Below are 576,716 nucleotides of genomic sequence, written 5' to 3' on the forward strand. Positions count from 1 at the left end.
TCTCCAACACCACAGTACAAAAGCATCTATTCTTCGGTGCTCAGTTTTCTCTATAGTTCAACTCTCACATCCATACATGACTACTGGAAAAACCATAGCTTTTACTAGACGGACTTTTGTTGGCAAAGTAATGTTTCTACTTTTTAATATGCTGTCTGGGTTGGTCATAGCATTCTTCCAAGGAAAAAGCATCTTTTAAGTTCATGGCTACAGTCACCATCTGCAGTGAATTTGGAGCCCCCCAAAATAAAATCTGTCACTGTTTCCATTGTTTCCCCATCTATTTGCCATGAAGTGATGGGACCAGATGTCATGATCTTAGTTTTCTGACTATTGAGTTTTAATCCAACTTTTTTATTCTCCTCTTTCACTTGCATCAAGAGTCTCTCTAGCTCTTCTTTACTTTCTGCTATAAGGGTGGTGTCATCTGCATATCTGAGGTTATTGATATTTCTCCCGGAAATCTTGATTCCATCTTGCATTTCTTCCAGCCTACCATTTGCATGATGCACTCTGCATATAAGCTAAATAAACAGGGTGACAAAATACAGCCTTGATGAACTCCTTCCCTATTTTGGAACCGATCTGTTGTTCCATGTCCAGTTCTAACTGTTGCTTCTTGACCTGCATACAGATTTCTGAATAGACAGGTCAGGTGGTCTGGTATTCCCATCACTTTAAGAATTTTCTACAGTTTGTTGTGATCCACACAGTCAAAGCCTTTGGTGTAGTCAATAAAGGAGAAGTAGATGGTTTTCTGGAACTCTTGTGCTTTTTCGATGATCCAAAGGATGTTGGCAATTTGATCTCTGGTTTCTCTGCCATTTCTAATTCCAGCTTGAACATGTAGAAGTTCATGGTTCACGTACTATTGAAGCTTGGCTTGGAAAGTTTTGAGTATTACTTTGCCAGTGTGTGAGATGAGTGCAATTTTATGATAGTTTGAACACTCTTTGGCATTGCCTTTCTTTGTGATTGGAATGAAAACTGACCTTTTCCAGTCTTTGGCCCCTGCTGAGTTTTCCAAATTTGCTGGCACATTGAGTGCAGCACTTTCACAGCATCATCCTTTGGGATTTGAAATACCTCAACTGGAATTCCATTACCTTCACTAGCTTTGTTCATAGTGATGCTTCCTAAGGCCCAGTTGCCTTCTCATTCCAGGATGTCTTGTTCTAGGTGAGTGAACACACAATTATGGTTATCTGGGTCATGAAGATCTTTTTTTGTATAGTTCTTCTATGTATTCTTGCCACCTCTTCTTAACATCTTCTGCTTCTTTTAGGTCCATACAATTTTTTTCCTTAATTGTGCCCATCTTTGCATGAAATGTTCCTTGCATGAAATGAAAAGAGATGGTGTTAGAATAAAATTTCCCAATTAGATAGAATGTAAAGTAATTTATACATGGATGGGACTGGGATTTTAGCTCCAGGATTTATGGACAAGCCATCAGACAGTGCCCAAAGCTACTCCCAGAATAATGCTGCTATACTGGCCTGACTCCTGCCACCACTAATATGTGCTTGACTGATAATCCTCTCATAGCCTCATTGCTTGACAAGTCCACTCTGACAAACCTGTGTAATTGCTCTGCTTATGGCTGATCTTCAGTCAGCTTATAATTACCTTTATTTTGGAGTTGGTATTATCAGAACAGATGAACAAGTGTGTCATCATAGGTTCGTTTTGAGTCCTGAGAGTATAACAGATGCCCAGACTATATAAGCAATATCTTATCAAAGATATCAAGTATCTAAATGGATTCTTAGCAGTAAGAATGGCTTTAACATACTCAACTAACATTCTTTTGTTGTTCAGTCACTGGTATCCATGAAAACAAATCAGTTTGTCTACCAAGGTGAGTTTCAATTAGTCTTAAGTGAGAACATTCCTCATCAAACTTTCTAGAAATATCTATTATATAGTAACTGAACAGATATATTCTGCTACAACTAAAGTTAGACTACCTAAATGTGTTATTTAACAAAAATAAATGTAAGTGAGCAGCAGAATTGAAGACAAACTAAAAGGGTGATAATGGAGAAAGAAGCAGAGGATACCCACACATGATAAATACAAATGATTTATATAGTGACATAAAGAAGGAAAAGATCAGGGGGAAAAAGAACTAAAGAATGAGAACAAAAGGTAGGAGGTGAATGTGTGGGATGGTTGTCAAAAGATGACAGAAAGAAGGGGGAAATCTGCATATTTTGAAGTAAAACACTTGGTTTGATTTTAAACAGCAGAAGCGACAATTCTGCTCTGTTATTAAAAACAAACTGGGTCAGCATTCCTCAGTAGATATTCCCCTCTCTTAATATATTATCTTCAAATATAGTTTCAAATATTTTGCTTGGGGAAAAAACACCCGTTCCAATTTTAATTATCATTTTTAGAACATGTTATCTAGAGTGTTTGAAATAAAATTTCTTCTCATTATTTTGCATTCTTATTTGTCAATCACACAATCTTACACAAGCATTTTGCAGCAAAACCTTTAAATGATGATTATTATTGCACATAATAAAGGAAGTAGACAACAGATTTTTTTCTCTCTTATTTCTCCTGTTAAAGTAGAATTCAATATTTTATTCTGCTCTGGGAATATATGCTTGCACTAAATATTTTTAGGGTAACCCACTTGTTACAGCAAACTTATGAAATAGCGTTTCTTCAGTGCAGGATCACTTAAAAGTTGCTCTCACTTTAGATGGACTCATTTGGTCTCTCTTTTCCTTGGATTCATTGCTAGGCTACCGTAATCCTTCATTGTTTGCACTTAGTGAGTTGAATTTTCTCTATCAGGCATGTAGACTTTGTCTTAACAAGTGGCATGCACTGGGGCAGGTACATGTTAGAAAACTGTCATGGGAAGTGTGAAATTCTCTATTTTTCTATTAAATAATTATATTCTTGAGTACACATAGAAGCAGCGTTTGAGTGAATGAAAATGCAGAGGTCATAAAAATAGAACAGAATCTGGAAGGGTAATGTGAAGACTTTCTGTTTCTTGGTGATTTGGAAATATGATAGAAACATGTATACTAGAAAGATTTGCAGAAGGAAGAGCTATTTATTTACTCTTTTCCCACTTCAAGATTCTCAGTTAAGAATATGTCCAGGCTGTGTTTATACCATTCTTCGCAAGGTGTTATATAATGGTTAGTGGTTAATTAAACTTATTCCTTAATCCATGCCAACATTCTTATATATGTATATTCCCTGCAATAATTAAAAATAAACACAATACATTTGGTAATTTTGACATACAAAAATGTCATAAGAACTTATATTGGTTACTTTCTATGTCTTATCTACTAGTACTGTTTTATAGTCCCGGGAAGAATACTAAATACTTTGCATATTGTAGTTATTTGCTTCCGCTCCACCAAATACTAACATTACTTTAACAAGAATTTCCATGGCTCATTGTTTAGATCAAGTGTTCATGAAATATAGTAAACTCTGAGGATATGCAACAGTATGAAAAACAGAAAAGTAAATAGACTTGTTATACTTTTTCTGAAAGACAGTATTATAGTATAAGTACCGATAGAGTGGCAAAGATGCTTTGCTGAGCCTCTAAGGTTCAGAGATGTCAATAAACAGAGGAAACAATATAAATTCAAAACCTATTGTTACTATACAATCCCCAGTGAAAACCAACTAAAAACAAGGGTTTGATTTACTTAAATATTTAACAAAAATTTATTGCAAGAGATATTTTTCACTGAATTTACAGTTTCAAGGAGCATGGTACAAAACATAATGCCATCAGCTTTGTCTAAACATTAAATAGGTGCAAATACACAAAGATTAAAAAAAGTGACGGGCATACTTTACAACATAAATTACAGTACTATAAATATATTTTATATACATTATACATACTCTTAAGACATCATTTTGATATACAGCATAGATTATATTGATTTTCAAACTATTCAGTGCCTTAATAATATTATATATCAGAAGCTTAAGAATTTATTTGCATCATTACACTTATAGTAAGTGATTTCATATCAATGAAGCCATATTTTAGCTAGTTTATTTCCACCATTTAAATAGGCTATTATCCACTTAATGAGCATTAACACATATGGCAGTAGTTTTCACACGGATATTTTCTTTCCCTCTCATGGTGATGACTAGAACAGGGGCTGCAGTGGGATGACGGTAGGGTGCGGGGAGAGTAGCGAAGGGAAGAGGGCATGGGGCAAAGGTGGGAAAGCCAGATGGCTAGGATGAAGGACGGAAGCTGGGATGATTGGCACCTGAGGAGGAGCAACAAAAGTTGGCTGACTCCCAGGACAAAGCCTCGGCCCTACTGGTCCTACTGAGATCTGAGGTAATGATGTTCTGGTGAGAGCTGGGACGTGGGACAGAAACTGTTGGTGTGGTTGCAGCACTTTAAAGGTTCCTGCCGCTGCCGCTGCCGCTGCGGCTGCTGCCGCTGCCGCATGCTGTTGTAAAACAGTGTGGTGGATAGTGGTGACGGAGGTAGAACGCAGGGGCTGCTGCAAAGGCAAAGGCTGCAGAGGGGTGCTGGGGGGTGCGAGGGCGGCTGGGGGAAAAGTGAACTTGACCTTGTTGGCCAGCATGTTTGGCGGTAGGATGTGCTGGTATACTTCACATGGTAGGTTTTTGAACTTGTCATGGTTTTCTATCGGAATCAATAATGCCTGTTCTGGTAAAGCTAATGGAGCCAGGATCTGCTCTGTTGTTACGAAGGTATGGCCACTGACATGTGCTTCTTTGAATGGCAATGGTGGTTGTGCATTAAGGATTCCTGAATTAAAACACAGCCACTCCGTTGATGCCTCATTCATCTTGCCTTGTGGAAGGGCTTCAGCCAGTTCATAATGACAAAGGAACGATTTAGGTTGTGACTGTCTAAAGTTCCTTTCACTATTAGGCACCTTGAAAGGAATTTGCTTTTCATTGACATTTGTATCCTCACTTCTTTCTTTGTGTTCAAGCGAGGTACTGTCTATTTCTCCTTTTGCTGGGGCACTAACTGTATAGGCTGATGTGGTGGGTTCACTGGAAATCTCTGACGGTTCACCAGAAGTGGTCTCCATTACAACCTGCTGAGTTTCATCATTGGCTTCAGAAGGAAGAGGGCTGCTGGTGGGCACAGCCAGTTTATTTTCTACTTGGTCTAGTTGTTCTGAGTTCCTTTTGACATCTGCAGTTTCCTGTGGTTTTACTTCCTCTTTTCCCTCTTCACTTACTATTTTATCCTGGTGATGTAAGGAAGAATTGCCTTTCTTGGGATAATCTGTTTTCTCTTTGAGTTCCAAAGCTTCAAAACCCATGTGGAATCTATTTCTTTTTCTCCTCTGTTTCCTCTTAGGTTTGCAAGGAGCAGAAGCATGACGTGATGTCAAGAATTCTTCTGGTACATAATTCTGTCGATTTAAACTTTCGTCTGAAGAATAAGAATATGAATGTTGTCTACGCTTTCGATGGCATCTTTCTGATTCATTAATGAGAGAATTATAACCTCTTTTAACAGCCTGGCTCTGACTCATGCATTTCATTTCATTCTGAAGAACTAGGCATCTGTGATCATGACCACAGCTGGACATTTTAGCTTTCCAACTACAGTATGTTCTGGAGTATGTTAAATTATGTTTTGCAGAATGTATCATTGTTGAATTGGATTGTCCATTTAAGACAACTGAGCTGTTTTTACAGTAGTTTTTAGAACTGATAAGAGTATTATTATTGTATTCAGTGTTCCAGGTTTTACACGTTTCTTCATTTTCACTTAAGTATATGGATGTAGATTTGGGCCTTTTATCAGGTAATTGCTGTGAGTCCAATAGTTGCTCTGCAGCTAAATACTGTTTTTCTGAAATTATTTCCAGTAGATTTTTCCTAGTTGTATCAGTGTAACTATTTTCTGTTTCCATTTTGAAGCGTGTTTCTGATTCTTTGGTTTTCTCTCCATAATTATGGTGACATAACTTTCTTTTTTTCTTTCGTCTACTTTTATGGAACCAACGTTCATGAGTATTTTTCAATCTTATTTTGTTGTATTTCCCATCTATAGCATCTGGCTTTATCTGATTTTTAGTAAAAGTATATTTTTTTGTTTTTCTGATCCTACAGGAAATATTTTTATACCTCTGACCCATAGTCTCATTTTTTCCAGAATCACAGCTATTAGAGACAGTATCATCAGTCAAATGAGAAGTGACTTGGGTATGTCCACTTCTGCTACCTCCAATTTCATAATCAGTGAGTCCTGCCATAGACGTATCCTTGCAATCCAAAACTGGGTTCTTGTAAATTTCTTCTCCCTTCTGCTGAGAAGAAAGATCACTTAAAGGCAGCTTATTTTTATCTAGCTTGTTGTTTAACTTAGTGGACTTGAAGTCAAAACAGAGAGGATTACAGCTATAGGAAATTGATGGTTGAGTGGTGGTGTATGTCAGCATTTCTGATGGCCACTGAAGAACTGTGGATCCATCTTTGTTAAGTACGGGTATAAATGGCTCACATGGTCTTTTATATAAATCTTTTTTTGTGTGTAAGGTTATATTATCCTCTTCAGAATTTACAGGGGTCAACACGTCCAGACCGTGATTTTTATTTTCAACTTCAATCATGGATGTCACATTGCCCTTAACAGTTTCCTTGGTGGTAGTCTGCAAAGACATGTTGTCATCAGCCATATCAAGAACTATGGATTTATTTCCTAGCAATTCAGAAGTGTTACCATTTATAGGTGTGTCTTCATTAATAAGAATATCTTCTGGTGAAATCTGATCTGCTGAAGGGACTGAAATTTGACAATTATCTGCATCAGATGATGAAGGGAGCTGAAACTGACAAAATGGAGGTAATAATAATGGATCTTTTTCACTAGAAACTTTTTTCATCTCTTGAGTTTGAGTAGTTTCTTTGTCAGTGCACATTCCCTCTGGCGGATGAAAAGAGTTTGCTTTCTCCACGGAATTCAAAAGCACATCTGTTGGTGAAGATAGTTGAAGATGACAAGCACCCGGGACAAATCTACTTTTTCTGCTAAATCCTTTTTCCGCAGAGGCATCATCATTGTATTCAGAGAAGGCTGCAGCTGAGGACTCCAGTTTCACGGATGCTTTCTTTGGAAATGCAAAAGAAAAGCCAATTTTGTGTCTGTGAATCCCCTGGGCTTGATCTTCAAGTTGGTTATTTTTGGCCATATAACTCTTTGTACTTTCTGGATCTGCAACAAGAGTGGTAACATCTTTAGCCTTCTCTTGACTATGAATCAAAGTGCATTTAAAATCTTCCTGGTTATTAACTGAATCCACAACAGCTCTTTGGGAAATTTCATTACAATTTTCTCTCACAGTAACAGTCGTTGACTTGAACATAGGACCGCTTCCAGGAGCGCTACAGAAAGAAACAAAAATATGTTTTCAGATAAGACACTTTTGAGGAAAAACAAGCATTTACATCTTAGAAATGTCATCATAAGATTTCTTTCAAGTTCGTAAATCTTTGTAAGATAATTACATTCATGTAGTGCAATTGACTTCCATAGTATCGCAATTTAATTTAGTTATTGGATATCATTTGGGATCACTTGGAGATGACCTCTTGAAGTTACTTTTACAGCTATTAACAGCAATGGTCAAAGATTTTCAGCCAGTGTTTCCAAAATAAAAATGTTTCTTTACCTCCATCAGTGACACTTTGGGATACAGAATTCTCTTAAAAAATACTTTTAATTCACAAATACTTAACTCCACATATTCTCTATATGGAGAATATGAAGGAAGTTAAAAGAAAAACTCTCAGTCATGATGTAAACAGGACTGGGAATTCAGTCCAACAATTCAACCAATGCTCATTGATTGTCTGTCAAGACTCTGTGATATGCTCAATGAGAGCTTTAAGTCTTTTGGAATTGCCATTCTTAATATTTAAAAATTATCCTGAAGTTATCCATTATACCATTATATACAATAAATATAGGTTGTGGTTTCCATTTATTTGGCATCACAGGATACCATAAATAGTGAGTTTTTATAAAAAAGAACTATACTGTCCAGCACATAAACAAAGAACTAACTAAATATCATCTTTGCCCCAAAAGAATCACGCTGTGCAGAGTTTCCCCTGCTTTTCTAAGATGTTAGTTTCTGAGAGGTAATAAATGGTCTCAAATGTTTTAATCAAATTATTTCTTTAAACTATAATACAATGTACTGGTTCACTGTCTTGTATGACAGTAAGAAACACTACTAATTCTTAATTTGCATCTCATTAGAGGCACCAAATTATTGGGAAAAACTGTGTGTGTATGTAAGGTGAAATATGTACTATATGCTAAGAAAAGTAACTTAGATAAGAAGTTTTGCTTCTTCTGTACATGTCTTATTATCAAGTCTATTTCCCTTAAAATATTATACTTTACATTTGCAAAGGCTACTTATAGGGCATTAAATTACATAGGTACTATAATAGTCTGAAATGTAAACTTGCACTTGTATAATTTTTCATTTTTTACTGCACAGAATAAAAATACCTGGTTGGTATAATTGAATAGCAGTTTCGTTTGGTTTTAACAGTTCACTATAGGATTCCAGATATATTTACACTTTATTTTGACTTTTAAAATCTGACATCTCAAACAATGTTTTGATATGTCAGTATTCCCTAACACTATTTCTTTTTCTCCTTCCATATGTATTCTTAAAGATCATTTCAAATAAAAGTTCTCCAAATTTTCAATTAAAAAATAACTTCTACTTATAACAAGGGCTATGAGATGGTGTTTACATCGCTTCTTCAATCAAATGTTTTGAATTTCAATAAGAAATAGAATGGCTTTCTATTAACACAACTTGATTAATAATGTAAAATTAATTTTTAGAAAGGAAAATTGCAGCAATTTGGTTTTTTATTGAAATGTGCATTAAAAAGGTGTTTGCCTAAATCTCAAATTCAATTTACTGTTCACAGGCCACAGAAAGTTATGAAAATGTGATTGTCTTATTCTGGGTACAGAAATAAATAGATTTGTGCCCTTTATTCATTTCCTTTATTTGTCATCATGTTTTAAGAAAACATTCACTGCACACTCACCATACGGTTTCCTTTCTTAGCTCGGCCAGCTTGTGCAGGCGTTGGAGTGCCTTTTCCTGTTTTCTTTCATCTTTCCTGGATTTAGATGCTACATTTCGAGCAAATTCCCTTTGTTTCAGTTCTTTGAGCCTCTATTAAAAAATATGAAAATGATTAATAGCATTTGAGTCTATAGTAATGTCAAAGTCATTATTATTGTTATTGAAATTTTCTAATGCATCATCTTTGATCTCATCTAAGGAAAGTACAGCATTTGTGACAATCTACTTCTAACAAAATATGTTCTTGCACTTTGGGCTTGTAAAAAGAGTGCCAAAACACATCATTACATGGTATTAAAAGGTATACCTATGCCTTAATAAACTGGAAATTTGATCTTTGCCTACTGATTGTTGCCTGCCAAGGTTCTCTGCCTAATTCATACATGTCTTGTGCGTGTATGTGTGCTAAGTCGCTTCAGTCGTGTCCAACTCTGTGCCACCCTATGGATTGTAGTCCCCCAGGTTCCTCTTTTCATGGTCTTCTCCAAGCAAGAATACTGGAGTGGGTTGCCATGCCTTCCTTCAGGGGATCTTCTCAACTCAGGGACTGAACCTGTATCTCTTACGACTCCTGCTTTGGCAGGCAAGTTCTTTACCACTAGCACCATCTGGGAAACTGTTGGAGTCTTAAAAAAACAAACTAATTTTTAAAACAAATCCAATTAGCTTGTGTATTTTAGTTGTGTGTAATAAATTCCATCATTTTAAAATTTGTATTAGAGTACAGTTGCTTTACAATATCGTGTCACTTTCTACTGTACAGGAAAATTAATCAGCCATTTGTATACATATATCCCTTCTTTTTTGGATTTCCTTCCTATTTAGGTCACCAAGGAGCAGTAAGTAGTTTCTTGTGCTATACGAAATGTTCTCTTTAGTAATCATTTTATACATAGCAATGTATATATGTCAATTCCAATCTCCCAATTCATCCCACCCCTCCTTCCTTTCTTGGCGTCTTACATTTGTTCTCTATGTCTGTATCTCTATTTCTGCTGATATGCTCTACATTAGAAAGGTATCTGATCTTTTTCATATTTTCTAAGAAGAGTAAATGTCTTACATGAATCTACGAGGCAAATTCCCACTAAAAATGTGATTTAAAATAATCCCATCCCTCAAATATCAGGCATATTTCTCAAATAATTCAAGATCTAGGAAGAAAATTAGCAGTATTATTGTGAAAATTCTTGTTACATTGAGCATATGTTTCATCCTAATTAAAGGAGCTGAGGTTTGAGATTGAAGGACAGAAAAATAACATGTCAAGTTGAATAGAACTGATAAATAGCCATGTATGTGGCATGATTTAAGAGATACCAAAGCGGTCCCATGTCCCAGATATTTTCACTATAGTCTTTCACAGAAACAGTATACAGCCATTAAAAACTTTAAAAAAAGATTTTAAAGCACTATATTTTCCTGTGGAATTCATGTCATGCCATCATGACATATCAGAGTCTTAAAATAGGAATTTAAGAGAATAAAGCATATACTAATCACATTTCCATGAAGTGATTGAACAAAAACTTTTGAGATAATTTGCATTGACATATTTGTGAAGGAGATTATTTAGAGCTGAATTTAAATAAAATAAAGACCATGTCATAAATGTCTAACTTGTGTTGCTGCTGCTGCTAAGTCTCTTCAGTCATGACTGACTCTGTGTGACCCCATAGACGGCAGCCCACCAGGCTCCACCGTCCCTGGGGTTCTCCAGCCAAGAACACTGGAGTGGGTTGCCATTTCTTTCTCCAATGCGTGAAAAGTGAAAGTGAAGTTGCTCAGTCGTGTCCGACTCCTAGCGACCCCATGGATTGCAGCCTACCAGGCTCCTCCGTCCATGGGATTTTCCAGGCAAGAGTACTGGAGTGGGTTGCCATTCATAAAAGTAAAATTTTGATATATTATCGCATTGATATAACAAAAGTGGCTGCAATTGTATAACACATATTCAACCATTTATTGTTTTTGAAAATATGTAGAATTAGAGTATAATAGGGCAAGATGGTTTTGGTTATCTCTGTCTCCTAAAATCTTGAGGTCATATCAAAATTCATTCAACAACTTATTGATCACCAGCATGGTTACTCTGTAAAATGTCTAGGATATTTTTAAAAAGGTAAAAGATGTGTTTTTACCTTTATCTAGTGTGTTAGTGTGTGTGTGTGTTTCTGTGACTGTATGTGTGGACAAGTGAGTGTATATTTATATACATTTCACAAAAATAGGGAGACAAGGCACACAGTAAAAGATAATGGCAATCAGTGGTTGAGGAAATCTTTTTGTGACCTATGAGGACAGTACAGGGGTGCACCCAAAATCCCTAGGTAGGCTCCTGAGAAAAGCCACATCTGATCTAGGTTTTAATGGATGTAAAAACATGAAGAAGAAGGGTTGAATGTTGGAAGTGGGAGGATATTTCAGGAGAAATAAAAGTTTTGTAAAACATAGAAATAAGAGCATGCAGATTCTGAAAAAATGCATGATTTAATGAAGCATGGCTACAGCAGAGTGTATGTGTGGAAGTAGCAAGACTTAATGAATTATAAGGTCCAACCATTTCCTGGGGGACCCTGTCTAACATATGACTTAATGTAACTGTAGAAAACATTAAGGGGAGTTTAAACAATTCAATGTCACAATACCATTTTCTTTTTATTTTGTTTTTCCATGATACAATTTTCATTTTATTAAGATTCTTTTGGCATCGGTATGCATGAAATTTTGCCATGTAGTAAAATTAAAGACAAAGTGACCAATAAATAGAATTTTACAATGAACCAGCTAAAAACATTAAAAACCTTTTCTAAAGGAATCGCAGTGGAGAGAAAAAGTAGAATTAGTGATTTATTAGGTGTGCATAATTGAATGACCTAAAGGATACGCATTACCCTTACTGAGAAATAACACCTGCCATTTTAACAAACAGACAGTCAATCAAGAGAGGGTTTGGGTTAGGAGGAGGATGCTAAGAGAGAATTTGAAGATAAATTCTCTAAAATAAACATTTTAAAATCAAAGTGCCAAGTGAAATAAAACAAGAATGCTGCAATATCAATGAAAGAACTAACAACTAACATTCAAAGTTTTTAAGAAGTTCTATTTATATATAGCAATATTTTAACAATCAGACATAATTTTTCCTACTAGATCCTTCAGGAAGCTGATACAATTAAAAAAAAATAGATGACTATTTTAAATAAAATTTTTAGAATAAATGTTAATTTCTGATATATATGTTGTGTATATATATATATATATATATATATATATATGCAAGTTAAATGTACAATGCTTCTAACAAAAAGCAAAGCTTTTCTAAAGCAAGTATATGAAATTGCTAGGAATCCACTGTTTACAGCTTCATATTAACCATTATGATTTTACTTAATCCATTTCTACTGATATAATAGTTAAATATCAAGGAGTCTGTCAATTTTCAAAAGCCAAAAGAGTTGTGGTATAGCTGTGAAATAACTGAGTGATTGACATGGCAGAATCAACTCCTAAATGATGATTTAGAGAAGAATGCAGATGTTGTTTTTGTCTTGCAGAGGTTGTCAGTTCAGTTCAGTTCAGTTCAGTCACTCAGTCATGTTCAAATCTTTGCAACCCCATGGACTGCAGCATGCCAGGCCTCCCTGTCCATCACCAACTCCTGGAACCTACTCAAACTCATGTACCTGCGTCAGTGATGCCATCCAACCATCTCATCCTCTGTTGTCCCCTTCTCCTCCTGCCTTCAATCTTTCCCAGCATCAGGTTCTTTTCAAATGAGTCAGTTCTTCACATCAGGTGGCCAAAATATTGGAGTTTCAGCATCAGCATCAGTCTTTCCAATGAATACTCAGGACTGATTTCCTTTAGGATGGACTGGTTGGGTCCACCAAATTACATTCAAGTAATGTACTGAATCTATTGATCTCAATCTCCCTCTATATACATAAAACTTTTCTTATCTTGGTGATAGACTTCCTAATATCAAGGTAAATAAACTTGACTAATATTTAGGGACTACTTAGTTGTAGAGGTTATATGTGCTGTGTGCACTCAGTCACGTCCGACTCTTTCTGACCTTATGGACTGTAGCCTGCCAGGTTCCTCTGTCCACAGAATTCTCTGGGAAAGAATACTAGGAGTGGGTTGCCATTTCCTTCTGCAGGGGATCTTCATGACCAGAGATGAAATTGGAGTCTCTTTCATCTCCTGCATTGGCAGGCAGATTATTTCACCACTGAGCCACCTGGGAAACTGCAGAGGTTATAGGTCTGGCCAAATACTTTGGTCAGTTTTAGGATAGAATTTATCAGTCTTTATATCCTTTCTTGCATTTTTCTGCAGCAAAATAAAGTCCTACATAATATTTTAGAACTATAAGAGTAATTTTGAAAGGTAAAAAAATAGAAACCAAGTGAATTCTTCTGAGAATGCCAAATGGAAAGAAAAGTTCCACACAAAGGAATATACAAGATTATACCAGTGAGGCTTATGGAAATATCAATGTTATTTCAAAAGCTTCCTCAACAATTTATTGAGAATCACTCTTAAAAAATTCTTGGTGATAAATGTCAAGACAGGTATGACAGTCAGCAAGAATTAGAAAATTAAAAGTATGTTAAAAGGAACTTGTGGGTGGATGTGGTCTGTCTACTGCATTGTAAAACAAATTGTAATATATGCTCACATATAATTCAACATATACTTTGAAAATATGCACTACAGAAAGAAAAAACAGAAATCAATATTCTTTGGTTATGATACCATCTCAGAGGGTCTATTCTACTTTCCCACTGATTTACTTCTCTTAGTCTATAGAGAAACAGAACGTCACAAGGGCAACACAAGGTCATTAATCCTCAGATATGGTCTCAGGAAAACCCATGGAATTGGATGGTTGGTAAAGTTATAACAATACTGGCCTCAAGTTAGTGATGGTGTTTAGAGAGTGGCAAAGGTTTAATCAATGTGAGAAATAGAGAAAAAGCAAGAGAGAGAAAAATAGCACTTAAAAGACTCAGCAGTTTCTGTGCAAACATTTAGATAAATTACATTGTTTTACAATTGCAAACCAAACTTTCATGAACATTCTTATATGTATATTGTGTACACCTGTCTAATTACACCCAAAGGACAGGTTCCTACAAGAAACACTAAAATGAAAGATCAAAATGCACTTTTTGAGATTTTCCAAACTGCTGTACACAGCCTTATACCGTCATTGTACTGTTCCCAACAGCATATGAGAATATATACCTTATCCAATACTGGGCAGCATCCCTCTAAATTTGTTTAGTTTAGAGAGATGACAGACAAAAAGTGATATATTATATATATTATGATATACTTATTGGCAGTCAATAAGTGATATATGATTTAATGTTTTGCTATGATTCATTTACTTACTAGGAAGTGGAAATATTTTTACATACATAACAGCCACCTGTATCTCTTCATTTAAAATTAATACTGTTCCTTAAAATTTATTACACAGTATTATATACATTACTTTGAAAATAAGCATGAAAGCAAACAGAGCTAGCCTTATTATCCATATTTAGAGATGACAAAACGAAAGTTGAGCAGATTTTAAACTTGTTCACAGATGTGTGCGAGTGGTAGAACCGGACTGGAATCAGGATTTCCGGGAACATTTCATGTGATTTATCTCCTATGTTTACTCTGCAATATGTTATTCAAGATGCCTAACTCTTTAGGTCAAGTTCATTGGGATGTATTGCAAATATTCATTTATCTTTCAGCAAATACTTCTTGAATGCCCATTACCTGTCAGCTGTTATTCTAAGCACTGTTGATATATCTGTGACAAAGGAGGATAAAAGCTCTGTTTGTTGCATGAATTTTTTGTCACAGTTGAGAGAAACGTACATTAAAACTTATAAATAAGTCAGTTGTATAGTACAGTAGATAATGAAAAGTGCTATGGATGAAATGAATTTAAGCTGAGGGTGTAGGAAGTAAGGGCTTCCCAGGTGGCTCAGATGGTAAAAAATCAGCCTGCAATGTGGGAGACCTGCATTCGATACCTGGGTTGGGAAGATCCCCTAGAGGAGGGCATGGCAACCCACTCTAGTATTCTTGCCTGGAGAATCCCCATGGACAGAAGAGCCTGGCAGGCTACAGTCCATGGGGCCACAATTTCAAATAGAGTGATTAGGGAAGGTTTTTTTTTATTAGGCTTATTCTTTATTTCTGTTTTAAAAATCACCAAAAATTTAACAGCTATAAACAGCCTGCATTATTATCTCCATATTTCTGTAGATGAATATGCCTCTTCTGTGCTCAATGAAGTTGTTGATCAAGATTTTTTCTCATTTGGAGACTTGTGTTGGAAAAAAATCATCTCACAACCTCCCTAAGGTTGTTGGTAGAGTTAATTTCCTTGTGTTTGTGGGACTGAGAACCCCAGCTTCATACTGGCTATAAGCCAGGGCTACTCTGGTTAACACTCTGCCCACTCTGCTGGTAACAGAAATCAACACTGAGTCCCCAAGATGGCATTGTTCCCTGGAGTGATCAGCCATTAGCTGGTGGTAGGTTAATTACGCTGGGCAGCAACCTTCCAAAAAAAAAAAAAAGAGGAAGTAGTTTTGCTCTTCCTGCAATAGGCATTTACTCTGGATATGAACTTACCTTCCCTGTTAACACTTCTGTCAAAGCTACAGTCTATGTGGACTTCTTTTGTTGTCCAGTGGTTAAGAATCTGCCTTATAATGCAGAGATGCAGGTTTAATCCCTGGCTGGGGAACTAAGATCCTACATGCTGCAGAGCAAATAAGCCTGTGTATCACAACTAGAGAGTCTGTGAGCTGAAAGGAAAAGATGCCACATGATGCAATGAAGATCCCGTGTGCCTCAACTAGGACCCAATGCAGTCAAATAAACAAATAAAATTAAAAACAACAGCAACTGCAAACTATGGGCCTACAGAATGCCATTTCCATCATTATGGTACTCCACGTTTATGATCATTGCTCTGATTAAGAAACTCTCTTCACAGCAAAGAAAGAAAAAGTGTGGAAGTGGGCCCATGCTCATAGAATTCAGTGGTCTTATCATGTTCCCCACTGTTTTGAAGTAGCTTGTTTGAAAGAAGGGAGGAATGACCTTTAGAAGGCTCAGTTATATCTAGAGTTAAATTGCTAGGTGTCGATACCTAGCAGGGCTGGAGCAATGTTATCCAAGAGGCTGTATGTCCTCTGAATTAGTGTCCAATATATAGTGTTAGTTTTCTCATAACCAGGACTGAAGGATTCAAAAGCAAGGGGTAGAAACTGAGGTGGCATCACTCACTACTATCCCTAGTGGTTCACTAGCAAAATCTTTGATTTCTGTACCCACAAACTTACGCTTTTCTGTCCTAGAAGTCTTAGTTCCAAATCGGAGGATAATTCCACCCAGGAGATACATCGATTATTCCACTGAACTGGGAATTAAATTTTTTACTTTGCTGCTTTGGGCTTTTTATACTGAATCAACCTGCAAAGAAGGGTGGCACTGTGCTGGGTGAGATGACTGATCCTGATCACCAAGGAGACAATGAACTACTAGCCACAATAGTGGTGAGGAAAGTTGTCTGGAATACAGGAGCTCCCTTTTGGTGTCCCAGAGTTATCATGCCCTGTGATTAAAGAAGGTCAATGGAAAACTACAACAACTCAATTCAGACAGTACTAGTAATGGTCCAGTCCCCTCGGGAATGAAGGTTTGAGTCATTCCATCATGCAAAATACCATGATCAGCTAAGATGTTTGTTGAGAGCAAAGGGAATGAGTAGTGGAATAAAGCAGTTATAAATATCAACTATGATCACATGACTAGCTATATTAATTAATATAATTGTCATGGGTATTTCTTCCTCATTTAGTTATGAAATACATATACATTTTCTTTCTTCATTTATTCTGTTACCATATAAGATATATTGAATTTATATCATAGTATATAACTAACAGGATTGCAAGAAGAGCTAACACTACCAAAGAATTTTAATCCTCTTCTAGGGAGCAAATTAGTGCATTTTCAGTTGTATACAGGATGCGTTTATTTTAGGAAGCAAAGTACCTATTTTTGTCTTTGTTTAGCAATTAAGTATAATTTAAGGGGAGAAGGAAATGGCAACCCACTCCAGTACTCTTGCCTGGAAAATCCCATGGGTGGAGAAGCATGGTAGGCTACAGTACATGGGGTCGCAAAGAGTCCGACACAACTAAGCGAAGTCACTTTCACTTTCACTTTCAAGGGGATATCATGAGTTTGAGCAAGCTCCAGGAGTTGGTCATGGATCGGGAAGCCTGGACTGCTGCAGTCCATGGGGTAGCAAAGTTGGATATGACAGAGCGAGTGAACTGAACTAAAGGAGATATCTGCCAAATTGATGAGGGAAAGACTTAAGATAGTTAACTGTGCTTGTCAATCTGGCTAGGCCATAGAACCCAGATATTTGGTCAAATACCAGACTAGATGTCAGATACCACTGTGAAGAAATTTTTTAGATGAGATTAACATTTAAATCAGTATATTTTAGATATAAATCTCATCTAAGATCATTTTTACATGAGATAAACTTTAAATCAGATAAGTAATAAGATTTATTCCTTAAATCCTAGTAAAGCAGATTACTCTCCATAATGTGGGTGGGCTACATTCAGCCTGTTGCAGACAGCCTTTAGACTTTAGACTACAACATTAGCTCTTTCTTAGGTTTCCAATCTGGCACATTTTGGACTTGTCAGCTCCCACAATGTGTGAGCCAATTCTTCAAAAGAAGTGAACAGACCGAGAGAGACTGATAGATAGATATTCTATTAGCTCTATTGGCTTCCCTCATAGCTCAAGTGGTAAAGAATCTGCCTGCAATGCAGGAGACCCCGGTTCGATTCCTGGGTCAGGAAGATTCCCTGGAGAAGGAAATGGCAACTCACTCCAGTATTCTTGCCTGGAGAATCCCATGGACAAAGGAGCCTGGCAGGCTACAGTCCATGGGGTCACAAGAGTCAGACGCGACTTAGTGACTAAAGAGAGAGAGATTAGCTCTGTTTCTCTGGCAAACCCTCATTAATACAGGTTTTCACCAAAATGTGGGTATCTAGATACGATATTTGTGGCGAACAATGCAAATTGCCTTCACATTATACCCTACATCCTTCTAATTCATTAATAGAATTCCAATTTGGGGGGAGGGACAGAAGGATATTCAATTAAAATAATAAAAATTTCAACCTCCTTGAAATGTGTGGGTATGTGACACAAACCTCACTAATAGAATTGTAAGCAGATGCCTCTGAGGAGCATGTACCTAAAAAAACAAGTCTCATTAAAATATATATATATATGTTTTTTTAACTATGTTTTTCACTTCCTACCCATGTGCAGTTGTGAGTCTTAGATGAGAAACAACAATCTTTTCAGCTGCAAATCTGTCAGCTTGACAGAGAAGGCCTAGATTCTGAAGCTAGCAAAGCAAAAAATAAAAAAGATTCCCCCTCCCCTAAAAGCATCATTGAATTATGTATTATACTAGGATGGATTACCTATGTAGCTTGCAAAAAAAATAAAATCCAACTTTACCTGATTTTACTTTTATTTGCAGCTGAATGAAATCTTAGCTTTATATATTGACTTACTAGATGTATGACTGGATAATTACTTTCATATTCTTAGAAATTTGTTCCCTCAGATAAAGTTGCTGATGATATCTAAAGTTCATTCTAGTTTTTACATTTCAAGATTGATGTTTTCAATGTCATCTTTTAAGATGGACTTAGTTTTTACCAAATAAAATGTGTATTTAGAACAATAATAATAATTACTTTGTTAAGTGTTTTCTCCACTACAAGTAAACGCATTACTCCTTTAAACTGGTTCAATACTTCTGTTCCTATTTTCATGTACCTTAGTAAGTCAATATATTGCCCAGTATTACTGTTTCCACAGGCTTAAGATTTCCTTTAAATTCCTGAGAGTTGTTTCTATAACGAACTATTTTTAATGGTTTTTGAAAAATCTAAGTATGCTTTCTATCTTATACAGAGTAATACCTTCAAAGAATTACAACTCAATCACCATCTCTATTTCCTGAATCAATTTATCTCTCTTGGAAGACACCATGCACTGGATTCTATTAGAATGTTAGCAAATATATTTCTTCAGGGAGGTTAAGATATTCAAGTGAATGGTATCACACTTCAATGTGTAATTTCCTTCTAGTCATTATCTAATCAATGGTTTTAAGCTGAGTGAACCTGTGGAAGCTTCTTTTTAAAATTTCTTTTCCCATTACTATCATGAATACATATCTTTTGGACTTTTCTCTTGGCAGCTTTAGAGGCATCTAATCTCTTAATGGCATATCAGATCGGAACAATATCTTTCCCCAAGGCCTCTCATTCTTTGGATTCCATTAACTGAAGTTTCTCTTTATGGACAAAAACTCATTCTATTTCTAATATAAAACTCTTTGCAATCTGTACGTGTTATGTCTAAAACTGATTTTTCCAACCATTCAGTTCATTTTCTTAAGTGCTGGAGCAGAAGCGTCTTGCACATTGTAAGTACTCATGAATGCTTGTCAAATTGAATTGGCACAGGATTGCAGTGATTAACTTCTCATACAATAGGAGGCTTTGAAAATTTGTTAGCAAAAATCTCAATAAGATCTTTGGTATACAGACAAAGCAATGGAAACTTGAGTCTAAGAAATATTGACACTTTTATTTTAAAAAATACACAAACAACTTCAGTAGCCAAAAGTATATTTAGAATTATGGTTCAATTTCATAAGGAAATACCATGCATCTACTAAAGAACCTCTTGATGAAAGTGAAAGAGAAGACTGACAAAGTTGGCTTAAAGCTCAACATTCAGAAAACTAAGATCATGGAATATGGTACCATCACTTCATGGCAAATAGATGGGGAAACAGTGGAAACAGTGTCAGACTTTGTTTTTCTGGGCTTCAAAATCACTACAGATGGTGATTGCAGCCATGACATTAAAAGACGCTCACTCCTTGGAAGGAAAGTTATGACCAACCTAGATAGCATATTGAAAAGCAGAGACATTCCTTTGTCAACAAAGGTCCATCTAGTCAAGGCTATGGTTTTTCCAGTGGTCATGTATGGATGTGAGAGTTGGACTGAGAAGAAAACTGAGCACTGAAGAATTGATGCTTTTGAACTGTGGAGAAGACTCTTGAGAATCCCTTGGACTGCAAGAAGATCCAACCAGTCCATCAGAAGGAAATCAGCCCTGGGTGTTCATTGGTAGGATTGATGTTGAAGCTGAAATCCCAATAGTTTGGCCACTTGATGCGAAGAACTGACTCATTGGAAAAGACCCTGATGCTGGGAAAGATTAGAGCAGGAGGAGAAGGGGATGATAGAGGATGAGATTGTTGGATGTCATCACTAACTCAATGATCATGGGTTTGGGTGAACTCTGGGAGTTGGTGATGGACAGGGAGGCCTCGCGTACTGTAGTTCATGGGATCACAAAGAGTCGGACATGACTGAGCGACTGAACTGAACTGAACCACCAGTAATGCTAAGAGTTTAATATATCCAGAATATTGTTGTATTATAATGCTAGTTTTTAAAATGGCATGCTTATGATTTTACAATATAAAGGTATCTGTAGCTATAGAGGACTTCCTAGGTGGCGCTAGTGGTAAAGAACCCGTCTGCCAATGCAGGAGATGTAAGAGACACAGGTTTGGTCCCTGGGTCTGAAAGATCCCCTGGAGAAGGATATGGCAACCCACTCCAGTATTCTTGCTTGGAGAATTCCATGGAGAGAGGAATCTGGCAGTCTACAGTCCATGGGGCTGCACAGAGTCAGACACAACTGAAATGACTGAGCACAGCACATCAGTAGCTATAGAAGACTAAAAATGCTAGAATACATAAATGCTAATGAATATTTTTCTTTGTAAGGTAAAATCAGAAGTATTATACTTTTATTTTCCATTATATGCTATTTTGCCCTTTTTTTCCTTGTTAGCCTGTTTTACTATGAGGTTTTTTAAATTTCAATTTGAAATATAAATAATAAATATACTTTAAGGCTGAAACAAAAATTATCATTGTATCTTCCTATCATACATTCATCTTTATGTGCTTAGTCATTTAGTTGCATTCAACTCTTTGTGACCCCACGAAATGTAGCCCACCTGACTCCTCTGTTCATGGAATTTTCCAGGCAAGAATAATGGAGTTGATTGCCATTTCCTTCTATAGGGTATCTTTCCAACCCAGGGATTGAAGCTGCAGGTGGTTTCTTTACCACTAGTGCTATTTGGGAACCCCACATTCATGTTGATGGCCCAATAAATGGTGGTGCTAGTGGTAAAGAACCCACCTGCCAATGCAGAAGACATGAGACACAGGTTTGATTCCTGGGTTGGCAGGCTCCCCTGGAAGAGGGCGTGGCAATCCGCTCCAGTAGTCTTGCCTGGAGAATCTCATGACAGATGAGCCTGGCAGGTTATAGTCCATAGGGTCGCAAAGAGTCAGACACGACTGAAGTGACTTATCACACAAATAATTAGAGTGTTCCAAATACTTCCAAGATCTTTGAACATGCACAGATAAATCATTATATGTAATACAAAATGATAAAACAAATCTGGTGGAGTTTTACATACATGATGTTTAACATCATGGAATAATTGTGGGTTGGTTAATATTTTAATCATCTTTTTAGCATATGTATGGTGGGAAAATAATATGTAGGGACTGCTGCTGCTGCTAAGTCACTTCAGTCATGTCCGACTCTGTGTGACCCCATAGACGGCAGCCCAGCAGGCTCCCCTTGTCTCCAGGCAAGAACACGGGCGTGGGTTGCCATGGAAAGTAGGACTCAAAATCTGTGAGAAATACAGTATCACATTATATAGAAATAGATATATACTTTTTCTATTTCTCTCTGTTAATAATATTTATATATATATATAATTATGAAAGATTTATCATGTATTTATAATAAAAAATGATCAAAGAGTTGGCAAACATCTTCTCAATAGAGTAATTTAACCTTGGTGTAACTTACAGTTGTTTCTTAGGCATATAATAAAGATGGAATATTGTGTTATTAGACAATTTTGCTTATAACTGGAAGTAACTCCTATTTTGAAAACTGCATTTGAGCTGAGAAGAGTGTGAAGGATTTATTAATACTTGGTGGGAAGCCATAACTGGTGACTTCCTTGAGTACAAACCAGGTTTGTCCCTTGCCAGGACCATTGAAATTATACCCACAGAGCCTTTTAGGTATAATCGTTCCAATTTGTGAGATATGCAAACTTCTAAGCCATAGTGGGTTTCACATTCACCCCTGTGATGTCTCTTGGCAATAAAATGGTAACTTGAAATTCCAAGGGATAGAGCCTCCAAATTGTATGGAAATGTAAGGACTTGTGCTGGAGAGAAAAACAAAACAAAACAAAACACCTGGTGTGGGATACTGGCTTATAACTTTCTGCTGCTAAGTCATTTCAGTCGTGTCTGACTCTGTGCGACCCCACAGACAGCAGCCCACCAGGCTCCCCCGTCCCCAGGATTCTCCAGGCAAGAACACTGGAGTGGGTTGCCATTTCCTTCTCCAGTGCATGAAAGTGAAAAGTGAAAGTGAAGTTGCTCAGTCATGTCCGACTCTTAGCGATCGCATGGACTGCAGCCTACCAGGCTCCTCTGTCCACGGGATTTTCCAGGCAAGAGTACTGGAGTGGGGTGCCATTGCCTTCTCCAATATAACTTTCTAAGTGAACCTAATGCTGAATAATCATTCAAAACTTCATATGTGGCAGGACAGGCCTGCCCAGGATAAGCTATGTTCTAGGCACTGAGACCAGAGCTGGGCATTGTGATCTTGCTGACCTGCACCCTGGGGGCTGCTTGAATTCTGCTTCACATTCAAGAGCATGGAGATCTTGACAGAGGCAGCCAAGAGCCAGAGAACAAACATGAAAGCAATACTTGAGTATCTGGGATGAAATCAGCTTGAGGAGTCTTAAGGTGAGGGATCTATGAGACCCTAATAGATGGCAGATCTCATAGAAATGAACACTGGCCAGTTAGATCACAGGAGAAACATTACAGGAATGCGATGCTGGGATTTTAAAGCTACATGGCTACGTGAAGATTGTTGTTTAGTCACTCAATCCTGTTCAACCTTTTGGTGACTCCATGAACTAGCCCACCAGGCTCTTCTGCCCATGGGATTTCACAGGCAAGAATACTGGAATGAATTGCCATTTCCTCCTCCAGAGGATCTACCCAACCCAATCCAGGGATCAAACCCACGTCTCCTGTGTCTCCTATATTGGCATGCAGATTCCTTACCACTCAGCCACCTGGGAAGCCCCCTACATGAAGATACAAGTTAAAAATCTTTCCAAATGTTTAGAAACTATTATTATGTGATGTCAGCAAAAATGGCAGAGTAAAAGTTCTGGGAAGCTGACCCTATGCAGAAACAAAAAAATAAGTAAAAATTTTCAGAATCAAAATTGTCAAACTCTTTGTCAAAACTCTGGAAAACCGTCAAGGTTCAATAGCAACCAAGTAACTGGTCAATCAAGAAAAAGATGATTTAAACACAGTAGGAGAGCTTTCTGGCACTTTAATTCACCTTTGTCCTTCCTACCTATCTGCAGGAAAAACAAACTGTCGATCAAAAATACTGTATCTGGCAAAATAATATTTCAGAAATAAAGAGTAAAATCAAGGTATTACCAAATAATCAAAATCTAAGGGAGTTGCTGCTAATAGACTGGTCTTATAAGATTTTTAAAGCTAAAGGGAGACCCTCAGGCTGAAGTTAAAACACGAAAGAGTAACCTAAAGTCATATGAAAAAATAAAGTGTACTGGTAAAGGTAACTCCATAGGTAAATATAAAAGCCAGTATGACTGTATTTTGCTTTGTAACTACTCTTTTACTTATATGTGTTTTAAACTACAAATCATAATTCAGTAATTATAAATCTATGCATTGTGTATATAATGTAGGAAAATGTAACTTATAACAATAACTACATGAAGGGTAAGGCACAGAGCTCTATCAGGGCAGAGTTTTGAACACAATCAAAGACACCCAACACACCATTTATAAAAATTAGTTCAACATGGATCAAAAACTAAATATAAAAGCTAAATCTACACAACTCTGAAGAGAATCATAGGGCTAAATCTTCACAACCATAGTTTTGGCTATGGTTCTTGCATATGACACCAAAAGCAAGATTGGCAAAAGAAAAGCATAGATAAATGGGAATAAATTAAGATTAAGCACTTATATGCATCAAACAAAGTAAGTGAAAAGATAACCTACAGAATGGGAAAAATACTTGCAAATAAAATAACGGTCAATTATCCAACTGTATATGGAATCTAAAAAATACAGCAAACTAGTGAATATAACAAAAAAGAAGACTCATAGAGAATAAATTAGTAGTTACCAGTGGGAAGCAGGGGAGGGGCAGTATAGGGTGGGAGGGATGGAAGGCACAAACTTTTGGGTGTAAGTAAGATAGGCTCAAAGATAATGAACACATATAGCCAATGTTTTATAATTTTAAAATTTCAACAACCAAATATTTAAAAATGGGGCAAGACGTTTGAACAGACATTTATCTGAGGAAGCTATGAAAATGGCAAACAAGGACAGGAAAGTATGTTTAGCAATGAGATGGCATTTCATAATTATTAGGATGGATACTTTTTTAAAAGGAAAATAGCATATGTTGGCAAAGATATGGAGAAATTGGAACTCATTTTTATTGCTATTGGCAATGCAAAATGGGCAGTTGCTATTGAGTATTCTCTGGCAAATGCTCAAAAATTAAACATATTATTATCTATAATCTAACAATTCCATTCCTACATGTATACATAAAGTGTTTCAAATCAAATTTAAAAAATACTTGCACACAAATGAACACATAAGTACTATTTGCAATAGTCAGAGAGGAAAATAATCCAAGTGTCCATCGATAAATGGACAAACTATGGTAATCCATACAGTGGAACATTATTTACCCATGAAAAGGAATATACAATATGGATATACTTCAAAAATGTTGTGTTAAATTAAGCCAGACATAAAAGGTCACATATTATATGATTCCATTTATATGAAATTTTTATAAAGCAAAACCCATAGATATAGAAAGCAGAGTGGCTTTGGGTTAGGGTAGGGGAAAATGGGGAATGACTCTTTAAAGTGTATGGGGTCTCTTTTATGGGTGATGAAAATGTCAAGCTAGATAGAGAGATAGTTTCATAGAATGGTGAGTGTACTAAATGCCATTGAATTTATGAGCAATTTGTATAATAAAGTGAATTGCTCACTTTATTATGGTGAATTTTATTCTATGTGAATTTCATCTAAAAAGTAGAATATGCATTGATTTTTCTCATATTATTTATATAATCAACATTTTATCCAAGATTTTCCTTAATTGGTTAAAACAAAATGAGTTAGTTTTAAGACCCTCAAGCAAAATTGCCAGTTTGGAGAAGGTAAAAATAAGAGGATCAGAAGATGTGAAAAAGTAATAATAATATAAAACAAAAAATTTTGTTTTGGCTTACTTACTCATTTATCTGATCTATTTAAAAATCATTGACATTAAAACTACTACATTGTTTTCTTTTCTTCTTTTTAATAAATAAGCATTTTACACTCCAAAGTACTGCTTTTCACTAGCCTATGGGCAGGTAATTCAAAATGCTTAGGATAATATCTAATCTAATAACTACAGATATCTCTTAGTGATTTTCAGAAGACTCCTGAGAACTACAGACAGATTTTAGGGACTTCATTTCCTGCCACTTGGTCTTAAGAAAATGTAGGAAATCTCCAGGGGGCTAGATTTTCAGTATTTAATTGAGTACATCACTATCCCCCAAAAATTGGAATTTAAGGTATTCAGAAAACTTCCCAAATTCTACACTCATATGTTAACATTAGTTTCACTGTAAACATATGTCATATTATTCTACAGGAAGGACAAATTACGAGTTTGAGGATACTTCAAGAGATGAAATTTGACTTCACCATTTGCTGTCTGTGTGACCATTGGTGATCCTTCCACCATTTGCAAAATGAAGAAAACAAATATGCAAAGCACATTTATTTCCTTTCACTCAGTAAATATCCATTTTTTTTCTCTTCCTTATTCTAATCCAAAAGTTAAAGGGTAGAAGTTTATGTATTCTATAGGGATCTCATTTGAGATTGAATTCAATGACCCAAAGACTACTTTATTTTGCAAACCTGCACCAAAAAACTCTTTTTAAAAAATGCTAATTAATCAAGAGGCATAATTGTGTAAAGAAATATCAGAAAGTTTATTTAAGCCAGTTTAATGTATAAATAAAAGTTTTATTAACATATATGATATTTAATTGTGTAACACAAATACTAAATAATTTCTGAAGGCAGATCTTCATTGCATCATGTGGGTCTTTCACTGTGGTGCACAACTCTAGTCGTGTTTCATGGGCTCCAGACAATGCGGGCTTCAGAAGTTATAGTGCAAGCTTAGCGGCTCCATGTCTCGTGGACCTTAGTTCCCTGACCAGGGATGGAACCCCTGTCCCTTGCATTGCAAGGCAGATTCTTAACTACTGGACCACCAGGGAAGTCCCTAAAGTCTGCTAATCTTAATACTAGATAAAACCGTTGATACAGCTCTCTTATAATTCTAACCAAAGGTACCTTTGATAGAAAGAAAACTGGTTCCCTAAAATGTTTCTATCTTAATCCCCAGAATATGCAAATATACTACCCTGCATGGCAAAGGGACTTCACAGCTATCCCTAAACTAAGGAGTGTAAAAGGGGGACATATTCCTGGATTAGCCAGGTAAGGCCAGATATGATCACAAGCATCCTTAGAAATGAAAGAGGGGACAGGAGAGTCAGAGTCACACGACATCTGATCATAGAAGCAGAGGTGATGGATAGGAAGAGAGGGAAAGAAAGAGAGAGAGAGATGGAGAAATTTGAAGATAGTATCCTCTTGCTGACTTTAAAGATGAGGGAAGGGGTTATGATCCAAAGAATGAAGGCAGCTTCTTAAAACTGGAAAAGGCAAGAACATTGATTCTCTCCCACAGCCTCTAGAAGAAACAAAGCCCTGATGACATGTTGCTTTTAGGACTCTGACAATTTGTGTTAAATTTGTAATAATTTGGTACAACAGCAATAGAAAATTAACACAGTACCTAAGAAATCTTCCCTGGTGGCTCAGACAGTAAAGCGTCTGCCTACAATGTGGGAGACCTGGGTTCAGTCCCTGGGTCAGGAAGATCTCCTGGAGAAGGAAATGGCAACCCACTCCAGTATTCTTGCCTGGAAAATCCCATGGACAGAGGAACCTGGTTAGGCTATAGTCCATGGGGTCGCAAAGAGTCAGACGTGACTGAGCAACTTCACTTACTCACTCATCTAAGAAATAATTATTTTTTTCTAGCAGAAGCTTACCAAAACAGGGGAATATAAGATACGTGGGGGAAAGATTAGGTTTAAGTTACAAGATAGATTGGATATGATTTATTTGTAGTTATCTCTATGATTTTATGAATCATATTGTTAAAAGTGTATGTCCTCAACTATTAAATATGAACTTTCCAGCTTTTAGAATTTTTAAAAGATCAAAATAAAATAATAAATATAAAAATATAATGTTTTTCAAACTATGAAACATTATATGTTTTATGACATTATATTGTTATTTTATTATTTAGATGATGAAATGTCTGATAGTTTGAATTTGAAAACCTAAACCTCTATCATCATTCATTTATTTGAGAGTCAACAATATGATATTTTCTATTAAAATATTTCATCCATTTAAAGGAGTATTCTTAGTTTGTTAGTGTCAATACTTGGAGTGTCACAAGTTAATTTAAGAGTATAGTTTGCTCTCAGCAATATAAATTTTGGCAGAATAAAATACATCATATATGAGATACAGAGCCATTTTTTTTTTTCCAGAAGATAAGAGATTTCGTTTCCCAAAAAGGATTTATGAAGAAATGTAAAAGCTTTGGATACTTGTCAAAAACAAAATAAAACAACAACAAAAAACACCCAATATAATGAAATATAATGAAAATCTTTAAGAGATAGAAGAAAGGACATCACAGGTAGTTTTCAAATCAGAAACAAAGACATGGAGCTATAGAATGAATGTTTAGAGTTTATAATAAGAAATGTAGAATGATGAGAGAATGTGTTAATTTTCTATATCTCTCTGGAAAAAATCACACAAACTAAGGGATTAAAATGACACACTTTTATTTGTTATGGTTCCTATGGTTAAGTGTCAGACACAGTGACTGTGCTCTCTGCTCAGGGTAGACAAAACTGAAATCAAGGTGTCAGTTAGCACTGAGTTTTCATCCAGAAAGAAGTGTGTTAGTCACTAAGTTGTGTCTGACTCTTTGCCATCCCATGCACTGTAGCCTGCCAGGCTCCTCTGTCCATAAATTCTCTAGGCAAAGATACTGGAATGGGTAGTCATTCCCTTCAGTAGATCTTCCCAACCCAAGGATCAAACCCAGGTCTCCTGCATCATGGGCAGATTCTTTATCATCTGAGCCATCAGGGGAGAATGTGTTCCCAAGTTAAATCTTGTTGTTGGCAAAACTCAGTTCTTTGTGGCTATAGGACTGTTTCCTTGCTGGCTGTCACTCAGAGACCTCTGAACTATTAGTGTTTGCTGCATTTCTTTCCATAGAGCCCCGTACAACTTCAAAGCCAGCTGGCTATCACTGTCCTCCATTCTTTACCAGAGTTTCCTCAAACTCATGTCCATTGAGTTGGTGGTGCCATCCTATCATCTCATCCTCTGCCACTTCCTTGTCGCATTGCCCTCAATCTTTCCCAGAATCAGGATCTTTTCCAATGAGTCAGCTCTTCACATCCAGTGGCCAAAATATTGGAACTTCAGCTATAGCATCAGTCCTTCCAATGAATATTCAGGGTTAATTTCCTTTAGTTGACTGGTTTGATCTCCTTGTAGTTCAGGGGACTCTCGAGAGTCTTCTCTTTTGCCGTTTGAGTGGTATCATCTACATACTGAAGTTGTTGATATTTCTCCCTGCAATCTTGATTCCACCTTGATTCATCCAATCCAGCATGTACTCTATATTTGGGCTTCCTGGGTGGCGCTAGTGCTAAAGAACCTGCCTGCTAATGCAGGAGACCCAGGAGAAGTGGGTTCAATCCCTGGAATGGGAGGAAACCCTGGAGGAGGTCATAGCAACCTACTCCAGTATTCTTGCCTGGAGAATCCCCATGGACAGAGGATCCTGGCGAGCTACAGTCCATAGGGCTGCAAAGAGTTGGACACAACTGAAGCAACTTAGCACATAGGCACTCCCTGTACATATAAGTTAAATAAACAGTGTGACAATATACAGCCTTGACATACTCCTTTCCCAAGTTTGAACTAGTTTGTTTCCACGTCTGATTCTGTTGCTTCTTGACCTGTATACAGGTTTCTCAGGAGACAGGTAAGGTGGTCTGGTACTCCCATCTCTTTAAGAATTTGGCACAGTTTGTTGTGATCCACACAGTCAAATGCTTTAATGTAGTCAATGAAGCAGAAGTAGATGTTTCTCTAGAATTTCCTTGCTTTCTCTACGATCCAACAAATGTCGGCAATCTGTCCTCTGGTTCCTTTGCCTTTTCTAAATCTAGATTGTATGTCTGGAATTTCTTGGTTCACATGCTGCTGAAGCTTATAAGATTAGGTTAAGCCTAATGAGATCATCTTAAAGTCAACTAATTTGGGATCCTAATTGCACATGCAAAATCACTTCATAGTAGAACAGAGATTAAATTGTAATTGAATAATAGGGAGAAGATGTGTATACATAAGGGGCCAGGAATTTTGAGGGTCATTATAGAATCCCACCTGACTAGGAATAAAGCATTGAAGCTATAAAGATGATATTAAAATGGAATGCACTATTCTTAAGGGCAGAAAGTCCTAAATGTTATGTTAATATGCTTAGATTATATTCTACAATTATACAAAATTGGGGCAACGACCCTTCTATATATTATTTTATGAAGTTTTTAAGGAAAACAAAATTTCAAGTAGGTTGAAAAATGTATGATCCAGAAACTATTTTCCTTCCTTGTCTTTCCAGTGATCAAATAGAGATGACAAAACACAATTAAGAAAAAAGAAAAATAATAAATGTTCCTCAAACCCAGAAAATGAGTCAGAATTGGAACTGAATATTTGAAGAAATCCAGATTATACGGCCAAAGAGATTGGATTGACAGGAAATACATGTAAGGAATATGGCAGCTCAGAACACTGAGATAATTGTGGTGATTCCAAAGGGAAATTATGAGAATATGCACGCTGGGTGGGCAAATACAAAAGAGAGGAGTGGGCCCTGATGTAGCTATTAGACTAATTTAAACACTGAATTCTGAATAGCTAGGCCAGTGGATTCATCCAGCAAAATAAGGACCTCTTACTTCAGCAATGAAAGGGGCACCTACCTTCTCCAGCTAGATTACTCACCACAAAACCACCCCCATGAAAACATGCCTATAAGCACTCTTTGCCAATAAACGCAAAACCCACCAAGAATCTGCACTCAGCTCTCTGTACTGATTTATCTTAGTCCTTCCAGAGGGAAAAAGTAACACATTACCTATGAAAAGTGATACTGAAACTGACATAAACAATAATACTGAATAACAGAAAGTTGAAAAACAAAACCTAAAAACTTACTAATTCAAATTTCTAAGGGATGATTATTTGAACCCAGAATTTTATATACTCAGGCAAATGTAAAGAGAAAAAAAAGTACTTTTAAACATGCCAGAGCAAAAAAAAAAAAAAAATTGTCATCTGATTATCATAAATATGATCTTTTGTCAGGATAAGCCACAGTAAAAGAAAAAGAAATACCTAAGAAAGGACAACATGAACCAAACGAATCAGCAGCAATTGAGTATTATCAAAAAGAATCGAAGAAAGCTTACAAGAAGTTAAAAGGAGGGCTTTGAAACTTGAAGGCAGAGATGGTTTCTTTCAAGCAGCAGGATTTAGTAACAAAGGATTATGTTCCCTTCTTTATGTGTTCAGGCAAGACTTGGTTCTGTAAAAAGTACTGACTTAATCATAATAATGTATACATTCATGTGGGGCATAAAGTGATTCAACAGAAAAACAGTGCACTGAAGACTTAATTACAGTTGTAGAAACAGAGTAAATTTTATGGTATTCTTTAATAGTTTTGAATTGTTTAACTTGAAAAAACACGGAAGTAAGGAAAAAGTTAAAGTGCAGGCAGACTAAATTCTTTATCTTTTACATCAATGGGGCAATATACAATGCCTAAAGTTGGTATGAAGAAATAAATAAGGAAGAAAATATTATTTAAAATTATAAGAAAACTACTAGGTATCATATGGATAATAGTATATTTCATAAAAATTATAGGTGAATGGGGCAAAGTAGGAAATAAAAATACTAATTTTTTATCTTAAATAGTCTAAATCAACAAAAGATATATAATACTTGAATATATACTTTTAATAAGAATGATCTATAAATAATTACAGATCTAAGCTTACCTCTTAGATCTGGAAATACAATGAAGAGATAAGGACAGGATTTTTATATATAATTCTGGATCATTCTATTTGTATATATTCTTCTATTAAAATTTAAAACTTGTTTTACATTTTAAAAAATAACTCACAAATTTAAAAGGTCAGGAGAAAACATTTAACATATAATTAAAATAAACTGAAAGATTTTATAGGAACATAATTTAATTGTCCCTAATAGGAACCAGAGATCAAATTACCAACATTCGTTGGATCATAGACAAAGCAAGAAAATTCCAGAAAAACATCTACTTCTGCTTCATTGACTATGCTAAAGCTTTTTACTGTGTGGATCACAATGAACTGTGGAAATTCTTAAAGAGATGGGAATACCAGACCACCTTACCTGCCTCCTGAGAGAACTGTATGAAAGTCAAGAAGCAATAGTTAGAACCAGACATGGAACAACAGACTGGTTCAACATTGAGAAAGGAATACATCAAGGCTGTATATTGTCACCCTACTATTTAACTTATATGGAGAGTACATCATGTGAAATGCCAGGCTGGATGAAGCACAAGCTGGCATCAAGATTGCTGGGAGAAATATCAATAACCTCAGGTATGCAGATGAGTTATACATGATTATAAAACCTGAACTCTTTCTAAGCTGATAAAGCCTTTCCTCATTGACTGAAAAAGGTACTATCTACACCTCTAAATTATATTTGGGCAATAGTTGACAATATGGGACTGGAGTCAGATCTTTGTTCAAGCTCCCCATTCTACCACTTTTTAGCTGTTTTATCAGTTTCCTTATTTATAAGATGGACATAATAATTATAACTACTTGATACAGTTGTGGTAAACATTAAACGAACTAAAGCATCTAAAACATTTAGTATAATTTCTTGCTTAGAATAAGAGCCCTGAATTATTACAAATTTTTAAACTATGTGTCTGCATGTGTGCTCAGTTGATTGCTCAGTCATGTCCAACTCTTTGTGACAGGATCCTCTGTCCACGGGAATGTCCAGGCAAGAATACTGGAGTGGGTTGCCATTTCCTCCTTCAAGGGGTCTTCCCAACCCAGGGATCAAACTCACATCTCCTGCATTGGCAGGAGGATTCTTTACCACTTTACCACTGTGTCACCTGGGAAGTTTTAATAACCTTTATAATAGCCTTTAATAACTTTCATATGCCATAAACATGGGTATCTAGTTATTTTTATTTAATTAGCATTAAATCAGACATATGAATTGCTGGCATGGTGAAGTAGAGGACAAGAAAAATAGAAGAAGCTGGTAAAGCCAGAAGACTGTAGATCTTTAGAGCCGGGAAACTGACCTGCTAGGGCTTTGCCATTTGGCCAAGCTATAGCTAGTGGTAGTTGACAACTCTTTTGAAAATAGTTTCTAATGGCAGGGATTCCTTCTTTATTATAGCTGGATAATATTCTATTGTTTCTCACATTTCTTTTTTGTCCATTCATCTGTCAATGGACCCTTAGGTTGTTTCTATATATTTTGGCTATTGTGAATAATGCTGCAATGGACAGATATGTCTTTGAAAGACTGATTTCACTTCCTTCATATATATACTCAGGAGTGGAACTGCTGGGACATATGCAGTTCTATTAGTTTTTGAGGGACCTCCATATTGTTTTTCTATTTGCTACACCAATTTACATTTCCATCAACAGTGTACAAGGGTTCTCTTTACCTCACACCCTCTCCAATACTTGTAATCTCTTGTCCTTTTTATAATAATTGTCCTCACAGTTGTGAGATGATATCTTATCATGCTTTTGATTTGCATTTCCCTGGTGATAGTGTCATTTGCAACAGTATAGATAAACCTGGACATCCAAGACATGATGCTAAGTGAAGTAAGAAAACACAGAAAGTCCAATCCTTGTATGTATGATATCACTTCTATGTAAAATCTAAAAAACATGTTTAACTTATAAAAGCAAAGAATAGAATATTGGTTGAAGGAAATGGGGAGATGTTGGTCAAGGGGGGCACAAAAATCCAGTTCTGTAGGATGACTGTGTTCTGAAGACCTAATGTACAGCATGGTGACTATAGATAAATAATATTGAAATAATATATTGTATACTTGAAGCTTCCTAAGAGAGCAGATCTTAAATGTTCTCACCACAAAAAAGTAACTGTGGTTGATAACTATGATTATATTTGATAATGTATATGCTAATTAACTTGATTTGGTAATCATTTTCAATACATACCTACATTAAACCATCATATTATATACCTTAAAAAAACATCATGTTACACAACTTTTTTGTTAATAATACTTTAAGAAACCCAGAAAAATTCCTAGTGAAGTTTCTCTGACTAATTTCTAGAGAACACTGCTCAGTACTCAGGGGGCACTTAAGACATAAGAACAACACCAAAACAAAACAATACACTTTCAGGTGACCAAATCTGTATGAGTCATATTCTTGTACTGTCTTTAAGTACAATTGAGGGGGAAAGGTAGACAAATGTGTATATAATTTGAAGATATGTAATAAATCAGTATATGTATACAAATGGAAAATAAGCTAAAATGTCATGCAATATTGCACAGCCACACACACTTATAGATAAATAAATTACCCCAAATCTCACTGCTAATTTGAAAATACGCCATTATAACATAGCAAGTTCCAAGTCAATGGTTTGTATTGAACAAACCATAAAAATGTAAACAATAATAGGATAAAGAAAGCTCATTACTTCCATGATTATTTATGGGTATGAACAGTTTTATAGACTTTACAATAACATTTAGAGCAAAAATAGTCATGGATGTTTTACTAAATCACAGGATCTTTCATAAAAACCTATTGACACCTTTAGGGACTAGTAACCAGCGTGATAGGCTTCCCAGGTGTGCCGTGGTAAAGAACCCACGTACCAGTGGAGGAGACACAAGAGACGTGGGTTCAATCTCTGGGTTGGGAAGATTGCCCAGAAGAGAAAATGGCAACCCAGTCCAGTATCCTTACCTGGAAAATCCCATGAATAGAGAGGTCCAGCGGGTTATAGTGCATGGGGTCATAAAGAGCTGGACACAATTTAGCAACTAATCAACAACTGGATGCCACTACACGCTATTTAGAAATGCTAAAATACTCAAAACTGACAATACTGAATATTGGCAAGGATATAGAATAACAAAATCTCCTTTTCATTGCTGCTGGGAATTTACAATTGTGTAGTCACTTTAGAAGGCCTAAGTTTAGTGGTTTCTTATAACACTAAAGACACTCAAAATAAACTCCAGCAATTGTGTTCCTAGGCATTTAGCCCCAAAAGTTGGAACCTGTTATTCATTGCTGATAGGAATGCAAAATTATACAGTCATTTTGGAATAGAGTTTGCAATTCCTTAGAGAGTTAAACATAATTTACAATTCAGCAATAATACTCTTAGATATTTAACAAATTCAGTTGCGGTGCATGTTCACTTTAAAATCTACATACAGATATTTGTAAGGAGATTTATTTATAATTACAAAAAATTGGGAGCAACCAAAATATCTTTCTCTGGCTGAATGGATGAAAAACTGTTATGTCCATACAACACAGTGTTGAGTGAGTGAGTGATAGTCGCTCAGTTGTGTCCAACTCTTTGTGACCCCATGGACTGCGGCCTACTGGGCTCCTCTGTCCATGGAATTCTACAGGCAAGAATACTGGAATGGGTTGCCATTTCCTTCTCCATAATAGAGTGTTATTTAAAAAAAAAAAATGAACCATCAAGTCACTAAAAATGTAGAGGAAACTTAAATGTATACTGGTAAATGAAAGAAGTCAATTGGAAAATATTATATACTGTTTGATTCCAATTATATAATATGCAAAAGACAAAACTACAGAGAGAGTAAGAAAACATCAATGGTCACCAGGCATTCAAGGGAAGGAGGGATGGTATAAACAGATGGAGCACAGGAGATTTTTAGTGCAACAAACTATTCTGCTTGATACTGTAACAGTGGATACATGACATTATGTATTTTCCAGAACCAATAGAACTTAAAACATACAGAGCAAATCTTAACATATGCAAATTTAAAAAAGTTTAGGAAGTTAGAGATCTTATAAAAGAATGCAGACTATAAATAAGGAAAACTGTTTTATACATACATGAAACAATCTCACTGAAAGGGTGTATGAAAAAATGCTGACCTAAGTAACTTTGATAATTGACAAATTAAAGGTAAAAGAAACTGTATACATACTCTATTTTAGATACTACAGATCCCCATGGAGTATGAGTTAGCAATTCTGACACTGCCATACTTGTACTTTGGAACTGAACAAATATGTAAATGGATTACAGATAGTGGAAACCAATTTCTCAATGTGGGATGGGAATATACAGATAAACCAGAGGAATAGCCTAGAACAATCCACATCTTAATAGATTGTAATTGGAGAGCAGTAAATACAGATGATTATATAAAGAAGTAGAATATGAAGCATGCATTACTATATACAAATATATCTCCTTTGTTCTGTAGCTGAAATGGTTAGGAACATTCATGGTCACCTGGCAACGAGTAGAACTAGAGCCCAGATATCGCTTTCTAAAACTACTCTCCAAAAACAGTAATCCGGTCCCTTGGGGCAATGGTTGATTCTAGGTTTGGGGCAATAAATATAAAAGAAAATATGGACATTAGAAGGTTAAGTAGTACTAAAAACAAAGGGAGAATCATACAGGAAATTTAAAAAAATGATAAGGGAGAATGGGGGTATGTGGGGAGAACACAAGAGCCAATTGAAAAAAAGAGTTCCCAATCTCCAAAGCTGGAATAACATGAGCAGGAATATAAGATAGTATTAGATTACGACCCAAAGTATAAAGTATCCATACTGATGCAAATAAATGACTGTATTAAATAAATTAATCTGGAAGAAGGCTCAAGTGTCCCAAGCAGTAAAATTTCAAAATAATTTATGTAGATACATTTTCTTAAGAAGGTGGGTTCATTCATTAGATATAGGCTGCTCAGGCCTATTCCATCCAAAAAATTAAGGTTTGAGAAGGGGAAAAAATGAGTAAATTTACATTGGAAAAATCTGACAAACTCTACCTCACCCAGGGATTAAGTTAAAACCAACTCATGATAATTCATGATGATAAAATGCACCATTGGAAAAAATTACACTTTATCTTTGTTATATACTCCCCTCCAAAAAATAACCAAATGTAGTCATTAAAAAAAAAATAATATGACAAATCCCAGTTGTGGGACATCATACAAAATATCTAATCAGTACCCTTCATAACTGTAAAGATCATTATAAACAAGCAAAATTCAACAAACTGTCACAACCAACTGATGCCTAAGGAGACGTGATAACTATACGTAATGTGGTATCTTGGAACCAAAAAATAACATTAGGTGAAAACTAAGGAAATTGGAATAAACCAGCATATCTACTGTTCAGATTTTTAGCTAATAGTGGTATCAGCTCAGTTCAGTCGTTCAATCGTGTCTGACTCTTTGCGACCCCAAGAATCGCAGCACGCCAGGCCTCCCTGTCCATCACCAACTCCCGGAGTTCACTCAGACTCACGCACATCGAGTCAGTGATGCCATCCAGCCACCTTATCCTCTGGCATCCCCTTCTCTTCCTGCTCCCAATCCCTCCCAGCATCAGAGTCTTTTCCAATGAGTCAACTCTTTGCATGAGGTGACCAAAGTACTGCAGTTTCAGCTTTTGCATCATTCCTTCCAAAGAAGACCCAGGACCGATCTCCGTTAGAATGGACTGGTTGGATCTCCTTGCAGTCCAAGGGACTCTCAAAAGTCTTCTCCAACACCACAGTTCAAAAGCATCAATTCTTCAGTCCTCAGCTTTCTTCACAGTCCAACTCTCACATGCATACATGACCACTGGAAAAATCATAGTCTTGACTAGATGGACCTTTGTTGGCAAAATAATGTCTCTGCTTTTCAATATGCTATCTAGGTTGGTCATAACTTTCCTTCCAAGGAGTAAGTGTCTTTTAATTTCATGGCTGCAGTCACCATCTGCAGTGATTTTGGAGCCAAAAAAATAGTCTGCCACTGTTTCCACTGTTTCCCCATCTATTTCCCATGATGGGACCAGATACCATGATCTTAATTTTCTGAATGTTGAGTTTTAAGCCAACCTTTTCACTCTCCTCTTTCACCTTCATCAAGAGGCTTTTTTGTTCCTCTTTACCTTCTGCCATAAGGGTGGTGTCATCTGCATATCTGAGGTTATTGATATTTCTCCCGGCAATCTTGATTCCAGCTTGTGCTTCTTCCAGCCCAGCATTTCTCATGATGTACTCTGAATGTAAGTTAAATAAGCAGAGTGACAATATGCAGCCTTGATGAACTCCTTTTCCTATTTGGAACCAGTCTGTTGTCCCATGTCCAGTTCTAACTGTTGCTTCCTAACATGCATACAAATTTCTCAAGAGGCAGGTCAGGTGGTCTGGTATTCCCATCTCTTTCAGAATTTTCCACAGTTTATTGTGATCCACACAGTCAAAGGCTTTGGCATAGTCAATAAAGAAGAAATAGATGTTTTTCTGGAACTCTCTTGCTTTTTCAATGGTCCAGCAGATGTCAGCAATTTGATTTCTGGTTCCTCTGCCTTTTCTAAAACCAGCTTGAACATCTGGAAGTTCATGGTTTACGTACTGCCAAAGCCTGGCTTGGAGAATTTTGAGCATTACTTTACTAGCGTGTGAGATGAGTGCAATTGGGCGGTAGTTTGAGCATTCTTTGGCATTGACTTTCTTTGGGATTGGAATGAACACTGACCTTTTCCAGTCCTGTGGCCACTGCTGAGTTTTCCAAATTTGTTGGCATATTGAGTGCAGCACTTTCACAGCATCATCTCTCAGGATTTGAAATAGCTCAATTGGAATTCCATCACCTCCACTAGCTTTGTTTGTAGAGATGCTTTCTAAGGTCCACTTGACTTCACATTCCAGGATATCTGGCTCTAGGTGAGTGATCACACCATCGTGATTATCTGGGTCATGAAGATCTTTTTTGTATAGTTCTTCTGTGTATTCTTGCCACCTCTTCTTAATATCTTCAGCTTTCTGTCCTTTATCAAGCCCATCTTTGCATGAAATGTTCCCTTGATATCTCTAATTTTCTTGAAGAGATCTCTAGTCTTTCCCATTCTGTTGTTTTCCTCTATTTCTTTGCATTGATTGCTGAGGAAGGCTTTCTTATCTCTTCTTGCTATTCTTTGGAACTCTGCATTCAGATGCTTATATCTTTCCTTTTCTCCTTTGCTTTTCACTTCTCTTCTTTTCACAGCTATTTGTAAGGCCTCCCCAGACAGCCATTTGGTTTTTTTGCATTTTTTTTCCATGGGGATGGTCTTGATCCCTGTCTCCTGTACAGTGTCATGAGCCTCCGTCCATAGTTCATCAGGCACTCTATCTATCAGATCTAGTCCCTTAAATCTATTTCTCACTTCCATTGTATAATCATAAGGGATTTGATTTAGTTCATACCTGAATGGTCTAGTGGTTTTCCCTACTTTGTTCAATTTAAGTCTTAATTTGGCTAAGGAGTTCATCATCTGAGCCACAGTCAGCTCCTGGTCTTGTTTTTGTTGACTGTATAGAGCTTCTCCATCTTTGGCTGCAAAGAATATAATCAGTCTGATTTCAGTGTTGACCATCTGGCGATGTCCATGTGTAGAGTCTTCTCTTGTGTTGTTGGAAGAGGGTGTTTGCTCTGACCAGTGCATTTTCTTGGCAAAACTCTATTAGTCTTTGCACTGCTTCATTCCGTATTCCAAGGTCAAATGTGCCTGTTACTCCAGGTGTTTCTTGACTTCCTACTTTTGCATTCCAGTCCCCTATAATGAAAAGGACATCTTTTTTGGTGTTAGATCTAAAAGGTCTTGTAGGTCTTCATAGAACCGTTCAGCTTCAGCTTCTTCAGCATTACTAGTTGGGGCATAGACTTGGATTACTGTGATATTGAATGGTTGCCTTGGAAATGAACAGAGATCATTCTGTTGTTTTTGAGATAGTATATCAACATTGATTCATTAATTGTAGCAAATATATTGTGCCAATGTAAGATGGTAATAATGGGAGATATTGCAAGAATAATGCATGTATATGGGAATACACTGTACTATCTTGTTAATTTTCTTTGTAAATCTAAAACTGTGTTATGAATAAATATACATATATAATATAGTAATGATAACAGATGAGGAAAAAAGATAATCAGAAGAAAATATGTTATGTTTAGAAATTGTAAAATATATAAATAAATTATGTGTAAGAATCCATTTTATTAGAAAATATTCAGAGATGAAATGAAAATGTTATATAATAAGTAGCAAAATCTTCAGTATGAAGCAAAAGCAGTAAGACAGTTTTTGACAATTGTCTATGTTAAAAACTGAGAAAGGCTAAAACTCTCTAAGAAGTTTCTAAAAAAGTGATAAATTAAAAAAAATAGAAGAAACGATATCTCTCCAGTATCCAATCACATATGTTCATGGTAGTAATAACACCATGCATTTTTATATTACCAGAAAGTATTTCTAATGGGTCTGTGCTACATCCCTAAAGAATAGAGGATTACAGATTTAAAAGAGGGATTTAATGTCCACATATTGTAAAGAGTATAGTAAAAACAAATGTACTTTTTTAAGAGGACTTTTTTAAGGAATTGAACTGAAAGTGAAATTTAAGATTTGCTTTACCATAATGAGATTACTGAACATTTAAAAATTGGACACAGAAGAAAATGAAGGTTTAAGTTCCTTGGTGTTTCTTTTTGAGAGTTGGAAACTTTAAAAACATTTTATTTCACTAGTTCAGAATTATTTTAATTAAATGACCTGAGAGCATACTGGGAAAGATTAGCTGCAGAATTAAAACTGCTTTTAGACTAGTATTGGATGAGAAAACAGTCAGCAAAATTCTCTTCGAATGAATATATCTTGTTGTTTACATTTGTTTCTGTTTTAATGAATACCTAGCTGCATAATTTATTTTTTTTTAGTAATCTCTCTTCTTTTGCTAATGATTCAGCATTCAAAATGAACATCTCACTGGGATATTCAAACTTAAAAATCTCTGCAAATGATTTAGTAGCATTTTCAGCTCATCTTTATTGCTATGTGTCAAACAGAGCATCTGGAAAGATTGCTTAATTCCAATTTTAATCATGTTTCTGTTTAGTTTGATGTTATTTTTAAAATTCAAATGAAATAATATTTTATCCACATTAAGACTCTGTAAAAGGAAATGAGGGTCATTACCAGGGTAGAAGAGATTCTGTGTGAATAGGAAATTAGCTAAATCCAATATGTATTTACATTATTTTGAAATTTAGATAAGAGGAGGTACTCTGATAAGAGACAGAAGGAGAAAAAAATGATCTGCATTTTTAGTACCAGATTGGTTTTTTTTTTTTCACTATAGGCACCATACTGTACATTACATCTCAAGGACTCATTTGTTTTATGACTGGAAGAAACTTTTCAGGTATTTAATGGCCCAGTGAATTAATGAAGAAAAAGAAGTAATTAAAAACCACATTATAAAAAATTTTGGAAATAATTTGGAAGAGTTGATTTTGGACGTTTGCAGAAATATTTTGATCAGTTCATAGGATGAAGAAGGATAAACAATGAAAGACTTTAGAAAACAGCAAGTTAATACATATAATTGAACCAACTATTGTGTGTTAAAGGTAAAGTTCTCTATTAGATTAGCTGAGCAGTCAGAAAATCTGGGAAAGATTGAAGGCAGGAGGAGAAGGGGATGACAGAGGATGAGATGGTTGGATGGCATCACCGACTGGATGGACATGAGTCTGAGCAAGCTCCGGGAGTTGGTGATGGAGAGGGAAGCCTGGGAAGCAGCAGTCCATGGGGTTACAAAGAGTCGGACACAACTGAGTGACTGAATTGAACTGAACTGACCAGTCAGAATACTTCTCAGTTTACTAATAGAAAGGCAGGAGCAAGATGGTGTAGTAGGAAGACCCAAAGCTCAGGTTCTCCCACGGACACACAAAAACTACAACATACAGAAGGACTCCTTCTTAGAACAATCTAGAGATTAGCAGAATGGCTCTTCTACAATTAAGGCTATAAAGAAAAAACACAGCAAGATGGGTAGGAGGGAAAGAGAAGCAATCTAATGAGGACCCACAACTCCAGCAGGTGACTCACAAAAGGAAGGGAAATCACAAACTCAGATATACTCCAGAGAAGTGAGGCATTTGAGCCCCTGGCACATGGCACCCAGCCCTGTGAAGATGAATTCCCTTAACTGGTCTTGAAAACCAGCCGGGCTCAGGACCTGGAGAATGGAGGGCTGCAGGAAACTGAGTCTCTACTCTTAAATGGCATGTGTACGAATTTACTTGCTGCAAAGTCTTAGCACAAAGCAGACTGAAAAGTCCCTGGTGCTCTAGACAACTGCCCCCAGCACGCCCTTAGCCTTTAACAGGCTCCAGCTCCTGCTCCATCTCCCTTGAGTAAGGTGACAGCCCTAGATGCCCCACCCCATCTCTGTCTCTGGCTCCACCCCATCCCACCTTCAAGTCAGCTGCTGCCAAGGTACTGGGAGAAGCTCTGGCCAGTGCTAAGTTCCTGTTACAGCCCCTCTGGCTTCAGCTCCACTACTCCCCAGGAGCCATTGTCAACAACCCCCAGTAGAAGTCCCTGGGGGTCAATCTGTGGCTCCAGCCCCTCTGGCTCTATCCCCACCCCCTCCTTGTAGTCACTGGGGACAATGGCACACTCTGCAAAGGCGCTGACCTGTGCTCACTTCAGCTGTCACCCACCTAAGAAAATTACTTGACACACAAAACTGAATAGGGACCTTTCTACACAAGGTAACTGATTTGGCTAATTTCATTCAAACAAAATGAGAATATAGAGAATTATTTTTCAAATAAAAGAACAAGATAAAACACCATAAAAACCCAATTAAACAGAGATAAGTAACTTACCAGATAATTTATAATTTTCTTGAAATGCATTGTAAATAAGAGAGTTCTTATTTTATAAAACCTTTATTCTATTGGTTCATGCTCAAAATGATGGAAGAAATGAGAGAAAAATTACATTAAGGTCATAGTACTTAACAGTAAATGATGCATAATCTTTTTAAATTTTCACCACTCATTATCATGTAGTGAAATGGTTTCATTATAGATAGGGAGATATAAAATTACTGTATCCTACAACCAAAGTTTTGCTGTAATTTCAACTATGAATCTTTGTAGGTAAAAACAATCAGTCTAAACTTCAAATATTTTGAATACTTATATTGGCTTCAATACAATTCTACACAGAATAAATTTTCAATATTAAGATTTCCCCAAAGTAGACTAATGAGAATGAATAGCTTAACATATTAATTGTAGGAGACGTGAAGAATAAAAAAAGAGCAGACCCCGGAAAGGGCCGCAAAAAAAATTTATAATCATTAATAAACTGGATGCTGTAAGGCATGAAACTCTTGGAACAAGTCCTGAGGGATCAGTTCATAATCTTGAAAACAAGATATGATCCTGGGGTAAGAAAACCGACCCTAGACTGTTTCTCAACTGGTGTCTCAGAGTCACATGTTTTACATATCTGGTGGAAAATCTATAGATAAGAATATTAGTCGTAGTTATTGATTTGTTACTGATTACTGTTTCCTAATTACTCAATGGTTAATGATCATTTTGTTCTTTGGCCCAAGGCCACATGAGTTATAGTTTAACACCCCGTTTATTTTTTCATTGAAGCTAAAAGTATAATAAAGCTGGCTTGGATTCAGTTTCGGCACCTTCACTTTGGAGTGGTGTTGGTCCCCTGATCCTCGCTTTTCTCTGAATTCTTGTATCTCTTTTCTCATTCTCTCCCGTATCCCGCTTTCAGAAATCCTGCTTGTCGGGTTGATCTCGACAAGTGGCGCCCGAACAGGGACCCGAAAGTGAATCCAGCCTCCGAGGCTAGCTCCTAGCCGCAGAGAAAGCACAAAAATCCGGCCAGCTCGGCGGAGGAAGAAAGTACTTGGTAAGTACACCCCTGCGGATTTGTCAATCAGGGTAACAATGGGGAAAAATCCTTCTAAACATAGTGACTATATGCAAGTGTTAAAAACTTTGTTAAAAAGTTCAGGTGTTGAGATTGCTCATTCTTCTTTTAAAAATTTGTTTTCTGCCATTGGAAAATATTGCTACTAGCTAGATCCAGATAAAGAGACTTTGAGGCATGAGGAATGGCAAGAAGTTATGCATTGGCTGCGCCGTGCCTACCAACGCAGCAAAAAGATTCCTTTGTCTGTATGGTCAGTAGGAAATCTTATTAGCACAGCTTTAAGACTGCTGCAATCCGAAACCTCGGATTCAGGAGATTCTGTAGAACAGATGGATGAAATGAATTTATATGATAACATAGGTGATGAGAAAGAGAAACAATCAATAAAAATGAAAAATAAGAGCCAAAAGAATGATAAAAGTCAAGAACAGATCTTTCTCAACCAACTGCACCTTTGGTGGAGCCCCATCTTTTCAATCCTGAAACCCCTTCGGATGACGAATTTGCTTTTAAACCATAGATAACTGTGCCTAATAAAATGACGCCTTTACAAAAGGGAGTTCGTATGATGCAATTGCAGGGGGATGAAGACACGTTAGTTCTCCCTGTGGCTGTAACTCAAATCCCACCAGATCCTCAATTCCCACAAGGAAGAATGCATTATGATTATAATGCCATACCATTTAAAACCATAAAAGAGATGAAACAGACATGTACCCAAGATGGAACTAATTCTCCTTATACCATGGGACTAATTCAGGGACTTTCACAAGCTGAATGGTTAATTCCTTATGATTGAGAAATGATAGCCAGAATTTGCCTATCCACCTCAACATTTTTACAATTTAGGACCTGGTGGCAAGATGAGACAAATCAACAACCTAGCAGAAATGCGACAGCCAACCTGCCAGTTGCTATAACACTTGGATCAATTAATAGGTAGTGGGGCACATTTTGACATTCAAGCTCAGTTACAATTTGATGATCAGTTACTCACTCAAGTGAGAATGATATGTTGAAAAGCCTGAGAGAGAAAAAACCCACCTGGACAAGCCTCTATTTCATTTACCCAAATTAAACAATTAAATGGGGAACCTTATGTAGATTTTATTGCCAGGCTAAGTCAAAATTTAAATAAAATAATCTCACAACCAGGTTTGAGAGATATGCTGATGCAAGTTCTTACTTATGACAATGCTAACTCAAAATGTAAAAAGGTGATTCAGCCTCTCAAAACACAGGGTGCCCCTCTAGAAAAATATCTTAAAGTTTTCCAGGATATTGGGTCAAAACCATATAAAATATAACTTCTAGCTCAAGCATTGTCTAGGGCTAATAAAAAGACATATAAAATGTCACCAATGTGAAAAATTAGGACACATTAAAATAGACTGTAAAGAAAAAAGAAGGTAGTCAGTTGATAAATTATACTATTGGCTCTGATGCCACTCCTATTTGTATTGGTTTTGGAAGTATATGTCAAAACAGGGTATCAAAAGTGGCTGTCAGTTGTCAAAGAATCAAATGAGGATAAGAATTCCCACTTTCTGTTAGGTGCCCTTACTTTTTTTAAAAAAGAGGAAACTTCCAGCATGATAAATCCACCTGATCTTCCTGATTGTGTTGCTGAAATTAGCCATGGTATTGAAAATTGGTTAAGATGAAAATTATGTAAAAGATCAAAAGGTCACTTATTATTAAATGTTGCAGAAGGCTCCATTATCAATTGGGGAACCTGAAGAACCCCTAAACTTATAGAATCTAAAGTGTCTTCCCCATGGATATATAATAAAAAGACAATTAGTACTTACAGTAGTCAACCCCTCATATGGCATGGGGTAGGATTAGCTCCCCCTGCGCCTCATCTAGATCATTATCCTATTCGTGATGAATTATAGAAAATACCCATGATATTAAAAGAACTAATTGCTTGGAAGAGATGATATACTGAATATATTTTAAATGACCCAAAAGCTACCTTTAATTTTACAAAAAACTCTACCTGTAGTATTCAGACTTGTGTAAGAATTCCTTTTGTTTTTATGATTAGACCAACAAAATATGATCCTAATTTAGGATTAGTAACATGTATTAATTGTTCATTTTATACATGTGTAAATAATACCATTCCGTTTGATGAAAGTTGGCAGAGTATTTACATTCTTAAAACCAGAACTGACATATGGGTTCCAGTTGATTTACAACAACCTTGACAAGAAAGCCCTACATTATATGTTATTGAAAAATCTTAAACATGATAAACATTTTCTGAGATTACTAATTTGCTGCCATCTTAGACATTATTGCTATTACCACTACGGCAGCCATAGCTGGAATGGCTCTTTATAAATCTGTACAAAATTCAGTTCATTTTGTACAAAAATGGTGTAAAGATGCCGATGTCCTTTGGACCACTCAACAAAATATCGATAGAAAGCTGGCCTCCCAAGTGGCTGACCTTCAACAGTCTGTTATTTTATTAGGAGATCAATGAGTCAGTTTACAAAAACAGCTGAGACTAAGATGTGATTAAAACTATACTTCCTTTTTTGTAATGGCTTTCAAATACAATAAGACACAATTCAATTGGGATAAAGTTAAACAACAACTATTGAACCAAGATAATATTTCTGTAGATATTCAAGATCTACGACAAGATAATCAAAAGCTATTTAACTTATATGCAGAGTACATTATGAGAAACGCTGGGCTGGAAGAAGCACAAGCTGGAATCAAGATTTCCGGGAGAAATATCAATAACCTCAGATATACAGATGACACCACCCTTATGGCAGAAAGTGAAGAGGAACTAAAAAGCCTCTTGATGAAAGTGAAAGTGGAGAGTGAAAAAGTTGGCTTAAAGCTCAACATTCAGAAAACGAAGATCATGGCATCCGGTCCCATCACTTCATAGCAAATAGATGGGGAAACGGTGGAAACAGTGTCAGACTTTATTTTTTTGGGCTCCAAAATCACTGCAGATGGTGACTGCAGCCATGAAATTAAAAGACGCTTACTCCTTGGAAGGAAAGTTATGACCAACCTAGATAGCATATTGAAAAGCAGAGACATTACTTTGCCAACAAAGGTTCGTCTAGTCAAGGCTATGGTTTTTCCAGTGGTCATGTATGGATGTGAGAGTTGGACTGTGAAGAAGGCTGAGGACTGAAGAATTGATGCTTTTGAATTGTGGTATTGGAGAAGACTCTTGAGAGTCCCTTGGACTGCAAGGAGATCCAACCAGTCCATTCTGAAGGAGATTAGCCCTGGGATTTCTTTGGAAGGGATGATGCTAAGGCTGAAACTCCAGTACTTTGGCCACCTGATGCAAAGAGTTGACTCATTGGAAAAGACTCTGATGCTGGGAGGGATTTGGGGCAAGAGGAGAAGGGGATGATAGAGGATGAGATGGCTGGATGGCATCACTGACTTGATGTGCGTGAGTCTGAGTGAACTCCGGGAGTTGGTGATGGACAGGGAGGCCTGGCGTGCTGAGATTCATGGGGTCGCAAAGAGTCGGACACGACTGGGCGACTGAACTGAACTGAATAAACATCTTGATGTAATTTCTATATCAGATTTTCTTGATACCGTTGCTGATAATCCTTCTTCTCTTAATCCCTTAAAACAGGTCAAGACATTTGGATACAAAATTGCTTTGGTTATGAGAGTGCTATTAATTATGTGTTTTTGTTTCTCTATAGTCTGGAGAAAAATGTTCAAGAGGCAATGAAGCCAACAACAACAACTAACATTTCTCACCATTTCTCATCACGTAGAAAATCAAAAAGGGGGAGATGTGGGAGACAAAAAGAATAGAACAAAAGCAGGCCCTGGCAAGGGCCACAAAAGAAATTTATAATTATTGGTAAACTGGATGCTATAAGGCATGAGACTCTTGGAACAAGTCCAGAGGGAACAGTTCATAATCTTGAAAACAAGATTTGGTCCTGGGGTCGGAAAACCGACCCCAGACTGTTTCTCAACTGGCGTCTCAGAGTCACAAGTTTTACATATCTGGTGGAAAATCTACAGATAAGAATATTAGTCTTAGTTACTGATTTGTTATTGATTGCTGCTGTTGCTGCTGGTAAGTCACTTCAGTTGTGTCTAACTCTGTGAGACCCCATAGATGGCAGCCCACCAGGCTCTCGTGTCCGTGGGATTCTCCAGGCAAGAACACTGGAGTGGGTTGCCATTTCCTTCTCCAATGCATGAAAGTGAAAAGTGAAAGTGAAGTCGCTCAGTCCTGTCCAACTCTTAGCGACCCCATGGACTGCAGACCACCAGGCTCCTCTGTCCATGGGATTTTCCAGGCAAGAGTACTGGAGTGGGGTGCCATTGCCTTCTCTGTGTTATTGATTACTGTTTCCTAATTACTCAATGGTTAATGATCATTTTGTTCTTTGGCCCTGAAGGCCACATGAGCTATAGTTTAACTCCTCGCTCACTCTTTATTTCACGGCTGAAAGTCTAATAAACTGGCTTGGATTCAGTTTCAGCACCTTCACCTTGGAACGGTGTTGGTCCCCTGATCCTCGCTTTTCTCTGAATTCTTGTGTCTCATTTCTCATTCCCTCCCATATCCCACTTTCGGAAACCCTGCTTGTCGAGCTGGTCTCAACAGTTAATATCACTTGATAAAAGGTAAAGAATAAAATATTTTAGTCTAAGAAGGGTTGAAAATGGTAAAGCTTAGATGATGGCTTTATTTGTATTTTAAAATATTTTAAAAATATTATCCCCAAATTTTGACTAACACAAATGGTCTCTAGTCATACATTTTAGCTAACTGTTCAAGCTGTGAATGAAATAATCCAATGATTTTAAGAGATAAAAATGACAAATATCATCTTTTATAAATTAGCTTTATAAAGCAAACTCTAAAATTACTTAATTACCACATAATGTAAACAATGAAAGGTTTTCTAAATGTCTACACTAGATCTGCATTTCATCTGCATTTCATTTCCTTGTCTCCTCTAAAGCATTTTCTTTTTTTTTTTTGGTAATCATGGTAAATACCGAATACTTTTCTCTCTAAATGAATAAAATAATAAATCTAATATCTAAAATATTTTGATTTAAATTATTTTCCAAATTTAATAAATTTACTCTTTTTATGGTAATTGAAAGTGAAAGTCTTTCAGTTGTGTCTGACATTTTGTGACCCCATGGACTGTAGTCCATGGAATTCTCCAGGCAAGAATACTGGAATGGGTAGCCTTTCCTTTCTCCAGGGTATCTTCCCAACCCAGGGATCAAACCCAGGTCTCCCACATTGCAGGCAGATTCTTTACCAGCTGAGCCACAAGGGGAAGCCCAAGAATACTAGAGTAGATAGACTATCCCATCTCCAGTGGATCTTCCTGACCCAGGAATGGAACTGGGATCTCCTGCATTGCAGGTGAATTCTTTACCAATTGAGCTATCTGGGAATTAATTTGGAGATAATTAAATTAACTTTAAATCAGATATTAACTCACAGCTAATTAAGTTCACTTTAAAAAGTTCATTAGAAATGTGTTAATAGCAAAATAATCAATGCTACTGTCTGATAATACTACACAATAAACATGAAGCAAGACATACTAAAGGAAGGAAAAAAGAGTGGGGATAGAGGGAAGGAGGGAGAAGAAGAGAAAGGAAGGAAGAAAAGAAGGAAGGTTTTAGAAATAAACGTTTGTTTAGTGGGTGAATTTTATGGACTAGGTATTATGGGCCTTAGTTAACAACTTGGAAACTACTGGTGATTCATAATAAAAAAAAATTTCAACCTTCTGGAACATGAAGGATTATAGAAATAGTCAGCATCAGTTCTATACTACTCCATGAAATAAATTTCATTAAAGATATTTTATAAATGATAAAAAATTATCGTACAATATAACAAATAACTGGTACATTCTCATCAAGTGATATTTCAAGTTAGTGTTTATAAAGACTCATATAATACAGTACCAGAATTAAACACTTTTTCATGGTTTACCCATTGTTATGTAGTTTTAAAATAAAACTATAATGAAGTTACTAGATAGTCAAGAATATCTTAATTCCTGTATCTATTGTTGATAAAACTTGTTCCTTCAGGGTTTTATAAGCCATGTTGGGCAAAGGTTTAGAAAAGCATGAGTTTATAAGTAATTAATATGCATTTGAAAAATTTAACATGATACATGATTCGCTTTTAGACAAGTCTAGGATTTAACTCAACTTGGCAATTTATAGACAATAAAAACCATTATATGGTATACTTCTATACAAAAAGAGCATATAATCTCAGTGTTTGAAAGTTTAGGATGTAAAGTTTAGAGATTTTAATCTAAATATTTAAACTATAACACTAACAACTGAGTATGTAAAAAAGTAACAAGTAACTTTGAGTACATTATTTCTAATGTCAAAGTATGTTACATTATTGCCAAATTTTTTCACATTTTCTGGAAAAATAACACATATTATTAGATAAATACACTTACTATTTAACAATATGTAGTATTATGTTGGATTATTTTAAGAAACAATTGTTGATGCTGTACCTTACATATTAAAATGAAAACAAATAAAAAATGAAAATGTATCCTTAACTGCCTATTGGGGCACTTTTAAAAAGTGTTTCTGAACTTTAAACTAGGTTTGAAAAATTATACTTAGTAAAGATACAGTTATAATAACAGTGTGGTATTGGTGAAAAAATAAGACAAATAGATCAATAGAGCATAGGAGAGAGTCCAGAAACAGGGCCTCCTGTGCTGTGCTCTGCTTAGTCATTCAGTCGTGTCTGACTCTTTGCAACCCCATGGACTGTAGCCCGCTGGGCACCTCTGTCTATGGTGTTACTTCAGGTAAGAACACAGAGTGGGTTGCCATGCCCTTCTCCAGGGGATCTTCCCAAGCCAGGGATTGAACCCAAGTATCCTGCACTGCAGGCAGATTCTTTGCCATCAGAGCCACCAGGGAAGCCCCAAAACATAGTCAACTGCTCTTTGACAAAGGAAAGATAGCACTGTGGAACAAAGATAATCTATTTAATAAATGATGCTGAAACAACTGGACACCCACATGCAAAAAAGAAAACTCCAGACACAGACCTTTTACAAAAATTCATCCAAGATAAAACACAGATCTAACCATAACACATATAAGAGAAAACTCCTAGAAGATAACATAAAAGAAAATCAAGAGAATTTTGGTAATGCCTTTTTTAGATACAACATCAAAAACACAATTTATGCAATAACTCATTGATAAGCTGGACTTTATTAAAATTAAAAGAGAATTAGACAGCAAATCTCAGACTAGGAGAAAATATTTGGAAAATACAACATAGCTAATAAATGATTGTTATCAAAAATATACAAATAATTCTTAAAACTCAACAATATGAATACAACCAATCAACCAAAGATATTAATAGACACCCCACCAGAGATATATAGATGGCAGATAAGCATATTAAAGATGCTGTACATCCTGTATCATCATAGCAATGCAAACTGAAACAATGAGAGAGATAGAACCTCATAACCATTAGAATGGCCAAGACCCATAATATTGATAATACCAAATGGTGGTGAGGATATGGAGCAAAGGGAATTTACATTCATTGCTGGTGTGAATGCAAAATGGCAAAGCCACTTTGGAAGACAGTTTGCTAGTTTTCTACAAAATTAAGTATATTCTTACCATAAAATCTAGCAATGAAACACTCCCTATTAATTACTCAGAGAAGTTGAAAACGTACTCACAGGGAAATCTGCCTACACAAATATATAGCCACTTTTTCATACTTGCCAAAACTTGGAAGTAACAAAGATATCTTTCTGTGAGTGAATGGATAAATAAACTGTAATACAACCAGACAATGCGATATTATTCAATGCTGAAAAGAAAAGAGCTATGAAACCATAGAAAGGTATGGAGGAAACATAAATGCAAAGCTAGAGGAGGTGATGGAATTCCAGTGAGCTATTTCAAATCCTAAAAGACAATGCTGTCAAAGTGCTGCATTCAATATGCCAGCAAATTTGGAAAACTCAGCAATGGCCACAGGACAAGAAAATGTCACTTTTCATTCCAATCCCAAAGAAAGACAGTGCCAAAGAATGCTCAAACTACCACACAATTGCACTCATCTCACACTAGTAAAGTAATGCTCAAAATTCTCCAAGCCAGGCTTAAACAATACGTGAATTGTGAACTTCCAGATTCTAAATCCAGTTCAAGCTGGATTTAGGAAAGGCAGAGGAATCAGAGATCAAATTGCCAACATCTGTTGGATCATTGAAAAAGCAAGAGAGTTCCAGAAAAACATCCATTTCTGCTTTATTGACTATGCCAAAGCCTTTGACTATGTGGATCACAGCAAACTTGGAAAATTCTTAAACAGATTGGAATATTAGACCACCTTATCTGCCTCCTGCAAAATCTGTATGCAGGTCAGGAAGCAACAGTTAGACCTGGATGTGAAACAACAGACTGGTTCCAAATCAGGAAAGGAGTACATCAAAGCTGTATATTGTCACCTTGCTTATTTCACTTATATGCAGAGTACATCATGAGAAATGCTGGGCTGGAGGAAGCACAAGTTGGAATCAAGATTACTGGGAGAAACATCAGTAACCTCAGATATGCAGATGACACAACACTTATGGCAGAAAGAGAAGAAAACTAAAGAGCCTCTTGGTGAAAGTGAAAGAGGAGAGTGAAAAGGTTGGATTAAAGCTCAACATTCGGAAGACAAAGATCATGGCATCTGATCTCATCACTTCATAGCAAATAGATGGGGGAACAGTGGAAACAGTGTCAGACTTTATTTGGGGGGGCTCTAAAATCACTGCAGATGGTGCCTGCAGCCATGAAATTAAAAGACGCTTACTCCTTGAAAGAAAAGTTATGACCAACCTAGATACCATATTAAAAAAACAGACATTACTTTGCCAACAAAGGTCCATCTAGTAAAAGCTATGGTTTTTCCAGTAGTCATCTATGGATGCGAGAGTTGGACTATAAAGAAAGCTGAGCACTGAAGAATTGATGCTTTTGAACTGTGGTGTTGGAGAAGACTCTTGAGAGTCCCTTGGACTGCAAGAAGATCCAAGCAGTCCATCCTAAAGGAGATCAGTCCTGAATATTCATTGGAAGGACTGATGCTGAAGCTGAAGCTCTGATACTTTGGCCACCTGATGCAAAGAACTGACTCATTTGAAAAGACCTTGATGGTGGGAAAGATTGAAGACAGGATGAGAAGGGGGCAACAGAGGATGAGATGGTTGGATGACATCGCCAACTCAATGGACATGAATTTGACTAAAGTCCTAGGTTTGTGATGGACAGGGAGGCCTGGCATGCTGCAGTCCATGGGGTCGCAAAGAGTCGAACATAACTGAGCAACTGAAGTGAACTGAACCGAAGTGAAAGAAGCTAATCTGAGAAGCCTTCATAATGTGTGATTCCAACTATGTGATATTTTGGAAAAGGCAAAGTTACTGAGGCATTAAAAAGATAAATGGTTGTTAGGATGGAATGCAAGATGAATATGCAGAGCACAGAGAAAGTTTAGGGCAGTGAAAATATTCTATATTATATATAAGGATGAATATACATTATTCACTTTTTTCCAAACTCATAGAATGCACAACACCAATAGTAAACCCTAATGTGAATTATGGACTGTGAGTGTTGATGATGTATCAGTCCTTGGTAAAAAAGGTACCATTCTGATGAGCAACATTGATATAGGGAACGTGCCGTGTGCATGGACAGCAATATATGAGAAATCTTCATGCTTTGCTCTCAGTTTTACTGTAAATCTAAAACTAATGAAAATAAAGTCTTATAATTATATTTATTCAATTAAAATGAAAAATAATGTCCTAGTTGTGTTAACTTAATAGGTTCATCTATCGCATTCCTGTTGGTCATTTTCACTTTATAAGGAAAGAATGAAGCCATCATTATCAATTACAACATAGGCAATAGTGAATTAAATATAATGAGAAATAAAACCAGGTGGAATTAAAGTCCCCTTATGGTGGCAGACAAATATTTGAGACAAGAATTCCAGGTTTGTTTTCAAAGAAACATATGAAAAGCAGAAGGTGGAGAAAAAAATATTCTTACAGCGTCTTTCCTTTTGCATCATTTCGCATCTTCTTTCATTCAATCCATACAGCTTTTTGATCAACAAAGAACTGTGTATTAACCTTGTTTTTCTCTGACTCTAGCTACAGGCACACCATGTGATTTGGCTTCACTAATTATAATGTGAAGGACATTTGATCAAAAATGCCCTTTCATGTCAAATGCCAATATTCTTTGGAATAGAATCTTAGTAAAAGACAAAATTTGTGTGAAAACCCTGCTTTGATGTCCAAAACAAATGATTATGAAATAAACTGATGAAAAGAATAAAGAACTTTCTTCAGATAAAGACGACCTGCTGAGAATTCATGAGTAATCTGTCAAATATTGTTTGTTCTCCTTATTTCTGTTCTGCCCAGAATTTCAGCAAATTTTTCATCTGTCAGCAGTTTGAGTTTTCCTGGAGGTATTGATTTCAAGTCATTTTTTATTTTAGGAAAAGCACTGCAGTTTGGCATGTGTTTTGCCAAAGTCATACAACGTATAACTTTGAATTAGTCAGCTTCTATACAACCAAAAAGGATACTATTCTGCATATCAATGTAATTATTAATCTTAGGTATACCTTTGAAGATTGTTAGGAAAATGTAAAACCTGGACAGAACAAATAAATAAGAAAAAAATTTTTTTCCATCCATTTGGTTTCAGTACCTAGATTCTGGGAACAAAAAACATGGGAAACTGCCTTGAAATCAGAGAAATAAAATGGACCCCTTTCCTGAAAACAGAAACCAAGAAAAAAACAAAAAACAATAGGAGGTCCCTGTAGAGGATAATGACTTATAGACATCAGGAATTATGTGTCAAATAAATATATGAGATATATGAGAACTCACAAAAAAAGTGACTTATATTACTCTATTGCAAAGCTAGTGAAATCTCACACTGCACTAAATCTTATAAAAGCTCTATCTGCTTTCATTCTCTTTCTTTACTGCTAATATATTCTGCAGGCCATTCAGTTCTAAGAAGTATTTGAACAGCAGAAACTGAACTTACTGTACTCCTACTTAAACCTGCTATAGTCAGGCATTTGCCTTCAACCATTCCATGAAACCTCTCTTGTCAAGTTTTCCACATTTCCAAATTGAAAAATCAATTAGTCATCTCTTTTTGACTCAATTGTTCATCTCTGCTCTTGACTGTCTTGTTTTCCTTTGGCCCCACTGCCACAGTTGTTCAAGCCCCAAAGCTAGGTCTTCTTTATTTTCTCAACTTGTAAATACATACCAAGGACTCATTCTTACCACGTTTCATCCCTCTCTATTTATTCCCTACCTACCTATCAGTTTTATAGTTTTAAACTCTAGATTACTATGTCTAGCGACATAATCATTATCTCCATTTAGATGCTTAGTAGGGATCTCAAACCTGATATACCCACAATGAAATGCCTGACTCTGACCCTGCACTATTTTTTGGTTAGGTCCGTGGTGGCTCAGAGGTTAAAGCGTCTGCCTGTAATGTGGGAGACCCAGGTTCGATCCCTGGATCAGGAAGATCCCCTGGAGAAGGAAATGGTAACCCATTCCGGTATTCTTGCCTGGAGAATCCCATGGCCGGAGGAGCCTTGTAGGCTACAGGCCATGGGGTCACAAAGAGTCGGACACGACTGAGCGACTTCACTTTCACTTTTCTTCAGCACCATTCACTTAAATGTTCTCATAAGAATCTTGAGGGCTTTCTTGAGCTCCTTTCTTTTACACTCAAAATCTAATGCATCAGCATATTTGTTGGCACTTCCATGACATTTAATATTCAGATTCTGACCACTCCTCACAGTGAATATCACTATTCCCTAACTCAAGCAACTGCCATCTGTATCCTCACTTGTAGCATTAGCCTCCCACTAATTTCCTTTCTGGGTTTCCTAAGTGGCTCAGTAGTAAAGAAATCACCTGGCAAGGCAGGAGATGTGGGTTTGATCCCTGGGTCGGGAAGATCCTCTGTAGAAGGAAATGGCCACCCACTCCAGTATTCTTGCCTGGAGAATCCCATGGATAGAGGAGCCTGACAGGCTACATACAGTCCACAGGTCTCAAAGAGTCAGACATGTCTGAGCATGCCAATTTGAGGGTTTCCTTTCTACCACGTTTACTTTTGTTCTCCCAGTTTATTTTACACATAATAACCAGAGGGATTTCTTTTTAAAAAAGCAGATCACATGATCTGACTTTCCAGAAAGAAACTTACCATCCTAGAGCATTAAAAGTATATCCCATAATCCACACTATGGCCTACCAATTTTTTTCTCTTTTAAATTAATTTTTATTAGAATATAGTTTATTTACAATGCTGTGTTAGTTTCTTCTATATAGAAAGTGTTCAGTTGTACATATAGGCTTATGTACCACTCTTTTCAAAATTCTTTTTCCCACAGAAGTCATTAAAGAGTATTAAGTAGAGGTTATTAGTTATCTATTTCATGTATAGTGGTGTGTATATTTCAGTTCCAATCTCTTAATTTATTCCTCCTCCCCCTTTTCCCTTTGGTAACCATAAATTTGTTTTCTACATCTGTGACTCTATTTTTTAAATAAGTTGATTTGTATCTTTTTATTTTTTTTTAGATTCCACATATAAGTAATATCATATATTTGTCTTTGTCTGACTTCATTCAGTGTGACAATCTCTAGATCATCAATGTCACAGCAAATGGCCCACCAAAATTTACCTAAATCTGGCCCCAAGCATCTTTTCCAAATTCATCTCTTATAGATTTCCTTAGATTACACTTTTTGCCAGTCACATAACTTCCATTTTTTATTGAAAGAAGCCAAACACAATCATGCCCCAGTTTATTTTGGGAAGTATTCATAAGCATCTCTCTTTCACTTGTTCACTCACTTTAAATTTCTACTTGACTGTCATCTCCTCAGAGAGGTCTTTACTCATTTACTTATCTAAAATAATAGCTATACCTCATTTAACTCCTATATTTTTATTGTTCTTCCAAGATGTAAATATCTAAACTTAAATAGTGAGTTTCGAGTCTGCTTCTTGACTCACCAAAATTTAATTCTATGAAAGAAAAATCTTTTTTTTACTATTGGTATTCACCTAGATTAGTTGCACATGTGTATGTACAGTTAAGATCTGAACCAGTTGTGATTTAATCATTGCCTGGTTCCTGTTTTCCCTTGCCAGTTAATTTTATAATTTTAGAAAATACACATAATCAATACAGCTACAATAAATTTGTTAGACACGTGCATTATATTTACAGCAAATTAAATAATGCTATGCTAAGTCACTTCAGTCGTGTCCGACTCTGTGCGACCCCATAGACGGCAGCCCACCAGGCTCCCCTGTCCCTGGGATTCTCCAGGCAAGAACACTGGAGTGGGTTGCCATTTCCTTCTCCAATGCATGAAAGTGAAAAGTGAAAGGGAAGTCGCTCAGTCATGTCCGACTCAGCGACACCATGGATTGCAGCCTAACAGGCTCCTCCGTCCATGGGATTTTCCAAGCAAGAGTACTGGAGTGGGGTGCCATTGCCTTCTCCGAAATTAAATAAAATCATATATAAATTATATATCCCCTTCTCTTATCCCCCAGTGACAGTCTTAATATTATTGTTCTCACATGAAAGAAAAAGAAAAGATAATTCCCTTAATAGCTATCACAGTGTAAAATTATAAAAGCTCAATTTCAAAATGAAGTGTCCTGAATTATAGCACAGCTTTCATTACAGTGATGCTTTGTGATATATCATGCTACTGATTTGAGAGACATTGCACATACCATAACCAAGGAGCATTGTAAAAACTCACAGTAAATTTTTCTTTCAATTACTTGAAAATCCTATAATGTGGGTGTTACTGTCACTCTTGCATTAGAAGTTATGATTTCCAAAACTTGGAAAGTCAAAAGAGTATATACAGTATTTTCAGTTAAATGCTGGTCATTATCTAAGGAACCTTTCAGGGATAATTTGATATCTATAATGGTCATCTTTGTTTTTGTTTCCATTGATAAGGCTATTTTAGAACTTATGAAGTTAGTTGTAGATAATGGAGAGAAATGTCAATTATTATTGTCCATTTAAATGCAAATATATTTTATGCAATAAAAACACAATTAATTTTTGTCATCTAGAAAAAATAACCCCAATATATTTTATTTTCCTACCAGATATAAACCAGTTTAGATATATTAAAATATTAATATCAGCATTCCTGCCTAATGATGTAGTATTCAACTATACAGAAAAATTTTAAATGATTTGTTCTTTAAATGATTCTTTGAACCAGTCTTAGTTTCTTACTGCTTTTTAAATTAATAAATAAAATGTTTAAACACATCATTTTATATTTTATGATGGTCACAATTTTACTTTTTGAGGGAAAGAAGGTAGCAGATATCCAGACTTCTATACACATATACATGCATATGTTAATTTATATATGACACTTTCCAAATAAAATTTTTGTAATTTTGCTTGTTGTATTTCTTTGTCTTATCTCTATAAAAACATTGGGGCCAACGATAAGCTAAATAAAAGCTGTGTGGTGTTTTGTTTAAAATATTTTGTCTTGACACTTTTTGACATCATGCCTTATTTTTTTTTATAGTTCCCTTTATGTGAATCACATTTAGATTGCAACATTGGTAATAACTTTTATTACAGATTCAAGGGCTAACGAGTTTCTTTAGCCCACAGAAATATTGGGTAAAAACAAAGTTGGGGTTAACATCTAGCATATTCTCTTTTATCAGGAACCACTTAAGCTTTTAACATGGATATTTGTTGATATAAGACAACAGTGACTTATTTTTATATTAAATAAATACACTGATCTGCTGAGAAAAGCAGTTTTTAATATTGTGTAGAGGGTTTTCTTAGCAGATTTTGTGCCATGGATCATGCTTCCCTGGTTTGAAAATATCATGCTGATGATTTGAACTTTAGCTTTGGTTGCCCTTGGGGAAATATCAATAAGAAGTGTCAACTGTTTCCCCATTAATTCCCTGTTTATCCTACAAATAAAGCAGTTGTCTGAGTACATAGGCGGAGTCTTCCAAATAGCTACAAAAACACCAAGATAACTTTTGAACAGGAGTAAAGATCAGGGGGTATTGCACCATATCATATCAAAGTTTCCTAAAGAGTAAAATCTGTATAAAGAAAATGATTTGGGGATTAATATATTTATTTTGACAGATTTTTTAATTAAACATATTTTATATGCATTGTAATGCCTATTAGATACAATGCATTTAGTTAGGCATGAAACTGAATGTGAAACAACATTGAATAACAGTGACAGTGTTTTTCTCATCAACACAAAAAAGCAAAACATATAGACATACATATTTGTGTGTGTATACTTTTAGTATTGTTGTGTTGTTTAGTAACTAAGTCATGTCTGACTCTCTTGCTGCTCCATGGACTGTAGCCCACCAGGTTCCTCTGTACATGGGATTTCCCAGGCAAGAACCATTTCCTTCTCCAGGGGATCTTTCCAATCCAGGGATTGAACCTGCATCTCATGCATTGGCAGGCAGATTCTTTACCACTGAGCCACCAGGGAAACTGCACACCTACAGTGATATCTATCTATCTATCTATCTATATATACTTAAGTGGAGAAGGAAATGTGTATATATATACACACATATATGTATATGACATTGATCTCTATTTGTAAGGCAGCTCGTTTTACCTGTAAGAAACTCTGGACCCCAAGATTTTGACACAATGCTACTCCAAATTTAAAGCAAAACAGCACAGTTTGAGGTTAACCTCTTGAAAATTTGTGTACCTCATTTTGGGTTTAGGTGTTTATGGTCATAATACAGATCCGAAAACAGAAAAGCAGAGAATCAACAAACAGAAAAATTGAGCAAAAGATTTGAAAGAGCAACTTGCTGTAGTGGGGCTCAGAGGATAGCAGACTCTATCTTAAAATGGGTTCTGCATATATTCTCCAGTGGACACGCACATAATATTTCTTATGCATTTGCTATTCAACATCTGGGTAGGAGATGGAGATGAAAGGTAGGATATAGGGTGGAGGCTGGGGGGAATTCATGAATAATTTCACTTTACTTAGAGCAAATTTCAGCATTACTTTTATGTGCTAATTATCATAATGCAATGTTAAATAATGGTATCTGGATATATTCCAAGGTACATTTTATGCAGATCTAGCTTTACATAGCATCAACTATTTTTAAGTTGTCTTTAGACAATTTTTTACATACTCGGAAAATAGATTTTGAATACTCCTGATTGCACTCAGAGAAACGAAGGCAAAGCCATGGTGACACACACAGTACAGAATAAGGAGCTGTTAAAAAAAAGTCCTTCTCTACAACACTAGGAACAGGACATCATCATTAGGAAAACGTACTACTTTCCAATAGATTAGATAATATTGAAATTAGAAGGGGGAATATTGGAAAATACAAAGTGTTAAAATTCCCAATGACTGTGTGTTTTAGAAGGAAAGGATCTACTTAAATGCTCAGAATAAAATAGTGGGAAAATGACTAGAAACTTGTCTTATGGAATATGAAAAGAGTGACTACTATTTGCAAGTCATGGTCATTTGAAAGTTTCTAGCATCTATGGGGTCGCACAGAGTCGGACACGACTGAAGCGACTTAGCAGCAGCAGCAGCATTCTGAGATGCAATCATGGACAATATATATTATTTTAGCCTGTTTCTTGTCTTTCTTGGAATAAACACTTCTATTAGAGTTACTGTAAAGTCTATATAACTATGTTATGATAATCATACATGACATCTCAGAAGTTGTCTGTCCATAGAATGAGCACAGTGACACAATAGAATTTCAGCATATGAAGAACTGAGGATACCAGCTTACATAATAACTTGTCTTGGCCAATAATATGACTTCTCCAAAGTTCATATTTTAAAAGAAAAAGGTGCCATAATTTTGGCAACTTGAAAAAGCAGAGATGATCCATATATGCATTAAAATAAGAGCCATTTGTTTCAAAAGAGGAAATATTTCTTAGAGATAAGGTTGCAAACATCACCATGTTCTGCTATCAGAAGGTATAATCATAATAAAAACCAATCTTACAAAAATTCAGTGAGTTAAAGATTGCCAGAATTCTTCTTCGTCAAAGAGATTTTAATTACTTATAGGTATAAATAACTATAGATATTAATTACTCATACTGTTACCAACCTCAAACAACCAAGATAGCAAATATTTATATTTTTGGATAATGGAAGAATGAAGATGAATTGAAATATATACAACTACCCTGATAGCTCAGTTGGTAAAGAATCCACCTGCAATGCAGGAGACCCTGGTCGATTCCCAGGCTGGGAAGATCCACTGGAGAAAGGATAGACTACCAACTCCAGTATTCTTGGGCTTCCTTTGTGGCTCAGCTGGTAAACAATCCGGCTGCAATGCGAGAGACCTGGGTTCTATCCCTGGGTTGGGAAGATACCCTGGAGAAGGAAAAGGCTACCCACTCCAGTATTCTGGCCTAGAGAATTCTGTGGACTGTATAGTCCATGGGGTTTCAAAGAGTCAGACACAACAGAGCAACTTTCACTTCTTTCAACTTTCACCATATATATACAAATATATATGTATATAAATATTTTTGTGTCTCGGAGACGGCAATGGCACCCCACTCCAGTACTCTTGCCTGGAAAATCCCATGGATGGAGGAGCCTGGTGGGCTGCAGTCCATGGGGTCGCTGAGGGTCGGACACAACTGAGCAACTTCACTTTCACTTTTCACTTTAATGCATTGGAGAAGGAAATGGCAACCCACTCCAGTGTTCTTGCCTGGAGAATCCCAGGGGCAGGGAAGCCTGATGGGCTGCTGTCTATGGGGTCGCACAGAGTCGGACATGACTGAAGTGACTTAGCAGTAGTATTTTTGTGTCTCTTTAATAGTTCTCTATTTCTGTGCTAAGTCACTTCAGTTATGTCTGAATCTCTGAAATCATGTGGACCATAGCCTATCAGGCTCCTCTGTCCATGGGTTTCTCCAGGCAAGAATACTGGAGTGGGTTGATTTGTGCAATACAGAAATAATTCATTCTTACACAGATTATCGATATATTGAAATTGACTTATGTTCAAGATACTATTTGGTAATTTCTAAATGTAATAGTTCATTTTATCCTTAAATATAGGTATGTATGACAGTTAATATTTAGGTACATTTTAGTTTTTAAACATGATAGAAATCACTGCTTATAAATGTGTGATTTTTTTTTTTTTGGTGCATTTCTCTACTGTATCCTACTTTTTCTTTTACTCTTTTTGGCATAATTATATCTAGGTGACATGGAGCAGAAACCTTTGCCTAAAGTTGTAGTATTTTTCACCTACCCTGAACATTAACTGACTCAATAGAGAGCAGCAACCTAGTAGATGGTGGAAGACAGGAGAGAAAGAGACTGAGCTCCACTAGGGAAAGTGTAGGACAGTGGCATTAGTTCAGATACTAGAAATGAGTATTTTCTCCAGTCTGGCACAGACTCAAGAAAGGACAAAACTTTCAGTTTAATTCTATTCAAATCATGGCTTTGAATATGACATGTCAAGACAGTACAGTTCAATGAAGATGAAGACATATGTGTGTCCTTCTCTTGGGGCAGTCATTTTGGGCAGTGAAGGTGCTCTGTAGAAGGAACTTTAAAATTTTTCCTTTGTTCTGATACTCCAAATGGTTAAAAATAAGTGCAGGTATGTTGAAAACACCCCACAGGAAGAATTCCAGGAAGGATGCGTGAAAGGATTGAATCATGAATTGCTTTACCTGTATCTTATATCTTCTTACTAACCTTTCAATATTATTTTGCAAGCAAAAATTGACACCCAAATATCAAGAAGTGATTTTTTTTTTCAAGTGTCACATTACCGAACAGAAGCTTAAATGATTAGTAAACGTTCAGATTTGAGAACAAAGCGGCTCTATTTCTATAGCATTCTTAAGTCCCTGCAGGACAGTGAATTCCAACAACCTGGCCTCACAGTGACTTCCTCTGGAGCAGAATGAAACAGCAGGCCATAAAGCACAGAGTCTTGACTTGCTGGGTGAAGGTCACTTCGATGCCTTTTGGGAGATATTTCAACCACACTAAAACCGGTAAAGTAAAAATCAAAATGTTTGAGGGGCAGCAGCAATAGGGCAATCATTCCCTTTTCTATCTTTTCATAGCATCAGCGTGACAAATCTCTTACAGTGAAAATAACTCTGAATTGCCCACAGCTGCCAGGTGAGAAGACAGACAGTGCAGCTTTGGTTTCGGGCAGATGAACAGGTAAAAGGGTTTATAGGAAAACGTTTCTTTTTTACCAGATAGTGAGTTTTACACTTAAAAAAAAAAAAAAAAAAAAACCTCAATGACTAGATTTCAGAATAACAACTTCAGTGAAAATATTCTAATAATCTTTTTACATGAGAGAATCACTTAGAAAAATGTGGAAGTGAGAAAGAAGTATGTACGGTTATTTATGACGAACACATACGTTTTAACTATGTGTTGTATTTGATACAGAATCCTCAAAATTTAGATCCAGAAAGGCCAATGAAGTCATCTGGTTTAAACTGTCTGTATATAGATGCAGAAATAGAGGGCTGGGATGATTAAAAAAAGGTAAAAAACGTTGTCCTTACCAGAAGTTCATGATGGAGCTTGCCTGGCCTCTTGACTCTTAAGTGCACTTGCTACATAATCAAACGTATGTTTATATGATTTCCTCAAGCATAAAATGAACATGCTAAGTATGTGATCTTTTAGATTTTTTAAAAAGTTCTGTTTGACATTTCTGAGTTTGGGTAAATATATAACTAACATGGAGGATCAGGCTTCCTATGGCACTTCCTTTAAACTTTCATCTTTCTAAAATGTAGCCAAAAATGTTACTGCTGTTCAATAAACATATCTATTGTAATCATGTTATTTATTATTTAAATAAGGACTTTATTAAAAATTCAACTAGGATGACAGATATAAAGTGAGACAGTCCTAGGATAGTGGGATGTTAATTCTACTTAACCACTCTATTTTCTGTTATGAAAAACTAATTTCTATGTTTTTAAAATAATAAATTAACTATTATTTTGTTTGTTTATGTAGCTTAAAAAAATGATTTGCATTTGAACTGTCACATATCTGTATATAATAAGGTTTTATGTATGCTAATAAAATCCTGTGCTTCTCTGGGCTTTTGAGTAAAGCATTCAATAAAAACATAAGTATAATTAAAAATGTGTGCACTTTATACATTAATATTAAGGTGTGATCTGGTCAAATGATAATAAGAAAGAGCAATGGAAATGTATCTTTACCTTATTTATCTTCTCCTGGAAATTCTGATACTGTTTGAAGTTTAACAAACAAGAAGATTCTGATAAATTACTAAAGGAGATCTGTGCTTACTTAAAAAAAATGGTGAAATATTTGAATGGCACCTGGAAAAGCTAAAATTTACTTCAATTATAATTCTCTATTTAATATTGGATGATTTCATTGCAATTAAAACAGTTCTGTAAATATGATGGAATAATTTCAGAGACTTTAATAACATAATATTTGTTTGACTATGATATTTCTTTTTTAAATGATTTAGCCTGTAGTATTTCATATGTGCAATTATATGAAACATAATACTAAGTTGAATAATAATGATCCCATTATTCAGTTTAAGAATTAGAACATGTTAATACTTAATATACTCATGTAATATACTCATGCGCGGATCACAATAAACTGTGGAAAATTCTGAAGGAGATGGGAATAAGAGACCACCTGACCTGCCTCTTGAGAAACCTGTATGCAGGTCAGGACGCAATAGTTAGAACTGGACATGGAACAACAGACTGGTTCCAAATAGGAAAAGGAGTACGTCAAGGCTGTATATTGTCACTCTGCTTATTTAACTTATGCAGTACATATGTACAGATGTACACTCTGCAGTAAGTTAAATATGTACTGCAGTACATATGTACAGATGTACACTCTGCAGTACATCATGAGAAATGTTGGGCTGGAAGAAGCGCAAGCTGGAATCAAGATTGCCAGGAGAAATATCAATAACTTCAGATATGCAGATGAAGCCACCTTTATGGCAGAAAGGTGAAGAAGAACTAAAAAGCCTCTTGATGAAAGTGAAAGAGGAGAGTGAAAAAGTTGGCTTAATGCCCATATTCAGAAAAATAAGACCATGGCATCCAGTCCCATCACTTCATGGCAAATAGATGGGGAAACAGTGGAAACAGTGTCAGACTTTTATTTTTGGGAGCTCCAAAATCACTACAGATGATGATTGCAGCCATGAAATTAAAAGATGCTTACTCCTTGGAAGGAAAGTTATGACCAACCTAGACAGCATATTAAAAAGCAGAGACTTTACTTTATTAACAAAGGTCCATCTAGTCAAGGCTATGGTTTTTTCTGTAGTCATGTATGGATGTGAGAGTTGGACTGTGAAGAAGGGTGAACGCAGAAGAATTGATGCTTTTGAACTTTGTTGTTGGAGAAGACTCTTGAGAGTCCCTTGGACTGCAAGGAGATCCAAGCAGTCCATCCTAAAGGAGATCAGTCCTGGGTGTTCATTGGAAGGACTGATGTTGAAGCTGAAACTCCAGTACATTGGTCACCTGATGCAAAGAGCTGACTCATTGGAAAGGAACCTGATGCTGGGAAAGATTGAGGGCAGGAGGAGAAGGGGATGACAGAGGATAAGATGGTTGGATGGCATCACCGACTCAATGGACATGGGTTTGGGTGGACTCCGGGAGTTGGTGATAGACAGGGAGGCCTGGTATGGTGTGGTTCATGGAGTCTCAAAGAGTCAGACATGACTGAGCAACTGAACTAAACTGAATCCTTTGGAATCCTTATACTCTTTAAAGGAACCACCATCCTGAGTTTCATAGTCACCATTTTCCATTTCCCAAAGAGGAATAAATCACAGTTAAAATCTTAAAAATAATGACAGCAAGTTTTGCTTTTTCTCTGAATAAAATAAAAAGTGTGTAGTCTTTCACACTGTTTTGTTCAACAAATATTACATTTCTAAGTTTGTTTCATGTTTTATTTACTATAGTTAGTTAATTTGTGCTGCAGAATAATTTTGCATTGCATGAATATATCACAATTTTTTTACAAATTTTGTAGTCCACTTATATTATTATTGTTATTAATAAAAGGCTTTTTTGTTTCACTATGTTAATACAAATTTGAAAGATTGTTTTCCTGAGCAGCCAAGTCAATTCACACTTGCACAAATGATGTATAAGATTTTCCATTGATATACATCATTATTACTTGATATCATTAAACTTACTTTATCAAATTTGGTGGGTGCAAAATTATTCCTCATGTTGAACAACTTGTAATATATTTGTGGCCTTAAGCTTTTCTTTTTTTGCAAATTTCCCCCTTATTTTGGTCCAGTTTTCTCTGGGTTGTTTTCATTTTTCTTTTGCATTCATATTTTTAATAAGATTTGAATGCCAAGTTTTTATTAGTATATGTATTACAAATATATTTTCCCAATTTCTTTACTGAAAATTTCTTATAATAAAATATTTCAGTGTAGTTAAACTTATCAATCTTTTCTATAAATTTTGTGCTTTCAATGTCTTATTTAATATATAATTGTATACTGCTCTGAAATCATAAAAATATTTTCAACACTTCTAAATTTTTAGTTTTTATTTGTATTTTAACTCTTTAATTCACTGACATTGATTTTGCTTGTTATGTGAAAAAGGAATCAATCTCTTTTTTAAGGAAATATAATAAATCATCACATACTATTTTTTGAAAAGTACATATTTTTAACCTCCAGTTCTTCCTGCCTTTGTTATTTAGCAAATTTCCAAACATAAATGGATTTTTGTATCACAGCTTTAGATTCTGTTCCATTAATCAATCTTTCCATCTCTGTACCAATAGAGATGTATATAATCTTGGTATCCAAGACAAATCTTCCCACTTTTAGTTGATTTTTTAGGATTGTATTCATTCTTACATATAAATTGTACAATCAGTCTGTAAAGTTCAGTATTAAAAATTTGAGGTTTTGATTAGAGTTTCTGATGTTTGATTATGATCCCTGATTTTATAATCGTATTCAGTGGACAGTCTATTTTAAATTTGCTTTTTTTCAAGGGTTTTATATGTTTCAATCAAGAACTATGGGAAGTATTCATTTTCATTCAGAAGTCTCAAAGTTTACCAACTGCTGTCTGTGGTTCATTTCCAGAGTGCAGAGTTCATAGTGGGAGTTTCTCTTCACTGAGTTTCACCTTTTGTAGGTTATTATTACTATATGCCCAGGTTTCAGCCAGTAGCTTCCCCTTCAGCAATCCCCCACCCTGTGGTGGTGGAATAACTTTTTAGAGGCACCATCTTTCCTAGAAACTCAGCAATTCAATAAAAATTTTATAATGTAGAGGATCTATTTGTTTCATGTACAAGGGTACAAGAGTCCGTTGAAGCATTTTGTGTTATCCTATTGAAAGTGAAACCTCTGAGGTGGTTCTAAAAGTATTACTTGCTTTTGATAATTTTTTCACATAAAAAAAAATACAATACAAATCCAAAAAAGCTTTAAATATAGGAAAACTTTAGAGAATATATACAATATATGCTATTTAAGTTGTTGCTATATTATAATCAGCAACATTACTTTTATAAAGGAAAAATACTCATAAATGAGGAAGAGTTCAAAATACTCATCCAATTTACAAGTCACTTCATCCTCCTATATAACATACTCCTTACAATTAGTTTCACCTAAGTATAAATCTATAAATAAGTAATTTTATTCTTTTGAAACTCTTACCTACCTCAAAGCTGTGGTTTAGTACAAAACCTCAAAAGGAATTTGAGTTGAGCCTTTTTTACATTTATTTATATGGGAAGCATTGATTCAGTGTGTAAACTGTACCAAATGCTGCAATAGATGCTGTGAAGAATAAATATATAAGGGAAACAATCCTTGCCATTAAAGGGTAACAATCCAAAGGCTTTCAAGTTTTAAGGTAAAGAGAAAATATTTCAAAAATGAACTCTAATTCGTAAGCTACTGTGATCATCTCCATACACCCGTGCCTCTTCCTTTCTCTAACTCCCTGTTAGTGAGTCTTAGTGGTAAGAGCACAAGAATAATCCTGAAAGTTATCCAAAGATTATGTGGATGAGACAAACAGATTTTTCTATGAAGCTTAGAATTCTAATGCAAAACATCCTGCCATAACATTAATTTGCAAATCAATATACGTGAGGCAGGCAAAACAGCTCTGAGGTCAAGATTGTCTGCCTATGTTTCAGACTCTATTAACCTTTATGAAGTAAAAATAGATCCTTGGGGAAGCCTATATAAAGAAAAGTCTCAAAGGCGAACTATCAGTGTCTCAAACATTTTCAGTTTAATTCAGTTCAGTCGCTCAGTCGTGTCCGACTCTTTGCGACCCCATGAATCTCAGCACGCCAGGCCTCCCTGTCCATCACCAACTCCCAGAGTTCACTCAGACTCACGTCCATCGAGTCGGTGATGTCATCCATCCATCTCATTCTCTGTCGTCCCCTCTTCCTCCTGCCCCCAATCCCTCCCAGCATGAGTCTTTTCCAATGAATCAACTCTTCGCATGAGGTGGCCAAAGTACTGAAGTTTCAGCTTTAGCATCATTCCTTCCAAAGAACACCCAGGGCTGATGTCCTTTAGAATGGATTGGTTGGATCTCCTTGCAGTCCAAGGGACTCTCAAGAGTCTTCTCCAACAAACATTTTAGGGGAAATGAAATTTTGGTAAGTCGTATAATAAAAACTAATTTAATGTTTACTATTCTTTTACACTTTGAAAAGTGTGTTCATGTGATTCTCTCATTTATTCTTCCTAAGAATGAACAATCGAGTTAACTGAGGCTTTGTTTATTTTACCCAAGGCAGTGAGTAGCAGGGCTAGGACTCATTCTACCTTTCACCCTGCATCAGGTGGCCCTGCAGAAACATCTCTGGAGGAAGAGAATGTATCACATGTGAGGTCTCTTTGTTTCTAATTCCATTGAAGAAGTGTCCTAGTCATGCGTAGGTTTTCTTACCTGAAAGTTAAGTTACATGGACCTTGAATATAAATATTTCTTATGTGAGTGTTTTCTACAGCAGGAGATAAAAAATGTTGCTCTGCCACTGAGACAGGTAAATATTTTACTAAGAGTTTTTTTTTTTTTTTTGCTTTTTAGGTCACAATTAATAGTAAGTATTAAGCTAGGGTTTGGTTTTAGGGTTTCCTTTTAAGTTCATTTATTAATAGCAAGCTGAAGTATCTCTCTGAATCGAAGGAAAGGATCTGCATATAAGTTACTGTAAAGACTGTTTTTTTTTTATTTTCTGAATGCCTTTCAAAATCAAAACTGCTATTTCCATACTAAGTTTCCTTCAATTGTCACATGGCCACACAGATCTCATTTTCCGTGTGCTTGTTTTGTTCTTTCTTTAAGCAAACCTGTTTTCTCAACTTTTTAATGCATTTAGCCATAGCACAGGATTACATTTTTCAAGTGTGAGGTCCAGTCATAATCAAAGAATAGAAAGATTTTTTGTTTTGTTTTATCTTGATTTCAGTTTTCAAGAGAAAAAAAGAATCTGAATTGCTCATCCCTAAATGTTGTTCCCCCTCTACTCAATTTGAAGTGGCCAAGGTTTGGGAATCCTGTGGTAAAAACAGAGCTAGCTGTGATGGGATGAGGTCTCTGTTCAGAAAAGAGAGTGCATTGTCTAGGAAGATTGTCTCAAACATGTACCACTATCATATGGGGAAGGGATATGATCATCATATAGATTTTAAGTATTTTCTGCTACTGTTACATAACCTAATGTTAAATCAATCAGTTAAGTTTCTGCTATCTGCCAGAATTCACGGTCATTTAGATAGTCTGTCTCTAGAGCCTTATGTCCCTGAGAAGTATCAAGTGACCCGACCATCAAAAGAACAAACCAGGTTTATCCTGAATTCCCTTATCTGTGTACAGTGTATAGTATCTTAACTTCATTAAGAATATGGAGACAGAAAGGTCCTCTTGATAATCTAAGTGAATTTGATTTTCCAGACAACCTGTGGCTGAATGAAGTATTCTTTGGTAAAGGATTTAATACATAGTCAGTAAGATATTCTTAAAATACATGTATACATAAACACATACATTCTGAAATACCTAGTTTAAACCATGAAATATACACAGGTTTGCTCTTAATTGCTAACATCAAATGTTAATTCATGAATGAAGCCAAAAAGAATTTGTAAACACATTTCAATACCCTGATAATAATATAACATTCTAACTTTGTACTCTTGTAAGGAATACAGAAAGATATTAGGAAAAATCAGAGGAATAACTGCCTTCAATTTACCACATCAGGAACCATGTTCCAGAACCTTTTTATAAAACAAATGCAAGTTACAGTAGAATGAAATCCATGCCATTTGCTGATGGATTTTAATGTTCAAATCAAGCAATGATATACTTATATGTATGCATTTTTATATAAGAGGAATGATATTTCCATCAAAACCTTTTCCTTAACTAGTGTGCCAGTGGATCTACTACCAGGGAAAGAAAGACAGGGACAGCTCATTAAGTTTAGTCTGCATTAATTAGTGACAGATGTAAATAGAGGCTAATGTTCTCCGTGCAATAGTTTCCCCAAGCACAGATTTGTTGGTATGAGAAATGAAAGAATTGACAACAATAGAAAATACATGTCATTGGTCCATAAGCACTTTATGTGATCATTTCTCCCTACCCTTTTCACATTTACAGTAAATGTTAATGGAAAGTTAGTGCAAATTCAAGGGTCAAAATGTACTTTTTATTAATACCAAAATGACATTTGGATGATATTTGTGAGTGATAGCTAAAAAGGAAAGTATTTTTAAGTTGATAACTAAGCCCACTGTATCATATCAAGTAAGCTAAACAGCATATGCTATTGCATTGATAGAGGTAAAGCATATGAGGAAAACAGAATCTATATTATGAATGTCATTTCTGATGTCAGTATCTATTTTAAACTGAACTTTATACATAGAGTGTTGAAAAAATAACAACAACAAAAAATAACCTTTGATTTTCTATCAATAGGGAAATGATTAAAACACCCCTGCATGGAGAACCTGAATCTGATTTTACAGGAGACTCAGAGCCATTTCTGGAAGCAGAATGTCCAAGGGCCGAGCCAAGTCTGCAGCCACCACCCCTGATATACACTATCAATGTGCTCCCCCAGTCAAAATTGGCTTCCCTCACCCTGTTGTTGCTTTTATTCATTTTTGGTAATATTGTTTCATTTCACATTGTTAATGGTATTCTGTACTTTGTTTTTTAAACTTAAGTCATAAAATTTATGTTCCTTCCATTAAAAAGTAGAGAAATGGAATAGTATTAAAATAAACTAAATCATATACTTATTATGTATTTATTTAACTAGTAACCCTAGATTATTTTTAACCATAGCGAAACTTCTTTCATTTGTTAATGGTAGCTTAAATGAGAAATGCCTTCTCTAAAGAATTATAAATAAATTCATTTATATTTGATAAATGTCTTTAGTTGATTGACATATTTAGAAATTAATAAATTTTAAATTATTTAAAGGATCACCACCTGAAGAATACAATTTTCAAACTGCTGTCAATCACTAAAAGGCAACTGAATAGCATTTCTTGATATTGGTTATTTATTTCAGACTTGACTTTTGGTGGTTTTTTTTTTTAATGTCTTTTATATAAGTCATTAAATTATCACCCCAGACTGGCATCTTTAAAAATTGCATAGCAAGATAAATATATTATATTCATACAGTCTACATAATTAAAATTATTACAAAAGTTCAGAAATATTAGAGGTTTTTTCACACCTCTTTCTTACCTGCTTGTGAGCGTGGTCATATGAATTAATATGATTATCAAATTCCTGATGCTTGTAGTACTGCTTGTCACAGAGTTCACAGTAAAAATTGGCCTTCAGATCTTCCAGCGCTTTGGCTATGGTGTTCTCCTTCTCAGCATAATCCTGAAAAATAAAATTTTGAAGAAGGAAGCAATTAGTTTTCCTCTAAGGTTCCTTCCTTCTGACAGTTGACAGCTTAGTATAGTCATTAGAATTAAAAATAATATCACAGACAAAGAGATATATAAAGCAAATACAAGCAAAGCAAATTAGAAGAAATTATCAGTTAAAGAAAATTAAAGATTAACAGAAGAGATCAAAATAAATAATGGAAAGAATATAGAAATATGGAGAAGAAAAAAAAAATCACAGAAAAAATAGAAGCCCTTGCTTGAACAAGTTCCTATGCTATGTTAGCACAGAAGAAATATGAAACTCATACAACTGTTAATTCAACTGTCAATTTCTAGCTACACTGTCTATGTTTAGTTAACATAAAACTTCTAAATTATGAACATCTAAATATGTCCTCCATATTGGTGTGCAAATATTCAAACTTGGTATTTTTGTTTGCTTCCCCAAAATATCTGTACAGCCATTTATTCATCCCAAGTAGATTTCATTTGACTAATGTTTTCATCTTGACCCACATCTGTTTAGGTTGCACTTTTAAAATTCACTAGTCTTTGGAAAATGAAATTCATTCCTGCAAGCTATTTACCTAAACTGAAAAGAATTAAACTGTATAAACAGATTGCTTTCATCATGCTGATAGTAAATAAATATCACTATACAATCAAACTCCTGAAAATATGAAAAATGCAGTGAGTTATCATTAGCTTTCATTTACAAAGCATAAAACAGGAAAATGTGTGTAGCACTTAGGTTTCCTTAAATCTAAATTTAATTGCTATTTCATGCTTCCTTAAATGTTAATGATGTCAGACATGAATAAACACTGAATGCTTGAAACACTGTCCAGGCCTTTCACTGAAGTACTGATATAAAGACCTACATTTCAGTCCCTACCATAGAATATATTTGTTTCTAATTTATAGATTGTCTCATGTTCAATTTATTTAAATTCAAAACAACTATACATTCAAGCCTCTTATGTGCTACACTCCCTCAGGCACTAGAACGTGGAGATGAAACGACTGAATCTTTTCTATGTCAATGGCAGTAATCCTCTCACTAAATATACAGGCTAGAAAAACTCATAGTTTGAATATTTAAATTCGAAAAAATTTGAAAGTGATTTACTAACTGTAATTTCATGAGTGATTAATATGTTTGTTACCTTATTTTGCTATATATTTGTATATGCATCATTTCATAGTGTTCACCATCATTCTTGGTAAAACTTGTAGTATGTCTTGTAGCAATGCATAATACATCTGCATAATCTGTATGTACATAGTCCTCTTTCTTACTTTAAAGACAGTGATTTGTCATTATGTTTGATTAATTTTATCAACTTCACAGAAAGAGGTAATAAATTGCAAAAATTACTCAAATTGTTCATATATGAGTTGTCAATTTGAATAATTTACCATTTTGCAGCAGATTTCAGAAATATTCCCCATTATTCTTTTTGCTTGCATCCAATATGTTTTTTTAAAAAGTTAGTTTAAAATGATGAAAATGACTCATACAGATCTAAACTGCTTACTGAATTTTTACAAAATCTTCAAAATAATACTTTGTAGATCATCCAATTTAAATGAAACAAAAATTAAGTACCATGATTTCATGGCAAAAGTGTGAAAAGAAGAGATAAAATTCTAATCAATATGAGTTGCATTAATATTATAATGGCAACAGTCTGGTTCAAAGCAGAATTAACTTTCAAAACAATATTTTTGAACAGCAATTTATTTGCAAACTAGTTGAATTTCCTTATTAATTATAATTACAGTTAAGCGACTTCCTCTCTCTAAATTTTTGGTTATTTCTTATTATGGTGTTGTTTTTTCCTTCCTAAGACTGATCTTTTTCCAGAGAAGCAATAATTTTTCCTAATTTTTCTTTCCTCAAATGTGGGAAATTTTTGAGTAAAGCAAACCGAGATTCTTAGGCTAAATTGCATTCTTCAAAAGTATAAGCCTTAGCCTAGGTTTGAAAGAGGAAAACAAATCTAAAAATAATAGTCAAGATTTATTCAGTACTTTTTTAGGATCAGTTGCTGGTTAGGGTTTGTATATATTAACTCATTCATATATTAACTCATTCAATCATGATCAAAATGATAAAAACATGCATTCTAGACATTTCCTCATTTTACAGGTGAGAGTACCAAAGCAAAGGAAAGTTAAATATCTAGCTTAATGATATATAATAAATAAATGTGCAGCTAATATTTGAGCACAAATAATTTGATCCATAACACTTCATTATGTTTAAACTTTTAAGCAGAAAATAAAGTAGAGAGAACAATATAAGAGCTCCCACATACCCATCACTTGGCTTCAACAATTATCTTTAACTTAGGGCCAACCTTGTTTAATTTTATCCACTCTTACCTCATATCCTTTCCCCTGCCTCAGATAATTTTTAAAGACAGTCCTAAATTCATGTTATGTTACCTGTTAATCTTTCAGTGTGTATTTCTAAAATAGAAGATTTTTTTTAAAATCAGAAAACCAATATCAGATCTAAAAAAACAAACAAAAAAACTACATTCAATTCTTACTATCATCAAATAGCCAGTCAGTTTGTTCACATAACTGCAATTATCTAATATTTTAAAAAAGTTGTTCAAAACAAGATTCAAATAAGGCCCATACATTACCTTCATCTGATATGATTCTCAGTCTCTTTCATGCTATAGGCGCTGCCACTCTTTGTTTTATTCTTCATGGTATTTTAGTTTTCAGATTTTTTTTTTTGATTATACCTTACATTTTGTAAAACATTCAGAACTATAGAAACATTACAAGAAGATGACAATAAATTTTATAAGGCCTTCTCTTTAATAAAATAATTGTTAATATTTTGGCATGTGTTTGTTCTCTTGCTTTCTCTCTATATCTTCCTAGAAGATGTTAAAAGCAGCATGGCATAGCTGCAGTTAAGGTTGCAAATGGTTTCACAGTAAGAAATATTTTTAGGCTAGAACTTTCAACTTGATATAAACTGCTGGAAGAAGTCAGGGCTGTGTCTTATAAAAAATCAGTAGAACAGAACGACTGGTTATTGAATGTGTCATAAGGGAAAAGAGTCGTATGTACTTTCATTGATTATACATTTTTAAAAATGTGTGTAAACTGATGGATCCTGGAAGATGAGGAAAAGGTAGCTGCTGTGTGTGCAAATGGGGAGAAGCAGCATGGAGAACAAGGCTTCTAGTATCTAGAAAAAAAATTTAAGTATGTATGTAGATAAAATCAGCCCTCATTAGGTTGACATGCCCAGTGCCCATGACCCCTCTCCTTCTCCAGTGCGGATGGTATCGAAAGAGGCCTTGACTGGTATCATAAAGCATAGTATACAGGCATTCAACACAGCTACCTCCTTGCATAAGTTAAGAAATGCATTGAATAAAATGAAAGAGTAATGCAGCTGCTCATATTTCCTCCTCAAACTCAAACTCTCCCCTCTATCTGGCAAACACATTCTGTTCAATAATGTACACATTTCCCAATGCCCCACTAAGTACGATGGTAGAAAGTGAAGAAAGGATGAATTCTTGTAGCTATTAAGTCATCCAAACTCTTCAAAGTTTGCTGCTGCTGCTAAGTCACTTCAGTCGTGTCCAACTCTGTGTATAGACCACAGCCCACCAGGCTCCCCTGTCCCTGGGATTCTCCAGGCAAGAACACTGGAGTGGGTTGCCATTTCCTTCTCCAATGCATGAAAGTAAAAAGTGAAAGTGAAGTCATTCAGTCATGTTCGACCCTCAGCGACCCTATGGACTGCAGCCCACCAGGCTCCTCCATCCATGGGACTCTCCAGGCAAGAGTACTGGAGTCGGGTGCCATTGCCTTCTCCGAACACAGTTTACATATACCTAAAAACAGTAAAAGTTGAATCCTTATTTTCAGGGATCAGATCAGATCAGTCGCTCAGTCGTGTCCGACTCTTTGCGACCCCATGAATGGCAGCACGCCAGGCCTCCCTGTCCATCACCAACTCCTGGAGTTCACTCAGACTCACGTCCATCGAGTCAGTGATGCCATCCAGCCATCTCATCCTCTGTCGTCCCCTTCTCCTCCTGCCCCCAATCCCTCCCAGTATCAGAGTCTTTTCCAATGAGTCAACTCTTCACATGAGGTGGCCAAAGTACTGGAGTTTCAGCTTTAGCATCATTCCTTCCAAAGAAATCCCAGGGCTGATCTCCTTCAGAATGGACTGGTTGGATCTCCTTGCAGTCCAAGGGACCCTCAAGAGTCTTCTCCAACACCACAGTTCAAAAGCATCAATTCTTCGGTGCTCAGCCTTATCTCCAAGTTACAAAGTCAATAATCTTTTCACATGCAACCATAGCAATTCTGCAGGGCAAGAGTTTTTGCAGAATAGCAAATTGATACAAGTTAACAGTTTATCTAGGGTCGCAGGGTCATTCCACCTATTCTATGCTGCTGTTGCTAAGTCGCTTCAGTCGTGTTCGACTCTGTGCGACCCCACAGACGGCAGCCCACCAGGCTCCACCATCCCTGGGATTCTCCAGGCAAGAACACTGGAGTGGGTTGACATTTCCTTCTCCAATGCATGAAAGTGAAAAGTGAAAGTGAAGTTGCTCAGTCGTGTCCGACTCTTAGCAACCCCATGGGCTGCAGCCTACCAGGCTCCTCTGTCCATGGGATTTTCCAGGCAAGAGTACTTGAGTGGGGTGCCATTACCTTCTCCTATAGCACCCAGTAGGACTTTGAAGGGAACACCTCTCTTTTCCAAAATGATGCAACTTATGTTGGCTTCAGCATAACACATGGCGTCAAATGCTATTCAGCCCCTCTTAAGAGTCAACCGTTGGAGAAGGCAATGGCAACCCACTCCGGTACTCTTGCCTGGAAAATCCCATGGACTGGTAGGCTGCAGTCCATGGGGTTTCTAGGAATTGGATACAACTGAGCGACTTCACTTTGACTTTTCACTTTCATGCACTGGAGAAGGAAATGGCTACCCACTCCACTATTCTTGCCTGGAGAATCCTAGGGATGGGGGAGCCTGGTGGGCTGCCGTCTATGGGGTTGCACAGAGTCGGACAGGACTGAAGTGACTTAGCAGTAGCAGCAGCAGCAAGAGTCAACCGTAACTCAATGCCATCAGTAACCTTCCCTGAGGAACATGAGCTCCAGGAGAGCAGGGATTCACTCCTGCTTTGTTGACTGTGATATCTCCAGAGCTTATAACAGAGCCCAGCACTAGCAGACACTTGACAAATAATAATAAGGAATACCAGAACTGTCCTTTTTAATTAACATGTGTATAAAAAACAAATATGACAAAAACGAGCAGCACTAAGAGATACAATGTTATTAAAGTAGCCATGTTCATGTTTGGGCTTTCAGTATCCAGTCATTTGGGGGACATCTTTAGAGCTAACAGCAAATAGTATATAAATTATCATTGCTAAATAATAGTTGTGATCATATATTACATCCAAGATTTCTGCCAGGAATGCTCTATTTAAAGTAGCTAAAGTTGTGAAGGTATAAATAGATCAGGCACTGTCAGTATATAATTATTTTCAATACTAAAAAATATTTGTATGTAATTAACACTTAAATACTTTGGAAAAATCTCTCTTCTCTGTCTCTATCTCTCTTATTGCTCCTATCAAGAATAAAAGTATCCTTGTGATTTATACCCAGCATAAATTTCACTATAGGTTCTCTAAAGAGAGAAAAAGTCTTTGCTAAAATTTGATTGTAATGAAAATATTAACCAAGGAAGAGGTCACAAAACTCTTCTAGTTTAAGAGGATATTTGATAGAAGGCATTTCATCAGAAAATCCATAGTCTACACATTCTGTAAAATACTGCACATCTTCTGGGCCATATCTCTTGTCCCAGTTAGTATCAAAGTGACAGGTTCTGAAACAGTCTCCAGCAGCCTTCTGTAGTACCACTTGGCTGCAGTTGTCCCCAGGCTGCGTTGAGGCATCACATCCCATCCAGTGGCTTCTCTGACTCATGATATAGGAGCTTGCATATTCCTTCTTAGCACTAACAAATATGCAACCCAGGAATGTTGAGCAGTTAACACCATATAGGTCCACCCTTGACCTTCATGGACAGTAAGAACTCAAGGATAAACTATTTCCCCTTTTACCTACCAGACAGATAATTTTGAGACACATTTCTAAGATTCCACAGAGATTCCCAGTGGGAAGGAGCACCAGTTACTTGTACTAGTGACAAACAGTAACTATATCCTTATATTAGCTTTTCTTACCTTTTCTATTTCTGTGGAACTTCATTTCTGCTTCCTGGGCTCATGTCCCAAGTAAATAAGTACTTGTCTCAGGGGAGAAGGATAGGGGGAAAGGGGACTTAAGAAGTTGGAGATCGACGTGTATACACTGCTATATTCGAAATGGATAACCAACAAGAGCTTACTGTATACCACAGGGAACTCTGCTCAATGTTACATGATAGCCTGGATGGGGGGAGGGTTTACGGGAGAATCAGTTCAGTTCAGTTTAGTTCAGTCACTCAGTCATGTCTGACTCTTTGCAACCCCATGGACTGCAGCATGCCAGGCCTCCCTGTCCGTCACCAACTCCCGGAGTTTACCCAAACTCATGTCCATTGAGTTGGTGATGCCATCCAACTATCTCATCCTTTGTCATATCCCCTTCTCCTCCTGCCCTCAATCTTTCCAAGCATCAGGGTCCTTTCAAAGGAGTCAGTTCTTCGCATCAGCTGGCCAAAGTATTGGAGTTTCAGCTTCAGCATCAGTCCTTCCAATGAATAATCAGGACTGATTTCCTTTAGGAGGGACTGGTTGGATATTTTTGCAGTCCAAGGGACTCTCAAGAGTCTTCTCCAACATGACAGTTCAAAAGCATCAATTCTTCAGTGCTCAGCTATCTTTATAGTCCAACTCTCAGGAGAATACATATATATATATATATATATATATATATATGTATGTGTGTGTGTGTGTGTGTGTGTATGACTGAGTCCCTTTGCTCTTCACTGAAACTATCAGAACATAGCTAATTGGCTATACTCCAATATACAATAAAAAGTTCAAATAAAAAATAAATAACTGGTTGCATAGAAGCCTTTGTCTTGGGTTTGATTTTAAGATGAACTGGGAGAAGACTATCAGTTTTCTGGTATTTTCTATGAGTGTCTTTCTGACAAGACACGTTTTCTAGAATAAAATAAGATGATACCATATTTCAGCTCAAAATTCCCTAATAGCCCGTCATCATTATTAGAATAAACACTTTTATAATGACCCACACGTCCTCCTCCACCTGTTACTTGTACTACGTCTTTGTCATCAATTTCTATCATTCTCTCTCTTTTACTTTGCTTTCAGTTCACTTCAGTTCAGTCATTCAGGCGTGTCCGACTCTTTGTGACCCATGGACTTCAGCACACCAGGCTTCCCTGTCAATCACCAAGTCCTGCAGCTTGCTCATACTCATGTCCATCGAGTCAGAGATGCCATCCAACCATCTCATCCTTTGTCATCCCCTTCTCCTTCCACCTTCCTTCCCCTTCTCCTCCTGCCCTCAATCTTTCTCAGCATCAGGGTCTTTTCAAATGAGTCAGTTCTTCGCATCAGGTGGCCAAAGTATAAGAGTGTCAGCTTCATCATCAGTCCTTCCAATGAATATTCAGGACTGATTTCCTTTAGGATTGACTGGTTGGATCTCCTTGCAGTCGAAGGGACTCTCAAGAGTCTTCTCCAACACCACAGTTCAAAAGCATCAATTCTTTGGCGCTCAGCTTTCTTTATAGTCCAACTCTCACATCTCTATATGACTACTGGGAAAACCATAGCTTTGACTAGATGGACCTTTGTTGGCAAAGTAATGTCTCTGCTTTATCATATGCTGTCTAGTTTGGTCATAGCTTTTCTTCCAGGCAGCAAGCATCTTTTAATTTCATGGATGTAGGTACTTTGCTTTACCTACTCTTATTTCCTTAAGGTTTTTGAAACTTTAATTATACAATCACTTTGACACTTGGACTTATCATTTATTTTCCCTTGAATGTTCTCATACCAGGTGCTTGCATGAAATACTCATTCACTTCTTGCTGATCTCTGCTAAAATGTTCTTTCCTCAAAGATGACTTCCCTTATCATCCTTCTATAAGAGGAACACTTTATTCAGTTCTTTCCTTCTTTTATCTTTAGCTTTAAATTTAGGATGAGAAAGTTTATTCAGAAAGAGAACAGTTATAGAACACCATTTGGCATTGGAGACTGAAGGCTATATTAACAGCATGGGAGAGACAGGGTACATGCAAGAGTAAACAGGTTATGTAAACAAAGAAATGGAAATTCCAAGAAGGAATTTTTTAAAAATGCAAGAATTAAAAAAAAATTCTAATTGAAATGAATACTTTCAGGGGGCTCATCAATAGACATGGTACAGCTGAGGAAAATGAAATTGAAGATGTGCCAACAAAATCTTAAACAAACTAAAATTTAAGGAGGAAGGAAAGAAAGAAGAAGCCAGAACACAGGAATGTATAAGAAATATGGGATAATATCACAAGGTATAATTAACTTTTTTTTAAATACCAGAAGGAGAAAAGAGAATGCAGTGGAAGAAATATTTGAAGAAAATTGGCTGAAAAGTTTCCTTATTAATAGAGATGCCAAATAACAGACCTAGGAAGCTCAGAGAACATTAAAAGGATATAAATAGTACAACGACAAACACCTAGACATATCATATTTATACAACAGAAAGACAAAGAGAAAATCTTCAGATTCAGCCTCTATCAGATATACTAACCAAATCATCATCAATAGATCTTGCCTGTAAGTAATTCTTTTTTTCTTCAAGAAGAAAAGAATATAGGAAAAGTTGGAGAAGGAACAAATTAATGTAAAATAGATATGTCCAAACATTTAAAAAGTTAACTTGGTTTAAAACAACAATACCATCAATGAATTGGGTAGTTACAACATATAAGTAAGCAAAATGAGTCACAGCAATGTCAGAAAGGAAAGTGTGTGCTCAGTTGCTCAGTCAGGTCTGACTCTTTGCAACCCTTTGGACTGTAGCCCACCAGGCTCCTCTGTCCATAGGATTTTTCAGGCAAGAATACTGGAGTGGGTTGCCAATTCCTCCTCTAGGGGATCTTCCAGATCCGGGGATCAAATCCTGCATTGCAGTCATTGGGGAAGCCTACTGTATAGAACAAGGCACTCAGTGATCTGTGGTGACCAAAGTGGGAAGGAAATCCAAAAAAGAGGGGATACATGTATACATAGAGCTGACTCATTTTTCTGTACAGTAGGTACTAACACAACATTGTAAAGCAGCTATATTCCAATAAACCTTAATAAAAAAAAAAAAAAAAAGAAAGCACTGGGGTAAAGGAAGAGTCTCCTGAAGGGCACCTGCACTGCCTGTGAAATGGTAGAGTGTTATGTGACACTGGACTTAGATTAGTAAGAACGCATGTTATAAACTCCAGACAGACCACTAAAAAGGTATTAAACTAAGGGAAGAGATAAAATTGAATAATATACATTGTTTAATTGCTTAATTAAAACTTGAGAAGGCAGAAAAAAAGGCCAAAAGAGAGAGAAACAAAGAATAAATTTAACAAATAGAAAACAAAGACAAACATGGTAGTTATTACATCAACTGCATAAAAAACTCACTTTAATTACATCAATTAAAAGAAAAAACTGCATAAAAAACAGGCTAACTATCATGTACAAGAAATCTGCTCTAAAGACCCAGGATAAAAGTAAAGACTGTTATGAAGGAAGTTGCTACAAGGGCAAATGAAGCTTGTTCATGTTGGAAACCCTGGACCCTGCTGCTGCTGCTGCTAAGTTTCTTCAGTCGTGTCCGACTCTGTGCGACCCCATAGACGGCAGCCCACCAGGCTACCCCGTCCCTGGGATTCTCCAGGCAAGAACACTGGAGTGGGTTGCCATTTCTTTCTCCAATGCACCCTGGACCCTAATGGAGAGCAAAAACCTAGGAGTTTTGTATTTATAGGGTCAGGGACCAAAGCTATTTATCCAACAAATCCCCTTAAGTATTGGCCCATGGCAGTTTTTGGAGGGCATTTACACCTGACACTATATACAGAAAACACTGTACCTATATTATAAACACATGTTACACTGACTCGATGGATGTGAGTCTCAGTGAACTCCGGGAGTTGGTGATGGACAGGGAGGCCTGGTGTGCTGCAATTCATGGGGTCGCAAAGAGTCAGACACGACTGAGCGACTGAGCTGATCTGATCTGATGCAAATAGAAACACACACACACACACACACACACATATATGTATATACTCACTACTTATAATTACATGAAACATCTGTTGTAATTTCTCACTATTATACATTCTATGAAAGCAAGGTACTTATAGTCTGTTTATTGCTATATCCCCAATGCCTGAAGAATGACTAGAACAAATAGATATTAAAAAAGGTTGTTTAATAAATAAGTGAATAAACTAACTATATTTTTGGAGGTTGTACATATAATTTATTGTTTATAGACTTGAATCATGATTTTGGTGGTGTGTACTATTTGAGTAGATGGAAAAAATATGTTTGAAATACCCAAAATACACATATTATTTTTCTAATATAATTAATACTTATAACTCTTGCTATCTAAGTACCTGTGCAAAATTCAATGCTTCTTATACTATAATTTTCTGAAGGATAATTTGTAAGATTGCAATCTAGATTCCCTAAAGCTAGATATTGCTGCTAAGTCATTTCAGTTGTGTCCGACTCTTAGCGACCCCATGGACTGCAGCCTACCAGGCTCCTCCATCCATGGGATTTTCCAGGCAAGAGTACTGGAGTAGGGTACCATTGCCTTCTTAGTTATTTAATATTTTCTGTTACTTAGACATAATTTCATCCAATTATGTTTTCTTATACAACAGTTTATTCTATTTTCATTGTTAGCTACTTTAAACATAGCATTATACAATAGATCAAAAAGGTCAGAAATATGATTTTATTACATAATAATAAAATTAAAAGGAAATAATAAACATTTTAAAATTCCAAGTGCTCTGAAGCTTATAATAGCAATACAGATATCCATTTTCCCTCTAATAACTTGAACTGGAAGGGTTCACGACAACATTCAACAAGGCTATTTAGAGGCCAAGATTAATTCTTTTGGATTAGATGAGAAATTTGTGTATTTTCTCATACTGCATTTTGAGAATAGAAGATCTAAGAAGTTTTGCATATTTGTTAATGTATGTATTACTTTAAAAGATGGCCACATGGAAAAGAGGAGATAAGAGCACCTGAGAGTGTATGTGTATATTGCATACAGATATGTATAAACTGCAGATTTTTGGAAGGAAAGGTGAATTGTTAATTAATTTTAGACTAGTTCTACTTCTTCCTAAAGTCAAACAGTTTTCTCTCCTTTTCCCCCTTTTCTTTTCATTTCCTGGCTACAAAATGAAATTGTCTTGCTGAGAAGAAAATAAGGTAAAATAATAGTTCTCGAAACTTTTAGCCTTATGCATTTTTAGAAAATATTTTCCCCAAAAGCAAGCATGACACTGTAGGTGTCGCATCGGAGGAGTTCCCCAGATGCCTTGTGAAGATCATAATGCAACCATAGCTTCCATAATAAGAGGAATAATACATGGAGACCTGCTGTCCCTCCCATTAGCGCCTGCAGGCTCTGCCCCTGCGGTTAATTCTGCTTTGTCTTGAACTCCAAATGGGAGTGATATTCTGTGTGTTTGATATATTGTTAGCACAGCAGGGAAAGCCCGTTTGAAAATAATCATATGTTTCAGGTATCCGAAAGAAAAGGGACATTTTGCAAAGAACAGCATTTTAACTTGAAAAACTTAGAACTAAAATTTGGGTGGAGAAGACACAATGAAGAAGGTAAGAACATTAACACATATTGACTACCTCAAAAGAGCACTACACGTAAATTATCTCAGGCTTGACAATATTAATCCTCAGGTGAAAACTATTAGCCCCATTTTACATATGATGAAAACAAAACTAGAAGGAAAGAATAATTGGCCCACAATCCTATACAATGTGATGGGGAGTCTGACATTTTGTTTACTCTTGCTGAGCTACCCATGAACTCTCTTTCCATGCCTGACATTGTTTTCTTTTAGGAGAAATCAATAGTGGCCTAAAGAATTAACCCAGCAAAAAAGATACATGAGAGATACAGATTTTTAAAGACATTAAAATTTTAAAAAGAAAGTATATTTTGTTAAAATATAAATTTAGTTAAAATTTAAACATATGATGACGTAAAACATTTAATACTACTAGGATTACTTAGTGAACATATATACTTAAAACTATGACAATGCTAGTTTGAATAATAAAATGAGCAAGATATGATTCTTCAGTGATTGAGGCTCTGAACAATGTAAGGAATGGGGAAGGAAGTGACCATGTAACCTACATGAAACCATAACCAGGTGACTTGATCACATCACTGGATAAAATTTATACTCTAGTTTTCTAATATAAGGGAAATACTATGCAAACAAAGTTTTTGATATATTCAGTTTCTAGAAAACATAATACAAGTGCATTTTAAGAATAAATAGTGAACTCTCTAGTTAATATTGAAAATTTTCTACCATTGAGATGATATCCCTGCTTTTTATTTTAAAAATCCCAGGCTGCTATTTATGGCTGTAATTTGATAAAGATATCTATAGGGTTCATACTCATGCTACGACAAAAGATTTGAGTAAGGCAAAGAGAAAAAATATGAAAATGTTCTAAATTATATTTGATGAGGAAATGAACCTATATATTCTGGAACTGGAAGAAAAATTCTATTACCAAAAAAAAAAGAAACTTTCTGGAGATATCTTCAGAATAAGTAATGACAATACTCATAACTGAATATTTCTATAGTACAAATTGCATGCCAGCCTCATTTCAGGATACTTCATGTATTTCACATCATGTAATTCTCACAACTTAATGTGGTCGGTCCTCTTATTATTGTCAACTCACAGATAAAGGCACAGGGACACAGAGAATTTAAGAACCTGCCCTAGGTCAGATAGTTAGTGGGTGGCAAAATCAGTACATAGGAAATCTGTACGTAGGAACCTTGGCTTCACTGTTGTATTATAATGATAGAAGCTGATGACAATGAGCTATAAAAACAAAAACACAGCACAATTCATGATTGTCCAAATGACTGTGCTTTAGAGCTAAAATTGGGATCATAAGGACAACAATAAAAAAGCATTTTTGTTTTAAACTCCTACCTGCTGTTTCAGTAGCCTGAGTCCCTCCCTGCAAATACTCCCCAGAGAGAAACTCCTATGTGCCCAGGCATGCTCTTTTTCTCCTTTACGAAGTCCTGCCTCCAGAAATGTCTGCTGCCAGGGCTCCTCTGCCCACTGAGCCGTGTGACCAGCTTTTTCCTGCTGTTCTTCCCCAGGCAGGTTCCCAAAGGCCCTAGTGATCATACTAAGGGTAATAACTCCTGTCATGATCAAAGCCACTGTGGAGGCCTCCAATGCTGTGGGTTAGAGCAGAGTCCGATGTTCCAAGCACGTAGGAAGTGTAGAAATGTTTTCATACCTTGTAAAATATGATCTGAGCTTTCATCTACAGCTTTTTTTTTTTAACACAGAGATGACATTTAAGTACAATTAAGTATTTACAAATAAATTCAGCATGAAAAGTACATAATATTTTTCTTCAGACTATTTTTGTCTTTTTTTTTTTTTTCTAATCTACAGCATTTAAATCTTTCTGTAGAGAACTGCTAACAACTTTGCTCTGTCTGTCTCTCTCTGTGTTTAGGAACAAATCACTAAGAAGATTGTATCTTTTATTATATCAGTATGTGCCACAAACAATTTTAACCTTCTCTTTTTAAATATCAAGACTATCAGACTGGAAAACCATAAAAGTCTGAAAAAAATATGAGAATGATAGTAAATATGAAATGTGAAAACTATTTCTAAAAGAAAATAAACTATCATTTCTGATGTAACTATAAAAAGTATTAAAATAAGTCAAACTAAGGCTGGAAATGGAAGCACTGCTGGCTCAGTGGTAAAGAATCTGCCTGCAATGCAGGAGACACAGGAGACATGGGTTCATTCCCTGAGTCAAGAAGACCCCTTGGAGGAGGAAATGGTAACCCACTCCAGTATTCTTGCCTCGATAATTCCATAGACAGAGGAGCCTTGCGAGCTACAGTCCAAAGGGTTACAAAGTGTTAGACACTACTGAGCAACTGGAAAATTTCCACAAGGCTGGAAAATATGTTATAATTTGGAGACTAAATTAGGTATGTTACCTCAGAAGCTATACTACTCGTGACACACAAGTACCCAGTTCTGTGCATGACCTATTGTTGACCAAGCAGTGTGCTAGATGGATTCTTTGCTTATGAAGAAGGATAAACAGGGTTCCTGGAGTAGAGGAATACAAGAGCTAGTGAGCTAGAGGGTCACATAAAGAGATGGTGTCAACCTAGTAACATTAAGTACTATGGTAAAGATTTCATAGGACCCTTTGGAGTACTTTAGGGTCAAGTGAGGCTTCTGGGGAAGGTGACAAGTGAACTGAGCTGTAAAGAAGCAGTAGCAATTATCCAAGAAAAGAAATGTCTGAATAGGTTCCCAGAAAACGAGATACAATGTACATAGTCACAGAGGTTTGAACAAACTTGATGAGGTCAGGGAACAAAAGCAGGGTATTATTAACAGGGTTTAAAGCACTAGGCAGAGCGCTTAAAAGAAAAAGCATGGAGAGTAAGTAAAAGTGTGACCACAAAGTCTGTGGCACAGGAAGGACCAGGCAGCTGTTTGGGTTACTCATGATAATTAAGAAGAGAAATTGGGAATAGGGAAGCTTGGTAACACACTTTTACAATTGCTCAAGCAAGAGATGGTGAGAGCCTGTGTTACAAAACCTATAGGTAAAAAACTGTTCGATTCTAAGATCAAAAGTCACATTGATTTTAATAATACAATTCTATCATATATTTATACCTAAACAATTTATAAACAATGAGTTTATCAAATCTTACTTTGAGGACTCCATCTAATAGTTCTATAGATTTAATGTACACAGTCACTGGTTTTAATCATGAAGTCCCACTATCAATCAACTCCACATTACTTTTCTCTCTAAAGTACTGACTCTGCATCCCGCTGGCCATGAGTCACTCCCAGTGTCTGTAACTGTACGTGTGCACAAGCAACTCTCCAAGCTTCGTGAACATGGGTGGATTTCAGGCCTGGGTGGCTACTTTTGGTTAAGAAGCTCCTTGTGTTCAGTAATAGGCATCCCAGGAAGTACAGGCTCTGCCACACTGTCAATCATTGTCTAGCTTTGTTCTCTTTTCCTTAGGAGATATTTCACTGTTACTAAACAATTCCATTGTAAAGAACAGCTACAGGGTGCTAAGAGCCATGCTAGGCATTTCTGAATTATTCTTTATGAAAATTCTACAAGATTGATATTCTTAATCTTAATTTATAGATAAGGGGAAGGAGGCCCAGAGATTAAGCAGCTCTTCCAAATTTCAGAGGTACTGGGTAGCAGCATTAATATTTAAAACCACACCTGGTTATCTCAGCTTTGAAGCACTGATCATTAATATGTAAGCCTGAAGGTATGCAATTCAATTTAATACCAAAAAAATCCTCGGGTACCTGCTATGTGTGAGAGCAAAAGAAGGTGTGGAATGGAAACATAAAACCAAATTGTTCTCTCCTCAGCAAACTAGTAGGGTAGGAGACAGTCCAAAGAGATGGCTATAATGCTGTGGCACAACTGCGATTAGACCACAAGTGAGAGAGAAATCACTTACTTAACTCAACAAGGAAAGAAAATAAGGGAAGAATGAAGAGGAGATGGCTTTAAACAGAATTCTAAAGAATGAAGAAGAGACTCCAACTCAGAAAGAGAACATTTGTCAGAAGGAACAGTAGGAATTATGACATGGAGTTGAAAATTCCTGGAGTTTTCTGGAAACAGCAAGTTGTTCAGAGTTGCCAGAGAGTTTGTGAAGATATACTCAGAAAACAAAATTGGGGACAACCCTGCTCTAAGGTTTGGAAGGGCTGTATGTCTTGATAATATAGATCTTTGTCCTATAGACAATGGGAAAACTTCAGAAGTTTTAAACCGGCAAAAAGAAATGATTACAACTACCTGGGTGGGTAATATAACTCTCAACACCTCTTTCTTCAAGGTAATTTTAAAAATGCATATGTATCCTTGATAATTATATATATATATATATATATATATATATATATATATATACACACACACACACACACACACACACGCACACATACATACATACATATTATATAAAATAATTTTTTCATGATGGTTTCAGGTTTAATTTGATTCTGTTGCCAACTGACAGAAAATGTTTCATAATAATTGTAGTTCAAAGGAAGGGAAAGTAACAGAGAGGAACTAACTGCTTCCTCTGCTTTGGGTTCAGTTGCACTCAATCTTTTCTGCAGAATGAATGGATAGCTCATATGCTTAAGTTCTATCTTCCTTTTATATCAATGTATCATTTAAAAATATTCTTCATGTGTTGTTCTCAGTACAGCATGATTTTACAGTTTTATGTCTTTAAATTAGAAGGGAAATCACTAAAAGCAATTTTTGACAAGCAAATCATTGTGATATGACTATTACATGACCCAATCTCTTTATTATAAAGAGAAAAACATAAATCTAGACATGTAAAAGGATTTTGCAAAGGTTATTATTTGTTTCTTGTTACAGAGTTCTAAACAGTTCTCAGTTATTTATCCATTAAACAAGTATTTACTAAACGCCTATACTATGAGGTCTCCTCCTCAACAGCACCCTTCAATATTCCAAAAACCACAAGTAATAACTTTTCCTCTTAAAGTGAAGCAGAGAGAACCAATAAACTTTGCCTCTTGTCAACTTACAAGAAAAGTAAACAAGAAAATGATGACTTTTTATCCAGGCAATAAACTACATAATAGTTATAAAGAAGTTTTAAAAAAGAGAAAATAGTTATAAAGCAGAAATAAGGTATGAAATGCCTGAAAATTTCTTGATAAAGTATTTTTTTTTTAATTTTTTTTTTTAAAGAAATTCTGCTAGCTTATTGCTAGGTCTCCATCTTAGAAAAATAGGACACTTACCCAAGAATGTCCCCAGTGAGTTAAGAGAGATACGACTGTGTTATCAAAGACACAGTTTTTGACCTGTGTAACGGAAGACTCTGAACTTCTCCCCATTTTGACTGTGGGAGCTGAACTGCAAGGCATAGGTAACATTCTTTTTGCCAGCTTTTATTTGCCAAGTAGAAATGAGATCTTGAGGCCACAAACCATCAGAGAAGCAGATTAATTAACAAATACTGCCTAGTATTACATTTGTCATAAGAAAAGGGTGATGAAATCTTTTAGGCCAGTTTGTGCCTTAGTATTCTGAATTTCCCCTTCACTGAAATGATGAAAAAAAAAATAGAGAAAAAGTTACACATGGTCCTTGTCTTTATGGAGCTTACAATCTAATGAGGCTGAATGAATGAAAAAGAAGAAAATAAGCTCAAAATTGCAAGAAGAAAATAATTACAAACTGTTATGTTTTCTAAAATAAGAGTTTGTAAGGAAGAAAAATGTTAAACAAGACAGATATGAGGAAACAGTAAAGATTAATGCAGAATTAAGTGAATAGAAAATAGATAAATCATAAACAAAATCCCCCAAAAGTGGTTCTTTGGAAAAAAAAAAAAAAAGAAATTGGCAAATGTTTAGCTAGATTTACAAAGACAATGGAGAGGAATTAAAGAGAAGACATCACTAAATCAGGAATGAAAGAGAAGACATCACTACCAAGTTTATAGAAACATCAACACTTATAAACTCATACAACAAACAAAATTGCCAGTATATTAGGTAACATTGTTGAAATGAAAAAACAATCTTGTGATGACACAAACTGCTGCACCTTATTCAAGAATAAATAGAAAATTTGAATATATGTAAAACATAAAGAGATTAATTAGTAATTTTCAAACAATAAGCAAAGAAAAACTCAGACCCAGATGGTTTCACTGGTGAAGGCTATACGACATTGATGTAGTTACACCACTTCACAAATTCTTCCAGAAAATAGAAATGAAAATTTCCCAACTTACTTCATGAGGCCAGTATTACTCTGACCCCATGGCAGAGAAAGACATCAAAGAAAAATACATCCTAACCTAGACAGCTTGTTAAAAAGCAGAGACATTGGCCAACAAAGGTCCGCCTAGTCAAGGCTGTGGTTTTTCCAGTGGTCATGTATAGATGTGAGAGTTGGACTATAAAGAAAGCTGAGGACCGAAGAATTGATGCTGTTGAACTTTGTTGTTGGAGAAGACTCCTGAGAGTCCCTTTGACTACAAGGAGATCCAACCAATCCATCCTAAAGGAGATCAGTCCTGGGTGTTCATTGGAAGGACTGATGTTGAAGCTGAAACTCCAATACTTTGGCCACCTGATGCGAAGAGCTAACTCATTTGAAAAGACCCTGATGCTGGGAAAGATTGAAGGCAGGAGGAGAAGGGGATAACAGAGGATGAGATGGTTGGATGGCATCACTGACTCAATGGACATGGGTGGACTATAATGGGCATTATGGACATTATGGGTTTGGGTGGACTTCGGGAGTTGGTGATGGACAGGGAGGCCTGGCATGCTGCGGTTCACGGGGTTGCAAAGAGTCAGACATGACTGACTGACTGAACTGAACTGAAGTTAACTCAATGTTTCTTAGGAATAGAGATGTAAAATTCCCCAACAAACTATGTAGAAATAAACAGAATCAAATATATAAAATGCATGGGACACTATGACCAAGTAGGCTTTATCTCAGCAATGTAAGATTGGTTTAACATCATAAAACCAATCAATTTAATGCATCAGTTTTAATAGAATGAATGACAAAAATCACAAGATCATCTCAATAAATGTGGAACAAAGATTTGACAAAATTTCATACTTCATCATAAGTACATTCCTCATCTTGATTTTCTACAAGAGTGCAGAAACAATTCATTGTGGAAAAAAAAGGTTTTTCAAGAAATGGAACCACCAGACATTCATGTGCAAATCAGTGAAGCAGTACTGCTATGTTATATCATACACAATAATAAACTAGAAATAGATCATAGACAATAATGTAAGATTTAAAACTATCATTTCAGTTCAGTTCAGTCGCTCAGTCATGTCCAACTCTTTGTGACCCCATAGTTTATAACATATTAGTAAAAAAACCAGCAGGTACTAGATCTCTATGACCATGATTAAAGCTTTTTTAGTTACAACAGTAAAAACGCAAATAACAAGAAAAAAATAGGTAAGCTGGATATAAGCAGAATTTTTAAAAATTCCTTTTTTTATTGCAAAAATTAAACCATAAGTATAAATGTGAAAAGATAGCCTACAAAATAGAAGAAAATATTTACTAAGTGAAATGTCAACAAAAATAACATATTGTATAATTCCATTTATATGAAAAGTCTAGAATAGACAAATTTACAGAGAAAAAAATTGTGCTGTTATTGCTGAGGACTGGGTAACTGGTGAGAGGGGATACCTGCTAATATAATTTCTTTTTTGGAGGTGAATCAAAAGTACTAAAATTTGATTATAGTGATGGTTGTACAACACCATGAATAGACTAAAAACCACTCAATATAAACTATAAATGTATAAATGTATGGATTGATTGTATACAATCCATACTTTGTATGGCATACAAAGCATATACAATACCAAACTTTGCACAGTATACAAAGTATTACTCAATGAAACTATTAATATGACAATATAGTTTTAGCTATGGTTTTTCCCATCTGTCATGTACAGATATGAGAGTTGAACCATAAAGAGTTGGTTGAGTGCCACAGATTTGATGCATTTGAACTGTGGTGCTAGAGAAGATTCTTGAGAGTCCCTTAGACAGCAGGGAGATCAAACCAGTCAATGCTAAAGAAAATCAATCCTAAATATTCATTGGAAGGATCGATGCTGAAGCTTCAATAATTTGGCTACCTGATGTGAAGATCCAACTCACTGGAAAAGACCCTGATGCTGGGAAAGATGGATGGCAAAAGGAGAAGGGGGTTACAGAGTAGGAGATGGTTGGATGGCCTCACCGATTCAATGGACATGAGTTTGAGCAAACTGCAGTAGTTACTTATGGACAGGGAAGCCTGGAGTGCTGCAGTCTATGGGGTCACAAACAGTCAGACACAATTAAGTGACTGAGCAACAACAACAACAAATTTAAAGTATCACTTTGGTTCTGCTGATAAAAACTTTATTGTATAAGATGAAAATTAAAGTACAGCCAAATATTGTCTTGGATTATGTAAGAATCCAGTTTCATTCAGAGGTAATTTTTTAATCATGGAAATAGAATAGGCTTATGTAAATAGAATTTCTTTCAAGAAAATTTCATATAGGAGAATTAAGATCAAAACTTTTATTTCTATGAGTAAGACTATCAAATTATTAGGGCTAGTGCTTCCAATCGAAATGAATTAAAAAGGTGAATAAAATATCAAAATCTCCTCTCAGAAGCATTGCAGGGCTGATGGGATGATAAGAAATCTCCAGAAAAATAACTTGAGAACCCAGAGAGGAAATAAATGCAAAAAGCTACTTTTACTGTGAGTGATTTCTTGGTATTTCATGAACTTGGATTTAGTCTCTGACCCCTCAGCAAGGTATTCAGCTAGAAATCACCACTCTGGGTCTGCCTAGTTTAAAGTCTCACAGGTTACCCACCACCCACAAAGACTGGATTCAAACAAGTTTTATCATCAGTATCAGAGTAAATCAGAGGTTATCTTAGTCTTGACACCAATAAAGAAAAGAAAAATCATTAACATAAAGCAGGACTGAATTTTAATCTTTGAAAGGATAAATAAAATTGACAAACCATTAGCCAGACTCATCAAGAAACAAAGGGAGAAAAATCAAATCAATAAAATTAGAAATGAAAATGGAGAGATCACAACAGACAACACAGAAATACAAAGGATCATAAGAGACTACTATCAACAATTATATGCCAATAAAATGGACAACGTGGAAGAAATGGACAAATTCCTAGAAAAGTACAACTTTCTAAAACTGGACCAGGAAGAAATAGAAAATCTTAACAGACCCATCACAAGCACGGAAATTGAAACTGTAATCAAAAATCTTCCAGCAAACAAAAGCCCAGGTCCAGACGGCTTCACAGCTGAATTCTACCAAAAATTTAGAGAAGAGCTAACACCTATCCTGCTCAAACTCTTCCAGAAAATGGCAGAGGAAGGTAAACTTCCAAACTCATTCTATGAGGCCACCATCACCCTAATACCAAAACCTGACAAAGATCCCACAAAAAAAGAAAACTACAGGCCAATATCACTGATGAACATAGATGCAAAAATCCTTAACAAAATTCTAGCAATCAGAATCCAACAACACATTAAAAAGATCATACACCATGACCAAGTGGGCTTTATCCCAGGGATGCAAGGATTCTTCAATATCCGCAAATCAATCAATGTGATACACCACATTAACAAATTGAAAAATAAAAACCATATGATTATCTCAATAGATGCAGAGAAAGCCTTTGACAAAATTCAACATCCATTTATGATAAGAACTCTCCAGAAAGCAGGAATAGAAGGAACATACCTCAACATAATAAAAGCTATATACGACAAACCCACAGCAAACATTATCCTCAATGGTGAAAAATTGAAAGCATTTCCTCTAAAGTCAGGAACAAGACAAGGGTGCCCACTTTCACCATTACTATTCAACATAGTTTTGGAAGTTTTGGCCACAGCAATCAGAGCAGAAAAAGAAATAAAAGGAATCCAAACTGGAAAAGAAGAAGTAAAACTCTCACTGTTTGCAGATGACATGATCCTCTACATAGAAAACCCTAAAGACTCCACCAGAAAATTACTAGAACTAATCAATGATTATAGTAAAGTTACAGGATATAAAATCAACACACAGAAATCCCTTGCATTCCTATACACTAATAATGAGAAAACAGAAAGAGAAATTAAGGAAAAAATTTCATTCACCATTGCAATGGAAAGAATAAAATACTTAGGAATGTATCTACTTAAAGAAACTAAAGACCTATATATAGAAAACTATAAAACACTGGTGAAAGAAATCACAGAGGACACTAATAGATCGAGAAATATACCATGTTCATGGATTGGAAGAATCAATATAGTGAAAATGAGTATACTACCTAAAGCAATTTATAGATTCAATGCAATCCCTATCAAGCTACCAACGGTATTCTTCACAGAGCTAGAACAAATAATTTCACAATTTGTATGGAAATACAAAAAGCCTTGAATAGCCAAAGCTATCTTGAGAAAGAAGAATGGAACTGGAGGAATCAACCTACCTGACTTCAGGCTCTATTACAAAGCCACAGTTATCAAGACAGTATGGTACTGGCAAAAAGACAGAAATATTGATCAATGGAACAAAATAGAAAGCCCAGAGATAAATCCACGCACATATGAACACCTTATCTTTGACAAAGGAGGCAAGAATATACAATGGATTAAAGACAATCTCTTTAACAAGTGGTGCTGGGAAAACTGGTCAACCACTTGTAAAAGAATGAAACTAGAACACTTTCTAACACCATACACAAAAATAAACTCAAAATGGATTAAAGATCTCAACGTAAGACCAGAAACTATAAAACTCCTAGAGGAGAACATAGGCAAAACACTCTCCGACATACATCACAGCAGGATCCTCTATGACCCACCTCCTAGAATATTGGAAATAACAGCAAAAATAAACAAATGGGACCTAATTAAACTTAAAAGCTTCTGCACCACAAAGGAACTATTAGGAAGGTGAAAAGACAGGCTTCAGAATGGGAGAAAATAATAGCAAATGTAGCAACTGACAAACAACTAATCTCAAATATATACAAGCAACTCCTATAGCTCAACTCCAGAAAAATAAATGACCCAATCAAAAAATGGGCCAAAGAACTAAATAGACATTTCTCCAAAGAAGACATACAGAGGGCTAACAAACACATGAAAAGATGCTCAACATCATTCATTACCAGAGAAATGCAAATCAAAACGACTATGAGGTACCATTTCACGCCAGTCAGAATGGCTGCGATCCAGAAGTCTACAAGCAATAAATGTTGGAGAGGGTGTGGAGAAAAGGGAACCTTCTTACACTGTTGGTGGGAATGCAAACTAGTACAGCCACTATGGAGAACAGTGTGGAGATTCCTTAAAAAACTGGAAATAGAACTGCCTTATGATCCAGCAATCCCACTGCTGGGCATACACACTGAGGAAACCAGAAGGGAAAGAGACATGTGTACCCCAATGTTCATCGCAGCACTGTTTATAATAGCCAGGACATGGAAGCAACCTAGATGTCCATCAGCAGATGAATGGATAAGAAAGCAGTGGTACATATACACAATGGAGTATTACTCAGCCATTAAAAAGAATACATTTGAATCAGTTCTAATGAGATGGATGAAACTGGAGCCTATTATACAGAGTGAAGTAAGCCAGAAAGAAAAACACCAATACAGTATACTAATGCATATATATGGAATTTAGAAAGATGGTAACAATAACCCTGTGTACGAGACAGCAAAAGAGACACTGATGTATAGATCAGTCTTATGGACTCTATGGGAGAGGGAGAGGGTGGAGAGATTTGGGAGAATGGCATTGAAACATGTATAATATCATGTATGACACAAGGCGCCAGTCCAAGTTCGATGCACGATACTGGATGCTTGGGGCTGGTGCACTTGGACGACCCAGAGGGAGGGTATGGGGAGGGAGGAGAGAGGAGGGTTCAGGATGGGGAACACAGGTATACCTGTGGCAGATTCATTTTGATATTTGGCAAAACTAATACAATATTGTAAATTTTAAAAATAAAATTTAAAAAATTAAAAAAAAATAAAGAACATGGACTAAGACATGACTGAGCACTCTCTTGCAGGATACTGGACTAGAGTTCAATATATCTGTAGGAACTGAAGAGAGATAGAGACATTAGAAACAAAGAGAAAGAAATAGAGATAGAAAGCATGCATTTTCTAGCTCTGTTCACTGAGAACGCTTAGAAGCAATGACATTCCAGTAGAAAACAACACACTTAGATCCCAGATATTTGTGCCTTTATTGATCACCAGAGTAACTTGAGTAAATGAAGGATCTAGGATTGAGAGAAGAAAAGGAAAGATAAGATGAGAAAATCATGTGGAGTTGGCCAGAGAGGAACTGCCTGAAGAATTATGGGACACATCAGAATAAACAGAGCCAAATTGAACAGTCACCCACTGGCTAAATATTGAACACATTTAGCATTAAAAATTTAATAGTAAGCAGTATATAAATTAGAAATCCATAACTATATATTAATATAAATAGGTATGATTATAAAATGTTTGAGAAGAGAAAAGTGTTTTTAGATAGTGTGATGCTGACTGCTAGATGAGGAATATGATTTTGGAATCAGGAAAATCACCACTTCACAAACATCACAGTGATAATTGGTTTAGGCAAGAATTACTTACAGATGCTAAAATAAGGCGATGAAACATTAGTGAAAATGTGATTAGAACTAGGATACACAATAATGGGACCAACTGGGCTCATGTGTCTCCTGATATGATGCAATGAAAAGAACATTCCATCACTTCCATGACACTCCTGTGAAAGATTCCAGGATTATCAAAATAAGGGATTTCTACTTAAAAGAGAATGATTTAAAATTAATAGATGGTAAACTAGAAACCTTTCTTCTTTCCCATCTCTCAGCTTTCATAGAATTGAAGACTGTTAAAGTCTTGCCCTGGATTAGACTATGGCTTAAGGGAATGTTGTGGGGGGTTTCATCTTCTATCCAGACCACTGAAACTTTCTCCATAACAACAGTAAGCTTCCTTCTCTGTCTGATATTTCATGTGTTTACTGGAGTAGCACTTCTAATTTCCTTCAAAATCTTCCCTTTGCCTTTACAACTCAGTTAACTGGTGCAAAAGGTCTAACCTTCAGCCTATCTCACCTTCTGACATGCCTTCACTAAGCTTAGTCATTTCTAGGTTTTGATTCAAAGTGAGAGACACTTTTTATTTGAACGTTTAGATGCAACTTTAGGGTTATTAACTGGCCTAATATCAACATTGTTGTGTCTCAAGGAAGAGGAAGGTCTAAGAAGAGGGAAAGAAATGATTGGTCACTGAAACAGTCAGAACACTTGCATTTACCAATCAATTTTGCCATCTTATATGGGCATGGTTTGTGAAACCTCAAAACAATTACAATAGTATCATCAAAATCACTGATCATAAGCAAGTGTAACAATATGGCAATGGAAAAGTTTGAAATACTGTAAGAATTTCAAAATGTGATGCAGAGACATAAAGTGAGCATATGCTCTTGGAAAAATGGTGCTGTTAGACCTGCTTGCTTCAGGGTTGCCATAAACCCTCAATTTGTAAAAACTTCAATGTCTGAAAAGTGCAACAAAATAAGTTATGAAAATGTACCTGTATTGTGCACACATGCACATTTAAGAACATTAATTAAAGGAATTAGAATTAGATGCCTTTTGGAATTAGGATCAAAGATAAAAACAATGGAACAAAACAGTGAACTCTTAAGGATTAAAAATGTACTATGAATCAGGAGTATGATTAACTCATTTATTGACATCTAGTCTCAAAATTATAAAAAAGAAAATAATTAGATTCAATATTTAGGCCAAAATCTCTGTAAAGACTAAACAACCTACATGCTATCTGTATTAACTGATTTTATTAGAGTCTGTGGTCACAATAAAAAGAAAAAGTATTTATTTTACCGACAGAAATATGCAGTAAAAATGAGCATTTAAGTAAGACGGTATAATAACTTCTGGAAAGAACTTGACATTTCTCTAAATTAAGTCCTAATTATATTTTTCCTACTGATCTTTTGTACTGTACAGACTTAAAATAGGGTTGAATCCTAAAGGAACCATATAAGTCTACTTGTTTTTAAGCACACAGTAAAGTCCTGCTGTGTCAATAATTACCAAAATAGGAGCTCTTTGGCTAGTAGGACCCCCCACTAGCCAAAGTACCAGTTTGTGATAGACTGTCAATAATTTCTTATGGACTGAAGGAATGGATGTAATGATTATGATGTGGATAACAGAGAGGGACAAACTGCATAATTAATTGGCATAGCCCAGTATACTTTGATTAATTGATAGGTCATTGAAATAACAGAGGCTGCTTAAAAGCCTTAAGAGTATAATGAATTCTTGACTGACATTGTATCCCTGAAATTGGTTATTTTTCTATATGTAAGATTAAAAAACTGAGGTTTCTCTCCAGTCAAGTGTAGCCGTCAGTGTCAAAAGTTTAGAAAGAGTTATTGACTTCTACAGTGAGATATCAAGATTCCGCTTTTGTTCATGGCATTATTCAGGAATCTGAAACAGATAGGATATTATCATTGGGAAGCAAAATGTTTCCAAAATGGATTCTTCCCATCCCCCTCACTGTCTTTTTGCTGGCATGGTGGTTGTTTAGTGTTTTGGTAATGGCAACTTCACATATGAAGATATCCCTTTTCTTCAGATAGCAGTTATTAAGCTAACTGCTAGGGCTGCTGCTGCTGCTGCTAAGTTGCTTCAGTCGTGTATGACTCTCTGCGACCCCATAGATGGCAGCCCACCTGGCTCCCCCGTCCCTGGGATTCTCCAGGCAAGAACACTGGAGTGGTTGCCATTTCCTTCTCCAATGCATGAAAGTGAAAAGTGAAAGTGAAGTCACTCAGTCGTGTCCGACTCTTAGCAATCCCATGGACTGCAGTCTACCAGGCTCCTCCGTCCATGGGATTTTCCAGAGAGGCTACCAAATATGTGTACTTCAAATCTCAATAATATGCATTTGAAACACCTATCAAAGTCCAGACTTCAATTCAATAGGTTTAGTTGAGGCTTGGGATTCAGAATTGTTAAGACATTCTCAAGCAACACTAATGTGACTGTAATGCAATTTGAGTGGAAATTTAAATTACTCAAAAATTAATGCTTCAAATATAACATCAATATCTCCCTTAGCTGAAACCCATGCATAACCAGTAGTCAGTTCCATTCAGAGAAAGAGCAATTAATTGAATAATCGGATGTTTTTCTAAATTTTAAAAGTATAACACAGTAAAATATTTTTAAATTAATATTAGCCCCCAAATTTAAACAAAAGGGGTTATTAGCATAACACTAACCATTAAGATGAATACAAGTTTACTTGTCAATAATTTGCATACACGAATATGCAGGTATATAAATAGGTGGTGCTGTACCTTTAAAGGAAAATCTGGTTTCTTACTTCTCAACTTTTAAAATCAAATACACTCTACAGTCCTTTTTCATTTTGAAAGTAGCTTTCAAAAATGTATGAAATACACCACTTTTTCCTGTAGATGTACTCTGAAGATTGTAAAACATACTTTGTAGCAGAGTTTTATTCTAGCAGAATAACTACATATTTGCTTCTTTACCTCCTAACTTACTCCTGCAAATTGAGGCTACCACTAAAGATAATTTATATTGTACTGTGTCATGTAAGTTTTTCAGGAGCATCTAGTAAAATTTATAGCCATTTGTACACCTAAACTGGATTCCATTCCATCTAGTAAAAAGGTTCATTCCAATGGAAATCTTTTCAGTGCCTCAGAGACTCAATTTAGTTCTTTAGGAGAGGACGGAGGATAGAAAGTGACTGTCCATACAAGACTCATATTAAAGTGACTAGATGCTGCAAGGTGCTGTCAATGGTATACTAACAGTTTTCTTTTTAAATTCAGTTCACTACTTATGAATTGCCAGATGGATCAGAGTTACTTGTCTTTAGTTAGTTTAGTTACTTTAGTTAGTCACTGCTAACTAAAACAGAAGGCCCATCTTAGTAGTTCATGGCATCACTGATGCACATAAATTTCTCACCTTAATCACCTCACAAAGAAATAAGTCTGTCTCAAAGGACAAAATATTCAAGTTAACATTAATGAAATAACCTCTCTCTTTAATCATGTGTCTGTGTGTTAGTCACTCAGTCGTGTCTGATTCTTTGTGACACCATAGACTGTAGCCCAATGGCTCCTCTGTCCATGGAATTTGCCAGGCAAGAATTATTGGAGTGGGTAGCCAATAGCTAACAGTTAAACTTGGAACCAACACTTTGTGAAAAGAATCTGCAGGCTTTATGCTTGGAAAACATTTTCTATTATTAAACTTTAGACTTGTGAGTTAAGCAAACGTATGATATAATTCTCCAGGTATACAACTGGTTTATAAATATTTTAAAGCTTGTTTCAATATAGAATTCTCACAATAAAAAAAACAGGTAGATTGCAAAAATTATCTATTAAATTGATAAAAATCATAAACTGACACATTTTATCAGAAAGTAAATTCTGAAAATATATAGTAGCTCCACAGACTTACAGTTATATTCTACATAATTAATATTTGCAAAATATAAAATTTTTTCAAGTGGATTAAAAATGTTTTTCTTATTTTGTAAAGTTAAAAATGAGAAAAATTCTAATTAGTTAGCTTCCAGAGATTAAAAGATTATCTACGAATTGCCTAATAAAACTAAACTTCACTAAAATAATTTGTCCCTTAAAACTTGTTTTTTTGTCTATGTCAGATATAAATCTAGATTTTCTTTTAATTGCAATTCAAATGGTAGCCAACTGAAATTCTTTTGGAAGCAAACTAAAAATAAGTATTATCTTAGAAGAGAGAGTAGATATTTTGTATGGCACTGTCCCAACTATCTCAGGAAATGCCTTCTGATAGATGGAATATATTCCTTGAAAAATCCAATATGACAGTTCTTATACTTTTATCTTAAAAATACAGTGACAAGATCAGTACAAAATTCAAAAGGTGATTTAAAGTCTCTATGTTTATTAATATGAGAGTTTTGTGATACTTAAATCTTTTAAAATGCTTTATTTTAAAATATATTTCACATTATTGAACATATTATATAAAGGATTTTAACTTTATTGTAGCTACTTACCAAAGTGAAATAAAATATGTTAGAAATGTGGAATTTATATAGCTTCTCCATTTATTATATACAGTATTATAGCTTATAATATAATTTTGTTTACCATTTACTTAGAGCTAATGAACTTAAGTTTTATTATCATTATTTTTGCATTCAAATATTTCTTAATAAAAAATTACCATCAGTAAATTTTGTTTTATAGACAGTATGTATAGAAAGTATTCTGTGATAATTAAACACAAATGTTATACAATTGACTCATTGGAAAAGACTCTGATGCTGGGAGGGATTGGGGCAGGAGGAGAAGGGGACAACAGAGGATGAGCTGGCTGGATGGCATCACTGACTCGATGGATGTGAGTCTGAGTGAACTCCGGGAGTTGGTGATGGACAGGGAGGCCTGGCGTGCTGCGATTCATGGGGTCGCAAAGAGTCGGACACGACTGAGCAACTGAACTGAAGAAAAGCAAATTCGTTTGAATCTAATGTTTACATTAATGTTCCTTTAAGAAACATAGTTTTAGTGACTTAAGACGGTATTTTCTTTTTTTTACAGGGCCACTACTTTTTTCAGTAATAAATATTTTCATAATGCTGCTAAACAGAACTAAGTTGTGTCAGACTCTCTGTGACTCCATGGACTTTAGGCCAAATTAAAAATCCTTGGGATTTCCCAGGCAATAATACTGGAGTTGGTTGCCATTTCCTTCTCCAATTTTTCATAACAATAAACTTTGTTTGTTGATAAAAATATCTTTTAGATTCAAATTAGAAGTAATGAGAAAAAGATGTTACTATAATCCCACAACAGAATATAAATATAGTAAAGTCTAAACATGTAAGTCGCTTGCTCCTTGGAAGAAAAGCTATGACAAAACTAGATAGCATATTAAAAAGCAGACACATTATTTTGCCAACAAAGATCAGTATAGTAAAATTATATCTTTCCATTAATCAAGTATAGATGTGAGAGTTGAACCATAAATAAAGCTGAGCAATGAAACATTGATGCATTCAAACTGTGGTGCTGGAGAAGACTCTTGAGAGTCCCTTGGACAGCAAGGAGATCAAACCAGTCAATCCTAAAGGAAATCAACTCTGAATATTCTTTGGAAGGACTAATGCTGAAGCTGAAGCTCCAATATTTTACCCACTTGATGTGAAGAGCCAACTCATTGAAAAAGACTCCAGGAGATACTAAAGGACAAGGAAGCCTGGCATGCTGCAGTCCATGAGGTTGCAAGGAGTCGGACATGATTTTGCAATTGAACAAGAACAAAAACATATAAGCATAGACCTGATGAAGCTGATAAACTCTAATTTCACCATTAATTACTGTTTATGTAACTTTTACTTTATTTTTGCTTGACTATTAAATGAAATAGATAATAAGAGAATATGGTAATAATGTTGGATTTTCTGAATACAAATTGTTTTACTGTGATTATGCACTCTGCAGGGAAGAAACAAAAATAGTATAAGATATTGGGGATAACAGGCAGGTGTAGTTTAGATGCATAAGAAATCTAGTTAATTAAATTTAAAGGAAATAAAATTGGTCTACATAAAATCACATCATTGCAATAGAATATGTGTTGATCAGTATTATTTTGAAGTTCATTTTCTTTCGGGAAAAGGAATTTTTCACACAATGTCACTAACTGGGACAAAAAGAAAAATCAGAACATTTACATATTCACTTATGAGATGCTGTGTCCAAAGTGTGTGTGCATGTGTATGCAACATGTGCATGCACATATTATCATATACCATTAAAAGTGAATGAAAGAAAGTGGAAGTGAAACTGAAGTCATGTCCCACTCTTTTCGAACTATGGACTGTAGCAGGCCAGGCTCCTCCGTTCATGGGATTTGCCAGGCAAGAAAATCCAGTGAATAGATGCTGGATTAGATAGATAGTGAACAGTGAATAGACACATTTATTTTGATATTTTCACATAGTGGACTATCACTCGATCATAAAAAGGAACAAACTACTGATTCATTCAACAAAGAGAATGAATTTCACATGTATTGAGTAAAAGACAGTGAACACAAACTAGTAAATATTATCTAATTAAAGTCTTCCCTGGTGGCTCAGATGGTAAAGAATCTGCCTGCAATGCAGTAGACTGGGGTTCAATTCCTGGGTCAGGAAGATCCCTTGGAGAAGAGAATGCCAACCCACCACAGTATTCTTGTGTACAGAATTCCATGGACAGAGGAGCCTGGGAGGCTACTGTCCATAGGGTCAGAAAGAGCTGGACATGACCAGGTGACAAACACACACACACACACACACACACACTGTATGAACATCTAGAGCATGCAAACTAATTATTCATCACCTGGAGTGAATGGTCAAGGGATAGTGGGAAGACTGCAAAACATCTGAGTAAATTTTCAGGAAAGAGATTAATGTTCTATATTAAAACTGGAGTGACATCTACACAAAAGTATGTATTTCACAAAAGTCATGAAAAATTAAAATATGCTAGTATTGAGGTATATAAATTGTGCCTACATGTTGATTTAAAAAGGAGCTATATATGTGGGGGATATTGACTTCTATGTAAAAATATACAAGACTTTTCACAATTAACATTATATAAAATTATCTAGCCCCATGAAGCAATATTCAGTTCAGTTCAGTCACTCATTTGTTTCCAACTCTTTTCGACCCCATGAATCGCAGCATGCCAGGCCTCCCTGTCCATCACCAACTCCTGGAGTTCACTTAGACTCACGTCCATCGAGTCGGTGATGCCATCCAGCCATCTCATCCTCTGTCGTCCCCTTCTCCTCCTGCCTCCAAACCCTGCCAGCATCAGAGTCTTTTCCAATGAGTCAACTCTTCGAATGAGGTGGCCAAAGTACTGGAGTTTCAGCTTTAGCATCATTCCTTCCAAAGAAATCCCAAGGCTGATCTCCTTTAGAATGGACTGGTTGGATCTCCTTACAGTCCAAGGGACTCTCAGGAGTCTTCTCCAACATCACAGTTAAAAAGCATCATTTCTTCAGCGCTCAGCTTTCTTCACAGTCCAACTCTCACATCCATACATGACCAATGGAAAAACCATAGCCTTGACTACACAGACCTTTGTTGGCAAAGTCATGTCTCTGCTTTTCAATATGCTATCTAGGTTGGTCGTAACTTTTCTTCCAAGGAATAAGTGTCTTTTAATTTCATGGCTGCAGTCACCATCTGCAGTGATTTTGGAGCCCAGAAAAATAAAGTCTGACACTGTTTCCACTGTTTCCCCATCTATTTCCCATGAAGTGATGGGACCAGATGCCATGATCTTCGTTTTCTGAAGGCTGAGCTTTAAGCCAACTTTTTCACTCTCCACTTTCACTTTCATCAAGAGGCTCTTTAGTTTCTCTTCACTTTCTGCCATAAGGGTGGTGTTATCTGCATATCTGAGGTTACTGATACTTCTCCCAGCAATCTTGATTCCAGCTTGTGCTTCTTCCAGCCCAGCGTTTCTCATGATGTACTCTGCATAGAAGTTAAATAAGCAGAGTGACAATATACAGCCTTGACGTATTCCTTTTCCTATTTGGAACCAGTCTGTTGTTCCATGTCCAGTTCTAACTGTTGCTTCCTGACCTGCATACAAATTTCTCAAGAGGCAGGTCAGGTGGTCTGGTATTCCCATCTCTTGAAGAATTTTCCACAGTTTATTGTGGTCCACACAGTCAAAGGCTTTGGCATAGTCAATAAAGCAGAAATAGATGTTTTTCTGGAACTCTCTTGCTTTTTCCATGATCCAGCAGATGTTGGCATTTGATCTCTTGTTCCTCTGCCTTTTCTAAAACCAGCTTGAACATCTGGAAGTTCACAGTTCACATATTGCTGAAGCTTGGCTTGGAGAATTTTGAGCATTATGTTACTAGCGTATGAGATGAGTGCAATTGTGCGCTGGTTTGAGCATTCTTTGGCATTGTCTTTCTTTGGGGTTGGAATGAAAACTGACCTTTTCCAGTCCTGTGGCCACTGCTGAGTTTTCCAAATTTGTTGGCATATTGAGTGCAGCACTTTCACAGCATCATCTCTCAGGATTTGAAATGGCTCAACTGGAATTCCATCACCTCCACTAGCTTTGTTCGTAGTGATGCTTTCTAAGGTCCACTTGACTTCACATTCCAGGATGTCTGGCTCTAGGTGAGTGATCACACCATCGTGATTATCTTGTTCTTGAAGATATTTTTTGTACAGTTCTTCTGTGTATTCCTGCCACCTCTTCTTAATATCTTCTGCTTCTGTTAGGTCCAAACCATTTCTGTCCTTTATTGTGCCCATCTTTGCGTGAAATGTTCCCTTGGTGTCTCTAATTTTCTTGAAGAGATCTCTAGTCTTTCCCATTCTGTTGTTTTCCTCTATTTCTTTGCATTGATCACTGAGGAAGGCTTTCTTATCTCTCCCTTCTATTCTTTGGAACTCTGCATTCAGATGCTTCTATCTTTCCTTTTCTCCTTTGCTTTTCACTTCTCTTCTTTTCACAGCTATTTGTAAGGCCTCCCCAGACAGCCATTTCTTTTTGCATTTTTTTTCCATGGGGATGGTCTTGATCCCTGTCTCCTGTACAATGTCACGAACCTCATTGCATAGTTCATCAGGCACTCTATCTATAAGATCTAGTCCCTTAAATTTATTTCTCACTTCCACTGTATAATCATAAGGATTTGATTTAGGTCATACCTGAATGGTCTAGTGGTTTTCCCTACTTTCTTCAATTTCAGTCTGAATTTGGCAATAAGGAGTTCATGATCTGAGCCACAGTCAGCTCCTGGTCTTGTTTTTGTTGACTGTATAGAGCTTCTCTATCTTTGGCTGCAAAGAATATAATCAGTCTGATTTCGGTGTTGGCAATATGGTGATGTCCATGTTCAGAGTCATCTCTTGTGTTGTTGGAAGAAGTGTTTGCTATGACCAGTGCATTTTCTTGGCAAAACTCTTTTAGTCTTTGCCCTGCTTCATTCTGTATTCCAAGGCCAAATTTGCCTGTTACTCCAGGTGTTTCTTGACTTCCTGCTTTTGCATTCTAGTCCCCTATAATGAAAAGGACTTTTGGGTGTTAGTTCTAAAAGGTCTTGTACGTCTTCATAGATCTGTTCAACTTCAGCTTCTTCAGCATTACTGGTTGGGGCATAGACTTGGATTACTGTGATATTGAATGGTTTGCCTTGGAAACAAACAGAGATCATTCTTTCATTTTTGAGATTGCATCCAAGTACTGCATTTTGGACTCTTGTTGACCATGATGGCTACTCCATTTCTTCTAAAGGATTCCTGCCCACAGTAGTAGATATAATGGTCATCGGAATTAAATTCACCCATTCCAGTCCATTTTAGTTTGCTGATGCCTAGAATATCGAAATTCACTCTTGCCATCTCCTGTTTGACCACTTTCAATTTGCCTTGATTCATGGACCTGACATTCCAGGTTCCTATGCAATATTGCTCTTTACAGCATCGGACCTTGCTTCTATCACCAGTCACATCCACAACTGGGTATTGTTTTTGCTTTGGCTCCATCTCTTCATTCTTTCTGGAGTTATTTCTCCACTGATCTCCAGTAGCATATTGGGTACCTACTGACCTGGGAGTTCCTCTTTCAGTATCCTATCATTTTGCCTTTTCATACTATTCATGGGGTTCTCAAGGCAAGAATACTGAAGTGGTTTGCCATTCCCTTCTCCAGTGGACCACATTCTGTCCGACCTCTCCACCATGACCCACCCATCTTGGGTGGCCCCATGGGCATGGCTTAGTTTCACTGAGTTAGACAAGTCTGTGGTCCTAGTGTAATTAGATTGACTAGTTTTCTGTGATTTTGGTTTCAGTGTGTCTGCCCTCTGATGCCCTCTTGCAACACCTACCCTCTTACTTGGGTTTCTCTTACCTTGGACATGGGGTATCTCTCCACAGCTGCTCCAGAAAATTATATTATAGTTATAATAAAATTATATTATAGTTATAAACAATAAAATGAGCAATATTATAGTCTTATATATCTCACTTATAATAACTAGATCATTTACTTTTCTATAATTTAATAAAACTAATTCTATACTCCATCAAACACATTGACCACTTTCAGATTGAATACTTAAGACATTTGCTGTAGAAATTGCCTTAATATTTAATAGTTTAAGGATATTCAGACAGATTAACAGTGTACTTTCTTAGGTGAATTGATTGAATCTTTGTAAGTAGGACAAATTTTATGAACAAGATTTCATGTATACTTGTTAAGATTAAATAAAAAGAATATAGAGTTTAAAAATTCTGGAAGTTTGATAGTTGGGACTTAATTGTTTCCTAGGTAGTTCCATTTATCATTCTTCAACAGATTAGTTTTAATGTTGTTTCCAAGTGAAAACATGAATTTGGTGTGAAAGAATACAAGGATAAACAATCACAGCAGGTTTTGATGATATAATACCTTTTATAGGTTTTTCTGAAACTCTTCAGTTCATAAGTTTCAAACTGGGACTCCAAGTGCCTATTAATAAAGTTTCAAGAACCTATTAAAAATAAAAATAAAACTCTCATTTTGGAGAAAGTCAATTAATAATAAGCAATCTCACAATTACCCTATTTGCTTCTTTGCTTGCAGTTTTAAGAATCAATTAAGAAGGAAGCCATGGAGATGCAATAATTTTGATTTTATTTAACGACTGCCCACACATACATACACACAATATGACAGAATGAACTCTGTTCATTTAGGCAAACCATGCAATATCACAGTAATCCAAGTCTGTGCGACAATCACTAATGCCAAAGAAGCTAAAGTTGAACAGTTCTATGATGACCTACTAACACCAAAACAAGAAGTCCTTTTCATCATAGGTGACTGGAATGCAAAAGTAGGAAGTCAAGAAATACCTAGCGTTACAGGCAAGTGTGGCCTTGAAGTACAAAATGAAGCAGTGCAAAGGCTAACAAGTTCTGGCAAGAGAATGCACGTCATAGGAAACACTCTCTTTCAACAACACAAGAGATGATTCTGCACATAGATATCGCCGGATGGTCAACACAGAAATCAGATTGCTAATATCTTTGCAGCTGAAATGGATAAGCTCTTTACAGTCAGCAAAAGCAAGACTGGGAGCAGACTGTGGCTCAGACCACGAATTTCTTACTGCAAAATTCAGATTTAAAATGAAGAAAGTGGGGAAAACCACTAGACTATTTAGGAATGACCTAAATCAAAGCCCTTATGATTATACAATGGAAGTAACAAATAAATTAAAGGTATTAGATCTGATAGACAGAGTGCCTAAAGAACTATGGATGGAGGTTTGTGACATTCTACAGGAGGCAGTGATCAAGACAATCCCCAAGAAAAAGAAATGCAAAAAGGCAAAATGGTTGTTTGAGGAGGACTTACAAATAGCTGAGGAAAGAAGAGAAGCAAAAAGCAAAGGAAAAAAAGGAAATATAAACCCATCTGAATGCAGAGTTCCAAAGAGCAGCAAGTAGAGATAAGAAAGATTTCCTCAGTGATCAAGGGACAGAAATAGAGGAAAACAATAGAATGGGAAAGACTAGAGATCTCTTCAAGAAAATGAGAGAATCCAAGGGAACATTTCATGCAAATATGGGCACAATAAAGAACAGAGATTGTATGGACCTAAAAGAAGTAGAATATATTAAGAAAAGGTGGCAAAAACACACAGAAGAACTATATAAAAAGGGTTGTCCTGACATAGATAACCATGATGGTGTGATCACTCTCCTAGAGCCAGACATCCTGGAGTCTAAAGTTAAGTGGGCCTTATGGAGCATCACTACCAACAAAGCTAGTGGAGATGATGGAATTCCAGCTGAGCTATTTCATATCCTAAAAGATGATGTTGTTAAAGTGCTGCACTCAATATGCCAGCAAATTTGGAAAACTCAGCAGTGGCCACAGGATTGGAAAAGGTCAATTTTCATTCTAACCCCAAAGAAAAGTGATGTCAAAGAATGTTCAAACTACTGCACAATTGCACTCATCTTATTTGCTAGTAATGTAATGTTTAAAATTCTCCATTCCAGTATTCTGGCCTGGAGAGTCCCAGGGACGGTGGAGCCTGGTGGGCTGCCGTCTATGGGGTCGCACAGAGTCGGACACGACTGAAGAGACTTAACATAACATAACATAATATAAGCTCAGTTTAAATAGGAGAATAGAACACCCGAGTCCTGTGTTCCCCTTCCAATCTCTCCTTCGGGTGGTCTGTACTGGGTCTCATTGATAGAGCGGGTTTTCAAAGCTCTTCCGGCAGCGACGCTCGAGAGCGCGGGTTCTCGCGAGATCGCCACCGGAAGTGGGTGGCTGCGGAGGCTCAGAGACTTCTCTCCCCGGAAGCCGCTGGTTTCTTCGGAGCTGCTGCAGCCGTCTGCCCTGTGGCGCTCTCCCCAGGGAAAGAGCTCACCGGACGCGGTCCTTCCCAGCGCCGAGCTTGCCCCTTCGGCTTCAGCAGTATACAGAGGCGCGGCCCAGCCGGCTGAGCCCCCGAAATCCCCGGCTCCTCCCTCCCTCCGTCTGCGCTGCAGTTAGGCCGCGCCCAGAGGCCTAGTCCGCGGCAGCTCCGGCGGGTGATGCCAAATACAGCCATGAAGAAAAAGGTGCTGTTAATGGGGAAGAGCAGGTCGGGGAAGACCAGCATGAGGTCGATTATCTTTGCCAATTACATCGCTTGCGACACCCGGCGCCTGAGTGCCACCATTAATGTGGAGCACTCCCACATCCGATTCCTGGGCAACCTAGTGCTGAATCTGTGGGACTGTGGCGGTCAGGACACCTTCATGGAAAATTACTTCACCAGCCAGCGAGACAACATCTTCCGTAATGTCGAGGTTCTGATTTATGTGTTCGACGTGGAGAGCCGCGAACTGGAAAAGGACATGCATTATTACCAGTCGTGTCTGGAGGCCATCCTCCAGAACGCTCCTGATGCCAAAATCTTCTGCTTGGTGCACAAGATGGATCTGGTTCAGGAAGATCAGCGTGACCTGATTTTTAAACAGCAAGAGGAAGACCTGAGGCGTTTGTCTCGCCCGCTGGAGTGTGCTTGTTTTCGAACATCCATCTGGGATGAAACGCTCTACAAAGCCTGGTCCAGTATTGTCTATCAGCTGATTCCAAATGTCCAGCAGCTGGAGATGAATCTCGGGAATTTTGCCCAGATTATTGAGGCCGATGAAGTTCTGCTGTTCGAAAGAGCCACGTTCTTGGTCATCTCCCATTACCAGTGCAAAGAGCAGCGTGATGTCCACCGATTCGAGACGATCAGCAACATAATTCAGCAGTTCAAGCTGAGCTGCAGTAAATTGGCCGCTTCTTTCCAGAGCATGGAAGTTAGGAATTCTAACTTCGCTGCTTTCATCGACATCTTCACATCAAACACGTACGTGATGGTGGTTATGTCGGATCCGTCCATCCCTTCTGCGGCTACTCTGATCAACATTCGCAATGCCAGGAAACACTTTGAGAAGCTGGAGAGACTGGATGGTCCCAAGCGCAGCCTCCTTTTGCGTTGAATATTGCCAAAATACAGTCTCTGAAAATACTTAATTGCTTCCCCCACCCCATTTTTTTTTCAATATTCATAATGTTGTGTGCTTATAAGTGGACTTTGAAATGTGTGCTGCTTATTTTCATCTTTTTCTTCCCTTCTCCCCAGTCTTTTGGACTCTATTTACTCAGTTATCCAGTAGAGCTTTAAAGATGGCCTTTCTGAAAAGTTGGTATGGGGTAACACTAGTGGGTGGTGATGTATGTGTGTTCTGATTACCTGGTTATAGTAGATATACACAAAGCCTTTACAATGTCTTCTGTATTCCTTACAAGGTTGCAAAGATGGAATGTTATTTTATCAGCAAGGTATTAAAATGCGTTTATAAATTCTTCCTGGCTTCAATCATGAATAAACATTTGCTGTTAGCAGTTTAAAAAATAAATAAAATAAAATTCTTCAAGCAAAGCTTCAATAGTACATGAAATAAGAATTTCCAGATGTTCAAGCTGGATTTAGAAAAGGCAGAGGAACCAGAGGTGAAATTGCCAACATCTGCTGCATCATAGGAAAAGCAAGATGATTCCAGAAAAACATTTACATTTTTGGCTATTAAAATACACAGAATGCTGTAAAAAAAAAAAAAAAAATTTACTTCTGCTTTATTAACTATGCCAAAGCCTTTGACTGTGTAGATCATATCAAACTGTGGAAAATTCTTAAATAGACTAGAATATCAGACCACCTTATCTGTCTCCTGAGAAATCTGTGTGCAGGTCAAGAAGCAACAGACAGAACTGGACATGGAACAACTGAATGGTTCCAAATCAAGAAAGGATTACATCAAGGCTGTATATTGTCACCCTGCTTATTTAACTTATATGCAGGGTATATCATGTGAAATGCAGGATGAAGCACAAAGTGGAATCAAGATTGCTGGGAGAAGTATCAATAACCTCAGATATGTAGATGACAATACCCTTATGGCAGAAAACAAAGAACTAAAGAACCTCTTGGTTAAAGTGAAAGAGGAGAGTGAAAAAGTTGGCTAAAACTCAACTTTCAGAAAACTAAGATCATGGCATCCGGTCCCACCACTTCATGGTAAATAGATGAGGAAACAATGGAAACAGTGACAGACTTTATTTTGGGGGGCTCCAAAATCACTGCTGATGGTGACTGTAGCCATACTTTAAAAGCTATACCTTTAAATTAAGCCATGAAATTAAAAGATGCTTGCTCCTTGGAAGAAAAGCTGTGACAAGCCTAGACAGCGTACTAAAGAGCAGAGACAATACTTTGCCAACAAAGATCTGTCTAGTAAAAGCTATGGTTTTTCTAGTAGTCATGTATGGATATCAGAGTTGGGCTATAAAGAAAGCTGAGCACTGAAGAATTGATGCTTTTGAACTGTAATGGCAAAGAAGACTCTTGAGAGAGTCCTTGGACTGCAAAGAGATCAAACCAGTCAATCCTAAAGGAAATAAGTCCTGAATATTCTTTGGAAGGACTGGTGCTGAAGCTGAAACTCCAATACTTTGGCCACCTGATGGAAAGAACTGACTTATTGGAAAAGACCCTGATGCTGGGAAAGACTGAAGGCAGGAACAGAAGGGAATGACAGAGGATGAGATGGTTGGATGGCATCACCAACTTGATGGACAGGAGTTTGAACAAGCTCTAGGAATTGGTGATAGACAGGGACGCCTGACATGGTTCAGTCCATAGTGTCACAAAGATCAGATGTTACTGTGCAAATGAACTGAACTGAAGGACTGCAAATATAAAGAAAAAAAAAATTCTGGTTCACTAATATTCATACAATTTAAGGAGAAAATGTTCTCCCTCACAAGCAAGGAAATATCATGTTCACAGATTGAAATAGAAATACTCTTAAAGTCTATCTTTAGAAAGTGTTTTTCTCCTAACACAAGCTACATTAAATGTGCTCATTTAATTCTATAATGCTTAGCTATGTTTATATTCTAAATTATAAAAATTTTCAAAGAGGAAACTACTATATGTTCAAATAACTGTATAGTTCTGAAATATATTACATCTCCAATATTCAGTTATTAAATTAAAAATAAGGTAAGGATACACACAAACACATATATACATACATGTGCAGGTATATAATATATAATCTATTAATTAAGTTTGAGGGCTTCCTTTGTGGCTTAGTTGGTAAAGAATCTGAGACCTGTGTTTGATCCCTGAGTTGGGAAGATCCCCTGGAGAAGGGAAAGGCTACCCACTCCAGTATTCTGGCCTAGAGAATTCCATGGACTGTAGAGTCCATGGGGTTATGAAGAGTCGGACATGATGAGCCACTTTATTTTGAAAATATTAATCTGTGTCATCTCCTCCATTCCTGAACCCTTACTTTTCCTAATATAGCCTTTGAATATAACTTTCCCTGAATCTAAGATGTCTTTGAACCTGCTTTTCTCCTGACTTAGCTGGATAAGAATTCCTTGCTCAAAGAAGTCTTTTTATAACAACACCTTTGACCATTTTGAGATACTATGTTAGTCCTTTCTCTTAGAGCCCTGGTATCAAATCTGTTTGAGAAACACATTATTATAACTATTATTATTTTTAGTAAATCTGTCTCTCTCAATGAATTATAAGGTACAAGAAAGCAGGAAGTGTGACATTTTCATTGTTATTGCTCACCAGTGGGTCCCTTGTACCTAGCAAAAAAAGGATGAACACAATCAGAGTCACATTCTGATCTATAAACTTCTCTCTTTCACTGTAATAGGTACATCAAAAAGCTATTCTGGTATTTCTACCAAAAATATTTATATCTCACCATGTTTTCCTCACCTATAATGATTAATAAACTTTATTGAACTATACTTTTAAATTAAGCTTGACTGCCTCATTTCACATTTTAGTGACCATCCAAAGACAAGCCCTTTAATTGTTTAAAAAGTATAAATTGTAAAATAAATGGGATCTGCATTATGTATAATTACTCATGTAGTAAACATAACATGAATTGCCCCATTTGATGAGATTTTTTTAGAATCCATTTGCACTGTGGCATTGAATGTAACCAGATACATCTCATTTCTGTTTGGTTTTTGAGTTATAGACCACTATGCATTTGAAAAGAAAATAGCCACAAAGTGAGGGGATATCCTGTTTACACAGTGCAAGAACTTGCCAAACATGTCTGTCAAACATTTTCAAGAGTTCATCTAAAACAAAATATTGAAATGGGGAAAAAGTAGTCATTTACATTTAAAATTAAAATATCTTATTTTATAAGTAAATATATCTGTAAGAATATAAAATGTGTTATGTTCTTTATATTTTAATATAATATTTGAAAAGCAATTTATATGAATCTTATCCAGAGGATATGTAGAGAACCATAAATTTCAGAAATGTACTCACCTAGTTTAATAGACTTTTGCATTTTTACAATTTTTTAAATTATGGATAATGCTTTTAAAAATATATGGAAAAAATTTTTTGTTACTACTTATAATACAGGAAAGAGTAAATTTCACTAAAAAAGAAAACATATTAAAAGCAATCGATTAATCACTTATGAAGCTAGAATGAAAACTTTAAAAGAAAAAGTAGTAAAACATAGCTGTCATTACAAAAATTAGTTAAGGATATACAAATAAAAAGATGTAAAACATGACACCCAATTTGAAAAATGAAAGGGTAGAAAAATGTTGAACCTTAGAAGTGATCAAAATCATGTTGTTATTAGATATAAACAATTATATGAAAGCCTTATGGTAACTACAAAGCAAAAATCTATAGTAAATGCACAAAGGATGAAAATAAAGAAATATAAGCATACCACCAAAGAAAGTCATCAGACCACAAAGAAAGAGAGCAAGAGGATAGGGAAGAACACAGAGAAATTATAAAACAGCTAGAAAACAATTAGCAAAATGAAAATAAAGTGCAAACTTACCAATAATTACCTTAAAAGTAAGTGGCTTGAACTCTCCAATCAAAAGACAAAGAAGAGTTGAATGGATAAAACAATAAGACACTTTTACATGTTGCCTACAAGAGACTCACTTTAGATGTAAGGACCCATGTACACTGAAAATAAGGAGATGAAAAAAAGATATTCCATGTAAATATAAATCAAAAGAAAGCTGGAATAGCTATATTTACATCAGAAAAAACAGACTTTAAAACAAAAATGTAATAAGAGATAAGGATGAGTGTTACATAATGATAGAGGGGTCAGTCCAAGAAGAGTACATAAAATTTGTAAATTTTTATTTGTCCAACATTGGAGTACCTAAATGCATAAAGCAAATATCAACAGACCAAAAGGGAGACATAAATAGCAACACAAGAAGAGTAGGGGACCTTAATACCCTACATACATCATGCAGATAGAAAATCAATAAGGAAACACAGGCCTGAAATGACATATTAGACCAGATAACTTAGAAACTTAAACAGGATTCCATCTAAAAGCAGCAGAATACAAATTCTTTAATGCATATAAAACATTTTCCAAGATAGATCACATGGTAGGCCACAATTTAAAATTCTTAATAAATTTAAGAAGACTGAAATCAAGTATAATTTCCAACCACACTGGTATGAACAAAAAATTAATTGCATGAAGAAAACTATAAAAATCACAAATATGTGGAAATTAACACATTACTGAACAACTAATGGGTCAAAGAAGAAATAAAAAAATAATTTAAAAAAATACCTAGAGACAAATGAAAGGGGGCATTAATGAGAGAAATTGAAGAATACACAAATAAGTGTAGGGATATTCCAGTCTTATGGATAGGAAGAATAAATATTGTTAAAATGTCCATACTACCCCAAGCAATCTATAGGTTCATTGCAACCCCTATCAAAAAACCAATATCATTTTTCATGGAAATGGAAGAAACAATCCTAAAATTTGTGTGTAACTTCAAAAGATCCCGAATATCCAAAGTAATATCCAAAACTAATATCCAAAGACAGAGAAAAAAAAAAAAAAGCTAGAGGCACCAGAAGCCCTGATTTCGAATAAAGCTAAAGTAATGGAAACAGTATGGCACAAAATCAGACACACAGATAAATGGAACAGAATAAAGAACCAGATATAGATACACAGATATATGTTCAATTAATTCATGACAAAGGAGCCAAAATATTCAATGGGAAAAGGACAGTCTCTTAACAAAAATGATGTTAGGAAAATTAGACAGCCATACGCAAAAGAAAAAAAAAAAAACATATTTTAAACCACATGCAAAAATTAACTCAAAATGGGTGAAAGGGTTGAATGTAAGACCTTTAGCCATAAAACTCTTAGAAGAGAACACAGATATAAGTCAAGCAAACTCCTTGACATAAGTCTTTGCAATAACTTTTTGAATCTGATACCAAAAGCAAAAGCAACAAAAGCAAAAATGAACAAGTGGGACTATATAAAACTAAAAAGCTTTTGTATGGCAAAGGAAACCATCAACAAAATGAAAATGCTATCTACTAAATAGGAGAAAATATTTGCAAATCCTGTATCTGATAAGGGGCTACTATCCAAAATACATAAGAAACTCAACAAATCTCAGTAGCAAAACAACAAGCAATCTGATTTTAACATAAAAGAGGAGAAGATCTAAATAGACAAAGAAGATATACAGATGACCAATAGCTACATAATAAGATGCTCAACATCATTAATTATCAGGAAAATGTAAATCAAAACTACAATGAGATATCATCTCACATCGGTTAGAAGGGCTATTTTCAAAAAGACAAGAAATAAGTACTTGCAAGCACATGGAGAAAAGTAATCCTTTTGCACTGTTTGCGGAATGTAATCTGGTGCAGCCACTGTAAAAAGCAATATGGAAGTTACTCCAAAAAATAAAAAATGGAGCTATTAATACCATATGATTCAGCAATTCTACTGGGCATTTACCCAAAGAAAGCAAAAACACTACAGACATATATAAACCCATGTTTACTGAAAACATTATTTACAATAGTGAAGAGATGAAAACTACTTAAGTGTCCTTGAGGAAAAAATGGAGAAATAAATTGTAATATGTAATATTATTTATATAATAAAATCTTGCCATTTATGACAACATAGATGAACCTTGAAGGCATTAAGTCAAGTAAGAGAGAAAGAGAAATATCATATGTTTATTTGTTATTGCTATATTCTTTTGTGCTCAGTCACTCAGATGTGTCTGACTCTTTGCAACCCATAGACTGTAGCCTGCCAGGGTCCTCTGCCCATGGAATTTTCCAGGCAGGAATACTGGAGCAGGTTGCCATTTCTTACTCCAGAGGATCTTCCTGACTCTGGGATCAAACCCACGTCTCTTGCATCTCCTGCAATGGCAGGAGGATTCTTTATCACTAGCACCACCTGGGAAGCTTGCTATAATATTAACATCATTTTGATATCAAGAATTTTAGTGTTGATTTATGATTTACATATTTTAAGTAAGGTACATGTTAAGGATCTAATTTTTATTAACACCCAGCTTAACATTCCAATCATAAATCTTAGAAATTAATAAAAATAACAAGCCATAAAAAATGTTTCCAAGTCTAATTTAAACATATTTTTCTCATAAGCGGCATAATGACAAGATGGGAGCTCTTTCCTTCAAGTATGCCACCAAAGATGAATTCAGAAATAGATATATCTGGAAGACCAAGGAAATAGAGCACCAGTGGGAAAACACAGTATGTTTCCTTCCTTTTATTCATTCAAAGACTCTTTACAACAAAAGAACAAAAATACTTTGTCTGCAATAAATACCCCATTAGTGTGATATATATATACATATATTTGGAAAATAAGGAATTTAATAAACATGGGTAATCAATCACATGTTACAGTGTAGCGTTTTCCTTTTGGTTTTACATGTCAATAGTTTTGGGACATCCCAATGGTTGTGAGTGAGGTGTTGGAATAATCAGCATCAGGTGTTCAGAAACTCCTGAAATTTGAGAATTATGGCTCTCTGATCAGAGGACTTCTATGACTTTCAATCATTATGCTCTTCTAAAACACATGTATTCTTTTGATGTGTACTACAGAACAGGAACACATACACTTTCTTTGGATCAAGCTGAATTATCTTATATAATCTTTACTGTGACTTTTTGATAATCTGAAATATAACAGTAGGTTGAAGCAGCAATGAATTTATCATGAAATGCACAGATATATCTAGTTGCTTGCTAAATATTTAGATTTGTATGTTCCACACGACTATTAAGTATAAATCCTCTAACTAGAATTTATCACCTTCCTTCATCCAAATATCTATCTCATCCTCTAAAATACATTTTTTAATGAAAATGCAAAAAATCTGCCCAAGAGTTTAAGCAAGAATCAGGAAGTAATGATAGCTATTACTTTCTCGCTTACTTCTTTAAATAGGATTTTGTATACCCAATCTATGCAACATTTTCCCACTCAACTTCCTCCTTTCAGTCCCTACTTGTGATGGCCATTTTTCTACTTCTCTCATGGATTAACTGATATATAATCTCTCTCTTGTTCTTCCTAACACAGTATTAGCAATGTTGACAGTGCATTTTCTTAACTGCAAATCTTAATTATCCACTGAGCTAATGTTTTAATTACCCAAAATATTTAGAATAGATTTCAAGATTTAGAATATATTTTCAAGATCGTTGTTTATTTCTGTTAGTCTCTCAATTGTATCTGACTCTTTGTGACCCCATGGACTATCGTCTGCCAGGCTGCTTTGTCCATAGAATTCTCCAGGCAAGAGTACTGGAGTGTGTTGCCATTCCCTTCTCCAGGACCCAGGGATAGAACCCAGGTCTCCTGCATTGCAGGTAGATTCTTTACCATCTGAGCCGCCAAGGAAGCCCAAGATCATTAGTTTATCGCAAAAATAGTCTATAATCTCACCTCTCCTGGTCTGAACACACCCTGTAAACACTGCTGCTGCTGCTGCTGCTGCTAAGTCGCTTCAGTCGTGTCCGACTCTGTGCAACCCCATAGACGGCAGCCCACCAGGCTTCCCCGTCCCTGGGATTCTCCAGGCAAGAACACTGGAGTGGGTTGCCATTTCCTTCTCCAGTGCATGAAAGTGAAAATTGAAAGTGAAGTCGCTCAGTCGTGTCCGACTCTTCGTGACCCCATGGACTGCAGCCCACCAGGCTCCTCCATCCATGGGATTTTCCAGGCAAAAGTACTGGAGTGGGGTGCCATCACCTTCTCCCTCTCAACACTAACTATGTTCAAATGGTAAGAATGTACTTGTAGCTACTCAAAATGATCTATGAATCCATAATATCCTCATCCAAGTAGAAGAGTGAGGAAGAGATTTTAAAAATGAAACAAAACAACAAGAATAAAACAAGACATAGCAGCGGGAGACAATATTTTCAAAATTTTCATAAAACTTTGGTAAAATAGTAACACTGGGACTCTAAGGAGAGCTTGATTGGTAAATGAGACAAATTTGAACACGTTGAATCTGGGCATAAATTAATCAATTTAAAAATCAAATTCTAGAGAAGTCATGAAGAATGTAAGAAAGAACATGTTTGCCAACGCACAAGTATGTTATGTGACTGTTTTGTGCATTGAAGACTGAATAATTGAAAAATAAATAGAAAAAACAGAAATTTCTTAATTTATGAAAGAACAATAAATTATTATGCTTTTGCAATCTTACAAATACCTAAAAAGAAACAGAATTCACTTCTCTTAAGTTTTGAAATCCCCTGCTGAAAATGCCACTATATTGTAGCTGCTGCTCTCCCAAGGGTAGAACTGTAAGACAGGACTGATAGCCCATTTCCCTGTGTACAAGGCAATTTTATCTTAAAAGAGACATCAAACAATCACTTGGGGGAATTAGGTATCATTGCTGCCTAGTGCCTTGGTGAATCCATCCGGGGACAATTTCCATGTTCTTTGTTTAAGCTAATAAAGTTGCGACCTAAAGTTGTATTCCATTAAGGAATCTCTAGAGTCTTTTATTGCCTAAGGGGACCTAGAATCAGCAGTGAGGAAAATGGGATGGTGAAAGATGTTATGTTCCTGGCTCTGTGTTCACAATGCATTTATCAAATGACAGCTTGTGTACTGTACTTGTATATTTTAAAATGACATTTTAGAGATTTAAGGCATTCGGTGTTCATATGTATCAAAACAAGAAAAATTGACAAGGGGCCATAAACTAACATGCTATAGTGACACAACAACAAAAATCAAAGCAAATGTCTGGCTTTCTTTTACATGCACCCAGATCTCATTTCTTCATCTTGGTAAAGTCAAGGTGACAGCACTTCATTCACTGTAAGGTGTTGGCTATCTGTATTACATGGTATAATTATTTTAAGATTACATTACTCTATATAGCAGACACTGTTATGGTTTCTATTTCTGAGACTCATCACTGTATCCTGACATATTGGACACAAGCAAATTTAAAATAAATGAGCAAATAAATGACTGCTTTAAAATGAACAAGTTAATAACTGCTTTTACATTAGATATTAGAAAATAAGCTACCATATACTATGATTTTATAACATCCTTATTTTAGAAATATTTTTGAAATATGAATTGTGAAAATAATATCAAGTAGCAATACAGGCATACCTCATTTTACTTTGTTATTTTGCACTTTGTAGATGTTGTGCTTCTTACAGATTGAAGGCTTGGGGCATCCTTGCATCAAACAAGTTTATTGGTTCAGTTTTTCTAACAGCTCATGTTCACTTCCTATCTGTGTGTTGCACTTAGTAATTCTTGTAATTTTCAAACCCTGTGCCAGCAAAAAGATTATGACTTACTGAAGGATCAGACAAATGGCTAGAAATTTTAAGCAATAAAGTATTTTTAGTGAAGATATATACATTGCTTTTTTGGACAGAATGTTATCACGTACTTAACAGACTACAATACAACATAAACACAATTTTTATATGCATTGGGAAACCAAAGTAATTTGTAAATTGCTTTATTGCGATATTCACTTTATTGAAGTACTCTGTAACAAAATCCACAAAACTTCAGAGGTATGCCTGTGTATTATATTGCTCTTATTTTGATAACACTTTACTGCCGTATATCTTAATCTGTAATTCTATCTTACTCTGATATATAATAACATGTATATAATTATGACCATAGCAAAATATCCTCATTATTTATTAACTTTTCTCATGAATGCAATACTCTAAAATAAAGTAAGGACTATCTAGGAATAACAAACATTTTGTGTACTCCAAATGAGGGTTTTACTCTTACCACATACTATTTGAGAAAATATTAGATGACAAGATCTATTATAGATTTAAAATAATTATGTATTTTACCATTGTAAAACAGCATCTATACATATCTAAAAAATATGAACATATATAATTGTTTTGTGTGGGTTATATGGGTTTCCCAGGCAGTGCAGTGGTAAAGAATCTGCCTTCCAATGCAGGAGATGCAAGAGACAGACATGGGTTTGATCCATGGGTCAGGGAGATCCCTTGGAGTAGGAATGGCAACCTACTCCAGTACTTGTGACCAGAAAATTCTGTGAACAAAGGAGCCTGGGGATACAGTCCATTGGGTTGCAAAGAGTTGGAAATGACTGCTTGACTGAGCACACACGCATGCTGTGGATTATATGCATCTCTGGACTTCTTACAATACTGAACTGTGTCCGTGATTTTTATTTTTATTTTTAATGTTTTATTTTATATTGGTGCCATAGTCTTCTCCCATGTGCTGTATAGTTGGTCCTTGTTGGTTATTCATTTTAAATATATGTTAGTGACTTTTGAATTCTACAAATTAATAACTGCTTATCAGACCACCGATGTGAAGAGCCAATGCATTGCAAAAGACCCTAATGCTGGGAAAGATTGAAGGCAAGGGTGAAGGGGGTGGCAGAGGATGAAATAGATGGTCAGATAGCACCACTGACTCAATTGACATGAATTTGACAAAATTCCAGGAGATAGTGAAGGACAGGGAATACTGGTGTGCTGCAGTCCATGGGGCACAAAGAGTTGGCTATTACTTGGCGACTGAACAACAACAACAATCTGACCACTAACATTTATGCTAAAACACTTTAAAATGTTACATTGTTTGGATTGGAAAATTTCTTCAAGCATAATTTTAATTTTCTGTAAAGAAGTTCCTATACACCCGATTGGAGAAGGCCATGGCATCCCACTCCAGTACTCTTGCCTGGAAAATCCCATGGATGGAGGAGCCTGGTGGGCTGCAGTCCATGGGGTCACTAAGAGTTGGACACTGAGCGACTTCACTGTCACTTTTCACTTTCATGCATTGAAGAAGGAAATGGCAACCCACTCCAGTGTTCTTGCCTGGAGAATCCCAGGGACAGGGGAGCCTGGTGGGCTGCCGTCTATGGGGTTGCACAGAGTCGGACACGACTGAAGCGACTTAGCAGCAGCAGCAGCATACACCCCAAAGTGGAACTCAGAGCTGAGACTAATACATATCTGTCCTTTATAGTAATGATCTAGTGTAGACAGGACTTTAAAATGTTAGGTCCTTGATAGAAGAGATTATCCTTTATATTCAGCATTCTACTTAAACAAAAGAAATGCTCAAAGCCATGCCTATTAAACCAACAGTTATGCAAGAGCAACTACCCAGGTGAAGGAGATCTCATTTACATATGTCAAATTAAGTCCCCATGTTCCAAAAAAGATGCCAGAAATTTAAGTGAGTTTTAAATAGGTCAGGAAAATCTACTCAAGTTTAGAAGGGCCTCTCAGCTACTAGACAAGTGATTATATCCCAGGCAGCACTTGAAAGCCAGAAACTGCCATGCTGTGCTGAATAAATTCTCCTCAATGACCTTTCCATGACAGTTTTCTCATTTCCTATAATGTGGAGACAATTAGGTGTTAAATTACGTGTTTGTGGAGCAAAGAAGCAACCTTTGAAGCAAAGGTTTTGCTAAGGAATGTATGGGGTGAACGAGTAACAATAGCTCCTAACAAGTAACGTAGTTGTACAACGTCCGTTCCTTAATTTAACAAATGAGAAAAACTGATGTCCAAATAACTTCACTGACTTGATGAGTGTAACTCAGCAATTTTGAGTCAGAATAATACTAGAACTGACAGTTAAACTCTCAGTCTAGTGATCTTTCCATCAAAATGTTAGTTTTGTACTTTCAAGTGATTCAAGTTAGCTCTTTGTCTTTCTAATCATTCATTCACCTAACAACAATTTACTGATGTTTGTGAGGCAAATCCCAAACCTGAACCTGCATGGCAGTTTCTAGCTTTTCAGAGATTAAAAATACTCCCTCAAAGAAATCATGTTCCTCAATCAAGACATATAGAATTTTGAGAAATTTCTGTGTTTAAGTACCATTTCAGGTGTTGGGCATAGAACAGTGCAGAAGACAAAAAAATCTGCCTTTCTTATTGAGCATAGCCAATAATTACAAGCATGCAAAAGATCCTATATTTAAAGTGTACATTACGTGTTTTAAGCATATAGAGGTAAAGAACCCCCATATACTTTAGCATCTGAGAAAGGAAAGGGTCAGAGAAAAGTTTCTTATTGGTTGGACCAATAGAGGCTAAAAGAAGAAAATAACCTAAATAAAAGCAAAGCTAGAAAAAAAAAAAAAAAAGCAAAGCTAGGAAGAAACAAAACAAAGCTAGGAAGAACAAAGTATGTTTTGGGACTTTGGGGAGGTTAGCATGGGAGAAAGTGGAGGATTCTGGGTATAGACCTGTAGAGTTAGGCAGATGTCACATACCATTAAAATTGCTTTAAAAAGTTCTTCAGTTTAGTTCAGTTCAGTCGCTCAGTCGTGTCTAACTCTTTGCGACCCCATGGAATGCAGCACACCACAGATGGTTAAATACAATGATAAATGAGAAAGTAAACTACATAGTTTCATTCACTTCATAAACTTACATTCAATGAGAATAAAAATTATCTTTGCTCAGCCCCTTTAATTTTCCCCTAGTAGTTTTTACTACATCACTAAATTAACACCCTCTCAATTTAGGCAAAATCTAGTATAAGGTGGCCAACAAAAATTTGTCCTTTCTTTTTCCAGAAATATTCTACCTTCTGTTAATTTAAATTCTACCAAATTTTCAACAGCCAACTCACACCCAGTTTTCCCAGAATTTCTGATTTCACCATTCAGAAACTAGCATTTGGCAGTTTTGTTATAGGTCTTTTCATATTGGTTATCTTTACTTCCCCAAATAAATTATAAGCACAAGGAAATTGAAAACTAATCTTATACATTAATTTGTGCATTCTCATAGGAACTACCAGAGTGTCCTATAACAATTAAAAAATAAAAATAAAAAACAAGTAATTCCTCTCTATGAATAATTTACTGGCCAAAATGCACATGGAAACAAATTGGGTTGGGCCAAAAGTTCCTTTAGTTTTTTAAGTAAAACTAAAAGACACATTTTCCATTTTCACCAAGAACTTTATTGAACTACATATTCACTGTTTTGTTCCATTACCTCCTACCATTTTTCAGGCAGCTTCATAATTCTAATTTTCCAAAGCTTTTTTTTTTTTCTTTAATCTTTTTGAGCAGAGAACCATTCCAGGTGCATTTTATAGTTTTCCAGAAAATTAAAATTTTTTTCTATTAAGAGAATTTTGTAAACACCAAAAGAAATGAACATCCAAAGATTCAATATCTGGTGAATATGGTGGATGAACCAGAACTTACCAGCCAAGTTGGAACAGTTTTTGCCTGGTCATCAAAGAAACATGCAGTCTTACAGTATCCTGATGGAAGTTTATGTGTTTCTTGTCAACTAATTTCAGACACTTTTCATTGAGTGCTGTTTTCAATGGTCTAAGTGGGAGCAGTACTTGTTGGAATTAATCATTTGGTTTTCTAGAAGGAGCTAATAATATGGGACTTCCTCCCAATCCCACCATATGCAACACATCACAGTTTCTGGATGAAGACTGGCCTTTGGTATGGTTGTTGGTGGCTCATTTTGCCTGCTGCACAATCTCTTCCGCTCCATAGTATTATACAGTATCCAATTTTAGTCACCCTTCTCAATTTGTTTTAAAAACAGAACATTTTCCTTATGTTTCAATACAGAATCACATGCAGAAATATAGTCAAAGAGCTTTTCTTCACTTAACTTTTGTGGAACCCAAACAACAAAGTGATTAACATAACCAAGCTGGTGCAAATGATTTTCAGTGCTTGATGTGGATATTTTGAGTATGTCAGCTATCTCCCACATGGTATAACATTGATTGTTCTTAATGTCCTGATTTGATCACTATTGATTTCAATGGATCTACCCCTCCATGAAATGTCATCCAGTAAGAAATCTCCATCATGAAACTTTGCAAAACATTTTTGACACCTTCTCCATAAACAGAACAAATCTTTTTTTTTTTTTTGCATTTCAGTTTGCATTTTTTTCTTAAAATAACAACACTTAATATGCTGAAAATGTTGCTTTTTTCCCATCTTCAGTATTAAAATGCTTACACAAAAATTTACCAATTTTGATCATTTTTTAAAAATGCATGCTGATATGAAGCTGTCATAATACATTCCAACAAAACTGTTTTGAATGAAGTTAAAGACAACTATTGTTTTCCTCATGGAAAACAAACCTTGGTAAATTCTTCGAGAGATGGGAATACCAGACGACCTGACCTGCCTCCTGAGAAATCTGTATGCAGGTCAAGAAGCAACAGTTAAGAACGGGACATGGAACAATAGACTGGTTCCAAATTGGAAAAGGAGTACGTCAGTGCTGTATATTGTCACCCTGCTTATTTAAGAGTATATCATGTGAAATGCCAGGCTGGATGAAGCACAAGCTGGAATCAAGATTGCTGGGAGAAATATCAATAACCTCAGATATGCAGATGACACCACCCTTATGGCAAAATGTGAAGAATTAAAGAGCCTCTTGATGAAAGTGAAAGAGGAGAGTGAAAAAGTTGGCTTAAAGCTCAACATTCAGAAAACTAAGATCATGGCATTTGGTCCCATCACTTCATGGCAAATAGGGGAAGCAGTGGAAACAGTAACAGACTTTATTTTGGGGGCTTCTAAAATCACTGCAGATGGTGCCTGCAGCCATGAAATTAAAAGACACTTGCTCCTTGGAAGAAAAGCTATGACCAACCTAGATAGCATATTGAAAAGCAGAGATATTACTTTGCCAGCAAAGGTCCGTCTAGTCAAAGCTATGGTTTTTCCAGTAGTCATGTATGGATGTGAGAGCTGGACTATAAAGAAAGTTGAACACCAAAGAATTGATGCTTTTGAACTGTGGTGTTGGAGAAGATCTTGAGAGTCCCTTGAACTGCAAGGAAATCAAACAAGTCCATCCTAAAGGAAATCAGTCCTAAATATACATTGGGAGGATTAGTGTTGAATCTGAAGCTCCAATACTCTGGCCACCTGATGTGAAGAACTGACTTATTGGAAACGATCCTGATGCTGGGAAAGATTTTAGGCAGGAAGAGAAGGGGATGACAGAGAATGAGATGGTTGAATGGCATCACTGACTTGGTGGACATGAGTTTGAGCAAACTCCAGGAGTTGGTGATGGACAGGGTAGCCTGGTGTGCTGCAGTCCATGGGTCACAAATAGTTGGACACGACTGAGTGACTGAAGTGAACTGAACTGAAAGACAACTAAGCACTACTAGCGCCAGCTTACAGAATGAACTAAATGAAACTTTCGGCTCACTCGGTGGTAAAACCCAACAATAATGTGATTTCCGTGTCAGTTGACTCTCAGACTTTTGGGTCTTTCATCTCACTTCACTGATGTTGTTTAGCTCACAATAATAGAAACATGCAGTTTATATGACTAAATATTTATATTAGTCCTCATGTACATTATTGGCAAGATGTGTTGCTTGGCATAAACACTAGTGTTTCATTTTAAACACGTTATTATTTTTATTACTTATTTGTTTCTATTTATTAATCCACCAATGATACTAAGTATAAAAAGATCAATGCTGCTTGCATTTTCTGGAAAACAGAAACAAAGCAGCCTCCAGTATAATCAGAGTAACAGCCTCATAATCAACAATATTTTTCTTAGTTTTTTCATATTAATATAGTTTTATCTCTTTTTCCTAGAAAAAAATTACTTTAGAATATAAAGGACAGACTCACTTCCAGAAAGTGGAACCATGTCTTGTCTTGATTTTGGATGATGCTGCTAGAAATTGTATTCCTTTTGTTCCTTGCAACTGAAAGCTTTGCTTGCTGTTGCCTACAACGTTTCCTAAAGAGTATTGTTCTAGACTTTCCCTCTTGATATCCCAAGGTCAAATCTGACAGAGAGCTGTCAGAAAAGAGAAGGAAAAAAAATTCATTCCATTGGGTTTTTTTTGAGACGTTCAAAATTTATTTTTAATATAAATTTATTTATTTATCTTTTGGGGCTAGCCTTAGTTCCATAACCAGGGATGGAACCTGCATTTCTGACAGTGCAAGTGCAAGGTCTTAACCACTGGACTGCCAAGGAAGTGCCTACACTGTGCTTTTTCCTTCGTCTGAGCTAGAACTATTAAGAGGGAAGGGATTATTTTGTTCTTTTTATGTCTGAGTAATATTCCATTGGCTATATGTACCACACCTTCTTTATCTATTCTTCTGTTGATGGGCATTTTGGTTGCCTTCATGCGTGGCTATTGTAAATAGCACTGTAATGAACACGGGGCTGCATGAACCCTTTTGAGTTATGGTTTTTTTTGGATATATGCCCAGGAGTGAGATTGCTGGATCATAAAGTACCTCTATTTTTAGTTTTTTATGGAATCTCCTTACTGTTCTCTGTAGTGGTTGTGCCAATTTACATTCCCAGCAACAGTGTAAGAGGGCTTCTCATCTCTTCTAAAAGAATAGCAATCTATTTGTAATGCTTTTTTTGTAATTCTCTGCTGAATTACTCTGCAAAGCTAGAATGCAAATTCCTAAGATGATTATTTTGATTGCCATGTTATAATTTTTTAAATTGGAGCATAGTTGATTTTCAATATAGTTTCAGGGGTACAATGTAGTGATTCAATATTTTTTTCATATTATACTCCATTTAAAGTTATTAGAAAATATTAGCTATACTCCTTGTACTGTATAACATATATCCTCATAGCTTATTTAGCTTGTACATAGTAATTTGTACTTCTTAATTTTCTATCCCTGTCTCGGTCGGCCTCCCTTCTCTCTCCCAACTGGTAACCACTAGTTTGTTCTTTATATGTGTGAATCTCTCTCAATTGGGCTGACCAAAAAGTTCATTCGAGTTTTTCCATAAAATGTTATGGGAAAATTTAATGAGCTTTTTGACCAACCCAGTATTAAACTATATACATTCATTTGTTTCATTTTTTTAGATTCCACATATGTAACATCACATAGTATTTGTCTTTTTCTGTCTGACTTCATTAAGGATAATATTGTGTCGGTCCATCCACATTGCTACAAATGACAGAATTTCATTTTTTTTTTAATCTAAATAACGTTTCATTGCATATGCATGTCACATATTCTTTATTCATTCATCTTTTGGTAGACACTGGGTTTCTTCAATATTTTGACTATTATAAATAGTCCTGCTAGAACACTGGGATGCATGTATCTTTCTGAAGGAGTGTTTTTATTTTCTTTGGAAGTATACTCAGGAGGGGAATTGCTAAAACATATAATAGAGAGTTCTACTTTTGAGGAACATCCATAATGTTTTCCATAGTGGCTGTGCCAATTTACATTCCTACCAACTAGGGTCCGTTTTTCTCTATACCCTTGCCATATTTTGCAAAATTTTCTTATTAAATATTAACTAACTTAGAGGCTGACATTCCATACAGATTTAGATATATTAAATTTGACTATTTTATTTCTAATATAATCATGATACTACAATGCATATAATATTGTGCTCTATAAATCACAATAAAATTTTAAAAAAGCATTGATACTAGATTACATATCTAGAAAATCATGATACTCATATACCCAGCAAAATATGCATGTGTGTGTGTCTATATATATACCAGGGCTTCCCTGGTGGCTCAGATGGTAAAGAATTGCCTGCAATGCAGGAGACACAGAAAACCCAGGTTCGATCCCTGGGTTGGGAAGATCCCCTTGAGAAGGGAATGACAGCCAACTCCAGTACTCTTGCCTGGAGATTCCCATAGACAGAGGAGCCTGGAAGGCTACAGTTCATGGGGTTGCAGAGTTGGACACGACTGAGTGAGTAACACATGCACACACACGACAGGTTTATAAAAAATGAAAACAAATGATTACCATTTGCTCTTGAGTCAGTTTACTAATAAATTGAACAATAAATGATTTTATACTTGAATAATATAGAAAGTAAATTACAACATGAGGTTATTGACAATATAAAGGAATAAAGAGTATGATATTAGTATGCAGTAAGCAGATGATAATGTGTCTTTCCCTCGTCAATGATTTTGATTTTATGTAAGTGATGGGCTTGGCTGAATCCAAAACATTTAACATTTAATTGTAATCATAATTTGCCAGCTCTATAGTATGCCATCCTTAAAATAGAACATCCAACAAATGCAAAAGCAGATTTTTTACTGGAAATTTGTAACACCTCAATGCCTATCATTGGGAAATTTATTTGCAAATCCAATATCTTATTATTTTCTAATTTAAAAGCACTTAGGAAAAAATAACCCTAAGAGAGGAAAGAATTATATTGTAAAGAAAGTACTAGTAACATTTGACACTTAATGACAGTTTCCTTTGCATATGAAGGCACATTTCAGAAATTTTTTGCAGTAAACACATTTCTACATTTCTTATTCTTTTAGAAATTTACATAGTACAATGATCTTCAGTATATTCAGTCAATTTTATGGGGAAAGAATATCTCCAATTTTAGGGAGAACTAGTGATAATGATTATTTTTCTAGTAGTCATGTATAGATGTGAGAGACAGACTATAAAGAAAGCTGAGCACTGAAGAATTGATGCTTTTGAACTGCGGTATTGGAGAAGACTCTTGAGAGTCCCTTGGACAGCAAGGAGGTCCAACCAGTCCATCCTAAAGGAAATCAGTCCTGAATATTCATTCATTGGAAGGACTGATGCTGAAGCTGAAACTCCAATACTTTGGCCACCTGATGCAAAGAACTGACTCATTGGAAAATACCCTGATGCCTGGAAAGATTGAAGGTGGGAGGAGAAGGGGACAGCAGAGGATGAGATGGTTGGATGGCATCACCGACTCAATGGACATGAGTTTGAGTAAGTTCTGGGAGTTGGTGATGGATAGCAAGGCCTAGCGTGCTGCAGTCCATGGGGTTGCAAACAGTCGGACACAACTGAGTGACTGAACTGAACTGAAGTGATAATGCTTATTATTATAATGAAATAGTTATATGTCTGCACAATTTGAGTGTTAAGGAAAAAAATTAGAGAGCACGTTTGTGTTCTTGTGACTGTGTGACTTTGTCTATGAATGTGTATACTGAGTATAAGAAACAGCTGTGAACATATATAATTGGCTTACTAATAACCTAAAAAGCAGACAAATCTTACAACCCTGTATGCTAATCATCTATAGCAGAGGCTGGCAAGCTCTGTAAAAATAGTAAGCATTTAGACTTTATGGACCATATGGTATTTGTCGCAACTCCTCAACTCTGTTATTGTCGTGGGAAGAGTACTCATAGGCAATACAGAAACAAACCGGTATGGCTGTGCTTTAATAAGATTTTATTTATCCAAACAGTTGGCAGGTTGGTCTTGACTCATGAGCCAAAGTTTGCCCATTCTTGATCTATGAACAGAAAAGCTAATACGTGTTTGACTTAACAAATGATTTAAGCTGAATAATTATAAGAACTGATCATTTTAATCTACTTTACTACCTTATTTCACTGGGGAATTTAATGAGGGATTTGTTGAAAATCAATAGATAGCTAGTGGGAAGATGCTATATAACACAGAGAGTCCAGCCCACACTTTGTGACCACCCAGAGTGGTGGGATGGTGGGGAGAGGAGGCTCAACAGGAAGGAGCCTGTTGTATGGCAGTTGTGTGGCAGAAGCTGACACTTCATTGTAGAGCAAATACTTTCCAATTAAAAATAAAAATAAACCTGCTTATATTTTACAAAAGGAATTGGGATTTTAAGCATTTATATTATATTTCTGACACATAAATTAAAAATACAAAAGATACCTGAAGAATCAAAGTATTGATGTTATTTTAATAGCTTATATAATGTATATTTAAATAAATTTATGCAAATCAATACACATGTGTATATGCACAGTGATAATTTTATCAGCATATTTTTAACCTTCACCTTAAAAACTATACACTCAATTGACTATATTACTATGAATATATATACTTATATATTAAATATATATATTTTTAAAAATCCTCAGCATAGTATTTATAAATACAATATTGATATGTAGAAGAAAATTAAATGGCTATATCTTGATATTTGTAGAATACTTTAGGTGTTTCTTCTAAGTTACTAAATGGTATCTAAAACAACATACATTTGTTTTATAATCCCCCCAAAACATTCAAACTTCAGGAATTCTGAGTACTATTTTTTTCCAGAGAAAGACATAGGTCTAGAGCAGATCATCTTAAGGAACATTCTTATAAACATATATGCCAGAGGTGGAAGATAAAAATTAATTATTATAAATAATGTTTTAAACTTTAAAAGTCACTGTGCTACATTTTGTAAAGCATTTTGTTAAATTTTAATGCTTATTTCTGAATTCTAAAATAGGTCTTTACAAAATATTTAGGGTCTTTCCTGGTGGCTCAGTAGTAAAGTATCTGCCTGCCAGTGCAGGAGACTTGAGTTAATCTCTGGGCTGGGAAGACACCCTAGAGAAAGATGACAACCCACTCCAGTATTCTTGCCTGGAAATCCCATGGACAGAGGAGCCTGGCAGGCTACAGTTCATAGGGTCCCAAAAGAGTCAGACTTAGACTCTATGACATGACTTAAAGACTAAACAACAACAAATATGTAGGCTTCACATTTTTACTTAACTTTCCAAGTGGTATTTAATGCCCCTTTAAACATAAAAGTTTATTAATGTACAAAATGTTATAGTTTTAAGCTATAACTTAAAACACTTGAAATAACTTGTGAAACATGCAATATATGTTTTAGTACGAAGCTAAAACAAGCTACAATTCAAAATTTCATACCTGCATTATGCTTTACCTGGATATTAAATTAAACTTTATACCTTGCTTTAACTATATGGGCTTCACACTTTTCCCTGAAAGTCACTTAGCTTTTCAAATTTTAATTATTTAGCATCACTTCTGCCAAAAAAAAAAAAAAAAGCACAAATCAATTCAATCTTCCAACAAATAAAAATTAGACAAAAAATAAAATGTAGTTTTTAGAAAATAAAAATTTAAGCTGTCAGTGAGCAGAGGAAACATATACTTAAACTATTCTAAAGTATACTGTGAGATAAAAAAGAATAATCTATATTATAAAATACTGTAGAAAAATATGAGATTACATATAATTATATAATATGTGATCACATTATTAATAATTCTGTAATATTTACATAAATAACTGACTATGCAAAGATGCATAACATCATTGATTATTAGAGAAATGCAAGTCAAAACTACAATGAGATATCACCACACACCAGTCAGAAAGGCAATCATCACAAAATCAACAAACAATAAATGCTGGAAACAGCATGGAGAAAAGGGAATCTTCTTGCACTGTTAGTGGGAATGTGAATTGTTATAGCCACTAAGGAAAACAATATGGAGTTTCCTTAAAAAAAAACTAAAAATAGATCTACCATATGACACAGTGACTCCACTAGCGGGCATATACCCAGAAAAAAATCACAATTCAGAAATGTATATCTATGTTGATTCATGCTAATGTTTGGCAGAAACCAGCACAGTACTGTAAAACAATTATCCTTCAATTAAAATTAAACAAATTTAATAATTAAAAAGATATATGCAACCTAACGTTCACTGTAGCACTATTTACAATAGTCAGGACATGGAAGCAACCTAAAAGCCCATCAACAAGAGACTGGATAAAGAAGATGTAGTGTGTGTGTATATATATATATATATATAAAGGAATATAGCTCAGCCATAAAAAGGAAATAAATTGAGTCATCTGTAGAGATATGGATGGATCTAGAGACTGTTATACAGAGTGAAATAAGCCAGAAAGAGAAAACTAAATGTCATATATTAACGCATATATGTGGAATCAGAAAAAGATTGGTACAGATGATACTACTTTCAAAGCAAAAGCAGAGACACAGATGAGAAAAAATGTATGTGTTAGGTAGTTATAGAATAGGAAAAAGGAGCCCACAATGGCGATGGCTAATAGCCTGCGAAAATAGAACAAAGGAAGGTCCAAGGATTGGAGTGAGGACCTCAGGTAATAGAAACAGCACTCCTGGCTAGCACAATTTACACAGGGTAGGCCCAAGGGGAGAAGAAAAAACATACAAAAAGAGGAGCCAAAAGGCCGGGGGTCCCTCTCTTCTCTTCGCGTATTTGGATTGCATGCCCTCATGCCTCAAGGATGTATTTTCCTTTATTTTCTAAATAAAACGGAGCTGTAACACGGAGCTGTAACAGTGTTCTGTCTGACGGCTGTAACTGTGGATTGTCCAAGGGCTGTAACACTGGTCCGTCCTTCGAATTTTTGTTGTGGTGAGACAGGACTGAGGAAATTACACACTCCCTCGACATATGGATACCAAAGGGGAAAGAGGGGGTGGTGAATTGGGAGATGAATTGGGAGACTGGGATTGACATATAGACACTATTGATAGTGACGTTGCTCAGTCGTGTCCGACTCTTTGTGACCCCATGGACTGTAGCCTACCAGGCTCCTCCCTCCATGGGATTCTCCAGGCAAGAGTACTGGAGTGGGTTGCCACTTCCTTCACCAGGGGAACTTCCTGACCCAGGGATCGAACTCAGGTCTCCCTCATTCCAGGCAGACGCTTTAACCTCTGAGCCACCAGGGAAGTCCATGTATAAAATAGATAACTGAAAAAAAAAAAAAACATAAAAAAATAAAATAAAATAGATAACTAATGAGGACCTACTGTATAGCACAGGGAACTGTATTCAGTGCTCTGTGGTGACCTAAATGGGAAGGCAATTCGAGAAAAAGAGGAGTGTATATGCATATGTATACCAGATTCACTTTTCTGTACATGAAAAACTAACATAACATTGTAAAGCAACTATACACCAATAAAAATGTGAAAAATAAAATAGAGGAACTGGCTACCTGATAGCTTCATATTACCTGCAAACACTAATATTGATTTAAACTTTTCCCGTGAAATTAAGGTATGTGACCTTTCAATTGGTAATTCTGCAATTTTTAGAAAATTAATTTTTACATATATATAATTATAAAATACCAATTTTCACTTTAAAATGAAAATATAGATGAATAAAAAAATAATAATTCCAATACTTATATTCTAAATCTAACACTGAATTCAAGTTTATTTCTTTTCCTTCTCATTAAGTAACATTGATTTCTGCACAAATATTCAAGGCCAAAAGGGGCAGCTGGAAAATTGAATGATTTTAATAAGTGTTTTTCCTAGGTTGCACTGCTATATTGGACACTTAATTACAAGCAGCACAAGTTATATTCTATAGGGACAATCCTACTCATCAATCATGGAAATAGACTACAAAAAGAAAAATAATAATAAACTATGTTTTTTTTTTTTCGGTTTAATTTTAAAAGTAGAAACATTGTACAATATCAAGACAGCTGTTTTACACTTTTTATTTAGTATTTTCTGAGCTTTCCTTCAAGCTGTGTAGGTAATTAGGTACTTTTATTTTTTTGCCCCATATGTGAGGACAATAAGAAAGCTAAGTTCAACAAACAAGATGTCATATATTCAATATTTATGTTGAAAATTATTTTTTCATCTAATTTTGATAGAAGGAGGACTTTACAAGTATCTTTCAAATATGCAGCTTTATCCACTCTCATCTCCCCCTCCTTTTCTTTCACTCAAAATAAAATTGTGAGCAATTAAATCAAGTTTCTATATTTGGTGCATCCAAACTTCAGGAGTTGATAGCTTAATGATTTTAATAACTACTTCAAGTGTAACATGGTGACAAGTTGACACCTGAGGTTTGTGTCCTGCAATTTTATTTTTTAGCATTCTATTGTTACACCACAGGAATAGTAATATGATTAGAGTGAAGATGTTTTATTTGCATCTCATTTAGATATGATATACAAATGTGGCATATATTTTTTTCAAGACATTCAAGGTAAAACATGTATTAAATTGGAAATGGACTATCTGTAAAGAACACAGGTAATATTTTGTTATAAGACTACTCAAAGTATTGTTTCCTCATTACTGAAAGCAAAACATATAAACATGATTTCCTTCATGATTTTGATAATTAGAATTTCATTTGAACATAACAATGTAATTTTGTTTTATTTAAATAAAGGTTTTAATATAATTGACCTTTAATTTCCTTTTTAGTCACTGATAATCCTATGGGAAATTTTTATTTTTCATTCAGAAAAAAATTTTTTTAACCATTTTAGTGAAATAGAGCAGGTCCCTAGTGCACTTGCCCCCAAGTCCTTCACCTGCCTTTTGTCTATAGAAAAACTAAGGTCAAAGAATAAGTTTAATCAGGGAAGTGAGAAAATGCAGAAATAAAGGAAAACAGTTAAAGGGACAAAATAGTAATAGTTTAGTCATTAAGTGAAGTCAGGGGCCTTCAGCTTCTTCTCAGATAATATTCTGAGGTATATCTTGTGAGCTATTTTATAGATACTGAAACCCCCACCTGGTGGAGAAGTTAACTACATGATGACCAGACTGTAGCGATGATATAAGCTACCACAATTCCAAGAAATGGCCTCAAGAAGTGAAAACAAATCAACCCTGGAACTTAATATTAGCTGTATGTAAGAAATCAAGATGACGCTGGTCAGACTACTGATGACAACTTCCTGACAGTCAGAGCTGACTGTACTGTTTCCGCATATAGTCCCCTCCCTCAGCCCATAAAAGCTCTTGTCCACTGATTATTAAGGGTCTTTGGACAGGAGTCTGCCCTTTGCATCCCCCCTCCCCAAACCTCCCCCTTTGCTGATGTCCAGAGTAAAGCAAACGTTCCTCTCCACCAACCTTACCTCTTTACTGGCTTTGGAGTGGCAAGCAGCCAGACTCCACTTTTGGTTACGTTAGAACCCAGGCTAGTACAATAAGCTTGCTTTTTTCTAAACTTTAAAAAAAAATAGAAATAACAATTTTGCCTAAATGTACATCAACTATAAAGATGGTGTATCATATACACATATATTTTATATTATATATACAGCATAAGTTAAAGAACATAGCTGCTCTTATTACATATATGTCATGGCAATCTGTCCTATTTTAAAAATCTTGTTTGTAATCCTTGCTCATCATCCTGATCATAATCATCAACTAGTAGTGTTTATCAAAATATCACACAAATTATTTCTATGTGAAATGTGATTTTTAAAAATCGCTAAAATGTTGGTAAAGTCCATCCAAATTAAATATACACACGTTTATTTATTTCACTAAAATTTAGTGTATTATAATGGATAACAATATTAAATTTAAATATTTCTATTAATAATCCCCCACTGGAGAAAATAAAGTCAGGGGAAAAAGGGACTTAGGAATGGATAAAAGAATGGAGCTACTCTGCTAGCAGTAGTGGCCTCATAAGTGTTTCTTTTTTGTACTGGTTTGGAGAACTCACTCTATTCTGAATTGCTCAGAAATTGCTTACTTGCTTATTCAATGCCATTTATTAAGTGCCTTCTAAACCTGTTAGTGATGGATACACAAAATTATCACTAGTTGTACTATAAATATTCCAGGGAACCAAGGGGGCATTTTCTAATTCCTTTTTATATGAATATATCTTCTATGTCTGTTTGGTTCAGAAATGATTAAAAATTTCAAATCCTTTGTTCAGCTTCTTGAGCCTCTAGAGAATTGTAGATGATATATGCAAATACTAAAAATCCTATTTATTGATATACTTCTATATATTAGCTGGAAACATGATTTCTTATAAGAGACATTTGCTTCCTGGATATTTCAGAGAAAGCAAATTTCTTGGCTTGAAAATTCACTGACTACTTTTTGAATTCTTGACCATAAATAAAGGTCAAAACTTCAAATTCAACAAATATTTCCACATCTCTCCATAGTTCAATTTCTAATGGCTTCTTATCCTGAAGTCTGAAATACCCTTACTGAAATAAAGGCTAAAACATTTTAGAAAAACAGAAGGTCTTATTGACTTCAAAACAATTCAAATATTTTGACCAAAATAATGAAGTGCCTACATTCCCCCCATTGAGATCTCTTCAACTTTCTATTAGGGACATCTTTGAAGGAGGTTTTGAAATATTTAGAAAAAAATCTCGAAATATATCTCTGAAGGCTTGAATTATCTGCTATGACCAACTAAGCTATGGTAGGTGATTTAAAATTATATTCAGCACCATTCATTAACAGCCACATTCCAAGGCTAGGTCCCCATTTATAAGTATCTGAAAATACTATTTAAGTGCTTACCAAGACATCATGACAGTTCTTACAATGAAAGACAGAAAACACTGTTGAACAATAATATTAACAATTTTGATCACTCAAGAAAGTCCTACATTTATCAGCCCAAATCTTCCACATCTAAACGTTGCTTTCATTTCTACAACCATCAATTTCTCTTGTAAGTAGGAAAATATTTATATGTCATATTTTGTTTAAAAGAAATATGAAAAGAAGGAGGTACTTGAGGAACTTTGGAAACTCAAGAAACTTAGGTGTTTTTCCTTTATCAGCATGTTTATCTAGATGCTTTAAGTAAATCTCAGCAGAACTTTTTTAGTGTGGTCCCTGCACACATCTTGACCTGGGACCATGTTAGTACTAAAACTTATGGGGCCTGCTCCACACCTACTAAATCAGAAACTCTGAGGGTGCCCATCGAAATATCTCATTTACCAAGATCTTCAGGTGATTCTGAGGCACTTCAGATCTGAATGCAGTTTAAGAAGATGCAGCTGACCCCAGGAAAGTTCACTGCTTTGTTTATAGGATAGGTTTCTTGTTCTTGTATAACTCACTTGATCAAGTTTTCCTTCCTCTATAGATTGCCAGAGTTCTGTGCTCTGAATTCATTAAACTATTCACCTTCCTTTGCTTTTCAATTTATGTAAATTGCCTGCCACTTATTTTCATAAGACTTGTAACACTTATCTTCTTTTTGTTTCCAATTTATATAGATACCTAATTTCTCTGTTTATCTAGATTCTGTTCCACTCTTTTCTACATTCGAGAAATCATGATTTCTTAAGCTTGAATGTGCATATTAACAAGTAAAGATTTTGTTAAGATACAGATTGGACTCAATTACATAAGTGTGGGACCCGAGATTCTGCATTTCTAAAATGTTCCTGGAGGATGTTCATGCTACTGACACAAAGACCAGACTTTGAATAGCAGAGAAATTATTTCTAATACATCTAGATACAATTCAACAAGTGTTTAAACAGTGAAACCAAATGATACTATCTAGCATGGATTGAATGGTTGTTCCCCAAAAAGATATGGGGAAAAAGATCTTTACATCTGCAAAGACTCTTTTTCCTATAAGGTCATATCTTGTAATTAAGATTTCTATTACCACACATTAAAGTTCACTCTGTGCTATACAAACATATGAGTTTAGACAAATGCATATTGCTATATATCCACAGTTACACTATCACACAGAATCATTCTACTGCTCTAAAAATTCCTCTGTGTTCATCTACATAACCTCTTCCTTTTACCCAGAATCACTGAAGTAATTTTGGAGCCCAATAAAATAAAGTCTGTCAGTTTCCATTGTTTCCCCAACTATTTGCCATGAGGTGATAGAACCGGAGGCCATGATCTTCATCTTATGAATGTTGAGTTTTAAGCCAGGATTTTCACTTTTCACTTCCATCAAGAGGCTCTTTAGTTCCTCTTCACTTTCTGCCATAAGGGTGGTGTTATCTGCATATCTGAGGTTGTTGATATTTCTCCTGGAAATCTTCAATCTGGCTTGTGCTTCAACCAGCCCAGCATTTTGCATGACTTCACATATATTCTACATATAAGTTAAATAAACAAGGTGACAATATACAGCCTTACCATACTCCTTTTTCAATTTGGAACCAGTCCATTGCATGTCAGGTTCTAACTGTTACTACTTGACCTGCATATACAGGTTCCACAGGAGGTTGGTAAGGTGATCAGGTATTCCCAAATCTTAAAGAATTTTACACCATTTGTTGTGATCCACACAGTCAAAAGTCTTAGCATAGTAAATGAAGCAGAAGTATATGTTTTTCTGGAATTATCTTATTTTTCTATAATCCAATGGATGTTGGCAATTTGATCTCTGGTTCCCCTGCCTTTTCTATAATCAGTTTGAACATCTGGAAGTTCACGGTTCAGATACTCTTGCAGCCTAGCTTAGCCAGTGTGTGAAATGAGTGCAATTGTGTGGTAGTTTGAATATTCTTTGACATAGCCTTTCTTTGGGATTGGAATGCAAACTGACATTGTCCAGTCCTGTGGCCACTGATGAGTTTTCCAAATTTGCTGGCATACTGAGTGCAGGACTTTCAAGCATCATCTTTTAGGATTTGAAAAGGCTCAGCTGAAATTCCATCACTTCAACTAGCTTTATTTGCAGTGATGCTTCCGAAGGCCCACTTGACTTCACATTCCAGGGTGTCTGGCTCTAGGTGAGTGATCACACCATCCTGATTATCTGGGTTGTGAAGATCTTTTTTGTATGGTTCTTCTGTGCATTCTTGCCACCTCTTCTTAATATCTTCAGCTTCTGTTAGGTCCATACCATTTCTGTCCTTTATTGCGCCCATCTTTGCATGAAATGTTCCCTTGGTATCTCTAACTTTCGTGAAGAGATCTCTAGTCTTTCACATTCTATTGTTTTCCTCTATTTTTTTGCATTGATCACCAAGGAAGGCTTTCTTATCTCTCCTTGCTATTCTTTGCATTCTGCATTCAAATGGGTATATCTGTTATTTTCTCCTTTGCCTTTCACTTGTCTTTTTTTCAGTTATTTGTAAGGCCTCCTCAAACAACCATTTTGCCTTTTTGCATATCTTTTTCTTAGGGATGTTCTTGATCACTGCCTTCTGTACAATGTTCTTCAGGCACTCAGTCTATCAGATCTAATCCCTTAAATCTATTTCTCACTTTCACTGAATAATCGTAAGAGATTTGATTTATGTCATACCTAAATGCTCTAGTGGTTTTCCCTACTTTCAATTTAAGTCTGAATTTGGCAATTAGGAGTTCGTGATCTGAGCCACAGTCACCCCCAAGTCTTGTTTTTGCTGACTGTATAGAGCTTCTCCATCTTTGGCTGCAAAGAATGTAATCAGTCTGATTTCGGTATTGACCAGCTGATGATGTCCACGTGTAGAGTCTTCTCTTGTGCTGTTGGAAGACGGTGTTTGCTATGACCAGTGTGTTCTCTTGGCAAAAATCTATTAGGCTTTGCCTTGCTTAATTCTGTACTCCAAAGCCAAATTTGCCCATTACTCCAGGTATTTCTTGACTTCCTACTTTTGCATTCCAGTTCCCTATAATGAAAAGGACATCTTTTGGGGTATTAGTTCTAGAAGCTCTTGTAGGTCTTCATAGTATGGTTCAACTTCAGCTTCTTAAGTATTACTGGTCCAGGCATAGACTTGGATTACTGTGATATTGAATGGTTTGCCTTGGAAACGAACAGAGATCATTTTTGAGATTGTATCCAAGTACTGCATTCCAGACTTTTTTATTGACTATGAGGGCTGCTCCGTTTCTTCTCAGGGATTCTTCCCCACAGTAGTTGATATAATGGTCATCTGAGTTAAATTCACCCATTCCTGTCCATTTTAGTTCACTGATTTCTAAAATGTCGATGCTCACTCTTGCCATCTCTTGTTTGACAACTTCCAGTTTACCTTCATTTATGGACCTGACATTCCAGGTTCCTATGCAATACTGTCCTTTATAGTTTTGAACTTTACTTCCATCACCAGTCATATCCACAACTGGGTGTTGTTTCCACCTTGGCTCAGACTCTTCATTCTTTCTGATGCTATTTCTCCACTCTTTTCCCTTAGCATATTTAGACTTACTGACCTGGGGAGTTCATCTTTCAGTGTCACATCTTTTTATCTTTTCATACTATTCATGGAGTTATTAAGGCAAGAATGCTGAAGTGGCTTTTTCATCATTCAGCAATCCCATTCACCACTGAAGTGAATTCCCTTCTCCAATGGACCATGTATTGTCAGAACTCTCCACCATGCCCCATCCATCTTGGGTGGCCCTTCATGGCCTGGCTAATAGTTTCATTGAGTTAGACAAGGTTGTGATCCATGTCATCAGTTTGGTTAGTTTTCTGTGATTGTGTTTTTCATTCTGCCTGCCCACTGATGGATGAGTATCAGAGGCTTGTGGAAGCTTACTTGTGGGAGGGACTAGCTATGGGTAAAACTGGGTCTTTGTCTGGTGTGAGGGCCAGGCTCAGTAAATCTTTAATTTTCTGGAGATGGATGGGGCTGTGTTCTCTCCCTGTAGTTTTGCTTGAGGCCACTATAGTAGGGGTTATGGGGGTAATGGTGTCCTCCTTCAAAAGGACTTATGCTAGCACACTGTGGCTCCCAATACTGTTATAGTCAGCACCCCTGATCCTATGGCAGGCCACTGTTGACCCACACCTCTGCTGGAGACTCCAAGGCACTGACAGGCAAGTCTAGCTCAGTCTCTTGTGGGGGCACTGCTCTTTTCTCCTGGTACTGGTGTGCACATGGTTTTGTTGTGCCCTCCAAGAGTCTGTTTCCCTGGGTGTTTTCAGTCGTTTTGCCAGATCCCTAGGTTGGAAAATCTGTTGTGGGCCCTAGAAGTTTTGCAACAATTGAGAACTTCTTTGGTATAATTGTTCTGCAGATTGTGGGTCATCTGCTCGGTGACTCCATAGTTGGGCTAATGGCAACCTCCTCCAAGATTATTTATGCCACACACCTTGCTTCCCAGGTCTGCTGCAGCCAGAGCTCCTGTCCCCATGGCAGGTCACTGCTGAGCCATGCCTCCACAGGAGAAACTCAAAACACTGAGACAAGTAAATGAGTGAATAGGAGATAAGCAGTCTCTAGGGTCAATTGTGGAGAAGGCAGTGGCACCCCACTCCAGCACTCTTGCCTGGAAAATCCCATGGATGGAGGAGCCTGGTAGGCTGCAGTCCATGGGGTCGCTAAGAGTCGGACACGACTGAGTGACTTCACTTTCACTTTTCACTTTCATGCATTGGAGAAGGAAATGGCAACTCACTCCAGTGTTCTTGCCTGGAGAATCCCAGGGACGGTGGAGCCTGCTGGGCTGCCATCTGTGGGGTCGCATAGAGTCAGATACGACTGAAGCAACTTAGCAGCAGCAGCAGGGTCAATTGTAGATATTTGAGAATATATGTACTGAATGGTGGTATCCCTGCCAAGATTTATATACAGAAGCCCTAACCCCTCAATGTGATATTTGGAGGTGGGGACTTTGGGAGTAATTATGGTTAGATTAGGTCATGAAAGTGGGACACTTATGGTGGTATCAGTGCTTTTATAAAAAGAGGAGATACTTGACTACCCTCTGTGCAGGCACAGCGATTTGATGACCATCTACAAACCAGGAGGAGTGTCCTCACCAGAACCCGACCATGCAGACATTTTTTTCTAGAAATGTGAGAAATCAATTTCTAATGTCTAAGCCATATAGTCTATTGTGTTCTGTTGTGGCAGCCTGAACTGAGATGGAGTTTTGTTTATGGGGGCAGAAACTCTAAGAATGCAACTTTGTAGGGATACTATCCAATGATTCCCAGATTTTTATGAGCAATTTAAATCTTTATGTGACAACAACTTTTACATACGTAGCATATGTAGAATAAAAGTAGCAAAGGCGAGGAGATGGGTAAGATCAGGGCAATGAACAGATAATGAAGCCCACATCTCCAGCAACTTGATATGGGAAGCACCAGGAAAGCTTCTACCTAACACCCAACTCCACGTTTATCCACCACTGATGGAGGTGTTGGATTCTACTCTTAGAACGTCTGATACTGTTGCTTTTCAAATACAAATATTCTTGATAAGGGTCATATTTAGCAGAAATTTGTCAAAAGTGATAAGTTAAGAAACTGGAAAAAAATTCCAATCATTTCAAAGACAAAAATCTGACAACATGTGTCTCAGGAGGGCAAAGTTTAGAGGAAAATACCAGAAGTTCACAAAAGTGGAACACTGGGGTACCGAGAAACTTTCTCTTATTCTACATTTTTGCCTGATTCCAACTTAGAATCACAAGGGCATGCTACTATGTTAGGACAATGGTTTTTCATACAAGCTGTTAAAACACATAATTTCAGTTGCTGAGAATCAAACCTATTCCCCACAGCCTTAGATATTTAAAATAAAAAATACTTTTCAGAGATCACAATGAAGAGTGAAATAAAGAACAGGGTAGTAAGCATAAGGCAGAACTTCAAGAATACCCGACATTTTTATTATAAGTGAAATACACAATATAATATGTATTCCTATAGAAAAGGATAGAGACATGAATATCTATTTAAGATTTTGGAGCTTCCCCCAGAGACTCAGTGGTAAAGAATCTGCCTGCAATGCAGAAGACACAGGAGACAGGTTTTAATTTCTGGATTGGGAAGACCCCCAGGAGGAGGGCATGGCAACCCACTCCAGTATTCTTGCCTGGATAATCCCAAGGACAGAGGAGTCTGTTGGGCTATAGTCCATAGGGTTGCAAAGAGTTGGACACAACTGAAGCAACAGAACATGTATACATTTAAGATTTCATGTAGCAAAAATATTTTGCTGCTAAAAAGAAGTTTGAAATCAAATACATTTTTAGAATTATCATCTTAAGTCATTCAGGTTAAGACTGTCTTCAATGCTTAAAAGTCAATATAGAACACATTTCCAAACCTGTATTACACCACTTGGAAGACATGAAGTATTTCTGAGCACCTTATTTGTGTTTCTTTGTGAATCAGTATTATACTAACTTTCTTATAACCGAACTAGACATTTTCATAATGAGAATTTCACTCATAAACACTATTTTGAAAGAAAACTAGAACAATGACATCCTAGATCTGGCAGTCATATGAAAAAACATTTAATACTCTACTCCATCTAAATGAAATAGTTATTTTAACATTATTTCTTAAGGCAATATACCACTGCTGAAGAGGAAGCCTGCTATTTCAGAAACTGACAAATCTCTTGTAATTTCAACAGGTACAGACAGCTTCTTGCCTAATGGGAGGAGGAGCAATAGTGATGTCATCTCTTAAGGATCCACTTGTGGAAAATAAATGAGAGACTCTGACTCCAGAGCGGAGGCATGTCACGCTGAGGACACTGTGGCACTGACAGAATAACAAAGATTCTCACATTCTAAGGCAGAATTTTATTGATTTACAGAGGAAAACAGAGAAGTTGACTCATGCGAAGGTTTCCTAGTTTGAGATATCTGAAAATCATAGCAAAAGATTGAAAAGAGAAAAGAAATGGAAAGGGATACAGACTGGTTATCAAATTTAAGTGTATTTATTATGTAATAAGAACCTGTAGCTCTGTAGACCTATCTTCTTACAGAGTAAAAGGGAGGGAGATAAAAATAACAAAACTTGCAATTTATTTTATAGTGTTTGTTTAGTATATGATAAAATTTCTATTGCTTTTCAAGAAAAAATTCCTAGATATGCATTATCTTTAATTGTTGCAGTTATATTTTAAAGGATACTTAAAATTTAACATATAGGATAAAACATGAAAAACTTGGAACGTTGTGATAACCATTTACCTCATTAATTTTTATATGGATTTCTTGAACTTTTTGGGCTATGGTATTTTTCTGACTCATCTTGTTTCCAGTCCCCACCCCACATCACAGCTGTGGCAGTTCACCTACATAAAGTGTAGAGTTGCGTGCACGCGTGCATGTGTGCTCAGTGCTTCAGTTGTGGACGACCCTGTGACCCCATGGACTGTAGCCCACCAGGGTCCTTTGTCCATGGAATTTTCCTACCAAGAATACTGGAGTGGGTTGTCATGGCCTCCTCCAGGGGATCTTCCTGACCCAGGGATCAAATCTGGGTTTCCTGTGTCTCCTGTATAGCAGGTAGATTCTTTAGTCGTGCGTCCCCGAGGGAAGCCCTGTGTGGTAGAATCATTCAACTTTAAAAATGTATTACCTTAAGAAAATCAATTTACTTACAGAAAGCTTTTTGAAAGCATGGAATAAGTCATTATATATATATTTCAAAAATTAAGACTTTGCACACAAATATCACAATTTGGGGAAAAAAACAGTAATACTGTAAAAACAAATTTGAACAAAATATAGAATGAGGTAGTTGGGGAATGTGCTAGATTGTCTACAAGGTAATCAATGCAATTCTAATTTGTATGCTTATTCTACAATTGAGACCAAGACTAGAAAGAAGGAGAATAGTCCAGGAAAAAAAATCTCTTTGGCTATAAAACTAAATGGTAAAAGTTTTTTGTAGAATTCTGTTATAAGCTAACTTGTGCAACCTCCCTAACCCATATGTTGAAGTTTTACCCTCTTTATCTCAAAATGTGACCTTGAAGACAGAGCCTTTAAGGAGTTTATTAAAATTAAGTAGCTCATAGGGATGGGCCATAATCTAGCAGTACTGATGTACTTTTAACAAGAGGAGATTAGAATACAGACATGCACAAAGTGAAGCTGCTGTGAAGACACAGGAGAAGATGGCTAACTAAACAAGAGGAAAGAGGCCTCAGAAAAAATCAGTCCTACGGATAACCTGATCTCAGGCCTGAAACTTCTAGAACTAAGTAAATACACTTCTACTGTTTAAGCTATCTAGTGTCTATTACTTTGTTATGGCAGCCCTAGAAAGCTAACACAAATGCTTTCATGTTTCTTCCCTCTCTGTTCTGATTATGAAAAGGGAACATTTCAGAAAGATATTTCTCTTGTACAATGATGATGCAAGGAAGAATTTAGAGTAAGCTAAAGTCTTTCTTAAAAGTATTATGATGTAGTCACTGATGAGCTTAGTTTAACAGGGAAAATAGACAGTAATAGAAAACCTCTCAACTCTCAACTCCAGGCAGCCAAAGTGTAGCATGGTACCCCTAGGAACTTATATAACACAGATATCCAAAAAAGATTTTAAAAGTTTTCCTTAAAACAGAATGGTACTTAAACCAGTGTGGTATTATCAGAGATCATTAATAGTTGAAATTTACTGAAGTGGTAGTTTATCTTTTTTTTAAGGTGCAATTTTGTAGGAAAATATAAATGAAGTATGTATTAAATATTATTTAACAGTTATTTTCTCCTAAGGAAAAGCATAGCCAGTCGTCCCTTATTGCCCCAAATTGGCATTGAATGACAGAGGCATTGTGTCCAAGAGAAAATAAGGCAGCATTTACTTGGACCATTACAGAATCAAAATATAATAGAAATTGCCCATTAAGTTATTAAGATAAATTAGTGCACGATCACATGCATGGGTTCATTTCCTGTAATGACATCTCTGTTTTCTCAAAATCCTTAGCATTCTGGAGGGATGAAAATGTGTATTTTGACTGGCAAGATCTAAGCCTTAGTGAGGAGGAGGAGCTACTTATCCTCAAGGATGAGTGGCTGTATATTTCCTAGATTCTCAGGAAGAGAAGACAAAGGACACGGAAAATACCTACTCAATCAAACTTCACAGAAGTTATGTTTTTCCCTTGCAAGCTTCACCTGAAAAGAACATAGGCAACTGGAATTTCCAGATTTCAGAAGACCAGTCCTCTCCTAGGGAAGAATTTGAGATGCAGGGAATGAAAAATATTGATAGCTTGTGTTTGAGAGAAGGCCAGAGCTATGATTAAAATCTCTACCTTTTAGTTCTCATTTCAATATATTACCTTTGCACTTAATCCACCCTTGAAGAGAATTTTAAAAGCATAACAGACTTTTTGGACCTGGATTCCTGGTTTCATGATGACTGGGGAAAGGCACAGTTTCTCCACCACAAGTATTCCTAGTTCTACTTCAGTCATTACAGAAGCTCTGGAGTTAAAACCTTGCTCAGAGTTTATCTTCGATCCTATTAATGTTTCATCTCTGAATTTTGAGTCATTTTTTCACTTTTCTTTGATTCCATTACTCCAATCTACGATTAAGCTTTGATTTTTCTCTGAAAAGCAATAAGCAAAAATGGAAAATAAATACAGGAAGCACTCTCCTGAGTTGTTCCTCAATGTTTTCACATTTAAAGCAGAGATAATAATGGACAACCTCCTCATCATCTAAGTCTATTTTAGTTAAATAAGAAAGCTTTAAAATTCAGTATATAAACTATTATCTGCTAATTCTGCTAAGAATTAAATCCTTTTGGTGATGACTTAGCCTTAGCTTTGTCAGCAACTTTGGTTAATACAGCCTTTGGCAGTATCAGCATGACTTTTAGCATGAAATTTTTTCTCAGATACAACATAATATCACCAGTTCCTCTAAAACTTGACACACTATGTGGGAATCCTTTGCTGGACTTGTTCTTAATCAGGATTAAACTCGATTTTGTAATATAATGGATATGCCACACTCTAAACTATACACACATTGTGAACACATCCACATTTAGGGATGTCTAGAATGGTAATGACAGAGAAGACAATGGCAGCCCACTCCAGTATTCTTGCCTGGAAAATCACATGGACGGAGGAGCCTGGTAGGCTGCAGTCCATGGGACTGTGAAGAGTCGGACACAACTGAGCGACTTCACTTTCACTTTTCACTTTCATGCATTGGAGAAGGAAATGGCAACCCACTCCAGTGTTCTTGCCTGCAGAATCCCAGGGATGGGGGAGCCTGGTAGGCTGCCATCTACGGGGTCACACAGAGTCGGACACGACTGAAGCGACTTAGCAGCAGCAGCAGAATGGTGATGAATGAACCTATGGAGGCTTACTTACTTGATGATGTATCTAACAGGAAAAATTATTGCAAAATTTATTTATACTGGAGGCAGTTTCCCCAAATTAAGACCCTTGAATCAGTCCACAGGATAGGAAGGAGAAGGTGGGATGAATTGAGAGAGTAGCATTGACATATACATATTACTATGTGTAAAATATCTAGTGAGAAGCTATCTGGCACAGGGAGCTCAGCTTGGTGTTTTGTGATGATCTAGAGGGGTAGGACATGTGCAGGGAGGCTCAGGAGGGAGGGGTTACACATATACATATGACTGATTCACATTGTTGTATAGCAGAAGCCAACACAACATTGTAAAGCTATTATGAGAACTAAAGCAATAGTCACTCAGTTATATCCTACTCTTGGGACCCATGAACTGTAGCCTGCCAAGGCTCTTCCATCCATGGAATTCTCTAGGCACGAATACTGGAGTGGGTTGTGATTCCCTTCTCCAGGGGATCTTCCTGACCTAGGGATCGAACCCAGGTCTCCAGCACTGCAGGCAGATTCTTTACCTTCTGAGCCACCAGGGAACTATATTTCAATTAAAAAACAAACAAATAAACAGAAAACCTTTGGTAGTGCATTGGTTTCCTTGCCTTTGCTATAACTAATTACCATAAATTCAGTAGCTTGAGGCAACCAAATGTATTATCTTACAGGTCTAGAGGTCTGAAGTCCAAAATGGGTCTCACCAGGTTTAAATAAAGGTGCCTGCAGAGCTGTGTTCCTTTATTTAAGCTCTAACTGAGACTTCAGTTCTCTATCTTTTTCAGTTTCTAGAGGTTCCCTGCATTCCTCGGCTATGGCTGCATTCCTTCAAAAGTAGCAAAGGCCTTTCTAGTATTTCTCACTTGACACCACTCTGACTCTTCTTCTTCCCCTTCCACATTTAAGGACCTTTTTGATTACAATTAACTCAACTGGATAATACAAGCTAATCTCCCTGTCTAAATGTCAGCTAATTAGCAACCTAATTCCATTTGCTATCTTCATTTCCCTTTGCCATTTTCATTTCCCTTTGCCGAGTAGCCTAATATATACACAAGTGCATGTGGGTATGCTAAGTCATTTCAGTCGTGTCAGACTCTTCCCGACCCTCTAGACTGTAGCCTGGAGTTTCCCAGATGGTGCTACTCATAAAGAACCTACCTGACAATGCAAGAGATGTAAGAGACATGGGTTTGATCTCTGGGTTGGAAAGATCCTCTGGATGAGGGTATGGCAACCCATTCTAGTATTCTTGCCTGGAAGAGCCTGGCAGGCTACAATCCACAGGGTCACAAAGAGTTGGACACTACTGAAGCGGCTTAGCACCCACACACAACACATGGACTGTAGTCCAGCAGGCTCCTCTGTCCATGGGATTCTCCAGGCAAGAATACTGAAGTGGGTTGTCATGCCCTCATCCAAGGGATCTTCCAGATCCCAGGATTGAACCTGTGTCTCCTATGGCTTCTGCACTGCAGGTGGATTCTTTACCACTGAGCCCTGGGGAAGTCCATATTCACAGGTACTTGCTGTAAAGATGTAGGCATCATGAGGAGTCATTCTTCCTTACTCTTGTGGAAGAATCTTAGGAAAAAGAGAATAAATGCAACAAATAAATATATCAGTTGCTATGAAACTAAACTTCTTGCTTGAAAAAGAAAACAGAGTGGCAACAGAAGAGGTCTGTGGCTCAGAAACCATAGATGAAAGGCCAATCTGAATTCAGAGTCATACAGGTTGTCAGGTCACATACAAAAAGCCTGTCTATAAAACTTCCATTTGCAGCTTCAGAATATTGCGTTCTAGTGACCTGAAAACTGTGAGGATATTTTTGGAAGAGCAAGAGAAAGGAAAATGTTGTGTTATGGTAGCCTTAGGAACTACAAGTGAGAAACACTGGTGAAATTGTGTTGGTAGATGCTGAAACAGTAATTTACAACTGCATTCCTCTCCCAGTTATTCATTCCTAACTGACTCCACACTAAAATAATCTACAGGGACTTTGAAAATGTTTAATAAAAGTGTTAACTTATTTCCCAAAGATTATTCAGTAGACTTGGGATCCTAAGATGCACATGCCAGGTTTGTCCAACTGTTCAGTTCCTGAACTTAAGTTTAAGGTTTATATTGTTTTTCTCTGTGCTTCTAGCATCGACCACAATGTCCAGCACATTCCACATACCAAGCAATGTTTGTACAATGACTATACGTAGAAGCACATTATTCAAATCTCATGTGGCCTGAGAAGCAGGTTATACTTTGAAAGCTAAACTCTTGCCATAGTGTTTCTTATTAACTAGCAGGAATCCTAGCTATTAGGTGGATATTTGCCAGCTAGACTCTTGCTGATTTTGAGTTTTTTTTTTTTTAATGGTATTAGAATTATGAAGGTGATACAAATATCAGGTGTTCCCTTACACCCTATCTAGAGTAACACCCATAATCTGGTCCCTCTCATTCCCATTTTCTGTTCTATTTTGTCTTATAAACAGCTGACACATATGAGTTAGATGGTTGACAGACTTTCATCTCTCCATTAAGTCCAATAGCAGGTGGGGTATTATTAGGCTTTTGTGCTATAATTTCCCTAGCATCTAGAACAGTGCCTCCTGGAAATTATGTGCCCAATAATATTTATCAAATGAAAAAATTATATAATGTGAAAGTAATAAATCACTATAACAAAAAGAATCTACCAGTAATTTGCTCAAGTCAAAAGCTTTTTATCTGTAGACAAAGCAAGAAAATATTCAGGAGTCATGGGAGCTTTAACATAGTTTCTTGGCAGCTTAATGCTAGAATTAGTTGGAAGCAAAGGGTGCATATTTTTATTCAAATGTAGATTCCTCTAAACTGTAGGGTAAAGTCACACTAGAGAATCTAACATAATCCTGTAAAACACTGTACTTTGATTATAATTTTGTAAATGAATTATTAATCACATACATCACAATATGCTATTCATCTATTGTATTTTGATGCTCACTGAATATACTCAAAAGTTTTCAGTTCAGTTCAGCCGCACAGTTGTGTCTGACTCTCTGTAACCCCATGAACTGCAGCACACCAGGCCTCTTTATCCATCACCAACTCCCAGAGTTTACTCAAACTCATGTCCATTGAGTCAGTGATGCCATCCAGCCATCTCATCCTCTGTCATCCCCTTCTCCTCCAGCCCTCAATCTTTCCCAGCATCAGGGTCTTTTAGAAAGAGTTAGCTCTTCACATCGGGTGGCCAAAGTATTGGAGTTTCAGCTTTTTTAGCTACTATTTTAAACAACTCATCAACATCATTTTTAGGGAAATGACTGGCTGAGATTTTGGAAATATTTCTTTTTCAAAGGGAAAGTTTAAACAGAAATGGGTATCAGTTTTCCCTAAAATTAGATACTCTCCTTCCTCAAATTAGAGAAAACTAATTTTAGGTTTATGTATTTCATTTTGTGAAGCTTTAACAAAGGTTTTTTTTAATATAAATTTATTTTAATTGGAGGTTAATTACTTTACAATATTGTATTTGTTTTGCCATACATCAACATGAATCTGCCACAGGTATACACGTATTCCCCATCCTGAACGCCCCTCCCTCCACCCTCCCCATACCATCCCTCTGGGTTGTCCCAGTGCACCAGCCCCAAGCATCCAATATCATGCATCGAACCTGGACTGGCGATTTGTTTCATATATGATATTATACATGTTTCAATGCCATTCTCCCAAATCATCCCACCCTCTCCCTCTCCCACAGAGTCCAAAAGACTGTTCTATACTTCTGTGTCTCTTTTGCTGTCTCACTTACAGGGTTATCATTACCATCTTTCTAAATTCCATATATATGCGTTAGTATTGGAGAAGGCGATGGCACCCCACTCCAGTACTCTTGCCTGGAAAATCCCATGGATGGAGGAGCCTGGTAGGCTGCAGTCCATGGGGTCACTGAGGGTTGGACACGACTGAGCAACTTCAGTTTCACTTTTCACTTTCTTGCATTGGAGAAGGAAATGGTAACCCACTCCAGTGTTCTTGCCTGGAGAATCCTGGGGACGGGGGAGCCTGGTGGGCTACCGTCTATGGGGTCGCACAGAGTCGGACATGACTGAAGCGACTTAGCAGCAGCAGCAGTATACTGTATTGGTGTTTTCTTTCTGGCTTACTTCACTCTGTATAATAGGCTCCAGTTTCATCCACCTCATTAGAACTGACTCAAATGTATTCTTTTTAATGGCTGAGTAATACTCCACTGTGTATTTAACAAAGTTTTGCAGCTAATGTTGAGTGTTTAAGTTCTATGAGTTTAAGATCTGCAGTTCTGAGTTGAATGAGTTATCAGTATGAATGCACCCTGAAATTTTAAAAAAGAAATCAAATAATACATATTTGCTAACTCTATCCACTTAAAGACCTAGAAACAATTTTAAAAATGCAAGTAGCAATCAGCACCACTGAAGTCACAGACTGTGGTCTTTAAAGATTATTTCCATTAATAATAACTGAAGAATGAGTCTGTAAGTATATCAGAATAGCAGAAAGCAGCAAAGTTATAAAGCATTACCAAGGTCATCTCAAAAAAAACTCAACAGCCATTTTAAAGAATATCCACTGGCCAAAGATCTTCTAAATGAGCATGAAAGCTTTGATGGATTTAAGCATATCATATATGTATAAATTCATGAGTTCATAATGGTAAATTCATGTACACACATACATAGCCCCATTATCCCTTTGAAGGATTCAAGGAACCAAATGATAATTCTGAAACTGGTAAATAAAGGGGAAAATATTGCATTTATTCCACCTTTTCCATTTGAACTGCCTCTAGGTAGCAAAAGAGCTGGTGAAGAAAGTTTCCTTTTAGAAAGTATTCCAAATAATAAATGAAGAGGAGCACTAGTATTGCGTAGTCACTCAGTCATGTCCAACTCTATACAACCTCATGGGCTGTTGTTCACCAGGCTCCGTTGTCCTTGAAATTTCCCAGGCAAAAATGCTGGAGTGGACTGCCATTTCCTACTCCAGGAAATCTTCCTTCTCCAGGAATTGAACCTGCATCTCTTACATCTATTTCATGGTGTTGATAGGCATGATCCCCTGTTCACTGTGTTGCAAGTTAGATGTGAAGGCTTGTGGTTCAAGAATACTTCATTGAGGTGTTTCATTGGTGGAAGCATCAGGAGGCCCCTGGATGGTGTCTGTCTTTCTGTGTAGTTGTACCATGATGATGACTTTCAAAATATACCGATTAACTAGGGGCTTCAAAATGGCAATATCCTAGTTTCATAATAATGAAGAAGTAATGATAAAACCAAAATATTACTGTTGTGAAACATAATCCATGTGCCTCCTGATGGAACACACATGAGTGAAGTAACCTGAACCACAAATCTTCACACTCAACTTATAACACAGTGAAAAGGGGACCATGTTAAACAATACCATGATATATCAGAAGTCATTCAAAAAGAAAGGAAAAAAGAAGATGATGGAAAACTGTAGGATAAACAACTCAAAGATAAAATACATGTTATTAAATTATTCAACAAATAAACTGCCATAATGAAGAGGGAAGGATAGAGAATGAAACTATAGATTAAAACAGACATGCTAGTAAAGTAATGCTCAAAATTCTCCAAGCCAGGCTTCAGCAATATGTGAACTGTGAACTTCCAGATGTTCAAGCTGGTTTTAGAAAAGGCAGAGGAACAAGAGATCAATTGCCAATGTCTGCTGGATCATCAAAAAAGCAAGAGAGTTCCAGAAAAACATCTATTTCTGCTTTATTGACTATGCCAAAGCCTTTGACTGTGTGGATCACAATAAACTGTGGAAAATTCTTCAAGAGATGGGAATACCAGACCACCTGACCTGCCTCTTGAGAAACCTATATGCAGGTCAGGAAGCAACAGTTAGAACTGGATATGGAACAACAGACTGGTTCCAAATAGGAAAAGGGGTACATCAAGGCTGTATGTTGTCACTCTGCTTATTTAACTTCTATGCAGAGTACATCATGAGAAACGCTGGGCTGGAAGAAGCACAAGCTGGAATCAAGATTGCCGGGAAAAATATCAATAACCTCAGATATGCAGATGACATGACCCTTATGACAGAAAGTGAAGAGGAACTAAAAAGCCTCTTGATGAAAGTGAAAGAGGAGAGCGAAAAAGTTGGCTTAACATTCAACATTCAGAAAACGAAGACCATGGCATCCGGTCCCATCACTTCATGGGAAATAGATGGGAAAACAGTGGAAACAGTGTCAGACTTTATTTTGGGGGAGCTCCAAAATCATTGCAGATGGTGAGTGTAGCCATGAAATTAAAAAATGCTTACTCCTTGGAAGGAAAGTTATCACCAACCTAGATAGCATATTCAAAAGCAGAGACATTACTTTGCCAACAAATGTCCATCTAGTCAAGGCTATGGTTTTTCCAGTGGTCATGTATGGATGTGAGAGTTGGACTGTGAAGAAAGCTGAGTGCTGGAGAATTTTTGAACTGTGGTGTTGGAGAAGACTCTTGAGAGTCTCTTGGACTGCAAGGAGATCCAACCAGTCCATCCTAAAGGAGATCAGTCCTTGAGTGTTCTTTGGAAGGACTGATGCTAAAGCTGAAACTCCAATACTTTGGCATCTCATGCGAAGAGATGACTCATTGGAAAAGACCCTGATGCTGGGAGGGATTGGGGGTAGGAGGAAAAGGGGACGACAGAGGATGAGATGGCTGGATGGCATCACCCACTTGATGGACAGGGAGGCCTGGTGTGCTGAGATTCACGGGGTTGCCAAGAGTCAGACACAACTGAATGACTGAACTGAACTGAATAGAAATTTATAAACAAATGCATGGCTCATGTGGATTCTCATCTAATCAAATAAGTTGTAGGATGTGTTTTTTAATTGTTTTTAAATTAGGAATTAGCTTCCTTTACATAGCACTAAAGAAAGTGAATACGGTCATCATTCTTGCCCACTGGTATGAAGAAAAGCTACTAGTACAAGAAAGGAAATTAAGATGATTGTGAGAAAGCAGTTCAGACACGTTATCATCATTTCAACAATGTAGAGATAGAAAACACGTCAGAAAGACTAAAAGAGAGTCAATAACCTGGTCGGAAAATATTAAGGTGTTGAAGTCTTTCTGAGATTCAGGAGCAAGTACAGTGGCACTATAAACTGAGGCTATGAAGGATAAGAATTATCAGAAGAAGAATCAGAAATTAGGATGAATGACTTTAAGATTTACGAGTTAGTACATCATTGGGACTAGTTGATTATTATGTGAATGAGTGACTGAGGATGTAGAAGTAGACTTTATTGCAGTTTAGGGGATGAAGGAATTAGGAAGAAATGAGAATGCCCCATGAAAGCAGTCAGCAAAAGGAATGAAATGAAGACAAAACCAAATATCAACATTTTTTTTTACAAATATACTGGAATAATTCTTAGATCAGAGAGTTCTCTGTTTTCTCTTACATTTAGATAAGCAAGAAAGGAGAGAGCTATGGATGCCATTGACCGTAGCAACCAAGATTTAGTTGTGTCTCACATAATAAAATATGTTTAAAAAATTAAAACATGACTCCAGCTCCAATAAAAATAAATAAGCATCACATAATTTTTATACTCATTAATGAATCAGGGAAACAGATGTTATAACCAGTTCAAATAGCATTTACAAAGCTAGGCAATGTTAGGATAACGGGGTAATGTTCAATAGAGCCATAAATTCTAATCTCTGGTGTTGTCAGTTCCATCTGGAGAAATATGCAAATTAGTATACAACTTCACAAAGTCTAGATCCTTTAATCAATAGCAATAATGAGTAAACTAATTACATTTCCTAGATAATCCTCAGGTGACTTTTTCTTCTTTTATGACATTGGGAGGTATCTCCCAAATATGTCTTATTTCAAGAGGTATGAATAACTTTTTGACAATTAGAGAAAACATTCATTCTGAAGAATTAGCTTTTATATAGCAGTCTAAAAAAGATAATGAAGTTTATATAAAACAGCCAACAAAACTTGAACCTCACAAGTGTCATCTATTCACCCTGAATGACAAGAGCTTGTTGATAGAATGAAGTTAACAAAATTTTTAGATTATCTCTATTTCTGCTTCTACAATCTACTATTAACTCATTCTCTATTGGTTCTTCTCATTTCAAAATTTGTTCAAGACCTAATTTCTTATTCTTCCTTCAAATAAACCTCCTTTGAACTACTATGTATCCACTAGGCACTTTCTGTCACAAAACCCTGTTTCATTTTATTTATTGCACATATTACCATATATTTTCCCATTTGTGTGTATATTTCTTTATTTATTGTTTAACTGTTCTCACTCCCCTAAAAGTAAACCACTCTGGAGCATAACAATTTTCTCTCTTATTTTCCCACTGTATTTCCAGTGTTGTCTAAAATAATACCTGACACAGAGAAAAAGGTTAATAAATATCTGTGAAAAAGGAACTATTCTAGATGTACTACTTCTGTAAACACCATTCCCTGGTTGCTCAGCTGGTAAAGAATCCACCTGCAACACGGGAGACCTGGATTCCATCAATGGGTTGGAAAGATCCCCTGGAGAAGGGAAAGTCTATCCACTCCAGTATTCTGGCCTGGAGAATTCCATGGACTGTATAGTCCATGGGGTTGCAAAGAGTTGGACATGACTGAGTGACTTTCACTTTAAACACAGTTAATGATTACAATGAAATGTAATAATATTTCAAAAAAATATTCTGGAGAGTCATTAGTTTTACAATTTTTGCATTTGATGACTCATCCATGAAATACTAAAGTAATTCTAAGTAAAGATTTGCTCTCATACCCAAACATCTACTGCTCCACACTATTTACCCATCTTCATTTTTGGTAATGAGAATTAGTACCATTTTATCTTGCTTCATGACTAAGAAATGCTTTAGTAGTACAAATCCTTCACCATGTCACTATAGATACACAAGCATTAAAGCTTCTGTGGAGAATTAAATTACAGAGAATAGCCTGAGGGAAGTAATCTGAGAATATGGAAAGAAAAACAATTTGTTTTTTACTAATATCCCTAACTCCAAAAGTAGAAAAGTTTCTTGTACAGTAAACATTTACAAAACCAATTCAGGAGTTTGTGATAGTATAACATTCAAATAGGATAACTCTGCTTTCTCTCAAGTAGGAGTTTAGGACCCAAGAGTGTCAGCCTCCACTGCACAGACTCATAGCAGGCAACTAAGACTGATGTGGAGAATAACATGGTTTCACTATTTAAACTGTGACATTGCTTCCAAAGACCATCTCTACACTTGGCCCTATTTTATGAAAATTAAGAATCTCTGCTTTCTTATTGATTATCATGTTTTCATATCATGGCTTACCAAATTAGATAAATAATCTTTCTTAAGACAATCATAACCAACTTGATTTTCAAAAGAACCTATGCTTAGTGAGCTATTTATCCATTTGAATATTTTAGAAATTTTGCCTAAGTACATGCTTAGAGTTCATAAAGACTGAAAAATGATTTTAGAGACTGTTGAGGAAACTGTACACATTAAATAAGCTCAGAATTATACATTTATGTATGTTTTACAATAGACAAGAAGGAAATATTAGGAAATGCAGATTAAACTATCTCAAAATTAATATTTCCCAGATAGTAAGGTAATTCTGTTGTAAAATAAATCAATAGATTTTTATTTTGCTTTCATGTAGAATGTTAAAAAAAATCTGGTATTAAGGATAAAAAGAGAGAATAATCAATCCCTTACCTCTTTACCTTACCTCAAAAAGAAAGTGTTCAGTCACTTTCTTTTTGACTGTACATCACGTTTAAGGATCACTAATAATATTATTGACATCCAGCAGGCACGTGCTGCAGTGCTTTAACTTTCTTACTCTTTGATTTCCTCCACATACCTTTATACTCACTGACCCTTTACTCTTTCATTAACACCACCTCAAATCAGGCAAAAATGTATTGCTGAGATCAGATGTAAGATCTGTCTCTAGAGCAAGCATTTTGAATAAAGGAATTAAAAATAGAACTTATCCTTCTTCAAAAACTTTATGAATGATGAAATGATTTTGTTGTTGTTGTTCCGTTGCTAAGTCACGTCTGACTCTTTGCGACCCGGTGGACAGCATCACACCAGGCTTCCCTGTCCTTCACTATCTCCCAGAGTGTGCTCAAATTCCTGTGATAAAATGATAGGTGCTGTTTATTCATCTTAATATGCAAACTGCCTTTATGAACTGCAATAATAAACCTGGAGAGATGTATTAATAGAGTTTATTTTGCCACAGATGGGGAAAAGAAGACTAGAGATGCTCAAGTCCAAGCATGTATTAAGCAGGAAAGATTCCCCTTCCACAATCTCTGACCAAATCAATAAAAAAAAAAAAAAAAAAAAAACTTTAAAAGTTCTACTTCTCCACTTTTTTTCTGGCAAGATTTTTTTTTCTTACCCTTGAGAACCCTCCACAAAGAAAGAAAGAACATTTTCAAAACACAATCCTATATACTCCCAGTAAAAAAAGCATACTGTTAACATTGTATGTTCTTACTTTTTGTCCACAAGAGCAAGATATATTTGCATACACGATTTTCATTTGCCACCCCTGACATTAGTTGCCACTGCATTATATAGTTTACCAATTACCTTGGGGTAGATGTTACTTGTTTAAGATTCACTGGCAAAAAGAAAAAAAAAAAATGTTTAGCTATCACCAGCAAAGCCACAGAATTAAATTTCATGTACTTTTCATAGCATTTACTTTATGAAAACGTAGGACTACCTTCCTAACATTTACCCAATACTCAGATTACATTAAAGAAGCAGGATTTCAGAGAATTTGATTGCACAGGGAGCTCTGAATAAATATCTATGGAGTACCACAGACCATGTAAGCATTTTTTTCATTTTGATATAGCTTTCTATACAGAGTCAATATGCATATATGAACTGCATGATCAATAATTCCCTAGACTCTTCCATTTTCCTCCTGAATTTGTGTTAATATTTAATAGTAAACTCAGATAAAGTGTTTTCCCACCTGCTTCCAGACTACATAGTTACAGCTATAAGTCTTGATCAGTTACTTGGTTTACCCTCCCTAAGCCCTACTAAGTGATAGGTAGTAATGCAGGTTCCAGTTCTCTCTCTGTCTCTCTCTCCTCTTGCTCTCTGTCTTTCACACATACACACACGCATACACATACACACATACATACGCACATGCATGCTCTGTCTCTATCTGTCTGTTCTGGTGGAGCATCAGTTGGAAAAGAGACCGGGTACAATGATTCACTAAGCTTTCCATTTGAAGTAGTGCATTCACATTGCACAGATGAGATAAGGCTACTGGTTGCTGAATATCACACAACCAATCTGCACATCATAGTGCAGTCTCACTGATGCTGTTTTTTAAAATAACGTGATGAATAAGAGCATACAGAAGAGTAGTTGAATCACAATGAATTTTCACCTCATAAATATCCATATTTAAAACAATTATCATTCATCAGGGTAATACAAATTAGAATCACAATGAGACTCACTTCATACCCTCTGAAACAATTATAACCAAAAAGGCAGATAATAACACATATTATCAAGGATATGGAGAAATTGCATCCCTGCATATTGCTAGTGGGGATGCAAAATGACGCAGCCTCTTTGGAAATAGTATGACAGTTCCTCAGAAGTTTAAACATAGCTTTACCATATGACTCAGAAATTTTCCTTCTAATAATATAGTCAAGAAAAATGTCAACATAAGCCCACACATACATAAAAAAAAAAAAAAACTTGTACATGGATGTGACTATAATTTGGTTATATTTTATGATTAAAGTGATGGGGTATTATTCCACTGATTATACTGTTACTCTATTTTGCTAAAGTTTTCTCATTTTCTATAGGCTCTGTAGGAGCTGAGGAGATCAGTCCTCCACCATACAGTACTGAATGCTGCCAATTTGAGTGAGCTTGAGTAGACTCCTCCCTAACTGATCCTACAAATGAGAAGTCAATTCAGTTGACACCTTGATTGTAGCCAAGTTACCTTCTTAAGCAGAGAGTGCAGCTAAACCTTGTCACACCTGTTACTCACAGAAACTGAGATATTTAATTGTTTTTTTTTTTTTCTTAACCCACTTAAGTTTATGGTGATTTGTTATATAGCAGAGAGAACGTACTCACACTGTTATCTGAGAAGATTCCTTTTCCCCCTTCTAGGCACTACAGCCCAATTCTCAAAAGTAGCCAGTGCCTTAATTTCTAACATGTTGAAACAGCCAGTCCTGTCCACAGTCGTATCCAACTCTTTTGGACCCCATGAATCACAGCACACCAGGCCTCCCTGTCCATCACCAACTCCTGGAGTTCACCCAAACTCATGTCCATCAAGTCGGTGATGCCATCCAGCCATCTCATCCTCTGTCATCCCCTTTTCCTCCTGCCCCCAATCCCACCCAACATCAGAGTCTCTTCTAATGAGTTGACTCTTCATATGAGGTGGCCAAAGTATTGGAATTTCAGCTTTAGCATCAGTCCTTCCAAAGAACACCCAGGACTGATCTCCCTTAGGATGGACTGGTTGGACCTCCTTGCAGTCCAAGGGACTCTCAAGAGTCTTCTCCAACACCACAGTTCAAAAGCATCAATTCTTTGGTACTCAGCTTTCATCACAGTCCAACTTTCACATCCATATATGACCACCGGAAACAAACATACCCTTGACTAGACGGACCTTTGTTGGCAAAGCAATGTCTCTGCTTTTCAATATGCTATCTAGGTTGGTCATAACTTTCCTTCCAAGGAGTAAGAGTCTTTTAATTTCATGACTACACTCACCATCTGCAGTGATTTTCAAGCTCCGCCCCCCACCCCCCCCCCCCCCGCCGCAAATAAAGTCTGACACTGTTTCCACTGTTTCCCCATCTACTTCCCATGAAGTGATGGGACCAGATGCCATGATCTTCGTTTTCTGAATGTTGAACATTAAGCCAATTTTTTCACTCTCCTCTTTCACTTTCATCAAGAGGCTTTTTATTTCCTTTTTATTTTCTGCCATAAATGTGGTGTCATCTGCATATCTGAGGTTATTGATATTTCTCCTGGCAATCTTGATTCCAGCTTGTGCTTCTTCCAGCCCAGTGTTTCTCATAATGTACTCTGCATATAAGTAAAATAAGCAGGGTGACAATATACAGCCTTGACATACTCCTTTTCCTATTTGGAACCAGTCTGTTGTTTCATGTCCAGTTCTAACTGTTGCTTCCTGACCTACATATAGGTTTCTCAAGAGGCAGGTCAGGTGGTCTAGTGTTCCCATCTCTTTCAGAATTTTCCACAGTTTATTGCGATCCACAGAGTCAAAGGCTTAGTCATGGTCGATAAAGCAGAAATAGTTTTTTTTTTTTTTTCTGGAACTCTCTTGCTTTTTTGATGATCCAGCGGATGTTGGCAATTTGATCTCTGGTTCCTCTGCCTTTTCTAAAACCAGCCTGAACATCTGGAAGTTCACGGTTCACATGTTGCTGAAGCCTGGCTTGGAGAATTTTAAGCATTACTTTATTAGCATGTGAGATGAGTGCAATTGGGCAGTAGTTTGAGCATTCTTTGGCATTGCCTTTCTTTGGGATTGGAATGAAAACTGACCTTTTCCAGTCCTGTGGCCACTGCTGAGTTTTCCAAATTTGCTGGCATATTGAGTGCAGCACTTTCACAACATCATCTTTCAGGATTTGAACTAGCTCAACTGGAATTCCATCACCTCCACTAGCTTTGTTCGTAGTGATGCTTTCTAAGGTCCACTTGACTTCACACTCTAGGATGTCTGGCTCTAGGTGAGTGGTCACCATCGTGATTATCTTGGTCATGAAGATCTTTTTTGTACAGTTCTTCTGTGTATTCTTGCCACCTCTTCTTAATATCTTCTGCTTCTGTTAGGTCCATACCATTTCTGTCCTTTATCGAGCCCATCTCTGCATGAAATGTTCCCTTGGTATCTCTAATTTTCTTAAAGAGATCTCTAGTCTTTCCCATTCTGTTGTTTTCCTCTATTTCTTTGCATTGATCTCTGAGGAAGGCTTTCTTATCTCTCCCTTCTATTCTTTGGAACTCTGCATTCAGATGCTTCTATCTTTCCTTTTCTCCTTTGCTTTTCACTTCTCTTCTTTTCACAGCTATTTGTAAGGCCTCCCCAGACAGCCATTTTTCTTTTTTGCATTTCTTTTCCATGGGGATGGTCTTGATCCCTGTGTCCTGTACAATGTCACGAACCTCCGACCATAGTTCATCAGACACTCTGTCTATCAGTACTGCCTATTTTAAATTCATATGTTTGGAATCAGAGTATAAATAACTTTCTGCCTGATTTCCCATGGTCAACATCTTGATAGTGTGGCCTTTTCCTGTGTGTCGTATTACCTTGTTCATCTTCATTACCATATAGTGTTCCACTGTGTGAATATACCATACTTTATCTAGCTTATTTATTATTTAAAGAAGATCTGCTTTCAGTATTCAAGTTATGCTGCTCTGAGCATTCTTTTCCACACACCCTCACCTTCTGACTGTGTCCTCACATGGTCTTTCTCTGCATGCATACACTTTTGGTGTCTCTTCCTCTTTTTATAAGACACAAGGCGTATTGGTTTAGAGTTCCATTCTGTAAGCTCATTTAATCTTAATTATCTTCTTAAATGCCCTGTCTCTAAATACAGTCACAGTAGGGGGTAAGGTTTTAGCCAATGAATTTTGGTGAAACATGTATCAGTCCATTATCAAATACTTTCATTACTTGGTCATTGTGGATAATATTGCTATTGATCCCTGAGTCAGGAAGATCCCTTGGAGAAGGAAATGGTAACTCACTCCAATATTCTTGCCTGGAGAATTCCATGGACAGTGGAGCCTGGCAAACTGCAGTACATGGGGTTGCAAAGAGTCGGACATAACTGAACGATAACACATACACACAAACGTGAGCATGCAAATAACACTCAAGTTATTTTAAATTCTTTTAAAGTTATTATTTGATTCTTTTAGGTACCTGACCAATAGTGGAACTGCTGAATCATATAATAACTCTATTTTCAAATTTTTGAGGAATCTACAGTGTTTTCCATAGAGACTTCAACCTTTTACATTCCCACCAACAGTGCACAAGCGCTCCAATATTCTACATCTAAACAACACTTGTTGCTTTCTGCTTTAGTTTTTATTTCTTGATATTAGTCAACCTAATAGATGTGAGGTGATATCTTATTATGGTTTTACTTTGCATTTTCCTAAAATAGTACCCATTTGAAAAACAATTTTACTGAACTTTTAATAAAGTGAAAGAGTGATTGTTGCCACTGTCAAATGAAGATAATTGCGTTGAATTAAAATTCAGTATTTTATGCAGCTCACTGTGAATTGATTTCATCAGCAGTGAAAGTACTGAATTCAGTATAAACTTTGTTGTGAGCATGACACATCTAGAAGAATGCCTTCAGGAAACTTCAATTTCTAACCTACACTGAATCCATGCCATTAGCATCATTTCTTATAGTTAAATTACCAAGAAGTTTTACTAGCCTCTGGATTTTTTTCTTAATCTGTATTGAAATGGAAGCAAAACTCTTGAGTTACTTCAAAATGGGTCTTATATTCTGCTTCTCATTTTAAATAGATATTGATTTCTGTAGCACTTTAGAATTTTGAGTTGCAATTAAGCATAACGAGTCTGTTAACATAACAGACCATGTCTCATCTATCAGCTCTATTTGTAAATTAAAGATAACTTTTGAATTTGATAATTAGAATCCATAGACTATTTTATAATCTATGTGAAAATATTGTCTTTAATGAAATGCTGGTTACATAGAAATTTTAATTGCAATATAGTTTAAACATGTAGATCTAATCAGCATTTTATGCTGTTTAAGCATGCTACAAAGTTTCTTATATTTGAATTAACTTTCCCCCAAAAGTGATATGTAAATATAATATCCAATTGAGAAAAGAAATAATGGATTGACTTACAGAAAGAGGTCAGAGATATAATTTTTCATTTAGTCAATAAAGAAAATTCAGATGAAATTAATAAAGAAAATTAAAGGAGTAGTAGAAGGCAATGGCACCCCACTCCAGTACTCTTGCCTGGAAAATCCCATGGATGGAGGAGCCTGGTAGGCTGCAGTCCATGGGGTCGCTGAGGGTCGGACATGACTGAGCGACTTCACTTTCACTTTTCACTTTCATGCATTGGAGAAGGAAATGGCAACCCACTCCAGTGTTCTTGCCTGGAGAATCCCAGGGATGGGGGAGCCTGGTGGGCTGCCAGATGTCTATGGGGTCGTACAGATTCGGACACGACTGAAGCGACTTAGCAGCAGCAGCAGAAGCAGCATCAAATAACGGAGAAGGCAATGGCACCCCACTCCAGTACTCTTGCCTGGAAAATCCCATGGATGGAGGAACCTGGTAGGCTGCAGTCCATGGGGTCGCTGAGGGTCGGACATGACTGAGCGACTTCACTTTCACTTTTCACTTTCATGCATTGGAGAAGGAAATGGCAACCCACTCCAGTGTTCTTGTCTGGAGAATCCCAGGGACGGGGGACCCTGGTGGGCTGCCATCTATGGGGTCACACAGAGTCGGACACGACTGAAGTGACTTAGCAGCAGCAGCATCAAAAAATGATTAATTTTATATTTTTTTCATTTTCAGTTACCATAGTACCCAATTATGTATCTTTCAACTTTGTGTGTGTGTGTGTATGTGTATGTATGTGGTATGTGAGGACTGAGATGCTAGGTACAATTGACGTTTTTATCACCTAAAGAACATTTAACATAGGATATGCATAGCAGTTTTAGTCGAAACCTATTTAGTCTTTGTTTAGGACCATGTGTCTAATTACATTTTGTTACTCATGCTTTTGAGCATAAATAATATTCTTCAAAGGATTCTGCTTCATTTTATAAATTCTTCAGTTTCTAAACAGCTGTCATCGCATGTGTTAGATTAAGGGTTTTTATTTTATTTTTTCATCAGTTATTCAAAAGTGCTCTAATATTAATCACAGAAATATCAGCAAGGCTTACATTAAGATAGAGTATGTTTTTGTGAATAAAATTAAATGTCCATAGCAATTAAGTTGATGTTGCTCAAGTGTTACTTGATAGTCACTATATGATGCATTTAGTTGGGTAAACTTACTAGATCCCAAATACTCCAAGATAAGATTAAATACTCATTTTGAAAATGAAGCTTTGATTAGCCTCTTCATCAATATTTATATGTTTCCTAATCAAAAATCATATCAGAAAAAAATAATCTTAAAAACCTTTTGAGTCTATTTACAGCTTTTGAACTGTGTTTAGTCCTAGAATCAAGAAACTATTATCTAAGTGATGATGATTCTAAACAATGGCTTCAGGATATTAACTACATTAGCTACTAAGATTCAAAACTTCTGAATGGCTATCTTATAACAAAAAGTTGATTTGATATTAAACCAGAAAAATAATTTTGATTTGCCAATGTAGGAATTCTAATAAATCAAACTTAACAAGAAGTTAATAAGTAAGTTTATATGTATAAATCCTTTTTAAGTGATATATTGCATATTATCATGTATTTGGGGGGAAAAAATAATGGCCCACTTTCCTCTAAATTAGAAACATGCCCTTTCATTTCTACAAGAAGAATTTTGTTCTGCTGTTCTGGACAAATAACATACAGGCAAGTGCTATATTGATTTTTCTAAGTAATGTTTCAGTATACAACAGATACATAACTCTGCTTGAAATTGTTAAATACACAGAGACCTATGGGTGCTATTATTGATGGGAAATATTTTGGGTCCCTTGAAATTATGAGAAAATGATGGAAGTGGAAGAATTGACTTCTCATTCAGGAACAGTCTCTGTGGCAATGTTGTTTAGCAGCATATTCCAATTTAACCCTGTTTCCTTGTTCCACCAAGTCAGCTATTCACAAGCTACTGAGATAAGAGGTAAAATTGGATTATTCACACCTGTTTAATGACTCTACAAAAAAATTTTCAGAAAGCAATGACATTAGCATAATTATAATGTTATAAATATGTTGAAAACACACAATTCTAACCCTGGCTTAAAATCACTTACTTGTACACTTGTATTTTCAAAATCAAATTCAACTTTCAGACATTTTCTTAAAGCAAGAACAATTTTGACAGTTTTGTTTTTCCTAGATTAAAATGTCACCTATTTACTCTAGTAGCTTCATAAGTTCTTTGAAACAGTTATATTTTAAAATGGCTAACGTAAATTATATGAATTATAAAATTCAGACATTTGAAACAGCATAAATTAAATATATCTTTTTAAGATAAAGTATTACAGTGATTTAATTTCAACTCATTTATAATCGCCAAATGTTCAAGGAATGACTTGGTGCTATGAAAACTGCCTTATTGTCTAAGCTTTTATACTGTATATAGTCTATTTACAGATGTGATGTTTGTGACTGGCAGTGTAGGTGCACCTATATAAATTAGGGTTGTGGCTCTTTCCTAAAAGGAAGTGAAAAATCATGCATATGGATTATCTGACAAATAGCTAATAAAGCACTGCTTTCAGATTCATGGAAGGTGCAAAGCCCAGTTGCTGGCCAGTTTTTATGTCCAACTTAAAACCTGAAAATCAAATCACAATTTTCTCCAAGACTGTGTTTGATGGTTAATGGCTCAAGAAAATAAAGGTGGCATGTTCATAATGAGAAAATAAGAAACATGACACAGAATACCAAAATTCCCTGAGTTGATTTTATGAGTCTTTTAATTCAGATCATCAACTTAGACAAAACTTTGGCTATAATTAATGAGCCAACTGATCAAATGTTGTCTCACATAACCCTAACCAAAGATAGTTTAATGATTATTTTAACAAGGATCCCTTCAGTGTGTAGACCAGAAAAAGTGAAAAAAAAAATTACATGGCTTTTGTTTTTATTTATTCAAAAGGTGTTTTGATTTTAATAACAGTCCTGTATTTAATTGTGTTTTATATCACAGATTCACTGAACCATTCAAAAAATAATTGAGCATTGACTACAAGTTTCAGGGATAGAGATTTAAAGTAGTGAAAATTAAAAGACCCAGTTTTGTGGGAGGAGATAAATATGAGTTAAAGAAACATACAAGAAAAGGCAAAAGCTTTTTGAAGAAAAAGTGATAGTTGTGGTGAGGTATCTTATATTAAATATTCAGGAAAGGTAAATTAATGAATTTAATAAGTGGTGGGTTTACCTAGGAAAAGCTTGATTTTAGATGGCTTGGAGAGAATGAGAGAGAAGAAAGGCCTAAGACTGATGTTTAGAGAAAATGTATTTCACGGGAGAGACTTGAAATATAATAATTAAGGAGATACATTGAGTAAGGGTGTAAGCCTTGATTTTTCATATTTTTCCCTCACTAATAACATAGCATTTATAAGAATGCAGGTACTATGTATAAAATAGATAACTAATGAGAACCTCTCTATAACTCAGGGACTCTACTCAGTGTTCTATGGTGACCCAAATGTGAAGAAAATTAAAAAAAAGAGGGCTAAGTGTACACATATAACTAATTCATTTTGCTGTACAGCAAAAACTAACACAATTTTTTAAAGCAACTATACACTCCAATAAAAATTAATAAAATAAAATGAATTATAATCACTAGGAAAACAACTGCAAGTTTAAACATTAACTACATAATAGTCATTTAATTTAAAAATTGCCATTTCTTTTTCTTGAATATTCTATTTGAAAGTTCCTTAACTTAGCTATACATAATTCTATAATTTACTTATTCTATATGTTATAAACTTCTACTGTGGTGAAAAAGAGTATGCTTACATTTATAATTTAAATTGTTATTCAATGTCATATAATTTGCAATAGTTAACAACTATGTAAGTGAAAGTCACTCACTCTGTGTCCAACTCTTTGAAACCCCATGGACTATAGAGTCCGTGGAATTCTCCACGCCAGAATACTCGAGTGGGAAGCCTTTCCCTTCTCCAGAGGATTTTCCCAACGGAGGGATTGAACTCAGGTCTCCTGCACTGCAGGCAGATTCTTTACCAGCTGAGCCACAAGGGAAGCCTCAGAACACTGGAGTGGGTAACCTATCCCTTCTCCAGTGGATCTTCCCCACCTAGGAACCAAATAGGGTTCTCCTTCATTGCAGGTGGATTCTTTACCAACTGAGCTATGAGGAAGCATGTACAACTATAGCATTTTTAAAAAAATACCAGAACTATAAAAAGAAACATTATACTTCCAATGAATTATTAATTTATTACCTTATCTACTTTATCATGATATTAATTTATGAGACATAATTTAATTATATATCTCCAAGTAATTTTACTTTGATTACCAAAAATTTTAGTAGCTTTTTTCCTCTGGATTGAAACCTTATATCCTATACATCTTGGTAAATATCCAGACTATATCCTGACTTCTTGGTAAATTGGAAATCCTGCTTCTTATTTTAAATATATATATTGCTAATTACTATAGACTTTCAGAAAATTTCAAGAATTTTCAAAAATTTTATAGGAGTCTTTGTTCCTATTTTTAAACTCAATTCAATCTTGCTATTGATAATTCTTACATGATATCTTGAAATCATGAAAACAGATTTTATAAAATTATAGCTTTATGAGCAATCATTTTTGATTCTTGTTTCTCTACCTATATTGGGCAACTCAGCATATACTGTGAATTATAAACTGTTTCCTAAAAAGATATGAAAGGTCATATGCTATATATACCATTTAATAACTTTATATTATCATCACACTTTCCCAAACTGAAAACAAAATACAAAAAGTAAATTTTAGTATTAAATATTATTACCTTATGTTTAGTGATCTGCTTGGAATATTTCAAATTCAACATATCTCTTAAATGGCCACAATTTGAATACTTGGTCAAAAAATCCAGCTATTCCAGACACAAAACTCTTGTACAATGTATTAGAATTTATTAATTTCAAAATGCATTTCCTTTCTGGAAGTCATTGACTAAACATATTAGATTTTAAAGAGAGCTATTTTTATGTTATGTGTATATCTATAATATATATCAATCATATATATATATATATATTATGTTTCATTTTATACTTTATGTAAAATAAATGGGTAATAAAAAAACAAGCTTATGATAATGTGATTGTTGTTTGTTTCAGTTCAGTTCAGTTCAGTCACTCAGTTGTATTTGACTATTTGTGACCCCATGGATTGCAGCATGCCAGGCTTCCCTATCCATCACCAACTTTCAGAGCTTGCTTAGCTTATGTCCATGATTCAGTGATGCCATCCAACCATCTTATCCTCTGTTGTCCTGTTCTCCTCCTACCTTCAATCTTTCCTAGTATCAGTGTCTTTTCTAATGAGTTGGCTCTTCGCATCAGGTTGCCAAAGGACTGGAGTTTCAGCTTCAGCATCAGTCCTTCCAATGAATATTCAGGGCTGATTTCTTTTAGGATGGGCTGTTTTGATCTCATTGAAGTCTAAGGGACTCTCAAGAGTCCTCCAACACCACAGTTCAAAAACATAAATTCTTTGGCATTCAGTTTTCCTTATAGTCCAACTCTCACACCATATAGGACTACTGAAAAAACCATAGCTTTGACTAGATGGGCTTTTGTTGGCAAAGTAATGTTTCTGCTTTTTAATATACTATCTAAATTGGCCACAGCTTTTCTTGCAAGGAGCAAGCATCTTTTAATTTCATAGCTACAGTCACCATCAGCATTGATTTTGGAGCCCCCCAAAATAAAGTTTCTCACTGTTTCCATTATTTCCCCATCTATTTGGCTTGAAGTGATGGGACCAGATGCCATGATCTTAGTTTTCTGAATGTTGACCTTTAAGCCAACTTTTTCACTCTCCTCTCACTTTCATCAAAAGGTTCTTTGGTGCTTCTTTGCTTTCTGCCATAAGTGTGGTGTCATCTGCATATCTGAGGTTATTGATGTTTTTCCTTGGCAGTCTTGATGCCAGCTTGTGCCTCATCCAGCCCGGTGTTTCGCATGATGTACTCTGCATATAATTTAAATAAACAAGGTGACAGTATACAACATTGACACACTCCTTTCCTGATTTGGAACCATTCTTTTGTTCCATGTCCAGTTCTACCTATTGCTTCTTAACCTGCATACAGATTTCTCAAGAGGCAGGTCAGGTGGTCTGGTATTCCCATCATTTTCAGAATTTTTCAGTTTATTGTGATCCACACAGTCAAAGTCTTTGGCATAGTCAATAAAGCAGAAGTAAATGTTAGGAATCTACCAACTCAGAATCAATAAGGGAGAAATATAGATTAATAAAAATTTGCAATAAAATGTGACAAATGTATTTTGCACAGATTCCTAATTGGAATACATAAGAAAGTTAATCTAATTCAGTCTAGGAGAGCAAAGGAACTTGCACACATGGTGAATTCTGCATCACACAATACCGCATGACAATATTGCTTTGGCAATCTTTGTGAGTGCTGCTCCTAGGGACAAACACGGCACAGTCTTACAGTAGGACCTGGCAGTCATGTATTGTATAATCCAAGTTGTTTCTGTTGTTGTCGTTCGGTTGCTAAGTTGTGTCTGACTCTTGTGACCATATGGAATATAGTCTGCCAGTCTTCTCTTTCCATGGGACTTTCCAGACAAGAATACTGGAGTGGGTTGCCATTTCTTCTCCAATAATCTAAGTTAGAAATAACGAAACCCAACCTCTTTCTTTTCCTGCACAGAAAGCTTTCAAATATTTGATATAATTATTTAGTCTCCTTTTAGTTTTCTCTTCTTTCTTAACATTTTCAGACACCCTCAGTCATTCCCTTTCCCAACTCCTCACAATTTGAAAATTCAGTGATCTGTTGGTATTCTTAAAATGTGATATTACAAAAGTCTCAAATTGTCTTTTTCCCTGCCAACAGAAAAAAATTCATTCTTTAAGTCTAGATTTATGTACCAATGTATTTATTTAAAAACACCTCAAGTCAAAATAACTTCCTTCCTTTGCATCTCTTTGCATGCATGCTCATTTAAATTCATACTGATTTACTTACACTGTAAAAATACTTGTTTCATAAGTTTCTCTTTTCCAGCAGATGACAAAATTATTTGGTAAGAATCATATCTCACATTTTCTGTCACTCAGTCCCAGTGTTTCATGAAGGGATAATCTCAAAAAGATCTGTGATAAACACAATGTTTCAGATATAATCTGAAAACTAAGCAATTTACCAGTCAAATAAATGAACATAGCTTTAGCTATGATTAGGGTCTTTCACATGAATTGACACTTTTTCTTTACTACAACTACACATATCTTTTGCATTCCTTACTTTCTGTGTATGTTAGACCCTATCTTCCTATCTTCCAGTTATTTTTAAGTCTTTCTCTCCTCTAATTATGTAACTGCCCTGGACATTACCTCCATCTTGGCTAATATAGTTTTAAAGGTGTGAATCTTTCATTAAACTATTGCCATACATGTGAAGTATTAATATTTTCAGTCAGTTTCTATGGGGCTCCCAAAACAATTCATAAAAAAGAAACTGAGGCACCCAACATTAAAGCTTAGTCCTGTCTTTAAGTTGTTTTGCCCTTAAATAGTCACATCTAATACAAAAACTAATTAATAAGCAGATGATTGAATAAATTAACTTCTCTTACAAATAACACACTTTAAACTTGAAGTAGATGATGCCTTGTAAAATAAAGAGAATATCAGTGAGAAAAGAAAATCAAACTCTGTTCCTTGATTTTTTCTTTGTAACTTGTATTACCTAATGAGATGTATTCTTTTAAACCCAGAAATATATATATATATATATATATATATATATAATGTTTTGTATGCTACTGTATTACTAGTACTGAGAACAGTGCTCAGAAAATAATAGATGCTCAATAAAAATTTGTTGAATGAATGAAGACTATGAGCAAAGAATAACAACATTGTTATACAAAAGAGGGAGAGAGGAGGAAAGGAGAGAGAGAGAGAAAAAAAAACTGAGAATACTGAAGGAGACAATGTGATAAAAGGAAGAGACATCATGGAATATAATAGAAATATTTCTTCTCAGCATCTAATCCTCATATTGGCAGTTTGAGGAGTAACACCTTCAGAAAAAGCTTCTGCTGGGTTTCAAGGATTGAGGATACAGTCCTCATGACAAAGTCATATCAAAAGCTTAGTCTCATAATTCTAGTCTCAGAATCTCACTTGGGCTCAGGATAACTAGCAGCCAAGAACACTCTCAGATCCACATAAGATACCTGAAGTTCATCCTGTGTTCTGGTTAACAGATAAGACCTTGACATCCTAAGCAATTTCAGATGATTCTCTTGTATATGTCTTGTCCATAAACACACTTTCATTGCGGCCTGTAAAAATATTACCTTAAGTTTACTTGCCCAACTTGGGTGACATATGGAGAGTGGATAACTTGTTTTCATTTGTTCTAATTATATGTTGCTATTCCCTATTTGCCTTCCAAGCCTCTGACAGAGTGACTAGCATCTAAAGAACTCAATAAACAATTGCTGGATTGATTTTCCCATTATGTTTAAAAATATGTACCTGAATAGACCATTATTAGTAGTAAATTGTATTTCCAATCTTGCCTTGAAAACTCATAATGCTTTTTTAATCACTTTCTGTACATCAAACTAACCTATGAAAGTGCCTAAAAACCATTCTTAAAACTTTAAGATTCAGCATTATCTGGCTGAGCACAATTTGATTTACAAATGTATCCAGACATTCAAAGAAAGAGATAACAAAACTGAGGAAAAACAAGTTTTTTTTTTTTTTTTTTCATACAGCCTTACTACATTTACAAAAATGCAAACTTGACAGACTGAAAATATCCCAACTGTGCTTGCCTGTGTGCATAATGCTTTTATGGCCCTTTTATGTTTGGCAAAATTTCTATAGAAATCACAAACCAGCTTTATCTCTTGACTTTCAAACATACCTCTAGCAAAATGTGCTGAAGTATTAAACTTAATTTCTGTGAAAAGTATTTCCAGTAAGAACTCAAAAAGGAAAACATTATTTGGCTCACTAAAGCTTACTAACTGCTCTGATATTCACAAAAATAAAAATGGTTTAATTTATATGACAAAGAGAAAAGCAAATTAAATGGAAGTTAATTTATAAAAATAGAAACCTTGGTCAAATTTGCCATGTGTTAGACAGTGAGGTAAGCCCTTTACAGGTGACAACATTGAAGCTGGGAGAGTAAAAGGTCCCACATATTTGATGAGACTATGGGGTTTGACCACTCCAGTACTCTTGCCTGGAAAATCCCATGGATGGAGGAGCCTGGTGGGCTGCAGTCCATGGGGTCACTGAGGGTCGGACATGACTGAGAGACTTCACTTTCACTTTTCACTTTCATGCATTGGAGAAGGAAATGGCAACCCACTCCAGTGTTCTTGCCTGGAGAATCCCAGGGACAGGGGAGCCTGGTGGGCTGTCGTCTATGGGGTTGCACAGAGTCGGACACGACTGAAGTGACTTAGCAGTAGCAGCAGTAGCATGGGGTTTGAAGCCAAGACAATCAACAAGTTACAGAGAGAAAAAACAGAATCAAAAAAAAAAAAAAATGGAAACAAAAAAACAAAATGCAGCAAAAACCCCTGCTATTATAGCATCTGTTTAGCCTCAGTCATCTCTGCCTCTTCCAAGCTGTTGCTAAATGCAATCACCCTGTAATAAAATGTGCCTTTCAGTTTCTTGAGGCAAGATATGGAGATGAGGGTTTGTACACATGAGATAATGCATGGATATTTTAGCCTTGTTTTTCATTTTAAGCAGTCTTTTATGGATTGCTGCTGCTGTTTCACTGCTAAATTGTGTCTGACTCTTTGCAAACCCATGGACTGTAGTCCACCAGGCTCCTCTGTCCATGGGGCTTTGCAGGCAAGAATACTGGAGTGGGTTGCCATTTCCTTCCCTAGGGGATCTTCTGGACCCAGAGGTGGAACATGTGTCTTCTGCTTGGCAGGTGAATTTCTTACCACTGAGCTACCTAGGAAGCCCCTTTTATGGATATTAGATATTTAATACCATATTCTTTCTCCAAAAATAACAACAAAAGTAGCACTCCTCTGCAAACCTGGGAAATTTATACATAAAATGAAAAAGAAAATCTTAAGGGATAAGGCACATACTAAAGTATTCTGCAGGTATATCAATCTAAGTGAAAGTTCAATATATCATAATCACAAATAGTCATTATATCAAATTTACCAAAATATTTCATTATATAATGAATATACAGCTTTAACCAAGAGGTAAAACACATAGCATGAAAATCTGTTGAATTATAAGTCTGGAGTATGAAATGGATAGTCATAAACTCTGAGAACAATATTTGCCTTGGCCTTCGAGTAAAAATGTGCTTATGTTTACTCAGTTTGTTTTTTGTAAAAGTTAAATACGGTGGAACAAATTAATCTCTCCTTAAACATCAAATAAATTTTATATGATATGAAGAAAATAAGAATTTTAATAGTTATATGACAAAATTTAAATAAATGACATGATGTTTCAAATATAATCTCTCCTCTGAAAGTGAAAATCGTGTCCAACTCTTTGCAACGCCAGGGCTATACAGTCCATGGAATTCTCCAGGCCAGAATACTAGAATGGGGAGCCATGCCCTCCTCCAGGGGATCTTCCCAACCCAGGGATCAAAACCCAGGTCTCCCGCATTGCAGATGGATTCTTTACCAGTTGAGCCACCACTAGGGAAACCCACGAATACTGGAGTGGGTAGCCTATCCCTTCTCCAGCGGATCTTCCAGACCTAGGAATGGACTGGGGTCTCCTGCATTGCAGGTTGATTCTTTACCAGATGAGCTACTGGGAAAGCCTCTTTCCTTTACTAAGGGCAAATTTTAAAAAATTATGTTAAAGCATTGTAGGCCATTATAGAGCAAAGCCACTAATTAGGAATGCATCTGAAGTCAATAAAGTCAGAGGGAGTACACAATTTTTTTTCAAATGCATCCAGAACTGGTTATTTTATATTAATACCAGGTTTTAAAATATTCAGTGCTAAGAATCAGGTGTGTTCAGATTTTTATCTACAAATCTGTAGCTACCTATCAATAAATCTTTAAATCACAGCACTTATATCTCTCAGTATAATTTTAAGAACACTACAACCCATTTTTATTGCCTTCTAAAATTTAGCATTTAAATCCAAGTAAAGAAAAAGAAAAGAAAAACAATACAGGAAGCATAAGGGTTCATCCCACAGCCTCATAAATATGGGGAGAACACAGTACAAAAATAACAAGTGGGCAATGAAATATAAAATATGAACATGATTGCCTTGGGGACATAGTTAGGTGAATTGCTGGAGTTACATGAGGCTCCTGTGAACTATGGAGGAAAACAGACAAGAGACAGGCACTCAATTCAAAGAAAGGCTTCCCATTATAGAAAGGTCACCAAAATTGACTCTATATTCTTAGGGGAAGTCTTATTTTCCAATAGGTCACTAATACTTTACAGTATTAAACATCTCTGGAACATGCTCACACAACATAGATCTATGGTTCACAACTCATATTTCCCAGAAAGAAGGGCCATTTTATGTGATGAGAACAGCAATCTCAAAGACTAGGTTTGGCTTATCTTTCAATTTTTTCCTAACATAAACTGAGGGTCCTCTTTAACACTAAGATAATTCAGCTATTAATTATTTCTATTGACATTTCCACAACTTTGGCATTATTTATATGTTATTATACTATGGGAAAATTAGTCTTAAAAGGCAAATAAATAGTAGAAATAGAGAATGTTTTTGAAATTTATTTATTCTAAATATCCATGAATAAGTGACCACGAATGACAGATATCTGAAGCAACAATGTGCATGAAGAAGGCACTAGACAGTTAAAGGAGAAAAAATGATGAAAGGGTTAGATAAAGGTAATGTAAGTGTGTTCAGATATAAATATAATTTTTTCAAATCATTAACTCCTTTACAGATTGATATTTTTAATCCCACATATTTCACAGATTGGATTTCCCAGATGGCACAGTGTAAAGAATCTTCCTGCCAGAAATGCAAGAGATGTGGGTTTGATCCCTAGATCAGGAAGATCCCCTGGAATAGGAAATGGAATCCCACTCCAGTATTCTTGCCTGGAAAATTCCATGAACAGAGGAACCTGAAGTTCATGGGATTGCACAGAGTTGGACATGATTGAGTGATTAAGCACAAAGCACACACATATCATAGTTCACAGATTGGTATTGGCCTATAAGTGAATGAAATTATGGCTAGGCAAAAATGTGCTAAGTTGGAACGTTATAACTGAGCTGTTGGATACCCACCCAGGCTATTTTTCCAGTGTTCCACAGGGAGCACTTTGCTTACATAAGACATGGACACAAACTGGGTACAGGACGTAAGGTAAAGGATACTGAGAATAGTCTTAACCCATGCAAGTTTATGTCTCAAGTAAGGCTGTAAGAATTAATTTAATTCCAAATTAATTTAGAATACTATGTTAAATTTCATTCAGAAATGTATCTATATATTGTATCTACATCTACAAATGTATCTACACATATACCTATATCAACATCTACCAACATTAATATAGATATTGATGTAGTGTGTATGGTGTGCTCCATGCAACATTTGGGATTGTTGTTGTTTAGTTGCTGTCTTGCCCGATTCTTTTGCAACCCCATGGACAGTAGCCTGCCAGGCTCCTCTGTGAATGGGATTTCCCAGCAAGTATACTGGAGTGGGTTGCCATTTCCTCCTCCAGCAGATCTTTCTGACTCAGGAATCAGACTCATCATGTCTCTTTCTTGGCAGGCCGTTTCTTTACCACTGAGCCACTAGGGAAGCCCTATAATTGAGATATACTAAAATGTGTTTATCTACAAGTCAAATCCAACTGGGTATCCTGTATTTTAATTTGATAACATGGCAACTCTAGTCCCAGAATACTTGATAAGGAAAAAAATAAAATTTTATCCTTCCTCCATGTGTTAAGACTTACTTCCTTCATGAGGACTTAGTATAATATTTCTCTAAGCATCTTCTCCTTTTCAAAAATTTCTATCAAAATAAGTCTGGAGATTATTAAAGTGGATTTAGGACAACATTCAAAGAGAAGTTGCTAACATTGCTGATTTATCACATGAACAATCCATGACAGGTATCCATTCCCACAGGTAAAACTGAACTATCAGGACACCTATCTGCCATATGGTAGATTTCAACCAGAGATAACAGAGTGGTAATGGTAGAGTACTCAATGCTATCCAAGAAAGGCAAGTTTAGCCCCAGAAGATAATATGCAGCTGCTTTAATCACATTTTTAAAAATGATGGACAGAACTACATTTTGTAACTTAAAGAGGATTGATATTGCAAAGACTAAGAGACTTGTGGGAGATGCATACTCATACCATTCAAGGTTGTTTTCCAGATTATATTTATGGCTATGTTTAAATTCTGCTTTCATTTTAGGAGGCCAAGGAAGGAGGAACTCTCCAATGTGTTGCCTTCAGAAGCAAACCTCATGAAGTTTCATGCCCCAAATTTATAATTAGTATCAAATTTTAAAATACTTTTCTTGATACAAGAAAACATGATATTAAACAAGTCTGCACCTATAAGGACAAATATCAGAATCCTAATTAAATAATTTCATCTGTTAATCTTCTGTCCCAGATTTCAGAATCATGGAATCATTACTACTACTTAATGAACACAATGTGGACTCTTCCTTTTGTGGGGCTCTCCATCTATATTTTAACCCCAGTTTAGGCCATCATCACTTCATACCATAATTTATATTACTGCCTATGTGAATTAATCTTCCTGATTATGTCTCTAATAGCAATGGATCACAGATAAAACCCAATCAGTTTTTCAAAATTAAACATAAGGTAGTGATTTTCATAGTACAGGACATTACTGGACAGATATTTTTTTCACTATAAGACTTGCATTGCTAATTCACTGACAGCAAAAGTGAGCCTAGCCACACAACTATGCCATACTAAACTGTGAATAAGATCATCTTTGTCATCATCGTCTATCCACATTAGCTTACAGAATGAAAGAAATTCACAAGACTAAGTTATCACTAATCTAGGAATTCCAAAAATAACACTTAAAAACATACAAACAGGTATAAAACAAAAACTTAATAAAAAGAAAGAACAACCCATTCTATATAGTATCCAACTTTGGTAACCACCAATTTTGAAGTTAACCATCATGTATTAAAAATAATTTCAGGACTAAGAAATTATATGAAGAATAATTACTTCTGTAAAAATTCTAATAACACTGTCAACCATGAGAATTAACACCTTCTTTATATTTTTATGATATCTTATATCTTCTGTAAGAGTCACTTAATATTAACCAATTAGTGAGAAACTCAAGTGAAAGCTAAATATATGAAAAATCAGTATTTTATTTGAATACAATATTACTTAACTTCTGTGGAAACTATAAAAGAAATGAAATACAAGAAATGTCATATGCTCAAAAAATGGTCTCTTTCAAAGGTCAATAAATAATTAGAATTGTGAACTATACTTATATATTAGCTTCTTAAAGTATAAGAGAATAATTATTCCAATATAAGTATTAATAACAATGGCTGTATGCTGCTGTAGGTAAGTACCTAAGTAAATGAGTAGCATTCACTATTTGATATGAAAATATTTTGTGCTTAAAATAAATAAGAATGTACATATTAAATTTAAACCTATCTTTAAGCTTTATTCCCCTTTTCCATTTCTAGTAACATTAGATAAAAGATCATTAAGTTGTTCACAAAACATGTAATGGTATGATCAATATATTCCATATGTGAAAAGTTATTTTAAACATAAAAATTGAATACATATTATAAACTTTTTTATGTTTCAAAAGGTTAAAGATGAGTACTATTCTTTTTTCAAAGTATTTACATATATATGCAAATTTCTAACTAGTTTCCTATATATTTCATAATTCATCCACACAAGCAAAAAATATTGCAGTGCAGGTTGTTCACTCTTTAAAAAGTCTAATTAAATTTTACTTACATTATTGCTGAGGCAGTTTTAAAAACTTGCTAACAAAGGAAAGTTACTGAAAATACATTAAAGGCTATAAAAAAACAGATTCTTGTATGATTCTGGTAGGGGGATTTGGGTTTATTCAGACAAGTTTTCAGGAGCCAGGTAATCCTTTGTGTGCTTGCCTGGAATGAAATAAAATCAAATCTTTTCAGGTTGATTCATCATAAATACAGTTTTTTGGATTTAAGATCTTTTTTGGAAAAAAAACCTCATTCTAAAAAGCATGAGAACAAATCTTAATTTAATTCTGTCTGAGTTTCTTATATTTGTGACAGAAAAACTATTTACATATACTTTGAATAATGCATATACCATTTGATATCTTATATGATATAAACTGATTTTACTCATTGTTATAATTTATTTATTCAATATTCCATTATCTACTCTGTCATAGATATGCCTGGTGACAAAGAACATAATATGATTAAGTCATAGTCTTGCCCATGAGAAGTAGAAATCCAAGTAAACTATTTGTTTCTGATACTGGCTCCATATTATGCTAAGTAAATGAAACATTCTATTAATAACAATGGGATATTTGCTAATGCCTAGAGAAAAGAAGAAAAGCTAAATATTCATGAGTTTATGTTCTGTTTGTAAGACATTTGGTTGGAGGACATTTTTTTCATATGAATAACATTTTAGTCTTTTGTTCTTGATGTCTCAACACAAATAAGTTACTTTAAATATGATTCCTGAGGGACAGTGATAATTGCATTCTTGAAAAAAAAATGTCAGTAGAACTTTGAACTAAATAATATTAAAACAAATAAATTATTGTTCTTGAAAAAAATATTGAATCTTCAGATTTCTTTCTATTCTGAGAACTTTACCTTGTATGCCAGGTAAATAATATAGCCAAACTTATATTTATAGAATATTCATCCATATCATTGCCCTAGTGTCATCATTTGGATCAAAATTACTTCTCCTTTTAGAACAAAGCATAATGTCAGATTGAGTAAATTTATATTGTATAATAATATGGTAACAATATCTATTATTTTATAGCAAATACTATGCATCTTACATGTTATTCTTACCTTATACTAAAGTGGTATAAAAACAGCTAAAATATACTAGGCATACTTCTTGCAGCAGACACAAGGATGCAATATGAAATGTCACATAAAAATTAATATAACCTTCAAAATAAAAAAGCAAAACAATGTTTAGATCTCCACTGAACATATTTGAAATAACTTGCTGGAATCAAGATTGCTGGGAGAAATATCAATAACCTCAGATACACAGATGACGCCACCCTTATGGCAGAAAGCAAAGAAGAAGTAAAAAGCCTCTTGATGAAACTGAAAGAGGAGAGTGAAAAAGCTGGCTTAAAACTCAACATTTAAAAAATGAAGATCATGGCATCTGGTCCCGTCACGTCATGGCAAATAGATGGGGAAACAATGGAAACAGTGACAGACTTTATTTTGGGGGGCTCCAAAATCATTGCAGATGGTGACTGCAACCATGATATTAAAAGATGCTTACTCCTTGGAAGAAATGCTATGACCAACCTAGACAGCATATTAAAATGAAGAGACATTACTTTGCTGACAAAGATCCACTAGACAAAGCTATGGTTTTTCCAGTAGTCATGTATGAATGCGAGAGTCAGATGACAAAGGAAGCTGAGCATTGAAAAACTGATGCTTTTAAACTGTGGTGTTGGAAAAGACTCAAGAGCTCCTTGGACTGCAAGGAAATCCAACCAGTCCATCCTAAAGGAAGTCAGTCCTGAATGTTCTTTGAAAGGGCTGATGCTGAAGCTGAAACTCCAACACTTTGGCCACCTGATGGGAAGAACTGACTCACTGGAAAAGACCCTAATTCTGGGAAAGATTGAAGGCAGGAGGAGAAGAGGACGACATAAGATGAGATGGTTGGATGGCATCACCGACTCAATGGACATCAGTTTGAACAAACTCAGGGAGTTGGTGATGGACAGGGAAGCCTGATGTTCTGCAGTCCATAGGTCACAAAGAGTCGGACATGACTGAGCGACTGAAGTGAACTGAACTGACTACAGTCAAAAACCACTTAAATAGTAGACATAAAATTATATTTATAATACAGGGGTTTCTTAGTGTATTGACTGAACTATTAACGATTTTACTTTCCTTTCTCACAGATGATTATTTAAGCATAGGGTTAGTTCAGTTCAGTTCATTTCAGTCGCTCAGTCATGTCCCTCTCTTTGAAACCCCATGGACTGCAGCATGACAGGCTTCCCTATCCATCACCAACACCAGGAGCTTGCTTAAACTCATATCCATCTAATTGCTGATTCCACTCAACCATATCATTATCTGTTGTCCCCTTCTCCTGCTTTCAATCTTTCCCAGCATCAGGGCCTTTTCAAATGAGTCAATTGTTGTTGTTGTTGTTGTTGTTTTTAATTTTATTATTAAAATTTTTTTTAATTATTATTATTATTTACTTTACAATATTGTATTCGTTTTGCCATACATCAACATGCATCTGCCATGGGTGTACACGTGTTCCGTATCCTGAACCCCCCTCCCACCTCCCTCCCCATACCATCCCTCTGGGTCATCCCAGTGCACCATCCCCAAGCTTCCTGTATCCTGCATCGAACCTGGACTGGCAATTCATTTCTTATATGATATTATACAAGTTTTAATGCCATTCTCCCAAATCATCTCCCCCCCGCCACAAAGTCCAAAAGACAGTTCTATACATCTGTGTCTCTTTTGCTGTCAGTTCTTCACTGCAGGTGGCCAAAGTATTGGAGCTTCAGCTTTACCATCTGTCCTTCCAATGAATATTCAGGACTGATTTCCTTTAGAATTGACTGATTTGAACTCTTTTCTGTCCAAGAGACTCTCAAGACTCTTCTCTAACACCACAGTTCAAAAGCATCAATTCTTTGGTGGTCAGTTTTCTTTATAGTCCAACTCTCACATCCATATATGACTACTGGAAAAACCATACCTTTGACTATATGGATCTTTGTTGGCAAAGTGATGTCTCTGCTTTTTAATAAGCTGTCTAGTTTTATCAGAGCTTTCCTTCCAAGGAGTAAGCATTTTTTTTTAATTTCATGTATTTTGTAGGGCAAATTTACTTGAAAAAAATATAGGAATTGTTTTTTAAAAAATAACTATGCATAATTATACAAACATTTGTTTGGTGGATAGGTAATGCTGGAAATAAGATGTTAGTTTCATATTTACAGTCACTTAATTCAACTTTACAGATTCTTGTAAATTAATACTTACCTGCACTCAGAGGAAGCCATTATACAATATTTGAAAATTTTCTATAATAATACCTTACATTTGCAATTACATTGCTTTGCACTTAAAAATGTTAATTGTAATGTGTTGTATTTGGTCTTTACAATAATCTGTGAGCAGATATGAGAAATTCATAGAGAAAGAAAAAGAAGGCTGGAGAGAAAAAGACATTTGTCTCGGCTCACAGGACTAGGAAGTGGTAAAGCGCAAATAGAAAAGTTGTCTACTTCTTGTTATTTTTGCCCATTAACAAGTGAATAGTCCATATAGTCAAAGCTATGCTTTTTTCCAGTAGTCATGTATGGATATGAGATTTGGACTATAAAGAAGGCTGAGTGCTGAAGAACTGATGTTTTCTAATTGTAGTGCTGGAGAAGACTCTTAAGAGTCTCTTGGTGGAATCTTTAGGGTTTTCTATGTAGAGGATCATGTCATCTGCAAATAGTGAGAGTTTTACTTCTTCTTTTCCAATTTGGATTCCTTTTATTTCTTTTTCTGCTCTGATTGCTGTGGCCAAAACTTCCAAAACTATGTTGAATAGTAATGGTGAAAGTGGGCACCCTTGTCTTGTTCCTGACTTTAGAGGAAATGCTTTCAATTTTTCACCATTGAGGATAATGTTTGCTGTGGGTTTGTCATATATAGCTTTTATTATGTTGAGGTATGTTCCTTCTATTCCTGCTTTCTGGAGAGTTTTTATCATAAATGGATGTTGAATTTTGTTAAAGGCTTTCTCTGCATCTATTGAGCTAATCATATGGTTTTTATTTTTCAATTTGTTAATGTGGTGTATTACATTGATTGATTTGCGGATATTGAAGAATCTTTGCATCCCTGGGATAAAACCCACTTGATCATGGTGTATGATCTTTTTAATGTGTTGTTGGATTCTGATTGCTAGAATTTTGTTAAGGATTTTTGCATCTATGTTCATCAGTGATATTGGCCTGTAGTTTTCTTTTTTTGTGGGATCTTTGTCAGGTTTTGGTAGTAGGATGATGGTGGCCTCATAGAATGAGTTTGGAAGTTTACCTTCCTCTGCAATTTTTTGGAAGAGTTTGAGCAGGATAGGTGTTAGCTCTTCTCTAAATTTTTGGTAGAATTCAGCTGTGAAGCCGTCTGGACCGGGGCTTTTGTTTGCTGGAAGATTTTTGATTACAGTTTCAATTTCCATGCTTGTGATGGGTCTGTTAAGATTTTCTATTTCTTCCTGGTCCAGTTTTGGAAAGTTGTACTTTTCTAAGAATTTGTCCATTTCTTCCACGTTGTCCATTTTATTGGCATATAATTGTTGATAGTAGTCTCTTATGATCCTTTGTATTTCTATGTTGTCTGTTGTGATCTCTCCATTTTCGTTTCTAATTTTGTTGATTTGATTTTTCTCTCTTTGTTTCTTGATGAGTCTGGCTAATGGTTTGTCAATTTTATTTATCCTTTCAAAGAACCAGCTTTTGGTTTTGTTGATTTTTTCTATGGTCTCTTTTGTTTCTTTTGCATTTATTTCTGCTCTAATTTTTAAGATTTCTTTCCTTCTACTAACCCTGGGGTTCTTCATTTCTTCCTTTTCTAGTTGCTTTAGGTGTAGAGTTAGGTTATTTATTTGACTTTTTTCTTGTTTCTTGAGGTGTGCCTGTATTGCTATGAACTTTCCCCTTAGGACTGCTTTTACCATGTCCCACAGGTTTTGGGTTGTTGTGTTTTAATTTTCATTCATTTCTATGCAAATTTTGATTTCTTTTTTGATTTCTTCTGTGATTTGTTGGTTATTCAGCAGCGTGTTGTTCAGCCTCCATATGTTGGAATTTTTAATAGTTTTTCTCCTGTAATTGAGATCTAATCTTACTGCATTGTGGTCAGAAAAAATGCTTGGAATGATTTCTATTTTTTTGGATTTACCAAGGCTAGCTTTATGGCCCAGGATGTGATCTATCCTGGAGAAGGTTCCATGTGCGCTTGAGAAAAAGGTGAAATTCATTGTTTTGGGATGAAATGTCCTATAGATATCAATTAGGTCTAACTGGTGTATTGTATCGTTTAAAGTTTGTGTTTCCTTGTTAATTTTCTGTTTAGTTGATCTATCCATAGGTGTAAGTGGGGTATTAAAATCTCCCACTATTATTGTGTTATTGTTAATTTCTCCTTTGATACTTGTTAGCATTTGTCTTATGTACTGCGGTGCTCCCGTGTTGGGTGCATATATATTTATAATTGTTATATCTTCTTCTTGGATTGATCCTTTGATCATTATGTAGTGACCCTCTTTGTCTCTTTTTACAGCCTTTGTTTTAAAGTCTATTTTATCTGATATGAGTATTGCTACTCCTGCTTTCTTTTGGTCCCTATTTGCATGGAAAATCTTTTTCCAGCCCTTCACTTTCAGTCTGTATGTGTCCCCTGTTTTGAGGTGGGTCTCTTGTAGACAACATATGTAGGGGTCTTGTTTTTGTATCCATTCAGCCAGTCTTTGTCTTTTGGTTGGGGCATTCAACCCATTTACATTTAAGGTAATTACTGATAAGTATGATCCCATTGCCATTTACTTTATTGTTTTGGGTTCGAATTTATACACTGTTTTTGTGTTTCCTGCCTAGAGAATATCCTTTAGTATTTGTTGGAGAGCTGATTTGCTGGTGCAGAATTCTCTCAGTTTTTGCTTGTCTGAAAAGCTTTTGATTTCTCCTTCATACTTGAATGAGATCCTTGCTGGGTATAATAATCTGGGCTGTAGGTTATTTTCTTTCATCATTTTAAGTATGTCTTGCCATTCCCTCCTGGCTTGAAGAGTTTCTATTGAAAGATCAGCTGTTATCCTTATGGGAACTCCCTTGATCCTCTACATAGAAAACCCTAAAGATTCCACCAGAAAATTACTAGAAATAATCAATGACTATAGTAAAGTTGCAGGATATAAAATCAACACACAGAAATCCCTTGCATTCCTATACACTAATAATGAGAAAACAGAAAGAGAAATTAAGGAAACAATTCCATTCACCATTGCAATGGAAAGAATAAAATACTTAGGAATATATATCTACCTAAAGAAACTAAAGACCTATATATAGAAAACTATAAAACACTGGTGAAAGAAATCAAAGAGGACACTAATAGATGGAGAAATATACCATGTTCATGGATTGGAAGAATCAATATAGTGAAAATGAGTATACTACCCAAAGCAATTTATAGATTCAACGCAATCCCTATCAAGCTACCAACAGTATTCTTCACAGAGCTAGAACAAATAATTTCACAATTTGTATGGAAATACAAAAAACCTCGAATAGCCAAAGCGATCTTGAGAAAGAAGAATGGAACTGGAGGAATCAACCTACCTGACTTCAGGCTCTACTACAAAGCCACAGTTATCAAGACAGTATGGTACTGGCACAAAGACAGAAATATAGATCAATGGAATAAAATAGAAAGCCCAGAGATAAATCCACGCACATATGGACACCTTATCTTTGACAAAGGAGGCAAGAATATACAATGGATTAAAGACAATCTCTTTAACAAGTGGTGCTGGGAAATCTGGTCAACCACTTGTAAAAGAATGAAACTAGACCACTTTCTAACACCATACACAAAAATAAACTCAAAATGGATTAAAGATCTCAACGTAAGACCAGAAACTATAAAACTCCTAGAGGAGAACATAGGCAAAACAGTCTCTGACATACATCACAGCAGGATCCTCTATGACCCACCTCCCAGAATATTGGAAATAAAAGCAAAAATTAACAAATGGGACCTAATTAACCTTAAAAGCTTCTGCACAACAAAGGAAACTATTAGCAAGGTGAAAAGACAGCCTTCAGAATGGGAGAAAATAATAGCAAATGAAGCAACTGACAAACAACTAATCTCAAAAATATACAAGCAATTCCTACAGCTCACTCCAGAAAAATAAATGACCCAATCAAAAAATGGGCCAAAGAACTAAATAGACATTTCTCCAAAGAAGACATACAGATGGCTAACAAACACATGAAAAGATGCTCAACATCACTCATTATCAGAGAAATGCAAATCAAAACCACTATGAGGTACCATTTCACACCAGTCAGAATGGCTGCGATCCAAAAGTCTACAAATAATAAATGCTGGAGAGGGTGTGGAGAAAAGGGAACCCTCTTACACTGTTGGTGGGAATGCAAACTAGTACAGCCACTATGGAGAACAGTGTGGAGATTCCTTAAAAAACTGGAAATAGAACTGCCTTATGACCCAGCAATCCCACTGCTGGGCATACACACTGAGGAAACCAGAAGGGAAAGAGACACGTGTACCCCAATGTTCATCACAGCACTGTTTATAATAGCCAGGACATGGAAGCAACCTAGATATCCATCAGCAGATGAATGGATAAGAAAGCAGTGGTACATATACACAATGGAGTATTACTCAGCCATTAAAAAGAATACATTTGAATCAGTTCTAATGAGGTGGATGAAACTGGAGCCTATTATACAGAGTGAAGTAAGCCAGAAGGAAAAACATAAATACAGTATACTAACGCATATATATGGAATTTAGAAAGATGGTAACAATAACCCGGTGAACGAGAAAGCAAAAGAGACACTGATGTATAGAACAGTCTTATGGACTCTGTGGGAGAGGGAGAGGGTGGGAAGATTTGGGAGAATGACATTGAAACATGTAAAATACCATGTAAGAAACGAGTTGCCAGTCCAGGTTCGATGCACGATACTGGATGCTTGGGGCTAGTGCACTGGGACGACCCAGGGGGATGGTATGGGGAGGGAGGAGGGAGGAGGGTTCAGGATGGGGAACACATGTATACCTGTGATGGATTCATTTTGATATTTGGCAAAACTAATACAATTATGCAAAGTTTAAAAATAAAAATAAAAAAAAGAGTCTCTTGGACAGCAAGGAGATCAAACCAGTCAATCCTAAAGGAGATCAATCCTAAATATTCATTGGAAGGACTGATGCTTAAGCTACAATATTTTGGTCACCTGATGGGAACAGGTAACTCATCAGAAAAGACTCAGATGTTGGGAAAGACTGAGGGCAGGAGAAGGGGACGACAGAGGATGAGATGGCAGGGTGGCATTCCCTACTCAATGGACATGAGTTTGAGGAAACTCTGGGAGACAGTGAAGGACAGGAAGTCTGTCATGCTGCAGCTCATGGAGTCACAAAGAGGACACAGCTTAACTACTGAACAACATCATAACTACAGGTGAATGTTTCAAGCAAAATTAAATTCACTATGATGTATATTAATAACTATATATTACTATACACTTTTGACATTACTATGGGCAGCTCAGTTCCATGGTTCGGTTTCACTCTGGTTGTTTACATTCTTGGCACATTCTGAAACTAGTATACAGATACCAAAATAATGATGAGCACACATTCAATTCCTGGGTTGGGAAGATCCCCTGGAGAAGGAAATGGCAATCCACTCCAGCACTCTTGCCTGGAAAATCCCATGGACGGAGGAGCCTGATAGGCTACAGTCCACGGGGTCGCAAAGAGTTGGACACGACTGAGCGACTTCACTTTCACACATTACTTCTAGGATTCCTCAGGCAGCTAGTTACCTGCTAAATTCTCTTCACCTTTATATTAACAATCCTAGCCTATGTTGATTTTTACTACTCTTGTTTCTCAAAACATTATCTATTTGCAGCATTTCATGGTGATACAGTGGTAAAGAATCCGCCTGCCAAAGCAGAAGACACAGTCACACAGTTTCAATCCCTGTGTGGGGAAGATCCTGTGGAGTAGAAAATGGCAACTCACTCTGGTGTTCTTGCCTGGGAAATCCCATAGACAGAGGAGTCTAGTGGGCTACAGTCCATAGGGTGGCAAAGAGTCAGACACAACTGAACACAAGAATGCGTTTTTGTTCCTCAAAATATCATCAGTCTGCAGCATTTCCTATTTTATCCTACTAAAAATTAGAAGTGATTTCATTAATAATAAATTAAGAAAAAATATATACATAATATGTCATCCTTAAATATTAAATTCTGCCATTGTACTCAATACTCAGTTCAGAAAAGCCAGCGTCCTCCTCAGTGGTCAGGACTGGTAAGGCATACATTTGAAGAACCCACACTGTGGGCGAGACGAAATGCTAAACAGGTGAATAAGGCAGTATGATTTTGGAATGGAATTCCTTCTCTTGGATATAAATCTGTTTATTTATTTTTCTCCAGTACTCTTTGGACAATGTTCACTTGAATCAGCCTTTCTAAATCTGTCAAATACTAATATGCTTCTAGGAAAACCTCCACACCTGGTAACATCTCACTACAGTAGCAGATCTGAAAATATAAGGGATATTTAGCCCATTGTCTGGGTTTCTGGGTATCCAGTATTGATGCAGGTATTTATTTGTATCCAAATGTTTGGAGGATTTTAAGAGAATGAAAATGGCAGAGAATGTGAACTAGTTTTTGTCACTTTTTTAAACTTCATCATAAGTTTAGTTCAGTTCACTTCAGTTACTCAGTCATGTGTAACTCTTTGCAACCCCATGGACTGCACACACCAGGCCTCCCTGTCCATCACCAACTCCCGGAGTTTACTCAAACTCATGTCCATTGAGTCAGTGATGCTATCAAACATCTCATCCTCTGTCATCCCTTTCTCCTCCCACCTTCAATCTTTTCCAGCATCAGGGTCTTTTCCAGTGAGTCAGTTCTTCCCATCAGGTGGCCAAAGTATTGGAGTTTCAGCTTCAACATCAGTCCTTCCAATGAACACTAAGGACTGATCTCCTTTAGGATGGACTGGTTTGATTTCCTTGCAGTCCAGGGGACTCTCAAGAGTCTTCTCCAACACCACAGTTCAAAAACATCAATTCTTTGGTGCTCAGATTTCTTTATAGTCCAACTCTCACATCCATACATGACACTGGAAAAACCATAGCCTTGAGTAGAAGACCTTTGTCAGTAAGCAATGTCTCTGTTTTTTAATATGCTGTCTGCTGCAGCTGCTAAGTTGCTTCAGTCGTGTCCAACTCTGTGTGACCCCATAGATGGCAGCCCACCAGGCTCCTGCATCCCTGGGATTCTCCAGGCAAGAGCACTGGAGTATGTTCCAATTTTCTCCAATGCATCAAAGTGAAAAGTGAAAGTGAAGTCGCTCAATCGTGTCCAACTCTGTGCGACACCATGAACTGTAGCCTACCAGGCTCCTCCACCCATGGGATTCTCCATGGGTGAATACTGGAGTGAGTTGCCATTTCCTTCTCCAATATGCTGTCTAGGTTGGTCATAAATTTCCTTTCAAAGAGTAAGTGTCTCTTAATTCCATGGCTGCAGTCAACATTTGCAGTGATTTTGGAGCCTCCCAAAATAAAATCTGCCACTGTTTCTACTGTTTCCTCATGTATTTGCCATGAAGTGATGGTACCGGATGCCATGTTCATTTTCTGAATGTTGAGTTTTAAGCCAACTTTTTCACGATCCTCTTTCACTTTCGTCAAGAGGCTCTTTAGTTCTTCTTCACCTTCTGCCATAAGGGTGGTGTCATCTGCATATCTGAGGTTATTGATATTTCTCCCAGCAATCTTGATTCCAGCTTGTGCTTCATCCAGCCCAGCATTTCTCATGATGTACTATGCATATAAGTAAAATAAGGAGGTTAACGATATACAGCTTTTGACGTACTCCGTTCCTAATTTGGAACCAGTGTGTTGTTCCATGTCCAGGCCTACCTGTTGCTTCCTGACCTGCATACAGATTTCTCAAGAGGAACGTCAGGTGGTCTGGTATTCCCATCTCTTTCAGAATTTTCCACACTTTATTGTAATCCACACAGTCAAAGGCTTTGGCATAGTCAATAAAGCAGAAGTTAATATTTTTCTGGAACTCTCTTGCTTTTTTGATGATCCAGCAGATGTTGGCAATTTGATCTATGGTTCCTCTTCCTTTTCTAAATCCAGCTTGAACCTCTGGAATTTCATGGTTCACATATTTTTGAAGCTTGGCTTGAAGAATTTTGAGCATTACTTTACTAGCATGTGAGATGAGTGCAATTGTGTGGTAGTTTGAGCATTCTTTGGCATTGCCTTTCTTAGGGATTGGAATGAAAACTGCCCTTTTTCAGTCATTAAAAGATAATTAAATTCTGGGGATTTGAAGCTTCTTATTTCTCTTATTTTAACATTTTATTTAATATGTATGTATATAATATATGCTTATATATTTAACAATTTAGTATAATGTACAGAAATTCAAAGTTTTGACATATATTTTAATGTGATATTTATTAAGGCTATTAAATATGGTGCCATATGTTGCATTCCAATGTTTCAATTTAATTTTTGATTTTAAAATATTTTCTTTACTTTTATCTTAACTTTCTCCATCTTCATCTATTTCCAATATTACTGCAACAAGAAAAAGACATTAATAGTAGTGTCACCTAGAAAGCCCCTAAGAAAGAATTTAGGTTATAATTGTTTCCAGTTATCAAAATTAATGCCCAAGCAACCATATCTCAATGAGACACTGACAATGAATAATATAAATAAGTAAGCCAGGAACACTATTTCTGTTAGAGATAAATAAAAACTAACAGATACATTCAGGAAAACTTGTTGATTTACTGGATATGTTGAATAATGGAAAGAGAAGAATTAAGGATAATATAGATTTATTAGACTTAGAACAAATGGATCATTAATGGTGCAACTTACTGAGCTAAAGAAGCCTGGAAACATTCAAATTTGGTGGTATGGAGAGGAGAAAGAGAGCCAGTCATGTTAAGGTCTGGTAATTACTAGTAAATCAGAAAAAAAGATGCCTGCATCTGCAAGCCATAGATCATAGATCCAAACTAGATAGCAAAGATATGTACAGGAGATTGATGGTGCCTCAAAGAGAAAAGCTTTCAAACATAAAGACTCAGTATTAGACAGACTGGCAGAGAGTAACATCTATGAATCTGAAACTGGGAGCTAAATAATAGTTTCTATGTGCATGCAACTTGGCTCACTCTCGTCAGGTTATATGAAATCCAACTTCCTAGAAGTTGGAAACTGTGTCTATAGTCTCCACCATTAGATTCCAAGGACCTAGTAGATTCTGATCAATAAATATTTAGAAATGTATATTGACCAAGCAGTTACCAAGCATGTTCAGAGGTAGTTAAATTCAATGAGGAAAAAAAAATGCTAAAAAAATAAAGTAATTTTACTAAAACTTAGGCTATTTTTAAAAAAGTACCATGTAATATGCAAAAATATCTTATTCTTCCTTAACATATGATAGGTTGTCAGAATCAACTTTGTTCTAGCCTTTTTTCAGTCCTACCCTACACTTGACTCTTTTCAAATACCTACAAAACATATTCAAAAGCAGCTGTCAGATATTTTAGACTGAATACAAAAAATAAAATTGAATACAAGAGACTATATTACCTTAAAATTTTAAGCCATAAAATTTTTCAGAATTATGGTAATTGAAACACTTGCACAGGTTTAACAATGCAGCATAAGAAATACAACAGCTTTTATCTCTTTAAGCTTATTATCATAATCATTGAAATGAATGCACAAAAATACTTGTTGTATAGTTACACAGCATATCTGAGACTAACTGATTAAAAAGAAAGGTTATTTCTTTCAGAATGATATGCAAATTTGTACTTTGCATTTGCACTTTATGCCAACAGTGCTACTTTTTTTTTTAAAGCACAGTTTGGATCTTATTGACAGAAATCAGTACCTAAAATTCAACATAGACAGACTAAAAAATAAAAACTAGACAACAAGTAAATTGACATTCTAATATGTTTATTATACATAAGTACAAAATGGTAACTATATGGCTCATTTATACTTTGAAAAATGTCACTTTATTATCCAGAAAGGAAATGAAAATCTGGTTAGTTGTAAGCCAAAACAAAAACTATTTTCATGAAGTTAACATTTTTCTTCTAAAAATATTACCAGTTTACTTCAAGGCAAAATATATGATAAACACTATTAACTATTTAATAGAATCAGTTCAGTTCAGTCACTCAGTCATATCCGACTCTTTGCGACCCCATGAATCACAGCACGCCAGGCCTCCCTGTCCATCACCATCTCCCGGAGTTCACTCAAATTCACGTCCATCAAGTCGGTGATGCCATCCAGCCATCTCATCCTCTGTCGTCCCCTTTTCCTCCTGCCCCCAATCCTTCCCAGCATCAGAGTCTTTTCCAATGAGTCAACTCTTTGCATGAGGTGGCCAAAATACTGGAGTTTCAGCTTTAGCATCATTCCTTCCAAAGAACACCCAGGGCTGATCTCCTTGAGAATGGATTGGTTGGATCTCCTTGCAGTTCAAGGGACTCTCAAGAGTCTTTTCTAACACCACAGTTCAAAAGCATCAATTCTTCAGCGCTCACAGCCCCTTAACATGATTGCTTTTTAATATGCTGTCTAGGTTTGTCACACCTTTGTTTTCCAAAGAGCAATCATATTTACATTAAAGGATCTGGACATCAAGGCTCCAGCAAGCTATCCTGGTTGGTGACATTTTGAGTGCAGTCAAGCATGACTGCCATGAAATTTAGTGTTGTCCATGACTTCATGGGGAGAGGATAACTGGAAGCTCTACTTGTATATATGTTACTTCTTGGACTTGGCCTCAGACATCCCTTCTCTTGGGCTAATTTTAATCTGTATCTTTTCACTGAAATAAACCATTAAGTGTGAGTTCTACAGCTTTCAGTCAGTTCAGTGAGTTTTCTTACAAATTACTGAAAATGAGGGTGGTTCTGAGAACCCCTAAAGTTTCATTTTATATCAGAAGTGGTGGTCTTGAGGATTCCTGAATTTGCAGTGGGTATCAAAGGTGAGGATGGTATTATAAATTGTTTCTAAATTTTGCAAATATTAAAAGTACTTTAATTCTCATATTTATAATCCTATAATTAATGTTTATTAACTATATCAATCGATCATTTAATTCTTGTAATATACTGCTGAATTAAGTGTTATTATTGAGCCCATCTTACAGATGAAGCAACTGAAGTGGCCAAATAATTTATACTGGTTTTGTGGCTGAAATCCCCCATACCAACTTAATGATGTTATTAATTCACATAATAGAAATTCTTATTTCAGAACAAGTAAAATATAAGATATAGAATGGCTCCCCTGGTGGCTCAGTGGTAAAGAATCTGCCTGCCAAGCAGGAGATGTGGGTTCGATCCCTGGGTTAGAAAGATTCCCTGGAGAAGGAAATGGCCACCACTTGAGTATTCTTGCCTGGAAAATCCCATAGACACAGAAGCCCCAGGATTTACAGTCCAAAGGGTCACAAAAGAGTCAAACATAACTTAGCAACAAAAGATATAGAATATTACTAAATTTTTTAATTTACAAACAAAAAATAAAAGATTTTAATATAGAAACTCCTCTCTTTTGTCCTAGTAAAGAAATGAACATGTGATTTAACTGTGCTTTAAAAAGATATCATCCTTACAGTAAGTTTTCTGAGACTTAATCATAAGGGAACAGAATTTTGAGAAAAAAAAAAAAAATAGAACCTTGGTGTTATGCTTGGGAATCAAAAGATTTGGCTTCTAAAATATTCGGTGTATTGAGATCTGTCTCAAGAGTCATCAGAAAGTCAGAGTACAGCCTTTGGATAATGCTCAGTAAACATATAACATAAGGACCATCTAGATGCTTTTTAACATTCTCGTAACTCCCATATCTCCCTTCCTTATAGTGATCTTGTGAATCAACTGGGTATTTCTAAAAAACATTTACCCGGTGTTAATCACATTTCATATCTCTAGCAGAATGCACATGAGCCCTATTCTGAAAGGAGGTAACCAGAGGAGTCCTAATATACATATATATATATATATATTGTTCTGTGCTTAGTCACTCAGTGTTGTCTGACTCTTTGCAACCCCATGGACTACAGTCAGCCAAGCTCCTCTGTCCACGGAACTCCCCAGGCAAGAATACTGGAGTGTGTAGCCACTCTCTTCTCCAGGGGAACTTCCTAAACCAAGGATTGAACCCTGGTCTTCTGCATTGCAGGTGGATTCCATACCGACTGAGCCACAAGGGAAGCACTATATATGAAATTTCACCTAAAATTTGACTGAGAATTACTACTTATGGTACTATAGCATCAACAGTTTGAGACAATGAGCCCCTCAAAAAATTGACATGAAAAGAAATATTAAATGAATGGCAGAATTCATTTTCCAAAATATGAATAAAATTCTAACAGATTGCTGACTAAAATAAAGAAAAAATAACAGTGATATATCTTAGAAGATAATTGTCTTGCATCTCCTAGTTAAAAAAGATTCAACAACTCAGTTAATGTTCTAAAGGAAAATTATATTTGGATATGGCAATGGATGCCGGATGACGTCTTCACTGGCTATAATAATATTCTGATTTCAGTTGTTTGATTATGCTTCACTTAGAAAAGGCTGACACATTCAGGGAGAGACAAAAAGGCTAAAACATACAAAGTTTGTGGTGGACATTGACTATTGTATTAACATTTCTGTAGTTAATACTTTGATGCAAAGAATAGTTAAGTATTACATCTTATTGGTAATCAAAAAACATATGAATACAGCACAGAGTAAATTGTTACCTTATTTGGTGAATGAATAAATGGCTATAGTTGTTTTTTTTTTTTTTTTTTGCTGAGCTTGCAATTAATTATATGACTGTATATATTCAAGGAAAAAATCAACCTAATTAAATTGATACAAAACTTTTGATATTTTAATACAAATATTTTTCCTGTTAATCATGTTAGCTAAAATAAGATTTCAAACTTTGAATATAGAAGGCACAATGAAAAGTTTACTTCATCAATTATTATTTAGACTATAATCAAATTGCAGAATCATATGTAAAATTTTAGACACAAATTTCTGAATTTTTATTAATGATCCTCCAAATTAGAGGAAATAAATAAATTGAGTGTTTTGATAACACATGTTAACTGAATTTCAATTAGCAATTATTTTCATTGTTTCTTTCCTGTATAAATTTGTCTCTGTATGTTCCATCTGCAAAACATACATAAAATTAAAACTTACTCAGATCCCTCTTTTTCCAGCCCATAGTATTTTTTTTAAGTGTTGTTTCAGTTTTATTACTTATTTATTTCTTTGGTCACTATTCTCCAAATAGTGTTTGACGAATTTTGCATGGACAAATCATTTCAAAGTCACTTTGGAGTCGTAGATTGAATCTCTTCCTGAACTTCACTTGTTATCTTGATAAATCTTCAGTGTACTTATAAAAGTGGGATTCTTGGAATCACCAATCCTTCAGATGCATAGAGGAAAGTGAATGCTGCAAAGGAAGCATAAAAGGACTAAAAAGAATACATTAAAGCTAAGCTGGTCAGGGGTGCATAATGAAATATGTTCTGATTTACTACAATGCTACAAACCTGTGCATAATAGCCATATCATTATTCTTTTTTTCAGTCATGTCTGACTCTTTGTGATGCCACAAGCTGTAGCCCACCTGGCTCCTCTGTCCATGGAATTCTCCAGGCAAGAATCCTGGATTGGGTAGTCATTTCCTTTTCCAAGGGATTTTTCCAACCCAGGAATCGAACCTGCATCTGTCTGAGCCACCAGGGAATCCTTCATTATGCTTAGGTAATCTAATTTGCCTATAGAAGGACATCAGAGACAATTTTATGTCAACATAGTCCATGAATTTTCAGTGTCTATAGTTCCTAAAAGGGACTTCCCCATGGCTCATCAGTAAAGAATCCACCTTCAATGCAAGAGACATCTTCAACAAAAGATTCTTGGGTAGGGAACATCCTGGAGGAGGAAATGGCAACTCACTCCAGTATTCTTGCTGGTACAATCCCATGCACAGAGGTGCCTGACAGGTGACAGCCCATGGAGTTGCAAGGAGTTGGACATGACTGAGTGACTGAGCGACTAAGCCGCATACATGCATACCATAGTTTATCAAAACTATCACAGCCACTCCTGAATTTGGGCAACTTAGCCAATATAGAGTTTTCATCTCAATATTCCTCATTCATAAATTTCTCAAAATTTATTTTACCCTTCTTTCAACTTTCCTTGCTATGGATCTCTATTGCTTATTTTCCTATTATAACTTTCACTTTATTATCTTTCATTCTTCTTTGGATCTAATTTCCTTGGTTTTAAAAACATATTCTTCTCAAAAGCAATTCCAGACACTTACCCAGTCAAAACTTATTCAGGTCAAGAAATTCATTATATCTAGGCTAAACAAATGAATTTAATCACTCTGGATGCCCAAGATTTGTGAGTGAGTGCTTATTCCACCTTAGTCATTACATATGGCATGGACCAATAAAATTTGAAGTAAATATTAGGAAGAACAAGGGACCCACTATTAATTAAAATCAAGGCTATACTTGAGTAATCAAAGCATATACATACTCAATTTATTTTGAAGAGTTATTAATGATGATCATATAAAAATGTGGCTAAAATCAGAGAGGTTTGTATTGTCAATGCTACTATCATCATGTATGGATGTGAGAGTTGGACCATAAAGAAGCCTGAGTCCTGAAGAATTGATACTTTCAAATTGTGGTGCTGGAGAAGGCGGTTGAGCATCCCTTGGACAGCAAGGAGATCAAACCAGTAAATCCTAAATTCTAAAGGAAGTTGCAATTTATTGCCCTGATAAATTAAGGAAGAAAAAAAGGACAATTTATCTTTATCAGTTGGTACAGAAAACTCAAATGACAAAGTTTAATACTATTTAATGATTTTTTAAATAGGACACTGAAAGATGAACTCCCCAGGTCAGTAGGTGCCCAGTATGCTAATGGAGATCAGTGGAGAAATAACTCCAGAAAGAATAAAGAGACTGAGCCCAAACAAAAACAACACCCAATTGTGGATGTGACTAGTGATGGAAGTAAAGTCTGATGCTATAAAGTGCAATATTGCATAGCAACTTGGAATGTTAGGACCATGCATCAACGCAAATTGGAAGTGGTCAAACAGGATATGGCAAGAGTGAACATCAACATTTTAAGAATCAGTGATCTAAAATGGACTGGAATGGGTGAACTTAACTCAGATAACCATTATATCTACTACTGTGAGCAAGAATACCTTAGAAGAAATGGAGTAGTCATAATGGTCAATAAGACTCTGAAATGCAGTACTTGGAAGCAATCTCAAAAAAGAAAGAAAGATCTGTTCGTTTCCAAGGCAAACCATTCAATATCACAGTAATCCAAGTCTATGCTCTGACCAATAATGCTTAAGAAGCTGACGTTGATTTTATATCCTGCAACTTTACTATAGTCATTGATTAGCTCTAGTAATTTTCTGGTGGAGTCTTTAGGGTTTTCTATGTAGAGGATCATGTCATCTGCAAATAGTGAGAGTTTTACTTCTTCTTTTCCAATTTGGATTTCTTTTATTTCTTTTTCTGCTCTGATTGCTGTGGCCAAAACTTCCAAAACTATGTTGAATAGTAGTGGTGAAAGTGGGCACCCTTGTCTTGTTCCTGACTTTAGAGGAAATGCTTTCAATTTTTCACCACTGAGGATAATGTTTGCTGTGGGTTTGTCAAATATAGCTTTTATTATGTTGAGGTATGTTCCTTCTATTCCTGCTTTCTGGAGAGTTTTTATCATAAATGGGTGTTGAATTTTGTCAAAGGCTTTCTCTGCATCTATTGAGATAATCATATGGTTTTTATTTTTCAATTTGTTAATGTGGTGTATTATATTGATTGATTTGCGGATATTGAAGAATCCTTGCATCCCTGGGATAAAGCCCACTTGGTCATGGTGTATGATGTTTTTAATGTGTTGTTGGATTCTGATTGCTAGAATCCCTATCAAGCTACCAACAGTATTCTTCACAGAGCTAGAACAAATAATTTCACAATTTGTATGGAAATACAAAAAACCTCGAATAGCCAAAGCGATCTTGAGAAAGAAGAATGGAACTGGAGGAATCAACCTACCTGACTTCAGGCTCTACTACAAAGCCACAGTTATCAAGACAGTATGGTACTGGCACAAAGACAGAAATATAGATCAATGGAACAAAATAGAAAGCCCAGAGATAAATCCACGCACATATGGACACCTTATCTTTGACAAAGGAGGCAAGAATACACAATGGATTAAAGACAATCTCTTTAACAAGTGGTGCTGGGAAATCTGGCCAACCACTTGTAAAAGAATGAAACTAGAACACTTTCTAACACCATACAGAAAAATAAACTCAAAGTGGATTAAAGATCTCAACGTAAGACCAGAAACTATAAAACTCCTAGAGGAGAACATAGGCAAAACACTCTCTGACATATATCACAGCAGGATCCTCTATGACCCACCTTCCAGAATATTGGAAATAAAAGCAAAAATTAACAAATGGGACCTAATTAACCTTAAAAGCTTCTGCACAACAAAGGAAACTATTAGCAAGGTGAAAAGACAGCCTTCAGAATGGGAGAAAATAATAGCAAATGAAGCAACTGACAAACAACTAATCTCAAAAATATACAAGCAACTCCTACAGCTCAACTCCAGAAAAATAAATGACCCAATCAAAAAATGGGCCAAAGAACTAAACAGACATTTCTCCAAAGAAGACATACAGAGGGCTAACAAACACATGAAAAGATGCTCAACATCACTCATTATCAGAGAAATGCAAATCAAAACCACTATGAGGTACCATTTCACACCAGTCAGAATGGCTGCGATCCAAAAGTCTACAAATAATAAATGCTGGAGAGGGTGTGGAGAAAAGGGAACCCTCTTACACTGTTGGTGGGAATGCAAACTAGTACAGCCACTATGGAGAACAGTGTGGAGATTCCTTAAAAAACTGGAAATAGAACTGCCTTATGACCCAGCAATCCCACTGCTGGGCATACACACTGAGGAAACCAGAAGGGAAAGAGACATGTGTACCCCAATGTTCATCACAGCACTGTTTATAATAGCCAGGACATGGAAGCAACCTAGATGTCCATCAGCAGATGAATGGATAAGAAAGCAGTGGTACATATACACAATGGAGTATTACTCAGCCATTAAAAAGAATACATTTGAATCAGTTCTAATGAGGTGGATGAACCTGGAGCCTATTATACAGAGTGAATTAAGCCAGAAAGAAAAACACCAATACAGTATACTAACGCATATATATGGAATTTAGAAAGATGGTAACAATATCCCAGTGTACGAGACAGCAAAAGAGACACTGATGTATAGAACAGTCTTATGGACTCTGTGGGAGAGGGAGAGGGTGGGAAGATTTGGGAGAATGGCATTGAAACATGTAAAATATCATGTATGAAACGAGATGCCAGTCCAGGTTCGATGCACGATACTGGATGCTTGGGGCTAGAGCACTGGGACGACCCAGAGGGATGGTATGGGGAGGGAGAAGGGAGGAGGGTTCAGGATGGGGAACACATATATACCTGTGGCGGATTCATTTGGATATTTGGCAAAACTAATACAATTATGTAAAGTTTAAAAATAAAATAAAATTAAAAAAAAAAAAGAAGCTGATGTTGAATGGTTCTATGAAAACCTACCAGATCTTCTAGAACTAACACCCAAAAAAGATGTCCTGTTCATTATATGCAAAATGCAAAAGTAGGAAGTCAAAAAATACCTGGAGTAACAGGCAAATTTGGCCTTGGAGTACAGAATTAAGCAGGGCAAAGGCTAATAGAGTTTTGCCAAGAGAATGCACTGGTAATAGCAAATACCCTCTCCCAACAACACGAGACAACTCTACACATGGACATCACCAGATCGTCAACCCTAAAATCAGGCTGATTATACTCTTTGCTGCCAAAGATGGAGAAGCTCTATACAGTCAGCAAATACAAGACCGGGAGCTGACTGTGGCTCAGATCATGAACTCCTTATTGCCAAATATAGACCTAAATTTAAGAAAGTAGGGAAAAAAACTAGATTATTCAGGTATGATCTAAATCAAATCTCTTACAATAATTGAATTGAATCTACAAATAGATTCAAGGGATTAGATCTGATAGAGTGTCTGAAGAACTGTGAATGGAGGTTTGTGACACTGTACAGGAGGCAGTGATCAAGACCATCCCTGAAAAAAAGAGATGCAAAAAGGAAAAAAGGTTGTTTGAGGAGGCCTTACAAATAGCTGAGGAAAGAAGAGAAGCAAAAGTCAAGGGAGAAAAGGAAAGACATACCCATTTGAATGCAGAGTTCCAAAGAATAGCAAGGAGAGATGAGAAAGCCTTCCTCAGTGATCAATGCAAAGAAATAGAGGAAAACAATAGCATGGGAAAGACTCGAAATATCTTCAAGAAAATTAGAGATACCAAGGGAACATTTCATGGAAAGATGGACACAATAAAGGACAGAAATGGTATGGCTAACAGAAGCAAAAGATATTAAGAAGAGGTGACAAGAATACACAGAAGAACTATACAAAGAAAGATCTTCAGGACCCAGAGAGCCATGATGGTGTGATCACTCACCTAGAGTCAGACATCCTGGAATGTGAAGGCAAGTGGGCTTAGGAAGCATCACTACAACAAAGGCAGTGGAGGTGATGGAATTCCAGCTGAGCTATTTCAAATCCTGAAAGATGATGCTGTGAAAGTGCTGCTCTCAATCTGCCAGCAAATTTGGAAAACTCAGCAGTGGTCACAGGACTGGAAAAGGTCACTTTTAATTCTTTACATAATTGTCCAAATATCAAATGAAACAGGTATACAATGGGAGTGCAAGAAGCATCCAGCATCATGCATCGAACCTGGACTGGCAACTACATGATATTTTACATGTTTCATTGCCATTCTCTCGAGTCCATAAGACTGTTCTATACATCAGTACAATTGTGCGTTAGTATACTGTACACTTCACTCTGTATAATAGGCTCCAGTTTCATCCACCTCATTAGAACTGATTCAAATGTATTCAATGGCTGAGTAATACTCCATTGTGTATATGTACCACAGATCCATTCATCTGCTGATGGACATCTAGGTTGCTTCCACGTCTTGGCTATTATAAACAGTGCTGCGATGAACATTGGAGTACACGTGTCAATGCCCAGCAGTGGGATTGCTGGGTCAGGCAGTTCTATTTCCAGAAGGAATCTCCACACTGTTCTCCATAGTGGCTGTACTAGTTTGCATTCCCACCAACAGTGTAAGAGGGTTCCACACCCTCTCCAGCATTTATGTAGACTTTTGGATCAGCCATTCTGACTGGTGTGAAATGGTACCTCATAGTGGTTTTGATTTGCATTTCTCTGATAATGAGTGATGTTGAGCATCTTTTCATGAGCCATCTGTATGTCTGGAGAAATGTCTAGCAGTCCCAAATAAAGGCAATGGCAAAGAATGCTCAAACTACCGCAAAATTGCATTCATTTCTCAGGCTAGCAAAGTAATGCTCAAAATTCTCCAAGCCTGGCTTCAACAGTATGTGAACCATGAACTTCCAGATGTTCAAGCTGGATTTAGAAAAGTCAGAGGAACCAGAGATCAAATTGCCAACATATGTTGGATCATCGAAAAAGCAAGAGAGTTCCAGAATTACGTCTACTACTGCATTATTGACTATGCCAAAGCGTTTGTCTGTGTGGATCACAACAGACTGTGGAAAATTCTGGAAGAGATGGGAATACCAGACCACTTGACCTGCCTCCTGAGAAATCTACATGCAGGTGAAGAAGCAACAGTTAGAACTGGACACGGAACAATGACTGGTTCCAAATTGAGAAAGGAGTACATCAAGGCTGTATATTGTCACCCTGCTCATTTAACTTATATGCAGAGTACATTGTGAGAAATGCTGGACTGGATGAAGCATAAGTTGGAATCAAGATTGCTGGGTGAAACAGATATACAGATGACACCACCCTTATGGCAGAAAGTGAAGAAGTACTAAAGAGCCTCTTGATAAAAGTGAAAGAGGACAGTCAAAAAGTTGGCTTAAAACTCAACATTCAGAAAACTAAGATCATGGCATCTGGTCCCATCACTTCATGGCAAATAGATGGAGAAACAAAGAAAACAGTGAGAAACTTTATCTTTTTGGGCTCCAAAATCACTGCCGATGATGACTGCAGCCATGAAATTAAAAGACCCTTGCTCCTTGGAAGAAAAGTTATGACCAACCTAGATAGCTTATTAGAAAGCAGAGATATTAGTTTGCAAACAAAAGTCCATCTAGTCAAAGCCATTGTTTTTCCAGTAGTCATGTATGGATGTGAGAGTTGGGCTATAAAGCAACCTGTGTACTGAAGAATTTATGCTTTTTGACTGTAGTGTTGGAGAGGACTCTTGAGAGCCCCTTGGATAGCAAGGACATCCAACAGTCCATCCTAAAGGAAGTCAGTCCTGAATATTCATTGGGAGGACTCATGCTGAACTGAAACCCCAATACTTTGGCCACCTGATGTGAAGAACAGACTCCTTGGAAAAGATCCTGATGCTGGGAAAGATTGAAGGCATTAGGAGAAGGTGACGACAGAGGATGAGATGGTTGGATGGCATCACTGACTCAATGGAAATGAGTTTGGGTAAACCCTGGGAGCCAGTGATGGACAGGGAAGCCTGGTGTGCTGCAGTCCATGGAGTCACAAAGAGTTGGACACCACTGATGACTGAAGTGAACTGAATAATTTCTTTTTTTAATTTTGTAATTTTTTTGACATATCTCATTTTTTATATTTTTTATTTTTTTATTTTTAAATTTATTTATTTTAATTTACAATATTGTATTGGTTCTGCCACACATCAACATGAATCCGCCATGGGCTAACCTAGTAGTAAATGGGACTTTTCACAATTTGATATAAGTAATATCAAAACCTACTCTTATGCTTAATGAATAAATGTTTAATGCATTTCTGTAACTGAAGACAAAGATATTCATTAATGCCAAAACTGTTTAATATGATATAAGGTTCTTAGTCATCACTGTACAGAAAAATAAAAAGAAATAAAGGATTGAAATATTAGAAGGTAAGAGAGATGTCTTATGATTTTTAAATGATGAAAATGTCTTTCTAGAAAATTAATGAATATTGAGTTAAAAATACAGACTCTAGAATACTAAGTATTATTACTTATTAGTGTCATTATCTGGAGGAGGAGATGGCACCCCACTCCAGTACTCTTGCCTGGAAACTCCCATGGACAGAGGAGCCTGGTAGGCTGCAGTCCATGGGGTCGCAAAGAGTTGGACACGATTGAGTGACTTCACTTTCACTTTTCACTTTCATGCATTGGAGAAGGAAGTGGCAACCCACTCCAGTGTTCTTGCCTGGAGAATCCCAGGGACAGGGGAGCCTGGTGGGCTGCCATCTATGGGGTCACACAAAGTTGGACACGACTGAAGCGGCTTAGCAGCAGCAGCAGCAGCAGTATCACTATATTAGTTACACTGTATTAGAATAAAAATTATATTGTAGTACCAGAATATTAAGTATTATTTTATGAAAATATAGAATAAATAGCTAATAAGCATAAAAAATTTTGTCATTTTAATTTCAAAACTAGAAAGGATAAGATATCAAACAAAATATCACCAAGAAAGGGCAGCTGGCAAGACTGTCTCTCCCTCACTCTACCACGAAATTTGTAAGGTCAGATTACATCTGAATCACCTCTGTTGCCCTGGGCTGTGTTTTTCATCTTGTAAGCAATCAATAAAAAGCTGAAGTGTAGCCTAGACATCAAGGGGCAAATGTATGTGTTGGAATCAATCAGAGGAGATGAGCATCAGAGCTGCAAGACATGAAAAGTCTACGTAATCAGTCAGTCAAGCTTTTTCACTCAGAATCTGGTATATTTCCCAACTCACAGGCTGTTTATATCTCACAAGAATGCAGTGAACTACAATGACATAAAAAGGAGTAAAAGAGTTTATTCATACCACTTTCTGTCCCTGTGCTGAGGCTAAAAGCATACAAAGAAATTTTAAGATCTTTTGCTTCTCTATTTCTCACAAATTTCTTCAATGTTCTAGATTCTGCCAGTAACAATATGCATGCATATTCCCATTACTTTCCTTATTTTAGTTTATTTCCTTAGAAAAAAATATATGAATCAGCACTAAATCTGAAAACTGAGCACTTTCTTTCTCCAGTCAGTCTTCAAATATCATTATTTTTTTTTACCTTCAACTCTGAAACTAAAATTTACTTAGTATTATGTGCATAAGTCATAAAGTTTATTTTTGCAGATAATATAAATATTCCTTTTAATGATCAGGCTGTAATTGCATTTAAATCATGATTTCAGGAGTATAGAATAAAGAACGAATAATTTTTTTAAATGCACTTAAAAGTAACCAGGTTAATGAAAACTACCATTTGTAGTCAATTTGCTAGAAAACAGTTTAAGCTTCTGAAACTATAAACTTCTTAAAATGAGCAGCTTAAATAATTCCTGAAATTTAACTGAATTTTATGTCAAGATTTTTAGGAATTTGGACACGTAAAGGTAACCATTTTGATAGTTACCATAATAGAATAAGTTACTGTTTATATGCCAGGCCCAATACTAGTAATTTCCATGAAAATATCTTAACGACATTAGTATTTAAGACAAACAGGTGAAGAGAAAGTTACACCATCAAAATCCAATAATAATTTCTAATGCCTGATCATGCAGGGTGATTTATTTTTGTGTTTGCTTTTCAACAACTCAGTATGCCATATGGTATTCCTATAAGTTTGGCCAAAGAATATAGTGTTTTATATTGGCATGACACATTTGTCGCAATGTCTAGACACTATAGTAATAAGTGGTATATAAATACATAAAGTTGAGGAAAAAATGTGTCAATGACGAAATTATTTCTATATTCTACATTCAACATTCAATTAAGTATATCATTTCCGACAGACAAATAAATCTGTCTTCTTGCAGTTTTGCATTCAATACTTTGCACAGCAACATGATTTTTTGATTACTTGAGCTTTAAAAATTGGCTTACAGAGAAGAACATTGAGGAAATTAAAATACTTTAAAAATAATTTTGAAAACAAGAAGCTGAGGGATGAATTGAGCCAACTGAGTGATTTGAAATCATGGATCCATTTCAAATGTACTATTTTTTAAAGATGGTTTCATAATTGACATTTACTAATATGTATTGTACAAGAGATCAAGTGCTGTGTCCTAGGCTGAAATCCTCTCATTCCATAAAGTAACATCTTATCAAAGGGACAAAGGAGATGAACGCAGTGTGATTATTTTCTATTTTTCTTAAACAAACTAATGAAGATCTTTAAGCCTCTTTCTAAGAATAAAGAAGTACAAAGAAAGCAACAGCCACTTAATTTACTCAATTACTTTCGGGAAATTATGCTGGTTTGTTCTTCACGTATCTATATAGAAAGAAACTCAAATTAAACAATTTATTTGTTTAAAAAAAAAAGAAACTCTTCTTTCCATGTGACAAAAAAAATAAGAAAGTTATGACAGTTATCTACATGGCTCAGACTTATGCACTGAAGGATCAGATTAACACCCATCTATAGAAAGAAGTTTGTCAGATGGAAGAAATCTCCAGGGACAAAGCCATTGCACTTTTTTCCTAGTTGGGTTGAGATATAGTTGATAAACAGTATTGCATTAGTTTAAGATGTACAACATAATGATTGGATAGCATTCACTCCTGTTCAAGTAGGAAGCCTAATTGGAAATCTGGGAACAACAGAGCCCATCCTAGAACTGTGTTTGGACAGTGAGCCAGCAGTCCTTGAACTTTTTCATTGCCCACTCTCAAATAACAGGTGCAAAACTGGGAGCAGAATGCATACTTCCTATTACTAGGAACTAGTCCGATTGTCCATAGAAGCAGTGATACAGATTGACTGATCTCGATCACTTAGTGATTTAGGTTTTCCCATTTATTGCAATTAAAAATATCCAACTATGGCATAGCTTCAAGTGGGAAATCAGCTTTAAACTTTCTGTATCCCTACATAACACTTTATTGATATTGGCATCATATTGATAGATGCCTATTCATATTGGTATTGAGAAAATTGTTGAATTAATTATTTCTATTTGTGGTGGTTTCATGTATCATGTGTTTCATGTCCATAAGAGCAGTGTATTTAAATACATTTCTAAATTCATCTCTTTTATAAAATGACTATTTTATTTGAGGGCTTTATTCAAAAGCTTTACTCAAAGCAGCATACTTCTAGGTATGGGAATTCTCACTGGTATATCTTGGTTATTTCCTGTCATAGTATTTGATGAGTATCCAAGGTTATTTTTAATATATTCTCAATTCACAGACTGTGTTTGTTACTGACTAGGTGTATGTTCTTGGGTAACTTGTTCTCTGAGTTTAATTGGCAAATGCTAATAATATAAATATGAAAAGATATTCTGAATATAAACTATCCAGCATGAGGTATGACACATTGTACATGTTCATAAACTGATTATTCTTGTCATTGTATTTTATTACAAGCAAAACTCTTTAGTGTAATTACAAACAGCATTTGGCATTCAAATTTATACTATAACATCTTAAAACACTGCATGCAGTAATTATTTTCTGAAAATTATTAATATCATATATAAAATCACTTCTATTTATGCTTAAAATATTTCCTCTGGTATAGTATTATACTAGGTCTTTAAAGCAATACTGAAATAAAGTGAGTTAGAAATGATTTAACAACTATAGACACAATAGAAGAGTAATATAAAATTCACAATATCTTATGCACGAGTATTGGAATAAATTTAGTACCATGAGTTAGTACAAAAATGATGAGACATAATAATAGTTCAGATGAGTACTTGAAGTAGGAGTCTATTTCATTTCTGAAGGAAAAGTCCAACAATATTTGATTACTCTAATATATCTAGCTATATATTAACACCTTTGACTTTAATTGCTATGATTACATTTTAGTACTAAGACAATTCTTTTATACTGCTTCTACTATTTACTTAATGAATAATACATTCTCCTGGAAAAATATATCTTCTGTGTCATATCAAGCTCTGTTAGAAAGGTTAATGTGGTATTTTATAATGCTCAAGATGTGTGAGGTAGTGAAATTCTATTCAGACAAGCAGAAATGCCAGGGCATTTTTAATAAGACCCTAAATTAAATGCTAACATATGTTCCAAAAAATTTCCTTTAAAAAAAAATGGAAAGGAAATGTTATGTGGGTTTTTTTGTACTATTTCAGTTACAGATAGGATTTACTTTCGTTAAATTACCAAGGAAACTATTTTCCAGTGCCATGTAATTTCTCAATGTTAGTAATGCTAGAGAACCTAAATTATGAGTTTAGGTTATATTAACACATTCTATAATAAAAACAATTATTCTTTAAAAATTTTGTTAATGTGGACAATTTTTCAAGAATTTGTTACAATATTACTTCTGTGTGATGTTTTGATTTCTTGACCTCCAGGCATGTGGGATCTTAGCTCACACCTCCTGCATTGGAAGGTAGAGTCTTAACCACTGAACCACCAGGGAAATCTCTTAAGTAACTGTTCTTTTAACATGTTTTGCACATAGACTTTTTTTTAAATTAGGGAATATGAAATTGATCCTTAGAATTCTTAACTGTTACTAGGCATATAATACTTAAGACAGTCATATACAAGAAATACAACTGTATTTTTGAACAACAACTTTTTAAGGTGTACGACATGATGGGTTGATATACATATATAGTGAAATGATTACTAAAGCCAAGCTAATTAACACACCCATCTTTTCACATAGTCACAGCTTTTTGTGTGTGGTGGGAGCACTTGAAATCTATACTCTTAGCAAATTTCCAATATCCTCAATAGTAGTAGTATTATTAACTAAAATAATCATGCTGAACATTATATCTTTTATAGACTTATTGATCTAAAATAATTGCAAATTTGCACTCTTTGACCAGCATCTCCCCATTTCCTCCACCTCCTCACTCGTGGTAATCACCACCTACTACATTTGCTTCTATGTTTGACATTTTCTAGATTCCACACATAATGAGATAAGTTCATCACTTTTTTCCCTTTGGTGAATGCTTTTCCTGAAGATAATTGATAAAATTATGTATTTTCTGGTGGGAATGTGGAATATTATGTCACTCTAATCCCAAAGTCTGGTTTGAGTCTCAACCAGCTTGAGATATCAATAGGTCTTTATTTTCTCTTGTATTTCTTCAGTTCCCTGATAACTTATAGCAAATTCACTCATTTTTCCCAAATGTCAATTCTATACTTTAAAGAGACAAAGAATTTATTACATATCTGGAAGTATGTTTCTATGAAAATGAATATTTTCTTTTGATAGAAAACAGATTAAGACCATAATGAGGTATCAAAAAAACATACAGTAGAACATTTAAAATAAAACAATGGTGACAATATTAAATGTTGGTTAGAATATGAAAAAAACTGCCATATATTGCTAGTGCGAATTTATGTGCTTAAAATTATATAAGCACTCTAAAAGTAACTTGGAAAATTCTTAAAACTCTACAAATATACATTTTATATAATCTTGTAATTGTACTTCTAGGCATGTACAGAACATATGCCCAATGAAACACATAAATGATTGTTAACTACAGTTTCATTTGTGATAGGCACCAAAGTGGAAACAATCAAAATGTCTTAGTTAAGCAAAATGTTGTAAAACCGTACAGTGGAATACTACTCAGTAAAGAAGGCTATGTATTACCAATTAAAATCAACAACTTTAGTAAATCTCAGAGACATACTGAATGAAAAAGGTAACATAAAATATTATTTAATTTACATAACATTCTTGAAATAAATGATAGAGAAGGAAAAGAACAATAATGGGATTGCTTGCCAGGAATTAGGGATAGTGGGTGAGGGAAAGGGTTAACATGACAACAAGGGTCAGCATCAGGGAGATCTTACAGTGACTAAATGATACTACATATTGATTGAAGTGGTGGTTACACGCATTTACCCACATGTGGCAAAACGACACAGAATTATTCCGTCTATCTTTGTCATCAGTTCAGTTCATTTCAGCCGATCAGTTGTGTGCGACTACTTGTGACCCCATGGAATGCAGCACGCCAGCTTCCCTGTCCATCACCAACTCCAGTACCATGCTCAAAATCATGCCCATCGAGTCGGTGATGCCATCCAACCATCTCATGCTCTGTCATCCCCTCCTCCTCCTGCCTTCAATCCTTCCCAGGATCAGGGTCTTTTTTGATGAGTCAGTACTTCACATCAGGTGACCAAAGTATTGGAGTTTCAGCTACAGCATCAGTCCTTCCAATGAATATTCAGCACTGACTTCCTTTAGAATGGACTGTTTTTATCTCCTTGCCGTCCAAGGGACTCTCAAGAGTCTTCTCCAACACCACAGTTCAAAATCATCAACTCTTCGGCTCTGATTTTCTTTATAGTCTGAATATCACATCCACGACTACTGGAAAAACCATAGCTTTGACCAGACGGACTATTGTTGGCAAAGTAATGTCTCTGCTTTCTAATATGCTGTCCATATTGGTCATAGCTTTCCTTCCAAAGAGCAAGCGTCTTTTAATTTCATGGCTGCAGTCATCATCGGCATTGATTTTGGAGCCCAAAAAGATAAAGTCTGCCACTGTTTCCATTATTTCCCCATCTATCTGCCATGAAATGATGGGACCAGATGCTACGATCTTAGTTTTCTGAATGTTGAGTTTTAAGCCAACTTTTTCACAATCCTCTTTCATTTTCATCAAGAGGCTCTTTAGTTCCTCTTTGCTTTCTGCCATAAGGGTGGTGTCATCTGCATATCTGAAGTTATTGATATTTCTCCCAGCAATCTCGATTCCAGTTTGTGCTTCATCCAGTCCAGCATTTCTCATGATGTACTCCTATATAAGTTAAATGAGCAGGGTGACAATATACAGCCTTGATGTACTCCTTTTCCAATTTGGAACCAGTCTGTTGTTCGATGTCCAGGTCTAAATGTTGCTTTTTAACCTGTATATAGATTTCTCAGGAGGCAGGTCAGGTGGTCTGGTATTCCCATCACTTGAAGTATTTTCCACAGTCTGTTGTGATCCACAGAGTCAAAGGCTTTGGCATATTTAATAAAGCAGAAGTTGATGGTTTTTTGGAACTCTCTTGCTTTTTTGGTGATCCAACAGATGTTGGCAACTTGATCTCTGGTTCCTCTGCCTTTTCTAAAACCAGCTTGTACATCTGGAAGTTCACAGTTCACATACTTTTGACACCTGGCTTGGAGAATTTTGAGCATTACTTTGCTCATGTGTGAGATGAGTGCAATTGTGCAGTAGTTTGAGTATTTTTTGACATTGCCTTTCTTTGTGATTGGAATGGAAAGTGACCTTTTCCAGTCCTGTGGTCACTGCTGAGCTTTCCAAATTTGCTGGCATATTGAGAGCAGCACTTTCACAGCATCATCTTTTAGGATTGGAACTAGCTCAACTGGAATTCCATCACCTCCACTAACTTTGTTCATAGTCATGCTTTCTAAGGCATAATTGCCTTTGCATTGCAGGATGTCTAGTTCTCCGGTGGGTGACCACAGCAGCGTGGTTATTTGTGTCATGAAGATTTTTTTGTACAGTTCTTCTGTGTATTCTTGCCACCTCTTAATATCTTCTGCTTCTGCTAGGTCCATCCCATTTCTGTCCTTTATTGTGCCTATCTTTGCATGAAATGTTCCCTTGGTATCTCTAATTTTCTTGAAGAGATCTCTAGTCTTTCCCATTCTATTTTTTCCCTCTATTTCTTTGCATTGATCACTGAGGAAGGCTTTCTTGTCTCTTCTTGCTATTTTTGGAACTCTGCATTCAAATGGGTATGTCTTTCCTTTTCTCCTTTGCCTTTTGCTTCTCTTCTTTCCTCGGGTATTTATAAGGCCTCCTCAGACAACTATTTTGCTTTTGTCACATTCTGGTTTTAATATCATACTATGGCTATAGAAGATGCTACTAAAAGGGCAAAAGGGTGTAAAGTACATAGAGAATCTCTGTACTGGTTTTGCAATTTCCTGTGAATATAAATATTTAAACATAAACATTTCCAAAATTTCTCATTGAAAAATGGTGGGCAGTGGAAAATTATCCCACTAGGCAGGCAAAGTTTACTCAAATTGATGTCAGTGTCATTATATTTAAACTCACTTTACTTCAGTATGTAATAAATATCTTGTCATGCATGATTATAATCTCAGGATATTTACATTTTACTGAAGAAGAGAGAAGATAATACTGATGCTTGCAGATACAGAATTATGTTTTCAACATTTTCTTGATAATAATAATAAATAGCTAATTAATTTTATATCTTAACATGTATCAGTTCTTGCATGTTTTTTGAACAGTTGTGGTTCAGTTCTTGAAGATTTTATTTATGGGTAAGCCAATTAAATTATTTTATGGTTAAGTAAGCCAATTAAGGAGAAGGGAATGGCAACCCAGTCCAGTACTCTTGCCTGGAAAAGCCAATGGATGGAGGAGCCTGGTAGGCTGCAGTCCATGGGGTCACGACGAGTTGGACACAACTGAGTGATTCACTTTCACTTTTCACTTTCATGCATTGGAGAAGGAAATGGCAACCCACTCCTGCATTCTTGCCTGGAGAATCCCAGGGACAGGGGAGCCTGATGCGCTGCCGTCTATGGGGTTTCACAGAGTCGGACACGACTGAAGCAGCTTACCAGCAGCAGCAGCAGCAAGCCAATTAAGCTACTATGGGCAGGAATCCCTTAGAAGAAATGGAGTAGCCATCATAGTCAACAAAAGAGTCCAAAATGCAGTACTTGATTGCAATCTCAAAAATGACAGAATGATCTCTGTTCATTTCCAAGGCAAACCATTCAATATCACAGAAATCCAAGCCTATGCCCCAACCAGCAATGCTGAAGAAGCTGAAGCTGAATGGTTCTATGAACACCTACAAGACCTTTTAGAACTGATACCCAAAAAAGATGTCCTTTTCATTATAGGGGACGGGAATGCACAAGTAGGAAGTCAAGAAACACCTGGAGTAACAGGCGAATTTGGCCTTGGAATACGGAATGAAGCAGGGCAAAGGCTAATAGAGTTTTGCCAAGAGAACACACTGGTCATGGCAAACACCTTCTTCCAACAACACAAGAGAAGACTCTACACATGGACATCACTAGATGGTCAACACAGACATCAGATTGAATATATTCTTTGCAGCAAAGATGGAGAAGCTTTATACAGTCAGCAAAAACAAGACCAGGAGCTAACTGTGGCTCAGATCATGAACTCCTTATTGCCAAATTCAGACAAATTGAAGAAAGTAGGGAAAATGACTAGACCATTCAGGTATGACCTAAATCAAATCCCTATGATTATACAGTGGAAGTGAGAAATAGATTTAAGGGACTAGATATGATAGACAGAGTCCCTGATGAACTATGGATGGAGGTTCGTGACATTGTACAGGAGACAGGGATCAAGACCATCTCCATGGAAAAGAAATTTAAGAAAGCAAAATGACTGTCTGGGGAGGGCTTACAAATAGCTGTGAAAAGAAGAGAAGCGAAAAGGAAAGGAGAAAAGGAAAGATATAAGCATCTGAATGCAGAGTTCCAAAGAATATCAAGGAGAGATAAGAAAGCCTTCCTCAGCAATCAGCGCAAAGAAATAGAGGAAAACAACAGAATGGGAAAGACTAGAGATCTCTTCACGAAAATTAGAGATACAAAGGGAACATTTCATGCAAAGATGGGCTCGGTAAAGGACAGAAATGGTATGGACCTAACAGAAGCAGAAGATATTAAGAAGAGGTGGTAAGAATAAACAGAAGTGTACAAAAAAAGAGCTTAATGACCAAGATAATCATGATGGTGTGATCACTCACCTAGAGTCAGACATCCTGGAATGTGAAGTCAAGTAGGCCTTAGAAAGCATCACTATGAACAAAGCTAGTGGAGGTGATGGAATTCCAGCTGAGCTATTCCAAATCCTGAAAGATGATGCTCTGAAAGTGCTGCACTCAATATGTCAGCAAATTTGGAAAACTCAACAGTGGCCACAGGACTGGAAAAGGTCAGTTTTCATTCCAATCCCAAAGAAAGACAATGCCAAAGAATGCTCAAACTACTGCACAATTGCACTCATCTCACACACTAGTAAAGTAATGATCAAAATTCTCCAAGCCAGGCTTCAGCAACATGTGAACCGTGAACTTCCAGATGTTCAAGCTGGTTTTAGAAAAGGCAGAGGAACCAGAGATCAAATTGCTAACATCTGCTGAATCATCGAGAAAGCAAAAGAGTTCCAGAAAAACATCTATTTCTGCTTTATTGACTATGCCAAAGCCTTTGACTGTGTGGATCACAATAAACTGTGGAAAACTGTGAAAGATTTGGGAATATCAGACCACCTGACCTGCCTCTTGAGAAACTTGTATGCAGGTCAGGAAGCAACAGTTATAACTGGACATGGAACAACACTGGTTCCAAATAGGAAAAGGAGTACATCAAGGATGTATATTGTCATATGTAATATAACAATATATTATGTATTGTCCTGCTTATTTAACTTATATGCCGAGGACATCATGAGAAATGCTGGGCTGGAAGAAGCACAAGCTGGAATTAAGATTGTTGGAAGAAATATCAATAACCTCAGATATGCAGATGATACCACCCTAACGGCAGAAAATGAGGAGGAACTAAAAAGACTCTTGATGAAAGAAAGTAAAAGAGGAGAGTGAAAAAGTTGGCTTAAAGCTAAACCTTCAGAAAACTAAGATCATGGCCTCTGGTCCCATCACTTCATGGCAAATAGATGGGGAAACAGTGGAAACAGTGTCAGACTTTATTTTTGGGGGCTCCAAAATCACTGCAGATGATGATTGCAGCCATGATATTAAAAGATGTTTACCTCTTGGAAGAAAAGTTATGACCAACCTAGACAGCATATTAAAACATAGAGATTACTTTGCCAACAAAGGTCTGTCTAGTCAAGGCTGCGGTTTTTCCAGTGGTCATACATGGATGTGAGAGTTGGACTGTGAAGAAATCTGAGTGCCAAAGTACTGATGCTTTTGAACTGTGGTGTTGGAGAAGACTCTTGAGAGTCCCTTGGACTGCAGGGAGATCCAACAAGTCCTTTCTGAAGGAGATCAGCCCAGGATTTCTTTGGAAGGAATGATGCTAAAGCTGAAACTCCAGTACTTTGGCCACCTCATGCGAAGAGTTGACTCATTGGAAAAGACTCTGATGCTGGCAGGGATTGGGGGCAGGAGGAGAAGGGAATGACAGAGGGTGAGATGGCTGGATGGCATCACTGACTCGATGGACATGGGTTTGGGTGAACTCCGGGAGTTGGTGATGGACAGGGAGGCCTGGCCTGCTGCGATTCATGGGGTCGCAAAGAGTCAGACACGACTGAGCAACTGAACTGAAATGAACTGAAGCCAATTAATGGGTAAATACTGTTGTTCCCATTTTATAGAAGATGAAAGTGAATTTTTTAAAAGCTAAGAAATTTCCAAAAGTCAGTTTATTTCTAACAGGCAGCCCTAGATCCAAAATCAACACTGTTTGATTCCATAATTCTAGTGGTTAACCACCATGTGGTATTTCTATGGTAATGAGCATTTTAATTCTTAAAAATTTATAAATGTCCCCAGGGAAAATTCCATATATTTGATGTTTAAAAATTTATCTGTATAAAGAGAAATGTGTACTGTTTCACTTTATTCTTATCATATAATTTAAGCTTTGCATTAGTGCCCTAAAACCACCACTTTTTACATTTCTCTAACTAGAATTTTTTTAAATACTCTTATTCCTTATTGTAAAATTATTTTCCTATCTTTCTGAAAAACTCTTATATATCCTCCATCCCTTCTTTATCTGTTATCCCTTTATAAAGTATACATTTCTAATATTCTTCAAAATGTATTGTAATTCATTTATTTACATGTCCTTTATGAAGAGATAAGAGCTCCCTTAAGAGTAGAATTACTTCCTATTCATATTTGTAGAATCTGTACTATGTACATTTTTAGCAAGAGTTTGGTGAATAACATGGTATGCTGCTGCTGCTGCTGCTAAGTCACTTCAGTCGTGTCCAACTCTGTGCGACCCCATGTTGACTGTGACTCAATAGACCAGGATAACTAACCTTCCCAAAATGTGCCACTTTGGCATGTGATTATTCTGAACTAAAGCAATTGAGACCCGTGGGCTCCAAAGAAACTTCTGTCCCTCCCTTAATTATTTAGAAAACTTTAAATTGGAAGTCTTTCCCAGAATGAGAATTATTTCTAGAGATAAATTTGACCTGAGTGGCCCATCTGTTTGTCAGGAAAAACATCAGTTACCAAACATCTGCTCTTATTCTTACTGTCCTGCGAACTGCCCTTCTCCTCTTTGAAGCTCCAGGATCCTTTCCATTCAAGTGGCATATATACATATTCACACACACACACACATACACACACATATATACTTCGTCGTACCTTTCTGTCTTAAAATCCATCATGTATGTGGGTTCCTGTACATACAAAATTAAATGTGAATTTCTCCTGTCAATCCATTTCATATTAATGTCATCAGACCAGCCAAAAAAACAAAGGGTAAAGGAAAATTTTTTTTCTCCAACACCAATATCAGTATCTTGTTTAATTTGCATTGTTTCTGAGGCAATTTTATTTAACATTCATCATCTTATATTTTCTCCTATTTCTGTACAGGACTTTATTTGGAGATTGTCTGATTTTTGCCTGATTTTCAATATTCTGTAATTCCATCAGATCTGTAATTCCCTCTCCTGCTTTCTAGATTTACCATGATTTCAAACTCATACATATTATTTTAAAATGTAGTGACTATAACTTCCTCTTCATTTAAATAATGAGCATAAAGTATTACATGCATATATTCTATACACTTCATTTACTTATATAAGGTAATGAATGTAAATTCTAAGTAATTTCTTGTTCCATCTTTAAGAATTTATGAACATCATTTTATTAGTTTGTTTCTTTTACTACAAGCTGCTTGAGCCAAGATTATAATGGCCTTTTCCTGGTACAGAGCTTAGGCCATTAAGCTTAAATTTAATTTATATAAAAGTGTTGAGAATTTTGAGAAGGGGAAGTAAAATTAAAACAAGAAGAATAAACATATATGTATGAGGGATACAAACAACTACTAAAAGTATGTTGAACCTCACAAGTTAAACATTAGAGATTCTGTCAGTTTGTAATACCACATAGTGATTTATATTCATTTTCAAGACGTGCCAATTAAATGATTTTGCAGAATAAAAGAATTTTTTAAAAATCCATCCATTCATCTAGTCTATCATTTATAAATACTTGAACAAAAGGCAAAACAATTAATTTCTTGAATATAGAGATCCTCAAACTTGCAGATGATTACAAGCCAAAATATTGGAAAACACTGAAAGTTTTAATGCTGATCACTGCAGTTTTTCCGTGTGCTGTATAACATTGACACTTACTGTATGGAAAGCAGCTGCTGTGTTCATGTGATCAAAATGTGCATTTAATAGAGTAATAGTGAGCTGAAAGCAATAAGGTAGATGTGTTTGAAATAAACAGCTTACTTTAAAAAATATCTTCATAAAAGTATATGACAGTTTTCACAATTTCAAATCAAAATACTAAGGTGTACCCTGAGAGGTTGAGATGTGTATAAAATAATGAGACTTATGCAAGATTATAGTTCCTATATCTGTAGCTATATTATGTCTAAAATAACATTCATAATCTATATAAAATAAAATAAGCTTTTAATCCAAGTATACATTTTAATTTTTTCTCTGCAAATAGGTTTTATCTTTAAAGTTTTTGCAAATCATTTTATGATAATATCGTTGCTGTCATTTAGTTGCTAAGTCGTGTCTGACTCTGCAACCCTAGGACTGTAGCGCACCAGGTTGCTCTGTTCATAGAATTTTTTCAGGCAAGAATACTGAAGCAAGTTGCCATTTCATATCGAATCATAAAATGACTATTTTCTGTAGGGGAGAAAAAATAAATTTCCCTCTACACTTCTAGGTTGTTGGCTGAGAATAGAAGACAGATTAACAAGAGAAAAACAGAAGTTTTACAACATGCATACCTCCTGTGCACATGGCAGATACCTAGGAAACTGAGCACAGGCATACCTCAGTGATCACGTGGCTAGAGTTCCAGACCACTGCCATAAAGTGAATAACAAAATAGTCACACATATTTGTTTGGTTTCCCAGTGCAAACAAAAGTTACATTTACACGATACTGTAGTGTATTAATGTGCGACAGCATTATGTCTAAAAAACAATGCACATACCTTCATTAAATATATTTCATTGCTAAAAAATGCTAACCTTCATCTGAGTCTTCAGCGAGTCATGGTATTAACAAATGGCCCTAGCCTTCACCTTAAATACCATTTTCTCCTAAAGACAGATCAGAAGACATAGTGGAGCCGGGGGCGGGGGGGGGGGTGCGGGGGAGGGGGGAGTCAGTTGTGGGAGATTATAGGAAAAATACAGTAAACAAGGATAGGGTTGTGAAGCAGATTTAAATCAGCTGCCCTCTCCATTGATGAGAGTTTCTAGAGATCTAGTATTCCTCCTTTCCATGGTACAGAGAGGGAGACAACTTATAAATGGAGATTTTCCTTGTAAAAGTAAATTTATCGTACAAAAGGGTAACTTCTGACTTTTTCAGAGCTTCCCCTGCATCTTCTGTTTCTTCAAAAATAAGCAGCTCGAGATAATCCTTAAGAAGTATATTTTGGGCTGGTGTTTCTGCTCCTATTCACTTTCCTTTGGAGAATATCCTCATCTGTCAATTATAGTGAAATATGCAGATATAATACTAAGCATGTGCCATGTGTCAGACAATACAGTTTTTAAAAATTCCTATCATGTAGACCATTTTCCACGTAAGTGTATGGTTTCTGTAAACATAGTTTTAGAATGAGTTTTTATTTAAAAGAAAGATTCTTTAATGTGCTTATGTGCCTACTTAGCCTCCTGGGCTTGTAATAAGCTTTAATACTATACAGGGCTATTTACCAGATAATCCATGTTATTTTATACAGTCTTTAAAAACCCATAGTAAAACAAATCCTGCCCTCTAGATCCTGTACTATGCTAGATGATGTCTTTACAGTAATATGTTCTTAAATTGGATGATTACTTTAATAGCACAGCAAAGTTATGCTGTTTAAAATGGCTGCACACTGTAAATGAAGCCAAAACTTTCATGTAGGGTAAATACTATTAACATGAAGCAGTTTTACAATTATTTTATGATGTCTCTCAATGCCAAAGTTTTGCACTCTCATGAAACTTTTTTGGGGAAGAATTATTTCTGTAAATTAATTATCACATATAGGAAAGACAAAGTACAAATTCACCTTAATTATCTGTATAGAGCTATACAAACCAAAAATAACAACTTCTTATTGTTGAGGTATTTCAGTGACATTATTTGACTTTCAGAATATATATTTAACCATTTCATGTTCAGATCAGATCAGTTCAGATCAGTCTCTCAGTTGTGTCCGACTCTTTGCGACCCCATGAATGGCAGCACGCCAGGCCTCCCTGTCCATCACCAACTCCCGGAGTTCACTCAAACTCCTGTCCATCGAGTCAGTGATGCCATCCAGCCATCTCATCCTCTGTCGTCCCCTTCTCCTCCTGCCCCCAATCCCTCCCAGCATCAGGGTCTTTTCCAATGAGTCAACTCTTTGCATGAGGTGGCCAAAGTACTGGAGTTTCAGCTTTAGCATCATTCCTTCCAAAGAAATCCCAGGGCTGATCTCCTTCAAAATGGACTGGTTGGATCTCCTTGCAGTCCAAGGGACTCTCAGGAGTCTTCTCCAACACCACAGTTCAAAAGCATCAGTACTTTGGCACTCAGATTTCTTCACAGTCCAACTCTCACATCCATACATGACCACAGGAAAAACCATAGCCTTGACTAGACTGACCTTAGTTGGCAAAGTAATGTCTCTGCTTTTCAACATGCTATCTAGGTTGGTCATAACCTTCCTTCCAAGGAGTAAGCGTCTTTTCATTTCATGGCTGCAGTCACCATCTGCAGTGATTTCATGTTCAATAGTGAGTAAAACATTCTCACTCTAAATTCTCTTGAAGTTAACTGTGGGCAATTCTGAAATAATTATAAATATAATTGGTAAATTAAATTTACTCTGGTTTAGTAATAGATGTAAAAAACTCAGAAACTAACCAGTTTTGGGGAAGACATTCCCAGTAGCTTCTATTATACATTCACATTTTCTAAGTAATTAGTTTTAACACAAAATTCCTAAAATCTAAACTTTCAAGATGGAAAATATTTGTGTGCACCATTTATTTTCCAGTCACTTTAAACAAAGCACACATACAGAAGAAAAAAAAAACTTCTCTGAGGGCTCACTTACATTGCCCTATGTATTAATTACAACATGTGTGTTAAGTCACTCAGTTGTGTCCAACTTTATCGCGACTCCACGGACTATATAGCCCAATAGGCTCCTCGGTCCATGTGATTTTCCAGGCAAGAATATTGGAGCAGGTTTCCATTTTCTCCAGAGGATCTTCCCCACTCAGGGATCCAACCTGGGTCCCTGCATCTCCTCCACTGGCAGGTGGATTCTTTACCACTGAGTCAAGAGGGAAGCCATTAAAAACAATTCCGTGTTTAAATTGGTTTCTGCAGATATGGACCTACAAATAGATTACAGTTGACCCTCCTTATACATGAATTTTGCATCCCCCGTTTCAACCAATGCAGATTGAAAGTATTTGAAAAATTCCATAAAACTCCAAAAACCAAAATTTCAATTTGCCACACCAATAATGCTGGCAACTATCTAGATAGCATTTACATTGTATCTAGAGGTGATTCAAGTTAAACAAGATGGGGGTAGGCTATATGTAAATTCCACAATATTTCATATTAAGAGACTTAATCATGCATGGACTCTGGTATCTGTGGAGGGGGGTGGGTGCTGGAACTAATCCCTTCGGATACAAAGAAGTGATTGTATTTAGCGTACGAAGACCAGGTCAGCAGTGGTGAGACTGGACTTATTTTCACGCAGCACTCTGTGGGCAAATTGACTTTGGAACAACTCTTTTCTCTGAAACTTAAAATTAACTGCTGTAGACCAAAGAAACCATATTTTACTATCTAGAAAAATCATCTTTACTTTTGCTGCCAATATTTCTCTAGTTTCTCAATTTATTTAAAAATACATATAATTATGAGCATTCTAAGGAAAAGAAGGATGGGTCTCTTTGACGACTTGTATGTAAGGTGATAGTTCCTTTCATCAGTTCCTGGAATGTAGGGCAGCAGAATAGAATCTTATTTGCATGAATTCAAAATTTCTTTCTTCTCTCCCATATCATTCTCTTAGGGTCTGGACATTTACTATGAAGAATCTAACAATTAGATGAAGTGAAATTGAGTTATCTATAGTTATCAATACTGTATTGTATACTTAGAAAATTGCTGAAAGGTATATTTTATGTTAAGTGATTCTATTAAAAAAAAAAAGAAGTGAAGAGAGAAGGAAGAAAAACTAATTATCAGAGGAAATTTAGGAATGTGAAAGTAAATAAAAAGATTCCGTGGCTGCTGAAAGACAAGAAAGATCTTGAGGGAGACACATATAAAAACTCATTTTAAGAAGCATTAGGGAACTTCCCTGGTGGCCCAGGGTAAAGAATCCACCTTCCAATGCAGGGGATACCAGTTTGATCCTGTCAGGGAACTCAGATGCCACATGCCACAAAGCAACTAAGCCTGTGCACCACAGCTAGAGAAGCCTGTATGCCACAGTGAAGACCCAGCAGAGCACCCCCCACCAAAAAAAAGCAGCTTTGTAGTATTATATGAATAGATTTGGGGAGGGGGGGTAATTTTTTCAGCAAGTTACTGTAAACAGTTATTCACATTATTTCATAACATCTAATTGCTTTGTCCTTAAGTTTGACACTCTGACAGGGTGAGATGCCTGAAGTGTTCAGGTTTATGTGTTATGATTTTAGAGGAGTTATGATAGCCTTTCTACATAGATTCTTGCAGAGTGTCCCATACTGTGGTCATAAGAGGACAGTTGTTGGGGTAGAAATCTTATTAGTGTATATAAAACACAAATGATCACACGACATTTAAATTCACTTAATTATTCCCCTCTCTCCCTTTATAATAGCTGCACCTCTCAATATTTTTGCATGCATCTGCAGATATGCACATACCAACCACAGATTTCTTAAATCCACTTCTGGGTGAGCTCTTGTCTAGTAATAGAATATGGACAACTGAAGGTGAGTTGTTCCAGTATCCACACACCTAAATATCCAGTAACTATTTGCTTTAAAACTATATGATATCTTTACTGCACGACTAAGATCTTTATGTCATTCACCTTTTTACACTATGAATCTTTCTTTTTATTGATTGTAACTTTTAATGATTTGACTGAACCATCAATTATGAGAAATTATACAACTATTACATCGATTATTCAGGTATTATAGCATTATTTTTAAAAGTAACATGATTAAAATGCTTGTATTAAATGTTAGCTGGACAAAACAGAATACAAAACCAAACTATCACAGCAATCTAATAGTACCACCTAGGGGAAATGCATGAGGAAATCTGTCAAATATTAATAATCATGAACAACAATAAGGTATATGAAAATATGGTTATATTCCTCAGTTAAAAGCCTAGTGATTCCAGAATGTAAATATTTCTTTGGCTTTTGAAATAATTATTTTCCCATTTACTAAGGTTGGGACTTCCCAGGTGTCTCAGATGTAAAGAATCTGACTGCAATGTGAGATACCAGGATTCAATCCCTGGGTTAGGAAGATCCCCTGGTGAAGGAAATGGAAAACCACTCCAGTATTCTTGCCTGGAGAATTCCATGGACAGAGCTTCCTGGCAGGCTACAGTCCATGGGATTGCAAAGTCGAACACAACTGAGCAACTGACAGTTTCTGTACTTAAATTAACAACTAAATAATATGACCTGATAATTATGTCAAAGAGAAGTGATTTAAACACACAATTAACTACTCATAAGTTACAAACTATAAAAGTATCATGCAATTCTAATGGATTTGTTCACAAAAATGTTACCCTCAGATAGCCTTAGTCCTGTTAGCATAAAACAGTATTTGAACATCTGCTTGAAATGTGTATTCTTTCAATGAATGCCTATTTTAGGCCAATATCTATCCAAGGCAAAACAGGTTCAGTGAATTACCAATGTAAAAATCTTCTATTAGTCTAAACACAGTACAAACACAGTTTTTCTTTTATATATAAAATTATTTACAAAAATGACTAAAATATTGATGAACTTCCAAAATTTTTCAGAGAATTATATACCAATTACCTTTTTTAAAGTATTGTGATTATGTCATTTATTAAGTGTGGGAGGGATTGGGGGCAGGAGGAGAAGGGGACGACAGAGGATGACATGGCTGGTTGGCATCACTGACTCGATGGACATGAGTCTGAGTGAACTCCGGGAGTTGGTGATGGACAGGGAAGCCTGGCGTGCTGCGATTCATGGGGTTGCAAAGAGTCGGACACGACTGAGCGACTGAACTGAACTGAAAGAACTACAAAGCTCAGTTCCAAATTGGGGCATATTTTCATAGAGATGAACACTTTATACTTTCAACAGCTTGAGTGCTCACCCACATTGCTGGTGCACACAGTTCCATAGCCCAATAATAATATGTTCTCCAGCTTTCACTCTTAATACAGAACATTAAGTATAGCAGAACCATTAGCATTTGATGCCTCAAACTTTTTTGAAGATTGTGGGCTAGAAAAACCTTTCCTCTGTAGACTTTTGCAATATTGCTTAAAAAATGTCCAGTTTTCCTTAGCCCATTGCCTCTAAGTTTTGGTCAGATTGTTGCTTAGTAGCTCAGTCATGTCAGACTCTTTGCAACCCAATGGACTTAGCACACCAGACTTCCCTGTCCTTCACCAACTCCCGGAGCTTGCTCAAACTCATGCCCATTGAGTCAGTGATGCCATCCAACCATCACTCTGTCATCCCCTTCTCCTACTGCCTTTTCCCAGCAGCAGAGTTTTTTCCAATGAGTCATCTCTTTACATCAGGTGGCCAAATTATTGGAGCTTCAGCTTCAGCATTACTCCTTGCAATGAATATTTTGGGTGTATTTCCTTTAGGATTAACTAGTTTGATCTCCTTGCAGTCCAAGGGACTCTAAAGAGTCTTCTCCAACACCACAGTTCAAAAGCATCAATTCTTTGGGGCTCTGTCTTCTTTATGGTCCAACTCTCACATCCATACATGACTACTAGAAAAACCATACCTTTGACAATACAAACCTTCGTAAGCAAGATAATGTCTCTGCTTCTTAATATTCTGTCTAGATTTGCCACAGATTCGCCACTTGTTTCTTGTAAGGAACAAGTGTCTTTTAATTTCATGGCTACAGTCACCATCTGCAGTGATTTTGGAGCCCAAGAAAATAAAGGCTATCACGTTGTCCACTGTTTCCCCATCTATTTGCCATGAAGTGATGTGACCAGATGCCATGATCTTAGCTTTTTGAACGTTGAATTTTAAGCCAGATTTTTCACTCTCCTATTTCAACTTCATCAAGAGGATCTTTAGTTCCTCTTTGCTTTCTGCCACATGGGTGGTTTCATCTGCATATCTGAGGTTGTTGATATTTCTCCCAGCACTCTTCATTCCAGCTTTTGCTTCATCCAGCCCAGCATTTCACATGATGTACTCTGCATATAAGTTAAATAAACAGGGTGACACTATACAGCCTTGATGGACTCCTTTCCCAAATATGAACCAGTCTGTTGTTCCATGTATGGTTCTAACTATTGCTTCTTGACCTGCAAAAGGTTTCTCAGGAGGCAGATAAGTTGGTCTGGCGTTCCCATCTCTTGAAATTTCCAGTTTGTTGTGATCCACACAGTCAAAGGCTTTAGTGTGGTCAATGAAGCAAAAGTAAATGCTCTTTTGGAATTCTCTATGATCCAACAGATTTTGGAAATATGATCTCTGGTTCCTCTCCCTTTTCTAAGTCCAGCTTGAACATCTGGAAGTTTTCCATTCATGTACCGTTGAAGCCTAGCTTGGAGGATTTTAAGCATGACTTTGCTAAAATGAGAAATGAGTGCATTTCAATTGTGGTAGTTTGAACATTCTTTGGCATTGCCCTTCTTTGGGACTAAAACGAAAACTTACCTTTTCCAGTCCTATGGCCACTGCTGAGTTTTCCAAATTTACTGGCATATTGAGTGCAGCACTTTAACAACATTTTTTTAAGGTTTTGAAATAACTCAGCTGGAATTCCATCATCTCCACTAGATTTTTTCTTTTTTTTTAATTTTTTATTTTATTTTTAAACTTTACAAAATTGTATTAGTTTTGCCAAATATCGAAATGAATCTGCCACAGGTATACATGTGTTCCCCATCCTGAACCCTCCTCCCTCCTCCCTCCCCATACAATCCCTCTGGGTCGTCCCAGTGCACCAGCCCCAAGCATCCAGTATCGTGCATCGAACCTGGACTGGTAGTGACACTTCCTATGGCCCACTTGACTTCTCACTCCAGGAGGTCTGGCTCTAGGTGAGTGATCACACCTTCATTGTTATCTGGGTCACTATCTTTTTTGTATAGTTCTTCTGTGTATTTTTGCCACTTCCTCTTAATAACTTCTGCTTTTGTTAGGTTCATACCATTTCTGTCATTAATGTGCCCATCTCTACATCAAATCTTCCTTTGGTTTCTCTAATTTGCTTCAAGAGATTTATCTTTCCCATTCCATTGTTTTCCTCTATTTTTTTGCATTGTTCACTTAGGAAGGGTTTCTTATCTCTCCTTCCTCTTCTTGGAACTCTGCATTCAGATAGGTATAGCTTTACTTTTGTCCTTTGCTTTTGGTTCTCTTCTTTTCTCAGCCTATTGGTAAAGTCTCCTGAGGCAACCATTTTGCCTTTTTGGATTTCTTTTTCCTAAGAATGGTTTTGATCACTGCCTCCTATACATGCTAGAAACCTGTGTCATAGTTCTTCAGGCACTCTGTCTATCAGATCTAATTACTTGAATATATGTGTCACTTCCACTGTATAATTGTAAGGGATTTGATTTAGGTCATACCTGAATGGGCTTCTGGTTTTCCCCACATTCTTCAGTTTAAGTCTGAATTTTTCAATAAGGAATTCATGATCTGAGGCACAGTCAGCTCCCAGTCTTGCTGACTGTATAGAGCTTCTCCATCTTTGGCTGAAAAGAATATAGTCAATCTCATTTCAGTATTGACCATCTGGTGATGTCCATGTGTAGAGTTATATCTTGTGTTGTTGGAAGAGAGTATTTGCTATGACCAATGAGTTCTCTTGGCAAAACTCTGTTAGCTTTTGTCCTGCTTCATTTTATACTCTAAAGCCAAACTTGCCTTTATTCCAGGTATCTCTTGACTTCCTACTTTTGCATTCCAGTCTCCTATGATGAAAAAGATATCTTCTTTTGGTGTTAGTTCTAGATCTTGTAGATCTTCATAGAATCATTCAACTTCAGCTTCTTCAGCATTAGTGGTTGGAGCATAGACTTGGATTACTGTGATATTGAATGGGTTTGCCTTGGAAATCAGCAGAGATCATTCTTTTATTTTTGAGATTGCACACAAGTACTAAGGCTATGGTTTTTCCAGTGGTCGTGTATTGATGTGAGAGTTGGACTGTGAAGAAACCTGAACACCGAAGAATTGATGCTTTTGAACTGTGGTGTTGGAGAAGACTCCTGAGAGTCCCTTGGACTGCAAGGAGATCCCACCAGTCCATTCTGAAGGAGATCAGCCCTGGGTGTTCTTTGGAAGGAATGATCCTAAAGCTGAACTCCAGGACTTTGGCCACCTCACGCAAAGAGTTGACTCATTGGAAAAGACTCTGATGCTGGGAGGGATTGGGGGCAGGAGGAGAAGGGGACGACAGAGGATGAGATGGCTGGATGGCATCACCAACTCAATGGACATGAGTTTGAGTGAACTCCGGGAGTTGGTGATGGACAGGGAGGCCTGGCATGCTGCAATTCATGGGGTCGCAAAGAGTCGGACACGACTGAGCGACTGAACTGAACTGAACTGAACTGCATTTCAGACTCTACTGTTGACTGAGAGGGATACTCCACTTCGTTCTATGGGATCCACAGATATAATAGTCATCTGAATTAAATTCACCAATTCCCATCCATTTTAGTTCACTGATTCCTAAAATGTCATTGTTTACTCTTGCCATCTCCTATTGGTCAGATAACAGGCTCGTTATTCTGGTTACCAGTCTTACTTGCAAGCATGTCAAAGCCAGAGAGATACATTTAGTAATCCTGACCCCTTTCAGCACTCACCCTTTTATATTTTTTTTAATTTAAGTATAAAGAAGGCATCAGTTCAGTTCAGTTCAGTCGCTCAGTCGTGTCTAACTCTTTGCAAGCCCATGAATCGCAGCACACCAGGCCTCCCTATCTATCCATCACCATCTCCCAGAGTTCACTCAGACTCACGTCCATCGAGTCAGTGATGCCATCCAGCCATCTCATCCTCTGTCCTCCCCTTCTCCTCCTGCCCCCAATCCCTCCCAGCATCAGAGACTTTTCCAATGAGTCAACTCTTCACATGAGGTGGCCAAAGTACTGGAGTTTCAGCTTTAGCATCAGTCCTTCCAAAGAACTCCCAGGGCTGATCTCCTTCAGAATGGACTGGTTGGATCTCTTTGCAGTCCAAGGGACTCTCAAGAGTCTTCTCCAACACCACAGTTCAAAAGCATCAATTCTTTGGTGCTCAGCTTTCTTCACAGTCCAACTCTCACATCCATACATGACCACTGGAAAAACCATAGCCTTGACTAGATGGACCTTTGTTGGCAAAGTAATGTCTCTGCTTTTGAATATGCTATCTAGGTTGGTCATAACTTTTCTTCCAAGGAGTAAGTGTCTTTTAAATTCATGGCTAAGAGAGCAAATAAAGCTCCTTTGTTTCTTTATAAAATGTACCCAAACTTGGTTTATCCTTCATATAAAGAAATATTTACCTGCATTTTCTTATTTTAAAAGCTGATCGGGCTTTATTATTTGTTTCAGTGCTCATCCTAAACATCACAGCCCTAAACCCACTCTTCACATTCACTCTTTTTTGCCAGGGTTACACAAATGTTTATCTTGTAGTGCTTTCATCCCTGGGGCTTCCAGGCGATTCTAGTGCCAATGCTAGAAATTTAAGAGACACATGGTCGATCCCTGGGTCAGAAAGATTTGCTGGAGGAGGGCATGGCAACCCAGGCCAGTCTTCATCTATAAAGTAAAACTCTAGAAGGCAAGAATCATTAAGATCTTTTTAAAGATTCAAAAATTTGAGGCTAATACAAAGCAGTAATCTATTTATCATCTTTATCTCAGAGCTTCCCAGGGCTTCCCAGGTGATGCAATTGGTAAAGAATCTGTCTGCCAGTACAAGAGACACAGGAAAAATGAGTTCCATCCCACCATCAGGAAGATCTCTTGGAGAAGGAAATGGCAATCTGCCCCAGTATTTTCACCTGGGGAATCCCACAGACAGAGGAGCTTGGTGGACTACAGTCCATGGGACTCCAAAGAGTTGGACAGAACTGAACAGCTGAGCGCACACACACACACACACACCTCAGAGTAAGCTGTTCTTTCCCAATAATGCCATGGAGGAAAAAAAAAATCAAATTCAGATAGAATATGGACTTCTCATTTTCCTCATACACAAAAACGAGGGTTACGCTCTTGTGGCCCGGCTTTGATGATTTTAATAGCTTACCAGATAGAATCTGAGATTTCTGTTTGTGTTTAAAAATATGATGGAGGCTCAAGATGAAGGGAATATATGTATAATTATGGCTGTTTTCCATTGTTGTATAGCAGAAACCAACACAATATTGTAAAGCAACTTTTCTCCAATTAAAAAAGAATAAATATAATGACATGGAGCACATTCACTTGTCTATGAACAGCTTTGTTATCAATTTTGGTGTGTGTGGGGGGTCTTTATTGAATGTACTCTCTAAACTTTTTGAAACAGTTCACAAGTTCTAGAAGTCATCTTGGAAAATGTGCTGCGTTAGATTTTCTTTTCTTTCTCCTTTTTTTTTTTTTTACCAAACTTAAATGTATTTAGATGGTAAAGAATTTCCTGCAATTTGGGAGACCTGGGTTCAATCCCTGGATCAGGAAGATCCCCTGCAGAAGGAAATGGCAACAACATTCCAGTATTCTTGCCTGGAGAATTTCATGGACAGAGAAGCCTGATGGGCTACATTCCATGAGATCACAAAGAGTTGGGAATGACTGAGCAGCTAACACACAAACGTGTCTTAACATACAAAATAAAAAAAAAAAAAGATAACATTTATAAAACTTAGATATGCAGCTTCTAGACACAAATGGTAATGCATATTTAATAATTTGCAGTGATTAAAATAAAATAGAGAAATTTAAATGTTGGCAGCAAGGGAATAGTTTATACATGTGCCTATAACTTTGTTTCTGCTGATTTGAAACTGTCAGAGAGAATGAGATAAACCATAAATGATGAAGGAAGAAGACATCTGAATTTCTCTGGATGGCTTTTATATTTTAAGTTCAACAAGGCAACCACTTAGAACAGATAACCCATCTTACAATAGGGTTTAATTTAAAAAGATGATACAGTAACAAGTAATTCTAGTTAATCAGAGGATTTTAGAGTAAAAACATTAAAATGCAATGGAATGATTCATTATAATTTTAAAGATGTAATCCATTAAATTGCTACACCAGTGTTTCCTAAAAAACCTTAGTGTTTAACCTATTTTTTAGTAAGAGTCTGCACATCACTAAAATGACTCAAAATAACCTCATTTAATTCCTCATGTGTATTAACTTAAATATGCAATTACCCAAATAAAAATTTAATTTCCATCTCAAAAGGCACATCATTTCCTCTTCTGCATTAAGGACAATTTTTTATTACCTTGGACTGACTGTGAATTTATTTTTATACATATATATATGTAAAAAGAACAATATTAGTATAAAAGCAATATTTAATAATTGATTATGATGATTAATACTTTCTATAATAAAATATCTAAGAAAAATGTATCATTAGCATTTTCATTGCCTAGGATTTTAGCAATATTCTTGTAATCTCATTACACTTCCATTTCCTCTCAAGTGAAGTGAAAGTTGTTCAGTCATGTCCAACTCTCTGCAGCCCCATGGACTATAAAGTCCATGGAACTCTCCAGGCAGGAGTGGCTAGCCTTTTCCTTCTCCAGGGGATCTTCCCAAACCAGAGACTGAACTCAGGTCTCCCACATTGCAGGCGGATTCTTTACCAGCTAAGCCACAAGTCAAGCCCAAGAATACTGGAGTGGGTAGCCTATCCCTGCTCCAGTGGATCTTCCCAACCCAGGAATCGAACCAGGGTCTCCTGCATTGCAGGCAGATTATTTACCAACTGAGCTATCAGGGAAGCCCTTCCTCTCAAAATACTGTTCAAATATGAGAAACAGATGCTGTGAGGCATAAAGACATATATAGCACATATTTACTGTTTTGGGGAGCTTATGATATAGAGGGAAATACGAAATACAAAGATGGGACTTGAAGGATGAGTTGAATACTTCTATCAGGTGAGGTAAGTTTCAGAGAACTAAATCCAGCTCAGCATATTAAAAAAAATGAGCCCTCTAATAGAGGGAACTAGGTGCATACATAGTCAATGGAGCATATGGAAAATGGGTTTGCCCTGAAGTGGCTCTTAGAACAGCATACAGAGTTGGTACATGAACGAACTGCAGTCTTTGTCACAAACAAAAAGCTGCAAAATCAAGAAGTAGTACCCTAACTACAGGCAAAAACATACCAGTTCAGCACCTAACATGACTACTTTGCAGGTATTAAAATAGAGATTCTTCCACTGTGTTAAGAAAAGAATATGGAATGACACATACAAATTAGATACTGATTTAATTAGTACAAATTAAATACTGATACAGTATTTCTCATGAATTACTGATTTCTATGAAATCAATAGAAATTCCATCATTTGCTATTGGAATTTCTAGTATGAAGCTCATAAAGCCCATAAATAATGTTATACATACATAAAAGGAGTTATATGTACATAAAAGAAACAAAATAATTCCTATAATTTATGCTCTTATATGTTTAATGTTGCACAGGCTCTTATAGTGAAAATACATCTGGATGGCATTAAACTGTGTAATACCACAAGAAAAAAAACTAGAGAAACTCTAAAGCTATATACTATAAAGCTTAGATTTAGAGTAGAGAATTAAGAAACAAGTTCATTTCAACACAAGTAAACGTTTCTATCTGGAAACCACCTGTAAGTGTGTATTAGTCACTCAGCCAGTCATATCCTACTCTTTGCAATCCCATGGACCGTAGCCTGCCAGGATCTTCTGTCGATGTAATTTCCCAGGCAAGAATATTGGAATGGGCAGCCATTCCTTTATCTAGGGGCTCTCTCAGCTCAGGGATCCAACCCAGGTCTCCTGCACTGAAGGCAGATTCTTTACTGTCTGAAACATCAGGGAAGTCCAGAAACCACCTGCAGGGATCACCTATTATAATATCTAATTCATTAAAATAAATATTTTTAATTTAATAAATTGATGGCAGAAGACCATCAGTTGTCTTTTTAAAATCCTTAGACACAGTGAACTTTACACTCATCACTCACATCAACTGTATCATTTTACATTATTTTAAATATACAAAAGAACTTATATTCAACTGTCAGAGATATTTGCGTCCCACATACATGCTTACTCACTTCAGCAAAGGAGGATTTTAGTAATGAAGTGAATAGGATGACTCATTCTGTCAACACCACTCTGCTTCTTTTCCCAGCCATCCCTGTCATTGTCTGTTAGGCTTATGAACAGAGTGGCCACGTTGGCAGGAATGGAGGTTATATCAGTTATCAATTTGTTGTTCAGTTAGCATCCATGAAATAATAGCCATTATTTTCTGTTTTTAAGCCCTGAACCATATTTTCTTCCATCTCAACCTATGAAATAGTCACATGTAAAAATTCACAGCTACTGTATTTGGGGGTGGGGTGGAGGTTTATTTTTGCATTAAAAAATTATAGAAACTCTCCAAAATGAACTTTTGATCACAGAGCATAATCTTACATTTCTTTCTGTGAAACAGAAATAATAGATATGATTCTTTTGGAGAAAAAGCCATACCCTGACCCCTTGGGGTACATAAAAAATGATTAAGGTTATTAATTGTAGTTGTATTCTGAGATAGGAAGGATAAAATAGATTTACTAAATGTGGAAATCAGAATATTACATCATCTATTTAGCAACACTTTCTATATGCATGGTTAGACAATCTTTACCAATTAAATCAATGCATTTTGAATTCTACATCTAAGCATATTTACCATTAAAATCTGCTCCAGAAAAAAAAAAAAAAGGTGAACAACAAAATTATTTCTTATGAAAATAGTGTTACCATTAAAATTAGGCTAAGAAATGTGATATCATTTTTGTTGCCTTCTATCATCCCATATCCGGTCATCTGTTAGTCCTTGATATATTTTTCCCTGGTGGCTCAGATGGTAAAGAATCTGCCTTCAGTGTGGGAGACCTCGGTTCAATCCCTGGGTTGGGAAGATCACCTAGAGAAGGGAATGGCAACCCACTCTAGTATTCTTGGGAAGATCCCTTGGAGAAGGGAAAGGCAACCCACTCCAGTATTTTGGCCTAAAGAATTCCACGGACTGTAGTCTATAGGGTTGCAAAGAGTTGGACACAACTTAGTGATTTTCACTTCATTTCACTTCAGTCTTCTAATAGTCATTCTTTTAATTCCACTCCAAATATTACTCTGCTAAAGAAAATCTTCATATGTTTACCTAAACTGTTTAAATATTTTTCTAATTGGGCATCCTGTATGTAATATATTTTTCTCAATTATGTTACCATGCAGTTTTCCTAAAACATAATAATATCAGAAATCTCCTAAACATTTCTTTGCACCATTTGCTGCTAGTTCCAACTCTGCTTATGCTCTAATCAACCTCAAATAGGTACAATCTCACATTGCTTCATTTTTTTTTGCCTAATTTACAGACCAAAAAAAGTAGGGGTATTAACAATTCATGGGGTGAATATTTAGTCAATATATCTTGAGAAGAAATGGTTAAATTATTCTTACTTTCTCCTTTCTCTCCATGGGAAATAGTCGTGACACGGTTTATAGGGTTTCTTGGGTTACCCTATCAAGGACCAAGCATCAGTCACATTTATAAGTGACCAACTTAGTTCCTGCTCTTTCTCCCCAACTTAGTTCCTGCTCTTTCTCCCCCCATGCTTCAATCTCTTGTCCCTTATTTTTTGTTGAGATGTATTCCCTAAGAAAAGAGGAGCATATAAGCTTGTAATCCAGGCTTAAGAACCCAGGCAAAGACATTAGATTTGGACTTGTACTGTCTTAAAAAAAAAAAACTTTACTAACAAAAGTCCTAAATAAATCTTTAATTCAAAGGATTTCACAAGCTGAAGACTTTCTACCTTTCTGATTTACTTTCCTACATGAACTTACTTAAACTATTACTATGAGCATCTTTCTAACACATTCTATATTAACATCTCTCAATGTCTTTACTCTCTCTTTCTTCTTTGGAAATCTTACCTATCACTCTAGACTCATTTGAAAGTCTTTCACAATGCGTTTCTGTTTTTTTTTTTTAATATAAATTTATTTATTTTAATTGGAGGCTAATTATTTTATAATATTGTATTGGTTTTGCCATACATCAACATAAATCCACCACGGGTGTACGTGTGTTCCCCATCCTGAAGCCCCCTCCCACCTCCCTCCCCATACCATCCCTCTGGGTCATTCCAGTGCACTAGCCCCAAGCATCCTATATAATGCATCCAACCGGGACTGTCGATTCATTTCATATATGATATTATACATGTTTCAATGCCATTCTCCCAAATCATCCCACCCTCTCCCTCTCCCACAGAGTCCAAAAGACTGTTCTTTACATCTGTGTCTCTTTTGCTGTCTCGCATACAGGGTTATCATTACCATCTTTCTAAATTCCATATATATGCATTAATACTATATTGGCGTTTTTCTTTCTGACCTACTTCATTCTGTATAATAGGCTCCAGTTTCATCCACCCGAGAACTGATGCAAATGTTTTCTTTTTAATGGCTGAGTAATACTCCATTGTGTATATGTACCACTGCTTTCTTATCCATCCTTCTGCTGATGGACATCTAGGTTGCTTCCATGTCCTGGCTATTATAAACAGTGCTGCGATGAACACTGGGGTACACGTGTCTCTTTCAATTCTGGTTTCCTCAGTGTGTATGCCCAGCACTGGGATTGCTGGGTCATAAGGCAGTTCTATTTCCAGTTTTTTAAGGAATCTCCACACTGTTCTCCATAGTGGCTGTACTAGTTTGCATTCCCACCAACAGTGTAAGAGGGTTCCCTTTTCTCCACACCCTCTCCAGCATTTATTGCTTGTAGACTTTTGGATTGCAGCCATTCTGACTGGCATGAAATGGTACCTCATTGTGGTTTTGATTTGCATTTCTCTGATAATGAGTGATGTTGAGCATCTTTTCATGTGTTTGTTAGTCATCTGTATGTCTTCTTTGGAGAAATGTCTATTTAGTTCTTTGGCCCATTTTTTGATTGGGTAGTTTATTTCTCTGGAATTGAGCTATAGGAGTTGCTTGTATATTTTTGAGATTAGTTGTTTGTCAGTTGCTTCATTTTCTATTATTTTCTCCCATTCTGAAGGCTGTCTTTTCACCTTACTTAGAGTTTCCTTTGTTGTTCAGAAGCTTTTAATTTTAATTAGGTCCCATTTGTTTATTTTTGCTTTTATTTCCAACATTCTGGGAGGTGGGTCATAGAGGATCCTGCTGTGATTTATGTCGTAAATCTTACCTATCACTCCAGACTCACTTGAAAGTCTTTCATGAAGCCTTTCTGAAACTCAGTCTACAAGTGCTCTCTCTCTCCTTTATATTCCAATAAGTATAGTAAGTTCACTTATCAACTAGGATCTAATCTTGAATGTATGAACCCTGAGGGATATGTCACCACTATCTCTCTCGTTAAAGTCATTAATGTAATGAATCATATGTCATATTTTTGAGGTTAAAAAAGTAATTTATACTGTAAATACTCTGATTTTGAAATAAGCATGAGCTTCTGAGCTTTATCATGATGATTATCTGGTTTTACTTGGAATCAACAAATTTTTCTTCAAACAGAACTATTCTAGATTTTATTAAACATTATTTTAAATTTGGCATTTCCCTCCATAAGATAAATGCACACCTGGTCTCTCTACATTGTACCATTCATTCAAAATATACAGCTCCTGTCTGGAAGCAATTCTTCTACTAATGCATTTGTATTTGGTGATATGTTGTTTATGGCTGTGTTTATTTTAATTGAGACATTATGGTTCTCATTCATACCAGCTGGGTTCTCCACACTAAATAAGACAATACATAAGCTGTTTTTTAACTACAGTGATTATTGCTCTGAAAAATATACATGATACTTGGAATTTTAACAGTAAATAGAATTTTCCCATTAAAAGTATTTACGTAGTAAATTCTTCATGAACATGCAAGAAAAAAGAAGCTATCATGGCAAGCTGTAATGTTTATGCAGCAGCATAACTGCTCATAATCAAATGGGGACAACTGTGAAAACAAAAAGATCCAGACAGAATACTCTCTATGCATATTATGACCTAAGCATAGCAATCAAAACCCCCAGAGATTCAAATAATGTTTACCAATTGACTGGCAAAATGGGAAGGGGCAAAATTTCCATAACTTAAAAATTTATTTTAAAAATATATCTGTATCCACATAAATATACTTACAGGTAAAGCAAGTAATTAATGTATATAAATATGAATCAATAGATAAATCAAATAACTGTGCCTCAAATATTAACCATGTTAAATATTAACTATGTAAATTGTTACATCCAGCCATCTCATCCTCTGTCATCCCCTTCACCTCCTGCCTTCAATCTTTCCTAGCATCAGGGTCTTTTCTAATGAATCAGATCTTTGCATCAGGTGGCCAAAGTATTGCAGCTTCAGCTTATGCACAAACATATTTGTCACAATGATGACAATGATAGTAAATACGTATCTATTAGAAACTTTTTGCTGAATTTTCTAATTACCATCAGATTGCAAATTTACACTAGAATGAGAGCCTATACCTTTTAGAATCAACCCAGATTTCTTAAGTATGTAAACACAATGCAGTGTTTCCAAACCCTAAATTCAGTGCGATACTATGTGGAGTTCATAAATTAATCTAGTTACAAATAATCTTTTACCTGCAGCCCCCAAAAGTTCTCATGGTTTAGCTACTCAGCCTCTTTCTTTTTCCTTAAAATAGGCTCTAGCAGCATTTAGCAGGAATCAAAAACAGAACAAATCAGAAAAGCATCAGTCCAGATTAGATCTTTGAAGTGAAAGTAACATGGTTCATTTTCTTCTATGAAAAAAAGTGAAATTATAATACAGAGATACATGACACTATGAAATATTTAAATACAGATGTCTTTTTTCCCCAGTCTCTTATCATTTAGGACTCCTTAAAAACCCTAGCATCTCTCCACAGTCTGTTTTATACTCTGTTTCTAAAGCAACCTTTCTAAAATACACACGCCATTCCACAGCTTAAATAACAGGACAGCTTTTTCATCAGGCACAAGATAAAGGCCAACAACTTTAGCATTCCATACTGGGACTCTGATGATAACGACCTCTCCACTTTCCCAACTTTAGCTCCTATTTGTCTTATCCATATATCTTATTATGCAGTCAAGAAGCACTATTAAAACACAATTTAAGTGTCATCACTCTCAAAGGCATTTCTTATTCCGGCCAAACAAGGTGAAGTGCTTCTTCTCTACTTATGACCCTGATTCTTTCACAGTCAAGGCCATACTACACTGGATCATCATATCTTCATATCCTCCAATAGGTTATAAACTAAGGGCAGGGAGTGCTGTATACATGTGTGTGTGTGTGTGTGTGTGTGTGCACATGAGTGTATATATGTTTTTTCTAATTGGAAAAAGCCATTATTATCAGATAAATTATACTCTGTATGTAAACTCAATTTATGAGAGTCTATGTCATAAGATTAATTTATTGAAGCAAATACTAGATGTTATATTCATTTTTGTTAAATTTACTGTATTATTTCGAGGGTTTGTCTGTCTTTAGAGATACTCTAATTCTTTCATCTGTTGTACAATTCTTCCTGAAAAGCTTGGTAAAAACTGATTCTAGGTCTTTATCCAAGTATATTAATTAAGAACTTCAAATTTTATAAGGATAGTTCTAAAGATTTAGATTTGAGAAGCTACCAAGTACTATAAGTAAAGTGCTAGTCACTTGGTAATGGTTTAGTCACTAAGTTGTGTCTGACTCTTGCAATGCCATGGAGTGCAGTCTGCCAGGGTTCTCTGTCCATGGGCTTCTCAAGGCAAGAATACTGGAGTGGGTTGTCATTCTCTTCTCCATGGGATCTTCCCAAACCTGGGATCTCCTACATTGCAGGCAGATTTTATTTATTATTTTTTTTTTTGTAGCCGTCTGTGCCACCAGGGAAATCTGGTGGGAAGAAAAGTTATTTTTAAAACAATAAATTTTAAAGAAAGTCTTGAAATAAATTTTAAAGTGTTTCAAAGCATTGTTATTTAAACTAAGATTTTTGTAATTCTGCATTTAGTTCAGCATTTAGTTTCACTGTTGAAGGTTTAGCTAAAATGCATTATACATTATTTTTATCAATCTCTTTAGAGAACTATAGGTAGACAGACAGGAAAAGAGAGAGAGAAATAAAAAGAGAGCACTGTATGGCCTTTAGAGAGTTTTCACGCCCCCTTTATTCTCATTGTAGCCTAGAAATTCCTGATTTCTGTAGTACTTCTGATTCATTCCTGGTTACTTATTTTTCTTACCCATAAATTCATATTTCTATATTATGCAGCTTTATTTCAATTATTTCATCAAATCAAACTTGACAAAAATTCCTGAAGGAGATTAATATGGATTAAGGGTCTATACAATCCTTAATTAAATATATACTGATACCTATGGATTTCTGCAGACATATCAGAGTGAAGAATTCAAGATTCTTTTCAAAAAGCACAGTTTTAATTTTACAGATAGCTTAGAGTGATTTTCCTTACAGCTCTTATTTAAAGTTAGAAGTGTAGTTGAATATCCCAGAGGACCTATAATTGCTCTGAATTTATAAGAGTCTAAACTCCAAAGAACTCCTTTTGACATCAAATCACCTTATTCAATGAATAATCATTAAATATCTTCCTTTATTCACTCAGAGAATCTTAAGATTAATGTAAGGAACATGAAGTCTGGGTTCAAACAACTTTAGTGAGGTAGAGCTGCCTTACAATACCACTCAGGTATCTCTAATTGCAGTAATTTGTTCACGGTTAGAAATGCTGCACTAATAGTATTTTCCCACGGAGACTGTTCTATGAATTTACAACATTTCATTTGCCTTTAGATTTTTATGATATTAAGTTGCAAGGAAAAAATGAACCTGATTTCTAAGAAAATCAAGCTGCTAATGCCACTTGATTATTCTAGAATTCCAGTGGCACTAAATCATTTTTTCCCCCTTTAGATAAAATGTTTCTAAGGTATAATAAAATGACTGAAAGGGTTGGCAGGTGAAGTAGCAAACCTTATTTGAATCAAATTAGATGTTAATTTGCCCTCTTACCACTGATTTCAAGCAATGGTATAAATTAACTGAAATACAATTTGAAGGAAAAAAAAATGCATACATTCAAATTATTTTGGAAAAGTTTTGTAACTGAGAGAAATAGAATATTTATTTTAGCAGAACGAAAGAGCTCTGTTGCTTTTCTATATTGTCTTATAAGGTATGTTTCTATTTATTCTCTAAAATTTTACCCTAGAAATGCTGCATGTCTTTGACTATATTCTGTTGTAATTATCATTTCCATACCTGGTGGTGGCAGCTTAGTTGCTAAGTCATATCCAACTCTTTTGCGACCCCATGGACTGCAGCCTGCCAAGCTCCTCTGTCCATGGGATTTCCCAGGCAAGAATTCTTTACCACTGAGTGACCTGGGAAGTCTGATGGTATTTTATTCACTATAAAACTATTAATTTTAGAAAGGCTTAATCATTGTTTTATATGTCAATATAAAAGTGCAAACACTGAGAAAACATTTCCTTCATTAACTCTTTTAGGTTAACAGTGATTAAGGGTCATTTTTCAGTGTGCATACGTATCACCTACTATTTAGGATATTTAGTTGTTATTGTTGTTGTTTTCTGTTGATGCAGTTCTAACTTGGTACAAATAGTGCCCCATGTCAAGTGATAACTCACCTCTTTCCACTCAGCACATTTCCAAACAAAGTTCAATCCTTTTGTTGATTATGTTTTTCAAAATCGCTGTCGTCAGTTTGCCTTTTTGTCATTTAAGGCTGTCTTTGATGGGATTTACAGGCAAACCTCAAAGATACTGCTGGTTCAATTCCAGATTACCGCAATAAGGCAAATATCACAAGCGAATCACAATATTTTTTTATTTCCCAGTGCATGCAAAAGTTATGTTTATTCTATACTGTGTCTATTATGTGTGCAAGAGCATTGTCTTAAAAATGTACATATCTTAATTAAAATATACTTTGTTTTTAAAAAATGTTAACCATCAACCAAGCCTTCAGAATCCTAGTAGTAACATCAAAGATAACTGATCACAGATCACTATAGCAAATAAAAGAATAATGAAAAACTTGAAATTGCTTTCAGCAGAAATTGCTGAAATGTGACATCGAGACAGAAAGTGAGTAAATGTTTTTGGAAAAATAGCACAATAGACTTGCTCATACAGGCTTGCCACAAATCTTCAATGTAGTATCTAAAATATGCAATAAAGGGATGCACAATATAATGAGGTATGTGTGAAATTTGTGGTTACCCTGATGTCTTTTCTTAAGTCTTTCTTTTATGATTTAAGCCTGCATTAAATATATATATATATATATATATATATATATATATATGGCTTGCCATATATATATATATTTGGCTTGCCATACATATATATGGGTTACCATATATATATATGGGTTGCCAGGTGGTGCTAGTGGTAAATAATTTGACTGCCAATGCAGGAGGTGAAAGAGACACAGGTTGGATCCCTGGGCTGGGAAGATCCACTGGAGTAGGAAGTGGCAACCACTCCAGTATTCTTGCCTGGAAAATTTCATGGACAGAGGGACAGAGGGACAGAGGAGCCAGGTGGGCTACAGTTCAGTGGCTGCAAAGAGTCATACACAACTGAGCACAGAGCAAATATATGTTGTTTATTATTTTACTGTCAACCACTTTAACTTTTATCACCTTAAAATGGACTTTATATGATTCTTAATATTTAGTTTTTGTTACAGTTGGCTTTCTGTTTTCAGAGATCCTGCATCTACAGATTCAACCAATTATAGCTGAAAAAATAGTTTTAAAAATCCAGAAAATTCCAAAAAGCAACACTTGAAACTGCCATACATTTACATAGCATTTTCATTGTACTTACAACTGCTTACCTAGCATTTTCATTAGACTTACAGCTATTTATATAGCATTTACCTTGTACTAGGTATTACATATAATCTAGAGATGATTTAAAGTATACAGCAGGATATATTTTGGTTACATACAAATAATACACCAGTTTTAATATGCCATTTTATGTGTGACTTGAGCATCCTTAGATTTTGGTACCAACAGGTTTCTATATAGGCTGTCGAGAGCTTTGGTCTTATATGCATATGGTCTTATATAAGTTCCCAGGACCCTGAAAAATAGTTTTTGTAGGAAAAATATTTTTCAGTAATACAAGGAAAATGTAGGACTGACAGAAGTATTTCTATCAATCTCTTAAGTTAAATGTATTTACTTATTCATTTGCATTTAAGAAGACCTTTTTATTCATTAGGAACACTGTACATCTATTAAAAACATTGGACATAATTTTTAGGAGAAAAAAATTGAACCAAATTGAAAATAAGTTTATAAATTTGATTTTGGAATTCTGGTGCTATTCTTATGAAATTACACGAAATGAATTTCCAGATTCTCCAAGTACTATGTAGTCTGGAAATGAATGGAAGCAACATAGCTTTAAAAGATTTCATTCAGTGATATAAATAAGCACATACTATACTATGAACAGAAAATTAACTCACTATTTAAATGATATACTAAAATAACTTGTATACATTCATTTCTGCAGCATCTAGAATATTAAAAAAATTAAAATTTGCCAAATAATTTCATAAGTAAGTCCATAAATGCCTTTCTCATTTCATCAGTAAAGCCAGTTCTTCATTTGAAGTTATATATTTCTCCTTTATGTCTCTATTCGAAAAGATGCTATGGTACTAGCAGAATAGCATAATATAGTATGTGGGCTCTGATACCATGTTACTTGGGTGGTATTACCCACCCTGCTACTTACTAATCACATGACTTTCTCATCCTTTCTGTGACTCACTGGTTTTTCTCATTCATAAAATGAAGATGATAACAGTAATAACAGCCATTTCCTTCTCCAAATAATAACAGCACCTGCCTTCTATATTTGTTGCAGAATTTCAATTATATTTGATCACTTAAAGTGTTGCCTATAAGGCTTTAGTAAATATTGTCTATCAGTGCTCATAATCTATTTTATATCTTGATTGTTCTCATCCAATCTGCTCATTTAAATTATTTTGTATGATAATCATGGCAACATCAGCTTCATTTTCAAGAATACATATTGGTTTCCTGACATACCACTCAATGTCATACAGGGTTCCATGCTAACACTACTTAAATAATGGCAATATAAGAGTAGTTGTAGATGTGACTGGCTATAGAAGCAAGGTCCAATGCTGTAAAGAGCAGGACTGCATAGGAAGATGCATTGTCAGGTCCATGAATCCAGGTAAATTGGAAGTGGTCAAAAGGAGATGACAAGAGTGAACGTTGACATTCTAGGAATCAGCAAACTCAAATAGACTGGAATGGGTGAATTTAACTCAGATGACCATTATATCTACTACTGTGGGCAGGAATCCCTCAGAAGAAATGGAATAGCCATCATAGTCAACAAAAGAGTCCAAAATGCAGTACTTGGATGCAGTCTCAAAAACGACAGAATGATCTCTGTTCATTTCCAAGGCAAACCATTCAATATCACAGTTATCCAAGTCTATGCCCTGACCAGTAGCCCTGAAGAAGCTAAAGATGAACACATAAAGACCTACAAGACCTTCTAGAACTAACACCCCAAAAAGATGTCCTTTTCATTATAGGGGACTGCAATGCAAAGTAGGAAGTAAAGAAATACCTGGAGTAACAGGCAAATTTTGCCTTGCAGTACAGAATGAAGCAGGGCAAAGGCTAACAGAGTTTTGTCAAGAGAATGCACTGGTCATAGCAAACACCCTCTTCCAACAACACAAGAGAAGACACTACACATGGACATCACCAGATGGTTGATACTGAAATCAGATTGATTATATTCTTTGCAGCTAAAGATGGAGAAGCTCTATACAGTCAGCAAAAAGAAGACAGGGAGCTGACTGTGGCTCAGATAATGAACTCCTTATTGCCAAATTCAGACTTAAGTTGAAGAAAGTAGGGAAAACCACTAGACCATTCAGGTATAACCTAAATCAAATCCCATACGATTACACAGTGGAAGTGATAAATAGATTTAAGGGACTAGATCTGATAGACAGAGTGCCTGATGAACTATGGACAGAGGTTCATGACACTGTACAAGAGACATAACCCAAGAAAAAGAAATGCAAAAAGGCAAAATGGCTCTCTGAAGAGGCCTTACAAATAGCTGTGAAAGGAAGAGAAGTGAAAAGCAAATGAGAAAAGGAAAGATATACATTTGAATGCAGAGTTCCAAAGAACAGCAAGGAGAGATAAGAAAGCCTTCCTCAGTGAACAAGGCAAAGAAATAGAGGGAAAAAAATAGAATGGGAAAGGCTAGAGATCTCTTCAAGAAAATTAGAGATACAAAGGGAATATTTCATGCAAATGTGGGCACAATAAAGGACAGAAATGGTATGGACTTAACAGAAGCAGAAGGTATTAGAAAAGGTGGCAAGAATACAAAGAAGAATTGTACAAAAAAGATCTTCATGACCCAGATAATCACGATGGTGTGATCACTCATCTAGAGCCAGACATCCTGGAATGTGAAGTCAAGTGGGCCTTAGAAAACATCACTATGAACAAAGCTAGTGGAGGTGATGGAATTTCAGTTGAGCTATTTCAGATCCTAAAAGATGATGCTGTGAATGTGCTGTACTCAATATGCCAGCAAATCTGGAAAATTCAGGAGTGGCCACAGGACTGGAAAAAGGTCAGTTTTCATTCCAATCCCAAAGAAAGGTAATGAAGAATGTTCAAACTACCACACTATTGCACTCATCTCACACGCTAATAAAGTAATGCTCAAAATTCTCCAAGCCAGGCTTCAGCAATACATGAACTGTGAACTTCCAGATGTTCAAGCTGGTTTTAGAAAAGACAGAGTAACCAGAGTTCAAATTGCCAACATCTACTGGATCATCAAAAAAGCACGAGAATTCTAGAAAAACATCAACTTCTGCTTTATTGACTATGCCAAAGCCTTTGACTGTGTGGATCACAACAAACTGTGGAAAATTCTTCAAGAGATTGGAATACCAGACCACTTGACATACCTCTTGAGAAATCTGTATGCAGCTCAGGAAGCAACAATTAGAACTGGACATGGAACAATAGACTGGTTTCAAATTAGGAAAGGAGTACATCAAGGCTGTATACTGTCACCCTCCTTATTTAATTTATATGCAGAGTACATCATGAGAAATGCTGGGCTTGATGAAGTACAAGCTGGAATCAAGATTGCTGGGAGAAATATCAATAACCTCAGATATGCAGATGACACCACCCTTATGGCAGAAAGTGAAGAAAAACTAAAGAGCCTCTTGATAAAGTGAAAAATGAGAATGAAAAAGTTGGCTTAAAGATCAACATTCAGGAAACTAAGACCATGGCATCCAGTCCCATCACTTCAATGGAAATAGATAGGGGAACAGTGGAAACAGTGGCTGACTTTATTTTGGGGGGCTCCAAAATCACTTCAGGTGGTGAATGCAGCCATGAAATTAAAAGACCCTTACTCCTTGGAAGAAAAGTTATGACCAACCTAGACAGCATATTAAAAAGCAGAGACATTACTTTACCAACCTAGGTCCGTCTATTGAAGGTTATGGTTTTGCCATTAGTCATGTATGGATGTGAGAGTTGGGCTATAAAGAAACCTGAGCATGGAAGAATTTATGCTTTTGAACTGTGGTGTTGGAGAAGACTCTTGAGAGTCCCTTGAACTGCAAGGAGATCTAACCAGTCCATCCTAAAGGAAATCAGTCCTGAGTGCTCATTGGAAGGACTGGTGTTGAAGCTGAAACTCCAAAACTTTGGCCACCTGATGGGAAGAGGTGACTCATTTGAAAAGACCCTGATGCTGGTAAAGATTGAGGGCAGGAAGAAAAGGGAATGACAGAGGATGAGGTGGTTGGATGGTATCACTGACTGAATGGACATGAGTTTGAGTAAACTCCAGGAGTTGGTGATGGACAGGGAGGCCTGGTGTGCTGCGGTCCATGGGGTCACAGAAAGGCAGACACGACTGAGTGATTGAACTGAACTGAACTGAATATAAGAGCTGGCTAAAGCCTCCAAGTGGTTAAAGACAGGGAAGGTCTGCAGTTTGGCAAAGGCTTTAGTCATTATCTATGCCAAATTCCTGAGGTCATTTGGTTACTTGGTTTCAGCTTTTAATTTTCTCTCTAATCAATGTATCATTAAGCATCATGATGCCTAAATATTTAACTCATTGAAAGTATTCAGATTAGTATTACCAATGCAAATCTGTTTCGCTATTTTCAGCTGATTTCTAACAAAGGTTTAAATGGTTAGAGAAGGCTTGGGTAGGAATGCCTAGAGTGACATTTGAGAATTCTATTCAAATTCAGATTAGTTTTACATTGTCTGATATCATTACCATTCATAATTGCTGATTATAAACATAGCCATATGCTGCAAGCATTGTGGAGTGGACACGGATATTTGCCTAATCATCACCCATTCCTGCTCTCTCTTTAGTCATAGATTCTAGATTTTATCCAGGTGGCTACTCCCATGCACCATGCACACAGCTATGCATTTCATGGTAAACTGAACCTATATGCAGTCCCCATAGAAGGCAAAGTTAGTTCAGTTCATCTTCCTTGCATTGATTGGTAAAAGTATATTCATGTGAGTGAACTCTAATCCATAAGACATGATGGTAAGTCAGCTGGATTTCTTCTACAAATGCACTGATATCTTCTATAAGAAAGACTAGGTAGTTACCTTTAGTCCCACTATCTATGGACATCCCTGGGTTTGGATATAACACTCAGAACTTCTTTAGACATCTTGAATGTCTAAAAAAATGTCATTAACCCTGAGAGCACTAGACTAAAATAGAGAGATCTTGGGTCATACAAAACGTAATTGAACTGCTGAACTAACAAACCTCGATATGTACCATATCTCTGCAATTTCTATATATGTGATAATAAATTTCCTCATAGATTAAGTTAGTTTAAATGAGCATTTCTTGCAATTTGCAAGGTATAGTATCCTTAACAACACAGGATAGAAAGAATTATGTTATATTAGTTAATTCTTGGCTCACAAGACAGATAAAGGTACAAAGATTCTGGAAGGGTAGGTTAACTCAGTCAAAAGCTTTTTTATTTTTAGGCTGCTGAATGATTTTGTATATTTTAAATGGTAGTAGTGATGTATTGGAGAAGACTCTTGAAAGTCCTTTGGACTGCAAGGAGATCCAACCAGTCCTTCCTAAAGGAGATCAGTCCTGGGTGTTCATTGGAAGGAATGATGCTAAAGCTGAAACTCCAATACTTTGGCCACCTCATGTGAAGAGTTGGCTCATTGGAAAAGACCCTGATGCTGGGAGGGATTGGGGGCAGGAGGAGAAGGGGATGACAGAGGATGAGATGGCTGGATGGCATCACTGACTCGATGGACAGGAGTTTGAGTGAACTCCGGGAGTTGGTGATGGACAGGGAGGCCTGGCGTGCTGCGATTCATGGGGTCGCAAAGAGTCGGACACGACTGAGTGACTGAACTGAAATGAAGTGATGTATTTATTTTTCAGTAATAAGCCTGAAACATTTTTTTTTAGACTTTAAGCAGAAGTTATCAAAGTTATAATGTTCCCAACCATAGAAATGAATTTTAGGGATTAAAATTTATCATAAAAATTTAAGAATATCATGTGTTTATAATGATTGAACTGTTCACGTTCTGCATACCCCAAACTACTCTGTATATTTCCTACACAAAATTATGATTCAGTGAGCAGAATACTCTTCTAGCATTTTCAGAAGACAGGTCTTCAAGTGCACACAGTGAAGAAGTGCAGAGGAAAGAACTTAGCACTTTTGGAAGATTTAGTGTTGGTTTTGAATTAATCAGTATGTGAACTTGACTGCAATGACCATTAATTTCTCACATATAATATAAAATATGCTCAAATGAAATCTGAAAATTTCACCTCCTTATTAAATCATCTAAAACTTTTTTTTTTCCCACATAAAATTCCAGGCAAAAATCCAGTATACACGGGCTACAAAGTAGATGGGCTTTGGTTCCAATGGGAGCAGAGGAACTAGAACACTCAGTAGATATCAGCATCATACCCTGATGTCTCCTTGGTGAAATCTGTACGCTCTACTAAGGATAGTTTAAAAGCCTCTGAACTAGATAGATGATCTCTAAGCCCTTTTCTAGCTCTTACATTATGAGTCTATAAATCAAGTAGAAAATTAGTTTTTAAAATATTAGAATACATGTTGATGATTTTTATGTGTGTCTGAGTTATTTTTCTGGTTATAACTTGGCAAATTATTTAACTTCAGAAGAACTAGACACTCAATTTTGATAAGTAATAATTCTTTGAATTACTGTTTCTTGACCAGTGTTTTTTCCTTATCATCTCCTATAAATGATATTCTGTGTCTCTGACACTGAGCTTACATTTACACATGCGTAAATTATATAGAGTTTGGGGATTCTATATACTGTTATAGAATTAGCAATATATTCTGATGTTCCAACATTATAAATGGCTGTTGTTACTTTATCATCTGGGATATCAAACTCAGGAATTCATTTGGATTTTTTGTTTCATACAGAACCCATGAACAAAAACAAAGGTGTGACATAGAGAGGGAGACTCTACTCTTCATGTTACAGACAATGGTTTTCCTGAGCTTCATCAGTTCAGTTCAGTTCAGTCGCTCAGTCGTGTCTGACTCTTTGCGACCCCATGAATCGCAGCAGGCCAGGCCTCCCTGTCCATCACCAACTTCCGGAGTTCACTCAGACTCACGTCCATTGAGTCAGTGATGCCATCCAGCCATCTCACCCTCTGTCATCCCCTTCTCCTCCTGCCCCCAATCCCTCCCAGTGTCAGAGTTATTTCCAATGAATCAACTCTTCGCATGAGGTGGCCAAAGTACTGGAGTTTCAGCTTTAGCATCATTCCTTCCAAAGAAATCCCAGGGCTGATCTCCTTCAGAATGGACTGGTTGGATCTCCTTGCAGTCCAAGGGACTCTCTCAAGTGTTCTCCAACATCACAGTTCAAAAGCATCAATTCTTCAGCACTCAGCCTTCTTCACAGTCCAACTCTCACAACCATACATGACCACAGGAAAATCCATAGCCTTGACTAGATGGACCTTTGTTGGCAAAGTAATGTCTCTGCTTTTCAATGAGCTTCATTACCCTTCACAAATCTCAAATCTCATAGGTTCTCTTGATTTGTTGATGACCTTTTAACACAATATTACATGCTGTTTAGTTCTCTATCTTGTAAAAATAATAGCTAGGTTTTTAAAAATAGAACTTGCTGTAATAGAATTTAAAATAGTTCATCCTTTCACACACCAAGAGATCATATTTTTTCATTGTGAAAATAAAATTTATTTTTAATTATTATATTCACTATTTTTAAAGTCTTCAGTAATAAGAAACAACTTGAAATACTGAATTAGCAGCGATTTTTATTTTAGGTTCTGAGTTACATTTCTTCATTACATTTGTTTCTATGTTTTCTAATTATTACTTGCAATAAGCAAATATTTATTTATAATCAGGAAGAACAGAAACTTTAATCAGCATATTTAATGTTATATACACCAATTGATTAAAATTATGTAAAAATAATATACACAGCAAGAAGTCAGGAAGAGAGTAAAAAAGGGTTAATAATTGTTGCCTTGGAATGATTAACTAAAGACAAATTTCTTCCTGCACATTTTCATAATTTAAATTCTTATGAAGAAATGTATTTTAATTTTATAATATATAATATTAAAAACATAATATATAATATTTAACAAGATAAGTTACTTGATTTATTTAAATAATACAAAATGTTATTTAGATGGGAAGTTTGATGAATGATATTGCATTTCCTGAAATACTAAACATTTTAAAACAATTTCTCTGTGAGTGAAGCAGCCCTTTAATTTCTGGTCCTTTAGAGCAAGCTTCAGAAATTCAATTCAGGTAGTCCCAGTCACACGTAAGCTTCCCCAGAACGACCCTTCATAACGTATCTCATAATTCCTCTCTAACTTGCCCTCACCTCTGTACTTTGTTTCCACTAGAGTCTATACCTGACTCCATGCACCTGAGGCTTCAGTCTGAGCTTGAACTTGTTGTTTCCTGTTTCCATCACTTGAAATCAGTCATTTTCTATTGAAATTCATTTGGCCTTCTCCTTTTTCTTATCTCAATTTTGCCTTTGTTGTATTCTTTTGACCTGTTTTCAGCTGCTTAGATGCCAACTCTTGTCCTTTGACCAGGCAAATGTCACTTAGCATAGAGACCGATGTGTTGTGCTGTGCTGTGCTAAGTTGCTTCAGTTTTGCCCATCTCTTTGGGACCCTTTGGACTGTAGCCCACCAGGCTTCTCTGCCCATGGGATTCACCAGGCAAGAAAACTAGAGCGGGTTGCCATTTCCTCCTCCAGGGGATCTTCCCAACCCAGGGATTGAACCCATGTTTCATGTCTCCTGCATTGGCAGGCAGATCTAGCACCACTTGGAAAGACAAGAGACCCACATACATAGCATATTCTGCTAAGACCTAAATATCTTTGAAATTAACACTAAAAAGTACAGAAATGAAAAATTTACATCAGTAGAAATAAACAACCCAAAGATATTACAACATAATTGGTTACTCCAGTTAAAACTCTTATATAGTGTTTACACAAATTAAAACTGATTTAGAGAGTATAACTCTTAGGAACAGCTAGTAACCTAGTTATCTCACTCTGTTCAACAAATCATGCAATCAAAGTTCTGTAACAATAATAAGCAGAGGATGCAACTGTCTTAAACATTTAATTATGAGATGCCTTAAATGCCTGCTACAATAAGGCATTCCTTATGATTTCTTGGTAACCAGAGTCTGTATGATAGGATGAAATTAGGTATTTTATATTTGGCAAGGAAGATGAGGTACTTTGGTAGATTTATACACCTAAACACTTAAATATGTCTGTATTTAATGTGATTGCTACCCACTACACCGGAGAAGGCGATGGCACCCCACTCCAGTACTCTTGCCTGGAAAATCCCATGGATGGAGAAGTCTGGTGGGCTGCAGTCCATGGGGTCGCTACGAGTCTGACACGACTGAGCAACTTCACCTTCACTTTTCACTTTCATGCATTGGAGAAGGAAATGGCAACCCACTCCAGTGTTCTTGCCTGGAGAATCCCAGGGATGGTGGAGCCTCGTGGGCTGCCGTCTATGGGGTCGCACAGAGTCAGACACGACTGAAGCGACTTAGCAGCAGCAGCAGCAGCAACCCACTAAACACTCAAAGCTACCACCTTCTCTAGAGACTTGCCCTTGTCGAAATGGGAGTAATCCATCCAGGAGGTTAGAAGGGCAATTCCAAAGAATGTTCAAATTACTGTACAGTTGGGTTCATTTCACATGTTAGCAAGGTAATGTTCAAAATCCTTCAAGCTAGGCTTTAATAGTATGAGAACCGATGTACAAGCTGGATTTAGAAAAGTCAGGGGAACCAGAGATGAAATTGCCAACATATACTGGATCATAGAAAAAGGAAGCGAATTCCAACAAAACATCAACTTCTGCTTCATTGACTATGATAAAACCTTTGACTGTGTGGATCACAACAAACTGTGGAAAATTCTTAAAGAGATGGGAATTCTTTACTACCTTACCTGTCTCCTAAGAAACCTGTAGGCAGGTGGAGAAGCACCAGTTAGAACCAGATATGGAAAAATGGACTGGTTCAAAACTAGAAAAGCAATGCATCAAGGCGGTATATTGTCACCCCGCTTATTTAACTTCTGTGCAGAGGACATCATGCAAAATGCTGGGCTGGATAAATCAGAAGCTGGAATCAAGTTGCCAAGAAAAATATCAACAATGTTACATAAGCAGACGATACCACTTTAATGGCAGAAAGCAAAGAGGAACTAAAGAGCCTCTTGATGAAGGTGCAAGACAAGAGTGAGAAAGCTGTCTTAAAACTCAACATTCAAAAAACCAGATCATGGCACCTGCTCTCATCACTTCATGGTAAATAGATGGGGGAAAAAAAGGAAACAGTGGCAGATATTATTTTCTTGGTCTCCAAAATCACTACAGATGGTGACCGTGGCCATGAAATTAGAAGACCCTTACTTGCTCCTTGGAAGAAAAGTTATGACCATCTTAGACTATTACGAAGCAGAGATATCACTTTGCTGACAAAAGTCCATATAGTCAAAGCTATAGTTTTTCCAATAGTCATGTATGAATGTGAGAGTTGGATCATAAAAAAGACTGAGTGCTGTGGAATTGATGCTTTGGAACTGTGGTGCTGGAGAAGACTCTTGAGAGTCCCTTGGACAGTAAGGAGATCAAACCAGTCAATCCTAAAGGAAATCAACCCTGGATATTCACTGGAAAGACTGATACTGAAGCTCCAACACTCTGGCCACCTGATGTGAAGAAGCAACTCACTGGAGACCACCCTGATGCTGGGAAAGACTAAGGGCAGGAGGAGAATGGGGCAACAGAGGGTGAGATGGTTGAATGGTATCGCCAACTCAAAGGAAATGAGTTTGAGCAAACTCTGGGAGATAGTGACGGAAGTGTGTGGTTTGCTGCAGTCTGAGGGGTCACAAAGAGTCAGACCCGACTTAGTGACTAAACAACAACAATCCCACCTCTCTCCTACAGTCTGCAGCCACTCACTAAGCCATGCTAGTACAAAAGCTCAGACTCAGTGTGGGACCAACTTCATGGGGGTAATTCAGACCGCCCATACAATCAGCACTGCCAAAGGTTCAGGTGAAGCCTGGATCCAGGCTGCACTTTATACTGCATTAATACTGCAATTTTGCTTAGCTCTTTCCCTTCCCCAATCTGTCTTTACTACCTCTCTCTTAACTAGGGTCATCAGATTAAAAAGAAGGACTCTGAGGTAAATGTTAATTTCAAAAAAAAAAAAAAAGAATATTATTTTAGTAGATGTATGTCCTGAATATTTCATGTAAATATCTGCTGTTTATCTGAAATTCAGATTTCACTAGGCATGCCATGTTTTTATTTGCTAAATCTCATATTCCTATTCCTGGGAGCTCTTCTTCAATAAATTATGCGTACTTGAAATTTTGCCTCAGAATCTGCTTCCAGGAAATCCAACCATAGATAATGCCAATTATATACTGATAGGTTATTAAACATGTATTTCAAAACTATGTATCTCTCTAAATGCACACACACATATATATATACACACTATTCAATATATATAAAAACATGTGGGAGTTGTATAAAAATAGTAATGAATATACAAAAAAGTATTCCTGGAATTGTGAATCGTATGCTTCTAAAAGTTACCCATGAACAAAAGACAAATTAGTGAAAGAACTATCTGTGGAAATCTTCATTTCACACTGAAATTCTCATATTATCTGAAGTTTACAGCAGAATGTTATAATTCCAGTATATAACAATAAAGATAGAGTTAGCTGTATCATTGATTTTGTTCCCACAGCAGTTAAACACTCATGAGATTTTTTTTTCTTATTTTGTTTCCTAGTTTTTCACATTGATACCTACTGACTCCAAACTGACATCATGCGTAGCAAAGTGAGAAGGGGTTGAAAAAGATTAAAAAGGTACAGGGAAATAATTTATCAATAGGAAAACAACACTAGCTATATGCCATTTCAAAAAGAAAGCAAAATGAAAACAGAAAAAGCAATCTTAGACATAGATGGAAGCTATTGTTTTGTAAGTAGGCTTAAAATTAAATATATGTCAAAGTCAAGACATAAGCTTACTGGAAGTCAATATTAAGGCAAAGTTGCATTCTTCCTCCTAGGAATATAGGAAGTAACAGGAACCAACTTCAACATATCCTGTATGTATGAATATTTATCATGACATTCAGTTGTAGAGCAAACGGCATATGAGTGCAATGTAGCAAGTGATACAATATGAGTGTGGGGTTATAAAGTACAATACAAGTAGAAATAACCTAGGACTAAGAGGCCAAAAGGTATGACATTTAACTCTCATATTATTAATATTAGGTTACCTTGAACAAGCCATTATGGGCATTGTTTTTTTCTTTCTTTCTTTTTTTTAATAAAATGAAGTGTATGTAATATATGGTTTTTAAAAGCTCTTCAGTTCATAAATTCTATGACCATTCAAAAAATATAGTTGTGACTATCTTATTCTAATAAATTATTTTAATCTCATATTTTTCTCTAGCAATACAAGGAATGTAGTAATACAAAGAAATAAAAACCCTACATTTTAGTAAACATGTTTGGATGATAAACAAATAATATGTATTCTGACTCTGCAGTGAATTACTATTGTACTGCCTCCTTTGTCTTACATGATCAGACTTTAAGATGTGTAACGTCAATCCAAAGATTTCTAATTCGAAAATAATATTTTCATTTATTATTTGAATGTCAAAAGGCATATAATTTTATAATACTTTTTTTTTCTAATTTTATTTTATTTTTAAACTTTACATAATTGTATTAGTTTATATTTAAACTACTAAGTCTTTGTAAGGTGATAACTATGTATATATTTACTGTTTTTCTGAAAGCATACTTACTTTAGATCTTTATATGCACTATAGGATTCAGAATCACAGTACTGAGTACTTGTTGGTTAAGTGCCATGGAACATTCTATTATTAGAATGATATGGTAAATCTTTAATGTAAACTTAATTGGTTAAAAATAGATGAGATTGTTTAATGGATCCTTCACTGAATAATTAAATATACTTATGGGAAAATAAATAGCATAGATCTATCGTACCAGCATCCTAGAGCCTTCTTTCAAACTGTAAAAACTCAAGTTCTACTGTGAGACATTGAAAAGACATGATATTACACATAAATCCTGGGGGCTGCCACAAAACCAGAGTCAGCTGTCAGAATCTGTAAACCTCCAGCATCACTGACTAGGACTAATGCTTATTATTTTTAATACACTGCTATGAATTATTTCCACTGGATAATTCCCTGTCTTTGTGCTCCCAAGGAAGGCCAAACAAACAGTTATGGATGGCTGGCAATAAATCTACATCTGTGAATAAACTCTCCTGGGATCCTATGAAAGACTGTAATGAATTCAACACATGATGCTAGTCCTAGAGGCAGACACATTCACACCGTGAGGGAAGACAGTTAGGGTTTTTTAGTAAAAATTAAATGCTGAATCAGTGTGTGTGAAGCATTGCTGCTACTAACTGCGGCGCTCTGGATTTAAACACACACACACCAGTTAAAGTGTATGAAGACACGCGTTGATGAACAACTGCTAACTTGTTTGCTTTTGTCTCCAAAAATATATTTCTATGCCCAGTTATGTTTTCCAGGCAAAACATACATAATTGAATATTAATTTTGAGGAGGCTATGTAGTTAAATTGCCTTTTTAAAGCAAGTAATATCTAAAATATACCTTTACAAACTATTTTTCGCTTATATTAATAAATCATTTTGCCCGTAGGTTATCTAATCAGAAAATTGTAAAAGATTCCTCACTTTTTTTTCTCATCATAAGGTATGGATCATTTCTCTGAGCTCTATTCTGTTCTATTTCCTCCAACTGTTATTTGCAAGAGTGTAGGGGTAACAATGTCCTCACTTATGGCTCCTGAAGAACCACAGTTACCCCTTGGTATTCTCAGGGAATTGGTTCTGGGAGACCCCTCAAATCTGCCTGATGCTCAATTTCCTTACACAAAATGTGGTAGTAAAATATTTTAAAAAGTGTACCGAAAATAAAAACCTAATAAAGTAGAAATATGAAGTACTTAATTATGCTTTACTTTAGCCTATACAGAGACAAAAATAAATGCTGTTTCAAGATAACATAGTCAGATTAAAAGGAAGGCTCATGTCAATACTACATCTGAATCAGATTACTGCAATTTGTTTTTAGAAATACCAGGTATTTCACATAGATGTATAAGATTGTGATATATGTAAACTCACTTTTGTAAATTAATTTGTCTAGAGAAGACATTCTATAAATAAAAATGTACAAGTAAATACAATCTAATTATGTACCTTAACCATTAACATTTAGAATATATATTTTATATGGTTTTATATAACATGGCAATTTGCTCAGAACAAAAGGAACATGAATTCTAGAATACATTAGCTTATTTTAGTATTGGTAATTTTTCCCAGTTTATTACGAACAGTGGTTCTTCTGGTAAAAAGAGATAGACAAAGCTTTTGAGGATTTTGTGCTGAGAAAGTTGAAAGATCAAAGTGAATGCCTCTTCTCCTTTCCTTTGACATAAACCAGTAGATGTTAACACAGGCTCTTAAATTCAACTAGATAGAATTATAGTAAGAAAAATCCCCATACCAGAGGGATGGTATGGGGAGGGAGGAGGGAGGAGGGTTCAGGATGGGGAACACATGTATACCTGTGGCGGATTCATTTTGATATATGGCAAAACCAGTACAATATTGTAAAGTTAAAAAATAAAATAAAATATAAAAAAATAAACGAAAATATATTAAAAAAAGAAAAAAAGAAAGAAAAATCATGATCTTCTCTTTAAAAGTGCCTATACAAAACTAGCTAACACAGAAGTGTCATATAGAAAGAAGTAAATCTCACTAAATAATCTTACTTTAATAAATTATCCTCACTAAATATACCTTATTAGATTATAATCATAAATAAATCTTACATTCAGTTCAGTCTAGTCGCTTTATGTGTCTGACTCTTTGTGACCCCTTGGACTACAGCACACCAGGCCACCCTGTCCATCACCAGCTCCCAGAGTCTGCTCAAACTCATGTTCATGAGTCGGTAATGCCATCCAGCCATCTCATCCTCTGTCGTTCCCTTCTCCTCCCGCATTCAATCTTTCCCAGCAACAGGGTCTTTTCAAATGAGTCAGCTCTTCCCATCAGGTGGCTAAAGTATTGGAGTTTCAGCTTCAAAATCAGTCCTTCCAATGAATATTCAGGACTGATTTCTTTTAGATGGATTGTTTGGATACCCTTGCAGTCCAAGGGACTCTCAAGAGTCTTCTCCAACACCACAGTTCAAAAGCATCAATTCTTCAGTGCTCAGCTTTCTTTATAGTCCAACTCTCACATCCATACATGACCACTGGAAAAACCATAGCTTTGACTAGATGAACCTTTGTTGGCAAAGTAATGTCTCTGCTTTTTAACATGCTGTCTAGTTTGGTCATAACTTTTCTTCCAAGGAGCAAGTGTCTTAATTTCATGACTGCATTCACTATCTGCAGTGATTTTGGAGCCCCAAAATAAATGTCTGTCACTGTTTCCACTGTTTCCCCATCTATTTACCATGAAGTGATGGGACCAGATGCCATGATCTTAGTTTTCTGAATGATGAGTTTTGAGCCAACTTTTTCACTCTCTTCTTTCACTTTCATTAAGAGGCTCTTTAGTTCTTCTTCACTTTCTGACATAAGGGTGGTGTCATCTGCATATCTGAGGTTATTGATATTTTTCCCGGCAATCTTGATTCCAGCTTGTGCTTCATCCAGTCCAGTGTTTCTCATGATATATTCTGCATGTAAGTTAAATAAGCAGGGTGACAATATACAGCCTTGATATACTCCTTTTCCTATTTGGAACCAGTCTGTTGTTCCATGTCCAGTTCTAACTGTTGCTTCTTGACCTGAATACAGATTTCTAGGAAGCAGGTGATGATCTGGTATTCCCATCTTTTGAACAATTTTCCAGTTTGTTGTGATCCACACAGTCAAAGGCTTTGGCATAGTCAATAAAGCTGAGGTAGATGTTTTTCTGGAACTCTCTTGCTCTCTTGTTTTTTTGATGATCCAATAGATATTGGCAATTTGATCTCTGGTTTCTTTGCTTTCTCTAAATCCAACTTGAACATCTGGAAGTTAACAGTTTATGTACTGTAGAAGCCTGGTTTGGAGAATTTTGAACACTACTTTGCTAGTGTGTGAGATGAGTACAATTGTACATCTTACATTAACAATTCACTGAGAGTTTTTTGGTATAAAAATAAGCATTATTTTTCCATGATTTATTTTCAAACTAAGATTTGGTAGAATCTGTTTTTATATGTTTGTTTACACAATGCAGTTTAATATATATGCTTATAGAAGTAAATACAGAAGAAAATATGGGAGTGATACTTTGCTAAACCACCCACAATAAATTGGACATGTTCCTAAAGAGATATTCAGTTTCAATAGATGGTCACTTTTGTGATAATACTACTAACCAATGCAACCTTAAGTGACGACTAGCTAAAGAAGGACTATACAAAGATGCCATTAAGTAAATATCTGTTGATTTAATGAATGGCTTACCAAAGTAGTACTAACAACTTTTCTATGGAATGATCTGGGTAACATTTCACACTGCAGCCTGCAATATCATTAGACTTTTCCATCAAGAGAATTTCTCTTGTGAATTAAAATATTTTACTAAAAGTCAATTGCAAATCTTATATCCTAACAGGTTATTGCCAACTCACCTAAACTCATTAAAGAGTAGTTTATCAAATTATTCATAAGTCACAATACAAGGATTATAACTGAATAAATAAAATACAAGGCATTTGATGGATAACTAGAACAGTAATTTCAATTACGTTGTATAATCAAGCTTTCCTTCTGTCTTTTCATATTCTTAATTAGAAAATCTACACATTTCCTTGTATCTAGTGATTCTTAAATGATGTTTTATAAGTAGATGGGTACAAATTGTTCTTTTAGGAAAACTTTTGTGTTAAAACCTGAGATATATTCCACATCTTTGCCATCTACTAATCATTCCAATCATTAGATGGCATGATTTTTCCAAGAAGAAAAATCATGCCATCTAATGGCTAACTGCCCAATTCTTTTATTCCTGTGTTACAAGTTATTTTGTGTACGATCAAGGGTTTTATACCATAGAGTGTACTCTAAGGCTATACAGAATATGAGAGAAGAAAAAGAATCTGGAAAAATTCTAAGGAACCACCTGCACATACCCATGTTTTGTTATGGAAGTCATGTGGAAGGGCAAGATTTTATGTCTTAAACAGGATGTATGAAGAGCTGAAGATTTTATGTTTATAAACATATCATTAAATATATCTAACTATATCACATATTCCAATGTAGTAAAGATTAAATTGGTGATGCTTCCCAGATGGCTCAGTGGTAAAGAATCTGCTTGCCAAGCAGGAGACAAAGGTTCAGTCCCTGGGTTGAAAAGATCCCCTGGGAATCTACTCCTTTCTTGCCAGGGAAATCCCAAGGACAGAGGAGCCTGATGGTCTACAATCCATGGAGTTACCAAAAGTCAGACATGACTTAATGCCTAAACACCAGCAATAGCAAAGATGACATCACTTATCTAGAATTAACTGATATCTTTTCCTTAATAGTCGCCCTAATATTATGACAAAACTTTAAAAATTACTCTATATGAATGCTTACCAATAGCTTCCGAATGAATTTTCTTTTAAATTCTTTTAGAAACTTTCAGCAACTCTAGCTATTATGAACATATATATCTAATAGATGTAATAACTGTAGAGACCAAATGCATTTCCAATGACCATATAATTATGAAAGGGGAACACTAAAATTTGAACACCAAAATGTTAATTCAAAGTTTATACTTATTTTATTGTGAGAAAATTTAGGTAAATGTCATTTGAAAATGAATCCTTTGAAGATGAAACAATTGTACAAGAAATTTCATATAAGGAATATTGCTCAATATATGAATATTTTGAAGTGAGAGATGCTTTGACTTTGAGAATTAACATTATCAATTCAGTACTTGAGAGAATGACTTATTACCTGATGGATGTCTTATATCAGTTAGTGTATACAAATGTGTATTTGAGTTTAGTAATTATTTATACTAATCTATTAGTTTATACTCATAGATTCATATTCATGTATCCAATTCTGTAAGTTTTATAAATTTATAGGTTTTTAGGGACAAAAGGTCTAGATCTTCTCTCCATAATAATTATTATTGCAATGGCATCAGATTAACACTGTTGTTTATAATTCACTTGTTTTCATTTGCATTTTCTTAGAATAGGCAGATATGTAGCATACTTCAAAGGGAGACTTTTGAAAATAGATTTAAGAGTATCATTAAGTGTGCTTTACTTGTTAATTTTAAAATTGTTCCTTTTAGCACAAAGATGCATGATTATTTAGTTTAATTATTCATGATGCTTTACACATTAAAATGGATATGAGATACCAAAAATTATTTTATATCCCTAGGGAAGTAAATATTAAAAACAGTATTAAAGCATTATGTACTGAGGAAAATTTAAAACACAAAATTATTGATAACAGTTAAAATACTGAAGTAAGCAAGAATGGCAAAGTAATTCTAACCTTCAGCTTCAGTTGAACTGAAGGGTTAGGTAAAATCTTCCTGAAGAAAAGAAAGAGATTTAGTAAGCTGAAAGTCATTTTCTAAGTAATTTTTCAGCTTATTATTAAAGGTAAGGTGGATTATATATATACAGGTATTAAAACATATTGCTAAATTTACTTTGAACACAGAGATAGAGAGAAGACACACATACACACAAAGAGTGAGAGAGACAACCGCTGCCTAAAATCCTCAACAAACAGCAGGGGGGAAATGTACTTGATTCATCCTACTATTACAATAAAAATGCTTATTTTATATTGGGTTTGCACTATGACTTAGAAGGGGTTCAGTTCAGTTCAGTCCCTCAGTCGTGTCCGACTCTTTGCGACCCCATGAATCCCAGCACGCCAGGCCTCCCTGTCCATTACCAACTCCTGGAGTTCACCCAAACCCATGTCCATGGAGTCATTGATGCCATCAAACCATCTCATCCTCTGTCATCCCCTTCTCCTCCTGCCATCAATCTTTCCCAGCATCAGTGTCTTTTCAAATGAGTCTGCTCTTCGCATCAGGTGGCCAGAGTATTAGAGTTTCAGATTCAACATCAGTCCTTCCAATGAACACCCAGGACTGATCTGCTTTAGGATGGACTGGTTGGATCTTCTTGCAGTCCAAGGGAATCTCAAGAGTCTTCTCCAACACCACAGTTCAAAAGCATCAATTCTTCGGTGCTCAGCTTTCTTTATAGTCCAACTTTCACATCCATACATGACCACTGTTAAACCATAGTGTTGGCTAAATAGACCTATGTTGACAAAGTAAAGTCTCTGCTTTTTAATATGCTGTCTAGGTTGGTTATAACTTTCCTTATAAGGAGTAAGGGTCTTTTAATTTCATGGCTGCAATCACCATCTGCAGTGATTTTGGAGCCCAGAAAGATAAAGTCAGCCATGGTTTCCACTGTTTCCCCATCTATTTCCGTGAAGTGATGGGACCGGAAGCCATGATCTTAGTTTTCTGAACGTTGAGCTTTAAGTCAACTTTTTCACTCTCTTTTTTCACTTTCATCAAGAGGCTCTTTAGTTCTTCTTCATTTTCTGCCATAAGGGTGGTGTCATCTGCATATCTGAGGATATTGATATTTCTCCTGGAAATCTTGATTCCAGCTTGTGCTTCTTCCAGCCCAGCGTTTCTCATGATATACTCTGCATATAAGTTAAATAAGTAGAGTGACAATATACAGCCTTGACATACTCCTTTTCCTATTTGGAACCAGTCTGTTTTTCCATGTCCAGTTCTAACTGTTGCTTCCTGACCTGCATACAGATTTCTCAAGAGGCAGATCAGGTGGTCTGGTATTCCCATCTCTTTCAGAATTTTCCACAGTTTATTGTCACCCACACAGTCAAAGGCTTTGGCATAGTCAATAAAGCAGAAATCGATGTTTTTTCTGGAATTTTCGTTCTTTTTTGATGATCCAGAGGATGTTGGCAACTTGATCTCTGGTTCCTCTGCCTTTTCTAAAACCAGCTTGAACATCTGGAAGTTCACGGTTCACGTATTGCTGAAGCCTGGCTTGGAGAATTTTGAGCATTAATTTACTAGCATGTGAGATGAGTGCAATTGTGCAGTAGTTTGAACATTCTTTGGCATTGCCTTTCTTTGGAATTGGAATGAAAACTGACCTTTTCCAGTCCTGTGACCACTGCTGAGTTTTCCAAATTTGCTGGCATATTGAGTCCAGCACTTTCACAGCATCATCTTTCAGGATTTGAAAGAGCTCAACTGGAATTCCATCACTTCCACTAGCTTTGTTCGTAGTGATGCTTTCTAAGGCCCACTTGACTTCACATTCCAGGATGTCTGGCTCTAGGTGAGTGATCACACCATCGTGATTATCTGGGTAGTGAAGATCTTTTTTGTACAGTTCTTCTGTGTATTCTTGCCACCTCTTCTTAATATCTTCTGCTTCTGTTAGGTCCCTACCATTTCTGTCCTTTATTGAGCCCATCTTTGCATGAAATGTTCCCTTGGTATCTTTAATTTTCTTGTTGAGATCTACTTTCCCATTCTATTGTTTTCCTCTATTTCTGTGCATTGATCAGTGAGGAAAGCTTTCTTATCTCTCCTTGCTGTTCTTTGAAACTCTGAATTCAAATGAGTATATCTTTCCTTTTCTCCTTTGCTTTTTGCTTCCCTTTTTTCACAGCTGTTGTAGGGCCTCCTCAGATAGCCTTTTTGCTTTTTTGCATTTCTTTTTCTTGGGGATGGTCTTGATCCCTGTCTCCTGTACAATGTCACAAACCCCCGTCAATAGTTCACCAGGCACCCAGTCTATCAGATCTAGTCCCTTAAATCTATTTCTCACTTCCACTGTATGTCATAATGGATTTGATTTAGGTCATACCTGAATGATCTAGTGGTTTTCTCCACTTTATTCAATTTCAGTCTGAATTTGGCAATACGGAGTTCATGGTCTGAGCCACAGTCAGCTCCCCGTCTTGTTTTTGTTGACTGTATAGAGCTTCTCCATCTTTGGCTGCAAAGAAATAATCAATCTGATTTCAGTATCAACCATCTGGTGATGTCCAATCATAGAGTCTTCTCTTGTGTTGTTGGAAGAGGGTGTTTGCTATGAACAGTGTGTTGTCTTGGCAGAACTCTATTAGCCTCTGACCTGCTTCATTCCATATCCCAAGGCCAAATTTGCCTGTCACCCCAGATGTTTCTTGACTTCCTACTTTGCATTCCAGTCCCCTATAATGAAAAGGACATCTTTTTTGGGTGTTAGTTCTAGAAGGTCTTGTAGGTCTTCATAGATGTGTTCAACTTCAACTTCTTCAGTGTTACTGGTTGGGGCATAGACTTGGATTACCGTGATATTGAATGGTTTGCCTTGGAAATGAACAGAGATCATTCTGTCGTTTTTGAGACTGCATCCAAGTACTTCATTTCTGACTCTTTTGTTGACTATGATGGCTACTCCATTTCTTCTAGGTGTTTTTTGAGTATATATTCATAAATGTCTTCACACTTGTTATGCTTTCCTGAATACTTTTAATGTGCTAAAGTTTGCAAAAACATAAAAATTTACCTTTATAATTAAGTACAAAATTCAGTGACATTAATTACATTCACAACATTGTACAGTCATCAATATTGTATATTTTCAAAACTTTTTCATTACTACAAACAGTAACTTGTAACCATTTAGTAATGATTCCTATTTTGCACTTCTCCAAGTCCACAGTATAATACGTTGCATTTTAAAATTTCGCTTTTAAAACAAGGCAGTGAATTTTAATCCTTGTATTAAATTCTTTAAACAAGTATGAATTACAATTCCTCAAAGATTTCAACATACTGTCATTATTGCCTCAAGTGTTGGCTTGACTTAATCTTCAATAAATGTTTTAAAATAACAACAAATCCTGAGTAAATCAAATATAAGTAGGTATTGACCTTTGACAACTTCTAGCAAGATATGGACTATCATTCTTCATATGTAAATACACAATGGTGGTGGTTTAGTCTCTAAGTAATGTCTGACTTACTGCAGATGGTGACTGCAGCCATGAAATTAAAAGATGCTTACTCCTTGGAAGGAAAGTTATGACCAACCTAGATAGCATGTTGAAAAGCAGAGACATTACTTTGCCAACAAAGGTCCGTTTAGTCAAGGCTATGGTTTTTCCAGTGGTCATGTATGGATGCGAGATTTGGACTGTGAAGAAAGGTGAGCGCTGAAGAATTGATGCTTTTGAACTGTGGTGTTGGAGAAGACTCTTGAGAGTCCCTTGGACTGCAAAGAGATCCAACCAGTCCATTCTAAAGGAGATCAGTCCTGGGTGTTGTTTGGAAGGAATGATGCTAAAGCTGAAACTCCAGTACTTTGGCCACCTCATGTGAAGAGTTGACTCATTGGAAAAGCTTCTGATACTGGGAGGGATTGGGGGCAGGAGGAGAAGGGGATGACAGAGGATGAGATGGCTGGATGGCATCACCGACTCGATGGACTTGAGTTTGAGTGAACTCCAGGAGTTGGTGATGGACAGGGAGGCTTGGAGTGCTGCGATTCATGGGGTCGCAAAGAGTCGGACACGACTGAGAGACTGAACTGAACTGAACTGAATGTCTGACTCTTATGACCCAGTGGACTGTAGCCTGCCAGGCTCCTCTGTCCATGGGATTTTCCAGGCAAGAATATTGGAGTGGGTTTCCATTTCCTTAACCATAAACATACAATATTTACTAAAAAAAGAAAATACAGACTTTATAAATATAATGGACTTCAGAGTTTATAGAATATATAATGGTCCCCAAGAAAATTAAATGGAGTTCCATTAACCCTATATAAATTTAGTTTCAGGATTTCAAATTTCTCAATCTGTACTAATTGGATAGTTATTAACAGTGATGTTTTACTGTTTTAAATTAATTCAATTTTCTACTCAAATATATTACTTATGTATGCCTGCTGGCAGGAAATGCAATATTCACACAGAAATGCAGGTTTTTTATTTTTTAATATCAGTGTTTATATTCAAGTTTTTCTATCATCATGAGACTGAAAAGCATCCTGTACAAGTTGACAAATCATAGATTATGCCTTGGGCCAGGATAGTTGTAGAGCCACATCTTCAAAAGAAGCTACTTCCTTATCAGAAAAGAATCACTCCAGAGCCATCTGCCTGCTTATCGTTACATCTGGCCAGACTTATGTTTTAAAGGAATAGCTAACTAAATAAGGAAGAGAAGATCAAGCTAATAGACGTTTCTGGCAGTCAATGAAAGGTTACAGAGGAAAAATAACCACACATGCCACAAAAGAAGCTGAGTAGTACAGGATGTTATCTAGAGCAAAGGACAATGATGAGCCCCAGTTAGATGTTTTTGAAGACATTAAATGGCAAATAGGATGAATACTGACAATTTTACAAGTGAAGTAAAGTCCCTGCTATATTAACAAGAAAATTATATATTTTACCTAATATCATTATGTTAAAAATAACTATATTCATGTATCTGTGGGCATACTACCAAGCTCCTAAATTCAGCGTTCTGTAATTTTGTTTTATTTTTTCATCCCCTCCTTACTTTGCATCAATTTGTATACATTTTTCCATTTAGCAACTCTGGGTTAGAAACTGTTCTAGCCATTGAAGCTGAAGGAGAAAAAGTGATCAGTGCAAATTTTGAAAAAAAAAAAAAATTGGGGGCAGTGATTTAGGGAAATAAATATGTGCAATAAATTGCGGAAAGGAATTACTATGGAAGTAAGTCCAAAATGGCCGTGTTTGGGCTTATCATTTGTTTTGCTGGCAACATTCAGTATATATGACATAGGTGGGGGAAAAAAGTACTGAAATGCCAAGTATGAAATTCTAGTTAAAACATTAGCTAACAGTTTATCTAGCTCATTGAAATCTAGAGAAACAATTTTCAACATCCCTTGGACAACTAAATTATTTTCAAGAGTAATAGCAAAGTGAAACAAACAAAAAAATGTGAACCAAATGTTTACATTTTGTAAAATGTATTAGAGAGATACTCCTTCAACAAAACCATTTTGGACTTTTCAACTGGTAAAGTTTTTTTATACTCAGTGTTTTTTTTTTTTCATTTTACCTAATCCCCTAAATCTTTTGCATGTAGATGATTGTGCATATTTCTCATGATAGTCCCATTTCTCTTGCCAGGAATTGATTTACCCATCCAAATCTGACCAACGAAGTGTGAAGGTGACTCTGATGATAAGAGAAAAAGATGATTCCTTGTCATCTTTTAGATACTAAAATGCTGTGTTTGAAATTATTACAATCAACACAATGAATGGCAGATGAGAAAGCCAGAAGAAAATTGTTTCTGGTGATGCCTCAATAAAGTACATCTGAAATCTCAATAAGCTCTAAAATTTCTGTTATATGACATGATACACAATGTATACTTTAAGCCAAATTGATTTTGCATTTCTATTGGTTGTAGACCAAATTATCAGATTGAATATACCCAGTAATGATAAGAGAAAATTCTATTTTTATTTTCTGTTACTACATTGATAGAATTAATGTTTATAGGTAGAGGCCATCCATTTTTACCACCTTATATTTATGCATCTAGTAATTGTACCCATAAACATATAAGATTTCATTTCAATCGTAAAAAGCCAATGAGTGTTTAATAGCAAGTATTATAGATTTATCCCATCCTTAATACTGTCAATCAATTGAATAAGTTTAAGTATTAACAAATATGTATTTGTTAATAAAATCAGCTAAACTTGTATTTATCATTAAAGGTTTTTAAATGTTTTTAAATATATTTTCAATGTTTGACCTTTAAGGTTTGAAAAAAGGGAAACAAAATAAATTTATTCATATAATTTACACTGCATAATATTTAACAAAACAGTAAACTTGATATATTTTTCTCAGCATTTTTTCATTAAAAATAAACTTTTAAATATTCTCAGGGGATGAAATTATATTAACTTTAACAAATAAATGATTTATGAAGAATCAGTATAATGTCTATGAAAACATTAGCCACTCAGTCCTGTCTGACTCTTTGTGATCCCATGGACTGCAGCCCACCAGCCTCTTCTGTCCATGAGATTTTCCAAGCAAGAATACTGGAGTGGTTTGCCATTTCCTTCTCCAAGGGATCTTCCAGACCCAGGGACTAAACTAAGGTCTCCTGCATTACAGGCAGATTCCTTACCAACTGAGTCAGCAGGGAAGCCCATAATTGCCAGTATTTATTTGCTTTTATGTCATTATGACAGTAATTGTATAGTGGTATGAAATTTAAAAACAGTAGAAGTGTTAGCATCTCAGTCTTGTCTGACTCTTAGCGACCCCATGGACTGTTACCCACCAGGTTCCTATGTCCATGGAATTCTTCAGGCAAGAATATTTAAGTGGGTAACTATTGCCTTCTCCAGGGGATCTTCTTGACCCAGAGATTGAACCAGGATCTCTCTAATTCAGATTCTTTATTGTCTCAGCCACCAGGGAGTATAAGCTATAAATGTATATACTGTCACTCTTTCCAGTATTGTCACATTACTGAAACAGTAAACAACTGTTTCTATTTAATAAATGTTCTTAAACATTTGATGACTAAGACATAAAATACGAACAATTAATAATACTATATGTACTAAAATGTATATACATTTACTTTTCTAGGTAATATATTTTTATCCTTTTTCAGCTCCATTTAGTGAGGAAAGAAACTTATCCAATGATAAGAAAAATGATAGGAAAAATAGAGGCCGAAAACAGATATTAAAAATAAGGTACTAGGTTATAATTATCAATTTTTTACTTAGTAGCTAAAAAACCATCAGAATATTAAATTTCTTTGTACTTACTTTCTTATTCCATAAGATAAAGATCAAAATAGTAACTGTTAAATGGACTGTGACTTAGTATAGGTAAAAATTTACTCCAGCAGTATCTGACATAAAACTAAGGTTCAAAATTTTTTTAATTTTATAAATTCAATACACTAAAAACAAGGTAGGTGTCAAAATTTTTGCCCTATATTAGTAGTTTATTTTTATTATCTTTAAAAAATTATCCCCATATATGTGTAACAAAATACATAATTTTAGTATTTAATAATGTTGGTTTTTATACATATGAGTTCTTCCTTAAAATTTTGTATTTGTGTGTATGTGCAAATGTAAACAAATCAAATTTAATGCTAAAGCAAGGATAAAGTGAACAAAGAACTAGTAAAAAAATCATGTTTATATTTCTGTAACATTTTTTGGTAATATGTAAGTCTTCTTTCTACAATTTTACCTAAGTGATTTTCTAATAACTCATAATTATTTTTGAGAAAAACAGTATTTTGTATGTGTGTTGGAGTTCTCTTAAGATTTCAGTTTATTAATTTCAGACATACTCAATCCTTTAATAAAAATTTGCTTGAGTGAGAGCTCTAGGTTATGGAAACGGGACACAAGAATAGGAAGAGTAGTAGCAACAGTAACAACATTGGGAATTACATTAGGAAATCCATATTCAGTGCTTCCTATATGCTAAATATCTTACCTATGTTATAATATTTAGTTGTCACAATAATTATATCAGGTAAGTGTGATTGTTATTCCTTATTAGAGATGAGGATTTTGAAGCAATAAAAACCGAATAACTTGCCAAGTTCACACAACTAGCAAGAGGTGGTGACAAGATTTCAATTAAAGTATTGTGATTGTAGTCAGTCAGTTAATCTAAACCTCTATTAGTATACTTTCCAGAAATTAATATAATATACTTAGTTGCAACTTCATACAGCTAAAAATATAAATAGCATTTGAATTTCAATTAAACTTGTAGTTTGTTAAATTAAAATAATGATGATGATTTATGGGCTTCCCTGTCAGATAGTAAAGAATCTGCCTGCAATGTGTGAGACCTGGGTTCAATCCCTGGGTTGGGAAGATCCCATGGAAGAGGGTATGGCAACCAAATCCAGTATTCTTACCTAGAGAATCCCCATGGACAGAGGAGTCTGACAGGCTATAATCCATGGGGTTGCAAAGAGTCAGACACGACTGAGCAACTAAGCACACACAATGACGATATTTTATAACAATATAATTATAGATTTTTTAATAAATGCAGTATTTATATTTCATTATATATGAATGTGCATGCATCCTATATATATGTGCATATAAACATATACTTACAATCTCTGTAAACATAAACAAGCACATGCATATGTATAAATATACACACAAGCAAAAATACATGTATCTATCTTCTATCTAATTACCTACCTATTTATCCATACATACATATATGTACTTATACCCACATGTACCCATAAGCACCTATACATGGCTAAGATTCCTTGATTGCTTTTAAGTGGGTGGGTGGGTATGGACCACTGACACTATTTTACTATGTTCAAGACTGACACCCATGGTGGATTCATGTTGATGTATGGCAAAACCAAAGTAAAGTAATTAGCCTCTAATTAAAATAAATAAATTAAAAAAAAAGAACAAGACTGATTCAAGAAACATTAGATAAATGTATAAGTTTTTTTATTCAATCAATACATACACAGTTAGTGACATGAGATTTTATCTTTCTTAACAATGTGCACATTCAATCTTCTTACTTAGATCTTAGTAAGGATTTTTTTAGATTCAGAATATTGTGTACAATTTTACTTAAATTTATGGTTGTATTCCTGTCCTTCTGGCCTCTAAATCAGAAAACACATAATTTTTAGGTTGGATCAGCATTATCTTTCCTCCACACCTATCTTTTAATTTTCTAGCTGTATCCATTCTACAGACCATGTTATCTTCCTTGTCTTTCCCTCAGTCTTCATGTTATACTTGTATATAGTTAAATTATCCCATTACTTTGTCACATCCTAAAATTAATTTCCCACAATCTCAATTTTCATTATGATTTCCAATCTGATTTTCATTTTCTCTTTGAAATTTAGCCTCTTGCTTCCTTTACGTTACATTGCTTTGGAAAAAAATATGCATTTCTTTTTCTCTTGGTCCTTATGGTTTTCTGTTTCTGTTTCTTCATTTTCATGTCTTCATGCATCATAGAGATGTACTTTCTTCCAGTTCTTGCAAGCTAATTTGAAATATATGGTTTGTCTCATATACCTCATAATTATTGTGCTTCTATCATATTTTGAGAAAAATGAAGCCAGCCAACATAAAAAGAGCAGAAGTAATAACGCATAAAAATCTAAAATTTTGACAATGTAACATTTAACTACGTATTTAAACTGTTGCTCTGAGATGCAGCAATATAAAGAAATTAAAGGAACACACACAAAACAATAATGACATATTTTAAATTTGCACATTTATAAGAAAAAATATAAACGGACAGGTTAGGATGGTGAGAGTTAAACTCTAAAAGTGTCATTTTCAAAATATCAGATCGGTCATGAATAAATTAATAAAACTACATTATGGTCAACAGCAGGTAAAATAAATTGTGTTAGTTATAATATAAAATGTCAAAGTAAAACTAATGATTTTAAAATAGAATTCAAGTCACTCTTTTACCTATTTTTCTAGAAGATATTTTAATACAATTCTTTTAAGTTATTTTATTTACAGTCTTGGAGGTAGCGGCAAAAATTCAGTTTTATCTAATAAAATCATTCTATCATATTTACATTTTAATTGTGGTTTTCCCTTTACTTTTTTTTCTTTGATAACCTCTTTTAAAGGTAGTAAAACATAAAGCAGTAAAATAAATAAATAAATAAAATCAATAATGAAAGAAGAGACACACAAAATAATACTTAATGGATTGTCAGCTCATGAAGGTAATTTACCATCTGTAGCAAAATGATTTCTGTGCACAAAAGAAATCAATACTTATCCTAGCATCATTCCTGCTGCACTGCAATTTATCAGTAAACTGGATACTGTCACTTCTCATAGGCCTTAGAAAAGTAGTTGCTCTCACAGGCAATATCTATTCTGCCTAAGTTTCAGCACAGCTGAATCTGACTTAAGCAAAGCAAAGCTCTCCTGACAACTGAACAATCGGATATGGTAATACACAGTATGATTTGTGATAATGTTACCTGAATTAAAAACAAAAGCCATGTGGAGCTGTGGAGACTCTAAACATTGGGAAGGGACAAAAAGAGGTTAATTACAAAGCATAAAAATGGGCACCCAAGTGTATTTGAATACTAAACACAAGCAATGCCTTTTTTATTTGCTAAGAGTGTCAAACATGAGAATTAAATTGACTGAATTTTCTCCTTTCTTCTCCCTTCCTTCCTTCATCCATGTCCATCTTTTTCTCTCTTTCTTCATTTGTAATTATAGGAAAAATATTTCTTATATTTAGAAAAAATATTTCTAAATATAGGAAAAAATATAGTTTTCCTATATTTTTCTTCCTTTTACTATGGTGAGATTTACAAACATCTGTAGAACTTAAGTTTACCCCTTTGCCCATCTGGCAAATCTCCCTACTTGCTTTCTTTTCATTAAAAAAAAAAAAAAACTTTATTCTTAAAAAAAAGAACTGTGCAATTGAAAATTAGAGAAGTGGATTTAATAAACTTTAATGCTAAAATTCGGAGAAGGTAATGGCACCCCACTCCAGTACTCTTGCCTGGAAAATCCCATGGACGGAGGAGCCTGGTGGGCTGCAGTCCATGGGGTTGCTGAGGGTCGGACACGACTGAGCGACTTCACTTTCACTTTTCACTTTCATGCATTGGAGAAGGAAATGGCAACCCACTCCCGTGTTCTTGTCTGGAGAATCCCAGGGACGGCGGGGCCTGGTAGGCTGCCGTCTATGGGGTCGCACAGAGTCGGACACAACTGAAGTGACTTAGCAGCAGCAGCAATGCTAAAATTTCCAGTTATCATCTAGAATCCAGGGTTTTTTTTTTTTTAATAATAATATGTTATATCATTATCATAAAACTAATTATTTAAATAAATCCCCACTGATGTTTTCAGAGCATGTATGTACATTGGGGCAGGTTTGTAATTTAAATGATCAACTGTTAGGAACTTTAGGGTATGAAGTAATCACAGCAAGCAAGGATATTATAGAAACAGCCCAAGAGTTGCTGATGGATGAGCCAGGTCTCTACAGGAGCTCTCTGTTCTCTCTCTGCCTGATCCTAGAGCCATGCTCCAATTCATCTCCAGTTTCTCCCACACTTACTGAGCTTCTGTTCTGAATCTGTTAGGACCCTAGGGCATGAAATCATGCAACAAGCAAGGATATGGCAAAAGTAGCCTATTTATCTTTATGATTGTACTCCTCCCACACCATTTTAGGAGTTTCAGTGTTATCACTAAATGGACCTTTAAAAACACTTGTTCAACTTTCATTCCCATAAAAAGTTCCTTAGATAATTTGAAGTTATTTTTCCACACCTATCACATGTGCAATATCTTAAGTTTTTCCTGCATCAAAAACATTAATATTGCTTATATGTGAAAAAAAGTGAAAGTGTTAGTTGCTCAGTCAGTTGTATCCGACTTTTTGCAACCCCATGGATTGTAGCCCACCAGGCTCCTCTGTCCATGGGATTCTCCAGGCAAGAATACTGGCTTGCGTAGCCATTCCTTTCTCCAGGGTATCTTCCCAACCTAGAGATCAAACCCAGGTCTCCCAAACTGCAGGCAGATTCTTTACCATCTGAGCCACCAGGGAAGCCCACTGCATACAGAGAGGGAGTCAAAATGTCAGTCACTATAATATTTTAATTTCATTTTCTGAACAACTAACTTGCTCCAGGCTCTGCTAATAGCACATAGCAATGATAGAGGGATTATTTTAGAGAAAGAATAATAGCATACTATAATAAATCTTATAAAGAGAATTGAAGCAGATAGGTATTGAATAGAAAAATAAAGAGATAAGTGGATCTGAATGTGCAATGAGACCACTGCTTCAGAATCAAGCAAGGGATACTAGAGAATTCCTGCAAAGAGATGTTCCATCAATCAATCAGCAGGAAAGTAGTGGCACACTGATATTAAGATAATTCAGGAAGGTCTAACAAAGGGACTGATTGTCAAGCAATGTAGCAAAAATAATTTACCATAAGGGAAAACTGTTATCTATCTAGACACCAAGTTATGAAAGGGAAGAGTGTTATACAACATGGAGCATAGGTTCATACAATTAAAAGTAGTTTAATTCACTTGAGATAAAGGGCCAATCCCTCTGCAGAACATCTCCAAGTTTCTTCTGACAAATCAGGAAAGTACCCAAAGTAATAATACCTCATCCATTCTCTCTTTCTTCCTGTCCATCTCTGGCTGTGTCTTCCCATGGCTGAACCCAGTCAATAGTTAGAGGACATGGAAGACAATTGATAGGCTCCACCAGGATAGCATCCTTGAGTAAGATCATACTTGATCTTACAATAGTGAATAGGGGGCAACAGAAGATCTAAATAGATAGGGAAATGAAAGTATGACAGTGTCCAGGTTTACTGACTCAAAACAAACCTGAGGTGAAAACGGATGAGAAGCCTGGACTGATCACTGTTTAGGTTCTGAGTTATTATATGAACCTGATCACTTTATAAAGACTGGTAACCAGTTCTAAGTTCATAAATAAGACCTGAACACTTGTTTATCAATTAGATAGTTGGCAAGTTTTACTATTTGACTGAAATGATCAAGACTGTACAAGATCAAACAAAGATCAAATTCCTTTCCTGATTGAAATTTTCTATTATTTAAAATACTAGAGAGAAGGATGTATCTGCAAACAAAAAGAGAATATATTATGTCAATAGAAATGGTAGTTTTTGAATTTAATTAATTAGCACTGTAATTACTATTGCCCTCAAATTGATGAGCCTAGAGTTAAACTCTGGAATTTGTTAAGCTCTAGTGGAGTTTTTTATATCTCATTCTGGGTTGTAGTCTCTATTTTAGTTCTCTAATTCCCTACTTGAGTGTGACTGTTTCAGATATTATAGTGCCTATTGAATTATTTAGATGACTACATATATTTTTACATACTGCAATTTTAATATTTCCACTTAATATTTTAATATTTCCACTTATTCATCTGTATCTATTGAATAGAATTCAGTATTTTCTTATGTGTATGGATGCTATACTTTTTCAGGATTCTAAATTTACTTATTTTACAGCACTCAAATATTTTCTAGAATAAGCATATCTTCTATTGCTTATTTGTTGGTCATTTTTTGTATTGGATTTGAGTATGCTAGTTGTAAATTCACCTTTAATTTTTCTGTGTATGTGTTGTGTGTGTGTGTGTGTGTGTGTGTCCCACCTTCACTTTCAGCTCCCTTTTTCTTGTCTGGTAGATTTTCAGTTGACTTCTTCTCACCCCTGTGGTTCTCAATCAAACCAAGTTATAGTTTCTATCTGGAATCCATTTCTGTGGTAATATTAGATACATTACAGATTTGCTATCTCTCTAGTGGAGAGAGATATCAACTAGTCCTTGAAACAACTATTTTTCCTTTTTTCAAGGATGCAAAATAGGATATTTCATGATTCTTTAAACCTTCTGAGTGGCTCCTATTGCTTCTAGTAACTAAATTTCCTGCCAAGCTTTTATTGTGAAAAAGAAACAGTAAACTATAGGTTTTGTTTTAAAAATTGGTGGGTGGAAGAAGAAATAATGTTACTTGAATTATATAATCAACTAAACTTTGATATTCTGTTTAAATGCAATTGTAAGAAAAAATAAACAAAATGCCATTTATCATTTACTGTAAACACATAGAAATTAATAAGTCTTTGAATTGTTATGGAAGCTCACAAATGAGCTTTTAAGTAATCTTCCTTAATTTACATCTGAGATAACTGGAACTCAATTTTTCTAAAACTGAGTCTTTTAACTTTTGTTAATCTTTTTTGAAGAGATAACACTAAAAATTAGTTCACAGTTCAAGAGATCACATTGCCTCAAAGCAATGAGTACTGACTATAAGAAAGCTTAATCTTTTGACATTTTTAAAGGTTCTTTTTGATAATTTGAAAATATATTGAAAAGAACATAAGTTTTTCATCTTGGTTGGATAAGTTATACTATAGTTTTTTAGAAATTTTAAAGGATTTTCACATGAAAAAATATTTCATTTAATCGTCACAGGGACTCGCTGATATGTGAATTAACATGTGTGTGGCCATACTACATACAGACACATGGAGATTTATAGAGATTTGGTAACTGTGTTGTTACAGCTAAAAACCTAAGAAAGAAGCAATGTAACTCAAACAAATTGTTGATTTTAACTCTTCAAAAGCTTTTCCTCTTCTAATATGTACATGAATGTTTGAGGGCCTTTTTGTAAATGTAACACCTCTAGAAGGATATGCTCTTATGCAGTGCACTATTGCTTTCTTATTGCTCTCAGAATAGTGTCCTGAACATAGTAAATCTTCAACCATAATTTCAGATAAAATAAATCATTATACATCGGTATGTGTGTGATAGGTTTTATCAAAGTTAAAAATCTAATTTTGGCTAACTGGTCAAAGAAAAAACAGTGATATAAAAAACCATCAATTACTCAACTGTGTATCACAAATGCTGAACATCCACTAAATCAAAGAAATAATGTTAATGAAAATACTGTAAACTTGAATTTTGAAGTGTCAAGGGAAATTAGGATTTTTTAAATAACTAAAGATGATACTAATTAATGAATAATATAAGATAAATCAATAGGATAGACTTTAAAGGCTACAAATGGAAAATTCAGTATGCAGCACTAAAATACAAATTAGAGTCAAATTCTTAGATTTCCTACCTCATACCATGCATTTTAAGGAAAGTGTATTTCCTAAAATAATTCAAATTATCTGCTACTTTGGATTATTTGCCTTCCTGGACCCTCAATGTTATAAACATTAGAAAGGTAAATGTATCATTATTACAATCAAAATCAAAATTTATATGTGGCTAACAAGAAGCTGTGAAACTACTTCCTAGATTGCCAGTTTTCTGTAATTCAATTTGTGTTGCAATGTATTCTGTGAACAAATATTTTCTGGTTAAGACGCTCAAGGAAGCAATTTCTGACACTGATGTAAAGGGAATAACTAATAAATTTCACATGCACATGAACATTATGATAGACTACTGTAAATTCAAAATTAATGTGTCAAGTTAATTTCCCTCCTTCGCCTCTGGATAATTGGCACAAATTAAATTTTATGCTAATCTGCCTGAGATGACAGCATACAATTTGGAAGTTTAGAATTTTCACTGATCATGAGAAAACATACTAATACATCTGTTGCAATACAAAATGACCATAAAAATCTTTTAAACACAGTGTTTAACTGTATTATAACATATAATTAAAATTGGGAGTGTGTGGATTTAATTTCTCATCTCAGATATTGATCAATTATTAATTTTGTTATTTGTACATTTGAAAATTTCCTTGAGTTGAACTAGTTGAAAATTTAGAGTACCTATATTTTAAATCTGGTGTAAAAGATTATAATATTATACTTGTAGATGTAACATACTTCTTAGTTAATTCTGTGTTTGCTTTGGAATGAATATGTCTCCTTAGCTTCTGATGAAAGAGTATATTTGTAATGCTAATATAAAAGACCATCTGATTTTTTAAGTCTAGTTTATAATATACAATATTAATAAATTAATTAATAATAAATTAATAAATAAAACATACATTTGCATTCAGTTATTTTTCCTTACATGGAAATTGCTCTGTACATGTTTATTGTTGGGTACAGGAAATATTTCAAAATAAATAAACATTTTGTATTAAATGTACAAGTCTTCTTTGAAAAGCAACTGTGATAAGCAGAATTTTGGCTTCCATCATCACCACCTCTTGGTGTAATTCCCATTATTATATATTACATTACATTGCAAAATGAACTTTGCAGATATAACTAAGTACACTAACTAGCTGATCTTAAAATAGGGAGATTATTCTATATTATCTAGGTGAGTAATTACATGAGCCATTAATAGTAGAAGAGGATAGCAGAAAAGGACGCCAGAAAGAGATGTGACCAAGGGGATAGTCATTAAATTCAAAGCATGAGGACTCATCATGTACCCTTTCTGAATTGAATTATAACACTAAGGGTCTAAGAAGGCAAGTGACCTTGCCACATGAGAGAAACATGCAGGCAGCTCAAGGAGCAGTCCCTGACTGACAATCAGAGAAGAAACAGGGACCTGAGTCCAACAAACTCGGGAACTGAATTGAGCCAACAGCCCTAGTGAGTTTGGAAGTGGATTAATTCCTTAGATCCTTCAGATAAAAGCCCAGCCCTTCTGACGCCTTGACTTAGACTCCATGAGAACCTGCAGAGAATCCAGGCACGTCATGCTAGACTTCTGACAAACAGATAATAAATGTGCATTGTTTTAAATTGCTAAATATGTAGTAATTTGTTATAGAGTGAGACAAAATGAATATAGTTAACTCAAGTCCGTATCTTCAAATTAAAATTCCCATCTTTATGAGTTCTTTCCACAGGGGAGCAAGATGCCCAGGTGAAGAGAATGGATTATTTTTTTATTGTAAGATCCTTGAGATAGCAGCATGGAAATAGCATACTTCATAAAAACAGGCTTCCTTTGCATCCTAGAATTCCCATAGACAGTTTCATGATCATAATAAAATATGTCATAAAAGTAGCAATTTTAAGTCTCCAAAACTGAACTCTAGTTCTTGGGTTCTAAGTGCTTATAATCTATTACTCACTAATTACCTTTCTAAAACTTTGAATTATCTTTGTCATCTATAAGGTTGTCAGTCCTTAAAATCTGTTACTTACTAACTACCTTTCTAAAACTTTGAATTATCTTTAAGAAATCTGAAAATGTTTTGCCTTTAGTATTTAAGTAATAAAAAAAAAGAGTTTGTATGTGTGTAGATATTTACGTTGCTCTCCGAAATATTTATGATGTAGTTTCAAATTTTGATTGCTATTTTAAAAAGTGAAATTAATTGAATATTAGGTTATTCTTTCAGAGAAGGCAATGGCACCCCACTCCAGTACTCTTGCCTGGAAAATCCCATGGACGGAGGAGCCTGGTGGGCTGCAGTCCATGGGGTCGCTAAGAGTCGGACACGACTGAGCGACTTCACTTTCACTTTTCACTTTCCTGCATTGAGAAGGAAATGGCAACCCACTCCAGTGTTCTTGCCTGGAGAATCCCAGGGACGGGGAGTCTGCTGGGCTGCCATCTATGGGGTCGCACAGAGTCGGACACGACTAAAGTGACTTAGCAGCAGCAGCAGGTTATTCTTTAAAAATTATTATAATAAAGGTTTAGAAATATTTCAGGATTCTGGTATACCCTGCTTATTTTAAGTTCCAAAGTTCCATATTTACATTTAGAAACATTTGCATCTATATTTTAATTATTTAATTAATAGAAAAATGAACATAATTATAGTCTATAAAATACAGAGAACATGGCTACAAAAGTTGTATTAAGGAAAATATTGTTGTATTGCAAAGCAACCATTGCTAGAACAATACTTCCTCTTGCTCAAAAACTTTCTGAAGTAGAAGAATACATGTAGACGGGATTGTATATTGAAATTAATTAAAGTGCCTGTGTCAAATTATTTTTCTTTACATGATATAACCAAAGAAGATGAACATAAACTGAGAGATCAGTATTATTGCTGTAAAACAATAAAAAGCTAAGTATCCAATCAAGATAGGAGATTATTAGATAAAAAGTTTGAACACAGAATTAGGAATTAGTTTACCAATCCTTCACATAGTTTAAAATGAGAATTATTAACAGGAAAATATCCATTCTTCATACTGAAGAATATATTTATAAATATATCATTAGGTAGATTTAATTTTGTGGATTTATAAACAACTGTTAAATTAATGCTGTTTAATTTATCATTTACACTGCATAGTATATATAGTGAATGAATATCTAATTCAGTGATTTGTATTTGCATAGAAATTTCTTTTAGATGTGTAGTTTGGTCCCATTGTTTATTTGCATTACTTTATTTATACTTTATGAAATATAAACACTTCTAAAAATAAAATGTTTGCATTGCTACAGATACTGTCATTTATCTCTGGTTTATCTCACTGCATTCTTTGAAAGGCAAATGAATGTCTTCACAAACTAGGCAGGTAACAGAAGTAAAACACATGGGAAACATATGTTCTACACAAAGATGTTTAAATAATTTGTTGCTAAGTCACTTTAGTCGTGTCCAACTCTGTGTGACCCCAGAGACGGCAGCCCACCAAGTTCCCCTGTCCCTGGGATTCTCCAGGCAAGAACACTGGAGTGGGTTGCCATTTCCTTCTCCAAATAATTTGTTAGCACTAGTCAAAAAGACAAAATATTCAATATGTCCTCATGATAAATTCATCATTCAATTTACAACTTTGTGACATATATAACTATTCAAGATTGCCTTCTATATTCTAATTTTTTCAACGTCTTCTGCATACATCTTTTCATTAAATGATCATCACTCCACTTAAAAAAATGTTCAATTAAGCTATATCTTCTGAAGGATATTAAAATTAATACTAGGCTCCCAAAAAGAACACTCTTCCCTCTCAGTGCTATTGATCTACTTGCAATATTGCCCAGGGGAGAAAATGAGGGAGTGGCAGCATGCATGTGGTTGCCGTTCCAGTCCTAATTCATACAGGCAGTCACTTACTCTTAAGAGTTATTTTCCAATTATTCATCTTTATTCACGTTTATCATATTTTCCAATTTCTAAATCAGATCTTTGTATAGGCAAATGAGCATCTGTTATTAAGTTTAGATAGATACGTTTTCTTCTACTAAAATCTAACAAAGAATTTATAGAAAAAAATGTACTTTGGAAATTCTTTAAAAATCAAAATCAAGCAGAATAATTAGTAATTCTACTTTATCCAGTGACTCTGAGTTTCATTATTTATTTTCAAAAACAATATTATAGTGCTTTTTTTGCTTAAACATGACCAAATAAGAATAGATATTATTTTATATTTTCTAACTCCTGCATGATAGAAGTTATCATAACAAGATATAAAAGCACATAATGCAGATTTTACCTCATACTGGAAATGATGACTTTATTCTCCTTTACCAAGTACATTCATTCTGGAAAGCTCCTCTCTTCTTCCTCCCCATTGCCCCTAACAGTATACAATGATCACAGTAAAATAAGAACAAATTTATATTGAATTGAAAAGATGTTGCAAACAGTCTGTTAGAAACAAAACGAAAATTTTGATTTCTATGAGAAAATATCTGAGAGATTACACTACATAGAGAAAAAGAAGAAATATTGGTTAATCTGAGGAAATAGGTGGACATTAAAGTAAAGACAGACTGATTAAGACGAGGTCTCTCCCTAGAGACTCATTGTTCATGTAAATTCTAAACTAAGTGTTAAATCACTTAGTTTAACACTTAGTTTAATAAGCATCAAATAAATATTCTAATATTTCAATATATTACAGTATTATCATCTTAAGAGAAGCCTACTTCAGGTCAGTTTTGAGATTCTTAGGATATATACACTACCAAGGGTTTGGCATTGAAAGAAGGTAAGAAACACACTAAATTGGAAAACATACACAGTGTTATTAAAGATCTTAAAAATGTTTTAAAATTATACCACATGACAACTAATGTGTGATCTGCAGCCGGAATCTGAATCAAAGTAAAGTGACACAACACATAAAAATGCACATTCAAAGCAAAATTAGGGCTCACTAGATGGAGGGTATATAATTGCTAATACAATATTAAGGATAAATATCTTGAGTGTAAGCCCTCCACAGACAACCATTTTGCCTTTTTGCATTTCTTTTCCTTGGGGATGGTTTTGATCACTGTCTCCTGTACAATGTTACAAACCTCTTATGTGAAAGTTAAGTGAACAATGAAAAGAAATAGGCGAAAGCAATAGAGTGGGAAACACTAGAGATCTCTTCAAGAAAATTAGAGATACCAAGGGAGCATTACATGCAAAGATGGGCACAATTAAGGACAGAAATGAAATAGACCTAACAGAGGCAGAAGATAGTAAGAAGTGACAGGAATAAACAAAAGAACTATACAAAAAGGTCTTAATGACCTGGACAACCATGATAGCATGATCACTCACCTAGAGTCAGACATCCTGAAGTGTGAAGTCAAGTGGGCCTTAGAAAGCATTACTATGAATAAAGCTAGTGGAGGTGATAGAATTCCAGATAAGCTATTTCAAATCCTAACAATTTTGCTGTTAAAGCGTTGCACTCAATATACCAGAAAATTTGGAAAACTCAGTGATGGCCAGAGGACTGGAAAAGGCCAGTTTTCATCCCAATTAGAAGAAAGGCAATGCCAAAGAATATTGAAACTACCCCCACAATAGCACTCATTTCACATGCTAGCACAGTGATGCTCAAAATTCTCCAAACTAGCCTTCAACAGTATGTGAACCGAGAAATTACAGATATTCAAGCTATATTTAGAAAAGGAAGAGGAATCAGAGATCAAATTGCAAACATTTGTTAGATCATAGAAAAAGCAAGAGAATTCCATAAAAACATATACTTCTGGTTCACTGACTATGCTAAAAGCCTATGTGGATCACATAGTCAAAGCTATGGTTTTGCCAGCAGTCATGTATGGATTTGAGAGGTGGACAATAAAGAAAGCTGAGCACCAAAGAATTGATGCTTTTGAACTATGGTGTTGGAAAAGACTCTTGAGAGTCCCTTGGACTGCAAGGATATCAAACCATCAATCCTAAAGAAAATTAGTGCTGAATATTCATTGGAAGGACTGATGTGAAGCTGAAGCTCCAACATTTTGGCCACCTGATGTGAAGAACTGACTCATTGGAAAAGACCCTGATGCTGGGAAAGATTGAAGGCAGGAGGAGAAGGGGACAATAAAGGATGAGACGGTTGGATGGCATTACTGAATCAAAGGACATGAGTTTGAGCAAGCTCCAGGTGTTGGTGATGGACAAGGAAGCCTGGCATGCTACAGTCATCGGGCTGCAAAGAGTCAGACAAGACTGAAAGATTGAACCGAACAGAATGTGGATCAAAACAAACTGCAGAAAATTCTTAAAGAGATGGGAATAGCAGACCACTATAACTGCCTCCTAAGAACCTGTATGCAGGTCAAAAGCAACAGTTAGAATCAGATATGGAACAACAGACTGGTTCCAAACTGGGAAAGGAGTATGACAAGGCTGTATATTGTCATCCTGCTTATTACACTTTTATGCAGTGTACACCATGCAACATGACTGGCTAGATGAAGCTCAAGCTAGAAGCAAGATTGCTGCAAGAAATATCAATAACCATATGGCACCCCACTCCAGTACTCTTGCCTGGAAACTCCCATGGATGGAGGAGCCTGGCGGGCTGCAGTCCATGGGGTCGCTAAGAGTCAGACACGACTGAGTGACTTCACTTTTACTTTTCACTTTCATGCATTGGAGAAGGAAAGGGCAACCCACTCCAGTATTCTTGCCTGGAGAATCCCGGGGATGGTGGAGCCTGGTGGGCTGCCGTCTACGGGGTTGCACGGAGTCGGACATGACTGAAGCGACTTAGCAGTAGCATGCAGACAACATCACTCTAATGGCAGAAAGCAAAAAGGAGCTAAAGAGCTTCTTGATGAAGATGAAGGAGGAGAGTGAAAAAGCTGGCAAAAAATGCAACATTCAATAAATGAAGATCATGGCATCTGGTCCCATGAATTCTTGCCAAAGATTGTGAAACAAAGAACAGTGAGTGACTTTATTTTCTTGGGCTCCAAAATCACTGTGGATGATGACTACAGCCAAGAAATTAAAACACTTTCTCCTTGGAAGAAAAGTTATGACAAACCTAAACAGTTCATTAAAAAGTAGAACCTTTGTCAACAAAGGTCCATATAGTCAAAGCTATGGTTTTTCCAGTAGTCATGTATGGATGTGATAGTTGGACCATAAAGAAGGCAGAGAACTGAATAATTGATGCTTTCAAAATGTGGTGCCTGAGAAGACTCTTGAGAATCCCTTGGAATGCAAGGAGATCAAACCAGTCAGTCCTAAAGGAAATCAATCCTGAATACTCATTGGAAGGACTCATGCTGAAGCTGAAACTCCAATACTTTGGCCACCTGATGCAAAGAGCTGACTTACTGGAAAATATCCTGATGCTGGGATAGACTGAAGGCAGAGGGAGAAGCAGGTAAGAGAGGATGAGATGGTTGGACGGCAACACAGATTTAATGGACCTGAGTTTGAGCAAGCTCCAGGAGTTGATGATGGACAGGGAGGCCTGGCATGCTGCAGTCCATGGGGTCACAAAGAGTCGAACACGACTGAGCGACTGAACAACAACATCATGAGTGTGATAATTTATGGTTTTTAGGAGAATGTATTTGTTCCTTGAGATAGCTGCTGAAAAATTTAGAGGTGAAACATGAGGCCTCAAATATTTCTTAAATGATTCTGCCTGCACACACATATGAAATGTATACAAATACAAACAGAAGTAAAGCAAATGTGCTAAAATGTTATGGATTAGAGAATCTCTGTTTAAAGTGTTCACTGGAATTCTCAAGTATTCAAATATTTTCAAAATTTGTTATAGAAAATTAATAAATGAGTATTACATATATTTTCTACAAATAGCAGTCTAAATATTTCTATTGAAGTTTTCAAATACTATATTATTAAAAATATATTGAAATGAAAAAGTTGCTTTATTCAAAAAGACTTAGTGGATTGAATTAAGAATTGCCCCAGCTAAATAGCATGACATATCTAATATCACTTTCTACCTTTATCAAGTCCTTACTCAATTTTTTCTGAGATTGTATGTGTTGTGGTCCTGAATTATGATGCAAGTTTAAAATGATTTTACATAGCTACATTTATGATTTACTACTCTGTATTTCCATATAACTATTCAAATTATTTTGATATGAGCTTCAGATAAGATAAATCTCTGTGCAGATAATAATGACAGAATCTTCTAATGAATATTTTATTTAATTAAAGGTACAGTAAATGAAACATTAAGTATCCTAATTGTAATGAATTATCATCCATATATCATGCAAATATTTAACAATACTATTCAGTGGATGATATGTTTTTTAAGTAACCATAATATGGGGAATCTATAAGCTTCACTTCAATAATTTTATGTAAACAAATAACAAAATTGTTTAATATTTATATAATACATTCTCAGCTGAATAATTCAGTTATTTTAATGTGTAAATATTTGTGGAAAAATAAATATTTTCAGAAATATTCATATTTTCATTCCATTTTTCTTCCCTCTTTCATTCTTTATGTTTCAGATGTAAATTGGTCTTATTCCTGATTTTACTTTTTTGTGCCTTTGTAACCTGAAGTTTCAATACATCTTATCTGATGAAGTTTCTTACCCCAAATTTGCACCAAGAAATTTAGCTTCACAAAAACATACACACAAATGCATTTAAACAATATATTTTCTCATTTGTTGAGTTTGAGCTGAGAAAGATTTACAGCCCCTAACATCTTGGAACTAGGGTGGCATTCACAGCTAAGCCTTCTTGTTCTCCTGCTGAAGATAAAACATTTTTCAAATCATCAATACCAAGTAAGGCTATTCTATCACCATTATGAGTCAAAACAAACATGAGTGCTATCTATAATCATATCTGAACACAGACAGAATCATGAATATTGTCCAAAACACAAAAATGATCAGCATCTTCCAGTAATATGAATCATGGCTACTTCTTTACTAATTACAGATTTATTCTTGCTCTGATTTTCCCTTCCTCTTGATAAGATTTAAAATAGCCAATCATAAAAACACTCCAGCTTCTTAATTCAAATAAAGACCACTTCCTTAAGTCTTTCCCTAAATCACGGAACACAAGTCCAAACCCTATAAAAAGTCATTCTAATATTCTATTACCAATATTTCCTCATAATTCCCCATGGTCAGGTGCTCCAGTGAGCTGCATGAGCAATAAAGACTGCTTGTTCTAGCTCAGATTTGTTCCTGATAACATTTGGCAGAAGGGCAAGGACAAATGAGTTGGAAGTTCAGAGAGTGTATTACTAAGAGTATTATTTCAATGAAGCTTTGCTTTATAACAGCCAGAGTCTCCCTAGAATTTTATATTCTAACAACAAATAAAGGGCTCCACAGAAAAACATAATATATTAAAAGATAATGAATGAAAACAATTGGAAGCGACAACAAACGTAAATAATCGAAGGTGTAGCTTATGTTAGGTTTGATTCAATAGTGACAGTACCACTAAAACTGTGTCTATTAAGTAGCAAAATTCCATTTCTATCTTAATGAGGTAATTTTGATTGATTGGATAAGAATCATATTAAGAGATTTTCATAGAACTTCTTTATTCTCCTTTTTCTTTTGTTTACCCATCTGTGGATTTTCATGTGAAAATTAATTTAAGGAAAAGCATCAGTTAAAGACAACATGAAAATGCCATTTAAACTCTATACGAAAATGGCAATGAAAGAAAAAAATCTAACAATGGCATTATTAAAGCTGAACAGCAAACTTAACGTAACTTCACATTCAACAATGGAAATTGTTTGAAGTTTCAACTTACTATAATTTTATAGTTATAAATTATAATTTATACACTTTATACTTTATGATATTTTAACTTATTATTGCTAAAAATGTTGAACTTCTCTTTTTAGGTTAATGCACAGTAATTATTGAGGTAAATTTTGTCAAAAGTAATTAAAAATCAGAAAAAGAACAATGCTTTGTCTTCAATTGCATCTCCAAGATGATAAACCACCAGAAAAAATACAATAAAAGTACTAATGTCATATGATTAAATTGGCTTTCAATTCAGTAAAATGAACAGTCCTGCATTAGGCAAGACTTGTGCTTTGTTCAGAGGAAAGTATGTAAGTTTTGTGTGTATGTGAAAATAAAGGCATGATATAAAGGAAATCTATGTCAGCTGTAGTACTTCAATATGATTTCATTTCCTGTGCTGCTTAAGTGTTGTAAAATTTAGTATTTATTTATATATATATTTTATCAACTAGGGAAAGATTTTATTACCATGGAAAGTATTGTTTCTTTTAGCATCATCACCCAAACTCACTTTTCTCAGCAGAAAATATTTATCAATTTATAACTTTAATTTCAAGTTGTGAAATCCAATGCTTATTTGGAAGAGTATTTTATTAACTGAGATGGAAATATTATATTGAAAATGACAACTGCTTCTTTTAGCAGTATCACCTACCATTAGCTTTTATTACCAGAAAACATGTATCTTCTTAGTAAGCTCAATTTTGCACTACATCTAGAAAATGTGTTCTCCTGGCTTACAAATATTGAGGTAACTTTTACTGATAGTCCATTGTTTACTCTGGAAGTTACTCAAGATAGGAGTGATTAGGTATCATGTGCCACATGTTCCACATTACAGTGCTTTTCAGTGTTAAAATGGAGACATTTTACTACTTCCTAAAATTCTTGATATCCCATTAAAAAAACAAAAACAAAAACACCTTTCCCTGAAACTTCCCTTATCTGAATCTGAGAATATAAATTGTTTATTAAAAAAAAACCACACACACACTCTCTAATGATTGATCATTTAAAATATTTTTCTCCATGTTCTTCAATAATTTGGATGTATTGGTGAATAAAATAAAACAAAGATTTGGGCAAATTTTAAGAAGTTATAGTATCTAAGTCTTATTTTAACAAAAAATACTAGCTAAGTCTTTTATTATGGAAGGATGGGCAAATATGAGACTCTAATATATATGTATATACTCTAAAATATATGTATAAAAAGATGAAAGTAAGTTTAGCTTAGAGAAAATAAATGTCCCATGACAGTGTTCAACATGGAATAGGTTCTTTTTATAAAACTTTTTAAATCCCTTGATAAAAAGAAAAAAGACATGGCCTCATTGAAATAAAAGACAAAAGACTTAGATGAAAGAAAAAAAAAGACAAAATAAATGGGACTCAGATAATATTATTTAAAATATAATTTAGGACTCCCTGGTGGCACAGTAGTTCAGAATCTACCTGCCAGTGCAGGGGACACAAGTTTGATCCCTGCTCCAGGAAGATCCCATGTGCCACAGAACGACTATCACCTGTGTGCCACAACTACTAAGCCCATACTCTGAAGCCCACAAGCTGTAACTACCATACCCCCCTTGTACAACTATTGAAGCCCATGAGGCCTAAAGCCTGTGCTCCACAACACGAGGAGCCACTGCAGTGAGAAGACCACACACTGCAACAAAGACTAGCCCCTGCTGACTGCAGAGAGAGAAAGCCTACACAGCAAAAGACCAACCACAGCCGAAACACACACACACATACACACACACATGTAGAATACGCACACACATACAGAATTTGGGGAAAATGGAGCTAGATACACAAGAACTATGGAAATGCTGACAAATATATATGTATATACATATATATATATATATATATATATATATACACACACACGCACACACATATGAACAAACCACACCAGTTAGAGTAGAAATAAAGTCAAAAATCATAATTGAACTTAATTTTCTTCTTATTTAACTCATTTGTTTGGCCATGTTATGCAGCTTGTGGGATTTTAGTTCACCAACAAGAAATAGCACTTGGACCACTAGCAGCAAGTGCTCAGAGTCTTAATTGGACTCCACGAAATATTTTCTGATCATATTTTTCTGATCAAAAGTTTCCATGAATATAATTTTCTGATTATAAATGAAACTTGAAATGGCAAATGATAAGGGCGTACTGTGTTCCCAGCAAAATAGTTAAAAAAAAAAAAAAAAAGAGAAACTTCCAGTAAGCATTTGGAAAGTTAAATAACTCAGACATTAAACACACTAGGTAATTTAGAAACAGTTTGATCCTTCAAACCCAGATTATATTGATTCATGGGTAGAAGAGAAAAAAACCTTAAAGATGGAATGAAAACCCAATAAATAAATGATTTAGTTTATATGTCCCAATGATTTAAGTTACTAAAAATGGTATCTTCAGTTGTCTCCCTGTGTAAAGTGGTAGGAGATAACTGAAGATACCATTTTTAGTAACTTAAATCATTGGGACATATAAACTAAATCATAACCTTTGTAAACTTGCAAAGCAATTAACATCAGGAACATTTTAAAGATTTTTATTTTCAAAAATATTGAATAAATTAAAACAATCAGATAAGAAAGCTTATACAGCAAATGAAAGATTAAAAAAAGAAACATATACAAATAAACTACTATTAACAGGATAATAACATGATCAGCAAAATAAGATCAAAAATAAGTTTTGCAAGTTTATAAAAATAAGTGAAACTCAGAAACAAAAATAAAGAGATGTTTACATTGAGTTTCTAAAACAAAGTTAAATTAAGCCTGTCTCTGTTGCATCATTTGCAAATATTTTCTCCCATTCTGTATGTTGTCTTTTGGTTTTTTTATGGTTTCCTTTGTGCAAAATGGGCTTCCCTCATGGTTCAGTTGGTAAAGAATCCACCTGCAATGCAGGAGACTCTGGTTCGATTCTTGGGTCAGGAAGATCCACTGGAGAAGGGATAGGCTACCCACTGCAGTATTCTTGGGTTTCCCTTGTGCTCAGCTGATAAAAAAATCCGCCTGCAATGCTGGAGACCTGGGTTCGATCCCTGGGTTGGGAAGATCCCTTGGAGAAGGGAAAGGCTACCCACTCCAGTATTCTGGCCTAGGGAATTCCATGTAATCCATGCGGTCACAAAGAGTCAGACATGACTGAGTGACTTTCACTTTCACTTTTGTGAAAAATGTAAGTTTGATTGTGTCCCTTTTATTTATTTTTGTTTTCATTTCTATAGCTTTGAGAGACTGAGCTAAGAAAATACTGGTATAATTATATCAGAAAAATGTTTTCCTATGCTCTTTTCTAGGTGTTTTATGGCATCATGTCTTATGGTTATGTCCTTAAGCCATGTTTAGTTTATTTTTGTGCATGGTGTGAGGGTATGTTCAAACCTCATTGATATGCATGCAGCCGTCCAACTTTCCTAGTACTGCTTGTTGAAGAGACTATCTTTTTCCCATTTTATAATCTTGCCTCCTTTGTAACAGATTAATTGACTATATGTATCTGGGTTTACTTCTGGGCTCTATATTCTATTCCATTGATCCCTTTATCTGTTTTTGTACCAATGCCACACTATTCTGATTACTGTAGCTTTATAATATTGTCTAAAGTTTGGGAGAGTTATGCTTCCTGCTTCCCCCAACTCCTCAGGATTGCTATGGCAATTCTGGCTCTTTCATGGTTTCATATAAATTTTTGGATTGCTTGTTCTAGTTCTATAAAAAAAATGTCATGGGTATTTTGACAGGGATCACATTAAATCTGTAGATTATTTTGGATAGTACTAATATTTTAACAATATTAATTCTTCCAATCAAGAACATGGGATATCATTCCATTTCTTTGAGTTCTTTTTAACCTCGTTTATTAATGTTTTATAGTTCTTGGTGTATAAGTCTTTCACCACCTTGGTCAGGATTATTCTTAGGTTTTTCTTTTTTTTTGCTATTTTAAGTTTTTTTTTTTTTTTTTTACATTCCCATTCTGATGTTTCATTGTTAATATAAAGAAATGTAATCAATTTTTGAATACTAATCTTAATCTCCAAAATATACAAACAGCTCATGCAACTCAACAACAACAAACAACCCAACTGAAAATTAGGCAGAAGACCTATTTTGTGTGTGTGTGTAGTAGTTTTAATTTCTCCAAACAAGATACATGGATGGCCAGTAGGCACATGAAAATATGCTCAACATCACTAATTATTAGAGAAATGCAAATTAAAACCACAATGAGGTATCACTTCACACTGGTCAGAGTAGCCATATTTTAAAAGTCTACAAATAACAAATGCTGGAGAGAGTCTAGAGAAAAGGGAACCCTCCTGCACTTCAGTGGGAAAGTAAACTGGTGCAGCCACTAAGGCAAACAGTATGGATGGAGGTTCCTGAGCAAACTAAAAATAGAATTACCCTACGATCCAGCAATCTCATGCCTGGGCATATATCCAGACAAAACTATAATCTAAAAAGATTCATACATTCTCATGCTCATAGCAGTACTATTCACAACAGGCAGAACATGGAAACAACCTAAATGTCCATTAATAGATGAATGGATAAAGAAGACATAGTACATATATACACTGGGATACTAATCATCCATAAAAAAATGAAATAATACCATTTGAAGCAACATGGACGCAACTAGAGATTATCATAGTAAGTGGAGTAAGTCACAAAGAGAAAGACAAATACCATATGATGTCATTTATGTGTGGAGCCCAAAATATAGCACAAAAGAGCCTATCTACAAAACAGAAACAGACTTACAAAGAGAACAGACCTGTGGTGGTCAAAGGATGGGGGGTGGGAGAGGGAAGGAACAGGAGTTCAGGATTAGTAGGTATAAACTATTATACATAGAACGGATAAACAACAAGGTTGTACTGTATAGCACAGGGAACGATATTCAGTATTTTGTGGATAAACTCTATTCAGAAACTGTGATAAACAAGAAAAGGATATTAAAAAGAACACCTATATGTGTATAACTGAGTCATTCTGTTGTACAGCAGAGATTGGAACAAGAGTAAAAATCAACCATACTTCAAGAAAAAAAAAAAATTTTACAAAAGAGAGTTAAATTAAGCACAAAAAAAATAGGTTTACTTTATTAGTCAAATCAGAGTTTTAACAAAAATGTTTGACAAGTATGGATGAATTCAGTTAAACTAATCTATAAAAATTTTATTAAATAATAAATAGAATGCATAAAACCTTATAAAATTACAGTGATACTACTGTAATGTATGGCTTACTGACATCAATTATGTTATAAAATCAGTGTAACAAATGTTTATAGAAAACATTTATGTTAAGCACCTAATAGGTTATTAGAAGACTGAATAGAGATAATGAGCAACAGAACAAGTATTATGAGTGTGTGTGTGTGTGCATGAGTAGTTTTAATTCTCAAAAGAATTATACCTTCCTTTTAAGTAGCTATGGAATAAAATTAACCAAATACTTTTCCACCTCCCAAAATATAGTGAAATTTGCCAAACCAGAAATTGTAAAAGGTACAATACAAATGAACCAGACTTTAATAATCAAAATGTAGCAAAAACAGCTCCCACTGCCCCCAACTGAAAATTATTAAAATAATTATCACAATATTAATTAAAGAAAGGGAAAGTGCCTTAAATTACAACTGTGTGGGAATGAGAGATATGATACATTTATGCTGGGATTTGAAACCACTAAAAACCTATTTCTATCACTAGAGATACTGATGACGCTATATTATTTGAATATGCAATTTTATATGTAACATGATTTCAACCTTAGAAAAATGTATATGCATACTGCATAGCAAAAGCATTAAAGTAATGTTTTACCATTTGTTGTTATTTGAGTAGTCTTCATTTATATCCAAAATGGCTTTGCATTACAGAGGTAAAATGTATACGTTTAGGTGTTCAGGAAACTTGCTTATATAAACATTTAATTTTTACTTTATTATATAGACCATTAAATGAGAACACTTAACTGCTGTTTGACTGCAATCAAGCAAAATGACTTTAACTGCCATTATATCAATTGACCCTATAATGAGGAAACATAAAAGAACAAAGTAGAAAGAGTAAGAGAAGATCAAAAGGTAAATCTACCCTCAAAAAAGCAGGAGGAAATGTTCTTAAAAAGATACTGGAGAGGTATGCTATTTAATAAAAGAATGCAAGAGGCCCTTTTTCAAAAGTAATTTAACTGCCTAGAAATCAAACAATCAAGGATTTCATCAGAATTTCACAGTCTCAAACTCCAATGAGTGAAACAATTAAAAGGTTTAAATATAGTTAATTAAGTGATGTTAGGGTCTTACTGTCACAGTTTTAATGCTCCCTATCTGTTACCCACTCCCTTTAATGTCATAAGCATTTTGTTTTCAATTCAGTGTAAAGCCTTTTCCCCAACTATTTCACCAATTAAACATTTAAACACACACACAGATGAATGTATAAAGAAATCATGGTACATATATACAATGGAATAGTACTCAGCCATGAAAAGGAACACTTTTGACTCAGTTTTAATAAGGGGGATGAACATAGAGCCTATTATACAGAGTAAAGTAAGTCAGAAAGAGAAAGACAAATATCATATTAACGCATATATATGGAATCTAGAAAGATGGTACTGATGAACCCATCTATAGGGTAGCAGTGAAGATGCACACAGAGAACAAACTTGTGGACACAGCAGGGGAAGGAGAGGGTAGGACAAATTGAGAGGGTAGCACTGAAACATATACGTTATTCTATGTAAAAGTGGGCATCCAGGAGAAATTTACTGTATGATGCAGGGAGTATAAGTCCAGTGCTCTGTGACAACCTAGATGGGGGGATGGGGTGGGAGATGGCAGGGAGGTTCAAGAGGGAGAGGACGTACATATACCTATGGCTGATTCATGTTGATATATGACAGAAATCAACTCAATATTGTAAAGCAACTATCCTCCAGTTAAAAATATAGCTATACCTAATAAATTAATGGGCTTCCCTGGTAGCTCAGGTGGTGAAGAATCCACCTGCAATGCAGGAGACCCCAGTTTGATTTCTGGGTCAGGAAGATCCCCTGGAGAAGGGATAAGCTCCCCACTCCAGTATTCTTGGGCTTCCCTGGTGGCTCAAATGGTAAAGAATATGCTTGCAATGCGGGACACCTGGGCTCAATCCCGGGGTTGGGAAGACTCCTTGGAGAACAGCATGGCAACCCACTCCAATATTCTTGCCTGGAGAATCCCCATGGACAGAGGACTGTAGCCTGGTGGGCTACAATCCATGGGGTCACAAAGAGTTCGACGTGACGGAGTGAATAAACACAGCACAGCAAGAAATTAATATTTTAAAATGAATAGTCTTCTTCTATGAAAAATTAAGTCACTTTAGTTATCTTGCTAATAAACATTTGAAAGCAAAAGAATATTATATATATATATATATATATGAGAGATATGGATTGTTTTACCAGAAATGAAAATGCAGAAGTCATGCATAATTTAGTAAATATGAGAGTACTACAGTAATCACAGTGATGCCTTTCATCATCAATTTTAAAACAAATATGCAAGAGGTATCTTATATTAATGTGTTTTTATTATTTACAGGATTTTAGATGATCTGGTGTACAAAATTCTTTGCTGAATCAGGAGTGTCTCTGTAGTAGCTTCTCACAATTAAACTACAAACAGATAATAGTTTCGAAACCAAATATATGAAGAAAAAAGTATAAACTTCTCATTATTATTTTAAATAAAAGCCAAACACAAGGTACTTGTGATAGACTTTTAAGAAAAGTGATCTTGCCATCTGTTACCCCAGTGTGGTGCAATATTAAACACATCAGAGACTTGAACAGAATAAGAAGAAAAATACCTGCCCAGCACATTTCCCTAACACAGTCCTTTCAATAGTTTAGAAATGAAAAGCAAGTTGAGAAGTTTTGTAAATTTTTGAGAAATCAGGATCATGTAAATCTTTTCAGAGTACTGAAACACTTTCATATAATGAGAAAGAGTATTTACATGACAGATTAAAAAGGAACAACATTTCCTATATCAAATAGTTAAATATTAGTGTAGGATTTAATGATTACTACATAACATAAAATGTACTTAGAGGGTTTTTTTTTTCCCTAAAAACATAAAATTTGATGTTTGTCAGACATATTGTAGATGTTATTATTTATAAAGCAAGATGTATTTATATGCTATTTAATTTTATTTCACTTTGCAATCAGTTCATCTACACTTAATAATAAGAGATTGGTTAACAAAATACTTGCTAAAACACAAAAAGGTAAATTTATATACGCACAAATATTTTTGTTTATGCATTAATTCAGATTAAAAATGACATTTAAATGATCTAGTCAATTATTCCCTTCAAAATGCAAGTGATCATGTGATGTGTTTACTATAAACTTTTTAGTTGTTTTGCAATTTTCATATCTCTCCTTTGTTCTTGCTTTTCTGCCAATGATTATTATGATACCTCTAACCCTGACAGCTAAATTTCTGTTATTAGGTTGGTGCAATCATAATTGCAGTTTTGGTCCATGAATTTTAAATCATTGTAACTAGGCTCAAACATATCTTTATTAATCAAAGTAGGAACCATTACAATCAACACATTTTTGCCAATGAAAAATAAGTTGGCTTATAAAAATCCAGTGTTTCAGGATTTGATGAATTCTTTAAAAATATATGTTCCTCGTGTTTGTTTGGGAAGCATTTTCCTTGAGAAAAATTGTTGAGACTCTTGAAGAAGTGGTAGTTGGGTGGTGAGAATGAGAGGTCAGGTGAATATGGCAGATGAGGCAAAATTTTGTAGTCCAATTTATTCAACTTTGGACTTTTGGGATTCCCTGATAGCTCAGTTGGTAAAGAATACACCTGCAATGCAAGAGACCCAGGTTTGATTCCTGGGTTGGGAAAATCCGCTTGAGAAGGAAAAGGCTACCCATTCCAGTATTCTTGGGCTTCCCCTATGGCTCAGCTGGTAAAGAAACTGCCTGCATTTATGCAGGAGACCTGGGTTCAATCTCTGGGTTGAGAAGATTCCTTGGAGAAGGGAAAGGCTACCACTCCAGTTTTCTGGCCTGGAGAATTCCACGGACTATATAGTCCATGGGGTCACAAACAGTTGAACACGACTGAGTGACTTTCACTTCATTTTGAAGCATTGGTTGTGCAAACTGTGATCAGCGTTGTTGTGGAGAAGAATTGAGTCCTTTCTGTTGATCAATGCCTACTGCAGGCATTGCAGTTTTTGATGCATCTTATCAATCTGCTGAGCACACCTCCCAGATGTAATAGTTTCATTGGGATTCAGAAAGGTGTAGTGGATCAGACCACCAAATAGCATCAAACCATCAAACAGTGACCATGACCATCTTTTGGTGCAGTTTTGGGTTTGGGAAGTGCTATGGAGCTTCTTATTGGCTTCCCTGGTGGCTCAGATGATAAAGAATCTACCTGGAATGCAGGAGACGCAAGTTAGATTTTTTTGGGTCGGAAAGATCCCCTGGAGACGGTAATGGCCACCCACTCCAATATTCTTGCCTGGAGAATCCCATGGACAGACCATGGTGTCACAAAGAGTCAGACAAGACTGAGTGACTAATACTTTTCACTTTCACGGAGCTTCTGCATTCAGCCACTGAGCTGGCTGTCACCAGTTGTATAAAGTCCACTTTTCATCATACGTCACAATCCTATTGAGAAATGGTTCATTATTGCTGCACAGAATAAGAGAAGATGACACTTCAAAATGATGATTTTTTTGATTTGCAATCAGCTCATTTATCGAGCTTTTTCACTTTCCTATTTGCCTCAAATGCCAAACAACCGTAAGATGATCAACACTGAGTTCCTGGGCAACTTCTTGTGTACTTGTAAGAGGATCAGCTTCAGTGATCCTCTCAACTGTCGTTGTCAACTTCCAATGGCCAGCCACTATGCTCTTCATTGTCAAGGCTCTCATCTCCTTTGCAAAACTTCTTGGACTACCACCTCACTAATGTATGTTCATTAGCAGTTCCTGGGTCAAATGTGTGGTTGATGTTACAAGCTGTCTGCATTGCTTTACAAACCATTTTGAACTCAAATAGGAAAATTGCTTAAACTTGCTTTTTGTCTAAAATCATTTCCATAGTCAAAAATAAAATATATGGCAAGTAGTAAGTCATTAGCAAAAAAGCAAATAAATTGAGAAATGTGCATTAAACTGATGTATAACATAACCACATGTAGGAAAGTATTCCAATATCAAATGGCAAAGCTCAGCAATGCAAAACTGTAAATACTTTTGAACCAACCTAATACTTAACTTCACTATTTCTTTTTTGTAAAGTAGGACAAGGGGTTCCTAATGCCATATTCTATACTCTATTCTCTCCACTAAAAGCAAGTAAGTGGATTAACATGATTAAAGTGCCTTTAGGGTGCTTTGAGAATTTTATGATAAAATTTTAGAATCCTGCTAATAACGGAAGCTATTTTGTATGGGCTATTCTTGACTCCAGGGAACCCATATTGTTTTAACAGAGAACAAACCTGAATCCCTATTGGATCTATTCTTTTAGCTGGCTCTGCTTCTTTGTTTTCCTCAATAAGTAAAAGAATGTTGCTTATCACCTGAAATATACATAACAGTCCTTTCTCAAGGACTGTCTTCCAGGCTTAAAGGTTTAAAGCCATAACACTTTTTAATTCACATAGAGATAAAAAGTTGCAGAACAGAAAATACCAATTTCCTTGTTGGAGGTTTATAGGCATGTTCTCACCAGACCTATGTGGACAGGTGAAAGAACAAAGAATTATCACACCCACTATGGGTAGGGTCTGGCCAACACCAAGAAGTTTGCAACAACCAAACACAACCCTTCCCCTTTCAGTATAAAAGAAGTTGGAATTCTAACTTGGGTAAAATGATTCTTTGGGAAAGTAGTCCACCATCGTCTCAGTCTGCTGGCTTTACGAATAAAGTTGCTATGATATTCCTTTCCCCAAAGCCTCATCTCTTTCATCTCTTTAATGGCTTGTCATGCTAAGAGTAGTATAAGCGTGACCTTGGTAACATTGTTAGTTATACTGTACTCAGTTTCCCAGTGCTTATTTTTGCATGTGTTGTTCTATATTTTATTTCAACATATATATATATATATATATATATATATATACATATACTTGCCTTCTATAAGATTAGTCCCTTTCTCAATAAGCAATATTAAAATTAGAAGAATAGGAAATAAAGTGATTTTTATTGGTGCTATGCTCTTCACTATGGGAAGAAAATTTATAAACACAGTTTTATTTGCAGTTTTAAACATGCTTATTCCACCAGTAGTTTATCACAAATATATTGTAAGATTAAGATAAAATCATAAAAATGGTACTTAAAATGTGTACATCCCCTAGCTATTCAAAGCAAATTTATAGAGTATATTTTATGTTCTACATAAATTCACTGTAAGGAAAAGACTGCTAGTATTTAATTTTTATCTACAAAAGAAAAAGTTCAAAATGTTTAGATGACCAAATCATGACTAATAAGTAACAAACCATAACTAACTCCCAGGTTTATTCTTTTTACATCAATATTCCCTATATACCAACATACTGCACTTCATCACAAAAAAGAAAAGAAATAAAAAAGAAAAGTAGTGAGGATGTATTCAATGCTTAAAGGAAAATAAACAATAGGGCCTTAAGTGACATTTTTCAATCAGGATATCATGCTATATGCTATGCCAAAAAATGGGTACCTATGTTTTTCTCATGTGAAGTTCTATAATTTTTCACCTGGTATTACCATTCTAGATACATATGACACTCATTATCAAAGTAGTAAACCAATAAAATAGAACTATACTCATTTTTATATTTATGTTAATATTAGATAATGTAATGAGAAATCCTGGGATGGATGAAGCACAAGCTGGAATCAAGATTGCTAGGAGAAATATCAATAATCTCAGATATGCAGATGACACCACCTTTATGGCAGAAAGTGAAAAAGAACTAAAGAGCCTCTTGATGAAAGTGAGAGAAGAGAGTGAAAAAGTTGGCTCAAAACTCATCATTCAGAAAACTAAGATCATGGCATCCGGTCCCATTATTCACTGCAAATAGATGGGGAGACAGTGAAAACAGTGGCTGACTTTATTTTGTGGGGGGGGTGGGCTCCAAAATCACTGCAGGTGGTGATTGCACCCATGAAATTAAAAGACGCTTGTTCCTTGGCAGGAAAGTTATGACCAACCTAGACAGCATACTAAAAAGCAGAGACATTATTTTTCCAACAAAGTTCCATCTATTCAAGGCTATGGTTTTTCCAGCGGTCATGTATGGATGTGAGAGTTGGACTATAAAAAAGCTGAGTGCCAAAAATTGATGCTTTTGAACTGTGGTTTTGGAGAAGACTCTTGAGAGTCCCTTGGACTGGATGAGATCCAACCAGTCCATCCTAAAGGAGAACAGTCCTGAATATTCATTGGAAGGACTGATACTGAAGCTGAAACTCCAACAGTTTGGCCACCTAATGTGAAGAACTGACTTATTTGAAAAGACCCCAATGCTGGGAAAGATTGAAGTTGGGAGGAGAAGGGGACGACAGAGGATGAGATGGTTAGACGGCATCACCAACTCAGTAGACATTAGTTTGGGTGGACTCGGGGAGTTGGTGCTGGACAGGGAAGCTTGGCATGCTGCAGTCCATGGGGTCGCAGAGTTGGACACAACTGAGAGACTGAACTGAACTGAGATAATGTAAATGCTCTTAAATACATCATGCTAAGTCACTTCAGTCGTGTCCGACTCTGTGCAACCCCATAGACATCAGTCGACCAGGTTCCCCTGCCCCTGGGACTCCCCAGGTGAGAATACTGGAGTGGGTTGCCATTTCCTTCCCCAATGCATGAAAGGGAAAAGTGAAAGTGAAGTCACTCAGTTGTGTCTGACTCTTAGTGACCCCATGGACTGCAGCCTTCCAGGCTCCTCCATCCATGGGATTTTCCAGGCAAGAGTACTGGAGTGGGTTGCCATTTCCTTCTCCAATGCATGAAAGTGAAAAGTGAAAGTGAAGTCGCTCAGTCGTGTCCGACTCAGTGACCCCATGGACTGCAGCCTCCCAGGCTCCTCCATCCATGGGATTTTCCGGGCAAGAGTACTGGAGTGGGGTGCCATTGCCTTCTCCAAAATACAGCATACCATCATCAACTATTACATCAAGAAAATGTGAAGGCTATCATTCTAAAAGATCTTGATTTTAATATTGAAAGAATCCAGCTTTAAAAGTTATAGGAACAAGAACTAAGAGTGTGCTCTCAAATATGAGCTCTTCAGACTTCTTCCATCTTTGGCACACAAGAGCTTCTGTAATTGTTATGTCTAAGTTGTGTGTATAGGGCTTGGGTAGTAGAAAGAATTAGCTGGGGATGTTGCCAGAGTCACTAATGAAACTTGGCTCTCTGAGCAACTGGTTGCCATATGCCTACATGAGATAAAGTAGAAAGAGAAAAAAAAAATGAAAACAGAAAAGAGGGGCAAAGAAGTAAATATGTTAGCTGACTTCTACAGTTCTTTTACCTGTTATATTCTAAGTGATGTGTTTTGAAAACGATTAGCTTAAGTAAACATTGGCCTACAGAACCAAGCAATCCTTATCTTTGAAAGGGATATTTAAAAGCAGACATGAAGCATCATCCTGTTATAGAGAACAGTAGTAAACCTTTAGCTAGTATGTTTTAGATTAAATGAGTAAGAAAATATTATTTGAAGCGGGAGTAAAAACTAATGGAAGCTAGACGCTTTTGGTGTAGAGCAAGAGTGTTAGATGGGCACTTGAGGACAGATTAAGTATAAACTAAAAAATAAAGGAAACACTGTTTTTCCTAAGTAATGAAGTTAGAGAATCAATTAAAACAGCTTAATACTATTAAAAAATCAGAAAGAAAAGTAAAAGTATGGGATTACATAATTAAACTCAGTTACAAGAAAAAGCAACTATGTCTTCAAACAGTACAATGTGTATATTGCCTGAGGCCTTTCTGCACTGGAAGAGAAACCCTAGCCATGTGAATGAGAAGCATATCAAGTGTGTGTGTGTGTGTGTGTGTGTTATTTATATATGTGTGTATGTACTGAAATGACAGACATTCAGAGCTAAATGAAGGCTTTAAGAGGAGATGTCTCAGATTATAAAGTCAATCAGAGAGAAGTGTGACTCTGATTTATTCTTTCAATATTCTGTTTTACCCCAACAAGTTTGTTGGAGTGAAAGATCTAACTTTCATTAATACAGAATATTTGATTTCTTTTTTTTTATTTTTAACTTTACAATATTGTATTGGTTTTGCCATATATCAACATGAATCCATCACAGGTATACATGTGTTCCCAATCCTGAACCCTCCTCCCTCCCCGTACCATCCCTCTGGGTCGTCTCAGTGCACCAGCCCCGAGCATCCAGTATTGTGCATTGAACCTGGACTGGCAACTCATTTCATACATGATATTATACATGTTTCAATGCCATTCTCCCAAATCATCCCACCCTCTCCCTCTTCCACAGAGTCCAAAAGACTGTTCTATACATCAGTGTCTCTTGCTGTCTCGTATACAGGGTTATTGTTACCATCTTTCTAAATTCCATATATATGCGTTAGTATACTGTATTGGTGTTTTTCTTTCTGGCTTACTTCACTCTGTATAATAGGCTCCAGTTTCATCCACCTCATTAGAGCTGATTCAAATGTATTCTTTTTAATGGCTGAGTAATACTCCATTGTGTATATGTACCACTGCTTTCTTATCCATCCATCTGCTGATGGACATCTAGGTTGCTTCCATGTCCTGGCTATTATAAACAGTGCTGCGATGAACACTGGGATACACATGTCTCTTTCAATCTGGTTTCCTCAGTGTCCTAGCAGTGGGATTGCTGGGTCATAAGGCAGTTCTATTTCCCCCCACCCTCTCCCTCTTCCACAGAGTCCAAAAGACTGTTCTATACATCAGTGTCTCTTGCTGTCTCGTATACAGGGTTATTGTTACCATCTTTCTAAATTCCATATATATGCGTTAGTATACTGTATTGTGTTTTTCTTTCTGGCTTACTTCACCTGTATAATAGGCTCCAGTTTATCCACCTCATTGGGCTGATTCAATGTATTCTTTTTAATGGCTGAGTAATACTCCATTGTGTATATGTACCACTGCTTTCTTATCCATCCATCTGCTGATGGACATCTAGGTTGCTTCCATGTCCTGGCTATTATAAACAGTGCTGCGATGAACACTGGGATACACATGTCTCTTTCAATCTGGTTTCCTCAGTGTGTATGCCCAGCAGTGGGATTGCTGGGTCATAAGGCAGTTCTATTTCCAGTTTTTTTAAGGAATCTCCACACTGTTCTCCATAGTGGCTGTACTAGTTTGCATTCCCACCAACAGTGTAAGAGGGTTCCCTTTTCTCCACACCCTCTCCAGCATGTATTGCTTGTAGGTGTTTGGATCGCAGCCATTCTGACTGGTGTGAAATGGTACCTCATTGTGGTTTTGATTTGCATTTCTCTGATAATGAGTGATGTTGAGCATCTTTTCATGTGTTTGTTAGCCATCTGTATGTCTTCTTGGAGAAAAGTCTATTTAGTTCTTTGGCCCATTTTTTGATTGGGTCATTTATTTTTCTGGAGTTGAGCTGTAGGAGTTGCTTGTATATTTTTGAGATGAGTTGTTTGTCAGTTGTTTCATTTGCTATTATTTTCTCCCATTCTGAAGGCTGCCTTTTCACCTTGCTAATAGTTTCCTTTGTTGTGCAGAAGCTTTTAAGTTTAATTAGGTCTCATTTGTTTACTTTTGCTTTTATTTCCAATATTCTGGGAGGTGGGTCATAGAAGATCCTGCTGTGATGTACGTCGGAGAGTGTTTTGCCTATGTTCTCCTCTAGGAGTTTTATAGTTTATGGTCTTACGTTTAGATCTTTAATCCATTTTGAGTTTATTTTTGTGTATGGTGTTAGAAAGTGTTCTAGTTTCATTCTTTTACAAGTGGTTGACCAGTTTTCCCAGCACCACTTGTTAAAGAGATTGTCTTTAATCCATTGTATATTCTTGCCTCCTTTATCAAAGATAAGGTGTCCATAGGTGCGTGGATTTATCTCTGGGCTTTCTATTTTGTTCCATTTCTAATGCTAGGCAATCAATAAAGGCAGAAAACAAAATGTAAAGAACTTCTCTATAATGAAGGAAAATATTCTCATTGCATATGTTGCAATTAAAAGTCTAGAAATGTAATATGAAATACTATAAATATAATACATATGCTGGAATCTTTCATGGCAGAATTACAAATCCCTAATATTTAAGAAATAATTGGTTATGCGCTTTCAGAAATAATTTGTTATTAAATACAATGATTTATATTTTCTATACCATAATAAGGGGCTTCCCAGATGGTGCAGTGTAAAGAATCCACCTGCCAAAGCAGGAGACACAAGAGACCCAGGTTCAATCCCTGGGTTAGGAAGAGCCTTTGGAAAAGGATCCTTGGGTCAGGAAGATTCCCTGGAGTAGAAAAAGGCAATACACTCCAGCATTCTTGCCTAGAAAATTCCATGGACAGAGAAGCCTGGCAGGCTACAATCCATGGGGTAGCAAAGAGTCAGATGCAACTGAGCATGCACACATACCTAATAAAACAATGCACTTTCCTTTTAAAAATCAACATTTTGAAGTACAACTTAACATATGATAAAGTGCACTCAGTGTAAGCATACGTGTTTATGAATTTGACAAATGTATATATCAATTTGATGGTGACTACATCAAAATACAGAACACTTCCATAACTCTAAAAAGGTCCTTTGTTTCTGTCCCTAGTCAGTTCTATCCCTAGCCTCAGGCAAAACCCGATCTGCTTTCTGTCACTACAGATTATACTTCTTTGTCTAGATGCTTTTCTCAGCATAGTATTTTGAGATGTATGCCTCCTGTTCCTTGTATCTATTGTTTATAATTTATGTTACCAAGTAGTACAACACTGAATCAACGTCAGTGGACATTCTTGTCTTATTCTCAAACTTAGAAGGAAACAGTCAGACTTTCATCTGTATTTATGGCTTAATTGTGACTTGTTTACAGATGTCCTTTTCAGCACAGGGAACTTCGTTTTAATTTGTTTAGAGCCATTATCACACATAAATATTAACTTTGTCCAAACTTTTTTCTACATCTAAAATAATTATAATTTCCTCCCTTTTTCTAATAAATTATTATATTTAATAATTACAAGTACATAAGAAGTTGCCCAAATATTATTATTAAATTCTAGCAAATTAAATAATTTTTAAATCAACCCCACATTCCCAAGATAAACTCCATTTAGTCACCGGTTATGATGTACTATCCTTTTTATTTACTAGTTTATTAAAGAACAAATGTTTCTTAAAAATATTTATAACCTCCTTTAAGAGAAAGTTTGGTCTGCAGTTATCTTGTATTATTTTTGCTTACTTTTGGTACCAAGAAATGGTGCAACATTCAAAACACTAAGATCATGGCATCTGGTCCCATCAATTCATGGCAAATGATGGGGAGACAGTGGAAATAGACTTTATTTGGGGGTGGGGGGGGTGCGGCTCCAAAATCAGTGCAGAAGGTGACTGCAGGCATGAAAGTAAAAGATGCTTGTTCCTTGGAAGAAAAGTTATGACCAACCTAGACAGCATATTAAAAAGCAAAGACATTACTTTGCCAACAAAGGTCCGCCTAGTCAAAGCTATGGTTTTTCCAGCAGTCATGTATGGATGTGAGAGTTGGACTATAAAGAAAGTTAACTGCCAAATAATTGATGATTTTGAACTGTAGTGTTGGACAGGACTCTTGAGGGTCCCTTGGACTGTAAGGAGATCCAACCAGTCCATCCTAAAGGAAATCAGTCCTGAATATTCATTGGAAGGTCTGATGCTGAAACTCCAATACTTGATGTGAAGAACTGACTCCTTGGAAAAGACCCTGATGCTGGGAAAGATTGAAGCCAGGAGAAGGGGACGTAGAGGATGAGATGGCTGGATGGCATCACCAACTCAATAAACATGAGTTTGAGTAAACTCTGGGAGTTGATGAAGGACAGGGAAGCCTGGCTTGAGGCAGTCCATGGGGTCGAGAAGAGTTGGACATGACTGAGTGACTGAAATGAACTAAACTGAACTGAACTGGTACCAAGAAAACACTGGCTACCTAAAATAAAATAAGTTGAGAAGTATTTACTTCTCTCAGTTCAGTTCAGTTCAGTTCAGTCATTCCAATGAATATTCAGGACTGATTTCCTTTAGGATTGACTGGTTTTATTTCCTTGCTGTCCAAGGGACAAGAGTCTTCTCCAACACCACAGTTCAAAACCATCAAGTTTTTGGTGCTCAGATTTCTTATGGTCCAACTCTCACATCCATACATGACTATTGGAAAAACCATAGCCTTGACTAGATGGACCTTTGTTGGCAAAGTAACAAAGGTCTGCTTTTTAATATGCTGTCTAGGTTAGTCAAAACTTTTATTCCAAGGAGCAAGTATTTTTTAATTTCATGGTTGCAGTCACCATCTGCAGTGATTTTGGAGCCCAAGAAAATACAGTCTTTCACTGTTTCCATTGCTTCTCCATCTATTTGCCATGAAGTGATGAGACCAGATGCATTGATCTTAGTTTTCTGAATGCTGAGTTTTAAGCCAGCTTTTTCACTCTCCCTTCACTTTTATCAAGAGGCTCTTCAGTTCCTCTTCACTTTCTGCCATAAGGGCAATGTCATCTGCATATCTGAAGTTATTGATATTTCTCCCGGTAGTCTTGATTCCAGCTTATGCTTCATCCAGCCTGGCATTTCGCATCATGTACTCTGCATATCAAGTCTTCCCTGATAGCTTGGTTGGTAAAGAATCTGCCTCCAATACAGGAGACTCTGTTTCGATTCCTGAGTAGGGAAGATATGCTGGAGAAGGGAAAGACCACCTACTCCAGTATTCTGGCCTGGAGAATTCCATGGACTCTATAGTTGCGAAGAGTTGGACGACTGAGAGACTTTCACTTCACTTCACTTCACTCTGCATATAAGTTAAATAAGCAGGGTGGCAATATACAGCCTTGATATACCCCTTTCCCAATTCTGAACCAGTCTGTTATTCCATGTCCTGTTCTACCTGTTGCTTCTTGACCTGCATACAGATTTCTCAGGAAGCAAGTAAGGTGGTCTGATATTCCCATCTCTTTAAGAATTCTCCACAGATTGTCATGATCCACATAGTCAAAAGCTTTAGTGTGGTAACTGAAACAGAAGTAGATGTTTTTCTGAAATTCTCTTCCTTTATCTATGATCCAACAGATGCTGGCAATTTGATATCTGGCTTCTCTGCCTTTTCTAAATCCTGCTTGATCATCTGGATGTTCTCAGTTCATGTACAAATGTAAATTATAAATTTATACAAAAATTACTATAGTTCTGTAAAGATGAAATATGAAGCTAAAGAAAGGTAAGAAGTGTGTTGCAAGAAATCAGTAGTTTCTAAATCACTGGAGACCACATTACAGAACCTGGGCTTAGTTCTCCTAAGTGACTGTGAAAAATAGAAGGCATACCTGAGTTTCAGATTAAAGAATCTTTCAGCTGGGAAAGGCTGGAAGGAGGGGTGCTATTTAGACCAACCTCTCTAAAAAATGACAAGCACTACAATATTCCCTTACAGAAATCAATATTGTGAACATATGTTTTACTGTTTGGAGAAGTGAATAAAGTCAGTCATGTCTGACTCTTTCCAACCCCATGGACTGTAGCGTACTAAGTTCCTCCATCCACGGGATTTTCCAGGCAAGAATACTGGAGTGGGTTGCCATTTTCTTCTCCAGGAGATCTTCTGACCCAGGGATTGAACCCGGGTCTCCCACATTGTAGGCAGACACTTTACCATCTGAGCCACCAGAGAAGTCCACAGAAGATGATTTGCAATTCTGTGAAATTTATTTCACTTAAAGCATTTCATCTTCTAATGGTGATAACCATAATAAGATCAGATCAGATCAGATCAGTCGCTCAGTCATGTCCAACTCTTTTCGACCCCATGAATCACAGCACGCCAGGCCTCCCTGCCCATCACCAACTCCTGGAGTTCACTCAGACTCACGTCCATCGAGTCAGTGATGCCATCCAGCCATCTCATCCTCTGTCGTCCCCTTCTCCTCTTGCCCCCAATCCCTCCCAGGATCAGAGTCTTTTCCAATGAGTCAACTCTTCACATGAGGTGGCCAAAGTACTAGAGTTTCAGCTTTAGCATCATTCCTTCCAAAGAAATCCCAGGGCTGATCTCCTTCAGAATGGACTGGTTGGATCTCCTTGCAGTCCAAGGGACTCTCAAGAGTCTTCTCCAACACCACAGTTCAAAAGCATCAATTCTTCAGTGCTCAGGCGTCTTCACAGTCCAACTCTCACATCCATACATGACCACAGGAAAAACCATAGCCTTGACTAGACGAACCTTTGTTGGCAAAGTAATGTGTCTGTTTTTGAATATGCTATCTAGGTTGGTCATGACTTTCCTTCCAAGGAGTAAGTGTCTTTTAATTTCATGGCTGCAGTCAACATCTGTAGTGATTTTGGAGCCCAGAAAAATAAAGTCTGACACTGTTTCCACTGTTTCCCCATCTATTTCCCATGAAGTGATAGTACCGGATGCCATGATCTTCGTTTTCTGAATGTTGAGTTTTAAGCCAACTTTTTCACTCTCCACTTTCACTTTCATCAAGAGGCTTTTTAGTTCCTCTTCACTTTCTGCCATAAGGGTGGTGTCATCTGCATATCTGAGGTTACTGATATTTCTCCCGGCAGTCTTGCTTCCAGCTTGTGTTTCTTCCAGTCCAGCGTTTCTCATGATGTACTCTGCATATAAGTTAAATAAACAGGGTGACAATATACAGCCTTGATGTACTCCTTTTCCTATTTGGAACCAGTCTGTTGTTCCATGTCCAGTTCTACCTGTTGCTCCCTGACCTGCATACAAATTTCTCAAGAGGCAAATCAGGTGGTCTGGTGTTCCCATCTCTTTCAGAATTTTCCACAGTTTATTGTGATCCACATAGTCAAAGGCTTTGGCATAGTCAATAAAGCAGAAATAGATGTTTCTCTGGAACTCTCTTGCTTTTCTGATGATCCAGTGGATGCTGGAAATTTGATCTCTGGTTCCTCTGCCTCTTCTAAAACCAGCTTGAACATCAGGAAATTCATGATTCACACATTGCTAAAGCCTGGCTTGGAGAATTTTGAGCATTACCTTACTAGCGTGTGAGATGAGTGCAATTGTGCGATAGTTTGAGCATTCTTTGGCATTGCCTTTCTTTGGGATTGGAATGAAAATCGACCTTTTCCAGTCCTGTGGCCACTGCTGAGTTTTCCAAATTTGCTGGCATATTGAATGCAGCACTTTTGCAGCATCATTTTTTAGGATTTGGAATAGCTCAACTGGAATTCCATCACCTCCACTAGCTTTGTTCGTAGTGATGCTTTCTAAGGCCCACTTGACTTCACATTCCAGGATGTCTGGATCTAGGTCAGTGATCACACCATCGTGATTATCTGGGTCGTGAAGATCTTTTTTGTACAGTTCTTCTGTGTATTCTTGCCATCTCTTCTTAATATCTTCTGCTTCTGTTAGGTCCATACCATTTCTGTCATTTATTGAGCCCATCTTTGCATGAAATCTTTCTTTGGTATCTCTGATTTTCTTGAAGAGATCTCTAGTCTTTCCCATTCTGTTGCTTTCCTCTATTTCTTTGCATTGATCACTGAAGAAGGCTTTCTTATCTCTTTTTGCTATTCTTTGGAACTCTGCATTCAGATGTTTATATCTTTCCTTTTCTCCTTTGCTTTTCACTTCTCTTCTTTTCACAGCTATTTGTAAGGCCTCCCCAGACAGCCATTTTGCTTTTTTGCCTTTCTTTGCCATGGGGATGGTCTTGATCCCTGTCTCCTGTACAATGTCACGAACCTCCATCCATAGTTCATCAGGCACTCTATCTATCAGATCTAGTACCTTAAATCTATTTCTCACTTCCACTGTATAATCATAAGTGATTTGATTTAGGTCATACCTGAATGGTCTAGTGGTTTTCCCTACTTTCTTCACTTTAAGTTTGAATTTGGCAATAAGGAGTTCATGGTCTGAGCCACAGTCAGCTCCTGTTCTTATTTTTGCTGACTATAGAGCTTCTCCACCTTTGCTGCAAAGAATATAATCATAACCATAATAAAGGGCACATTAAAAGTGCAGTCTTCCAAGTTAGGTAATGCAGGAGATATTATTAATTAACATCCCCAAAATTTTTAAGGCTTTTAATATAACATCGTATTTTGAAACATTACCATGAAAGATTTCCTTTGGTACACTGGTACTTGTAAAATGTAAATATTAAATTGTGATGAAGAAATAAATATCTGATCAAAAAATGGAATATACTAGGGAGAAACACAGGTTTGAAATATAAAAATAAAATAATGTTCTAGCATCAGTGGATGGTAAGTAGTAATGATTAGATGAAGAAATAAATATCCATTATTTCTACAGCTTTGTAGCATTAATTCTTATTTCTTCTCACAAAATAAACAGAAAGATTATCCTATTATCTCTATCAAAATGTCGAGAATAAAAGTTTGCAGGAGTTTTCTTGTTGGGAATTATAATGCCATTTCATCTTCATGCTCTGAATTTGTTTGCTTATATGCTAGTTTTTAAACAAAACACCATCTAAAATGGAATATTTAGGGTCATAGACTTAGTAGCATACACTTATTGAAATAGTTGGTAGATAAAAATATGTGAAGGGAATACTGACAAAAAATTTCCAATTATGTGCCTAATTTGCAATAAGAAAACTCCTGCACACTTATATTCTGGGCATTTAGATAAAGATAATAGGATATATACAACAATTTTAATTCAGTTCAAATATTCTGCCATTAAGAATAAGATACTGAATTATTAAATTAATCACTATCCATTGAGCTCAACTTATTAAGCTGAATTACTAATTCAGGTTTAGTAAAGTATAAAGGGTTAGACTATAGAGATTATATTTCATTTGCTCTCTTTAATAATACTTTTGCCATATACAATGTATCATTACTATCTCCCATACTTGACTATGAAAGGTGATTATAGTACTTCAAACAAGGGCAATTAGTTATTTTGTGTAAGGCTTACTAATTTCTAAATAAAAACAAGTAGACAGGTTTATAATGTTACTGCCAAGCTACTCCTTATTTTTGAAGTGGAGCATCTAGTTTGACTTAATTGCTAAACTTACACAGGAAATCATTTCCAGTGTTAGATAAACAATACGTGATTGTTTTAGATGAGAAAGTGGTTGTATTGTCAAAGAAAAGAAACTGTCTTGTTGAATGTGTATATATTATCCTCCCAGCAGATACCCAAAATTAAAGAAGAAAATTAATTGCAAAAGCTCTATACATCTCTGCTAAATGCTTCCTAAAGGATAAAAATCTATTCGGCAAACACAACAGTAGATTTAATTATTTCAGAAGAAGAAAAAGATGCAGCAAAATTTAACAACTCTTCTGTGAAAAGGAAGATCCACTTTCTGTAGGTCTCATATTTATACAGGCTTCTCTGATAGCTCAGTTGGCAAAGAATCTTCCTGCAATGCAGGAGACCTGGGTTCAATCCCTGAGTTGGGAAGATCCCTGGAGAAGGGAAAGGCTACTCACTTCAGTATCCTGGCCTGGAAAATTCCACGGACTATATAGTCCCTGGGTTCCCAAAGAGTCGGACATGACTGAGTGACTTTCACTTTCATGTTTACACAGCATTTTATTTTAAAAGAAAAAGAATATAAAATTATTAATAAAATTCAAAAAAAGATATTAATCTTCAGAAAAATATAAATAAATGAAATTTAATGCTAACAACTACCACAAATATTTTCTTTCAATTTTTATTAGTTTCCTGTTGCTGCTGCAATAAATTACCATAAACTTGGGATCATATTGAGCTCACCCAGATAGTCCAGGACAATATCCCCAGCTGAAGACCATTAATTTAATCACAAATGTAAAGTCACTTTTCTAATACAAGGTGATATATTCACAGGTTTCAGGGATTAATATGTGGACATCTTTGGGGGCTATGATTACTCCTAGAACACAGATCAAGTGTTCTCTTTCTTGTCCACCAGATTAAGGCTGTTCTACTGTAACTAAATTTGAGTGTGATTGATAATTGTTTAAAATATACAAAATTTATCAGAAGTGAAGGAGTTATTTGGGCTTCCCTGGTGACTCAGATGGTGAAGAATTCACCTGCAATGTGGGAGACCTGGGTTTGATCCCTGGGTTGGGAAGATCCCCTGGAGAAGGGAATAGATACCCACTCTAGTATTCTGGCCTGGAGAATTTCATGGACTGTATAGCCCATAGGGTAGCAAAGAGTCCAACACAACTGAACAATTTTCAGTTCATTTCATTTCACTTTTGGGCTTCTCTGGTGGCTCAGATTGTAAAGAATCTGCCTACAATGCAGAAGACATGGAGTCGATCCCTGAGTCAGGAAGATCCCCTGCAGAAGGGAATGGCAACTCACTGCAGTACTCTTACCTGCAGAATACCATGGACAGAGGAGCCTGGCAGGCTACCGTCCATGGGATCACAGAGTCGGACACAACTTCGAGACTATCACTTTGATGTTCAAGGAGTTATTTAAATGAGTTAAAGAGTAATTAAAATGAATACAACAGAGCAATTAAATTTTTAAATGACTGCTACATTATGTTGAGCTACATAATTCTGAAAACAATTTATTCTTCCCAACTGACTTATTGAATAATTTGAAATTTGGGGAATGTCAGTTTTATAATTTCATGAAATTAAAAGATGCTTACTCCTTGGAAGGAAAGTTATGACCAACCTAGATAGCATATTGAAAAGCAGAGACACTACTTTGCCAACAAAGGTCCATCTAGTCAAGGCTATGGTTTTTCCAGTAGTCATTAATGGATGTGAGAGTTGGACTGTGAAGAAAGCTGAGTGCCAAAGAATTGATGCTTTTGAACTGTGGTGTTGGAGAAGACTCTTGAGAGTCCCTTGGACTGCAAAGAAATCCAACCAGTCCATTCTAAAGGAGATCAGTCCTGGGTGTTCTTTGGAAGGAGTGATGCTAAAGCTGAAACTCTAGTACTTTGGCCACCTCATGCGAACAGTTGACTTCTTGGAAAAGACTCTGATGCTGGGTGGGATTGAGGGCAGGAGGAGAAGGGGACGACAGAGGATGAGATGGCTGGATGGCATCACCGACTCAATGGACATGAGTTTGAGTGAACTCTGGGAGTTGGTGATGGACAGAGAGGCCTGGTGTGCTGCAATTCATGGGGTTGCAAAGAGTCGGACATGACTGAGCGACTGAACTGAACTGAACTTTACCCTCAGTCCATTTCACTATTATTGATGATTGACTGATGTTGCTTTTTCTAGAACCATTAGACTTTACACAGCACAAGAAATGTTTGATATATCAAGGTACTACCTATATCTTGGGGAAGTTGAAAAGGAAAAATAGTCTTAACCAATTTCAGTTAAAGTGAAGTCGCTCAGTCATGTCCAACTCTTTGTGACCCCATGGACTGTAGCCTGCCAGGCTCCTCCATCGGTCTGATTTTCCAGGCAAGAATACTGGAGTGAGCTGCTATTTCCTTCTCCAGGGGATCTTCCTGACCCAGGGATTGAACCTGGGTCTCCTGCACTGCAGGCAGACTTTTTACTGTCTAAGTCACCAGGGAAGCCCCCATTTCAGTTAAAATAGCTCACTATTGCAAATTTTACAAACATATGGCTGTAGGAACACATTACAAGGATCTGTCCTAGAGCTTGAATGGGACACGTTCAAATGGGGATGATGGGTAATTCCAAAGCTTGGAGTAAAGTTAACTTCAACTCATTCCCTCATATTAAACATTCAGGTTATTTTTACTTTATTTTACTTGTTTTTTATGAAAAATGTTAAAATGTATAGATTTGTATCAATATCTTTGTGCACATGTGTGATTATATTCTTAGGTTAGGTTGCAAGAGTAGTATCAGGATGAGTGGGATATTTAGTCCTCAAAACAAGAAACATATAAACCTCATAATCTGAAGAATAACCAACATTTAGGCCTACATATAGCCACTCAAGGTCACTACTTGAATAAGTTTATTTTATTACTCAAACTTACACTTACCCCTTTCCATTGATCTAGTTTGGGCTTCCCAGTGGTAAAGAATCCACCTGCCAATAAGGCACTAGTGGTAAAGAATCCACCTGCCAATACAGGAGACACCAAGAGATGCAGGTTCAATTCCTGGATCAGGAAGACTCCTTGGAGGAGGAAATGGCAAGCTACTCCAATATTCTTGCTGGGAAAATCCCACAGACAGAGCAGCCTGATGGACTACAATCCATGGGGTCGCAGAATCGGACATGACTGAGGACTGAGCGTGCACAGCATATACAGAATTCATCCAGTTTATCTAAATGAGAAAGGGAGGAAATGCTGTGCTCTCCTGTGTCTGCTGGGAAATACTGAAATCCTAATGAGATGAACTCCAACCAGCTCTTCTGCAGCACCTCATATTAAGGAAAATCCCAAAAGAATCACTTACAGAGATCAGGGATGTTTGCTAGAGGGAAGAACTGACGCTCTATTCCCATGTGAGAATTCTGCTTAAGCTGTAGACCCATTTATTTGCCCCTGGTTACAAAAAGTAGAGTTAAGAAAGCAGGATAGAAAGAGGCAGAACTTATAAGATTACTGTTGGAGACAGCAATGTAGGACACATATCCTGTTAGTCAAGTAGACACCATGGAAGGATATGGGACCTGAGACATCTTTCTGAACCTTTACCCAAGAAGGCTGTCTATAGAAAAATGTTTCAGGAAGGGTTCCAGGTAAGCAAAGTTGAGATCAGGTTACAAAGGTTAGGCTTCCTTTAGATGTCCTCCATTAGGGGATCATGAAGTAAAACAACCAGACATCACCTTTAAAGAGTTCAGATCCAACAGCCCGTGTATCTGCTCCACAGAAGCACGTTATAGGCAGTCAATGTTACACTCAAAAGAGTCATACGTGACTAACAGGCTGCAACTTTTACCAGACAAGGGAAGGGATACTTATTTATTCTGTTTTCCTTTTCCCTTCTCCTACCCCAACTGAACTGGATCCACTGAAGTTTAGTAAGATGAAATAAGGCAGTCTGGAGATTTCAGTTGAATATCAGATTGACAATAAAAGCTAAATGTTATTTACTATAATAAGTAAAAATTATCACATGTAGTAGGATCTGCCAACTTAATCATTAAAGCAAAGTGAAGACCAATATAGCATAATATAGTTGAATTCACTGATTAAAATATGAAACAATATATTTATACTTTGCTAGAGAATATTTCAGAGAAGGCAATGGCAACCTACTCCAGTACTCTTGCCTGGAAAATCCCATGGACGGAGGAGCCTGGTGGGCTGCAGTCCATGCGGTCACTAAAAGTCAGACACGACTGAGCGACTTCACTTTCACTTTTCACTTTCATGCATTGGAGAAGGAAATGGCAACCCACTCCAGTGTTCTTGCCTGGAGAATCCCAGGGACGGTGGAGCCTGGTGGGCTGCCATCTCTGGGGTCACACAGAGTCAGACACGACTGAAGCGACTTAGCAGCAGCAGCAGCAGCAGAGAATACTTCTCAGAAATTGTTACAAATATAATTACTGTAGTAAAATGTATGAAAATTTAACATTTCTGATAGATACTTCTTCGCTTACAAAAATAATGTTTCATTATATAACCCTACTAACCACTTGCTAAAGTGTTCAGTTTCTATCACCAGTGTGGATATCAAGTCTTGGCAAGCCCAATATTCTATTATTATTTAGTGATGTTTCTAAGGTAAGCAATGAGCTTTTGTATCTTTATATTTTACCTGACTTTATACGTCTGCTTCTATATGCTAGCGCATTATCTATTTCACCCCTTTTCATGGGAATCTATTTCCTTGATCTAAATAACTTCATATTCTCCAAATCCAAGTATCCTGCCTCAGAGGTTTGTAAAGTTTTTACTAGCTGGATATACTATTTGCTTTATTTCAATACAGAAAACTGTTTTGTTTTGGTTTTGTTTGACTTTTTGCATCATAAATTAAACATTCATTTTTGGATGGGAAAAAGATTAAAATTCAACTTAATTTAACACCATGATTGATGTTTCCCAAATTTCATTTAATTTACCTGAAACTGTGGATAAATCTCTACCTTCAGCTTGATATTAATTATATACCAAGCATAGGTTTTAATGCTGACTATATCTATTTTATTTGATCAGTGCCAGTGTTATTATGTTGAAAATACATATTGAAAAATCTCCAAAATTTGCCATTAAATAAGTCTCATTACTTCTGGTGGCTCAGAGGTTAAAGCGTCTGCCTGGAATGCGGGAGACCTGGGTTTGTTCCCTAGGTCGGGAAGATTCCCTGGAGAAAGAAATGGCAACCCATTCCAGTATTCTTGCTTGGAGAATCCCATGGATGGAGAAGCCTGGTAGGCTACAGTCCACGGGGTTGCAAAGAGTTGGACATGACTGAGCGACTTCACTTTCACTTTCAAGTCTCATTAAATAATGCAGAATTTTTTACAGTTAAAGATGATACTTCATTCGGTTAGTATTATTACCTAGAATAATATACTAATGTAACAGGCATAATATTTTGCACTTTAATATATTTACAGTACTGAAAACTAGTGCAATAATAGGTAACTCCAAAGCCCCTATATTTAGTTTGGAAATATTTCTGATGTTTGTTTTCCAGTATTGCTTGGCTTTCCCTTGGGGACAGGGTAGTAGAAGGAGCTGACTCCTTTCACCCTTTGTGTAGACAAATGTTAAAGTTTATTTTCATTGCCTGCTGCTAAGTTGCTTCATTCATGTCCGAATCTGTGCAACCCCATAGATGGCAGCCCACCAGGCTCTTCTGCCCCTGGGGTTCTCCAGACAAGAACACTGGAGTGGGTTGCCATTTCCTTCTCCAATGCATGAAAAGTGAAAGTGAAGTCACTCTATTGTGCCCAAGTCTTAGCAACCCCATGGACTGCAGCCTACCAGGCTCCTCCATCCATGGGATTTTCCAGGCAAGAGTACTGTAGTGGTTTGCCATTGCCTCCTCCGTTTCATTGCCTAGAGACACAATAATTCAAAGAAATCCAGTCACGTACAGGCTTACAAGCTTATCAAGTTTAGATACTTGAATGGTTGTTCATATTTTTAAAATATATTTACAATATGTGTGTTTTCAGTTGCTAAGTCATGTCTGACTCCCACTGCAGCATGGGATCTTCACTATCTCCTGAAATTTGCCCAAATCCATGTCCATTGAGTCAGTAATGCTATCTAGCCATATCATCCTCTGCCGCGCCTTTCTCCTTTTACCTTCAGTCTTTCCCAGCATCAGGGTCTTATATGCATATTAAAAAATAATCCAGTGCAATTTTAAAAAAAATCTAAGGTTATATCAAATTTCAATATGCTTTAAGTCAATAGTGATATAGTCATTAGAATGATTTCACAGGCTAAAAATATAATTTAATTTGTACCCTCATTTCTTACATCTAATTTTTAAAATACTTCTCTTTCATGTTTTGATCAATTTTAATAATCAAACATTTAAAGAATTATTTTTAAATGGCTTATTTCATTTATGCATTATGTGTTCTAAAATGTATTTACAAATTCTTCAACAAGCTCTTGAAAATTTTAAAGACTTTATTTTTTGCAGTTTCCAACCTTAAAGTACTTTATTTTTAATACAATGGCCTCATTCCAGTACCCTGGATCTCAAGGCATTTAGAAGCTTAATATACTAGAAGTAGATTTTCAAAATGATGAATGGATCATTAGTTGCACTGCTTCCATTATAAGTGATAGATGAGTAGAATAAACCTTGAATTTTTATATCTTTACAACTTTCTTTTAATATTACTTTTGTGTAGGATTGCATTTTAAAGCAATTATTTTGTAAGTGACAGAATTCTGAATCACTTTTTATTTAATCTAGAACCACAAAACACATAAAGGGTTATAGTACACCTTCCTATATTTCTGTACATTATTCCTTTGAGGAAGGGCGAAGTTAAAGAAAGTGTTTGGCATCAAGAGGTTCTTGTAATAATCAGGAGAGGTGTTAGCTTGAATTTCTTACCTATATTAAAATGGAGAATTGAGAGGTCCTCATTCTATGACTTGATAGCTAATGACCTTGGGTAGGGCACACCCTCTCTGGATCTCAATTATTCAAATTTCTGAACTGAAGTTGAATAAATTATCCAAAGATCTTGCCTAGTTATTAAAAAAAAAAGAAATCTATAAATCTAGAAGTAGAAAAGTCACTTAGGAATGTCATATACAATTCTTAATCAGTCACTTAGATTTTATCTTGAGCTCATTGGCACTTGCTGCAGAGCAGAGCACCTGTTAGTTAAAAATGAGAGAATGAAAGCACCACTAAGCAATAAAGAAGTGACTCAAAAAAGACTAAATGGGGTCTTGAAAGACCAACACTGCTTTTCAGTCATTACTTCAGCCAGAGATTGCTTGAAACATTTTTATTAGATCAAATATTATTCCCATTTTGTGACTGCTTTCCATTTGTAAACTCTTAAGAGACCTTATCCTCATATCTACAGCAACAGGCATAATGCCAAGGACATTATAAAAGTTCAGCAAAATTGAAACTATCAAGTAATCTCTCATATTCTTTCCTTCTGTGCCTAAAAGAACACACATATTCTGCAAAGTCATTTGATATTTAGTCCAAGAAGCAACTTCAGATATTTAATGCAACTGTTATCAACAAATATATTAGAGATTAATGCCCTGCATTTAACACTGATACTTTATATAATATTATAATCACTTATGATTAACTAACATTGATATGTTTTCCATTTTAATGGTATATAAAACTGAAATTGTACTTTGAAGTAAGATTTGTATTATTTTTATTCAACCGTTTTCTCTGCTTTACTTATCTAACAACTCCCAATATACTCAATTCATTTATTTCAGTCATCTATTTAATTTATTTTAAAATTTTCATCTATAGTTTTTAAAATGCAGAACATTTTCCCTAGACCTTTAATTTTGGAAACTTGGTTTCATGAGTTGGCCTGAAGATCATATATTCTAGAAATGGTAGCTGGTCCACGTGGAAAATTATGGTACATCATTATATACATTTGTAAGCTATTTTAATAAAACAGTAAATCTTGATTGTTTCTGTTGATTTAGATGTAACATGTTAAGGTTGTCTTAATAATAAGAATAGAATAAAAATATATGAAGCATGTTTTAAAAACATACACAATTTCGCCATGCCAACATAAATATTTGCAATCCTTTTTGTTTTCTTCTTGGCAGTCCATATGCAAGCATATCTTAAATTTTAAATGCTTCCTTCTCTCATAAATATTTTATTACTAATATTATATAATTGTACAGGTGGCTACATATTCATTTTGCATATAATTTTAATGGCTAAATTAACATTTTAAATTTGATGCATTAAGGGATACTTAATGATATCCCTAGCATACAGATTCTTTTTCAAGTATGTGAAATTGCTGTCATTTCTGACTTTTTGCAACCCCATGGACTGTAGCCTACCACACTCTGTTCCATGGGATTTTCCAGGCAAGGGTACTGGAGTGGGTTGCCATTTCCTTCTCCAGAGGATCTTCTTGACCCAGGGATTGAACCCAGGTCTCCCGCACTGTAGGCAGACGCTTTACCATCTGAGTCACCAGGGAAATCCTTTTTCAGGTATGCTATATAGTTAATACTATACCTATGTTTATGCATAAAATTTAATGTTTTGAATTCTTTGTTACTGAAAAGTTCTTACAAGTGAGATCCTTATATTAACAAACAATAAAATTATTAAATTAAGTGATATGCATTAGAAATTAAGGTTTTGAAAATAATTCTCTTCCAATTTTTTTCCACAAACCTAGACATACAGTTCAATCAGAATAATATTTAGTGAAAATTACATAATTTAGCATGAGACTAATTGTTTTGAAGTTGCTATTTCTTTTATTCCTCACAATTTATTTTCTGGGCAAGTTTAACAGTTATTCTCTTGAGGAACACCTATTGTGGGTGGCTTCAGTAACCTAGGCATTTAAATTTTCTAAGAATCTCGTTGCCATAGTGATCACGTAATGTAAGTTAGTACAGTAAAAAGAACAAAATATAAGACCACATTTTTAAAAGCCAATACTTAAATTATTTCTCTAAGTTCACATGTTTCTTCGGACCTGGGGAATAAACTTTTAGAATCACTCTATAATTTGCCAAGAGAAAATAAATTTTACCAAAACAATGGATTAAATTTGAAATTGTATTTTCTATGACAATGTCTGAACCACATATTTTAAAGTGTTTATTTGTAGGTTTGATACATGCAATAAGTACAAGTATACAATTGAAACAGGAAAATTTTAGCATAAAAATTTTAGACGATAGAATTTATAATGTTATGTTTTAGGAAAATACATATTTGAGATTAATGTTAATTACTGAGTTAACTAAAAATCTGGATAATTACTTTTTGTAATTTAAAACAACTTTAAATTCATTGATGAGTTACCATGAACATAAGAACATTAAAGAGATCAAAAAACTGGAAACCAGGTACATAGGAAGTGGGTGTCAATGTCAGCAGTCTCACTGAGTGCTTCTACAAAATCTAAGGTTTTGAGCCATAGCTTTACCACCATACAGATTACAGAAAATAGCACCATAACAGAGGCACCCAAGGTGTGGAAACTAACAAGAAATTTTCGGTTGAGCTGGAACATATGGGCTGAAACCAACAAACAAGGACAAGAAATACAGTATTCCTTTCCCAAGCCTTCTCAAACTGCCTCTTCTAAATGTTGACAGACAGGAATATTGCCAATATCTGTCTTGACACTGCACAAATGGAAAAAGAAAAACTACAAGTATCATTCGAAACTTTAATATAATCTCTGAAAGAGTCAATATTCGCTTTACAGGGCATGTTCAAAAACTAAGTTATTTGAAAGAATTTGATTTAAAATTGTCCCAAGTTGGTAGACAGAAGTAAACACCATATGAACTCAACCTCAACTCAGGATATAAAGAATGCCAATAAGTGAAGTTCAAAAGAAAATCAGTACCTCATTACAATAGGAAATAAATAAACAGAGAAGCAAAAACACCTTCACACACACAGACACACACACAGAGAAGGTACCGTGCATAAAAGTTAATACAAACAACAGCAGAAACAGACATTCAAAGACTTTAGCTACTGTAATTATTAGAAACAAATTTAAGAAAAATTGTTTTTTCTAAAGAAATGGAAGAGAAATTTGAAAACAAATACAACTCCTATGTCTTTAAATTATAACTAGATTTTTTAATGGATAAAGTAGTAGTTTATATAGAACTGATGAAAGAGAGAACTGGAAAAATGACCCAACAAAATTGCTTATATTTCCGCCTAGACATATAAAAGTGGTCTATATTACATTGAAGAAATAATGAGAAGGCTTGACAAACATCTAAACAGAGCTCTGGAAGGCAATAACAAGGCAATATTCAAAGAGATAAGCTGAGTGCTTTCCAGAAATTTTGAAAAATGTTATAATCAGGTCTGGGAGTCATTCATTCCCAATCAGGATAATTCATGAGAAATGCACATCTAGACATACCATAGTGAAATGGCAAAAAAAAAAAAAAAAAAATAGAGGCAAAGAGATGTCAAGAAAAACGAATAAGAAAATATAAAGCAGCTTCAAAGACAAGGTAATTAAACTGGCCGGTGATTTGTCACTGGAAACAACAGAAGACAGATGATACTGAAGAATATCCTTAAAGAGAGGAGATAATTGCCAGTCATAATCTCTATATAGCAAAATTACCTTTGTGAATGATTTAAATATAAAGATATATTCAGGAAAAAAATGGGAAAATAGAATTCAATTACACAAATATGTTCACCAAAGCAAATTTTAAGAAATATTTTTCAGGAAGATAAAATTGGCCCAAAGTTAAGCTATTAAATGCAAAACAAATTTTGAGTTAGATAAGAAAATGTATCTGTAAATAATTTAAACAGTCATTTATTTTATGAGGCAATATGTATATCTAATTTGGAGAGGCAAGTTAGAACTTAAATCCTAGATAGTAAGAGTCATAGTAGATCAGAGACACAATGAGGGATAAAAGACAAAGTTTCAGACCATTTTATTATCTGAGATGAAGAAAAGCCACTAGTTACATTTGAATGTGTTAAGGAAATGATTTTCCTTGTGGCTCAGATGGTAAAGAGTCTGCCTGCAATGTGGGAGACTCGGATTCAATCCGTGGGTTGGTAAGGTCTGGGTTCGGTCTTTGGGCTGGGAAGATCTCCTGGAGAAGGAAATGGAAACCCAGTCCAGTATTCTTGCCTACAAAATCCCATGGACAGAGGAGCCTGGCAGGCTACAGTATATGAGGTCGCAAAGAGTTGGACACGACTGAGGAACTAACACACAAGTAAATCATGGTATAATTAGACTAGGAAAACTAACAATATAATAAAAGAAATATCTAAATCCTAAATAATTAGATAAATAATATAAAAATAAAATTTTAAAACTCCTCCAATTCAAAACAAATCAAGAGTAAGTAGGAGGAGAACCAGAAAAAGTTTTAAAAAAGAAATGGCACATTATAAAATTAAATAAATAAGTTCAAATATAACACTAATTACCCTAAATATAAGTGGATAAACACAGTTTCTATGGGAATGTTGAAAAATGCTGTTTTAGGTCCTAGTAATAGACTGGGAAGGAAAATTTTCAACCCAATCATGGTCTTTAAACACACACACACACAACTACCAAAAATATATTTCAAGTAAAGTCTTTTATATTAATTCTCTGAAGGTCCTAAGAAGTGAGCTACACAGTTTCAAAGAAGTTCCAATCACATAACTGAGGGCAAAAAGTGAACAAATACAACAAAAGAAAATGAAATTTTTAGAAGATAGAATAAAATGTCTCTGCTCAACAGAATTTTTTGTGGTTATGAAAATATTCTAATTTACTCTGTTCAATATGGTAACCAGAAATCATGGACTAGTAGGCACTTGAAATCAGGCTCAGTCAGTTTAGCTCAGTTGCTCAGTCATGTCTGACTCTTTGCAACCCCATGGACTGCAGCATACCAGGCCTACCTGTCCATCACCAACTCCTGCAGCTTGCTCAAAATCTTGTCCATTGAGTTGGTGATTCCATCCAACCATATCATCCTCTGTCATCCCCTTCTCTTCTTGCCTTCAATCTTTCCCAGAATCAGGGTCTTTTCCAATGAGTCAGTTCTTCACATCAGGCGGCCAAAGTATTGGAGTTTCAGCTTCAGCATTAGTCCTTCCAATGAATATTCAGGACTGATTTCCTTTAGGACTGACTGGTTGGATCTCCTTGCAGTCCAAGGGACCCTCAAGAGTCTTCTTCAATACCACAGTTCAAAAGCATCAATTCTTTGGTGCTCAGTTTTCTTCATGGTCCAACTCTCACACCCATACGTGACCACTGGAAAAACCACAGCTTTGATTAGACAGACCTTTGTCAGCAAATATGCTATTGATTACCATATTAGACAGTGAAGATATGGAAGACTCTATTACTTCTGGTTAGAGAATAATTTTTCAAGCAATTTATGAAAAACAAGGAATACAAGAAAAATATTGGTAAATACAAGTACAATAAAACAAATAATAATGTAGAAATTAGTGAATGTATTTTCAACACATAAAATCAACACAAAATTATACAATGAGCCTTAAACTAAAACCAAGATAAGATTCCAGCCTATATACATCAAATAAGGAAAAATTCAAATATGCACAAATGTTAGTAGATATATAGTACCACAGAGACTCCAGCCTACTGTGGTTTAGATAGTAACTAGTACAACCTCTTTGGAAAATGCTGCTTGATAAACTTAAATGTTTACATATGCTGCATTGAGCCATTATATTTCTAGGTATATACCAAGAAGAAACTCATGTTTCTTTTGATCTAGGTACTTTTATTCCACATCCTTATAGCAGCAAAAATAGCTTTCTTCTTTGAAACTTGAAAATGATGTACATGGAAACATGGGATAAAATTAAGAATTTGTCAAATTTTTTCTGGATCCTTCTATATAATCTATCACTTTTGCCACTTTCAAACAGTATGCAAAAACAAAACAAATAAAACTATTATTTAGAGACAAATCAAAGTCTTTATAACATAGTAAACTCAGATAAGTCTTGTTTCATTATTGACTGTCTCAGGTCACAGGTACTACTATCCATAGGAAATAATGGAAATCATCCTTGACATCACTCCTGCCTTTACTTTCTATTTCTAGTTATTCCCGCAATCAAGCTGACCAACACTATCCCCGAATTCATCGTCTTCTTTCCACCTTGAATATCCCAACTCAAGTTCAAACTTCTCTCATTACAGGTCTGAATTACTGCAATAGTTTTTTATATAGCCAACTCATATACACTTAATATCTTCTATTCTTTATTCCATAGTGAGAAATAACTTTTAAAAACACAAATAGAGCAGTTACATAAGCATGCCTAAAGATTCAGAATTGGTTTATTTAAACACATTGCTTTCAGGGAAAAGTAAAGTTCTGTATAGTCTTACATGAATAGTTTTGCATATCTGGTTCTCAATTTACTTGGGGATTTCATATTAAACAAGCCTCTCTAATTCAGCTATACATATGTCTTTTTCAGGATTCTCAAATCCAAAATCATTACAGACAGTGACTGCAGCCACAAAATTTAAAGATGCTTACTCCTTGGAAGAAAAGCTATGACAAACCTACACAGCATATTAAAAAGCAGAGACATCACTTTGCCAATAACAATCTGTATAGTCAAAGCCATGGTTTTTCCAGTAGCCATGTACGGATGTGAGAGCTGGACAATAAAAAAAGGCTGAGCACTGAAGAATTGATGCTTTTGAATGCAATGCTGAAGAAGACTCTAGAGAGTCCTTTGGACAGCAAGAAATAAAACCAGATAATCTTAAAGGAAACCAACCCTGAACATTCATTGGAAGGACTGATGCTGAAGCTGAAGCTCCAATATTTGGTCATCTGATGCGAAGAGCTGACTCACTGGAGAAGACCCTATGCTGGAGAAGATTGAAGGCAGGAGGAGAAGGGGATGACAGAGGATCAGCTGGTTGGATGGCATCACTGACTCAATGGACATGAGTTTGAGCAAACTCTGGGAGATGGTGAAGGACAGGGAAGCTTGACATGCTGTAGTCCATGGGGTCACAAAGAGTTGGATATGACCTTGTGACTGAACAACAGATAAACCATGCTCTCTTTTTGATATGGGATATTCAGTGACACTTCACCCCAGCCCCAATCCTTCAACCCACTTGAAGTTAACTCCTACTTATTCTTTTGCTAGTATCCAAAGAGTATCTTGAACAGAATTTCATGTTTGTGCTCTAGTAAATCCTATTATAGCTTCTCATAGCACAAAGCTCTTCTCTTATAAAGCTCTTAAAACAATAGCAATGCTAGATTTGCTTTTGTAACTGTGTGGGTTAGTGCCTGTCTAATGGTGAAGGACAGGAAAGCCTGGCATTCTGCAGTCGTGGGGTCAGAGTCAGATACAACTGAGTGACTAAACGACAACTGTCTAACTCAGCAGATGCAAGTTCCATGAAGTTAAAACAAGGGATATTTGTGTTCATTTTTCCCCGAGTCTGTGACAGATATATGTGAGAAACTATGTTAAATAAATATTTAATGAACCAATTTTCCTTTCTCTGTTTAAACTCCTCCTATACTCTCCAGGCAAGTTGAAGGTCACTTCACTACCATTATGGTTAAATGAATTCAGAATTCCAAGACTGGCAGTTCTCAATAATTGGGATTTTGACCCAGCTGAAATAATAACTTGAACAGCTTCCCAGAATGAATCTGTCCCTAGTCTCCCTTAGTTGTCTAGGAAAATTAAATGATGCTTAACTTACACATGTAAGATTCATATCATATATTTACTCATGGGTGCGTGTGCATGCTAAGGCACTTCAGTCATGTCTGACTCTTTGTGACACTATGCACTGCAGCTCGCCAAGTGTCCATGGGATTCTCCAGGCAAGAAAACTGGAGTGGGTTGCCATGCCCTCCTCCAGGGGATCTTCCTGACTCAGGGATCGAACTTGCATCTCTTACGTCTTTTTCATTGGCAGGTGGGTTCTTTGCCACTAGCGCCACCTGGGAAGCCCATATTTATACATACATTCAATATCTAACAAATGTGAAGCTCACACTAATTATTAGACAGGTTCAGTGTGGGGATGTTTTAGATGCAATTCATTTCAAGGGAAGAGCTCTTGAAAAATGATACAATTTTTTTAGGTTAAAAATGGATCACTGATGTGAAAGTTTTCAGTAAAAATGCCAAGTATTTAAGTAACAAAATATTTCTGTATAATAAAACAGCTTTCAAAAGCACAATAAAGAGATATATAATTTAAATGAAATATAAATTCATCTTCCTACTAGATAGCACTAAGACAACATATTTTTTTTCTAGAAAAAAGTAAAATATGTAATTTTAATAAACTGATTAAATTCAATTGTATTATGATTCACTTTCATGTACTAACTAGTCAAGATAAACCATCTTAATGATCAGAATTCATGTTAAATAGAGCATAAGTAATAAATTTCCTATTTAGCCTTCTCTACCATTGGCATTTTATCAGACTAGATTGCTAGCACTCAGTTCAGTTCAGTTCAGTCACTCAGTCGACTGTTTGTGACCCCATGAACTGCAACACGTCAGGCCTCCCTGTCCATTACCAACTCCCGGAGTCCACCCAAACTCATGTACACTGAGTCGGTGATGCCATCCAGCCACCTTATCCTAGTTGTCCCCTTCTCCTCCTGCCCTCAATCTTTCCCAACATCAGGGTCTTTTCAAAAGAGTCAGCTCTTCACATCAGGTGGCCAAAATATTGGAGTTTCAGCTTCAACATAAGTCCTTCTAATGAACACCCAGGACTGATCTCCTTTAGGATGGACTGGTTGGATCTCCTTGCAGTCCAAAGGAATCTCAAGAGTCTTCTCCAAAACCACAATTCAAAAGCATCAATTCTTCAGTGCTCAGCTTTCTTTATAGTCCAACTCTAACATCCATACTTGACTACTAGAAAAACCATAACCTTAACTAGACAGGCCTTTGTTGGAAAAGTAATGTCTCTGGTTTTTAATATGCTGTCTAGCTTGGTCATAACTTTCCTTCCAAGGAGCAAGTGTCTTTTAATTTCATGCTGCAATCACCATCTGCAGTGATTTTGGAGCCCCCCAAAAATAAAGTCTGACACTGTTTGCACAATTTCCCCATCTATTTCCCATGAAGTGATGGGACGGATGCCATGATCTTCGTTTTTTGAATGTTGAGCTTTAAGCCAACTTTTTCACTCTCCACTTTCACTTTCATCAAGAGGCTTTTTAGTTCCTCTTCACTTTCTGCCATAAGAGTGGTGTTATCTGCATATCTGAGGTTATTGCTATTTCTCCCAGCAATCTTGATTCCAGCTTGTGTTTCTTCCAGCCCAGCGTTTCTCATGATGTACTCTGCATATAAGTTAAATTAGCAGGGTGAAAATATACAGCCTTGATGTATTCCTTTTCCTATTTGGAATCAGTCTGTTGTTCCATGTCCAGTTCTAACTGTTGCTTCCTGACCTGCATATAGGTTTCTCAAGAGGCAGGTCAGATGGTCTGGTATTCCCTTCTCCTTCAGACTTTTCCACAGTTTATTTGATCCACACAGTCAAAGGCTTTGGCATAGTCAATAAAGCAGAAATGGATGTTTTTCTGGAACTCTCTTGCTTTTTCGATGATCCAGTGGATGTTGACAATTTGATCTCTGGTTCCTCTGCCTTTTCTAAAACCAGCTTGAACATCTGGAAGTTTGCAGTTCACATATTGTTGAAGCCTGGCATGGATAATTTTGAGCATTACTTTACTAGCATGTGAGATGAGTGCAACTGTGCAGTAGTTCGAGCATTCTTTGGCATTGTCTTTCTTTAGGATTGGAATGAAAGATGAAAGCGGATCTCTTCCCATCCTGTGGCCACTGCTGAGTTTTCCAAATTTGCTGGAATATTGAGTGCAGCACTTTCACAGCATCATCTTTTAGGATTTAAAATAGCTCAACTGGAATTCCATCACCTCCATTAGCTTTGTTCATAGTGATACTTCCTAAGGCCCACTTGACTTCACATTCTAGGATGTCTGGCTCTAGGTGAGTGATCACACCATCACGATTATCTGAGTTGTGAAGATCTTTTTTGTACAGTTCTTCTTTGTACTGATGCCACCTCTTTTCCATATCTTCTACTTCTGTCAGGTCCATATCATTTATGTCCTTTATTGAGCCTATCTTTTCATAAAATGTTCCCTTGGTATCTCTAATTTTCTTGAAGAGATCTCTAGTCTTTCCCATTAGATTTTTTCCCTCTATTTCTTCTCGCTGATCACTGAGGAAGGCTTTGTAATTTCTCCTTGCTATTCTTTAGCACTCTGCATTCAAATGAATATATCTTGCCTTTTCTCCTTTGCTTTTCGCTTCTCTTTTCACAACTATTTTTAAGGCTTACTCAGACAACCATTTTGCTTTTTTGAATTTCTTTTTCTTGGAGGCAGTCTTGATCCCTGTCTCCTGTACAATGTCACGAACCTCCGTCTATAGTTCATCAGGCACTCTGTCTATCAGATCTAGTCCCTTAAACCTATTTCTCACTTTCACTGTATAATCCATCTTAAATTATGTTTTTGTTTAACCGAATGTTTATTCATTGTAATTGGGGCTAAAATAGACCTTGGGATAGATTTTATGTAGAGATATATCCTAGGTACTATCATTTATTTACTGATTAAGAAATATGCATATACTGTTGCTGCTGCTGCTGCTAAGTGGCTTCAGTCGTGTCCGACTCTGTGCAACCCCATAGATGGCAGCCCACCTGGCTCCGCCATCCCTAGGATTCTCCAGGCAAGAACACTGGAGTGGGTTGCCATTTCCTTCTCCAATGCATGAAAGTGAAAAGTGAAAGTGAATTCGTTTAGTCGTGTCTGACCCTTCGAAACTCCATGGACTGCAGCCTACCAGGCTCCTCCGTCCATGAGATTTTCCAGGCAAGAGTACTGGAGTGGGGTGCCATTGCCTTCTCCCATGCATTTACCATTAATGGGTCTTAATTCTTATTTTCTGATGGTACATAATATATATTATGATTGTATTGATATTTAAATGTCTTGTTATTTCCTGATATTTATCTTCATTTTACAATATTAAATTGTTTATTTGTATAAATGACCATTTGAAGAAAAGTAAAATAACTTCTATTAGTATAATTTTTGTCTATAAAAATATTGTTAAGTTACACTATTTGCTTAATTCTACATTGTGGATCTGTTTTTAAAGTGACCTGTTAATCTGATGCCTTGGTTAGAGTCTATGTTTTCTTTTTCAGTCATAAAGACATCATTTCTACATTTGTGACACTACAGAAAACTGTAAAAAGAACAGCATTAATAGATAAACATAACCACTTCTTAACTGTTGAGCACATATTCTGAACAGTGAAGATATTCTATTTGTATGTCATTCAGACTCAGAAATAATTGTTGATAGTAAAATGTACATATCTTTTGACAAGGCTAAGGAAACAACTTAAACTTCCCAAGCATAAGTTTAGGATGAAAATGTGAATTTTAAGGTACATCAGGTATTAAGAATCCAAAAGACTTTTAAGGGATTCCTTGGTGGTCCAGTGGTTAAGATTCTGACTTGCAATATAAGAGATGCCAGTTCGATTCTGGTCCAGGAGGATCCCACATTCCTCAGAGCAACTAATCTCATGGGCCACAGCTACTGAACACAGGCTCTACAGCCTGCAAGCCACAACTACTGAGTCACGTGCTGCAACGACTGAAGCCCCTGTGCCTAGAGCCTGTGCCCCACAGCAAGAGAAGCCACTGCAGAGAAGCCTGAGCACTGCAACAACGGGCAGCCCCCATTCACGATGACTGGAGAAAGCCCGCATGCAGCAATGCAGACCCACCACAACCAGTAAGCAATAATAAATAAATACTTTTTTAAAATAGCTTTAAAAGTTCTAGAAGCACAAATTCTCTGAAATGTTTTCATGAAGTCTTTAATAGAGTTTAAAACCGAAGAATGGCATGTAGAGATCTGTCAAATTTACATTTTTACTCCATCTACAATGCTGGCCATACACTACTGAAGATGAACTCAAAATACAACTTAACCATATCAGAGACTAGAGGATTATAAGCAAAAAGACTGTAAAATTATTCTGCCCTCCAAGTATTGTATATTAAGAAATCCTCATTATTAGGGCATCTGCTATAGTTTAGTTGTTAAAATTTCAAACAAAATTTGTTTAACTTTTAATTTAAATTAATCTCTAGGAATAATATTAACTGTAAATACTAGCAACATTGCTTCAAATAAACTGATGCAAGAATATCAGTTCAGTTCAGTCGCTCAGTCATGTCCGGCTCTTTGCGACCCCATGAATCGCAGCACACCAGGCCTCCCTGTCCATCACCAACTCCTAGAGTTCACTCAAACTCACGTCCATCAAGTCAGTGATGCCATCCAGCCATCTCATCCTCTGTCGTCCCCTTCTCCTCCTGCCACCAATCCCTCCCAGCATCAGAGTCTTTTCCAATGAGTCAACTCTTCGCATCAGGTGGCCGAAGTACTGGAGTTTCAGCTTTAGCATCATTCCTTCCAAAGAACACCCAGGGCTGATCTCCTTTAGAATGGACTGTTTGGATCTCCTTGCAGTCCAAGGGACTCTCAAGAGTCTTCTCCAACACCATGGTTCAAAAGCATCAATTCTTTGGCACTCAGCTTTCTTCACCGTCCAACTGTCACATCCATACATGACCACAGGAAAAACCATAGCCTTGACTAAATGGACCTTTGTTGGCAAAGTAACGTCTCTGCTTTTCAATAAGCTATCTAGGTTGGTCATAACTTTTCTTCCAAGGAGTGTCTTTTAATTTCATGGCTGCAATCACCATCTGCCAGGATTTTGGAACCCAAAAAGATAAAGTCTGACACCGTTTCCACTGTTTCCCCATCTATTTCCCGTGAAGTGATGGGACCGGATGCCATGATCTTCGTTTTCTGAATGTTGACCTTTAAGCCAACTTTTTCACTCTCTTCTTTCACTTTCATCAAGAGGCTTTTTAGTTCCTCTTCACTTTCTGCCACAAGGGTGGTGTCATCTGCATATCTGAGGTTATTGATATTTCTCCCAGCAATCTTGATTCCAGCTTGTGCAAGAATATAGATATTACTAATTTATAAAGTAATGTCATATACATCAACTTATTCCACTCAACCTTATAAAAGCTAAATAGCTTGAAACAAGTTTTGCAAAAATATGTTCACTTTAAAATTGTGTTTTTATCTAGCTATTTATCTACCTCTCCATCTATTTTTCATTTTAAATGACAACTTATTTATGTTGTATTCATCTTTATGTAACATAAATAATAAGTCACTTTATAGGTTATCTTGACAATACAGATCCAATTGGTAACTGTTTTTATCAATCTGAATGTAAAACATTACACTGTATAATAATTTTTAAACCTCAAGCTTACCTTACTTTTCTAATGAATTTTAATACAAAGAATTCTTACTGGAAAAAAAAAAGAAACACAATATTAAGTGCTTAATGATTTTTTATAATCTGATAACTATTTTTGTAAAATGTAAATTTAAAAATTATATCCCTTACACTGTATTATTAGAATTGACACACATTTATTTTATGTCTGTTCTCCCACCCTTATCAGCTTGATTCCTAACATTTTCAACTGGATAGTCTTCAATTAAAAATTCAGACATCTAAAGATTGAATTGTTCTGCTAATACCATAAGTGTTTTTTGGTATAATAAATGTATCCTGCTTATTTTAAGAGTTAGAAGCGATAGGAGAACATTCCCAACACAGATAGAACAATCACTTAGTGCTAAATGTAATAAAATACTGAAATCCAATAGCAGAAGCAGTTTGCATGCCATTTACCCACCCCTATTCACCAAAGTGGTAGACTTTTTCAAACTTTATAATGCAGTATTATTTATCATTAATTAAATCAGCTGCTATTCTTGTTAAGTCAGAAATTATTTCTGAATGATACCAAGTTTTCATGAAGGCTGTTGGATAAACAAAACAAATGGAAAACAGTCATTTAGGAAGAAAAATTATAGCAGTTCCTCTCAGAAGAAAAGAAATATACTCTAGTAGTCTACAAGTTAGAACACTACAGATGGAGTCCCATTTTTTAGTTATAACCTGGGAGCTACATTACAAATAATTTAAAAACATATGAAAGTATGTGTTTTCTCCAGAATGTAAGTAATCCAAGATGGCACATGAACTCATTCGTAATCACTGCTGCTGCTCTCAGAAAATATGACACTGACTTACTAGATCCTTCACATGCAGACATGCATGTATATTTTCACAGAAATTTAGATACTTAAGATTATATATGCACAAAAGTGAAATTAGAAACTTTCACAAAAAGCTAGAAACACTGTATTTACAGATAGACTTTATAGTACTTTCAGACTTATTTTTTATTGTGGTAAAAGGTATATGAACCTACCAGTTTAATATTTCTGAAGTTTACAACTCACAGGTATTAAGTGCATTAACACTGTTGCACATTTCCATAGCTGAATAAAATGGGAATCCAAACTGCTTTAATCTACAATTATCTAAGCTGATAAATACAAATGGTCAATGGGCCAGCATTATTTTCCCTACTCTTGCCAATCAATTATAGGGAATTCTGACACAATTGTTAAGACTTCTGGAACAACCAGACATATCTAAGAATCTTCAGACCATTTGGCACATTGCCAAATAAACATATTGATTTCTTGATACTATTCTGTCTTCTAATTATGTTTTCCCCTTAAAATTATATCCTTTACTTAACTTTGGGGGGGGGGGCGGCTAGTGGAATGTTACAAGCTGAGTAATGATTTGCATTTAACTATCCCCCAATGATAATTTAACATCACAATCTTGCTATTGATATTTGCCACATAGCACATACAAGGTGTGTGTGCCTGTGTCTGTGTACACGCATTTCTTTTCTTTCTTTAAAATGATGAACACTGTAATGACAATCATACTTTCAATTGTGATGGCCTTCCATTTGTGTTAAGCGATGGGTTCGGACATAATCTTTTATAAACGTGTATTATTGCGATGTTCAGCAGGCTAATTTATAAAAGCTTGACTTTTTTTTTTTGATAACCATTAATCTGATCCTAAGAAATACACAAATTTCAATAAAACAAATGTTTCTTGGAACAACTAACATAACAAATACAAATAATGTGACATGTCCTTGTTTAAAATTTACATATATTTAGGAGAACAACACAAATACTTAAAATCTTGAATAATCTCTGAAAAGTTTCCAAATCTTGTTAACCACTGCTCTGAATACAGCAATTTTATCCAAAGTAAATGGTATACAGTTAGGGAATATTTCTCTGTTATTTTATATTCGAGAGCCTTTTTTTTCTGCTCTGCAAATAAATTTGTCAGTATTATTCTTTTTATGCGGGCATTAAAACATAATTTTTAATTTAATGTCAGGTTTTCACTTTAAATTGGAGAAGGAAATGGCAACCCACTCCAGTACTCTTGCCTGGAGAATCCCAGGGATGGGGGAGCCTAGTAGGCTGCAGTCCATGGGGTCGCGAAGAGTCGGACACGACTGAGCGACTTCACTTTCACTTTTCACTTTCATGCATTGGAGAAGAAAATGGCAACCCACTCCAGTGTTCTTGCCTGGAGAACCCCAGGGACGGGGAGCCTGGTGGGCTGCCGTCTATAGGGTCGCACAAAGTCGGGCATGACTGAAGCGACTTAGCAGCAGTAGCAGTTTCACTTTAAACATTTATTTATATCGTAACTCTCACAATCTTTTATTCTCTTATTTTATAAATATTAAGCTCTCCTTTACTTCTGAATTTTAAGGGTGAAATCTTAGACACACAATAGTATATGGATTCTGATTAAGGAACAGCTAAAAATGTTCAAACATTTTGGTTACCTTTTCCATGGCTAGAATAAAGAACAGTACACTACAATGTACTGCTGCTACATACCCACTATTCACTTTTCCAGCAAATAATGACTTTTTGCCTGCCGAATAGCATATGCCTTTTAGTTTGTGTAGCACTGCTGCTGATGGGGGAACAGATTGTTCCAATTCCTGGTTTCTCAATGCAGTATCATGTATTTGTCATGTGGGTATCTCTTCTTCAAATGCCATTTTCTAGTGTGCTTTATAGGCAATAATTGAATGGCATTCCATTTACTAAAATTTTTCTTTAGAATTTGTTTCCCAGCTCTAGATCATTTTCCTTTCTTAGTTTTCTTTTATGTTTATTTAAATTAGTCTTTAAAGACTAATTTAAAGTAACTCATTCTTAGTTGATTCTAAAAATACACATACACACCCTCTACTAGATCTTTCATTTCTAAGTGTCTTTGTATTGTTTACAAATACTATCACACACCTGAAAAGCATCCTCCAAAGGTTTGTTTTGGAAGGTCATTGGTAATCTCTACAGATACAGCATAAACAAATGTCCATGGATAGATATCAAATCGCCTAGTTTAGAACTGAATGCAAAAATGAATAAAAATGCAATGAATTTAAGAAGTGTCAACTTACAACTCAAAATAGAAAAAATAGCAGAATTTTCTTTTCTATTGAAAATGTATAATGATGATGGAATTTACTTCACTGAAGAAGTAAAGGTCTAGCTTTGTGTCCAGAGATTATTCAATAGTGCATATTGTAAGTCCTTTCTAAATCCCAGCCCAGGTCCTCAGGTAGAGATAGGAAAGCATAAAAGACTGGAATGATGAAAAAATGACCAGTTAATACCAGCATATATGTCCTCACCCTGACCTTATCTGTGATATCTAAATCCATATGTCTAACTGCATGTCCGAAATATCTGTGAAAAGCACTTCCTGTTCAACATGTCTAAAAACACACTTAAAATATTTATATCACTACCCCTTATGCTAGTGAATGGTACTCACACTTGTACATGCTACAAGAGAGTAATTTAGGAGCATCTCAGCATATCATTTGATTTCATTTCTCACATAGCATTTGTTATATATCCTGCTGATTTCATTTAGTGTGAGTGTGTGTGTATATATATATATAAAATCTATATACATCTTTCAAAATACATATATTCTTTAAATCTAAGCTATTTTAGCTTAGACTTCTGCAATTGCCCCTTAGCTGGTGGTCAGCATCCATTACTGTATCCAACCTATGCTATCTTTCCCAACACTGAGCTGAATCGGCTTTTAAAAAAGGAATCAGATCATTTCTTCAGTTCACCTGATAAGAATACCCAAATTTTACATTTTCTCGATTTATGCACAGCTAGTTTCTCACCTGGGCTGCCCTGGTAGCTCAGTGTAAAGAATCCTTCTGCCAGTGAGAGAGACACAGGCCCAATCCCTGGGTCAGGAAGATCCCTGGAGAAGGAAATGGCAATCTACTATAGTATTCTTGCCTGGGAAATCCCATGGACAGAGGAGCCTGGCTAGCTAAAACACAGATCAGTTCACTTCAGTTGCTCAGTCATGCCCGACTCTTTGCAACCCCATGAATCGCAGCACGCTAGGCGTCCCTGTCCATCACCAACTCCCGGAGTTCACTCAAACTCATGTCCATCGAGGCAGTGATGCCATCCAGCCATCTCATCCTCTGTCCTCCCCTTCTCCTCCTGCCCCCAATCCCTCCCAGCATCAGAGTCCCTTCCAATGAGTCAACTCTTCGCATGAGGTGGCCACAGTACTGGAGTTTCAGCTTTAGCATCATTCCTTCCAAAGAAATCCCAGGGCTGATCTCCTTCAGAATGGACAGGTTGGATCTCCTTGCAGTCCAAGGGACTCTCAAGAGTCTTCTCCAACACCACAGTTCAAAAGCATCAATTCTTCGGTGCATGGGGCTTCCCTGGTGGCTTATACAGTAAAGTGTTGGCCTGTAATGAGGGAGACCTGGGTTCAATCCCTGGGTTGGTATGGCACGCTGGACAAGGAAATGGCAACCCTCTCCAGTACTCTTACCTGGAAAATTCTGTGGATGGGGAGCGTGGTAGGCTACTGTCCATGGGGTCACAAAGAATCGGACACAACTGAGCGACTGTACTTTCACTTTCACAATATAACATAGTATAATATAATATAATAGTGGAGAAGGAAAAAGCAACCCATTCCAGTATTCTTGTTTGGAAAACCTCATGGATAAAGGATCCTGGAGGGCTACTGTCCACAGGGTCGCAAAGGAGTCAGACATGACTTAGTGATACTTTTAAGTTAGATAAAAATAAAAATACCTTCCAAATAGGGTTGCTGTGAAGATTAAATATGTTAATTCAAACAAATTGCTTGGAAATGTGTCTAGAACATACCATGTACAAATTGATGCTCAATTGTAAAGCTGCAGGGGGCATCAAAAGTGTTGTAATTCGTAATGGCCAAGGCAAACAACATTACAGTTTTTCTTTAAAAATGATGCGGTCTTTGGCTATAATAAAATGTTTTATCTCATTCAACTCTTTTTCCTTATAGTAATCCAGTCTCTGAATTTGCTTGATAGCACAATCCTATTAACAAAAGACTTTCAAGCTAATATATCAATATAAACATGCACTTCTACACAGAATAAAACAGTATAAAAACATTTTAACTGAGACAATTACAAATATAAAAATTACTTTTCATATTTCCACTTGCTCCCTGTAAAGTATAATATATTGCACACTTTCTAGGGTGCATGCCCCCCACTCTAGAGACCACTGCATTACACAGTTTTAGAAGCAAAGAACCAAGTCTTTATTGCCTTCCATTGTATTAATAGTGAGTGCAGAATCTGATACACAGAGGTAATCAATTGTATTGCAGAAAGATAGAAATAAATGAATATATATATATATATATCCCAGAGAAGATAAATTCTTTTTTAAGCATCATACACAATTATCCAGAAACTAAGTCTTATTTGACCAGATAGGAACTCAGTCTTCAACTTCTAAATCCAGTTCTCTTTGAGTTATGCCAACTTAACCATATAAATATATAGATGAAAGTTATACAATCTATACAAATATATGGACAATATAATTAGGATTTAATGCAGATGAATGGAAAATAATTTGTTACTGAGACTAATACACAAGTTTATAATGTATTTTACTAGAAAATTATCAGGGTTCTAAATTTTGACCCTAAGTATCTAAGTATTTTAAACAATTATCTGATAGCACTGTTAAAAATAGAAAGAAAATATTTAACCTGGAAAGTAGCTTTTCTAAATGATTCTAAGTAAAGTTAGATAAGAAAAAATGTCTGGGAAAATATAACAAAATTTCCAAGAGTATTTTACATGTGTATGTATGATATTTAATTTCTAATTTTCTAAAGTTTCAAAACTAACATAAATCAATGGCAATGTATATTTGCCTGTGTCTATTAATTACCTACTTATGTGCCAATAATCTATTCATTGTTCTTGATAACAAGAAGTTAAATTTATAGAAAAATAAATCCACTAAAATCCAAATATTCAATTGTGAAATCAATGACATCTACTTATTTTTAAATATCTACAATAATTGAAAATAATAATCTACCTTTTTCCTTGGATTCTGAAATTATAAAAATATCTGTAGGGTGTTAATGCTTATAGCTATGAAATGGATCAAGTAATTATGACACAACAAAAATTACAACTCTTCTCTGCAGATTGTTTATTATATCTCATTTTAATTACTATTTTTCATCTTTTATTTGAAATCTGTTTTCCTGTCTCTCCACTTATCTTGTGACACTCTCCTTGAGGATGACTTTCATCAGGCTCAAGCAAGGAGAAGAGGTGTGATTCTACACCCTGATGACTAAGCAACTACTAGAGGAGAAAAGGAAAATCATCAGATCATGTTACCACTCTGTTTAATTCATATTTGATGAATAAACACATGAGTATATTTGCCAATTTTTAATGAGACAATTTCTAAAATAAAAATCAAATCACTTAGCTTCCTCCCTATTAGCAAAATGCAATCTTATTTTCACAGACAGTCTTCCTTTCATTGAAAATCATAGCTATCCCTTCCTCTTTTTTGTGAATCAATGTGCAAAAATAGCAATTTTTATCTTTATGAGCCAATTTATTTAATAGAAAATAAAGCAGTGTATTTTACTTTATATTTGTAGAAATCTCTGTCACACAATTTGTCCCTCTGAATTTATATTAAAGTTAATGAATTCTAATTTCATTGTTTGAAATATTTGGCACACAAAATAGATATGAGGAATTTACAGATAGTAATTTATGATTAAATGCAATTATTCTGTTCTTCAAATGCTTCTGTATAAACTGTCTTTAATAGTTTGTATTTTTAATTTATTCAAATAGTATTCACTATTGATCTGTCAAACCTATAAAATTATGTGATATAAAATTAAAATTTATAAGAGCTACAATATTTATTTGCCCAGGAATACTTACTTTTGGAAATGTATATTTAATTTCTAATTTGAGATATTTTTGTTATTAAGTATAGATTTAATCATAAACAGTTTAAAGGGTAGAATGCAGAACATGTTTTTTGCTAGTAATTTCCAAAATTGGCATTGTATACTTAACTCTAAGTTATAGTATTCTTTGTAAAATGGAAAAGCTTATAGCATTACTGTTATAAAAACATATAAATAGATACCACTTATTGTAATTGTGACTCTAACACAACTTAGGACAAAATTAGACTGAAGTACTCATAGGCTTTCATAATCTCTGTAAAGATTTATAGATTCTCTTCAATTCTTCACAAGTATCACAAAATGGCAGAAATCATGGTACCTGCCTGATTAAAAATCATATGCTTTCTATATTATAAATACATATTTACATGAAATACAACCTAACATATTTACGTAATATATGACCTTACATATTTACACAAAATACGAGTGCTGAAGAATTGATGTTTTTGAACTGTGGTGTTGGAGAAGACTCTTGAGGGTCCTTTGGACTTCAAGGAGATCAAACCAGTCAATCCTAAAGGAAATCAGTCCTTCAGGACTGATATTCAGTGAAAGGACTGATGCTGCAGCTTAAACTCCAATACTTTGATGACCTCATGAGAACTGACTCCTTTGAAAAGACCCTGAGGCTGGGAAAGATTGAAGGCAGGAGGAGAAGGGGATAGATGACAGAGGATGAAATAGTTGGATGGCATCATCGACTCAATGAACATAGTTTGAGCAGGCTCCGGGAGTTTGTGATGGACAGAGAAGCCTGGCATGCTGCAGTCCATGGGGTCACAAAGAATGAGACATGACTGAGCAACTGAACTGAATAGAACTTATGACCTTACAAGAAATGTGATGCAGGGATTTTATTTTTAGCCATACAGTTTTTGTTTCTAGCTTCTGTTTTGTAATGAATTAGATTGACTTCCTTTATTCTCTAGAGCCAAAAGTTCCTATAGTATTTTCTCAGCATAAAGACCACCTTAATCCTTAAAAATATTCCTCTTCTCTTCAGATCCCAGATATTCCAGAATAGATTGTATCTACATTTAAAGATTTTATCTTGAATACACACACATACACACACACACACACACACACACACAGAGTTTAGTTAGTCTTGGGTCAAACTGGTGAGGCTAGAGTAGAAAGTTCTTTACAAATCATACCAAAGGGCTGCTCAAAGGCTCCTTTCTGTTCACATATCACAAGGTGCTTTTCTCATTGCCCCTCCCATTCCCTGTTCCTCTCCTCAGCAGCACAGCCAGCAATTAAGGGAAAATAAATTTAGAAGCACCAGCATTTTACCAAAAAAATATATTAAAAGGTTTCAGATCTTTTCATTTTCTTGTACTCTCCCTAAAAATAATCTTCTGAGAAAGATGAGAGGATAGCCTACACATTATGAACTGTCTAAAGCTGAAAGTCAACCTTCAACAAATGTGTGCTGCAAAGCCCAGTGATTAGAAAATGTCCAGCTTCTCTTATCTTATTTCTATAAAGGAAAAACCCAATAACATATGCTGGAATATGATGGTGCTCTCTCAGCTATAAATAACTTGCAAATAATTTATCATCTGCTTTACTTTGAGAACTTTTATTATTCTTAATAGTAAATAGAAGATTGCAAACACTAAAAATAAACAAAGCTGGGGGAAGAAATTTCAAAGTGAATTGAAAATATAAAAAAATATCCTAAGCCCTGAATTTTTCTAAAATAATATTTTTAGTAAAAAGTATCTTTTTTTCTGTCTTGGTGCACTATGTAATGTATATAGAAACACACCATTTGACACAAATTATTTAGTCTAATTAACTAGTTCTGTTCTGTTCCTATAAGAACAAAAAGGTATATTAAATTGTCTTCATTGAACACTGCTGCTAAGTTGCTTCAGTCGTGTCCGACTCTGTGTGATCCAGAGATGGCAGCCCACCACGCTCCTCCGTCCCTGGGATTCTCCAGGCAAGAACACTGGAGTGGGTTGCCATTTCCTTCTCCAATGCATGAAAGTGAAAAGTGAAAGTGAAGGCTCTCAGTTGTGCCGACTCTTAGCGACCCAATGGACTGTAGCCTACAAGGCACCTCAGTCCGTGGGATTTTCCAGGCAAGAGTACTAGAGTGGGTTGCCATTGCCTTCTCCTCATTGAACACTAGTGATAAGCAAATGTGCAGTAATGAAAATTTTAATTAAAGGTCCAGACATTGATAATAAAAATAGGAAAACAGAGAGATGAAAGAATAAACATACTTTTTAAAAATAAAGCCATGATATTTGGGGGAAATAGTTATGGATTTATATATACATTTCCTAATTCTGAATCTCTATAACTGGTATAGCCATAAATTCTAGAATATAAAAATGAGGTATTCATTATTTCTGTGCTAAACTAAACAAAATGGAATAGACATGGACAAATGTATGTTAAATCTTAGTGTTCATATCCATTTTCCATAGTGTTCACAAGACAGCTATGAATTTAAAACAACTCAGAGCACCTTGATAAGTTCTAAAAACTAAATCTTCTCATTTATAAGTCAAAATTGTAACAATACCAAGTTAAAGAGTTGCTGAAATAATTAAATGAAATATTTTAATAATGCTCAAAAACTGAAAACTTTCATTAAATGAGTTGATATCTTCTTAGGATTTGAAAATACAATTTGAAAACATGACTTAGATAAGGTTAATCAAAGACACTTAGATGATTTATCAAACTACATTAAAAAACTGACAATTACATAATTGCTATTGCAGAAACTGATTCTGCTGGTATCATAATCACATTACAAATGAAATTCTAAACAATGATAAATGGTAATCCCATATATATAAATAATAATAATACCAAAGTTTATAAATAAAATATATAATAGAATTTGAATCTCAGAAGTCATTGAGGTATATCATCTGACGATAAGGATGTAATTAGGATATATGATTTTACTTTCCTGGTGGCTCAGACGGAAAAAGCATCTGCCTACCATGCGGGAGACCCAGGTTCAATCCCTGGGTTGGGAAGATCCCCTGGAGAAGGAAATGACAACCCACTCCAGTACTCTTGCCTTGAAAATCTCATGGACGGGGAAGCCTGGTGGGCTACAGTCCATGGGGTTGCAAAAAGTCGGACACGACTGAGCAACTTCACTTTCACTTTCTTTCCAGGCTATCAGTGTTAAATCTTTGATATACTTCTCATAAAAGTGCATAGTAACACCCTGTATTTCATGTAACTATTTACCTTTACATCTTTTTTATTTTGTAAATTACCTCATGTTTATACGTTTCTAGCTCAACCACTTGCTTTGCTACTCAAAACAATAATTTTAAAAAAGCATGAAATGCATTACTACCCTTAATTTCTACATGAAATAATACATTGAAAGCATAGTTGAAAAGGAAATTGACCAAGTTAACTAAATTGTCTCATGAGGCAGAACCTAAAACTAGACATTTTTTCTGCTTACAACATAGAGTCTTACATTTTCATCCCTTCTGTAGATGTACTCTACTAAATTTTAAGATTATATCCTTTAGTTATTTTGTACCTAAACTTTTTTACTAATGTCATTTTTGTTTACAATGAAACAAATGCATTTTTACTAGCTTTCCAAAGGATGACTTGAAGGCAGGGGTAGGATGAAGAGGCATGTTGGGCAGAGAAACTAATAAAGGACAGAGGAGAACAGGGCCTTGTCTCTCATACTAAGTATGAATGTGTGACATCCAAGCATCCTTCTGGAACAAGACCATTGATACCAAACGAGATGTGGTTTATTCTAGGATGGTGAAAGTCATCTGTGGCCCTTAGGAAAGCTAGATTCCTGGACCTCACCATTGATACTAGTAGTTTTGAAGAAATTGATTTAGTAGTTATGAAGTGAAGTCCAGGATGTTATTTTCCAAATCTTCAGGTGATAATTATGATCACCTAGTTTGGTATCTGTATACTACAAGTCTTCAGTTTTCCTGCAAAGGATAAAATAGGCAATTCACTCATAGGCCATATATATAAATGCTGAATTTTATAATCAGTTATCTGGCCTATCTTTTATTGGACTCCCTAAAGCACCTATACTCTCTTTTATTTGGCATCTATCATGTTCTGTCTGAAAAGCAGAAGTCCACGTATTGGCTTTGGAAAGGAGGAAAAACATGTCTTCTTTAAGTAACAATAATGGTAAAAATGAGAACTTTGATTATGTGGCAGTCACTGAAGCAGAGAATTCCCTTATATTATTTTACCCTTAAAACAGTCTTGTTCACATGTACCCATTTTAAAGCATTTCATCAGAAATTATATATGATTTATGCAATATGGTTAAAATAGTGAAGTCGCTTAGTCATGTCCAACTTTTTGCAACCCCATGGACTGTAGACTGCCAGGCTCCTCTGTTCATGGGATTTTCCAGTCCAGTGGGTTGCCATTTCCTTCTCCAGAGGATCTTCCCAACCCAGGGATTGAACCCAGGTCTCCTGCATTGCAGGCAGACTCTTTACCATCTTAGCCACCAGGGAGACCCATGGTTAAAATAACACTTGCTATACAACAGGAGCTAGATGAATTACAACTTTTGTTATTTTTAGATATAGATTTAGTTATAGAAACAGAGGTTAAATAACTGGCCCAGGTTACACACCCAGAATTTAAACAAAGGTCTCACTATTTCGTGGGGTTATCCCAGGCAGACCTGAATAACAATTAAACATTCCATAATAATTTTTTTTTTTAAAAGGAAGGAGAATGATCAGAAGCAGAGGAGAGAGTGAAACACTGTCAAAATGCTCTAGATGTAATGTTTCACATCCTCAGAAAAAAAAAAAAAATACAAACCTGCAGTTCTACAGTTGTCCTAATTCTAGTCAGGTTTCTCAGCTAAAAATAACCAAAATTAACTCATTAAATGAAGCGTAAGATACATTTATTGGAAGACTATTAGGTAGCTGACAGATTCAAAGGTGACCCTGTTAGAGGAGGCTTGTTGAGGAACCAAAACTGGCAATGTTTGGGCAAAATTCTGCCACTAAAATAACTTGGAACACTGCAGCTGGAACACTTCAGCCCCAGGAACTTTTCACAGACAAGGCTTGGCTGGTATGTGGCCACTGGAAACACACTCTGGCTCCCTTCTCCTCTTCATCTACTGCAGCTGCCCCGAGTGATCTTCCCTGGACCCTGTGCCTCTGCATCATCCTGCCTCTGAACAGCCCTTCTTCCATGATGCAGCTAAACTCAAACTGCCAAAAGATGGGGAGAAAGAATAACTACATTCCTTTTATCACTGCAACTTATTGTTGATCCTATATCACTGTTGTTGAAAAATAGCAAAGCAGAACATTAAACACATCTGTAGATAACATTCTCATAAGAACCAACAGATCCTAAAGGAAAGTGTGTGTCAAGCCAGGGTGGAGAATGAAGAAACAATCCAGCCAGATTCCTGTCACTCTAAATGTTTCTCTGTTTAGCAGGATAACCATATAGATTATCATCCAAGTCAGAATAATTCTAAGAATTAAAGGCAGTGCCATACCAGGACAACAATCTGAACTGGGATAATCCCAGGCAAATCTGAATGTACCATCATCTAATTGTTTAAACTGATATACATTCATCTATTAGCTTATATTCTTCTTTATTGCCTAAGAAGAACGAATGATCTTTCTTTCCCTTCTTTCCTTACTTTTTCCTTTCTTTCTTTCTTTCTCCCTCCTTTCTATTTCTTTCTCCCTCCTTTCTCTCTGTTTCTCTCTCTCTCCTTCTCTCTTTGTGTCTGCGTATGCGTGTATTCAGTGGTGTCAACTCGCAACCCCATGGGCTGTAGCCCACCAGTCAGGCTCCTCTGTCCATGGAATTTTCCAGGCAAGTATACTAGAGCAGGTTGCCATTTCCTTCTCCAGAGGATCTTCCCAACCCAGGGATCAAACCTATGTCTTTTGCATCTCTTGCATTGGCAAGTGGATTCTTTACCACTGCACCGCCTGAGAAGCCATCTCTCTCTACTTACTCTTAATTCCTAGGACTGTGGCCATTCAGTGGAATGTGGGCCATTAAGTTGCTTCAGATTTCTCAAAATCTTTCCAGCATTATTTTCAGATCTATGATATTATATCTGGTGGCTGAGGTGGGGGGAAGGGGAGTTCTCAATTGCTTTTCAAGTAAATCATCATTTTGCTGTCTGGATCTGGCCAGAATTGCTAGTAGAATTCTATGTGCTGCCTGAGAAAAAAACATGCAGACAGCCTGAAACTGGAAAAACAATACGCTTTCTGTTCATCTAGAATACAATCAGAGTGTAGCAAGAGAGGAATTAGAGAGAAAGAGAGAAGGAAGGAGGCAGGGGATCAGTTAGAGGGGTAAAGAAAGAGAGAGAAAGCAGGTGTGTGCTTGATTTTACTGTGTGTGAACATGTCCATTTTGCCTGTGTCCAAGAATAGATATTGTACTTATTTTATGCAAGGTACTGAGAGAAAAGAGAAGAATTTCTCACAAGACCTATAGTATCTATAGCTGACATAATTGTATTGGCACTTTATGAATAAGTCAAAATAGTTGGCATGTTTAATGCCTATAAGGTGAATAATTACTCATAGTATAGCATATGTAAACTGAATTATTGATACAGTATTTTAATTAAAATAATTTAACATTATAATTAATAATCTCTGTAGGTTTTTTTTCCTTACATCATCAAATCATGCTTACAGCTATGTTAGGCACTGTACAAAGAGGATCAATTTGTTTTGATTCATTATTATCATTACTATGACTATTATTTAGGTCACAAACACTTTCTGTGGAATAATAGGCTAATAGATTGTCTTAAATGTGGCTGTCCAGGACAGCAATATGTAACATGCAACATCTGAAATTTTATTGATATTATTCCACCAAAAAAAAAAAAAACAAACAAAACCTTGGGAGCTTTTGAGTAGCAGCACATATCATAGTATCAACTCCTTTAAATCTTGATCCATAAAAAATGCATCTTTCATGTTGTATCAATAATTTCACAATGATTAGTAACACAAGCAGAACAGTTTGTCTTATTTCATGCACTGTGTACATTTTCCCTAGGAAACCTAATTCCAATTTCTATGGAGAAAAATCCATTAAATTTTAGTAAAACTGGGAAACTTGAGTCTCAGATATTTTTTAGCTATTCTCTAATATCATGTGTCAATCATGAAATTAATGGTTAGATTTCACAATTTGACATGTTTTTTTATTTTGTGCTATAGCTATTTTTGTTTTAACAAGTAATGGTCTTCATAGTCCACTTTCCTTTTGCTTAATAATGCAGTCCCTGAAAATGTCAATCAAATTTAATTACAAATTAACTATAACAACTAACTGTAAGATAACTATGACATAAATGGGATATTAAGAATCATAAATCTAGTAGGTTGGAGGTACTTAGAAGAAACCAAAAATATCAAATTCAAGAATGAAAACTGATACTTTCACAGCCAAGAATGATGATATAGTAGGCTATAGTTAGACATCAAGGCTATGCTAGCTCCATATTACTACATGTATCTCATGTGACTGAAGTAAAGAATGGCCAAGAATAATTATTTGAGGAAGTACACAAGTAAACTATATAGCAAATACATCATACCTGTTTTGCATTTCCTTACTGACTTGTCGGTAAAATTTTAAAGTGAGTTTTGGTTAATAAACTGTGATAACCCTATAGCTGATAAATTTATTAATGTATGATTATTTACTATATGAGCAAGAGGAAATGTTATGTCGCCCCCTAGTGTAAATATTAACTCTGTAACACCAGAACTGCAGTGATCCAAGACATTGCAAAGGAATCACAGCTACCGAAATTATTGAAGAGAGTTAAAAGAAATTCCAAGATTTGCTAAAGAACCAGCATCCTAGAAGTACAAAATATAAGTTTCATGTACTTTATGAGCCAAATGAATCTTTTATATCTAAGGTGTTCATAAGATTTTCATTTCTTTATCTACTGGAATATTTAGAGCCCAATCCATTTTTAAGGGAGATTTTATGACTCTTGGGGTGAAGATAAATATGTACGAAGTGTCATGGATAAACAGGAAAAAAACAGAAATCTTGATACTATTCAATACTAAAACTGTCCAAATTATGTAAGAGGGGCTTCCCTATGATAGCTCAGTTGACAAAGAATCCCCCTGCAATGCAGGAGACCCCAGTTCAATTCCTAGGTCTGAAAGATCCCCTGGAGAAGGAATACACTACCCACTCCAGTATTCTTGGGCTTCCCTTGTGGCTCAGCTGGTAAAGAAACTACCTGCAATGTGGGAGACCTGGGTTTTATCTCTGGGTTGGGAAGAACCCCTGGAGAAGGGAAAGGCTACCCACTCCAGTATTCTGGGCTTAGAGAAGTCCTTGGGGTCACAAAGAGTTGGACACAATTGAGTGATTTTCACTTCATTTCACTTCATACATACTGAATTGAATAGATGAGATTCTAGATATGAATGTTCCAGCATGAAATATTGTCAACAGCTACCCTCATTTATTGGGAGTTTATTAGTGTCAAACCTTGAGTGAATTACTGTACTTGCTTCATCTCATTTGATACGTAAATCTGTTTCCTAGGTAGGCATTGATATTAATATCATCTCTATTTAAGGATAATATAACTGATAGAGAGGTGAACTTTACCAAGATTATAAAGCTAGTGACAGGTGTGGAAGATTTATCTTTTGTGATCAGTTACCTCTTTCTTTATTATTATTAACATAACACTTATTTTCTTGAGCTTCTCAAAGTGCCTGGCTTAATTAATAATGTTTCCATTCTTTCCTGTACTTCAGTGGTCCTATAACACAACTTCAGCCAAAGAGATATAAGCAAACACTGTTGAGCAGGACTTCTTTAAAAAAAAAAGAATATTCAACTTTTCATCTGTCCTCTTTACTCATTTTTTCTAACTTAGAATGAAGACAGCTGGAGCACTAAACACCTTACAAATGAAGGGAAAAATACAAATAAAATCAGAGTCTTTAGTTTTTACATTCTTGAGCCACTTTATATCAAAATATACATAGTTTCATATTTTAAGTGTATTAAAATTATATTTAAGTGTGTTAAAAATTTATATATATTAAAAATACTATATAGGTACAGAGTTGATGTTTGGGATTCTGCTAAAAGTCTTACTCTCTATTAATTGATACAGGGGTCTATTTACGATCTGAGCTTAAGTCCATCTGGTTATAAAGTATGCTTTCAACCACCATATTTCCCCTGATATGCTTGGAGGCCACTAGATCATGTCACTTGAGAGGCTTTCATTAAACAAGGAGAGAATTCCATATTATATCCCATCTTCCTGTCTTTGACCACTTGTAAGTAAAATCAGGTTTAAATCTCTCATCATTAAATCCCTTCTTTCTCTGTCATTGGTCTCACTTCCTCCTCTATTACTTATTGTCCAAATCTCTTGCTTTTCCATAATTCAATGAGTTTGGCAACTTTTGAAATTCCCTCCAAACAAAATTTGCTTGTTTCACATCAAATTCTTTAGGTGTTTCTTATCTGAAAGACAAAAACAAGGCAATTTGGCTGGGGTAACCTTGAATCACTGTTAATACGCTGACCTTCCCCATGCCCCTACTCCCAGGGGCTGAATATGGAAGGAAATTTGTGCACTAGAACTAACAATGCCCCTCTGACGTGATAATTCAACAAGGGTCAGGAGAAAGATCTGAGGCTCAGAATAGGGCTGTGTATAATTCAGACAGTAAAGAATCTGCCTGTAATGTGGGAGAAAGCCAGGATGTGATCCCTGGGTTGGGAAGATCTCCTGGAAGGAGGGCATGGCAATCCACTCCAGTATTCTTGCCTAGAGAAATCTCCATGGACAGAGGAGCCCAGCAGGCTACAGTCCATGAGGGTGCGCAAAGAGTCAGATACTTCTGAGTGACTAAGCATGCACATGCTGCTGCTGCTGCTAAGTCACTTCAGTCGTGTCCGACTCTGTGCGACCCCATAGAAGGCAGCCCACCAGGCTCCCCCATCCCTGGGATTCTCCAGGCAAGAACACTGGAGTGGGTTGCCATTTCCTTCTCCAATGCATGAAAGTGAAAAGTGAAAGTGAAGTTGCTTAGTCGTGTCCGACTCCTAGCGACCCCATGGACTGCACATAATTCAGTCTTAAAGGAGGCATCCCAGCTGCCCAAGAACTCTTGAGTACCTCCCACAGGATTTCTCCTCTGTCCTGGTTCACCATTCCACTGCTAATCACTACCCGCCCTGGGATTATCAGAACCAATTTTAAACTACCCTGTATTTCTAATAATATCAGTTGCCACAAGAACCCCAGAATTGCCAAATTTTTCTTCATTTCCTGGATTTCAACCTCCATTGGATTATGTTACATCCTCTTTTATGACAAAATTCTCTATATCACTACATGTCTTAAAACACTTGGATTGTGTCTTGAATTCAGAAGGGTACCTTATCAATGAAATCTCTATAGCTTCAGAGTTTTCACTGAAGTTTCACTTCACCATTTTGCTCCTGCTGAAGTTTGTCTCTCTTGAAAATCCTTTCTTCTGTATCTCTCTCAAGAGACAGGTGACTGTTTATCTCCCAGAGTTCTCCTAAGGAAGTGCCAGCACAGGACAGTATCGTCCACACTCCAGCTTGGTAATCTTCAATCATTCTCCTCCCTTCCCTCATCCCTAAAACTCCCCAGCTCTGGAATTCATTTCCGTGAAATGCTCCTCTGATGGTCTTGCCTTGCAACCATCCATGTCATATTTGAGAAAGGAAAGAGAAGCCCCTGGGAACTGTCAGGCACACTTGTCTAGTCCCAAAAGTAAGGTGTGGTTCTGTGATCAAACATACACAGGCTCACAATCCACTAATACCAGACAAGGTCCCTGATGCGTACCAAGTTAAGTAGGAAAAAACAAGACCACTTTGCAATCGTGTTTGGGGACAGACAAAAACAAACACGCTGTTTTTGTTATGAAACATCCCCATCTGTCAGCCAAAACAAGCAAAAGCTGCTTCCTTACCCTAACTCTGTTCCTCTTGCCTCTTAGAGAAAAAGCATTAAGACAACCAATCACAGAACTGGTCCTTCATTTTCACAGAACAATCCAGAATAAAACAGTATTTTAATAAACTTCAGAAAAGCATCTTACACTATCCCCAAACCTATAAAATTCACTCTTATTCCCTCATCATGAGATGTCTCAAGGTTCCCCTTGGAGTGCAGTTCATCTTGTTCCAACAAGGAACAGTATGTCCCGCTTGGGTATGTTCAATTAGTGTGGTGTTATGGTAGTTTCTAGCTGGTAGTATATTTTTCATGAAGACACGGGGTCTCAAAGAGCTGGACATGCCTGAGCAACTTTTACTTTCACTTTTCGAGAAGGCAGTGATATGGACTGAGGGATACAAAGCAATCCAGGAAAATATTTAAAATAAGGTTATTAAATGTTCCTCTGGAAAATAACAAAAACTTTCCACCTTAAAGTCTATCCATTTCAAGCCCCAAAAGTTTAACAATGTCAATTTCACCTATTTCCAATTAAATCCAATTGAAATTGGATATGATTTATATTTGAAATATTGAGTTGTCTTATTGTAAGAGACAACATAAAAGATATAATAACTGATCCTCAGTGTACCATTTCAGGTTCTCCAGACAAACAGAACCAACAGGAAAGATGGAGAGAGAACTATTACAGGGGTGTGGGGGGCTGGTGAGGAAAAATTACATGGAGACAAAGGAGAGGAGGCAGAGGGAGGAAAAGAGAGAGAATTTTATTTTAAGTAATTGGGGATTGATTCTGGTTGTGGGTTTGTTGAGCTTGTGTAGGACAGGTCAGTAGGCTAGAAATGCAAGGCAGGCTTTGATTCTACAGTCTTGAGGCAGAACATCTTCTTCACCAGGAAACCTCAGTTTTTTCTCTTATAGTCTTTCAACGCATAATGTCCATCCACATTATAGATGGTAATCTCCTTTATTTGATATCAACTAAATATAGACTTCATTAACTATATCTATAAAATACCTTCAGAGCAACAAGATTAGCCTTTGATTAAATAACTGGCTACTACTCAGGGCTTCCCTGGTGGCTCAGATGGTAAAGAATCTGCCTGCAATGCAGGAGACCTGGGTTCAATCTCTGGTTTGGGAAGATATCCTGGAGAAGGAAATGGCAACCCACTCCAGTATTACTGCCTGGAGAATCCCATGGACAGAGGAGCTGGTGGGCTACAGTCTATGGGCTCACAAAGGGTCGGACAAACCTGAGCAATTAATTCTTTCACTTCATTCACTCTGGTTGATACCTAAAACCAGTTATCACAGTCAGCATAGCTCATTTTTCTAAAGCTATGTAAGTAAAGAGTGTTTTCTTATTATTTGAAAATAGCACTGTCATCATAAACATTTAATACATTAAATGTACTTACACTTAGGAAAGTATATAACTTTCTTCTAATGGTGCCAAACCATTATGAAGGAGTCCAGAGTACTACATCAGGTAATGGATTCTGCTATTTTGACAACTAGGATTGAGTTTTAATTATTTATTATCCCACTTTATCTTATACTGTGCTAGGAAGTGTAGTGTAACACATTTATAAAATTAATGAAACTTTGCCAGTTGAAAACACGATCACAATATTGTATACATGCTAAGAATTTTCTCAGAAGCAAAGGATAATTTAGATGAGATAAAACAGATCAAATGGTTTCAGACTAAGATTTTTAGAGAACAGAATTAATAAAATTATTAACATTGTGGTCTTAGCCACCAGGGAATCCCCAAGAATACTCAAGGGGTAGATCCAAGTCTCCCGCATTGTAGACAGATTATTTACTGTCTGAGCCACCAGGGAAGCCCAATATTGTAATTAGCAGTATAAAAAAGTGACAGATTGCTATGAATTGTGGCTTCAGCATACTACAGGTTAAAAAGACTATTTTTTCTTTCTTTCTGGAAGGATTACTCAAACTCTTTATATACAACAACTGCCTTCAATTTATCTCAGGTAAATAAGATCACTGGAGAAAATTATTTCAACCCTGTATTATGATTACATTTATTTAAAAGTATGATTTCCCCTATATATACCTTCAAAAACTATTTTCTAAGTATACTATATGAGTTAAACATGTTTATCAAAAGTATAAGTTAAAGAATAAAATTACATTCAAAATTAATTTTTTAAAAGACTAAAAACAACACAAATTACCAAAAACACCAGTGGTCTAAGTGAAAGTTTGTCTAGATATACAATCTGGAAAATACTGTAAAGCAGTCCAGCCAATATATAGTAAACAGTACAGAAAGATGAGTATGTGGAAAACTTTTCAGAAGACTCCTGTCTACCTAAAAGTTGGTACCATGAAGGGTAGACTGACGAAAATGTTTCTGACTACCTTTATGTAAAATCTGGTTCTCAGACTAAACAAGGGATGGAAAATTCAAGTGCCTTCATTGATCAGGACTGTATAATTAGATAAACTTATATAACAGTAAAAACAAAAATAGTATCAACAGTAGCAAACTGTGAAGTGTATTCCTCTTTGAATGGTATTTAAGCTCAAATATTTTAAAACACAGCGCATACTCAACAAACTACTTCTGCCACCTGAATTTAGTCCTGCATACAACTATCTGAAACCTCTGGATTAGTGGTCTCCAAAACTCTTGCTGTATTTTCAGCAAAAAAGTAGTAACAGTCATCAATAAACTAGAAAATACCGGTGCATAACAGAGAAGTTACGTCATAAGATAGCGTGTCACTATTTGAATTTCAACTATCAAAAATAACTTACACAATATTTGATAAACCAAAAAGGATATGTTGGAATCATGGCTATTACTTGACAACATCTGTCTTAAAATACTGCTTACATTTTTGAATAGGTTATAATATCAATATTTCAATCTTATGTTCCTCACTCCAATAATGTGTTCTGGAAATGCACATGCTGTAAAGCTCTACTGGAATACAAAACAAGTATGACAAAGAATATATGACACCTTAAGTTCAGAAAAGTGAGACACAAGATGGTCTTTGACTCTGAATGCATAATAGTGGAAAAGAAACCTGGAACAAATATAGAACTGATTATACGACTAAGTCTATAGCGTGGGGAAGTTTAGCCACATATTATTCACCCTAATCCACCTTCATTCTTGACCATTCTTGAGAATATTAATCTAACAATGATAACATCTCAGTAGCACAAATTTAACAACTGTTTCTTTAGTCTTAGGCACAATCCTAAATGTGCCACATAAATGGGTTTTAGTGATGGAGGAACCTTTTAAATTGTAAACCGTAGGAGATACAGAAATGTATAAGGGAATGACATAATATTATTATAATGGTAATGAGAACAAGTTTATAGAGTATATTTCAAAGACCTATCTAATTGTAGTGAGTTCCTGTATACACAAAGGAAAAATCCAATAAATTTTTCATACTTTCAAAATGAATATATATAAAAATATCTTGAGTGATAAGAAACATATAAACTTGTCAAAATTTGTGAATATTTTTTTCAACACATTCAAAATGAACAGGCACATACATGAATACATCTTAACACAATATTTAGTGCATAATGCTTAGCACAGATCCTGTAGTGCCTAGACTAGTGCTTTGCAATTAAAGCATCTCAGTAAATCTGAATGAACTAAATAACAATATGTTTAGAAATGATTAATACGTCAATACATCTTAACAAACCTGGTACTAAATATTTTGGAAATGGAGGACAGCCTTCAGAAGCAAGGTTTAGGCAAGACAAAAATTATCCATGTTCACGTACTGGAAGACAAGAAATAAAATAAATTTGAATTCAAACTATTCTGTGAGTCTGGTACTATTTATTTACACCTAAAGACAAGTGGAAAAGTAGAATGTCCTCAAACAATAGATGACACCTACACCTCTTTATCAGTATGGAGATTATGGTACCAATTGCTATAGATTCTCTAATTTAGCATAAAAATTATGAAGAAAATTTGTCTAGAGTCAGGAAATCTGCATTTTAATAGTGACTCACTTTTTGACCTCAAATCAGCACTTCTTTTTTCTGAATTTCAAAGTCTTTACACAGACATAAAACTCTTGTGAAATAAAAAAATGCTGGCAAACTGACAATGCAACAAACAAATCAGTAATGATTTCCAAAGTTCCACAAACTCCAAATTCCATAATAAAAGTGATTACATATATATGTAAATTCTTTTTTTTAATATTTTTTTAATATTTTGCATTACAATTTTTAAATAATTAGGGCAAAAACTTCTGTGGATCAATTGCAAAATATAAATATAAAAGAATGTCTTTATCCAATAAACAAATGCATACACAATGGTGGTTTGAGATAATCTAAGTAAAAACAATGAGAATACATGGATGGTAAACTTTATTCACTGCTATTAAACCACATAACTTATTTAGACATATTCTGGAGCATTAATAAAATATTAGCTAATTTTTTATTCCATGGAATTAAAGCTATATCACAGATATGATACTGTTTACAACAGAAATCATCACAGGTAGAGTGACCTTTGTCTTTGGAGGTAAGACCGTGCAAAACTGAGATTTGTGTATTTTCAGTTAAAATTGTGAAGAGAAGTATATTTAAAGGCTCAGGAACAGGGTCAAGGTTAACAATAGGCTTAGTCATTAAGTATCCTTAAAAATTTATTGTGTGAGGGACATAATATGACCGTTGGAAAGGTCTGCACATTTTTAGAATCTCCTCAGTATGAATATGAATTCTAGATTTAGGACTAAAGCAATTAATCAATGTCATTAAACATTGAGTTTTATTCTATAACTTTATAGATAACTTCTAATTCATGAAAGAACACTGTATCAACAATTACAGCCTATCTTAAATCAGTTCAATAATTTTAAAGACTATAAAATGTTTTAAAAATATGAATTTAAAAAATATTTGGAATATCCATTTGCTTTCCAGTGGCTGAAAATAATTGGAATTTCTTTGAAAAAAAAAATCCCTAAATGGATTTTACATTTTAAGTAAAATGTTTTTTCCTGAAATAGGAAAAAAAAAATGAGATATTATTAAAATTCTTTAAACTTAACAAATTTCAAAATACAAAAATGTGATGATGTTTTTAAAGGCAAAGTTCACAATATGTTAAAATCAAATAGGCAAGAAAGTAAAAAAGATCTCATCACTTCACTCTATGACATGACAATATAAACCCTTACATTAAAATTGTGGAACATATATATTTGTAAGATAATATTTGTGTTTCTTATTAAGGTTGTTATTTCTGATAAGTCTCAGGTTCAGTTTTCTGTTTTTAGCTTGCAGTAAGTTTTAGTTTATAATAAGCTCTCATAGCATCCTACTTGCTGTAAAGAATATAGTTTTTGGTAAGTATAGAAAAGTATTTCCTTAAAAAATTCATTTACGGATATATTTAGAATCTCTTCTATTATAAAAACAGGTATGAGTCTCATTCTCTTCAGTAACAAATCATCAAAAGACACAGAAAGTAAACATATGACATATATTACTTTTTAAATTAATATTTTCAATTATGGAGGAACCACATATGAAAATCCACATGATTTCAGTCAGTATAAATATCTTGCACAGGAAACACAAACTTGGGCAGTTTGTAAGCACAATGTTGAAGGATTAGCTATGAAGTTCATATAATTTTTTTTTTACTATAAATAAGAAAAATGTGATAGACCTATTTCTAAGCCTTTTTAACCGAATTTGTTGCTTCTGACATTTGCATATATTTAGATTTATTCATCTAATTTAGATAGCTTCATTTAAACATCTATCTTAATTTGAAGATAAAATAGGCAGGTCTACACTTTAACCTATCTTTCGTCAACATGAGTGATAAAGAACTAATCAACTTCAAACATACAACAAATATCAGCCTTATCAAGTTCAATCATTGTTGGAAGCCCAAAGTTGACTTAAGAATCAAGATTATGGAATTTTAACAAGTTGAGTTTTGGCAAATAATTTTTTTCCCCTATGAACTTTATTTCATGGTTTTATTACCTACACCATTATTATAATTATGGAGATGAGATCTTGTTCAATAAGTCTGTCTTTTCTCATAAGTGAAACATGACTTAAAAAACAAACCAGTGCATACTTTCTTCAAAACAGTGTTTCCCCCTTAAAAAAATTACCTTTACATATTGTTGAGTTCTCTGAGTCTAGCCAGAATATTTTCCATCATTCCCTCAGCCTGTGCCTATTGCTCTGAATGGTACTCTACTGGAAGACCACAGGAGAGTATTTTCTTTGATCAACAAGAGTAAACAATCTTATCCAGACAAGAATAAAAGCAATAAACTAAGTCTGTTTCTTTATGTCTTAAATGAGCTGAGAGGAAGGTGTCCAAGAGATTTCAAGGGAGAAAAGAAAATAAATAAATCACATCAATGTCAGAATTCACTTAAAACTTCAGAAGAGAACTTTTCATTCTTGGAAAACACATGCACAGCACATTTTTTAAAAAATTATGTAGAATATTTTAAGATTATATAAAGAAATGCAAGTTAAGAATACTCTACTTTTGGACTAATTGAGTCTGTCCTTACACTTCTCTACTTATTCAGGGCTAAGCAATCATCACTTTGTATAGTGGGGGTGGGGGGTGTTGCTTGCTAAAGGAACCAGGCTTTAGTGATGCATATATTTGCATACCATCATCTCACTCTGGCTCTACTCTGCCTTACTAAGCCTAATAAGTCTTCCCTCCTAATAAGCCTTCCCTGTACTTCCTTTTTTTTTTCTTTATTGAAGTGTATACTTCTCAGGAGATACGAGGTCTTGCGAATCAGTTCTGCAAGGAGGTTTTGTAGCTAAGAGGGAATGGGAAAGGAAAAAGTAAGAGCTGTGGCCCTGTACTATCTTAATGCTCAGCACATTTCTCACCAATCAGGAGTCCTTTTCATACTAGAATGCTGAAAAAAGCAGCTCTGTGGTCCAGTGAGAACCTTCCAGGACTGCACGGGCTCTGTCTGGCACGTTTTTCCTTTTTGGCTCTGATTGTGTCAGAATGCTCACCGCACACACTCATCAACAACCTCTTTTGAGTCAATAGCTTAAAGTTGATGGCCTGGGGTTCTGTAGTCACTCTGTTAAGCTCTGAACTGACAACTTCTCACTAGAGAAGTTTGCTGCCAGTCCTTCCAGAGACAGCCTGAACACAAACTCCTGAGACCATCACTCAATCCCGCCACTTGCCCCGGGCCACCGGTCACATGGCTCTCTGCCTCCATAAAGACATCCACATCCTTATTCACCTTCAGCTTCCTAAGCCGACAGAGGTTATAGGGTCACTTGGGGTTAGGGTTATTTCCGTTTCTTTCTTAAAAAGAGGTCCTGTTAACACAATTTGCATCAAATAAGGAGAAACTGTGGTAATTTTCACCGGTGCAAATGAGGTGGAGAGTCCGGAGCGTTGGGGGAATTGTCAACCGAAACCTTGGACCACAGCTTCCCTGAGTCCTGCCTTTTTCTACACCAAATTCTCACCCCACGCCCACAAGATAAAGAAACGAATATACTGTAAACCCGACTGAACAGCGACACCTCAAAGCCTCACAGTAACCTCAATCCTCTAAATGCCCTCTTAAACAGGAGAGAGAGGAGAGAAGCGATTACCAGAGTTTTGTTCCCGTTCTTGCTGAGAGGGCCCCGGAAAACTCCCTTGATGTTGCGAAAGTGTCCGTTGCTGAGATGCGTGGAGCTGATGACAATGTAGTAACACTCCATGGGGCAGCCGCCGCCTCCTCCGCCGCAGCCGCCGCTTCCATGCACCCCGCGCCCGCCGCCGCAGCGCGCCGGGGCTGAGGAGGGTGGGTGAGGGACCCGCCGGGAGGGCGAACCGCCGCCTCTCTCGCACGCCCTCCGGAGACAGGCTCACTACGCGCCTCTGCCCTGCGCGCCGAGGTTCCTCCGCCTCTGCATGCTCGCTGCGCTCTCCCTAGCAGGCTCTGTTGCTCTCGTAATTTCGACTAAGGGCGATGCACCCAGCGGGAGGATCCCGGGCTGGGAGGGGCCGGACAGGCGGAGAGGAGCCCAGCCCGAGTCAGTGCCGGCCGCGCGGCCGAGCGAAGCCGGGCAGCGGGAGCCGCCCGAGCGGCAGCGGCGGCGGCGACAGCAGCATCCCCCGCGCTCGGCGCCCGCACTCGGAGTTGCTGCTTCTGGCAGGCATGAGTGTTATTATATTGAGCGGCGTTGCCGGTCCATTGCACTGAGCCAATGGCAGGGAGCCACTGGGCTGATACTGAGAGCTGTCAGAGGAGTACATCTGTCACCCGCGGCCTCCCCCCCCGCACTCCCCCGCCGCCGCCGCCGGGACCCACGGCCGCGCCGGGCCGGGCGCGAGTGGGAGCGCGCAACGAGCGGGCCGCCCCCCGCGCGGCGCCGCGGCGGCAGAGGGCCAGGGACGCGACGGGCACCGCGGGCGGGCGGCAGAGCGGCCCGCGACCGAGAAGTGGGAGACTCCTTTAAGGTGGGGGCGGAGGGGAGAATGTGGAAACACGGAGATTTCTTGCCTAGCAGTCGGGGAAGGGGGGGAGGAGACGATAAGGGGGATAAATAATAATTCAGAATGAAAAGCTAACCGCTTCCAACTGCCGCGTTTCCAGGCAGGTGCCAGCAGCTGCTTCTCTCTTGAGATAGTTGCTACCCATTTGGGTTTGGCTTATTTGATTTTATTTGGTTTTTAATGTGGTTTTTAGGATGGAGGCTGAATCCTTTTGAGAGTCTTAAGAGAAAGAAAATGTCCCTCCATCCACCACCACCACCCTTTTGTAGAGATCATAGGGATTTGTGTTGATAGTTTTGGGGGGTGGGGAGGGATGTTATGGGGATACAAGTGAAATGGATAAAAGGAAAAAGATTCTTGGCTTCTGTGCTCCTCGACCCGGAGTTCCCCTCACCCACGTCCCCTGAGAACCTGGGTTCTTCCTAAATTGCCAAAGCAGAACGGAAAGCGATGCTTTGCCGCAAAGAAGCTGCTGCTACGAGCTTGCTTTGCATTTCTGTACAGTTCTTTTCCCGCTACAGAGAGTGGTAGCAAACAAAAGCCTTTGCCCTAGAAGCGACCTGAAAGGAAAATCTCTCTCAAAGGAACTAATGGGTTCGTTAGGCAAGTAGGGATGGGTTCTACCGCGTTCCCTGAAGAGAAACCACCGCGCAGGTTTTTAAGGGGCCAAGGTAGTCGCCGGTCTGAATGTGCCCTCCTACCCTGCCTCTCACCTAGTCGATTCTCTCTTTATGTAAGTTTAACTCCTCGTAGGTGGTAGGGTGAGCGCATCCCATCAGGTATATATACGACTCATTAGTCCGCACTTAAAAAGATCGATAATAGTGGGAGGCTGGGAGATGGTGCCTTCAATGGATTTACTGAAGGCTTTATTTTCCTTTTGCCTTGAATGGCTTAATTGGTTAAAGCAGATTCCAGCCGCTCTGATGCTCCTGTGTCAGAGCATACTGCAGTTTGATCTAAACTGTGTTGGTCTTGTTTATTTGAAGGTCAGGAATTCAAAACAGTCCATTTTGAGTGTCCCCTATATATGATTTTATATAGCAGTTACTCTGCAAACCACAATATGGTCCTTAAATGAATCTGCCAGTTTGAGTTCACTCTTTGAAAGAGGAAGAGCAGAGAGAGGAAAAGAGTATTTTTAAGAGAGGCAATAGTCATGTGAGTAATTTATACCTTCCAGGGGTGTAAGAGGGGAGTGCTAGATTCATGCAAGGGAAAATCTCCATGTGTCATGATTCAATTCAAACAAAGAAAAAAGTTGGTATGAATTGATCAAAGCTCATTATGAAGTGTCACAGTTATTTAAAGGTACTTGGCTAAATTTCTCAGATATCCACTTGGGGGAGTATGGAAGTCCTGGGAGAAAGAGAAAGCAAGAATTTACAAAACTTCTATACTCTGTGGAACAGATCCCTAAATAATTTGTTACAATTCAGTATGAATGTAATCTTATAAAAAATATTTAAGTGATCTCCTCACCAGCTACTGTGTGCAAATCAAATCCGTTTTGGCTCCTTTGATTACAATTATTTTTATTTTTACTTTATGTTTTGAGGAAGCAGGCATTCTCTGTACATATCACGTTCGGAACAGTTCATGACCTATATTATTTTCATTATGTCTTTTTAAGTTTTGGAAACTTACAGCTGTTAGACGGGAGACCGAATCTTCATTTTTACTGACTCAAACTAAAGAATCCCCTAAAGAAATGGAAGAGACCCCATAGTGAAAAATCAAACAGTGTAGTTTTCCTGTGTGTGAAAAGTGAAAGTTACTCAGCCGCATGTGACTCTTTGGGACCCCATGGACTATACAGTCCTTGGAATCTCCAGGCCATAATACCGGAGTGGGAGTGGGTTGCCTTTCCCTTCTCCAAGGGAATTTCCCAACCCAGGGATTAAATCCTGGTCTCCTTTATTGCAGGAGCTGAATTTCCCGGCTGAGCCACAAGGGAAGCCCAAGAATATTGGAGTGGATAGCTTATACAAGTCATATAATCTAAGCTAGATTTTTTGTAATATTTTTCTCTCAAAATACTTCTGACAAAATGTTCAGATCTGTGTCTACATCAAGAAGCTCAATTTCCATTTCAGGAACCACAATTACACGAATGCCCCATGGAGCAGAATATCGTCTATATGGAATGCCATATTGTGTTTCTATGGCAAAGTTAATGTATAATATATACCATACATATGACACACATACATGTATATGATGATGTATATATCCTAAAAATAAACTTTAGTAAAATAATCTCAGAAAAGATTCACTTTACTGTCATAATAGTCTACTTTTGCCACTTACAAGCTTGAGGATGTGATGGGGTAGGTTTTGACTGCAAAATCTAAACCCGTATATAATTGGTGATAAACATAACATAGATTTGTTGCTAATACATGGAGGATGCTGAGATCTAAAAGGAATGTAGTTTTTTTTTACATAAAATGTATTCTTATTTTTTCTCTACACATGAGGTAATTTATCTCAACATTACTTGATGCTAAGTATAATCAGCAAGATTCTGTACCTACACCTTGAGCTTGCACAGACATATATCAGAAGAGAGTGCAAATTCAATTCCTTTTATTTACACTCATTTCAATTGAGTAGCCATATCCATAATGGTCATTCAAATAAAACTACTAATCACACTATGTGGTATTCATTATGCCATTACCAATGAGCTTTGTTGCTGTTGAACTCATCACTACATCAATCTTAAAATTCAAGAGAAAAGTAAGCCACCACCATGTATATTCTGGCTTCTAATAACAATAAACAATTCCTAAGCATAATGGAATTCTTCTATTAAAATGTGAATTTTTTTTCCTTTGAATTTTACTGAAAATGAACAGAGAAGTCAAGAAGGAAATCAGGACTTCCCCACCATTTTAGAGAGAAAGCATTCCTTTATGTGGCAATAAATTAAAATTAGTAAATGATGATAAGGGTTTTGCTGGTAGGTCAGATGTTAAAGAATCTGCCTATAATACAGGAAACCCAGGTTCCATCCCTGGGTCAGGAAGATCCCCTGGAGTAGGGCATGTCAACCCACTCCAGTATTCTTGCCTGGAGAATTCCATGGACAGACCATGTGGTCACAGAGAGTCAGACATGACTGAGCAACTAACACAACAAACAATAATAAATTACTGTGAACTTCCATTTTGCTCTTTCCATTTCTTTCCTTTTACCACGGTCCAAAGGAAGTAAGTACATAAGTATCTTTAAATGTCCTATTGTGCTGCAATCTCTTTAATATACATGGTCTGTTCCCATTATTTCAAGCAATTTCTGACATGGGTTATTTCTATGAAACAATACCACTCAATTCAAAAAATAAAGATTTCCCTTTCAAAGACTTAGAAAATTTACATTAGGTCAGCCATCTAACTGCTATTGTAAATGTGCAGAATCAATATTTTTAATCGTAAAATTTAAAAATATATTTTATGGGATAATTATAGATCACTTGGGTTTAATTACCAACTAAATAGCTGAAAAAATTACAATTAATAAATTAAACATTTAAGTAGTTGACATTATTCTTAAAAAAAAACAAAACCCTGCAGTTCATATTTTGCCACACTACACTTAATGGCTCAGTGGTAAAGAATTCACCTACCATTTCAGGAGACACAGATTCAATCCCTGGGTCAGGAAGATCCATCCCCTAGAGAAGGAAATGGCAGCCCACTCTAGTATTATTGCATAGGAAATCCCATGGACAGAGGAGCCTGTGGGCTAAAGTCCATGGAGTCACAAGGAGTAATAACTGGGAGACTAAACAACACTTTTAATTTGCCCTTTCTACAGGTGTGGTTTCCCCTTTCCATCACTGTGATTCACATCAAGATCCTTTTGCTCTGTGCCTGTAATAATTTACCTCACTCTTGTTCCTCATTTCCTTTTGCTTAGTCCAAATGCACAGCAACTGAGCATTGTTCCTGATCTGTTCCTGTCTCACACAAAATTTCAAAACAGTGTTACTGCCGTGAAATGTAAAACCAAAGTTCTACCTTCTGTCCCAGACCAGTGGCTGGGCCCTTGCATCCTGAATCCCTGTTGTGATTCTTTCTGTCCAGTTTTTCCAGAGGAAGTAAAACTTCCCTCAGTTTGCCTACTGCTGTTTGAGACCATATGCTGCTACCTTCGCATACTTGGATTTCCTACTTTCTGTCATTACAATCACAGAATGCTTTTACTCCATCTGGATAACTTCCCATTGCTAACATAAAAGATCCACAAATTAGATCAGCCTCTGGGTTCCAACAACTCAGCCTTACCTTATCTTACGTGAGCTTCTGTGAACCTAGTTTCTGTTCTTATGTCATCATTAAAAAAAAAAAAAAAAAGCATATTTCAATGCTATTCAAAAGTGTCTCTGATGTAACCTTAGTGATTACAGAACATATAACTGGAATTTAGAACTTTCCTGTTTATTACTATAATAATCTAAAAGTATCTGTAATTAAATTCTGTCATTATATATCTCTTTTGTTTGCATTCATGTTTGTGATCACATTGGTGGCAGGTATTACTGCTTTTATTGTTTTGGACTAATGAGGAAATATCTAGGAACTTAACATATAAGTGTTTTGTTTATTCTAGGATGAGATCAAATGATGTCATGGCATGCTATATGGCATAAAATGGAGAAAAATGGTGAGAGAACTGCATCACATACAGTATTCATATTCACTCTACTCATCAGACATACGTAGATCAGTATTGACACAAATTCTCATAAACATATCCATGTTTTGAGATAGGATTTGGTTTAAAGCAAAGTAACATCATCTGTTGTATTAAATTAAGATTGATAAATTGGATATGTTTTCAGTTGTATTTTTATTTGATTTCTATTTCTGTTTTGTATTTACATAAGAACTGTAAGCATATGGGGTTTTATAATTAGTTTGATATTAACATATTTCAGTAAAATTATGTTACTAGTGAACTTAATCTATGCTAGATAATCTTTAAGAAATATCTATATGCTATTTAAGTATGAGAAAATTTTATATTCTAATCATGGGATAAGTTTTGAATAACCATTACTGACTTTATCTGAAGCTGACAGTATTATGGTGTGATTTGAAAGAAGATAGTGACTTTTTAAAGTAATTATCAGTTAATTATTACTTACAAGTAGTCCTAGCTCCCTTTTCCTGTTTCTGTATCTCAAATCTGCTGGATTTAAATGTAAGACCTATTAAAAACAAATACAGATTTTAACAAATCTTATACCCCATCAATTGTAAGATGTATTATTTTTATCTCCACTATAAATAAGGCACAATACCAATTAACTGTAAGAAGCCACTGATTTTAAGATATCTGAGTTACAGAGATGTTGGAAAAAAAGCCACATAATAATCAATGATATATTGAACATAAATTTGGGTAGACACTTTCACAGTTAATACTTAAACAGAAATCACTTTAAGATATGTCCAACTAAAACAACTATGGAATATGGTCAAGTAATGATTCAATTTTCTTAACTTCAGTTATTTTACCTCTAAAAGAAAAGGGAAAAGCCAAATATGATCCTATGTATTGTCAAGATTTAATTTTTCTGATACTTGGCAACTTCTCTAGAGCTGATATTGGTCAGGCCTGGCAGAACAGAGCACCATTTTAATTTCCTACTTCAGAATGTGTATCTTAAATATGTGTTTGACATCCAGAAATTGTGGAAATGTGTAAATTTATGCAAATGTAAATAGGTAAATCTTATAATTTTGTAAGCCTGTGCTGTGCTGTGTGCTTAGTCGCTCAGTCATGTCTGACTCTTTTCAACCCTATGGACCAGATTCTTCTGTCCATGGGATTCACTTGGCAAGAATACTAAAGTGGGTTGCCATACCCTCCTCCAGGAGATCTTCCCAACTAAGGGATGGAACCCGGGTCTCCTGCATTGCAGGCGAATTCTTTACTGTCTGAGCCACCAGGGAAGCCCAGGTTTAACCCTAGGAAGTATATTAAGCAATTTATATTATGTCTGAAAATAATGGTAGATCACCTATTGGCCAATATATTTATCCAATACTGATAATTGATTTTACCTTTTTATTCACTTACTTTTCAATTCTAATAAGTAACATTGGGATAGATGCCAGAAAATGCTAATTTAAGAGTCAAAGCCACATATCTAATATGTTGCCAAATAAATTAATATAATTGGATGCTATATAACTAATTTACCAAAAGGAATAACATTAGGATATCTTATTGTAAGTAAGGGAAAAGATGATCAATTATTACATTCCCATGCTTTACAGTCTTTTTGGAAAGCAATTTGGCAACATAACTTTTGACCTAGACATTGCATTCCTAGGACTCTGTACATTGAATAAAAGGATACTCAAGAATACTTCGCACAACATTGCTTAATTGTTCATAGTTATAAAAAATGGAAACAGAGGAAATATCAGTAAGGGTAGATTTTGCATTTATTGAAATAAACTGTATCTGTACCCATTGATTTGGTATTATTATCTAGTTGTTTTATTGCATAAGAAATGTGGTGCACAGATGAAAGAACAGTATTAAATAGGATCTGGTTTTGTATTAAAAAAAAAACAAGATCGTGTATATATTTGTAAAATAAGCAGACATGAATATAGGTAAGGGTATTATATGTAGGTTGTTAACATTCTTTAATGTCAGGTATGCGGGATAATAAGGGATTAGAAGAGAAGGAAAAAGCTAGGGAAGAATTATGATTAGGTTAGTGTTAGTCGCTCAGTCATGTCTGACTCTTTGCAGCCCCATAGACTGTAGCCTGCCAGGCTCCTCTGTCCGTGGAATCCTCTATGCAAGAAAACTGGAGTGGGTTGCCATTCCCTTCTCCAGGGGATGTTCTCAAACCAGGGATCGAACCTGGGCCTCCTGCATCACAGGCAGATTCTTTACCATCTTAGCCACCAAGGAAGTCTACTATTATTAAGTTAGGGGAAATGCTAAATTTTAGATTTTTAACAAGATTGAGATGAATTTCAGATGAACTAGTAGAGAGAATAGAAGTGGCCAGGTACAGATTAAGGAGTCAGGGTCAGATATTCATTTAAGACGACTGGCATATTGGTGCAATTTACAGACATAAGACTGTATAAGATCACATGAGAACACGTGTAGATAGACAGAAAACTCCAGGACAGATAACAGTTGACTCTGTGAAAAGCAGTTTTAACAGGAAACAGGGAATAAGCTGCCAGTGGGGCTCAAAACAAAGTGAACATGATACATTGGAAGCTCTCCCTCCCAGGAAAAAAAACGGTAGAATTTAAGGAGAGACTGATCAACTCTGAGGCCTGCTGTTAATAGCTCAACTAAGATGAGATCAGAGAAGCGATTGCCAGTTGTACACATTGAAAGTCATGCGTGACCTTGAAAAAGCAGTTTCTGGAATATACAAGAAATACTGTGAAGAATTTACAAGAAAACAATTAATTCTGAAACCAAGCTAAGAAATCAGGCATGTGTCCTATTTGTATGAGAGAAATTTTGTGGAAATATTGCTATATATAGACAGATGTGATGAGATTTAAGAATATAATAGAAGATCAAGACTCAATATTGTCTTTTAACACAACCTATATATACTTGATGGAGAAGGAAATGGCAACCCACTCCAGTGTTCTTCCCTGGAGAATCCCAGGGATGGGGTTAGAAAGGGCTTGCCGGGTGGCTCAGTGGTTAGGCATCTGCCTGCAATGCAAGAAAAGCAGGAGATCCCGAAATTGGGAAGATCATCTGGAGAAGGAAATAGCAACACACTCCAGTTTTCTTGCCTGAAAAATCCCATGGACAGAGGAGCCTGGAAAACTGTAATCCATGGGGTCACAAAAGAGTCAGACATGACTTAGTAACTAAACAGGGCATATATACTATAACTCCCCTCCTCTCCAGTAAACCTTTTGCTAATAAGTGCAAGAGGATGTGGACACTTTCACTGAGGTTTTCAGTTTACATCTGGTCATATTGATTTAGAATCAAATAAACATAAATTTAAACTGTATGTATTTTTATTAATTTATTAAATTGATTTATAAATTATTTCACAGGAATCATGAGCCAATGGTAAAATAGAGATTTCATATAATTCAGATGGGAATATTAGTAGTATAATATTTATGAAAATAAATTTGAAAATATGTATCATAAACCTCACTACCACTCATAAATTTGTTTATCAAATGACCCAGTTCCCTACTAAAGCTGATTGTTCCATGGTGGGCTCCTGAACCAAGCAAGTCTGAGAATATCTTACTAAGTTTCATAATGGGCCAATATTATCTTGTGTGCCAGGACGCTAAAAAGCCTAGAAAGATTCATGTCAATGTATGACAAAAACCACCACAATTTTGCAAAGTAATTAACCTCCAATTAAAATAATTAATTAAAAAAACAAAGCCTAGAAAGAAGTGATTGACATTATTTTCACAATGTATCCTTTTTCTATATAAAGAATGGTGAATGTACAGACATACTATAAGACCTACTTGGTTTCACATGTTTCTATGTGATAGATAACTTAGAACCTATATGATAGAATTAGTTGTTAGTATGAACTGGATTTTTTATAGATAACTGAATCTACAGCATTCAGGTTTAAAACATGCTCATGAGGATTCTGCATTCTAGTTAGGAATCTTAAGGTTAAGAAATCAAATATTTATTTTTCAGGCATGCACATGATAGACAAATGGGCTTCCCAAGTGGCTCAGTCATAAAAAAAAAAATTGCCTTCCAATGCAGGAGACATGGGTTCTATCCTGGGTTCAAGAAAACCCCTGAGTTGGAAACTGCAACCCAATCCAGTATTCTGGTTTGGAAAATCCCATGGACAGAGGAGCCTGGTGGGCTAAGGCCCACCAGGTTGAAAAAGTCAGATATGACTGAGCAACTGAGCACACATGACACACAAATACTAAAACAATAAAAATGCAAATAATGGAAAATTGTTAAATAATACATGTAATCCAAAATATATATTATTGCAAACAATTTTATAATATTTTAATGTCATAAAAACTGACGATGAAGAAAATGTTGGGACGACCCAGAGGGATGGTATGGGGAGGGAGGAGGGAGGAGGGTTCAGGATGGGGAACACATGTATACCTGTGGCAGATTCATTTTGATATTTGGCAAAACTAATACAATTATGTAAAGTTTAAAAATAAAATAAAATTTAAAAAAATGACAGACATAAAATTGAATCTATATATACAAAAGAACAGCCCTATGCACATAAAAATATATACAAAAATGTGACTTCACCATATTACAACAATTCATTAATAGAAAAATCTCTCAATGGTAAAACTATGATTATTGTTATTTAAACATTTTTGCAGGTGTTCATATTTTAAGTGGATACTTTTCCCTTCAGTTCAGTTCAGTCTCTCAGTTGTGTCCGACTCTTTGTGACGCCATGAGTCTCAGCATGCCAGGCCTCCCTGCCCATCACCAACTCCCGGAGTCCACCCAAACTCATGTCTGTCGAGTCGGTGATGCCATCCAGCCATCTCATCCTCTGTCATGCCCTTCTCCTCCTGCCCCCAATCCCTTCCAGCATCAGAGTCTTTTCCAATGAGTCAACACTTGACATGAGGTGGCCAAAGTAATGGAGTTTCAGCTTCAACATCAATCCTTCCAATGAATACCCAGGACTGATCTCCTTTAGAATGGACTGGTTGGATCTCCTTGCATGCCAAGGGACTCTCAAAGTCTTCTCCAACACCACAGTTCAAAAGCATCAATTCTTTGGCGCTCAGCTTTCTTCACAGTCTAATTCCCACATCCATACATGACCACAGGAAAAACCATAGCCTTGACTAGACAGGCCTTTGTTAGCAAAGTAATGTCTCTGCTTTTTAATATGCTGTCTAGGTTGGTCATAACTTTCCTTCCAAGGAGTAAGCATCTTTTAGTTTCATGGCTGCAATCACCATCTGCAATGATTTTGGAGCCCCTCCAGAAAAATTCTGACACTGTTTCCCCATCTATTTCCCATGAGTGATGGGACCAGATGCCATAATATTAGTTTTCTGAATGTTGCACTTTAAGCCAACTTTTTCACTCTCCACTTTCACTTTCATCAAGAGGCTCTTTAGTTCCTCTTCACTTTCTGCCATAAGGGTGGTGTCATCTGCATATCTGAGGTTATTGATATTTCTCCTGGCAATCTTGATTCCAGCTTGTGTTTCTTTCAGCCCAGCGTTTCTCATGATGTACTCTGCATATAAGTTAAATAAGCAGGGTGACAATATACAGCCTTGACATACTCCTTTTCCTATTTGGAACCAGTCTGTTGTTCCATGTCCAGTTTTAACTGTTGCTTCCTGACCTGCATATAGGTTTCTCAAGAGGCAGATCAGGTGGTCTGGTATTCCCATCTCTTTCAGAATTTTCCACAGTTTATTGTGATCCACACAGTCAAAGGTAAAAATATCTATTTTTACCAAGTATTAAGTTCTAGAAAAATATATTAAGTTCTTTCAATTTATAAAAAGTAAGGAAAATGAGAAACTATAGAAATATAAATAGAAAACATTAGCTATCTGAAAAACATGTTTTTCTATAAACATGAATGTTAATAATTTAAATTATCCTAAGCAAGGTAAAGATTTTCAGATTATAAACTAACAAGCAACATTTCTAAATATACAGTGATAGAGAATTTGAAAGTAAATAGATGGGTGAAGATAAAAACAAAATTGGAACAGAAAGAAATACTACTACCCTATGAAATAGTATTTAAGGCCAAAAACATTGAAAAGTACAGTTGATTAAGAAAATATTATAGTTACAAACATCTATGCACCAAATGACATAAGAGCAAAATTTATAAAGCAAAAGATTTTGTAGAAATAAGCAAAACATAAAAAGGAATAATTCATAAAAGAAATATGAATAAACATAAGATATTATTAATTCACTTTTTCTATCAGATTAGCCAAAATAAAAATTGATAGCATATACTAGTCTTTTGGGGCTTCCCTGGTGGCTCAGTGATAAAGAATCCACCTGCCAATCCAGGAGACATGGATTTGATCCCTGGGTTGGGAAGACCCCCTGGAGAAGGAAATGGCAACCCACTCCAATATTTCTGCCTGGGAAATTTCATGGATAGAAGGCTACAGTCCATGGGGTCACAAAAGAGTCAGACCTGAGTTAGTGACTAAAAACAACAACTAGCCTTTAAGGACAGTTGTAATATAAATTGATACAATTGTTTGAAGTTCAAGTTGGTTTTGTTCATAAAACTGTGAAATGTACATAATACATGACTCAGCCATTCTATTTCTTGCAGAGTATTATATAGAAATAATATCACGAAGAAATAAAACAATAGGCACAAAGTCCTCACTGCAGAATATCTGTTATACTTAAAATTTAAAAATAATATATTCATGCTGCTGCTGCTGCTGCTAAGTCACTTCAGTCATGTCCGACTCTGTGAGACCCCATAGATGGCAGCCCACCAGGCTCCCCTGTCCCTGGGATTCTCCAGGCAAGAACACTGGAGTGGGTTGCCATTTCCTTCTCCAATGCATGAAAGTGAAAAATGAAAGTGAAGTCACTCAGTCATGTCTGACTCTTAGTGACCCCGTGGACTGTGGCCCACCAGGCTCCTCCATCCATGGGATTTTCCAGGCAAGAGTGCTGGAGTGGGGTGCCATTGTCTTCTCCAATATATTCATAAAGGAGAATAAATAGCAGAAATTAATAAAAATGCATGAAATGGTATATTAGATGTTGTATACTGAGAGATCAGTTCTTAAAAATAGTTATGTCTCTATTTGTTATGTAGGTTTTTCATCCAAGTATATCAAAACTAATAATTGCTACAGTGTCATTTCATTTTGGTATAAATAATTTAGCATATGCACTTTTACAGACAAACAGGTGACTGTTGATTAGCATAGGGGAAAGACAAAAAGACTGGATATGCAGCAGAAATTACTGCTGATTATCACCTGTCACTATTAAATTGAACGGTATTGGGGGCAAGAGGAAGATTGGGTGAAGGCAGCCTTCATTTCTCAAAAGATAATGTTTTAATGGTTATAAGTGTAGATGTAAAATTTTTTTTTTTTAGGATTTTCAAAGAAATTAAGAAACCTTTTTGCCTGTTTAAATTAACCTCACAGAATTAAGTTATTAATCTGTTTAGAGTCCCCCAACAATATGAAGTCACCAGAAGAGCATTAGTTTTTCCTAGTTTACTCACCATTGTCTCTCCAGGACACTGAAGAGTATCTTGAGGTTAGAAAGTGCTCAGTAACTATTGCTGACTGACTGAGTTACAAGACTGGAGGAATTCAGACGAGTGTTTGAAAAAAACAAGTACTTCTCCCTATGGTAAATCTCTTCATTTTAATTTTATATCAACAAATGTGCCTTTCTATTTATGAACATTAGAACATGAAGTCAATTAGGTTTCCCTGGTGTATTAATGAGAATGAACATAAAATCTCTAAAAAGACCCCAAAACAACAAAAAATTAAGCAAAAAAGTTTATTCCTCTCATTCATGATAGTTATTGTATGAGTTTTCCAAGACAAGTAATGTCAGTGACCCAGGATCTTCTGCCTTTGGTGTTCTGCCATGCTAAACATGCAGCTCCCATCTCATAATACAGGGTAGCTGCTCTTGCCTCCATCATTGCATACTGTTTCAGCAAATTCAAAGGTGAGAAGGGCAAATGGAGAGCATTGCCCTTCCCTTTAAGAGAATGGCTTTTAACATATGACACTTTTATTCTCATATTTAATAGGCTGTAATTTTCTTATAGTCACACAAAGCTGCAATTGCAGGTTTGAGAATGTAGTGCTTGACTACATACCTAACTAAAATGTGAGTTGTACTATTTAAAAAAGAAAAGAGAATTGAAATTGGTATTGCAACATCAAATTCCTAAAATTGATGGGGCAGTTTAATTTAGAGATATGTAACTGTGAGGAACTGATTTTTTAAAATTCTTCTGTGACTTATGCTAATGTATGGGCTTCATTATTGACTAATAAAAAAACAATTTACCCATTCATCTTCCTTCTTTCGTAAAGGTAATGTATTTAAGCCTTGAAAACATATATCCTAATATCAACTGATTTGAGTTTAAGATTTTTGGAATCTTTTGAGTTTAACTTTTTTGAAATATGTTTTGTTTTAACTTAAATTTTTGAGTTTAACTTTTTTGGAATATGTTTTGTGGCAGAGAGATTTATTGGATCCAGCTGTCTTTGACTGCAAGTCCTATTGGAAAGATTTCTCATTACTATTGCCCAACCTTAATCATAAGTCATTTAAAACAAGAGTGTCTGAAGTATACTGGATGGAAAAAGCAAGAGAGTTCCAGAAAAACATCTATTTCTGCTTTATTGACTATGCCAAAGCCTTTGACAGTGTGGATCACAATAAACTGTGGAAAATTCTGAAAGAGATGGGAATACCAGACCACCTGATCTGCCTCTTGAGAAATTTGTATGCAGGTCAGGAAGCAACAGTTAGAACTGGACATGGAACAACAGACTGGTTTCAAATAGGAAAAGGAGTATGTCAAGGCTGTATATTGTCACCCTGCTTATTGAACTTATATGCAGAGTACATCATGAGAAATGCTGGACTGGAAGAAACACAAGCTGGAATCAAGATTGCCAGGAGAAATATCAATAACCTCAGATATGCTGATGACACCACCCTTATGGCAGAAAGTGAAGAGGAACTAAAGAGCCTCTTGATGAAAGTGAAAGTGGAGAGTGAAAAAGTTAGCTTAAACCTCAACATTCAAAAAACAAAGATCATGGCATCTGGTCCCATCACGTCATGGGAAATAGATGGGGAAACAGTGGAAACAGTGTCAGACTTTATTTTTTTGGCTCCAAAATCACTGAAGATGGTGACTGCAGCCATGAAATTAAAAGACGCTTACTCCTTGGAAGGAAAGTTATGACCAACCTAGATAGCATATTCAAAAGCAGAGACATTACTTTGCCAACAAAGGTTCGTCTAGTCAAGGCTATGGTTTTTCCTGTGGTCATGTATGTATGTGAGAGTTGGACTGTGAAGAAGGCTGAGCACCGAAGAATTGATGCTTTTGAACTATGGTGTTGGAGAAGACTCTTGAGAGTCCCTTGGACTGCAAGGAGATCCAACCAGTCCATTCTGAAGGAGATCAGCACTAGGATTTCTTTGGAAGGAATGATGCTAAAGCTGAAACTCCAATATTTTGGCCACCTCATGCAAAGAGTTGACTCATTGGAAAAGACTCTGATGCTGGGAGGGATTGGGGGCAAGAGAAGGGGATGATAGAGGATGAGATGGCTGGATGGCATCACTGACTCGATGGACATGAGTCTCAGTGAACTCTGGAAGTTGGTGATGGACAGGGAGGCCTGGCGTGCTGCGATTCATGGGGTCGCAAAGAGTTGGACATGACTGAGCAACTGATCTGATCTGATCTGATCCCTGGTGGCTCAGATGGTAAAACATCTGTCTACAATGCGGGAGACCTGGGTTCAATCCCTGGGTTGGAAAGATCCCCTGGAGAAGGAAATGGCAATCCACTCCAGTACTATTGACAACCTTTTTCTTAATTTTTATAATTAGTGATTTAGCATTAACTAAGGGCCACTATTCTTTGAAATATTCTGTTTTACTCATTGATTCATAGCGTCAGAGTGGGGCTTCCCAGGTGTCACAATGGTAAAGAATCCACCTGTCAATTCAGGAGAGGCAGGAAACGTGGTTCAATCCCTCAGTTGGGAATATCCCCTGGAGTAGGAAATAGCAACTCACTCCAATATTCTTGCCTGGGAAATCCTATGGACAGTGGAGCCTGGTGGGATATAGTACATGGATTTGCAAAGGGTCGAACACGACTGAGCAATTGAACACACACAGCCTCAGAGATGAGACTAAAAGCTATACCTAGAGCTGTAGTTTAGTGGTTCTCAAACTTTAACCTGCAGAACTATCACCTGAAGTACTTGTGAAAACACAGATTTCTGGATCCAACAACAAAGTTTCTGATTCAGTAGGTAGGTCTTGCTGCTGCTGCTGCTGCTGCTAAGTCGCTTCAGTTGTGTCCAACTCTGTGCGACCCCATAGACGGCAGCCCACCAGGCTCCCTCGTCCCTGGGATTCTGCAGGCAAGAACACTGGAGTGGGTTGCCATTTCCTTCTCCAGTGCATGAAAGTGAAAACTGAAAGTGAAGTGACTCAGTCGTGTCCGACTCTTAGTGACCCCATGGACTGCAGCCCACCAGGCTCCTCCATCCATGGGATTTTCCAGGCAAGAGTACTGGAGTGGGGTGCCATTAGGTAATGTTTAATGATTTGCATTTCTAGAAGTTTTCCAGGTGATACTGAGGCAGCTGATTCTTAGTCTGGGGACCACGTTTTGAGAACTTTACATCTTTATAGCCACAGTTCTGACTGTGGCAAATTCTTTCTCTAAACAGAGCTATTGTTTCTAAGAACTCTGAAGTCAAAACCATAGTCTTTTCAAGATCTGAGCAAAGAGATTTTGATTGTTGTCACCACTTCATCATACACACATGACTCATTATTGCTTCATCATTTAGGCTTACATTTTCACCTTTCAATCAAATAATGATTGTTAGACAACTTAAGCTATTTCAAATTTTATCCTAAATTATACAAAATCTTTCTACAAAAGTACAGTGTCTTAATTAATAATAATAATGAGAAGACTCATTATAAGGATACTGACAAACAGTATGGTGTAAAATCAAAATACTGTAATATAAATGCTGTTCTAAAATTCAATATCAAAATATCTGATACATGTATAACTACACCAAGACTTCATTTAAATTTATAAAAATGATCACAGTAATAATACAGAAGAATTAGGTAGGTATAAAAATAAGCATTAAAGCCAACTTCAGAATTTTTGGAAGAATGGGTTTATACAGTCAAATAAACAAGTTTTGAAAAGATAAATAATAACTACCAATAATAAATGAAGAAAATAGATTGAAAAGCTTGAAAGAAACCGTGGTATTTTAGATTCTCATTTTATTTTACTGAGTATTTTCACAGTGTTATTACTGGAAAGAAGTGAGTGTAACAGGCAGGAAGGCCAGGGGTCTCCAAACAGAGGAAATAGGCTGCAAGTGTCACATTTTTTATCTCTCTCTTAAACTGCAGGAGGAAACAAACTAGTGTTATATTTTTTTCCCCTTCTCTATACAAATTTAAAAAGAGGTTCTCTTAAAATTCTGTGTTGCCATAATGACACCTGGTTCCACCTTAACTTAACTTTCCTCAAACCTTGAGCTAACCAATGCATTTTTCTTATGGAAATGTTTGTCTTAAGCTATGTTAATGTACCATGTATTTAGACTCTGTATTCAAGTCCATACTGCCTAAATGCTCAGACCTGACTTGACAAACCAGTATGTCATACTTATACATTGTTCTCCTAATCAGTGTTAATGAAACTATATATTCGTATGGAAATCTGCCTTTCTTCAAGATTCTTGTCAATCACTTTATGGCCCTGGGTGACTCACCTGGTGCCATTCTCTGAGTTTTGAGACATTTCTTTTCTCTAATAAGCAGACTGCTAGTAGCTTTATAACATCCGGCTAAAGACTAGAAAGGGGGTACTCTTTCTGCCCCCTTCTGATGTGTATGTCAGAAGCTTTCTCTATCTCTTTTATACTTTAATAAAATGTTATTACACAAAAGCTCTGAGTGATCAACCCTCGTCTCTGGCCCTGGATTGAATTCTTCTCCTCTGGAGGCCAAGAACCCCAGCATCTTTCGTGGTTCAGCAACAACCTTTCAGAAGTATAGCTACAAATTTCATTAAGCCATTCTTTGTAGCATTCATTTTCTCTGGCCAGTTGTGAGGGGAAAAAAAAGAAGCTATTAAATTTCCAGATGATTAAGAAATTGTTTCATACATTTTGCTTTTAATTTAAGGAATTTTTCTGTTTTATATTAACTTTTACATGCAAATCTAAAACAGTTTATAAGTTAAATTGGGGGTAGCAAGCTACATGATAATGATAGGACTTATAGTATGGCAAACACATTAAGTAAGAATTTGAAACTAATCCCATGTTTATTTTATTTTCATTCATATATTTAATTTTTTAGTGTAGTTTTAAGGTTACAGAAAAAGTGAACAAAAAGTAGAGAATTTTCATCAAATCTTCCCCACCCCTTGTCCCTACCCAGAATTTCTCCATAAGAATACTTTTCATTAGGGTAGTATGTTTATTGCAACTGATGAGACAGTATTGATATATTATGATCAAATAACTCTCCGTTTATTTTAAGGTTCACTCTGTGTTGTACAGTTGTGTGTTTTTTAAAATGCATGATGTTATATATCCATGATTATAGTATCATCAGAATATTTTCACTCCAAAAATATTTCCTGTGCTTCACATATTTATTTATCCCTTCCTTTTTATTTTCAATCACTGGAGACCACAATTTTTTTTTTTTTACTGCCTTTATAATTTTTTTTTTACTTTTCCAGAATATCACATAGTTGAAATCATATAGAATATAGCTTTTCAGACTAGCATCTTTCACTTAGCAATATGCATTTAGGGAGTCCTCCATGTCCCTTTCTCTCTCTTTTTTTTTTTTTTATGGCTTGGGTGGGTTATTTCTTTTTTTATTACTGAATAATATTCCACTGTACTGATATATCACAGCTTACTTACTCATTCAACTATTGAAGGACATCTTGGTTGCTTACAAGTTTTGGTAATTTTGAATAAAGCTGCTATAAACTTTTCTGTGCAAGTTTTTTGTGTGGACATTCATTTTGAATTCTTTTGGGTAAATGCCTAGGACCATGATTGTTGGATCATATGCTAATACTATATTTAGTTTTTGTAAGAAACTGCCAAACTGTCTTTTTAAGTGGTTGTAGGATTTTGCATTCCCAGGAGCAATGAATGGGATTTCCTGTTGCTCTATAACTTTGCCAGCATTTATTGTTGTTATATTTGGGTTTCAGCCATTTTGATAGGTGTATAGGGGTATCTCATTTTTAAATAATCAGTTCCCAAATTACAGATGATATGAAGTTATCTGTTCATGTCTTTGCATAAGGGGCTTGCATAACTAAATGAAGCTTGAGCCATGCCTAGAAGAGCCACCCAAGGCATATGGGTCATAGTGAAGAGTTCAGACAAAATGCTGTCCACTGGAGGAGGGGATGGTATACCTCTCCAGTAGTCTTGCCATGAGAACCCATGAACAGTATGAAAAGGCAAAAACATATGACACCAGGAGATAATGCCCCTAGATCAGAAGGTATCCAACATCCAACTGGGGAAGAGTAGAGGGTAATTACTAATAGCTCCAGAAAGAATGAAGCAGCTGGGCCAAAGCAGAAATGATGTTCAGATATGGATGTATCTGGCAGTGAAAGTAAAGTCCAATACTCTAAAGAACAATAAGAATAAGAATGTACAGTGTTAGGTCTTTGAATCAAGGAAAATTGGAAGTGGTCAAGGAGGAGATGAAACTATGAACCATGAAAATATGAGCCATGCTGTGTAGGGCCACCCAAGATGGATGGGTCATGGTGGAGAGTTCTGACAAAACACGGTCCACAGGAGAAGGGAATGGCAAACCACTTCAGTATCCTTGCCTTTAGAACCCCATGAACAGTATGAAAAGGCAAAAAAAAAAAAAAATGACACCAAAATATGAACTCCCCAGTTCAGTAAGTGCCTAATACACTACTGGAGAAGAGTGTAGCAATAACTCCAGAAAGAATGAAGAGACAGAGCCAAAGCAAAAACAACACCCAGTTGTGGATATCACTGGCAATGGAAGTAAAGTCTGATGCTGTCAAGAGCAATATTGCTTAAGACCCTGGAATGTTAGGTCCATGAATCAAGGTAAATTAGAAGTGGTCAAACAGGAGATGGCAAGACTGAACATTGACATTTTAAGAAACACTGCACTAAAATGTACTGGAATGGGTGAATTTAATTCAGATGAACATTTTATCTACTACTGTTGGCAAGAATCCCTTAGAAGAAATGGAGTAGCCCTCATAGTCAACAAAAGAGTCCAAAATGCAGTACGTGGATGCAATCCATAAACAAGAGAGTGATCTCTGTTCATTTCCAAGGCAAACCATTCAATATAACAGTAATCCAAGTCTATGCACCCAACCAATAATGCTGAAGAAGCTGACATTGAACTGTTCTATGAAGACCTACAAGACCTTCTAGAACTAACACCCAAAAAAGATGTCCTTTTCATTGTAGTGGACTGGAATGCAAAAGCAAGAAGTCAAGAGATACCTGGAGTAACAGGCAAGTTTGGCCTTAGAGTACAAAATGAAGCAGGACAAAGGCTAACAGAGTTTTGCCAAGAGAATGCACTGGTCATAGTAAATACCCTCTTCTAACAACAAAAGAGAAGACTCTACAAATGGACGTCATCAGCTGGTCAATACCAAAATCAGACTGATTATATTCTTTGCAGCCAAAGATGGAGAAGTTCTATGCAGTCAGCAAAAACAAGACTGGGAGCTGACTGTGGCTTAGATCATGAATCCTTATTGCCAAATTCAGACTTAAATTGAAGAAAGTAGAGAAAAACCACTAGACATACAGGTATGACTTAAATCAAATCCCTTATGATTATACAGTGAAAGTGACAAATAGATTCAAGGGATTAGATATGATAGAGTGCCTGATGAACTATGGACAGAGGTTTGTGACATTGTACAGGAGGCAGTGATCAAGACCATACCAAAGAAAAAGAAATGCAAAAAGGCAAAATGGTTGTCTGAGGAGGCATTACAAATAGCTGAGGAAAGAAGAGAAGCAAAAGGCAAAGGAGAAAAAGAAAGTTATACACATTTGAATGCAGAGTTCCAAAGAATAGCAAGGAGAGATAAGAAACCTTCCTCAGTGATCAATGCAAAGAAATAGATGAAAACAATAGAATGGGAAAGAACACAGACTTCTTCAAGAAAATTAGTGATACCAAGGAAACATTACATGCAAAGATGGACACAATAAAGGACAGAAATGGTATGGACCTAAGAGAAGCAGAAGATATTAAGAAGCGGTGGCAAGAATACACAGAAGAACTGTACAAAAAGGATCTTCAATATCCAGATAACCACAATGGTGTGATCACTCACCTAGAGCCAGACATCCTGGAATGCGAAGTCAAGTGAGCCTTAGGAAACATCACTACGAACAAAGCTAGTGGAGGTGATGGAATTCCAGTTGAGCTATTTCAAATCCTAAAAGATGATGCTGTGAAAGTGCTGCACTCAATAAGCTAGCAAGTTTGGAAAAGGTCGATTTTCATTCCAATCCCAAAGAAGGGAAATGCCAAAGAATGTTCAAACTACTGCACAATTGCACTCATCTCACACTTGAGCAAAGTAATGCTCAAAATTCTCCAAGCCAGGCTTCGTCAGCATGTGAACTGTCGACTTCAGGATGTTCAAGCTGATTTTAGAAAAAGCAGAGGAAACTGAGATCAAATTGCCAACATCCATTGGATCATAGAAAAAGCAAGAGAGTTCCAGAAAAACTTCTACTTCTGCTTTATTGATTGTGCCAAAGCCTTTGACTGGATCACAACAAACTGGAAAATTTTTCAAGGGATGGGAATACCAAACCACCTTACCTGCCTCCTGAGAAATCTTATGCAGGTCAAGAAGCAGCAGTTAGAACCTGGCATGGAACAACAGACTGGTTCCAAATTGGGAAATGAGTTCGTCAAGGCTTTATATTGTCACCCTGCTAATTTAACTTATATGCAGAGTATATCATGAGAAATGCTGGGCTGGATGAAGCACAAGCTGGAATCAAGATTGTTGGGAGAAATATCAATAACCTCAGATATGCAGATGACACCACCCTGATGGCAGAAAGTGAAGAGGAACTAAAAAGCCTCTTGATGAAAGTGAAAGAGGAGAGTGAAAAAGTTGGCTTAAAGCTCAACATTCAGAAAACGAAGATCATGGCATCTGGTCCCATCACTTCATGGCAATAGTTGGGGAAAGAACGGGAACAGTGAGACACTTTATTTTGCGGGGCTTAAAAATCACATCAGATGGTGACTGCAGTCATGAAATTAAAAGATGTTTGCTCTTTGAAAGAAAAGCTATGAACAACTTAAGCAGCATATTAAAAAGAAGAGACATTACTTTGCCAACAAAGTCTGTCTAGTCAAAGCTATGGATTTTCCAGTAGCCATGTACGGATGTGAGAGTTGGACAATCAAGAAACCCGAATGCCAAAAAATTGATGCTTTTGAACTGTGGTATTGGAGAAGACTCTTGAAAGTCCCTTGGATTACAAGGAGATCCAACCAGTCCATCCTAAAGGAAATCAGTCCTGAATATTCATTGGAAGGACTGATGCTGAAGCTGAAGCTCCGATACTCTGGCCATCTGATGCAAAGAACTGACTCTTCAGAAATATCCTGATGCTGGGTAAGTTTGAAGGCAGGAGGAGAAGTGGATGATGGAAGATGAGATGGTTGGATGGTATCACTGACTCATTGGACATGAGTTTAAGCAAGTTCCAGGAGTTGGTGATGGACAGGGAAGCCTGATGTGCTGCAGTCCATGGGGTTGCAAAGTGTCAGACATGACTGAGCCACTGAAATAACTGACTGCCTGAAGCCGGAGATGGCAAGGGTGAACCCTGACATCTTAGGAATTAGTGAACTAAAATGCAGGAATGGGCAAATTGATTTTAAATGATCATTATATCTACTACAATAGGAAAAGTCCCTTAGAAGAAATGGAGTAGCCCCTATAGTCAATAAAAGATTCAAAATGCATTGCTTGGGTGCAATCTCAGTAACTACAGAATGATCTTGGTTTGTTTCCAAGGCAAACCATTCAACATCACAGTAATCCAAGTTTATGCCCCAACCACTACTTCTGAAGAAGCTGAAATTAACTGAGTCTATGAAGACCTACCAGAGAAGGTAATGGCACCCCACTCCAGTACTCTTGCCTGGAATATCCCATGGATAGAGGAGCCTGGTAGGCTACAGTCCATGGGGTCGCTAAGAGTCGGACACGACTGAGTCACTTCACTTTCTCTTTTCGCCTTCATGCATTGGAGAAGGAAATGGCAACCCACTCCAGTGTTCTTGCCTGGAGAATCCCAGGGACGGGGAGCCTGGTGGGCTGCTGTCTGTGGGGTCACACAGTCGGACACGACTGAAGTGACTTAGCAGCATGAAGACCTACAAGACTTTCTAGAGGTAACTTCAATAAAATATGTCCTTTTCATAATAGGGGATTGGACAGCAAAAGTAAAAAATCAAGAGATACCTGGAGTAATAGGCAAGGTTGTTCTTGGAGTATAAAATGAAGCAGGGAAAAAACTAATGGTTTTGTCAAGAGAATACACCAGCTATAGCCAACACTCTTTTCCAACAACACAAGAGATGACTCTACACGTGGACATCACCAGATGGTCAATAAATAAATCAGACTGATTATATTCTTTGCAGTAAGAAATGGAAAGGCTCTATACAGTCAGCTGTTTGTGGCTCAGATCATCAGCTTATTATTGTCAAATTCAGGCTTAAATTGAAGAAAATTGAGAAAACCACGAGGCCATTCAGGTATGACCTAATTCAAATTCCTTGTGATAATGCAGTCGAGGTGTTGAAGAGATCAAAGGATTAGATATGGTAGACAGAGCACCTAAAGAACTGTGGATGGAGGTTCATAACATTGTACAAGAGGCAGTAACCAAAATGATCTCAAAGAAAAAGAAATCCAAGAAGAAAGAGGTTGTCTGAGGAGGCTTTAAAAATAGCTAAGGGAAGAATAGGAGTAAAAGGCAAAGGAGAAAGGGAAAGATATACCCAACTGAATGGAGAGTTCCAAAGAATAACAAGGAGAGAAAAGAAAGACTTCTTAAATGAACAATGCAAAGTAGTAAAGGAAAAAAATAGAATAGGAAAGACTAGAGACCTCTTCAAGATAACTGGAGATATCAAGGAAATATATCATGCAAGGATGGGCATGATAAAAAACAGACCTAACAGAAGCAGAAGATATTAAGAAGAGGTGGCAAGAATACACAGATGTGTTAGTCGCTCAGTCATGTCCGACTCTCTGTGATCCCCTGTGTTATATAGCCCACTAGTCTCCTCTGTCCATGGAATTCTCCAGACAAGAAGACTGGAGTGGGTTTCCATTTCCTCTTCCAAGAATACACAAAAGAACTATACGAAAAAGTTCTTAATGACCCTATAACCATGATGGTGTGATCACTCACTTAGAGCCAGACATTCTTGAATGTGAAGTCAAGTGGGCCTTAAGAAGCATCACTACAAACAAAACTAGTGGAGGTGATGGAATTCCAGTTGAACTATTTCAAATCCTAAAAGATGATGCTGTTATAGTGCTGCACTCAATATGCAAGCAAATTTGGAAAACTCAGCAATGGCTACAGGACTGGAAAATGTCAGTTTTCAGTCCAATTACAAAGAAAGGCAGTGCCAAAGAATGCTCAAACTACCGTACTCATTGTGCTCATTTCTCATGCTAGTAGGTTTATGCTCAACTTCTTCAAGCTAGGCCCCAGCACTACGTGAACCAAGAACATCCAAATGTTCAAGCTGGGTTTAGAAAAGGCCGAGGAACCAGGGATCCCATTGCCAACATTCACTGAATCATGGGGAAAGAAAGGGAATTCCAGAAAAATATCTACTTCTGCTTCACTGACTATGCTAAAGCCTCTGACTGTGTGGGTCACAACAGTGATCTGTTGGAAATCTGTGGAAAATCCTTAAGGAAATGGAAATACCAGACCACCTTACCTGTCTCCTGAGAAACCTGTATGCAGGTCAAGAAGTACCAGTTAGACCTTTACATGGAACAACTGACTGGTTTAAAATAGGGAACGGAATTTGTCAAGGTGCTATATTGTAACTCTGCTAATTTAATTTCTATGCAGAGTTCAGTTCAGTTCAGTAGCTCAGTCCAACTCTTTGCGACCTTATGGACTGCAGCACGCCAGGCCTCCCTGTCCATCACCAGCTCCCGGAGTTTACCCAAACTCATATCCATTGAGTCAGTGATGCCATCCAACCATCTCATCCTCTGTCACCCCCTTCTCTTCTCACCTTCAATCTTTTGCAGCATCGGGGTCTTTTCAAATGAGTCAGTTCTTCACATCAGGTAGCCAAAGTATTGGCGTTTCAGATTCATCATCAGTCCTTCCAATGTACCTCATGGGAAAAGCTGGGTTGGATGTATCACAAGCTGGAACCAAGATTGCGAGGAGAGATATCAACAACTTCGGATATGCAGATGATACCACTGTAATGGAAGAAAGTGAAGAGGAATTAAAGAGCCTCTTGATGAAGTTGGAAGAGAGTGAAAAAGCTGGCTAAAAACTCAACTGTCAAATATTATCCAGTTCCATCACTTCATGGCAAATAGATGGTGAAAAAGTGGAAGTAGTGACAGGTTTTATTTTATTGGCCTCAAAAATCACTGTAGATGGTAACTGCAGCCATTAAAATATGCTTGCTCCTTGGAAGAAAAGCTGTGAACAGCCTAGACAGCATATTAAAAAGCCAGGATATCACTTTGCTGACAAAGGTCCATATAGTCCAATCTATGGTGTTTCCAGTAGTCATGTACAGATGTAAGAATTGGACCATAAAGAAGGCTGAGTGCCAAAGAGCTGATGTTTTTGAGTTGTGGTGCTGAAGAAGACTCTTGAGAGTCCCTTGGACAGCAAAGAGATCAAATCAGTCAATCCTAAAAGAAATTAACTTTGAATATTCATTGGCAGGACTGATTCTGAAGCTGAAGCTCCAACACTTTGGCCACCTCATATGAATGACCAACTCATTGGAAAACAGCCTGATACTGGAAATGATTGAAGGCAAAAGGAAAAGAGGACTACAGAGGATAAGATGATTAGATAGCATCACTGTCTCAATGGACATGAGTTTGGGCAATCTCCTGGTAATAGTGAAGGACAAGGAAGCTTGGTATTCTGCAGCGCATAAGGTCACAAACAGTCAGACAGGACTTAACAACCGAACAATGGCAACAATAAGAGATTAAGTTCCAATAGCAAAATCTCTCTCATGTTCTAATCAATTTTTTATCTGTAGAATTATATATATATGCCATTTGTATGGATAAATGTATTTATATAAACTGCCTTGGATATTTGTATAACTGTATAGAAAATATTTAAATAATTAATCTCTCTCATATGGGAAATTTGTCATCTCTCAATGGAAATATTTATTTAATGAAATTATATCATTTTAACTGATGCATCTATATGGTGTTATTTGCATTTGTTTTGCCAATAAAATTATACTTTATTCATTCCAGAAAGTGATGGGAAGGCAACTGTAACTATTTTGGGGGGACAGTTGAGAATTTTGTCCATATAGAACACTCTGTGTTCTACAAGCAAGTAAGCAGCTGATCATAGTGCACTTTCCAAGTCTTAGCTAATAATTTATCCCTATGTAATACTTGAAGACAGTAAAGACAGTTATCATTTTAATATTTTCTTCAATGAAAATGATTATTTTAAAGTGAAATCATAGAAATCTCATCAATTACTGATCCTCTATCAGGAAAATTTTGTTAGGTAATTAACTGGGAAGTGGCATATTTTTCCAGTATTGTGAAATAATATTCCTCCCTCAATGACTCCAATGCTGCATAATGAACTTGACTATCATCCTTTATTTGTATTCATACATATATATTTGCACAGTTGCTGTCCAGCTCTCTTGTAAAGAAAAGGCTGGAAGATTGTCACTATCTCCTATCCCATGTTAAATTTAAAATATAAGAAAACATATAACCTTTCAAATAGTAATAAAGCTTGGCTCTCAATGAAACTTACTTTCAAGAAATCTAGATCAGAAACTCACTTAATATCAACACCAAACACAATGAAGGTAGTGCTAGAACTCAATTTGGTATTATAAAGCCATAGATGTACTCTAAGTAAACAGGTACTTGAATGTGAATGCAAGGACTTTTATGACTATGAACCTGGGAAACTCTTCCATGATTCCATGGCTTATCTTTCATGAAATGTAGCACTGTGAGGCATGATGGTCAACAGGCAGAAGATACATTCATACAAGCAGCAGCAGACAAGAGACAAGAATGACAGTTAGGCAGGGAATGAGGTCAGAAAGAACAGGGGGATTCTTCAAGACCACTTCTTCCCTCAGGTTTTAGTATTATTAAAGCATTTGGCTTTTTCATCTCTAACAGGCAGCTGCTGGAATATCAGCAGCAGTTGAGGTAAATAGGCAATAGGGTAGCAATTGAGATAAAAGGGAAATGCTGTCCATAGATGAGTACTTGTAGTTTAGTCTTTAAGAGTGAATTTGAATGACTCATGCTACTCTCAGCAGCGGCAGTTGAACTAAAAAGGAATTATTATTGATAAAAGTATATTAACCAACCTGCAGAGTCATAGAAATAGGTAGACTTGTGACAGCTTCAAAATACTAGAATGCTCATTAACAAGTGGTAGGTTGCTCCTACTACCATTTGGACTGTAATGTAAACATTCAGCTTCCCACATGGCACATTGGTAAAGAATACACCCGCCAATGCAGGAGACCCCAGAGATGCGGGTTCGATCCCCGAGTTGGGAAGATCCCCTGGAGGGGGCATGGCATCCCAATACAGTATTCTTGCCTGGGAAAGCCCATGGACAGAGGAGCCTGACAGGCTGCAGTCCATGACGTTACAAGACGCTACTGAGCAACTGGGGACGCATGCCCCTAAATGTGATATCCTTTTGCCAATAAACTAGTGAAGCATAGGGAAATATAAATGAATCACATATCATGGAAACTCAAGTATTTTATCAAATTGCACCTCCTCTCTCTCTATGGTTTATATGTATATTTCATTGAGAAGTGACTGCCCTCTTCGCAATTCTATCAAAGAGCAGAGAGAAATAACAGTAAAAATAATGGTACTAATTATGTTACATTTGAAGGCTTACCAAGTAATGTACACAGTACCTAAAAATCCATATGCATTATTTAACTTTCACAATAACACCAAAATTAACATTTCTATTTGTATTTTATAGGTAGAAAAATTGATATTCAAGTAATTGGTATAGTTAAGCTTGATATCCTGGAGTTAAAACACTCAAGTACTACTACAATCATATCTCAGAAATGATGTTTAATATCACAAAATATTAATATGCTTGATAATTTTAGCTTGGCAATAATTAATGTTATTACGCTTCATGTCAATAACATACTTTTTCCAATACATGTAACTATGCTTGTTTATAGTGGATTATCATTATAGAACATCATATAAATATGTTATTCCAAACTAGCACATATATACATACATATTGGTTTAATTTAATCCATTAATACAAAATCATACTTGAGAAAATGTACATGAATGCACAGTATTTTATTATAACAATCAAATGGTTAGCTCATTTTAATTGATTCTTACAGTTGCTTTTATAATCACATAAAAAGTGAGAAACCCATATGATTTTGCAGTCACTCTATTAATTCAAAATAATATGGACAATTTTTATGTTAAAAATTGAACAGAACTGAATTAAAATGAAAGAGCCACATTAAGTATTAGTCAGCTAAAAGTACCATATTTGATGCAAAATAAATTTAATATCCTTATTTTACATCCTACAGCAAAATTAACAAACAAAATTAACCTACAGCAAAATTAGTTATATTTATGATAGCATATTTTATACTTTGAAAATCTGAAATGCCACTAAAATACAGAATGACACACAAAAAGAGCAACTGATATTGGCTAAACAGATTAATTGTTTCAATTGAAACCAAAAACTTTACACTATAAGTATTAATTTGGGTATTTCCAGTATGATAAGATTTTTAAATGGCTAGAAAATAAAAGATGTGTTTACTGCATTGTCTCAGTTGCAAATTTTCTAGGTTACCAATTCTATCCAGCTGCCTGTATTGAATAAAAGAAAATATCTTACTGACTGTTTTATTGGAAACAGGGTGCTTAATTGTGGTATAAGAGTATGAATAGAGAATTGCATGTTCACAGTAAGTCATAAGTAATGACTGGATTAGACAAGTCAGAGGATGTGAAGACTGGGAAACTATTTAGACAAGAGGAATCCAGTGGGGTATCACAAATATAAGTAGTCAGCAAATTCGAAGTCAAAGTTCTATCCACAAACTGCAGGAAATTTGATTAGCCATAAGAAGAATTAGGAAGACATGGTAAATGGGGGTTTGAATCCAAGGACTAGAAATCCATCAAAATAGAATAGATAGGTCTGGAATGTATAGTTAGGTGGATGCAGATAGATGAACATTAGAATGATTATGGAATAGGAGGGAAAGAAGGATGAGAGGAGGAAAAAAATGCCTCAATTTCAAGGAGTCTAGACAAGGAATTTTTTTTTCTGCTGAGTAGAACTGGGTTCATTCTTTATAGTTATAACAGTGTTATTAAAAATGCAAAGGCAGTAAAAACCTCACAGATTTATAACCAAGGGTTATATAAAGGTGCTGGATCCTTGCCAGCTAGTATAAATTTTCAGGCTCTCTAGTAAAATAGGGTGAACTACATGACATATGACTTCCTCATTTGATGTAGAAACAACTTGTGTTTTCACTGTAATGAAATATATGTGGAGCAGAGGGTGATGGGTGTTATTTATCTTCCCATTTGTGATTGTGTCACCATGAAACAGAGACGTTATTTACAAGTAAACTTTGTTACGATTGATAGGTTAAATGACTGACCTGTCATATTTCCAATAAATACTTGAGAAATTTTTCAAGTATCTGGTTTACACTGTCTGTTTGCCAATTTGAGGATCATAGGAAAGGCTTTTTTTAGCTGCAAAACACTTGGTTCAAATGAAGCCTTATGCTGTTATAAGCTAACCCAGTTGAAGTTTGGAGTTAGGATCCAGAGCTCGTCAAAGTACAGGAACAGCATTCTACAAAGCCCATTTTGAAGTCCACTGGTCTAAGAAACAGAGAAAGGTCTGAATATGACTGAATATTGATACTTTAATCAAAATAAATTTATTTCTTCACCATAAGTAATAAAGCAAATTACCGGTGATGACACATCTGTGATTGTGGCTTAGATTGATTCCATTATAGAGTATAGAGCTTCTGATATTTGTGAGAAAGAATGTTAGAATAGCACATATCAGAGTTATACTCTTACTGAAAAGATAAACTATATGGAAGTACTCTAATACAAAATTAAATAAAAATTAAAGATAATTAAAATTATGTTGGTCAGATCTCACAAATGCATAGAATACAAAGCAGATAACAGATAAAGAATAAAGAACAGGAGGAAAGTTCAAGCTAGGACAGGATAGACAGCTGAAATCCAAACAGCGTTTTCCATGCAAATGTAATAGATGCAAATGTTGTGGAGAAAAGTCATGCTTTCACCAGAAGATCTATGCCAGGTTTGATGGCTTTTAGGTCCTAAAAGGAACTGATAACGAAGGACACAAGATCCAGAGATAGGGCTTTGAAGAGTAAGCCAGTTTCCTACTAAATCCTGTTTTAGAGTCACAAAGAAAGTAGTAGATCAATGTGGATATTCCAGGCAGTATAAAATTAACACTCAATGACCTATTAGCAGTGCTTGAATATTCCTCTCCAACTTCTCATTAAAACACAAAATAAAAACAGTGAAGAGCAAATTGATCCAAACTAGCAATGGCACAAAATATTGAATCACAAAGCTGACCAGGAAGGTATGAAAGTGTTCATTTTACACCATTGATTTATGTTTAAAATGTACAGTTAGATTGCCTGTGATACAGGCTAAATTAATAAAGCAACCTGAAATTAAACAATGGAGAATGACATTTCAAAATTTGGGGAATTAAAAAAAAGGAAGTTATACAATATCTTCCAGTGAATATCACTCTACAAAGAAGGAAAAAGTTTTTCCTCAAGTTTTCCTCTGCAATGCTGCATAAACCCTTTGGAAGTTAGTGTTTTCTTAAAAGAGAAAATTTTTGACATAATATTTTTATACTGAGATAAAATATTCATGTAAAATACCAATAGAAAGCCATTTAATTTATGCAAGACCATGTCTATTTATTAATCCAGAAATAAAAGACAGTTTAATATTAGGAGTCAAACAATATATTGTATCAAAAGGTCAAATGAGAATACCCTTTTTATATAGTGCAGCTTCATCCTCAGGAGATTTGCTTATGGAAAAATCATTTATATATAATCTAATTGCTATTATGGAATTCAGGACATATCATTTACCATATAGTTAAGAAATAATTTACCTGCCATCATTAGAGATTTAAGTATTCTTGTTAATTTTCAATACCCTTAAAATTTTAGAAACTCATTAATTTAAAATATATTACATACTTCACTGACTTAGTAAACAGAGTATAATATAATTTGCTATGTTAATACATTTAGAGTTGTCATTATGAATACCATTACTATGCCCTATTATAATGACAATTTTGTGTTATTTGTTCAAGACCTAAAGATGAGATACTCTGTACAATATACACAGTTCAGCAGAAGAATGACAAATGATTATTTGATGCTGAACCTCAGTATCCTTTCTCTTTGTGTTGCTCTTTTTAATTCACTGCTAATTCAAAATTGTATGTTTATTTTGCTTCCTCTGTTTACCCCAAATTTGTTGATCTCTAGTTTTAAAAGAAAAAGAACTAATGGCTTTCACAGGCAACCACAAACCTGTTACAATTTTTAAATAAACTTTCTAGTTTTAAAATGGATAATCATTTAGAGAAAAATTGTGAAAATACTCTAAGTTCCCATATACCACACGTCTAGCTTCTTTTACTATTAAAGGCTTACATTATCTGGTCTTTGAGTCACACTTAACAAATAGTGATACATTATTATTAAATAAAATCATACAAAATGGTTCCACCATCCTAGAAAAAAATAAAAATCCCCTGTGCTTTATGTAGTCAACACTACTCCCACCAAACCACTGGAAACCATTAATCTTTTAACGGTCTCTTATAGCTTTACTTTCTCCAGAAATGTCAGGTAAATTGAACAATAGACCACATAGCCTTTTCAGTCTAGTTTCTTTTGCTTAGCAATATGTATTTAAGATTCACTCATAAAAAATAAAAGATTCATCCAGGTCCTTGTATGGCTTGACAGTTCATTGTCTGTTTGCATGTAATAATCTATTCTTATCCAGGCACCCATTGAAAGACATTTTGGTTGTTTCCAGCCTTTGGCAATTATAAATAATATAATTAAATATATATATATAAATAATATAATTAAATAATATAAATAAAGTTGTTATAAGCATTCTCAGGCAAGTTTTAATATGGACATACATTTTCAAATCAACTGGACAAATAGCTAGGATTATTCCATAAATGTCAATTCTTTCAAGTTGATTGATATTGCTATTCCAAACTTCTGTATCCTTACTGATTTTCTGTCAGCTTGACCTATCAATAATAGAAAGAGGGGTTTCGAAGTCTCCAACTGTAAGCATGGCTTGTTTAATTTGCTTTAATCATATCAGTTTGGCTCATGTATTAATACTTAGACATTGATACTAGTTGCATATGTGTCTAGGGTTTCTTCTATTTTTGGATGATATATTCCTTTATCATTATGTAGTGCCCTTTTAAAATTCCTGATAATTTTCTTGTTCTGAAGAAAATTTTGTATAAAGTTAATACAGCTACAAAGATTTCTTTTGATTTGCATTATCATGTATTAACTCTGGTAGCCCTACAAGGCAAAGAATCTGCCTGCAGTACACGAGACCCGGCTTAGATCCCTGGGGTCAGGAAGATCCCCTGGAGAAGCAAATGGCAACCCACTCCAGTATCCTTGCCTGGAAAATCTCATGGACACAGGAGCCTGGTGGGCTGCAGTTCATGGGGTCGCAAAGAGTCAGGCACGACTGGGCCACTAACACTTACTTATCATGTTAACTCTATCTTTTTACTTTCAACCTATCAGACTATATACTTCAACATACGTTTATTCTAGTCAACATATAGTGTATGTTTTTTTTAACACACTGACAGTTTTTTCTTTTTTAAAATTGAAGTATAGTTGCTATACAGTATTAGATAAATTACAGGTAGGTATACAATAGTCATTATCAATTTTTAATGGTTATACTCCATTTATAGTTATTATAAAATATTGGCTATATTTCCTATGTTGTACAACATATTATAATAGCTCATTTTATATCTGATGGATTGTACCTCTTCCACCCCTGCCCCTATATTTCACCTCATCCCTGTCCTCTCCCCACAGGTAATCTCTAGTTTATTCTATATATCTATGAGTCTGCTTCTTATTTTGATATATTCACTAGCTTATGTATATTTTAGATTCCACATATAAGTGGTATCATGCAGCATTGTCTTTCTTTGTCTGACTTTATTTAGTGTAATGCCCTCCAAGTGTGCACTATTTGTTTTTCAATTTGCATATTTAGGTCATTAAATTTAAAGTTATGTTTCATATACTTGGATTAATATGTGACATAATGGCTAATGTTTTTCCTCTGTCCCATTTATTTCTTATTTATTTTTCTTACTCTTTTTCTTGCTTCTCTGATTTTAACTAACATTTTATATGGTTAAAGCTTCCCTGATAGCTATATTGGTAAAGAATCCACCTGTGATGCAGGAGACCGTAGTTCAATTCCTGGGTTGGGAAGATCAGCTGGAGAAGGGATAGGCTACCCATTCCAGCATTCTTGGGCTTCCCTTGTGCCTCAGCTGGTAAAGAATCCACCTGCAATGAGGGAGATCTGGGTTCCATCCCTGGGTTGGGAAGACCCACTGGACAAGGGCAAGGCTACCCACTCCAGTGTTCTGGCCTGGAGAATTCCATGGACTTTCTTTCAGTATAGAAAGTGTATCTCCTTCTAAATTTTTTTCCAGTAATTATAACACCAGTGGTAAAACTCTTCTTTTATATAGATCTGTGTTTCTGGCATATGCCTTATTTTTCTGTCTGAAAACCTCTTTTTTACCATTCCTTACAGGAAGATATGCTGGCAATGAAGTCCCATGTTTTCTATGTCTCAGAAAGTTATTATTCTTTTACTTTGAAGAATAAGTTTACTATGTATAGAATTCTATATTAGTGGTCTTCTTTCACTAAATTTTATTTTTGTTTACCTAATTTTCATGAGAATTTTCTATAATTCTTACCCTTGTACCACTATAAATAAGCTCCACACCTTGACTTCTTTCAAAAAAATTTTTGGCAGTGGCTTGAGTTTGCATATACTGTTCTTGATTTTTTTTTTTTTAAATGGTATTTATCCTGACTTTGCTATGTTCTCTGAGATTAAGGCATCTGATTTATATCTGTCATTAATTTTATCAGTCAGTTCAGTTGCTCAGTCATGTCTGACTCTTTGCGACCCTATGGACTGCAGGACCCCAGGCTTCCATGTCCATCACAAACTCCTGGAGCTTACTCAAACTCATGTCCATTGAGTCAGTGATGGCATCCAACGATCTCAACCTCTGTTGTTCCCTTTATATCTTGCCTTCATCTTTCCCAGCATCAGGGTCTTTTCAAATGAGTCAGCTCTTCAATCAGGTGGCCAAAGTATTGGAGTTTCAGCTTCAACATCAGTCCTTCCAATGAATATTCAGGACTGATTTCCTTTAGGATGGACTGGTTGGATCTCCTTGCAGTCCAATGGACTCTCAAGACTCTTCGCCAAAACCACAGTTCAAAAGCATCAATTCTTTGGTGTTCAGTTTTCTTTATGGTCCAACTCTCACATCTATACATGAATACTGGAAAATCCAGAGTTTTGACTAGATGGACCTTTGTTGGCAAAGTCTGTGCTTTTTAATATGCTGTCTAGGTTGGTCATAGCTTTTCTTTCAAGAGGCAAGTGTCTTTTAATTTCATGGTTACAGTCACCATGTGCAGTGATTTTGGAGCTCCCTAAAATAAAACCTCTCACTGTTTTCATTTTTTCCCCATCTGTTTGCCATGAAGTGATGGGACTGGATGCCATGATCTTCGCTTTTTGAATGTTGAGTTTTAAGCCAACTTTTTCACTCTCCTCTTTCACTTTCATCAAGAGGCTTTTTAGTTCTGCTTCACTTTCTGCCATAAAGGTGGTGTCATCTGCATACCTGAGGTTATTGATATTTCTCCCAGCAGTCTTGATTCCAGCTTGTGCTTCTTCCAGACCAGCATTTCTCATGATGTACTCTGCATATGAGCTAAATAAGCAGGGTGACAATATACAGCCTTGATATACCCTTTTCCTATTTGGAACCAGTCTGTTGTTCCATGTCCAGTTCTAACTGTTGCTTCCTGACCTGCATATAGGTGTCTCAAGAGGAAGGTCAGGTGTAAGGTGTTCCCATCTCTTTCAGAATTTTCCACAGTTTATTGTGATCCACACAGTCAAAGGCTCTGGCATAGTCAATAAAGCAGAAATAGATGTTTTTCTGGAAGTCTCTTTCTTTTTCAATGATCCAGAGGATGTTGGCAATTTGATCTCTGGTTCCTCTGCCTTTTCTAAAACCAGCTTGAACATCAGGAAGTTCACGGTTCACATATTGCTGAAGCCTGGCTTGGAGAATTTTGAGCATTACTTTACTAGCGTGTGAGATGAGTGCAATTGGGCAGTAGTTTGAGCATTCTTTGGCATTGCCTTTCTTTGGGATTGGAATGAAAACTGTTCTTTTCCAGTCCCATGGCCACTGCTGAGTTTTCCAAATTTGCTGGCATATTGAGTGCAGCACTTTCACAGCATCATCTTTCAGGATTTGAACTAGCTCAACTGGAATTCCATCACCTCCACTAGCTTTGTTCATAGTGATGCTTTCTAAGGCCCACTTGACTTCACATTCCAGAATGTCTGGCTCTAGGTGAGTGATCATAGCATCATGATTATCTTGGTAGTGAAGATCCTTTTTGTACAGTTCTTCTGTGTATTTTTGCCACCTCTTCTTAATATCTTCTGCTTCTGTTAGGTCCATACCATTTCTACCCTTTATCGAGCCCATCTTTGCATGAAATGTTCCCTTGGTAACTATAGTTTTCTTGAAGAGACCTCTAGTCTTTTCCATTTTGTTGTTTTCCTCTATTTCTTTGCATTGATCACTGAGGAAGGCTTTCTTATCTGTTCTTGCTATTCTTTGAAACTGTGTTCAGATGCTTATATCTTTCCTTTTGTTCTTTGCTTTTAGCTTCTCTTTTCACAGCTATTTGTAAGGCCTCCCCAGACAGCCATTTTGCTTTTTTGCATTTCTTTTCCTTGAGGATGGTCTTGATCCCTGTCTCCTGTACAATGTCACAAACCTCAGTCCATAGTTCATCAGGCACTCTGTCTATCAGATCTAGTTCCTTAAATCTATTTCTCACTTCCACTGTGTAAGGGATTTGATTTAGGTCATACCTGAATGGTCTAGTGGTTTTCCCTACTTTCTTCAATTTCAGTCTGCATTTGGCAATAAGGAGTTCATGATCTGAGCCACAGTCAGCTCCTGGTCATGTTTTTGCTGACTGTATATAGCTTCTCCATCTTTGGCTCCAAAGAATATAATCAATCTGATTTCAGTGTTGACCATCTGGTGATGTCCATGTGTAGAGTCTTCTCTTGTGTTGTTGGAAGAGGGCATTTGCTATGACCAGGGCATTCTCTTGGCAAAACTCTATTAGTCTTTGCCCTGCTTCATTCTGTATTCCAAAGCCAAATTTGCCTGTTACTCCAGGTGTTTCTTGACTTCCTACTTTTGCACTCCAGTCCCGTATAATGAAAAGGACATCTTTTTTGGATGTTAGTTCTACAAGGTCTTGTAGGTCTTCATAGAACCGTTCAACTTCAGCTTCTTCAGCGTTACTGTTTGGGGCATAAACTTGGATTACTGTGATATTGAATGGTTTGCCTTGGAAATGAACAGAGATCATTTTGTCATTTTTGAGATTGCATCCAAGCACTGCATTTCAGAATCTTTTGTTGACCATGATGGCTACTCCATTTCTTCTGAGGGATTCCTGCCCACAGTAGTAGATATAATGTCATCTGAGTTAAATTCACCCATTCCAGTCCATTTTAGTTTGCTGATTCCTAGAATGTCAACATTCACTCTTGCCATATCCTGGTTGACCACTTCCAGTTTGCCTTGATCCATGGACCTGACATTCCAGGTTCCTATGCAATATTGCTCTGTACAGCATCGGACCTTGCTTCTATCACTAGTCACATCCACAACTGGGTATTGTTTTTGCTTTGGCTCCATCCTTTCATTCTTTCTGGAGTTATTTCTCCACTGATCTCCAGTAGCATATTGGGCACCTACAGACCTGGGGAGTTCCTCTTTCAGTATCATTATCATTTTGCCTTTTCATACTGTTCATGGAGTTCTCAAGGCAAGAATACTGATGTGGTTTGCCATTCCCTTCTCCAGTGGATCACATTCTGTCAAACCTCTCCACCATGACCCACCTGTCTTGGGTTGCCCCACGGGCATGGCTTAGTTTCATTGAGTTAGACAAGGCTCTGGTCCTAGTGTGATTAGATTGACTAGTTTTCTGTGAGTAGGGTTTCAGTGTGTCTGCCCTCTGATCCCCTCTTGCAACACTTACTGTCTTACTTGGGTTTCTCTTACCTAGGACATGTGGTATCTCTTCACGGCTGCTCTAGCAAAGCACAGCCACTGCTCCTTACTTTGGACTAGGGGTATCTCCTAACCGCTGCCCCTCCTGACCTTGAGCGTGGAGTAGCTCTTCTAGGCCCTCCAGCACCTGCACAGCCACCGCTCTTGAACGTGGGGTTGCTCCTCCAGGCTGCCGCCCCTGGCCTCGGGCAGGGGGTAGCTCCTCTCAGCTGCCCCTGAGGTGTCACAGCCTGGCACTCTCGTCCACCACCCCTGACCTCGGACGTGGGGTAGCTCCTTTCGGCTGCACTTGTGCACCCTCGCAGCCGCCCGTGCTGGTTCTGTAGTTTTCAGTAATTATTACTTCATATATTTCTTAAGTTCTGTTCTCTCATTGTTCTCTTTTGGTGTTCCAATTACATGTGGTTTTTTTTTTTTTTTTAAGTTTTTTTGTTTGTTTGTTTTTTTAATTTTATTTTATTTTTAAACTTTACATAATTGTATTAGTTTTGCCAAATATCAAAATGAATCCGCCACAGGTATACATATGTTCCACCCTGAACCCTCCTCCGTCCTCCCTCCCCATACCATCCCTCTGGGTTGTCCCAGTGCACTAGCCCCAAGCATCCAGTATCGTGCATCGAACCTGGACTGGCACTATCCTACAGTTCTTGGACATTTTATTTATTCTTTTTTTAATTTTGCATTTTAGTTTGGTGTGGTGATATTAGAGTTATTTTAAATCCCCTGTCATTTAATTTCAACATCTGTGTCACATTTAATATATTTCCAATGATGCCTTTGTTTCTTCAGAATGTTTTTTTTTCCTTGCCTTTTTGGCATGCCTTTTGATTTTGTTGTTGTTAAAATCTAGGCGTATTATAATGCCCAGTAATAGGTAACTGTCAGGTAAGCGGGTTTGAGGTAAAGAAGCCTTTAGCAAGAGCGTCAATCAATCCTAAAGGAAATCAACCCTGAATACTCATAGAGAGGACTTGTCTGAAGCTAAAACTCTGATACTTTGGCCACTTGATGCGAACAAGTGGTGATGCGAATGAGGTGATGTGTTTGAAAAGACCCTGATGCTGGGAAAGATTGAAGGCAAAAGGAGAAGATAGAAGCAGAGGATAAGATGGTTGAGATAGCATCACCCACTCAATGGACATGAACTTGGGAAAACTCCAGGGGATAGTGAGGGACAAGGAGGAGTGATGTGCTGCAGTCCACGGGGTCACAAGAATTGAACACAGTGACTGAATGACCACAATGAGCATTTATATTTATTATGCTGAGTTAGACTGTGCTTAACGCTTGCTGTAGCTTCTCTCTCCCCCACTCTCTTATTAGACATTTTCCCCAATCTATTTTCTTAAAACTCTAACCCTTGTTGACTATTCCCTGTGTCTTATGTGGTATTAGAAGGGTAGAGGAAGGTGGAGGAAGTAACATGCTCTTCTCTGGCTGGCATAATGCTCTAATAAATTATTTTCCCTTAGAGAGTGGGCTTTTGTATAGAGAAGTCTGGGTGGATCACACAATTATTACTCTTTTTCTCCCCATGCACATTCTACAAGGAACTCTTTCTCAGATCTAAATCATAAGAAACTAGTGGGGTTATTGGAGATCAGGCCCACAAATGTAAGAGGACCCACTAAAACTACATGTCCTCAGGAGTTTCTCATTCTTTAGGCTACAGTGAGAAACTACTCTGTTGCAATTCAGTGATTTGTGACAATTAGCATTTATATGTGGAGAAGGCAATGGCACCCCACTCCAGTACTCTTGCCTGGAAAATCCCATGGATGGAGGAGCCTGGTGGGTTGTAGTCCATGGGGTCGCAAAGAGTCAAACACGACTGAGCGACTTCACTTTCACTTTTCACCTTCATGCATTGGAGAAGGAAATGGCAATCCACTCCAGTGTTCTTGCCTGGAGAATCCCAGGGACGGTGGAGCCTGGTGGCCTGCTGTCTATGGGGCTGCACAGAGTTGGACACGACTGAAATGATGCAGCAGCAGCATTTATATGTTCCTGTCAGTTTATAGCTCCAGTGTTTTTTTTCTCCAAGTAAGCAGATCTCAGTTATGACTCTCTGAATGAATCTCTTTCTCCAGTTTTCAGGGTGATGATTTGCACTGAAACATGATTTCTCTAATGGGTCCAAGAAAAATCAGATTTGCTTTTTTTCTTTCCTTTTTTTGTTTTCTTAGGTTAACCTTGTTGTAGAGATGGATGTATCAAATCCACACTGTTTACATCTTGGAAATGAAGCAATAAATCTGTTATTTTTAAAGATTCAACGCCTTTTTACTTGAATGGCTAAAGTACGTGCATTGTGTGGGGGAGAATGAGTTGGGGCATGACAGCACTATTTGGAGGAACAGGAACAGGTGTTACACTACTTCTTTTTGTTGACTTTTAAGAATTTTTTTTTACTTCATTTTTAGATAATAGCCATTCTGGAACAATGAGGATTTCTGAAGTCTATCAAAAGCATATAATTATACATAAAAATTTTACCTGCAAAAAAGAAAAAAAATAAAACCTCACAAATGTTTTTTTGTTTGGTTGGCTTTTTACTTTCCTAATTAGGCCATGAATACCTCCAGGGGTATGAAAAACTACCAGATGAAAGTGGCATATTTTTCTTGAAGGTTTGGCATAATCTCCTTAGTAAAACATGGTAAATATTATATACCAAATGAATACAAAAATTAGTGTAAGCATTGATAATAAGACATGAGCCTGGGGAAACTGTGTGCTTTGAGCTGTGCTCCCCAGATCTTCCATGTGTACTTTACTCTCATTTGTTACTAAGGATACTTTGATGAAAATTTTGCAGATTCTTCATTTACAATATTAAAATAGAAGTTTTTGAGAGGTGATTATTCTTCAGATGAAGTTTCCTAAATGTTTCTAACTACTTTCTCTCTCCCTTTCCAAAAATCTGCATTATTGGTTTTACTCTAGAAGTAAAAGTGGGATATATATAATTATTTTAAAATCACGCTTTTAAAAAGTAAAAATATGCTTCATAACCCTTTGTCAGTTATTTCTCTTGAAAGCTTTTTGATCAAATATTTTCTTCAGTGGTTCAATTCATAACAGAATCTTAAATGGGTAAAACAGTATTTTTAAAATTTTTTATTTTTTTTCCCCAATACAATACATCGGAGGCATAAGATACTATATCCAGTGACACCCCAGTTGAGATCCTCTTCATCTGCCTTATTATGAAAATGCATTCCCATCTGTTTGAAATTGCTTAGTAGAGGTCTTAAGCTTTTTTGCTTTCTATAAATGTAGTAAAACTTTCTTGAATTTTATCTAGTAAGGAATAAACTTAAATAGCTTAATGACCAGAACAAGACACTCTTTCCCAGTATTTTGGTGCTTTTCAAAAAAACCCAATTTTGAAACTTTTTCTACTTAATAAAAAGAGATAGTGACTTATTTGTATTACTCATTTCTTGTTTCTTATTACTGATAAAATATAGGAAAGGCACATCCTATGAATATCCTCATATCTAAGCCTTAAAATAAATTAGAAATTGTTTGGCTTTTATAAACCTATATGTGTTTATAGTTTATTTAATTTTCTTTTTATTTTTTTACTTAATCTATATGTTAACCTTTAAAAAGTATAATAAAACAAATTTTAGATCTAAAGAAGAGTCTCTTTAACCATTCTGGAATACTTTAAACATGATACTAAAAATTTACAGTACTTTTAGTACACAATATACATTTCTCCTGCAAAATGATCACTTTTCTTTATTACTTTAGATATATTTAACAGAAGTTGTATGTTGTCTTTCACAAATTACTTGGTCTGGCAGTCCTAGGAGTGGATAAGCTTCTCTTAAGTGAAGGTCTAGAATAAGAAATTTTTCTCTAGTATAAACCTTTGGTAAATAAAGATTGAAGCTCTTTTATGTTTGTTTAGAAGTCATAAGTACTGGTGTGTTTCATAATAAAAAACATTTAACCCTTGAATTTTACATGTGAGTTTCAAGGATACTGATAAACGATTGCTAAATTCTGTTTCTTCTGCATTTTATTGAAACTAGGGACATTCTTAAAGGCTATAATCCATATGATGCTAGAAGAATCTTTAACAAATTAGGCCAGTGTTTAGTAGAAAGTTAGTTAGTTTATATAAAGCTTCATTATTTTCATTTAATTGTTTTTGGGAGATATCTAGCAATAACATATGAAGTAAGTATGACTGCCACTAATCTGAATCTCAACATACGATGGATTAGAACTGCAAAAAATAATACAACTCTGGAATTATTCCCTAAAATTAAAATTGCAGTAAAAAAACTGAAAAATATTTCCCCTTAATACAGAGTTTTTTTTTTTTTTTCCCTGAATACAGAAGAATTGATGCTTTTGAAGCTGTGATGTTGAAGACTCTTGAGAGTCCCTTGGACTGCAAGGAGATCCAACCAGTCCATTCTAAAGGAGATCAGTCCTGGGTGTTCATTGGAAGGACTGATGTTGAAGCTGAAACTCCAATACTTTGGCCACCTGATGTGAAGAGGTGATTCATTTGAAAAGACCCTGATGCTGGGAAAGATTGAGGGCAGGAGGAGAAGGGGACAACAGAGGATGAGATGGTTGGATGGCATCACTGACTTAATGGACATAAGTTTGAGTAAACTCCAGGAGTTGGTGATGGACAAGGGGGCCTGGCGTGCTGCAGTCCATGGGGTCACAAAGAGTCAGATGTGACTGAGTAAGTGAACTGAACTGACAGAGTTTTTATTGTAGTCATTACATTGATTTCAAAGGAGTGTTAAACCTGCAATAGTCTTTTTTTTTTTATTGTCATTAATTTTTTTACTTTACAATATTGTATTGGTTTTGCCATACATCAACATGCATCCACCATGGGTGTACATGTGTTCCCAATCCTGAACCCTCCTCCCACATCCCTCCCCATACCATCCCTCTGGGTCATCCCAGCGCACCAGCACCAAGCTTCCTATATCCTGCATCGAACCTGGACGGGCAATTTGTTTCTTATATGATATTATACATGTTTTAATGCCATTCTCCCAAATCATCCCCCCCTCTCCCTCTCCCACAGAGTCCAAAAGACTGTTCTATACATCTGTGTCTCTTTTGCTGTCTCGCATACAGGGTTGTCATTACCATCTTTCTAAATTCCATATATATGCGATAGTCTTTGGATATTTCAACTTGACTAGTCTATAGTTCTCAATTATCCAAAAGCACATCTAGGTGTTGATATGAAGGTATTTTGTCAATGTGATTAGAGTCCATACTTAGTTGATGCTAAGTAAGGGAGATTAATTTAGGTTATCTGATGGGCCTGATTCTTCCAGCAGAAAAGCCCTAAGAGTTGAGGTTTCCCTAATGAAGAGTAAATTCTGCCCATGGACAGCAACTTCAGTTTATGACTGGGTGTATTAGCCAGCCATTCCTGACAACCTGGTCTCTGGATTTTGAACTTACAAAGCCAGTTCCACAATTGTTTAAGCCAATTCTATGCAGTAAATTGCTTAATACATAGCCCCTCCTGGGTTTCTTCTGAACCCTGATATACTATAAAAACAAAAAAACATAAATTGCAAACACTTAGTAAATATCAATTGAATTAATTCATTTATTTTAGGCTTTTTATGTAGACCATTCCTAAAGTCCTTATTGAATTTGTTACACTATCACCTCTGTTTTATGCTTTGTTTTTTTTGGCCATGGAGTATGTGGAATCTTAGCTCCCTTGTCTTGGAAGGCAAAGTCTTAACCACTGAAACACCAGGGAAGTACCTCTGTTTAATTTAAATTTTGTAGTTAATGGTCAGTGGAATTCTTGAATAAACTTTTTATCATGACCTCTAAGATAAACATTTTAAAACAACAAAGATATTTTCTTTGTTTTAAATGTCTCTACTTTGCCAACAAGGGTCCGTCTAGTCAAGGCTATGGTTTTTCCAGTGGTCATGTATAGATGTGAGAGTTGGACTGTGAAGAAAGCTGACGGCCAAAGAATTGATGCTTTTGAACTGTGGTGTGGGAGAAGACTCTTGAGAGTCCCTTGGACTGCAAGGAGATCCAACCAGTCCATTCTGAAGAAGATCGGCCCTGGGTGTTCTTTGGAAGGAATGATGCTAAAGCTGAAACTCCAGTACTTCGGCCACCTCATGCGAAGAGTTGACTCATTGGAAAAGACTCTGATGCTGGGAGGGATTGGGGGCAGGAGGAGAAGGGGACGACAGAGGATGAGTGGGCTGGATGGCATCACTGACTTGATGGACATGATTCTGAGTGAACTCTGGGAGTTTGTGATGGACAGGGAGGCCTGGCGTGCTGCAATTCATGGGGTCGCAAAGAGTCGGACATGACTGGGTGACTGAACTGAACTGAAGAGTTATGATGCTCATGGAGTAAATTTACTCTTTTTTGTTTGTACCATTCTACATTTGAGGAATAAATCAAATAATGTATGGAGAATCTGTATGGTGAATCACATTGTCAGAGATTGTCTTTGCCATAAGCCAAAGTACAGAGGCATTCTGTTCAAAACAGTTCTGCTATGGGCTTCAAATTACCATGTGTGAGCCAAGGAGAAGAAAATACTTTTTAGGATCAATTATTTCTTATCTAGTAATTTTCATCCTGCTGACAAATGTAGTTTGCCAATAGTTTCACACATATTCTTTTCAAGCCACACCTCAAGGGGAGAATTTTAGATAGGAACAAAGGAAACTCCATCACTTACATTTAATATATCTAGGAGGGAATATGCAAATCACCTAATAGACTTTACTAAAATATATTAATTTCATTAAATGATTGCTGGTGCAAAATTTTAAATTAATTATGCATATTGTAATTTCTGGTTATGTGTGTGTTAGTCACTGAGTTGTGTCCAACTCTTTGTGACCCCGTGAACTACAGCCCACCAGGCTCCTCTGTCCACGGAATTTTCAAGGCAAGAATACTGGAGTGGGTTGCCATTCCCTTCTCCAGGGATCTCCCCAACCCAGGGATTGAACCCAGGTCTCCTGCAGATTCTTTACCATCTGAGCCACTAGAGAAGCCCAAATTCTGGATATAATAAATGTAAAATTGAAAGCTATTATGTTTAATCTATATTTTAAAAATAACTCAAATGCGTATAGATAATTAGGATGTATTTTCCAGGCAGAAATTTATAGTGTTCCTCAGATAATAATTGGGTTTTTAATTAAAATCCTCGAGGTTTTAATTTATGACTTTCTCCCCAGCTTTTTTCATCTCTTTGTGTTTAAATGTCCATTTAAAAATATTTTTTTAGAACTTGAAAACTGTCTTCACTTGAAAGTTATATTTATTAAAACAAAAATAAAATGGCATCTGACAAAAACATTTGAGCCATAACATTAATTTGTTCTTTTCATACATATCTAATATCCTATGCATTATTCTGTGTTAAGCACTGAAAATAAAAAGAATGAACAATATCATGTGTTTCTTGAAGAAACTCATGTGTGAGTGACAGAAAGTATCCTTATCTAAGAATCTGTCTAATTTTTCTCTATTCAAAGATACTCAGCACCATAACAGTTAAATTTGTAGTTTTATGTCCATTATGGACAATTTAGTGTATTTATCAGGAAAGTATAAGGTTCAGAGGATGCGTACTTGCAAAAGATATAGTCCTTTCTCATTTCCGTGAAAACAAATCCTCTTCTGTGAAATGATAAGATGATGGTTCATCCCACTCTCCAAAGACAGTTACTCAAAAGGAAAAACTAATCTTTCTTTTCTTGTATTTCACCTTCATACACCTTACTGTTCTTGGCTTTTAACTAGGTTTGGGTTTCAGCATGACTTAGAGAGTCATGGGAGCAAGATATTTCCTCAATTTCCGAATGTATAGTTAAAATAGTTATCATAAGAAATTGAATATTTACCTTGACACTTGGAGAGAAAGCTATCACGGTAAGAACAGCAAAGTGGAAGAAAATTAAGTTTCTCCTCTTTGCCAAATAATATACCAATAAACAGTGCAATATCCCTCAGGGACTAACAGAGAATAGCAGTATATTTAAAATTTTGAAAGGCACAGAAGTGACAATACATTCTAAATTTCTTTTTTATTCCCTCATTTGTTGGCAAGTGCATGCGTGCAGAGTTGCTCAGTCCTGTCTGACTCTTTGCAACTATATGGACTGTAGCCTGCCAGACTCCTCTGTCCATGGAATTTTCCAAGCAAGAATATTGAAGTGGGTTTCCATTTCCTACTCCAGGGGATCTTCCTGACCCAGGGGTTGAACTTGCATCTCTTGCATTGGCAGGCAGATTCTTTACCACCCAGCCACCTGGAAGCCTAAAAATTTGTTCTATGATAAATAGTTCAATAATTGTCTTTAAAGGACAACTTACTGCTTAATAGTTTTAAATAGATGAAGCAATAGTCATTGAGGAATACAATGTGGAATTTAAAAATGTTAAAATAAAAAACAGATTTCTGTTTTAACCCATTTAATTTTTATAAGACAAAAAGGGATGTTAAGTTCCCCCAAACAATGATTTAAATCACAAATTTCCAAATGCCTGAAGATTTTAATCAATATTTTTTAACAATTGTAGATCTTCTTTAGTTGTTAAAGTATAAATCTGGAGAATTGAATTTTAATAAGAGTACTAGAAGAAGCTATGACAAACTGAGATAGCATGCTGAAAAGCAGAGACGTTACTCTGCCAACAAAGGTCCGTATAGTCAAGGCTATGGTCTTACCAGTGGTCACGTAGGGTTGTGAGAGCTAGACCATAAAGAAGGCAGAGCATTGAAGAATTGATGCCTTCAAACTATAGTGCCGGAGAAGACTCCTGAGAGTCCCTTGGAAGCAAGATCAAACCTGTCAATCTTAAGGGAAATCATCCTTGAATACTCATTGGAAGAACTGATATTGAAGTTGAAACTCCAGTATTTTGGATGTCTGATGCAAAGAGTTGACTCATTTGAAAAGTCCTTGATGCTGGGAAAGTTTGAGGGCAGAAGGAGAAGAAAGCACCAGAAGATGAGATAGCTGGAAGCCATCAATGATGCAATGGACATGAACTTGGGCAAACTTTGGGAGATGGTGAGGGTCAGAGAAGCCTGGCTTGCTGCAGTCCATGGGATCGCAGAGTCAGATGTAACTGGTGACTGAACAACAACAACAACGAGAACAAGATTGATTTATAAGTTTAAATGGTTTATAACATTTTGCTGTTAGTTTTATACACTTGTTTTCAGTTAATGAAATTCTTGCTTTTTTCCTTCTAGTATTATTTTGTGAATGAAAATTATCCTAATTAGAAAAATATGAAACATGTTTATAAAAATACTACTCCCTTGCCTCTACTTTTAAACTACATATAAAAGTATCAGTTAGTGCTCAAGGGCTTTTGAATAGAAAAATTATCATGTAAATTGCACCGAGTGGCTCATGTATGTGCGGTAAACAATTTTACTCATTTAATGGATGCAAGAGGGAAAGGAATTTCTGAATTTATTTTTAGCATGTTTTAACCGTCAATGAGTTATGTGAAATTGTGAATCATGCTTTATATCCCACTTGTATGGTGCCAAATCTGTTCTTTATTAAAGCTAGCTCCCAGAGGCATCCTGAAAATGTTTACCCTATAGCTTAGACTGTGTCCATATGTTAGCGAAGTACTGTTTAAATTGGTAGAGAACATAACCTTTCCATCTACAACAAAAATATGCACTAAAAAATAAAAAATCCTTCATGCAATGCTAAAAAATTGATAGCTTTTATTGGACTTTCTGTTCCCTCTTCATCCTAAAATTTTGTGTTACTATATTTTACTACCATGAGACTTTATGTCCTTGAAATCCAAATGCTCTAGTTAACACTATAAACCAAGATCCAGAGATTATTGAGTAAGTTCCTGACGTTAAAATATCAGATCATTTGGTTCAAACAACTGTCATTATTATAATGTTTTTTAGAAAAATATGCTTTTGAGATCATGCTTACAGAACATACTCATGATTTCAATCCCACACAATATTTTAATTCCATAAGGTGTGTGGGTGGCTATTTCAAATTGACATAGTTTTGTGTTATTTTTTACATGCAAAATTATTATCAGATGGAGGGGAAATTAGATATTCCGAATCTGATGAAAAAAAAAAAAAAACAAACCCTCAGTGTTCTTGACTTATATCACCAACTGCTAGCTACTGCTAAAATGTATCCATTTTTGGAAAATGAACAACCTTGACAGCATTGGTACTTAATAAAAAATAAAAATAGAACTTTCTCAAAATATCTGAACAAAATTCTTCTAATAAGTGGCTGGATGTATGAGAAAAATTTATAACTGACCCATGATACTTACTGACAAATATTTTCTAAAATGTAATCATAGGTATTAATATAAATGAATATTTTTAGATTGATCTTATGAAATATCTTGATATACACTTTAGTAACAATAAAAATAACACTTTACAGAACACCTTATCCCTAGTTTTCAGTCATTGGATATTTCAATTGATAGGAAATTAAGCATCTTTGGTCAAGTAAGGACATATCAATATGCTTACCAATGATGTAATATATCACAATGTAGAATAAATTCAATAACCTTAACAATCTGTTTTACAAGGCAACTGAAATATGTTAGTTATTTTGTCAAGTTATCAAGGATATATACATAAAGTTTTGAATATTAGTGCATTTATAAAATAATGAGGTTTATAAACTAACATTTTAAGCACTTTAATGAGAGAATTTGAATGATATCATAGGCAGAAATGCTAACTACATGTTCACTGTACTCCTCCTTGTTAGAGGTTTTTGATCTTTTTTCGTAATCTGATATGGGAACATATAGCATATTGTTAGTGCTTTATTTTTCATTTTCCCTGAATTCTAGTGAAGGAAATGGATTCCTTGGTATCTAGTATTTTGTTTGTTTGTAAAACTTATTTTTCCCTGGTAGCTCAGATGGTAAAGCATCTGTCTACAATAATGGGAGACCTGGGTTCGATCCTTGGGTCAGGAAGATTCCCTGGAGAAGGATATGGCAACCCACTCCAGTACTCTCGCCTAGAAAATCCCACAGACGGAGGAGCCTGGTGTCCACGGGGTTGGAAAGAATCAGACACGACTGAGCAACTTCACTTTACTTCTACAAATATTCTTTTTATATCTCTAATGTGATTTTCCATTAAGTTGTTTTATCACTGCATTGTATTCTTGCTATATTACTGATTTTAACTCCTTGCCTGTCAACATTATCTAGTTTTAAAACAATTATTTTTCAGTCTGTTACAGTGATAAACAGCAAGCAAAACAGAGCAGTTCGACTGTCTCTGCATGGAGAACTCTTGACTAGTTAAATCACACTGTTCATCTAGTTTAGGATGATTTCTGGGCAGCAGTGCCACCAGAGATCCTAGCTCCAAGGACCCCTGAAGACATGAGAATCCTCTATATCCTCAGGTTATCTTATCTTCTCAATCCCTCTCCATCAAAACAATTGATATCTGTAGCTACATTTTCAAGAAGGAGGAAGGTATGGCCCAAATTTCTAATCTCCAAAGTTCTCCAAGATGACCATTCATCTTTGATTTAGTGGCTAAATTGCTCCAGTTGAAAGTTGATAGATCTCAGTAAGATGGATTTAAGTCAACATCTTTATCGAAACCCCTATCATCTTTATTATTTAAAAAAGAAATTTAAATTGTTGCTGTACAAAATAAGACAAAAGATTACATCCTTTCACTCCACAATTATTGAATATATGTGTCTCATATTACATTATTAAACATAAATTAGCTTTCAAGCCTGAAGCATACACTCTCCCACCCTCTGGGAATATCAGTTGCTTGTACCTCTCAGTGAAGTCCTTTTCTTTTAATTAACCTTTGTTGTAGAAATTTGTTTTGTCTATGCTTATATCTAATCTTGGGTCAGTTTGCCTTCAATGGCTTGCAGATGTGGGGAGCAATTTTGGGACAACACTGAACCATCAAAGCCTCAAGACCCTCCCATGGGATTTGGCTGAGGACTTTGTTGTGATTACTTCATAGTCCAACTTCTCTCTTTGTCCAATCCTATTTCTAACTCCTCCTCATGTGTGTTGATATTGAGATCATACCCAAGTGAATCTCTGAACTCAATTTCTACCTCAGTTTATTTTTTTGAAACACAGTTGCACGTTGCTCATTATCAATCTTAACATACACTAACATGTTTTTACAAATTTTAATATTACTCTTCACCCAAATAAATTAATTTTTTGAAGCAGAAAAAGTAAACACAGTGAATACTGAATTAGTCAACTATCCTCATGAAACAAACAAAAAATAGAAATCACTATGAAGAATAGAAAGGACCATAATCAAACTTTATAACCTACTTGATAGTCAAGTAGCTAATTAACATTGTTATGAATCCAGAGATAGAAGGAGCATTTAAGGCTACACTTTAAGCAATAATTTATCCAAATACCCCAAATAAGGGAGAAGGCAATGGCACCCCACTCCGGTACTGTTTTCCAGTACTGGAAAATCCCATGGATGGAGGCGCCTGGTGGGCTGCAATCCATGGGGTCGCTAAGAGTCAGACACGACTGAGTGACTTCGCTTTCACTTTCCACTTTCATGCATTGGAGAAGGAAATGGCAACCCACTCCAGTGTTCTTGCCTGGAGAATCCCGTGGACAGAGAAGCCTGGTAGGCTGCAGTCCATGGGGTTGCACAGAGTCGGACACAACTGAAGCGACTTGGCAGCACCCCAAATAAAGACCTGACCACAAGGAATAAAACTCTTATCATCTGGCAGATGATTCTTTTTATGGCTCCTCAAACTATAATAAAATTGAAATTAGGCATAAGCAATGTTTAGTATTTTAATAATTTTAGTATTTAGGGCTTCCCTGGTGGCTCAGTGGTAAAGAATCTGTCTGCCAGTGCAGGATATGTGGATTTGATCCCTGGGTCAGGAAGATTCCCTGGAGAGAGAAATGGCAACCTACTCCAGTATTCTTGCTTTTCAAATTTCATGGATAAAGGCGCTTGGCAGGCTGTAGTCAATGGAGTTGCAAAAGAGTCGGACACTATTTAGCGACTAAACAACAACATTTAGTAATGCTAACAAAGGATCATTAGGACAAACACTGAGAGTGGTATAATATGACCCATCTGGTCTAAAAGAATTTATAATTTTAGAAGGAGATAAAGAGTTTCTGTGTAATAAAAATTATGTGGAAGTCATGAGGGATTAAAAAGTCTCTGACTTAGCAAGTATAACTTTGAAAAATTAAAGTCTCAGTCAAATTACAAATATTAAAAAAATAAATAAGTAAAACTAAATCTACTAAGGGAAGCTATAAGGTCCCAGATCTTGATCAAAATTCATGGATTTCATAACTCATGTTCTTTAAAGCTGACTGTTCTGAGGTGGTTATCTTTTCCTTGTTGCTTTTATAGTATCACAGCAAAGCAAAGAAGGTATCATGACAAATATTTTTATAAACTTATTCAAAATAATCAGTCATATATTAAATTGCATTGTAAATGACTTAAGATGAGCTGTGTTTAATGAAAGTTCATATTTATAAAAATTAATTTTGAACTTTAGTATATTGATACATGTACATTTAATAAATTCTACATAAGAATGCATTAAGCACAGAAATGTAGGTGATTTTTTCCAAATACATAACTTCTTATTTATTAAAGAAAAGAACAAAAGCTCTTAAATCTTTTTATACATTTTATATATAATTCACACTTTTAGCAGTATTTGCATAGTGATTATTATAATACTAATATCATAAAAGGGATCTTTTTTCCAAAGCCCACTTTTAAATGTTGCACCAAAACTTCATATGCTGTGGTAATGCTGATTTAACATATTCCTCACCTGAATTGGAGGCACTCATTCATTACTCCCATCACATACTCTGACATCTCTTGTCTAAGAATTGCATCTTTTCTGATATTCAGTATTTGACATGATAATAAGAGTTAACCAAACATTTTCCCATTTAGCTGTTGCCAAAACTCACCCCTGTCTCATTTTTATATTTGCTGTAGAAATGAAAGGATGACCAATTTGCTAATAAATGAGTGCTTTCCCATCAGGCACATTACAATGTACAACTATATTGGGATCATTTTTTAAAAAGAAAAAGACTTTTTTTTCCCCCATAGGACAATGCAGTCACAGTTTATGAGCTAAAAATAAGTTCTAATTCAGACAGAGCTTTACAAGCCTTTATCTGTTCTTTATTACATTCTGTTAACATCATGCTCATTCCTGTCTCTCTAACATAGATAACTATATTTTATCCAAATTCTCTATCACTAGAATTTAATGAATCATGGTATCTATATTTTGTCAAAGAGGCTGTCTTTTTTTGGAGAAACATAAGATCATAGTTTATAGTTAAACTGATGCTTTAATTAAAGTAAAATTCTGATATTTTAAGTTTTGAAATGCAAACTATTTTAATCTCAATTAACCTTGATTGCTGAATTCTATTCCTCTTAGAGTCAATCTCCTCTGCATTGCCCTGATCAGATACACATGTTGCCAGCCACCCTCCCCCAACTCATGGGCAATTCTGCCCATTCAAATTATTAGTGAATTTGATTTTAAAGGCATGTGACTTCAAAAACCTTTAAAGAAAAGGCAATATCTTTTAAGAAACACAACACAGATAATGTGTTTGGAGCCAGAAGGTATTAATTTCAATTCTGGATTTCACCTCTATTACTTTTTGTGTGCTAAGCCAATTCAGTTGTGTCTGACTTTTTGCTATCCCATTCATTGTAGCCCACCAGGCTCCTCTGTCCATGGGATTCTCCAGGCAAGAATACTGGAGTAGGTTGCCATTTCCTCCTCCAGGGGATCTTTCCAACCCAGAGATCAAACCCATGTCTCTTGTGACTCCTGCATTGACAGAAAATCCTTTAGACAAATAAATACACATCTCTTATATAGCCTTAAGATACTTCCTTGGAATGGAAAATATAATAATAATAATAGCTAACATATATTAAGCACTTATGGCACCTACTATCTTTTAGGAACTAAGCAGTTTACTTGGTTATGTCATTTAAACTCACAACAACTGTATAAGATTTGGCATTATTAAATCCCCAGTTTCCAGATACATAAATTGGAGATAACAAGACTTGTCCTTCTTCTTCTTTAGCATTAATATAAATGAGAAGATAAATTTGGTTAATATAAATGAGACTGTCTCCCAAAAAACTCACTGTTCTTTCTCCTTGTACCCTCTTCTCTGTTCTAGACCACCTGTCCTCTTCACAAATTTATTGGTATACATATTTATCTGCTTAACCAATGGAACAACTTCAGTCTTCAGAGAGAGGCCCAGGACCAAGGTATCTTAGCAGCACAATACAAAACAATCTAGGAACTTGAGAAAAAGTGAAAGAAGTGGAGGAAGTAGTTTGAGCACTTCAGAAGAAGGAAGATACAGTTCTTCAGGTTGTGGAAGTGAAGGGAGCAGAGATATATACCAGTGCCACTCTTCTCATAGAAACCCCGTCCCTCATAGTGATGGTAGACAGACTGGGGTGAGACTTTAATATGTGATATTTTGATTTATTTTATATATATGCATATGCATATATTAGGGCTTCCCTCATAGTTCAGTTGGTAAAGAATCTGCTGCAATGCAGGAGACCCAGGTTCAATTCCTGGGTTGGTAAGATTCTCTGGAGAAGGAAATGGCAACCAACTCCAGTATTCTTGCCTAGAGAATCCCATGGACAGAGGAGCCTGGCAGGCTACAGTCTGTGGGATCATAAGAGTTGGACACGACGGACACGACTTAGAGACTAAACCACCACCACCATATTCTGATGACTAAATTATATTTCTCATATATATTTAGTCTTCATCCATGGTGTCTGAACTCAGAGACTTCAAATCTATTAGAACTTCCTAAGTGTTGTGAGGTCATTAAATGTTTTTTGTGATGTTAATGAGGCAAGTTTTGGAAAACACCTGAGCCTGGGTGCTAGTTGCCAGTGGAGTCAAACTTGTAATAGTTTAGGCCCTAAGTTGTGACTGACTCTTTGTGACCATGTGAACTGCAGCATGCCAGGCTTTCCTGTTCTCCGCCATCTTCTGGAGTTTGCTCAAAAGTAGGGGGGTGGGGGGAGAGCAACAGAGGATGAGATGATAGGATGGCATCACTAACTCAAAGGACATGAATTTGACCAAATCTTGTAATTAGAGAGTAGGAACTATCAGGCCCACCCCTGACCTCAGTTCAGTTCAGTTCAATTGCCCAGTCATGTCCAACTCTTTGAGACCCCATGGACTGCAGCAAGCCAGGCCTCCCTGTCCCTCACCAACACCCGGAGTTTACTCAAACTCATGCCTGTTGAGTCGGTGATATCATCCAACCATCTCATCCTCTATTGTCCCCTTCTCTTCCCGTCTTCAATCTTTTCCAACATCAGGGTCTTTTCCAATGAGTCAGGTCTTCGCAACAGGTGGCCAAAGTATTGGAGTTTCAGCTTCAACATCAGTCCTTCCAATGAACACTCAGGACTGATCTCCTTTAGGATGGACTGGTTGGAACTCCTTGCAGTCCAAGAGATTGTCAAGAGTCTTCTCCAACATCACAGTTCAAAAGCATCGATTCTTTGGTGCTCAGCTTTCTCTATAGTCCAACTCTCACATCCATACATGACCACTGGAAAAACCAAAGTTTTGACTAGACGGACTTTTACCGGTCAAGCAATGTCTCTACTTTTTAATATGCTGTCTAGGTTGGTCATAACTTTTCTTCCAAGGAGTAAGCGTCTTTTAATTTCATGGCTGCAGTCACCATCTGCAGTGATTTTGGAGCCCAGAAGAATAAAGTCTGACACTGTTTGCTCATCTATTTCCCATGAAGTGATGGGACCAGATGCCATGATCTTCGTTTTCTGAATGTTGAGATTTAAGCCAACTTTTTCACTCTCCTCTTTCACTTTCATCAAGAGGCTCTTTAGTTCCTCTTCACTTTCTGCCATAAGGGTGGTGTCATCTCATATTTGAGGTTATTGATATTTCTCCCAGAAATCTTGATTCCAGCATGTGCTTCATCTAGCCCAGCATTTCTCATGATGTACTCTGCATGTAAGTTAAATAAACAGGATGACAATATACAGCCTTGTTATACTCCTTTCCTAATTTGGAACCAGTCTGTTGTTCCATGTCCAGTTCAAACTGTTGCTTCCTGACCTGCAAACAGATTTCTCAAGAGGCAGGTAAGGTGGTCTGGTATTCCCACCTCTTGAAGAATTTTTCACAGTTTGTTGTGAGTCACACAGTCAAAGGCTTTGGCCTAGTCAATAGAGCACAAGTATAGGTTTTTTGAAATTCTTGATTTTTCGATGATCCAACAGATGTTGGCAATTTGAGTCCTGGTTCCTCTGCCTTTGCTAAATCTGGCTTGAACATCTGGACATTCATGGATCATGTACTGTTGAAGCCTGGCTTGGAGAATTTTGAGCATCACTTTGCTAGCGTGTGAGATGAGTGCAATTTTGCAGTAGTTTGAACATTCAATGGTATTGCATTTCTTTGGGATTGGAATGAAAACTGACCTTTTCCAGTCCTGTGGCCACTTCTGAGTTTTCCAAATTTGCTGATATATTGAGTGCAGCACTTTCATAGCATCATCTTTTAGGATTTGAAATAGCTCAACTGGAATTCCATAACCTTCACTCGCTTTGTTTGTAGTGATTCTTCCTAAGGCCCACTTGACTTTGCATTCCAGGATGTCTGGCTCTAGGTGAGTGATCACACCATCATGATTATCTGGGTCATTAATATCTTTTTTATACAGTTCTTCTGTGTTTTCTTACCACCTCTTCTTAATATCATCTGCTTCAGTTAGGTCCATACCATTTCTGTTCTTTATTCTGCCCATCTTTGCATGAAATATTCCCTTAGTATCTCTAAATTTCTTAAAGAGATCTCTAATCTTTCCCATTCTGCTGTTTTCCTCTATTTCTTTTCATTGACCACTGAGGAAGGCTTTCTTGTCTTTCCTTGCTATTCTTTGGAACTCTGCCTTCAAAAGGGTATATGTTTCCTTTTCTCCTTTGCGTTTTGCTTCTCTTCTTTTCACAGCTATTTGTAAGGCCCCATCAGAAAACCATTTTGCATTTTTGCATTTCTTTTTCTTGGGGATGGTCTTTATCACTGCCTCCTGTACAACGTTACATACGTCTGTCCATAGTTCTTCAGGCAGTCTGTCTATCAGATCTAATACCTTCAATCTATTTCTCACTTTCACTGTATAATCTTAAGGGATTTGATTGAGGTCATACTTTGATGATCTAGTGGGTTTCCCTACTTTATTCAATTTAAGTCTGAATTTGCAATAAGGAGTTCATTATCTGAGCCACAGACAGCTCCCTGTCTTGTTTTGGCTGACTGTATAGTGCTTCTCCATCTTTGGCTGCAAAGAATATAATCAATTTGATTTCAGTATTAACCATCTGGTGATGTCTATGTGTAGAGTCGTCTCTTGTGTAGTTGGAAGAGGGTTTTTTCCATGACCTGTGTGTTCTCTTGGCTAAATTCTGTTAGCCTTTGCCCTGCTTCATTTTGTACTCCAAGACCAAATTTGCCTGTTACTCTAGATGTTTCTTGACTTACTCCTTTTTCATTCCAGTCCCCTATAATGAAAAGGACATCTTTTCTGGGTGTTAGTTCTAGAAGGTCTTGTAGGTCTTCATAGAACCATTCAAATTCAGCTTCTTCAGCATTACTTGTTGGGGCATAGACTTGGATTACTGTAATATTGAATGATTTGCCTTGGAAACAAACAGAGGTCATTCTGTAGTTTTTGAGATTCAATCCAAGTACTGCATTTCAGATTCTTTTGTGGATTATGAGGGCTTTTCCACTTCTTATGAAGGATTTTTGCCCACAATAGTAGATATAATGGTCATCTGAGTTAAATTCTCCCTGTCCAGTCCATTTTAGTTTGCTGATTCCTAACATGTTAATGTTTCCTCTTCCCATCTCCTGTTTGACCACTTCCAATTTGCCTTGATTCATGGACCTAACATTCCAGATTCCTGGATGCATTATTGCTCTTTATAGCATCAGACTTTATTTCCATCAGCAGTCAAATCCACAACTGGGTGCTGTTTTTGCTTTGGCTCCATCTCTTCATTCTATTTGGAATTCTTTCTCCACTGATCTCCAGTAACATATTGGGTGCCTATTGACCTGAGGAGTTCATCTTTCAGTGTCCTATCATTTTGCCTTTTCATACTGTTCATGAGGTTCTCAAGGCAAGAATACTGAAGTGGTTTGACATTCCCTTCTCCAGTTTGTTTTGTCAGAACTCTCCTCCATGACCCGTCTGTGTTTGGTGGCCCTGCACAACATGGCTCACAGTTTCATTGAGGTAGACAAGGCTGTGGTCCATGTGGTCAGATTGGTTATTTTTCTGTGAAAGTGGTTTTCAGTCTGTCTGCCTTCTGATGGAGAAGGATAAGAGGCTTATGAAGCTTCTTGATGGGAGAGACTGACTAAGGGGGAAACTGGGTCTTGTTCTCATGGGAGGGGCCATGCTCAGTAAATCTTTAATCCAATTTTCTGTCGATGGGCAGGGCTGTGTTCCCTCCCTGTTATTCACCTGGGGCCAAACTATGGTGGAGGTAATAAAGATAATGGTGACCTCCTTCAAAGGGTCCCATGCACACACTGCTACACTCAATGCCCCCAACCCTGGAGCAGGCCACCGCTGACCCACGCCTCCACCAGAGACTCCTAGAAACTCACGGGCAAGTCTGGGTCAGTCTCTTGTGGGGTCACTGCTCCTTTCTCCTGGGTCCTGGTGCACACACAGTTTTGTTTGTGCCCTCCAAGAGTCTATGTCCCCAGCCCTGTGTAAGTTCTGATGGCTCTATGGTGGTATTAATGGTGACCTCCTCCAAGAGGGCTTATGCCATACTCAGGTCTCCTGCACCCAGAGCCCCTGCCCCTGCAGCAGTCCACTGCTGACCCATACCTCCTCAGGAGACACTCAAACACAGTTCTGTCTCAGTCTCTGCAGTCTCTGGGTCCTGGTGTGGACAAGGTATGTGTCAGCCCTCTGAGCATCTCTGGTGGGTATGGGGTTGGATTCTTAAGATTTTGCCCCTGCTATCATCTTGCTAGTGCTTTTCCTTTGCCCTTGAACGTGGGGTATCTCCTCACAGTTTCAAGGCACTGTTGAAAGACCGAGGAATAGGTGGTTCCCCAACTGTTGGAATGATCCTCCCACTCGTTAGCATATGAAATCACCCAGCTCATAAAAAACTAAACACACCACATTCTATGGGTTCCCCACTCTCCCTCTGTGAGGCTCCACACCCTGTGGAGTGTGCTTCTCTAAATCCGAATAAATCTATCTCTTACCTATCACTGTATCTCTCACTGAACTTTTTCAATGAGACATCAAGAACCTGAGCTTCAATAGGTCCTGAAGCCAGGCACCGTGTGTTTTGGCAGACTCAAGTCCCAGTTGGATATGACTGAATGAGAAAACATAGCACAGAGTCCCTGCCACGTGGGTTTGAATCCCAATCTTAAGTAAACAGTTTCAAGCACAACTTTTAGAAATGGAAAGATGATGACCTGCCCAATATTTTGTAAGCAGTGGCACAGATGGAGAGAGGAGCTTAAGGATGAGAAGAAAAACAGTGGGAAAAAACGTGCCAAGGAATCCACTTCATAACCTGCCAGAAAATCTGCTAAAAACCTGACCTGTGCTCACAGTTTTCAATGGCCTGATCCTTGGCACAAAGATTCAGGACAGAAGAACTCCCACACACTTGGGCAACAGTTACTAAGGCACAGCAGACAGTAGAGCTTTTGCGACATCCTGGAGTACCCACAGCCCTTTGCCTGTTCGTGGGAGGTTTGAGGAAATAAGAAATAAAAAACTGTAAAGGAATTACGATTTTGTTAGCCATATGTCCTTCCAGCCACAGGAGTGAGGACCTCCTGCCTTAACTGTAGATCTTCTGGAATCTGAGACTGAGCCATGTGAGCTTTCTGCTGAGTTTGTTTTTGCTGTCCCAGTTTCTAGTACTCTGGGCTTCTTGTCACTGCCCCTGTGCTGGGTTTTCTTCATGTTCAGTTTCCACCATTGGAGCTTTTGTCGATTTGGGTTTCTTTTGTGCTTGTCTTCCACCTCACAGGGGCTGAGTTGAGATTTTTTTAGCCAGGTTAAATCTGAGTCATGGCACCATAGATGTCAGGGGAGCGTGTCATTTCCTCGGTTCTGTCTCACTGCAGCAAAAATTTGAAACGACAGACGAACCAGTGTTACAGTTCTGTGTTACAGCTTAGTTTTATTTGGCAAGCAAAGAAAAATACATCCTCGAGGCATGAGGGTGGCCAAACAGAAATAAGCAAAATGAAGAGAAGCCCCAGTTCAATTTTTGCTCCTCTTTTTATATGTTTTTTTTCTCCTCTCCCTGAGCCTGCCCTATGTAAATTGGGCTAGCCAGGAGAGTGTTTACTCCACCTGAGGTCCTCACTCTGGTCCTCCGACCTTCCTTTGTTCTATTTTCGTGGGCTTTCCCCTTCTTCATCTTTTAGCCACCGCCATTTTGGACTCCTTTTTCCTATTCTATCTACCTAACAATGCCAACATGACTTCAATTCCCCAATAACTGCTAATCTCCCACTCTTCCCTGGGAGTGAAGGCTGATGCCATGTCCTGCTTGCTGTCTGCCACACAGAGTGCAGTGTTGCTGCAGAACCTTGCTTCAGACAGGTAGGCTTCCCCTAAATATTAAACTGTTGATGTCTATCACTAACTCCAGATACTTGCTTTGGTAAGGCAATACAGGGTTTGTGGGATTTCATTGTGCAACCAAACCATTGTGGGAGCAGCAAGGAGACTGAGAACACTCCCATGACGGCCAAGATGCCTGGAAATAAGGATGGGAATAAGAAGTTGTGGGGAGCCATCCACTAACATTTAGGGCCTGTAAGTTACAACATGGCTGTAATCCTGGGGTGGCCATTCATTAATGTGGAGCCTGAAATTTGCGGGGGTAATCTCAAAAGCTGTGGGGAAAATCTCAATAGTTGTGGCAAAATCTCCACTCATATCTCAGACCTCTGGTAGCTGTGCTTGATGAATGGAGGTCTTCAAGAGAGTACAGAGAACCCTGAGACACCCCCAAGGCTGTTGCAGAGATATTGGCAACTGTAACAATGGGGAGATAGAAGTTAGACTGATAAGTCAGTGGCCACAGCTATGGACTGGTTGTTGCTTTTTGTACTGAAGAGAGGACACAGAGTCTTGAGTCAACAGCTGAGGCAAAGGTGAACTTGAATGGTGATTCTTGTTCCTCTGTAACTGAGGCATGCGAATGTGAGTGAATGGTATGTATTATTGTCTATTGTTGTTATTTATTTAAGCTGAATTTGCTATTTGGAAAATAAAAAAGAAGAAGAAGCATTGAAAATTGCCAAAATGGGAATGTCTTGACATTCTAAAACTGGTTTTGCAAATACCCTTAGAAGAAGTTAGCTTTCTAGAAGGAATTGGTATTTCTTTTCTTGTTTTTGAGATGTAAATAATCTACCCGGGCCCCTAACCCTGAGAGTGAAGGAGAAAACTTCTTAAACTTTAAGTAGGAAAACTGTGAGATTATGAGATCTCTGTGTCTATATAGATATATGTATGTCTATGTGTTAATTTATAAGGTGTCTCGGCTTCCAAATGGCATTGCCAAGATTGGTTTATGGATAAACCCTGTTTAGTTGGCTTGAAATAAAATATACACTTATATAAATTCTCACAATTATAAAAGAATGAATTTCAGCTTCATGTGATTTGGGAAATATTTAGTACTGAATTGATATCTGGTATTGCAGCTACTTAAGCTCCTTGGTTTGATTGATATAGATATGTTTTTAGAGTCATCAATATTATAAGACTTCTGCTGTACCTAGATTTCAGTTCAGTTCAGTTCGGTTGCTCAGTCATGTCCGACTCTTTGTGACCCCATGAATCACAGCACTCCAGGCCTCCCTGTCCATCACCAACTCCCAGAGTTCACTCAAACTCACGTCCATCGAGTCGGTGATGCCATCCAGCCATCTCATCTTCTGTCATCCCCTTCTCCTCCTGCCCCCAATCCCTCCCAGTATCAGAAGCTTTTCCAATGAGTCAACTCTTCGCATGAGGTGGCCAAAGTACTGGAGCTTCAGCTTCAGCATCAGTCCTTCCAAAGAACACCCAGGACTGATCTCCTTTAGAATGGACTGGTTGGATCTCCTTGCAGTCCAAGGGACTCTCAAGAGTCTTCTCCCACACCACAGTTCAAAAGCATCAATTCTTCAGTGCTTAGCCGTCTTCACAGCACAACTCTCACATCCATACATGACCACTGGAAAACCATAGCCTTGACTAGATGAACCTTTGTTGGCAAAGTAATGTCTCTGCTTTTGAATATGCTATCTAGGTTGGTCATAAGTTTTCTTCCAAGGAGTAAGCGTCTTTTTCATGGCTGCAGTCATCATCTGCAGTGATTTTGGAGCCCCCCAAAATAAAGTCTGACACTGTTTCTACTGTTTCCCCATCTATTTCTCATGAAGTGATGGGACCAGATGCCATGATCTTCATTTTCTGAATGTTGAGCTTTAAGCCAACTTTTGCACTCTCCACTTTCACTTTCATCAAGAGGCTTTTTAGTTCCTCTTCACTTTCTGCCATTAGGGTGGTGTCATCTGCATATCTGGGCTTACTAATATTTCTCCCTACAATCTTGATTCCAGCTTGTGCTTCTTCCAGCCCAGCGTTTCTCATGATGTACTCTGCATATAAGTTAAATAAGCAGGGTGACAATATACAACCTTGACGTACTCCTTTTCCTATTTGCAACCAGTCTGTTGTTCCATGTCCAGTTCTAACTGTTGCTTCCTGACCTGCATATAGGTTTCTCAAGAGGCAGGTCAGGTGGTCTGGTGTTTCCATCTCTTTCAGAATTTTCCACAATTTATTGTGATCCACACAGTCAAAGGCTTTGGCATAGTCAATAAAGCAGAAATAGACGTTTGTCTGGAACTCTCTTGCTTTTTTGATGATCCAGCAGATGTTGTCAATTTGATCTCTGGTTCCTCTGCCTTTCCTAAAACCAGCTTGAACATCTGGAATTTCATGGTTCACATATTGCTGAAGCCTGGCTTGGAGAATTTTGAGCATTACTTTACTAGCATGTGACATGAGTGCAATTTACTAGAGGTCGAATAAGATGTTCTTATATCTTTTGGAAATTTGTCAGCAGGGAAAATAACTTGATATGATGAAATGAAGTAAATGTAAGTGAGAGACATTTTAGGTAAATTCTATGGGAATAATTATGTTTGGGGAAAGTCTAAAATGGTCTCTCCAGATTTTGGTAATTTAAAGCTAAGTGAAATAAGAGAATTCATTAATTATCTAGGTTTTTTCAAATAAGATAAAATATTGAAACATTGATTGTTAGATGAGTCTAAATTTACCTACCTTTGTCTTCTTAGGAGAGGAAGACTACAGCATAATAATTCCAATCAAAAATGCTAATATGATAAGCAGTTATAATTATTTGTTTATTGGTTTTTGCCAGAGATTAAGGTTTTTGAGTGTTATTATAATCAATCATGGAGAAGGCAATGGCAACCCACTCCAGTGTTCTTGCTTGGAGAATCCCAGGGACGGAGGAGCCTGGTAGGCTGCAGTCCATGGGGTCGCGAAGAGTCCGACACGACTGAGCGACTTCACTTTCACTTTTCACTTTCATGCATTGGAGAAGGAAATGGCAACCCACTCCAGTGTTCTTGCCTGGAGAATCCCAGGGACGGCGGAGCCTGGTGGGCTGCCATCTATGGGGTCGCACAGAGTCTGACACGACTGAAGCGACCTAGCAGCAGCAGCATAATCAATCATAATTCTGGTTACTCTAATCAAGTTTGTTTGTCATTTACATTGTCATTAGGTGTTTAGCCATACTTAAGTTTTGTGTGATGGACAGGAAGACCTGGCATGTTGTGGTTCATGGGGTCGCAAAGAGTCGGACACAACTGAAGGACTGAACTGAACTGAAGTTTTGTGTTATCTACAGACATTTATTGTTGTACTCTGATTTTTTAAAAGTGTTTCATCTTCAACAAGATTCAGAAGAGGCACCTTTGGACAAATACAGGTCTCTGATAAATTTTAGATCATACACTAACCATTCAGGATGAAGATAGTTGTTTGATTTTGTAAATGTTCTTTATAAAGTTGAAGAAACTTCCCTGTATTCCTACTTTGTTGAGAGCTTTTCCCATAGAGATGCTGGATTTTTAAAAATAATTTTCTGCATCATTTGAGATAATATATATTTTTAAATTTATCATGTTGATGTGACATACATTGACTTTCAAATGTTGAACCCCAACCCTAATTAACTGACCTTGGTTGTCATGTGTAGTTGTTTTATATATTGAATTCAGTTTGATATTATTATGAGGGGTATATATCATTGATGATAATAAGATATATATAGGTTTGTAGTTTTTCTCTTCTGTAATATTGGATTCAATTTGCTATTATTTTGGGGAGTATTTAATTGATGGTTTTAATATATATATGTATGTGTGTGTGTGTCTGTAGCTTTCCTCTCTTATAATGTGTTAAGATATTTCTGAAGTTATTGAATGATTTAGAAAATGTTCTCTCTGCTTCTGTTTTCTAGAAGAGATTCAATACAATTATCCTCCTTTTTTTCTTAAATATTTGGAAATATGACCATTAAAACCATTAGACTGCATTATGTTTTTGGAATTTTGTTAATTATTGATAGAATGTTCCAACAGATATAGCCATTGAGATTATCTATTACTCCTCTGTGAGTCTTGGTAGTTTGTGTCTTTCAAGTTATTAATCAATTTCATCTAAGTGATTAAATTTGTGGGCATACAGCTTTCATAGCATTTCTTTATTATCTTTCCCTTCTAATGTTCATGTGATCATGAGTAGTGATGTCCCTCTTTCATTTCAGAAAGATAAAATATTTGTAATATGTGTTTTCTCTCTTCATTTCTTGGTTAGCCTTGCAGAGATCAATCATTTTAATATTATTTTATTAAATATTAATATTTCTTAAGTAAAATTAACAGAATCAACCAATTTTGGGCTTCATTAATAGTCACCACTGTAAAGTAATTAGCCTCTAATTAAAATAAATTTAAATTAAAAAAATAGACACCATTGTTTTCTCAATCCTTATTGATTTCTGCCAAAATTATTTCTTTTCTTCAGCTGTCTTTTGGCTTAAATGTTTCTTCTTTCTCTAGGTTCCTAGGATGGAAGTGGAGGGCACTTAGTTAATATTCCCTTCTATATTCTAAGGTATGCTTTATAAACCTCCCTCTAAGTGTTGCTTTCACTGCATCTACTTTTTATGAACTATATTTCTAAATACATTTAGTTCAAAATATTTTTAAATTTCTCTGGAGACTTTTGCTTTGGTTCATATGCTATTTACAAGTGTCTTCTCTGCAAAAATTGAGATTTTCTACATCTCTTCCTGGTTTTGATTTCAGTTTAATACCCATATAGTCTGAGAACATAGGTAGTTTTACTTCTATTATTTTAAATTTATTAAAGTGTGTTTCGGCCCCAAAATGTGGTATATATTGCTAAATATTCCATATAAGCTTGAGAAGATTGTGCATTCTCTTGTTGGATGAAGTATTTCATAAATGCCAATTAGATCAAGTAGAATGCTATTCATGTCAACTATATCTTTATTGATTTTCTGCTTTCTAGATAATTTATGACAGAGGGGTCCTGAGAGTCTTCACTTATAATAGTGGATTTATTTCTCCATTAAGCTTTATTAGTTTTGCTTCATGTATTTTGACTCTCCATTGTTAGGTGCATATATATACATTTGTAAGGTGCATATATATGTATATTATGTTTCTTAGATAATTGATCCCTTTGTCACTATGTAATGCTCTTTTTAACTTAATAAAAACTACTGTGTTAGCTGTATTGAATATTTTCTGACTAAAGATTGATCATCCTTTTTCAGTATTATTAGCATTTTATATTTCATTAATGTAAGCAAACTAGCCTAATTATATTACTCATTATTTCAACATCATTTTTTTCTCCAAAGAATTTTATGACTCAATATTAGAGTTATTTCACTCCCATCTTTACTTAAATTGCAGATGTAGGCATCTTCAAAAAAAATACTGAGTACATCTGACTTTCCATGCCTTGCTAAAATGTTTTTATAGAAATAAGACCGCTAAATAAGCAGCTTTCTAACAATGCATATCTTAAAAGAACATACCCTTGGAAGTGGTCTAATGTTCCAGTATATGTTAATCTATTCCCCCAATTAGGGATGTTTGTATTTTTATTCTGTCTTTTATTCATTGGTCCTGAGTAGATTAATGGAAATAAGAGAAATGTACCTTAATATCTCAACAGTTAGTATGAAAAAGGAAGACAATGGATAGATAACAGGACACATTACTTGTATGTGAATACTGATGTGTGATGTCTCCAGTTTTCTTATTCTTTCACAAAATTACTTTGATAACTCAGTGTTGTTGTTGTTTTTAATTATTCCACATGAATTTTAGGAGTTTTTTCTATTTCTATGAAATGTGACTTTGGAATTTTGATAGATGATTTTGGGTCATTAACAATATTACAACAACAAGAATTAACAATATTAATTATATTATTAATTAATTTATTTATTTAATAAATTAATTAATTATATTTTACAATCCATTGTATAAATACAGAATATCCTTCCATTGATTTATGTCTTCTCTTTTTCATCAATGTTGTATAGTTTACAATGTATAGACTTTTCACCTCTTTGGTTAAATTTACTCCTAAGTATTTTATTCTTTTTAATTTTATTGCAAGAGAGATTGTTCTTTTAAATTTGGAAGGGAGTATATGAAAATGCAGCAGATTTTTCTATGTTGATTTTGATTCTGCAACTTAATTGCATTTTTTAGCTTTAACAGTGTTTCAGAGTCTTTAGGATTTTCTATGAGTATTAAATATTGTCATCTGCAAACAGATAATTTTGACTTTTATATTTGGATGACTTTTATTTCTATTTCTTGTGTAATTGCTCTGGCTCAGACTTCCAGTACTATACTTGGTTTTTATTTCAAACCATTGTTATTCATATAGTTTAATTATATTTCCTTTCTGCCCTTTCATATCCACTCTGCACTTAGCTTAACTTTGCTCTGACTAATGAGCAAACTCTATGGCCTGAATTATTCAACTTTCTATTCCTTTCTGCTTTCAATTTTGTTGGCTTTTTCAGTAATTTTTTAAAAAGTATTTTGTTCTTTGACATTCTATATATTTGAAAATGATGTTAGGTACATATTTGTTTCAGCATTGAAGTGGTTCCTGAATTATGCTTTAGATAAAAATAATTTATGCAATTGGCAATTTGGCAGGTTACCTTGTATCACATTGCAGATGTGAGTTTGACATCTCACTATTTATTCATTAAAATATTATTGACTATATACTGTATGCCAGGTGAGGTTCTAGTCAAGAATATAAAAGTCACACTCAATAATAAATTTAATTGCATGAGGTTCTTTTATTATGAAACACCAAAAAACATTAATATTTCAGAAGCAAAACCTCAAATCAATGGCTATAGCATAACTGCCATTCACAGACCTATTTAAACAAACAATAAACAGTAGTGGGAAACTTTCCCAGAGACAAGCTGAATATCCATTCTACTAGTGATATCTAATGAAGAAGGCAATGGCAACCCACTCCCAGCACTCTTGCCTAGAAAATCCCATTGATGGAGGAGCCTGGTAGGCTGCAGTCCATGGGGTCGCTAAGAGTTCGACAGGACTGAAGGAGTTCACTTTCACTTTTCCTTTCATGCTTTGGAGAAGGAAACGGCAACCCACTCCAGCGTTCTTACCTGGAGAATTCCAGGTACGGAGGAGCCTGGTCGGCTGCCATCTATGGGGTCGCACAGAGCCGGACATGACTAACGCGACTTAGCAGCAGCGGTGATATCTAAATTTCACTGATAAATCAATTTGCTGCTGCTGCTGCTAAGTCGCTTAAGTATTTAGCTTAAGCATTAAAATTTAAGCATTCTAGCTTAAGAACAAGAGTACAAGTTAAATAAAGTACAAATTGCTATGTGTTTAAAGTTTCCAATTTTTACTCCAAAGAGGCAAAAATGTTTGAAATATTTATAGACTTTTTGATATTAAGTTAACAATATAAATAGGAATGATTGATATCTGCCTTTCCTACCAAAGAGCTGCGAACCTAAAATATGACATTGCATCTGTTATTGGAAATTTCCAAGGAATTCAGATTCAAGAAAATCTAAAGATCAAATATTTCATAAATGTACTGAAGTAGGTTCTGTACTGCCACTAAACCAATGAGAACATTCAAGAATACAAGACTTTATGCTCATATAATTTTAAAACTGAAATAGATGTTATAAATTACGGTTGAATTATAATGTACATGTCATTTTTCACATCCACTGTCCATTCTTCCCTCTATAAAGAACAATCTAACCTCACACAACCCTTTTATGAAACCATTCTAAATTTTTTGGATGTAAATTGAAGCATCGGCCCTTGCTTTTATCACCAGTCACATCCACAGCGGGGTATTATTTTTGCTTTGGCTCCATCCCTTCATTCTTTCTGGAGTTATTTCTCCACTGATCTCCAGTAGCATATTGTGCACCTACTGACCTGGGGAGTTCCTCTTAGTATCCTATCATTTTGCCTTTTCATACTGTTCATGGGGTTCTCAAGGCAAGAATACTGAAGTGGTTTGCCATTCCCTTCACCAGTGGACCACATTCTGTCAGACCTCTCCACCATGACCCGCCCGTCTTGGGTGGCCCAACAGGGGATGGCTTAGTTTCACTGAGTTAGACAAGGCTGTGGTCCTAGTGTGGTTAGACTGACTAGTTTTCTGTGATTATGGTTTCGGCGTGTCTGCCCTCTGATGCCCTCTTGCAACACCTACCGTTTTACTTGGGTTTCTCTTACCTTGGACATGGGGTATCTCTTTACGGCTGCTCCAGCAGTATGTGAACCGTGAACTTCCAGATGTTCAAGCTGGTTTTAGGAAAGGCAGAGGAACCAGAGATCAAATTGCCAACATCTCCTGGATCATATAAAAAGCAAGAGAGTTCCAGAAAAACATCTATTTCTGCTTTATTGACTATGCCAAAGCCTTTGACTGTGTGGATCACAGTAAACTGGAAAATTCTGAAAGAGATGGGAATACCAGACCACTTGATCTGCCTCTTGAGAAATCTGTATGCAGGTTAGGAAGCAACAGTTAGAACTGGACATGGAACAACAGACTGGTTCCAAATAGGAAAAGGAGTACGTCAAGGCTGTATATTGTCACCCTGCTTATTTAACTTATACGCAGAGTACATCATGAGAAACGCTAGGCTGAAAGAAGCACAAGCTGGAATCAAGATTGCCAGGAGAAGAAATATCAATAACCTCAGATATGCAGATGACACCACCCTTATGGCAGAAAGTGAAGTGGAACTCAAAAGCCTCTTGATGAAAGTGAAAGTGGAGAGTGAAAAAGTTGGCTTAAAGCTCAACATTCAGAAAATGAAGATCATGGCATCTGGTCCATCACTTCATGGGAAATAGATGGGGAAACAGTAGAAACAGTGTCAGACTTTATTTTGGGGGGCTCCAAAATCACTGCAGATGGTGACTGCAGCCATGAAATTAAAAGACGCTTACTCCATGGAAGGAAAGTTATGACCAACCTAGATAGCATGTTGAAAAGCAGAGACATTACTTTGCCAACAAAGGTCTGTCTAGTCAAGGCTATGGTTTTCCAGTGATCATGTATGGATGTGAGAGTTGGACTGGGAAGAAAGCTGAGTGTCGAAGAATTGATGCTTTTGAACTGTGGTGTTGGAGAAGACTCTTGAGAGTCCCTTGAACTGCAAGGAGATCCAACCAGTCCATTCTGAAGGAGATCAGCCCTGGATGTTCTTTGGAAGGACTGATGCTAAAGCTGAAACTCCAGTACTTTGGCCACCTCATGCGAAGAGCTGACTCATTGGAAAAGACTCTGATGCTGGGAGGGATTGGGGCCAGGAGGAGAAGGGGATGACAGAGGATGAGATGGCTGGATGGCATCACTGACTCGATGGATGTGAGTTTGAGTGAACTCCGGGAGTTGGTGATGGACAGGGAGGCCTGGTGTGCTGTGATTCATGGGGTCCCAAAGAGTCGGGCACGACTTAGCGACTGAACTGAACTGACTGAAATTGAAGAATATGGCCACCACATCTCCTTTGCCTTCTTCAGGGGAAGGCTTTTGAATAAGATCTGGTTAATCAATACTGTGACTACACCTTGGCTGATTGGAATATATATATTCCACAATATTATATAACTATTAAATATATTATAATATATAGAGACATTTTTCTTTATTTTATGAACATAAGTATATATACATTCTAATATGATTTATAAAATTGGAATGTGTGTATATGTATATACATGTATGTTTGTATATATATGCTTTACATGTTATATAATCTAGGGATAGAGAAGTCCTTTGGTATATACAGGTTAGTGATAAGTTCCTGGTATTGTAAAATCTTGCAAATATTTGTAGCCATGTTTTTCTTTCCTATAATATAGAGAAAGTATATCTGCAGTATGAGATAATAAGGTTGACATAAAATGAATCAAATTATTAGTTAAACAGACCAACCTGATGATAATATCTAAATCTTTGGATCCATTTGTTTCACATTGTGTCTTTTTAGTTATAAGAACAAGATGTTTGGTTTGCCCAAGCCAATTTGACTTCAAGTTCACTAACTTTTGGTTAAATAAATTTTTTTTCTGATTGTTTTATACAATAGAGCTCCTACCCTTTTTAATTTTTAATAATATGTTACCCAGAACATACTCATTTATTTCGCCTTTCATTTATTTTATACTTACAGGACCACAATCATTCAGGTAACCTGGCAAAGTCTCATCAAAGTTTGGATATTGGGCATTTAAACATTTGTTCATTTGAAAATAAAATGATATCTAAGCTAATTTTCATTAGCTGGGAAATGGGGAAGAATTTTTTGATTAGAGGGCACAATGAGAGTTTAATATTCTGAAGTAGAATGTTTGACTAACAGTTGAGTGGCCAATGAAGCTTTAGTGGAGAAAGAAAGAGAGGATGGTAAAAGTTGAGGTCAGTTTTGAGAGCCTTGAATCTCATTCCATATGTGAGCTGGGACTCCAACCCAAGCTTTTGATCAGAGTCCTAGTGTATTCTGGCTTATATGTTGAAAGGACCACCACAATAGTTTCAGCAAATATAAAGTGTGGAAAATAATGCTATTAATAACTAAAACTTGTGCTTATCATATGCCAGGTGCTGTCTAAGTGCTTTTTATTTGATAGTTCACATACTCCTTATAATGTAACTATCAAATAGATGGACTTCCATTTTCCCATTTTACAGATGAAGAAACTAAGGCACAGAGAGGTTAATAACTTCCCTAGAGTTGCACAGCTAATAGTTGTTAGGCTGCCATATCATGTCTTACCAACTATAATACATGGTTTAACATATAATATTTACAGAAAAATCTGTATGATTTTTCAGAGAATGCCTGAGATAACCCATATGCAAGACTAGAAGAAAGTTTTGGCACACAAAGTTCAAGAGAAGGTAACTATTAAAACTTTTAGCACACAAAGCTTAAGAGAAGTTAACAATTATCACCTCCTTTGTTCCATCTCTCATCATTCTCACTTTTTCTTCTATATGTAAACCATATAGCACTTACTGAAGCTGCTTTAGTATTTATGCTTTCCCTTATTCTTGGGTCTTTGAAAACAATATTCCGTATTTAACTTCCTTTTTACCTAGATAAATTTTAGTAGTCCTTGTAAATGTTCTGTGATTGTGGTTTCCATTCTGTCTGCCTTCTGATGGATAAGGATGAAAGACTTGTGGAAGCTTCCTGATGAGAGACACTGGTTGCAGGGGAATCTGGGTCTTTCTCTGATGGGTGTGGCCAAGCTCAGTAAATCCTTAATCCAATTTTCTGTTGATGGGTGGAGCTATGTTTTCTCCCTGTAGTTTGGCCTGAGGCCTAACTATGGTAGCAGTATGGTAGGGGTAATGGTGGTAATGGTGATCTCCTTCAAAAGGACTTATGCCAGGACACCCCATGGTTCCCAGAACTCTTGTATTCAGTGCCTCTGACTCTGTGGCAGGCCACTGTCAACCCATACCTCCACCAGAGACTCCTGAACACTCACAAGCAAGTCTGGTGCAGTATCTTGTGGGGTCACTGCTCCTTTCTCCTGGTATGCACAATATTTTGTTTGTGCCCTCCAAAAGTCTGTTTCCCTAGTCTGTGGAAGTTCTGTATTCAAATCCCACTGACGTTCAAAGTCAAATTCCCTAGGGGTTCTCGGTCTCATTGCCAGATCGCCAAGACAGGGAATCTCTTGTGGGACCTAGAATGTTTGCAACAGTGTAAGAACATCCCAAAGAAACGCAATGCCAAAGAATGTTCAAAGTACTCAACAATTGCGCTCATCTCACATGCTAGTCGGAGAAGGCAATGACACCCCACTCCAGTACCCTTGCCTGGAAAATCCCATGGACAGAGGAGCCTGGTAGGCTGTAGTCCATGAGATCGCTAAGAGTAGGACATGACTGAACGATTTCACTTTCACTTTCATGCATTGGAGAAGGAAATGGCAACCCACTTCAGTGTTCTTGCCTGGAGAATCCCAGAGACAGAGGAACCTGGTAGGAGGCTGTCTATGGGGTCACACAGAGTCAGACATGACTGAAACAACTTAGCAGAAGCAGCACATGCTAGTAAAGTAATGCTTAAAATTCTCCAAGCTAGGCTTCAACAGTATGTGAACCATGAAATTCCAGATGTTCAAGCTGATTTTAAAAAAGGCAGAGGAACCAGAGATCAAATTGCCAACATCCATTGGATCATTGAAAAAGAAAGAGAGTTCCAGAAGAACATCTATTTCTGCTTTATTGACTATGCCAAAGCCTTTGACTGTGTGGATCACAGTAAACTGTGGAAAATTCTGAAAGAGATGGGAATACCAGACCACTTGATCTGCCTCTTGAGAAATCTGTATGCAGGTCAGGAAGCAACAGTTAGAACTGGACATGGAACAACAGACTGGTTCCAAACTGGGAAAGAAGTATGCCAAGGCTGTATATTTTCACCCTGCTTACTTAACTTATATGCAGAGTACATCATGAGAAATGCTGGGCTGGAAGAAGCACAATCTGGAATCAAGATCTCTGGGAGAAATATCAATAACCTCAGATATTCAGGTTAGCAAAGAAGAACTAAAGAGCCTCTTGATGAAAATGAAAGAGGAGAGTGAAAAAGCTGGCTTAAAACTTCACATTCAAAAAACAAAGATCATGGCATCTGGTGCCATCACTTCATGGCAAATAGATGGGAGAAGCAATGGAAACAGTGAGAGACTTTATTTTCTTCGGGTCCAAAATCACTGTATATGGTGACTGCAGCCATATAATTAAAAGATGCTTGCTCCTTGGAAGAAAAGCAATGACAAAACTAGACACTATATTAAGAAACAGAGACATTACTTACCAATGAAGGTCCGTCTAGTCAACTCTATGGTTTTTCCAGTAGTCATGTATGAATGTAAGAGCTGGACCATAAAGAAAGCTGAGTGCTGAAGAATTAATGCTTTACACTGTGGTGCTGGAGAAGAAGTGCAAGGAGATTTAGGCAATCGACCCTAAAGAAAATCAATCCTGAATATTCATTGGAAGGACTGATGCTGAAGCACAAATACTTTGGTCACATGATGTGAAGAACTGACTCCTTAGAGAATACCCATCACTGGGAAAGATTGAAGGCAGAAAGAGAAAGGGACGACAGAGAATGAGATGGTTGGATGACATCACTGACTCAGTGGACATAAGTTTGAGCAAGTTCTGGGAGTTGATGATGGACAGGGAAGCCTGACTTGCTGCAATTCATGGATTCTCAGAGTCGGACACAACTGAGGGACTGAACAGAATGGAGTTAATGTTCTAAGATATGACACTCCTAAACCTTCTCAAAGCACATGAAATAATTCTGTATATATGCCCATACACTTTATCATAATGTTTATCACAGTTCATTGAAATATCTTTTAAAATTATGTGAATTCTCACTAGTGGTATGATTCCCTCTGAAACAAAAGCAGTGCCTATTGAGTCATTTTGAGTATTTTACACACCTAATGAGAATGGACTTTGATCAGTTCTTCTTGATATAACAAATCAGTTTGTGATGAAGATATATACCTTTTAAGAAATTAGTATTAGGAACTTCTCTGACAGTCCAGGGGTTAGGATTCTGCACCTCCATTGCAAGGGACCTGAGTTCGATCTCTGATCAGGGAACTAAGATCCTGTAAGCCACATGGTGCAGCTGAAAAACCACAAAAATATTAGTGTTAAATAAATCTGAACTTATCTATACATTTATTTATTTACATATGTGATTTCCATAAAAATTTAATCAAAATAAGAAATTGTGCAAAAATATTACAGGAAGTATGAGACAATGTATTTTTAAACAACAAAATAAATTCTCCTGTCAATTTCCAAAAAAGAATAAATTAGGCTAAGAAAGTCAACGTGATGTAACCAATAAAACTGAATTTTAAAAAATCAATCACTTGAAATTTAAATTATCATGCTACCACTTATTTTCAGAAGTCACTTAACTATCTTATGCTGAAATTTTATTCAACTGAACTTACTTCTTTTGAACATGACCTATGTCAGCTACCTCCTAATATTTGCACAGATCAAATAGTGTAATGTGGTTTAAAGTGCTTTGAGCATTTAAGCCAATGTAAATTCTCATATAAACTAAAGAGCTTATGCATATTTGCATAGTTCACCATTGAATTATTGTGGTTATTATAACCAAAGAGACAAACACAAAAAATACACAAATAGAAAAAAACATGAAATATGTCACATTTATGTGCAAAAATTTTTTTATTTTCTCTACAATGATAATTTATAACAGCAGGGATTATCACTAGCATTAACTTACTTTAAGTTAGGTCTCCTTATTTACATTTTCATTTTATAACTTTTGCCCCCTTTAACACTCATCACAGTTAATAAATGTCTTCTTAGTTACATTATCAGTTCAGTTCAGTTGCTCAGTTGTGTCTGACTCTTTGCAATCCCATAGAATGCAGCACGTCAGGCCTCCCTGTCCATCACCAACTCCCGCAGCTTGCTCAAACTCATGTCTGTGAGTCAATGATGCTATCCAACCATCTCATTCTCTGTTGTCACCTTCTCCACCTGAGTTTAATCTTTCCCAGCATCAAGGTCTTTTCTAATGAGTCAGTTATTTGCATCGGGTGGCCAAAGGATTGGTGTTTCAGCTTCATCATCAGTCCTTCCAATATTCAGGACTGATTTCCTTTAGGATGGACTGGTTGGATCTCCTTGCAATCCAAAGGACTCTCAAGAGGCTTCTCCAACACCACAGTTCAAAAGCATCAATTCTTCAGTGCTCTGCTTCCTTTATAGTCCAACTCTTACATTGATACATGACTACTGGAAAAATCATAGCTTTAAACAGATGGACCTTTGTCAGCAAAGTAATGTCTCTACTTTTTAATATCTGTCTAGGTTGGTCATAGCTTTTCTTCCAAGGAGCAAGAGTGTTTTAATTTCATGGCTGCAGTCATCATCTGCAGTGATTTTTGGAGCTGAAAAAAAAAATAAATGAATAAATAAATAAATAAAGCCTCTCACTGTTTCCATTGCTTCTCCCATCTATTTGCTATGAAGTGACGGGACTAGATGCCATGATCTTAGATTTTTGAATGTTGAGTTTTAAAATAATTTTTTCACTCTCTTTCACTTTCATCAAGAAGCTCTTTAGTTCTTCTTTGCTTTCTGCCCTAAGGGTAGTGTCATCTGTGTATCTGAGATTATTGATATTTTCCCCAGCAATCTTGTTTCCAGCCTGTGCTTCATCCAGCCGTTATAATGTAATGGCTATATTATAAGTTCCATTTAATCAGTGCCTGGCTCATAGCAGATCCTTAATAGATGTGATGATTAAGTGAGTGTACAAACAAAAACAACACCACTGTTGTGAAGTGAACTGTGTGCCCCCCTCAAAGTCCTGTTTTGCAGCCCTAGCCCTTATGACTGTATTTTGGAGATAAGAACTTTATGTATAATAAGACCTTTTAATCTTATATAATTAAGATTTTAAAAGACCATAAGGTTGGGGCAAATCTAGTGAAGCAGATATAGTATACCTGCCTCTGTCCCTCTTCTTCCTCTTCTCAGTGAATGCACAGAGAAAAGTTTGTATGCCAACATGGTGAGAAGGTGGCAGTCTACAGGTCAGAAGAGAGGTCTCAACAGAAAACAACTCTGATCTTGATCTTGAACTTCTAGTCTCCAGAACTGTGAGAAAATAGATATATAAATGTCTATTGTTCAAGTCACCCAGTCTGTGATATTTTGATTTGTAGAAGAATAATACAGCAATCATCAACAAATTATACATATCTTTTTCTTTAGGAATCATATTATTCTTAGTGTATAAGGTTAAGGCCATCATAATTTTTAAATTATATACATACATACACACACACACACACACACACACACATATTTGTTAGGTGTGTTCACATTTTCCTAGAATTTATAAACAAATTGTTATAAAGACAATATAAATGACAGTAAGGCTTTCGTAAATACTTTGAATACTCATTAAACTGTTCTCAAACTTCCTCAAAATTCCTAGGTATTACCATTTAATAAGAATTTTAGCTACTTGAATATAGTGTAATAGACAATGACCCACAAAAAAAAGCAAAAACAAAAGTTAATCTTTTTATTTTGTGTTGCTTCTAACCTCTAGTTTTACTTTTTCTCTGAATAGGAATGGGCAATAAACTAAAGGGGAGTACTATTTTCTAAAGATGGACTCCAGTGTTTAAAATCCCAAGAAACCTACATATAAAAGTAATGATTTTTACATAATAAAATGGAATTTATATGAAACAATGAGAAATTATGAGCTGATCATAAAGCTCTTGTATTTTTTAAGTGTATTTCATATTTGAATAATAAAGCCTTTATAATCATCACAGTTAAAAAGCAAAATGTTGCCATTGAACAATGAAGTAATTTTCAGAAGGAGTTTAGGCCAAGAGGATGTGAATAAAGTTTATTGCTCTAGGGATACAAAAAGACTATTATTTTATTCTACTTTAATAGAAAGGTCATTTTCTATTGAAATATTTGCCATGGCTGTTAGAGCTAGAAAATCTTAGTTACTTATATTTGTTCCTAAAAAAAAAAAAAAAAAAAGTCAACAAAATCAATGGCCCATTTTATGTTTCCTAAGTAGACCACCAAAAATCAACCTTAAACTTTTGTAGCCTGTGGATGTAAGGGTGTATTTCATCTGAATGAATTTTCACTCTAGTGCCTCTAAGCCTGATGCCCTTTAAAATGAAATTATATTTAGAATGTGTGTGTGCCTCTGTCTTTATGTCCAAGAGCCTTTCTATTCAATAAAGAAATCTCTTCATTGTTGTTGTTCACTCACTCAGTCATGTCCAACCCCATAGACTGCAGAATGTTAGGCTTCCATGTACTTCACCATCTCCCAGAGCTTGCTCAAACTCATGCCAATTGAGTTGGTGATGCTATCCAATCATCTTGATCTCTGTCCCTTTTCCTCCTACCTTCAATTTTTTTACAGTATTAGAGTCTTTTCTAATGAGTCAGCTCGTTGCATCCAATGGCCAAAGTATCCGAGATTCAGCTTCAGCATCAGCCCTTCCAATGAATATTCAGGACTGATTTCCTTTAGGATTGACTGGTTGGTTCTCCTGGCAGTCCAAGGGACTCTCAAGAGTCTTCTCCAACACCACAGTTCAAAAGCATCAGTTCTTTGGTGCTCAGCCTTCTTTATGGTCCAATTCTTACATCCATACATGATTATTGTAAAAAACCATAGCTTTGACTCTATGGACCTTTGTTGGCAAAGTAATGTCTCTGCTTTTTAATATGCTGTCTGGGTTTGTCATTGCTTTTCTTCCAAGGAGCAAGTGCCTTAATTTCAAGACTGCAGTCACCATCTGCAGTGATTTTGGAGCCCAAGAAACTAAATCTGTCACTGTTTCCAATGTTTCCCCATCTATTTGCCATGAAGAGATGGGACTGGATTCCATGATCCTCGTTTTTTGAATGTTGGGTTTCAAGTCAGCTTTTTCACTGTCCTCTTTCACCTTCAACAAGAGGCTCTTTAGGTCCTGCTTGCTTTCTGCCATAAGGGTGGTGTCATATGCATGTCTGAGATTCCTGATATTTCTCTTGGTAATCTTGATTCCAGCTTGTGCTTCATCCAGCCCAGCATTTCATGTGATGTACTCTGCATATAAACTAAATAAATGGGATGACAATATTCAGCCTTGACATACTCCTTTCCCAATTTTGAACCAGTCCATTGTTCCACCTCTGGTTTTAACTGTTGCTCTTGACATGCATACAGATTTTTCAGGAGGCAGGTAAGGTGGTCTGGTATTCCCATCTCTTTAAGAATTTTCCACAGTTTGTTGTGCACCACACAGTCAAAAGCTTTGGCATAGTCGATGAAGCAGAAGTATATGTTTTTCTGAAATTGTCTTGCTTTTTCTATGATACAGTGGAATTTGACAATTTGATCTCTGGTTCCTTTGTCTTTTCTAAGTCCAGCTTGAACACCTGGAATTTCTTGGTCCATGTACTGTTGAAGCCTAACTTGGATAATTTTGAGCATTACTTTGAAAGCATGTGAAATGAGTGCAACTGTGCAGTGATTTGAACAGTCTTTGGCACTGCCCATCTTTAAGACTGGAATGAAACCTGATCTTTTCCAGTCCTGTGGCCACTGCCGTGTTTTCCAAATTTCCTAGCATATCGAGTGCAACACTTGCAGAGTATCATCTTTTAGGATTTGAAATAGCTCACCTGCAACTCCATCATCTCCTCTAGCTTTGTTCATTGTGATGATCCTTCCAAAGGCCTACTTGACTTTGCACTGCAAGATGTCTGGATCTAGGTCAATTATCACACCATTGTGGTTATCTGATTTATTAAGATCCTTTTTAAAATAGCTCTTCTGTGTATTCTTGCCACCTCTTCTTAATATCTTCTTCTTCTGTTAGGTCCATACCATTTCTGTCATTAATCCGCCCATCTTTGCATGAAATACTCCCTTGGTATTTGTAATTTTTTTGAAGAGATCTCTAGTCTTTTCCATTCTATTGTTTTCCTCTACTTCTTTGCATTGTTCACTTAGGAAGGCTTTCTTATCTCTCCTTGCTATTATTTGGAACTCTGAATATGATGCATCCAACTTTCTTTTTCTCCTTTGAATTTTGCTTCTCTTCTTTTCTCAGCTTTGTAAGACCTAAGAATTCCCTGGTGGCTCAGACAGTAAAGAGTCTGCCTGCAACGTGGGAGGACCAGGTTTGGCCCCTGGGTTGGGAAGATCCCCTGGAGAAAGATATATAGCAATCCACTCCAGTATTCTTGCCTGGAAAATCCCATGGATGGAGAACTCTGGCAAGATACAGTCCATGGGGTCACAAAGAGTCAGACATGACTAAGCGAATTCACTTTCTTTTCTCAGATAACCATTTTGCCTTTTTGCACTTCTTTTTTTAGGGGTTGTTTTTGATCACCCTCCTGTAGAATATTACGAACCTCCATCTATAGTTCTTCAGACACTTTCTATCAGTTCTAATCCATTGAATCTATTTCTTACTTCTACCGGGTAATTGTAAGGGATTTGATTAAGGACCTACCTGAATGGCCTAGTGGTTTTCTCTACTTTCTCCAATTTAAGTCTGAATTTGGCAATAAGGAATTCATGATCTGAGTCACAGTAGTCTCCAAGTCTTGTTTTTTACTGACTGTATAGAGATTCTCCATCCTCAGCTGCAATGAATATAATCAATCTGTTTTGATGTTGACCATCTGGATATATCCATGTGTAGAGTTGTCTCTGAACAGTGAGTTCAGAGTTTTCTATGAACAGTGCATTCTTCTGTCAAGATCTCTTAGCCTTTTCCCTGTTTTGTACTCTGAGGCTAAACTTGCCTGTTACTCCAGGTATCTCTTGACTTCCTATTTTGCATTGCAGTCCCTTATGGTGAAAAGTACATCTTTCTTTTGGGTGTTAGTTCTAGGTCTTTTTCATAGAATCATTCAATTTCAGTTTCTTTGGCATTAGTGGTTGAGGCATAGACTTGGATTACTGTGATATTGAATAGTTTGCCTTGGAAACAAAGATCATTCTGACATTTTTGAGATTGTACCCAATTATTGCATTTTGGACTCTTTGGTGACTATGAGGGCTACTCCATATCTTCTAAGGGATTCCTGCCCACTGTAGTAAATATAATGGTCATCTGAATTAAATTAAATAATATTCAATTTTGAGTGAGCCACATAAAACCGGTAATGTATCTTTCTTTTTACATATTATAATTCTTCTCTGTACCATATAATTCTTCTCTGGGCCAGTTTACACATATCTCAAATCACTACCAAAAATGTACCAGGTAGGAATTATCTTCATTTCACATGTATGGCCACTCTGAAACCTGGAAACCTGTTTAGCTGTTGAACTGATATTAGACCTATGTATATACTGTATCATAAGTGATTATCACAAGATGGTAAACATTAATATGCTACACCTCATATCAGTGATTTATCATCATGATCAGAATAGTAAAACCTTCTGCAGCTTGTTCATAATTAAATAACTTATTTTATATATTTTAAAATTAAGCACAGATCAGATCACATCAGATCAGTCACTCAGTCGTGTCCGACTCTTTGCAAACCCATGAATCGCAGCATACCAGGCCTCCCTGTCCATCACCAACTCCCGGAGTTCACTGAGACTCACGTCCATCGAGTCAGTGATGCCATCCAGCCATCTCATCCTCTGTCGTCCCCTTCTCCTCCTGCCTCAATCCCTCCCAGCATCAGAGTCTTTTCCAATGAGTCAACTCTTCGCATGAGGTGGCCAAAGTACTGGAGTTTCAGCTTTAGCATCATTCCTTCCAAAGAAATCCCAGGGCTGATCTCCTTCAGAATGGACTGGTTGGATCTCCTTGCAGTCCAAGGGACTCTCAAGAGTCTTCTCCAACACCACAGGTCAAAAGCATCAATTCTTCGGTGCTCAGCCTTCTTCACAGTCCAACTCTCACATCCATACATGGCCACTGGAAAAACCATAGCCTTGACTAGACAGACCTTTGTTGGCAAAACAATGTCTCTGCTTTTGAATATGCTATCTAGGTTGGTCATAACTTTCCTTCCAAGGAGTAAGCGTCTTTTAATTTCATGGCTGCAGTCACCATCTGCAGTGATTTTGGAGCCCAGAAAAATAAAGTGTGACACTGTTTCAACTGTTTCCCCTTCTATTTGCCATGAAGTGATGGGATTGGATGCCATGATCTTCGTTTTCTGAATGTTGAGCTTTAAGCCAACTTTTTCACTCTCCACTTTCACTTTCATCTCATTAATTTCTATTCAACATGAACACTTAATTTTTTTTTTCCCTGTTTTGGATTCCCTTCTTTTTATGATCTGACAAATAAAAGGGTAAGTGCTCTACCTCTGTTTAATTTTTATATGTATTCTTTATTATTTTACTACATATATCTATGCATATTTGTGTGCATTTGTCATTTATAATTGAGTACAAATTCAATAAAGAAATTTTTTCAAATTTAATTATAGGACAATAGTTTAAAAAAAAAATGAGTTGTGTAAAATTCAATGGGCCAGATGTATTATCAAGTAGAACTAAGATTCTTCTTTCACTTGAACTATTTGCCCTGACTGCTTTGACATTATTAAACACTACTTAGATCCTGGAAAGATGTGAGGTATTTAAATATTATAACAGATGAGAACACATTTTGGGAACTTAATTTGTATTAAAATTTTCTTCCATTTAAAAATATCTAGATTATTTTGTTCCTCTGGTTTTTTCCTCTCAATAGATTGTCTTTAATTTAGACAAGACCTTGCTTTGGCAATGTTGCTTCAAAATGAAAAACTTCATTTTTATCAGTGCAATCACATCATGTGGGCATGTCTTTTTGCCACTGTCGTTTCCTGTCTATAGGGTAACTTCTTTGAATATGGGCATTTTCAAGGATTTATTTTATGTCACTAGGTTAAAAACAAAGCATACTTTAAAAGTCTAGTTGTAAATGTAATTGCATTGATCTATAGTTTTCTATGTCTGACTTATAAATTATAGCATCCTTGAAAAGGCATTATAAACCTAACATCCCCAGATATTTTTATCAATATATTTTAGTATAGAGGTATTATAGCAGTAAAAATCATAGTTATCTGAAGTAGCTACTTCCTTCCTTTTTTTTTTCAAATAACAGAATGTACCAAAAGCTGAACTAGTTTCTAATGCCATAGAGTCTTAGGGATCTTAGATATCTTTTCCTTCAATGACCACCTGTGACATCCAGTAAATCATTTTGAAGTTTTTAATTTGGAACTTAAATAAGGATTTTTTTCCTCATCTTTATGGCCGTGTATTTGCTGGACATCATCCAGGAGATGCTACAAAATATTAATCTCTAAGCTTTTTTGTCATTTGGCATAGAACAAATTTCACCCAGTTTTTTAATAGATGTTTTTCTATCTATAACTTTCAGAAAATGAAAGACCTTAATAATATTGAAACCTCATTCTATAGAAAAAACATTTTACTAAATAAATATTCATTGATACATACTCTATCACAAAGCCTGGGCTCTAGAGATTAAATAATGAAAAAATTATTTATGAACCTTGATTCCATGAGTTTACGATATACCAAGAAAAATAAGCATTACTCAATCAACAAAAAATGTGTCAATAAATTAACTGCTCTGAGAAGATTTAATTATTTCTGCAAACCTTTGCATAAAAGGAGAAATTAAGAACAAATAAGTAATAACAAACTACAGATTAAATGATGAAAATATTTCTTCTAAAAATATATATTTTCTTGTTTTAAAGAAAACTCATCTGATTTTATTAAGTTCATATCTTCTGGAAATTCTGTATCTATATAATATACAGACAAATATTTTCTTTCCTAAAACCATCTTAGCTTCACCATGGACAGGTGCTTTTGTATATGTGTGCACACTTGTGCATTCTTCAGTTCAATCACTTATTTGTGTCCAACTTTTTGTGATGCCAAGAGCTGCAGCACGCCAGGCCTCCGAGTCCATCATCAACTCCTGGTGCTTGCTCAAACTCATGTCCATCAAGTCAGTGATGCCATCCAACCATCTCATCCTCTGTCGTCCCCTTCTCCTCTTGCCTTCAATCTTTTCCCAGGATCCAGGTCTTTTCCAATGAGTCAGTTCTTCGCATCAGGTGACCAAAGTATTGGTTTCAGCTTCAACATCAGTCCTTCCAATGAATATTCAGGACTGATTTCCTTTAGGATGAACTGGTTGGATCTCCTTGCCGTCCAAGGGACTCTCAAGATCTTCTCCAACACCATAGTTCAAAAGCATCAATTCTTTGTTGTTCAGCTTTCTATATAGTCCAACTCTCACATCCATACATGACCACTGGAAAAACCATAGCTTTGACTAGACAAACTTTTGTCAGCAATATAATGTCTCGGCTTTTTAATATGTTATCTAGGTTGGGCATAACTTTTCTTCCAAGGAGCAAGTATCTTTTAATTTCATGGCTGCAGTCACCATCTGCAGTGATTCTTAGATGCATTCTGATGTGCATTCTTAAATGCCTATAATTTTGTGAAGACAGTACTTTGCGTTACCTTAATCTTATGATTTCATCCAACTTGTTAAAAAGTCCCTAGTTTGTTAGGAACAATATTCATAAGAACTATGTTTTTAAAAATTGCCTAATGAAATTACAGAGAAATTGGTTTCTTTGTTCAATTTTTGAATGGTTAGCAATGTGCGTAAACAATAAAGTGCTTCATATTGATTAGAAAGAGAATTGTCAAGGAAGAAATCATCTTAAGTAAATGTCTTAGAAAAGGCATAAAGCAATTGTTTCACCTCTCTTCTCATTTGGTCATTTTATCAAAGTGAATGCACTTATAATAGTAAAAGACATCTGTTTGCACTGTTCTACAACTGTAGTTGCTAAATTCATATCGTTGTCAACAACAGTTTTATACAGAAATGTGTTCATTTTGTTATAGTGCTAATAATACAAACTAATATAGGTTGTACCAGTTTTCTATGACTGCTGAAACTAAAGACCACAAATATAGTGACTTAGAACAACACAAATTTATTACAGTTCAGGAGTTCAGAAATCTGAAACAGGTCTCATTGGGCTAAAATCAAGATGCTGTCAGGGCTGCATTCCTTCTGTGGGTTCTAACAGACTCCAATCCCTGGCGTCTTTCAGCTTGTAGAGTCCACTTACCTTCCCTGGCTAATGGAAGTCTTCCTCAATCCAATCAGCTTCCTCCAACCAATTGCACTTAGAATTAATCATTCTGACTATAACTCTTCCACCTATCTCCCTCTTTCATTTTTAAGGACTCTCGTGATTACATTGGGTTCACCTCAGTAATTCAGGATACTTTCTCTATTTTAAGCTTTGCTGATAAACAACCTTAATTCCATCTGCTATAATTCCCCTTTGCCATGTAACCTAACATAGTTATCAGGTTCTGGTGATTAAGAGATGGACATCTTTGAAGATATTTATTGTTCCTATCAAGTAGAGTAACTGTTAAATCTTAAATGAATTGATGCTTCAGATGGTAAAGAATCTGCCTGCAATGCAGGAGACCCAGGCTCAATCTCTGGGTCAGGAAGATTCCCTGGAGAAAGGACGGACTAACCACTCCTATATTCCTGCCTGGAGAATACCACGGACAGAGAAACCTGGCAGGTAACAGTCCATAGGGTTGCAAAGAGTTGGACATGACTGAGCGACTAACACTTTCACTTTTCATTGTTCCTTCCAAGTAGTTGTGCTAAATTGAGTAACTGTTAAATCCTGAATGAATTATTCATATTAATTATGTTGATAATTAACTATTTATTATTGGTCTAATTATGTGTCTAGTTATATGGTAGATACTAAAGTAAATTGTGTTTAATAACCTACCTATTTACGTATGTTCCACATGGTAGAAAAAAAAAATTGAGAGTTCTAATATTATAGAATTTGTAGCCCAAATAAACAAAGCTGTTTTAAAAAGCACACATAAAATAAAATCCATACCACATTTGTAAAGGACTTTTCAATAATTTTCCAGTTATTTCAGCATTCTTGATTTAGTTCTTTAAAAAAAATGTAAAATAGACTAGCAAGATAAAGTATCACAATCTCATATAATAGATAAGGAAAAGAAACTCAGTTTAAAGAACTGACAGCATTATAAAGAAGTAAGATTTAATCTTCCAGACCTTCCACAAAACTCATTTTATTAAAAGCTGGGTTTGGTAAATACTTGGAGGGCCTACAGTCAATTTAATCTCTTAGAAGCCAGAGAGAATGATGAGAGGAATTGCTACTCTGTACTTAATTCCAGCCAATAAGAAATAACTGACTGGCACAGAAGTTGAAATGACAGAAAATCTGGAAGAGATTCAATCTGAACACTTAGAATTTATTATTGTCAAAGTTGGTTACTTGAGTCTAGGCAAATACACACCCTTCAAAAGGCAAATATATATATATATATTTTTTTAGTTCTCAGAGATTAATAATAACAACAACAACAACAAAAAACCAATTGAAGTTTCAGCATTTGTAAGGTAGTATAGGGTTCATTAGCTTTCCTGATACCTCAGTTGGTAAAAGAATCCACCTGCAATGCAGGAGACCCAAGTTCAGTTCCTGGGTGGGGAAGAACCACTGGCAAAGGGATAGACTACCCACTCTAGTATTTTTGTGCTTCCCTTCTGCTCAGCTGGTAAAGAATCCACCTGCAATGTGGGAGACCTGGGTTGGGAAGATTCCCTAGAGAAAAGAAAGGCTACCCACCCCAGCATTCTGACCTGGAGAATTCCATGGACTGTATAGTCCATGGGGTCGCAAAGAATTGGACATGACTGGGTGACTTTCACTCTTCATAGGATTCATTAATAGGAAACAGAATAATAATGGATTGCTTTCAGAAATAAATTCTGAAGATATAGTCACAAATCCTGAGAGGAGAAATTAGTAAGGGTATCTGAAGAGTTCAGTTATTGAAATTAAATATAAAAAACAATAGCAAGATATTCAAAGTAATTATAGCAAATTGACATGAACTTATAAAGATTTTTTAAGCAAAATTTGTATGAAATGCATTGTGTGAAATAAATGAAATGATATTAAGTGATCATAAAATTATTTCTTAAATTATATTTATGGTGAAATAATACTGAAAACAAAGCCCAGCTTAGTTTAAGATAATGGCTTATTGCTAATGTATTAAATATGAGTAAAAGCTTACACCAGTTTTCAGCTTTTTCTGGCCAGATGGATGGCCACCCAGACAATAAAAGGCAGACTCTACATTGGTAAAAAGTGATATGAAGCCTAAGAGAGATGGTTTTTAAAAAGGATATTTTTGCAGAGCACTTATTTGCTCTCTAAAAATGCAAATCTCTTGCCTGGATGACATCCATTCAAAGATGCTGAGAAAGAAATTGAAGATGAAATCTCTGAATAGCTGTCAGTTTCCTTGGAAATATTAAGAAGATAAAGAGAAGGGTTGGGAGACAGGATAAAATGATGTCACAACTTTCAAACAGAAACAATGTGAATTTTTCTAAATTACAGAATGTGATGTCAGTTAGTGTAACATACTAAAATATTAACTATTTAAATTTGATTTTTTTATCATTTAGAAAACCACATTCTTTGAAAGACAAATTTTAAATTAGTAAAAGAAAATAAAGATTAACTACATGCTCTTTATAAGTGATCCACTCAAAATAAAATAATACCAAAGGGTGGGGAAAGAAATGGTAATAAATATACCATGAAAAAAGTAGCACAACAAATATGCATTGGTATAACAACAAGGCTATTGGGTAAAGCAATATATATCAGAATGGATTCTATGGGGAAAGGTGGTATTAAAAGCACTATTCAAATACATCAGTATTTAATTTTCCATTCTATGTAGCTCTAGTTGAATTTTGACATATACCATTTACTCATATTTAGTTATTTAAAAGAAAAGGGCAGATAGTGTCTTACATTAAAATATTTAATAAAAATAAAACGATTAATTCTGTATGATACTGGAACTGGAAAAGGCAAACATAATTACAAATTGCAAATAATAAAATGTCCTGTATTAACATAAGAATGTCATTTAAAATCAGTGGTGATACTGTGATTATTCAAAAATAGTAGTTGAAATACTGGTTATATATTAAGAAATAAAGTACTTGGCTACTTCTCAAATACTATACCAAAATCATATTCTAGATTTGTCAAGATGCCAATGTGCTTTAAATAAATACTATTTGTGAAATAGAATACACATGAATATTTTTATAAAATTGAATATGGGAAATTTTCTAAAATGACAGTAAAGGTACAAGCAGCATTTGTATCTATAGAAATTGTCTTCAATAAATATTTATTGGGGACTTAATATGTTTCAGGCAATAGTTCCTGCAGATGTAATAATAAGCAAAATAGACATAATCCCTGACGCATTACCTACAATGGGTTTCCTGGAGCTGAGGACATGGGGTGTTCAGAAAGCAGTAATAGAATAACATTTTCATACTTGCTGTGACTAACATGACCAAACCCATAATACTGAAATCTTTTATTTGTATTTAGATAATTTTATTTTCAAACCTGTCAGAAAACATTATTTATAACTGTGTGGGTCTACATATACTTATAATACAGGTTTTTTTTTTTAATGTAAAAAGAAAGTAAAAATTATATGAGAAGTTTAAAAAGTTGAGTGTCTAGGAATCAGCATATATACAAAAATTCAAAAACAAGAAGAAAACTAACCATTTCCTAATATTCTAAACATTGTTAATTTATATTAAAAAATACACTGATTATTGATTAATAAAATGCAGCTGTCCAGAGATAAGAATGGTTAATATTATAAGTCCAGTCTTACATATCTGTATGTATGTCCTAGCTACTTACTTTATTTTTTTATTTTTAATTTAAATTTATTTAATTGGAGGCTAATTACTTTACAATATTGTATTAGTTCTGCCACACATCAATTTTTATTAATTTTTAAAAATTAAGGTACGGTTGATTTATAATTATTGTGTTAGTTTCAATGGTACAGCAGTTTATACATATACACACATTTTTCAGACTCTTTTGTCTTATAGGTTATGAAATATTGAGTATAATCCCCTGTGTTGTACAGTATATACTGTTGATTATCTGTTTTCCATATAGAGATAGGTATATCTTAAACCCAAACTTCTCATTTATCCCTCCCCCTGACCTTTTCCCTATGGTAACCATAATCTTGTTTTCTACATCTGTGGATCAATTTCTGTTTTGTATACAAGTTTATTTGTAATTTTTGAGATTGCATATGTAAGAGATATCATATATTTTTCTTTATTTCTGGCTTACTTTACATAGAATGATCTCTAGGTCCTTCCATGTTGCTGCAAAGGGCATTATTTTATTATTTTTCATGGTTGAGTAATATACCACTATATATGTACTACATCTTCTTTATCCACTCCTCTGTCAGTGAACACTTAGTTTTCTTCCGCCTCTTGACTATTGTCCAGTTCAGTTCAGTCATTCAGTCATGTCTGACTCTTTGCGACCCCATGAATCGCAGCACGCCAGGCCTCCCTGTCCATCACCAACTCCCGGAGTTCACTCAGACTCACGTCCATCGAGTCAGTGATGCCATCCAGCCATCTCATCCTCTGTCGTCCCCTTCTCCTCCTGCCCCCAATCCCTCCCAGCATCAGAGTCTTTTCCAATGAGTCAATTCTTCACATGAGGTGGCTAAAGTACTGGAGTTTCAGCTTTAGCATCATTCCTTCCAAAGAAATCCCAGGGCTGATCTCCTTCAGAACGGACTGGTTGGATCTCCTTGCAGTCCAAGGGACTCTCAAGAGTCTTCTCCAGCACGACATTTCAAAAGCATCGATTCTTTGGCGCTCAGCTTTCTTCACAGTCCAACTCTCACATCCATACATGACCACTGGAAAAACCATAGCCTTGACTAGACGGACCTTTGTTGGCAAAGTAATGTCTCTGCTTTTGAATATGCTATCTAGGTTGGTCATAACCTTCCTTCCAAGGAGTAAGCGTCTTTTCATTTCATGGCTGCAGTCACCATCTGCATAGTGCTAAAATGAACATTGCTTGCTGATTGCTAAGTCGTTTCAGTCATGTCTGAATCTTTGCCAAATTGGGACTGGTTCCAAATTGGGAAATATGTCAAGGCTGTATATTGTAATCCTGCCTATTTAACTTATATGCAGAGTACACCATGCAAAATGCTGGGCTGGATAAAGCACAAGCTGGAATCAAGATTGCCGGAAAATATATCAATAATCTGATATGCAGATGATACCACCCTTATGGCAGAAAGTGAAGAAGAACTCAAGAGCTTCTTGAGGAAAGTAAAAGAAGAGAGTGAAAAAGTTGGCTTAAGGCTCAACGTTCAAAAATCTACGATCAAAAAAAAAAAAAAAATCTACGATCATGGCATCCAATCCCATCACTTTGTGGCAAATAGATGGGGAAACAATGAAAACAGTGATGGACTTTATTTTGAAAGACTACAAAATCAATGCAGATGGTGATGGTAGCCATGAAATTAAAAGATGCTTACTCCTTGGAAGAAAAGTTATAACCAACCTAGACAGCATATTAAAAAGCAGAGACTTTGCAAACAAAGGTTCATCTAGTAAAATCTATGGTTTTTCCAGTAGTCATGTATGGATGTGAGAGTTGGACCATAAAGAAAGCTGGGCACCAAAGAATTGATGCTTTTCAACTGTGGTGTTGGAGAAGGCTCTTGAGAATCCCTTGGCCTGCAAGGAGATCAAACCAGTCAATCCTAAAGGAAATAAGTCCTGAATATTCATTGGAAGAACTGATGCTGAAGCTGAAATTCCAATACTTTGGCCATCTGATGTGAAGAACTGACTCCTTGGAAAAGAATCTGATGCTGAGAAAGATTGAAGGCAGGAGGAGAAGGGGACAACGGAGGATGAGATGGTTGGATGGATCACCAATTCGATGCACCTGAGTTTGAGCAAGCTCCAGGAGTTGGTGATAGACATGGAAGCCTGGCATGCTGCAGTCCATGGGGTCACAAAGAGTCGGACACAACTGAGTGACTGAACTATACTGACTGGACTGTAGCCCACCAGGCTCCTCTGTCCATGGGATTATCCAAGCAAGAATACTGGAGTGGATTGCCATGTCCTTGTCCAGGGGATCTTCTTGACCCAGGGATTAAACCAAAGTTTCTTATGTCTCTTGCATTGGCAGGTATGTTCTTTACCACTAGCGCCAACTGGGAAGCCCTAAAATGAACATGACTCATCTAACTTTTCGAATTATGGTTTCTCCAGGTATAATAAATCCCTTACCATACAAATGAGTTCTGTTCTGTGAGCAAATTTTAAGTCCAAAAAAATTAGCCTAGGTACCCAACTAACATGATTGACTATGTAATATGTACTCTAATAGATTTGATACTTTTCACACAAGTAATGCATTTAAAAAATACAGAAATTAAACAAGTCTTAATCTTACAGTATAGTACCTTGAAAAGTACAGAAGTACAGTACAACAGCTGGCACACAGATGTTGGCATTGAGTGACCAGGCAAGAAGAGTTACTGATTAGAGGAGGGAGACAGGGTGGGAGATGGTACAGCTGAAGGATCATCAGCAATAGGACACAGAGGGCAAACTGCAATTTCACTCACTCCTGACACTGATGACACAGGTTTTGCTTCTTTGCTAGATTCAATTCCATCTACCCTCTTGAGAAAATGGTCCAGTCATGTCTGAGCAGTAGCTCTTTTTCTCTCATCATAAATGATATGCTCACACTGCACTGCATTCTGAACAGCTGCTGCAGCCTCCATGTACTGCTTTATGTTTGGGCCCTGTGCCTCAAAATCCAGTAGTACCTCCTCAAATAAAGAAAATCCCCTTGCTCTTTACTTCATCATGAATCTCTCCAGTTCTTTGGTTATTTCCCCTTGTCTCTTTTCATCCTTTCTCTGGACCCCCAATTCCATCAGGTCTTCATTATTAAATTCTTCATGTTGCATAGTAAGGAGTTTGATGAAGTCATCCTCTTGAAGTTTTAGCTCCAGCATCTTACTGAGGGTCACTAAGTTGCTGAAGACCTCTTTGGACTCCTCATCCACCTTCTCAAATCCATGAAAATCTTGAACAGACTGTGACCAAGGTTCTTCCAAACCCCATTCATGGTGATGGCCACAATATCAGGCAAAGCAATGGTTTTTTATGGCCTTGTAGATGTTATAGTCCTTCCAAATTTGTCACAAGGTTGTTTCTGATTCATCACTCACTTCTACTGCCTGAAGAAAAGTGTGATATAAATAATACAATCTTATGGACTCTGTGGGAGAGGGAGAGGGTGGGAAGATTTGGGAGAATGGCATTGAAACATGTAAAATAGCATGTATGAAACGAGATGCCAGTCTAGGTTCGATGCACGATACTGGATGCTTGGGGCTAGTGCACTGGGATGACCTAGAGGGATGGTATGGGGAGGGAGGAGGGAGGAGGGTTCAGGATGGGGAACACATGTATACCTGTGGCGGATTCATTTTTATATTTGGCAAAACTAATACAATTATGTAAAGTTTAAAAATAAAATAAAATTTAAAAAAATAAATAAATAATATTTCTTGCAAGTCTCTAACTTCTTGGTTCATATGTTTGATGAACAATGTAGTATTTGGTGTCAGACGTGCTACTTTGATGTTGGGATGAAAATCATCCATCAATGAGGGGGTGGCCTGGAGCATTGTTAAGCAGCAAAGAATGTTCTTCTCTAAGCAATATTTCTCTACTTACAGGATAAATTGACAGAAAAATCAGTCCTGGAAAATGGTCTGTGTAACCCAGGTTTTGGGGTTACTTTTCCAAACAGCAGAAAGAGAGCCTTGGCTACATTTTTAAGGGCTTTTGGGTTCTCTGAATGATAAATTAAAAGAGGTTTCAGCTTTATATTGCTGGAAGCATTGCCACCAAACAACAGAGTTAACCTATCCTTTGTTGCTTTATAGCCTGGCATCAACTTTTCCTCCTTATTGATGTAGCTTCGGTCTGGCATCCTCTTTGAGTACAGTACAGTCTTGTCTCATTCACGTTAAAAACCTACTGCTTGGGTAAATAAGCAAATTCATCAATACTTTCTCAAAGTGTTTCAGGAAATTTTGGGCAGCTACCATATCTGCACTCTCTGCCTTGCCACTTACTTTTATGTTGTGAAGAATGGCTCTAGCCTAGAACCAATGAAACTATCCATGGCTGACATTAAAAGATATGCCCTCTGATTCTTCATGTTTCTTTTTCAAGTTTTCATAAAGGCTTTTAGCTTTCTCTTGAATCAACATTAACTTGATGCTCATCCTGCATCCTCATTCTGAGAGGTTTCTCCATCCATCTCTCTTCCACATTTCTTCAGTATTGTTGCTGACATCATCAGTATAGCAAACTTAACATGTTTCATGATTAGGTCCTTGTTCTTTAGAATCATGCTGATGGTTAAACAATTCATGTTATAAGAATGACCAATGCCTACCATCTTTTTTACTTGCTCCACTATCTCAATTATTTTCATTTTTGTTTCCATTGTTACCTCTTGGTACTTCTTAGGAGAATCAGCTACAGTACTGTTGCTTTTATGTTTGCTTTGGACATCCTGAGCTTGAGATAAAGATACTATACTCTATATAATACTGTAAAGTACCCAGAAGAATAACTTGTAAGGGATGCATGTACATGACAATGTACACCAGACACATGAACTAACTTACATGATTGGACATGTGAATGCACATTCACATCTTTAAAAGTTTGCAATTTGAATATTTGTATGTAGGGGACTTACTGTGTATACCCAAGAGTAGGAATTCAAGGTCAAGTGGTAGGTCTACTTTAAGTTCTTTAAGGAATGTCTATACTGTTCTCCATAGTGGCTACATCAGGTAACAAACCCACAAATAATGTAGAAAATTTTCCTTTTCTCCACACCTTCTCCAGCATCTAGTATTTGTTGATATTTTGATGGTGTGATGTGATATCTCCATTGGAGTTTTGATTTGTCTTTCTCTAAAAATTGATGTATTGCTGCTATAAACCTCTCTTTGAACTGATTTTGCTACATTCCATAGGCTTTAGATTGTCATATTTTCACTTGTCTCTAGGTAATTTTTGAATTCCTTTTTGACTTCTTTTGAATTTCTCTTTGACTTTCTTTTTGATTCATTCGTTTAGAGTATAGCATTTAGTTCTATGTGTTTTTATATGTATTTTACAGGGTTTTGTTCTTATAGTTGACTTCTAGTCTCATAGTGTTGTGGTCAGAAAAGATACTTCATAGCCTGGCATGGGGCTCAGAACTCTCACTCCAATGGGAGAACATCTGTTATGTGGTTATTCTCCAGTTTGTGGGTCACACATCCTGGGCTGTTGGATTTGATTATATCAGGAGTGTGTCCCTGCTACGTCTGGTTATGTCTTTGGATGTAGGAATTTTTTTTTTTTTTTTTGGTAGGTTCCAGTCTTTTTTAAAAATCAATGGTTATTCTCGTAAGACCAGAAACTATAAAACTCCTAGAGGAGAACATAGGCAAAACACTCTCTGACATACAACACAGCAGGATCCTCTATGACCCACCTCCCAGAATATTGGAAATAAAAGCAAAAATAAACAAATGGGACCTAATTAAACTTAAAAGCTTCTGCACATCAAAGGAAACTATTAGCAAGGTGAAAAGACAGCCTTCAGAATGGGAGAAAATAATAGCAAATGAAGCAACCGACAAACAACGAATCTCAAAAATATACAAGCAACTCCTACAGCTCAACTCCAGAAAAATAAATGACCCAATCAAAAAATGGGCCAAAGATCTAAATAGACATTTCTCCAAAGAAGACATACAGATGGCTAACAAACACATGAAAAGATGCTCAACATCACTCATTATCAGAGAAATGCAAATCAAAACCACTATGAGGTACCATTTCACGCCAGTCAGAATGGCTGCGATCCAAAAGTCTACAAATAATAAATGCTGGAGAGGGTGTGGAGAAAAGGGAACCCTCTTACACTGTTGGTGGGAATGCAAACTAGTACAGCCACTATGGAGAACAGTGTGGAGATTCCTTAAAAAACTGGAAATAAAAATGCCTTATGATCCAGCAATCCCACTGCTTGGCATACACACTGAGGAAACCAGAAGGGAAAGAGACACATGTACCCCAATGTTCATCGCAGCACTGTTTATAATAGCCAAGACATGGAAGCAACCTAGATGTCCATCAGCAGATGAATGGATAAGAAAGCTGTGGTACATATACACAATGGAGTATTACTCAGCCATTAAAAAGAATACATTTGAATCAGTTCTAATGAGGTGGATGAAACTGGAGCCTATTATACAGAGTGAAGTAAGCCAGAAGGAAAAACATAAATACAGTATACTAACGCATATATATGGAATTTAGAAAGATGGTAACGATAACCCTGTGTACGAGACAGCAAAAGAGACACTGATGTATAGAACAGTCTTATGGACTCTGTGGGAGAGGGAGAGGGTGGGAAGATTTGGGAGAATGGCATTGAAACATGTTAAATGTCATGTATGAAACGAAATGCCAGTCCAGGTTCAGTGCACGATGCTGGATGCTTGGGGCTGGTGCGCTGGGACGGCCCAGGGGGATGGTATGGGGAGGGGGGAAGGAGGAGGGTTCAGGATGGGGAGCACGTGTATACCTGAAATTTTTTTTAATTTTAAAAATAAAAAAAAAATAAATATTAAAAATAAATAAATAAAAAATAAAAATCAATGGTTATTCAGCAGTTTGTTTGATTTTGGTGTTCTTCTGAAAGGAGGTGAGCTTCTACTTCTACCACCTTGTCTCCCATCCAGATATTTACTTTAAATATTACTTTAAAACACTACATTTTTAATCTAATTTTTCATTTAATGTTTTAACATATTATTTAATATGTTTACTTTTAGTATTAACAAGACACAATGTTATATACGTATATATATGTAATTTAAAAATAACAACAAAGCTTAAAATTGCAGGTAGCTATTTGTTGTCTTTCCTAACACTGATCCAAAATCCCTCTTCCCAGGTACAAGCAGTCTTATATCCTCAACTATTATTGGTAGTAGTTAATTCTATTTATCTAGTAGCATCATTATATATTCCTTAATTACATATAAGTTTTATATATTGTTCAACTTCCCATATTTTACATAAGGCTGTGATACTTGTATACCTCCCCTATACATGCATTCTCTTTCTCTCTCTGTTTACACTACTTCACTTTATTCCCAATTATGATAATATAAACAGTTTATGCAGATGAACCAGAAAGTAAACTCCACCTTCATTTAAAACTCAATGTTAAAACTTTCATTGAGACAATTTAGGTCACACGCAGCTATCAGAAGCAGTGCAAAGAGACCTCATATAAACTTTGCCCAGTTTTTTCCAATGTTAATCTTTTGTAAAACTATAGTATCTTACCACAAACTATAAATTGACCTAGGTATAATCCACCCATCTTAATCAGATTTCCCCAATATATAATTCTTAGTGTATAGTTCTTGAGCCAGTCAGCTCACTTCTTGTTCACTCTGTATCCTATGATCAGATAAGTCAGTTAGTACTTGTTCATATGCTTTTTAACTTGATATGTTATAAAAGACATTGTTTGTGTGTTTGGTCTGATGAATTAATACCATTCTTAATCCTTTACAGCAATTAACAGGATGTTACAAGGAGTAGAGAGAAATATGTACACTCAATTTTATGTAGCCAGAGGTTATTTCCTACTTTTGTAGAATCCACATTCCACATTGAGAATTATAAATCATCTTTTGTTATAAAATATAGACTTTTGAAAGGTTATTGCTGACCCATGAAAAGACTCTGGGATTCTTGGCCTCTGGAAGAGAAGAATTCAATCCGGGGCCAGAGATGAGGCTTGATTGCCCAGAGCTTTTGTGCAATAGAATTTTATTAAAGCATAAAAAGGATACAGAAAGCTTCTGACAGAGACATCAGAAGGGGGCAGAAAGAGTACCCCCTTGCTAGTGTTAGCAATGGAGCTATATACCTTTTAATTAGTTATTACAATGAATCAAAAAAATGTCTCAAGTTTGTGAAAATTTTACCAGACCTATTCCAACAATTTACATTTTAGGATAACAAGATTAGAATTTAACAGTAGAAAGATCCTCCAGACCCACTCCCATAATACACATTTTAAAATATCAGGATTAGTCAGAAGGTTTTCAGGAGGGAAAAACTCTCCTCCAGCCAGATACATTGTTGTTGTATAATCCCTAGTACAGAGTTTAAATTGAGTTGTGTAATTGACTGAGACTAAGGAATGCAGAGATATTACTTTGCCAACAAAGGTCCGTCTAGTCAAGGCTATGGTTTTTCCTGTGGTCATGTATGGATGTGAGAGTTGGACTGTGAAGAGGGCTGAGTGCCGAAGAATTGATGCTTTTGAACTGTGGTGTTGGAGAAGACTCTTGAGAGTCCCTTGGAGTGCAAGGAGATCCAACCAGTCCATCCTAAAGGAGATCAGTCCTGGGTGTTCTTTGGAAGGACTGATGCTGAGGCTGAAACTCCAGTACTTTGGCCACATCCTGCAAAGAGTTGACTCATTGGAAAAGAGCCTGATGCTGGGAGGGATTGGGGGCAGGAGGAGAAGGGGACGACAGAGGATGAGAAAGGCTGGATCGCATCACTGACTCGATGGACATGAGTCTGAGTGAAGTCCAGGAGATGGTGATGGACAGGGAGGCCTGGCGTGCTGCAATTCATGGGGTCACAAAGAGTCAGACACGACTGAGTGACTGAACTGAACTGAACTGATGATGTATCAATGTTTACTTCATCAGTTGTAACAAAGTATGTCCCTGGGGACCACTGATAGTGGGAGAGACTGGGCATGTGGAGGCGGGTAAGTTGTAAAAGGAAAGTTTCTCTAACTTCCTCTTAATTTTACTGTGAACATAAAACTACTCTAAAATATACTTTTTAAAATTAAATGTATGGATAATGAACCAAAAAAGCAAATTAATATATGTCTTTAATTTTCTTCTGGTTTAAACCTCTAAAAATGAAAGAAATGATATGGAATTAAAGATTACATCTGTAACAGTATTAGAAATCAAGAAGAGATGATAGCAGAAGACCAGACATTTGGAAATTTCCTGAAATATGAAAAAATGTTAAATTGAGGAGTCGAGGAAGCCGGAGACCAAACCTAGCCCAGAAGAGAACTTTCATTGAGTTAGAGCACAGGGAGCCAATTATGGGAGTTCTTAAAGCCTGAAGTTAATGATCAAAAGGAGACTGACAGGTCAACCTCTCCCTTTGCTGTACTGAGCAGCCAAATCATTCGAAATCCTCACTGGCTTAGAGAACACCAACAGTGATAAAATCCTGCCTCATCTGAACTTCAGGAGACAAATTGCCAAGAACACCTGCTTGACAACGCATCCCATTTCTCTGCTGTGGTAGAGACACTCCATGATATGAATTGCGTTCCAGAAACAAGCCGACCAAATACAATTCAGAACAACCAACACACCAATGCAAAGATTTGGAATCTTGAATGTTTAAGTAACTTTTATGAACCTTTTAGAAAACTAAAAGGAAGAAGAAAAGTTAAACATAAGCAAAAGTCTAGAAAAAGTTTTCCAAAAAGAGAAAGCCAGAATGACCATAAATACATGATGTTTAGCATTATTAGTTATCAGAGAAATATTTTATAAAGTGAAAAAAGCAAAACAAAACAAAACCTATCATTTGTAAGGTGAAGGAAATTTAAAAAGTGAACAGTCCTAAGAATGGGTTTGCAGAAAAAAGACATTTTGTATACAAATGGTGAGAAAGTAAATTGTTACAATCACTCTTGAGAGCTTGCAAAATAGTAAACCAGTAGATACAGGTACTGTACCATTCAGCAATTCCATTAAAGACATGCCTTAGAGGAACTCTTATACCTGTGAGCATGAATACAAGCACCAGGATATCCTCAGTAGGGTTGTTTTTCAATAGCAAACCTATGGAGAAAAAATGTTTAGTTATTAATTACATGTAGTAATGCTCAACATACAAATACTGAGACATAGTAATGGGTTGAAAAAGCAAGTTACACTTGGCTCTGTGGAATAACTTAAAAAAACACAAAAATATACAATATTATCAATGCTCAAGTATATGAAAAAGTGTAAACCCTTCAGCAAGAATAATGGTTATCTCTAGGAAAAGAAGGACAATGGTATCAGAATAGGATAAAAATAGTATTTCAATCATTTTTACAACTTTTATTTAAAACTCTTTTTCTGAAAAAAGATGTGACAAATACTCACATTTATTAAATATGCATGGTGGCTATATAGGTGTTTAAAATTGTTTTCTGTTCTCTATGTTTGATGTATTTGCTAGTAAAATTACATTAGAAATTTAAAAGGTATCTACACAGAATCCTTCACAAGGACATTTATAAGCAGCTTTATGCATATTTCCCAGAACTTGGAAGTGACCAAGATGTCCTTCAGTAGGTGAATACCCAGACAATGGAAATTTTTTGATGTTAAACAAAAAATGTGCTACTATAGCATGGAAAGATAGGAAAGTTAAATGCTTATCACAGTGTGAAAGATGCCAATCTAGAAAATCTACGTACTATATGACATTCTAGAAAAGACAGAATTATAAAGACAGTAGAAAGATCAGTGGTTATAAGAGGTTGGCTTGGGGACAGAAGGAAGAATAAGCTGAGTACAGAAAATTTTTAGGACAGTGAAAATACTGTATATTATAATTATGGATATAGATCACTATATATTGTCCAAGCTCATATGATGTACAACATTGAGAGAGAAACTTTGCTGATACTGTTCAGTCACTAAGTCATGTCTGACTCTTTGTGACCCAATGAGCATGCCAGGCTTCCCTGTCCTTCACTATCTCCCAGAGTTTGCTCAAACTTACGTCCATTGAGTCAGTGATGCCACCCAACCATGTCATCCTCTGTCACCCTCTTCTCCTCTTGCCCTCAAACTTTCCCAGTGTCAGGGTATTTTCTAATCATTCGGCTCTTTCCGTCAGGTGTCCACAGCGTTGGAGTTAGCATCAGTCCTTCTAATGAATATTCAGGGTTGGTTTCCTTTAGGATTGATTGGTTTGATCTCCTTGCTGTCCTAGAGATTGCAAGAGTCTTCTCCAGCACCATAGTTTGAAAGCATTAATTCTTTGGTGCTAAGCCTTCTTTATGGCCCAACTCTCACATCCATACCTGACTACTGGAAAAACCATAGCTTTGACTATATAGACCTTTGTTGGCAAACGATACATACCACTATATACTTGTCTGAACGCATAGAATGTACAACATCAAGAGTGAACATTAAGGTAAACAATAGATTTCCAAAGTGATCATGTATGTCAGTGTTACTTCATCAGTTGCAGCAAATGCACAACTCTGGTGGGAAATGTTAATAATGGGGGAGGCTATGTATGCATGGCAGTAGGGAGCCACATATACATAGCTTCCCCCACCACCTTTTTTTTTTTTTTTTTTGCTGTGAATCTAAAACTGATCTAAAAAAATTAAACCTTTTTAAAAACACCCCCATCACATTAAAAATACTGCATCATTAAATTCAAAACTTTCAAAACTGCTCTTAAAAAAGAGCAAAGAAGAAAGTAATAAATGAGGACACTGGGAGCAACCTGCCAAATCATGTTGGATGTAGCCAAAGAGATGTTCAGAAGAAAATATATTGCCTTAAAAGCACTCTGTAAAATGAGAAATTGTATTTGTAATTGAAATAAACATTTATCTCTAAAAGTTAGAGTTAGGCATGAAAATAGAAATCCAAACTTAATACAAAGGAAACAGCCTAGCATTATGGTTAAGATTGGCTTCCAGAGTCAGGTTACCTTGATTTTGAGTTCAGGCTCTGCCACCCACCAGCTGTAAAACATTGGGAAATGTATTTAACTAGCTTTCCCTCAGTTTCTCCATCTTTTTAAATGAAATTATAATAGTATCTTCTTCATAAAACTAATAACAATTTAATGTGTTTATATCATGATAGCACTTAAAACATTGGCTCATAGAGTCAGAGAACTTAGTAGAGAAGATAATAGAAGTTAACTAAGTGAAATAAAAATGCACACTGAGTTGGATGAATAAATAAAACCAAATGCTGAAATTGGATAAGATAATAAATGTTTGGCAAGTTCAATTGAAAATAAAAAATAAAAAAAAAGATATCAAAGAAAGATAAACAAAATTAGGAACAAGGAGGCTGATACAGCATTTTAATATTGAAGGAATAAGACAAGGAATCGCTGTAGATATATGTGTAGCTCACTGAACATTTGGCGGATTCTCTTATCGTTTTTTGAAACAAAACAAAGGCAGAACTAATTAGAGTACTATCAAGCAGTACACTGTTTGTCTTTTAAAACTTTGTGATGATTGTGTTAAATACATTTAAATTATTTCTATGAAACTCAAGGAAAATTAATATCAGCAGAAAAAATATAACAGAAAGATATTTTATTTAATATAATTTTAAGGGTCTTATTTCCTCATCACTGAACAAGACACCTAACTTGTTCAGGGCTGTGATCCCAGTTGAATATGTAATGTAGCAAGTTTCTTTTTACCAAAGTTATGGCCTTGAACACAAATGGAACAAAGATAGGATCTCTCCGAAAATGAATAATTGTTTCTATTCAGATGATGAAGCATAGAAGTGGTATAGTTTTGATGCATATGAGAGTCAGTTTCAGTGTATGCACTGAGCAGGAAAATTGGGTTTTAGAGATAATCCCATCTGAAAAAATAATAAAATCAATTCCTATGGTACATTCCATATGACCCAGCAGAGAAAGAGCCATTTGCTAATGGTCACATGCAATGAGCATAAGTAGTATTTGGGATATTGACTTTCAGAATTCATTTATTATAAATACACACTAATTTGAAATGTTATTAGACTACTAAAATGAAAACCATTGGTTTATGGCTAATAATAGAAAATTATGAGAGTAGGCATGAAATTACACAAGGGAAAACAAAGCACTAAAACAAGAGGATCAAGAACAGAAACTTGGAATCAACCAGGTTTAAACAGAAGATATAGGAGACCAAGTGAAATTATGAGTCCTGGCAAAGAGGGAGGGAAGATGGCATTTTGAAAGATAGGTGGGGTGAAGAGTTGCATATAATTGGATAACTGCTATGTTGCAGACACTGAGATAAGAAACAGAAAATCAAGATGGGAATTACCAGTAATGTTAGAGGTCACAGAAAAGTATAATAGAAGGAGAAATGAAAGGGCTCATTTTGTTTTAGAATTTAAGAAGTGGTGGTTATTTGTAATGAGAACAATGCCATCCACCAACACTTATGCTATAAGTTGTTTTATACACTGCCATCTTGCCCTGCAGAGACTCATTCTTACTGGGAGATTGGGTCTATAAATAGAAATGAGTTTGGTGATAAGTAAATTTAATAATAGGCTTCCCAGGTGGTGTAGTAGTAAAGAATCTGCCTGCCAATGCAAGAGACACAGGATACGGAAGTTCAATCCCTAAGTCAGAAGATCCTCTAGAGTAGGAAATGGTAACTGACTTCAGTATTCTTGCCTGGGAATTCCATGGACAGAGTCTGGTGGGCCACAGGCTATCACACAGTCAGACATGACTGAGCAACTGAGCAAAACACGTTTAATAATACAGACTAGGAACTGCGGAACCTTGGACACAGAAAATCAGAAGCCTATTTCTCACAGTTCAGGAAGATTTATAAAATGTGTTTGATTCATCTTACTATGTTCCTCATCCATAATGATAACCATTTATGTCCATTTTGGTCACGTAAGTATATTTGATGTTTGTTCTTTCATTTCCACCCTGAATCTGTCATCACTTCTTACCACATTACTGTAGTGGCTTCTAAACCAGCATGTCTGCTTCCATTTTACCTCATTGTCATCTAATGTCCAAGAACTTCCAGAATGATCTTTCCATAAACCTGATCATTCTGGAAGTTCTTGGACATTAGATGACAATGAGGTAAAATACCCTTAATTAAAACTATAGACTTCAGATTAATTACCATCATATAAAAAAGCCTTCAATTACCTGGTCTTAGTCTATGAAATCATGGAAATCTGAGCGATTCTCTGTCATCATGACCCTTGTTGTGCTCTTTTGTCTTTCCTGTCTTCTTTAGTTAGATGTTATTCTTTTCTAGCTCCTCATTTTAAAGCAATGCCTGGGATATATTACCATGAATTATTTTATTCCTCACTCTGTAAATCCCTCTCATTTATTTTGTAACTGGAAGTTTGTACTTAATAGTTTTTGATGGGTTGAATATATAAGTACATAAAAACTTGTGGGAATGTTTACTTTTGTCCACCTGTCCATATACTACTTAAATAAAATTATAAAATGAGCGAACACTGAAAAAGTTAAATGACTTATAAACTTCCTATTGTACATCATTTTTCATAGCCTCTATCCCTTGGACTGAAAGGAGATCCAATCAGTCCATCCTAAAGGATATCAGTCCTGAGTGTTCATTGAAAGGACTGATGTTGAAGCTGAAACTCCAATACTTTGGCCACCTGATGCAAAGAGCTGACTCATTTGAAAAGACCCTGATTCTGGGAAAGATTGAAGGCAGGAGGAGAAGGGGATGACAGAGGGTGAGATGGTTGGATGGAATCATTGACTGAATGGATGTGAATTTGGGTAAACTCTGGGATTTGGTGATGGACAGGGAAGCCTGCCGTGCTGCAGTCCATGGGGTCACAAAGAGTCGGACACGACTGAGTGACTGAACTGAACTGATCCCTCCATATGATTTTCAATAGCTATACACGTTACTTATTCTTAATATTTATAGCAGAAAAATAAATGGAAGGCAATATCCCTTTTAATCCATATTCCTTCTGGAACGTGGGCTTTAGACACACACATTCTTTTCCAGATTTTAGTCAGCAGATTAATTTAGCTGAAGCTTCCCAGAGGACTCTGGCATGCAAGTTTGTCCCTGGAGAGAATTTTAGAAACACAATAGCAACTCCAAGTAAAAAGAACATACTCTCTCAGATTTTTCTATTGACAATACCAAAACTTCCAAATAATTAAGGAACAGAAAAACTTTGAATCACTTATCCTAGAATGTACAGGCCCTGCTCTCTCTCCATTAGTGACTGAGCCATGAGTTATAAAGAAATAAAACTGCAATACATATGTAAGTACAATAAATTAAATATAATTTTGAAGCAGATAATGTATATACTATGTAAAAAATATTTGATAGTTCATCAAAAAAAAAAAAAAAAAAAGAAAATTTCCACATACCTAACAATCTTAACCTCCCTGGTAGCTCAAATGGTAAAGAGTCCATCTGCAATGCAGGAGACACTGGTTCAATCACTGGATTGGGAAATTCCCCTGGATAAAGAATTGGCTACCCACTGCAGTATTCTTGCCTGGAGAATGTCATGGAAAGAGGAGCCTGGCAGGCTATAGTTTCTGGGATTGCAGAGTCAGACGTGACTGAGTGATTAACAACAATCACTTCTAGGTATATATCCAAAATAATTGAAAGCAGGATCTAGAAGAGATGGGGTCGCAAAGAGTCGGACACGACTGAGTGACTGATCTGATCTGATCTGATCTGATTCATAGTAGATTTATTTACAATAGCCAGAGGGTAGAAGCAAGCCAAATGTCCATGATCAGGTAAACAGGAAAAAAAAAATGTTGTATACACATAAATGGAATATTATTCACCCTTTAAAAAGGAAGGCAATTGCATCACATTCTGCAACGTGGGTGAACATTGAGGACATTATGCTAAGTTATATAAACCAATCAGAAATAGATAAATGCTGCATGATTTGACTTATATAAGGTATCTTAAAAAGTGAAATTCATGGGAATAGAAAGTAAAATATTGGTTCCCAGTGGCTTAAGGTAAGGAGAAGTTGGGGAGATGTTATTTAATTGGTATAGAGTTCAGCTTTGCAAGATGTGAAAATTCTGGAGACTGGTTACACAAAAATGTGAATATACTTATTACTGAATTGCACACTTAAAAAATGATTAAGAAGGTAAATTTTATGTTACCTACTTTTTACTATTGGAGAAGGCAATGGCACCCCACTCCAGTACTCTTGCCTGGAAAATCCCATGGGCGGAGGAGCCTGGTAGGCTGCAGTCCATGGGGTCGCTAAGAGTCAGACACGACTGAGCAACTTCACTTTCACTTTTCACTTTCATGCATTGGAGAAGGAAATGGCAACCCACTCCACTGTTCTTGCCTGGAGAATCCCAGGGACAGGGGAGCCTGGTGGGCTGCCATCTAGGGGGTCTCACAGATGGGCTTCTCAGATGGTGCAGTGGTAAAAATACAAGCCTGCTAATGTGGGACACGTGGATTTGATCACTGGGTTTGAAAGATCCTCCTTAGTAGGAAATGGCAACCCTTTTCAGTGGAAAAAACCCTCTTGCCTGGAAAATTCCGTGGACAGAGGAGCCTGGTGGCTACAGTCAATGGGGTCACAGAGAGTTGGATGTGACTGAGCACACGTTGACTTTTTACAATTAACAATTTAAAAATATTATATATATGTGAATGATCAGTGCATTCTTTTGGTAAAAATCTATTAGCCTTTGCCCTGCTTCATTCTGTACTCCAAGGCCAAATTTGCCTGTTACTCCAGGTGTTTCTTGACTCCTATTTTTGCATTCTAGTCCCCAATAATGAAAAGGACATCTTTTTTGGGTGTTAGTTCTAGAAGGTCTTGTAGGTCTTCATAGAACTGTTCAACTTCAGCTTCTTCAGCATTACTGGTCGGGGCATAGACTTGGATTACCGTGATATTGAATGGTTTGCCTTGGAATCGAACAGAGATGATTTTGTCATTTTTGAGATGCATCCAAGAACTTCACTTCAGACTCTTTTGCTGACCACGATGGCTACTCCATTTCTTCTAAGGGATTCTTGCCCGCAGTAGATATAATGGCCATTTGAGTTAAATTCACCCGTTTTAGTACATTTTAGTTCACCAATTCCTAACATGTCGATGTTCAATCTTGCCATCTCCTGTTTGACCACTTCCAATTTGCCTTGATTCATGGACCTAACATTCCAGTTTCCTATGTAATATTGCTCTTTACAGCATCAGATTTTGCTTCTATTACCAGTCACATCCAAAACTGGGTAGTTTTTTTTTTTTTTTTTTTTTTTGCTTTGGCTCCATCTCTTCATTCTTTTTGGAGTTATTTCTGCACTGATTTCCAGTAGCATACGGGGCACCCACCAACCCAGGGAGTTCATCTTTCAGTGTCCTATCTTTTTTACCTTTTCATACTGTTCATGGGGTTCTCAAGGCAAGAATACTGAAGTGGTTTGCCATTCCATTCTCCAGTGGACCACATTTTGTCAGAATTCTCCACCATATCCAGTCAGTCTTGGGTGGCCCTACACGACATGGTTTATAGTTTCATTGAGTTAGACAAGGCTGTGGTCCATGTGATCAGATTGGTCAGTTTTCTGTGACTGCGGTTTTCAGTCTGTCTGCTCTCTGATGGAGAAGGATAAGAGGTTTATGGAACCTTCCTGAAGGGAGAGACTGACTGAAGGGGAAATTGATTCTTGTTCTGATGGGCAGGGCCATGCTCAGTAAACCTTTAATCCAATTTTCTGTTGATGGGTGGAGGTGTGTTCCCTGCCTGCTGTTTACCTGGTGCCAAACTATGGTGGAGGTAATGAAGATAATGGCGACCTCCTTCGAAATATCCCATGAATGCACTGCTATACTCACTGCCCCAACCCTGCAGCAGGCCACCACTGACCCACGCCTCCACTGGAATCTCCTAGACACTCCAGGGCAAGTCTGGGTCAGTCTCTTGTGGGGTTACTGCTCCTTTCTCCTGGGTCCTGGTGCACACAGGCTCTGTTTGTGCCCTCCAAGAGTCTATTTCCCAGTCCTGTGTAAGTTCTGGCAGCTCTATTATGGGGTTAATGGCGACCTCCTCCAAGAGGGCTTATTTGATACCAAGTCTGCTGCACCCAGAGTCCCTGTCCCTGTCCACTGCTGACCCATACCTCCACAGGAGACACTCAAACACAGTTCTGTCTCAGTCTCTGTGAGGTCCCTGGGTCCTGGTTCACACAAGGTTTGTTTGAGCCCTCTGAGCATCTCTGGAGGAAATGGGGTTTGATTATAAATGTGAATTCACCTCTCCTACCATCTTGCTGGGCTTATCCTTTGGCCTTGGATGTGGGTTAATTCCTCACAACTGCTCCAGGGCATACCATCTTGCTGGGTTTTCTCTGACCTTGGACCTGGGGTATCTCCTCAGGGCTGCTCCAGAGAAGCACAGTCACCACTCCTGACCTTTGTTGAGGGGTTTATCATAGGGGGTCATAGCAAACACCTTCTTCCAACAACACAAGGGAACACCTACACATGGACATCACCAGGTGGTCAATACCAAAATCAGATTGATTATAACCTTTACATCCAAAGATGGAGAAGCTCTACACTGCTCTATACAGCTTCTATGCAGAAGCTCTATAGAGTCAGCAAAAACAAGACTGGGAGCTGACTGTGGCTCAGATCATGAACTCCTTATTGGCAAATTCAGACTTATATTGAAGAAAGTAGGGAAATCCACTAGAACATTCAGGGATGATCTAAATCAAATCCCCTACAATCATACAGTGAAAGTGAGAAATAGATTCAGGGATTAGACCTGATAGAGTTAAACTGTGGATGGAAGTTTGTGACATTGTACAGGAGACAGGGATCAAGACCATCCCCAAGAAAAAGAAAAGCAAAAGCAAAAAGGCTGTATGAGGAGGCCTTACAAATAGCTGTGAAAAGAAGAGAGCAAAAAGCAAAGGAGAAAAAGAAAGATACACCCATTTGAATGCAGATTTCCAAAGAATAGCAAGGAGAGATAAGAAAGTCTTCCTCAGCGATCAATGCAAAAAAATAGAGAAAAAAAAAAAAAAATAGAGTGGGAAAGACTAGAGATCTCCTCAAGAAAATTAGAGATACCAAGGGAACACTTCATGCAAAGATGGGTTCAAAAGGGACAGAAATGGTATGGACATAACAGAAGCAGAAGATATTAAGAAGAGGTGGCAAGAATACTCAGAAGAACTGTACAAAAAAGATTTTCATGATCTAGATAATTACAATGGTGTGATCACTCACCTAGAGCCAGACACCCTGGAATCTGAAGTCAAGAGGGCCTTAAGAAGCATCACTATGAACAAAGCTAGTGGAGGTGATGAAATTCCAGGTGAACTATTACAAATCCTAAAAGATGAAGCTGTGAAAGTGCTGCAATCAATATGCCAGCAAATTTGGAAAACTCAGAAATGGCCACAGGACTGGAAAAGAACAGTTTTCATTCCAATCACTAAGAAAGGCAATGCCAAAGAATGCTCAAACTAATGCACAATTGCACTCATCTCACACACTAGTAAAATAATGCACAAAATTCTCCAAGCCAAGCTTCAACAGTGTGTGAACCGTGAACTTACAGATGTTGAAGCTGGTTTTCGAAAAGGCAGAGGAACCAGAAATCAAATTGCCAACATCCATTGGATCATCAAAAAAGCAAGAGAGTTCCAGAAAAACATCTATTTCTGCATAATTTGACTATGCTAAAACCTTTGACTGTGTGGATCACAACAACCTGTGGAAAATTCTTTAAGAGATGGGAATACCAGATCACCTGACCTGCCTCTTGAGAAACCTGTATGCAGGTCAGGAAGCAACAGTTAGAACTGAGCATGGAACAACAGACTGGTTCCAAATAGGAAAAGGAGTACGTCAAGGTTGTATATTGTCACCCTGCTTATTTAACTTATATGCAGAGTACATCATGAGAAACGCTGGGCTGGAATAACCACAAGCTGGAATCAAGATTTCCGGGAGAAATATCAATAACTTCATATATGCAGAAGACACCACCCTTATGGTAGATGTTGAACAAGAGCTAAAGAGCCTCTTGATGAAAGTGAAAGTGGAGAGTGAAAAAGTTGGCTTAAAGCTCAACATTCAGAACACTAAGATCAAGGCATCTGGTCCCATTAGTTCAGTTCCGTTCAGTCAATCAGTCGTGTCCGACTCTTTGCAACCCCATGAATCGCAGCACGCCAGGCCTCCCTGTCCATCACCAACTCCCGGAGTTCACTGAGACTCACATCCATGGAGTCAATGATGCCATCCAGCCATCTCATCCTCCTTCGTCCCCTTCTCCTCCTGCCCCCAATCTCTCCCAGCATCAGAGTCTTTTCCAATGAGTCAACTCTTCACATGAGGTGGCCAAAGTACTGGAGTTTCAGCTTTAGCATCATTCCTTCCAAAGAAATCCCAGGACTGATCTCCTTCAGAATGGACTGGTTGGATCTCCTTGCAGTCCAAGGGACTCTCAAGAGTCTTCTCCAACACCACAGTTCAAAAGCATCAATTCTTCGGCACTCAGCCTTCTTCACAGTCCAACTCTCACATCTATACATGACCACAGGAAAAACCATAGCCTTGACTACATGGACCTTTGTTGGCAAAGTAATGTCTCTGCTTTTCAGTATGCTATCTAGTTTGGTCATAACTTTCCTTCCAAGGAATAAGTGTCTTTTAATTTCATGGCTGCAGTCACCATCTGCAGTGATTTTGGAGCCCCAAAAGATAAAGTCTGACACTGTTTCCCCATCTATTTCCCATGAGGTCATGGGACCAGATGCCATGATCTTCGTGTTCTGAATGTTGAGCTTGAAGCCAATTTTTTCACTGTCCACTTTCACTTTCATCAAGAGGCTTTTTAGTTCCTCTTCACTTTCTGCCATAAGGGTGGTGTCATCTGCATATCTGAGGTTATTGATATTTCTCCTGGCAAGCTTGATTCCAGCTTGTGCTTCTTCCAGCCCAGTGTTTCTCATGATGTACTCTGCATATAAGTTAAATAAGCAGGGTGACAATATACAGCCTTAACGTACTCCTTTTCCTATTTGGAACCAGTCTGTTGTTCCATGTCCAGTTCTAACTGTTGCTTCCTGACCTGCATATAGGTTTCTCAAGAAGCAGGTCAGGTGGTCTGGTATTCCCATCTCTTGAAGAATTTTCCATAGTTTGTTGTGATCCACACAGTCAAAGGCTTTGGCATAGTCAATAAAGCAGAAATAGATGTTTTTCTGGAACTCTCTTACTTTTTCCATGATCCAGGAGATGTTGGCAATTTGATCTCTGGTTCCTCTGCCTTTTCTAAAACCAGCTTCAACATGTGGAAGTTCATGGTTCACGTATTGCTGAAGCCTGGCTTGGAGAATTTTGAGCATTACTTTACTAGCGTGTGAGATAAGTGCAATTGTGTGGTAGTTTGAGCATTCTGGTTCCATTACTTCATGGAAAATAGATGGGGAGACAGTAGAGACAACAGCAGACTTTATTTTGGGGAGCTCCAAAATCACTGTAGATGGTGATTCTAACCATAAAATTAAGACACTTGCTCTTTGGAAGGAAAGTCATGACCATCCTAGACAGCATATTAAAAAGCAGAGACATTACTTTGCCAACAAAGGCCCATCTAGTCAAGGCTGTGTTTTTTCCAGTAGTCATGTGTGGATGTGAGAGGTGGACTATAAATAAAGTTGAGCACTAAATAACTGATGCTTCTGAACTGTGTTATTGGAGAAGACTCTTGAGAGCCCCTTGGACTGCAAGGAAATCCAACCAGTCCAACCTAAAGGAGATCAGTCCTCATTTTCTTTGGAAGGACTGATGTTGAACCTGAAACTCCAATACTTTGGGCATCTGATGCAAAAAGCTAACTCATTGGAAAGACCCTGATGCTAGGAACTATGAAGGCAGGAGGAGGAGAAGGGGATGAATGAACATGACATGGTTGGATGGCATCACCGACTCAATGGCATGAGTTTGTGTAAACTCTGGGAGTTGGTCATGGACAGGGGGGCCTGGCATGTTGTAGTCCATGGGGTCACATCGAGTCGGACATGACTGAATGACTAATCTGAACTGATATATATGTAAATATATCAAATATTCAAATATTTCCATAAATTATAAACTTTTAGACTTGAATAGGACTTCAAGTATCATTTAATTCAATATGTGTCACATGACAAAATTAACACAGAGAAAAGAATGCATTTTGGAGAATAACACCTAGATCTTTAGTGGAAAAATAAAATCCTTTGTGTCTCATTAAAATTGAAGTTCCTTCTTTTAGTTTTTTTTTTTATATTTATACCAAACAAGCATATGTAGCTTTCTATTTTAAATAGTGTTTTCCTCTCATATTAAGTATATTTTATTTAATTCTTTGTTTCTCAAGTAAAAATATTTGTAAAATGTCTCTACTCATTTTTCTATTCTTTCTGTGTAATGTGAAGAGTGGTTATCTTGCCATAGCAATTTTGCAGAAGTCATTGCTTTTTTGGGCATATGTTTGTTCTAAGTTAATTATTTCTATTCCTTTGGCATAATTCATAAGAAAACGAGCTTCATCATGTCAGGTGTTTACTTAGTGAAGCTCATTTCCCTCACTCCTCCCTTTCTGCAGCAGAGATAATTTAACACTAAGAATTTTAAATTTGCCCTGCAGGGAAAAGAAAAAGGAAAAAATCTCCTTCTTATGAAAGAAGCCAGGACTATGAATTACAAAATAAGTATCCTATAGAACTTGCTTGGGTTTGGATTTACAACAGCTGCTGCCATTAATAATAACAAGTCCTTGCATGCACTCTCAGTTGCTCAGTTGTGTATGACTCTTTGAGACCCCATGGACTATAGACCACCACGCTCTCCATCCATGGAATTCTCTAAGCAAGAATACTGGAATGGGTTGCCAATTCCTTCTCCATGGGATCTTCCTGATCCAGGGGTCAAACCTGCAGCTCCTGCATTGCTAGGTGGAGTCTTTAACACTGAGCCACCTGGGAAGGTGGCTTTACCCAAGGCTCACAAGTCCTTTACCCAAGGCTAACAGGAGATTAAATAAAATAAACCCCTAGGATTTTATAATGTATTTCTAAGACTTAGTAAATTTAACTTTAGGATTACAAACAACTATAATTCGTATTACACAATCTTTTAGACTACTCACTTGATATCCTCTTCTACTTAATTAGTTGCTCACATCATAAACAGGAAGCACTGTAGACTCCAGGAAGTAGGGAATGTATGGATAAGTTAATGGAAAAGTTTAAAAGATTGTATTTCATTTTCTTCTTCTCAAATTTCAAAGACCTTTTAAAATACATTTCTCTCATTTATAGGATTAAGGCATTTTCCCTCAACAAGAATTTTCCCTTTGTGCCTTTTTCCTTCATTTTCTCATATCAGAATAAGAAAAGAATGTGTAGAAATATGAAGCCAGATATGTAGAAAACGCTTTTATATCTGAGAAAATTGCACATATTACTAAATATCCAGAGATAGAATTAATGCCAGACTCAGGTGGAGACAGTGCTTTTGCATTTGGACTACTTTGAAGGAACCAAAGGGAGTAGGAATCTTTGTTAGAATTAAACATCATCTTTAACAAGTTAGTACTTATTAAAAGCAGCATAGCCCTATGGAGACACTTCCCATATTGCAAGCAGATTCTTTAACGTCTGAACCACCAGGGAAGCACCTAAAATTTTGTAATTGAATATAATTGAAATTTAGTTTTGATTTTATGTAAAAATATCTATAGAATTATGGTTGAACATTTTAATAAGAAATGTGATATCTATTTTAATGTAAAGGAGAAATTCCACAAAAGTTATTATTTTTTAAAATAGATTCAGGCAGGAGTTGGAAAGGTAGGGATAATACAGTGTGAATCTACATAATAATTATTTTAGAACTTCATGCTGCCCTCAATTGTGACATGATTAAACCTATTAATTAACACATATTTAAGTATGTATAGTAGGGTTATTCCCCAAGTTTAGGATTTGTCAAAGGTTAGCAAGTAGACCATCACTTTATATTTACAAAACTAAAATGGTTTATAGATGTGGCCTCTGTTGTCAAAGGATTTAAGCTTCAATTACAGAGTATTTATTGTTCTTGTTTAGTGGCTAAATTGTGTCTGACTCTTTTGCAACCCCATTGACTATAGCTCACCAGGCTCCTCTGTCCTTGGGATTTCCTGGGCAAGAATGCTGGAGTGGGTTGCCATTCCCTTCTCCAGGGGTCTTCCCAACCCAGGGATTAAACTCACATCTCTGAGTCTTCTGCATTGGCAAGTGGATTCTTTACCACTGAGCAAACTGGGAAGCCAAGTATAGAATATACAAAATATATAAATATACATAGGCATAATTATTCTCAACATTAACCCTGATAAGTAGGATAAATCACTCATACACAGAACATTTCAAAGAAATGAACACGTTAAATACTTAGGAAGGCAATAGGTTCAAAAGAGGGTAATATATTATAGTTATTCAAAAAGCATGATCTCTAAACCAACAGGTCTGGTGATGACTCCGTTGAAAATTCATTGAAATCATCTGAAAATTATGAAATTATTAAAAACTAAAATTGAAAGTCTAGACTTTGGGGAAAAACAAGGTGTATTCTAAATGTCTGTACCTATGTCTTATTAAGGTCCATCTAGTCAAGGCTATGGTTTTTCCAGTAGTCATGTATGAATGTGAGAGTTGGACTGTGAAGAAAGCTGAGCATGAAAGAATTGATGCTTTTGAACTGTGGTGTTGGAGAAGACTCTTGAGAGTCCCTTGGACTGCAAGGAAATCCAACCAGTCCATTCTAAAGGAGATCAGTCCTGGGTATTCATTGGAAGGACTGATGCTGAAGCTGAAACCCCAATACTTTGGCCACCTCATGAGAAGAGTTGACTCATTGGAAAAGACTGATATTGGGAGGGATTGGGGGCAGGAGGAGAAGGGGACGACAGAGGATGAGATGGCTGGATGGCATCACCGACTCAATGGACATGAGTTTGGGTGAACTCTGGAAGTTGGTGATGGGCAGGGAGGCCTGGCGTGCTGCGATTCATGGGGTTGCAAAGAGTCAGTCACGACTGAGTGACTGAACTGAACTGAACTGATGTCTTATTAAAGTGGGTAATGCTTGCTCTTATTTCAGCATCACTTGGAATGAATCAGTTTGCTTCTGTTTATTACAAAAACTTTTTCAGGTACTTTATTTTAAATGTGAGAAAGGGACTTAATTTCTGGTGTATGGCTTTGAACTTATTCTTTTAGGGACCTACTCAATCCCCTTCAGGGAAGTCTTTGACCCTAGCCACTAGTCCCAAGGTCAGGAGGAGCAGCAGTAGGAACAAAAGCAATAACAGGTAGGCACTGGACTTAGACTTCCTGGACACATTTGGAATTAGTCTCTGATGCAGAGACTCATCTCTTCTGCTCCACTGGCTTTTGTTCTCTGAGTCCTTTGAATTACACTACACTCAGTTCTACTTGACTCACCTTTCGGGAGTGTTCATTCTAATGTTTATGCTCTTCCTATTCAATTTCTTCTTTTTCCCCATCCTGGGAAAGCTACATATTGGGTGTGTGTGTGTGTGTGTATGTGTGTGTGCGTGTGTGTAAATATTAAAAAAAAAAAAAAAAACCTAAAGGAAAGAACTGCCATCTTACTGAGATATGAAGAGTTTTACACCAATTCATGAAATCTCATTTTGTTGAAAGGGTAAAGGAAACCACTCTGGTGGTTAGAGGATTGAGAATAAAATACTAAGGACTAAAGTTTTAAAAGATAGTTGGAGAAACAGAAACCCTGGACAAAATTGAGATAGAATAATATAAACTCCTTCTATCTCTAGATTGAGATTCCATCTCAAGATTACAAGAGAATGGTGTATGAACTCATTGTAATTAAATATTTTGTAACACATAAGTGATTTTTTTAAAGGCATTTGAAAAATGGTTACAAAATCCAAGGTCGTGGTTAATTATTCAAAGGGTTAGTGAATCTGAAGTAAGCTGAACACTAACTGCCATTTTAAGAATACTTCCTCAAGCTGAATGGAAAATAGGAACTAATACCAAATGATGATTCTTTGAAGAAAACCAATTACAAATAAACACTAAAATAAACTTAGACATAAGCTTATTAAACTCTAACAAGCTTAAATAATGTGCTTGCAATTTGATAAATAATTGACTTCTCATCTTATTTCTTCAGGTGATAACAACACTTTGGTATTTTTTTTCCTTTTTATTTTATAAGTATTTTGACTCATAATGACATCTGTGAATATAAGAGCTAATGAAAAGAAGGGGTATATTAATTCCCCTACTTACATCTAGTTTAACTGAAAACAAATAGCAGTCAAAAGAAGAAAATTAAATAAAAAGGACTGTAAGATGAGAGCATGAAGATGGTTGAAAGGGAAAAAGGGGAAGAAGCATCAATAGTTGCAGAAATATTCAAGTGTGTTCATATTAACCTATAAAGCTGCACTTTTGAGAGCACTATTTATACAATAGTGCTATGTGTAAACAATACCAATTCTTTAACCTGAGCTCTTGTTGAACACAGTTTTGGACACAACTTTTACAAAATAAAACTTAATTTTTTAAAAGTTTCATGTCTGTTTTTACAAATACTCTCTAAAATGCATACTCTGCTAAGAAATGTGAACAGTTGGGGATTCCACGCTCTCCATTCCCCTCTTTACATAAGTGTATTTTCCCAAGGCAGTATTCACATCAGCTACTATTACAATGCATTTTATAAAATAAGACTCACTTGATGTAGTTTTTCTCATTTAGCATTGAATGTTTACCATGTTCTGGTACTAAGAATGCAGAGATAAAAGAACAAGATCTAAAGGCAAGTGAGACCATGACTATATGAATTACAATCTAGTGGTTGGTTGCAAACTCATAAAATCATAGGGTCAGTATGGACCTCTGATTTACCTTCCTCTAAAAAAGATTATGAGTATTATTATTTCAAATTAAAAGTTCAATCCTTGTAAGGGATCAAATGACTGTGGCTCAGATGACAAACTCCTTGTTGCAAAATTAGACTTAAGTTGAAGAAAGTAGGGAAAACCACTAGACCATTCAGCTATGACCTAAATCAAATGCCCTGTGATTATACAGTGGAAGTGACAAATAGATTCAAGGGGTTAGATCTCATAGACTTTGTGAAGAATTTTGGACAGAAGTTCATGACATTGTATAGGAGGCAGTGATCTAGACCAGCCCCAAGAAAAAGAAATGCAAAAAGGCAAAATGGTTCTCTGAAGAGGCCTTACAAATAGCTGAAAAAAGAAGAGAAGCTAAAGGCAAAGGAGAAAAGCAAAGATATATGCATTTGAATACAGATTTCCAAAGAATAGCAAGGAGAGATAAGAAAGACTTCCTCAGTGATCAATGAAAAGAAATAGAAGGAAAAAAAAATAGAATGGGAAAGACTAGAGATCTCTTCAAGAAAATTAGAGATACCAAGGGAACATTTCATGCAAAGATGGGCTCAATAAAGGACAGAAATGATGTGGACCTAACTGAAACATAAGATATTAAGAAGAGGTGGCAAGAATACACAGAAGAACTGTACAAAAATCTTCATGACCCAGATAATCACGATGGTGTGATCACTCACCTAGAGCCAGACATCCTGGAATGTTAAGTCAAGTGGGCTTTAGGAAGCATCACTGTGAACAAAGATGGAATTCCAGTTGAACTATTTCAAATCCTAAAAGATGAAGCTGTGAAAGTGCTGCACTCAAAATGCCAGCAAATTTGGAAAACTCAGCAGTGGCCACAGGACTGGAAAGGGTCTGGTTTCATTACAATCACTAAGAAAGACAATGGCAAAGAATGCTCAAACTACTGTATAATTGCACTCACATGCTAGCAAAGTAATGCTCAAAATTCTCCAAGCCAGGTTTCAACAATATGTGAACCGTGAACTTCCAGATGCTGAAGCTGGTTTTGGAAAAGGCAGAGGAACCAGAGATCAAATTGCCAACATCCGTTGGATCATCTAAAAAGCTACAGAGTTCCAGTAAAACATCTATTTCTGCTTTATTTACTGTGCCAAAGCCTATGACTGTGTGAATCACCACAAACTGCGGAAAATTCTTCAAGACATGGGAATGCCAGACCACCTGACCTGCCTCTTGAGAAACCTGTCTGCAGGTCAGGAAGTAACAGTTAAAATTGGACATGGAACAACATACTGGTTCCAAATCGGGAAAGGAGTATATCAAGGCTATATATTGTCATCCTGCTTATTTAACTTATATGCAGAGTGCATCATTGGGAAATGCTGGGCTGGATGATGCACAAGCTGGAATCAAGATTGCCAGGAGAAGCATCAATAACCTCAGACACGCAGATGATACAACCCTTATGGCAGAAAGTGAAGAGGAACTAAAGAGTTTCTTGATGAAAGTGAAAGAGGAGAGTGAAAATGTTGACTTAAACCTCAACATTCAGAAAACTAAGATCATGGCATCCAGTCCCATCACCTCATGACAAATAGATAGGAAAACAATGGAAACAGTGAGAGATTTTATTTTGGGGGGCTCCACACTGCAGATGGTGACTGTAGCCATGAAATTAAAAGATGTTTATTCCTTGGAAGAAAAGCTATGACCTACCAAGACATTGTATTAAAAAGCAGAGACATTACTTTTTCATCAAAGGCCCATCTAGTCTAAGCTATGGTTTTTCCAGTAGTTGTTTATGGATGTTAAAGTTGGACTGGAAAGAAAGCTGAGCACCGAAGAATTGATGCTCTTGAACTGTGGTGTTGGAGAAGACCATTGCGGGTCCTTTGGACTGGAAGGAGATCCAATCCATCAATCCTAAAAGAAATCAGTCCTGAACATTCATTGAAAGGACTGATGCTGAAGCTGAAACTACAATCCTTTGGCCACCTGATGTGAAAAACTGACTCATTGGAAGAGATGCTGATGCTAGCAAAGATTGAAGTTAGGAGGAGAAGGGGATGACAGAGGGTGAGATGGTTGGAAGATATCATCGATTCAATGGGCATGAGTTTTATAAGCTCTGGGAGTTGGTTATGTACAGGGTAGCCTGACATGTGGCTGGCTGTCCATGGTGTCACAAAGAGTCGGACACCACTGAGCAACTGAACTTAACTGAACTGAATTTTAATTGGGTAATGTACTGAAAAACAAATGTAAAACAATGTGGTCTATTGATCTTTCAGTATCCTAGTAGAAAAGCCATGGAGCTGTGCTGAAACTACTGATAACTGATTCTAAAAGCATTGTGTAGATTGTGACTAGGATTCTTAGGAATCTCTTTAGAGAGAGAGAGAGAAACAGAGAGAGAAAGAGAGAGAGAGAGAGAAATAGAAAGCACCCAACATTAAGCTAGCAAAATAATAAATTCTAAAAACATAAAAAAAATAAAAACATCACTTATTCGTGAACATGCACAGCAGCCTAGCTGTAGTTGGAGAAGAAGTTGATACTACCACTTCAGAAAATCATTGAGAATTACTAAGGAAAATAAGGGCTTCTCTGATGGCTCAGACGGTAAAGAATCTGCTTGCAGTGCAAGAAACCAATGTTTGATCCTTGGGTTGGTAAGATCCCCTGGAAAAGGTAATGGCAACCCACTTCATTATTTTGAGTTTCATGGATAGAGGAGCCTGGAGGACTATAGTCATGAGGGTTGCAAAGAGTTGGATACTACTGAGCACCTAGAACTAAGTGAAATAGAAATTGAACATGCCCATATTTCATCAATTCTATTAATGTCAATATTTATTCTATAGAAATCCTTGTGCAACACTAAAACCCCCAAATACCCAAATGTCCACTGATAGAGTATATGTACTATATCTTTTTTATGCTTATACTACATGGGATATCCTACAGCAGTGAAAATCAAGGTGAGGTTCATGTATCAATTTGGAGGAGCAGTAATTTAATAATTATTAATCTAAAAGCAAAGTGTGAAAAATACCAAATGATTCTCTCCATTCATGTTAAAAAATTAAAAAGTGAATAACGTATATGTGAAAGTATAACAACATTTTAAATAAAGGAAAGGAATCAACAATAAAAGAAATTATATTGGTTACTTTTGGAGAGGATGAAGGAAGGGGGTGAAAATGGAGACTAGCACATGGTAAACATGGTAAATTGATAAAATGCTATTTACAATGTTCATTTTCTCATGTGGAATGTTGAATAGAAAGCTGTTCATTTTCTTCTTAAATCATCCATATATGTATATGCTCTTTTATATGTTCAATATATTTCATAATAAATATTCTACAAAGAATAAATATATAGATGCTGAATAACTAAAAGAGAGTCTGATCAGTTTCAGACTTGATGGAAGGATGTGTTTCGAATTCTGTCCTCAAGAAAGTTGACATTATTTCTCCAGTACGGGCTCTGCAAAGAAAATTACAACTTAAAATCCTTTCATAGTGGGCATATCTTGCCTTTGATAGTATTGATAAGCTTCTCCAATACAAGTTTTCATTCTTAATACAGTGTCAAAATCCATTTTACTCTAGTAGAATGTTGGTGATGCCACTTTTTACAGCCAGACTATGTCTCCATATTGACTATCATGTATCCAGTATTGAAAACTCCCAGTGAAATCTGACAGATTAAAAACATTAACAAAAACAAAGTAATAGCTAAATTGAACATAGCTATAACTTTTGAATATTTGTGACAGAAATAGGCATGCTAAAAATATGATGTTTTATAAAAACTCCTTAGAAAAGTACATTGCTTTTGGCAATTGATCAAGCAATTATCTTGCAAAATAAAATTTTATAGTGACATTTGAAAGGGGTTCTCCAAATAGAACTTCTCCTTTTACAAGTGACTAATTGTAGTTTGGATGGACAGTTTGGCATTTAAAATTGAAGGTTAAGTTAGTTTATAAAACCAATTACACCAACAGTTATTTTTTTTTAATGTACAATTTTACTCTAGAAAGTGATTTAGAGGATATAGAGAGCTTAGAAACAACAAAATCACATAAAAACTCTGATAAAGCAAGATTCCTATGGGCGTAGGAATCCTGTGGGCCTCCCGTGTCTGTCATACAAAGCTACTGCTAAAAATGCAAGGACACAATGAGATGTTTTTCTCTTTTTTTCCATTTTGATGATATATTTAAATATATAGTGATTTCTTAATTTTTGTCACAATTTTTGAACTTAACTATATTGATGCACGGAGAAGGCAATGGCACCCCACTCCAGTGTTCTTGCCTGGAAAATCCCATGGATGCAGGAGCCTGGTAGGCTGCAGTCCATGGGGTAGCTAGAGTCAGACACGACTGAGCGACTTCACTTTCACTTTTCACTTTCATGCATTGGAGAAGGAAATGGCAACCCACTCCAGTGTTCCTGCCTGGAGAATCCCAGGGGCGGGGAGCCTGGTGGGCTGCTGTCTATGGGGTCGCACAAAGTCGGACACGACTGAAGTGACTTAGTAGCAGCAGCATATTGATGCAAAATAAGTTACTGCATTGACAAATTATATGTAACTTTTTATTGACCTGGTAGCCAAACTTCAATACTTAAATTGAAGATAGTGGACAATTTTGAGAATTTTTACTTATTGGAGTATAATTGCTTTATAATGTTGTCTTAGTTTCTGCTCTACAACAGTGTGAATTAGTTATATGTATATATATATTAACATATACCCTCCCTCTTGAGCCTTTCTTCCACCACCACCATCCCTAATATTGTTCCCTCCATTCTGATAGGTACTTAATAAAGACCTGTTAGATTATTTTACCATCTGAGCCACTGAGGAAGGCCTGATAAGATTACTTTAAATGGAAAAAAATAAGATCATTTACACACTTACCCATGGTATGGCTATTTTACATAAATTTACTCTAAGCAGAACATCAATATAAACATAAAATTTTTAAAAATCATAATTTACTTAGTTCATGTAAGTGAAGAGTTGGAGGAGAGAGGTTTAGAAAATGGAAACCCATATTATTTTTGCATGAACTTAAACACCTAATTCCCTTAAGATTTACTTGTTAAGAACTTTCTGTGTTAGGTACAAGAAAATTACAGAGACAGATAGTACAAAGTCTTTGGCCTTATGTGTTTTCTATTTAGAAAGAGAGCAAAATGAGAATAAGGAAATATATGTTCATGTATATAAAACATGTGCCATGAACCATATCTACATCTCCACACTTTAAATCATGGCAGAATTAAATTTTTTCTCTTGGGCTTCCATTCACTCAGGCATTGCAGAGATGATTCCATCTGTTTCTGAGTACCTAATCCTCTGGCTCAACCACCTGGTAAACAGCTCTCCATCCAAAGTCCTCCAGAGGAGACTCCATTTACTTCCTAGACAGTCTTACATGCTCTGCATGTTACCACTACACTTGCATATTTTTCCTTTACTACAGTTTTTTCCTACTCCTTATGATGATTGCAGACACGGATTGAGTATATGCATATTTTATATTTTCTAGCAATTACTGGAGGAGAAGGCAATGTCACCCCACTCCAGTACTCTTGCCTGGAAAATCCCATGGATGGAGGAGCCTGGTAGGTTGCAGTCCATAGGGTCGCTAGGAGTCGGACACGACTGAGCGACTTCACTTTCACTTTTCACTTTCATGCATTGGAGAGGGAAATGGCAACCCACTCCAGTGTTCTTGCCTGGAGAATCCCAGGGACCAGGGAGCCTGGTGGGCTGCCGTCTCTGGGGTTGCACAGAGTCGGACCGACTGAAGGGACTTAGCAGCAGCAGTAGCAATTACTGGGCATTTAGAAACAATGTGGATAACTTAGTCAATTGTACAAATGAATAAATTTCTAATGAAATAACATTTGCTGGATATAAATTAGTCACAGAAATAAAATTGAATACTTATTTGGATAGTATTTTCTGCAAGTTTAAGTTTTGAGACAGATTTGACCTTACAGACTTTAATAAAAAGCTGCCTATGGTGGCTCAGATGGTAAAGCGTCTGCCTGCAATGCAGGATACCAGGGTTCGATCCCTAGGTCAGGAAGATCCTCTGGAGAAGGAAATGGCAACCCACTCCAGTATTCTTGCTTCGGAAATCCCATGGACAGAGAAGGCTGGTAGGCTACAGTCCATGGGGTCACAAAGAGTTGGATATGACTGAGTGACTTTACTTTTTTTTATGATAACATGCAAAATCCTTGGATTCAAAGAACACTGGTCTGATCTTGGACAATGTTTTAATCTTGAACAATATTTTAATTTAAGTGTTCTTTTCCTAAAGGGTAAGAATGAACAGATTTTTGCCCTACTTACAATAGAATTATTGCGATAAAAGATAAATATGGTGCAGTCACTGGGCAAATGAAAAGAATAGTACAAATAAGTATTTGTATTATATAATAAGAGTAGTAATAAATTATGAAAATAGAAATTTAATATAGTATGAATATATCAAACAAAGAAATGATCTGGTATCTCAGATATCTTAAATTTGGAAAATATAAATTGAATGCATGATGACAGGGAAGAATGGATGCATCTTTAACTACCTAAGAGTAAAATGGAATTTTCCTAAGCACCAAATTTGGAATTACAATGGATATTTTACAAATTATATTGTGAAATTTTTGCTTTGCAAAAATATTAGTAAAACAGTTCTAGCTGTCTAAAATATTAAAACCGGAATAACCCCTCCCGATAGATAGCACCCATCAGTAGTCGAAAATGTAGATCTTTTACATTAACTATAATACTCATTTGTTAAAAGGCAGTTCAGTTCAGTTCAGTCGCTCTGTCGTTTCTGACTTTGCAACTCCATGGACTGCAGCACAGCAGGCCTCCCTGTCCATCGCCAGCTCCCAGAGTTTATCAAACTCATGTCTATTGAGTCCATGATAACAAAATAGCACATTGCTTCAATAGATACTAGTCTTACCAAGGAACAACCAGGCCTCCTTAAGTATTTATTTTATTTATTTATTTATTTTTAATTTTATTTTATTTTTAAACTTTACATAATTGTATTAGTTTTGCCAAATATCGAAATGAATCCACCACAGGTATACATGTGTTCCCCATCCTGAACCCTCCTCCCTCCTCCCTCCCCATACCATCCCTCTGGGTCGTCCCAGTGCACTAGCCCCAAGCATCCAGTATCGTGCATCGAACCTGGACTGGCAATTCGTTTCTTACATGATATTTTACATGTTTCAATGTCATTCTCCCAAATCTTCCCACCCTCTCCCTCTCCCACAGAGTCCATAAGACTGTTCTATACATGAGTGTCTCTTTTGCTGTCTCGTACACCGGGTTATTGTTACCATCTTTCTAAATTCCATATATATGCGTTAGTATACTGTATTTATGTTTTTCCTTCTGGCTTGCTTCACTCTGTATAATAGGCTCCAGTTTCATCCACCTCATTAGAACTGATTCAAATGTATTCTTTTTAATGGCTGAGTAATACTCCATTGTGTATATGTACCACAGCTTTCTTATCCATTCATCTGCTGATGGACATCTAGGTTGCTTCCATGTCCTGGCTATTATAAACAGTGCTGCGATGAACATTGAGTATTTATTTTAAAAAACTTAGTATTTATACATTATACACAAACTTTTAATGAACATCTTCACTGCAACCAATTTGAAATAACTTTAAGACCACATATTAAGTGAATAAAGATATAAATGAATCAGGAACATAATGGAATAGCCACATATTGTAAATAATTATGACATTACAATTTAGCTAGCCATCATAAAAATCTTTTATTTACTTTTAGTCTTTAGAATGTGGTACTTTACAAATATTTTTATTTTAAAGTCAGAAAACATAAATTGACTATTTAAAAATAAAATGTGATTTTGATGATAATACATAAATCAAACATGAATGGTAATATTTGTCATGGGAACATCTTTTAGCATGCTGTCTAGCTGACAAGAGTAAGTATAACTTGTTATCAAAAAATTATTTTAGCATTTTTGCATTTTTCTTTTGTGACCAACTGAAAATACTAGTTATGCTTACTTTCAGCAGTGTTATGGAGGTGAAATAAAGTGCCATTTAAGCATCAAATTATCATTAAAAATTCTATGTACCAATGTATCATTCACTGCTGCTGCTAACTCTCTTCAGTAGTGTCCAACACTGTGCAACCCCAGAGACAGCAGCCCACCAGGCTCCCTCGTCCCTGGGATTCTCCAGGCAAGAACACTGGAGTGGGTTGCCATTTCCTTCTCCAATGCATGAAAGTGAAAAGTGAAAGTGAAGTCACTCAATTGTGTCCGACTCCTAGCAACCCCATGGACCGCAGCCCACCAGGCTCCTCTGTCCATGGGATTTGCCAGACACAAATTATACCAACTAAATTGTTGATGCACTATGGTATCTCTCTGGTGCCTAATACACATATTCAGAAGGCCTGGGCTCGAGTTTCTGCTGAACCTATATTAATTGTGATTTTGGGTAAAAACTTTGTTTCTGAAATAGAAATTTCTCATCTAAAATGGAGGTAAAATGCATCTCTTAAAATATTATATTAAAACAGATAATGTAGTATGCACATGCACACACATTAGCAAGACAAAATTAACTTAGAATGTGTCTTAGTGACTTATTGATGATTTTGTTAAGAATATTTCAAACTTTTGTGCTTGTTTCTCATTGATGCTTTTAAGACAGTGATACTGTACTTCTTAAAAGTTACCCTGAACTTTTCCAGGAATCATCTGGAAAAATGAATGGAATTGCTTTAGAAGTTAGTTTTGACTGCTTTCCCTGGTTATGCATTATCAACTTTTATTTATATATATTCATATTCAACATCTCCCCACTATGCTTTGTTCAGTTAATCATTAATTAGGATATGCTGTGTACCAGGAAATATCCTACTTCTTAGAGAACATTGAGAGAGTGAAAGGCAAAAAAGCACAGTGCCTAACCTCCTAGAAATCATAGAACAGTGAGGGAGATAACTGTTAATTAAGGAACAAATTAAATGTTGAGTTGCAACTGTAATCAATATATGGCTGTAACTATTAAATAAAATCTTATTTCTAATATGTCTGACCTGGTTAGGAAGGTCAGAGAATTCCAGAGGATAGAATATTTGAGATGAGATTTAAATGAGGTGTAGCAATCACATAGGTGAAAAGGACTGGATGTTAAAGAGAAGAGTGTTCCAAAAAGTAAGAACAGCACCTGCAGGCTTCTTGAGCCAGGGAAAGCTGTGTGTTTGATGAACTGAAAGATCATTGTGGCAGGTGTGTGATGAGACTACTACAAAAGGAGAATTTTTGCTCTATTTCAAACAGTCCTTTATACTATCCCAACTCAGTACCTCTAGGTTCTAGGCCACTAAATTCTGCCAGTCATTCACTTTGTGTCATTGCTTGGCTTCATTTCCTTGGAACAATGGTTTAGTAATGTTTGATTTATGCCACATTCCAGTTACAGCACAATATTAGACCTTCTATCTTGGGTGCCTTCTCTAACTTTTTGGATCAAGAAGGGAAACAAGTCTCTTCTCCTTTCCATCACCTCTACACAAGTCAGTGCATGTACTCCATGTAGGATTTCCTTAGCCTTATATCACGCTAGTACCAGTACATTTTTTAACCAGACAACACTCATTTCTTAAAATGCAATAAATTATATCTGCCCATCTCTTTAAAGAACGCATAGCAAATATGGCTGACTTGTCTTTTGTAAAAAAAGAATGAGCACTTTTCTTACATCAAGTGATCGAAGAGCATCCCTTGTCTTTATATAGGCATGGTCTACACACCTACCTGAAAAGCTCCTATGTCCTACATAGTTCTATTTTTAGTAAATTTGATTAGATCCTTGGAACCCACTAGTGTCTCAGTGGGGGTCAGTAGCTGTCTGTTATACATGGAAGTGATGTTTTCTTTCTCACTATAGGAATAGAGTGAGAGAGGATAGTTTTACACTTGTATACTTGCATATTAGCTTTACTTGCTGGAAGAGTATGACAATCTTTCTAAGAGTTCTAGTAGGTTTGGCAGATTCGCTAATTGGAAAACAGCCAACTGCATCACCCTTGATAATTTTCCACTGAAGTCCATTCTCTGTTTTCCTAGTTATGACTTGGCATGCTTTTAAGTTTATACCTTATTTAACTTCAAACCAGACCAGGAATGGCATTCCAAATTAGATCTATACCTGGAACAGAGTTTTCTTTAGACAAAACTATAAAGTACAAAAAGGGCTTCTTCAGTGACCATGTAATTCAATATCTGCAGAATTAAGATTTTTGATGGTATTCTTTCTGTCTCTAAAGCCCTAGCACAGATTTTATTCCTTATTTAAACTCTTTTCATATGATGATTTTTCGAATTCCATCATTTTTTCTATATTTACTGACTGAATATCTTCTGTAAGGAAAAGCTTTCTCTTGATTAATTTGTTTCAGAATGATCTCATTGATTCTTATTTTAGTCAATTAGTTGTAAATCTTCACTAGTATTACTTATTTTGATGCTCAAATTTTCCCAGGCTTGGGCAGTGGAGTCCCTTTATGTGACTTCTGTGTTCATTGACATGCCCTTATCAATCTCTAAAGGCTACCTTGTTTTCTTTCATTACAAAAATATTCTAGGTATGTCTTCTACTTTTCCTGCCCTTTGTCTAAAATCAGTTGGTTCTCATAATAATTGACTTGGGCAATAATCACTAATGTATGTTAAAACTAGTGGTGAAAATTTGAAGAATAATAAGATAATTACTTAGTCCAATGCTTTGTGACCCATGGACTGTAGCCCACTAGGCTCCTCTGTCCATGGAATTTTCCAGGCAAGAAGGTAGCCATTCCTTTCTCCAGGAGATCTTCCCCACAAAGGTCTTGGACCCAGGTCTCTTGCATTACAGGCAGATGTTTTACCATCTGAGCCACCAGGGAGCCCCTCAGTTAAATATTTACTTAGTCTCAAAGTTCCTCCCACAGCATCCAACAGCAAGATGCTTTTAATTACAATGAGACAAACAGTCATTTAACAATGAAGAAAACTAGCAAACACCATCTTAATCAAGTAATCAAAGCTGGACCATCACCAGTAAATGATAAAACAAAATCATATTCCTTATGATATGCTGAACAAAGAAAGATCCAGCACTGGGAATGTGGTACTTTTCAAAATATATGTAAAAATAATCTAAACATCAAATAAATCATACCTAAATATACTCTACAAAATAACTGACCTACTTTTGACAAGTCAATCTCATGACACACAAAGAGAAACTTGTAGATTAAAGAGACTGAAAACTCCTAACAAATGAATTCTCTGGGATTTTCTTTTCTGTAAAATTATTTTTGAAACAATTATTAAACTGTCAAATCTCATTAAATACTGAAGATTATATATTTCTTTAATGTTAATTTTGATTATAATAACTGGTCTGAATTAATGTGAGGGTGTCTTGGTTTTAGAAAGTAAAGAATGAAATATTTAGGAATAAATAGGCAGCTTGTCTGCAACTTCCTTTCAAATGATTCAGAAAAAAAATCTACTATGAGAGTAAATATGATAAAACTATGTCAAATATGATAAAATATTTGGTAAATCTCAATAAAGAGATACCAAAATTATTTGTACTACTCTTGTAATATCTTGTATGTCTGAAACTGAATATTGTGCTACAATAATCAAAGAAAAATACAAAGAAATTAATAGCATTTTCAAAAAGTGTGATTTCTACTTGAAATGACATGCACTGTGTTACTGGGCATCTCAGAAATTCTATTTTTTTTTTCTTTTCTTTAAATAAGTAACAATCCTCAAAGGTAGCTAATCATTAATCTAATATTTTTAAAAATTCTATTGATCATAGTAACTCATTTAAATTTTATGTGGCTTTAATTGGAACAATATTGGAATTTCAGGGAGATCTTAAAAAAGAGAATTTTTAAGAATTTTTTTGCTAATTTATAAAATAAAATAATTGAACTAGGTAACACATTTAAAAAATGAAAGAAACAGAGAGGAAAACACTGCTGTAACTGATTCCAGCATCTTACTGACATTAGCAGAAAGAAGGAACTCAGAAGGACTTAGTCTATTAATTATTCACAGCCCAAGGTTGCAAAGCTTTAAAAAGGAACTTAAGATCAACTTAAATCAGGTCATATTTCTCACTAGGCTATCTCTCTCCACTAATGATGGAGTGTATAATTTTTTTCTATTTACCTTCTGTCTTCTACATTTGTTGCGACCTAATGGGCCCTGAAGATACATCTGGCAAAAAAAAAAAAAAAAAACTGTTGAACTTTAACAAATGGTTTAGCACATTTTTAATATATAAAAATGATTAATTCATATTTTTTGTTGTTTATAGTTTTGAATATTTCTATAAGCATTACCTGTCATGAAAATTGTGGGTCACCCACTCTTGTATTACATGTGTATATGCATGCTCAGTCTCTGTCATGTCTGACTCTTTGTAAAGATTTAGATTGTAGTCCACCAGGCTTCTCTGTCTATTGGATTTTTCAGGGAAGATTACAGGAGTAAGTTGCCATTTCCTTCTCCAGGGCATCTGCCCAACACAGGGTTCAAACTGGCATTCCCTGAGTCTCCTGCATTGCAGGCAGTTTCTTTACCATCTGGGAAACCCCTTAGTATTTTATACTTTGATATAAATTGGAAGATTTTTCCACCTGACATTTAGTATATCAAAATATATGAGGGTTTTTTTTTTTTAATTCTTAGAAATCTTATGGAATTAAGAAAAAGAAAACCAGCCAGTATGGTTCCAAGACAAATTATACATTAGCATATCTAGTACTGAAAGTAAACTAGAAAACATTGTATGATATCTAAAATGACTCAAAATAAGATCATTATTATTCCTTAGCTACTTTTCTCCTGTACCTATCTTAATTATTAATTAACTAATTCTAATCTCTTTAGAATGTAACTGATCAGTTCAGTTCAGTTGCTCAGTCGTGTCTGACTTTTTGCGACCCCATGAACTTCAGCACACCAGGCCTCCCTGTCCATCACCGATAAGTGTGTTCTAAAGTGTAATATATATATATATATATATATATATATATATATATATATATATATTTTATACTAGGATGACTTTGCCTGGTGAAAGTCGCTCAGTCGTGTCCGACTCTTTGTGACCTCATGGACTATACAGTCCATGGAATTCTCCAGGACAGAATACTGGAGTGGGTAACCTTTCCCTTCCCCAGGGGATCTTCCCAACCCAGGGATCAAACCCAGGTCTCCCACGTTGCAAGTGGATTCTTTACCAGCTGAGCCACTTTATATCAGCTTGGCTCCATTTATTTAACTTTACATACTTAAAAAAATATTTAAGAAATTACAAAAAAATTAAATAGATGTCAGTTTGAGGTAGAACTAAAAACACACTACCTCCTTATGGAAGTTAGTGTCCAAATATGTTATTATGCATTTTGCATTCTACCTTACAAATTCAATGGAGTGAAATTTTGGTCAGGTACTTTTCCTAAGTCATTTCCTAATTTCTAACGTGGCCAGATTGGGTCACACTGTTCCATAGTACACCCCCATAAGGAAATGCTCTGTTTTCCCAATATTCTTTGTCTTCATCATACTGTTTAGCATAATTTTGTCTCCCTTCCATCTTCATAATCGTCCTTTTTTGTTTGTTTGTTTGTTTGTTTGTTTTTTAAGGCTTTAGTTACCTGGGAATCCTATAATTATCCAGCCAACCTATACAAATTGGTTTGTAGTGTCAATCAAGCCAACATTAGCTTGTGACTCAGAATATACTGCTGGCTCCTACTCAGGTTAGATTAGGGCTTATTGATAGAACCACTCTGCATATAATAGCACAGGATGGATCATGGAACTTTAGGTGGGTAAAGAAGGACATATGTCTTCTTTGTCATGGGCAGAGAAAAAAAATATGAATCAGTGGAATCAATATTGGCTGTTTCCAAAAGGTCTAAATTTTGTTAAAGATATTACAGGGAGTAAGTTACAGAGGAAAAGACCAGAAAATGAAGTTGGAAAATTGAGATTTTTAGCAGTGGTAGACCAAGTTGTGTTAATAGTCATTTTCAGTGTTCGTCAACAGGAAAGGTAATTAACTGGTGCTGGTACACAAGCTGTTGGGATATGGAGTATCATACACAGCAAGTTTAAGATGTTCTATAGGTCATGGGGATCTGATGTTTTTAGAGGATAACTGTGAGTCAGGAAAAGGATGACTGATTTATTGAGTTTTTATAACTGGAAGTCCCTTGTCTATGGCACCCCCACAGTTCCAGGCAAATTGGAACAGTTGATCACCTTAGGTGAATGAGTGTGAGAACAGGAGTGAAAAAGGTAGCATTTCATAAGGAGCAAGAATTCTGGAGAAAGGAATGGCAACCCACTCCAGTATTCTTGCCTGGAGAATTCCATGGACAAAGGAGCCTGGCAGGATATAGTCCATGAGATCACAAAGAGCTGGACACGACTAAGTGACTAACACACACAAGAATTCTGTAGGAAAAAGAAAGTATGACTGTCAGGAAGTGGCAATGAAAGTGAGGAAGAATCTTCTCTTCTCGATATGTATCACTTAGGATGAAAAATGCAAACCAGTGTTGAGGAGGCAGTGAAGATGTTTTTAAAGAGCATATGAGATTTAATTAAGACAGGCTATCTAGGTAGCTCAGCTGATAAAGAATCCACCTGCAATGCAGGAGACCCCAATTTGAGTCCTGGGTCAGTAAGGTCCCCTGGAGAAGGAATAGGCTACCCACTCCAGTACTGTTGGGCTTCTCTGGTGGCTCAGAGGGTAAAGAATCTGCCTGCAATGTGGGAGACCTGAGTTCGATCAGTGGGTTGGGAAGGTTCCCTGGAGGAGGGCATGGCAACCCACTCCAATAGTCTTGCCTGGAGAATCCCCAGGGACAGAGGAGCCTGGTGGGCTACAGTCCATGGAGTAGCAAAGAGTTGGACATGACTGAGTGACTAAGCACAGCATACCACAGGCTATCTAGGGATACACTGTGATGTTGCTGAAGCCAAAGTGGTTGTGCTAAGAGAGCAGAAATTGATGAGCCTTTAGTGCAAAGGTAGTAGAGAGAGAGGAACGAATGGAGGACAAGGAGACACCACAATAAATTTATGGCAAATGGTGAGGTTTAGTTCAATGACATATAATGAGCAAAATGATAAATGATGAATTTTATGGTGACTGAGATATACAGGGAAAAGCAGTAAATCATTTATTATAGACTCTTTAGAAAAATGGGGCTGTACAATTATGGCCAGGAATGCTTTATTTGGCGGTACATTGACTTCTGGGCCTCTACCTCTTGTGCTGTACAAGGTGCTATTTCAGCTGATTAAGAATTTTTTCCAGCTTCCCTGGATGGTGTGATGAAGGTGAGAGGAGCTTCTCCCTGGGTCTGTTGTTCCAAGGAGCAGAGAGGAGGCTGCTTCTCTCTTGCTCTGACATGCATCTACTAGTCAGGCTGAAGCAGGTATCCGTGATGGACCTGTCCGCCTGGAATTAAGCACAGGGATAAGAGTGAACTCCCAGTGCTGTACTCTGTTGACTCCCTTTGTTTGGATCTATAGGAGCTGATCCACAGGGAGTTGCTATATATTGATATTTTTCTATTTTCTTCATTCAGCTGATGTTGGAAACAACAAAAATAAGCAACCCATGTCACAGTTTGCTCTTTAAAATACAATTTTAAACAGTAGAAATCTCACACAATTTTAACTTGTAAGAATAATGAGAAAGGCTTGGGCTTCAAACTCTTAAGATGGCTTTTATATGTGTCTTTCCACCATTCATCTAAATGCTATAAGGGAAACCATTGCTGTTATATGACTAGTTCAGCTTTTAAGAGCTTTGGATTTTATTTTGAAAAAGAATGCTAGAGAAATCACTTCTTTTAACTACTGAATATTTAACAATATTGCTTTTCATGTTGCTGACATAATCAGTAAAAAACTGTGCTTGTTGGTGTAGCTGCTTCCAGAGCACTATTATAAATTCTTTCTCACATTATCTGAATTAATACTTGGTTGGTATCCACACTTGATATTTCCTGGAAATGTAAATGCCATCTATCATCTTCTTATTAGATGTATTAGATGTGATCAGATACCACAAAATCATTTACTAATAAAATTAAGTAGATAGATTTTTCCACTAGCTGAGGGTAAGATTAAGGTGCAATTGTTCAATAACAGGAAATAGAAATTACTTGAGTCATCACCTTTTTATTTTTATTTTCACAAATAGAACAAGTCCCTGGTAGACACTAGATTGAAAGAGAGCTTAATATAATTATGTACCTGTGAAATTATTACCAGCTTTGACAGAAATGCCTCTGAGAAATTTAATAACTCAATTAATGTCAAGGGATCTTATATGCCTTTTACAAGTAGAGAAAAAATCCAGGAAAGAAAATCTGTGCACAGTAATATCTTTGCATTTGATATAAAAATGGGTAGCAAACATATAAAAGATGCTTATTGTTACCATTATCAGGGAAATGCAAATCAAAGCCATAATGAGATACCATTTCGTACCCACTAGGTTAACTATTATCAAAATAATAACAAGTGATAGTGAGGAAGTGGAGAAATTGGAACTTTTGTGCAGCTCCTCATGGGAGTGTCAAATGGTGAATCCCCTATGGAAAATCATATGGTGGTTTCTCAAATAATTAAAAAAAAAAGACAAACAGTTACCATATGATATAGCAATTGCACTTCTGGGTTTATCCAAACAACAACAAAGAAACCTGACAGCAGGGACTCTAACAGATATTTTTATATCCATGGTCATAACAGTACTTTTCACAATAGCCAGAAAATTGACTTAATCCAAGTATCGATCACCAGATAAAGGAATACACAAATGCAGTCTATCTATACAGTGGAGTGTTCTTCAGACTTAAGGGACGGAAATTTTTTCACATGCTCCAACATGAATGAACCTTGAAGATACTATGATAAGTGAAAAAAAGTCAGTTCCCAAAAGACAAATACTGTTTGATTCCTTTCAGAGAAGGTACCTTTTTACTGTTCAGTTGCTTAGTTGTGTCCACTTTAGCAACCGCATGGACTGCAGCATGACAGGCTTCCCTGTCCTTCACTATCTTCCAGAGTTTGCTCAGTTTCATGTCTATTGAGTTGGTGATGCTATCTAACCATCTCGCCCTCTCCTATGCCCTTTTCCTTTTGCCTTCAGTCTTTTGCAGCATCAGGGTCTTTTCCAATGAGTTGGATCTTTGCATCAAGTGGTCAAAGTATTGGAGCTTCAGCATCAGTCCTTCCAATGAATATTCAGGGCTGATTTCCTATAGGATTGACTGGTTTGACCTCCATACTGTCCAAGGAATCCTCAAGAGTCTTCTCTAGCACCACAGTTTGTAAGCATCAATTCTTCAGCACTCTCACATCCATACATGACTACTGGAAAAACCACAGCTTTGACTATATGGACTGTTGTCAGCAAAGTAATATCTCAGGGGAATGGCTATTGAGAAAGGCCTCATCCTGGAACTTGTTGGTCATTGACAATATTGACTTGAAGATCTCTCAGTTCCATGAGTCTGAGACTCACCACCTTTTCTCCTGAGAGATAAAGTCTCTCTTTGATAAACATTCAATATGGTTAGATTTTAATCTTTAAGAATGTTGAAGTTATTCTAACCCCTTATTGACTTTCTGTATATTAAACCAAGGTTTTTCAAAACTCAGTACTATTGATGTACAGCACTGGATTACTCATTGTGTGAGAGATTCTGTGCATTGTAGGATGGTTAGCAGCCTCCTGGACCCTGCTAGATGCCTGTAGCACCCCCTTCCCAGCTGTGATAATCAAAACTGTCTTTAGGCATTATTAGAGGCCCCATGGTGGGGCCAGTGCATCTCTGGTTTGAGGTCTGCTTATTTAGTCTGATGTGCTTGTTTCCTAGTTTAGAAATCAAAGAGAAACCCAATTTCAAATTCTTTTTTTTTTTTTTACTTACAATTATCTTGTAGTTGCTGTGTACTAACAGCACATGTGTGATGGACTTTCCTAAAGTGTGTGGTTTTGTTTTAGCATGAAAGTTGCTCTGTACTTGTATTAAAGAGAAACTGTGGCATCTAGTTGTTAAGATAACTTCTTTAAAAAACCATTTCCTATGTTCATTACCAGAAAGACACTTTAAAATAAGCAATTACTTTCCCCTTTATTTTGTTTTTCTTGTTCTCACTTCCCCCAGCTACTGGCCCATTCCTCTCCCAGCTTTTAAAGTAAAGTTGCTTCAGGGAATTTTCCTTATTTGCTGTTTTCAATTTCTTTCCTCCCAGTTTCTGGCCTGGCTTTTGCTTCTATTGTTTCACTGAAAATGCTCTAAATCATCAGTTGCCTCCAGTGTCAGTTCTCTAGGCTCAACTCACTTGACTGTCAGCAGTGTAGAACACACAAAACTTCCATCATTAATAAAACAATGGTTTTGTTTTCCTGAACAGTTGCCTGGTTCTTCTTCGCAGCCCACTTCTTACTTTCCTTTGCTTCTTCCTCCAGATTCCCCAGACTGCTTTTCCTGCACACAAAGTCTTAGTCCTCAGACATCTCCCTCTTTTCAATCCACACTCCTTTGTTAATGATCCCTTTTATTATCGTCGCATCAAAATAAAAATGATTTTCAAACATAAATATTTAGTCAGGCCTCACTTCTAAACTTTAGATGTAGAATTTAAATGCTTACTTGACAACTTCACTTGGATATCTAAAACATATCTCAAACGTCTTTCAGCCAATGTTAAATTCCTGAATAGCCTCCCCTACCCTTTGGTCCTCTGTCTCTCTCTGATTCAATCACTTTTAATTCCAAAATATATTAAGGATATATCCACTTATCATAATCCACACTGCTCCCAATTGCTGTAATCTACCCTAATCTCTTCTAGAATATTGGAATAGCTTCCTAATAGGTTTCTTTGCTTTACCATCTGATTCTACACAGTCTAGTTTCAACACAGAAGTCAGAGTGATCCTGTTGAATACAGGTCACTTTTTTTTTTTTTTTTTAAGTTTTCCTAGGACCTAAAAGGCCTAAAAGATTTAATATCCAGTTAACCTTCTGACCTAAGCCCCTAAACACTCATTCTTTCACAATTCTTTCAGAGACACTTGCTTACTGTTTCTCAAACAAACTGATCATACCTCTGCTTCAAGTTTATGCAATTTTGCTGTTCCCTATATCTTGAAGGAGTTTTCTTTGATCAATTCATATATTTACAGGGCCCATTCTCTCATTTCCTTTAAGTTAGTCCTTAAATATCATCTTTTCAGTGAATCTTTTCAGGCCACTTTATCTGAAATTTCAACAGCCTCCTACCCACTCACAAGCACATCCCACCCCTTCTCTGCTTTATTTTACTCCTTTGCACTATTTACCATACAAAATATGGTCAGGAATGTTTGTCTATGTTATTTACTGCTAGCAAATCTGTGCCTAAGATAATACCTGGTACATAGTTGATCCTTGGAGAATACAAGTTTTAAATTGAATATGTCAACTTGCACATGGATTTTTTTCATTAGTAAGTACTACAGGACTCACAGTCTGTATGTGGTTGGTTGAATTCAAGGATGTGGAACCAGGTATACAAAGAGTCAACTACAAGTCATGCTCAGATTTTTGATCATGCAAAGGGTTGGTGCCCTTAACCCTTGAGTTGTTCAGGAGTCAACTGTATATGGTTTAAGTGAATGAAAAAATTGAGAATATTTTAATGATTGAGTCAATGACTTTTCAAACTTGCTGTTAGAAAATTGTTCCAGTCTTATTTTTAATTCTCTTAGTGCCTCTTAGTTTCATGCTTCATGGCTTTTCTTATTTTTTTCTAGACTAGAATTGCCAGATATATTTTATTGTATAGGTCTCTCTTTTTTTTTTTTTTTTGTATTGTGTATAGGTCTTTTGAAGGATTTATTTGTTTGTTTGGATATCTCCTTGTATAACCAGAAACTTGTTGATATTTGTGTTTATTTGACTCCTCAGAAAAACAGATGACATTAGGTTGGCAGTGTAAGAGATTTATTAGGAATAAAGCCTATGAAGGGAAATGTGAGGAAATGGGGAGTCTGGGAGAACCATCAGACTGATTTTAGGTGGACCTGGTCTGCAGCAGCTTGAAGCAGGGTTTTGGTTCCTTGGACAGAAATTTAGCTTGGGCCAGGGCAGTGAGAACACTGAATCCTAGCCATTAGACCACAGATCAGTGACAAGGCTCTGGCTCTTCAGCTTTGCAAAAATAATTCCCACAAAAACAGAAAGTAGTGAAACAAGTAAAGTGATTATTAGGAGAAAAAAGGGTACAGTATGTGTGAATAGACACATAGGTGGACTCAGAGATACGTCACACCCTCATGGTAATTTAAGTCACTTATGTGGGGCATTTCTTTGGGGTTTTCTTTGGCCAGTCATTTTGATTTGCCTGGTTCTGAGTCTGTATTTGGTACATCTCAGGATCTTTTCACATGTGGGATCTCTCAACCAAGTTGGATTCCAGCCAAGAGACCTATGGTAGCTTAGCATCATTCCCATTTTGACCCAAGGAACTTTCTAATTGAGACAGTCTCTTGACTCTGAGAAATATGTGGTCTTTTATCTTTTATCTGTCTACCTCCTGCCTCAAGACCATGATGCAGTTTTAATCCTAAGTGAAGGAGAAAATGAAATGACAAAAGTTGGGTGGAAGTATCTTAGACTACCAAGCAATTCTACGAATAGTACTGAGGTTATCAGAGAACTCTTGAGCCAAAGTCACCCCTCAGAGGTGTGGTGCCTCCCTCAGGAACAGTCCTTGGGATCCCTGGTCCTACTGGAACATTGGCTAGGCGTGGCTCCTGTAAAATGTGGCTTCAAATGGAATGCTGGGATTTTAAAGAGCAGCAACTGAACCATTGCAATTACACTTTTGGCAGGGAGTCAGAGATCACTAAGGCACATTTTCATGACCACAGTATATTGGTTTTATATCACAGTATTTTTGCTTTTTAAAAATCAATAAATTCCTTAAAATTTCCTTAAATTTATTTTGTTGTTATTTTCCTATGGATTTGAGTGAACACCTTAGAATTGAAGGTGAAAAGTCGTCACATCACATTACTGTAGGCCTCTGAACAGCTTCTCTTTATAATAATAATAATAATAATAAAGGTTGCTCCACTGCTATCCCCAACCAGCTCTACACTGCTTTCCTGGCTCTCTGCCCCTTCTCCATGTTCCGTCAAGTTTCCAGATCCCACTTAGAACTCTGTCTAGCCCTGGCAATAAAGCTCTACTTTCTGACCACAAAATGCAATGACATCTAGATGACTCAGCTCCTATACTGTCCCTTTTCCTAGCTCACACTGGCAAAGCACAGCCATAACTGCTGCAGCCATCAAGTTATTCCCCAGTTCATCATTGCTTTTTATCCAGGGACAGCAATTTAATGTTAACTCTTTCATGAGAGCCTTTCCTCAGCCCCTACAATGGGAAGCAATGTGATGTCCTGGAACCAGCATTGACTTTGAAGTCAGATGAGCTTCTGTACTGCTGTGTCTTAGCAAATGCTTTAACTTCTCTTCAACTTTCTCACATGGAAATCCAGGCTAAATCTTCATTACTTACCTCTTAGGGTTGCTGAGAGGATCACATGAGATAATCAAGGGGAAAGGGCTTTATAAGCAAAGCTAAATAAATATGTTCATAACATTATGATAATGGATCTCACCCATGATGGTCTCCTAAGACATTTATTATATAATCTCATTGGAACAGAGAAACACCCAGAAATAACAAAAGGTACATGAGGAAGAGCCTGTTCATTGTCTATCCAAAGCCAGTTCCTTGCTTTCCTACTAGCAGTGGCGCTATGTTTCCTGTTATATACAGACATCTCTTGATCTCAGGGCAATGTTAGCCCAAGGAGAACATGTTTGAAATTTGTATGTTTTTTTGTTGAAGATCTGACTCCAGCTTTAATTGCTGCATTTCTAACTCAACAACTACTAGGGTTTATCAGGGATAAAAACAGGGGGAAAAAAGTCTCCATAAGATATGATAGTTTTATGTATATCGCTAACCTCACTGTATTTAGGTATTAGAGAGATTCAGTAAGGTGTTAATCAGGGTTCCCCAGAGAAACAGAACCAACAGTTTGTTTTTATGGAGATTTATTACAGTTATTGGCTCATGGGATTATGGAGGTCCATAATCTGCTGTTTGCAAGCTGCAGGATCATGAAAGCCAGTGGTGTAATTTAGTCCAAGTCCAAAGACCCAGGAGTGTGTGTGTGTGTGTGTGTGTGTGTGTGTGTGTGTTTGTGTTGAAGGAGGGCATTGGTTAAGTCTGGTTCAAATAGAAAGGCACAAGAGCCAGGGGTTCTTATTTCTGAGGGGAGAAGATGAATGCTTCAACTTAAATAGGCAGCAAATTTGGCCTTCTACTTTTTGTTTTATTTAGGCCTCAATGGTTCAGATGACGCCCTCTCATATCAATGAGGGTGATCTTTACTCAGTCTGCAAATTCAGATTATAATCTCTTCTGTAAAAACCTCCACAAACAGACTCAGAAACAATGTTTTATTCCCTGGTTAAAGGATGGATACGCATTCCTTAGCCCAGCCAAGTTGACATATAAAATTAAACATCTCAATTAACAATACCACTTTGACTAATTTTTCATAAAAAGGCATCAGAGTCAGTATACAGTAAAAATTGATGATTTGCTAGGTTTTCTGGGTCAGAATCATACCCATCCCTAGATACTAGAATACCAAGTTCACATGTTGTTGTTTACCTCTTAATAAAGTCATTGAAGGCTGTATTTTTTCTGTTTACTATTTCCTCTGTTCATAAATATTTGGATATAACTACTCTCAGTTTTTGTCTTTTTCACATAATGTTCTTTTATTCCTTTACAGGTAAATAACTATTTAAACAAATACATTACAATTTCCAAATTAGTTATTTTTATTGGCAGTAGGATGGTTAAAATGTTTTGGTAATTTTAATTTTATTGCATTATTCTCTGATAATATGGATACTATGATTGCTGCTTTTTAAAAAACAATATATTGCTATGGCATATTACACTGGAAATTTATGTGAACATCCCATGCATTTTGGAGACAATATTGTCTACAAGTTGTTTATTGGACACACAGTTTAAAATACTTATGTGCACTGGATATGAATCTCAGGCTATAAAAGTCAAATGTGCAAGAAATGTCATTTTATTAACTGTGACAACTGGATTTTGGATTTAAGTTTCTGTTCTGTTAAGCTAGAGTAGAAACATCAATCTTTGTTTTAAGGGTTTTCTCCCCCACCTCTAGATCTTGGGCATGTAGTTTCTATCAAGATATTGGTGGTATAAAGTGGGGACTAGGGTCCTGTGTTCATTGGTTTCTAATATAAACAGAGGAGACACTTATCATTCCATTTCAGGACTGAGCTCTCCACCCCTGTTCATGTCACACATAGAAAATAAGAATATTGTGAGGATGACTATGCTCCAGTGTAGCTCTGAGAATATGTTGGTTCAATCTCCTCTACTTCAGGACCCAAACATGTGTCATATTTCTCCTCCTCTCGTGCATCCCTTCATCCTGTGTAATACTCTGAATTGTCTGGGTGAAGAAATTTATTACCTTCAAGAGCAGGGGATGAAAGGACACGTAAGGAATGAAATGTAAAGATTAGCATCTCACAATATTATGCCACATTCCTACAAAAAAAAAATACTACATGTTTTCTAGATTCAGCTAACCACCAAAATATCTTATGCAATGTATCAACTTTCTTATGCTCTCCATTAAAGATAAGATACAAAACTGGCCTGGTCGAAATTTCACTAAAACATTAAATCTAAAAAGAGTTTTTGGGAAGGAAAAATTACCTGGTGTAAGACAGCTGTGCTCAGTCCCTTCGGTCGTGTCTGACTCTTTGTGAGCCCATGGACTGTAGCCCACCAGGCTCCTCTGTCCATGGGGTTCTCTAGGCAAGAATATTGGAGTGGGTTGCCATTTCCTCCTCCAGGGGATCTTCCTGACCCACAGATTGAACTGAGGGAGTCAGTTATTTAGGAAATGTGTCTGATTATGTTTTCATTATTCTAATTCCTGTACACACAGTCCTTAGTCCTTGCAGTTCATGTGTTTGCCCCTGAACAAAGGTAACCTTGCTAGATGATAGATTAGTAGAATGGCCACTAGCCTGTATTGGTGACCAGCTGTCATACTCAATCCTATGTTTGTAGCTGGCGTGTGAGAAGAAATGGAAGCTGTCATGTGAGAAGAAATTAAGTATTGTGGATCCATAAGAACTTCACTCCTCATTTCTCTCTGATTCAAAAAGATTGTTTACATGTGGCCTAATCTGAAGATATACAATCTATAGGTTATTTCCCCATGGTTTTAGTTCATCATGACGTTTTCTTTTTTCACAGAAGCATGACAAAAAGAGAATATGTGATTTTCAAAATTCCTTGGTGAGGAAGAAGCATTTCATTCTGATATAGGCAATCTACTTTCCAGTGTTGCTCTAAAGTTGGATTGCTTTTTTCTAAGAGTCAGTTTCTCTTTATGAACCTAAGAAAGGCCCTGCTGCTGCTGCTGCTAAGTCACTTCAGTCATGTCTGACTCTGTGCGACCCCATAGATAGCAGCCCACCAGGCTCCCCTGTCCCTGGGATTCTCCAGACAAGAACACTGGAGTGGGTTGCCATTTCCTTCTCCAATGCATGAAAGTGAAAAGTGAAAGTGAAGTCGCTCAGTAGTGTCCGACCCTCAGCGACCCCATGGACTTCAGCCCACCAGGCCCCTCGGTTCATGGGATTTTCCAGGCAAGAGTACTGCAGTGGGGTGCCATTGCCTTCTCCGAAGAAAGGCCCTACTGGGGACAAATGTGAGTGGTGACTGGTTGGCATTTTGGAGTTTCTTCAACTTAGGATCTGATTCTTGAAGCCATTTGACTTCCCTGACATCTACAAAGTTTTGGTCAGGATTTCTAATTCCTGAAATATCTCTGTCTGTCTCAGATGTGACTACTGCTGTACCTCCATCTGTGACTAGCTTCCCTTGTTCATGGGGCTAAGAAACCGATGCAATATTATTCCTTTATTTGGTCACTGAGAAAAATCTGTGTGGGTTTTACTTGTTTACAGTAAGCTCAAAGCAGAGCTTGGCAAGACCTGCTCTGAATGGTTCAGATCCAGGTATCATTAACAGAACTCAGATCAGTGTCCTTCTCACTCCAGAAAAGAATTTAGTTCTTTTGGAAATCATTGAGAAAGGGTCCTTAATATTCACGTTCTACCTCAGTGTCTTTCCAGATATTCTGCCAGGAATGAGAAAAATTGTCTTTTACTTCATCAAGGCTGTAATATCCCCCTGCTTCTTTTCATTTTCACCAAATCCTGCTTCACCTGCTCAGGAGGTATAAAACACTTACCAGTATTTGTTCACAGTCATTCTCTTAACAATCCCCTAGATTCATCAAAAGTAGCATTAACTTAAATTTAACCTAAGAGCTAGGTTTTATTTTATTTTTTTTCCTCTGGTAATCAAAATCTTATTACTATTATTATTTTTAATAAGAGAATTCAGCCTGTTTACATTTGATACAACCATTAATGAAATTGATTTTATTCTTTTTTAGATTGATTTATTTTATTTTTATTGATTCTATGTTTATTTATTTTATATATTTTTGTTTTCACTTATGTTAGCTTATTTGAATGTTAGTCATCCCCTTTTGCTTTCTTTTGCTTCTTCTCTCTTTTTTTTTTAAATTAGGGAGTTCTACTGAACTTCCCCACTTCTCCACCCACCACCTGAAAAGATGAAACCTTTGAAGTATTTTTACTTTCCCATTCTTACTGCACATCAGCAAATACAAGTGAAGCATTTTAATTTCCCTTTGAGTCATTTTTATCTCTTCAATTGCATTTTCTTTCATGCTAACATAACCTACTTGAACTGTAAACTAGAAATAGTTATAAACTTTTTTCCTTCTGTTTGTGTAACTTTAGTTAGATTCCTTTTCAAGTCTCTTTCTCTGAAAGAATATGAGAGAAATATATTTTTAGAATCTTCATATTTGCCAACAGAACTTTCTTTCATCTGAATGGAAGACTAATAGCTAGGTATGAGATCCTTGCATTGCAGTACTATTTTCTTTATAGATATCTATGCCCAATCATTTAATTTTCAATTTAGAAATAAAGTATCTAGTGCTAGTTTGATACTTTTATTTAAGTAACATGTTATGAAATCCTATATGGTTGTAAAAAAAATACTCTTCTTGTTCTTGGAATTTGTGAATTACACAATTAGTAACCCACTCCAGTACTCTTGCCTGGAAAATCCCATGGACGGAGGAGCCTGGTGGGCTGCAGTCCATGGGGTTGCACAGAGTTGGACAGGACTGAAGTGACTAAGCAGCAGCAGCAGCAAACATATATTCAGGTATGAGCATATATAACTTGTCTTTGCAGCCAAAGATGGAGAAGCTCTATACAGTCAGCAAAAACAAGGCCAGGAGCTGACTGTGGCTCAGATCATGAACTCCTTAATGCCAAAGTCAGACTTCAGTTGAAGAAAGTAGGGAAAACCACTAGAACATTCAGGTATGACCTAAATGAAATCCCTAAGATTATACAGTGGAAGTGACAAATAGATTTAGGGGACTAGATCTGATAGACAGAGTGTCTGGTGAACTATGGATGGAAGTTCCTGACATTGTACAGGAGACAGGGATCAAGACCATCCCCATGGAAAAGAAACGCAAAAAAACAAATTGGCTGTATGAGGAGGCCTTACAAATAGCTGTGAAAAGAAGAGAAGCGAAAAGCAAAGGAGAAAAGGAAAGATATACCCATTTGAATGCAGAGTTCCAAAGAATAGGAAGGAGAGATAAGAAAGCCTTCCTCAGTGATCAGTGCAAAGAAATAGAGGAAAACAAATGAATGGGAAAGACTAGAGGCCTCTTCAATAAAATTAGAGATATGAAGGGAACATTTCATGAAAAGATGGGCTCAATAAAGGACAAAAATGGTATGGACCTGACAGAAGCAGAAGATATGGAAAAGAGGTGGCAAGAATAAAGAAGAACTGTACAAAAAAGATCTTCACGACCAAGATAATCATGATAGTGTGATCACTCACCTAGAGCCAGACATCCTGGAATGTGAAGTCAAGTGGACCTTGGGAAGCATCACTATGAGCAAAGCTAGCAGAGGTGGTGGAATTCCAGTTGAGCTATTTCAATTCCTAAAAGATGATGCTGTGAAAATACTGCACTCAATATGCCAGCAAATTTGGAAAACTCAGCAGTGGCCACAGGACTGGAAAAGGTCAGTTTTCATTCCAATCCCAGAGAAAGGCAATGCCAAAGAATGCTCAAACTACTGAATAATTGCACTCATCTCACACACTAATAAAATAATGCTCAAAATTCTCCAAGCCAGGCTTCAACAGTATGTGAACTATGAACTTCCAGATGTTCAAACTGGATTTAAAAAAGGCAGAGGAACCAGTGATCAAATTGCCAACATCTGCTGGATCATTGAAAAAGCAAGAGAGTTCCAGAAAAACATCTATTTCTGCTTTATTGACTATGCCAAAGCCTTTGACTGTGTGGATCACAGTAAACCGTAGAAAATTCTGAAATAGATATGAATACCAGACCACCTGACCTGCTTCCTGAGAAACCTGTACACAGGTCAGGAAGCAACGGTTAGAACTGGACATGGAACAACAGACTGGTTCCAAATCCAGAAAGGAGTATGTCAAGGCTATACATTGTCACTCTGTTTATTTAACTTATATGCAGAGTACATCATGAGAAACGCTTGGCTGGAAGAAGCACAAGCTGGAATCAAGATTGCCGGGAAAATTATCAATAACCTCAGATACGCAGATGACACCACTCTTATGGCAGAAAGTGAAGAGGAACTAAAGAGCCACTTGATGAAAGTGAAAGAGTAGAGTGAAAAAGTTGGCTTAAAGCTCAACATTCAGAAAACGAAGATCATGGCATCTGGTCCCATGACCTCATGGGAAATAGATGGGGAAACAGTGTCAGACTTTATTTTTTTGGGCTCCAAAATCACTGCAGATGGTGATTGCAGCCATGAAATTAAAAGACGCTTACTCCTTGGAAGGAAAGCTGTGACCAACCTAGATAGCATATTCAAAAACAGAGACATTACTTTGCCAACAAAGATCCATCTAGTCAAGGCTATGGTTTTTCCAGTGGTCATGTATGGCTGTGAGAGTTGGACTGTGAAGAAAGCTGAGTGCCGAAGAATTGATGCTTTTGACCTGTGGTGTTGGAGAAGACTCTTGAGAGTCCCTTGGACTGCAAAGAGATCCAACCAGTCCATTCTAAAGGAAATCAATACTGGTGTTAATTGGAAGGACTGATGCTGAAGCTGACACTCCAGTACTTTGGCCACCTAATGCAAAGAGTTGACTCATTGGGAAAGACTCTGATGCTGGGAGGGATTGGAGGCAGGAAGAGGAGGGGATGACAGAGTATGAAATGGCTGGATAGCATCACCAACTCGATGGACATGAGTTTGAATGAACTCCGGGAAGTTGGTGATGGACAGGGAGGCCTGGCATGCTGCAATTCATGGGGTCGCAAGGAGCTGGACATGACTGAGTGACTGAACTGAACTGAGTTTGGAAGACATAGTGTCTCTGCTTATGTAGGTCAACATTGTTCCAGATAGTAAGATGTGGCACCTCAAACTAAACATTTGTACTTCTCCACTAAAAATGCTTCAAAGTCTATATATTAGGATCCAATCAGTAAAACAGAATTCACACTGGCTATTTCCAAATAAGGGATTTAATACACTGAATCTGCTCACTGGTAATAGAAGGCTGAAAGACCCAAAAGACAGTGGGATAGTTCAGAATGATGACTTTGGAGATGGAGCTGCTGTTGCTGAGTAGAGGGTTTTCTTACAGTAACACATGAGGACCTAAATGGTACTATATCTTGAGATGTCTGCTACTAATGTGAAAAGGAACTGCAAATAGAGATAGAGTACTTTCCTTTTCTTCAAATTTCTACTAACTGATCAGTGTCTTACAATGTCTAAACACACCTGTATGCAAGTTGGCCAAGAAGTCTATAATTAGAAATTCGCCAGAGTCAATACTTTAAGCCAGTGTAGAAAAATAGGCTTGGGACTTAAGAGACAAGAAATTAAAGTAATAATGTTAGACGTAGGCAAAGGCTGCAAACACTGTAAAAGTTATGAGTACTAACAGGAAGAAATTTTTGAGTATCATGGGCAGAGTGTATACCATAAAAGTATTGCCTCTGTAGCTTCTTAGAGTACATAAAGACTTACCAGTTTCTCACTCATTTTAGTATATTTTGGAGAAATAGAGAATATGGAGCTTTATTCACTGTACTAGCATGAATGCATATTCTTCTCTACAGAGTATCATAATAGGCAAATTATTTTAAGATATAATATTTAATATGTTGAAAATGTAAAGGAAGGTTAGAAATGTATTAATTTTCTAAAAGAAATAATAAATTTTATTTTTATTTTCATGTTATGATTTAAAATGTCTTATAAATCATATCAATTTGAAATTAAATTTATTAAACAGAGTTAGATTAGTGTGATATTTTTAGCATTGGTTTTCTGGCAATTTCTTTAAAAATAGAATATTCTTTTAAGCTGTATCCTAAGCATCAAACAAAATGATTCTGTATATTTGTTGAACTAAATTTTCAGAGTAGTTTTGACTAATAATCAGTAGCTTATTAATGTGCTTGATTGGTTTGCTTATGTATTACTTGGTGACTTAGTGAAATTAATTGTATTTGTTCTTATACATCCCATTCTTTACCTCAGACAACCAAGGAAGTAAAAAGGTTATTTGTGTTGCTTTGTGCTGCTGCTGCTGCTAAGCCACTTAGTCCTGTCCGACTCTGTGCGACCCCATAGACAGCAGCCCACCAAGCTCCCCCGTCCCTGGGATTCTCCAGGCAAGAACACTGGAGTGGGTTGCCATTTCCTTCTCCAATGCATGAAAGTGAAAGTGAAGTCGCTCAGTCTCGCCCGATTGTTAGCGACCCCATGGACTGCAGCCCACCTGGTTCCTCTGTCCATGGGATTGTCCAGGCAAGAGTGGGTTGCCATTGCCTTCTCTGTTGCCTTACTCTTAGACAAATAGGAAGAATGGTGACAAGTCCTTTTCTAACATGCATACACGGAAACTTTTTTAATTTGTAAGAATGATTTGTACTGGCATTTATGAAAAATCTCAAGATAACTGACAACTACCATTTGTTTTTGCTGTTTGCTGATCACTTACATGTCATTTTTATAGTTTGTATAGTTTAGCAATAGTTCCGATACTACACTTAAGAATTATTCTATATATGGATTATTAGTGTAAACCAATATCCAATGCTTCCGGGGAAATAAATTAGTGGAGAATAAACAGATGAACAGGTAAAAAAAAAATACAAGATAGGGTAAAGTAAATGCATTTTTCAGGTGGTTAAAATTCTGTTCTTGGGAATGTTAAAGACTAAAAGGGTATCACAGTCTAAAAAGCCTTCCTTAATCTGAATATTTAAACTTGACCTCTTTTAAACTTATTTTAGTATAATTTAAACTAAAATAATAGTCTAAAATTTGATCAGAAGCTGCTGATTAAAAAGAACCACTTTAATCATTTATATTACACAAACCACTTTAATCATTGTATTAAGCAAGCAATACATATTCACTGAAGTTACCTATTTTGTGAATACAAAGGCAACACCTACTTTTACATAAAATTAACTATTATAATATGCTAAGAAAATATTTTGAAAATTCCCTTCTTCACAACCCTGAGTTAAACATTGCTTTTAATTTGGCAAACATGTCTGTACATTTCTGTATGCAAACTTGTATATATATTTCAATATTTATATTATGGATCTATGATATATGAACTCTTGATATACATGCTGTATCAAATATTCATTTATTCTGTTTATATACCATGACTTTCTTTACATACCCATTAAGGGATATAGATGATTTTCTAATGTCTATACAGTGCTCTATTGCATTTATCATGATTTTAGTAAGTGTTCTCATATTCAGATGATCACTTTGCAGTTTTTAGCACTATTATATGCCTTGCTATGATGAACAAACCTGAACACAGTTTTTAAGTTTTTGTTCAATTATATGCTTAAAATAATTTCTAGAAGTAAGATTAGAAAATCAAGTATATATACAACTGTTGATAGCATGACATTAAATTATTTTAAGAAAGGGTTTTACAAGTTTAATCATTAGAAAACAATTTATGAAGTAGTCATTTCACTCAACCCTCAACTATATTCACTATGGCTAATTCGGAGCACTAGGGTTCCTCAATCTGGGCACTATTGTTATTTTGGGCTGGATAATTCTTTATTATAATTTGGAAAAAAGCATTCAAATATTTTTAACTTGTCTATGATAACTTTTACAAGTTTTTCTTACTTTTCTATGATTATCTTTTCATATACATATATAAACTTACACATAGATGACTTAAAATTATAAAAATATCATGTATTTTTTAATATTTAATGGTTTTACTTGTTTCTTTAGCATTGACATGTTTGTTTTTTGTTTGCTTTTTTTGGTAAAGACAATATTTAAGTATCCCCATATACTTAATTGACACAACAAAAACCTAGTCAGTTGAACAATATTTATTGAAATTTTATTTCAATCATGATTGAAATGGAAATATAATCATATTCCATATACTTAGGACTGTATTTTAATTACACACTCTTATTCATTAAATTGTTTGCTATTCTGGCACAACTACTAAAGATTTTTAATTATTAAAAATTTAAAATTTTACTGATTAATATGATTTGTTTTCTATTTTGAGATTTTTTTTCTTACTGGAAGATAATTGATTCAACTTTAATGTATTGGTTCAATCTCCATTTTTATTCAGGAAAGAGGATTATTTCTAGTTTCAATATATGTAGATTTGAATATATTATATGTTGGTGTTGGAAAGAGCTTACTTATTGTCAGGGAAAAATAACTGCAAAATTTCAGGAGTGTAAATAGTATTTTATTTTGCTGTGTATTCAGGAAAGAATATTTCTTTTAAGAGTTTGAAAAAAGAAAACAAAAATAATATATTTTCTTTGCATTAGTCAAATAATTTTAAAGATATAATGGAACTTGAAGTACTTTCTAGAAGTCAGATTTCTGAGGTTCACAATCAGCCTATATTTTAGGTGAAAACTTAATGGATTACATAAATATAAGCTTCTGAAATTAGACATAAGTAGTCTATTCTTGGTGAAAGGTCAGAAACAATAATATTGTCTACTCAAGGGAAAAAGTATCTAGATAAGCCAATAGAAGAAAAGAAGTCTGGCTTTAAATGTAATTTTGGAAGTAGAATTTTGGAAACAGATTTTAGAATTTATGAAATAAGTAGCTTAGAAACCGAGGCAGGTAGTACTGAAATTTAATTATCACAAATTAAGAAATTATAAAATAATGATTATATGGATGCATAATAATAAATTCACAATTTGATATGCTTGGTACCCTATCATTGCTGCTGCTGCTGAGTCACTTCAGTCGTGTCCGACTCTGTGCGACCCCATAGACGGCAGCCCACCAGGCTCCCCTGTCCCTGGGATTCTCCAGGCAAGAATACTGGAGTGGGTTGCCATTTCCTTCTCCAATGCATGAAAGTGAAAAGTGAAAGTGAAGGCGCTCAGTCGTGTCCGACCCTCAGCAACCCCATGGACTGCAGCCTTCCAGGCTCCTCCATCCATGGGATTTTCCAGGCAAGGCATTTGTAAATTTGAAACTATTTATTTTGCCAGGAATCACTCATTTATTTAATTAGAATGGATGCTCTCCTCATGAGGGAAAATGTTAATAAGTTACATAACTTTAAAATTTCTTTTTAAAATTTAAAAGTCAAATTGATGAATAATAAACACATGGTGGATTCATGTTGATGTATGGCAAAACCGATACAATATTGTAAAGTACTTAGCCTCCAATTAAAATAAATAAATTTATATTAAAAAAAGTTTTAAAGCTTTTAAAAGGTGGTGGCTCAGATAGTAAAGAATCTGCCTGCAATATGGGAGATGTGGGTTCGATTTCTGGGTCAAGGAGATTCCCTGGAGAAGGAGATGGGAACCCCACTTCAGTATTCCTGCCTAGATAATCCCATGGACAGAGGAGCCCGGTGGGCTACAGTCTATGGGGCTGCAAAGGATTGAACACAACTGAGTGATTAACGCTTCTACTTTCATCTATATTCTAATTGCACTGAAACATATATGTCCATATATATCAAAGTGATGTTAGTTGTGTCTGACTCTTTGCGACCCCATGGACTGTAGCCTGCCAGGAATATGTGTTGCTGTGCTTAGTCTCTCAATTGTGTCCGACTCTTTGCAACCCCTTTGAATATAGCCTGCCAGACTCCTCTGTCCATGGGCATTCTCCAGTCAAGAACACTACAGTGGGTTGCATGCCTTCCTCCAGGGGATCTTCCCAACACAGGGACAGAACTCAGGTCTCCCACATTGCAGGCAGATTCTTTGCCGTCTGAAACACCAGGGAAGCCCAAGAATACTGGAGTGGGTAGCCTATTCCTTCTCCAGGGGACCTTCCTGACCCAAGAGTTGCACTGGGGTCTCCTGCATTATAGGCGGATTCTTTACCAGCTGAGCTACCAGGGAAACCCATATATATTGGTGATGGACAGGGAGGCTTGACATGCTACAGTCCATGGAGTCACAGTGTCAGACACAACTGAGCAGCTGAACTGACTGACTGATATAAATTTAATTATGATACATTGTTCATGAAGAAAAACTGAATTTGATAAGTATGACTAGCATATTTATTATTCTCACTCATTTACTTATCTCTCAAGCACTTATTTGCCAGGATTGTTCCTTTTTCAGGAAAATCTATACACTAAAAATACAAACAATAATTTCAAAATATAACTGTTTTAGATTTAACTCATTAAGGATATATATGTACCAGCATATTTACGGTCACCAAAATATATCTTATATCTATGATGCTTGTATATCGATTAACAAAACATATTTTTATAATATGAAAAAAAAATGTTCCTCACTATTACATTTAGGACTGTGGGTCTTTTGAAGATTTTTCTCTTTATCTTTGGTTTTTGGCAGTTTACATATACCTAAGGATGTGTATCAAAGAAGGCAATGGCACCCCACTCCAGTGTTCTTGCCTGGAAAATCCCATGGACAGAGGAGCCTGGTGGGCTGCAGTCCATGGGGTCGCTAAGAGTCAGACACGATTGAGCTACTTCACTTTCATTTTGCACTTTCATTTTTCACTTTCATGCATTGGAGAAGGAAATGGCAACCCACTCCAGTGTTCTTGCCTGGAGAATCCCAGAGACGGGGGAGCCTGGTGGGCTGCCGTCTATGGGGTCGCACAGAGTCGGACACGACTGAAGTGACTTAGCAGCAGCAGCAGCAGCAGCAGCAGCAAGGATGTGTAAGTGTGTACATGTGTGTGTGTGTGTCTTGACCTTAATTCTTCTAGGTATGTCCTGAGCTTCCTAAACCTGAGATTTGGTATCTGTCATTAACTATATAAAGGCCCCAGCCATTTGTTATTTCAATTATTTCTTCTGCTCCAATAAGTCTTTCTTTTCCTGCTAGTGTTCCGTTTACACATGTGAGACCTTTTATATTGTCCCCCATTTCTCAAAAATGTGGCTTCATTATTTTTTAATTCTTTATAGACTTTGCATTTTATCTTGGGAAGCTTTTATTGACCTACCTTCAAGTTCCCTCACGTTTCTGGATTGTGTTGCATCTACATGAGCTCACCAGATTTTCATTCAATCTTTCCGTTGCTTTGTTTTCCATTTCTATCATTTCTTTTTATTTCTATCTCATGGCTTACGTTACTCATCTGTTTTGTGTGGTGCACTTTTTCCATTAGAGCCTTTAATGTGTTATTCATAATTATTTTAATGATCTGTCTGATAATTCTTGCATTTGTGTCATATCTAATTCTGGTTCCAATGATTGTTTTGTCTCTTCAGAGTGTGTTTTCCCTTTCTTTTTGACATGCTTATTGTTTGTTGTTGTTGCTGACATCCAGAGATGTATTGATTAATATATATTAAGTTAAATAGAATTTAGTATGAAGACTGATATTAATCTGGCTAGGAACTGGGCTCTAATGTTTTGTACATTGTAAACTAGTACAGCAACTATGGAGAACAGTGTGGAGATTCCTTAAAATACTGGAAATAGAACTGCCATATGACCCAGCAATCCAACTGCTGGGCATACACACTGAGGAAACCAGAATTGAAAGAGACATGTGTATCCCAATGTTCATTGCAGCACTGTTTATAATAGCCAGGACATGGAAGCAACCTAGATGTCCATCAGCAGATGAATGGATAAGAAAGCTGTGGTACATATACACAATGGAGTATTACTCAGCCATTAAAAAGAATACATTTGAATCAGTTCTAATGAGGTGGATGAAACTGGAGCCGATTATACAGAATGAAGTAAGCCAGAAAGAAAAACACCAATACAGTATACTAATGCATATATATGGAATTTAGAAAGATGGTAACAATAACCCTGTGTATGAGACAGCAAAAGAGACACTGATGTATAGAACAGTCTTATGGACTCTGTGGGAGAGGGAGAGGGTGGGAAGATTTGGGAGAATGACATTGAAACATGTATAATATCATGTATGAAACGAGTCACCAGTCCAGGTTCGATGCACGATACTGGATGCTTGGGGCTGGTGCACTGGGACAACCCAGAGCGGTGGTGTAGGGAGGGAGGATGGAGGAGGGTTCAGAATGGGGAACGCATGTATACCTGTAGCAGATTCATTTCGATATTTGGCAAAACCAATACAATATTGTAAAGTTTAAAAATAAAATAAAATTAAAAAAAATACATTCTACTGTAATGTTTGTTGTAGCTATAGGGTTCAGAGACTTTTACTTCCTTTGGTGTTCTTGCTTGTCCATGATTTATTTTAAACTCTACTTAGCAAGATACTTGTCTTGAAGCTAGGTCATATAAGATGCACTGCTATTGTATTAGGTCTCTGTTGGTATGATGGTAAAGTGTAGGAAAGGGTGAACATTTTATAATCTTCTGGTCAAATGTCAGTCTTTTAATGGGTCTGCATCTCAGAGTTGTGACCTTCTCAAGTGTTTCTCCACTGGCATAGCTTATTTTCCCCTAAACTCTTCTCCTTGGGAACTTTCCTGGTGGCTCAGACTGTTAAAAATTTGCCTGCAATACAGGAGACCCAGATTTGATCCTGCGTTGGGAAGATCCCCTGGAGAAGGGAATGGCAACCCACACCAGTATTCTTGCCTGGAGAATTTCATGGACAGACAAGCCTACTTCTGGTTCTAAATTCCTACTATGTTTCCTTGAAGGTCTAACTTCTATTGATTGCTTCACAACCACATTAAACAAGACATAAAGAAGACTTGGGGATGGACTGGGGAGGGATACCATTTCCCTAGCAGGCATGAAGGTTTAGAATTTAGCTCTGGCAATGTGATTTCCCCTGAAGTGTAGGTCTTTTCTAAATCACTACAATTCTTCCCTCCCTAGCCAGAGCCACAAGGACTTTTTCTTGAGCCTCATGGTGAGAACCTGGTAGGGTTGATGGGAGAAAAGCTCATGAAAGTGATGGGGTTCCCACAAAGATTGCAGCCCTGGTAGTTTTTCTCTCACACCCTAGTCTGCACTTAGTCTCCAGCAGTACATACAAGTTACCATGTAAATGTTCATACAGTTTCATGGGTTTGGTGGCTTTTGTTCCACGTAAGCAGGTCTTAGCTGAAACTCTGCTTTTCTAGTCTTTGGATTTCAGGTTGTATGCCATTTGGCCTACAACTTCATTTCTATGAAAAGTCTAAGAAAAGTTATGGATTTTCTTAGCTTTTTATTATTGTTAACAATAGTTGAGCTATTTCAAATCCTGAAAGATGACACCGTGAAAGTGCTGCACTCAATATGCCAGCAAATTTGGAAAACTCAGCAGTGGCCACAGGACTGGAAAAGGTCAGTTTTCATTCCAGTCCCAAAGAAAGGCAATGCCAAAGAATGCTCAAACTACTGTACAATTGCACTCATCTCACATGCTAGTAAAGTAATGCTCAAAATTCTCCAAGCCAGGCTTCAGCAATACGTGAACCATGAACTTCCTGATGTTCAAGCTGGTTTTAGAAAAGGCAGAGAAACCAGAGATCAAATTGCCAACATCCGCTGGATCAAAGAGTTCCAGAAAAACATGTATTTCTGCTTTATTGACTATGCCAAAGCCTTTGACTGTGTGGAACACAATAAACTGAAGAAAATTCTGAAAGAGATGGGCATACCAGACCACTTGACCTGCCTCTTGAGAAATCTGTATGCAGGTCAGGAAGCAACAGTTAGAAGTGGACATGGAACAACAGACTGGTTCCAAATAGGAAAAGGAGTACGTCAAGGCTGTATATTGTCACCCTGCTTATTTAACTTATACTCAGAGTACATCATGAGAAATGCTGGGCTGGAAGAAGCACAAGCTGGAGTCAAGATTGCTGGGAGAAATATCAATAACCTCAGATATGCAGATGACACCCCCCTTATGGCAGAAAGGGAAGAGGAACCAAAAAACCTCTTGATGAAAGTGAAAGAGGAGAGTGAAAAAGTTGGCTTAAAGCTCAACATTCAGAAAACAAAGATCATGGCATCTGGTCCCATCACTTCATGGGAAATAGATGGGAAATAATGGAAACAGTGTCAGACTTTATTTTTCTGGGCTCCAAAATCACTGCAGATGGTGACTGCAGCCATGAAATTAAGACGCTTACTCCTTGGAAGGAAATTTATGACCAACCTAGATGGCATATTCAAAAGCAGAGACGTTACTTTACCAACAAAGGTCCGTCTAGTCAAGGCTATAGTTTTTCCAGTGGTCATGTATGGATGTGAGAGAAGAAAGCTGAGCACCGAAGAATTGATGCTTTTGAACTGTGGTGTTGGAGAAGACTCTTGAGAGTCCCTTGGACTGCAAGGAGATCCAACCAGTCCATTCTGAAGGAGATCAGCCCTGGGATTTCTTTGGAAGGAATGATGTGAAAGCTGAAACTCCAGTACTTTGGCCACCTGATGCAAAGAGTTGACTCATTGGAAAAGACTCTGATGCTGGGAGGGATTGGGGACAGGAAGAGAAGGGTACGACAGAGGATGAGATGGCTGGATGGAATCACTGACTTGATGGACGTGAGTCTGAGTGAACTCCAGGAGTTGGTGATGGACAAGGAGGCCTGGCGTGCTGTGATTCATGGGGTCACAAAGAGTCAGACACGACTGAGTGACTGAACTGAACTGAACTATAGAAGTAATGATTCCTCAATCTTTTTTGGGAAATGAAAATATGGACATTTTTTTGGAGGTCTTTGACACTTTTGATAATTTAATAAATTAGTCTTTACACTTTTCTTTTTTTTTTTTTTTGACATACCATGTGGCATGTGTGATCTTAGTTTCCCAACAAGGAATGGAACCCATATCTCCTGCACTGGAAGCATGGATACCTAACCACTGGACCACCAGGGAAGTCCCAGTCTTTACTCTTTGATGATTTAATAAATGAGTATTTTCTTAGCCAAATATATATAATATATATATATATATATATATAACCGTTTTTTCTATAAACTGCTCTAAAATTTACATTTATTAAATGGAAACAATAAAATTTAAAATATATATTTCATGGGTCCAGGCTTCCCAGGTGGCATCAGTGATAAAGAACCTGCCTGCCAATGCAGGACACATAAGAGATGTGGGTTTGATCTCTGGGTTGGAAAGATCCCCTATAGGAGAAAATGGCAACCCACTCCAGTATTCTTGCCTGGAGTATCCCATGAACAGAGCAGCCTGGTGGGCTACAGTCCATAGAGTGACAAAGAGTTGGACATAATGGAAGTGACTTAGATGCGCATCACATTTTCCAATAAGAATTAAAATATTACTTTCATATAGATTACTGAGTAGATGTTTATTAACAAAATAAAATGTTTTGCATGTAATGCATCTAGAGGTATATAGGTAATGTAGGGCACTTTTAGGTACCCATTTATGACACACATAGAGCTAGAATCATATTCAACAGTGAAAAGCTGAAAAAATTTCCTGTAAATTTAGGAACAAAACAATGCCTAAAAAAAAAAACAAAACAATGCCTACTCTAACCACTTCTTTTAACACAATATTGGAAATCTGAGCCACAGAAATTATACAAGAAGAATAAAAAGTATCAAAATTCTAAGGGAAGAAGATTGTCACTATTTGCAGATGACATGATACGATATACAGAAACCCTAAGGTTGACACCAAAACTATTAAAACTAGTAAATGAATTCAATAAAATTGCAGGGTACACTATTAATATACAGAAATCTGTTGTTTTTCCATTGACTAATAATGAACTACCAGAAAGAGAAGGCAAAAAGTAACAAAGTCGTGTCAAAAGAATAAAATACCTAGGAATAAACCTAACCAAGAAGGTGAAAGATCTGAATTCTGAAAACTGCAAAACGTTGATGAAGGAAATTTAATATGATACAAATAAATAGAAAAATACCCTATGCTCTTGGAAGATTAATACTGTTAAAATGACCATACTACAGATTTAATGTGAAATCTATCAAAGTACCCATGACCTTTTTCACAGACCTAGAACATATAATCTTAAAATTCATATGGAACAGAGAAGACGCCGAGTGGTCAAACCCTGGGGAAAAAAAAGAATGAAGTTGGAGATATTGCAAATCCTGATTTCAGACTATACTACAAAGATACAGTGATCAAAATAGCATGGTACTGGCACAAGAACGTATGCATAGACCAATGAAAAAAGAAAGCCCAGAAATAAACCCACACACCTATGATCAATGAGAAAGGAGGTAAGAATATAGAATGGAGAAAATACTTTAATAATTGATTCTGGGGAAACTGGACAGCTGTATGTTAAAGAAAGGAATTAGAATATACCCTTGCACCATATTTTCTTGGGCTCCAAAATCACTGCAGATGGTGTCTGCAGCTCTGAAATTAAAGACGCTTGCTCCTTGGAAGAAATGCTGTGACAAATCTAGACAGCATATAAAAAAGCAGAGACGTTACTTTGCCGACAAAGGTCCATATAGTCAAAGCTATGGTTTTTTCCAATAATCATTGGAATTGGACCATAAAGAAAGCTGAGCACCAAAGAATTGATGCTTTTGAACTGTGGTGTTTTGGAAATGACTCTTGAGAGTCCCTTGGACAGCAAGGAGATCAAACCAGTCAATCTTAATGGAATCAGTCCTGAATATTCATTGGAAGGACTGATGCTAAAGCTGAAGCATCAATACTTTGGTCACCTGATGTGAAGAACTGACTCATTGGAGAAGACCCTGATTCTGGGAAAACTGAAGGCAGGAGGAAGAAGGGATGACAGAAGATGAGACTCTTGGATGGTATCACTGACTCAATGGACATGAATTTGAGCAAGCCCCAGGAGGTGATGATAGACAGGGAAGACTGACATGTTGCAGCCCATGGGGTTGCAAAGAGTCAGACATGACTGAGCAACTGAACGTACACCATATACAAAAACAAATTCTAAATGGATTAAGGACCTAAGTGTAAGACCTGAAACTATCAAACTCCTAGAAGAGAATATAGGCAAAACACCTTGACATAAATTGTAGCAATGTCTTTTGGATCTGTCTGCTTTGGCAAAAAAAAAAATAATAATAAACCAATTGGGTCTAATTAAACTTTAGAGTTTTTGCACAGCAAAAAAAATCACTGACAAAATTAAATACAACCTACTGAATAGGAGAAAATACTTGCCAGTGATATGACTGCCAAGTGGATAATATCCAAAATATATGAATAGCTCATATAATTCAATATCAAAAAAAAGCACAATCAAAAAATGAGAAGACATGAATAGACATTTTCCCAAAGAAGATATACAGATGGCTAAAATCACTGCAGATGGTGATTGCAGCTATGAAATTAAAAGACGCTTACTCCTTGGAAGAAAAGTTATGACCAACCTAGATAGCATATTGAAAAGCAGAGACATTACTTTGCCAACAAAGGTCCATCTAGTCAAGGCTATGATTTTTCCAGTAGGCATGGACGGATGTGAGAGTTGGACTATGAAGAAGGCTGAGCACCGAAGAATTGATGCTTTTGAACTGTGGTGTTGGAGAAGACTCTTGAGAGTCCCTTGGACTGCAAGGAGATCCAACCAGTCCATTCTGAAGGAGATCAGTCCTGGGTGTTCATTGGAAGGAATGATGCTGAAGCTAAACTCCAGTACTTTGGCCACCTCATGCGAAAAGTTGACTCATTGGAAAAGACTCTGATGCTGGGAGGGATTGGGGGCAGGAGAAGAAGGGGACGACAGAGGATGAGATGGCTGGATTGCATCACTGACTCGATGGATGTGAGTCTGAGTGAACTCCGGGAGTTGGTGATGGACAGGGAAGCCTGGTGTGCTGCGATTCATGTGGTCACAAAGAGTCGGACACGACTGAGCGACTTCACTTTCACTTTCACTTTAATAGGCACACAAAAATGTGTTCTGCATTTCTTTAATTATTAGAGAAATTCAAATCAAGACTATAATAAGGTGTCATTATACACCAGTCAGAGTGGCTATCTTCAAAAAGTCTATAAATAATAAATGCTAAAGCAGCCTTGGATAAAGGGGAAACTTCAGACACTCAGTGGTAATTAAATTGGTATAACCACTACGGGACATAGTATGGTGGTTCCTTTAAAAACAGAACTACCATATGATCCAGTAATCCCACTCCTGGGCCCATACATGGATAGATGAAAACTCTAATTCAAAAGACACATGCACCCTAATGTTAATAGTGGCATTATTTACAACAGCAAAGATGTGGAAACAATCCATCAATATGTGTATACACACACACACACACACACACACATACAACATAGACTATTTCTAAGCCATAAAAAACAATGAAATCAACAGACAAATGGATAAAAAAGATGTGATTTTATTTATATTTATACACACATATATATATATTCACACACATATGTATATTTATAAAATACATAATGGAATATTTCTCAGCCATACCAAAGAGTGAAATGCTGTCATTTGCAGCAATGTGGATGAACCTAGAGAACATTATGCTTAGTGAAATAAGTCAGAGAAAGATAAATGTTATATGATATCACTTCACTTGTGGAACTTAAGAAAATAGAACAGAAGAGTGTATATAGCAAAACAAAAGGATGTATATAGCAAAATAAACAGACTCACAGATATAGAAAACAAACCCAGAGGTTACCAGTGGGGAAAGGGAAGTGTGAAGCCACAAGACAGGGCTATGTGATTAAAACATACAAGCGTCTTTAGTTTTGTATACTAGTCAATTGACATGCAGTTTACCTATGTTTATTATTGGGAATGTATGAATTATTTTTGTCATAAATAACTGGAGTTTTTGTATATGTAAATTTGTTAATGTATGCATAATATATAATTTTTATACATACACGCAATCAAGGAAGTTAATTATAATTTTATATGTGTATATATATGATTATATATATAATTTTATATGCATTTAATTTTTTCTATTCACTTTGACAATTGTCATACAATGTACAAAAAGTACAAAAGCTAATCCATTTTTCAATACCAGGTTAGAGTCACACTGCAAAAAGGAACTATAATAGTAAGTTACATGAAGAATTCAGGTGTTCTGTACAAATCTGTTCATGCTGCCTGTCACATGATGCATTTAAAGCTGAAATACTGTCAGGAAAATCTCTTGTTTTTGTAGCAGTCTCACAGTTCCTGCCAATGAGGCCTCCTTAGATGATGTTTCTTTCTTTTGAAGACAGGAACAATGAGACTTTGAACAGGTCTGGCATTGGATTGGAGAAGGCAATGGCATCCCACTCCAGTACTCTTGCCTGGAAAATCCCATGGACGGAGGAGCCTGGTGGGCTGCAGTCCATGGGATCGCTGAGTCGGACAGGACTGAGCGACTTCACTTTCACTTTTCACTTTCATGCATTGGAGAAGGAAATGGCAACCCACTCCAGTGTTCTTGCCTGGAGAATCCCAGGGAGATGGGAACCTGGTGGGCTGCCATCTCTGGGGTTGCACAGACTCGGACACGACTGAAGCGACTTAGCGGGAGCAGCAGCAGGCATTGGGTTGATTCTACTCAATAAGGGTTAAAACTCTAGCATTTGCAACAGAGTAGTTTGAAATAAATCTTGCTAGTTCCAGAAATGCATTACACATAATCACTCTCCCATCTGGCCTTTATATATGTAAATCTATATATATAATTATTTAGCTGGTACAAAGTCCAGGTGGGAATATTAAAGGAAATGAAGCATATATTTTAATATATTCTCAAATTATTTCCTAAAGTTTCTTTCTGTTTATAATGCTACATGCAACACATGTCAACTTTAGACAAAATATGTATACATTAGAAATCAAAATTATCATATTAAAATGTGTCAGATTTGATGTATAACAGACATCATATCATGTGTATATCCACACACCTTCCCCTCAAGGGGAATAATTAAAAGTCTCATCCACTAACTAAAATCCACTCAAAACCGAGGTTTTCTATGTAAATTTGCCTGGGTATGTTTGGATGTGGCTTCTCAAGGTTGAGAGACCTAAAAAGAAAGAGATGAATATTCTGTTCTGCTTTTCCTGTGCCTGCTTTCTGACACATACAAAACCAATAGAAATAGAAATGCAGAGAATGTTCTTCCTGTCCAGAAGTAAACACATTCACTCTTATTTTTCCCTATCTTCACAGTAAGCTTTTTAAAAATAGTATTAAGAAAAAAATCATTTTTTTATTCATAAAATTTAATGGGCAGAGTTCATCTAATTAGACTGCAGGATCTTTCGAGGCTCGGAACTGCTATTTGAAGCTCTCTCATTTATCTGAATTGGGGAGACATTTTGTCCTGATTTTCATACTTCTCTGACAGACTACAGCTTAGTCATCATGGTGCATTCTTCTTTCAATATCAGCCAGTGGGTTTTTTAGGATTTTGTTCCCCTTTCTTTTTTTTTTAATATTCAAAGATTTTTCTTGCTCGAACTACAATCTATATGCTAATGACTCTCAAATCTGTGACTTTAGGTCTCTTGTGTACAATGGATTATTGGACAGAGCTACTTGAAAATCACAATAGAGGCTTAAAATGGAACATGATTAAAATTTTAAAACCGCACCAGTGTCTTTTAAACTGCTTCTTGTCCTGTCATCCTTTCCCTATCCCCAGCCCCACCCCTAGTCACCATCTGCTCTGCCTACTTTTGTCTACATTCCTAGCATGTTAAATGACTTAACAATTCACTTTGTCTATCAAGTGAGAGACTTGGAAGTCAGTCTCAATGATTATTTCCCCCATATACCTATATTCAATGATATATTTTTATCATTTTCATATCCTAATTATATCTTATTCTGCTCTGAGCAGTACCAATAGCTAAAATTTAGGTGTTTTTTTCTCTTGGCTAATTTTCATGGTATCTTAAACTGTCTTTTTTTCTACATTTTTTGTTCTCTTCCCTAGCCATCCTAATTCTACATGGGCTGCTGCTGCTGCTGCTGCTAAGTCGCTTCAGTCGTGTTCGACTCTGTGCGACCCCATAGATGGCAGCCCACCAGGCTCCTCCAAAGAACACTGGAGTGGGTTGCCATTTCCTTCTCCAATGCAAGTCTCAAAAATTCCAACCTAATGAAGCTATATTCTGCCTACCTCAAATCTTTTAATACATTCAGCACACAGGTCCTATATAACCTACTTTTCTCTGACCCTTTTATCTTTTTCTCTTAGCATATCTTTATTCCATATACATCCTGCAAAACGCCCTGCTCCTGGACTATTCAAAATCTTTTTCTGAATTTTTGCACATGGTTTGTTCTATTTAAAATATCCAACCTGATCTCATCCATCTCATTAACTTCTATTCTTCAAGATGCAGCTAAAGCATTAGTATCATGCTATCCTGTAAAAATTACTCTGAAATCCGTACCCAATTTTCAGCTTCCTCTGGCTTCTGTATTTGTGTGTGTGTGTGTGTGTGTGTGTGTGTGTGTGCTGGGAGGGAGGAAAAAGAGAAAGATTGACTTAGTTAAAGGAACTGCCTCATGTGATTTATGAAGGTACATGTCCAAAATTTTGAGGTTGGACCAGCAGGCTTGAGACCCAGGGAAGAGTCCAAAGCAGTTGAATGGCAGAATTCCTTCTTGTTCAGAAGAGGTTTATCTTTGTTCTGTTATGGGCTTCAGTTTGTTGAATAAAACCCAACCATGTTATGAAAGGTAGTCTGCTTTACTCAAAGTCCATTGATTTAAATGTTAATCTTATCCAAAAATGAAAACAACATCTAAAATGATGTTTGACCAAATATTGACACATAAAATTATCCATCACAAGTCCCCATTTCTGTGCTTTTATTTTGTAATTCTATGGAACTCTGGCTAGTTTTTTTAGAGACAGGTGATTTTAAGAAATCCACAAGTATAGCATAATAATCAAATCATGGAAAAATAAAGAGCAAGAGTCTTTCATCCTTTCCATACCTTTCCTTCTTCTTGGTCCAATACCCTAGAGAAAGTCATTTTATCTGCTTGTAGTACCTCTAGTAGTTACTTGCATATTCCAAATAATATTTTTATAGCTCTTTCTTATTTAGTCATATTTAGATATTATCCTAATTGTTTTGTTTTTATACTTAGATATTGTTTTTATACTTAGAGCATCCCCAATACAAATTGGCCTGCCTCCAAAGATAATTTTAGATCCTCTTTAATTAAAACAATATGCTTACAATTTTATGTTTTGGTTGTGATTACCCACTTTATAAGATGAGGATATGTGCACCTTTTCCTTCTCTGTATTTTATTCTTTTTAATATCTCCCTACATCTATCAAATATAATATTTTTATTGTAAAATTTTCATAAACTTTTTTTCCTCAAACATAAAACCTTTTCATACGAGTCTATATAGATTGTAGTTTGAGCAGGAAAAAGTTTGTATTTTCCATTTGAGTATATTATATACCCACATAGAGAGCAAGGCAGAAGTTATATATTATTTGTGATTTAACTGCAGAGGTTATAAAGCATTAATTCTGCATATTCTATTCATGAAGAGTGGATCATTATGCCTAACCTTCACTCAAAAAGAGGGAAAATATTCATCTCCTTTTAAAGGTGGAATATCAAATAATTACAAGTATATTTTAAAATATTATTCCACCTCCTTATCATATTACAATTTTATTCTATCAGAATATTTAGTTTATATCATAGTAATGAATCTTAATTTTTCTAATTGCATTTTATTATTTCCTCTATGGAAGGCTTAATACAGGAGGGAGATTCATTGCTAGTGGCCATTCAGATACTGTTCTCCCAAACCTCCTTTCCTACATTTTTCAAGTTTCGTCCTTCCAATCTCCTGAGCAACAGCAAAGACTGTTGGCACTGCCTTTGAGTTCACAAACATATATCTTTTCTGAGTCATTCTTTCTCCACAGAGAGTAGATAACTAGGTATAATACCTACAGCTGCAATGATTGGAGAAATATTTCTTCTCACCATTGTATTTTCAGGTCAATACCGAGTACATCTTTACTGCAAGAGTAGTCCATTTTCGGTTTTTACTTGCATACCTAATCGACACATTCATGATATGTTTCATTTCCTATTAAGAGTTATAGGAAGCTACACTTAAGGCCTTTTGTATTACTAGATTTAAAGACTTAAGTGTAACAGTAGTGACATGTGGTTTGTGTCAATGGTTAGGATAGCTTTTCTATGCCTTCTAGATATCCTTGCTATTTTTGTCCAATGTTGAAAGTGACAACATTTCAGGATGGATTGTTGCTGGGCCACCTTTATCTGTGTTGGCAATATCCAGTTCATGATGTTCTTGGTCAGAAGCTCAGAATTTACTGGGACTCTTTATTCGCTAAAAGCTGCTTTGTGAATGGTAGAAGGTTGCTGCAGGGATCGTAGCTTTGTTTCTGAATGTTGGGAGTTGGCACTTCCACTTTCCTTTTGGAGTTTGCTAGAGAATCCACATCTTTCTCTCCCAAAAACACCTCTGGTAACTTGGGGTCTTTTGAGTCATATGCCTTAGAGATATTTTGTACCTCAACCTGGACCTGCTGGAATATACCTCCTACAACCTGTCAGTCTACAAATAAATGGATTACAGTATTACTCCTAAAAGTAGAATATTCAGCCATTAAAACCCAAAGGTGTTGTGCTTCTTTCTTTTATTCTCTAGGAGGTCAAAGTATAATAAACTGTCCTGTACTTTGTAGGGAGTTTTCTAGCATGTCTTAGACCACTAGAACCTCAAAACTTCACCAGTGGGAGAGTCTCTGAATCTCTTTAGGGTGATCTCTCATGGACTGGAGCACATTTGTCTTACCAAGTCATTGAGAACTCTTACCACTTGTCATTTTGTGCTCTATTAAAAAGTCATCAGTACAATGGAACAGTAAGATGTTCTACATAATCCCCTTTGCTCTTCCAGGATTTTATCATCTGCATTACTACTGGGATGTCAGTTCCATAACTGAATAACCTACTGTCAACCCCACCCTATAAAAGGCAACCCTAACTGAGCTTCTCAGTGTACTACTCTACCAGTTTCCTGATCCCACCAGACTATATACCTTATTCTCCAGCTGAACAAAGTGTCCTCCAGACTGCTTAAAAGAGGCAGTTGCTGTTTTCCTTGCTTTACGCAGTTGATAGATTTTATCAAAATGAACTCTCAGTCTGTTTAGCTGTTTTGACTTTTCTACTTAATTTATTGTGAGATGCTGTTTTTCCAAGTTTAGTAGGGCCTTCCCAGGTGCATATCAGTACTGAATGGGGTCTCTTGCCTTATGTCAAAGGAGCATGCCCTCAAACAAGCTCTCCTATATCCAATTTTGTAATAGCTTAGGATGAGTGCAGACAATGTTGGGAGATAGAAAACACACATTTAATAAATAAAAGATAAAACTCTGTAAGGTCTTGAATGTCAGAATATAGTATTAGTATATATTAGGGAAAGTAATAAATTATATGGTGATTTGAAGAAAGAGTACCTAAATCCAAAAAGTATACATTTTTTGTTCTCTTAATGATATTTTTAGCTCTGACACATAGGCCTTTTAGTCTATTTTTTAGACTGCTTTTTATTATTTGCAGTATTTAGTATTTATACTGAAATAAAATTGATATTTTCTATCTCTTACTCAATTAATGATTATTCTGACTTTATTAGAAAAAGCAAATTCTCCTACCGCAAAGAAGTGTTTATTGAAATGGTAAGTGTCACCTGATTTTAAATATTGTACATAATCAGGATGCATATTTCACTGATAATGTAATTTAAGTTATATATTCATAATGAAAGACTCCATGGTACAAATTGTTTTTATTCAATTTGATAAGGCCTTTAATGTTGAGTCTTTTGCTTAATTTTCAAAATCCATTCACTAATGCATGACTGGGTAATGGTTTAGATAATAAGTGTGTAGGATATATATGTAACCAAGATTATGCTTATTCTCCTGATGTTTAATAATGGCAGGATACCAATTTCTTCAATTATACTGTCACACTAACAACCAGATACTTAGGTAGCCATCATTAACTATTTAATAGTTTATTGCTGTTCTCTCAGGAAGTTAGGAAATAGAGTAAACGGTGGGTGGCTGGAGGTCAACTAAAGAAAAGGAAATAAAGTAGAAGTAGGGTGAAACTACCAGAGTCAAGCCTATAGCTGTGAGCACCTACATAATGGCGATTAATTACCCTAAGTTTTACTGTCTTCCTTTTTTGCCTTCATATAGCATCTATTCAATAATTTTTATTGGAGAATAGTTAATTTACAACATGAACTTCAAGTGTATAACATAGATGTTTGTTTTTTAATGCATTATACTTCATTAAAAGTTATTCCAAAATAATAGTTATAATTCCTTATGCTGTACAATATCTTCTTGCTGCCTATCTATTTTGTACACAGTACTTTGTACTTCTTAATCACGTAGCCCTGTCTTGCTCCTCCCCACTTCCCTTTCCCCACTGGTAATCATTAGTTTGTTCTCTATATCTGTTTCTGTTTGGCGATATACATTTATTTGTTTTATTTTCTTAGATTCAACAAATAAGTGATATCATAGAGTATTTGTCTTTCTCTGTTTGACTTATTTCACTGAGTAGAATATTCTCTTGTTCTATCCACATTGCAGCAAATAGCAGCATTTCAATCTTTGTAATGGTTGAGTAAAATTCCATTATATATTATTTATACTCACATCTTCTTTATCCATTTGTCTGTAGATACCATTATTTTATGGCTGAGTAATATTCCACCTGTGTGTGTATGTGTGTGTGTACACACACAACCACATCTTAAACCAGCTATTTGTTGATTGGCATTTGGGTTGTTTTCATGTCTTTGCTATTGTAAATAGTGATGCTATGAGCAATGAGGTTCATGTATATGTTTGAATTAGATTTATTTAGTTTTTTAGATGTATACCCAGGAGTAGAATTTCTGGATCATATGGTAATTTCAGTTTTTTTAAGAAGCCTCTATACTGTTTTCCCCAATGGCTTCACTGATTTACATTCCTACCAACACTATAAAAAGGGTCCCCTTTTCTCTACATCTTTACCAACAGTTGTTATTTAGGTTCTTTTTGATGATAGCCATTTTGACAGGTATGAAGTGATAGTTCATTGTGGTTTTGATTTACATTTCCAATAAATACTAATTAAATGAATCAAATGAAGGATTATAAAATTTTTTGTCATCTTGGGAAAAGACCTTACATGAATTATAAAAAAAAAAACAGTTTATGAGATAGAGTTCTCCTTCATAGTTCTTAGATAAACTAAAAACATCATAACTACTACTACAATAGATCTAATTCAATTAAGATTATATACTATATTTAAAAGAGTTGATTTTTCAGTTCAGTTCAGTTCAGTCGCTCAGTTGTGTCTGACTCTTTGCGACCCCATGAACTACAGCACACCAGGCCTCCCTGTCCATCACCAACTTCCGGAGTTTACCCAAACCCATGTCCATTGAGTTGGTGATGTCATCCAACCATCTCATCCTCTGTAATCCCCTTCTCCTGCCCTCAATCTTTCCCTGCATCAGGGTCTTTTCCAATGAGTCAGCTCTTAGCATCAGGTGGCCAAAGTATTGGAGTTTCAGCTTCAGCATCAGTCCTTTCAATGAACACCCAGGACTGATCTCCTTTAGGATGGACTGGTTGTATCTCCTTGCAGTCCAAGGGACTCTCAAAAGTCTTCTCTAACACCACAGTTCAAAAGCATCAATTATTCAGTGCTCAGCTTTCTTTATACTCCAACTGTCACATCCATACATGACCACTGGAAAAACCATAACCTTGACTAGACAGACCTTTGTTGGCAAAGTAATGTCTGCTTTTGAAAATGCTATCTAGGTTGGTCATAACTTTCCTTCCAGGGAGTAAGCGTCTTTTAATTTCATGGCTGAAATCACCATCTGCAGTGATTTTGGAGCTCAGAAAAATAAAGTCAGCCACTGTTTCCACTGTTTTCCCATATATTTGCCAAGAAGTGATGGGACCAGATGCCATGATCTTCATTTTCTGAATGTTGAGCTTTAAGCCAATTTTTTCACTCTCCTTCTTTCACTTTCATCAAGAGACTCTTTAGTTCTGCCATAAGGGTGGTGTCATCTGCATATCTGAGGTTACTGATATTTCTCCTGGCAATCTTGATTCCAGCTTGTGCTTCCTCAAGAGCCAAGCGTTTCTCATGACGTACTCTGCATATAAGTTAAATAAGTAGGATGATAATATACAGCCTTGACGTACTCCTTTTCCTATTTGGAACCAGTCTGTTGTTCCATTTCCAGTTCTAACTGTTGCTTCCTGACCTGCATACAGGTTTCTCAAGAGGCAGGTCAGGTGGTCTGGTATTCCCATCTCTTTAATTGATTTTTAGTTATAAGGAAATCATATTCCATTGAAAGATATGTTTTGGTTATCCAGATACTCTGAAGCTTGTAGCAATTTTGTTAGAAATGACTTAGAATTTAGTCTTTGTCACTGGCTTTGTAAATATGTAAATTAATGATGAATCTTACTTAAAATTTTCTTCTTGCCAATAATACCATTCCCTATTTTGATGAAAGAAAAAAAAATGAAATGAATACATTCTAGCCAGTTGGATTTCTGCTTTTAGCATTACTTACTGCATATATATTTTTTCTGCAACTTATATATATATTTTTTTTTCACTTAATTACAGATAATCTAATACTAATACTCTAGATCTTTATAAACTTTACTACCAGAAAAACTGGAGTACTTAAATCTTCCTTTGCAATTAACTCATAGGAAATAGTAAACATATAACATAATAAGGTCATTCATTTCAAAAATTAAAAACTGTAGAGCATGTAATCCTTTATTGCAAATTTGAAATTTTCTCAGAGGGGAGATCTTAAAAGTCATCATTACAAAAAAAAAAAAAAAGAATTTAGCCATGTATGATGATGAACATTAACCAGACTTATCATAGTGATCGTTTTGTAATATATACAAATATAAAATCATTATATTCTACACCTGAAACAAATATAATGTTATATGTCAACTATACCTTAATAAAAAATTTAGAAATGAAAAAAAGAATGTAATTTGGTGCAACCATCTGGAAAAATTTGAAAATAACTACTAAATTTGAAAATGTTTATACTTAAGGACACAGAGTTCACCATTAAGCATATTTAATATTATTGCAATAGAGCTACATGTAACAAAAGAAATAAAAATATTTGGGTGAAAGTTGAGCTGAAAAAGACGTGTTTACTCTGTGTAATTTATGAAATTGTAAGGGAATTATGCAATAATATTTATATATATCTATACATATATACAGCAAAGTTTAAACATTTTAATAAATAATTAGCCATTGTTTTAAGTGATAACTGAACTTTAGGGGAAAAGTTTTATATATTTTAGGTCATGAAAAAAGATATTTGAAACATATATGGAGAATGCTAAGCTATATTGGTCATTGAAGCATTATAGATATTTCTTTTTAAAATTAATTTTCCTTTTTGGTATATATTACAATTAAACTTAATACACAAAGTAAAGTGACATTGCATGTATTTAAATATAGTAAGAAAAATAACTAGGGACATCCAATTTTCACACTTTGGCAAGTTATTATGTGGTCTACTTCATGTGATGTGTGATAATCAAGTGAAACTTACTAACAGTATCTTTGATATTTCCCTGTTTTGAATATAAAGTTACACCAGAAATATTAACAACTATAAGATATACAGGAAATGACTCAGATATTTAATGTATATCTTTTCCTTGCTTGTAAGGGCATGTGATCATATTTTGCTCTTTGATATTGAGTAACTCCATTAATTGTACTTGGTGCTTCAAAACTAATAAACTTCATACTAATTGGCCTGGATTCCCAATAGTTTCCACTGTACTTAGAAACAGTACCTGGCTACAGTGAGGGTTTAAATATATGAATTAATATCTTGATGTCATCTCAGAGTTGTTCCAATTCATATATTTAGAAATTTCCAATGCCAAAAAGCATCTATTTCTATTCTTTTATAGAGAAATGTTTGAGAGATCAACAGTCAAAATATTCATGCAAGTTATTACAGAATCAAAGGGGGCAACTGCAGCTTAGGGGTGAAAAGAAGAAACTGTGCAGCAATCTGATTATCCAGGTGATGACATGTGGTGATTTAATATAGGGAATAAACAAAGAAAAGAGAGATAACTGGGTAAATAAAAGATAGAGGTAGTTACTCATGGATGACAGGATATGTTTTATGCTTCTGCCATGTTTAGTTTCATATGGTGTCCCATTTCATGGGGAAAATTACAGTGGGTCAATTTCCCAAATGATAGCATCATATGCCTGATATATTTGCAGCACTTGATGTCTATATGAGTCACTGTATAAATGGTTTTAACCTTTACTTATTATAAGATATGGTTGTTTGGGGTTGCATATATTATCTTGTTTTATCTTTTTTGGGGACAGAGTAACATAGAAAAGGAGACAGTGATTTATTATACGCTTTAAAAATAAGGACACAAAAAATGGATAGGGAGAGAATCAGAACATACTGAGATTTTACCAGAGTGATTTGCAGCTGAATATTTTTAAACTGGAGCATAACCTCAGGTTAAATATCATGACCATCATCTGGCACTCATTTCTCTTAAGGAAAGAGTATGTAATTAATGATTTTTATTTGTCTTTTAAAATTTTATTGCTACTGATAATTTATTGAAAATACAGCAAAGCACATTTGGCCTTTTAAGCTATTTTAGTACAAAATTGAAGAGTAGATCTTCTAATCTAATGCCCTTAGTCTAGTTAGTAACTTTCACTAACATACTAGTATTCTCCAAATGTATATTTGTGTGTAACGGGTGTGTGTGTGTGTATGTGTGTGTGTGTGTTTGGATACAGCTAGGGAAGGGAGAAATCCACTTTTGACAAGAAAGTAACAGCAGCTACATTTGCTAAGTTCTGTTTCTATATACAGAATACCTGCCAGCCTGCTGACATGATGCAGACTAAACTGCAATGTTGAATGATTAAGGCCAGCTGGTGTTTTTCCAGTTGATTTGCATTTTTGGAGCTCAAGGTGATCCCCTTTTATTTTTAACCAATGTTCATGACTCAAAAAGTTGGCATCTCATAAGGACAGTAAAGTGACTTCTGTTAAAGACATAAGAAGTGAAGGCTGAAAAACACAAATAGAAATGATTAACATCAAAGTGGCTAATTGCAATAATTGCTCGGTGAATGTTTACCTTGTTGATTAAATTTAACTATTCATAAATAGCCTAAGTATAATCTATATTCTGAAGTTGCATGGGAAGGGTGCAGGAATGTAGAGAAAAAAAAAATGTCCCTGTGATGGAAGGAAACTTTCCAATTAAATATAAATGAAATTTGCAATAAAAATTAGATTGGATTCAAGTAAAACTATTTCTTCAAATCTATTAGGCAAAATGTTACTTTATCTTAAAGTCATATCTTATTGCAGTAAAGACAATTATTTCCCACTCCCTTCGTATTTGTCCCCTGTACCATCACCACCACTTTTAGGCCTTAACTTCTCAAGGCAAGATCTTATTTAACTTCACAATACAGGCTAACGTATTGTGAGAGACAGATTTAATTACTTTATATGTTATTTATTTATAGAGGTTATTGGTAGTATGTTTGACCTATACTTGGGAAGCTCAGGTAGCTCAGTGGTAAAGAATCTGCTTGCCAATGAAGGAAATGTGAGTTCGATCCTTGGGTTGGGAAGATCCCCTGGAAAAGGAAATGGCAACCCACTCCAGCATTCTTGCCTGGAGAATTTCATGGACAGAGGAGCCTGGGGGTCTACAGTCCATGGGGTCAAAAAGCGTCAGACACAACTTAGTGAATGAAGATGACATAACATAATTTATACTTATCATATTTGCTTACTCTATGTCCTTACTATTTATTGACTTAAATTGAACATTTTTTAAATTTTATTTTATTTTTTAACTTTACAATATTGTACTGGTTTTGCCATATATCAAAATGAATCTGCCACAGGTATACATGTGTTTCCCATCCTGAACCCTCCTCCCTCCTCCCTCCCCATACCCTCCCTCTGGTCATCCCAGTGCACCAGCCCTAAGCATCCAGTATCGTGCATCGAACCTGGACTGGTGACTCGTTTCATATATGATATTATACATGTTTCAATGCCATTCTCCCAAATCATCCCACCCTTTCCCTCTCCCACAGAGTCCAAAAGACTGTTCTACACATCAGTGTCTCTTTTGCTGTCTCATATACATGGTTATTGTTACCATCTTTCTAAATTCCATATATATGCATTAGTATACTGTATTGGTGTTTTTCTTTCTGGCTTACTTCACTTTGTATAATAGGCTCCAGTTTCATCCACCTCATTAGAACTGATTCAAATGAATTCTTTTTAATGGCTGAGTAGTACTCCATTGTGTATATGTACCACAGCTTTCTTATCCATTCATCTGCTGATGGACGTCTAGGTTGCTTCCATGTCCTGTCTATTATAAACAGTGCTGCGATGAACATTGGGGTACACGTTTTAATTACATTTACTTTATTCAAGCATGAATCTTTTGTCTCCTTCACACAAAATCTATAAAGCGTTGAAAACATTTCAATCTTAAAACTGTGGATTGGAAAACTCAAAGTAGATCAATATTAACAATTTATACATGAAAATGGGATTTTTAAACAAAAACCATTTCTGTGAAATTTTATCTCTTCATTCTATACATTTTGTAATTTGGTCTTATCAAGTAATAATCTTGTGCCTAATATTTTAAGTACTGAAAAACAAAGGGAGACATAGGAGAATTACTTTTGAGCCACAACTTAGTGTTGGACTATCAAAGCATATGAGGTTAGTGCAGAGAATAATTTTTAATTGCAATTGGAGAATTGCATTTCCCATCTGTTTGTCAGTTGTCTTATCTATGCATGGAATGCTTTTGTCTCTTAGCTGCAAAAGTCTTATTAAGTCATTAAATTTCATGATTCTGTCAAATGTAAGGCATATTTTCTGTTTAAATTATGCCTTGGAAATAAAGCCAGTTCTTCGCAAATGCATAAAAATATTTTGCCAGCGCCTCTTCCCATGAACACAGGTATCTTCAAGTTGTAAATTATTTTTAGGCTGAAAGTCTGAAGAAACATTGGCACAGGGCACATACATGAGATTCCTTATAAAGTTTGATGTGAAATATAATTATGGTGGATAAAATACTTTTAAAATAATCATAAACTGAATACTACTCTAAAAAACAAACTTGTTTAACAGAGAAGCATGGCCTTATCTTTGAAAACAGTATTTTAAGTACAATAGTTTATAAAGTCAAGAAATGATAAGTATGTACTATGTGCTTAGCTCCATAGATACAATATAGGACAATACTGGCAGCTCTTGTTAAAATTCATGGTTCTGTATGATTTAAGATCACTTTAAGGAAAAGACTGGTTAAAAAGACTTAACAGTAATGAAGTAACCTAATGTCAGACATTAAGTTTAAGGATAATCACTGTATTTAGTTTGGAGATCATGTCTTACTAGGTTAAATCTCTACTCACTTATTTCAAGACTATTAAATTAAAAACTGAAAAAGAAAAAAAAAAACCTTCTTGATTCTAGTAATTAGTCTATGTAAAAACTTTCATTCCATACATATTGTCAGTTAGATAGCTATCAGTATATACTGATAAACTAAATGTCATTTCAAAAAATGCTAGAATGAATTAAAATGATTTATGATGAAAGTGAGATGGAACAGATGAATTTACCCAAAAATATTGTGTGACTCAGTTTTGAATAATCATATATTTCTGTCAATTTACAAAAATTATCATTGAAATATTAATAAGATGGTTGAAATCTTTTTGGAAATAACATTGTGATCGTCTCAAAGTAGAATTATTTGAAGATCTGGAACTATTTACTATGAAGGAAAGCAACTTTAAAATACAACATTGAGTCTATAATATTCCTTAGTTATAACTTGAAATTCATTATGCAGATAATAAAACCAAGACTGTCTATAATATAAAATCTAGTCAAGTAATCATGTGAATATTTTATGTACTAATGAACTATTTAAAATTGAATATATGTAAGTGTGGATTAAGGGATATATAAAAGTGAAAAGATTGCTGAGAAAAGAGACTTTAATGGTTATTAAGAAACCATTTTTATCTATTTGATAAATAGAGATATTAAAATACCACTAATGAATACTGGTAAAAAGATGAAAATGGGAATATTATCTAGCCCTCTAGCGTAATAGAAACATGGGTAATAGTCTGAGCTAGATTTGAATTTAAGCTCTTCAAATTATCAACTATAAGCATAGAGACATTATACATTCCTGAGTCATAATTTTTTTAGTCTCAGTTCAGTTCAGTCGCTCAGTTGTGTCCGACTCTTTGTGACCCCATGAACCTAAGCACTCCAGGCCTCCCTGTCCATCACTAACTGCCAGAGTCTACACAAACCCATGTCTACTGAGTCGATGATGCCATCCAGCCATCTCATCCTCTGTCATCCCCTTCTCCTCCTGCCCTCAGTCTTTCCCAGCATCAGGGTCTTTTCAAATGAGTCAGCTCTTCTCATCAGGTGGCCAAAGTATTGGAGTTTCACCTTCAACATCAGTTCCTCCAATGAACACCCAGGACTGATCTCCTTTAGGATGGATTGGTTGGATCTCCTTGCAGTCCAAGGGACTCTTAAGAGTCTTCTCCAACACCACAGTTCAAGAATATCAGTTCTTTGGTACTCAGCTTTCTTTATAGTCCAACTCTCACATAGATACATGACTATTGGAAAAACAATAGCCTTGACTAGATGGACCTTTGTTGGCAAAATAATATCTCTGCTTTTCAATATGCTGTCTAGGTTGGTCATAACTTTCCTTCCAAGGAGTAAGCGTCTTTTAATTTCATGGCTGCAATCACCATCTGCAGTGATTTTGGAGCCCCCCAAAATAATTTTGCAGTCTACAATATGGAATAATAGTAACTTCTCATAAAGTTGTTAGTACAAAATGAGATTAAATTTTAAAATGCTTATCTCAAGTTAGTAAAATATCAGATGTTTAATAAATATTAGTTCCTAAAATAGTTAACAGCATTATTACTTTTAATGTTAGGCATTATAGGTGAAAATTTATAATTAAGTGATAGGAGTATAGACGGTGCTGTGTAAATCTCCTTTGTCTTGTTACATCATCATAGCAAAATTAATTACAAGGTAAAATCAGGAAAAAAATAGGCAACTTGAGGATAAAAATAATTATCAGAATACTCTTCTTTTAATCTAACATGGTTAAGTTATTAGATTCTGACAATCTGAGAATAACAAAGGGAATGTTGATAACAGTAACATAATAGAAAGTTTTGAGAACATCATAATATTTTTAATATTTGAATTCATACTATAAAATTTTTAGAGAAGAGGATTTTCAAATTGAAAATGAAGAGTAGCTTTACCTTTATTTTCAAAACTGGGGGGTGTGATATTGATATTTTAGTATCAGGTTTATGCTACCAAAAATTTAAGCTATTGATAAATAGAGCTTAAAAAATCCTCACTATTCCTTTTAAAATTAGGCGACTATCTTCGCCTTTGAAGTTCTGAGAAAACTCATAAAATTGCCTCATTTAAAATTTCTTTAAATTCAGGCAAATTTGGAAAACAGTAAAAGGCGTAGATATACCCATTGAATCCATAGTTCCAAAGAATAGCAAGGAGAGATAAAAAAGCCTTCTTCAGTGATCAGTGCAAAGAAATAGAGGAAAACAACAGAATGGGAAAGACTAGAGATCTCTTCAAGAAAATTAGAGATACCAAGGGAACATTTCATGCAAAGATGGACACAATAAAGGACAGAAATGGTAGGGACCTAATAGAAGCAGAAGATATTAAGAAGATGTGGCAAGAATACACAGAAAAACTATACAAAAAAGATCTTCATGACCCAGATAACCTTGATGGTGTGATCACTGACCTAGAGCCAGATATCCTGGAATTTGAAGTCAAGTGGGCATTAGGAAAGCATCACTATGAACAAAGCTAGTGGAGGTGATGGAATTTTGGTTGAGCTATTTCAAATCCTAAAAGATCATATTGTGAAAGTGCTGCACTCAGTATGTCAGCAAATTTGGAAAACTCAGCAGTGGCCACAGGACTGCAAAAGGTCAGTTTTCATTTAGTCCCAAAGAAAGACAGTGCGAAAGAGTGCTCAAACTACCACACAATTGCATTCATCTCACACACGAACAAAGTAATGCTCAAAATTTTTAAAGCTGGACTTCAACAGTACATGAATCATGAACTTCTGATGTCCAAGCTGGATTTAGAAAAGGCAGAGGAACCAGAGATCAAATTGCCAACATCTGCTGGATCATTGAAAAAGCAAAAGGATTCCAGAAAAACATCTATTTCTGCTTTATTGACTATGCCAAAGCCTTTGACTGTGTGGATCACAATAAACTGTGGAAAATTCTTAGAGATGGGAATACCAGACCACCTGACCTGCCTCCTGAGAAATCAGGTATGCAGGTCAGGAAGCAACAGTTGGAACTGGATACGGATCAACAGACTGGTTCCAAATCGGTAAAGGAGTATGTCAAGGCTGTATATTGTCACCCTGCTTATTTAACTTATATGCAGAGTACATCATGAGAAACGCTGGGCTGGAAGAAGCAGAAGCTGGAATCAAGATTGCCAGGAGAAATATCAGTAACCTCAGACACACAGATGACACCACCCTTATGGCAGAAAGTGAAAAACTAAAGAGCCTCTTGATGAAAGTGAAAGAGGAGAGTGAAAAAGTTGGTTTAAAGCTCAACGTTCAGAAAACTAAGATCATGGCATCTGGTCCCATCACTTCATGGCAAATAGATGGGGAAAGAATGGAAACAGTGAGAGATATTATTTTGTGAAGTGAAAGTGAAAGTGAAGTCGCTCAGTCGTGTCCAACTCTTTGCAATCCCATGGACTGTAGTCTACCAGGCTTCTCTGTCCATGAGATTTTCCAGGCAAGAGTACTGGAGTGGGTTGCCATTTCCTTCTCCAGGGGATCTTCCTGACCCAGGGATCGAACCCAGGTCTCCTGCATTGCAGGCAGACGCTTTACCCTCTGAGCCACCAGGGAAACCCAGATATTATTTTGGGTGGCTCCAAAATCACTGCAGATGGTGACTGCGGCCATGAAATTAAAAGACCCTTACTCCTTGGAAGGAAAGTTATGACCAACGTAGAGAGCATATTAAAAAGCAGAGACATTACTTTGGCAACAAAGGTCTGTCTAGTCAAGGCTATGGTTTTCCCAGTGGTCATGTATGGATGTGAGAGTTGGACCATAAAGAAAGCTAAAGAATTGATGCTTTTGAACTGTGGTGTTGGAGAAGACTCTTGAGTCTCCTTTTACTGCAAGGAGATCTCACCAATCCATCCTAAAGAAGATCAGTCCTGAATATGCATTGGAAGAACTGATGCTGAAGCTGAAACTCCAATATTTTGGCCACCTGATGTGAAGAGCTGCTAAGTCATTTCAGTTGTGTCCGACTCTGTTTGACCCCATAGACGGCAGCCCACCAGGCTCCGCCATCCCCAGGACTCTCCAGGCAAAGACCCTGATGCTGGAAAAGGTTGAAGGTGGGAGGAGAAGGGGACGACAGAGGATGAGATGGTTGGATGGCATCACTGACTCGATGGATATGAGTTTAGTAAACTTTTGGAGTAGTTGATGGACAGGGAGGCCTGGCATGCTGTAGCCCATGGGGTCGCAAAGAGTCAGACATGACTGAGCAACTAATCTGAACCAAATAGCAACTAAACCAAATAAACAAGTGGCCCTTTGAAGCCCATATATTTTGTCACTGCAAATACTTGTTTACTGCTGTAGATAGTCTCTCTTTATGAATCATTTTAGTACCTAAGAAGTGAAAGATGAAAAGATCGGATAACATATACAGTGTCTCATCAAGATCTTCCCTTATCAGAAAGTGAAGTCGCTCAGTAGTGTCTGACTCTTTGCAACCCCATGGACACCAGGCTCCTCCATCCATGGGATTTTCTAGGCAAGAGCACTGGAGTGGGTTGCCATTTCCTTCTCCAGGGAACTTCACTTCTTACTCTCCTTTTGTGAGATATCCCTTTTTCCTGAGGGTACTAGAATGAGAATGCAGGTTTCTATTATATGGTTAAATTCCACCCTTCTAAAAGATAACAATTCAGTCTATTATTGCCATAAATCTATCTTATAACTTACATACAGATGTATCATTATTTTGCTCTCATTTTCTGAAATGAGATCTTTCTAGTAAAGATCCTACCACTTTATAGTGAGAGGACAAATCACAGTCCCATGAAATTGTTCTCATCAGCGGAATATGAACAGAACCATTTATTCAATGTGCAGGTCAAGGCTTAGGGAATTTGCCCATTCTGCAGTTTTAAACAGATGAGGCCCCAAAGAATGGTAGAACTGTCAGGTGAGTGTATGCTTCTCAGTTCTTTGTCTCGTCACAACAATGATTTAGAGCGACGGACATTAAAGCCCTTAGTGTGTCACAGCTCTCAGGTCTTAAATAAACCGTGTCATAGCTCTTAGACAAATCAGTGTTACAGCTTTATTTTATTTAGAAGATAGCAGGAGAATCCATCCTCTAAGAAGAGAGGAATGGAGGAGCGTGGGGCGGTGGGGTGGGGTTGGGCGTATAGAGAGAGAGCGAATGCACACGAGGGAGAGAGAGAGAGTGAGAGAGAGAGCAAGAGAGTACTTGGCTCCTCCTTTTATATATTTTCTCCCCCCCTAGGCCTTCCCTATGCAAGTTGGGCTTAGTCAGGAGTGCTGTTCTAGCTGCAGTCTTCACTCTGGTCCTCAGACCTTCCTTTGACCTTCTTCTGTTCTATTTTTGAGGGCTTTTCCCTTCTTTGTCTTTTAGCCACCGCCATTTGGGACTCCTTTTCCCTATTCTACCTACCTAATAAAACCATGCTAGAGAGCACCTTTGTCCTTGTGACTTTTGTATAAGTGAAAGACACACAGCAACCACAAAAACAGTGTTGGTCTTCTTTTTGAATGAAAATGTACTTCTACTCTAGGAAACCACTGAAATGGTGGTGCAGGATTACCTTAGCTATATAATCAGTTAGTCAATGTATAGATATATTGTATTAAAATAGACAAGATTTGTTGGCTGATGTCAGCATTAGAAGGAACTTTTACTAAAAGAGAAAAGGAAGTTCAAATCATTTTCACAGTTTAAGAAAGTGTGATTAAATAAAAATAAAACCATTTACTTCTGGTTGTGACCTGAATAGAGTCGTTAATTCATATGCAATCAAATTATGAAAAGAGCAAATGGGTTATAAACAACTTAATGCAGATGTTCAGCTAAGAATATAGCAAGGATTTAAGCTTCAATAATGTCTCAAAATATAACCTATATTTAGAATTTTGAAATAACAGCCTAATTTTATGATGATAATTCCAAATTTCCAAGTTATGTGATAAAATATGTATAGTGCTTGCCTCAATCCCTTCAGATTTTATTGAAATACCCAAGAGAATACAGAAGAGGAAAATTCTGGTAAAGCTTAAAAAAATAGGAAATTATATTAGAAAGAGCCCTCAATAAAAATATGGGATATGTGTTGCCACTGAACCTTACTGAAGGAGATAATGAAGGCCAGCTTATGACTTCCTTTCCTCTTTAAAACCATGCGACCTGTGAAGATGTTTATGGAATCCTGGAACATTTGAAGAGCAAAGGTTGGATGTGAGAGTGAGCAGTAGGCACACCACTTTGAATTTGTTTGGCATCACTGATAATTAGAATTATACAGCAGTGGCACTCACACACATGAGAGGCTTTACTGTAACTAAACAAGCAGAGAGTCATTAGGTATGAAAGGCATGCCCTTGATATAAAGCAAATGTAAAGGATCTTGCAGACCTTGACTTTGTGAAGAATCAAATCTGAAATGCTGACAGTCAGTGTGAGTGGAAGAACCAAACAGCCAAAATAAGGTTACAGCAACAAAATAGACAGAAGCCTTAACAAATACAGAGAGTAGGGACAAGGATGATACTCTGTACCCACATTGCTTTAATTTTACCATACCTAGTTACGAGCACATGAATGTACTAGCATTTATGATGCCCAGGATACTGGCCCTGGCTACAATATGAAAAGTTCAAAGAGATCAGTGGCATTAAGAAAGATGCTAGTCCCTGCTGTGACACTGGCATGGACCATGGATCCAATAGAAATCCATATTTGAAAGTTGACAGAGGGTTCGCACCAGTCATCAATAAAGAAATGACATCGTAAGGAAGTCTGTATTCTAGGGTTGTCATAATTAGAGAATCCCAAGGTTAGTAATGGCTGAACTGGAGTGGGTGTTTCACAAGCTGAGTTTTTGGCTTAAGTTCTTAGAAGAGAAGCATAAAAACAAGGAGTTGAAAGTGAGTATAAGTATGGAGAATTTACCCAGCCTTGAGAAAATACTAGCTAAGACTTAATCAAATATGAGTAAACAAAAACATACACACAAAGAAATACACCCATGAGTACAGATGTACATACAATTGGTAGCCTTACAAAGTTATAGTATTAAAACCAAAGAAAATAATACTCAATGGAAGGGAAATGTGAAGAACAGAAAATCTTATAAAGAATAAATTTATTTTCCAGTTTATTAAAATTCATTAAAATATGAAGATCTACACTTTGAAAAAAGAGATAATAATTTATATTAAAATTTCAAGCAGAAATATAATGGGAAGTTGAATGGAATATAATCTGCAAAGCCAAAGGAATTTAGTTTTGAAATAATTAAAAATAAAGTGAACATTGCTGAACTCAAACTCATGTCCATGGAGTTGGTGATGGTGAAATGGGAAGAAAAACAAAATAGTTCTATTTAGTTCATTGGAAGGACTGATGCTGAAGCTGAAACTCCAATACTTTGGCCACCTGATGCAAAGAGCTGACTCATTGGAAAAGACCCTGATGCTGGGAGGGATGGGGGCAGGAGGAGAAGGGGACGACAGAGGATGAGATGGCTGGTTGGCACCACTGACTCGACGGACGTGGGTCTAGTGAACTCCGGGAGTTGGTGATGGACAGGGAGGCCTGGCGAGCTGTGATTCATGGGGTCGCAAACAGTCGGGCACAACTGAGCGACTGAGCTGAACTGAACTGAACTGAGGATGAGATAAGAAGAGTCAAGGATTATAAAATGATCATTTACCTTCCTGAACAGATCAATAGATATTTTATATTTTCAGACAAACAGTAGTAAAAGACAGTGATCAATGATAGTTTTTGATAGGGCAATTACTTTACTTTTAAATTTTATTTGATATAATTAAGTATATAGTAATAGGTATTTTCTTCCAAACTACATAAATAGTACATATTAATTTCAGTGACAATATAGAACAAAATCCAGAAGTCTTCTTTTACCATGTCATCACCATTCCACCCATATAAAAATAATCATTGTGTATGAATATGACACAGATAAACACAAAGATAGCATTTATTATTTATAAGTTATGCAGTTAATCATATTTGTTAATATGTAACTTGCTTTTTGACTAAAGTATTATAGATGTTCTTGCAAGTCAAATTTTATTCAGATGTTTACAAACTTGACCTTGTGTTAAAAACATATGTGCATGTGTGTAAAAGTTCCTCAGTCATGTCCTATTCTTTGTGATCCCATGGACTACAGGGTGCCAGGCTCCTCTCTTCATGAAATTCTCCAGGCAGGAATACTGGAAGGGGTAGCAATTCTCTGCTCTAGGGGATACTCCCTACCCAGGGATTGAACCCACATCTGCATTGCAGGAAGATTCTTTATCATCTGAGTCACCATATGGGACTTTTAAAAATCCCTATGTCCTGTCTAGACTCAAATCAATTAAATCAGAATTTCTGATCGTGGCATCTAAGGCATCAATGGTTTTAAGTGTTTTTTTCCAGATGATTCCAATATGTAGACAAGGTTGAGTAAACTTGATACAAAGCAAATGAATGTGTTTTAAAAGCAGTAAAGAAAATAAGGCCATTCACTATGATTTATCTATTGATGAATATTCTACCTTTCCACTAGGTAGCTGAGTTGGCAGCATTCTCTGATCTATCCCTTCATCATTTTGGTGGTTTGGGTTCAGACTTGGTAACAGCTTATTTAATTTTTTTTTCACTGTTTCTCTATATTTACAAATATATTAATAATAATCTTTTCTTGAATTATTGTATTTTGAGTGTCTCATTTGTTTTCAGTATGAATCCTGAAGCATGTATTCTGGATGAATTCTTTTACTTCTATATAAGTAAAGCTCAACATTCAGAAAACTAAGATCATGGCATCTGGTCCCATCACTTCATGGCAAATAGATGGGGAAACAATGGGAACAGTGACAGACTTTATTTTATTTATTTATTTTTTGTTCCAAAATCACTGCAGATGGTGACTGCAGCCATGAAATTAAATTTATCTTGCTCCTTGGAAGAAAAGTATATTAAAAAGCATATTAAAAAGCAGAGACATTACTTTGCCAACAAAAGTCCATGTAGTCAAAGCTATGGTTTTTCCAGTTATCATGCATGGATGTGAGAGCTGGACTATAAAGAAAGCTGAGCGCTGAAGAATTGATGCTTTTGAACTGTGATGTTGAAGACTCTTGAGAGTCCCTTGGACAGCAAGGAGATCCAACCAGTCAATTCTAAAGAAAATCAGTCCTAAATATTCATTGGAAGGACTGATACTGAAGCTGAAGCTCCAATAGTTTGGCCACCTGATGTGAAGAACTGACTCATTTGAAAAGACCCTGATGGTGGGAAAGATTGAGGACAGGAGGAGAAGGGGACAACAGAGGATGAGATGGTTGGATGGCATCACTGATTCAATGGACATGGGTTTGGGTAAACTCTGGGAGTTTGTGATGGATAGGGAGGCCTGGCATGCTGCAGTCCATGGGGTCGCAAAGAGTCAGACACGTCTGAGCAACTGAACTGATTGAAGCCTTATCATATGATTTTTCATAGGTAAAATTGTTTACCTAGTTTCTTTATAAAAGGCTAGTTTGGTCTAGTCCTTAAAAAATCCAGTTCAAATTAATGTTGTGACAAATTAATGTCTTCAATTTTGTACAGACTAAAATGTCAAAGGCAAGTGATGATTTTTCATTAGCCCAATAGTAAATGTTCTCTCTGGTACTTAAGAATATGCATGTCCAACTCTTGCAACCTCATGCACTATAGCTCACTGGGATCTTCTGTCCATGGGATTATCCATACAAGAATACTGGAATGGGTTATCATTTCCTCCTCCAGGGGAATCTTCCCAACCTAGGGATCACACCTATATCTCCTGTCTCCTGCTTAGAAGGTGGATTCTTTACCACTGAGCCATCTGGTGGAGACTTAAGGATTTACTTGAGTTTTTAATTTAATTTTTGTCTTATATTGGAGGATAGTTGATTTACAATGTTGTTTTAGTTTCAGGTATACAGCAAAGTGATTCAGCTATAAATATACATATATCCATTCTTATTTAGATTCTATGCCCATAGGGTTATTACAGAATATTGAGTAGAGTTCCCTGTGCTATACAATAGATCCTCATTGATATTCTATTTCATATATAGTAGTATTTCTAGGTTAATCCCAAACTCCTAATTTATCCCTCCCCAACTCCGTCTTTCCCTTTTAGCAACCATAAGTTTGTTGACAAAGTCTGTGAGTCTGATTTTGTTTTGTAAATAAGTTCATTTGTATCATTTTAAAAATTAGGTTCCATATATGAGTGATATGATATTTGTCTTACACTGTCTGACTTTCTTCACTCAATATTATAATCTGTAGGCTCATCTATATTGCTTCAAATGGCATTATTTCTTTCTTTACTATGGCTGAGTCATATTCTGTTGATATATGTAACACATCTTCTTCATCCATTCCTCTGCCAATGGACATTTAGTTTACTTCCATGTCCTGGCTATTGTAAATGTGCTGCAAAGAAGATTGGGGTGCATTTATCTTTTTGAATTATGGTTTTCTTTGGATATATTGGGATTGCAGGATCATATGGTAGTTCTATTTTTAGTTTTTTAAGGCACCTTCATACTGTTCTTCCAACAGTGTAGGAGGTTTCTTTTTTCTCCACATACTTTCTAGTATTTATTATTTGTAGACTTTTTGATGATAGTCATTTTGATTAATGTGAGGTGATACCTCATTGTAGTTTTGATTTGCATTTCTCTAATAATTTGTGATGTTTAACATCTTTTCATGTCAGACACTCTTTGACATAAATCTCAGCAATATCTTTTTGGATACACTTCCTAGAGCAATGAAAATAAAAATAACCAAATGGGACTTAATTAAACTTAAAAACTTTTGCACAGCAAAGAAAACAACAAACAAACCAAAAAGGTACCCCACAGAATGGGAAAAAGTATCTTCAAGTGATGCAACTGAGCAGGGATTAATTTCCAAAATATATAAACAACTAGAAGCACTCATTAAAAACAAACAAACAAACAACCCAACCAAAAAAATGGGCAAAAGATCTAAACAGACATTTCTGGAAAGAAGACATACAGATGGCCTAAAAGCACATGTAAAACACTTACTTGAGTTTTGATGATAAAGTTGCTCATGAGTTTCTGGGGATATTTTCTAAACATTTCAATTTGACCTCTGAATTTCAAATGCATGCTTACATTATAACACATAAGAATAATTTTTAATGAGTTAACATTAGGCCTTTAAAATATAATGTAACCTTAAAATTTTTACTTTCTCTTATTTAAATTTTGGTTAAGAGATAAATACTTTTTCAGGGTAGTTTGAAGGACATGCAATTCTATTCTATTCTAGATTTTATTCATGACTCCCTTAACAAAAGCGTACACACTGAAATTTAATTTGACATCATGTCCCAACTTATATAAGGATTGCTACTAAAGCCCACCATTGAAAAGATTTAAATATAGTTTTCTATATTTAAACTATTTCTATTTTCTATATTTAAATATAGTTTCCTATGTTTTAGAACCCTGGAATCAATCCTTGAAAATATATATTTTTTAAATTTAGGTAAAGGCTTATTTTCTTCATGATTTTATGTTTCCTCCTATCAGGCAAAATAATCAAGTGTCTGATTGTTATTTTTTTATTGCATCCTTTTGAAAGAGGGTCAGAGTCAAATTTACAGTGATAATGTTGGAATCCTGATAGTAATACTATTCACATATACTTAATTTTAATGATTCTAATCACTTTCTTAAATGCACATTTTTTAAAATGTATTATATAATTTAATATGTTTAAAATTATAATGCTATTTTAAATATTTAAATACTATAATTATGAAGCTATCCCATGACTTTCAAATAATATAGAATTAATGATTACATTTTAATTTTATTTTTATTTCATTTCATATTTCATAATTATTTAATGAACTGCTATAGGTTTTTATTAAAGTTTTTGTTAGAGAATCATATCCCTAGCATTTCTGTGGAAGTGCCATAGTGCATCTATATCTGTAAAATTTATGGGCCTTTCAAAGAATGTTTCACATTTTTAAAACCATGGGTTTAGATTTAGAAAAAAATTAATCTTGGATTACCTATAACTGGCAGATATACTAAGTATTTAAGAAGGTTAAGTAACTAATAAAAATACAAAAAACAAGGGGAAAATACCAATTTTGTAAGCATATTGATGAAACTTTCATAGTGGTAGAAATGCAATTCACTCATAAAGAAAAAAAATGTTCCACTTCCCATGAATCTCTTTTGGTTTAATGGTTTAAAATGAAGACTATTTGCTTTAAGCCATTACTCATTTTAGAAAACCCTGAATTTTAATTTCTTGCAATAATCTTCTCAGAGTTAATTAAAATAAAACCTCCAATTAGTTTAATTCTAAAAAATCCCTCTTGTAACCTTGAGTCTCTTAGCTACTGGCTGACATGCCAAACTTGTATAAATACTTCTTTTTCTTCTCTCCAAAGTACATATTTTCTATATCCTTGGAAACATATTGATAGCATATTTCTAAGTCAGGGTCTGGAAACTTGTAATGTTATATAAAACTAAAAGAACCAAAAAATATTTATTACTTTACTAAAATCTGTAATACAAGAGCTCCTCAAAAGTGATTTGCTAAACCTATTATTTTTTTACAGACAGTGCTAATTTTAAGACATATTGCTTCAGAAAAATAGTATATAACATTACCTGCAGATGTATTACAGCTATGTATATAGAAAATAAATTTGGTCATGCTACTGAGAGTGACTATAATATATGGCTAATTAATTGCTTCTAGCCATGCCATTTAATTTCACAACAAGGACAGTACTCTGAAATTGGTAAGTGTTGAAACACAGAAAATCGATTGATTGATTGAGGCCAAACTTTTCTATGCAAATTAAAATATGCAACCCCCAAATTAAAATGTTTGACACATCTTATAAACATCCTATTCCTATGACATCTACTGTTGTTTGCCACAAAGAGAGTGTGGTCTATTTGGTTATTGCATATACTGGAATACATCTGCTGGGTTACAGACAAATGCATAAATAAGTTTCTTCTAATATGCATCCTTTTTGCATTGCTGCTGCTGCTGCTGCTAAGTCGCTTCAGTCGTGTCCGACTCTGTGCGACCCCATGGACTGCAGCCTACCAGGCTTCTCCGTCCATGGGATTCTCCAGGCAAGAACCCTGGAGTGGGTTGCCATTTTGCATTAGGCACTGACATAAAAAGTTCAAACTTCCACCTAGAGCCCAGTCTTTACTTTCTTGGTTCCTAAAGTAAAACAGTACATGACTCAGTATAATCATATTGGGGAAATGCTATTCTAGCTAATTTGTATTAAACAGACTCTATTATCAGACTTCCTGATTGCAAATTCCAGCTATATCACTTCCAACTACATGACCTTAGAAATTGATCATAACATCATTAAGCTTCTATTGTCCTTAAAAGTAAATGATAATAATATCATCTGAAGTTTTTATGAGCCTCATAGGATAATTTGTGAAGATTGCTAGACTGCAGTGCATCTCTAAGGAAGGTTTGGTAAGGCTATCAGTGAATCTTGATCCAAAATGCTTGTCAGAGAAGTCCTTTTCCTCCCGAGAACAGACTTGCCTTGTTGCCTTGCTACACTCAGTCACTGGCTGGGAGCAGCTTTGGGGAATTTGGGAAACAAAGCAGTTGATTTCAGAGTAGTGGGCTGGAGCTCTTGGTCTGTTGCATTCCCAGAGTCACACATCTGAGAGGCACTCTCATTAATATCCAGTTCCATCCTTTGAGTCACATACACCTATTTTTCCACACAGGTTTGGGAGACAATTTCTTCATTATTCCCATGGGCTGGTTCTTCCTGAAGAGACTCTCAGAGGAGGAAAGGAAGCATGTGGCTGACCATTGTCCCTGTTGCAGCTGTTTTCAGAGCTGCAGCTGACACGCATCTTTCTTTCCACTGTGCACTCTCTCTCAGGGCTGCCAAAAATGTGGCTGTAATGCAGCCATTACTGTTTTATGTTTGCACCCACATGCTTAGTGAGCCCATCTGTAAACCAAACACAAACTTTCTCTTGCTCTTTCAGCTGGCCATACAAGACCCTTCACAGGACCACAGGTGTATGCTAGGGGAGGGAGAAATGGAAAAATTTAATTCTTGCTGTAATTTTTTTTTTTTTTTTTGGTAATCTGGGTATTTTTCTCAATTCAGGGATGATTTACATATTTAGTATGTGCCTTCATATTCCTGAAATGTTCACTTTGGTTCCTGAATCAAGTCCAACTTAAACATGGACATCCGTGTCTCTTACATCTCCTGCATTGGCAGGCAGGCTCCTTACCACTAGTGCCACCTGGGAAGCTCAAACATGGGTACAGCCTCATCTAAATAAAGGAAGCAGAATTGGTAGGAGGTGATCTGATTATAGTTGCTCCGTAATAAATAACCCAAAGCTTTGTGACTTAAAACAATAATTTTATTTTGCTCACAATTCTGTGGGAAAAGAATTCTGGAGATGACTTGGGTAAGCAAGTTTTGCTTGGGGTCTCTTCTGCTAAAATCATCCAAGAGACTCAATCACATGGTTGTCAGCTGATGTTGGTTGTCAGGTAGGAACTCAGCCAAGGCTGTCCCCTGGAATGCCTTCATGGGTGCCTTCAGCATGCTAGTTTTAAGGTGACTGTACTTCCTACCTGCTGAACATCCCAGGCTGAGCTTCTGGGAAACGGGCATTCCAAGAAATCCCAAAGGAAGCTGCATGCTCTACTGCAATCATGGCTAGGAAGTTATTTTTCTCAGTGTTTATGATTCAAGACAGTCATATGCCTGCCAGACTTAAGAAAAGGGGATAGAGACTCCACTTTTCAATAGGAAGAATATCAAAGATTTCAACACCATTTTAAAAAACCACATCAGGTTTCTTGAACAGAATGTCTCCTTTAGCTTTCCTAAAATCAAGGGGAAAAAATAATGAAAATAAGTTAAGCAGCTTTGTCAATAAATCCGATACCACTGAGTTTTCTGCCTTCAACTAGTTTGTATCCTGGATGCCTCTTCATATTTTCACTTGTGAGAATGGCAAGACGAAGAGTAAGAAAGGTCCTTGCTGCTGCTGCTGCTGCTAAGTCGCTTCATTCGTGTCCGACTCTGTGGGACCCCATAGAGGGCAGCCCACCAGGCTCCCCAATCCCTGGGATTCTCCAAGCAAGAACACTGGAGTGGGTTGCCATTTCCTTCTCCAATGCATGAAAGTGAAAAGTGAATGTTAAGTCGCTCAGTTGTGTCCAACTCTTAGCGACCCCATGGACTGCAGCCTACCAGGCTCCTCTGTCCATGGGATTTTCCAGGCAAGAGTACTGGAGTGGGGTGCCATTGCCTTCTCCGAAGAAAGGTCCTTAGGTAAATTACAAATGAGATAATTAGCATTAATCAGTAAGTTTGGTAGCTGTGTTTTAAATAACTGTTTATGGTATTTCATGGAGTAGATATAATCATGCTATGATACTATAACTTCATATAGATAATTAGTTCTACCTTCTAACATTCTAACATTTTAAGAGAAGTTAATGGTTACTATAGAGTTTTACATAGTCACATAGCTTCATTTTAAATGAGTTCACTGACCTATATATTATTTATTTCTACAATCAATAAGATATAATGATAATTTCTGTACCAATATGAGACAGAAAGTCTCACTAGTTTCAAATGACTCAACTAAAACAGGAAGAACATCACTTCATAATTTGGTATGTGGCACTATTTGTTTTATTCAGAGCTTTATGAAAATGCCTTTACTTAAAAGCATAAGGGAACATCTGAAAAGGAAAGTCATCCTACACATGACTGACTTTTATAACACATTAATCATGACTTCTTTAATTCTTTGAAAATACTATGCCTGTCACTTTTAAAGTCTAAATTTCAAGATATGCAGCATCTCTATGCACACTAGGGTATATATATATAGATTCTGTATATCTAACACATAATTATAATACTGTAGATATTTCTAAGGGTTATGAAGTAGAGTCAAAGTATAAATAAGGTATAGTCTTATTTTTGCTAAAGGTCATACATAAAATTTAACAGAGATAAAAACCTTCAATGAGATGTATTAAAGTATTTGCATTTATATGATTTTTTTCTGCTTCCATTCGACAAAAAGTATTTTTAGCCTGTTTTAAACTTTCCATAATTTCAACATTTACTATTAGCTCTTACTAATATTCATGTCATATTGAACAAATTTACAAATGTTTCACATGACATAATTTTATGTATTGGATTGTCTCATACTATATTATAGATATATATACACACACATTAAAGGCAAAAGGAAAAGAGGGTGGCAGAAGATGAGATGGTTAGATAGCATTACAAACTCAATGAATTTGAGCAAATTCCAGAAGATAGTGGAGGACAGGGAAGCCTGGTATGCTGCAGTCCATGGGGTCACAAAGAGTCTGACACAAGTTAGCAACTAAACAACAACATACACACATATACACAAATATATATATATATATATATATAAAATATAATTTTGTGTCTCAGTCAAAATAGATCTGCTTCTATATAATCCTCCTTTATCTTACATGCAAAGAGAAATCCTTGAGACTATAGATTAAATAAGAAACTCATTCCATAATTTACACACACTTTATATTGCTTACCTTAGTCCCAAAGTCAGTCCAATTTCTAAACTCCATTTCATGGCAGAGGTTAAGAAGTCAAAGTAGTAGCAATGATGATGATGATAATGATAGAAAAGTTCAACACTTCAAGATTGATGCAGTCTGTGGAAGCAATAAATAATCTTTTTTCTAGAAAAGTTAGACTGTGTTCATACTGAAATAGGTATAGGCCTCTCTTAGGGTGGCTGGAGGAGTCATTGCATTGTGTTGACAGGTCTTGCATTAATAGCTTTCTTTCTGGATTATTTTGTATACCATATGATGTGTGGTAGGGTCAGAAATTCTAGGACCACTCCTTAATAAGGTAACCATGCATCTGATTCCCCTTGGAAAAAGTAAAATAGGTCCAAGTATGGTAATCCTCATTTTAGCCAATATTGACAATGTAACATATTTTAGATAATTGACATTTTATGATGGCATTCTTTTATCAGATTTGCATTTTCTTAGGAATTATTTTCCCCTCAGATTAAATGACTTACTACTGAAACAAGCCTCAGAATCTGGAAACTCATAATGTGTAAAAACTATCCAAAACTCAGATGTTTTTATTAAAATATAAATTAGCTGAAGTTAAACAAATTAAGTACTAGTAATATCTAGCTTTTAGAGTTATTCTGGAAATGAGATAATTGAAAAAGCATTTAATATATTATTAAAATTATAACTTATAAAATTTATATTTCAATAAAGATTGCACTGCCAAAACCTTTATCTAGAATTAGAAAAATAATTTTTTTAAGCACTGGTGGAGTGATTCTACTTTAAGATTAATTAATTTGGATATCATTTAAAATAAATAATTAACAAAAATTTAAATTAACTACATATTTTTAATATTTGATTTCTAAATATGCTATTCTTTTATATGTTAGAATTTTTCTAATCACCTGAAAATTTTGAGCAGATGGCTTAAGTCCAGGAGTCTGAGAAACAATTAGAAAATCTGTCCATAACTGGATATTAATGACCCATGTTACCTTTGAAGATGGTATTCTTAGAATGAAGTATAAATAACATCAAGGTGTCCCACAGTCCTGTGGAGATCAGAATACCTTTGGAATCATTTGATTTTTCTAAGTTCTCAATATTGGCAAAACTGATGTTTAAATAAAAAATGTTTAAACCTGGCTTGTCTTAAACATTCAATAAGTTCAGATAAGCACAGTTTTTTCCTGTGCCAGTTTTGTTTGAGCCCAGTTTGAAAAACTTGTAATGAAATAAATGACTAGTCAAATTGGTGCATTCTCAGTTGCTAAGTCCTGTCTGACTTTGTGATCCCATGGACTGTGGTCCCCCAGGCTCCTCTGTCAGGCAAGAATACCAGAGTGGTTTCCCATATCCTTCTCCAGGGAGTCAAGCTGATGCATCTAATTAATTCTATCAAAATGGAAGAACTTGGTAATGTGACAGTTCCTTAACACTGGCACTTGCTTATTAAGAAACCTAATTTTGCTATAAAGTGGTATCAGTTAGAACTGGACATGGAACAACAAACTGGTTCCAAATAGGAAAAGGAGTACGTCAAGGCTGTATATTGTCACCCTGCTTATTTAATTTACATGCAGAGTGTATCATGAGAAACGCTGGGCTGGAAGAAGCACAAGCTGGAATCAAGACTGCCGGGAGAAATATCAATAACCTCAGATATGCAGATGACACCACCCTTATAGCAGAAAGTGAAGAGGAGCTAAAGAGCCTCTTGATGAAAGTGAAAGAGGAGAGTGAAAAAGTTGGCTTAAAGCTCAACATTCAGAAAATGAAGATCATGGCATCTGGTCCCATCACTTCATGGGAAATAGATGGGGAAACAGTAGAAGCAGTGTCAGACTTTATTTTTTGGGGCTCCAAAATCACTGCAGATGGTGATCGTGCCATGAAATTAAAAGATGCTTACTCCTTCAAAGGAAAGTTATGATGAAACTAGATAGCATATTGAAAAGCAGAGACATTACTTTGCCAACAAAGGTCCGTCTAGTCAAGGCTATGGTTTTTCCAGTGGTCATGTATGGATGTGAGAGTTGGACTGTGAAGAAGGCTGAGTGTCGAAGAATTGATGCTTTTGAACTGTGGTGTTGGAGAGGACTCTTGAGAGTCCCTTGGACTGCAAGGAGATCCAACCAGTCCATTCTGAAGGAGATCAGTCCTGGGTGTTCATTGGAAGGACTGATGCTAAAGCTGAAACTCCAATATTTTGGTCACCTCACACGAAGAGTTGACTCATTGGAAAAGACTCTGATGCTGGGAGGGATTGGGGGCAGGAGGAGAAGGGAATGACAGAGGATGAGATGGTGGATGGCATCACCGATGGACGTGAGTTTGAGTGAACTCCGGGAGTTGGTGATTGACAGGGAGGCCTGGCGTGCTGCTCTTCATGGGGTCACAGAGTTGGACACAACTGAGCCACTGAACTGAACTGAATTGAACAGAAGATATTTTTCTGGGAAAAAATATGGATCTTTCACGTTAGAATTACATGATAAAATGCATGCTTATTTCAAGTATGAGAAGGTACATCTAGTCTATCCATGGCCACAGCTGTCTTCAATAATGGAGGAAGAATGCCTTCCAGTAATACTGGAAACACTGAAGCACTGGTTATAGAGTCATTGACTCACTCCATGACAGGAAAAGACAAGAAAGGAAAGGACTGTAATGTGTATAGCCTGATTGCTGCTGCTGCTGCTGCTGCTAAGTCACTTCAGTCGTGTCCGACTCTGTGCGACCCCATAGACGGCAGGCCACCAGGCTCCCCCGTCCCTGGGATTCTCCAGGCAAGAACACTGGAGTGGGTTGCCATTTCCTTCTCCAATGCATGAAAGTGAAAAGTGAAAGTGAAGTCGCTCAGTAGTGTCCGACTCTTTGCGACCCCATGGACTGCAGCCCACCAGGCTCCTCCATCCATGGGATTCTCCAGGCAAGAGTACTGGAGTGGGGTGCCATTGCATTCTCCATAGCCTGACTAGAAATAAGTAAAGATATTATTAAGAAAGATTTTTTTGTTTGTTTGTTTAGTCGCTAGGGTGTCCAACTCTTCAATGACCCCATAGACTATAGCCCACCAAGCTCCTCTGACTATGGGATTTCCCAGGCATTAATACTGGAGCGGATTGCCATTTCCCTCTCCAGAGGATCTTCCCTACCCAGGGATGTAACCCACATTCCCTGCACTGGTAGGCAGATTCTTCACCATTGAGCCATCAGGGAATCCCTATTAAGAAAGATAGCCAACTGTTCTTTCTTGCGACTGAATACTATACCAGTTCTAATGAGGTGGATGAACCTAGAGCCTGTTATACAGAGTTAAGTAAGTTAGAAAAAGAAAAAAAATTGTACATAACACATGTATATATGGGATATAGAAAAATGGTATTGATGAGCCAGTTTGCAGGGAAAGAATGAAGATGTAGATATAGAGAATGGATTTGTGGACACAGTGGGGGAAGGAGAGAGTATAATGAGTGGAGAAAGTAGCATCACCATGTATACATTCAGTTCAGTTCAGTTCAGTCGCTCAGTCGTGTCTGACTCTTTGCCACTCCATGAATCGCAGCACACTAGGCCTCCCTGTCCATCACCAACTCCCAGAGTTCACTCAAACTCACATCCATCGAGTCGGTGATGCCATCCAGCCATCTCATCCTCTGTCGTCCCCTTCTCCTCCTGCCCCCAGTCCCTCCCAGCATCAGAGTCTTTTCCAATGAGTCAACTCTTTGCATGAGGTGGCCAAAGTACTGGAGTTTCAACTTTAGCATCATTCCTTTCAAAGAACACCCAGGGCTGATCTCCATGTGTAAAGTAGATAGCTGGTGAGAAGTTGCTATATAACACAGGGAGCCCAGCCTGGCAGTCTGTGATGATTTAGAGGAGTAGGATGGGTGAGGAGGGAGGGAGGCTCAAGAGGGAGGTGATATAAGTATAATTATGGAGAAGGCGTTGGCAGCCCACTCCAATACTCTTGCCTGGAAAATCCCACGGACGGAGGAGCCTAGTAGGCTGCAGTCCATGGGTCGATTGAGTGACTTCACTTTCACTTTCATGCATTAGAGAAGAAAATGACAACCCACTCCAGTGTTCTTGCCTGGAGAATCCCAGGGACAGTGGAGCCTGGTGGGCTGCTGTCTATGGGGTGGCACAGAGTCTGACAGAACTGAAGCGACTTAGCAGCAGCAGCAGCATGGCTGATTTGCTTTGTTGTATGGAAGAAGCCAACACAACATTGTGAAGCAATTTCCCCCAATTTAAAATGAATTTTTTAAAAAGAAAGAAAGCCAAAGTTAAAATTGGTATTTGCATAACCCAACCACGTTATGGTTCATGTATGAAACCAAAGGATCTAAGGAAATGTTAGTATCACAAAAGGAAGATTATGAGAAGATACTGTCTTTCAACTTGTATTGGTGATCTAGACAGTAAGAATGACTGTAATGTTCTATTAAATTATGTTAACTCTGTGTAGACTGCTGACTTCTAGAAATTACAGGAATAACAAAGTTTAAGAGTGAGTCTCTGAAAACATGAATTGATCAAACTGTCCATTGGTTGCATACTGTAAAACATAACATTTATTATAGAGAAAGCAGATAGTTTTATGGAGAATTTCTTAAGAATATATCAAACAATTAAACTGATTAGCACTTTAAAAATTTTTTAATGCCTTAGTACTTTATAATCTCATCACTGGAGCAGGATTAAAATGGCACTAGTACCTGTAAAGGTGCATCGATATGATTATAGAGAAGCTGGGAGCACCTTGAGTGGGGACATTTTTACAACAAGTTTGGGAGCCTGTGATGTTACATGCTGGACATTTGCATTTCCAGGGATCACACTGAAAGGCAAACTTAGGGAACTGGGGTTTATTTTAGCCTACCTGACGTTTTAGGAAGAACACAGTTTGTAATTGAAGCAAGTCTATTTTAAAGATTTAGTGTTCAGATGACCTGATAGACATAGGTCCTCTGAGTTCTCTGAACCAAGACATTACCTAAGACACAGACACTGTTCACCCTCCCTCGGGTTATGCTGTCAGAGTAATAGCATGGCTGCTGACATAATGTTACCCAGGGGGATGAGCACTGGGTTTTTAATTTTATATACTTATTTTATCCACATGTTGGCTTATCATACTTTTAATCTCTTGCTTTTTCTTAAATATGATTTGTGTGTGTGTGTGTGTTTGCACATGTGTTTTGGGGTTTGAGATGGACATAAGAAAAGGCAACTTCGTTTTGGACTACAATGTAATCTTGTTAAGATGAAGTCTAATAAAAAAATAAGGATTATTTCATTTATTTTAATTTCTAAAAGTTTTAATTATTTTTTACTTTTATTTCTTTCTAAGGAGTTAATAGTAGATTTTTATAGTGATTCAGTGTGAACCATAATATTTTTTGACATTGTATTGTTAAGATTAATTTTACAGGGTCATTTGAATCATTATATAACCCCTCACTGTGTCATAACTAACCCTGTGCCTGGGGAAAATAATTAAGACATGAACAGAAAAATGGACAATTTGGATCTAGGAAAGAATATGGATTTGGATTAGCGTAACTGATATATCTGTCTAATCTACTTCGAGTGTATCCATGGACAAAAGTTAAACAAGTAAGCACTGCTCCTGGAATTGAGTCAGAAAATGGAATTAAAACTTCTATGCTAAAAAACTGATATTCAACTTCCCCAAAAGCACAGGTACCATGCTGGGTGTCATGGATTTTTAGTAGTTAAGAAAACATACAGGAGAATGAGTGAAACAAGTTTTTGTTTTTTTTATTTTTATTCCCTATATTTCTGATAATAAAATAAGACTTTCTTTTTAATATTGCTATACACATAGAAAAATTACTAGGTAAGAAACCTCTTTATGTGTTTCACCCCATTGGAGGGGTGAGGCTTTATTTAAACAGTGGAGATGAGCTGTGATCACCACACAGAAACAAGATAGACCCCCCTCACACAAAATTTGGTTTGGATTTCAAGACTACCCCTACATACCAATAGGTGAGAAAATAGACTCATTATGTGAATGATAAACTTTCTTGGAGGAGCAAGGCAGGCCTGAAGCAGGACCCCAAAATGGCTAGGGAGTGTATCAGAAGTTGACTGGCTTGGATTCTTTTGTGAGTAGGTGTAGGCTGGGATGTGGCTTCCAAAATGTTGGCTGGGGCTTCCTTGGTTCGAACTTCTGGCTCCTAGGAGAAGGAGCACTGGGTTTCTTATCAACTTGTTCAAATGTAGGACCAAAGAGGAAGAGGCAGTGGTAGAACTTGAATGCTCTCAGCAGTGAAAAGTACAAATTAAGTCAGAATCTTTATTATAAAGCCGAAGTTAATTGTATAGGAGAAACATTTCCTTTGAAAGAAACAAAGGGTGAAAATATGTCACAGCAAGAAAACCAGGTGTCTAAAAGATTTGAGGTGCAATGTATCGACTATTGAAGGAAATAGCTTTGAAAGATGAAATAGAAATTGCTTCCAAAAGATAGAGTGTGATAAAGTTTGAGTATCTAAAATATTGTATTGGAAAGAAAAGACATTTAATTCTTTAATTAAATTGGTACATGAAAAGCTTAAGCAGTAGCAAAAACATAAAATATTGTATTTTCTTGCTTTTCAATTAATTTTCCTTATCTCTCCATCTTTACCACTTCAGTGCATTTTTTTCAATAAATTGGCTTATCTTAATTCTCATTTCAAACTTATTCTTTCTCATTTTCTTTTAGATGTATGTTGATACTCTAAAAAAAAACCCACAACATATCGTAAGCATATAATTTACTGTTTGTGATCTTTAAAGTTAATCCAGTTCCATATAAGGCTTCATAAACAGTTTTTCTTCTAAAATTATTAAATATCTTTCTCTTTACTCTTTTACTTTATTTTTGTTCAAAGAACTATAGCTCTGTCTGAGTTCTCTGAGATACACAATTTAGTGAAATGACACTATTTTCCAAACTCTCCCTAGAGAAAGCCCAACTTAGAACTGTAGATTAGATTTTATATTAATAAGACTTGTTGCAAAAAAAATTATTTTTGAACTACTACAAATAAAAGTGTCTTAAAAGGAGGTTACTGAAAATTGAAAGCTTGTTTTATTAAAACCCAAGTAGGAAATAAGTAAATGGGTACTTCGTAGAATGCATAGGCACTACATTTTTAATGGGCTTTGGAATTCATATTTCAAAAAAAAAAGTTTTATTAGCAAGTGAAATAAATGTACTAGTTTGGTAAATTATTTTTCTTTTTTTCATATCTGTTATTAAAAAAACACATCTTTGTTATTTAAATTGAAAACATCTTTAGCAAGCCTCTAGTCCACCTGTCTCATTTACTATGTCTGCAAACTGAAATGTGATTAGAGAATGACTGGCCAATGGTTAGCAAGTCTGGTGGCAACTTGACTGCCTCTGTGTGGAGTATGAGTAACTGAAAAAAAGATAAACTGATCATCTTAAACCAATAGTACTGAGAACTTAAAATGCCCACATGATATAAACATTATGAGACAAGAATATGATTGTTAGCTATTTAGTTTTTAGGCTGTTGTAAATATTGTGAGGAATCCCCCGTGGCTTCAGCAGTAAAAAATCCACCTGCAGTGCAGGAGACCCGGGTTGGATCCCTGGGTCGGGAAGATCCTCTGGAGAAAGAAATTGCAGCCTACTCCAGTATACTTGCCTGCAACATCACATGGACAAAGGAGCCTGGCAGGCTACAGTCCATGGAGTTGCAAAGAGTCTGATGAAAGACCACAATGTGGGAAGAAAAATCCAAGAGGTGGTCTTCTAATTCCCCTTGGGAGGAAGAATGTCTTTGTTTGACAAAAAAAAATAATGTGTCATTTTATTTGGAAAGATTGTTCTCAGGGTAGCACTTGAATAATTCAGAACAAACCTTTGAGAAAAAAAAAAAAATAAAGAATAATGTAGGGGTTAGTAGTAGTAGTAATGTTAGTTGCTTAGTCATGTCAGACTCTTTGAGACCCCATGAACTGTAGCCCACCAGTCTCCTCTGTCCATGGGATTCTCCAGGCAAGAATACTGGAGTGGTTTGCCATTCCCTTCTCCAGGGAATCTTCCTGACCTGGGGATTGAACTTGTGTCTCCTGCTTGGCAGGTGAATTCTTTACCACTTAGCCACCTGGGAAGTCCAAGAAAAAGGTCTAAATATGTCTAAATCTAATTTTCCATAATATGCTTGGCTGTAATGACAAAATTTTAAGCATCTCTTTTTTAAAACCAAGGTCGTATGATTCCTTGAGACACTAAAGGAAATAAGACTATTTTTCTTTTATAGTTGTGTTGCAAATAAAGAAATGATTTAGGAAAAAGAGATTAAAAAGTTCTAGAAGATAGGGGAAACCACAAATTTGCCTCACAAGTAATCAATTGAAATAGAAGGCCCCTAAAATACTTTGCAGGCATTTGAAGGGATTCAAGGCTTTTAACCATATATAGCATGTAGTTGGAGCCAATAAGCTTTAATATTAAAGAATGGATAACCAGAGATGACATCTAGCTATATATAATTTCAATGAACTCTGTACTGTAATTGCAATTTTCAAATCAGTATGTACTGTTGCAATAACTAAATATTAAAGAACAGATATAAATGTTATATTTTATATAAAATCATTAGTTACGGACATTGAATATTTTTATTTAAATAGTCCTACATTAATAGTGCTATGTTTATACCAGACAAATATAAAATACAATCAAAATATAGAAGAAAATAAATTATATGAAAAATTTCAACCTAATGAAAATGATTATCATTAAAATTTAGATATAAAAATTTTATAAAAATATTTAAAATTATATATTACTCTATATTCTTCCTAATACATTATAAACTTCTTCATCTTATAGTAAACCATTTTAAGAATTCTTTTCTTGACATATATAGTATCACAATTTTCATACTGTTGCTCTTTCACTGATACTAGATCATAAAATAATTTTATATTCATATATGCAGATTCTATTTGTTATATATATATGTATACAAATCATAAATTTGATTTAAAATATACAATGATTAAAAAATGTATAAATGCAACCTCTCTAAACCTTAATCTTTCTGCCTATAAAACTTTCTGTAGTACCAACCAAATAAGAGTTGTTTTGAGAAATAAATGAGACAATACATTTAAAGCTCTACATGATATCTGGCAGATATTTGGTGCTCAGTACATGTTCAGTTCAGTTCAGTTTAGTCCAGTCGCTCAGTCGTGTGCGACTCTTTGCGACCCCATGAATTGGAGCATGCCAGGCCTCCCTGTCCATCACCAACTCCTGGAGTTCACTCAAACTCATATGCATCGAGTTGGTGATGTACACGTTAGCTATTACTAAATGTCTCCATCAGAATTAAATGTCAGTTGTTATAAAACCTATATTTTAGCAACTGTAAAGATAATAATGGATTTTCTTTTACATATTGATATGAATCATGTTAATTCCTACTAATAGCAAATATCCATTAGGCATTTATTAATTTAGATATGTAGCTAATAGTAACTTGCAAATTAGTTAACTCTGTATGAATTGGTTTCTTTTCATTTTTCATTTTATTTTTCTGCATTGAGACAGAAACAGAGGAAAGATATAAACATCACCGATAGTATTATTATTGAAAACTCAGGCAAATAATACAATGTTCTAATAAAATTGTTTTAAAATGGATAATTTTATTTAGAGCAAATTATGATGAAAATGAAAGAGGAGAGTGAAAACTAAGTGAAAACTAAGATCATGGCATCCAGTCCCATCACTTCATGGCAAATAGATGGGGACACAGTGAAAACAGTGGCTGACTTTATTTTTTGGTGTCCAAAGTCACTGCAGATGGTGATTGCAGCTATGAAATTAAAAGATACTTACTCCTTGGAAGGAAAGTTGTGACAAACCTAGATAGCATATTAAAAAGCATACATTGCTTTTCCAACAAAGGTCCATCTAGCCAAGGCTATGGTTTTCCCAGTAGTCATGTATGGGTGTGAGAGTTGGACCATAAGAAAGCTGAGAGCCGAAGAATTGATGCTTTTGAACTGTGGTGTTGGAGACGATTCTTAAGAGTCCCTTGGACTGCAAGGAGATCCAACCAGTCCATCCTAAAAGAGATCAGTCCTGGGGGTTCATTGGAAGGACTGATTCTAAAGCTGAAACTCCAATCCTTTGGCCACGTGATGCGAAGAGCTGACTCATTTGAAAAGACCCCGATGCTGGGAAAGACTGGGCAGGAGGAGAAGGGGACGACAGAGGATGAGGTGGTTGGATGGCATCACCAACTCAATGGACGTGAGTTTGGGTGAACTCCGGAAGTTGGTGATAGACAGGGAGCCCTGGTGTGCTGTGGTTCATGGGGTCTCAGAGTCAGACACGACTGAGTGACTGAACTGACTGACTTATACGAAAATTGATTATAAAAGTAGAGAGAAATCCACACTGACACACAATTTTCAAATGGGCAATTTCTAAGAAAGATATTGAACCAACATGTTTACAAAGTCACAACAGTCCAAAATATATACAGTGTACTATATTATTAGCTAATATAGAATTTGGTTAATTTACAAAATGTACCCTGAATGAGTGTAGGTAGGCAGCAAAGAGATAAAAAGCTATAGGGGATGTATAGCTCTTTTCATATAACAGCTACTATTGTCATACATCATCCTAGTTTATTAAGCACAGTAGTCAGTAGATATTTAATGTGTCCAGTAGTTACACTTAGCTTATTTTGCCCTCCCCTCCCCTTTTTTGGGTAAATCTATCAGGTTTATTTTCATGTTCTGTTTTTCATAATTCTTTATCAGTGCCTCATTTGTCCCTGTCAATGTAATTAGCAAATATGATTAGTCACGTGTCACATCCTTTAACATGCCTTAGATTAAATTTAGTTTCTCACTATGTATATGTTTTACTAATGTGTGTGTATGTGTTTATGTGTGTTAGTCACTTAGTCATATCTGACTCTTTGCTACAGAGAAGGTAACAGGCATGAAGGCCAGGGGTCTCCAAATGGAGGAAATAGGCTGCAAGTGTCAGACAGTTTTATATCTCTCTCTTAAGTGACAGAAGGAAACTGTTAGGTAGTTAGAATAGGAAAAAGAAGTCCAGAATGGCAGCGGCTAAAAAACAAGGAAGGGAAAAGCCCGCGAAAATAGAACAAAGGAAGGTCCGAGGACTGGAGTGAGGACCTCAGGTAGAACAAACAGCACAATTTACATAGGGCAGACCAATTTACATAGGGCAGGCCCAAGGGGAGGAAAAACATATAAAAAGAGGAGCTCCAAAGGGCCAGGGGTTTCTCTCTCTCTCCCTTGCGAGCACTCTCCCTTGCTCTCGCTCTCTTCTCTTTGCATCTTTTGGGTCAGCATGCCCTCACACCTCGAGGATGTATTTTCCTTTATTTTCTAAATAAAACTGAGCTGTAACATGGAGCTGTAACATTGATCTGTCTGAGAGCTGTAACACAGTCTGTCTGAGAGCTTAGACATGGTCTGTCCGAGGGCTTTAACGTCCGCTGCTTCAAATTTTTGCTGTGAGGAGACAGAACTGAGGAAATTACACACTCCCCAGATAAAACAAACTAGTCTTACATTTTTTTCCCCTTCTGTATACAACTTTAAAAAGTGGTATCTCTTAAAATTCTGTGTTGCCATAATGACACCTGGTTCCACCTGAACTTAACTTTCCTCAAACCTTGAGCTAACTAATGCATTTTTCTTATGGAAATGTTTGTCTTGCTTTGTTAATGTACAATGTATTTACCCTAGACTCTGTCTTCACGTTGGTTCTGCCTAAAGGCTCAGAACTGACTTGACAAACCAGTATGTTATACTCATACATGTTCTCCTAATTTATGTTAATGAAACTATATATTTGTATGGAATTCTGCCTTTCTTCAAGATTCTTATCAATCATTTTATGGCCCGGGATGACTCACCTGGTACCAATATTATCTCAAAATGCATCTTGTGGGTAAAGGGCCTGGTGCCATTCTCTGAGTTTTGAGACATTTCTTTAATTAGCAGACTGCTAGCAGTTATATAACACCCAGCTAAAGACTAGCAATGGAGTACTCTTTCTGCCCCCTTCTGATGTCTATGTCAGAAACTTTCTCTATCTCTTCTATACTCAAATAAAACTTTATTACTCAAAAGCTCTGAGTGATCAAGCCTCGTCTCTGGCTGTGGATTGACTTCTCTGGAGGCCAACAATCCTGGCATCTTCCATGGTTCAGCAACAACCATTCACTACCCCGTGGGCTCCTCTGTCCATGGGATTCTCCAGGCAAGAATACTGGAGTGGGTTGCCATATTCTTCTCCAAGAGATCATCCCAAGCCAGGGATCAAACCTGGGTCTCCTGCATTGCAGGCAGATTCTTTATCCTCTGAGCCATATATATATATATATATATATAAACCAATATAAATACATATGGGCTTCCCCTGTGGCTCAGCTGGTAAAGAATCTGCCTGCAATGTGGGAGACCCGGGTTTTGTCCCTGGGTTGGGAAGTTCACCTGGAGAAGGGAAAGGCTACCCACTCCAGTATTCTGGCCTAGAGAATTCCATGGACTGTGGATAGTTCATGGAGTCACAAAGAGTCAGACATGACTAAGTGATTTTTTTTTTTTTAATATATACATACCAATATATTTACAAAGTATACTTTAAATTAATATCTTATTATTTTCTCCCCCTTGTTTTTTTCTAGATCTTTCATTATTATTTTAAAAATAAAATTAATGCCCTTAATGTTATGGACTTGGCTTTGATTTCTACTTTGACTGCATCCCATACTTTGAACACCATTATCTTCTAGGCATTATGTCACTTCAGTTTTACTTGCTATTGGATCAAGAATTAATTACTAGAGTATTTTTTTACAAATTGTGATAATTGACTAATTATCAAGTAACTTGTTTTTATTTGTGTATAGTTTTATAGCACTATCTATAATATTTATATATTCGTGAAGTCTTTGCCGTATTTTTTCATTTTGTGTTTCTATCTGTTCTGAGATCTATGTAATTATTTTTGAAAGTGGAGGGTTCATTACTAGCTTATTTAAATAATTTATGGTTAATTGTATAGATTTGAGATGAGGCCAAGAACATGAATAAACCAGGAAAAGAAATATGGATTTTTCTCTTACTGGGAAAATGATTTTGGCAAAATATTGCACCAGACTAGGTTTGTTTGGCCTTTTCTGACATTTAAATAGCTTCTTCATTTCCATCTAACTCCATCAGACTGCCAGCTTCACTGTGAGAACAAATAAATGCCAAATGGCTTGTGCCAATTGGTGATCCATTCTTTGGCTTATCAAATATTACCCAATTGAGCATAGAATTAACCTACTACCTCAGAAAGCCTTTTCTCTGAAGCAGAAGTGGCAAATTGATGGTCTCAGATAAGGATGATCATAAAATTAATTTTTTGTGTAAGCTGGGACACAGTCATCAATAAAGAGTTCTATTAATGCTTATTCTGGGACAACTGTCTTGGGCCAATCATGAATTATATGGTTTTCATGAATGTGGCTTAAATGTAGCCTTAGATATGTTGATGGGAAGAATATTTAAATTAGTGATAAGTAAAATCAGGATAGTTCACATAAAAATTCACATTTCCAGTTTTGTTATTGTTAGTTCCTTTTAATTATCATGAAGTATAATCACAGAGTGTTGCAAGTTTGGTTCTCTGAAAAGTAGGCTCTAAGATTATAGTGGGCAGAATGTTGATTAGGGTGTACATTGAGGATCAACATATGTGGAAGGGAAGGAACCAAGGCAAGTTATGTGGAGAGAGGCAAGTCCACTAAAAGCCTTGGCTAATTTCAAAGGATACACTAGAGATTAAAATGGCCCAACACAGTTGTATATATGTATATATAGAGAGAGCTTCCCTGGTAGCTCAGCTGGTAAAGTATCTGCCTACAATGCAAGAGACCCCAGTTTGATTCCTGGGTTGGGAAGATCCAGTGGAGAAGGGGTAGGCTGCCCACTCCAGTATTCTTGGACTTTCCCTGGTGGCTCAGCTGGTAAAGAATCCACCTGCAATATGGGAGACCTGGGCTCAATCCTTGATTGGGAAGATCCCCTAGAGAAGGGACTGGCTACACACACCAGTATTCTGGTCTGGAGTATTCAGTGGACTGTATAGTCCATGGGTTCGCAAAGAGTCGGACATGACTGAGTGACTTCCACTTTCACATATATGTATATATGTATGTACATTGATATGCATATATGTATATGGCTTTGCATATTTACCCAATTACAGATTACTTTGAAGAGGCAGCTGTCTATAATTGAGGCAGGCTTTGAAGGGGTTGACTGCTAAAAGCTATCTACAAATCTGGACCACCAAGAAGTACTATTTTGGTGTTACAGCAACATGTTCAACAAAATGAATCATTACACTTGAGAACAACCTAGAGCAGTGTGTTTCTCTCCATGTGATAGGGCTGCATTCCCAAGGTCTTCTAATTGCCCAAGTCACATCTTCCTACCTGCTTGGCCTCTGCATGCATTTGAGCCAGTGACCTCTAATCTAGAGCAGTATCTCCTGCTTTTCCTGTACAGAGGATACATTTTGTTCCTTAGGCTTTTCTGGGTTCCCGGTTTTGCCAACATTGATGTTTTTTACTTTTGCAGAACAGTGACAAAAGCAGCGGCTCACACCCAGTCACAAATAATACCCTCATTTTTAAGCAAATATTTTATGATTCCTCTTGACTTTCCTGAATTAAATTCATAATTATGACTATATATATTTCAAAAAACCAATACCATTCTCTAAATATAATATAAAATTTAATAAAGAGACATAATATGCAATGAAATCACATGTTTTTAATACACAAAAATATTGAGATGACTGTATCAGTAAAAATACTGAAGGACTCAGAGGCTTGTATGTGAATGTAGAATCATAGTGAATGCAATGGCTACAACTGTAGACTGAAACAATTATATGGCATCAGTTCAGTTCAGTTTGGTCACTCAGTCGAGTCCAACTCTTTGTGACCCCATGAATCGCAGCCCGCCAGGCCTCCCTGTCCATCACCAACTCCCGGAGTTTACTCAAACTCATGTCCATTGAGTTGGTGATGCCATCCAGCCATCTCATCCTCTGTTGTCCCCTTCTCCTCCTGCCACCAATCCCTCCCAGCATCAGAGTCTTTTCCAATGAGTCAACTCTTGGCATGAGGTGGCCAAAGTATTGGAGTTTCAGCTTCAACATCAGTCCTTCCAAAGAAATCCCAGGGCTGATCTCCTTTAGGATGGACTGGTTGGATCTCCTTGCAGTCCAAGGGACTCTCAAGAGTCTTCTCCAACACCACAGTTCAAAAGCATCAATTCTTCGGTGCTCAGCTTTCTTCACAGTCCAAATCTCACAGCCATACATGACCACTGGGAAAACCATAGCCTTGATTAGATGGACCTTTGTTGGCAAAGTAATGTCTCTGCTTTTTAATATGCTGTCTAGGTTGGTCATAACATTCCTTCCAAGGAGTAAGCATCTTTTAATTTCATGGCTGCAGTCACCATCTGCAGTGATTTTGGAGTCGAAAAAAAATAAAGTCTGACACTGTTTCCACTGTTTCCCTGTCTATTTGCCATGAAGTGATGGGACCAGTTGCCATGATCTTCGTTTTCTGAATGTTGAGCTTTAAGCCAACTTTTCAGTCTTCTCTTTCACTTTCATCAAGAAGCTTTTTAATTCCTCTTCACTTTCTGCCCTAAGGGTGGTGTCATATGAATATCTGAGGTTATTGACATTTCTCCCAGCAATCTTGATTCCAGCTTGTGCTTCGTCCAGCCTGGCATTTCACATGATGTACTCTGCCTATAAGTTAAATAAACAGGGTGACAATAATACAGCCTTGACGTACTCCTTTTCCAATTTGGAACCAGTCTGTTGTTCCATGTCCAGTTCTTAACTGTTGCTTCTTGACCTGCACACAGATTTCTCAGGAGGCAGGTCAGGTGGTCTGGTATTCCCATCTCTTTCAGAATTTTCCAGTTTATTGTGATCCACACAGTCAAAGGCTTTGGCATAGTCAATAAAGCAAAAATAGATGTTTTTCTGAAACTCGCTTGCTTTTTTGATGATCCAGTGTATGTTGGCAATTTTATCTCTGGTTCCTCTACCTTTTCTAAAACCGGCTTGAACATCTGGAAGTTCACAGTTCATGTATTGCTGAAGCCTGGTTGGAGAATTTTGAGCACTACTTTACTAGAATAAAGTATATGGCACAGGCCATTCAAATATCACAAGAAACAATTTTCCAAAATAAGGAATGACTCACTCCCTCCCCTAAAAAGTATGATCTTTTCTTGATCTACACAGTAATGGTATTACTGAGAAATTAACTGAGTATTAAAACTCTGATAGTACTTTACATTTATGTGTGAAAATGAAATTAAAGTTCCAGTCTCAACTATGAATAAACCAGCTTTCCCTACATGAATAATCAATGCCACCTTCAAACTGTGAAGGACGTGGGATATGGGGCAGATCTCTGTTAAGTAGGATTATTGTCAGCACTGCCAGATTTTTAGCATCTCTGGAACAAAACCAAACTGTCCATTGGACCTTTCAATAAATAATACCCCCACAGTGGGACACTCAAGTTAAAACCCACAGAAATAAAGGAAATTTAATTAAAGTTACTGATCCACTTGTCAGTCCTTGCCCCACTTTACTTAATGCCCATGGTCCATCATTTCCATTGCTTTCCATTAAGCCACAATAACACAAGAAGATGATTTATCAATCTGTCTATAGCCTCATCTTACCTCTGTCTGTCAAAAATTCTTTCTTCATAGTTTGTGCCATTTAGAAAAATCTACCCTAGTTTTTAGTGGCGATACAGAGAACTCCCTTATCACATTTCGTTGTGTCTTAGGCTATTTATTTTAAACTAGAAAGAAATATGCAACATGTAAACTCACACCAATACATTTCTGGGAAGCTCTAAATATTTAATTCTGCAAATGGAAACTTTTGTTTTATAAAGATCTTGTTATCCTAATTTAATATTATTTCCTTCAGGAGAAAGCATTCTCTGGCCATGTATGAAAGATAATTTTGACTGTCGTTTTTCCAATATAATTACAGAAACTTTGTTTAAAATGATTGGGAACTTTGGTATTACATTTAGAATACAGCCCTAATGTCCAAACTATATAATGTCCACAGTATTTAATAAGTTGGATAAACTAAGGATGGCAGCATGATAATAAAGCACTGGCAAAAGATGAATCTCAGCTTCACTTTTGTCAGTAACTAGTTACATGAACTTAGGCAAAGTGTTTAATTTTTTTTTTGGCTCTGTTTTTTCATCTGCAAAATTATTTAGTTAAAAAGCCTGATCTCTTAGGATCCTTTCAGCTCAAAAATTCACTGACTCGGTTTTCATGATTACCTTTTCTACATTTTCCAGATGTTAAATTGGCAAGAAATTGGGCTTGGAGTCTTTTTTTTTTTTTTTTGGAAAGCTTTCAGCTCCATTTTGCAAATGCAGATGTTTGGTTACATATGGAATTTCCCTGATGCTTAATGATATATGACCTCAGCTGCCTTCAAGCAGATTATCCATCTGCTATCTTATGTCAACTCTGAAAAAATATTTTAAAACATCTTCAGGAAGGTAGTTCCATGCAATATGACATATCTTGAGACATAGCCAAGCATGACCCATTTTAGCATCGACAGAAAGGATCTGGAACCTAATCTACTTAGTGGTGTGGAGAAAATACCAAGGCATCTGATCTATATACAGCTGTTTTCTTGGGGGAATCTGCATTGGCAGGCAGAACATTGTACCCAGAGAATATACAATAGATGATTGGTAGTAATTAAAGTCATGCCATTGATTCCAAAGAACCAATGTAAAATAATAGATCATATAAATCAATGTTCACCCAATTTAATATTGAAATATATTCTTTATTCATTGCATAAATACTTATTAAGTGTCTACTGTGTGTTCATGAATAAACCATGCTTTCAAAAATGGAATTTAAATGTAGATATTCAGTATAATAAAAATCTTTTAGTGTGAAACAGGGTTTTCAACACAATACTCTGGGATCCAAGGAAGGAAAAATAAGCAAAAAATAAACAAATGCCCACTTTTATAAAACTGAAATATTAAGCCAGGCCATTGATAAATTCAGTCAGGCACAAGAAACAGTAGGAATCCAGTTAGAGAAACTAGAAGTCAGTGGAGGATTTTCTATCAGGAACAATATAAAAGTCCAGTTTGCTTTAAGGCATCAATTAAAGGCTACACTAGAAGCCAGAACTCATAACCTTTACTCCTAAACATGTTTTAAACTTTATTTTCTAAGTGTCTCGAGCTAGACCTGTAGACATATCTATCTTCTTTAAGTTCTTCATAGGAACTCTGATTTTAAAGATAGCATTCTACAAATTGACTACATACATGTCCTACATTAAATTAAGGTTTACTTGAAAAATTAAAATACCTTTTTTGTATGTTTTTTATAACTTATGATGGACTATGGTTTATCTACAACTATTTTAATACACACTCTTTTCAACTGTAATGACATTTTTATTGACAAATTTAATAATTAAGAAAATGGAGGCGTACTCTTTTAGTCATTTGATTATACAATTGTTGATTTTGACTTTACAGATTGCCTCTCCTACTTTCATATTGTTTCAAATCATAAACATTTAGTAGCCCTCTGAAATGGGTATTGGATGTATGTCTGTGCATAAGGTACCTGTTGCTAAGATGACCTTTCTAGGGACATAATGATATAAATGGGTGACACCAGTTAGATGTAGAATAATTGACAAGGATAGATGCATATGGAGAGCAGATGACCTCTCCAAGGACAGTCACTGAAAAACAAATACATTTCCCTAGATTCAAGTTTCTGAAATCTGTATAAATCCAAAGTCTGTGAGGCAACTAAGACTGTCTATCAGTGATGGTGCAAACCATGTGAAGAGGAAAAGAGGAACTACAGCCAGGCAAACACTGGCAGGTCAATTGTTTCATGAATTTATTCAGGACACATCAATGCATTCAAAATATATTCAATGAGATTTAATATGTGCTCCATTTCTGGTAGGTTTGCCAGTTATAATGCAAGACACTCAGCTAAACACAATTTCAGATAAATAATTTTAATAGTATTTGGGGGCTTCCCTGGTGGCTCAGATGGTAAAGAATCCACATGCAAGGTGGAAGACCTGGGTTCAATCCCTGGGTTGGAAAGATCCCTTGCTGGAGAAGAGTATGGCTGCCCACTCCAGTATTCTGGCCTGGAGAATTGCATGGATAGAGGAGCCCAGGAAGCTATAGTCCATAGACTTGCAAAGAGTTGGACAGGACTGAGTGACTGAACTGAACTGAATTGATATGTAAGAACCTAAATGTACATTGACAGATGAAGGGATAAAGAGGATGTTATCCATATATACAATAGCATATTACTTAATCATAAAAAGAAATAAAATTGGGTCATTTGTATAGATGTGGATGAACCTAGAGTCTGTCATACAGAGTGAAGTAAGTCAGAAAGAGAAAACAAATACCTTATATTAATGCATATATATGGACTCTAGAAAAATGGTACTGATGAACCTATCTGGAGAGGAGGAATAGAGATGTACATGTAGAGAATGGACATGTGGACATGGGGGGAAGGGAGAGGTAGGATGAACAGCGAGATTAGGATCTACACAGATACACTCAATTCAGTTCAATTCAGACATGTACACTACTATGTGTGAAATAGATAGCCTGCAGGAACCTGCTGTGTAGAACAAGGAGCCCAGTTTGGTATTCTGTGATGACTAGACAGGTGGGATGGAGGGGGCGTGGGATGGAAGTGTTGGGAGGGAGGTCCAAGAGGGATGGGATCAGTTCAGTTCAGTTCGGTCGCTCAGTCGTGTCCGACTCTTTGCGACCCCATGAATCACAGCACTCCAGGCCTCCCTGTCCATCACCAACTCCTGGAGTTCACTCAGACTCACGTCCATCGAGTCAGTGATGCCATCCAGCCATCTCATCCTCTGTCGTCCCCTTTTCCTCCTGCCCCCAATCCCACCCAGCATCAGAGTCTTTTCCAATGAGTCAACTCTTCGCATGAGGTGGCCAAAGTACTGGAGTTTCAGCTTTAGTATCATTCTTCCAAAGAACACCTAGGACTGATCTCCTTTAGGATGGACTGGTTGGATCTCCTTGCAGTCCAAGGGACTCTCAAGAGTCTTCTCCAACACCACAGTTCAAAAGCATCAATTCTTTGGCACTCAGCTTTCTTCACAGTCCAACTCTCACATCCATACATGACCACAGGAAAAACCATAGCCTTGACTAGACGGACCTTTGCTGGCAAAGTAATGTCTCTGCTTTTGAACATGCTATCTAGGTTGGTCATAACTTTCCTTCCAAGGAGTAAGCGTCTTTTAATTTCATGGCTGCAGTCACCATCTGCAGTGATTTTGGAGCCCCCCAAAATAAAGTCTGACACTGTTTCCACTGTATCCCTATCTATTTTCCTTGAAACGATGGTACCAGATGCCATGATCTTCATCTTCTAAATGTTGAGCTTTAAGCCAACTTTTTCACTTCCCACTTTCACTTTCATCAAGAAGCTTTTTAGTTCCTCTTCACTTTCTGTCATAAGGGTGGTGTCATCTGCATATCTGAGGTTATTGATATTTCTCCTAGCAATCTTGATTCCAGCTTGTGCTTCTTCCAGCCCAGCGTTTCTCATGATGTACTTTGCATATAAGTTAAATAAGCAAGGTGACAATAATACAGCTTTGACGTACTCCTTTTCCTATTTGGAACCAGTCTGTTGGTCCATGTCCAGTTCTAACTGTTGCTTCCTGACCTGCATATATATACATATAGCTGAATCATTTCTCTGTACAGCAGAAACTAACACAACATTGTAAAGCTATTATACTGGAAAAAAAAAAAAAGAAAAGGTCAGGGAGAGGTAAAAATTTAAACTTAATGTACTTAGGTTACAAGATCAGATTTATTCCAGTTACACCAGTTTTTATAAAAGGAGTAACTGTGCCTAAAGTTTTAGGGAAGCTTTTACAGCTGAGATGGTATGGAAAATCAATCTTGAAACAAGGAAGAAGAGAAACGAGACAGGCAACAGGTTCCAGGCAGCATGCACCAAGAATGGAAATAAATCTGTCATGGTCAAGAAACTGAAAGGAGCCCCATTTCAGTGGAGCAGTTTTTGAGTGAAGATGTGGATTATTAGTATGAAAACGTGTGATAAATGTCTGTGAGTAATGCTAAAGATTTGGGAGTAGAATACAAAGTTGATAAGCAATTTTTCAAAGGTTGTGTAGTAATTTTTCTTTTTCTTGTTTTTCTGAAAGAGAACCCTCAAAAGATGATGAGGGCCAATGAAAGCAATGATTACTTGCAAGTTTTGTTCATGGTAATTGACTGATAAACTGCATAGGTGAGAAGAATGGGCAAAAATAATGGTGTAGGTATTTAGTAGATGATAAAGTAATCCCTGGATGTTAATTGAGCTAACACATTTAAAATATTATTTTCTATTTATTCCATACCTACTCTAAAATGTCAGATTGTTGGCATGCTTCACATTCATTTTACTCACTTGCTTTTCAATTTGTCTACAAAAATATGAGAGCTATAATAATTCTTACTTTAAAAATAATGAAACTAAGACAAGAAACATTAACTGGCTTGCCTGAGCTTATATAAATATCACTGGATTGGGAGCTTGAGATTTATATATATACACTATTTATGGGCTTCCCAGGTGGCTCTAGTGGTAAAGAACCCTCTGGCCAGTGCAGAAGACATAAGAGATGCAAGTTCAAATCCCTGGGCCCAGAATATCCCTGGGAGGAGGGCATGGCATCCCACTCCAGTATTCTTGCCTAAAGAATCCTATGGACAGAGGAGCCTGGTGGTCTACAGTCCATATGTTCGAACAAAGTTGGACCTGACTGAAGTGACTTAACACACACACAGACACACACAATTTATATTATGCATAAAATAGATAACTAATGAGGCAATAGATAACTAATAAGAACCTACTGTATAGGACAGGGAACTCTAGTCAGTGCTCTGTGATGACCTAAATCCAAAAAGGAGGGGATATATGTATACTTATAGTTGATTCACTTTGCTGTACAGTAAAAACTAATAACCTTGTAAAGCAACTCTACTCCAATAAAAGATAAGTAAAACAAATATCACAGGAGGAACCAGGTTTTTCTAATTAAGAACCCATGTATTTGACTTAAGGTGGCTAAGACATAATTTAGGACCTGAGAAAGATTTTAGAATAATGGTTGGAGAAAAGACATATTTCAGACAACAGGATGGTACTAACATAGATTAATAAAGTGAGGAAGATACATGCAGTTGAATGATTTGAGAACTTTGGTTTTGAAGGAAATATTTTTAAGATGAAAGCAATAAGGTCATGTTGTATGATTAAAAAAGATAAGCATGTGAAAGTTTGTCAATCTAAAATGGAATTGGAGGATATGAAAGGGAAACTCTCAGGCATGCACTCTCAGAAGAAGGAAACCTGAAGACTATATTCCGTCAATGGCTTTTTTACAGAAGACTGAGACTTATCTTCTGACCAATGAACATCTGCCAAGAATCTCTCCCCCACTTCCAGCCAGTAATGTACTATTTGAATTCTGCCTAGATTTCCCCCATTTGTCCATAAATATGTCTCCTTCCAAACCCTCAACATGCTATACATGCATTCACTGAATTTCAATTCCTCCACTGTTCCTCAATAAACTCAAATTTTGGTAATTTGAATTTGCTTCAGTTTACCTGTTTATTTAGGTTGACAGTAAAAAGGATAAAATAATAATAATAATAAATAATGTGATACTGGACCTGGTATGGTCTGGAAGCTCAATCATAGAATATCAAATGTTCTTCCTCCAAGAAGTGGAGGCATTAACCTTGAACAGTACAGTGGAAGGAGAGTTTAAAGCTAAGTATTCCTTTGAGTCTTGGCAGAAGTAAGTTATAAAGGATTTAAATGATAAGCTTTGTTTGTAAGAGCAAAGATGCAGACTATTTCCCAAAGCTTTGTTTTGGGGGATTTTGTTTGTTTGCTTTGTTTCTATATCTAAAATTTGCCTTTTTTTTTCTTCCTTCCTATGGTTGATGTATTTCCTAAATTATAGTTAACTGAAGTGTCTGATAAGGTGGCTTCTAGCTAATCAAGGCTTTTATCTATGTTGTTTGCTCACTGACAGATTAATTGCCTGAATTGCCTTTTTATGTTTAAGTAGTCCTGAGAAGGAAATTTAGCAATTAAAATGATTTAGACTCTGCAGCTTATGTAGCAATTCAAATGACATTTGAAAGATAGTGGGGAAAATTAATAAATGATTGTATAAAACAATACATAGCAGAAATATGTTTGTTGCTATAATTAAAAGTGAATAACTTAGTGATCCAGGTCAGTTTTTACAAAGACTCAATCAGCTGGGCTTTTCAAATGGCTTTAAAAATTGATTGTTTCTAGTCAGAAATATTTCAACTTCAGACATGGATTTGAATATTCAATTAACTGATTTTGAAGTAATATGTTATGCACTATATTTTATGTAGCTGATAAGTAATTTCTTGTAGAGGTATAGTAAGTACTCATAAAAGTTTAATTAACTAGAGACTTCAAATCAGTATATTGAGAACAGATTTTTATATTTTCAATTATTAAAGAAAATGTGCCAATATAGGTTTTTATTAAAGAAAATGTGCCAATATAGGTTTTTATTTTAATACTTTATTTTAAGCACTGCTCTATATACTCACTATATATAAATAAGTATAAGACGGGAATAAATCTTTAAAACATTTAACTATTGGAAATTATACCAACTAATAAGAATACTGTTAAAAATCAGAAGCATATATTTCTAGATTATCTGTATGAAATTACATGTGAATAAATAATACACAGATATGTATGTGTAAAATGTGTGAAATGGAAACATTATAATCTATACAACTGTAATTTTTCTTTTAAAATATGTTGAATATATTTCTAAGCCCATAACTATCCATTTTCATAGGTATGAATTTAGCTGTATAAAGTTTTCATTATATGTATTTATATAATTGACACTAATATACACTAATATACTAAAAGTAGGATTTAATCATTAAAAAGAAGTAAATAAAACTTTTGATATTTGACTAATTTGTCTCTAGAAAGGACATAATTCATTTTCCTAAATTTCCTTTGTAAGGGAAAGTGTTAGCAAATCATCATCCCTAAGCCTTATTTGGCCTGCCACTATTTGTTGTAAATGAAGTGCTTTCAAAACACAGCAACACTCTTTTGTTTACCTATTATTTTGCAATTTTTCATTTGTTACCTACATTTTAGAGTAATTACAACCAAGACTGTATAGTATTTGTATTTAAGATAGTCTAAATTATTTACTATTTTATTTTACAGAAAAAAGTTTGCAAGCCCTAGTGTTAAAGCTTTCCTCCCACAGTATTATAAATATCTTATTCTATATTTACTGACAAAACAGCAGATTAAAAATAAAATAGAATAAAATTTGTTTTAATTTACTTAACAACTGTGATTTAATGTTTTCATCTGTATATCGTCTCTGTATTTCTTTCATTCTGACCTTTTCCAGCATGACATTCACTCTTTAAAAAGTCAATTTATTTTTTATTGAGAGATAATTGATTTACATAATTTTGCCATTTTCTGTCAAACCTCAGCATGAATCATCCATAGGTATACATATGTCCCCTCCCTTTTGAGCCTTCCTCCCAACTCCCTCCCCATCCCACCCTTCTAGGTTGATACAGAACCCTGTTAGAATTTCCTTCTTGTTGATACAAGAAAGCTCTCCATATGTTGAAGATGTGAATTTTTTAAACAATTCTATTGAGGACTAATTAACATACCATAAAATTCCACCCTTTTAAGTGCATAATTCATGATTTTTAGTAAACTTACAGAGTTATACAATCATTACTACAATCCAGTTTTAGATCATTTCATCACTTCCAAAAAATCCCTAATGTCCTTTGCAGTTAATCCCCAGTTACAATTCTAGCCCTAGGCAACCACTATTGTCAAGCTATTTTCTACCACTAAATACTTTCTTTTCCTAGACCTTCTCTATGAAAGAAATCATGCATTTTGTGGCCTTTAGTATAAAAGTTTGTCTTTACCCATCTACAAGTGGATGGACATTTATCTGCACTATTTTGAATAAATGCTGCAACAGACATTTGGATACAAAGCTTTATGCAGAGATACATTTACAGTTTTCTTGGTAGATGTCCAGAATTAGAATTACATTGTACATTTTTGTGTAAATTATTAAAATTTGCCAAATTATACCCAGAGTGGTGGTATAATTTTACATTCCCATGAGCAATATATGAAGGTTTCAATTTCTCTGCATAACCTTTCTTATTACAGTAAGTCCCTGACATACAAACTTTCAAATTGTGAACTTTCAAAGATGCAAACGAGAGTTTGCCTGTTCAATCACGTGTCTAGTGTACAATGTCATGAGTATTCATCCTTTACAAGTAGTTGTGTACTTTAAAGTACTGTATGGAGTTCAGTATTTTTATTTCAAGCCTAGGATGTTCAGAAGCAAGCATAAAAGCAGCCATGAGTGAAACTGGTACTACTTTAATTTTCAAGGTGCACTACTATATGATTAAAAATGTTTCCTTTTTGTTTGTTTCTAATGTGTTATTTGTGTGAAAATTATTATAAAGCTGTTACAGTACAGTGCTATATAGCTGCTTGTTTTGAGTACCTAGGCTAACATTGTTGGATTTGTAAACAAATTGGATTTATGAACGTGATCTTGGAATAAAACTTGTTTGTATGTAGGGGACTTACTGTATCTATTTTTTTTTAAATTATTATAGACATGCTAGTATGTCTGAAGTAGTGTCTAATTGTGGTTTTAATTAGAATTTCCCTATTAACTAATGTTGAGCATTTTTCCATGTGCTTAGTGACCATTTCTATGTCTTCTTTGGAGAAATATCTATTCAAAATGTTTTCCCATTTTTAATTGGTTTGCCTTTTTATTATTCTTTATACATTTTCAAATGAAGTCCTTTTTCAGATATATGGTACATAAATATTTCTCTCCTTTTGTGGGTTTTCTTTTCACATTCCTTGCTAATCAATTTTGAAGCACAAAACTTGTTTTTAATGAAATCCACTTTAGTTTTTTCTTATATCACTTTGGCTGTTGTTGTCACACTTAAGAAGTCACTGCCATTCTAAGAGGGAGGTTCATAGCAATACAAGCCTACCTTACGAGACAAGAGAAACATAAAATAAACAACCTAAATTTTTTACCTAAAGCAACTAGGAAAAGGAAAGAATGCCAAAGTAAGTAGAAGGAAAGAAATCATAAAAATCAGAGCAAAAATAAGTGAAAAAAGAAATGAAGGAGACTATAGAAAAATCAACAAAACTAAAAGCTAGTTTTTTGAGAAGATAAATAAAATAAACAAACCATTAGCCAGACTCAACAAGAAAAAAAGGGAGAAGAATCAAATCAATAAAATTAGAATTGAAAATGGAGAAATTACAACAGACAGCACAGAAATAGAAAAGATCATGAGACTACTATGAACAATTATATTCCAATAAAATGTACAACTCAGAAGAATTGAACAAATTCTTAGAAAAATGTAACCTTCCAAAACTGACCGGGAAGAAATAGAAAATCTTAAGAGGCCTATCACAGCATGGAAATTGAAACTGTAATAAAAAATTTTCCAACAAACAAAAGCCCAGCACCAAATGACTTCATAGGTGAATTTTACCAAAAATTTAGAGATGAACTAGCACCTATCCTACTCAAACTCTTCCAGAAAATTGCAGAGGGAGGCAAACTCCCAAACTCATTCTATGAAGCCACCATCACTCTAATGCCCAAACCAAACAAAGATGCCACAAAAAAAGGAAACTATAGGCCAATATCACTGATGAACATAGATACAAAAATTCTAGACAAAATTCTAGCAAACAGAATCCAACAACATATTAAAATGATCACATATAATGACCAAGTGGGTTTTATGCCAGGGACACAAGGATTTTTCAATATTCACAAACATATCAATGTAATACACCATATTCACAAATTGAAAGACAAAAACAATATGATTATCTCAATAGATGCAGAGAAAGCCTTTGGCAAAATTCAACACCTATTTATGATCAAAACTCTCCAGAAACAAGGCATAGAGGGAACATACCTCAACATAATAAAAGCCATACATAACAAACCCACAGCAAACATTATCCTCAATGGGGAAAAAAATAAATAAATAAAAGCATTTCCTCTAAAATCAAGAGCAAGACAGGGGTGACCACTCTCACCACTACTATTCAACATAGTTTTGGAAGTCCTAGCCACAGCAATCAGAGAAGAAAAAGAAATAAAAGGAATCCAGATTGGAAAAGAAGAAATAAAACTCTCACTGTTTTCAGATGACATGATTCTCTACATAGAAAACCATAAAGACACCACCAGAAACTTACTAGAACTAATCAATGAATATAGTAAAGTTGCAGGATATAAAATTAAGACACAGAAACCCCTTGCATTCCTATATACTAACAATGAGAAAACAGGAAGATAAATTAAGGAAACAATCCCATACGCCATGGCAACAAAAAGAATAAAATATTTGGGAATAAATTTACCTAAAGAAACAAAAGACCTATATGTAGAAAACTATAAAGCACTGATGAAAGAAATCAATGATGACACAAATCAATGGAGAAATATACCATGTTCATGGATTGGAAGAATCAATATAGTGAAAATGAGTACACAACCCAAGTAATTTATAGTTTCAATACAATCCCTGTCAAGCTACCAATGGTATTTTTCACAGAACTAGAACAAATAATTTCATAGTTTGAATGGAAACACAAAATGCCTCGATAGCCAAAGCAATCTTGAGAAAGAAGAATGGAACTGGAGGAATCAAACTGCCTGACTTCAGACTATACTACAAAGCTATAGTCATCAAGACAGCATGACACTGGCACAAAGACAGAAATATAGATTAATGGAACAAAATAGAAAGCCCAGAGATAAATCCACACACCTACGAAGAGCATATCTTTGACAAAGGAGGCAAAAATATACAATGGAGAAAAGACAATCTGTTTAACAAGTGGCTCTGGGAAATCTGGTCAACCACCTGTAAAAGAAAGAAACTAGAACACTTTCTAGCACCATACACAAGAGTAACTCAAAATGAATAAAAGATCTAAATGTAAGACCAGAAACTATAAAACTCTTAGAGGAAAATATAGGCAGGACATTCTCTGACCTAAATCACAGCATGATCCTCTATGACACACCTCTCAGAGTAATGGAAATAAAAACAAAAATAAATAAATGGGACCTAATTAAACCTAAAAGTTTTTGCATAAAGAAGGAACCTATAAGCAAGGTGAATTGGAAGCTTTCAGAATGGTAGAAAATAATAGAAAATGAAATAACTGACAAAGAATTAATCTCCAAAATATACAGCTCACACAGAATATTGAACTTATGCAGCTCAGTACCAGAAAAATAAACGACCCAATCAAAATGTAGGCCAAAGAACTAAACAGACATTTCTCCAAAGAAGACATACAGATGGCTAAGAAACATATGAAAAGATGCTCAACATCACTTATTATCAGAGAAATGCAAATCAAACCACAATAAGTTACAATCTCACACAGGTCAAAATGACTGCCTTCAAAAAGTCTACAAGCAATAAATGATGGAGAGAGTGTGGAGAAAAAGGAACACTCTTACATTGTTGGTGGGAAGTAAACTGGTATAACCACTATGGAGAACAGTGTGCAGATTCCTTAAAAAACTGGAAATAGAACTGCCATAAGACCCAGCAATCCCACTGCTGGGCATACACACTGAGGAAACCAGAACAGAAAGAGACACATGTACCCCAATGTTCATTGCGGCACTGTTTACAATAGCCAGGACATGGAAGCAGCCTAGATGTCCATCTGTAGATGAATGGATAAGGAAATTATGGTTCATATACACAATGGAATATTACTCAGCTATAAAAAAGAACACATTTGAGTCAGTTCATCCATGAAATGGATGAATCTGGAGCCTGTTATACAGAGTGAAATAAGTCAGAAGGAGAAACACCAAAATAGTATATTAATGCATATATATGAAATTTAGAAAGATGGCAACAATAACCCTATATGCAAGACAGCAAAAGAGACACAGATGTAAAGAACATATTTTTGGACTATGTGGGAGAAAGCAAGCGTGGAATGGTTTGAGAGAATAGCATTGAAATATGTATATTGCCATATGTAAAAGAGATGACCAGTGCAAATTCAACGCATGAAGCAGGGTATGCAAAGCCAGTGCTCTGGGACAACCCAGAGGGATAGGGGTTTAGGATGGGTGGACATGTGTACACCTGTAGCTGATTTTTGTCAATGTATGGCAAAAACTACCACAATATTGTAAAATAATTAGCCTCCAATTAAAATAAATTAATTAATAAAAAAAAGGAAGCCACTGCCAAACCCAAGGCCATGAAAATTTACACCCTTGATTTTCTAAGAATTTTATAAACTTAGCTCTTATAGTCAGGTCCCTAACTCATGTTAATTTTTTTTATATGATATGATGTATAAGCAAACATAGTAAATTAAATTTGAGGCTCTGATGAGAAAAAACATTCTCCACTGACCCATGATCCCCCTTTGCTTCCTTATTTTTACACCATAATGATTATTTTAAAGAATAAATTTTTCTATATAAAATAAATGCATACATTTATGAAAAAATCATGATGTCATATGTATACAGATAAAAGCGAGAGGATCTTTTCACATTTTATCATCCTTAAAGAGGTCTCTGTCATAACTGAAAATAGCAAGTATCTTAGACAATTTAGAATCTCTGTGGGTCTCTCTTAACCCACTAACTTGACAAATTCTATAGGCCAGGAATCAATATGTAAATGTGGTACCTATGTAGCTAAAATTACAGTACACACCTAATTTCAACTCATCCCATGGACCTAGAGCATTCTGGTAAATAACTGTATAAATTCATACCAAAGAACATTTCTATAAGTCTATGGTGTGGAAGTAATTTGCTTTTCTTATTTTTTTCTGTCTGGCAAGTCTGTACACCTAACAGAATGTGTTTGCTGTGCTTAACTGCTGTGTGGGTAAACAGCAGGGGTGTTAAATTGTTATAATATGTTCTGCAATAACTTCTTTGAGATATGTGGCATGACACTTTTTTTATCCACATCAATAAAACAAAGGTAGAAATATATTTTATTGTTTAAGGACCCAGATAATACAAAGAAAGCAAGGACAGTTAAATACCCTAGTGTAGCTTCCTCTCACTAGAACTTCATCAACCACTTAGTAATTAAAGATTGGTTGTTCATATTAAATATTAACACATTTGAATAATTTCTTATTATTTGTAATTTTTTGGGTTTCATTTTTTGTGCATAAAAATGTTTACATGTGCAAAATATAATTCCAGATTACATTAAACAGATGATTTTTGGAAACATAAAAACTGATATGATTATATAGAATTTGCATGAGTGAAACAAAGTATGATTTTCACCAAGAACTTTTCTTGTTAAAGTTTATGAAATATAAATTTTATATAAATTCAAATGTAAAGAATGGGTTTAAGCATACTCTTTCCTTCCCCAAGCCCTGTGAGAACATTTTATTATTGATTGGTGTTCCTGAGACACTAAGTGGATGCTGACATAATTAGGACAATGCAATGATTATCATCATCAGAACCATTATCAAAATGGTTCTACACATTTTTGTTTTAAGTTTGATACTGCATTCTTTCCTTAGTTTCTTCCAATTAAAATTCAAATTTCCAATCAGTTGCTTAAATGAAACAGAGTGAGTGAGTGAGTGAGTGGTAGTCACTCAGTCCTGTCTGACTCTGTGACCCATGGACTGTAACCTGGCAGGCTCCTCTGTCCATGGAATTCTCTAGGCAAGAATACTGGAGTGGGTTGTCATTTCCTTCTCCAAATGAAACAGAAGTGATACTAAAAAAAAAAAAAAAAAAAAAAAAAAACTTATAAGAAGCATGACACAAACACTGATCAGTGAGAACAAATGGTATTTAAATACCAGGAATGATTGTGCTAGATTTAACAACTGAATGAGCTTAAAAATATATTTTTAGAACGCATCTTTGCTTAAATAATAGGTTGTGTACAATTGTAAGAGAACTATAAAGCTATTTTTGTCATTGTTTTAGTTGCTAAGTTGTGTCTGATCTTTTGTGACCTCATGAATTGCCGCCTGCCAGGCTCCTCTGTCCATGGAATTCTCCAGGCAAGAATACTGGAGTGGGTAGCCATTCCCTTCTTCATGGGACCTTCCTGACCCAGGGTTTGAACCTGGGTCTCCTGCATTGCAGGCACATTCTTTACTGTCTGAGCCACCAGGGAAGTTAGCAAAATCAGGATTTTAAAGAATAAATCCCTGTTAATATTGTTGATCTAGATCCATGTGGCAATTCATGCTGCTTGATAGTAATAAGTGTATAGTTAAAGAAACAGCTGCAAATTTAAAGAATAGGAAAGACTTAACAACTGTTAATAGGAAACAAAACTAAAGAAAACAAATGGTCAAGCTTTATTTAATTTTTTAAAATAGTATGCTTGTAGGAAAACAAATTTAATTTAATAAAAAGCAGGGTTAACAGAAAAACAATGTTCAGATCTAAATAGTCATTAGTTCCACCATACTCTATCCAAAGTGCAATTAAATTTGAAATGTCTCATTTACATTTCCTTGGCAAACTATAACCTGTAAAACATAAACTGGCCTTGAGAATAAAAGGCATTAAAACTGTATGATAGGAAAAATTGAGAAAGGATGCAATGTTTCAACTATTTAAGGCGAGATTTAGGAATACAGAGGTCCGTTCAAGTATTTGGAGTTCTGTGATAGGACACAGGGACTAGAGTCAGTTGTATTGCTTCAGGTAACACAAGCAATTTCCATGTATGGTAATTATTCAGAGGTTTATTTTCACTCAAAACAAGGTGGTGTGACTGTATAGCAATGAGAGCTCCAACTAGGGAATGGGCTGTCTCTCAAAGTGCTGAACGTCTGTCACGGGAAGTGTTCTTGATAATCTTGGATGAACATTCGTCATGGATAGCATGGAATGTATTCCCTTCTTTGAAAGATGATATAATTAACTGACCTTTAAGCTTGTTTCCACCTCTCATATTCTCATTTTATGATTACTTTGACACATTTCAATGTTACAACTTGTCATTTCAATCCCAAAACTGAGGCTGATGCCATGTGAACCAGTAAGCTAAGGGACACTGTTTCATGGTGCATGTTTTCTTAGACACTAGGAGGTAATGTACTTTTTCATAGAGTGTTTTTACTTTTATTTTTCTATCAAAAATTTATTATAGCTAGAAAATGTATAAATATGTATATAGACAGTTATCAACATATACATTATGTAACTTTGCTTTTGTTTGTTTCAGCTAGGTATTGTATTTTAAAGATTTTATTCTATTTTTAAACTTACTATAACAGCCTGTTTCCCTTAGCTGATAGAAGAGGTTTTTTTGTTTGTTTGTTTTTCTTTTAATGGAAAACCAAACATTCCATGGAACTGGATGTATACAGAGTCCTGTTTTCTTTGTGTATTTCTTACAGCCCAGAGACTGTGTTTAGTGTGCCCATGAAAGTGAAAGGGTTGGTTACTCAGTCATCTCTGACTCTTTGTGACCCCATGGACTGTAGCTCGCCTCTGTGCATGGAATTCTCCAGGCAAGAACACTGGAATTAGGTAGCCATTCCCTTGTCCAGGGGATCTTCCTGACCCCGGGGTCCAACCAGGGTCTCCTGCATTAAAGGCAGATTCTTTAATGTCTGAGCCACTGGGGAAGCACACGTAGGGATTTAAATTACAACTCCCATTCTACAGAGAGAATATGTGTGATTCTTCCACCACTCAATATCTGAGGCACATACATGGTTTTATTTTGTTTAGGTTTTACATGTTTTCCCTTTGAATCTTTCAGTTTCTGCCTGTGATAAATTAATTTCCTTCTGTTGAGTTCACTTATGCATTTTATTAATATATTTCATGAGGGAAGAGATTGTCCAAGTGAATCTGCCATACTTTTAATAATCCAGCCAATTTTATCCTCTTCATTAAGAAATTTGAATACTCATCTTCTTTTTTTGAAGCTATCTTTCTGTTATTCTTATATAACAGAAAGATATAACAATTAAAATATAATTGGCTTATGCCAATCTTTCCCTTCTCTACACTTCCTAGCACACTTTTTTTTAGATTCTTACAAATTATTGAATAGAGTTCCCAGTGATAAATAATAGGTCCTTGTTAATTATCTACTTTACAGATACTAGTGTGTATATCTTTATCCCAAACTCCTAATTTATCTTTCCATCCATCTTTCCCTTTTGGTAACCAGGAGATTATTTTCAAAGTCTATAAGTCTGTTTCTGTTTTGCAAATAAATTCATTTGTATTATTTTTTTTTAGGTTCCACACAAGTGATATCATATGCTAATTGGCTTTCTCTGTCTGACTTACTTCACATACTATGATAATATCTAGGCCCATCCATCTTGCTCAAAAAGTATTATTTCATTCTTTTTTATGGCTGAGTAATATTCCATTGTATATGTATACCACTTCTTGTTTATGAATTCTTCTGTTGATGGACATTTAGCCTCCTTCTATGTCTTGGCTATGGCAAATAGTGCTGTAATGAATACTGGGGTACATCTATCTTTCCAAATTATGGTTTTCTCCAGATATATCCCTAGGACTTGGATTGCTTGATCATGTTGTAGTTCTATTTTTAGATTTTTAAGGAGCCTCCATTCTATTCTCTGTAGTGGCTGTACCAATTTACATTCCCATTAACAGTGTAGGAGGGTTCTGTTTTCTCCATGTCATTTCTAGCATTTATTTTTGTAGAGATTTTGATGATAGCCATTCTGACTGGGCTTCGCTGATAGCTCAGTTGGTAAAGAATCCACCTGCAATGCAGGAGACCCAGGTTTGATTCCTGGATCAGGAAGATCTGCTGGAGAAGGGATAGGCTACCTACTCCAGAATTCATGGGCTGCACTTGTGGCTCAGCTGGTAAAGAATCCACCTGCAATGTGGGAGACCTTGGTTCAATACCTGATTGAGAAGACACCTGGGTTGAAAGGCTACCCTCACCGGTATTCTGGTCTGGAGAATTCCATGGACACTATAGCCCATGGGGTCACAAAGAGTTGGACATGACTGAGTGACTTTCATTCATTTCACATTCTGACTGGTGTGGGTGATAAGCTCATTCTAGTTTTGATTTGCATTTCTCTGATAATTAGTAATGCTGAGCATCTTTTCATGTGTTTTTTGCCCAACTGTATGTCTTCTTTGGAGAAATGTCTATTTGGGTCTTCTGCCCATTTTTAGGATTGGGTTGCTTGTGTTTTTGATATTAAGCTCCATAAGCTGTTTGTATACTTTAAAGATTAATCCCTTATTGGTCACTTTGTTCCCAAGTATTTTTTCCCATTCTGTAGTTTATGTTTTTGTTTTATTTATAGGTTCTTTTGCTGTGTAAAAGCTTTTAAATTTAATTATGTCCCACTTGTTTATTTTGGTTTTTATTTTCACTATTCTAGGAGGTGAATCCAAAATGATGTTGCAGCAATTTATGTCAATGATGTTCTGCTATGTTTTCCTCTAAGAGTTGTACAGTATCCAGTCTTACATTTAGGTCTTTAATCTACGTTTTACTTTATTTTTGTGTAGAGTGTTAGAGAATGCTCTAATTTCATTCTTTTACATGTAGCTGTCCAATTTTCTCAGCACCACCTACTGTGGCCAATATCTTTTCTCCGTTTTACATTCTTGCCTAATTTTTTTTAATTAATTGAGCACAGGTATGTTGGTTTATTTCTGGATTTTCTACCCTTTTCCATTGATCTATGTTTCTGTTTTTGTGACAGTACTGTACTGTCTTGATTACTGTAGTTTTGTATCATAGTCTGAAGTCAGATTCCTTCAGTTCCATTTTTCTCACTGAAGATTTCCTTAGCTATTTGGAATCTTAGGTATTTCCACAAAAATTTAAAAATTTTCTATTTTAGTTCTGTGAAAAATGTCATTGGTAATTTGATAGAGATTGCATCGAATTGGCAGATGGCCATATCAAGGATAGTCACTTTGAAAATATTGATTCTTTTTATCCAAGAAAACAGTATTTCTTTCCATCTGTTTGTGTCATCTTCAATTTCTTTCATCAGCCTCTTAAAGTTTTCATAGTACAGGTATTTTGCCTCCTTAGATACACTTATTTTTAGGTGTTTTATCTTTTTGATGAAATAATAAATGAGATTGTTTTCTTAATTTTTCCTTCTGATCTTTTGTTATTAGTGTATAGAAATGCAATAAATTTCTGTTTATTAGTTTTGTACCCTGAAACTTTACCAAACCCATTGATGAGCTCTAGTAGTTTACTGGTAGCATCTATAAAATTTTCTATGTAGAGTATCATGTCACTGACAAGCAGTGACATTTTTACTATTTCTTTTCCAATTTGGATTCCTTTATTTATTTTTCTTATCTGATTTCTATGGTTAGCATTTCTGAAACTAAAGTGAATAAAAGTAGTGAGATTGGACATCCTTGTCTTGTTTCTGATCTTAGAAAATACTTTCAGCTTTTCATCACTTCATGGCGAATAGATGGGGAAACAATGGAAACAGTGACAGACTTTATTTGAGGGGCTCCAAAATCACTGCAGATGGTGACTGCAGCCATGAAACTGAAAGATACTTTCTCCTTGGGAGAAAAGCTATGACAAACAAAGACAGCATATTAAAAAGCAAAGACATTACTTTGCCAACAAAGGTCCATCTAATAAAAGCTATGGTTTTTCCAGTAGTCATGTATGGATGTGAGATTTGGACCATAAAGAAAGCTGAGTGCCAAAGAATTGATGCCTTTGAACCGTGGTATTGGGGAAGCCTCTTGAGAGTCCCTTGGACTGCAAGAAGATCCAAACAGTCCATCCTAAAGGAGATCAATCCTGAATAGTCATTTGAAGGACTGATGCTGAAGCTGAAACTCCAATATTTTGCCCACCTGATGCGAAGAGCTGACTCATTTGAAAAGACCCTGATGCTGGGCAAGATTGAAGGCAGAAGAAGGGGATGCCAGAGGGTGACATGGTTGGATGGCATCACCAACTTGATAGACATGAGTTTGAGCAAGCTCCAGGAGTTGGTGATGTACAGGGAAGCCTGGTAAGCTGCATGAATTGGGTCACAAAGAGTTGGAAACAACTGAGTTGCTGAATTGA

General features: G+C 36.2%; 2 protein-coding genes and 1 long non-coding RNA gene across 3 annotated transcripts; 2 read left to right on the plus strand and 1 right to left on the minus strand.

The window, feature by feature from the left end:
- Positions 1-3,700: 3,700 nt before the first annotated feature.
- On the minus strand, positions 3,701-353,791 carry ZNF804A (zinc finger protein 804A). Its single transcript, XM_061433437.1, has 4 exons — positions 353,110-353,791; positions 71,870-72,013; positions 9,094-9,224; positions 3,701-7,395 (listed from the first exon to the last, which is right to left on the minus strand). Exons 1-4 carry the CDS (start codon positions 353,218-353,220, stop codon positions 4,155-4,157), a joined length of 3,627 nt encoding a protein of 1,208 aa, XP_061289421.1. The 5' UTR covers positions 353,221-353,791; the 3' UTR covers positions 3,701-4,154.
- Positions 43,564-71,448, plus strand: LOC133257509 (uncharacterized). The gene is made up of 3 exons (XR_009739582.1): positions 43,564-43,812; positions 68,559-68,750; positions 71,084-71,448. It is a non-coding gene; the product is annotated as an uncharacterized LOC133257509 (long non-coding RNA).
- Positions 109,515-111,063, plus strand: LOC133257496 (ras-related GTP-binding protein A-like). The gene has a single exon (XM_061433423.1). The coding sequence runs from the start codon at positions 109,755-109,757 to the stop codon at positions 110,694-110,696; it is 942 nt and encodes a 313-aa protein (XP_061289407.1). The 5' UTR covers positions 109,515-109,754; the 3' UTR covers positions 110,697-111,063.
- Positions 353,792-576,716: the final 222,925 nt, after the last annotated feature.

This window comes from Bos javanicus, chromosome 2, assembly GCF_032452875.1.
Source record: "Bos javanicus breed banteng chromosome 2, ARS-OSU_banteng_1.0, whole genome shotgun sequence".
Taxonomy (NCBI): Eukaryota; Metazoa; Chordata; class Mammalia; order Artiodactyla; family Bovidae; genus Bos; species Bos javanicus.

What these genes read in the sequence shown, in the direction of transcription:
- LOC133257496 (XM_061433423.1), top strand. Translation starts at nt 109,755, where the DNA reads ATGCCAAATACAGCCATGAAGAAAAAGGTGCTGTTAATGGGGAAGAGC.
- ZNF804A (XM_061433437.1), bottom strand. Translation starts at nt 353,220, where the DNA reads ATGGAGTGTTACTACATTGTCATCAGCTCCACGCATCTCAGCAACGGA. An exon ending in AGAACGGGAACAAAACTCTG is followed by an intron (nt 72,014 to 353,109) that starts GTAATCGCTTCT and finishes TTTATTTTTCAG; the next exon opens with GATTATGCTGAGAAGGAGAA. An exon ending in ATGACCACGCTCACAAGCAG is followed by an intron (nt 9,225 to 71,869) that starts GTAAGAAAGAGG and finishes ATTTTTTAATAG; the next exon opens with AGGCTCAAAGAACTGAAACA.